Source organism: Eurosta solidaginis, chromosome 2 (assembly GCF_040869045.1).
Source record: "Eurosta solidaginis isolate ZX-2024a chromosome 2, ASM4086904v1, whole genome shotgun sequence".
Classification (NCBI taxonomy): Eukaryota; Metazoa; Arthropoda; class Insecta; order Diptera; family Tephritidae; genus Eurosta; species Eurosta solidaginis.
Window position 1 is genome coordinate 32,445,155 of NC_090320.1, and position 576,716 is coordinate 33,021,870.

General features: G+C 36.9%; 5 protein-coding genes and 2 long non-coding RNA genes across 51 annotated transcripts; 4 read left to right on the forward strand and 3 right to left on the reverse strand.

Annotated features, from left to right (window-relative positions):
* Positions 1 to 76,983: 76,983 nt before the first annotated feature.
* Positions 76,984 to 284,628, forward strand: LOC137239486 (protein madd-4-like). Of its 18 annotated transcripts, none has more exons than XM_067764828.1 (22): positions 77,001 to 77,095; positions 79,885 to 80,041; positions 80,319 to 80,676; positions 105,435 to 105,507; positions 160,378 to 160,482; positions 163,317 to 163,660; positions 165,848 to 166,019; positions 171,236 to 171,380; positions 180,308 to 180,437; positions 189,072 to 189,174; positions 189,732 to 189,827; positions 192,506 to 192,688; positions 192,815 to 193,092; positions 209,257 to 210,425; positions 210,541 to 210,619; positions 211,610 to 211,712; positions 214,746 to 214,886; positions 256,535 to 257,062; positions 259,988 to 260,362; positions 260,466 to 260,616; positions 262,906 to 263,237; positions 280,960 to 284,628. In XM_067764828.1, exons 4-21 carry the CDS (start codon positions 105,457 to 105,459, stop codon positions 263,028 to 263,030), a joined length of 4,278 nt encoding a protein of 1,425 aa, XP_067620929.1. In that variant the 5' UTR covers positions 77,001 to 77,095; positions 79,885 to 80,041; positions 80,319 to 80,676; positions 105,435 to 105,456; the 3' UTR covers positions 263,031 to 263,237; positions 280,960 to 284,628. The 18 variants fall into 18 exon arrangements, with proteins under 18 accessions (XP_067620920.1, XP_067620935.1, XP_067620933.1 ...); XM_067764825.1 differs by lacking the exon at positions 79,885 to 80,041 and adding an exon at positions 77,223 to 77,246 and having other exon boundaries at positions 77,005 to 77,095; XM_067764826.1 differs by lacking the exon at positions 77,001 to 77,095 and adding an exon at positions 77,321 to 77,743 and having other exon boundaries at positions 79,885 to 80,073.
* Positions 284,629 to 293,348: 8,720 nt separating this feature from the next.
* On the reverse strand, positions 293,349 to 416,699 carry LOC137239494 (uncharacterized). Its single transcript, XR_010949399.1, has 2 exons — positions 416,074 to 416,699; positions 293,349 to 299,552 (listed from the first exon to the last, which is right to left on the reverse strand). It is a non-coding gene; the product is annotated as an uncharacterized lncRNA (long non-coding RNA).
* nrv2 (nervana 2) lies at positions 329,127 to 398,448 on the forward strand. Of its 8 annotated transcripts, none has more exons than XM_067764843.1 (7): positions 373,245 to 373,618; positions 379,032 to 379,393; positions 391,094 to 391,234; positions 391,293 to 391,412; positions 391,480 to 391,772; positions 391,835 to 392,003; positions 396,287 to 398,448. In XM_067764843.1, exons 2-7 carry the CDS (start codon positions 379,255 to 379,257, stop codon positions 396,388 to 396,390), a joined length of 966 nt encoding a protein of 321 aa, XP_067620944.1. In that variant the 5' UTR covers positions 373,245 to 373,618; positions 379,032 to 379,254; the 3' UTR covers positions 396,391 to 398,448. The 8 variants fall into 8 exon arrangements, with proteins under 8 accessions (XP_067620942.1, XP_067620944.1, XP_067620943.1 ...); XM_067764842.1 differs by having other exon boundaries at positions 373,245 to 373,497; XM_067764845.1 differs by having other exon boundaries at positions 373,246 to 373,412.
* Positions 416,700 to 425,693: 8,994 nt separating the features above from the next.
* On the forward strand, positions 425,694 to 496,857 carry nrv1 (nervana 1). Of its 6 annotated transcripts, XR_010949398.1 has the most exons (6): positions 425,838 to 426,208; positions 430,768 to 431,013; positions 490,577 to 490,834; positions 490,902 to 491,164; positions 492,071 to 492,613; positions 494,542 to 496,857. XR_010949398.1 is itself a non-coding variant. In XM_067764852.1 (5 exons), exons 2-5 carry the CDS (start codon positions 430,878 to 430,880, stop codon positions 492,347 to 492,349), a joined length of 936 nt encoding a protein of 311 aa, XP_067620953.1. In that variant the 5' UTR covers positions 425,694 to 425,831; positions 430,768 to 430,877; the 3' UTR covers positions 492,350 to 496,857. The 6 variants fall into 6 exon arrangements, 5 of the variants coding, with proteins under 5 accessions (XP_067620953.1, XP_067620951.1, XP_067620950.1 ...); XM_067764852.1 differs by lacking the exon at positions 425,838 to 426,208 and adding an exon at positions 425,694 to 425,831 and having other exon boundaries at positions 492,071 to 496,857; XM_067764850.1 differs by having other exon boundaries at positions 425,838 to 426,255; positions 492,071 to 496,857.
* Positions 496,351 to 530,181, reverse strand: LOC137239489 (uncharacterized protein KIAA0513). 4 transcript variants are annotated; one of them, XM_067764839.1, is made up of 8 exons: positions 521,040 to 521,185; positions 516,641 to 516,829; positions 511,313 to 511,376; positions 511,138 to 511,251; positions 510,174 to 511,070; positions 507,948 to 508,503; positions 507,768 to 507,868; positions 496,351 to 507,706 (listed from the first exon to the last, which is right to left on the reverse strand). In XM_067764839.1, exons 2-8 carry the CDS (start codon positions 516,797 to 516,799, stop codon positions 507,630 to 507,632), a joined length of 1,968 nt encoding a protein of 655 aa, XP_067620940.1. In that variant the 5' UTR covers positions 516,800 to 516,829; positions 521,040 to 521,185; the 3' UTR covers positions 496,351 to 507,629. The 4 variants fall into 4 exon arrangements, with proteins under 4 accessions (XP_067620940.1, XP_067620938.1, XP_067620939.1 ...); XM_067764837.1 differs by having other exon boundaries at positions 516,641 to 517,075; XM_067764838.1 differs by having other exon boundaries at positions 520,989 to 521,185.
* Positions 517,391 to 521,022, reverse strand: LOC137239495 (uncharacterized). Its single transcript, XR_010949400.1, has 3 exons — positions 520,905 to 521,022; positions 519,830 to 520,314; positions 517,391 to 517,405 (listed from the first exon to the last, which is right to left on the reverse strand). It is a non-coding gene; the product is annotated as an uncharacterized lncRNA (long non-coding RNA).
* Positions 530,182 to 530,598: 417 nt separating the features above from the next.
* LUBEL (Linear Ubiquitin E3 ligase) lies at positions 530,599 to 567,214 on the forward strand. 13 transcript variants are annotated; one of them, XM_067764866.1, is made up of 22 exons: positions 530,599 to 530,813; positions 535,070 to 535,512; positions 540,689 to 540,760; positions 540,836 to 541,040; positions 541,101 to 541,237; positions 543,868 to 543,999; positions 544,511 to 544,864; positions 545,304 to 545,609; positions 547,088 to 547,391; positions 547,459 to 548,748; positions 549,162 to 549,397; positions 549,464 to 549,556; positions 553,549 to 553,653; positions 553,712 to 554,198; positions 554,404 to 556,170; positions 559,402 to 559,529; positions 562,027 to 562,293; positions 562,364 to 562,669; positions 562,725 to 562,876; positions 562,949 to 563,326; positions 563,386 to 563,554; positions 566,688 to 567,214. In XM_067764866.1, the coding sequence occupies exons 3-22, from the start codon at positions 540,707 to 540,709 to the stop codon at positions 566,721 to 566,723; spliced, it is 6,906 nt and encodes a 2,301-aa protein (XP_067620967.1). In that variant the 5' UTR covers positions 530,599 to 530,813; positions 535,070 to 535,512; positions 540,689 to 540,706; the 3' UTR covers positions 566,724 to 567,214. The 13 variants fall into 13 exon arrangements, with proteins under 13 accessions (XP_067620967.1, XP_067620966.1, XP_067620956.1 ...); XM_067764865.1 differs by having other exon boundaries at positions 530,600 to 530,813; positions 558,589 to 559,529; XM_067764855.1 differs by having other exon boundaries at positions 530,600 to 530,916; positions 554,404 to 559,529.
* The last annotated feature ends 9,502 nt before the right edge of the window (positions 567,215 to 576,716 follow it).

Below are 576,716 nucleotides of genomic sequence, written 5' to 3' on the forward strand. Positions count from 1 at the left end.
TGATAGTGAGCAAAATATTAGCATACTCTTTGACTGGCATTAGGAGGAAAACGCGCCCTCATCTACATATATTTCAAATCAATGCAGAGCTAAATACTGAAGGAATAAGTGACAGCGAAAATTTCGTTTAGTTTAGGTCATGATGCAATAAACCAGATAGGTGAAGTCAATATTACAATAAAAAGAAAATAAAAAAATTTTGAGCATTTCCTTTATACAGCAGTGTTTGTCAAGCGCTCCGGGTGTATTTCTGCCATGAAAAGCTCTCAGTGAAAACTCATCTGCCTTGCAGATGCCGTTCGGAGTCGGCATAAAACATGTAGGTCCCGTCCGGCCAATTTGTAGGGAAAATCAAGAGGAGCACGACGCAAATTGGAAGAGAAGCTCGGCCTTAGATCTCTTCGGAGGTTATCGCGCCTTACATTTATTTATTTATTTTTTTTAAATGTACAAAAGTCAGCAAACATAGTGTCCCTATATAATTAGACATTCTTGCTGAACTTTGATTTTAAAATTTTGACATAGAAATTGTAAAAATATTTATAAGAAATCTAATATATAAAATTCTTCTGTCACGGTTTTAGAGGCTGAACTCCTCCGAAACGCCTGAACCGATTCTCATGAAATTTTGTGAGCATATTGGGTAGTTCTGAGAATTGGCCAACGTCTACCTTTTTTTTCGCTACGTGTCTAGGGTCTTGAGATCAAAACGTAGACCCGGGTACCCCTAGAATGTGTTTATACAATATGGATATCAAATGAAAGCTGTTGATGAGTGCATAGTACAGTACCCGGGTACCCCTATAATGTGTTTATACAATATGGATATCAAATGAAAGCTGTTGATGAGTGCATAGTACAGGATAATTTTCATACCCCTGTGTGACTAGGGTCTCGAGATATAGGCCAAAACGTGGACCCGGATACCCCTAGAATGTGTTTATACAATATGGATGTCAAATGAAAGCTGTTGATGAGTGCTATAGTACAGGATAATTTTCATATAACTGGGAGGCTAGGGTCTCGAGATATAGCCCAAAACGTGAACCCGGGTACCCCTAGAATGTGTTTATACAATATGGATATCAAATGAAAGCTGTTGATGAGTGCTATAGTACAGGATAATTTTCATACAACTGGGAGGCTAGGGTCTCGAGAAATAGCCCAAAACGTGAACCCGGGTACCTACCTCTAGAATGTGTTTATACAATATGGATATAAAATGAAAGCTGTTGATGAGTGCTATAGTACAGGATAATTTTCATACAACTGGGAGGCTAGGGTCTCGAGATATAGCCCAAAACGTGGACCCGGATACACCTAGAATGTGTTTTTACATTATGGGAATCAAATTGAAGTTGTTGATGTATGCTTTAGTACAGAGTAAGTTTTACACCGCTGGATGACTATGGTCTCGATATATAGGCCAAAACATGGACCCGGATACACCTAGAATATGTTTTTATATTATGGGTATCAAATTGAAGCTGTCGATGTGTGCTATAATACAGAGTAAGTTTTACACCGCTGAGTAGCTAAAGTTCATTGTGATATTCGATTTAATCGCATCAACCTGGCAAAACTGATAAATATGCATGCGAAGCCGAAATAAAGACAAGAATTAATGATACCCACATACCTATTTATATACGTCCTATTCGATTTGCCTGAAATTTCGTATATAAACTTGCCTATATTAGTATTTACGATGCTTTTTTCCGGGAAGTATACCAGAAAGGGACTGGGAATGGGATTAGGACTAGGACTGGGACTGAGACTGAGACTCGGAATGGGACTGGAACAAAATACATACCACCCTTTGGGACTGGCAATAAGAGATGAAGAAGAAGGAGAAAAACTTGAGAGAAGAGAAAAGAGAGAAGGAGACTGAGAAAGAGATAGAATGAGACGAAGATGGAGATGAAGCGAAAAAGACGGAGGGAGGAGTGAATAAAAATATTAGGAAAAAGTGTAGAGGGGTAGGGCAGAGTTAGACTGAAAAAGCTTATTAAAATGTATGCAGATAGGCCAAATTTAGGGCAGAACAACGTCTGCCGGGTCTGCTAGTAAAAATATAAATGTGGAGCACACATTACTTGGATTGGAAAGTTGGTAGAAAAGCAGTAAACTTATCAATATATGACCAATTAATTGCGCTCCAAATTCTTATCTAATTTTTGGTGTTTCATTCAATTTATTCAATAACACCTATTAATAATTACAAAGATTAATTTAATTCAATTTTAAATTACTCGACTCGTCTGGTCGCTAAGAAAGTTTAAGAAGAATAATAACATAGCAAGATACAATGAAATGTCAAAAATGTATTGTTGTGGTTGTTCGTTTACTACTCCGTGCTAGTCGTTGATAGGTGGCTGGCAGGGCTGCCACCGTACTCTTTTAATGACTGAGTCACTGTTGCTTCGGGAATCGTACGCGCCTTGACTTCTCGTATGTTCGAGGGATCGGTTTCGTAGCTGCCTCATCGGAACTGGTGTCTGTATCTTCACGTATAATGAAAGCTGGCTTTAGTCTGTCAACCGATACAGCAACTGTCTTGTTGTTCATCTTCCCGTTAAAAGCTCTATCAGTGGGACGATCTATAACCTCGTAGGGGCCGGGAGCTTCTAAGGGCTCTCGAACTGCATCTCTTCTCACCACTACGTGCGAACAGTCATATAAGTTTTTAGCAAAAATAAACTTTTCTTCGCGTTATGGTGAGCAGCTTGAATAGACTGAGTATTGCGCATATATTCGCGGTGCTTTTCCAGAAAATTTTGTGGATCGATAGTTTTGTCTAGGTTTTCAAAAAAGTCATTGGGTAATCTGATTGGACCACCATGCGACATTTCTGCAGTGGAAGCTCGAAGATCCTCCTTATAACATGTTCGTAATCCGAGTAACACGGTCGGTAGTAGATCTGGCCATGGAGTCGCTGGGTCACACATGAGCGCTGTTTTGAAGGATCGATGCTATCGCTCTATCATCCCAATAGATTGGGGATGATAGGCTGTGGTGTGTATGCGTTGACATCCGATCATGTTCGTGAGAGCTCTAAAAAGTGATGACTCAAATTGTGTGCTCTGGTCAGTCGTGATGGTCTTTGGGCAGCCAAACCTAGCGATCCAATGAGTCCAAAAAACTTTTACTATAGTTATCGCAGATATGTCTTGGAGGGGAACGGCTTCAGGCCACCATGAAAATCGATCGATCATAGTCAAACGATAATCGTTTACGTGGGGCATTACAACGATGTCAATGTGCACATGATCAAACCTGTTGTCCGGCATGTCGATTTTATCCGGGAAACTAGAGTTATGTCTATGAATTTTTGCTCGTTGACAAGGTAAACAAGCCTTTGCCCAAAGCGCCACGTCTTTGCACATCGAAGGCCAAACATGCTTTTTTCGTAATTGTTTTAGGGTTGCCTTTCTACCCGGGTGTGAAAGTCCATGTACCGATGCAAAGACTTTGTGACGCAACTCTTTAGGTACGTATAACCTTATATTTCCAGTAGAAATGTCGCAGTAAACGCTGTTGCCTTCGAAATGCATGGTTTGTAACTTTAGCGAAGTGCTTCCCCGTAGAAGTAGAGGGAGCTCAAAATATTTGGCCTGTGCCTCCGCAAGCTCCGAATTTACGCTGGTTGGCATTGAAATAGCATTCAGACGTGACAGGGTGTCAGCTCCTACGTTGGAGTCACCGGATACGTGCATAATCATCGTAGAGAATTGCGAAATGTAGTCCAACTGTCTTAACTGGCGCGGCGACGCTTTCTCGGGCGCCTGCTTAAAGACGTGAATAAGTGGCTTAGGATCTGTATTGATGACGAACACGCGTGCTTCCAACATATGTTTGAAATACCGTATGGCTTCATAGACGTCCAGAAGCTCTCGATCGTAAGTACTGTAATTGCTTTCAGTACTAGTAAGTTTTCTTGAAAAAAACCCTATATGCTGCCAAATGTCATCGCAAAGTTGTTCTAACGCCGCACCGATCGCTATGTCTGAAGCATCACCTACCACTGCAAGCTTTGCATCTGGAGCTGGGTGTACCAAGATCATAGCTTCTGCTAAACTACGCTTGCAATCATCAAAAGCTTTGAGAGTTTCGCTAGTCCAGTTGATTTTACGTTTGTCGTTCTTTCGCATGTTGCGTGTGAACTCGCTCAGTTGCGATTGTAGCTGTGATGCCTTTGGAATGCACTGCCGATAGTAGTTGATGATACCGAGGAATCGGCTAAGTTCGCAAACTGTGTCAGGTGGTTTATAATTCCTTATGACTTCTACTCGCTCGACGGGTGGACGTACGCCATCGCCGTTGATGACATACCCCAGAAAAATTACTTCAGGTTTTCCAAGTTGACACTTATTCACATTAATTGTCAAACCACGTCGCTGTAATATGCAAAAACCTGCGTGAAGGTGATCTTCATGCTAGCGTACTGACGTGGACATTACCAGAATATCATCTACATATATATACGTACACGAAATCGATGTCTTTAAAAATACCATCCATAAACTTTTGAAAGGTTTGAGTAGCGTTCTCAAGCCCAAACGGCATGTAGAGAAATTCATAAAGCCCGAAGGGAGTGTATACTGCAGTTTTTTCCATATCTGTTTCGCACATGGGGATTTGATAATGTGCGCGCACCAAGTCAATTGTAGAAAAAATTTGTTTTCCGTATAATTTTTCTCATAGGTCATGGATGTGGGAAATTGGGTATCTATCTGAAATGGTGATCGCATTTAATTTACCATAGTCCCCACAAGCTCGCCAACCTCCCGACTTTTTTTCGACCATGGACTTTTTGATGGTCGGCAAATACCCTGTTCGGGAAGAAAATTATTTTCATTCTTTGCACTAGAAAGCTTATCCCCAGCTAAACGTCGCGGCCGATCGGCAATTGGATTTCCCTTTGTTTCTATATGATGTTTTACGTTGGTACTGCTACTATTATTGTTGAATTTACGCGAGGGTTTTGTAATCTCTACAAAACGTGTCAAAATTCCTGCAAAATCGTTAGCGCTGTTAACTGTAGAAATATCAAACTCTGCAGTGTCGACTAATTTTCCGCTTGTGGTAAGACCAGTGGTCTTGTCAATTATACGTTGTTGATTTAAGTCAATTAATAAATTATAGTGAGTCAGAAAATCTGTCCCAATAATCGCTATATGAGTATCGGTAATGGTAAACGTACAGTTGAACGCTTATCTTAACCCTAAATCTAATTTAAGGATATGGTTTCCGTATATCTGGATGACTGTTTGGTTAGCAGCATACAGCTGCAGCTCATTTGGTTTTACTTTTAAATTAGTGAATTTACGTGGTATGACGGAAATAATCGAAACCGAGTCTTCGAGGAACTGGAAGCAATTGTGACGATCGTATACATGTAGTCGTGTTTCATGAAGTGAATCATCAATCGGTTTAGTTCTGTTGCTGGTCCTGTTATCGCTGCTACCCACCAGCGTGACTGGCAGCAGCGGCTCTAGCTTGACGAATTAGTGTACGTGCACTTTGGACGACAGTTGCGTGCTTTATCGCCAAATTTGGTATGAAAATAACATAGATATTTCCCTCCATCATTACTAGTTGTTGTTTTGTCCCTACTGGAGGAGCGAGCCCGGAAAGTTGAACGTTTTGTCGGATTATTCTTAATTTTATTGATGTCGATCTGCAGTGTCTTGACCGACTCAGACAGTGACTTAAGTGTATTGACAATTTCCCCCAAGGACTTGCCGTCGCTCGACAACGCATTAACTGAAGATGTAGCAGCACTTGATACGTTTCCCTGTACCGCTATCATATTAAGAGAGTTAGAGCTGACTGCTTCTAATATCTTGTCAGCAATAAGCGCTAATTTTCCGAGATCGTCTTCTTTCCATGCTGTTAAAAGAGGGCGAATAGAATTGGGCAGTTGTCTTAAAAGCAATGTTCTAATAACGGCTGCACTGCTTATCGGCATCCGATGTAATGTCGCTCAAATGAAATGATCGCTCTAGTTGTGCGAACCATAACTGCGGATTCTGTTTATTGAAATTTGGTACGTGCATACGTTGCCAGTTTACTCTTGTCGGCAAAGGCATGTAAGTGTTTTGCTACAATTGCTGCTTTACTTCATCGCTCAATTCCGCCATCACACCGTCGTGAAATAAATCTTCTTCACTAGAATCTTTATTTGTAGTACTACTTAAGTCGTATCGACCGGCATGCATAACCCTTATTTCGCTTGAGTTAAAAACTACCGATTGAAAATAACTCGTTCAACCGCAACATCAAAAAAGAAAATATTCTAGAATGTTCAAAATGTTCTTCCTACGTTGAATTTGTGCATTCGCTTCTTGCTAATTCGTTGAACGTTGCTTTTCAAAATATTCTGTGCCGATGTATGTGTGTATACGCTTCCTCGCAAATTCGTTGAATTTCGTGTTGGGAATTTTTCGTGATTTTGCAATATCGCTGGAAAAATGATTCGCAAACGTGTCGAAAACTGAAAAATCTTCTTGTTGAAGATCACGTCGGGGTCACCACTTTGGTGTTTTATTCAATTTATTCAATAATACCTATTAATAATTACAAAGATTAATTTAATTCAATTTTAAGTTACTCGACACGTCTGGTTGCTAAGAAAGTATAAGAAGAATAATAACATAGCAAGATACAATGAAATGTCAAAAATGTATTGTTGTGGTTTTTCTTTTACTACTCCGTGCTAGTCGTTGATAGGTGGCTGGCAGGGCTGTCACAAATTATTTTACCGTGCGCCACCTAACGGAACTTTTTTCTGCTTTTGTTGCATTTTCTTCGTGTCTTAATCTATCTGAAGTTTCACGTTTGTAGTTCAATGAGAAGTTACTTAAAAATCGATCGCAAGATTCCCTTCGTTCCGTACAATTTTTCTAAATAGCTCTATCCATGCGCCCCCCGATCGAAACTTTTTGTTATGCGTTATATACTGTCATCGCCCTCTGTATTAAGTTTGAAATTTCAAGTCTCTAGCTCACCGAGAAGTTACTTAAAAACCGATCTGAAAATTCCAAATTTCCAAATTCTTATCTAACTATTTCGAACCGTGCTCCACCTAACGGAATTTTTTTCTACTTTTGTTGCATTGTCTCGTTGTCTTAACCTATCTGTAGAGTTTCACGTTTGTAGCTGAATGAGAATTACTTAAAAATCGATTTCAAGACATTCTACCGACCTAATATAAAGGAAATAAGAAAAAATTGTTGAAAAAATATGTTTTCATACATAAAAAGCAATGAAGGCAATCCCTGCTAAATTATACGACATAAATAAATAAAATAAATGTAAGGCGCGATAACCTCCGAAGAGATCATAGGCCGAGCTTCTCTTCCAATTTGCGTCGTGCTCCTCTTGATTTTCCCTACAAATTAGCCGGACGGGACCTACATGTTTTAAGCCGACTCCGAACGGCATCTGCAAGGCAGATGGGTTTTCACTGAGAGCTTTTCATGGCAGAAATACACCCGGAGCGCTTGCCAAACACTGCCGAGGGGCGACCCCGCTTAGAAAAATTTTCTTCTAATTTAAAAACCTTAGTTCTAAAATTTTGATGTTGCTTTGCCCGGGGTGCGAACCCAGGGCATACGGTGTGGTAGGCGGAGCACGCTACCATTACACCACGGTGGCCGCCGCCACGACATAGAAAGCTTTTTAATAACAAATCTGTAACTGTTTGATAACATTTCGATAACTTTTCGATTAATAACCGATAAATTTATAGTAAGAAGTCGATAACTTTCTCATGATATTGCTAGCATAAGCTTCTCAACTTGAGCTAATATAATCAGAACTTCTCTTCACTGTGGTTGTGGATATAACATGAGCTCTGTGAAGGTAGGACAAAAGTTAACGTAGACGACTGAATTGATATTCCTACAACAGTTGAAGATAATTTAGCATTTCACTGATATAAAGCTTCGCCTGCACAAAACAGCAAACGCTTTCGGCCTATTGACTCATTGTGGTGCCATTCGTAATAGCTCCAGTCTTCTATTCCATCAAAAGAACATTAAACATTGTGATGATTTGGCTGGGCATCCATAGCTTTTTTATCGATAACTACGTAATCGGCTGGTTATTGGGTTGTTATTGAATGATTATAACTTTGTTATAGAAGTTTTATCGGTATATTTTCGCAACATTACATAAAAGTATTTGAAAAGTATCGTTTATTATGGGTTTATTCTCGGTTTGCTAATGTTTAAATCGGTTTTAAGAGCGTCAGGGTGAAAGGGTTAAAAATGGGACCTCTGCGGCTCAATTGTTGGTGCTTTCGTATAGATAAAGACACTCCGAAGGTTTTAGGGAGTGTTATTGATGATGATGGTCCTTTGCCGGATATAGATCCGGTACGCTCCTGTAACAAGCACCATGAACGTACAAGCACGACCATATCGGGAATGATTTAATATGACCACATTCAACCTTCAACCGGTGGCGGCCACCGTGGTGTGATGGTAGCGTACTCCGCCTACCACACCGAAGATCCTGGATTCACGCCCGGGGAAAAGCAACATCAAAATTTTAGAAATAAGGGTTTTCAATTAGAAGAAAATTTTTCTAAGAGGGGTTGCCTCTCGGCAGTGTTTGGCAAGCACTCCGAGTGTATTTCTGCCATGAAAAGCTATTAATTGCGTTGACAACCCCTTGAAAGGGTTGCAATACACAACTCTTTGAATAATTTGGGTTTTTTAGTCGCCTCTAATTACCATTTCCTCTGGAACAAATGCAAAAGCTAATAAATATTTCAATTTCATCGCGAAAATTGCACAATTTGTATAACTTTATTGCAACCCTAATGATTGGATATGTTTCAAAACATTTTTGGTTAAGTAGAAAAAACAACCAAGAACCAATGCTTCGGGAAAACTTGACGGCTGAAAAAGGTTTCAGGAGTCAAAATTCAAAAAGTTATCAGACGGCAAAAAACATATAATTTTGCGCGACAAGAAATAGAAATAATTTTTTAATACTTGTGAAAGTATCCAAAACTTAAGTGAAATTCGAGTAATAATCGTACAAAAATCTAAAATTGAATTATTTGAATATTTTTAAGAGCCCTAGTGCATATCCCTAAATCATAGAACTCTAAAAGTTTGCAAGGCGCGTCATCAGAAAACTGTTGCCTTATCATCCGAGGCTTGTTTTTTCTTTTGGAGCTTGGTTTTACGTGACGGGTGCCAAGCCCAGCACACAACCCTCTCAGCGGGATTGATAATATTACTATACACGTTTCTAAAGCGAGCCGCTTGATCAAAGGCCGACGCCCACTTGCAGTCGCACCTTATGTTGGTCGAACTATTGTTATATAACTCTTCTTACTGGCTTACTTTTTTGGGTTTTAAAGATTTTTCGACGAGAGGAAGGCTTATTATAACTACTAGTGCGCAGCTGTCTTAGTCCCGTAGCTTCAGTTGTCGTGGATTCATAAAAAGCAGCTATGATATGATATGATATCATCACTCAAAAAGACAAGTGAGTTTAAATCAAAAAAATTTGTATGCACACTAAACACTATTGCACTGATTTACATTACCGTACTGAGATATTTGTATTCGAAGAAAAAAAAAAAGAAAACTCTAAACTCTCTTAGCCGCTCTACACCCTGCCTCCATGACTTTTGTTGCTGCTCCTAAAAGTCCCAAAAAATAAACAACAACTGATTTTCAGACCAAATAAGTAGTGCACGGACTTTACTACTTTATTGGTAGATCTACCAACTTTTTAGCCCATTTTCATTTTCTACCACTTCTACCACCAAAGCCCAAAAATCTACCAACATTTGCCTTTGCAAGGAAATTAAGAAACGATTCAATTTCCAAGACGAAAATTTACACCTTTTGGAAAATTTTGATGAAAAAAATATTAATTCTAGTCAAATGACAATGATTGTTCCCTTACTGAAAGCTTTTCCATTTCACAAGACTTCCATGGAAATTCTTAACAACGAATGGCGATCATTAATGTTATATGATAAGGAAATAATAGAAAAGATATTTTCCGACGATATTCTTAAAGGATGGATAAAATTGGGAACTGAAAAGAGTATTGTAAAAGAAAATGTGCTCCTTAGCAATATTACCTCACAGTAGTGCAGCCGCAGAAAGGTAGTTCTCTATAATGAACGACATAAAACCCGCCAAGCGTAATGGACTAAAAATTTCATGAATTCCCATTCAAATATTAATAAAAGAGTATTGTATCGGACAGACTTTATTTCAGTCTCCAATTAAATTAATAAGATTTTACAAAAAATTTTACTTTGTAGAAGGTGATTTTGTTCCTTGTATTTAATAACACCCATATGGAACTAGATTTTTCTTTTGTTTTTTTCTGACAATTTTTTTTTTTTGTTGAAAATTCGGTTTTTACTTTGAAGAATTTGTGCACAAATTCAAAAAAGAAATAAATTTGTTTATGAAAGAAATGTAGTAAATGAGCTCGCAAATATTTTCCTGCGATATTTTCATCAGTTTTTATGAACAATTTTGAACAAAAATAAAAAAAGTTTTAAGTAAACGATAACATGCCAAAGTCGGTTATTTTGTGGCAGAAAAATGCTGGTACATTGGAAAATTGTTGTTGTAAAGAGATGTACGGGTAAAGTTTCCTCAGTATTTCAAGCTTAAAATACATTTACACATTTTTTTTTAAAAGTGTTATTTCCGTGAAATGTGCTTTATTTCTTTTACAATAAAATATGAATTGTTTTGTACAAATATAAAATGTAGCTATTGTTTTCTTGAAAAAAAAAAATCTACCAACTTCTACCACTATTTTAATTTTTCGTCTACCAACATTCTCTTTTTAAAAGCCCGTGCACTGCAAATAAGCCTTATTTAACAATTCATTTCTTTATTAAATTATCCTATAACATAAATATATCTTCCTACATTTTTCATATACTTATAATATATTTCCATTATAATCCAGACCAAGTTAAGTTTCTTAACTACGCGTTAAATGAGGAGAGAAAAGAAAATCATAGAGTCTAATGAAAGAATATATATTGTAACGAATTCTGGGGATTTCCTGATAATTATACACCTTCTGCTAACGTTCGAATCGCAGAACTGTCGAATAAATAACTGTAATATTCAGTATTGTGAAATGGTATTTATTTAGTCTACTTTGGGAGTAGTACAATTATACTTCACTTCACAACTAATAGAGTGTTTAAATCAAACTGATTAGTTATTCCTCAGCTTACGCTGCTTTTATACCCTCTGTTGCTTCGTTCGCATATTTCTCCTAATCTGGACTTTTCACGAAGATGTAACAGTTGTATCGCATACTTGGTTATTTAGCTATATGCGTATGTATGTCTTTTCGATTTATTAGATTTCTCTTATATTTCGGTACCAGTGTTCGGAGTATTTAAAACTGTTACCTGAGTAAACGACTACCCCGGAGTAGAAATAAAATTTTTGGAGTATATTTTTCATCCTTCTTGAAAGCGGGACGAACAGTTAATATCAAATTGATTTGGCGGCATGGCAAACCCTTCGATTGTGTTTTTGTCATGAAATGTTTCTCAACCAATATATTTAATTTGTCTTTTCGATTTATTAGATTTATCTTATATTTCGGTACCAGTGTTCGGAGTAAACGACTACCCCGGAGTAAAAATACAATTTTTTTTTTCCTTCTTGAAAGCGGGACGAACAGTTAATATCAAATTGATTTGGCGGCTTGGCAAACCCTTCGATTGTATTTTTGTCCTGAAATGTTTCTCAACCAAAAAGTTATATGCCTTATCAGATGCACATGGAGTCGGTCTAAAACGTTTAGGATGACTAATTAATGCTCCCATTAGTACACCACATTCTGGAAGAAAATGGGCTCTATCTTCCCGAATATTTATCGCGGAAAAATAGTATTATTATTTTCGGTTTACCATACATATTTCATGCTATTTTAAGACAGAAGGTTTAGAGACCGGGGCAGATTCCTGTAGGAACGATATTGGCGACATGGTAACTGACGTACGGAGTATGAGGAAGACGAACCCCGATCGCCGATAATGGAAAACACCTTCCGACATCCAACTAAGCGAAGTGTGAATGGCAATATCACGGCTAAAAAATCACATGGTGCAAAATATTGACGGGATTGTGGTATTACCGCATTACAAGATATTTGTACTTATGTACACGCCAGAATAGGTCTAACTTGAAATCCATAAACAAATGAATTTCACTTTCGAACACACACGAATTACTCATAGCGGCATAACTAAGTTACATTGAACCCAGCGGGGAGTCATATCCATTTGCAGTTGCTTAACCCGTTAACATAACTGAATGACAACTGAATAGAATGTAGTTATTTTTAGTGTGAAAGTATTGTACAAAAATATTGTAATAGGATTGTAAGTAGAATTCCTATAAAAGGGAATGCTTTTGTTAATAACAGGGAATCTGCGCTGAACATAAGCGTCAATAAATTACACTTTTGTTTTAAATCTACAAACATACCTTTACAGGATACCCGCCGGGCTGTTCAAACATGGAAGCGAAGAGTTGGTATAAGATAAAGAAGCAAAAAAGTGGGTATTGCTGTAAATGTGGACAAGACGAACTACTTGCTGTCATCGTGGCCTTTGTAGCCACGTCACTGTTGATAGATATAAATTCGAGACTGTGAAGGATTTCGTCTATTTGGGAAGCAGCAGTAACAGCAAAAACAATGGCGGCCTAGAATTCAAACAAGTGCTTCTTTTTGGCAATTGAAAAGTAAAGTCCTCTCTCGACGAACAAAAGTTTCGCTCTACAAGTCACTCACCATACCTGTCCTGATGTATGGCTCGTAATTATGTAAAGTGTCGAGAGAAGATAAGATGGCTCTTGGAGTATTCGAGAGAAAAGTTCTCCGTAAGATTTATATTCATATCCGTGATGTCGACGGCGAGTATCGAAGGAGGTATAATGATGAGCTTTTCGCAGATATGACGATAGTGCACCATATAACAGCAGAAAGCTTCGATATCGAGGTCATGTTATGCGGATAAACGAATACGCTCCGGCAGTTTGTAAATAGAGGAAAGAGAAGACATTCATTGAGTAGGGAGAGACAGTTGGAGGAAGATTTGACCTCGCTTGGGGGTCCCAACTGGCGATTGTTATCGCAAAACAGGGTTAGCTGACGTGATTGACTCAACGTACATCATTTTTATATAAAACTTCAAGAAGTGCTGTATGTTGAATTTTGGCAGAATTTACAGATCGCGTCCAGACACATATTTTCTTACATTTTGCTCCTTCTTTTCGCACAAACATGTCTTAAGACACGAACAACGAATTCACGTCATTTCATGCAATCGTCAACAATCAGCTTTTCATACGTATGCAATGAAAACTTCAACCAAAAGATGTTAGATAGTACTACCATTTAGTTTTCAACTCGACCCAAATAAACCTTTGTGATAAAAAATGTAGTAGGGGGTAAAGCAGAGCAAAATACTCCGATTGGAATAAAGTCTGAACACTGCGTCAGCAATGAAACATGTTGTCAAAAGCTTGACGTCACGCCGATAAAATTTATTTCACAGCTAACTATGATTTGTTTGCTCTTTTCAGTGATTTTCAGGGATTTTCGTTTATTTCGATTCGTCTGCCACCTGGCGGCATTTTGTTTTCCACGAATTGTAGTGCCATCGACTCGCAAACTATGTACTAAGTTTCAAGTCTCTGGATCACCGAGAAATTAGTTAAAAGTCGATCGCAAAATTTCCATTTTAAAATTAATTTTCTGTATATCTCGATCCGTGCGCCACCTAGCGGATTTTTTTCCACTTGCATTTTAATGTCTCCCAGATCTGAACTATGTTCTAAGTATCAAGTATCTAGCTCAACGGGAAGTTACCGAAAAAGACTTTTCAGTGGGTCAAAAATTCGTATGGAAATGAGGGGACAAACATGAAAGGGACTTAATATAAAGGTCAAAAAAAAAAATATTTCAGGGAAGTATTGGAGCCTACCTTTTTAAGATATCCAGCATATCAATCCTTTTAATTACACTGTGTGGTTATTTCCGCGACTGCGAACATATCGCGATTTGTTGGGACTATTCAAAGATTATTTTCTGGACGGTCTCGGTACTGTTTTCAATATCATATATTGGTATATCGCAATAGAGCGGACTGGCCCGCGGTTATTGGCTAGTCTTACGAATATGTGAAAGATGAACAGACCGTTAAATCCATAAAAAATTAAGGCCTCATTAATAATACTTAAGGCAAGATCTTGATTCTGACAGCCCACTTAAGTTGTAAGTGTTGTTACTCAAAATTCAGTGCCCTTCTCCCAACTCTGGGTTTGTAGTAGTGTACGATGGAATATTACCAACTTGAAAACAGATAAAACTAATTAATAAAACTAATATGTACTTTTCATTAAAAATACATTCATTGTACACATGCCAACTTAATAACACACTTAGCAAATATTTATGGGCAAGTCCTTGGTAATGGAAGCGCATTGGCACTCATTTCAACCTGCATAAAAGTGAAAATGAGCAGCGGACTGAACGGATATTACAATATTTGACGCAACAATTGTAGCTACCTCTAAAATATAAGTACATATATATGACCATATATGTATATTATGAGTTTCGGTCGCGACAAGAAATAGAAGTAATTTTTTGATGCTTGTGAAAGTATGCAAAACTTAAAAAAAGCTATGGGGAGATTTTGCATTTCTTAAATGAGAGACAGAAGGTGAAATAAAGACCCAAATCCCGTAATCGAAAATCTGATATATCCTTTTAAAACGCTGAATATAAGCTTAAGTGCGGTTACGGACGGCACAATTTTTGCTTACAAATGACATTGAAAATTTATTCTTTGAGAGAGATCAAGTTTTAGGTCTAGTAGAGTAAACTAAACCTGCATACCCTGAAATTTCGAATACGCACTCAAAGTCCGGGCTAAGGGCGCAAAACCCCCTTTTCATAAGCGGGGACGTATACTGGTATATAACTTTCCCTCTGTTTATTCTTCGATACATTTTTAGGTCATTAAATGTTAGTTTTATAGAAGAAATATAATAAAAGTACAGAATAAATCAAAACTTTTAAGAGGCGATATATAATTTTCCGTTCAGAAAATCACGAATATAATAAATCCATTGAAATTTGGATAGATATTCCCATTTAACTATTTCTAGTCGACAAATATATATATATATGTATATATATTTTTAAGCCGATAAGATTCACAAGAAAAATGCAAGCTACATAGGTTTTATTGCTTTCTTTTGTGTCTTCATATCAAATTGTTGAATACACCAATAAAACCTACATTAATCCTTAAAATTCATTTCTTGATAAGTTTTGTTCATTGGCTAAATAGAAATAAAGTTATTGGCCAATATATGGATAAACTATTGGAAGGGAGCTAAATGACTTGGCAAATTTTAGACACCAATAAAAATGTTACCCAAAGTTTGCGGAAAAATTTTAGTAAACAGACCTATTTAACATCTGAAAGCTTTTTTAATTTCAGGTCCACGTCTGCTTAGTAGGAAAATAATGAGGATAAGGGTAGGATCAATTTATAAAACCTCCATTTTCCAAAGTTCTTTGATGCTAAATAAAAGTATAGACAAAGCCTTATTAAAAGAAAGAATATAGATCTGTGTTTAATAGCGCAACAATATAAAGAAAGGACGTTATATTTTATTAGTAAGACATCCAACTTTGCCAAACCGGTGAAGCTTGTCTTTGAAATCATGTTTCTCTGTGCAGGATGAGGGGAAAGACTAAATTATTTGATTTCCACATCATACACATATTTGGCCTTTAATCCCAAGTGATAGAAATAAAGTCTGACCACTTTTGATTTTCGGTTCGTGATGGACTTTAGTTGGGAATCGCCCACATATAAATAAACAAACAATTGCAAAGAAATTTTGTTTTAAAAAAGTATAGCAAAATGCGTCATTTCATTTCGCTAGAATATTAATAAATACGTTTTATTTGTTAATTTGTTTGTTCATTTGTTCAGCTAATTAAAACAAACAAAAAACAACCAAAGGTGTCTAAGTTTGGGTGTAACCAAATATTATATACTCAGCGTGAATTTGAATTGTACTTTCAGATAAATTACTTTTTCGAACTTTGTTACGAAACTTGATAAGTGAAATATCATTGATACAAAACTATTTTTCGCTAAGATATAGTTCATCCCGTCCATTTTTCCTAGAAATAGTTTCTGCTATAAGGAAATTTTTAATTTTTCTTCGAGCTATGGCTCCCGAAACATAGAAAATTGTTTTGTCATAAAAGGGCCAAAAAAATAAAAAAATTTTCCTTTTTCTGGTTATAATTTCAGTTGGAAAATGAAACAGCATTGATATAAAGCTCATTTTTGCAATGATATAGCTTATTTTATTCATCCGCGACCCTTTTTAAAATCTTTTATATAAAAATGGGCATGGTCCTCACACCGTCTCGTTCATTTTGCTTTTTTTTTTTGAAGCATTCTCTATAGTAAAAGCAACCTCTCTGTCGAATTTTGTTATGAAAGGTTTAACAGTTTTTGGTTTTATGATTAATAATACTTGTAAAATTGATTTTATCACAAGTGGGCGGTGCCACGCCCATTTTCAAAAAAAATCAAAAGTCCTAATAACGGTCCACACATCAAATTTTAACATTCTAGAGAAATTATTTGCTAAATAATCAGGTTTTATGTGTTTTCCAATATGTTTCATATGTAAAAAGTGGGCGTGGTTACCATCCGACTTCCCTCATTTTTAATAGCAATGGGATATGAGCGCCAATAAACCCATAAACCAAATTACGATATTTAATTCTCAATATTTACGCAAGTTATCGTGTGCACCGACAGGTAGACGGACGGATGGACGGGCATGGCTAAATCAACTCCTTTTTTATAATTATATTATTTATAAGCTTTTATTTAGTTTCACTTTTGTTGTATGTAATGGAATCTTGCAAGTTAAATTTGATACACTTCCCGGTGTCCGATTGAGCTGAAATTTTGTACACATGTATAACTCCGATGACAATGCAATATTACTTTGCGAGAATTCGATGAATTAATCGATTACACAGTTATCGGTAAAGATTTGTGTTTACTTTGGCATAACAGCCTAAGTCCCATACAAACCCGCCGGTACCTAAATGTGGATTTTGAGACCTAGACGTGGTGAATCTCACGCTTGCGAAAAGCGGAGACACAACCCTCTGTTGTATATCTGTGTATAACCAACATAGCTGAATTTTTAAGGCTGTTTAACTCTGTAATCATTTCTGTAATTTATTTTGCTTTTGGAAAAATTACCTATTTGAAAAAAGCTGGCTGAAAAATATTGGCATAACAGCTTAAGTTAAATCAAGAATGGAAAATCTTGGAAAATTTGAGCAGATGTGGCAATTTCGCGCGTCCGTTGAACGAAATGTTGACAATCTATTGATCATCGCTAGGAAATTAGCGACATTCCATCAACTAAGCAGCACTTTAGCAATACTACTGTTATTATTTGGCCGCTCAAACACACCCATATTAATTGTTTATTAAATCTAAAATATACAACTAATGACTCCGGTTGTTATGTCCGCAGCATTTATTTGGTGCAAATACACCATAATAATTTACACGGCCAAAGCCATAATTTGCACGGGTCATCAATTCTATCTCTGATTCAAAAGCTGAACTACCAGCGCTACCGTCATCAGCTCAGTGTCATCATTGCCAGTAGCGCCAATAACACCAAACTCGTGCCTGACACACAAAAGTCGTTTCACTCAATAGCGCAAATGAAATGTACTACGCACTCAATACTAAGTAGCGTCAAAAATTCGATTGGAGTCATTTCGTCAATGAGCTACCATTGAGCTGGCACCGCATTGGCGCTGGCGCCATGCAATTTACATCACTAAAATAGCGCGAATGCCCAGGCTCATGACTTTGTTAATCCAGATGGGGAAAACGAAGACTCAAAGGAATGCAACCTTGCAAACAACAGCCGTCATTTTCAAAGTGTAAAAATTCTGTGATACAACGAACGCTAACGCGGTTAGGCTGTTATCTGTAAGTGTTGCATACTTTTCTGCGCACTTGATTTTGTTTTACAGATTTTTGGCGATGGAATTTTAGCTAAGCGAAAGTTGGAATATTAGCCGTTTTTTTATACACGCGTATACGTTTACGTTTGCGCGTGAAAAACAACGCATATCCTCGCTTAAATAATGCTTAGGAGACCCATCTAGCGGCTGTGGTTAAACAACTAGCTACAGCTACAGGGTATACCGAAAAGCGGAGACACGACCCTCTGTTGTATGCCTGTGTATAAAATATAGCTAAATCAGTTGCGATGAATTCAGGACACACATAGAATACATAGAATTAGTGTATAGGGTGAAACAAAAACACATATTTCAGTTACATCTGAGTAAAATGCGTATTGAAATTTAGTAGTACACATTTTATGCGCAGCAACTTGTTATGGATTCGCATTTTCGGTGGAAGCAGTAAGGAAGGCGGTCGGCATGATGTGGTGGTGCACAGTGGCTAGTCATTGTCGGCTGGGGCGGGTTCTTGCCAACTTTACTGTTCCTGCGCCATAATCAGAGAAAAGTTCCTATCATGCCTATCAAACTAGCAGCTGTCAAATTCAAAAAAAAACTGACAGAAGCGCAGAGACCGACTCAAAACGTTTATAAATTCAAACTAAAACAACATCCGGTCGAACCGGATGTCACGGACAGACCGTTAAACGGTCAAAAATTTAAATTCAAATTCAAAAAAAAAACTAAACGCAAAAAAAATTACCGAACCGGACATGGCCGGTTACTAAAGCTGAAATTCAAAAAAAAAACGCTGAAAAATTTAAATACAAAAAAGAAAAGAGCCGAATATAACTTGGGGGCGCCGCGGGTGGTGTTGCGACGCCCGGTGCTTATACCCACCCTCAAAATCCATGGCCACCGACGCACCTATATTTCGGTGGCCCCTTACCTGAATGCCTAAGTGCCTTCTAAAAGAATGTAGACGCCAGCATTCCCATTTAATTACAATTTATTTATTTATACATCTTTAAATTCAAGGCATTACCTAATATAATATTCTTTTTCGAACATAAGTATGTCGTTTCAGTAAGGCCACGGAGCTCGTTTTATTTTCTATCCTTATGTTGACGTATTTAATTTGGTTACAATAAATTCCATTTCATTTGGCTAATACGTAAGAGAATGCAAAGAAAATTGCCTTTAATTAAATAAGTCAACTGGAACTACGCTCCAGTAGAGTTAGACTGCAGTGTCCTAAATGCGACAACGCTCGCCCGTGTGCATCAAATTTGTATGTACGCACTATTTATATATATATATATATAAGTACAATTCCGAACTGAGGCGCAAGTGGAAGGAAAATAAAAGGAACCCAACCCCTTGGAATGCGAAACTTCTTAACTAAATGTTTAGGTACAACTTACAAATTTTAGTGGTCTAACCTAATCTTAGATTATTATCTGGAACTTCTATGATCGCATTTAAATTGCATACTAATGTTCTATGTTCTGAATGTAATACATACTTTATCTTTTTACAAGCACAATTGCATTAAATTAATTTTTTTTTTTTATTTGTCTTATTTCGAGTCTATGGAAATTTGATTGCCACACCAATAGATATGGTCGGGCAAAACTCTCGTAACAATTTAATAAGCTTTTATAGCGATAGTCTTAGTTGGTACATACCAACTTGTGCCGTGTGATCATATAGAGATCATGCAGTTTATGAATTTTTAGGTAACGTTTCAGTCGCACCAGTATAGTGGAGCAGAAAAAAAAATATTTCAAAAAAAATTATAGAACGAGTTTATTGGTTCATGATCACAAAGACATAAATCCTCTATCCCTTGTTGCGACTAGATTCTTATTTCTCGCGGAAAGGCATATGTCGCTAATGTGTAATGCATTACCCATTCACATGGCTTTCGCATGTATATACATATATATAAAATAAAATATTATGGTTCAGAGTGACACATTCAAATATGTAAAGTACTATATATACCGGCGACACTATTCTGCAACTGGACTTGAATAAAATAATTCGCAGAACTCGAACTTTTATAATTTTGGTTTTCGATTTCTTGACTGTATTGACTTTTCACAAGCATAGGGTCCATTCCAAAAGCAACACTGTTGGCGAAATTGATTAGTGATAACTTCTTGGAACGCAGAGTTGCAACTTTTCGTCAAATTAGTGAGCATAAAAATTTTCCGCTCCACTCACTCAACGTTTTTATCGATAGGTTGTTGACAGTTGGCTCAACGTATGGTTTCAAAAGCACAATTTCTTTCACTCAGCTGATAACTGATAAGCTGAGCTACCAGTTGCGCTTTGAAATTCACTCTTCGAAGCAAACTTTTGCTTCGTATTTCAATTAAAATTTCATAAGAAAACAAACCAAACACGAGAATAGGTCGTGAGAGACCGTTGCAGCTTGTATCCATATGCATCATAGCTTATACTTACACAATAATTTTTGTATGTAAACGAATAGATCAGGCTAGCTGCGCTTGGTTGTTTTATACGTACTCATACTCAAATTGCTGCGGATGATATATTAGAGTATCAAAAAAGTTACCTGATGTCGATCTCTGCCACAGAGAAAATTTGTTGGTTATGAATGTGGATTTTTTCTGATTTATTATTAGTATTCATGACCCAATGCCAAGGTGAGCACATGCCGAGGGCTGAATGATATGAGGGTATATAAAAATTTTATATCGCTAACGTTGCGCCTCGGGGTACCAGGGCGAACCCTGTTGTACTGAAGTCCTTATCCCTTTACAATGGACCTCTGGGGGGATGGACCGTTTTTGTCCCATACTCGTGGGAACAAAATGAACAATAAAAATAAAGAAAAAAAACTTTTTTAAAATTAAGCTTTTATTATTGGTTAATAAAATTAACTAAAAAGTAAAAAATAAAATTAAAGAAAAAAACTTTTTTTAAAAATAAGCTTTTATTATTGGTTAATAAAATTAACTAAAAAGTAAAAAATAAAATTAAAGAAAAAAACTTTTTTTAAAATTAAGCTTTTATTATTGGTTAATAAAATTAACTAAAAAGTAAACAATAATTGACCCTAAAGAAATATAAGACTTTATAAGTTCATTGTAACCTTTAACGATAATTAGGCTTTTTCGTCTGCGACAAAAAAATTCTATATTGTACATAATTATATATTTTTAACATTAAAACTTTACACCTAAATTATTAAAGCTTACAGTTTATATCACAGTCCTAATTGTTCTAATAAAAGCGTGTTACATTGCGATAGCAAGAAAGGAGATCCTAAATGTTCTTAATTATACCATCAAAATTTAACACGCTTTTATTAGAACAATTAGGACTGTGAAATAAACTGTAAGCGTTAATAATTTAGGTGTAAAGTTTTAATGTTAAAAATATATAATTATGTGCAATATAGAATTTTTTTGTCGCAGACGAAAAAGCCTAATTATCGTTAAACGTTACAATGAACTTATAAAGTGTTATATTTCTTTAGAGTCAATTTATTGTTTACTTTTTAGTTAATTTTATTAACCAATAATAAAAGCTTCTTTTTAAAAAAGTTTTTTTTTCTTTAATTTTATTCAACCTCAGCATTTTGATATATGGAAGTCTGTTTTTATCTCAATTCGTTTATGCCCGTTATGTTACCAAAGTTAATAGACTCTATGGGCAAAGCGCGCGGAGTATAACAACTTGACTTTGAGTAGCTTTAACTTAAATTTATATATATTTTTGTTATTTCAAATTCCTGAAAACTTATTTTTTATTTACACAACCCAACTGGGTATAAATAGCGCCCACAAAATTAATCTCGGTGTACTTGATACTTTAAAGTGGTAGAAAAGGTTTTAAATTAAAATGAATCTACGAAGTAATTTCGCGTTGTTGTTTGTCCTGCTTAGTGGCATTTTAAACTATACGGATGCTCAATTTTTCAGTGTACGTGACTCTATCAGTATACGGCAAAGTCCACATTCAGTGGCAATATTTTTTAACGACGAATATAAATGTGTTGGTTCCATAATCAATATTATATTGGTGCTTACTACTGCGAATTGCGTAAAAGATGTACCTTGTGATGGACTCTCCGTTCTAGCTGGAGTAACCGATATATACAGAGAGGAAGGGCAGCGACTCGGTGTGGTGGATGTACATATTGATCCTGAATATACTCGAGAATCATATAATATGAATATAGCTGTGCTTAAAGTGGAAAGACGCTTTGAACTGAATGATGCAGTAAGAATAATAAGTGTTGCCTATATCTTTTTATCATCGGACACTTGTTTGGATGTTAGTAGATGGCTTTTAGACAATGAAAATGGTATAAGTCGTTCCTCTTTTCTAACAAAGAAGAGAGTAGAAGTAACAGAATGGTGGAATGGAGATGGGAAGCTTAGACACCGAATGTTAATATATGCAACATGTGATGAGGTAGATTTGAGTTTGAAAGATTCTGGAGCAGGAGGCGTCATATATGTTCCATGTGATCAGGATGATTTGGGTGCTGAAGATTGTGGAGCAGGACGCTTTCGGAAGCCAGAACTTGTTGCGGTGACTCACAAAAACTGTTATATAGATCAAAATGCTTATAAGTGTGAATTTATAAATTTAACAAATCTATTTGTTCGATTATTTATACATAATTATGTGAAACGGCATGGTGTTGTTATAGATTAACTATTGATTCGAATATCACCCTAACTCCACTGAGCACCAAATTTCGAAACATTTTGAGATAGGGGTTTTCGAAAGAGCAGTTGAATTACGGTGATATTCCGCTCTGCATTTGAAATTATGATATTTTTTTGCTTGTATTATGTACAAATAAATTGTTTTAATTGTGAGTAAATAAATATCTTTTTATTTTGTGCAATGAAAGTGTGACGCATGTAAATGAATTAAGTTGTGAGACCAAACTATGATAACAACTTCAAAGTTCCCTCTTGTACGAATAGATCATGGGATGAAAACAAAATCGCTGAATGACTACTTTAAGGTCCTGGTAAACTCTGTGTAAAACAGCTGATCCAACGAATTCTATGCAAGTCAATCTGGTCGGTAACTGAAGCCATTGAATAACGCCTTAGTGTTAACGATACCATAGCAAACCAATTATTTTTTAGTTTTCCGCCATGTCCATAATCTATAAATTTTTGCATTGGCGAATTTATACATATTTTGGGGATTGTATTTTTCGATTTGACATTTTTCGTATTTTCTATTGCATAAAGTTATGACATTTTTTAGGTTAAGGCAGCAAAAGAGATGCCAATATACATTTATCTGTGATTAAGTGAAAATATGGTTACGAATTGGGCGTTATGAATATGGCAAGTTTTCCAGGGCCTTTAAATAAGCGATATTGTAACAAAAAAGGATTTTACTTTGGCAATAGGTGTCGCTGGATCGCGCACTGATCGAGATTTTTAAATTTTTAGATTGAGGGACTAGTTTGCATACAAACAGACAGACGGACATGGCTAAATCAGCTCACCTCTTCATCCTGATGATTTCGGTATACTTATTGGTGGGTCTAGCTATTTTCCTTCAAGGACTTACAATTTGGAGATTCGTGACGAAGTATATCATTTCATTTTCTTGAAAGGTATAAAAATCATTTTATGTCTTGCAGTATGCACTGTATTACTGTTATTTCTTACAATTCCTGTAACTACAGTTAGTGCTGAAAAATCATTTTCAAGACTAAAATTGATAAATACCTACTTATGAATCACTGCGAGACAAGACAGGTTATGTAACTTGGCTATTCTGTGTATTGAAAATCCTATAGTCCGATCTTTAAACTTTTATGATGTTATAGACAGTTTTGCGGAACAGAAATCTGGAAAAAAAGATTTTTCTTAAAAAATATCTTATTGAAATTAAATTGTTATTTTTATTTAATTGTTATTTTTATTTCATTGTAAATGCATTCAGGTTTCCGTATCGGGCTAGCATGGACTGAGGGCCATTCTCTCTTGCCTAAGTGAGGTGGCCTATGGCCATTATTGGGACATATACAACGTGTAATTGAGTACGCTGAAAATATTCGAGTTTATTAAAATTAAACGGGTCCCAGAGGATATAGTTATGCCACTGTTCCGGAGTGTTAAAGCTTTGCTGTCTTTAGAGAACAAACCTCTAGAGATTCAGCAGTATACGATGTGGACTTGAAATAAGAAAGAGAATTCCTGGATATGAAACTAAAAAGTGGAATTTCTTATAATATAAGTTAAATCCTCTTTTAGATGTGTAAACCATATCCGAATTTTTAATATTTCGACATTATTTAGGTCGGTTAATAATTTTAAGATTATAATTTATAAGTTTCTACATATCGAACGGACTTTTGCTACGCTATCAAAATTTCTTCAGCAAGTATAAACCTGCAAAGGAAGGACTCATCTTCACTCTACACCTACAGTTCCAAAAGGGACTGCAGTATTAGAGCGGGTGTCTTCTGTCAACAGCTTAAGGTGTCGCTCGCAGTTCGTCTTCCCAATTTTTCTAGTTTCTTCCAAGCTGAAGTTCTAGATAGCTAAGCAGCGCTCATGGTGCTTAACTACCAAATCACATCGTCTAAGGCCGTCAATAGCTGCAATAGGTCGCTACAAGCCGCAGCTAACTTCGCAAACATGAACCCTGGTCACAGGAACATTGAGGGCAACGAGAAGGCAGATGGACTTGCAAGGGTAGGGGCACTGCCTGAAAGCGGTCGAGATGCTTCATTTACTTACATCAATCAAAACAAACATACATAGCAGATTCAAGGAGTTGGTTGAATTACAACAGTAGGAGAACATACGACATAATTACTTACTTATTTACTTAATTTGCCCTTAACTGTTTAAACGCTTATGGCCTTCAAACAAGTCACGCCTGTCGTTTTCCACCTTTCCAGCGGGTTCGGATTTAAACACTTACTTAGCCGGAGCGTCATCTTTCATTCGCATAACATGGGCTAGCCAGCATAGCAACTGCGTTTTAATTCGCTGGACTATGTTGATGTCTGCCTAAAGCTCGTGCAGCTCATCATTAAGTCTTCTTCTGTAATCGCCAACGCGAAGAGGTCCATACATATTTCGAAGAACTTTTGTCTCGAACACTCCCAGAGCCGCTTCATCTGATGTTGTCACGGTCCATGCTTCTGCAGCATATAGCAGGACGGAATAAGTGACTTGAGCATGATTTTCATTTGCCGAGAGAGGACTTTACTTTTCAATTACCTACCTAGGTCAAAGTAGCATTTATTGGCAAGGGTGATTCTTAGAAGGATTTAAGAGCTGATGTTGTTATTACTGGTAATGCTGGTTCCCAAATAACCGAAGTCTTTTACTATTTCGAAATTATGGCTACCAACAGTAGACTCTTTGCTCGATGACAGCAGATACTTCGTTTTGTCTTCATTTACCATCAAACCAATCTTTATGCTTCTTTTTCCAGTTGCGTACTCCGCAGAGCTAACGGCGCGGGTTGTCAGGCCGATGATATCATTGTCATCAGCATATGCCAGCAATACGACCTACCATATAGGTCAAAAAAGAAATGTTTAGGATCACCACCACAATCACGAGACACTGGCCGCTTGGTCTGCTTTCTGAGAGACAGCATTTGCTGATATCAAATAAATTAAAATGTTAAAAAAGAGATACAAAGTTCAATATAATGAATTTTAAGAATTGACAGATCTTCCTTCTTTGCTGGTAAAAGTACAACTCAACTCTCTCGCTACTTGTTCGTCTCTCTTCGCTGCCACCAGTTAGCTTCGTTCGCTGCTAAGTAACAGAAAGAGAAGAGTACATCTGTATTGGGTCCCAGGGTATAAGGTAATAGATGGGAATAAAAAAGCGGATGCCTTATCTAAAAGGGGCGCATCCCAACTTAACCTAACCATTCATGTCAATCTAATGTAGTGTCTTTTGCAAAATTTAATCTTCACGCTTCGGTTTTCACGTTAACAAATAATTAACATGAATATAAATGGAACTATTTCAAAATCAAATTAAAAAAAAAAAAGTATTTTAGGGGAGTTTTGGAGCCTTCCCTTTTAAGATATCCAGCATATCATTCCTTCTAATTATCACTGTGTGGTTATTTCCGCGACTGCGAACATTTCGCGATTTGTTGGGACTATTCGAAGATTATTTCCTGGACGGTGTCGGTACAGTTTTCAAGATCATATATTGGTATATCGCAATAGAGCGGACTGGCCCGCGGTTATTAGCTAGTTTTACGAATATGTGAAAGATGAACAGACGTTTATGTCCATATCAAATTAAGGTCTCATTAATAATACTTATGGCAAGATCTTGATTATGACAGCCCACTTAAGTTGTAAGTGCTGTTACTCAAAATTCAGTTCACTGTTCCCAACTCTGGTTTTGTAGTAGTGTTCGATGGAATATTACCAACTTGAAAACAGATAAAACTAATCAATAAAACAAATATGTACTTTTCATTAAAAATAAGTTCATTGTACAAATGTCAACTTAATAACACACTTAGCAAATACTTATGGGCAAGTCCTTGGTAACGGGCGCGGCATTCGCACTCATTTGTAAATGTGAGTACATACATATACATATATGACCATGTTGTCTTCGTTGGCTAAACAGAAATAAAGTTATAGGCCAATGTATGGATCAACTAATGGAAGAGAGGTTATGAATTTTACAAAGTTTGGACACCAGTAAAAATGTTACCCGAACTTTCCGGAAAAATTTTAGTAAACAGACAGACGAGTCCGAGTATGTAAATTGACAAGGGATGACGGAAAATCGTTCCAATATACATCATTTATCCACCCTGTCGGAAAATCAACAAAACAAAATAAGTCAGACCTATTTAACATATGAAAGGTTTTTTTAGTTTCAAGTGGACGTTTACCTAATGGAAAAATAATAAGCATAAAGGCAGGATCAATTTATAAAACCTCCGTTTTCAAAGCTTATTTAATGATAAATAAAAGTATATATAGCATCAATATAAAGAAAGGACGTTATATTTTGTTAGTGAAACATCCAAATTTGCAAAACCGATGAAGCCTTTCTTTGAAATCATGTTTCTCTTTTCAGGATGAGGGGAAAGAATAAACTATTTGATTTCCACATCATACTCATATTTGACCTTTAATCCCAAGTGATAGAAATAAAGTCTGACCACTTTTGATTTTCCATTCGTGATGGGAATCACCCACATATAAATAAACAAACAATTGCAAAGAAATTTTGTTTTGAAAAAGTATAGCAAAATGCGTCGTTTCATTTCGGTAGAATATGAATAAATACAATTGATTTTTTAATTTGTTTGTTCATTTGTTCAGCTAATTAAAACAAACAAAAACAAGGGAGGCTGTCTAAGTTTGGGTGTAACCAAATATTATATATTCAGCGTGAATTTGAATTGTACAGTTCATTTCAGATAAATTACTTTTTCGAACTTTATTACGAAACTTGATAGGTGAAATATCATTGATACAAAACTATTTTTCGCTGAGATGTGTCTTACAATTCTAGTCTACGACCCTTTTAAAGACCTTGTTCCGTGGGTATATGCATAGATCAGCCATTAACATAGTTTTCATATACCTTTTTTATTTTCTTATATTTCCGCTTATATGCAATTTTTGATTGATTTTGCTACACCCTGTACTATCTAACGCCAGTCTAAATGCAACTTCCGTCAGTCTGTCACTGTTAGCATATGATTTTTGATAACAAAATATATCGATAATCCATTTTGCATAAGTACCATATGGGCTTCGTGCTCATATCCGGGCTTAAGAGCGTTCTTTAACTGAAGAACTTCCTTGACGAACACATCAATCAGCTCTAGTTAAAATTTCAAGTTTTTTTAAGAACTATCTCTAATTAATTCCTCAATACTCACGTTTTGTCATATCGTTATACTCACCTTTGAAAGAAAAGTTAAGACTCAAATCGCAGGAAGGTAATTCACCACTGGAGTAACTTTACATGTAATTCGGCAAGTTTAATTTTCGTAACACTTTAAGTTGAAACGATTTTGTGTTGTCAAACTTTTATGTTGACGGAAACATCAACATTAAAAAAGGATGTTTTTTATTATCTTATTAGATACGTTCGCGTGAGTGAAAATTCGTAAAAACTTGAACAAAATTTTACTAACTTTGGAAAAATCCTGTTCGTTCAAACAAAACTTTTGCAACAAGAGAGCGCAATTTTGCATTTCGCTTGAAGAAGTTGCAAAATTGTACCCGATAAATATGTGTCCCGGTATCTCATCATTTTTTGCACAGTTAATTCAAAAAAGGGTTTTTCGTTTTGTATTGACAACTGAAAAAATAGTTTTTTTGAGTTAGTGGTTTTCTTATTTTGGTGGTTTTTTTTAACAAGTGGCACCATCGTCATAAGTACAAAGTAGAGAGCGCAGTGAGTGTAAAATTCTCTTTGAAATTTGCTCATGTATTGACTGTTGATCGCTGTTGAAATGACCAGTGAGATCAGTTGTGTTAACAAAAAAATCAGTTAGATTAATTAGGAATCTGTAAATTTTACAGAATTTTGTTAACTTAAGAGCGACAATTTCTCTTCTGTTGAAATGACTAAACTAATTTGTTCGCTTGACAAAGAACTCGGTCAAATTAACCGTAATTCGATCAATTTCACCGAATCTCCGTTAAGTCAAGAACAACAGAGCAGATTTGTTGATTTTACTAGCACCATTTTTTTTCAGTGTATCAGATCTAGAAACAGCAAGTGGCTTAACCCCTAGAAAGCTGCTAGTATTTTCCAAGAGGACGGAGTTATTTTATAACATAGGTCGGGTTTTTGATAGGGTTTTTCAGTTTGGTCGTTAAAACAAACTTCTGGTAACACTGCGGACTCACTCAGTGTATGTGAGGTCCTCATGGACCGGTCAGTTCAACCTAACCTGTGTGCATAGCACGCTGAGTATAACAAGATTGACCTTTAGTGCTTTAAAGTCCCGTAGAAGTGACATCAAAGTATTTTGGAGTTGGAGGAGGGACAAGCATACGTGGCGCAGTAAAGTCTGCGAAGGATTATGTATTGAGGACTTAGATTGTAACAAATTGTCAGGAAAGATTCCTTGTAATAATGAGTCACTAAATGAACTAAATAGAATGAGAAATAATTGGCAATTAAATAAAGACTAAAAACTTGAAAATAAAATAATAAAAAAAAAAAATTCTGATCAACGCCCTACACAGTAAAACTTTTAGTTTGCTTTTAATAACTTTTAATACCAATGCGGCATTTATATATAACCATTGTAGGATTACAAAGCCTTTTTTGTAACCGCAAGAAATTCCAAAACAAAAAAATATCGACTGCTATGTCACCAAATGATGGACACGGAGGTCAGCTGTTAGACTAACTTTATTATTACAAAGTCACTTTCTTAAATACATGAGTTATGAGTGGGGAGAATAGAAAAATTCTTATACTATATTAACCCTCTAATGCATAAGAGTGCCTCAGGGCACTCGTTTTCAGAGTCCGTTAATTTGAAAATACAGATGTATTTCGTACCATTTATTATATGTAGCCTTATTGCATATGTCCATCAACAGAAAGAAATCAAATCGGGCGAGTTATTGTGAGATGTTGCGCAGTTATTTTCAGTCGAGCGTTATAAGTCGTAAAATACACAAGGAAAATTTTCAAGTGAAGTGCGTCGTTTTAAAAAAATCAAAAAAACCTATTTATAACTTGTATGCTGTGTTAAATTTTTTTTAACGATTTTCGTAAGTATAGAGTTTGTAGGTGCAGTATCAGAAATGGAATAAGAAACATACTGTGTAAATTTTGGAAAGTTTTGTAATCGTGCCTGTGGGCAGCTTTTGAACCCAGGAATAAATTTTTTTCTTTTTGGATTGAAAAAGTGCATATTTCCTTATTAATTTTTTTTAACTGTGATATAGAGTCATGGCAGAAAATGTTGAAACTATATCTAATCAACATAAACGGCTCGTACTAGAGGGGAAAAGACACAAAATAGGAGCCTGGTCCTTGGATGAGAGAAAAAAATTTTACTTGAGCTCAATAAGTGATGATCAGATAATACTAGGTTCAAACACACACCAAATTGGCAATTTATACTGTTTGGGCAATTTATTACGCAATTTGTCATATAATAAATTGTAATAATAAATTGCCAATTTAAAAAAAATTGCGTAATAAATTGTTTCAAACTGCAAATGCAACATTGTAAAGTGTGTTTATTGAGTATATTTAAACGTCAGTTACGCATGGCTGAACTATATGGTTGGCTCATTTCATCAGCTGATTTTATGTCTTTCATTTCACTGGAGTAGGGATTGTCAAAAGATGGGAAAATCAAAATGAAACCAAAACATTGAACACATTTTCTTACAACACACAAAAATTTCAAAGTTTTATGTTTTCATTCCATTCCATTCACCTAATACCAACACGCACATTTTGACAGTCTCAAAAAAGATATGTTGTTACTGTAGAGATGAGCCAACCAGCTATCAAATTACTATTGTGTAAGCTAAATAGAGTTGTATGAACACCACTCCATTTAAATCGAAATAGCCTCAATTTATTTTTCTGTTTGAACATAGTATAAGGGATTTGATGGATTCAGTAATTGGATCAGATGACAGTGACTTCGATGACGAAGACTCAGTTACTGATCCGGATTACACATAACACCAGAAAATATAGATGAATGTTTTAATACTATGAATTTAACAGAAACTAGTAGTACATTTATTCAAGATGCTAACATTTCTCTGGATAGCAATTTGCTTGGAGTGTCATCGACATTTTTAGATACCCCACAAATAGCAACAAATGCCGAAATACCAACAACATCGATTCAATCAAACAATACAGTACCCGAAATAGTAAGAGTCAATCGGAAAAGGCCGTGATCCCCTTTACTTGACCAAGGATAAGAAGGTCCATCTGTTACTTTAGGCCCAGGGGGTTTTACAGCACACTCGTGTACGTTCATGCACGTCGTATTTATTCGCAAGGTACAGTTCGTGCAAATAGAGCGCCTAATTGCAAGTTATCGTTATATAGAGATTTGGAAGTTTCAAAAGCAACTACAGGTTATTCCACTGAGTACGTTGGCACAGCATATGGCACAGATTTATCAACAGTGCTTTGGAAAGATACAAGATGCGTTCGGTTAGTATCTAGATACGTAGGAATCACTCCATTTTCAAGAAGCTCTGGAGTGCCAGAGATAGCGAAAACTTTAAGATACAATAGACAGGAGAAAAAATATGTCGAAATTGATTGTCAACAGATTATCAGTGAGTCGAATGCGCACATGTGCGGTGTTGACTTGATGGATGGATTAATGGATAGATATAAGATAACATTGAAATCTCGTGATGTTATGAGTGGTATTTTTTGCCATCTTGTTGATATGTCAAAAAGATCCATCACGTCCAAAAGCAGAAGAGCACTTACTATCGCTGCCTGAGTTTCGTATAGATTTGGCTGCAGCACTTTGTGCATATATAATTGTATTTAACAATAAATAAAAATAGTTTTCTTAAAGACTTGTGTGATATATTGAATTTTCGTATACCTGTACGCTCAGGGATGCCCTCAGGCATCCTACATTGGACTTCATATGGTGCCTAACTATTATATATATCGCAAATCTGACAACAGATTCGTCTTTATCGAGCCAAAGTTACCCCAGAAAAAAATTATGGCCACGCAGGCCGCAATGGTTTCGGAGTATGCATTTGAGGGTTAAGTTTGTTGCTGCATACATAATTGCACTTTCCAACATAGATGTGCGTGTGTGTATACATAGATATGTTATGCAAAGAGAGATCAATAATAGGACAATAATATAATGACGTGAGCGTAACTAACGTTAGACAAAATAATATAAACTACCAGCATCGGTAATTCAGGTGAATGGCCGCGATGATGGTAGCCTTGAATTTGAGTGCATAGGCAAAGTAGAATATTAATAACTTTAAATATGTGAGTTAACTGGCGAGGCAGTGGTTCTCAATGGGTGACCCAACAACAATGCCAGATAGTATAATATTAAAACCGAAAAACATTAAAACGCGACAATCAGCATTGATTAAAATTTTGTTTCAAAACCATTTTGGATTAAAATTTATATTTCATGGTCTTAAAGTAAAACTTTTTAGAATTAAAACACAAATTTAATACCAAAAGTTTACGTTCAATAGCAACTGGTATTAAAAGTAAGATTCCACTTTTTACAGTGAAGATTGATGAGGAGTGTGATAACTAGTACCTAGGACCTACCTAATTATTTTCCAGATTTTAATATTATTATTACTTCATGCAAGTATTGTTTTCAATAAAACCGTTTGTTAAACCGTTGGTTTTTTAATTATTTTATTTTTTTTTTTGTTTGTTGATCGCATAATTTTTCTTCACTTCATCTTTATGGAGTTTGAATCTCTCTTTGCAAAACCAAGAGAAGTAGAGGAATAATTTTTTTTCGTTTCTTAATCTTTCTACTTACACTCCAATTTCTCGTGAGCGGCAAGGTCGCTGACCTCATAAAATAGATAATGTACCTATTGCTGAGGTAGGTTAGTTTTTTTTTCTGATCAATACCTCAGACGAATAAAGGTTAATCGTTGCGGATATAATTAAATAATATTACTACCTGATTCCCTATCTGCGCTTCGAGGCAGATCTTAAGGCCACAATAAAGGTGGATGGTTGGCGCAAGGGTGCTCAAATGGCGGACGAGGGTCTACAGTATACTGTGCTGATCCAGAAATAAAAAGATCCTACAGGCTGCCAGATTACTACAGCGTTTTCCAAGCGTAAATATTAGCCGTAATCAAAGCAGTAGAAACACTGGAAGAGAATAGCTTAAGCTGCAACCGTTTTAACTTTTATATTGACAGTCAAGCAGCAATTAAGGCAATATTCTCACATAGCACAGCATCTAAATGCGTGTTAGAGTGTAAGCAGTTTCTGGAGAGAATCAGGACAGGGAGAAGCATACATCTATATTGGGTCCCAGGACATATGGGAATAGATGGGAACGAAAAAGCAGATGATATTCAGCTCTATTTATCCGATGGTATTAGCAGTATGCATGATCTCTGCCTAAAAATAAATAAAGATTTATATGCTATCTTATGTTGGGCGAATAACATTTAACTTTGTCTAAACGTAGCTAAATCATATGTTTTTCCCATTGCCAGAAAAAGTATTGCAAATCTTACAATACCTGACCTAAGTATTGGGGCTGCTAAAGTAAAGTCCGTCAGTAAACTTAGAAACCTTGGTGTTATAATGAATACTAGCCTTACTGAGACTGATCATATCAACTCCGTGGTAGGAAAAGTGTATGGCACTCTTCGTAGTTTGCGTTAGTCCGCGCCTTTTACGCCATTACATATCAAAACAAAGCTTGCCATCCAACTCGTTATACCCTTTATTACATTCTCGGAGCTGATCTACAATAAGCTCGACTCAAGATCTACACATAAAATGGAGATTGCACTCGGTATGCCTATGGCTTACATAAGTTTGAACATATATCGGCTTGGAGATTTAGACTTCTGAGCTATAACCTGTCTGATTATCAGAAGGCAAGGAGTTGCATTTTTCTGTTTCGCCTGATCCTAACAAAAACACCGGCATTCTTGTACAATAGAATCGTATTTAATAGGTCTCTTCGCTTATGCACTCAATCCGTACCTACTTTCAATTATGCACCTTCGACTAGGCTGTTCTTTGTCAACACAACGCGTCTCTGGAATTCAATCCCTGCTTCTGTGAGGAACTCCCTAGACCGAAACAACTATAGACGTATTCTTTACAACTACTTTTCTGATCTTGAGACTTAAATTGGCTATCTAAAATAGTTTCAAACTACTTTTCTGTACTTCTTCTATACTACTTTCTTATACTCGTTTTTTATATTCTTATACTCAGCAGAGCTCACAGAGTATATTAACTTTGTTCACATAACGGCAATCCGTAACGGGATAAACTAATCGAGATAGATATAGACTTCTATATATCAAAATGATCTGGGCGAAAAAAGAAATTCATTTAGCCATGTCCGTCCGTCCGCCCGTCCGTCCGTCCGTAAACACGATAACTTGAGTAAATTTTGAGGTATCTTAATGAAATTTGGTATGTAAGTTCATGGGCACTGAGCTCAGATCCCTATTAAAAATGAACGAAATCGGACTATAACTACGGCCACTTTTGCGATATCAAAAATTCCGAAAAACCGAAAAAGTGCGATAATTTATTACCATAGACGGATAAAGCGATGAAACTCTGCAGAATAGAAAATTTGCAAAATTTTGGACAATGGGCGTGGCAACACCTAGTTTTAAAAGAAGGTAATTTAAAAGTTTTGCAAGCTGTAATTTGGCAGTAGTTGAAGATATCATGATGAAATTTGGCAAGAACGTTACTCCTATTACTATATGTGTGCTTAATAAAAATTTGCAAAATCGGATGACGAACACGCCCACTTTAAAAAAAAAGTGTTAAAAGTCAAATTTTAACAAAAAATTTGATATCTTTACAGTATATAAGTAAATTATGTCAACATTCAACTGCAGCAATGATATGGTGCAACAAAATACAAAAATAAAAGAAAATGTGAAAATGGGTGCGGCTCCGCCCTTTTTCATTTGATTTGTCTAGAATACTTTTAATGTCATAAGTCAAACAAAAATTTACCAATCCTTGTGAAATTTGGTAAGGGCATAGATTCTATAACGGTAACTGTTTTCTATGAAAATCGGAGAAATCGGTTGAAGCCACACCCAGTTAACTTGAGCAAAAATCAATATATCTTTACGAAATTTAATTCGCGTACTTATCTGAACTCACTTTATCTTGGTATTAAAAATGGACAAAATCCAACTATGACCAAGCCCATTTTTTCGATATCGAAAATTTTGAAAAACGAAAAAAAATGCCATAATTCTATACCAAATACGAAAAAAGAGATGAAACATGGTAGGTAATTGGATTGGTTTTTGGCGCAAAATATAACTTTGGAAAAAACTTTTTAAAATGGGTTCGACACCTACCATATTAAGTAGAAGAAAATGAAAAAATTCTGCAGGGCGAAATCAAAAGCCTTTGGAATCATGGCAGGAATAGTGTTCGTGGTATTACATATATAAATAAATTAGCGCTATCCAACAGATGAGGTTCTGGGTCACCCTGGTCCACATTTTGGTCGATATCTCGAAAACGCCTTCACATATACAACTAAGGGCAACTCCCTTTTAAAACCCTCATTAATACTTTTAATTTGATACCCATATCGTACAAACGCATTCCAGGGTTAACCTAGGTTCATTTTCCTACATGGTGATTTTCCCTTATTTTGTCTCCATAGCTCTCAGCTGAGTATGTAATGTTCGGTTACACCCGAACTTAGCCTTCCTTACTTGTTTGATTTGTTCATTTTTGTAACTTAAATTAACTGCCTAAACGTTCATTTAAGTTGTTTCATATACATATTTATAATTGAACTAGCAGACCCGGCATACGTTGTTCTGCCCTAAATTTGGCCTATATGCATACTTTTTAATAAGCTTTTTCCGGCTAACTCTGTCCTTCCCCTCTACACTTTTTCCTAATCTTTTTATTCACTCCTCCCTCCGTCTTTTTCGATTCATCTCCATCTTCGTCTCATTCTATCTCTTTCTCAGTCTCCTCCTCTATTTTCCTTTCTCTCAAGTTTTTCTCCTTCTTCTTCATCTCTTATTGTAGGTCCCAGAGGGTGGCATGTATTTTGTTCCAGTCCCATTCCGAGTCTCAGTCTCAGTCCCAGTCCGTCTCTGGTATACTTCCCGGAAAAAAGCATCGTAAATACTAATATAGGCAAATTTATATACGAAATTTCAGGCAAATCGAATAGGACGTATGTAATTAGGTATGTGGGTATTATTAATTATTGTCTTTATTTTGGCTTCGCATGCATATTTATCAGATTTGCCAGGTTGATGCGACTAAATCGAATATCACAATGAACTTTAGAGCTCTCAGCAACAGCTTTCATTTGATATCCATAATACACACACATTTTAGGGGTATCCGGATCCATATTTTGGCCTATATCTCGAGGCCTTAGTCACTCAGCGGTGTAAAACTTCCTCTGCATTATTGCACACATCAACAACTTCAATTTGATACCCATAATATAAAAACACATTCTAGGTGTATCCGGGTCCATGTTTTGGCCTATATCTCGAGACCGTAGTCACCCAGCGGTGTAAAACTTACTCTGTACTAAAGCATACAGCTTCAATTTGATACCCATAATGTAAAAATACATTCTACGTGTATCCGGGTCCACGTTTTGGGCTATATCTCGAGACCTTAGCCTCCCAGTTGTATGAAAATTATCCTGTACTATAGCACTCATCAACAGTTTTCATTTGATATCCATATTGTATAACACATTCTAGGGGTACCCGGGTCCACGTTTTGGGCTATATCTCGAGACCCTAGCCTCCCAGTTGTATGAAAATTATCCTGTACTATAGCACTCATCAACAGCTTTCATGTGATATCCATATCGTATAAACACATTCTAGGGGTACCCGGGTCCACGTTTTGGGCTATATCTCGAGACCCTAGCCTCCCAGTTGTATGAAAAATATCATGTACTATAGCACTCATCAACAGCTTTCATGTGATATCCATATCGTATAAACACATTCTAGGGGTACCCGGGTCCACGTTTTGGGCTATATCTCGAGACCCTAGCCTCCCAGTTGTATGAAATTATCATGTACTATAGCACTCATCAACAGCTTTCATGTGATATCCATATCGTATAAACACATTCTAGGGGTACCCGGGTCCACGTTTTGGGCTATATCTCGAGACCTTAGCCTCCCAGTTGTATGAAAATTATCCTGTACTATAGCACTCATCAACAGTTTTCATTTGATATCCATATTGTATAACACATTCTAGGGGTACCCGGGTCCACGTTTTGGGCTATATCTCGAGACCCTAGCCTCCCAGTTGTATGAAAATTATCCTGTACTATAGCACTCATCAACAGCTTTCATGTGATATCCATATCGTATAAACACATTCTAGGGGTACCCGGGTCCACGTTTTGGGCTATATCTCGAGACCCTAGCCTCCCAGTTGTATGAAAAATATCCTGTACTATAGCACTCATCAACAGCTTTCATTTGACAGCCATATTGTATAAACACATTCTAGGGGTACCCGGGTCCATGTTTTGATCTCAAGACCCTAGACACGTAGCGAAAAAAAGGTAGACGTCTGCCGATTCTCAGACCTACCCAATATGCTCACAAAATTTCATGAGAATCGGTTCAGCCGTTTCGGAGGAGTTCAGCCTCTAAAACCGTGACAGAAGAACTTTATATATTTATAATTGAATTGTAGTACTTGGTTACTTGGTTAAATGATTTCATTATCTTAATGTACTAATGTGATTAAATAAATACAATACAATAACATACAATGAACTAGCTAAACAGAGGGCATCCTTTGAAGCTTGCTTCGTAGACGTCCCAGTTAGACTGGGCGAGATTAAGAGATGGCGATAGGTCCACATGATCGACCAAGCGGGAAAGGCGTGGGTTCAAGCGCGGGCATGCAAAGTGTCGAAGATTATGTGTAGGTCTTACAAACTTAGACTAACAAAGTTGCTTCCATCATTAAAAAGAGAGGACTGCAGCCACATGACAGGATTCTGACTGGATACTGCCTTCTGGCGTCACATGCCTTTAAATTAGGCGTGGTCAGTGATAGCAAGAAGTGCGGGGTGGAGGAGGAAGCGATCGAGCATGTTTTGTGCTCGTGCCCTGCGCTTGCCAGGCTAAGACTCCAGCTATTAGGAGTGATACAGCTGTTAGATCTAGAAGCAGCAAGTGGCTTAAATCCTAAGAAGCGTCTAGTATTTGCCAAGAGGACGGAGTTATTTTATATCATAGGTCCTGGTTTTTGATAGGGTTTTTCAGTTTGGTCGTTAAAACGAACTTCTGGTAACACTACGGACTCATACAGTCTATGTGAGGTCCTCATGGACCGACCAGTTCAACCTAACCTAACCTGTGTTCAAAGCATGCTGAGTATAACAAGATTGACCTTTAGTGCTTTAGGAGATGTTCCCTTAATCCCCGGGAGGCGGTGCTAGATCAAGCAGTTGTTTGCTAGGATGTCCTGGTTTGTGACAATTAAGCAAAAACTGCTTGTCAGCATTTCGTTGTGCTCTTTAATATTGAGCTCTTTGGCCTCACTATGTAGATGGTGTTCGGAGATCATAAGGAGACATCTAGTGGCAGTTCTAATTGCAGAATTTTGACAGGTCTGTAGCCTTTTCCAGTGTGCATTTTTAAGACCAGACGCGTAGCTCATGAGTGGCCTGCCAATTGCTTTGTATGTGGTTAGCAACGTTTCTTTATATTTTCCTCATGTGCTTCCGGCAAGTGACTTGAGGATTTTGTTGCGACTTTGTACTTTAGAAACAATCTCGGTGGCATGAGCCTCGAAGGTTAGAGTATTATCGAACGTTACCCCTAAGATCTTTGGTTGACTGACAGTCAGTAGTGTGACGCCATCGACGCATACGTCCAATATTTGCGACATCTGTTCCATCGACATCGTAAACAGGGTGGCCGTAGATTTTTTCGGTGATAATGTCAGGTTTCCCAAGGCGAAGAATCTGGAGAGATCAGGGAGATAGGTGGGGGGGGGGGGGGGGGGGGGGGGGGGGGGGGGTTTGATCTAATCCGCAATTTATCTGTGTGTTAATGGCGTTAAGCGTGGTGGTAGTGCAATTTTCGGAAGCCATGCTGATGATTGGCAAGACGCAAATTTGCCTAGGTCTTAAGCACCGGCATGGCTATGCCGTCTGGGCCTATTGCTATAGATGGTTTAAGCGATGTCATCTTCAACCGCTTTGGCGATGATGCTAATTGGGGACGCGCTGTATTTATGCTTGTGTGCGCGCCTGTTGGCCCGCCGTCTGACTTTTTCAACCGTAGAATGCATTACAACATATTGTCGGCAAAAGCGCTAGCGAATTTTTTCGCATCCGACAGCACTTTATCACCGAAGTCGATGGAGATTTTGTCATTATGCTTAGTCATTTTCGATAGGGACTTTACGGTGGACCAAAGCTTACCTACACTGGCAGAGAGGTACCTCAAAAATATAAGTACATATATATGACCATATATGATGAGGTGCGGACTGGCCCGCGGGTATTGGCTAGTTTTACGAATGTGTGAAAGATGAACAGACGTTTAAATCCATAGCAAATTAACGTTTCATTAATACTTAAGGCAAGATCTTGATTATATCAGCCCACTTAAGTTGTAAGTGTTGTTACTCAAAATTTAGTGTACTGCTCCCAAATCTGGTTTTGTAGTAGTATACGATGGAATATTACCAACTTGAAAACTGATAAAACTAATTAATAAAACTAATATGTACTTTTCATAAAAAATACGTTCATTCTACACATGTCAACTTAATAACACACTTAGCAAATACTTATGGGCAAGTCCTTGGTAACGGGCGCGGCATTCGCACTCACTGTAAATGTGAGTACATACATATGACCATATTTTGTTCGTGGGCTAAACAGAAATAAAGTTATAGTTCAATGTACGGATCAACTAATGGAAGAGAAGTAATGAATTTTACAAAGTTTAGACACCAATAAAAATGTTACCCGAACTTTCCGGAAAAATTTTAGTAAACAGACAGACGAGTCCGAGTATGTCAAACTTCACCATATCCTTTCGTATATTGCACATATTGAAATGTGGATGAGATCGGTCGTATATATAGCATATATCCCCCACAACCGATTGTTCAGATAAGAAGCTTTTAATAATTACTGCCCTATTTTACCAGCTATAAGCTTAAAATTTCACCAAATGCTTACGTATATAGCATTCATTGTTGTCTGAAAAAATTGTATAGACCGGTGGTATGTAGTATGTATGTTTTATATTAAAAATAAGTAATATGAATGTAAATGGAACTATTTAAAAATCATTTAAAAATAAAAAGATGACAAACAAATTTTAAGGACTACCTTTATATAAATGGATCAAAAAATAGAAGCAATTTTTCTTTTAATACAGACATAGTCTTGTTGAATTTTTAGCAATAGCTCTTTTAAAAGAATTTTGAGATTTAAAATTATAAAGGTGGATCGCAATCTTTCAGTTTAAGGCAAACCATGTACTTGGGATTAACTAATTGATTATTTAAAATATAAACACGCCAACAAAAAGGCAATTGCAACTTTGATTAGTAATTTAAGTAATTCCTAAGTGAAAATTCGTATCTTTATTTATTTGTTCAAAATAGCTAGATTTAAGAGAATTAGTGAAGTTTTCGCTGACAACACTGGCGAAAACAACAGAATTCCACCTCGCATCATAACAAGAGAATTCCACCTCTTTTGTCAGCTACTTAATTTGCACAGCTGAAAATCGTGGTGAAATACGCATACGCCTGAAAGTCTAAAAGAATCGTGGAGAAAGTCGCGTATGCCTAAAAATATGCAAAGACGTGCATTGAGTTGGGCCTTCAACGAGGTGGAATTCTACAACGCCTACAACACTCAGGAGGCTAGCCATGAAGGTATGGCCTAATCTTCTAAATAGTTGGACTTGTGCGTTCCGTAGCTCAAATTTTTTGATCAAACATTGCACTGTCACCGAGTTTTAAACTATGTGTCAGAACTCAAGTCTCTAGATATCCAGAAATTTAATTAAAAATCTATTGCAAGATTCACAATTTCTTTTCAATTCAATTTCAATTTCTCAATATCTCGATCCCTGCGCCACCTAGCGAATTTTTTGTTTTATAAGATATTGCATTGTCACCGGTTTCTGACTTACGGCCCAAGTTTCATGTCTCTAGCTCATCGGGAAGTTACTTGAAAATCGACCGCAAGATTCCCTGCGTCTTTTCAGTGATTTTCAGGGATTTTCGTTTATTTCGATTCGTCTGCCACCTGGCGGCATTTTGTTTTCCACGAATTGTAGTGCCATCGACTCGCAAACTATGTACTAAGTTTCAAGTCTCTGGATCACCGAGAAATTAGTTAAAAGTCGATCGCAAAATTTCCATTTTAAAATTAATTTTCTGTATATCTCGATCCGTGCGCCACCTAGCGGATTTTTTTCCACTTGCATTTTAATGTCTCCCAGATCTGAACTATGTTCTAAGTATCAAGTATCTAGCTCAACGGGAAGTTACCGAAAAAGACTTTTCAGTGGGTCAAAAATTCGTATGGAAATGAGGGGACAAACATGAAAGGGACTTAATATAAAGGTCAAAAAAAAAAATATTTCAGGGAAGTATTGGAGCCTACCTTTTTAAGATATCCAGCATATCAATCCTTTTACTTACACTGTGTGGTTATTTCCGCGACTGCGAACATATCGCGATTTGTTGGGACTATTCAAAGATTATTTTCTGGACGGTCTCGGTACTGTTTTCAATATCATATATTGGTATATCGCTATAGAGCGGACTGGCCCGCGGTTATTGGCTAGTCTTACGAATATGTGAAAGATGAACAGACCGTTAAATCCATAAAAAATTAAGGCCTCATTAATAATACTTAAGGCAAGATCTTGATTCTGACAGCCCACTTAAGTTGTAAGTGTTGTTACTCAAAATTCAGTGCCCTTCTCCCAACTCTGGGTTTGTAGTAGTGTACGATGGAATATTACCAACTTGAAAACAGATAAAACTAATTAATATAACTAATATGTACTTTTCATTAAAAATACATTCATTGTACACATGCCAACTTAATAACACACTTAGCAAATATTTATGGGCAAGTCCTTGGTAATGGAAGCGCATTGGCACTCATTTCAACCTGCATAAAAGTGAAAATGAGCAGCGGACTGAACGGATATTACAATATTTGACGCAACAATTGTAGCTACCTCTAAAATATAAGTACATATATATGACCATATATGTATATTATGAGTTTCGGTCTCGACAAGAAATAGAAGTAATTTTTTGATGCTTGTGAAAGTATGCAAAACTTAAAAAAAGCTATGGGGAGATTTTGCATTTCTTAAATGAGAGACAGAAGGTGAAATAAAGACCCAAATCCCGTAATCGAAAATCTGATATATCCTTTTAAAACGCTGAATATAAGCTTAAGTGCGGTTACGGACGGCACAATTTTTGCTTACAAATGACATTGAAAATTTATTCTTTGAGAGAGATCAAGTTTTAGGTCTAGTAGAGTAAACTAAACCTGCATACCCTGAAATTTCGAATACGCCCTCAAAGTCCGGGCTAAGGGCGCAAAACCCCCTTTTCATAAGCGGGGACGTATACTGGTATATAACTTTCCCTCTGTTTATTCTTCGATACATTTTTAGGTCATTAAATGTTAGTTTTATAGAAGAAATAGAATAAAAGTACAGAATAAATCAAAACTTTTAAGAGGCGATATATAATTTTCCGTTCAGAAAATCACGAATATAATAAATCCATTGAAATTTGGATAGATATTCCCATTTAACTATTTCTAGTCGACAAATATATATATATATGTATATATATTTTTAAGCCGATAAGATTCACAAGAAAAATGCAAGCTACATAGGTTTTACTGCTATCTTTTGTGTCTTCATATCAAATTGTTGAATACACCAATAAAACCTACATTAATCCTTAAAATTCATTTCTTGATAAGTTTTGTTCATTGGCTAAATAGAAATAAAGTTATTGGCCAATATATGGATAAACTATTGGAAGGGTAAACAGACCTATTTAACATCTGAAAGCTTTTTTAATTTCAGGTCCACGTCTGCTTAGTAGGAAAATAATGAGGATAAGGGTAGGATCAATTTATAAAACCTCCATTTTCCAAAGTTCTTTGATGCTAAATAAAAGTATAGACAAAGCCTTATTAAAAGAAAGAATATAGATCTGTGTTTAATAGCGCAGCAATATAAAGAAAGGACGTTATATTTTATTAGTAAGACATCCAACTTTGGCAAACCGTTGAAGCTTGTCTTTGAAATCATGTTTCTCTGTGCAGGATGAGGGGAAAGACTAAATTATTTGATTTCCACATCATACACATATTTGGCCTATAATCCCAAGTGATAGAAATAAAGTCTGACCACTTTTGATTTTCGGTTCGTGATGGACCTTATTTGGGAATCGCCCACATATAAATAAACAAACAATTGCAAAGAAATTTTGTTTTAAAAAAGTATAGCAAAATGCGTCATTTCATTTCGCTTGAATATTAATAAATACGTTTGATTTGTTAATTTGTTTGTTCATTTGTTCAGCTAATTAAAACAAACAAAAAACAACCAAAGGTGTCTAAGTTTGGGTGTAACCAAATATTATATACTCAGCGTGAATTTGAATTGTACTTTCAGATAAATTACTTTTTCGAACTTTGTTACGAAACTTGATATGTGAAATATCATTGATACAAAACTATTTTTCGCTAAGATATAGTTCATCCCGTCAATTTTTCCTAGAAATAGTTTCTGCTATAAGGAAATTTTTAATTTTTCTTCGAGCTATGGCTCCCGAAATATAGAAAATTGTTTTGTCATAAAAGGGACGGTGCCAAAAAATAAAAAATGTTTCCTTTTTCTGGTTATAATTTCAGTTGGAAAATGAAACACCACTAATATAAAGCTCTTTTTTGCAATGATATAGCTTATTTTATTCATCCGCGACCCTTTTTAAAATCTTTTATATAAAAATGGGCGTGGTCCTCACATCATCTCGTTCATTTTGTTTTTTTTTTTTTTGAAGCATTCTCTATAGTAAAATAAACCTCTCTGTCGAATTTTGTTATGAAAGGTTTAACAGTTTTTGGTTTTATGATTAATAATACTTGTAAAATTGATTTTATCACAAGTGGGCGGTGCCACGCCCATTTTCAAAAAAAATCAAAAGTCCGAATAACGGTCCACACATCAAATTTTAACATTCTAGAGAAATTATTTGCTAAATAATCAGGTTTTATGTGTTTTATATGTAAAAAGTGGGCGTGGTTACCATCCGACTTCCCTCATTTTTAATAGCAATGGGATATGAGCGCCAAGAGACCCATAAACCAAATTGCAATATTTTATTCTCAATATTTACTCAAGTTATCGTGTGCACCGACAGGTAGACGGACGGATGGACGGACATGGCTTAATCAACTTTTTTCATCCTCAGCATTTTGATATATGGAGGTCTATATTTATCTCGATTCGTTTATGCCATTTATGTTACCAAAGTTAATACACTCTGTGTGCAAAGCACGCGGAGTATAACAAGATTGACCTTGAGTAGGTTTAACTTAAGTTTGTATGTATTTTTGTTATTTCAAATTCCTGAAATCTTATTTTTTATTTACACAACTCAATTGGGTATAAATAGCGCCCACAAAATTCATCTCGGTGTACTTGATACTTTAAAAGTGGTAGAAAAGGTTTTAAACTAAGTAAAATGAATCTACAAAGTAATTTCGCGTTGTTGTTTGTCCTGCTTAGTTGCATTTTAAGCTATACGGATGCGCAATTTGTCAGTGTACCTCGCCAATCTATAAATATATGGCAAAGTCCACATTCAGTGGCAATATTTATTAAAGAAGAATATAAATGTGTTGGTTCCATAATCAATATTAAACTGGTGCTTACAATTGAGAATTGCGTAAAAGATGTACCTTGTGATGGACTCTCCGTTCTAGCTGGCGTAACCGATATATACAGAGAAGAAGGGCAACGACTCGGTGTGGTGGATGTACATAGTGATCCTGATAAGAATATAGCTGTGCTTAAAGTGCAAAGATGCTTTGAACTGACTGATAACGTAAAAATAATACCTATTTCCAATACGGCTTTATCAACGGGCACATGGGTAGCTGTTACCAGATGGTTTTTGGACAATGGACTTTCTTCTTTACTAATAAAGAAGGAAGTGGAAGCACAAATGTGGGATGAAGAATGGGTTGATGGAGAACAAATGTTCATATATGCTACATGTGATAATGATGATGTGGGTTTTGAAGATTTGGGGGCAGGAGGCGTCAGATATGTTACATGTGATCAGGATGATTTGGGTGCTGAAGAGTCTGGAGCAGGAGGCTTTCATAAGCCAGAACTTGTTGTGGTGACTGACGAAAACTGTTATGAATATGAAAATGCTTATAGGTGTGGATTTATAAATTTAACAAATGGAGAGGTTCGATCATTTATAGATGATTATGTGAGACGGCAGAGTGTTGTTATGGATTAACTATTGATTGGAATATCACCGTAACTCGACTGAGCGCCCAATTTCGAAAAATTTTAAGATAGGGCATTTTCGAACAAGCAGTTGAGATATGGTGATATTCCGCTCCGTAGTTGAAATGATGATATTTTTTTGCTTGTATTATGTACAAATAAATTTTTATAATTGTGAGTAAATAAATATCTTTTTATTTTGTGCAATGAAAGTGTGGCGCATGTAAATGAATTAAGTTGTGAGACCAAACTATGATAACATCTTCAAAGTTCCCTCTTGTAAGAATAGATCATGGGATGAAAACAAAATCGCGGAATGACTACTTTAAGGTCTTGGTAAACTCTGTGAAAAACAGCTGATCCAACGAATTCTATGCAAGTCAATCTAATCGGTAATTGAAGCCATTGAATAACGCCTTAGTCTTAACGATACCATAGCCATTTTCCGCCATGTCCATAATCTATAAATTTTTGCATTGGCGAATTTATACACATTTTGGGGATTGTATTTTTCGATTTGAAATTTTTCGTATTTTCTATTGCATAAAGTTATGACATTTTTTAGGTTATGGCAACAATAAGCGATGCCAATATACATTTATCTGTGATTAAGTGAAAATATGGTTACGAATTGGGCGTTATGAATATGGCAAGTTTTCGAGGGCCTTTAAAGAAGCGATATTGTAACAAAATAGGAATAGGTGTCGCTGGATGGCGCACTGATCGAGATTTTTAAATTGAGGGACTAGTTTGCATACAACAGACAGACGGACATGGCTAAATCAGCTCACCTCTTCATCCTGATTATTTCGGTATACTTATTGGTGGGTATATCTACTTTCCTTAAAGGACTTACAATTTGGAGATTCGTGACGAAGTTTATATACCATTTTATTTTCATGAAAGGTATACAAATCATTTTATGTCTGGTATTTCTTACAATTCCTGTAACTACAGGTAGTGCTGAACAATCATTTTCAAGACTGAAATTGATAAAACCTACTTATGAATCCTTATGAGACAAGGCAGGTTATGTAACTTCGCTATTCTCTGTATTGAAAATCATATAGTCCGATCTTTAAACTTTGATGATGTTATAGACAGTTTTGCGGAACAGAAATCTGATTTCGCCGCTGAGGACGCTCGATGATATGTGTATGCGGCCACTGGGGACGCTGGAAATGAAAGGGTAAGGGGTCACTGAGGACGCTTGTTGGTGCCACGTTGACGCTGGCGTCGCGGCTAGTATTTCGCCGCTGAGGACGATCGATGATAATGTAAGTTAACACAAGCTAATGCTTCTCAATAATTCTGTCCGCGCATGGCCTGTGTCAGCGAATATCCATTCTCACGCTGACGGATAGCCACAACGATTGCGTAACATGAGCAGTGCTATGAAACAACAATTTGCGCGCATGGCCTGTATCAGCGAATATCAGTTAACACAAGCGAATGCTTCTCAATAATTCTGTCCGCGCATGGCCTGTGTCAGCGAATATCCATTCTCACGCTGACGGATAAGCCACAACGATTGTATAACATGAGCAGTACTATGAAACAGCAATTTGGCCTGTGTCAGCGAATATCCATTCTCACGCTAGCAGGTGCAGCTCAACGCTGGCAGCGATTAAGAACGCAAGCGTCTGTGTCGCTTTGGCTGCCTTCAAGACTAAGGTGCAGGGTTTTTAAGTAGGCACTTTAGAATGTAAGTTCAGTTAGTTTTTGGCATGACAATGAATAAAACGTATTATTGTAATAAACTCTAAATTGCAAATGACTTTTAATGGATTACCATGAAACAGTAAAACTGGCGCTCAACAACGGGAGAAAAAACGGATAACACCAAGCAGCAGTATCAACAAACATTTTTATCATTTTTATTTTAAATTAAGTGGAGCAGAAAACAAAACCAAGCATAAGATGGAGAGAGTATTACCAATAGTTGTAAAACAGATGTAAGTAGAGTGTTGCCAAACAAAGAAATCTGTGTCAATGTTTATAGTGTTATCAATGTTTATAAACAAAAAACTTGTGTTTATTAAAATTTTTTTTTAAATACGACCCTCTAAAAAAAAAAAAAAAAAAATGAAATTTTCTTTTAAAGCATCAAATTATCTGTAAATCTTTGCACGGGTTGAGGTAGAATTAGATGTGTTGTGGACCAAATTTATTGGAATAAAATCAGGTAACCTGTTTCAGTTGTGCAGTAGGCCTATGAGTGACCAAGAATTAGATCGGCTATTTGAGAACATAGTAAACAGAAGACAGCGTAACAGTGGTCAGGATAATTGGTGGACGAATAATAGGGTAACGACTGAGGAACGAAAAATGGCTATAGAAGCAGATCAATTGAAAGCTCTTGTCGACACTGCAGTGGCTCATGCACTTTCAGTGCAAAGAGAAAGTTTCGAACAGAGACTGGCGACCATAAACCAGCGTCTAAACGACGTTAGCATTAGTGCACCCACAATAGAAACATATTCTGAAGCACAAATTGTCCCAGGTATCAAATGTGAGGAACCCCTTGACATCGTTAAATCTCTACCAGATTTCGATGGTAAACAAGAAAACTACGTATCATGGAGACAGGCAGCACACACCGCCTACAAAGTTTTTCAGGAATACGAAGGCAGCAGCAAACATTTCCAAGCTGTCGCCATCATTAGAAATAAAGTAAAGGGTCCAGCCGACATGGTTTTGTCCTCATTTAACACCGTTTTGAACTTCAAAGCGATAATTAACCGCCTTGACTTTAGTTATTCCGATAAACGACCAATTTACTTGATCGAGCAAGAAATGTCAACCCTCCGCCAGGGAAGTTTATCTCTTCTCCAATACTACGACGAAGTAGAGAAGAAATTGACGCTTCTGACCAACAAAACCGTAATGACTTACGAAAAGTCAATAGCTGCTTCACTTAATGAGAAATACAGATTGGACGCATTGCGCGTATTTATATCAGGGACCCAGAAACCGCTTAGCGATGTACTATTCTCAGCCCGGCCTAAAGATCTGCCTTCGGCCTTAGCACTGGCACAGGAGGTTGAATCGAACCATGAGAGATACCGATTCGCAAGCACCTATGCCAGGAGCCTAGAAGATAAGACACAAAAGCTAGACTCAAAACCACAATCTTGGGAGAAAGTTACAGGGGGAAGATACCAAACAAACGATATGTATCACTCAAAAAACCCTTACTTTAACAGAACTCGGGACTTCAACAACAAGAGTCCCCAGAAACTGGATAAGGTAGAACCGATGGATGTCGACACGTCACAACGCTTCCGTCAACCTACTGCAAGGCAGGAAAACACTGGCTCTTATCGATACCAAAGTAATCAAAATCAAAAATATCCGCAGGCAGTGAAAAGGCCAAACAATGGCTCTGGAAAATTTACAGGACCAAAGCACCAACGAATAAACTGCCTTTCAAGCGGAAATTCCACTTCTAATCTGGAAGATTCCACCTATAGCGATGTGGCAAACGCGGAAACATCAGCAATCGAGGGCGACCTTAACGATCCCGACCAGATAAATTTTTTAGACAGAACTCCCTGCTACCGTTCATTGAAAGAATAGTTGCAGGGAAGAAAATAAAATTACTAATAGATACGGGTGCATCTAAAAATTATATAAAACCCTTAAAATTCCTTAGGCACATTACACCGGTCGAAAAGTCTTTCTTGGTAAAATCAATTCATGGTTTTACTAACATTAAAGAAAAATGCGCGATAAACCTTTTTAACATAAATAGTACCTTCTTTATTCTTCCTTCTCTTTCAACGTTCGACGGAATAATAGGTCTGGATTTGCTTACGCAGGCAGACACGACTATAGATTTAAAGTCAAAAAAAATAATAACCAATGTTGGTTCAGAGGGTATAAAATTTTTAAAGTGTGCTAATGTAAATTTCACACGAGTAGAGGACATAGAGGTTCCTGAAATTGTGAGGGTGAAATTTCAAAGAATGGTAAAAAATTTATTGAAAGTTTTCTCTGACCCCAACGAGGCACTCCCATTTAACACAAACATAGTCGCCACTATTCGCACCGAGAGTGACGATCCGGTTTATTCCAAGCTATACCCCTATCCTATGGGCGTAGCAGAATTCGTGAATACTGAAATTCGCGATTTACTGAAGAACGGTATCATCAGACCGTCTCGGTCACCATATAACAACCCAATCTGGGTTGTTGATAAAAAAGGAACGGACGCACAAGGAAACACGACATATATCCCATCCCGAACGTAACGGTTATACTATCAAATCTAGGAAAGGCCAGGTATTTTACAACGCTTGACCTAAAATCAGGATTTCATCAAATAACGTTGGCGGAATCCGATAGGGAAAAGACCGCTTTCTCAGTAAGTAATGGGAAATATGAGTTCTGCAGGCTTCCCTTCGGTCTGAAGAATGCACCCAGCATTTTTCAAAGGGCGATCGACGACGTACTAAGGGAACAAATAGGGAAATACTGCTACGTTTACGTCGATGACGTTATTATATTTTCAGAAACCGAGGAGGAGCATGTCGAACATATTGAGTGGGTCTTAAAAAGGTTACTTGAGGCTAATATGAGGGTTTCCCGCGAAAAATCGCAATTTTTTAAAGAGGACGTTGAATACTTGGGCTTCGTAGTATCTAGAGGAGGCATTAAAACAAGCCCTAGCAAGATAGATGCTATTCACAAATATGAGAAACCCTCCACTCTTTTCAACGTTAGATCATTTCTGGGTCTGGCAAGCTATTACCGTTGCTTTATAAAGGATTTCGCTTCAATAGCGAAACCACTAACGGATATGCTGAAAGGAGACAATGGCAAGGTTAGTGCCACTCAATCAAAAAAAATAAAAGTGGAATTAGACGAAAAACAATCACAAGCTTTTAATAAATTAATAATTACATCAGAGGACGTCATGTTACTCTACCCAGATTTCAGGAGGCCATTTGATCTAACGACGGATGCCTGGTCTTTGGGTTTGGGGCAGTGCTCTCACAGGACGGTAAGCCCATTACCTTTATTTCACGAACTCTGAAAGATCGTGAACAAAACTTCGCAACTAACGAGCGCGAGCTACTCGCGATAGTCTGGGCCTTAAAAAGTCTTAGAAATTATCTCTATGGCGTAAAGAATTTAAATATTTTTACAGATCATCAGCCACTGACATTTGCGGTTTCAGACCGAAACCCAAATGCGAAAATTAAACGATGGAAAGCGTTTATCGACGAGCACAACGCTCAAATCTTTTACAAACCCGGTAGAGAAAACCATGTTGCCGATGCTCTGTCACGACAGAACATCCACACTCTAGAAGAGGAAGGTCAATCAGATTTAGCTACAGTTCATAGCGAAATATCGCTATCTTATACGGTGGAAGCATCCGAAAAACCGCTAAATTGTTTCCGAAACCAAATTGTTTTGGAGGAAGCCAACTTGAACCTAAAACGGAATTTTATATATTTCGGCGAGAAAACTCGTCATGTTATTCAATTCATAAATAAAGATAATCTCATTGAAGAAATTAAAACAGCTGTGAACCCAAATGTGGTAAACGCCATACATTGCGCTTTGCCAATACTGGCCAGCATACAACATGAACTTATAAGGTGCTTTCCGGCAGCAAAGTTCTGGCACTGTAAAAATATGCTGACCGACATTGTAAATAAAGACGAACAGAGGGAGATTGTTCTTGCCGAACATAATCGAGCTCACAGAGCTGCCCAGGAGAATGTCAAGCAAATCCTTCGTGATTATTACTTCCCAAAAATGACCAAACTGGCAAACGAAGTGGTCGCGAATTGTAAGATCTGCAGTAAGGCCAAATACGATAGGCACCCACGAAAGCAGGAGTATGGTGTAACACCGGTCCCATCCTATACCGGAGAAATTTTGCACATTGACATATTCTCAACAGATAAAAAATACTTTTTGACATGTCTCGACAAGTTTTCGAAATTTGCTGTGGTACAGCCTATACCATCTCGAACAATCTCAGATATAAAATACCCAATTATTCAACTAATGAATATATTCCCAGGGACAAAGACTGTTTATTGTGATAACGAGGCCTCTTTAAATTCTGAAACGATAACCTCGTTACTAAAAAATAGCTTCAATGTGACATCGTCAACGCGCCACCTCTTCATAGCACCTCGAATGGGCAGGTTGAACGCCTCCATAGTACACTTTTGGAGATAGCCAGATGTCTGAACTTGGACAGAAAAATCTGCGAGACGACAGACCTTATATTACTGGCAACAATTGAATACAACCGAACGATTCATTCGGTGACCAATGAAAAACCGATTGATGAAGTTCACGCTACACCAACCGACATGAAAAATGAGATAACCATGAAAATAACGAAAGCACAACAAGCACAATTGGAAAGAAATAATCCTTCCAGACAGAATAGGGTGTTCGACGTAGGGGAACGCGTACTAGTAAAGACGAATAGACGACTGGGAAATAAACTGCCCCTTTATATGTCGAAGAAAGGGTTGAGGCAGATCTAGGAACCACGGTTCTCATAAAAGGGAGGGTGGTCCATAAGGACAACCTGAGATGAAAACCGTGGAATATCTTTCAATATTATAAGGTAAATTAAAAGAAGGTTATTTTCCCCCATCTTTCAGGATCCCCATTATGATGCTCTCCATCCAAACGGCAATAGCAAAATTGACGGACTACTCGACTTCCGATTATATACCGATCCAGGATGGCGACGTAATAGTTTGGACACACTTCGGCTATCTTATGCATAGCACCAATCTTACGGTATATAAAGAAATAGCAGAAGAAACGAAAGGACTAACAACGCATTTCCCCTTATCCCATATGAGAATGCTACTCGACTCAGACATTTCACACATAAAAGTTCTTTTAACAACACTGGACATTCACCATAGACAGGCTAGGAGTATTAACATTTTAGGTACTGCTCTAAAGGTGATTGCAGGAACACCCGACTTCGAAGACTTTGAAAACTTAAAATTTCGGCAGCAAGAGCTAATAGAATCAGAGGGACATCAGATAGAAATAAACACAAGGATACAGGAAAAATTAAACCAGCTAACGGAAACAGTTAACAAAATTATTAAAAACGCAAAGGCTGTACAGATCGATACTCATCATTTGTACGAAACGCTGCTTGCGCGAAATAGAATCCTTATAACCGAAATCGAGACTTTAATTTCAACCATAACCCTTGCAAAGATAGGAATCATAAATCCCCTGATGCTAAACTCGGAAGATGTAAAAAATATTTTTGAGGCACGCTCTACAAATACAACAATTACTGACCTAATGGAGGTATCATATATCAAAGCCCTTTTAGATGGGAGCCTTCTGCATTTCATAATAAAGTATCCTAAACCTACATTAGTTTGTAAGAAAATTATTATTTTCCCTGTTCAACACAATGGAACTATCCTGCACCTTGGGAACAACAACAACGTTGCTGACTGTGGGAATCAAAATTTGGCGATTGGGAACTGCAACCCAACACTCACAACAACTTTTTGCAAAAGATTGCAGCATCCCACATGCGCACACCAGCTGTATTCGAATAATGTTGCTCACTGCAGTACTTGCCCTAGCAACCTTGAACCTATTACTGTGGTTGACGATGGCATTATCATTATAAACGATAACACCGCTTTGATTAAAACTGGCGAAGACTCCGAAAAAACAATAAGGGGAACTTATTTACTTTCCTTCGACGATGAAGTTTACGTTAACGGATCTAACTTTGTAAACCGAAACGGCATGTTAAAGAAATTACCAGGGCCAGCGGCGACTGTTCTCCTTAATATCACCAACCATCAAGAAGTATTGAGTCTTCCATACCTTCACAGGATAAGTATGGAAAATCTGCGCTTTATCGCAAAAATTGAATCAAGAACTATGACGGGGCCAACAATATCAGGCTTCGCTAGCATTATATTGATTATCGTTTGTTACACTCTAGTTAAAATATGGCAGAGGAAAAGGAAAAGACGCCAATGCCAAGACCTTCAGCATGTCATTGATACCTTTAAGAAGTCCGTGGACGGCCTTCACTTAGAAGGGGAGGAGTTAACACAAGCTAATGCTTCTCAATAATTCTGTCCGCGCATGGCCTGTGTCAGCGAATATCCATTCTCACGCTGACGGATAGCCACAACGATTGCGTAACATGAGCAGTGCTATGAAACAACAATTTGCGCGCATGGCCTGTATCAGCGAATATCAGTTAACACAAGCGAATGCTTCTCAATAATTCTGTCCGCGCATGGCCTGTGTCAGCGAATATCCATTCTCACGCTGACGGATAAGCCACAACGATTGTATAACATGAGCAGTACTATGAAACAGCAATTTGGCCTGTGTCAGCGAATATCCATTCTCACGCTAGCAGGTGCAGCTCAACGCTGGCAGCGATTAAGAACGCAAGCGTCTGTGTCGCTTTGGCTGCCTTCAAGACTAAGGTGCAGGGTTTTTAAGTAGGCACTTTAGAATGTAAGTTCAGTTAGTTTTTGGCATGACAATGAATAAAACGTATTATTGTAATAAACTCTAAATTGCAAATGACTTTTAATGGATTACCATGAAACAGTAAAACTTGTATATGCGGTCACTACGGATGCTCGTTGATGACGCGTTGACGTTGGCGCCGCGGTTGTTATTTCTGATGTGTTGACGTTGGCGCCGCGGTTATTATTTCGCCGCTGAGCACGCTAGACGATTATGTGTATGCGGCCACTGGGGATGCTCGAAATGAAATAGTAAGCGTTCACTGAGGACGCTCGTTGGTGACGCGTTGACGCTGGCGTCACGGTTAGTATTGCGCCGCTGAGGACGCTCGAAGATATGAATATGCGGCCACTGCGGATGCTCGTTGATGACGAGTTAACGTCGGCTCCGCGGTTGTTATTTCTGATGCGTTGACGTTGGCGCCGCGGTTACTATTTCACCGCTGAGGAGGCTCGACGATTATGTGTGTGCGGCCACTGGGGACGCTCGAAATAAAAGAGTAAGCGGTCACTGAGGACGCTCGTTGGTGACACGTTGACGCTGGCGTCACGGTTGGTATTTAGTCAGCTTACTGGGGCGCTCGTTGACAGCGCGGTGACGCTGGCGTCGCACTTCTGTAGCGCGTTACGGGTCGCCTCACGGTCGACGGTGATGAATCGGCGGAGCGCAGCCTTGAGCGTTAATTGAGCGAGGGAAAAACCACACTCTCACGCACCGCTCAGTCTGCGTCTACGTCGGGTGGTGATGTCTCGCACTGGTAAAACCTTAACTACGAGCTATCACCTTCCATCCGTAGATCCGAACAGTAATCACCGTGCCGGGCTATACCGTTTGTTTGGCGGGGACTGCGCTGCGGCCCCTTACGGGTCACCTCGCGGTCGACTGTGATGAGCGCGGAGCGCAGCCCTAAGCGTTAAGTGAAAGGGGGAAAGCCCGCACATTCACGCACCGCTCAGTCTGCGTCTACGTCGGGTGATCATGTCTCGCACTGGTAAACCCTAACTACGAGCTATCACCTGCCGTCCGTAGATCCGAACAGTGATCACAGCGCCGGGCTATACCGTTTGTTGGCGTCGATGGTGCTGGTGTTGGCGTCGATGATTCGGTAATTGGCCCAATTGCGTGTGTCCTCGTCGATGGCCCTGCTGCTTGCGCGGTTGGCTGACTGTGTCGACGTCGGCGTCACTTTTACTACTGCGGCGTCCACTCGCGGTTTTATATAGCAACTCACGGTTGGTGGTGACGGCGTGCGCAACCTAAAGCTTGGCTTTGCTCAGTTCGCGTCTAACCTGAGTAATGATGTCTCGCACTCGTAAAACCCTAACTGCGAGCTATCACTGTTCAGCTTAGAACTGTTTACCACCACGGCTCCGTACTGACTAACTCACTTCTTGCTATGGTCGTGCTATTATAACTTGAATCGAAATAATCAATGTGTTGATGATTTTGGTGGGCTCGCCGACGTGTTGCGACCATGTTGTTACGATCGGTCGAGTGTCGGTAGAAGCTGTAGTTGTTGTTGTCGCAGGTCAGGTCAGGTCAGGTTGGGTGGTAGCTTCCCTGATGAGAGGAAGCTCACTTGGACAACATGACGGTCCGTTGTGATACCACATATAATAAACTAAACTAACGGTGACGTAGATATAACTACTTAGAGAATCGTTGGGTAGCAACGATAAAGTTCCGAATGATCCCGATCTCAACCTTGGATAGCTCCTCGGGAGATCCAAGTGAGTCACGACCAAAATACTTTCGCCTAGTTCTGGCAAAAGCTGGGCAGTCAAGCATAAAGTGATTTGGTGATTCCACCTCATCATCCTCCATACAGCTGCAGCAGGATGGAGTTTCCAATATATTGAGACGTACCGCATGGATACCCATGGGACAGTGCCCTGTCAAAACCCCAATGACCATTGATAGGTGAGCCTTAGTGAACCCAATTATTTCAGCAGACCTCCTGCCATCCACTTTCGGCCAGAAAGATCTTGATATCCTACAAGACGTAGTGTCCGCCCAACGTTTGCTGAGCTGACTCGAGGCCCAGCTATGGAAGAGCAATCCACAGGTGGCTAGCGGAATCCCGAAATCCCTACAGCCATCTTCATCCGGTTCAGTTGTACCGATTCGGGCTAAGAGATCCGCTTGACAGTTACCCGGAATATCACTATGGCCCGGGACCCAGATAATCTTAATTGTAAAATAATTCGATGCAATCGCAAGTGTGGTCAGGCACTCCCAGACCACCCTCGATCGCACTGTAGTTGAGCTCAAGGCCTTTATAGCCGCTTGGCTATCAGAGTAGATGTTAAATTCCCTAACCGTAGTAGCGCTGGATAGCATTTCATCCACCGCATCCTTAATCGCAGCAACTTCCGCTTGGAATACACTGCAGTGATCAGCCAACTTAAACTTGCGGCTTACATTTAGCTCTTGACAAAAGACCCCCCCGCCAACCTTTCCGTCCAACTTCGACCCATCCGTGAACAAGTTAACCGGTCCCATGCCCCAGATAATTCCTCTTCTCCACTCCTCCCTCGGGGGAATGACTGGGGTGAAGGTTGTATAGGGAGCGGCCACCGGCATGCAATAGTCCGTCCTGTCCGGGATAAAGTCGAAACTAGTAAGAAGGCTAGAGTGTCCGAAATCAGAAAGCATATAACCCATATCACGAAGCCTGACCAACGACCGGGCCGCGGCTGCCTTTCCCGCAATATCTACTGGATGTATATTCAGCATGACATTCAGTGCCAAGGTAGGTGTTGTTCTCATAGCGCCACTGATGCCGATAAGCGCCGTCCGTTGCACTGACACTAGCATTTTGGAGGTGCTCGCCGTGTCCAGTGCTTTCCACCAGACCAGCACCCCATATAGCAGAATCGGTTTGACAACCATCTCATAAAGCCAGTGTACTACTCCTGGCGAGAGCCCCCATCTCTTTCCGATAGCCCCCCTGCAGCAGTACAAGGCAACCGCGGCCTTCCTGGCCCTATCTTCCACATTGGGCCTCCAGGACAGCTTCTTGTCCAGAACAATTCCCAAATATTTAACCCTGTCAGTAAGTACCAACGGTACCCCTCCAATCGAAGGAGTTCTGAAGTCGGGTATCTTATATCTCCTTGTAAAAAGAACCAATTCTGTTTTTCCCGGGTTGACCGCCACTCCACATGATTCAGCCCACCTAGCCACAGTATCCAGGTATCCCTGCAGAACATCGCGCAGGGTGCCCAGAAATTTGCCCCTGACTAGGATAGCGAGGTCATCTGCATAGGCAACCACCCGAGAGCCATTGGCTTCCAGCTCCACAAGAAGCTCGTTGACTACCACAACCCAGAGCAGAGGAGATAGGACACCTCCCTGTGGCGTGCCCCTGCACACCTTCCTCCTTATTATGGCTCCTCCCCACTCCGCTGCGACAATTCTGCCGCATAGAAGTTTGCTAATAAATTCAACCAGAGCCGCTTCGACTCCTAAACCCACCAGAGCTCTTTCGATTGCCCCCGGTAGAACATTGTTAAAAGCCCCCTCGATGTCTAGAAAGGCACCCAGAGCATATTCTTTATGTTCTAGAGACCCCTCTATTTGCTTTACAATCGAATGGAGAGCCGTTTCCGTCGATCTGCCTTTGCAGTACGCATGCTGTGAAGCCGACAGTAACCCCCCAGGTATCCTTTCTCGTAGGTACAGGTCAATCAGCCGCTCAAGCGTCTTTAGAAGAAACGACGAGAGACTGATTGGCCTGAAATCCTTAGGTGTTACATGAGAGCCCCTGCCGGCCTTCGGAATGAAGATGACCCTAACCGTGTGCCACGACCTAGGGATATAGTTAAGCCTGAGGCAGTTAGTGTAGATGATGGCCAACCAGCGGCAGGAAATCCCTAAAGACCTTTGAAGTTGCGCAGGAATGATGCCATCCGGACCGGGTGACTTATAGGGCTTGAACGAATTTATAGCCCAGGATATTTGACTTTCCCGTAGTGGGATGGCAGGCATTTCTGCATGGCCAGCAACCGCCGACCACGCAAGCGAAGATCCCTGCGCAACTGGGACATCGGGAAAATGATTGTCCAGTAAAAGTCTCAGGGACTCCTCGCTACTCATCGACCAGTCCCCACCATCATCTCTCAGATACCCCCGAGGGGCGGGATTCCTAGAGAGTATTTTTCTAAGCCTCGCGGATTCATTGCAGCCCTCCACGTTTTCACAGAAGCTTCGCCATGAATCCCGCTTGGCTAACCTTATTTCATATTTATAAATCCCCAGACTCACCTTATAGAGCTCCCAGTCCGAGGGTAGTCTACTCCTCCTGGCTCTATTAAAGAGCCGCCTACTGGACGCTCTTAGGTCGTCAAGGGAATCAGACCACCAGGGCGGCTTGCCCTTCCCCCTGTAAGTTTTCAGTGGGCAGGACTGTTGAAAGGCGCTATTGCCTGTTGTCGCATGACTTTGGGATATTTTTGTTTGATGTTACGATTGACGTTGGTATGGCCTAGTCTATTGCGTGTTGTATTCGCGTGTTTGACTTGCTGTAGAAATACTATGTTTATTGTGTGATCGTGTTGCTGGCTTCGGTCAGCTTTATATTGCGGTGATTAATTTGGATGTTGATGGCTTCGCTCAGCCGTATGTTGTGTGTTGCTATGCCAATGTTGTGTGGGCCAAATTTGTCGTCAATATTTGGTCCTCACAACTGTGTGGTTATTTCCGCGACTGCGAACATTTTTCGATTTGTTGGGACTATTCGAAGATTATTTGCTGGACGGTCTCGGTACTGTTTTCAAGATCATATATTGGTATATCGCAATAGAGCGGACTGGCCCGCGGTTATTGGCTAGTCTTACGAATATGTGAAAGATGAATAGACGTTTAAATCCATAACAAATTAAGGTCTCATTAATAATACTTAAGGCAAAATCTTGATTATGACAGCCCACTTAAAGTGTTGTTACTAAAAATTCAGTGCACTGTTCCCAACTCGTGGTTTTGTAGTAGTGTACGGTGGAATATTACCAACTTGAAAACAGATAAAACTAATTAATAAAACTAATATGTAATTTTCATTAAAAATAAGTTCATTGTACACATGTCAACTTAATAACACACTTAGCAAATACTTATGGGCAAGTCCTTGGTAACGGGCGCGCCATTCGCACTCATTTGTAAATGTGAGTACATACATATACATATATGACCATATTTTGTTCGTTAACTAAACAGAAATAAAGTTATAGGCCAATATATGGATCAACTAATGGAAGAGAGGTAATGGACTTTACAAAGTTTAGACACCAATAAAAATGTTACCCGAACTTTCCGGAAAAATTTTAGTAAACATACTTATTTAATGTATGTAAATTGACAAGGGATGATGGAAAATCGTTCCAATATACATTATTTATCCACCCTGTCGGAAAATCAACAAAACAAAATAAGTCAGACCTATTTAACATCTGAAAGCTTTTTTAGTTTCAAGCGGACGTTTACCTAATGGAAAAATAATAAGCATAAGGGCAGGATCAATTTATAAAACCTCCGTTTTCCAAAGCTTATCTAATGATAAATAAAAGTATATATAGCAACAATATAGAGAAAGGATGTTATATTTTGTTAGTGAAACATCCAAATTTGTAAAACCGATGAAGCCTTTCCTATGTCTGAATTTATGTCTAAATTTGGTTTCCCCGCAAAACTTATACGGCTGTGCAAAATGACGTTGAGCAACACCATCAGCTCAGTCAGAATTGGGAAGGACCTCTCCGAGCCGTTCGAAAATAAACGAGGTTTCAGACAGGGTGACCCCCTATCGTGCGATTTATTTAATTTGATGCTGGAGAAAATTATACTAGCTGCAGAACTTAACCGCACTGGAACAATATACTATAAAAGCGTGCAATTACTGGCATATGCTGATGACATTGATATCATCGGCCTAAACACCCGCGCTGTTAGTTCTGCTTACTCCAAGCTGGAAAAAGAAGCGGTAAAGATGGGTTTGATGGGGAATGAGGACAAAACGAAGTACCTGCTGTCATCGAGCAAAGAGTCAGCGCATATGCGCCTTAGCAACCACGCTACTGTTGGCAGCCATAATTTCGAAATAGTAAAAGACTTCGTTTATTTGGGAACCAGCATCAACACTAGCAACAACATCAGCACTGAAATCCAGCGAAGAATCAATCTTGCCAATAAATACTACTTTGGACTAGGTAGGCAATTGAAAAGTAAAGTCCTCTCTCGGCGAACGAAAATCGTACTCTACAAGTCACTTATCGTACCCGTCCTGCTATATGGGGCAGAAGCATGGACCATGACAACAGCAGATGAAGCGGCTTTGGGTGTGTTCGAGAGAAAAGTTCTTCGAAAGATTTATGGACCTCTACGCGTTGGCGATGGCGAGTACCGAAGAAGATTTAATGATGAGCTGTACGAGCTATACGCAGACATCAACATAGTCCAGCGAATTAAAGCGCAGCGGCTGCGCTGGCTAGGCCATGTTATGCGAATGAAAGATGATGCTTCGGCCAAGAAAGTGTTTCTATCGGAACCCGCCTATGGAAGCAGAGGTAGAGGGCGGCCCCCACTCCGTTGGAAGGACCAGGTGGAAAACGATTTAAACTCCCTTGGTGTGACCAATTGGCGCCGGTTGGCGGAGCGAAGGAGCGACTGGCGCGCCTTGTTGGACGGCCATAACCGTTTAGACGGTTAAGCGCCAATTAAGTAAGTAAGTAAGATGAAGCCTTTCTTTGAAATCATGTGTCTCTGTCCAGGATGAGGGGAAAGAAGAAACTATTTGATTTCCACATCATACTCATATTTGACCTTTATTCCCAAGTGATAGAAATAAAGTCTGACCACTTTTGATTTTCCATCCTTGATGGACCTTATTTGGGAATCCCCCACATATAAATAAACAAACAATTGCAAAGAAATTGTGTTTTGAAAAAGTATAGCAAAATGCGTCATTTCATTTCGATAGAATATTAATAAATACATTTGATTTTTTAATTTGTTTTTTCATTTGTTCAGCTAATTAAAGCAAACAAAAAACAAGGAATGATGTCTAAGTTTGGGTGTAACCAAATATTATATACTCCGCGTGAATTTGAATTGTACAGTTCATTTCAGATAAATTACTTTTTCAAACTTTGTTACGAAACTTGATAGGTTAAATATCATTGATACAAAACTATTTTTCGCTGAGATATGTCTTACAACTCTAGTCTGCGACCCTTTTAAAGACCTTGTACCGTGGGTACATGCATAGATCAGCCATACACATAGTTTTCATATACCTTTTTTTAATTTCTTACATTTCCGCTTACATGCAATTTTTGATGATGTTGATACACCCTGTAGTTCAAGTTCAAGTTTTTTTAAGTGCGGTTCTATGAAGTTGTATTTTGTTTTAACGAACCGAAATAATACGCCTGACTTCGAAAAGTCCTAGCCTCATAGGCGCCGCATCCAGTTACCGACATAACAATTCCTGCGTAGATTTGGCTTTCGGGCACCTATAGAACAGTGGTCTGCAAACATAAATGTGAAGCTGGTGTTGCTGCAGTGGTACTCCGGAAGCTAGCAAAACTATAACCTCTCGACCTACACAGATCTGGCAAAATTTCACTAGCAACCAGTTTTGATTATGAATTTTTAGAGAGTTTTAACTTTTGTAAGTGGAAACCCTAAACATATAAAAGTTGAATTTATAACCAGCGCAGTTTTACCCGATAGTGGAAAAGGCGGTTTTCCACTTTAGATTCGGAATCACTAGAGACCAGAGTTAGAAGACCTGCAATATAATGTAAAACGAAAAAAAGGATTTTTATTCCAGTTGCATGTATATGTACATGCGCATACTTACCTTGCCTTAACCTACAATGAACATCTTCAATTAATACTCACTACTAAACCTACCTTTAGTTCCTCAATATTCGTCTCCTGAAAACATGAATTTATACTTACCTTTAGATTTACCTTTTAGTCTAAATAATTATAGAAAACGTACCTAAGCCCAAAGAAATGAAATTGATATAATACATACTTTCACTATTTTACCTTAATACTTACCCTTATGCAACCTTTTAAAGAGAGTAAGCAAATATTTATTAATACTTAACTTCACTTTAAATAATTATACCACTAGAAAACAAGGGAAGAAGAAGAACATCCTAATGAAAATAATTTTTTTGAAGAAATTACAATATCTCCATCTCCCTAGGTCCATACATACCTAAATAATGTATTGTTAATTGAATTTGTAATAACTGCTAATTAATTCCTCAATACTCACCTTTTGTCAAATCGTTATACTTACCTTTGAAGCGTGAATATTAGGATCAGTTTATTGTAAATATGTTATTGCATTTTAACAACGTATCTAATCGATGTACATTAACATAAAAAAACCCATATGATCAGCTGTTAAAACTGACCTAGGTCCACAAAATGTTGTGAATCGTCATCCATTTTATTAATTTTCTGATCGCTCATTTGAGAAAAAAATTTAGGAAACCAAAAAGCAAAGCTTTGACTTTGCCAATGTTTAGGATACTGTCTTAGCTCCAATTGCCCTCCACTATCTTAGATCACTTTTTTGCTGGCGCTCCTATCGGCGGCGGCTAATCTTTTACCCCTTTTATACGACCTTCGCAAACTATAAATACAATAGTGGTCATAGAAATAACCCCACATAACTACTAAAGTAAATTTGGTTGGATAAAATTGCTCATAATCCTTAAGCATATGAACTTATACCAGCAGCTACGTACAAAGCAAGGAAGGCCTTCTTCATGTAACATGTAAGTAAGTTCACTTATTCCATTTTATCCACCAACATACTTAGTATACATAAGTGCTATGATAGAGAACATAACTGACATGTACTTACATACACAACCAAATTATGTATGTACGTATATGCAAATACATGCAAGTTTTTTAAACGGTTTTATTTAGGTTGACTTGATAGGCAGGTTGGACAGGCAGCACTTTCTTTAATTGAAATTTAAGTAACTTCCCGATAAGCTACAAACTTGAAACTTGGAATATAGTTCAGAAACCGATGACAATGCAATAATAAGAAAAAATCGCCGCTAGGTGGCGCAAGGATCGAGATATTCACAAAAAGCGTATTTGTTGTCCCATTTGGCTCATATTTGGAACACATAATACATAGGAGAATAGAAAGCGACCTATGGAAAAAAATCGCCGCTAGGTCGCGCAAAGATCGAGATATCAAAAAAATCATATTTGTGGTCCGATTTGGTCCATATTTGGAACACATAATACATACATGAATATAAAGCGACCTATAATGTCCGATTTGGCTCATATTTGGAACAAATACATATTACATACAGTCCGGTAGAAGTGACATCAAAATATTTTGGAGTTGGAGGAGGGACAAGCATACGTGGGGCAGTAAAGTCTGCGAGGGATTATGTATTGAAGACTTAGATTGTAACAAATTGTCAGGAAAGAGTCCTTGTAATAATGAGTCACTAAACGAACTAAATAGAATGAGAAATAATAGGCAATTAAATAAAGACTAAAAACTTGAAAATAAAATAATTAAAAAAAGTTTTTTCTGATCAACGCCCTAGATTGATGAGGAATGTGATGACTAGTACCTAGGACCTACCTAATTATTTTCTACATTTTAGTATTATTATTTCTTCAGTATTGTTTTCAATAAAACCGTTTATCTTAAAATTTTTTTAAATTATTTTATTTTATTTTTTTTGCTGATCGCATCATTTTTCTTCGCTTCATCTTTATGGAGTTTGAATCATCTCTTTGCAAAGCCAAGAAAAGTAGAGGAATAATTTTTTTTTTCGTTTCTTAAAATCTTTCTATTACACTCCAATTTCTCGTGAGCGGATGACCTCATAAAATAGATAATGTACCTATTGTTGAGGTAGGTTAGTTTTTTTTCTGACCAATACCCAAGAAAAATAAAGGTTAGTCATTGCGGATATAATTAAGATCCTTGTACCTAGTTTTACAACTAAGATTGCCATATACATTAAGTCCTTCATACACATTCCGTAAATATTAAATTGTAAATTTAATTGTGTGTTTGTAATTCCATAGTGGTGTGGTTGGTCTTTTGGGGCTTTATTAACAGCTTTAAAGCCATGGTAGGGTGGGTTATGAGCAGCCGCTAAAATAAGATACGCGCTGCTAGGTATGGGATTTTCCAGGCATAATTGGTGGTAATCAGGCTTTCCGGTAGCTTTTCGTTAGTGTGCAAAGTTAATGTTCCTGTTAGGCTCCCAAGCTGACAGATGATGGCTTGGTTCGGTAACATTGTTTCGAACCCTCCGCAGGCAGAAGCTCCCGCATTAATACCAGTACACACACCACTTTTACAAAGAAACGCTCATTACCACATACAAAGCAATTGGGCAGCCGATTGCATGCTACGCTATATGGCCGCCAAGCCTAAAAACTACTCACTGGAAGAAGCTACAGGCCTGCCAAAATACTGCTGTCAGAACCGCCACGGGCTATCTTCTTATGTCGCCAGAACACCATCTACATAATGAGGCGAGAATACTCCCCATCAGGGAGAGAAATGAGATGCTAACCAAAGAGTTTATGTTGAATACCCAGAAACCTGGGCATCCCAACAGACATCTGATTGATGAGCCAACACCGCCTAGGGGCTAAAGGAGTCACCTCCGTAAGCATTATGAGGAAATACGGCACCTGAGAACTCAGCCGTATGAAGCAAAAAAACACAAGCAGGTCCTCGGTGAACTCCACAAACAGGAGTCGGACCTTTATGCCAGGAATTGCCCGGTGAATCCAGTACTCAAAGAACAGTAGCCAAAACTTGCGAAAGAGGAACGCATACTCCCCAGGGAAACGCGAGTCACTCTAGCTCAACTTCGGTCTGGATACTGTAACAGGCTAAACTCTTACCTATCCAGAATCAACCCCGACATACAAAATGTATGCCCCGCTTGCAATGTGCCACCACATGACACCAATCATCTCTTTAATTGTAATGTCGAACCAACGCCTCTAACGCCCCTTTCATTATGGTCCACCCCTGTTGAAACACCAAGTTTCCTTGTACTCCCGTTAGAGGATATTGATGACAATTTGTGATCGGTCGCACCTATTAGGTGGGGCGAAGCACTGCTACAGCAACAACAGCAACACCACTTTTACCAGGAAGAGGGAAAAGGAGCACGTAACAATCTTTTATATAAAAATGGGCGCGGTCCTTCACCGATTTCAGCCATTTTTTCAAGAAACCCATAAACCAAATTGCAAGAACTCAACATTTACTAAAGTTATCGTGTGCCACGACAGATGGACGAACGGATGGACGGACATGGCCAAGTCAATTAATTTTTTCATCCTCAGCATTTTTATATATGAAAGTCTATATTTATCTCGATTCGTTTAAGCCCGTTATGTTACCAAAGTTAATACGCTCTGTGTGGAGTGCTCCAGCCAAACAGCACGGTGAAAGAATTCCTAGCAAAGGGAAGCATATTCCAGGGACTAATAAAGAAAGAGAACGGGGAGTGGTCACATAATAGTGAGGAATTCCTTGTGGTGCTTTTTGATACACATTTCACATCGGGAGATGATTTAGAAGAGCCAGCAGACAGCACTCACACTTCGATCACGGAGCGGGTAGTGCCGGGTTTGGTGACTGATACCAAGATCGAATGGGCGGTGAGGACGTGTCCTTAGTTTAAATTGCCGGGCCCAGATGGTATATTCCCGGCCATGCTTCAAGTTTCAAGTAAAGCGGTCGTGGAATGGCTTAAAATAATATTCGATGTGTGCATAAGACTGAATCATGTACCGCACTCGTGTAGCTTTCCTACCAAACGCGGGGAAGATCGGTCACGTGTACCCCAAAGACTATAGACCCATTAGCTTAACATCATTTCTGCTCAAAACTTTTGAGAGGCTGATAGATGTGTACATAAAGACCAACGTGGATGAAAAGCTGCTCTCCACAACACAACATGCGTACACCAAAGGCCAGTCGGTAGACACCGCATTGCATAGGGTGGTAATAAGCATAGAGAAATCCCTGGAATATAAGCAATATGCTCTAGGAGACTTCTTAGATATTGCCGCGGCTTTCAATAATGTTTCTAAATGGGCGATTATGGATGGTCTTAATTATATTAAAGTACATCCAGCCTTAACCAGATGGATCGGCTGCATGTTAAATTGCAGGAAGATTACATCACAATGGGGATTGAGGTCACGAAATCAGTGGACAGGTGCACGCCGCAGGAAGGGGTGCTATCACCTCTGCTGTGGACGCTGGCCATCAACCAACTGCTCAGGCGATTTGATGAGGAACCGTAAAACTTACGGTTTACGCAGATGACGTTGCAATTGTCATAAGTGGAAAGTGCCTTCCAACGATCAGGTCTTTGCTATATTCATACCTGGGCATCTATGCAGACTATCAATGCTTAGCATTACGGGAGCCCTGAAAACAACCCCGACGGCTGCACTGTATGCCATTCTGCACATTCCACCTGTTGACCTGGTAGCAAAGAACATAGCGTTAACAACTGCAACCAGGCTCGGTGCCTCGGGGCAGCATGAGCGCCGACCATACGGCCATAGTAGTATAGCGTCATTAATCACAAGACGAACAGACTATCTGATTCCCTATCTGCGCTTCGAGGGAGATCTTAAGGCCACAATAGAGGTGGATGGTTGGCGCAAGGGTGTTCAAATGGCGGACGAGGCGATAGATGTGTACACAGATGGTTCCAAAGTAGTGGAAGGAGTAGGGTCTGCGGTATACTGTGCTGATCCAGAAATAAAAATATCCTACAGGCTGCCTGATTTCTGTAGCGTTTTCCAAGCGTAAATATTAGCCGTAACCAAAGCAGTAGAAACACTGGAAGAGAATAGCTTAAGCTGCAACCATGTTAACTTTTATATTGACAGTCAAGCAGCAATTAAGGCAATAATCTCGTATAGCACAGCATCTAAATGCGTGTTAGAGTGTAAGCAGTCTCTGGAGAGAATCGGGACAGGGAGAAGCATACATCTATATTGGGTCCCAGGGAATATAGATGGGAATGAAAAAGCAGATGATATTCAGCTCTATGTATCCGATGGTTTTAGCAATATGCATGATCTCTGCCTAAAAATAAATAACGATTTCTCTGCTAACTTATGTTGGGCGAATAACAATGGACTTTTCCTAAACGCAGCTAAATCATATGTTTTGCCCATTGCCAGAAAAAGTATTGCAAATCTTACAATACCTGACCTAAGTATTGGGGCTTCTACAGTGAAGACCGTCAGTAAAATTAGACACCTTGGTGTTATAATGAATACTAGCCTTACTGAGACTGATCATATCAACTCCGTGGTAGGAAAGGTGTATGGCACTCTGCGTAGTTTGCGACAGTCCGCGCCTTTTACGCCATTACATATCAAAAGAAAGCTTGCCATCCAACTCTTTATTACATACTCTGAGCTGATCCACATCAAGGTCAACTCAAGATCTGCCCATAAAATGGAGATTTCCTTTAACTACTTCACTCGGTATGTCTATGGCTTACATAAGTTTGAACATATATCGACTTGGAGATCTAGACTTCTGAGCTATAACCTGTCTGATTATCAGAAGGCAAGGAGTTGCATTTTTCTATTTCGCTTGATCCTAACAAAAACACCGGCATACTTGTAAAATCAAATCGCTCCGCTCATGCCTCTATACTCTCAGTAAGTGCGGATATTTTCAATTATGCACCTTCGACTAGGCAGTTTTTTGTCAACACCACGCGTCTCTGGAATTCAGTCCCTTCTTCTGTGAGGAACTCCTTAGACCAAAAAAAACTATAGACGTATTCTTAACAGCTACTTTTCGAATCTTGAGACTTAAATTGGCTATCTAAAATAGTTTCAAGCTACTTCTCTATACTTCTTCTATACTACTTTCTTATACTCGTTTTTTATATATTTGATTTGTTCATTTTTGTAACTTAAATTAACTTTTAGGCATATTTCGTTTCATATACATATTTATAATTGAATTGTAATACCTGGTTGTTGTACTCTTAAAAGATTTCATTATCTTAATGTACTAATGTGATTAAATAAATACAACACAATACGATACAATGAACTAGCTAAAAGGGGCGCATCCCTTGAAGCTTGCTTCGAAGACGTCCCAATTATACTGGGCCAGATTAAGAGATGGCAGGAGGTCCACATGATCGACTAAGCGGGAAAGGCGTGGGTTCAAGGGCGGGCCTGTAAAGTGTCGAAGGTTATATGTAGGTCTTACAACCTTAGACTAACAAAGTTGCTTCTATCATTAAAAAGAGAGGACTGCAGACACATGACAGGATTCTGACTGGACACTGCCTTCTGGCGTCACATGCCTTTAATTAGGCGTGGTCAGTGATAGCAGATGTAGGAAGTGCGGGCTGGAGGAGGAAACGATCGAGCACGTTTTGTGCTCTTGCCCTGCGCTTGCCAGACTAAGACACCAGCTATTAGGAGTTATACAGCTGTCAGATCTAGAAGCAGCAAATGGCTTAAGCCCTAGAAAGCTTCTAGTATTTGCCAAGAGGACGGAGTTATTTTATAACATTGGTCCTGGTTTTTGATAGGGTTTTTCAGTTTGGTCGTTAAAACAAACTTTTGGTAACACTACGGACTCACTCATTCTATGTGAGATCCTCATGGACCGGTCAGTTTAACCTAACCTAACTGTGCGCAAAGCACGCTGAATATAACAAGATTGTCCTTTAGTGCTTTAGCACCGCTAGCAGTTGTTTGCTAGGATGTCCTGGTTTGTGACAATTAAGCTGCTTGTCAGCATTTCGTAGTGCTCCTTAATATTAAGCTCTTTGACCTCACTATGTATATGGTGTTCGGAGGTCATAAGGGGACATCCGGTGGCAGTTCTGATTGCAGAATTTTGAGAGGTCTGTAGCTTTTTCCAGTGTGTATTTTTAAGACCAGCCGTGTAGCTCAGGAGTGGCCGGCCAATTGCTTTGCATGTGGTTAGCAACGTTTCTTTATCTTTTCCCCATGTGCTTCTGGCAAGCGACTTGAGGATTTTGTTGCGACTTTGTACTTTAGATCTCGGTGGCATGAGCCTTGAAGGTTAGAGTATTATCGAACGTTGCCCCTAAGATCTTTGGTTGCGACATCTGTTCCTTCCACGTCGTAAACAGGGTGGCCGTGGATTTTGTCTGTGATAATGTCAGGTTTCCCGAGGCGAAGAATCTGGAGAGATCAGGGAGATAGCTGTTTATTTTGCTACAAATCTCATCGATTTGTGGGCCTGGGCCTGTGGCCATTATTGTGCATTCATCGGCGTAGGAGACGATAGTGACTCCTTCTGGTGGTGATTGTGCATTCATCGGCGTAGGAGACGATAGTGACTCCTTCTGGTGGTGATATGTAGAAATTAAACAGAAGTGGGGATAGGATACCGTCCTGTGGCACCACCTTGTTAAATTCTTCTTACATTGGATGTTATGTTCGTGAAATGCACCGATGCTTGCCGACCAGACAGATAACTTGCGGTCCACCTTTTTAGACATGGGGGAAGGGGTGACCCTTCCAGGTGTTGCAGTAACGTCACGTGGTTGACCATATCAAAAGCTTTTGGCAGGTCTATGCCTATGCCATCTAGGCCTTTTGCTTTAGATGGTTTAAGCGATGGCATCTTCAACCGCTTTGGCGATGATGCTAATTGGGGACGCGCTGTATTTATGCTTGTGTGCGCGCCTCTTGGCCCGCCGTCTGACTTTTTTAACCGTAGAATGCATTACAACATATTGTCGGCAAAAGCGCTAGCGAATTTTTTCGCATCAGACAGCACTTTATCGCCAAAGGCGATGGAGATTTTGTCATTGTGTTTAGTCATGTTTGATAGGGACTTTACGGTGGACTAAAGCTTACCTACATTAGCAGAGAGGTTACAATTCTTTAAGTGGTAGTCATGTTCGATAGGGACTTTACGGTAGACTAAAGCTTACCTACATTAGCAGAGAGGTTACAATTCTTTAAGTGGTATAGTTGCGGCCTCCACCGGAAAAGGTGGCCGGAGTTCTTTTGGCGGTTATAAAACGAGCCGAAGCAGATTCTATGAGCGTGCGGAAAGCACGCTCCCTTGGACGAGCATCAGTAAAGATAGGGAGGACAGCTTCCCAAGGCAGCCGGTTCTATGTACCGAAGCGACTCGGGATTTTTCCCTACCAAGGGCTGTCATTTCAGTGTAACCCCACTTAATTTGTCAGTCCCCTTAAGTCGTAAGTGTTGTTACTCAAAATTTAGTGCACTGCTACCAACTCTGGTTTTGTCGTAGTGTACGATGGAATATTACCAAATTGAAAACAGATAAAACTAATATGTACTTTTCATTAAAAATACATTCATTGTACACATGCCAACTTAATAACACACTTAGCAAATACATATGGGCAATTCCTTGGTTACGGTTACATTCGCACTCATTTCAACCTGCATAAAAGGGAACACGAGCAGTGGACTGAGCGCATTTTACAATATTTGAAGCAACATTTCTGGGTACCTCCAAAATATAAGTACATATATATGACCATATATGATGAGCTTCGGATGGAAGATTATACATTCCTTAAATGAGAGACAGAAGGTGAAATAACGACCCAATGCTCGTAATCGAGAATCTGCTATATACTATATGTACAAAATAAATCAAAACTTTTAAAGAGGTCATATGTATAATAATTTTGCGTGCAAAATCTCATGAATGTAATAAACCCATTGAAATTTGGATAAGATATTCCCATTTAACCAATTCTAGTCGACAAAAATATATTTTTTTTATTTTAAACAGATAAGATTCACAAAAAAAAAAATGCAAGCTACATAGTTTGTACTGCTTTCTTTTGTGTCTTCATAAGAAATTGTTGAATACACAAATAAAACCTGTATTAATCTTTAGAATTCATTATTTGATAAGTTTTGTTCATTGGCTAAACATAAAGGTACAGACCAACATATGGACCAACTATTGGAAAAGAGGTAATGGCCTTGACAAATTTTAGACACGAATAAAAATGTTACCCCAACTTTCCGGAAAAATTTTAGTAAACAGACCTATTTAACATCTGAAAGCTTTGTTAATTTCAAGTCGACATTTGCTTACTAGGAAAATAATAAGAATAAGGACAGGATCAATTTATAAATCCTCCGTTTTCCAAAGTTTTTTTAATGCTAAATAAAAGTATAGACAAAATTTTATTAAAAGAAAGAATATAGATCTGTGTTTAACAGCGCAACAAGGAAGGGCGTTATATTTTGTTAGTAAAACATCCAAATTTGCAAAACCGATGAAGCCTTTCTTTGAAATCATGTTTCTCTGTCCAGGATGAGGGGAAAGAATAAACTATTTGATTTCCACATCATACACATATTTCACCTTTAATCCGAAGTGATAGAAATAAACTCTGACCACTTTTGATTTTCGGTTCGTGAATCACCCACATATAAATAAACAAGCAATTGCAAAGAAATGTTGTTTTGAAAAAGCATAGCATAATGCGTCATTTCATTTCGCTGGAATATTAATGAAAACGCTTGATTTGTTAATTTTTTTATTCATTTGTTCAGCTAATTAAAACAAAAAAAAGAAACAAGTAAGGACGGGACTGTCTTCGGCTGTGCCGAAGACCTCATACCTTTCATGAATGGGACTGAACAATAATCTTATCCCATTCGTAATCTCCGAATAATCAGATGTATAAGATAAGAAATATATAGTGAACAGATGTACATACCTAAACGATTTCTAAGATAAATATAAAATTAAAAATAAGTAGGTACTTTGTGTGAGGATGCAAAGTTTCAGGTTTTTTGTGGTCTGCGTGTAAAAACTATGACTACGAATCACGTATTTCTACAATATATGACGTAAACGTAACTATTTGATGAAACTTGATGAATTTTGAAGCTTCTAGCCGTATAAAAGGGGCAAAAATGACAGTTTAAATGGGGTATATAATATATATACCACCGATCTCAATGATTTTTTCAGACATCAATATATGCTATACACGTAAGCATTTGGTGAAATTTGAAGCTTCTAGCTGTTAAAATGGGGCTGAAATTGCAAACAAAAATATATATATACTATATATACCATCACATATATATTATATATATCACCGACCTCTATGACTTTTTTACACAACAATATATACTATATACGTAAGCATTCATTGAAATTTGAAGCCTCTAGCTCTTAAAATAGGGCAGTAATTACGAACAGTTCCTTATCTGAACAATCGGTTGTGGGGAATATATGTATACTTTATATACGACCGATCTCATCAATTTTTTTCAGACGACAATATGCGCAATATACGAAAGTATATGGTGAAGTTTGAAGCTTCAATCTGTTAAATTGAGGAAGATATGACAAAAATTCTCTTTTTCTGAAAAATCGGTTGTATGGAGGATATATGCTATAGTGGTCCGATCCGGCCGGTTCCGACAAATGTCTAATCGGACAGCCAAATACACCCGCTCACCAAATTTTATCAAGATATCTCAAAAATTGAGGGACTAGTTTGCATACAAACAGACAGACGGACAGACGGACATGGCTAAATCAACTCAGCTCTTCATCCTGATTATTTCGGTATACGCAATGGTGGGTCTATCTATTTTCCTTTAAGGACTTACAATTTTGGGTTTCGTGACGAAATTAATATACCATTTCATTTTCATGAAAGGTATAATAAGGAAGGGTGTCTAAGTTTGGGTGTAACCAAATATTATATACTCAGCGTGAATTTGAATTGTACTTTCAGATAAATAACTTTTTCGAACTTTGTTACCAAACTTGATAAGTGAAATATCATTGATACAAAACTATTTTTTGCTAAAATGAGTCTTATTATTCTAGTCTACGACCCTTTTAAACACCTTTTATGTATATAAAAGTGGGCGTGGTTTTTAACCGATCCCGTCCATTTTTCCTGGACATATTTCCTGCTATAAGGAAATTTTTAATTTTTCTTCAAGTTATGGTTCCCGAAACATAGAAAATTGTTTGGTCTTAAAAGGGGCAGTGCTACGCCTATTTTCAAAAATTATAATTATCTCCTTTTTCTAGTTATAATTTCACTTGGAAAATGAAACACCATTGATATAAAGCTCTTTTTTGCAATAATATAGCTTATTTTATCCGTCCGCGACCCTTTTTAAAATCTTTTATATAAAAATGGGCGTGGTCCTCACACCATCTCGTTCATTTTGTTTTTTTTTTTTTGAAAAATTCTTTATGGTAAAAGCAATCTCTGTCGAATTTTGTTATGATAGGTTTAACAGTTTTTGGTTTTATAATTAATAATACTTGTAAAATTGATTTTATCACAAGTGGGCGGTGCCACGCCCATTTTCAAAAGAAATCAAAAATCCTAATATCGGTCCACACATCAAATTTTAACATTATAGAAAAATTATTTGCTAAATAATCAGGTTTTTATGTGTTTTCCAAAATGTTATATGTGTAAAAAGTGGGCGTGGTTATCATCCGACTTACCTCATTTTTAATAGGGATGGGAGATGAGCGCCAAGAAACCCATATACCAAATTGCAATATTATTCTCAATATTTACTCAAGTTATCGTGTGCACCGACAGATGGTCGGACGGATGGACGGCCATGGCTAAATCAATTCCTGTTTTCATACTCAGCATTTTCTATATTTATCTCGATTCGTTTATGCCCGTTATGTTACCAAAGATAATACACTCTGTGGACAAAGCACGCGGAGTATAACAACTTGACCTTGAGTAGGTTAAACTTAAGTTTGTATGTATTTTTGTTATTGCAAATTCCTGAAAACGTGTTTTTTATTTACACAACCCAATTGGGTATAAATAGCGCCCACAAAATTTATCTCGGTGCACTTGATACTTTAAAAGTGGTAGAAAAGGTTTTCAACTAAGTAAAATGAATCTACAAAATAAGTTCGCGCTGCTGTTGATCCTGCTTAATTTCGTTTTAAGTTATACGAATGCGCAATATCGCATTATCGATGGCCAGAATATAAATATAGAGAGCAGCCCACATTCAGTGGCAATTTTTGTTTGTAACTTCTATGAATGTGTTGGTTCCTTAGTCAGTCCTACATTGGTAGTTACAGCTGCGCATTGCGTAGCAAATGAACGTCTGCCGGATCTCTCTGTTCTAGCTGGTATCACCGATATAAGCGTAGAAGGAGGGCAACGACGCCATGTGGAGAAAGTATATTATGATCATGATTTTGATCAAGAAACATATTTTATGGATATAGCTATAGTTAAAGTGACTGAATGCTTTCAACTGAGTGATGCAGTAAAAATAATAAAACTTTGCAGGCATCGGTTAAGACCGGGCGATAGGTTGCAAGTTAGTGGATGGGGCTCGTTAAATGTAGACGATAGAAGTAACACTCATTCTCCTCGTCTCAAAACTAAACGCGTGGAAATACAACAAACTTGGAATGGAGATGTAACAGTCATATATGCTGCAGCTGATGGGAAATATTTGGGTTTTGGAGATTCTGGAGCAGCAGGCGTTATGGCTGGACGACTTTGTGCGGTGGCAAGAGGTAGGAGTTATATAGCCGATAATCTGGCTATATATTTAAATGTAGGAAATTTTAGAGTTAGAAATTTTATAAGAACCGTGTTGAAAATGGAGAGTGATGCATAATTTGACTGTTCATTGAAATATCACCCTAACTCCACTGAGCGCCGAATTTCGAAACATTTTGAGATAGGGGGTTTTCGAAACAGCAGTTGAATTACGGTGATATTACGCTCTGCAGTTGAAATGATGATGTTTTTTTGCTTGTATCATTTATAAATGGATTGTTATAATTGTGCAAATAAATATTTTGTATTGTATGCAATGAAAGTGTGGCGCATCCTGGTGTACGAATAGATCATGAGATGAAAACAAAATTGCGAAATTACTACTTTAAGGTCCTGACAAACTCGGCGTAAAACAGCTGATCCAACGAACTCTATGCAAGTCAATCTAATCGGCAATTGAAGCTATTGAATAACACCTTAGTCTTAACGGTACCATAGCCAACCAATTATTTTTGGTTTTCCGCCATATCCATAATCTATAAATTTTTGCGTTGGCGAATTTATTCACATTTTTGGGATTGTATTTTCGTTTTGAAATTTTTCGTATTTTCTATTTTATGAAGTTATGACATTTTTAGGTTAAGGCAGCAATAAGCGATGCCAATATACATTTATCTATGATTAGGCGAAAATATGATTTCGAATTGGGCGTTATGAATATGGTAAGTTTTCTAGGGCCTTTAAAGAGGCCCGCACTGATCGAGGTTTTTAGAAAAGCCACGGAAAGCGGTGCCACTATTTAAAAAAAAATACCTACAAGGAAATTTAAACCTAAACTTCGCTTCCAATTGGCGTTGTGCTTCTTTTTAGTTTCTGCTATAAATTGGCGGGGCGGGATCGACTTGTTTAATGTCGACATCGAACGGCATCTGCAAGGCAAATGAGTTTTCACTGAAAAGATTTTCATGGCAGATATACTCTCGGAGTGCTTGCCAAACACTGCAGAGGGGCGAAAAATTTTCTTCTAATTGAAAAAACTTGTTCAAAAATTTTGATGTTGCTTTGCACTGGGCGTGATCCTAGGATCTGCGGTGTGATAGGCGGAGCACGCTACCATCACACCACGGCGGCCGACAGAAATGCACTCGCACAAAACCACTACTTAGGGGCAATCAAGCGTAGAAGAACTTGTTTTCCAAAGGAAAAACAAATTTTTTCTAAGTTGTTGATGTTGCTTTGCGAGGGAGGTTGTTGTCAAAATCTTCCAGTTTTGGTTGAGTTGCATTAATATCTGACGCGCGTAAGAAAATGTTACTCTGAAAGCCATGAACTAACGCGTAGACCTTTACTGGCTGCTTAAAAAGGTGTGGGCCGACTTTCGATTGACTAGTGAAAAGCAAAAATCTGTTGCATACAGATGCTTTAGGTTTAAAAAATTGTGGTAGCGTGTGTCTTACCCAACAAAGTTACCATAAAACGGCAGACCTCATTAGGGTAAAGACCAAGAAAACTATATTTGATGGTGAGATCAGTAAACAATTGACTTTATTATATGCCCATGCATTTGAACCACCCTGGTATTGAATATGTATCCACTTGCATAGCCAAACTCCTACACGAATATTACATTGCTGGTATTTCAGATGAGACTTAATTGGGCCTTCAATGACCGGTATACTAAAAAATTATGTATTATATCACGGATCGATTCTTATCAACCTACGAGCATGTTTCAAGTCTTCGCTATGCTGGTGCCAGACCAGACATTGATAAGTGGCAATAGAATAGACATCTCCGCGGAAACTTTCTCCTCACTTCCGGTTCTCAATGCAGCTTGAATAACAACAAATATGGTTAGAAAATGATACCGAGTAAGACAAGCATCTGTGGACTGAAAGTAGCGTTTTTTCGAACGGACAATATTGTTTTATGAATTTCAAGTTCCGAACTTCTTCAAAAATCTGATCTCTAGAGTACTTCCTACCTATAAGGATCTTTAAGAATAAAATAAGAAAGTATACTGATTCATTTTCTTTCGTTGATTTTCTGTAAACCGTTCCAAAATACATCAAAATATGCTCACTAAGCTTTTCACTGTTCAGAAAGTTCGAAAATAATGAGATCTATATGATTTTTGTTATCGGCCTTCGGGAGCATGTCGGCTTCCACGTGATTTATAGCATCCCAATGTCGAGATTTAAAGATAAGTAACGTACTCAATGGCAAGAACTCATGTTGCTGCAACATGTTTACGCAACACATACATATGGCCTCAATAACTACTCAAGTGACCAAGTATGCGGAGTGAGCTCAAAGAAAGTCGCACCATTTCCAGCAGCACACTCAAACCACCAACTAGAGTAGTAAGCAAGCAGTGGGCTCTATTACAGCTGCGCTGCGCTGTCATGTAAGTGTGGTGAACTTCTGCTCGTATTCACTCAATTGCGAAGTGTTGTAAGCAAGTTCCTTACTAAGTGAAGGCATTTGAGACAAAAACGAGAAAGTTTAGTTTCGTTGTGACCGTCGTTGAATGTAGTTTAGCTTTTGAAAGCTGTGGTCGGGTACGCGTTTGTGTGTTGAATTTACATATGTATATATGTGCTTATACAACAGTTTAATTTGAATTTGAGAGGTGTGTAAATATGTTAAAAAAAAATTGAAGTGAATTTGGAAATAGTCGAAGCAAGTTTAATATGGTGCATAAAAAAGTAAACAAAACAAGTTCTCAGTACGGAGAAATAAAAAAAAATTTATTTTAGGTGGATGACCAAGATGTGAAAAGTGTAATCTAACTATTTTCAATACAAAATCCCAACATTGTTTAAGCTATTTCTTAGTTTAATTAAATTTTTGTGAATAACATTGCATACATTTGGGCTGACAAGCGCATATAAATAAATGAATAAAATAAAAGTAAAACACTCTAAAGCACAAACCGGCTTGTCTTGGCTTGTCTATGCACATGGCGCTACGTGAACACATGCACATGCATGATTGTGCATACTAACACTTTTAGCTGCATTTCAGTTACACGCGAAGTACCACTTGGCGTCTCAAGCCTTTACGTCTGGCCACTGTGTATTAGCTCGAGTTGTGTGTGCTGCGTCTAGCCGCGTGTCCTTGCGTCGCGTCGCATTGCCGTTATGTGTCTTTGCCACCGTGACCTGGCTGACGCATCCTTTGTTCGCATTTATTTATTGTCTTTACGCTGCATGTCAACTTAGCTCTCATACCCCGGAAGTGCAGGTGCATGCGGTGTTTAACGGAATGCAGAATTTTGGTTGGTTTTCATGATCTTAATTGCTCTAAATCAATTTTCTTAATTTAATCAAAAAAAAATGTTTGTTTAGCATTAAAAATTTTCGGATAAGATCAATAATAATTTTGTTGAAATGTGCACATTTTGGTTTTTATATAGAACAACACCACAAAGTGTGGTTTTGACACCAACATTTTTTTGTGTGATGAAAGCAGTGAGACTCATCCGAGGATTCTCACTGGACACTGCCCTCTAGCGTCGCATGCCCTTAAATTAGGCTTGGCCATTGATAGCAGATGTAGGAAGTGCGGGTTGGAGGAGAAAACGATAGAGCACGCTTTGTGCTCATAGTCTGCGCTTGCTAGGCTAAGACTTTAGCTTTAAGGAGTGATACAGCTTTCAGATCTAGAAGCAGCAAGTTGCATAGGTTCTACAAAGCTTTTAGTGTTTGACAATAGGACGGAGTCCTGGTTTTTGGTAGAGTCGTTAAATAAACTTCTGGTAACACTACGAACTCATTCAGTCTATGTGAGGTCCTCACGGACCGGCCAGTTCAATCTAATTTAACATTTTCTTAATTTATTTAATAATTTGGGAAAAATTTAAACAACGTGACATCAGGACGGACAAGGCAAATTGCTTCAAATAAATGTTTTCATACATTTGAAAAAGCAATATGGGCAATCCCCGATTATTAAAATCATACAAACAGTAAAAATTGGTTAATTCGTTGTAGTTCTATAAATAGAACGAAAACAGCAACAAAAACCAAAGTTTCTTTGAAAACCGCCGTACCAAGCATAGCTTTAACACATAATTGCATACGAAGTATGCAATGTGTAAAAGATTAAAATATGCAAAAAGAAGGCAATTGGGAAGAACTTTACAACAGGCATGACGTAGCTGAATGCGTTTACAACCATTTCAACTATCGTAGGAGTGCGAGTTCGACTCCCACTCCCGGGAGAAAAGGCTTTGAAGAGATTTACAAGGTATAATCGAAACAGCTGTCGCCTTGTCCGTCCTGATGTCACGTTGTTTAAATTTTTTCCAAATTATTAAATAAATTATAAAATTAAAAAAATTGCTTCAAATAAATGTTTTCATACATTTGAAAAAGCAATATGGGCAATCGCCGATTATTAAAATCATAACATTTTCTTGTTGGAAAAAAATTAGTACCCGTTTTTTTATTTCTATAAGTTTTAAAAAAGTTTTTTTATTTAAATTTTTTAAAAGTTTAATTGAAAATTTCTTAAATAAAATTTTTATTTTGTGTAACCTTTTTTTTTATTAAAAAAATCGTTTTATTGCAATTTTAATTACTAATTTTTTTTATTTTATAAATTGTTAAAGTAAGTTGTTGGTACATTTTTGAAGTTGTTGAATAAGACGTGTAAAATTTTTTATTTAAAAGGTTTTAAAAATAGAAATAAATCACTTGGTTTTTGTTATTACGGTTTTCATCTGTGAACTTTTTTCAAATTTCGTTTTTTAATTTGTATGTAATAGTAGAAAAAAAAAATTATTTTATTTACATTTCTGTTTTGTTTAACTTAAATATGCGTCCTTTTTTATTTTATTTTTTGATAAAAATTGGTTATTGAAAAAACTTGCATTCCAATTTTTGCTTTTAATAAATAATTAGCATATTTGATATTTATTTGATTACTTCATAATTTTTTTTTTTATCTAAGGAAAATATTTTTTAAATAATTTTGTTAAGTTTAGTATTTTTTCAAACTGTTTTTGTTGTGCTTAAACAAAATATTTTTTTTAAATGTTAAACAGCAAATACTTTGTTTAAAAAATCTGAAATTCTTAAATTTTTTTCTAAGCTTTTCAAATTAGTTATAAATTTAAGATATTTTTTCTATAAGATGTAAACTTTTCGTATTTAAAATATATTTTCCAATTTTTAATTTTTTATAATAAGAAACTGTCCAATGTTTTTGGTTGTCATGCGCCTAGTAGAAATACGTGCCTTTGCATGCCAACGGTAATTCACAAGTGCCTAGCAAATCCTCTGCAAGGCTAAATAACAAAAACAAAACAAACAGCAACGTCACTGCATTCATAAAGCCGCCATAAAGTCTACAGCAACGTGGCGCACGTGTCTTCTTAAATGCCAGGGTGTGTATGTATGTATGTGCATATTTTAGCATGCATGTGTTTGTGTACACGGGAAGTGAAAGCGGGAAAGAAGAGGAAGTGAAGTGCAGTGAAAGTGAATTTCTTCATTTAAATATACAAACATGCACAAATATGTGACTCGCATTGTAAATAGCAGCGGAGCAAAATGCAAATAAGAAAAAAATTGTAAAGAAGGATAAATAATACAACAACAAAAAGTACGTGCTTCTTACCTTCTATGCGTTTATTCATTTTCTAGCATGTGTAGCATGTAAACAAAAAAGTGCAATAAAGCAAGCTTACTTGAAATCAGGGAAGTAAGTGGAAATCCTAACACTACGGACTCATTCAATCTATGTGAGGTCCTCATGAACCGGCCAGTTAAACCTAAGTGGAAATCCTGCAAAGGGATTTATAAGTTTTTGTCTTCTATCTTCACTCGCAAACAATGAGAAAAGGAAAGTAAGAAAGTAAAAAAAGTTGCTAACTTAAGTTCGCTGACAGCAACAGTGCAATTGTAATATAAACGAGTGTTGAAAAAAAAATAATAAAACAAAAGAAAATCCTAAAAGAAATAGCAAACATACTACAAAAAAAAAATAAATAAAAAATAGAAATAAATAAAACACAAAGCTATATCAAACGTAAGCTATAAAAGTTGCGCAAAAGCGAAATGTCAAAAACTGTATAAGGTAGCAGTGTGAACCAAAAAGTAGTGCAAAAACACGTGTCAACAATTTTACGGTATCAGTACGTGAATTAAAATGAAAATAGATTAACCACTATTCGCTGGTTGTAACTTTTGATTATCTTTTGTTGATGTAAGTCTAAAAATCGTGCTTATAAGCTTTTAGATGATAAGCTAGGTTTAAGCATTTCTATTTCATACTAGCATACCCCGCAGACGTATTCATGCCTGAAAATTGGTTTGAATATATCCGAAAAGTGATCCTCGCTTCCCCTCCTCTCTCTATAACATTCTCGTTTACTTTATACTCAGCTGAGTAGAGCTCACAGAGTATATTAATTTTGTTTGCATAACGGCATAAACTAATCGAGATAGATATAGACTTCTATATATCAAAATAATCGGGGCGAAAAAAGAAATTCATTTAGCCATGTCCGTCCGTCTGTCCGTAAACACAATAACTTGAGTAAATTTTGAGGAATCTTATTGAAATTTGGTATGTAGTTTCCTGGGTACTCATCTCAGATCGCTATTTAAAATGAACGAAATCGGACTATAAGCACGCCCACTTTTTCGATATCGAAAATTTCGAAAAATGAAAAATTGCCATAATTCTATACCAAATACGAAAAAAGGGATGAAACATGGTGATTGGATTGGTTTTTTGACACAAAATATAACTTTGTAAAATGGGTGGGACACCTACCATACTAAGTAGAAGAAAATGAAAAAGTTCTGCAGGGCAAAATCAAAAGCCCTTGGAGTCATGGCAAGAATACTGTTCGTGGTATTACATACATATATAAATAAATTAGCGGTTCCCGACAAATGATGTTCTGGGTCACCCTGGTCCACATTTTGGTCGATATCACGAAAACGCCTTCACATATACAACTAAGGGCCACTCGCTTTTAAAACCCTCATTAATACCTTTAATTTGATATCCATATCGTACAAACACATTCTAGAGTCACCCCTGGTCCACCTTTATGGCGATATCTCGAAAAGGCGTCCACCTATAGAACTAGGGCCCACTCCCTTTTAAAGCAATAGTTACCACCTTTAATTTCAAATTTCAAAAAAAAAAAAACAAAATCTCGTACAAACATTCTTGAGTCACCCCTAGTCCACCTTTATGGCGATTTCTCGAAAAGGCGTCCACCTATCGAACTATGGCCCATTCTCTTTTAAAATACTCTTTAATACCTTCCATTTGATACCCATGTCATACAAACACATTCCCGGGTTACCCTAGTTTAATTTTCCTACATGGCGATTTTCCCTTATCCTTCTTTACTTGTTTTTTCCTACAAAAACTACAACAAGAAAGATAATTTTCGACGAACAGGTTGCTTTAAAATCAGAAGTGGCAAAATTAAAATTGTATGAGTTCTGCTGAGAAGCACGATCACTGCTCTAAGGCATGAACCGTGCTATGGTGATGTACAAGGTCTTTATGGCCATGCATAGATAGCGATATAACAAGGATCGGTATTGAACTAAAGAAATATTTAGTGAGAGAAGTGATAGAAAGTAATCTGGCGTGAGAGGTTAGTTGTCTCTTTATATCCTTGATTGCTAGTGTCAAGAACTGAAGAGAAAGGTACTCATTTGATTTGAACAGTACGTACTTGCTACGGTCTCGTACACATTCCATGACTATCTATCTTATTATCATCCCACGAACGCACTCTTATCCTTACCAAAATAATATAATTGAACGTGGCTACCATCCGGTAACAGTGTTTCGTAGCGTAGAGCAAAAACGTCGGGGTTGTTCAGAGATCTCTAAGTTTCGAAGACAGGCTAGAGGTCTTTAGGTTCTCTAACCACATACTTCTTCGTCTTATATTTTTTACGAACAACTTTTTCGAACTTTATCAGTCCCTCCGCCTACTTTCTGAAGGTATTTTTTGTTTTTTTTTTTTTTTGTTTTTTGAGTTTCGTGGAAGAAGAAAATGCCTTAACTATGCACTGATCGGAATATTTAAGCCTCATTGTTAGACACTCCGAGTGTAGGACTCCCTTCTTCCATGAAGGGCTATCCACTATAACCTAACCTCCCACGGCCCGCACAAGTCCCATCCCTGGGACCGCGTTTAGCATTACTTCGGGTACAGGTGCGCGCTTCGTGAGCTCCATGGCGTCTCTGACGCTAATGGGCTAGGCATTCGTCTTTTCGTTTACTGGTAAGTAATTGCCTCTCATATGTAGCTCTACTCGCTTCCGATCAGTTGTCGTATATTGCTTTTCTTTCCTCAGCGAGAAGAGGAACCTATTTGTATTTATTGTTGTTGCTTATATTGTTAGTTTTCAACTATTTTGTTGGGATATATTAATTTGGAAAACTTACCCCAGCAGTAAAACTTAGAATACCAACACTCGCTTCGCGCATTTTATTTTGCATGAATATGTTTTTTTGTTATAAACATCTTATTCCTTCTTTCCCTGTTCGCATTTGTTTTTATTTTATCACTATAACACTGATTTGTCTTTCGCGATTTCTTTGATTTTATTTTCTTTACCAATTCGAAGTTTCCAAAGTTTTAGCCACGCAAAATGAATTAAAACTTGTTAAGCTTGCGATGGTCGGTTTTCTGCTGAGGTGCTGGCAGTTTGCTATGATTTTTTTGTTTTGTCTTTTTGAAGTTGTTGTAAAATTTTCAAAAGATTCACGAACAACTTAAACTTTGTCGTAGACAAGATTGCGGAAATTTATATGTTGGTCTAATTAAAATGCAATGAGTCGGATGAGTATGAAATTGAGGTGAAATGAGTTTGATTGTTTTAAAAATTCTAAATAATAGAGGGAGTGAACAAAGTATGCGCCGCATGGGATATTACAACAAATTTGCTTTGAGAGATCATAAGGGTTTTATTTTATAAATTAAAAAAAAAAAGGTTACTTTGAACAAAAGCAATTTAGGTTGGGCTAGGTTTAGTAAACTGAACTTAAAAGTAGAGAAGGGAGAATTAAAAAGGCATTTGTAAAACGCGGACTGTGTATGAGTTGCATTAGACTAGACTTCCAGGGAATATAGTCCCTTTCTTATTCAATAAATCTTCTATATTTTCTAGATTTCAGAAGGTGCGACAACTGGGCTGCCACGTCCAGTAGCTTAGGGAGAGAATGTAAATGTTACTTTTGAATTAGGCAAAACGTCCCAGTCCAGCTTAATCTGTAAAAGGAGTCAAGTACGAATAGTGCATTGACTAAAATGTACCCCGGTATCGCTACGAAAAGTTTGAATCATATTTGCCGATATTGGCTCGTAATCATAGACGGTATAGATAGAAGCTGAGACGCTTTTTAGAGTGTTCGAGTTCCCCGGAAGATTTATGGCCCTGTCCGGGATGCCGGCGACGATTTTTGATGGAGGTATAACGATCAGCTCTATAAGCATAACGCTGATATGAAGATATGGCAACGAATAAAATACCAAAGGCTTCGTTGGCTAAGCAATGTTATTATGCGAACGGATGAAGACGGTCCGGCCAAGAAAGTATTTCAATCGACACCGCTGTTTGGAAGCAGAGAAGGAGGGGAGAGCTCCACTGAGTTGGGAGAGGCAGGTGGAGGAAGACTTGACCTCCTTTGAAGCTCCAAATTGGCGTCAGTTATCGCGAAACAACCAAGTCTAACAAGCCGTTAATCAAATACCGTTAAATATATTACATTGAAATTTGGCAGACTTATGAAGACTGAGTGAAGATAATCAAAATTAGTTAAACACCACGCCCACAACAGCGTTTCAAGTGCACAGCTGGGTATGTAATGTTCGGTTTCACTCGAATTTAGATTTTTTTATTTGTTAGTGAATTATTTTTGATTCTTAATTAAGTCACTGAATATTCCCTAACAAAAAAAATCTTCTCTTATTTATACATTCAGATTTTCGCTTTAATTAATTCGAATTTGCTACAATGGCATGGTAAGCCATGTCAATCAGGGCTTTATTAATTAACTAATTAACCTTATAAGTTATATGAGAATAATCCTCTACATTAAGAATGAGAGTTGATGCTATTGCTCAGCAGTGTTCGGATTATTACTATTAAAGTGTAGATTTGCATTTTTTCTTTTGTTAATTTTGCTTTTTTTCATGAGGAGCTGAGAGAAATTTAATTTTCCGTTCCGTGCTACAAAAACATAAAATCTACCACTAGTTTTGGCAATGTACCTTACTTTTCCAAATAACTATTCAAGGCCGAACACTGTTGGTCATCCCGAAATGCAGCCAACCATCATATCAAAGCAAACGAACAACGAGCCGAAGCAAACGATTCAGTGGACAACCCAACACACCAAATAGTGAATTTTAGTATGTACTTGTTTAGGTCAGAGTGCGACAACGTACGCATTTACAAGCAGTTGCACCTACAATAATCACACGTAAGTTGAATTAACATGCACGCGGGAAAATCGAATAATAGCAAGTGGTTTAATTAAATTATATCAGACGTTTTATATCTCGTGATTGTTATTGCTCGTCATCCGTCTGATTGTTGGACAGTTAAAGACAGCAACAATAAAAGAAAGCGTGTACTAATAATGAAAGCCACAACGCCAGGAGCAATAGATTATCATGCTGACGAGCAATAAAAATATGCAAACGAGGTGAATGGCAATTTTTGCACTAAAAACGTGCGGTAAAATAAATGAAGATTGATGGACAGCAAATAATGTTGCAAAAGCCAGTTTCGCTGACTTTGATTGCGTTCTAGTAATTATTACTGCATCCAAATCGTTTTATTCATGTGTCATACATAGATTCATATCTATTTTTCTTTAACTAATCTGCAAATGCAAATTTTAAATAGAGTAGGGTCTCCAGATTTCCTACGAATGTGGAAGATAGCAGTGGTACGATGATCTAGGATGATGGTACATTCAAGAGCTCCCTAGAGCTTCAGTAAACTATTCCGCGTTCACCTACATGTCGTGTAAGCGCAGTGATAACGATTCAATAAAGCAAACAGTCAATCTGCTTTAGCTTGTAATTCAAGCAGTAAACATCTCATGCGTGAGTCCTATGCTGAAACATTATCCATGTAAACACATACTAACACAAAAATTGTTGCGTTTGTACTCGAAGCTCTGCCGTCTGATTGCACCACTGATCTAGCTATATCAAACCGTACCCACGACATTTAGTATAGTAAGGAATACATATTCAACCTTCCTAAGGTTATTCCTGTCAATCGGCAGCAAAAGCCTTGGGCCTTTTATTCAAAGGTGACTCCTCTGGTTTCTATGTTGTTGTTGTTGTAGCAATGCTTCGCCCCATCCAATACTTGCGACCGATCACAAATTGTCATAAATATCCTCTAACGGGAGATGGGGACACATTACAAGCAGGACATATGTTTTTTATATCGGGGTTGATTCTGGAACGTAAGAGTTTAACCTGTTCTATAGAAATTTTCGCTTCGTTTCAAAGCCAAGCGAGACTCTGTATTGCTTCTATTGTTTGTACTCGAAGCTCTGCCGGTGTTGTGCACCACTGAATACTCATTGCATTCCTATTATCGCTAAAATATGGTTGTTTGATTGGTTGCTGTGCTGACCGGCCCTAATAGCACTGTAGATGCCAATTTGTTATCATGTTTATTAAATTACTGTAAAATGAAATTTTTTTTACTCGAATCTTTTGATAAGCTCAATAAACCTGTTGATGTGCTTCGTGGAAAATTCAAATTCCGCTCTTAGATCGGACAGAACGAAACAGCGTACAAAATCGTTACTGATATTCATTCGCCAGGGCTCGACATTCCCAGGGGAAGTCGGTGAAAGTTTTCTTGCAACATTCTTGCCCAGTGTCCTGTAATTGTGGTTGTGCTTGCCTAAATAGTTTTGCTAAGTAATAAGTAATAATTTTTAATAGCGGTTTCCATGAGGTATTTTTATTGATGTAAGTGGTCGATGCACCGCGACTCTGCCTCTGTGCTGTCTAACGATGCACTGCCCTTTGCTATTTCATCCGCGTTTTCGTTGCCGTCAATATTCCTTAGACCCGGTGCCCACTGAAGGCCTTGGACGACGTAAATGGTGCATCCAACGCCATGAGCGCTGCTTGGATGTCTAAGCATATCTCTCGACCGATTGCAAAATTTCTAGAAGCTCCGCTTGAAAGATGCTAGCGGAGTTTGGAATGCGGCTGGAGAGTGTGTCTTTTAGCTGTTCGGAAAAGGCCCCTGCGGCAACACCGCAGTCCGTTTTGGACCCGTCAGTGTAAAGTAACACCCTTCTTACATGCCATGTCGGCCGACCAATAAAGTTCTTGTTAAAGTTCAATACAGGCGAAAGATAATCTGTTGTCGAATTAACGTCGGCAAGCCTTCTTTGGATTCCACTGTGGCTATACTCCTTCTCTTTCCAGCATCTATACTCTTTAAGTCTAATGGCAGAGATAGTAACTGTAATGCGTATGTAGATGTTCAGTGAGAATTGGTTAAGGGCATGGCCTAAGGGTTCCTTTTATCCCTGCATAGGCTTATTCTACTTTGTTTAGTTATTTAATGTTGTATCGCTCCGTACAACAGAATGGGCCTTATGACCGCTGTGTAAAGCCACATCGGAAGTTTTGTTTTAAGACCACAATTTCTGCTATTATTCTCTTGCACTAGAAATTATCGAAGTGCGTCTTCTCTACTCTTCTTTCAATACTGAATTTCGAGTGTAGCTTGTTGTCTATTTCGATTGCAAGGTACTTAACCCTCGTTGAGATTCTGTCTTACTTGGGCTAACATTTAAACCGCTTGATGCCGCGCAGGTATATACATAGCTTCCTAAGCACACCCTGTAGAAATTCGCTTAAAGTTGTGGGACAAGCTCGAGGCGCACATTAAGAAGAAGAAATATGTGCTAAAATTAATACATTTTCTATTTACTGATTGTAACACTTTTGATTAGATAACAAGTATAATAAATAACTCATATCTGCTATCGTTAATTTCATAAACAAGCAACTCATACATTCCCTGTAACCTTCATAATACAGACCGTTCAGTTAATAAAAAATTTATTACTCTAATCAATGATGCGTGCAGCAACGCAAAAATTGCTAGTAATTAATTTTGTTTATTTCTCATTAGTTGGCAATTGCAACATGTATCAAGGGCCAGCCAAGAAGTCAGCAACATGCAACATGTATTTATGAGTCAACACACAAACAATTTATTGAAAACATAAACATCGAGTGTGTGAACAAATTCATGGTAGCGAAACAATTAGTTATGGGGCGAGAAAAGTTGTTGCCTTGTATGTGAGAGTGCCTGATTACGTATACATGTGTATATGTATGTTAATGTGTCCGCTATGTTCACTTAATTCCAATTCGTTATGCTTAAGTGCAATTATTGTTTGTACAACAAAAACAATGTTCATCAACTTATTGGCATAGTCCCATACTTACATACGAACATACAAACATTAGCTTTATTGTTCAACTAATCGCCTTTGAACGACTGTTGCACCCGACCAGGTGGCACCCACGAAGGCATCCACCCACTTGTTCAAATATGCAACTACGAGTATCTATGTGTACTTTACCCATGTTGCCCAACCACTTCAAGCAATTTGTATGTTGCGCTTGAAGTATCAAAGAGCTTAGTTAAAGTTTATGCGATGGAAAAATTTGATAAAAGTTAATTTACTGAGAGAGAGTAAGGAACGATGAAGGCAGAGAGGCATAGAGGGAGTGTTGAAAACAATCTAACAATGTGTTAATAACTAAATCACTGTGAATTTAATTAACTAACAAAAGCAAAAACAACAACCAACAAGTGTCGCAAGTTATGCCGAAATGCACAGTATGACAATTTCAGCTGCGGAGTGAATAGCCTTCAACGATCTCTCGTTAGCCTCCACTGTTTTTTTTCGGTCCACTGATTTTCCTAGAGGTAAACAGAAGCCTTATTGCCACGTGTTTTTTGCACTAAATTTCATTATTAAAAATAATAAAAACAAGTAAGGAAGGCTAAGTTCGGGTGTAACCGAACATTACATACTCAGCTGAGAGCTTTGGAGACAAATGTTGGAGTTGAATGTTGACATAATTTACTTATATACTGTAAAGATATTCAATTTTTTGTTGAAAATTGCTCATTTTTATTTAGAACACATAGGAACAACTATAAAAGATTAAAAATTAATAATCGGTTTTGAGAGGTTTCAACATCAATGAGCGAATGCTTCTTTATTCAAATATTGTCAGCTTATTTATACTAAATTATTCTAAACATATTCTCACATACATTTAAGCATACATACTTACATACATATTTACCTTAAGCATACATACCTACATACAACTCGACACAAAATATGTACCTACACACCTGTGTTGAGCTGTGACTTCTGTGGGAAATGCAATGTCCGCAAATTTGCCGGAATGCAAATTTGGTTTGGTTGTGTGTTGTACACACACCTGTATTAAATCGTGTGAATGGCTATGTCAGCAGCAATTATCAGATGCCTTTTTTTGTGTTGATGACAATTTAGACTCTTTTTGTTACAGGGTAGCATATTAACTGATTTAAATATTTGACATTGAAATTGTTGGCTGTGTACACTACACAACGTTCCTGCCAAATTTCATCATGATATCTTCAAGGACTGCCAAATTAAAGTTTGAAAAACTTTTAAATTACCTTCTTTTAAAAGTGGGCGGTGCCAAGCCCATTGTCCAAAATTTCACTAATTTTCTATTCTGCGTCAGAAGGTCAACCCACCTACCAAGTTTCATCGCTTTATCCGTCTTTGGCAATGAATTATAGCACTTTTTCGGTTTTTCGATATCGATCGGTGTCGTTATAGTCCGATTTCGTTCGTTTTAAATAGCGATCTGAGATGAATGGCCGGGAACTTACATACCCAATTTCATTAAGATACCTCAAAATGTACTCAAATTATCGTGTTTACGGACAGACGGACGGACGTGGCTAAATGAATTTCTTTTTTCGCCGGGTCCATTTTGATATATAGAATTCTATATCTATCTCGGTTAGTTTGTGCGGTTACTGGGCACCGTTATGCAAACAACAATAATATACTCTGTGAGCTCTGCTCAGCTGAGCCATACGTGTTGAGCCATACTGAAGAAGTTAATGTTGTCTCTTGGGTCAGTAAGTCTCTGCAGTGTTTCAAGTATGAAGAAGGATAGGCTTATTGGCCTGTAGTCTTTGGCTTCTGATTGGTTTAGTTTCATAAGCTTTGGGAATGAACACCACTCTGTACTCTTCTCCAGGCTTCGGGAACATCTTGCATCTTGTAGGCATCTTGAAATGATGCCATGTAAATTGAGTACAAATTTGTTTCCCTCGGTTTGCTACGTGGCCGTTGTCACTCCTTCCCGTCTCGCCGATTTGAAGGCTTTGAAATATTGATTATATAAAAACGAGGCATGGTTATCGGTGTATACGCCTACTTTTTATGTAAAAATTTTTTTCTTGATTAAAATTTTGATACCTAATTCTTCAAATTTGGCATGGCACCATAACCCCCTAATCACGCACACTCACACACAACTGTATAGCGATTAAACAAGCAAAACCCAAAATATTATTCGAGGAAGTGAAGCTTGTTTGAGGGTAATAGAGCTTTTGTAATGTCTGTGTGAGACTGTATGTAAGAAAACTCAATAAAGCTCTACACGCGTGTACTAATTTGCTCATCTCTGCTTTAGATGATTCAAGTGCCTTTCTGCTAGCTACTATTACAGTGATGTTTTGTCGTTCTTTAAAACAGCACACTGTACATCGTTTAACAGCTCTAACACCCACACACAGACGCGTTCGCAAAAAGTTAAAATTCAATGAAATAGAAAATCACGCATATGAAATTTTCCTAAAGGAGGTAAAAAAAGTGGAAATAAGAAGAACAACCGGCTTAAATAGCTTATAAAAATGCAACTGCAGCATCAAAAGAAAATAAAACAAACTTGTAAATTCTGTCTTGTGACAGCAACAACAAAAAGTAATAGCGTGATGCAAAAAAGTGAAAATTAAAATAAGTAAAAGTTAGCGCAGCAAGTAACACAGTCAGAGTAAGGGCATACAAACAAATATACGTGAAATATGTACGCTTATATAAGAAGCTCCTGAGGTGGCTAAGGAATGTGGCAAATACTTATTGTAGACACACATGCAACATTTGCATAAGAAATTATATGTATGACTGTACATTAGACAGGGTCGGAAAAAGGTTACAAAAGTTCAGCCCTGCATATGAAAAGTTACTGGGAACAATTAATTTTTTGATTCCTATAAAAACGACTGAAATTGTATTTATACCCAGCTGTACTTATATACATGGTATTTTAACTTCAATTGGATAACTGTGGTTTGCAATATAAACTCAACCCAATTTGCCGATTTCGAAATTATCGAAAAATTAAAAAAAGGAAAAATATACAAAAAAAACCGATAAAGTTATCAAACTTGGCTAACATTCTGTAATTCGGCAGTAAAGTGATTACCATTGGTATATAAACTGAAAATTAATAGAATCGGCTGATGACCATGGCCATTTAGAATGTTTGGCCTGAGTCTAATGTTAACAAAAATGTGATAATCTTCAGGTTATATAACAAAATTAAACTGATATTACACGTTAGCGATGGTTTAATGTATGAAAGTAAAAGAATTAAAAAATAATTGAAAATGGGCGTGGCACGACCCCTTTTTATAATACTACTAGAAGACCCGGCAGACGTTGTCCTCCCTAAATTTGGCCTATCTGCATACATTTTAATAAGCTTTTTCCGTCTGACTGCCCTCCCCACTCTTCACCCCCTCCGTCTTTTCGCTTCATCTATCTCCATCTTCGTCTCATTCTATCTCTTTCTCAATCTCCTTCTCTCTTTTCCCTTCTCTCAATTCCTTCTCATTCTTCTGCATCCCTTTTTGCCTGTCCCAGAGGGTGGTATGTATTTTATTCCAGTCCCAGTCCGTCTCTGGATAATTTATTACTCTGTACCAAAGCACTCATCAACAGCTTTCATTTGATATCCATATTATATAAACACATTCGGGGGTACCCGGTTCCACGTTTGAACAAAATCGACCGACGCATCTCTTCAAACACCGGCGACCAACTAACACACATTTTAGCCTTTCCTTTTATATATATAGGTTTTTATTTTTCACACTTCACCATAATATTAGAACGAAATGCAGATTTTCGTTGCTTTTGAAATTCGGCTTAAAAATTCCACATGGAACAACTAAAGACTATCCTGTATTAAAAAAAATGTCATAGTACCTCTAAATCGCGTTCCCCCTCAGAAACCCGCCCCCTTTCGGCGGGCCTGGTGTTGTGCTATACTTGATATCATTCGCTATAATATTTTTTATTGATAAGCAGGCTGTTTAATTAAACACCAAGCAATTACACGGAAATATATCCCCACCACCTGAAAATATGAGTGCCACTGCGCATACGTAACATTTTAATATTACGTATAAAAAAAAAAAATAATAATATTGCGACTATAAACTGAGATATAACCTATTCTATATTTCAAGTTAGATCAAACTACACACGGGGTGCAAAACAAATTCAAAATCGGTTCAGTAGTTTAGGAGTCCATTGGCCTCAAACCTGTGACGCGTGTTTTTTATACTCAGTTGAGCAGAGCTCACAGAGTATATTAAGTTTGATTGGATAACGGTTGGTTGTACATATATAAAGGAATCGAGATAGATATAGACTTCCATATATCAAAATAATCAGGATCGAAAAAAAATTTGATTGAGCCATGTCCGTCCGTCCGTCCGTCCGTCCGTCCGTCCGTCCGTTAACACGATAACTTGAGTAAATTTTGAGGTATCTTGATGAAATTTGGTATGTAGGTTCCTGAGCACTCATCTCAGATCGCTATTTAAAATGAACGATATCGGACTATAACCACGCCCACTTTTTCGATATCGAAAATTTCGAAAAACCGAAAAAGTGCGATAACTCATTACAAAAGACAGATAAAGTGACGAAACTTGGTAGATGGGTTGATGTTATGACGCAGAATAGAAAATTAGTAAGATTTTGGACAATGGGCGTGGCCCCGCCCACTTTTACAAGAAGGTAATTTAAAAGTTTTGCAAGCTGTAATTTGGCAGTCGTTGAAGATATCATGATGAAATTTGGCAGGAACGTTACTACTATTACTCTATATGTGCTAAATAAAAATTAGCAAAATTGGATTAAGAACACGCCCACTTTTTAAAAAAAAATTTTTTTTAATTCAAATTTTAACAAAAAATTTAATATCTTTACTGTATATAAGTAAATTAAGTCAAAATTCAACTCCAGTAATGATATGATGCAACAAAATACAAAAATAAAAGAAAATTTCAAAATGGGCGTGGCTCCGCCCATTTTCATTTAGTTTGTCTAGAATACTTTTATTGCCATAAGTCGAACAAAAATTTACCAATCCTTCTCAAATTTGGTAGGACCATAGATTCTATGACGGTAACTGTTCTCTGTGAAAATGGGCGAAATCGGTGGAAGCCACGCCCAGTTTTTATACACAGTCCACCGTCTGTCCTTCCGCTCGGCCATTAACACAATAACTTGAGCGAAATCCGATATATCTTTACTAAACTTAGCCCACGTACTTACCTGAGCTCACTTTTTCTTGGTATAAAAAATGGGCGAAATCTGACCATAACCACGCCCACTTTATCGATATCGAAAATTACGAAAAATGAAAAAAATGCCATAATTCTATACCAAATACGAAAAAAGGGATGAAACATGGTAACTGGATTGGTTTGTTGACGCAAAATATAACTTTGGAAAAATCTTTGTAAAATGGGTGTGACACCTACCATATTAAGTAAAAGAAAATGAAAAAGTTCTACAAGGCGAAATCAACAGCCCTTGGAATCTTGGCAGGAATACTGTTAGTGGTATTGCATATATAAATAAATTAGCAGTACCCGACAGATGATTTTCTGGATCACCTGGTCCACATTTTGGTGGATATCACGAGAACGCCTTCACATATACATCTAAGGGCCACTCGCTTTTAAAACCCTCATTAATACCTTTAATTTGATATCCATATCGTACAAACACATACCAGAGTCACCCCTGTCCCACCCTAATGGCGATATCTCGAAAAGGCGTCCACCTATAGAACTAATGCCCCCTCTCTCTTAAAATGCTCAGTAACACCTTTCGTTTGATACCCATATCGTACAAACATTCTAGAGTCACACCTGGCCCACCCTAATGGCGATATCTCGAAAAGGCGTCCACCTATAGACCTAATGCCCACTCCCTCTTAAAATGCTCAGTAACACCTTTCGTTTGATATCCATATCGTACAAACATTCTAGAGTCACCCCTGGCCCACCCTAATGGCGATATCTCGAAAGGGCGTCCACCTATAGACCTAATGCCCACTCCCTCTTAAAATACTCATTACCACCTTTCATTTGATACCCATATCTTACAAACACATTCTAGAGTCACCCTGGCCCACCCTAATGGCGATATCTCGAAAAGGCGTCCACCTATAGACCTAATGCCCACTCCCTCTTAAAATGCTCAGTAACACCTTTCGTTTGATACCCATATCGTACAAACATTCTAGAGTCACCCCTGGCCCACCCTAATGGCGATATCTCGAAAGGGCGTCCACCTATAGACCTAATGCCCACTCCCTCTTAAAATGCTCAGTATCACCTTTCGTTTGATACCCATATCATACAAACATTCTAGAGTCACCCCTGTCCCACCCTAATGGCGATATCTCGAAAAGGCGTCCACCTATAGACCTAATGCCCACTCCCTCTTAAAATGCTCAGTAACACCTTTCGTTTGATACCCATATCGTACAAACATTCTAGAGTCACACCTGGCCCACCCTAATGGCGATATCTCGAAAAGGCGTCCACCTATAGAACTAAGGATTACTCCCTTTTAAAATACTCATTACCACCTTTCATTTGATACCCATATCTTACAAACACATTCTAGAGTCACCCTGGCCCACCCTAATGGCGATATCTCGAAAAGGCGTCCACCTATAGACCTAATGCCCACTCCCTCTTAAAATGCTCAGTAACACCTTTCGTTTGATACCCATACCGTACAAACATTCTAGAGTCACCCTTGGTCCAGCTTTATGGCGATATCTCGAAAAGGCGTCCACCTATAGAACTAAGGATTACTCCCTTTTAAAATACTCATTACCACCTTTCATTTGATACCCATATCGTACAAACACATTCTAGAGTCACCCTGGCCCACCCTAATGGCGATATCTCGAAAAGGCGTCCACCTATAGACCTAATGCCCACTCCCTCTTAAAATGCTCAGTAACACCTTTCGTTTGATACCCATATCGTACAAACATTCTAGAGTCACCCTTGGTCCACCTTTATGGCGATATCTCGAAAAGGCGTCCACCTATAGAACTAAGGATTACTCCCTTTTAAAATACTCCTTACCACCTTTCATTTGATACCCATATCGTACAAACACATTCTAGAGTCACCCCTGGCCCACCCTAATGGCGATATCTCGAAAAGGCGTCCACCTATAGACCTAATGCCCACTCCCTCTTAAAATGCTCAGTAACACCTTTCGTTTGATACCCATATCGTACAAACATTCTAGAGTCACCCCTGGCCCACCCTAATGGCGATATCTCGAAAGGGCGTCCACCTATAGACCTAATGCCCACTCCCTCTTAAAATGCTCAGTAACACCTTTCGTTTGATGCACATATCGTACAAACACATTCTAGAGTCACCCCTGGCCCACCCTAATGGCGACATCTCGAAAAGGCGTCCACCGATAGACCTAAGGCCCACTGCCTCTTAAAATGCTCAGTAACACCTTTCATTTGATACCCATATCGTACAAACAAATTCTAGAGTCAGCCCTGGTCTACCTTTATGGCGATATCCCTAAATGGCGTTCATCCATAGAACTATGGCCTATTCTCTCTTAAAATACTCTTTAATACCTTTCATTTGATACACATGTTATACAACCACATTCCAGGGTTACCCCAGATTGATTTTCCTTATTTTGTCTCCATAGCTCTCAACTGAGTATGTTATGTTCGGTTACACCCGAACTTAGCCTTCCTTACTTGTTATATATTAAGATTAATGCCATAAAAGGACAAAAATTTACCAATCCTAAAGAAGTTGTGTAAAAGCATTGTTTGTTGATACTAAATGTTTTGTATACAAATGAGAGAAATCGGTTTGAAAGCCACGACCACTTTTTATACCCAGCCGTTCGTCTGCCAGAAATTGAAAATTCTTTACCAAAATTTTACACGGGGGCTAAAAAAAAGACAGACAAAATGCAAAATCGAATTTTAGCTAGGCCCACTTTTTCAATATCGAAAATTTTAATTAGGAAAAATGCAAATACTGATTAAGTGATGAGACATGGTAATTGGATTAAATTTTCGATACAAATTAGATTTTGGCAAATTTTGGAAATGGCCGTCCAACAAGGCGCGGCAGTCACTTTCTCCTTGGGCTAACTGGCGCCAATTGATAACGCCAGATGGATCTGAATCGTTTTCCACCTGGTACTTCCAACGGAGTGGGGGCCGCCCCTTCCTCTGCTTCCGAAGGCAGGTTCCGATAAAAATATCTTCTTGGCCGGAGCATCGTCTTTCATTCCCATAACATGGCGTAGCTGCGGTGATTCGCTGGACTATGTTGATGTCTATATAAAGCTGGTACAGCTCATCATAAAAACTTCTACACTCGTCGTGGCCGACACGTAGACGCCCATAAATCTTTCGCCGAACTTTTCTCTCGAACACTCTCAGATCCGCCCCATCACATATTGTCAGTGTCCATGCTTCTGTGCCATATATTAGGACGGGTAGGACTTGTTGAGCATGATTTAAATTGCCTACTTAGTCCAAAGTAGCATTTATTGGCAAGAGCGATTCTTTGCTGTATTTCAAAGCTGATGTTGTTGTTTGTGTTAATGCTGGTGCCCAAATAAACGAAAGTATTTTACCATTTCAAAATTATGGCTGCCATCAGTGGCGTGGTTCTCAAGACGCATGTACGTCGACTCTTTGCTTGACGATAACAGGTGCTGCGTTTTGTACTCATTCACTATCACACCCATCTTTTCCGCTTCTTTTTTTTAAGTTTTGAGTAGCGGAAATTATGGCGAAGGTGTTCAGAAAGATGTTGTCAATGTCGTCAGCATGTGCCAGTAATTTCGTGTTTTTATAGAATATAGGATATAAGTTCTGCAGCTTGTATATTTCTTTCCAGCATCAAATTGAAGATATTGCACGATAGGCGGTCACCCTTTCTGAAACTTCGTTCAGTTTCAAACGGAGAAATCCTTCCCAATTCTGACTGAGCTGTTGTTTTTACTTAACGTCATTTTGCACAGCCGTATAAGTTTGTGAAGAGAACTAAATTCAGACATCGCGCATATAGGCGGCTCCTTTTCATGCTGTAGAAAGCGGCTTTAAAGCGCCGAAGTGGTGATGTGTGTCATTTCTTTTTTTTATTCGCGCAATACGCTTGACAGAAACTTATATGCGATGCTAAGGAGGCTCATTCCACGATAGTTGATAGGATCCCCCTTTTTGTGGACTGGGCAAAGAACTCTGTGATTCCAATCGTCGGGCAGGCACTCGTCCGACTATATGGTGGAAAGATGTTGACGCGTGTCCCTTAACAACTCTCCGCGGTGTTTATATAGCATCGCAGGCAAACCATCAGCGCCTGCGATTCTGGGCTTAATGGCTTGATGACCACACCCACTTTTTAAAAGTTGCTTTTCGCCTCTTTATTCATAAAAGTCTTAATGCTAAAAGTCGAAAAAAATCTACCAATATTAATGTGGTAAGAACATGAGTTTTATGACGGCTGTGTATAAAATGTTCGTTTTCGCTTCTTACTTGTTACGATTTCTTTCCTTGTTACTTCTTATGAGTAGCGACACAGTCTAGCACTTACACAAACATACACATGTGCCAGTGCATGCAACTGAGTTGTACAGCAACTTTATCCTTGAGCTTGAAATAAATCTTTGCATGGATTCGTAAGTTTTTGAAATGCTGCAGTGTTACGATTATATGTACTTAACCTAAACGAGGATATAAGCAGCGGAGTTGCCCAAGTGTAAGTGAAAGTACACTTCAGATAAGGTCTTAAGTAAAAGGCACATAGCTGCTCGTAAAAGGTGTGAAGAAAAAAATTATTTTATAAAAAGCAAATTTTCTTATATCAAGAATATTTTGCAGCATATTTGTATGTGCGTTTGGCAACCCTATGCTCATAATTTTTTAACAGCATTCACTTTCGAAAACGCAGCAACCGCAGAAACAGAAGTTTTACTCACACACTTTTGCAACGTAACTTTCTGAAAAAGTCCTAATTTATGTAACCCAACTACTGCAATATGCAAATATTTTCTATGAAACGAAATCAATAAAATTTTATTTTATATTTTAAAGAAATTTACCAAATTTGGTTAGTGGCACTGCACTGCAGATTCATTGAGCCAAAACTACAGCTTTGCTTTATAAATTATTCGCTTAAAGTGAAAATAAACCGCAATTAAATAGTTTTAATGTAAGCCTTTTGAAAAATTTTCAAAAACTTTTGAAATGCTCGAATGTCGACCAAAATCATCAAAACTTCACTTGCCGTCCACGATTTTAACGAGATACTTTCACACATTCAATTAAATCTGCACAACCCAAAATTGTTTGAGCTACTAAATGGCGCTCATGTAATGGAAATGTGGGAATAATTGAATTAAATAAAAATTCATAATCAAAACTCTTGATAGGCCATCTTTCTCCAATCATGCGTATATCAGCTTCAGCATCACCCTAAAGAAGGTAGCGAAGGGAGGAACCTTCAGAAACCCTAGGTCGACGGAGTGTACCAAATTCCGGGAACATGTAGAAACAAATTTGGACAACAAAAAGAGGTTGCTTATATAGGGGAACTGGAGGAATCCAATGATTTCCTATCAAAGACGCTTACAACTGGTTACAATAGAACTTGCCTCTAAGAAGATTCAGAGGTACAGCAAAGCCGCCATGGTGGAGCATGGTGCTAAGTCGTCTTACAGAACGGGTAAAAGAAATATTAAAGATGTAAAGGTCGCGTACAGCGAAGCGCACCGGGACGAGTGTAGGGATCTGTTAAGGATATAAAACCGTGAAATCCACAGAGCACAGAAAGTATCATGGACAAATTTCTGTGCGTACATCGAGTGCTCCAGCGAAAAAACGTGGTTGAGGAAACTCCTAGCTAGAGAAATTATAGTCCAGGGACTAATAAAGAAAGAGAGCGGTGAACGGCCACGTACAGTGAAAAGCCCTTGAAGCGCTTTTCCGCGAAAATTCCCGAACGGGAGATGATATAGAAGAGCCAGCAGACAACACTTACACTTTGATCACGAAGCGGGTAGAGCCGGTTTGGTGACTGATACCATGATCGAATGGGTGATCACTTATTTTACGTATAAATCGTCGGGGCCAGATGGTGTGTTCCCTGCCATGCTACAAATCTCGATCGTGGAATAGTTTAAAATAATATTCGACGAGTTCACAAGACTGAATCATGAGAACTACAAGTGTCGTTTTCCTACCAAATACGGGAAAGAACAGTTATATGTATCCCAAAGACTACACACCGCTCATCTTAACTTCATTTCTGCTCAAAACCTTTGTCATAAGTAGAAAGTTTCTTCCAATAATTAGCCTTTTGATTGATCGGGCGCTTTGGGAGATACATGTCTGAGCATTTAATTTCGCGTTGCGTGCCAACGAGAAGAACACGGACAAGGTCTTGTTTACCAGGAGGTATAAGGTTCTGGACTAGGCCTACACTCTGAAGGGTGATCCTTGAACGAGATATATAGGAATCATTCAATACAATAAGTTGCCGTGGATGTTCAAAGAAGAGGAGAGACTGAAGATGGCCGCGACGTAATTTATGCGTGTAAAATATTGCTCATGGGGTCTATCGCCCTCTCTCTCTTTGGATATTTGCAGTGATTGTAAAGCCTATCCCATACTATGGAGTCCTTGTTTCGTGGACGGCCACACAAAAAATACCTTCTTCAACTAATTAGAGAGCGCAAGCAGGGTATCAACGCTTAGCATAACGGTAGCACTAAAATCAACCCCTTCGGCTGCACTGTATGCCATTCTGCACATTCCACCCGCAGACCTAGTGACAAAGAAGAAGAGCCACAATAGTAGTCGAACCGATACTTGTGATCACCGATGACTGCAAAGTAAAGAAGGGAGGAGGGTATGCGGTATACTCCGCTAAACCGGAAGTAAACAAATCCAACAAGCAGCCAGATCACTGCAGTATTTTACAGGTGGAAGTAATAGTCGCAACTAAAGAAGTAACACCACTGGAGCGAAATAGTTTAAAATTCAGCCGCGTCAATTTTTACATTGACATCGAGCAGTTAAAAATCTCGCGTAGCACAACATCTAAAAGTGTGTTCGAGTGTAATGAATCCTTGGAAAGAATCTGGATAGGGAGAAGTATGCATCTATATTGGGTCCCTGGGCAAATGGGAATAGATTAAACTGAAAATGCGGAAAGGCTAGCTAATAAGGACGCGTCCCATGTATTTAGCTTAGTCAGTGATAGTGGATGTAGGAAGTGGAGGAGCTGACGTTGGAGCACGTTTTCTTCTCGTGCTCGCCAAAGTAAGATTCCCACAATTGGGAGTGGCACAGCAGATCTAGAAGCAGGAAAGTACTACAGTGCTTCTTGTATTTGCCAAGAGGGCGGAGTTATTTTATAATATAGGTCCAGGTTTCTGATATGGTGTTTCAGTTTGGACGTAAAGAAAACTTCTGGTAAAAAATCGCCCAATTTTGTTGTATCATCCAGTAAAAGTACCCTTTTTTGTTAAAGTGCACGAGTGCAAGTTACAATTGAAAATTAATATGATAAAATCTGCCATATATTTTTTCCTCTCTCCGCCACTGGTGTTGAGGTTTGTAAGCAATTGTGCAATATTTCTAAAAATTAATCAGCAACGGAACTCAGCCAACAGATTTACAAGTCAGGTCATTGAACTACATAACGTGCATTTTAAATATATGAGACTTCCACTGTGGCATCTGAAAGCTGTCGACCACGTAAGTACGGGGTTAAAAGCTACAAGCTTATGTACATACATACAAATACATATCCAACAACAATTGCAATGACAAATACATTAGTAAATTGCATTTCCTTGCTGCATCAATTTGTAGCTGCTTTCATTTTTAATTAACACAATTTCAGAACAAATTTCTACTGCTCCACCGTTCCCCCACATACTCCACATTGCATGAATTTGCATGGCCAAATGAATGAAATGCAAAGCTGCAAACTTGCAATTTTATGCATGTTTGCGTGTATTCTTGTAAAGTTGTGCAATACTAAATGGAGCATCATAATGTGGAAGATGTTGGAAAATGAAAGTCATTGAGCATATTTTCGTTACCTCAAACTTTCATTTCTGTGCTGATATGCATTTCGAAGTGTTTATGCAAGTGTAATATATTCTTATTCATATTCCCCACATGCCAAACGCGCGTATATAAAAGTAAATATGTATACGTATATATGTAAGTGTACAAACTGTACCTTTGTATGTAATCCTAGTCAGTCACACCGAAACTTTCTAGACAAAAAGCACAAAGGAATAAGCAAATAACTTTTGAGAAGCAACAATACAAAACGACAATGCCGCGATGCCAATTCGATGTCAAAAGTAACAACTGTTTGTCTTTCAATGTCCTTCACTCATACTAACGTTTAATAAAAGAACAAAAATAAAACGTTTAGCTACGCAAAAAAATAAAAAATTTCGCTGCGCATTAGGGTGAGCCTACCTTTTTGCCGCATCGTTCTCAGAATCTTCTCATTCCTCATACAATTCTATAAAAAACTAGAGTAACATTGATTGATTTGATTATCTTCCGTTTATTTTCTTATCATTGTGCATCCCTTATTTCATTTAACTGCCACCCAGTCCCGTACCCATTCCCCACCAACTACCGCTTCCACTTCAAATAACACATTCACTTACTCCCACCCACTCCTTACGCCCACATACCAGCTCTTCCTTTCTTTCCTCTCCCTACTTCCCCTCACCATTCTCATTCTCTCCGTCTATGATTCTCACTACTTTTTCTTGTTTTCTTTTTTCTCTTTTTCATCCTACAGGTTTTGCCCTCTTGTTTTGCTTTTTAACCACCACTCCTACAAATCCTCATCAACTTATTTGCTACCCATATTATCAAAATACATTCTGGGATCACCCTACTCCACATTTCGGTCTATACTTCAAAAACTTTGCGAAACTAACTAACTAAATAATAAATTTCAAACAAATCGCACAATTCTAGTCCACTTTTCGCAAAGAAAGGGTCGCAAATATTAAGCTTAAGCTACTAAATAGATCTTGGGTCTAAAATTGAGCCGAAGGCTAGGTACCAGGATGCAGAACTCGCAGAACATACTATAAACGTGTATACTGATGGTTCCAAGTTAATGGAAAGGGACGGGTCTGCTGTTTACTGTGTCGATCCAGAAATAAGTAGATCCTTCAGGTTGCAAGAGTAGCGTCCTTCAGGCGGAAATTATAGCCGTGAAGAAGCCTGCTTAAGCTGTAGTTCCGTCAATATATATATTGATAGTCAAGCGGCGATTTAGGCAATCATCACACACAGTACTTCATAGAAAAGTGTTCTGGAATGCAAAGAACTATTGGAAAACTTCGCTCAGGCCGGACCATACATACATCTATACTGGGTTCCCGGTGAAAAACTCGATAAATCGACTATAGACATCCGTTGGAAGAAATCAAAATGTGACAGGAGTTACAAATGATGCATCAAGCAGGAAAAGCGTGGACAAAAGCGTGGGGCTGCGAAATTGTTTAAATCTTGTACAAAGAGGAAAGAAGAGAGAAGACTAAAGACTTACAATGGGCATACTAACTGGTTATTGCCTTCTGGCGTTACATGCTTGTAAGTTAGGCCTCGTCAGTAACAGCAGGTTTAGGAAGTGCTAAGTTGAAGAAGTGGTGCAGCACGTTCTGTGTTTGTGTCCTGCGCTCTTCAGGTCAAGGATTTAGCCATAAGGGCAGCACAGTTGCCAAATCTCGAGACATAAATTAAGCTAGGTACTAGAAAACCTCTAGTATTTGCCAAAAGGAAAGAGTTTTTATGTAACATAAGTCCTGGCACCTGATTGGGGTTCTGCCGTTTGGTCGTTCTGGTAACACTATAGACACATTCAGTCTATGTGAGGTCTTTATTGACCGGCCAGTTCGACCTAACCTAACCCATCTCGAAAGCAATTTTATATAGAAAATGAATTATAAATTCTTAAAATACACATTTTCAAAAACTTTAAAGATTGGCTTGCAAGAGGGAAACTAAAAATTTCTTGAGCGTTTTCATGTGATCTGGACACCACGCTTTAAACTAAAACTACAAATACATCTAAGGTGAACACGTAATATTATTTATACGAAACTACGTAATTTTATGCTGTAGTGTGAAGGAAGCCTTAGGAAATTTTAAACTATTAGCATAATTTTAGGCGCTTAGTTAAAACAAAACGGTAGGCTTATTGGCGTATTGTTAAATTGAAATTCAAATTCATTTCGCTGTGTAACTTAGTAATTCTATAAAAAACAGTTTTACTTTAAATTAATTTAAATAATATAAAATTTGAATTTGAATGCGTTTAAATGCAATAATATTATTCAAAGAAATATGTGCGTATAAAAAAATATTCGCAGTCAGATTGTAAAACACCAACTTGAGTTAGCAAATATGTACGAAATATGACGGAGAAAAAATTATAAGCAGAACAACTCGAATTCACTGTCCTTCCAGCAGTTTCGAAAAAGAAGCTTCTTTTTGCATATTTTGCTTTACGTTTGGCTCATTATTTCGAAGAAAGCAAGGAAAGCTAGAAAAGTATGAAAAGCACTTAAAGTTGCAACAACAAGAAAAACGAATAATCGCATGACTTCTCCATTCATCAGCGGCGCACGCTGCAAGCTTTCTGAGCACTCTACTCTTGACTGAATTTGAAAAGAATCAATTTATCAAATTATGAGAAACTTCTAATTATTTGGGAACGTCAACGAATCTGGTGGATGGATGTCATGGAGAAACAATTAAATAAACTGGTTAATATTAATTAATTAATATTCAATTTCCTAAAGTTACTAGCTTACTCCTCAAACTGAGCTCGCTCTCACATATGTAATCATATTGATTTTTGACAAAAACTGGCTTTCAGTTGGCATTTGCGGCAATCCTCTTCTGGGGGTTTCCTTAGGTTTTTTATTGAGATATTTTCATTTCAAGGCCAGGTTGTAGATAGCAGGTGATGAAGTAGGAGGTTGTGACCGTCCAACAGTACTTAAAGAAATGACAAACCTTGTACCTTTCACTTTAGTGGGGTTTAGTGCATATTACCGAAGCCTAAAACAACACCCAACCAGGAAACCAATATCAGCCGATTCATAGCCGTCGCCGGGTATCGAAATTGAAGGCTAGCTGCAATTACGGCGGATGGTGAGTCCCGGGTATCGATTGTTAGGCGTTGGTTGTCGGCTAATTATTTCGAAATTCGAATCTCTATTGTTTCCAGTAAACTTCCGACAATTAACTATCGATGAAAAATAAATAACCAACCTATTATATTTCCCTTGCCTGTATCAATCATGGAAGTGGTCTTTACAGGTGGTAGCGCACCACGTGTGTTGGGAATGAGATGGAATGTATGCAACTTAGGGGATTACAGTTGAGACTGACATATTGACAGCAAAGAAGCAATCGAGGCAATAATCTCGCATAGCACAGCATCTAAAAGTTTGTTAGAGAATAAGCAATCCCTAGAAAGATTGAGAACAGGGAGAAGCATACATATATATTGGGTCTCAGGGCATATGGGAATAGATGGGAATGAAAAAGCGGACGAACTAGTTAAAATGAGCGCACGTTTTGTGCACGTGCTCTGCGCTTCCCAGGCTAAGACTCCAGCTATTAAGAGTGATACAGTTGTCAGATCTAGAAACAGCAAGTGGCTTAGGTCCTAGAAAGAGGGCAGAGTAATTTTATAAAATAGATCCTGGTTTTTGATTGGGTTTTTCAGTTTGGACCTTAAACCTTCTGTTAAAACTACGGACTCATTCAGTCTGTGTGAGGTTCTCATAAACCGGTCAACCATACCTAACCTGACCTGACATAAATCGAGAGACTAATACCAAAATTACATAAAAACAAGACTCCATCAATTACAAGAGGACTTTCTCTAATTGGTTTGGTGTAGACAATATTCCTATCAAAAGTGCACTTCAGCAGCTCTGCTGAAGAGTTGATAAAAATGGATGAAAAGTGATTCGACTACCCATACTGTTTTAGTTGGCGTCTGTAATCTGCGCATACTTTTTGGCATTGGAAAAAAGGCTTAAATGGCTGTGTGTAAATTAATCAGTGTAATCTTACATAATTTTAGGTGTTCTAAGCTGAAGAGCAGTAGAGCCTATTAGAACAAGGAACCCGCATAGTACTCTGCATTTCGTGTTAATAAAAAAGTATTGACTTTCTTTTCTATCTCTATTATATTCTATATAAAAAATAGCATACTTTTAGGCGTACAATTTGTTTTAACTTGATTTTTTTTAATAAAATAAAGGCTTTTCAATAAAAAATCATTCGTTTAGTGTCATTTTCACGTCTAAGTTTGATGAAAATATATTTTCATATAAGATCTGAAAAGCAATTATTTATGTATAAAAATATTTTCATATCAATAAACTAAATAACATGTCAATAATTCAACATTTATTTTCATAATTATTTTCTTCTTTCTTATTTGCAGCAGAAATAATGACCATTAAAGCATGCAGATAAAAGAAATTGATGCCAAAATGCATTTCTGGGTCATATTACTGGTAAGTGCGTATCTTTATTAAATTGTTTAAAAAACTGAGCGCAGCTAATATTTTTCTGTGGGACAACTGAGAAAAAAATTCATTCAACATATCAGCCAAAAAATATGCAATAAAACTTTGCATTGACTGGCAAATCGTTAAAATACAATTGCAAAGTTGGGGACAATTTAATTCACTCTTTGCTATGACGTGCTTTGGCAGCCACGTAGCAGTTGACGGAAATAAAGTCAAGACTCTGAAAGGCTACGTCTACTTGGGAATCAAACCTTAGAGCGAAAAAAGGAAATAAGTCTTGCGAACAAGTGCTACTTTGGACAGAATATATGGGAAATAAAAGTACTCTCTCGATGAACAAAACCCCGCTTAAGCTCCTCATCATACCTGTCCCATTTTATGTCTTGATAATATGGACGGTGTTGAGATGTGATGGCATGGCTCTTGGAATACTCGAAAGTAAAGTTCTCCGGAAGATGGTCCTATCCATGATACCGACGTCTAGTATTGAAGCGTTTAAATAATTTTCCCCAAGGTACTACCGCCAAATGCTCGGTATATGTACTTACGCTTGATCATTAATAGGATTTTGTGTGCTCCCGGGAAATTCACTATTAGGAAGCGCATATCGGCTGGTTGAAGAGGCCATATGCCTGCAATCCATGCATACGTTTATAAAGAGGGAGCAGCTACTTCTTTTATTGGAAGTTTTATGTTTAGGTAGTTTTTTAATTCCTTTTGTTACAAATGTGTTACGCTCCCATGTCCTTATTTGAGCTGGTTGAAGAGGCCTTGTCTTGCCACTAGCCATTTTTTGTTACTTTCGAGTATCTGCCTCACGAGTATCTCGGCAGTGTAATCTTCCCCAAATAAGCTAAACAGTATTGATCTATAGCAATTAGACCTTGAATTCGAAAAATACATGGTAAATACCCTCTTCTGCTTCAGCCACACAATTATGTCACATGTTATTCTCTTGGTGTTTGAAACCGTGAAAACACTTCTTAAGATATCCATCCCCGGTTCAACTTTTGCCACAAAATCCACAGGAGCACCCGTTTTGTAGAAATTAAAAAAGACTCATTTGTCTTACTTTAGTTCCTATTGTATACAAATTTCTGTCTGTCCATAATTAAGTACTTTTATACCTTTCATTAACATGAAATAGTATATTAACTTTGGTCCGATGTTTGTAACGTTGAGAAATATAGAAGATAGACTCATCATTAAGTATACCGAATTGATCAGGGCGACGAACTGAGTTGATATAGCCATGTCCGCCCATTCGTCCGTCTGTCCGTCTGTCTGTTTGAACGCAAACTAGTCCCTCAAATTTTGAGATATCTCAATGAAATTTGGCACAAGGATGTATTTTTGTATTATATTAGACATTTGTCGGATCCGATAGGATCGGACCACTATAACATATATCTCCCATACAACCGATCGTTCAGATAAGACGATTTTGGTCATTCCTGCCGCAATTTAGAAAGTATAAACGTGAAACTCGGTGTATATATTCTAATATATCGTAGAAGATTTTCTGAAAAAAATCTCTTTGATCGGAGATATATATAGTATATATCCCATACAACCGATCGTTCAGATAGAAACATTTTTGGCAATTTCTCCCTTAATTTCCAATATAAAAACGTTAAACTCGGTGATATTTATTCTAGTATATCATAGAAGATTTCATGAAAAAATCATTTCGATCGGAGCTATATATATTATATATATCCCATACAACCGATCGTTCAGATAAGGGGGTTTTTTGCCATTTTTTATTTTATATTTATCTTAAAAATCGTTTAGGTATGTACATCTGTTCACTATATATTTCTTATCTTATACATCCGATTATTTAGAGATTACGAACGGGATAAGATTATTGTTCAGCCCCATTCATGAACGGTATGAAGTCTTCGGCACAGCCGAAGGCAGTCCCGCCTTTGCTTGTTTATATTATCTATCTGTAAGCAAACGAACTTGTATGAGCATTTTCAGCATCAAATGTTTGCAACATAATTTCCATTCAGTTTTTTATGCCAGCGACCATTAACATTTTCCTACGAAAAATTCACTTTTTCGTTGTTTCTTATCCTTTTGGGCCTTGCACTCCTCCTCTTCCTTCTTGTATCTTCTGCATTTCATTTTGCCTCTTTTTTCTCCCTTTTCCATCTTTCAATTGTTCTCGATTAATTCAAGCTTGCAGTTGAATTGCCATTTTTTCCACGCTACTGTAGCTTGTGCTTCTCGCTCAATTGCTGGCCTATGGTCTTGCGGCCATATTGCTCACTTTTTCTGCTACTATTTACATACTTTAAATTGTACTTTGTTCCGCTTGCCGGAAGTGGAAATCGCGGTTTGTGCACTTTGTGTTGTCGCCTGACAAACGTAGGTACAGCGAAGTAGGAGAGCGAGGCGAATATAAAAAAGAGTTGCTCGTTCAGAATAAATCACAGCCATTAGTTATAACATCAATTTGCTATGAAAGCTGAATATAATTTATGTATTTGCAATTCTAAGGTACGCACGTAGTACAGTAATAGCAACAAATCTTCTATATATAAAAAGAACGGGTAACTCGCCTAAAATTATGCTCCAATTTTGTTTGTGGATCAATTTATAGTTAGCAGTTTCGAAGAGTGATTGAGAAATTTATTTGTAAGTGAAAAAGATTTTCATTAAATTATATAACTCAAGGAACTTTTGGCGTTCGATAGAAAAAGAAAAATTCAACTTATGCTTTAATATTGAGCCACGGGTGACTGATTGCTAATTAGCTTGGAAATTAAAAGGAAGAACTTATTGTGAAATGTTTTATTAATAGTATTTGCTTGTTTCTATAGCCAGTATTCCATTAATAGCTTGTGCTACAAACCCATAATTGATAACCTCTAAGATAAGGAAGTTAGAACAGCTATATACTGTTGCATAATTTTGGGCGCCCCTAAAACTTGTTGCGCGATAAAGCTTTGGCGAAACTTGTATTCATCCACAGTCACACTCTAACCCTACTCTAATAATTATCGATTGCTTTCAACTAACAACAGGCGCCTACTTCACAATTTTCCCAAAGCTTTTCATCGGTTCAACTCATTGAAGGAATGGGAACAACATGTGTTGTGACATTTTAGAAAAGCTTAGAAACATCGGTACTGCTTTCCCCGGTTGGGACAATCCCAAGGGACAACTTGAATATTGTCAACTTATGGACCCAAATCAAAAGATAACTCTACTCGCATATGAAGTAACCACAGCCACCGCGATACTACCTAAAAGAGCCGCTTACACGGATTGAAACCCCTAAACAGGGCTTCTGAGCCCCGCGGCACCAGTTTAAATCGACCATAAAGGGATGGTGGCGTCACAGCTTGCTACCTTTCGGCCGATTACGGCCGACTTACCTCCAGGAGTGCATTTCAAACCCTTAACCCTTAACACACAATTGTATCCATTCTGCCTCAACCCGCTGGGAGATGTGACATCATGGAAGCTGAATTTTCCGAATGTATGGCCTTGTACACCCTCGTGCCAAAGTCGCCGAGCTAGATATTGATATCATGCCGGACACAGTTATTGTGTGTCTCTACTGTTGTTGTTGTTGTATCAGTGCTTCGCCCCATCCAATAGGTGCGATCAATCACAAATTGTCATCAATGTCCTCTAACGGGAGTCCAAGGAAACTTGCAGTTTCAACAGGGGTGGACCATAATGAGAGGGGTGTTAGAGGCGTTGGTTCCACATTAAAATTGAAGAGATGGTTGGTGTCATGTGGGGACACAATGCAAGCGGGGCATACATTTTGTTGATTCTGGATAGGTAAGAGTTTAACCTGTTATAGTATCGGGAACGAAGTTTAGCTAGAGTGACTCGCGTTTCCCTGGGGAGTATGCGCTGCTCTTCCGCAAGTTTTGGGTACTGTTCTTTGAGTACTGGATTCACCGGGCAATTCCTGGCATAAAGGTCCGACGCCTGTTTGTGGAGTTCGCTGAGGACCTGCTTGTGTTTTTTGGCTTCATACGGCTGAGTTCTCAGGTGCCGTGTTTCCTCATAATGCTTAGGGAGATGACTCCTTAAGCCCCTGGGCGGTGTTGGCTCATCAATCATATGTCTGTTGGGATGCCCAGGTTTCTGAGTATTCAACAGGAGCTGTTTGGTTAGCATCTCATTTCTCTCCCTAATGGGGAGTATTCTCGCCTCATTATGTAGATGGTGTTCTGGGGACATAAGAAGACAACCCGTGGCGGTTCTGAGGGCAGTATTTTGACACGCCTGTAGCTTCTTCCAGTGAGTGGTCTATATGCTTGGCGACCATAAACACACTCGAGGAAACTGCATGCCCGTCAGAACACCGCACTCAGAACTGCCACGACATCTTATGTCCTAAGAACATAATCTACACAGCGATTCGAGAATCTCCTCATAAAGAAGAGAACTGAAATGCTGAACAAACGGGAACTTAAGAAGTCATCTCCATATCCACTACGATGAGATGCAGCATTAAAGACGTCAGTCATACGAAGAATAAAAATATAAAAGGCCCTCAGAGACATCCACAAAAAGTTCTGGGACCACTATGCCAACAATTTCTCGGTGAACCTTGTTCTCAAAGACGAATACCCTCAACTCGTAGTTGAGGAAAACAAGCTCCCCAGGGAGACGCGCATTACTCTAGCTCAATTTCGACCTGGATACAGTAATATGTCGCCACATGACACCAACCATTTGCGTTGTGGAACTAAAGGTTCTAACACCATTATCTCTTTGGCTCAACCCTGTTGAATTAGCAAGTTTCCACGGACTTCTGGATATTAATGACAATTTGTAAGTGACGACACCCATTGGCTGGGGCTACAACAACTTACCACTTTCTCTAAAAGCTTTCTTTTATTTTACACCTGTTTTGATTTCTTCTATCCTTCTATGCAAATAAAATAAAAGCTCAATGATAATTTGTATTCCTTTTATGCGTCTTTTGCTACTTCTTCCATCTTTTCTCTTGTGGTGCTTAATTTTCCTTAACGCTTGCTGACTTTAACGTGTTAGCTTCTTTTATTAGCTTTTGAGTATTTGCGTAATTTTTCAAATTGATAAATTATTTCGGCAATTGCAACTGAAATTAAATAAACAAATTTTTTTTCTTCTACTACATTCCTTTGCATGTTATACTTCTTCTTCGGGTCATTAGTAGAAGGAAAATAGTAAATGTTGCAATGATTAGGAAACGAAAACACTGATTCTGACTCGCGCTTAGCTGGTACTCGAGCGTAGCTATAGAAAAATGCCAAAAAGGCGGTGAGTGCTGTGAGCCATGACTATTGAGCTGACCATGGTAAAAAAAACTTCGATATTATCTGTGAATATTAATCGAGAGCTTTATGGACGCTCCTGTAGAAAATATCATGCTGGGAAAGCACTTTGCAAAGGACGAAAGAAATGTGCCTTACAAGGCTCCTTCACAAAAGTTGAAGAGTGCCTGGCAGCAAGTGAATTTAACATGGGAATTTTTTTTGGTGCTGATGTGTTCTTCCTTCTGGTATTAAGCTCCTGCAATGGATGAGATTTCAGAACTGGTCCTGGCGATAAAAATGGCGGAGTAGAATGAAATGTTAGGATTGCACTGTAACCTTTAGATCTTTTGTGACTTGATTCCTTCAAAGTCCCTCATCCGAACCGAGGCTCTGCTAAAAGTCGAGCATGGTAATCGACTTTTTGGAGTAAACCGAGAACTGATACCTTCTTTTTGTAGTGGTATCGCTTTAGAAGCTTTGCATACTTTCAAAACAGGTTCCGGGTTTCGATTTGGATCTTTTGGATATATTATGATGACTTAGTATGCCGGAACATAATTTTTACCTAGCTATGTATGGCTTTGCATTTTGTCTGCTTATGTTGGATCAGTCACCGAAATACTGTTAGAAAAAATGGAAGACAGTTGGCAACCACACTTGTACCAATAGCGGTTAAGTCTGAGTTATGTATACTTTTTTTCGAATAAATGAATGAAAGGCAGGCTGCAACTATTTCAAAATCTCCACCGACCGAACAGGTCTAGAGCGCTTTAAATAGTTTGCAAAGCTGGATCATTGATATTTCGCAGAACATCACAATGTTAAAAGAGTCAATTGAAAGAACTGTGAAAAGACAGAATTGGAACACGTCCCATCTCTTAATGTGATAGTTCTTCGCTAGTTCGGGCTGATGCTATTCCCTACAGGGCTGGAACTAACGCTATTTTTCTATAGCCAGCGCTAATATACCCTTATGTGGACCAATACCAACAAAAGAGTTTCGTTGCGTAATCAGAGCCAATTGTACTATAGAATGCAGACCGCTGGTCTCAACAAAGAATATTGTGTATACATGATGTGGACTGCTTTAACCCAGCCTCACTTGGATAATCACATTATAAGTCTATATATCGCTGCTTTAAATTCAGGCGAACGTATCCTCCTGAAAGATGACCAGAATTCAGTTTCAATAGTATAAACCTATTTGTTCTGGCGTAAAAAAAAAACGGTTTTGATGCTAAGATGCATACATACTTTGGAAATACTTCCTTACCTCTAGCCGGCAGGTGGCTTTGAAATTTGGAACTTGCGCAAGTTGCCACGGTTCAGATACCCGCAAGGGATTGTAGTTTGTGAAGTATATTTAAAGCCTTTTGTTGCCTTAAGTGCTACCAGTTAATCTATATTTGGCTCTATGAGGGAATATAGAATGTAAGCGTAAGTGTGTGTCACTACACTCTACCACAATGTGCGAAAAAGGAAAGGAAAGGAATGAAATGGAAAAGAAATCGCAAGGAAAAGGAAAGGAAAAAAGAAGAGGAGGAGAGAGGAAAGTGGAGACTAGAAGGCACGAGCGAAGCTAAAATCTTAGTTGGAACCGGACGGCTTGTTATCAATTTGTAACCGAAGTTTTTGTTACAGATGAGTTATCGGTTTGCTATACATGTGATATATACGAGCTATGTACGAGTTGTCGACTTATTTTCAAAGTGTTATCTTAATATATAAAAAGCACGTGTCACAACATTTTTGGGCGCGATGGACTCCTAAACTACTGAACCGATTTTAAATTTGTTTTGCACCCCGTGTGTAGTTTGATCTAACTTGAGAGATAGATAGGTTATATCTCAGTTTATAGTCGCAATATTATTTTATTGCAAACTTTTTTATTTGTTTATACGAAATAATAAAATGTTACGTATACGCAGTGGCACTCATATTTTCAGGTGGTGCAGATATACCTCCGTGTAATTGCTTGGTGTTTAATTAAACAACCTGCTTATCAATAAAAAATATTATAGCGAATGATATCAAGTATAGCACATCACCAGGCCCGCCGAGAGGGTGGGGGTTTCTGAGGGGCCCCCGATTTTTTAATTCAGGAGAGTCTTTAGTTGTGTAGAGGGTAATTTTCATACCCCTGGGTGACTAGGGTCTTGAGATATAGGCCAAAACGTGGGCCAGTGAATGCCTAGACAGTGTTTATACAATATGGATATCAAATGAAAGCTGTTGATGAGTGCTTAGTACAGAGTAATATATTATTCAGAGACGGACTGGGACTGGGATTAGGACTAGGACTGGGACTGAGACTCGGAGTGGGACTGGGACTGGGACTGGAATAAAATACATACCACCTCTGGGACAGGCAATAAGGGATGCAGAAGAATGAGAAGAAATTGAGAGAAGAGAAAAGAGAGGAGATTGAGAAAGAGATAGAATGAGACGAAGATGGAGACAGATGAAACGAGAAAGACGGAGGGAGGTGTGAATAAAAGGATTAGGAAAAAGTCAAGAGGGGGAAGGGCAGAGTCAGACAGAAAAAGATTATTAAAATGTAGGCCAAATTTAGGGCAGGACACCGTCTGCCGGGTCTTCTAGTAGTAATATAAATTGCTATCCAAAACAAAGGTTTTTAATGAGTTGTTGATTTTTAATCGACGCGTTATCGATATGTTATCGAAAGCTAATCGATTAATTTTCGAAACCTAATCGATTAATTATCGAAAATATATTCATTATTATCTATTTGATATTAGAAAACTATCGGTTCGTTACCGTTTATTATGAAACAGATACCGATAAGATTAAATTATTAAATCGATTACATATCTGTAATACGGCTATAACAAGCCTAGAAGAAACCAATAATTCGAGAAATGGAAGTCGCTGTCAATAATAAGCCGATAATAAAAAAATAACTTGTCTCTATCGGTTGTTACAGCCCGAAGTTATTTGTTTCTGGCCAAGTTACTTCTGTTAGAGCTTGATTAAAAAACCGTGGGCGAGCTTTAGTTAACCTAAAAACTTCTACTTCGCGAGTACTTGGTACCCACTCTTTGTTTTTTTTTTGTTAAGCTAGCCATCCCAAACTTACACTGCATAAATTGTTTGCTATCTTTGTTTTTGTAACGCCACTTCCGCTTGTTTGAGGAAATTACAAAATAAATAAAATTTGCGTGTTTAGGCGAACTGCCCAAAACCTCAAACTTGTGAGGTAGCCCACGTACTTTCCTATACGTATTTTTCTATACTTAAATTGTTAACAGAGGTGGTCGAACGGTGCTAGTTATCCATGTTAAAACATCGCACGAATAAATAACCCGTTCGACAGCAACCGGCGTTAACAATTTTTTAATGTTAATTCGATCACTTGGATTTCTTACCGAACGAGTTAACACGCATCCAGCCGCCGTCCTGTTCCTGAGAGTTTAAAGGTAACCTGAAATTAAATATATATATGTACATATTAATATAGGATTAAGACTGACTTGTATGTTATAATACTCACGTATATTAAATATTTGAATATTAACACAAGTCTTTTTATTTCTCGTTTTTCCTGCTAAACTTGAGCGGTTAAAATCCTGGAGATTTCGTTTTCGTTGTTGCCATATTCGGTCTCCCCTGGTGCTGGTTTTTGTCTCTATGTTTTTATTTATTTGCCATTCATTCTCAATTTTGACTTACACCACAATCCATCCGACCATTATTGTTGAATTTTGTTTGAAAATTGAAAAGCGAAAATTAATCATTCGGTATTTGGTGTTGGTACAATGAGCCAAATCCATTTGATGTAATTAATGTATGCTGGTTTTGTTGCTGTTGCTGTCGAGCTATTATACACTTATATTTTGATATTAATTTATGATTGGCATGAGCTGAATACGAAGTTGGAATCGCACGGCTACAGATGGCAATCAGAAAAGAGTCATGAAGTTTTTGCGAATACTAATAGTGAAATATTCTTAAGGATACGAATTTGGTACATTGTTTTAAATGTTTTTTTTTTTTTTTTTGTTTTAAACAATTATGCTCTCACCTCGTCATTTATGAAGTGGTGCTTAGCAACCTATTCGATTTAAGCCATTACCACGCCATTCTTCCTTTATCTTTATCCCAACACTTGCGGTCACCTCTTTGCTACATAAAGGGACAAACTCAAACTTTTACTATTACTTATACACCAACCTTCCGCTGGACGGACTATACATCTTCCGGATAATTTTTTCCCGAATATTCCATCCATTCCATCTCCTTCTTACTTCGGTATTTTTGAGAAAAGTTTCGCCGATTTCTTATCGACAACAACCGATAATGAAAAATTATATTTGTTATCGGATTGTTATGGTTTTAGAGGCTTCTGGCATTATTCCCTTGAGCGAGTAGTCCATCTTTCCTATATCTGTTATGATAAGGCTATAAAATAGCACGCTTTCCTATATCCGCAAGCATCGTTTCTACTTTTTTAGGTGATGCCATTCCTGATCGCGCCAGTTATTTTTCAGAGATCCCAAATTGTTGTGCATAAGCTTTCACCCAATACTCGGTTACGAATATTATTCTCAGTGAGCAGGTGTACTTTTTTAACATAGATGGAGCCTTCAAAAATGTCTTAGCAGCCGGAATTGAAAGGGCCCTCTCGAAACTGGGAGTCGAATCGACTCTTGTAGAATTGATCAGCAGATTGTTGAGAGGCAGAACTGTGGCGGATGGAAGGAAGGTGACGGCTAAGGAAAAGGTCAGGGGGAAGCTACAGTGGTGTTGTTTCTCCTCTGCTTTGGGTCGTGGTAATGTAATCAGTTGGTTCGAATCATGCTATCAGCAATACCGAAAGGGAAATCGTTTTGTTTACGCGGAATCGCTGTTTCTGATAGAGTTAAGACTTTGGGATCATCTTGACGGGAAGCTATCATGGAAGCTTAATGTAAGCGGAATGGCTAGGAAGGCTTCGGTTGATGTCTACCGCAATTGGGCGCAATTGCTAGACGTAGGGGACTCTCTCCAAAGATGGTACATTGACAAGAAAGACAGACTACTGTACGCCAGCTTCCTCTCTTGTTGTCACAACCACTACTCATGTTCCTCCAAGCGATGAAAGGAGTGGGGGATAAATATTTAACAGGAGCCTGGTAAACCTCTTCACGCTGCTTAATCACTGCAGTGCCTTGCAGGCGGAGGTTGCCGCTTAATAGGATGCGGTAGATGGAATGATACCCCTGTCACTGTTAGGGAATTCAACATCTATTAAGATAAAAAGGCGGTTATCAATGCGCAAAGCTCTGTCAACGTGAGGTCGAGGGCTGTGGCGGTGGATATCCCGGGCTACTGTTAGGCTGATTTCGCGGCCGGGCAGACAGCGAATTTGATGTATTGGTCAGTTGAGATGTTGGGATTCCGCTGGCCTTAGCTCTCTGATTCGCGACAGAAAGGCCTCGAGGCAGCTTAGCAAATGCTGGGCGGACATTTTCAGCCACTCAGTTCAACAATTTCTCTATCAAACGCTCTGTAAATACATAAACCCTTCCTTATACATCCAAAAATCAAGATTAAGCCTAACAGATACTTTTATCACTTTTCACATATTTTATTTAATCAGAACACGCTTCAGCAATTCTCAATCATTTTGACCCATTATCGATTTATTTCTATTTTTTGCTTCAAACTGGTTACGTGTCAAAAGCCGTTAATTCACGTTGAGCTGATTTAGCACAGAATATTTTATTGAAATCAATAAATTTGCGGTTAAACTACCCTTTCGTAAATATTTAGTTTTTTTTCCTTTTATCACCTGACCAATATAATTCACTTTCTATCAATTTAGAAAAACGCGTTTCCGTTGGCTTACCAATCACACAACCACCCCTCACTTCGTCTGATAGCTATCGAGCGCATCTCATGACTGCCTGTTTTTATTATCTCAATCTATTTGCGTTAATTTATTTTATGCTCATGTACTAATGCTGTACTAATACTTAGGAACATTCATAAAAGCAAAAAATAAAACTAAAATCATGCTTCAAGATGGTATAATTTTTTTTGTAGCGAGAGCCAAAATTGAGCTTTGGCGATGCAAAAGAAAATTATTTCAGCTCAAAAACAATTTGTCCAAGTGTGAATCCTAATAAAAGGAATCATGGGATATCCATTCTCATACAATGTAATATTAGGACAAACATAAGTACTGATCAATTCGTTTGCAAATTCGTTAAGTCATATTTTTAACAAAAGGATGTGTTGTGTCATCTTAGACTACTTAGTACTTCCAGAGAAAAAAAAATGAAATTAAATTTCAAAGCAATGATGAATGACGAAATGAGAGAAAAAATAGAAAGTATGTAGCAACTTTTATAAGACTAGCAGACCTCAATTCTTTTCCGCTCCATATATCCATATCTCTCTAAACCCGTCTAACTCAATAACTTTCTCCTTCCCTCCTTTCTCCTCCCTCTAGTTCTTCTCCTCCCACTAGTTCTTTTTCTCCATCCCTCTTTCCCAATCCCAGTCCTAAAGAAAGTCAAAGTTCCAGTCGTCCAAGTTCCATTCCCAGCCCAAGTCCTAGTTCCAGTCTCAGTACCACTCCAAGTCACAGTCCCACTCGGTCCCTGCTTCGTTTTCCGAAAAAAGTGTCATAAATACATATCTAGGCAAAGCGCTGGCTATGTATATGCCCAATTTCAGGTTAATCGAACCAAGAACAAAATTGTTTCGAAAACATCGGTCCCGGGTCATCTTCCCGCCAAAAAAGTTTCGTAAATACTAATCTAAGCAAAGGGTTACCTATATATCAAATTTCAGGCAACTCGAACTCGGTGTACACGGTGTGCAAATTTTATTGAAATCGGTTAAGTAGATTAGGACTCCATCGGGGACAAACAACTTGAAACGAAATAGATATACATTAAGATAGTACACCTGCAGCTCTTATTTAATTTACCAGTCTTGTGACGAGCGAGAGTTGGCTGAAAACGCGCACTTAGAGAAACAACGTGATATGTGATTACGACTTCTCAGCCGCAGAGATTTGTTTGCCTGTATGTGAATTAATAGAGATGGAAGACTAGTATAACCCAAGTTATAGCTTAAAGTGACGCTTATGAATAATAGCAACCACATCTGTGATTATAGTTCAGGTAGTAACTAAGAAAACGTGGAGAAAACCGACGCGAACCCTATCCTTTAGTTCCGACAACTTGCTTCACAGAGAGCGTGAGAGAGGGAGGAGAGGAGGAGATTGAGCGACGGTAATGGTATTATCACATTAAGCGGTGGAAGTGCAGGTTCTAAGATTGACAACGGTAGCGCTCACAAGGGAGTACTGGTAGCAATGGTCCCTATATATTACCCAAGAGGGAACGCTTACAGCTGACGCATCGAGGCAGCGGTGCTCCAGTGGCTCATACTTGTCGGGTAAGGCAGCGAATGGTAGTTTTACCCAAGACAAGTATATCGATTATTACATATATAATAACGAATTTTAAGAATCCTTGATTACTTTACACCTTCTGTTATAGCTCAAATTGCTGAGCTTTCGAATAAATAACTCAAATATTCATTATAATAAAATGATCTTTATTGACAACACTACTTTGGCAGTAGTACTTCACTTATGGCGTGCTAAAATCAAACTGATTCATTATTCCACAGTTTGCACTCCTTTTATACTCTCGGTTACATCGTTTGCCTATTTCTCCTAAGGCCTAGACTTTTCACGAAGAGCCTTCTCGAACAGTTGTATCTCATAAATGGTTATTTAGCTACATACATTTATATGTGTGAGTAATGTCATCTTCGCTTTTAGCTGATGATTGCATGATGTGGGACCGTTTCTCTTCTTCGCTCTTAGCTGCTGACTATATGTATGTACATATGCGAAATATTATCTTTGCTCTTAGTTGCGCTGTTTACATGCATGTGGGGCTGCTTGCTTTTTTGGTGTTGTGTATTTATTTTCTATTAGCATGGTGACGTATCGAAATGCAAATATTAGCCACAAGTTAGTTCATAACTGGTACCTGGGCAGACTTAGACAGTCAAGCTGAGATCGAAACTAATCAAGGCAGGAGCAGCTGCTGAAAGGTTGCAATAAAACGCAGGCAGTCACTAAAAAAACTAGCCTTCGGGTGCACCACGGTAGTGATGTGCGTCCAGGTTCCAAGTGGTGTATTTGGGAACTGTGTTGCTGATGAACTAGCTTGGAAAGCCGCTGCACAAACCCAGTTAATTCAGTTAAGACGCTTTGCCCTTCCTCTGGCCAAGTGCAAACACTTCCTCATGTCTCCATTTACAGAGAAAGCCAACATAAGAGAGGCACCAGACCCACTTGTGAGGTGTCCTGGCAAACTTGCTCTCGCATAGATGAGAACCAAACTAGCTTCTTTAACAATCTCGATCATCTCCCTAGATCCATTAACCGAGACATTAAAGGGACACTGTCTGATGGGAGTACATTGTGAATGCATGAGAATCCCGAAATAACTTCTGTCGAAGCCGTGCGTTTGAGGAGAAGTATCCTCTATAACCTAACCTAACCTAAACTAAACTATTCAACCAAAGTTATATTACGCAAGCCTACTTGGAGATCATTAGTAAATGCATCCATTCATACATCTGTACTGGTATTATAGCAAGTGGTCCAGCAAAGATACAATACCAAATAATCCGTTCAACATTTATTTCCATTTGAAACAAGTTAATGACTGCAGACATGCAAAAATCCCTTTCAGAATGCAGGCGTACATCTTCGCTGAATGGAGAGTAGGAAGAAAATGGGGCTGGCATACACAATTCCACTTGGGCAACGTGCAATGAATATCTCAAATATTGCAAATTATGTTGCAGAGAAGTGCCTGCACGCAACTTTTTCGCTACATTTCACATTCTGCTTCCTACACCATGCCCAAAAGATGTATGACTCTATGTGTGCGTGATCCTGAGCTCAATTGTGTGAGGATAATGAAAAAAACGAACGCAAAGGCTAAAGTTCAAATGTTTCGATATTTATTTATTTATTTATTATTTAAAGTCGACGACAAACTATGGTCGACTGCATAATATAAAAGATATATAAATATACAACTCAAAAGATAAAATTTAAGATATATCGAGATTTCAACAATGTTATATTACAAACAAAGAAATATTAATGAATATTACTCTTTAATTTCAGAATATAATAATTATAAGAAATATGAGCAGAAATAAGATCTTATGCCGAAATCTTATACTGGCGGAATGCAACAGATTCCCCTCAGCATTATTTCGGAATGCATACGATTCCGGACAGTGACTCATGAAAAAGCATGTTTTTTACATGCACCAGATTCCAATCAACACAGTACTGTCTTGTTCCTTCTTAATGATACATGTTGATAAATGTTCCTCCATCCTTAAGCGAGATAGTTCCTGTTTTTTATGGAAGGAATAAAATGCCGGCAAATTAAATTAGCTTGTATCTCTTAAATTAGAGCTGTGGAGACAAAGTAAGGGAAAATCACCATGTTGTAAAAAGAACCTAGGGAGACCCTGGAATGTGTTTGTATGACATGTGTATCAAATGAAAGTCATTAAAGAGTATTTTATGAGGGAGTGGGCCATTGTTTTATAGGTGGACGCCATTTAGGGATATCGCCATAAAGGTGGACCAGGCCTGAACCTATAATTTGTTTGTACGATATGGGTATCAAATGAAATGTGTTAATGATAATTTTAAAAGGGAGTGGGCCTTAGCTATATAGGTGGACGCCTTTTTGGAATATCGTTATAAAAGTGGACCAGGGTTGACTCTAGAATGCGTTTGTACAATATAGGTATCAAACGAAAGGTGTTAATCAGTGTTTTAAAAGGGAGTGGGCCTTAGTTCTATGGGTGGACGTCTTTTCGGGATATCGCCATAAACGTGGACCAGGGATGACTCTAGAATGCGTTTGTACAATATGGGCATCAAATGAAAGGTGTCAATGAGTATTTTAAAAGGGAGTGGGCCTTAGTTCTATAGGTGGATGCCTTTTCGAGATATCGCCATAAAGGTGAGCCAGGGGTGACTAGAATTTTTTTCTACGATATGGGTATCAAATGAAATGTGATAATGAGTATTTTAAAAAGGAGTGGGCCTTAGTTCTATATGTGGACGCCTTTTCGAGATATCGCCATAAACGTGGAGCAGGGGTGACTCTAGAATGCGTTTGTACGATATGGGTATCACATTAAAGGTATTAATGAGGGTTTTAAAAGGGAGTGGCCCTTAGTTGTATATGTGAAGGCGTTTTCGAGATATCGACCAAAATGTGGACCAGGGTGATCCAGAACATCATCTGTCGGGTACCGCTAATTTATTTATATATGTAATACCACGAACAGTATTCCTTCCAAGATTCCAAGGGCTTTTGATTTCGCCCTGCAGAACTTTTTCATTTTTTTCTACTTAATATGGTGTCACAACCATTTTACATAGTTTTTTCTAAAGTTATATTTCGCGTCATTAAACCAATCCAATTACCACGTTTCATCCCTCTTTTCGTATTTGGTATAGAATTATGGCATTTGTTTCATTTTTCGTAATTTTCGATATCGAAAAAGTGGCCGTGGTCATAGTCGGATTTCGTTAATTTTTTATACCAATATAAAATGAGTTCAGATAAGTACGTGAACTAAGTTCAGTAAAGACATGTCGATTTTTGCTCAAGTTATCATGTTAACGGCCATACGGAAGGACAGACGGACGACTGTGTATAAAAACTGGGCGTGGCTTCAACCGATTTCGCCCATTTTCACAGAAAACAGTTAACGTCATAATATCTATGCCTCTACCAAATTTCAAAAGGATTGGTAAATTTTTGTTCGACTTATGGCATTAAAAGTTTCCTAGACAAATTAAATGAAAAAGGGCGGAGCCACGCCCATTTTGAAATTTTCTTTTATTTTTGTATTTTGTTGCACCATATCAATACTGGAGTTGAATGTTGACATAATTTACTTACATACTGTAAAGATATTAAATTTTTTGTTAAAATTTTACTTTAAAAAAAAATTTTATTAAAAGTGGGCGTGGTCCTTCTCCGATTTTGCTAATTTTTATTAAGCGTACATATAGTAATAGGAGTAACGTTCCTGCCAAACTTCATCATGATATCTTCAACGACTGCCAAATTACAGCTTGCAAAAGTTTTAAGTTACCTTCTTTTAAAAGTGGGCGGTGCCACGCCCATTGTCAAAAATTTTACTAGTTTTCTATTCTGCGTCATAAGTTCAACCCATCTACCAAGTTTCATCATTTTAGCTTTCTTTGGTAATGAATTATCGCACTTTTTCGGTTTTTCGAAATTTTCGATATCGAAAAAGTGGGCATGGTTATGGTCCGATTTCGTTCATTTTAAATAGAGATCTGAGATGAGTGCTCAGGAACCTACATACCAAATTTCATCAATTTACCTCAAAATTTACTCAAGTTATCGTGTTAACGGACGGACGGACGGACATGGCTCAATCAAATTTTTTTTCGATCCTGATTATTTTGATATATGGAAGTCTATATCTATCTCGATTCCTTTATACCTGTACAACCAACCGTTATCCAATCAAACTTAATATACTCTGTGAGCTCTGCTCAACTGAGTATAAAAAATAGGCAAAAGAAACTATAAGTATAGGATAAATTGAACAGCTGTTCAAAAAATATGGGCGAGAGTTATTTTTGAGCACTGGATGCAAATCGCAAGACAGCGTATAGCTAGCAGCGAGCACAACAGAAAGCAAAAAGGGCACACAATGACTTGCTAATAGCAGCTACCAACAAAAAGGTATGCAGTTATCACAAATTTTTGTGAAAATCTATGATATATGAACACACAGACTGAATGTTTAAATTGCACAAAATGCCACTATGTATATTGCACTGTGTAAAGATTTAATACGAAATTAAACTTATAAACTGTTTTCTATTATATTAATGAATATTTATAAAAGATAAAACTTGTTTACAAAGTAAAAAGTATAACAATTCGAAGAGCGATCAAAAACACGTCCGCGCACGGCAAGGTTACCAGATCAATATATATAGCAGACTTAACGTAGCAGACAAATATAGCAACACTTAATGTCAAGGCGGGTCGGAAACTAATAAACTGCGCTGCTAACACGAACAAAAGAGAAGGGGGTATGATGATTTTTTTTGTGTTACAAGTTTTGAATTGTATGCGTCAATTGCTCTCCGCCTGCTACACACAAGCACATGCGAGTACATTGACATCCTCCTTTTTTCTGGGTTTTGTATATAACTCGTACCATTGCCAAAACTTGCTCAGTTGTAATTCTCTTTTTATTTCATCTGCATCAATTTTCTCTCTCCGTCCACTTATTATCCAATACAATAGCAACACTTGTTCGTGCAGTAAAATACTTGAACTTAAACTTCCTATTTTTTGCAACTCTAAATGTGCAATGGATATGTTTGTGAAGAAGGAGTGAAGAAGAATGAATAAGAAAAGAAGAATTGAAGAGTACTTTTGTGTGCATGCATTTTTTTGCAGAGAACTACCCAATAGAGAGGTAGATAAGTAGGTGCGAACCAACTCGCCCAAAAAGCTAAGCAAAACCCGTTTTGATGCCATAAAACTCACTTGAATCTACTGAGTGCTACATTGGATAAGTACTACAACCAGCCTGAGTTGTTTATAAAATCAGAAATATTTGGAATACCTATATCCGAAAATGTACCGATCTTTTCCAAAAGGGGACTTCCGAAGGATCTTAAACGTGTTCTAGCGAGAGTCTGACATTTAAACAGAAAATGCTCAACAGCCTCTTTTGCAGTTACGTATTTAACACTTCTGCACCGGTCATTATGCGGAATACTCATCTTTTCCGAATGCGTTCCTTAAGCCCAGTGACCGCTGCAGACCGCTATAAGTTTATGGGTGTCGGTCCTAGATTTTCTCAGTAGACCCCTTGTCATCCTTTCATTGTAGTCTGGCCATGTACCCTTTAAAATCGGACAGCCCGTGGAGCTCCTTCACTTTTGTTGAGCTTTTCCGAAAAATTCCGAATTTCCCCCTTTTCCCCCAAGAGGTATGCCTACTTCGACGCTGGTTTTTCTCTCGTCTCCTTCCGGTGAGCCCCTAGGTGCCGGCTTATCAGCCATTCATTTCCTTCAATTCCACTATGTCTCGGAATCCAGGTTATGACTACAGCGTACTTAATAATGCATACTTTTAGGCGCAATTTACGAATAGTAATATCTGTATTAATTTAGACCATCTATTTTCCTCATACAAAAAGGCGTCACAGAACAATCTCTGTGTCGCCATTTACAACAAATGGCAATTTAATAAGTGGCTTTCTTTGAATCCAGCCAAGTAAATTTACCAAACCAATTAGATATTTGTAATTATTTTAAAGCATATAGACTGGCGCATTTACTCTTGCCGTCATTTATCAAAAGCATTTTCTACTTTCTTTTTGTCACCCAAATTGAATTGTTCAAGTAACCAAATGCCGGTGCACCTACACAGCACTAAAACAATTACAAGCTGTCATTTGAGGGAAATTACCAGAAGCTTATTCTCTACTCGTATGTATCCGTACTTTGATACCCAGTAGCGCATTAAGCAAATTTTAGTTTGATAAAAAGAAATGGAAATAAGCTCAGACTTCATTGATCTCTAATAGGAGCAGTGGTATGCCACTGAACTCTGCGCTATCCTAGCTGTTATCTTGGCTTTAATTGAACCTAAATTGGTTCGTACTTTAGATATCGGCCTCTCGGATAGTCCTTCGAGATATGTGGGAAATATTGTGATACCTTGAAAGAGCGTTGTAGTGCTTCGAGCATTGTATTTCATAAATAAATAAATAAATAATAATAAATAAATAATTTAGGGCAGAACAACGTCTGCCGGGTCTGCTAGTTCTCTATATTATGTAAATTTTTTAACACCTACTTATATATAAGACATTTTTGATAATCTAGTCTGTAAGATTATTGTGAATCATAGAATGAATAAAGAAAATATGAAATATCGTTCCACCTGGAAGCGTTAGAAGAACTTTGATATTCAGCATCACCAGTAGCGCTGTAAGACTTGCTAGGAGCCACGCTATCTTGGTTTCTTCTATGCGTAAATTACAGATGCTATAGCACCTGTTGTATAGTGTCCTCTCTAGAAACAATAATTTGGGTGAGACAGTCTTTCTCTATCTTCCTAGGCTATCGTGTGACGTTGCTGAGAACGTTCACCATGTTGTTTCCTTACGCTTCTTCGCATGAGAAGTAGCCGTGCTGCATTCCATTTAAAGGGAACCTCTTTTTTTCTTCAAAGCATTTTTTGCACCTGTGCGAAGCTGTTTCAGAGCACTGCTCTTGTGCGGGCTTTACTGAATAACTTTCTCTTCCTTTTAGATAGGTTTGGTTCGAAGCAGACCGATTAATCATTCAGATCAACAACCGCTCGCATATCGCTCTTGGCCATCATCAGGTTTGGTGGACGTGAATTCTTTATTATTCTGTAATCTTGTTCCCAAAGACTCGTTCCACTTCTTGGAAAAGTGCATTGGCGTTAGTAGTTAAATTTGATTCCTGTGGGCGCCAAAAAGTTTATTCTCTCACTAGAATGCCTCCATCCTTTTTATATAGGGCGTGTTCGATATGTATCTGGCCGGATAATGCCATTGTGTATGTAAGTTTCGTTTTGATGTTTTATTTCATGTTGTATTATATAACGTAACGTTATGCTTATCTTAAGTTATGTCACGTTAAGTTGCTTTAGGTTGTGTTGTGTTATTTGACGTTATGGGATGTTGTGTTGTTTTATTATATGTGTGTTTATTACGATTTGTTATGCTATGTAGTGCCTTGCTATGCTTTGTTTTGTTATAATGTTATCTTGTCTTATGTTACGTCATGTAATGTAACGTTATGTTATGTTATGTTATTTTATTTATTTATTTATTATTACAGCTTCTTAGGCGTAATAATTAAAGTAATACATTTCAATCAAACTACTTAATTGTAGCTAATATGTACGCTGTTGGAAAGTAGGGAATCCGATTATCACAATAACTGGCAGGTCAGAAGACGAATAGCTGAGTCTTTCTCTCCTAGAGTGATTAGAAAGCATGTGTTACAAATCCTGCCCTACTCCAGGACTCAAGTTACATTTCTTTAATTTAAATTTTTTTAATATCGAACGCTGTCGGAATGCATCGGATGTCGATCAGCTTAGTAACAACAGTTTAGCGGAATGTGCTGCTAACTTTTCGAGGTTGTAAAGGACGCCTTTCCAATCCTTTCTATTCCAACTCTCATATAGATAGATTTTCTCATAGTATTTTGCTATTTAATAAAGTATTTATCAATGTTTGCGGAATGCAGCTAACGGTCTAAAGCGACACTCTCTATGGTCATCTTATAGAGTGTTAACTTGTGTCCAATCCTCCAGCTTTGCTTGTATTTGTTTAAAGGTGAGCCATTGGTATGTTATATTATCTTTATTATGCTATGATATGTTATGGTCTCTTATGATATGTGTAGGTCTTACAACCTTATATATAGATACACAGGCTGATATATCAATTATAAAACTTTCAAGTTTAAAACAAAATGTTTCTATAAATAACAACAATATTATAAATATAACGGGTGTTACGACAGATACAGTTTCAACATTGGGTACCATTAAAACAGAACTTTTTTATTCAAATTTTTCAATTCCACATACTTTAAATGTAGTAGATGACAAATTCAACATACCGTCAGATGGTATTTTAGGCAAAGACTTTTTGAAAAAATACAATTGCATCATAGACTATGCAAACGAGAGCATAACAATTGGCATTGGCAAAAATATTCATAAAATTTCAATTTTACATAATACAACCGATAATACATTGATAATTCCTCCTAGATGCGAAGTTTATCGCTTATTTAAGCTGAAAAAATCTAAACATCCAGTTTTTATAGACGCACAGGAAATTTGTAGTGGTGTGTTCACCGCAAAGTGTATTGTTGACACCAACAATCCGATAATAAAGGTATTAAACGTCACTGACGAGGTAAAATACGTAAGAAATTGTAACATAGTTACGGATGAAATCACCAACTACAACGTGTATAAAATCAATGATCTTTCAAAAGATTCGAAAAGGTCAGAGGAATTAAAATCAATTTTAGAAAAACAAATGCCAAACTATGCCAAACCAAAACTTCTCGATTTATGTCTAAAATATGATGATATTTTTGCACTAAAGACCGATCGTATGACACTTAACAACTTTTATGAACAGAAATTACGATTGACAGATACAAATCCTGTTTACATAAAAAACTACCGTTTACCATATTGTCAGAGAGAGGAAATTAATAAACAAGTTGATAATTTATTGCAAAACGATCTTATAGAACACAGCTATTCCAACTATAATAGTCCATTGATACTTGTGCCAAAGAAAAACCCAAATGGACAGAAATCCTACAGGATGTGTGTTGACTTTAGAGCCGTAAACAAAAAATTGATAGCAGACAAATTCCCACTTGCACGAATAGACGATATTCTTGATAATCTAGGCAGAGCAAAATATTTTTCTACATTGGATCTGTATTCAGGTTTTCACCAAATCCCATTAAATAAAGATTCTAGAGACATCACTTCATTCAGCACTGATCGTGGTGCTTTTCGATGGAAAGTTTTACCATTCGGTTTAAACGTAGCTCCGAACTCATTCTCAAGAATGATGTCAATTGCCTTTTCAGGAATTTCTCCAAACCAAGCCTTTTTATATGTCGATGATCTTATAGTCATTGGGTGTAGCGAAGCTCACCATCTTAAAAATTTAGAACAAGTCTTTCAAACATGCAAAAAATTTAATTTGCGTCTCAATCCCGAAAAATGCAACTTCATGCGTTCAGAAGTCACTTTCCTAGGACACAAATGTTCGTCAAAAGGTCTACTTCCAGACGATTCCAAAATAATTGCAATAAAGAAATATCCGAAACCTTCCGATAAAGATGCAGTAAGACGAGTCGTGGCATTCGCCAATTATTACAGAAGGTTTATACCAAATTTTGCTTCCATAGCAGCACCTTTAAATAAACTTAGCAGGAAAAGAGTAGAATTTAAATGGGATCAATCATGTGATATAGCATTTGAAAAACTCCGAAAATCTTTAATTTCTCCTCAAATTCTCCAATACCCAGACTTCAAAAAGGAATTTATAATTACTGTCGACGCTTCAAAAATTGGTTGTGGTGCCATTTTAAGTCAAAATAAAGATGGCATTGACTTACCAATTTGTTTCGCGTCCAAATCATTTAATAATTCAGAACAAAAGAAATCAATAATTGAGTTAGAGCTTTTAGCTATATTTTTTGCAATAAAACAGTTCAGACCATACATATATGGCACACACTTTACAGTCAAGTCCGATCATCGTCCATTAGTTTACTTGTTCAATATGAAAGATCCCTCTTCAAAACTTTCACGTATCAGACTTGAACTGGCAGAGTACAACTTCACTATTGAATACATAAAAGGTAAAACGAACGTAGGAGCAGATGCACTCTCTCGCATCACAATAGAAGAAATTAAAAATTCAGGAACATCAATTTTAGCAGTACAGACAAGATCACAGACAAAACAAAAACAATTAATGCAACAAGAAATACTCAAAGAAGAAAAAGTAAAAGAAAACATAAAATTACAAGTTTATGATAATTTTTCAAACAAATTTTCAAAGAAAATACCCAGAGTAAAATCCCAAATAAATTATGATAAAAGTGGTAAAATTACGAATTTTGAATTAAATGCGCATCTAAAACACAAAAAGATTGAGTTAATTAAGGTTGCGTGTGCTAACAAAATAATACATTTAGATGAATTACTTTTGAAGCTACAAAAAGAAGCTGGCAAGCGCAATATTAATATAATTGAATTGCAAAAAAATGATAATCTTTTTAAATATTTTTCGATATCAGATCTGAAAACCACTGGGAATAAAATTTTAAAACACTTAGAAATCGTCCTAACCGAACCCGTAGAAACTGTGACAGACGAAGACAAAAAACAACAATTAATAACAATTTACCATACCGACCCAATTTTAGGAGGACATTTCGGTAGCAAAAAAGTTTATGCAAAACTCAGAACCAAATATTATTGGAAAGGCATGACGCGCGATATAGCGAAATTTGTTAAAAACTGCGAAAAATGTCTTTTGAATAAGGTTAAGCCAAAAACAAAAGAAAATTTAGTCCTAACCGAAACACCATGTAAGCCATTCGACATTGTTGTCATTGACACTATAGGACCTCTACCTCAATCCGATAATGGTAACAAGTTCGCTGTCACCATTATATGCGATCTCAGCAAATACTTAGTAACGATTGCGATACCTGACAAAAGTGCAAAAACGGTCGCATCAGCTATTTTTGAAAATTTCAGACTAATATATGGCATTATGAAAACAATTAAAACCGATTTAGGTACCGAATACAAAAATGAAATTTTTTCAGAGTTAACAAAACTATTAAAAATAGAACATAAATTTTCCACAGCGTACCATCATGAAACTCTTGGCACAGTAGAGCGAAATCACAGAGTTTTCAATGAATATTTAAGATCTTTTCTAAATCCCAATTTTTCCGACTGGGATGTTTACTTGAAATATTTCACTTTTCTTCACAACACAACAACAAACACAGTATTCGATAATAAATTCTCACCATATGAATTAGTCTTTGGCAAAGCAGCTAATTTACCAAAAGAACTGCAAACCGATAAAATAGACCCGATTTATAACATAGAAAACTATTCGAAAGAAGTTAAATTTCGTTTTCAAAAAACTCACGAATTAGCGAATAAAACAGTTACAGAACACAAATTAAAAAATCAAACCGGATATAACAAAAATTCACAACCAATATCTGTCAAGGTATTTGACAAGGTATTGCTTGAAAAAGAACCCCGCGACAAGCATAGTAGTATCTATATTGGTCCGTATACCGTAATAGGTATTGACGGCGTAAACGTCACGTTAATTGATGACGAAACGAAAAAGAAAAAAATAGTACATAAAAATAGAATAAGAAAAATTAATTAAATTAAATTTTTAAATTCAAGATTATTTAAAGTTAATCTCTATCGTTAAATTAGAAATAAAATGTTTTTCTTCCAAACCTGAAAAAAAAAAGGACAATGAAATCAAATAAATTTAAGCAATCATTAAAAATTAAGAACTGAATGTATACAGTAGAATTAAAACACAAAAAATTTTGTTTTCTAATTATAAAAACTAAATTTAAGTTCTACTTTAGAACTAGACTTTACAACTTAATTCTTAATTTAGACCTAAACATAGATGTAGATTTAAACTTAGTTTAACAGTCTTAAACTTTTAAAGTTAATTACATCGCTTTTGGGACAGAAGAATTTGGCCAATTCTTCTTTTCCAAAGGGGAATGATGTAAGGTAACCCTACAATAAGTGTTGCGTGACCATAAGGTCAAGCAATACGTATGGAACATTCACAGTGAGGGTTACCTCACATAATGTCAAAGTGAATGACGCCAGATTTTTACGCGCATTCAACTCGGGCAGTCATCTAAATTTTCGCTAAGTAATATCGTGTACGCATAAAATATAAGAAATATAGCGGCTCACCTATAAATTTGTCTGACACAAATAAAACCAACATTATTGTAAAAGTTCGAGTGTTTTATTTTAATTGCGGTGATCAAATATTTCAACAGTCGTGAAATACAGTGCGTGCATGCAAACGAGTGCATACCTGCATATCAATCTGCACGATTCTATACTGTCTGAGACACATGGAGACCATTTTGGCCACGCCGGAATCGGTCTCGCCACACTAACAAAGTTATTTCTATCATTAAAAAGACAGGACTGTAGACTCAGGACGGGTATTCTGACTGGGCACAGCCTTCTGGCGTCACATGCCTTAAATTAGGCTTGGTCAGTGATAGCAGATGTAGGATGTGCGGGTTGGAGGAGGAAACGATCGAGCACGTTTTGTGCTCGTGCCCTGCGCTTTCCAGGCTAAAACTCCAGCTATTAGGAGTGATACAGCTGTCAGATCTAGAAGCAGCAAGTGGCTTAAGTCCTAGAAAGCTTCTAGTATTGACCAACAGGACGGAGTTATTTTATAACCTATGCCCTGTTTTTTGATAGGGGTTTTCAGTCTTTAAAACAAACTTCTGGTAACACTGCGGACTCATTCAGTGTACGTGAGGTCCTCATGAACCGGCCAGTTCAACCTAACCTAACCTATGATATGTTACGTTTTGTTATATTGTGTTAAGTTTTACTATGTTATGTCATATTATGTATGCTGTATCCTGTCATAGGTTATAACATAGCTGGTAAAATGAAGCCAGGTTATGTTATATTTTGTTATGTTATTTTTAACACGTTATGCTATGCTTCGTTATGTTATTTATCTTTTTAAATTTTGAAATACTGCTCTTCTGCTGGGTATTTAGTAAGCGGTGCTTCCCCAACAAAACCTTAAATTTTTTTTACTTTTTCTTTTACTACATTCAAATAGCATTAACAAGTCTGGCAGACATTACAATCCGATACTTACACTTAACGCTTCGTCTCGCATTCAAATTAACTATTTTTTCTAATATTTTTTGAATCGCCGCTAGACAAGTGAGAAAAGTATGAGGAAGCCTTATACTACACTGTTCTATGTGCATGCAGTATAGGCCGCTAATCTGCGCGCATCGTCCAGTAAAATGTCTGAATGAAGGGATTTGAGAAGCTCGTTGATTGCCATTTGCGGAAGGTGTTATACTGCACAATACTTGCTCTTATGTTTTTTGTTGTTGTTTGTCTAGTCGGCTGATAGTCTGACTCGTTTTGTAGGTTCCTACTGACAAACAAAAATAGTAGACAAAACAAAAAAAAAACAATACTAACATTTTAAAATCGATTACGTTATGGGCACTTATGTCAGTTAAACGGCCTCAGATTAAATTGTTGTTGCTTGTGGCAGTTTCAATATGGTCCGTGCAATGACAGTGTGTTTGTGTTTCAGAGTTTTTCTTTATGTTGTTTGAATGTGTTTCATTTACTCAATAAAAAAGGGTAGTAAAAATAGTGTTGAGCGAAACACGCGTAAAGTGACTTCAAGAGAATCGAAAGCAAAAAAAGAAGGAGGCACAAAAGCAATAGCAGGAAATAAGTTTTTACTGTAAAACATTTAGCTGCTGCAATGCCAAGAAATTTTTGTGTAAGTGCAATAGCTCAAAATTTTCAGAGCGTATTATTGCCACTTGTGTTGAGCTGAGTAACGCAACTGCGAAGCTACGGACGTTTTGAGTGGTTGAGTTGGGCGTGAGCGCTGAATGCTGGAAAAAGTTTAACTAGAAGGTGGCCTTCCGGAGTCGGCATAAAACATGTAGCTCCCGTCCCGTCAATTTATAGGAAAAATGGAAAGGAGCACGATGCAATTTGGAAGAGAAGCTCGGCCTCTTTGAATTTTTTTTAATTTTTGCCAGTTAAATATTTTATGAAGCGTTTGTAATTAACGGTTATACGTATAAAGTCGTAGAGGGGTTTTTTATGGAAAGAGAAGTGGCATTTTTTGTATTCATAGGACAGCATGTTGTTATTGTATCATCACTCACAAATTGTCTTCGATATCCTCTAACGGAAGTTCAAGGGAACTTGCAGTTTCAACAGGGTTGAACCAAAGAGACATGGATGTCAGAGGATTAAGTATTCTGCTTTTTTCAGTTGCAAGTTCCGGGAATTTAACACTGTGAATGTGGTTTGCCGGCCATTTATTGTGGATGACTTTGAGGACCTTTTTATGCTCTATTGGTGCAAACGACTGAACTCTGCTTATAACTTGCGAAAGTGACCCCTTAAGACCCTGGGAGGCAGGTACTATTCTATCAGATGCCTGTTAGGAAGTCCAGGTTTCTGAGTATTTAACAGAAACTGTCGGCTCTCTCCTTTATGAAAAGTATTTCCTCCTGCGATTAGTCTCGCTGTTTACAAATATCGCCGTTAGACTGGTAGCATTCTGCGCCTACCATACTGAGGATCCCCGGGCAAAGCAACGTCAGAATTTTAGAAATAAGTTTTTTTCAATTAGAAGACAATTTTTCTAAGCGGTGTCGCCCCTCCCAGTGTATTTGTGTCATGAAAAGCTCTCAGCGAAAACTCATCTGCCTTGCAGATGCCCTTTTGATCCGGCATAAAAGAAGGTTCCGTCCCGCCAATTTGTAGAAAAAATTTATAGAAGCACAGCTCAAATTGGAAGAGAAGTTTGGCCCAAAACCTCTTCAAAGGTTATCGCGCCTTACATATTTTTTTTTTGTTTTATTAGTGAGGTACGCGAGTATTGTAATTGTGAAATACTACTACTACAGTAGAGTGGCTCATAAATTAGATATTGCTATACTGAATATTTGAGTAATTTATTCGACATTTCAGCGATTCGAACGATGTCAGAAGGTGCAACACAATCAAAATTTCCCAAAATTAGTTATAAACCAAAAATATTGATCAAAGCATATAGTCATGCCTAAATGTATTGATTTACCTATTCCTATATTTTTCCAACGGTATACATGGATAAATGTGAATGTATAAACATATGTACCTCAATGCCAATTAACAACAACTATTAATAACAACAAGAAAACTCGAGTAAAATTGTTGGAAAATTAATGACAAAGTCCTGTCAGTCAAGCGGAATGAAAAGCAACATAAAACAATCCAACATTGAAACAAACATACATACAGACAAACATATATATTAATAGATGAGTAGTCAGACAAATCGTCCGAAGGAGCATTCGCACACGCGTTTATGTTACAAGGGTCTTGAAGCAGCGTCCAAAACAATAAGAGAACTCGTGTTTTGAACTTTTTTGTTGTTTTCTTTTTCTTTTTTTCCAAAAGCATATGTACGTAGACATTTGTCGTAATTCGTCCCTCGTCAAATAAGCCATGCATAGACTCTTAAATCGGTTAAAGCTTTTTCCCCTTTTAGATATTTATTGCATATTTAAAGGCAAAAAATTGTGTGGATAGTGGTTTGTGGCTTACGTTCGTTATAGTTGTAGGTTGCACAATGACAATGACAGTCCCCTGTGTAAATAAATGACTCTCACTTTCGTATAAAAAATTAGGCAAAAAGTATATTCATATGTTCATAGATCTGTTAAAACCTAGGTTAAAATTACAAAATTATACCATTTGCTTATTGTCGTAAAGATAGATTGCAACTAAAAGTATATACAAAAAAAAAAAAAAATAAAAATATGTTCATAGAAAAATCCAAATATACAAAAAGTAAGGCTTGCAACTTCAACATCTCATAACATCACATACCAACACAAAATAACATATCATAATATAATATAAATAATAGTTTAAAAAAATTAAAGAAAAAAAAACTTTTTTAAAAATAAGCTTTTATTATTTTGGTTAATAAAATTAACTAAAAAGTAAACAATAAATTGACTCTAAAGAAATATAACACTTTATAAGTTCATTGTAAGCTTAAACGATAATTAGGCTTTTTCGTCTGCGACAAAAAAATTCTATATTGTACATAATTATATATTTTTAACATTAAAACTTTACACCTAAATTATTAAATCTTACAGTTTATATCACAGTTCTAATTGTTCTAATAAAAAACGTGTTAAATTTTGATGGTATAATTAAGAACATTTAGGATCTCCTTTTCTTGCTATCGCAATGTAACACGCTTTTATTAGAACAATTAGAACTGTGATATAAACTGTAAGATTTAATAATTTAGGTGTAAAGTTTTAATGTTAAAAATATATAATTATGTACAATATAGAATTTTTTTGTCGCAGACGAAAAAGCCTAATTATCGTTTAAGCTTACAATGAACTTATAAAGTGTTATATTTCTTTAGAGTCAATTTATTGTTTACTTTTTAGTTAATTTTATTAACCAAAATAATAAAAGCTTATTTTTAAAAAAGTTGTTTTTTCTTTAATTTTATTTTTTACTTTTTAGTTCGTTTTATTAACAAGTAATAGAAGCTTGTTCTTATAAAAGCTTTCAATATAAGTATAGGGGGTGAAACAAAAACACATATATCAGTTACATCTGTGTATAATGCGTATTGGAATTTATTAGTACACATTTTATGCGCAGCAACTTCAGAGGTGTATTTAAAGTTTAAAGCAGGCATGCTTAACCAACGAACCGATATCATTTCGTTACGATAATTAACGTTAATAAACGAAACAAAGTCATTTCGTTTCGTTTATTAACGTTAAGAACGTCAAATTAACGAAGTGATTTTGCTTCGTTTTCTGCCATATCAAAACGAAATCAAATCGTTTATGTTGATTATTAATTTCAAACTATGCTGGCAAAGCTGATTGATGGAGTCATTAAAGGTGAAGGCATTAGCCAAGCTGATTGCAACTTTTCTCATGAATTTTGACAGTACGAATATTTCTCAGAGTATTTTGACATTACCACCAACGAATTACACAAACAAATTACATGGAGTTCGTGTGTATGTCCGCTCGCTGTTAGCACCTTACTGGCTTCACCATGGCTATAGCATTGCCAGCACAATTCAAACTTTAAGTATCACGTTTTTGTTAACGTTTTTACCGTTAACGAAAGCTTTTCGTTTCGGTTAAAAACGAGATACAATTTATCTTGATAATTTCTTTATCGATAATATTTCGAAGTGTTTCAACGGAAACGGTGGAAATTTTTTGATAAACGATTAGCTTAACGTTAAGGTGCATCCCTGGTTTAAAGCATTGTAAATATAAGTATTGAAGTCATGAACCTGGGCATTCGCGCAATTTTAGTGATGTAAATTGCATGGCGCCAGCGCCAATGCGGTGCCAGCTCAATGGTAGCTCATTGACGAAATTACTCCAAGCGAATTTTTGACGCTTCTTAGTAGTGAGTGCGTAGTACATTTTACTTGCGCTATTGAGTGAAACGACTTTTGTGTGTCAGGCACGAGTTTGGTGTTATTGGCGCTACTGGCAGTGATGACACTGAGCTGTTGACGGTAGCGCTGGTAGTTCAGATTTTGAATCAGAGAAAGAATTGATGACCCGTGTGAATTATTATGGCTTTGGCCGTGTAAATTATTATGGTGTATTTGTATATTTTAGATTTAATGCACAATTAATATTTGTGTGTTTGAGCGGCCAAATAATAACAGTAGTATTGCTAAAGTGCTGCTTAGTTGATGGAATGTCGCTAATTTCTTAGCGATGATCAGCAGATTGTCAATATTTCGTTCAACGGACGCGCGAAATTGCCACATCTGCTCAAATTTTCCAAAGATTTTCCATTCTTGATTTAACTTAAGCTGTTATGCCAATATTTTTCAGCCAGCTTTTTTCAAATAGGTAATTTTTCCAAAAGCAAAATAAATTACAGAAAAGATTACAGGGTTAAACAGCCTTAAAAATTCAGCTATGTTGGTTATACACAGAAATACAACAGAGGGTTGTGTCTCCGCTTTTCGCAAGCGATGAGATTCACCACGCGTGACACGTGATTCACCACGTCCAAATATCACAATCCACGGATAGGTACTGGCGTGTTTGTATGGGACTTAGGCTGTTATGCCAAAGTAAATACAAATCTTTACCGATAACTGTGTTATCGATTAATTTATCGAATTCTAACAAAGTAATATTGCATTGTCATCGGAGTTATACATGTGTGCAAAATTTCAGCTCAATCGGACACCGGGAAGTGTATCAAATTTAACTTGCAAGATTCCATTACAGACAACAAAAGTGAAAGTAAATAAAAGCTTATAAAAACACGCTTTTATAGCTAACCGAGCTAAAAAACAGAAAATAATTTTTAATTAAAAAGAGTTTACATAACAGTAGTAGAAGGTCAAACCATCATTTATAGTTAATCACCTCAAAATAAAATTATAATAAAATTTAAGTTATTAACCGAATAATTTAATTTAAATTAAAAAGCGTGGGGTGCATTTGACTACATTTCATATCTTTCCTTTCAGATAGTTGCCAATAGAATGATTGTAATATTCAATATCAAGCACCCCACACTTTTTACTGTGAATTAAATTATTCTGTTAATAACTTAAATTTTATTATAATTTTATTTTGAGGTGATTACCTATAAATGATTGTTTGACCTTCTACTACTGCTATATAAACTCTTTTTAATTGAAAATTATTTTCAATTTTTTATCTCGGTTAGCTAGAAAAACGTGTTTTTTTTTAGTTTTTTTAAACTTTTATTTATTTTTAATTTTTTAGTTCAAGTAATTTTAAAAGTTTTAGTTGGGAGTGATGAAACCTCGAAACGCCAGCGGACCATGGATGAATCCAACCCCACGGCACCGAAAAGGGCCAAGACGCAGGGAGGCACGCGGTCTTTCACCGAAATTGCCAAGGGTCGGCAGAGCATTGGCATTATAGACGAGAGCAGCGAAGATGGCAGGATCCCGAAACAACAGTGAAAGTGGATCGAGGCCGCGCTCGCTAGGGTGGACGTCAAGGTTAAGAAAGATAACCCTGGTCCACCGCCATCTTACACCGATGCAGGGTAGTTCCAAGGCAATTTCAAGCTAATTGCCTGTGACGACGTCAGGTCGGTAAACCTCTATAGGGCCGCCGTCACGCTAATAGGGGTGGTATATCCGGGCGCGCTCCTCAAGGTAGTGGAGGCGCGTGATATCCCCTCACGACCAAGGGCTAGAGCCTGGGTTCCAGTGACGCCAACGCACCCAGCTGACATCCTGGAGCTGCTCCAGGAGTACAACCCGCCACAGGTTTGGAAGTCAACCCGGATAAAACCGAGCTTGTCCTCTTCACGAGGAGGTACAAAGTACCATTTCTTACACCGCCAAGAATTGGGGGTACGTTCTTAGCGTTTAGCGATCAAGTCAAGTATTTGGGAGTCATTCTGGATAAGAAGCTATTATGGAGTGACCATATAGTGGAGCGATCCAAGAAGGCAGCAGCAGAGCTGTTCACCTGCAAGAGGGCAATTGGCACCTCCTGGGGATTCTCCCTTAAGGTGACGTACTGGATTTACACAGCCATTGTGCGCCCGATTCTTCTTTATGGTGCCTTGGACTGGTGGCCTGCACTAGCTAAAAGTACCTATCTTAAAATGCTTCAAAAGGTGCAACGGAGTTCGGAGCTCTGCATTACCGGGGCTCTAGGCTCTAGCTAAAAGTACCTATCTTAAAATACTTCAAAAGGTGCAACGGAGTTCGGAGCTCTGCATTACCGGGGCTCTAGGCTCCACTCCAGATTCCATTACATACATACATGGATACATATGTAGATACATAGATAGATACAGGCCAAGCTAATAAAAGTGTGTTAAAAAGGGCTCCAGTATGCTCTTTCGTAGATGTATCCACTTCTATCATTAATAAAGGAATGCGTTTTTCGCATTTTGTGCAAGTTTTCAAATCTATGGCCATTTGGGGTGGTCATATGTTCAATTGACCTTATGTCCGTTAACCTTATGTCACCCCACAATTACATTATTGCATTGTCATCGAGCCTTGATAAGTGTGCAAAGTTTCAATCAAACCTATGGCCACTCAAAGTGGTAATAACGCCAATTTACCTTATGGCCGTTGACCTTATGTCACCGCACCATCACATTAATGCATTGTCATCGAGCCTTGATACGTGTGCAAAGTTTCAATCAAACTTATGGCCATTCAAAGTGGTAATAAGGTCAATTGACCTTATGGCCGTTGACCTTATGTCACCGCACCATCACATTAATGCATTGTCATCGAGCCTTGATACGTGTGCAAAGTTTCGATCAAACTTATGGCCACTCGAAGTGGTAATAACGCCAATTGACCTTATCGCCGTTGACCTTATGTCACCACACCATCACGTTAATGCATTGTCATCGAGCCTTGATACGTGTGCAAAGTTTCAATCAAACTTGTTGCCATTCAGAGTGGTAATACGGCCAATTGACCTTATGGCCGTTGACCTTATGTCACCGCACCATCACTTTAATGCATTGTCATCGAGCCTTGATACCTGTGCAAAGTTTCAATCAAAATTATGGCCATTCAAAGTGGTAATAAAGCCAATTGACCTTATGGCCGTTGACCTTATGTCACCACAACACCACATTAATGCATTGTCGTCGGCCCTTGATACGTGTGCAAAGTTTCAAATTAATCAGACTTCTAGAAACCAGTGAAAATTAAGCTCAAAGATTCCGTTACATACAGGCCAAGCTAATAAAAGCGTGTTAACGCTACATAACATAAAATAGCATAGTATAACATAGCATAACACAACACTACCTAGCATACTATAATATCTCTGCCATATCATACCACAAAATACACGAACTAACGTAACATAATGTAATTAATGTATAGAATAGCATGACATTACAATACATTACAAACTAAACCAAAACAGATAGTAAGATATGTAATGTAACGCAATATGCCATAACATAAATTTACATGATATAACATACCTACTATATCATAACAAACCAAAATATAAGAAACATAAAATAACATTACATATCATGAAATTTAACATAATAATGTTAAGCATAACATAACATATCATGATATTACAGCATAACATAACATAAAAAGCATTACCGCTAACTAAGAATATAAAAAAAAACGTTCCGTTTATTCGTTAACCACGTAACTACACTTTTTGAGATAATCAGTTTTTATGTGAAAACACTCATAAGCCATTGACAATTACGAAGCGATAGTCAGTTAGGCTAGGTTAGGTTAAACTATCCCTTACGTAAGGACCTCACAAAGATGGAATGAGTCCATAGTGTTACCAGAAGTTTGTTTAACGACCAAACTGAAAAATGAGGACCTATGTTATAGCACCACGCCGGGCACAGTCAATCTTCAACACTAAGCAACCCTGCGCTTAGTTCAATGACTCCTGCTTGGGGGATCATATGAAACCATTTTCGACATTTTGCCTCGCTTAACCTGATTGGGACGTCTACGTTACAGGCTTGAAGAATTGCGTTTGAGCGCTCGGGAGGAATTGTGATCAAGGCTCTCGGGTTGGTACCAGAAAGTGTTAGTACCGGAACGTACTCTGTTGGCTCCCGACTGCCCGTGTACCCAATATGGTCGGTTCTCCCTTTCCCGATTATTTCTGGACACTGCTTACACACTAACATACTAGTCGCCTCTTGGCTGTCAGTATAAAAGTTAACGCTTCTGCGGCTTAAACCGTTTTCCTCTATTATATCTGCTGCATTGGTCATGGTGGCCATGGCTACTATTTCCGCCTGAAAGAAACTACAGTGTTCCAGCAGCTTAAAAGATCTCTTTATATCTGGATCACCACAGTCAACATCAGAACCTATCTCTTCCATTAGTTAGAAACACCGGTGTACGAGTTAAACACGTCGTCCGAAGCCTTTCCTGCACATCGAGGTTTCGCAACATTTAGCCATCTAGCCTTTGTTGAACTTTTCATAAAGCTTAATTAAAATCTCTTCGAACTCAAGAATCATATTTTTAGTCATATGCGAGCCTCTTATTTTTTCTTCATTTTGCATCTTCAACAAAACTAAAATAAGGCAACGGGCTTCACTCGGAGCCTTGACATTTTCATTTTTGGAACCAAGACTACATTGATGAGTAATATTTAGAGCTCTTAATAAGCAAGAAATCGACCTTTGAAGGGACCCCAAATAAGTTATAAAAATTAATCCGAAAGAACTCTGAATGCGTGGAATTTGGAGTGACTTATGACTCTCTTTAAGTGAGTCTTTTCTGAGTTATATTGTAGATTATTTCGATCCTCTTCGAATAGAATTTGTTAGTCTTCCATGTTATACTAGATATTATGCTATATTCCTTAAACATGCTTTGAGTTTCCAATTTTTTTACTTTTTATTTTTGCGGCCGTCGTGGTGTGATGGTAGCGTGCTCCGCCTACCACACCGAAGATCCTGGGTTCACGCCCCGGGAAAACACGATCAAAAACTTTAGAAACAAGTTGTTTCAATTAGAAGAAAATTTTTCTAAGCGGGGTCGCCCCTCGGCAGTGTTTGGCAAGCACTCCGAGTGTATTTCTGCCATGAAAAGCTCTCAGTGAAAACTCATCTGCCTTGCAGATGCCGTTCAGGGTCGCCATAAAATAAGTAGGTCCCATCCAGCCAATTTGCAGGAAACAAGAAATAGGAGTACGACGCAAATTGGAAGAAAAGCACGGGCTTAGATCTCTTCGGAGGTTATCGCGCTTTACATTTATTTTATTTTTTTTTTATTTATATATTTTTTTTTTTTGTGTCACTAAACCGTCACTTTTACCTCTGCTTTTGCTCTACCGTTTCGCCTGCTATCAATTATTTCACATTTTGATTATTTCTCTACTTTCTAGATTTATTGAGTTTTCCTGCACGTCATATTGCCTTCTTCACCATGCCGACAACTGACATTTGGTACATCATGTGAAATGAGTTATTGAAAGTGTTTCAACTCATAAATAAATAATTAAGGAATTATAAATGAGCCAAAGTGTCTTAAGTCTATTTTGGTACTTGTTCGGTTTTTTTGAGTATATACGCACGTGTAACTGTAAAACGGCATACATATGTACGTACGTATCTTTGGGCAACAAAAATAAATGTGTTTCTATTTATAAAAGTCTGCAGCATTTGCTGTCGAGTCACAACCGATTGGGCGTCTAAGCCCATTTACTGTGCTTTAAGGCATTCAAGAGTCATGCTTCGAAGGGTGCTTGCTAGACTCGTATTATTACACGTGTGTAAAATATATACATCTATACATATGAAATGTCAATTCATGGCCTAACATCAACACATCAACGCTTGACGTAGTCTAGCAACATCTTTAATTCCTTCATTCATTATACATACGAGGCAAGCACTCAAGACTCTGTGTGGCTATCACATTGTCACAGTAACTTCAGTGGACTAAGTTCAACCGCTGGACATTAAGAGTCACTGGGAGTGGAGCTACTTATGTTGCTATCGGATGCCAATGATCCATCACTGGAGCATAGTTAGACGAATTTCGTGTGTATTACCATACCCAAAAACATGCTCCAGTGCTACATTTGACAACGTTGTATATATTCTTGTTCACTCTTCGCCTCCGTATTTGAACAGCACGGCGGTAGTACGTCGTTACCTGTAGCCTTTACTTGCGGTATGGGGGAGTACAAGCGTAAGGAAAGTGTGGCGTAAGCGTAGTGTTTGAAAGTGGTTGGTATATGGAATGTAAGTTCAGGAGAAGTAAGTGGGAATTGTATGCTATATGGGGGTATACAGAATTTACCGTAGGGGGAACGCGGTATAGATAAATTTTCTATTTGTTATCGAAATTTTATAAACTTGCTATATATAACAGAGGTTGTCGATGAGTTAACGGATTTTTATCGGCGAGTCATCCGTTTTTGTCGAAAAGTTATCGATTTTTTATAGAACAGTAGTTATTTTATAATTTATTTAATAATTTGGGAAAAATTTAAACAACGTGACATCAGGACGGACAAGGCGACAGCTGTTTCGATTATACCTTGTAAATCTCTTCAAAGCCTTTTCTCCCGGGAGTGGGAGTCGAACTCGCACTCCTACGATAGTTGAAATGGTTGTAAACGCATTCAGCTACGTCATGCCTGTTGTAAAGTTCTTCCCAATTGCCTTCTTTTTGCATATTTTAATCTTTTACACATTGCATACTTCGTATGCAATTATGTGTTAAAGCTATGCTTGGTACGGCGGTTTTCAAAGAAACTTTGGTTTTTGTTGCTGTTTTCGTTCTATTTATAGAACTACAACGAATTAACCAATTTTTACTGTTTGTATGATTTTAATAATCGGGGATTGCCCATATTGCTTTTTCAAATGTATGAAAACATTTATTTGAAGCAATTTGCCTTGTCCGTCCTGATGTCACGTTGTTTAAATTTTTCCCAAATTATTAAATAAATTATAAAATTAAAAAATTGCTTCAAATAAATGTTTTCATACATTTGAAAAAGCAATATGGGCAATCCCCGATTATTAAAATCATACAAAGTAGTTATTTTAGTTTTTTTTTTTATTTATTCATTTGTTGTCGGGTTGATACCGATTTGTTACGAAGGTGTTATGAAGTGTGCTAAGGGTTTGTTATTGATAATATATCGATTTGTTATCGACAGGATATGGACGTGATATTATCTTGTTGAATTGACGAGTTATTGGTTTGTTGGGAAAGTGCTATAAAATTGCTGTCGATAAGGCAAGTTATCAAATTTTTATTTGACATGTTATCGAAAATTTATCGATGTATTATAAAAAATTGTCAATTATTTATCGAAAATTTATGGATATGTTGCTAAAAATAATGGATTTGTTATCGAAAACATATTTATCGCCGATAGCAACTCAGGCAGACTTCCCTTCATATCTTTGCCCACTATGTTCTATTATTATCCGATCATAACCCGAATTTTATGTATGATTTTGATTAAAATAGTCACAAATCCCACCAGCCAGCATCTGCAAGTCATTCTGCTAGACGTTTCTTTTTCCGACGTAGGCGTATGACTTCTTTCTTCACCGTGCGTTGATGCGTCAGTACTGCAGAGTGACCCCAAAGAATACATTTTTTCCGAGGCAGCACGTTGTTCACATCGCTCTAGCTGTTTTTCTAGGCTAGCTGAAAATCTATGGTGTCCACAGCGGTAGTACGTAGTGAGTGAGAAATGTACTTCCACTGCTCAGCTACATCATCAGGTCGAAGCTTGCTCTCAGTGAGTAGGTTTGAGAGCCGATTGCAGTAATCATTAGATATATATGGGGTATTCCATCCCATTTCGACCAATTTTGAACCCGACCCCTTTAGAATTGGCTGAAAGTTTTTCTTCTTTTTCTAGCTTACGATTTTTAAAAAAACACCGTTTTGGTTTTCAAAATGGTATAACTTTTTCAAAAATTGACCGTTTGGGATCTTTTTTTTTTAAATTTGCTTTTAAATGTACTTTTCGGAAAAAATTCAAAAAAATTTTTAAATTTTTTTTTTGTAATTTTTCAGTTTTTCGAGATTTTTCGAATTTCGCCGTTTTTTTTCTCATAACAAACTTCAATCAATTCTGCAATCATCCCCACTAATCCCGGAGTGGGCCGAGAATTTTTTTTTTATTTGATTGAAAAAAAAAACTTTAAAATTTTTTTTTGTATTTTTTCCGAAAAGTACATTTAAAAAAAAAAAGATCCCAAACGGTCAATTTTTGAAAAATTTATAGCATTTGGAAAACAAAAACTGTGTTTTTTTTTAATTCATAACTTTTTTTTAGTTGGATGAAAAAATTTGAAAAACTTCTGAAAAACGTCTTTCGTAAGCTAGAAAAAGAAGAAAAACTTTCAGCCAATTCTAAAGGGGTCGGGTTCAAAATTGGTCGAAATGGGATGGAACACCCTATATGTAGGTTTCCTGCGCATCTTCGTGACCATAAACCTTCCATGATCTAGAGACGGCCAAAAAGCTTGAATGTATCTTCTTATACTGGAACCTATTACTGAATGTAAGCATATTTTCAGCCGTGGCGAAATCACTAACCTCAAGGCGTTGCGAGATGTTTTATCATGGAGTCTTATTGTCTAACTGTTGAACCAAAAACCAATTCCTTGTTCGGGGTCGAGAGAAGATAAGATGACCCTTGGATATTTTAGAGAAAATTTCTCCGGAAAGTTTTTGGTACTTTCAGTGATCCCAAAGGTGTGCATCGAAAGAGGTGAAATTAGTTGACAATCAATAATGGTGATTATGGACCAGAAGGGAGAAGGGATTATATTCGAAAAATTCGTATCTATTTACGATTAATTGTTCTTCACCTTTGAATAATGAGGAAGTGGAGAGAGGAAGGGAATTTAGTGATAGCTAACAATTTTTTCGAAGTAATTATGCGGAGTGATCAAAGTTGAGGCAGAATAACGTATTGTTGTTATAGCGATAAAGACACTCCCCAAAGCTTTAGCGGTGTGTTATCGATGTTGATGGTCCTTTGCCGGGTATAGATCCGGTACGTTACACCATTAAGGTATAAGCCTGACCATCTCAGGAAGGACTTGATTAGACCACATTGCACCTTCTAGGCAGCCCTGCCCACCAACCCCTACTTCCTTGAGGAAATTGTGACCGTCGGAGTTTCGGCTGCTAAAGAAACAGGATTCGCCGCGGGTAGGTGAGATTGATAATTGGGTTGAAGAAGCTATAAATTGCGCTGACATCCCCTTGAAAGGGTTGAGCTATACAACACCTTGAATTAATTGGGTATTTTAGTCGCCTCTTACGACAGATATACTTGCCGCGGCTATATTCTCAGTCCCCTAACCTGATTGGGGCGAAAAAAAAATGAGTTAAACATGCATGGCCATCGTAAACGTAAAAAAAAACTACTTGTCTCTCATACCACTTGTTTTCATTCCACCTTCAAATTTTGAATGAATGCGCTTTCGTGTAATGGGTTAATCCTGTAATGGAAACGTTGTAATTTCGTTTCTTTTCGCCACAAAATGATGAGCATATGGCAGGCTTTTTTATGTGTACACCAAATTTTTATTCCACAAACTCACTTGCCGCGTATGTTGCATGCCATAAATGGTGTATAACGAGTTTTGAATGGCAAATAAAATCGTCAGGGTTGCTGGTGGGGGTCACGCGTAAGAGCATTCAACAAATGTTTACTGGTTGTAAATAATGTTGTTGATTCATGATGCTTTATCGTTTTAACGTTTTTTGATTTTTTTATCTTTATTTTATATTTTGTATGACGTTGTTCAAGTAAAGAAGTAAATAGACATTCTGAAAGTTTGAATAAGGAGTAAAAGTACAACGTGTGGAGGGACTGTAAGCGCTAAAATAGCAATATTGTAGCCACGTATGAATGTCCCGCGTGTCGCCCGTACTGCCGCGGGCAACGCAAATAACAATTCGACAAGGACGTGCAGGGAATTAAAAACTGGAAATACTTAGCAGGGCGCTGTTGATTACTTGGCTTGACTAGGGTGCGTAGCGTTTCGTTTATGAATCCTGCTGCTCAGGTCGTTGCAAAGCTTTTATGTGAATTCAGTAATAGTATAATTTATTTTGAGAAAAAAATATTTTCGGCCTTAACTTTCCATTTGCTGAATTTCAATGTGCTGATTCTACATAAAATAATCAGTTACCGTAAATTGCGAATCGATTTCAATAAGCGAAAACGTTTATGTAGTAAGTTTTAGTTTGATTATTTTGCTTTCAAGTTGAATATGGTTAATATTTATTCATTTTGAGAGCGTCAATCAGCGAGCTTGAAAGTTTTAATAATTTTTGTGCCAAAAATCATCGCAGTGTCCTGGAATGCAAAGAAGCATTGGGGAGACTTCGCTCAGGTCGGATCATACGTCTATACTGGGTTCCCGGTCTTAAAGGAATAGAAGGTAGCGAAAACGCCGATGAGTTGCAGACAGGCATCATCTATGTTTGAAGCAGAGGTCGCCAGCTAGTGAAATAAATATTCGCGCTCACTTCACACATTATTGCAGTGAGAGTTAACAAATATGCGTGCGTATGCTTTCCCTCGTTGCTCGTTAATTAACTACTACTTTTGCCAACACAGTTACAGCTTAAGTTTTGGTGAACACTGGTTTAATATCACTCTTGTTATCATTACTTCATTTAAATAATTTATTTTTATTGTTCTGATCTCACTGCTGGTTATATCCTGTACTTATCTATATGTTGTAGCTATTTCTTATTATTATAGCGACTACTGTGATTGACAGCGATGCTAAGTAATTTGTTTGATTACAGTGGACCACGAATTTCAACTTTTTTTCTTTACCAGAAACGCCGTTATGAAATTCGTATGTAAAATCACCCCCTGATTTCGAAAATTGAGTTCATTTTTGATTCTATGGTACCGTTTTTGACATATTTGCAATTTACCGTTATTCGAAAAAACCAAAAAGATGGCTCCCTTTAATTACGTATATCTCACGAACGGGTCAAGCAATTGTTTACAGAATCGGAAAGAGGATAAAATTTGCTATAAATGCATCATACATTGTTTTTTGTTCAACCATGTTCGAGATATTAGCTCATCATTTCAGATTTTTGTTTTTTTTATGAAAAAATATGAAAAAAATTACTTTTTGCGAGGGCAGCATTCCAAAAGCAAAACTTTTTTTCCAAATATTTTTTATTTACGTAAAGCTCTGTTTAATTAGAAAAAAGATAAGCTATCATCGAAGAAAATCGATGCAAAACTACGTAAGTTATAAGCGATCAAATAAAAATACCCAGTTTGCGCAATTTCAACGTATACCTCAAAACGTATGTATGGTATAAAGAAGAGTGAAATATCTAGCTATGCTCTGTTTCTATTTAGTTAAAAGTTCAATATATGAATGAAATTACCCATATTTTTAACTTTTTTTTTTTTTTTAATTTATTTATGTTTGTACTATATTCTAACAATCTTTATCTTAATTTTATTTTACTATGTAGTCGAAATAATTATGTGTTCGACTTTGACGCTTATTCAGTTTAGGATCGGTTTCTCTTATGAGAAACCAGCAGTAATCACCCATCATTGCGACGTCCCAGAATCCTTGATATCGATTTTCAATTAATTTCATTTGCTGATGAAACCTTTCGCCATGTTCCTCACTTTCGTCGCCAAGATTTGCCGGAAAAAAGCTCAAATGTGAGTGCAGAAAGTGAATTTTTAACGACATATTTACGCCTGGAAAGAAAATATTAGTTAGGTAAACAAGTTATAGAATTTTGGGAAATTAATTTTAATAGGCCTTTAATATTTACCCATTTTCGCATAATTATTGATTAAGTCATTCACTATCTGCTCGTAGTTAGGGCTTTTGTGTCTACCGAGAAAAGAAGCAACGACCTTTTCAAAGGATTCCCACGCTGCTGCCTCAACTGATGAGAGTAGTCCTTTGAATTGATTATTGCTGATCAACTTTTTTATTTGTGGTCCGACAAAAATACCTTCCTTTATCTTGGCTTGAGAAATATCTGGAAAATTTGTTTTCAAATAGTCGAATGCTTCGCCTTCTTTGTCCAAAGCCTTAACAAAGTTTTTAATGAGACCGAGCTTGATGTGTAAGGGTGGAAGTATGATTTTCTCTTTCTTGACAAGAGGGGTGTATTTGATGTTATCCACACCAACGGTAAACTCGACTCTTTCCGGCCAATCCTTTCTGACGTAGTGGTCCTTACGAGCTCGGCTATCCCACTTGCAGAGGAAGCAGCAGTGCTTGGTGTAGCCACTTTGTAGACCGCATAGCATTGCAACGACTTTGAGATCAGAACATATTTTCCAATCATGCTCTTCATGGGGGGCCGTGTGTAGAAGTCCACGAAAGTGGGGAAAGCTTCTGACCGCCATTCACCTGGGAATGGCCAGAGCGATTCTTTTGCATGCGGTTCAAGCAGCTCACTACTGCCGGTCGCTTGCGGCCAAGTATCCTCTGGGTAGCCGCTAAACACCCGTTTAGCGGTGAGCTAATGTGAGAAGGCGACAACCTGGCTAGGCCACTCTGACATAATCGGTTTAAGGGCTAGCCGGGGAGATTTCATCGGCAGCGTCTGTACACCTCTAGGTGCGGCTGCAAGCGGGCGTCTGTCTTGGAGCAAGTGGCTCGCTATATAAACGTGCCAAGTAATATTTTCACCCCCGCTGAGCGGGTTGTGCGCTGGGCTTGGGACCCGCCACGTAAAACCATACTCCAATGAAATATAACAACAAGCCTCGGATAAATACACTCTATTGACGACGACCATGGCAAACGTTTGAAGGACAATGAATTGAGGGCATGCACCTGGAACGTCCGCTCCCTGAATGGGATTGGTGCAGATGCCCGGCTGGTTGATGTCCTCGTCAAAGCAAAATCTGACATCACCGCCATCCAAGAAATGCGTTGGACGAAGCAAGGAAGAAAGAAGATCAAAAATTGTGACATATATTGGAGTGGCCATGCGAATAAGCGCAGTTTCGGCGTCGGATTCGTGGTGGGAGAGAGACTTTGTCGCCAAGTGCTGGCGTTCAGGCCTGTGGACGAGCGTCTCGCCGCTATTCGAATAAAAGCAAAATTTTTTAATATATCATTCATCTGCGCCCATGCGCCGACAGAGGAGAAAGACGATGAGGTGAAAGACACTTTTTATGAACAATTAGAACGCACATACGAGCGCTGCCCCCGTCATGATATAACAGTCGTGCTTGGCGACTTTAACGCCAGGGTGGGCAAAGATGGTGTTTTTGGCCCTACAGTCGGAAAGTTCAGCCTACACAATGAAACTTTTCCTAACGGACTGAGGCTGATTGACTTTGCCGGTGCTCGAAACATGGTCATATCAAGCACGAGGTTCATGCATAAAAAGATACATCAAGCTACATGGCTGTCTCCTGATCGAAATACTCGCAATCAGATCGATCACGTTGTGATAGACGGACGGCATGCCTCCAGTGTTTTAGATGTGCGAACGATCCGAGGACCTAACATCGATTCGGACCATTATCTCGTTGCAGCCAAAATACGCACCCGCCTCAACGCGGCTAAAAACAAGGAACAAAAAACACAAGGAAAGCTAGACGTCGAAAAGCTTCAATCACAACAGACTGCCAATGATTTCGCAACTCGACTCTCACACCTGCTCTCTGAGGGCACAACTCATCCTGAAGGAATACAGGAGCAGTGGGAGCATATCTCCAAAGCACTTCATACTGCCGCCGAGGAAAAAATTGGTTACCGGCGGCCACGAAAAAACAACTGGTATGATGAAGAATGCCGCGTTGCAACCGAAAGAAAAGACGCTGCCTACAGGGCTACGTTAAAAGCGAGCGCGACAAGAGGAGTGTGTGAACGCTATCGTGAGTTGAAAAGGGAAGCGAGACGCCTTTTCAGGAAGAAAAAAGCAGAAGCAGAAAGGCGTGAGTGCGAGGAGCTTGATATGCTAGCCACCAGGAATAACGCCCGAAAATTCTACCAAAAAATACGGCGACAGACGGAAGGTTTTAAGACCGGGGCAAACTCCTGTAGGAAAGAAAACGGCGACCTTGTAACTGATGTCCAGAGAGTGCTTAGATTATGGAGGGAACACTTCTCTGCTCTCCTAAATGGAGGCAGCAATTCACCGCGCAGAGATGAAGAACCCGATCCCGCAATCGATGATGATGGAATATATGTCCCCCCGCCCGATTATGACGAAGTTAGAATAGCAATAACCAGATTGAAAAACAGCAAGGCCGTGGGCGCTGATGGATTGCCTGCGGAGCTATTCAAGTTCGGCGGCGAGGAGTTGGTAAGGCGCATGCAGCAGCTTAGCAAAATATGGGCGGACGAAAGCATGCCCGACGGTTGGAATCTAAGTGTTCTTTGCCCAGTCCACAAGAAGGGGGATACTGCAAAATGCACCAACTATCGTGGAATCAGCCTTCTTAATATCGCATATAAGGTCCTTTCAAGTGTATTGTGCGAAAGATTGAAGCCCACCGTGAACCGGCTGATTGGACCTTATCAGTGCGGCTTCAGACCTGGTAAATCTACCATCGACCAGATTTTCACAATGCGCCAAATCTTGGAAAAAACCCGTGAAAAGAGAATCGACACACATCACCTCTTCGTCGACTTTAAAGCCGCCTTCGACAGCACGAAAAGGAGCTGCCTATATGCCGCTATGTCGGAATTTGGTTTCCCCGCAAAACTTATACGGCTGTGCAAAATGACGTTGAGCAACACCATCAGCTCAGTCAGAATTGGGAAGGACCTCTCCGAGCCGTTCGAAACTAAACGAGGTTTCAGACAGGGTGACCCCCTATCGTGCGATTTTTTTTAATTTGATGCTGGAGAAAATTATACCAGCTGCAGAACTTAACCGCACTGGAACAATATACTATAAAAGCGTGCAATTACTGGCATATGCTGATGACATTGATATCATCGGCTTAAACACCCGCGCTGTTAGTTCTGCTTACTCCAAGCTGGAAAAAGAAGCGGTAAAGATGGGTTTGATGGTGAATGAGGGCAAAACGAAGTACCTGCTGTCATCGAGCAAAGAGTCAGCGCATATGCGCCTTGGCAACCACGCTACTGTTGGCAGCCATAATTTCGAAATAGTAAAAGACTTCGTTTATTTGGGAACCAGCATCAACACTAGCAACAACATCAGCACTGAAATCCAGCGAAGAATCAATCTTGCCAATAAATGCTACTTTGGACTAGGTAGGCAATTGAAAAGTAAAGTCCTCTCTCGGCGAACGAAAATCATACTCTACAAGTCACTTATCGTACCCGTCCTGCTATATGGGGCAGAAGCATGGACCATGACAACAGCAGATGAAGCGGCTTTGGGAGTGTTCGAGAGAAAAGTTCTTCGAAAGATTTATGGACCTCTACGCATTGGCGATGGCGAGTACCGAAGAAGATTTAATGATGAGCTGTACGAGCTATACGCAGACATCAACATAGTCCAGCGAATTAAAACGCAGCGGCTACGCTGGCTAGGCCATGTTATGCGAATGAAAGATGATGCTCCGGCCAAGAAAGTGTTTCTATCGGAACCCGCCTATGGAAGCAGAGGTAGAGGGCGGCCCCCACTCCGTTGGAAGGACCAGGTGGAAAACGATTTAAACTCCCTTGGTGTGACCAATTGGCGCCGGTTGGCGGAGCGAAGGAGCGACTGGCGCGCCTTGTTGGACGGCCATAACCGTTTAGACGGTTAAGCGCCAATTAAGTAAGTAAGTAAGCTCTTCATATTTGATAAATTTGAGTAGTTTTTGCATTTCCTCGTAGGATTCCTTTGGAAAGCTTTTTGTTACCAATATGCAATAATACAGCCTTCAAACTCAGTTTATTGCTGTCTATGAACAATCGCCACTCTTTTGAATCATATATTTGACCAAACTCTTTAATTAAACCACGAATGTCGTTGCAGTAGCATATACTGTCTTTCTTGGTATAGTGTTTGGAAAATGGTTCGTGACGAGTTCTACAATATATCACCTTAACATCGGATGATACAAATTTAAATTGTTGCATATGAGAAGTGTGGATCTCAGCCTTTTCCTTGGATAGTTCCAAATCTCTTATCCAATCATTAAGTTGTGCTTGTGATAGAACGTTTCTCTCCTTTCCCATGCGAAATTCAGTACAACTTGATTCCCCGCACGCAGATGTTACTGTTGACAATGGAACTGGATCCGCAACTGCTGTTGAATGTAGTACTGGTCAACGCCAAGTACTTTTGTTTGACAAATATAACACTATTGAATGGCATGTAGGTTCTCTCCATATCATTGGTGTATCAAATTTTATTTGTTGTCCGGATTCCGACTGAATCAATTCTACTCGACACGATGTACACAAAGTATTCGGTGTCCATGGTTTTTCAGCATTTTTAGGCTCAATGCCAAAATACTTGGAGTATAAAGTTTAGATATGATCTGAGAACACTCGTCGTCGCCTTGTGATAGTATATTGACCACACATGAAACAGAACATATCTGGATCGTTATTACACTCAAATTCTCGCGTCCTTTTACTCATTTTATTTTTTTTACTAAATCACGGTTTTGAAATTTGACTTATGAACTGAACTATCTCCGGCGAGCCTTGCAGATGTTATGAAGTTTCAAGGCGCATTAACTCATATTTATACTCGGAACAAGAATAAAATTTAAAAAATCAAATCTTACCTGGACAGAAAGGTTCCTTTTTATACGAAGCCGGGAAAAGAAAATACTACCTGCTTTAGAGGTAGGCCTTAAAATTTTCTTATCTTTGTCTTATAATTTTGAAAATCTACGTGCATACTTACCCATAAGTGACGGAAATACATGTTTATAACTACATGCCTACAGCAGCTTTCGAACCCAACCACTCTTCCTTTCGATGCAACTACTCTACCTACTATAAAACAATTCGAGTATTAAAAGTACTATTTGATTTATTTAAAGAGAAAGTATTATCATTGTTATGGCGTTATTCGTTTACCCGGATAATATCCCATTTGCACTTTATACCTTTAATATATGTATGGGTATTTTTATTTGATCCCTTATAACTTACGTACTTTTGCATCGATTTTCTTCGATGATAGCTTATCTTTTTTCTAATTAAACAGAGCTTTACGTACATAAAAAATATTTGGAAAAAAGGTTGTGGTTTTGGAATGCTGCCCTCGCAAAAAGTAATTTTTTTCATATTTTTTCATAAAAAAAAAAAAAAAAAAAATCTGAAATGATGAGCTAATATCTCGAAAACTATATGGTTGAGCAAAAAACAATGTATTGTGTAACCTATTGCAATTCTGTAAACCTATTTGCAATTGCTTGACCCGTTCGTGAGATATACGTAATTAAAGGGAGCCATCTTTTTGGTTTGTTCGAATAACGGTAAATTGCAAATATCTCAAAAACGGTACCATAGAATCAAAAATGAACTCTATTTTCGAAATCAGGGGGTGGTTTTGCATACGAATTTCATAACGGCGTCTCTGGTAAATTTTGGCCGTCGACCAGTGTTATTATTTATATGCAGTTACTGGCTTTAACAAATATCCTTGTTATTTTCATACATCCTTCTGGCTTATCTCTTCCTCTTCCTATTTTTCTTTATCAAATTTATTCAAATTTATTCTCCATTTTTATTTTAAATACTTTTTTTAATTTTTTTTTATTTACTTTGAGGAAATTTTCTACGAATTTTCTAGCTGAAATTATGCAACCCAACTCGAAAACGTTTTCGAAAAAATTCGAGAAAATTTTACACAATTTTCGAACTGCATATTTGGTGTTCTCCGATTTTTTTGAGCATGCAGTTTGTACAAATTGTAAGTTTTCTTAAATTCGCATTAATTTTTCACAATTTCAGATTTGCTCACATACTAAGCCTCAAAAGTTTTTTTTATATAGAAGAAAATCTGATACACCGTGCAGGAAAAAAATTTTCAAAAATCAAATCAATTTTCCAGAGACCCATACACATGTATTTTGTTACACTTAAATTGATTGGTCTACAAAACTACATAATCAAAAGATTTTTGAGAACACCGAAAAACAAAGTTCGTAATTTTGGTCACACTTTCTCGAATTTTCAAATTTTTTCGAAATTGCGTTTGAAATTGGTTTGCATAGTTTCAATTACAAAATTTGCAGAAGTCTTTTCTTAAAATATGGAAAACTTTTAAAGAAAAATTTAGTTGATGAAATGTGATAAAAATTTACGCTGCTAGTTTTCTGTTCGCTGCTTTATAACAAAAATATTACAATTACAGCTGAAACCACAATCCCATTGTTGACAAAATGTCCTTCAGCGGCATATGAAAAGGCTAAAATAAATGATTTGAAACTTGAATTGAATAAATATATTCACTGCATGTTTCTGTGCACAATTTAACACAAGAATAGTTTTAAAGTAACTGAAATTAAAAATGTCCCATACGTACAAAAACAAAGTACTCCACATGATTTTCTCACCTTAATCTAGCTTCCAGAAAATTTTGGTAGTTCATCAGCCGAAATGATAGTGGGCGGGTTCCAGCAATGTATTTTGTTAGGGATGTCGTCAAAAGTGATAAGAAAGCTCTGCTGTTCGTAGTTAGCAAGTTTAAGGCCCAGATTTCGACCGCTTTGTCGACAGTCTACCTCGTATACATATATATGCTACGGACTGTATTCAATACCAAATGTAGATACTGTGCTAAGAGCTTTTCTAATTTCCACCTTCTTGCACTGCTCGCTGTGTCTGGCGAGATTTAATATCTTGTACAAACAAGTAAGGAAGGCTAAGTTCGGGTGTAACCGAACATTACATACTCAGTTGAGAGCTATGGAGACAAAATAAGGAAAATCACCATGTAGGAAAATGAACCTAGGGTAACCCTGGAATGTGGTTGTATGACATGTGTATCAAATGGAAGGTATTAAAGAGTATTTTAAGAGAGAGTAGGCCATAGTTCTACGGATGGACGCCATTTAGGGATATCGCCATAAAGGTGGACCAGGGTTGACTCTAGAATTTGTTTGTACGATATGGGTATCAAATGAAAGGTGGTAATGAGTATTTTAAACGGGAATGGGCGTTAGTTCTATAGGTGAACGCCTTTACGAGAAATCGCCATAAAGGTGGACCAGGGGTGACTCTAGAATATGTTTGTACGTAATGGGTATCAAATGAAAGCTGTTAATGAGTATTTTGAAAAGGAGTGATCCTTAGTTCCATAGGTGGACGCCTTTTCGAGATATCGCCATAAAGGTGGACCAAGGGTGACTTTAGAATGTTTGTACGATATGGGTATCAAACGAAATGTGTTACTGAGCATTTTAAGAGGGAGTGGGCATGAGGTCTATAGGTGGACGCCTTTTCAAGATATCGTCATTAGGGTGGGCCAGGGGTGACTCTAGAATGTTTGTACGATATGGGTATCAAACGAAAGGTGTTACTGAGCATTTTAGGAGGGAGTGGGCATTAGGTCTATAGGTGGACGCCGTTTCGAAATGTCGCCATTAGGGTGGGCCAGGGGTGACTCTAGAATGTGTTTGTTCGATATGGGAATCAAAGGAAAGGTGTTACTGAGCATTTTAAGAGGGAGTGGGCATTAGGTCTATAGGTGGACGCCGTTTCGAAATGTCGCCATTAGGGTGGGCCAGGGGTGACTCTAGAATGTGTTTGTACGATATGGGTATCAAATGAAAGGTGGTAATGAGTATTTTAAAAGGGAGTAATCCTTAGTTCTATAGGTGGACGCCTTTTCGAGATATCGCCATAAAGGTGGACCAAGGGTGAATTTAGAATGTTTGTACGATATGGGTATCAAACGAAATGTGTTACTGAGCATTTTAAGAGGGAGTGGGCATGAGGTCTATAGGTGGACGCCTTTTCAAGATATCGTCATTAGGGTGGGCCAGGGGTGACTCTAGAATGTTTGTACGATATGGGTATCAAACGAAAGTTGTTACTGAGCATTTTAGGAGGGAGTGGGCATTAGGTCTATAGGTGGACGCCTTTTCGAGATATCGCCATTAGGGTGGGCCAGGGGTGACTCTAGAATGTGTTTGTACGATATGGGTATCAAATGAAAGGTGGTAATGAGTATTTTAAAAGGGAGTAATCCTTAGTTCTATAGGTGGACGCCTTTTCGAGATATCGCCATAAAGGTGGACCAAGGGTGACTCTAGAATGTTTGTACGATATGGGTATCAAACGAAAGGTGTTACTGAGCATTTTAAGAGGGAGTGGGCATTAGGTCTATAGGTGAACGCCTTTTCGAGATATCGCCATTAGGGAGGGCCAGGGTGACTCTAGAATGTGTTTGTACGATATGGGTATCAAATGAAAGGTGGTAATGAGTATTTTAAAAGGGAGTAATCCTTAGTTCTATAGGTGGACGCCTTTACGAGATATCGCCATAAAGGTGGACCAAGGGTGACTCTAGAATGTTTGTACGATATGGGTATCAAACGAAAGGTGTTACTGAGCATTTTAAGAGGGAGTGGGCATTAGATCTATAGGTGGACGCCTTTTCGAGATATCGCCATTAGGGTCGGCCAGGGGTGACTCTAGAATGTTTGTACGATATGGGTATCAAACGAAAGGTGTTACTGAGCATTTTAAGAGGGAGTGGGCATTAGGTCTATAGGTGGACGCCTTTTCGAGATATCGCCATTAGGGTGGGCCAGGGGTGACTCTAGAATGTGTTTGTATGATATGGATATCAAATTAAAGGTATTAATGAGGGTTTTAAAAGCGAGTGGCCCTTAGATGTATATGTGAAGGCGTTCTCGCGATATCGACCAAAATGTGGACCAGGTGATCCAGAAAATCATCTGTCGGGTACTGCTAATTTATTTATATATGCAATACCACTAACAGTATTCCTGCCAAGATTCCAAGGGCTGTTGATTTCGGCTTGTAGAACTTTTTCATTTTCTTCTACTTAATATGGTAGGTGTCACACCCATTTTACAAAGTTTTTTCCAAAGTTATATTTTGCGTCAATAAACTAATCCAGGTACCATGTTTCATCCCTTTTTTCGTATTTGGTATAGAATTATGGCATTTTTTTCATTTTTCGTAATTTTCGATATCGATAAAGTGGGCGTGGTTATGGTCGGATTTCGGCCATTTTTCATACCAAGATAGAGTGAGTTCAGATAAGTACGTGGGCTAAGTTTAGTAAAGATTTATCGGTTTTTGCTCAAGTTATTGTGTTAACGGCCGAGCGGAAGGACAGACGGGCGACTGTGTATAAAAACTGGGCGTGGCTTCCACCGATTTCGCCCATTTTCACAGAGAACAGTTACCGTCATAGAATCTATGCCCGTACCAAATTTGAGAAGGATTGGTAAATTTTTGTTCGACTTATGGCATTAAAAGTATTCTAGACAAACTAAATGAAAATGGGCGGAGCCACGCCCATTTTTAAATTTTCTTTTATTTGTGTATTTTGTTGCATCATATCATTACTGGAGTTGAATTTTGACTTAATTTACTTATATACAGTAAAGATATTAAATTTTTTGTTAAAATTTGAATTTAAAAATTTTTTTTATTTAAAAGTGGGCGTGTTCTTCATCCAATTTTGCTAATTTTTATTTAGCACATATATAGTAATAGTAGTAACGTTCCTGCCAAATTTCATCATGATATCTTCAACGACTGCCAAATTACAACTTGCAAAACTTTTAAATTACCTTCTTGTAAAAGTGGGCGGTGCCACGCCCATTGTCCAAAATCTTACTAATTTTCTATTTACTCAAGTTATCGTGTTAACGGACAGACGGACGGACATGGCTCAATCAAATTTTTGTTCGATACTGATGATTTTGATATATGGAAGTCTATATCTATCTCGATTCCTTTATACCTGTACAACCAACCGTTATCCAATCAAAGTTAATATACTCTGTGAGCTCTGCTCAACTGAGTATAAAAAATGAGTTCCAAACACTACTGCTACAAACATACCAAAAACTAGAAGTGAAGTATTTAGTGCTTACCAAAAGACCACAGGTATCAGGATTAGCAAAACAAAGCCTTTGTGCCGTACATACCAAAAAGTCTATGACTTTAAGGGAGGGAGAGCCTAACCTAAAGCATTTAATATTCAGTGATATTGGGACTCATGCATAAAAAGCGAGTATTTTCTCAGGAATGACTTTCAATGTCTAAGGTGGATTGTTTGTTTTTGGTACTCAAATAAATAGAAACACTCAACTTTAATTTAGAAACTGTTATGCATGGGTCCCGCAGTATCTTCCCCGAAAACGGACATGCCATATTTTGTATGCTCTTACCCAAATTTTCATCGCAAAGTTTGCTTAGAATCTTTTTGACAACAACATTTTCGAAATAATCAGCGTAGGCTATCACTTCGGAGTCCCTACATCCCCTAGACCGGAAAAACGCCGTCCTTCGTCTGGCGAAGACTTCTTACTTAATTTTGGGTTGTGTAACACGAACAAATAATGGGCAATGGTAACTAGGACTTGTGTCTGAATTTCACTTCTTCGTCAGCTTGCTTTTTGGGAGTTGAGTTTTAAACTTGACATCTCCTGCATCTCCCAATTTGTCTCTAAGTTTTTTTTTTGCCTTTTGTTTTATACACAATTACGTACAAATTTATACTCTATGTTTTTAATACAAATTGTGTAGAATAATTTCAGGCGCGTTCAACAGAACTTTATTAGTAACATTGGATTTTTAGCAGTGTTTTGTTAGCAATGTTGTTGTTGTAGCAATGCTTCCGCTGTTGAGTATTTAAATTTATATATACCGAAAATAACCGCCAAAATTGAAAATCCTTCAAAGCTTTATATAGCTTCCACACTTCTTTGTTTTTTCCCAAGTTTTCTTGCCAATCGATTTTCTTCCTGAAATACCCGCATAAACTCATTGATTTTTTGTTGCCTTTTCTACCTAATTCTGCCTTTGTTTTCCCGTTTGTGCTATTTAAGCATTCCCACTCACTTAAGCACAACTTTGACAGCCGGTCTTTGACGTGGTGTTAATATTTTAACGAGCATTCAAGTTCCGGCTACGAAAAGCTGCCTATTCTGTTAAGCCATTTGTTCCCAGCAGAACCTGCAACTGTGTCGTTCTATGCCGCTTTTCCTGCTCCCCTCATCAAAATAATATCCAACTCCAGAGGTCGCCAGCCATGCCACTATGAGCTTTACACTCGAAACGTCAACATCGCACTGACTGACAGCAAACGACAAAAATCAATTATTTAAATGCCATAAGCAGCGGCTACCGAAAAGCAACGAAACCAAAAAATAACAAGGAAGGACGGGACTGTCTTCGGCTGTGCCGAAGGCTTCATACCTTTCATGAATAGGGCTGAACAATAATCTTATCCCGTTCGTAATCTCCAAATAATCGGATGTATAAGATGTGATGGTAGCGTGCTCCGCCTATCACACCGTATGCCCCGGGTTCAACTCCCGGGCAAAGCAACATCAAAATTTTAGAAATAAGATTTTTTCAATTAGAAGAAAATTTTTCTAAGCGGGGTCGCCCCTCGGCAGTGTCTGGCAAGCGCTCCGATTGTATTTCTGCCATGAAAAGCTCTCAGTGAAAACTCATCTGCCTTGCAGATGCCGTTCGGAGTCGGCATAAAACATGTAGGTCCCGTCCGGCCAATTTGTAGGGAAAAATCAAGAGGAGCACGACGCAAATTGGAAGAGAAGCTCGGCCTTAGATCTCTTCGGAGGTTATCGCGCCTTACATTTTTTTTTTTTATTTTTATAAGATAAGAAATATATAGTGAACAGATCTACATACCTAAACGATTTTTAAGATAAATATAAAATAAAAAATGGCAAAAAACCCCCATATCTGAACGATCGGTTGTATGGGATATATATTATATATAGCTCCGATCGAAATGATTTTTTCATTAAATCTTCTATGATATATTAGAATAAATACCACCAAGTTTAACGTTTTTATATTGGAAATTAAGGGAGATATTGCCAAAAATCTTTCTATTTGCGGCAGGAATGACCAAAATAGTCTTATCTGAACGATCGGTTGTATGGGAGATATATGTTATAGTGGTCCGATCCTACCGGATCCGACAAATGTCTAATATAATACAAAAATACATCCTTGTGCCAAATTTTATTGAGATATCTCAAAATTTGAGGGACTAGTTAGCGTTCAAACAGACAGACGGACGGACGGACAGACGGACATGGATACTTAATGGTGAGTCTGTATTCTATATTGCTCAACGTTGCGAACATCGGACCAAAGTTAATATACCATTTCATGTTCATGAAAGGTATAATTAGTACATAATAACAACATCAAGCATAAATCACCTGCCCATTTGAGTGGGAGTGTATTGGAAAGTTCTTTTGGTTTGTTTTATTATTGCTGTCCACTATAATTGGCTGAGTTCTGAATTTTACGGTAGCCAACAAGAGTTGTTCACCAATTGTGAATGAACTCAAGTATACTACTCAATTTTACACTCTCTTTCTTATTTAATTATTCAACAACTTCTATCTGATATATTGCTTTTATTCCTCCATTTTCAGATGACAATTTTCATTGAGAATACATCTGTGGCGAAACGTCTAAATGCCAGTCAAGCTTTTGATGATACGTGGAACACAGCCTCAGATTTGGAGAATGAACTCGAAGTGAGTGAAAGAAAAGTACATATACTTAGTTATACTTAGCATTTAACCACAATTATAAACTGATATAAGAACATAACCATTAGCTAACACATATTCCATGATTGTAGTTCAGTGGCGTAGCAGAATGGTGCGAGAGGGCGTTTGAAAGTAAGAGATTGCGAATTGAGTATTCATAGAAAATGAGTGCAACTTCCTTGTTCTTTCGAGCACTGTAGAACTTAGATTGCCGTTCGAAGAAACATTGAAACTTTAGCTCTCGAAAATCGGTGTTCGGGTCCCAACACCACTTATATCCGGATGCATATTCGGATATACATGATCATATTGGCAGCACTCCAAAATAGCAGAGGGGAGGATGTATCTTTAATCATTAAAACAAACATATTTAGGCGAGTTGATCTGTTCCAATCGGCCGACAATACGAACCTAGCTTAATCTGTATACATTAGACTCGGTCGATTTATTAACCGATATCTCGCCATCGATTTTTCGATAGGATTTTAGCTCAGGAAAAAAAGTTCCACTACGCATACCCAAAAAAATAATTTTCGAGCCTGCGAAAAAAAATGGCGAAAGGGTAATTTTTTCGACCAAAACACTCCCCAAAACCCAAAAAATATTTTTTTTTTTCAAAAAACTGTTATCGCCAGCGTTATTACAACAGTTTTTTGAAAAAAAAAAATGAAAAATATATATATATATTATTTGGGTTTTGGGGAATGATTTGGTCGAAAACTTAACACTTTCGCCATTTTTTTCGAAAACTCGAAAATTATTTTTTTGGGTATGCGTAGTGGGACTTTTTTTCCTGAGCCCAACTCCTATCGAAAAATCGATGGCGCGATATCGGTTAACTTTCGTCCATATAAATCGACCCAGGTTAGTATACATACATACATATGTAGAATCTCATGTCACAATGCAAGTGCGTAGTATTTTCCGAACTAGTAAATACTTAGGTACATATCATATAAGCTACTGGATCCTTTTTTTATGAATTATTGAAAAAAGGTGGGCGGTGTTGATATAAGCTCGGGCTCATTAGGTTGCAAAAACTAAAGAAAGGGCAAATCTTTATAGAAGGCCAATATTTTGACAGCATTGAGCTTAAGTAGACGGACAGATTATAGTGAGGATATATACTGCGAACTATAGGTCTACGGTGCCCTGATTCTCTTCAAAGCATTTAGGCCATGACGAGCTCCCTGATGCAGTTCAAAATGGTGCTTGCCTGCTTTCTGACTTTAGTGATCCAAAGATCTTTTGCCTTCACGCAATGGCATCGCATTCGAAAATCATTCTGCAATCTAATACTCGCTGTCACAGGATCAACAGATGCTGTTAGACCGTTTGCCTAGCTTGTGCATGTGAATTTTGAGTAAGATTCGAAAGCGGTTTAATAACGCTTTGCGTTGTATCTTGCTATCTTTGCCTTTGCCCTCCGCATTTCTGGACTTTCACTCCAGTATTGTTCTCTGAGGCATGCATCCTTCATCATGAACCGCTCTCTCATTAAGTGAGATCCTATGGCCATGATGCGCTTTGGTTTGTATAGACTTTTCGGCCGCTACCTGTATGGTCAGCCCGTACGCTTGTTCGTTTCCGTTCGCCTATTTGTGGCGCAATACCCAAGCTAAGCACATGGTGTGATTAGCTCTTAAACGATTCACTAATGATTCTCTCATTACTGTAGCCTCGTTGGTTGTAGGTTGAACTCTGTACAATGGATTACGGCGACAACTCCGACCAGGGAGATGGTCGGATATTATTCGAGTGGTATGTATACCTTGGTTCCGGGGCCGAAAATCCCCGCGTACTATATGAAAGTGTGATCCTGATGGAGCGCTTCGAATTTAAATAGCTTTTAAAACTTAATGAGCTTTCTGATGTCATCTCTGGAAGCTGGGTGAGTTAAAATCGTTCCTTCAAGCTCTCTTTATTCCGGGATTGTATTCCTTTGCCTCTGCCAAAGCCCTCCTGCAAAGCAATGTTCACCAGCGTGCGCGTGGCGGCGTTAGTTCGAGCAGTACCTTCATTGCAGACACATGTCAGGCGTTGGAACGTTTTGAGGAAATACGGCAAGAAACCGGATAGCGAAATAGAGGGGAAGGGAAGAGGAGAGGCTTAAAGCAAAATAGACTCAAAGATGACGCGAAAGAAGAAGCTGGATAAATAAAAAAAAGTATGTAGCAAGAGTGGAAAGAAAGAAAAAAACACGAAAATGTAGAGGAAGGAAAATCGAAAATAGAACTGGCTTCATGAAAACTTACTAATTTATCAATGGGCCATTTTGCTTTGCTTACCTAAGCAACATGATTAGAAACACAAAATACTCGCTCTATGCTGGTAAGTGCACCGTCGTCTACTGCCTTTTTACTGGTGTCGTTCGCTTTGATATCACCGCTGAGCTAGTGACGAGCCTAAATTTCCGATTGCTATTAATATCGTTGTTCACCCGTCGCCAGCCGTTACCGCCCGAGCACGCCATGTTGTTAACGGTATGACAATTGTCGTCGTGACCCTCCTCAATGCTGCATGCCACAGTCGTTGGCAGTCTCAGTTGTCGGATACTCTCGCGATCGTGTGTCAAAGTTTTTCCGACCATCCACCATGGGCACCAATTGGCCCCCTTGCCCATATTCTGCTTACGCCAATTTTTATTGATTCATCTAACATAATTTCCCGTAGTAGTAGTAAACATGCGTAGTATTATAGCGTAGCGGAAGCATACATTTTGGCTCTTCCGCATTTATGATTTTTTTTTTCTTTGCTTTTCTTTTTGTTTGCTTTTTCTTTTTTTTCGTTTTGTCTTTTTTCTCCATGTATTAATTTAGTGCATGTTGCAGCAAAAGCGTGGTGCCAAAAGCAATTCAGCGGCATCTTCATCCTCCAGCAGTGCTGGCAGCAAAGATGGTCAATGGTCTGGTTGGTCGGATTGGTCGACGTGTTCACGTACCTGCGATGGTGGTATTATGCAACAAATACGCCGCTGTTATAACACAAATGGTTGCAAAGGTGAAAGCGTGCGCTATCGCATCTGTAATATGCAATCATGTCCGGAGCAACAAGACTTTCGTGCGCAACAATGTGCAGCCTACAATGATGTACCGTATGATGGTACGCTTTATACGTGGACACCACACTACGACTATGTGGAGCCATGTGCTTTAACATGCAGGTGAGTAAGAAGGGATATTATCACATACATATACCAGCTACCAAATATTGCGCACATCCTTGGAAATACGAGTTCCAGCTTTCGTTTCAATTATTTTTGTTGGTAACTAGCCAGTTTTTTTCTGTTTATTTTCAAATGCGCTGAAATCGATTATCAGTTATGTGAATTTATGATCCAAAGCGACACATGCGATTCGTGTAAATGTGAAAACCTCAAGAGAGTTTTGTTACATGAGCCATAGCGCACATAAAAGCGGTCACTAATTTATGACGGTAGTGCGATCTATTAGTCGAATCTCTAATGTCATAGCAGGATAGCCGGGTACTTTCTGTAAGTTCTATTTAGGGTTGGGAGTGTCCGATTAGCTCTTACACAAGGACGCATAGCTGGAAACCGGTAGTCCAATCACAAACCTGAACCCTGAATTCGGTACTCTCCGGAATATGTCCGACTGCTTCGGGAACGATTTCTTTGACCCCTCAAATCTGTTGCTTTTGTAAACTTAATTAACTTTTTATAATAGGCCATCCCTTACCTTAGATATCTCCTTATCCTATAATTCGCTAGCGGAATAACTGCAACTTACGGCTCCTGCTTAACTTTCACAAAACACTGTTTCAGTGTGACCGGCCTGGTATGTGATTGGCGCATGATCTCCAAAAGCACAATAACTTACATAGCCATAATCTTACCAATACTAAGGTCGACAAAGCAATTTGTTGCTCGAAAAGCTGCATCAAGTATCAAAATAAGGATGCTGTAAATGGGATGCTACTCGCTATCATTTCCCGTATGGTCAGTTATTTAACAAAACGCTAAGCTCTCTCCGTTTTTGCACCGATCTAGAAGACATAATGACGGAATACTTACATGCCCATATGAATGGTCTTACCAGAATCCAATTATCTCAGATTTGTCAGCATACTTCCGTGTCCATATGTATGGTCTTAAAAATGTCTAATTATCTTAGACTTGGCTGCGTATTTTGATCAAAATATCAATTGGCGCAATTATGCATTTCAGGCTCAGAGCCTCTCTCACTATGCTTTTGAACACAGACACTAGGTTTAGTATTACTCCACCAAACCAATCAATCGTAGGGTAAGTGTCCGAATGACGGACTACAAACTCTTTTTTGGCAGTAATTTCCAAGAATATCGTTGACTGAAAGTTCGCTTGGAGCGGTCGTCTTTAAAGCTTAGCAGTATTTCTTGACTTTCAAAAAATGATAAATTCAGGGATTTTCTTTCTAAACCAAAAATATACAAAAATATGGTTCTTTGAGGAGCTCACTCTACACCTACTCAACTGTATCAGTGATACATGGGATCCTGATAAAAGTTTTGAGCTCTTATGACTGCTTGCCAAGTAACTAAGACTTCTTCGAAAGTCCGGAAATCACCGAAATATTTCCCGCAGGCAAATGTGATAAGAGAAAAACAAGAATCGGGTCAAAAACCCAAATAAGTTTGAAATCAAACTCGTTGGACCCGATCTTTAAATATAAAAACCTTACGTGATTAGCCCACTATGGACACATTCAGTCTATGTGCGGTCTTTATTGATCGGCCAGTTCAACCTAGCACACATCCATATATTATTACTCAAACCACGCGCATCACTACCAAGTTAGGGTTTGCAAAAGCAGAGCGAAGAGGTTGATATATTCACGTTTATCAGTTGCGCCATGATTACGAAATGACCAAACCTTTTGCTAGATATCTCAAAATTTCAAGATTTTTTGTGTATAATACAAAAAAAAATACAAAAAAATACTATCTACAGTATCTGGTGGATTGCACTGGGAAACTAAAAAACAAAATATCACAATCCTTATACGAGGAGCAATCTCACCTATGCTTTATTCAAAATAATATATTTCTATCACAATAAAACTAGATTTTCAGAAGTCATGAACTCCCAAAAGTATGCAATTTTTATCTAAATACTTTCCGTGCGGTCAAAAGTAATCAGCCAACTTTGGAAATCTGATGACCAATTAGGGGACAAAGTAGAAAATCTTCCAAGCAATTTTTAAGATATTTAAAGAATTCAAAATGAAGCAAATTCAAGACGCTGGATATTTAAGAACTTCAAACCCTCGTTTAATATCCAACTTTTCACACTTCAGTAAAAACAACGAAAGCGCTTGAAGTTTACTCATACTTTTTTTTATTACAATTTCAGAGGTCGCCCGGCGCATTTACATTTGGGAGACAGCTCTTCAAACGAGAATGAAGGCATAGAAGATCCTGAACACTATGATGATCATGTGATCGTACAGTTATCAGCGAGCGTGCAAGATGGCACACGCTGTCGCACGGGTAGCCTAGATATGTGTATTCAAGGAAAATGTCAGGTGAGTAACAAAATTAAATTAGAAAAAATCAGCGCCTAAAATTATACAAGTTCAAAGAGTATAAAATTTGGGTGTTGAGTTGACAAAGTTTAAATTACTTCAAAAATGAAATGAAATAAAAGACGTTGCAGTTATTTAGCAGGCACGAGACAAAGCAATGGCAAACAAGTTTGTTAGACTTTAGTTATGTTAAGCTATAATAACTATGATTACGATGATGTAATAGCGTGCATTCATATTGGATATACTTATAGTTTTTTTTGCATACATATATTTTTATTAGTTGTTAAGGTTCAAGAGAGTACCCAGGCAGCCAAAAAATATTGACGTTAAATAATCTTGCATAAACGTTTTTCTTTGGTATTATAAAGAAAGTATTTTTTGCCTACTTTTAGGCGTATAAATAAATCATCTTCAAAACAAATCCGTAGGATCTTGGAAATAAAGCTGTAGAATATATATATGAGTAATTACTTACAGTATTATATACAGCGTTTGATACACATACATACATATTGTGACGAATATGAGTGACAATAAGTGATAGTCTGATGCTAAGTAAATGAAGTCACAACAACAATAAAGAAGACAGTCACTTGTATCTACATAAACGAATCAATCACTATGTCTACACATATGTACGTACACGCAGCTGAGAAGCAACGCACGACCACATGCATATATCTGACATACTCCCGAAAGTATGCAATGAGAGAAGCTATAAAATCGTGCAATTGTAGTTACAGCTGAGAAATTTGATAGCTGATGGCCAACTAGTAGATTCTGGAATTGGAAGCGCCTAGAAGATGCGAACGAGGAAATCAGAGAGTATAAAAGGCAACAACAGTCGAGGCGCAATAATTCAGTTTTTGATTAAGCACGCAATCTGTCGGGCAATAGTAGAATTTCATTTAAGCTATCAGTCAGTTTGGTTATTAAGCCAGCTAGTTGCAAAGTATAAGTGTTATTGTGAAGTACTTTAATAAAGGCCATTTTTCCATTATTCAACAGTTTAGTGATTCGAACTTAGCAAAAAGGGCAAATAAGAGGATTTGCAGTAAATTCGTTACAATACGTATCTTTTTGTAGAAGCATACAATACTATGCAATCTTAAATCATTCTTTCATGCGCCTTTCATAGGGTAATAAAAACTTTCTCATCGTTTTCTGTATTTATTGCCACAAATCGGCTTAGTAATTGGGCATTTCAACTAAATGTTAAGCAGCATCGAATATAAATAGTTAAATGTTGTTACGAAAAGGAACATGTGCCGCCCCTTAGGACTATTTTTACATTTTTTATGTAACAAATCAAAAGATTCAAGGTTTTGAAGGATTGTTTTAGCGATGTGTCTCATAAGAAAAAGGAAAATGCTATGGTAAACAATTAATATTACCCGCGCCTAAAATAACGCTACACTCACATAATTATTACTTTAAAAACCCGCCCTCTTGAATATAGAGAGAACCTCCAATAATGCAACAACAGTAACTTGAGTCCGCCGTTTGATGCTAGGAATCTCAGCGACTAAACAGAATGTGGATATAAAGCGTAAGTTCAGTGCGCGACGGCATGGCACAGCTAAAGCGCGCAAATTTAATTCAACGTTACGGTTACGCGAGCGACTTTGCTGTTATCGCAGGATGTAATCCAAAGAATGTTGCATGCTTATAGAACCCAAACAAAACAATATTAAAAATGGCAAAGTACCTTTCGAAAGGATAAGTTCTTCCTGAGGAATGAGAGGTTGTCTTGAATATAGTACTTAAAGGAGAGACTTCAAACAGGGGAAGGAACATTGTAGAATATAAAAAAAGCGGTATAAAACTAAAAATAAAATCTACATGTAGCTAATGAGAGAAGCTTAGGGTAGGTAACGTTGACTGGTAGCCATTCCGGCAGGGAAAGCTCACATGGAGAACATGAAAGTCCCTTTGTGATACCATATAATGTAACGGTGACGTAGGCTATAGCTATTTAGTGAACCGTGTCGTGGCAACGACGTAGTTTCGAATGGGACTGTAAAAGTTCTTCGGGATCCTTGCGAGCCGAGACCGAAATACTCTATGGTTAGTTGTGGCAAAAGCTGGACAGTGAAGCAAGACTCGTTTCAGTGATTCTACCTCTCCATCATGCATGTAGCTGCCGCAAAGGGGCGTTTACAGTATGTTGACACGTACCGCATGGACTTACATTGACAGAATCTTTTTGAACCCAAAAATTTCAGCAAAGCACTTGCTGTCCATCTTCGGTCAAAAAGATCTCGCTACGCTGCAAGAGGAAGTGTCCGCCCAGCGCTTTTTTAGCTACCTCTGTGCCCATATATAGGGAAACAGATCACAGGTGACCAGGGGTACTCATTTTTTCCTACAGCGATCTATATTCGGTTTAGTATCGAATTGAAGTTTGATAGTAACCTATAACTCAATGAACTATTAGAATACCCAAAAATTCTGGACATGAAGTTCGATAGTGGCCTATACTTCTATGAACTGTAAGAAGAATAGACGCAGAAATATTTGAGTGCCTGAAATATGGTGTCGAGGAGCTGAAAAGTATATAATCCATTTCTTTACAGAATATTGTCAGACTAGGGCACGACCGATGACTAGAGTACCAACTATCGTGGAATAAGTTCTTAACATAGCATATGACTTGCTTTCTCTGAAAGCCGTTTCTCTCTGAAAGCCGCTGTACTGTATTCTTACTTAAAACATTGTTTGATTTTAATTTTTTGAGCATCTCTATCACCGCAGGCATGGGCGGGGTTGTAATCTGGCACCTTATTTAAAGAAGATAACGCAAGTATTATATACGCCTAAAACTATGCAACGCAATAAAAAAATTAAACATTACTGGATACGGGCTTTTTTGTTTGTTTTTATCCTTTTGAAATTAATGATTTAACAACAAGTAAGGACGGTTAAGTTCGGGTGTAACCGAACATTACATACTCAGTTGAGAGCTATGGTGACAACATAAGGGAAAATAACCTTGTAGGAAAATGAACCGAGGGTAATCCTGGAATGTGTTTGTATGACATGTGTATCAAATGAAAGGTATTAAAGAGTATTTTATGCGGGAGTGGGCCATAGTTCTATAGGTGGACGCCATTTAGGGATATCGCCATAAAGGTGGATCAGGCTTGACTCTAGAATTTGTTTGTACGATATGGGTATCAAATGAAAGGTGTTAATGAGTATTTTAAAAGGGAGTGATCCTTAGTTCCATAGGTAGATGCCGTTTCGACATATCGGCATAAAGGTGGACCAGGGGTGACCTTAGAATTTGTTTGTACGATATGGGTATCAAATGAAAGGGGTTAATAACCATTTTAAAAGGGAGTAGGCCTTAGTTCTATAGGTGGACGCCTTTTCGAGATATCGCCATAAAGGTGGACCAGGGGTGACTCTAGAATGCGTTTGTACAATATGGGTATCAAACGAAAGGTGTTAATGAGTATTTTAAAAGGGCGTGGGGCTTAGTTTGTATCAAATGAAAAAGGTTAATGAGCATTTTAAAAGGGAGTGGGCCTTAGTTCTATAGGTGGACGCATTTTCGAGATATCGCCATAAAGGTGGACAAGGGGTGACTCTAGAATTCGTTTTTACAATATAGGTATCAAACGAAAGGTGTTAATGAGTATTTTAAAAGGGAGTGGGCCTTAGTTATATAGATGCACGCCTTTTCGAAATATCGCCATAAAGGTGGACCATGGGTGACTCTAGAATGTATCTGTACGATATGGGTATCAAATTAAAGGTATTAATGAGGCTTTTAAAAGGGATTGGTGGTAGTTGTATATGTGAAGGCGTTTTACAGATATCGACCAAAATGTGGACCAGGGTGACCCAGAACATCATCTGTTGGATACCGCTAATTTATTTATATATTTAATACCTGCCAAGATTTCAAGGGTTTTTTATTTCGCCCTGCAGAACTTTTTCATTTTCTTCTACTTAATATGGTAGGTGTCACAACCATTTTACAAAGTTTTTCCTAAAGTTATATTTCGCGTCAATAAACCAATCCAATTACCATGCTTCATCCCTTTTTTCATATTTGGTATAGAATTATGGCATTTTTTTAATTTTTCGTAATTTTCGATATCGAAAAAGTGGGCGTGGTCATAGTCGGATGTTGTCCATTTTTTATACCAAGATAAAGTGGGTTCAGATAAGTACGTAAACTAAGTTCAGTAAAGATATGTCGATTTTTGCTCAAGTTATCGTGTTAACGGCCATGCGGAAGGACAGACGGACGACTGTGTATAAAAACTGGGCGTGGCTTCAACCGAATTCGCCCATTTTCACAGAAAACAGTTAACGTCATAAAATCTATACCCCTTCCAAATTTCAAAAGGATTGGTAAATTTTTGTTCAACTTATGGCATTAAAAGTATCCTAGACAAATTAACTGAAAAAGGGCGGAGCCACGCCCATTTTGAAATTTTCTTTTATTTTTGTATTTCGTTGCACCATATCATTACTGGTGTTGAATGTTGACATAATTTACTTATATACTGTAAATATATTAAATTTTTTGTTAAAATTTTACTTAAAAAAAATTTTTTTTTTAAAAGTGGACGTGGTCCTCCGATTTTGCTAATTTTTATTAAGCGTACATATAGTAATAGGAGTAACGTTCCTGCCAAATTTCATCATGATATCTTCAACGACTGCCAAATTACAGCTTGCAAAACTTTTAAATTACCTTCTTTTAAAAGTGGGCGGTGCCACGACCGTTGTCCAAGCTTTTACTAATTTTAAATTTTGCGTCATAAGCTCAACTCACCAACCAAATTTCATCGCTTTATCTGTCTTTGGTAATGAATTATTGCACTTTTTCGGTTTTTCGAAATTTTCGATATCGAAAAAGTGGGCGTGGTTATAGTCCGATATCGTTCATTTTAAATAGCGATCTGAGATGAGTGCTTAGGAACCTACATACCAAATTTCATCAAGATACCTCAAAATTTACTCAAGTTATCGTGTTAACGGACGGACGGACATGGCTCAATCAAATTTTTTTTCGATACTGATGATTTTGATATATGGAAGTCTATATCTATCTCGATTCCTTTATACCTGTACAACCAACCGTTATCCAATCAAACTTAATATACTCTGTGAGATCTGCTCTCAACTGAGTATAAAAAAAAAACAACGATTTTGTCCCATTGTTTGTTTCATCTTCTCCTCTTCTCTTATTTCAGCGCGTTGGCTGCGATTTAAAAATCGGTTCAACGAAAAAAATCGACAGTTGTGGAGTTTGTGGTGGCGATAGCACCACCTGTTCGCAGCCACTGTACAATTGGGATACGACAGCAACAACACAATGCTCGGTGACATGTGGTGGAGGTAAGTTGGGTTGTAAACATTTATATACAGATACGTTTCCACTTTTATTTAATATTCACAAACGCACAAAAGCACTTGAAACAATGAGCTCAAATGTTTTTGTAACACAAACACAAATAATTTGATATAACAATAAAAATAAATAAAGTCAAATAAAAAATAAATAAAATAAATGTAAGACGCGATAACCTCCGAAGAGATCTAAGGCCGAGCTTCTCTTCCAATTTGCGTCGTGCTCCTCTTGATTTTCCCTACAAATTGGGCGGACGGGACCTACATGTTTTATGCCGACTCTGAATGGCATCTGCAAGGCAGATGAGTTTTCACTGAGAGCTTTTCATGGCAGAAATACACCCGGAGCGCTTGCCAAACACTGCCGAGGGGCGACCCCGCTTAGAAAAATTTTCTTCTAATTGAAAAACCTTATTTCTAAAAATTTGATGTTCCTTGCCCGGGGTGAGAACCCAGGGCATACGATGTGGTAGGCGGAGCATGCTACCATCACACCACCAAACATAAAATATGCATGTAACACAATGCTGCACAAATTTCAGAGCAAGGGCAGTTCTGAGTAGCGAAATTACTCTTGGTAAGCAGGCAGGGTACGGCATTGTTGAATGTGACAAGAAGCTTACCTTTTTTTTGGCAGCTTTACTGTTGTGCTGCCACATTTTATTGCTTACAATGCAGGGGGACTAATATGACACGCCCGCTGTTTTAGCAGTGTATGACTTGCGCCAATATATTGGTTGCGTGTTTCAGTTGAACTTCGTGGTGATTCCATGAAAAGGCACCACACTCGATTTCGAGAATTTTCAGCAGTGAGATTTATTTTTTATTTAGAAATAGTTAAGCGTAGAATATTGGTCCATCCAGCGAGTGATGTGTGACTACATGGTTGTGTTTATCTGAGCCCAATTTAGTTGATGAGAAAGGCTCAGTGAGTGAACATAAGCCAAGTAAGAGCAAAAACAGAAAAGTTAATTAGAAAAAAAAAACAAAAGAAATAGTAAATGCAGCAAAATAAAGAAGACAACTTTATGGAAAAGGGGGAAAATTAAGAAAGCCGTGGAAAAGTGAAAAGAAGAAGCAACAAAGTAAGTATAACGATAGTAATGATGACCAATGACGGAAAGAAAATTTCGTGAACAAACGGATTGACGAAGCTTAAATAGAAATCGAATCACTGTTAAAGTAATTATTACAGCTATTGCAAGAACTTCTATTTAGACTACGAATTTGGTTGGGACTGGCTTAGTCCTAGTTAGTGGATCGATTTTTATACCCAGCATGTACTTGTACACAAGGGTATTATTAACACTTTAATTGGATAATGGTACTGCGTAATGGCATAAGGAGTGGATATAGACGCACACTTTCAAAAAAAAAAAAAAAAAATCAATTTGGAAACATGGAAAAATTAAAATATACAATATCTTATTATCAAACTTGATATGTGGGTTGCCTTCATGACTAGAAAAATAAATTTGGTGAAATTTTGGGAAAGAGGCGTGGTGCCGCCCACATTTAGAAGAAGACAATTTAAAAGTTTTTAAGCCATAGATGAAAATGCGTAGATTTCATATTGAAATCTGACACGGAGATTTTCCGTGCTATTGTATATGTATACACCTTGCACTGAAAGAAATGGTGCTAGTAAAATCAACAAATCGGTTCTGTTGTTCTTGACTTAACGGAGATTCGGTGAAATTGATCGAATTAGGGTTAATTCGACCGAGTTCTTTGTCAAGCGAACAAATTAGTTTAGTCATTTCAACAGAAGATAAATTGTCGCTCTTAAGTTAACAAAATTCTGTAAAATTGACAGATTCCTAATCAATCTAACTGATTTTTTTGTTAACACAACTGATCTCACTGGTCATTTCAACAGCGCTCAACAGTCAATATATGAGTAAATTTCAAAGAGAATTTTGCGCTCACTGCGCTCTCTACTTTGTACTTATGTATGCTGTGTACTATATGTATGCACATATTTACGTATGTATATGGCGGCCGCCGTGGTGTGATGGTAGCGTGCTCCGCTTACTACACCGAAGACCCTGGGTACACGCCCCGGGCAAAGCAACATACAAATTTTAGAAATAAGGTTTTTCAATTAGAAGAGAATTTTCCTAAGCGGGGTCGCCTCTCGGCACTGTTCGGCAAGCACTCCGAGTGTATTTCTGTCATGAAAATATCTCAGTAAAAACTCGTCTGCCTTGCAAATGCCGCAACATAGGTACTTTCGTACAAAGCTGTCGCAACAACTTTTTTTGTTCATTTGACTACTAAAACGTTCAATTACGAATCAACGATTTGTGCGCAGTTGATTCAACATCTTGTTGCGATGGATAAAAATTTACAGAAATTTCGGTTGAATTGACCCGTATTTCGGTTGATTTTGCCAGTCTTTTTCTTTCAGTGTGCTGTGTTAAAAAAAAATCGATTTAGAAATTTCGAAAAATTTAAAAAATTCGATAATTTAATACCAACGATCAATAAATAACAAAATATATTGGCAACCACGTGGTGAAGCTTTGTACGCAGCTTGACCTTATGATGATAAGTAGACATTTGGCACAGCACGTCCCATACTTATTTATGTATACTCTCACCATTACCAACACATCTATTAAGCTTTAAGAGCGACTGATAACAAATAAAAATGCAAATTTAACATGCAAAATTTATTTCCATTTCTCTTTTATTTTTATGTCGAAATTTTCTAACTTGCAAAAACCCACCTGGCATGACATTTATTTGCATTAACTACCTGTTATAGACATAAGTGCACATATTCACATACATTTTAAGCGCTTTACCGCTATATGGACGACTTATGACGTCACATCTTTTATTTTAAGTAGCACAACAGCTCACAGAGTAATTTAAAGTACGAATTGACTTCAATTCCATGTAAATATCAAAGTAGGCAGAGATACTTATGTATTCAAGATGGTAGATTGATATATACGCAAATCGAGGCTGCTTGTTGTTGGGTTGTAAACTTTTCGCAATCGGAATATCAAGTACGTGGGAAACAAAAATGCTCTGTTCGTAGAATCAGTTAAACAAATTACGCAAAAATAAGGCAATGAGATGTTTCATGATCTTAACTGGGACACGTATCTTAATATGCTCAATATAGCGATTTAAATCAATTTAGATTTTAGAACGACTTAAAACGAATTATTATTGCTCGTAATAATTTGCACGATGCGAAAACGCTCCTTAGCTTTATATTTTCTTGAGAAAACGATTATAAGTCATTGCGGCGTCTTCAGGCCAGAACTAAAAATGGCACTGAAGATGGCACACTGCAGGAACCTGTTTGTTTCCAAAACAAATATAATTAAAGATAATCGAAAATATAAGTTCGGGAATTATCACGGAGCCCTTTGTATTTGGCCTCAATGTGTTACAAATCCTCGAATTCATTTCTACCTGTTGGGTGTCTCGTCAATACGCAAGCTCGATTACATGAATTTCTGTATTTGCTGATTCGATACAAAAAATCCGATAAAAAATGCTTGAAGCTATTTAAAGACATATTTTTGACAAATATTCAAAGGCAGTTTTATGAAAATATCGAAACTATGTATGTTGAAATTTTATGAAATTTAAACATTGTATAAAATCTTCTATAACTTTTTGTAATCAGAAATCTAACAGTAGTATCCCAAATAAATCAGTATGAGTAATATCTCCAAAAATGGCTCATTTCAAGATATAGAACGCGAACCGGAGCTGCAAATTAAACCTGAACAAAATCAAATAAGGAACAGAACCGGAACGCTTCTGAATTAAGAACTGAAACTGAAAGGGATCTGAATAATGAACCCAAACCGGAACGGAATCGAAATGGGTAATAAAACCGGATAATGAACCGAAACCGGCACGAGACCAAATATGGAACTAAAAACGAATAAGGAACTGAAAATTAATATGGAACGGAAAACGAATATGGAACTGAGACTAAATAAGGAACCGGATACGAAACCAACTTGGGAACTAAACGCGGAAAACACGCATATGGAACTGAAATCGAACGAAGCAGAATCGGGACTGCAACCAGAACAAAACCGAGTAAGGAACTGAAACCGAAAAAGAAATAAAATGGAATAAAGAGCTGAAACCGGAACGGAACAGAGTTGATGAACGAAACCGAAAAGGGACTGAAATGGTGCAAGGAACTTTAATCGAACAAGGAACTGAAACCAAATTAGGAACGGAATCCGGACGAAACCGACTTCTGAACTTAAACTGCAACAAAATCGAATAAGGAGCTGAAAACGGAACGAAGCCAAATTGTGAACTAAAATCGAAATGGGAGAGAATTAAAACTGATAAGAAGTTGAAACCGGAACGAAACCGAATTGGGAAATGAAACCGGAACGAAATAGAAAAAGGAACTGAAAACGGAACGAAATCTAATAAGGAACTGCAACTAGAACGAAAGCGAATTTTGAACTGAAACTGGAACGAAACTGAATAATGAACTGAAACCAGAACAAAATCGAAAAAGGAACTGACACCGGAACGAAACGAATAACGAACTGAAACCGGAACCGAAACGCGTTTGTACTAAAACGAGAACCGGACCGAATCTTGGACTGAACCTGGAACTGAAGCCGAATAGGGAACTGAAACAGGAATCGTGAACTGAAACTGCAACCGAAACCAAAATGGAATCAAAATATAAACCTAAACCAAAATTGAAATTAATCCGGATTCGAAACCTAATAGAGAACTGAAAGAAGCCGGATACGAACCCGAATTGAGAACGGAAAACAAAATAAAAACCGAAAAGAAAATTCACGCCTAAATACAAACGGAATTGGGAACTGAAACCGACATCGGTATTGAAACTGAAACCTGAATTGAAATCGGAACCGATTTTTGAACTACAACTGGGACAGAACCGAATTCGAAGCAAGAATCGATACTCAAATCGCAATTGAAATCGAAACTGAAATAGAAGCCGAATCCAATATAGCGATCGGAACCGAAGCGAGAACGCAACTCGAACCGAAATATAGCCTTTAACGAAAAATCACATTCGAAACTGTATGATATGCTAAAATGAAAGTGGCAATGTATTAACCGAGATTTTTAAATTTCGTACTTTTTGTTTAGGTTCAAGAAACCTTTTTGACCTTCACAAAGTATTTCAGCTATTAACGGTGCTGAAAACCTTCAAAATATTTACAGCAAGAAATAAGGATTCGCTCACCATCAAGTATGGGATCTCTTTCTTTGATGTCCTTGAAAAAAAACTGAAATTATTCATTCTAAAAAGTTTCATTTAAGTGGAATATTAATATTTGTAAGTAGAACACGCACATTTGAATAGCTCAATTTGTTAATGCTATGTTCAAACAGAAAAATAAATTGAGGCAATTTCGATTTAAATTGAGTGGTGTTCATACAACTCTAGCTTATACAATAGTAATTTGATAGCTGGTTGGCTCATCTCTACAGTAACAACATATCTTTGTTAAGACTGTCAAAATGTGCGTGTTGGTATTAGGTGAATGGAATGGACTGAAAACATAAAACTTTGAAATTTTTGTGCGTTGTAAGAAAATGTGTTCAATGTTTTGGTTCAATTTTGAGTTTGCCATCTTCTTTTGACAATCCCTACTCCAGTGAAATGAAAGACATAAAATCAGCTGATGAGATGCGCCAACAATATAGTTCAGCCATGCGTAATTGACGTTTAAATATACTCAATAAACACACTTTACAATGTTGCATTTGCAGTTTGAAACAATTTATTATATGACAAATTGCGTAATAAATTGCCCAAATGGTATAAATTGCCAATTTGGTGTGTGTTTGAACCTAGTATAAGTCATTAAATTTTCACACCCACACCGAAGTGAATTAAAATTCAAAAGCAAATTGGACTGCAAATTTCATGTTGTGACATAACTTCCAATGTTTTTAAATTTTTCTTTAAGAGGCACCTTTGAGGAAAGCACTTCGCATATTTCACTATTTATTTTAATAAATGTTTGCATGCAGCGAACGATATCACTCATCACCTGTCTCTCTTCAAAACTGTTTTCCATTCAGCTTTAGAAAAACTAAAAAAAAAAACAACAATCCAAATATTGTAGTGCTTCCCACGTGCTTGCCATTTCCACGTGGCATGCCAAGGCGTATACGCAACCTATTATTATAGAGCTGAGTACACTTCTGGCGTATTTAGTTATTCATTGGCATGAGAAATGATTGATTTCGTGCCATGAAGTCTATTATAGGCAACTTACAATTGTTTAACAGTTAGTTATCAATCCAGATGGAAAGTGAAATTAAATAAATAACAAACTAACTGTTTTTAATTTTTTGGACAGCGTGACAATGCGGCAATTTTCATTTAGTTTCGGCAGCACTTCTGTGTATGTTATAAATATTTTAGATAGAGCTACATACATATGTAGTCAATGAACACTGACTGATGTTACAATTCTCATTAAGGCATTCTTTTGTTATAATTAATTTTGCCTTCGAAAATTTTTCTACTTGCCATATTGAATAATTAGGTTGACCGGTTTTTATTGAAATCTCTTTGCATTGGCTTTACATTTTTAATGAGAAAAATGTAGTGCCGCGCCGAAAAACGATAATTTCTAGGGCCTAAATATGTGTGCTCCTTTAGTAGAACTCGATAATTGTATTTCTAAACTCTCTTAAACTATATACGGTTAATCGCTTCTAATGAGCTTTCATAACAAGCACATCAATCAATATCGCTGTGGTTCGACGCTGCTACAGGAAGTTAAAAGGAAAAGCAAAAAGGCGTGAGTGCGAGGGGCTTTAGCTGCTAGCCCATGAAAACCCTGCAAAGTTTACTAAAAAATCCTGCGACGGACAAAGAGAAAAACTGAAAGCGATGTCCAGGAGGTGCTTAGATAAATGGAGCAAACGATGAAACGCCCAGGGAAGATGGTGAATCCGAGTCTGAAATCGCTACAGGCCTGCCAAAAAACTGCTCTCAGAACCGCCACGGGTTGTCTTCTTATATCCTCAGAACACCATCTATATAATTAGGCGAGAATACTCCCCATCAGGGAGAGACATGAGATGCTAACCAAACAGTTTCTGTTAAATACACATAAACCTAGGCATCCCAAGACATCTGCTTGATGAGCCAATACCGCCCAGGGGATTAAGGAGTCATCGGCACCTGAGAATTCAGTCTTATGAAGCCAAAAAACACAAGCAGGTCCTACTGAACTCCACAAACAGGCGTCGGACCTTTATGCCGGGAATTGCCCGGTGAATCCAGTACTCAAAGAACAATACCCAAAACTTGCAGAAGAGGAACGCACACTGCCCAGGGAAACGCGAGTCACTCTAGCTCAACTCTGATCTGGATACTGTAACAGGTTAAACTCTTACCTCTCCAGAATCAACCCCGACATACAAAAGATATGTCTTGCTTGTAACGTGTCCCCACATGGCACCAACCATCTCTTCAATTGTATTGTGGAACCAACGCCTCTAACACCCCTCTTATTATGGTCCACCCCTGTTGAAACAGCAAGTTTCCTTGGACTCCTGTTAGAGGATATTGATGACAATTTGTGATCGGTCGCACCTATTGGATGTGGCAATGCATTGCTACAAAAACAACAACAGCTCGAAAATGAGATGTCTATATGACACTGTCTGAACTCAGTTTCTCCGCAAAAATTCTACGGCTGTGCATAACAACATTGAACACTATCAGCTCAGCCAGAGCTGGGAAGGATCTTTTCGCGACGTTCGAAACAAAACGAGGTTTCAAACAGGGTGACTGCCACTCGCTTCCCCGCAAAACTTATGCGGCTGGGCTAAATGACATTCAGCAACGCCGTCAGCTCAGGTAGAATTGGGAAGGACCTTTCCGAGCAGTTCGAAACTAATCTACGTTTCAGAAAGGGTGACTCCCAGTGGTACCATTTCTTTCCTTTCATTTGTGGTGGCGACTGCAAGTACCGAAGAAGAATTAAAGATGAGCGGTAAGATCAACAAACAAATCCAGAGAATTAGAATATGGCAGCTGCGCTGGCTAGGTAAGTGAATGATGGTTCAAATCTGGTGAATCTGGTTCAAATAGCTCGGTTTTTGTGTGCCGCATCTCTTCGTAGTGCTAACGGAGATGTTCCTGTGTATTCCAATGAGCCGGGTCTCCATCAATTTGTTTATGGATAATGGTCTGATGACATAAAAAGACATTATTACATACCCCAGCGGGTTAGGGGGTCAGAATATACCCGTGGTAGCTATGCCTGTCGTAAGAGGCGACTAAAATACCAGATTCAAGGGGCTGTGTAGCGCAACCCTTCAGGTTGCCAGCGCAATATATAGCTTCTCCAAACCCATTTGTCAACCTCACGTATCCGCGGCGAATCCTGTTTCACTAACATACGAGGCTCTGGCGACCCCAAGCTCCTCATGGAACTTGGGGGTGGGGAGGGAGGGGATGGCCTGAAGGTTTAATGTGGCCACATAAATCGTTCCCGAGATGGTCGGGCTAGCACCTTAATGGTGCTGTGGTACCGGAGCGTACCGGGTCTGTATCCGGAAAAGGACCATCACATCGATAACACTCCCCAAAACCTTCGGGGAGCAAATTTATCGCTGCAACAACAACAACAACATTACAGACACAAAATATACAATAAAAATATATGCGTAATTAATTATGAATAAAACGCGCAAGTGGGTATAATATATACATTTTAAATCGTACTTGAATTAGATTTTACACACACGCACATACTTTTCACTTCTTCATTTCCATTTACTTTCATCGATTAAACCTTCTACTTTCTCCACTTTCGCAGTGATTGTACTACTGATTTCACTTTTTGTTATATTTATGTATAAAATAATGCCTCTTACCCTTCCTTTTCTTTTTACAAACCCACCCACAGGCTACAAGATGTCTCATGCTATATGTCGTAATCGCGTCACTGGCGTAGAAGTCGATGATTCTATGTGCATTGGTCCGCAACGACCGGAGCCTGCGGTGCTGCTCTGCAATACGCACACCTGTCCACCGAGGTAAGTTTGAAACTGTGTTTTCCAATGGCAATATTAGCTTGAATGTCTCTTTGCCTCGAAAAGTTTTGGTTGCTTTGGTAGTGTATATAACTCATTGTCTGTACGTTTGTTTGCTTGTCTATCGTCTAGTTGTATCTGTCTTCAGTCGCCCTTACTTATCTGCAATATCTATTGACTTATTTTTTTATGTTTACTTCTGTTTTTTGGTAGTGGAGTCTTAAGAAATCATGAAGCTCGTCACTTTTTCGTTTTATGTCCTTTTTCTATGTGGGTTAGTTTTATTGTCGTTCATATGACCAATACCTACATTCAAAGTTTATTGATTACAGTTTAAATCGTTGTAAGAATAAATTTTGCTTTAAAAGATAATACCACCAAAATGCTTTTAACGCATGTCAGAAATGAATAAGTGAAAGTAGAAGATTTTTGAGACAGAGATCCTCTTTAACTTTCTCGATTTTTTGTTTCGGCATCTCATTCCACAATATTCTTAATCACATCAATTTATCCTAAAATTAGAGATGTTCGATCACAGGACAACATGTACATACGCCATACATGTACATAAGCCAGTTTGTCAAAGAAACGGCTTAAGCTACTCAAACAAAAACTGACCCAACCTGCGGCTTGTGTTTAGTTCCATATGTTTGACAAAATTTTGGGATACTATTCTTCCTATTGACTCCTTTATTAAGTTAGGTGGACAGATTCCCATATCCTCCTAACATGATGCCTAGCCTATAATTGAGGCAGATGTAACTTTATCAGAAACAAAAAATTTCGGGTTGTTCGTTAAGAGCTCTGTGACAACTGATACTGACAGAATACTGTTTTAATATCGCCTTATTATCGTGGAATTATCGGCTTTTTATCGACGGCTTACAGTTTCGATTGTATATTAAAATTTTATCGGTGTCTGTTTCATAGCAAGCCCATAACACGTCGAAAACAAATCGATAATGCGCCGATAACAAATTGATAACACTCCGACGGGTAGTGGACTAGAAATCGGTAAATTTTGCATATAAACCCGATAACTATTAATAACTTTTTGATACATAATATGAGAGCTTTCGGGAAGTAATCGATAATTTTTCGATAAAATCGATTACTTTTGATAACAAATTGGTCAAAGCACGGTCCTTAGCACGCCGATAACAAATTTGTCAAAAACTGGTAACATTCCGATATCAAACAGATAACTTTTTGTTAAAATATTGCAATTTTTCGATAGATAATCGAAAAGTTTTCGATAATAAATCGATAAATCGTTTGATAAAAAATCAATAACTTATATTATCGAAAGTAAATTTAAAACACTTCGATATTAAATGTATAACTCGTCTATTACTCCACCCTGTTACGAACCTTTCCCTTCATTTCCCTTTCCTTTTTCATGAACCCACTAATTTCCCACATATGAATTTGAAGCGTTCTAGGCTTTCGTAGGATATTTAGGCCCTTTGAAAGGTTCTAGTCTTCCATAGGATATTTAGACCCTTTAAAAGGTCATAGTCTTTAGGCCCTTAGAATAATTAAAACATCATGATACCTTGACACCCACATTTACATTAATTACTATATAATGCCAATTATATAGGGGTAGTCGCTTTAATTTTCTGTCAGCCACTGAAGTGTGTAAACGTGGACTTGGAATCGAAATTTACATAATAAGGGCCTAAGGTGGCGCAAGTATTGAACTCTTAGGCCCTTATTATGTATGTCACCGTGAATGTTTGCGTCGCATTCACTCACATTCACATTCACCCAGAATTCGTATTTTATAACTTCTTACGTATTCGCGTTCGTTCTCTTACGTAGTCACTACGTATTCACTGAGACTGTCAAACCAAATACGTAGCCAGTATAGCCACTTATTACTTTTGTTATTTCGGAAAATTTTGCAGTGCAATTTTTTCGGAATAACATCGCTTCAAAGAGCTGGCAATATTGCAGCAAAACACCTGACAATCATTGCAAACACTGCTGGCAATGGTAAAAAAAAGATAACATTACAATATTGTTTGAATGTTATTTTAAAATCAGTTGCTTGTTTATTTTCCCATATGCTCTTTTATATTGAGCTGTGTAGTACATAAATATATAGTATATAAATATGTTTAACATGGAAAATTCCGTGGAAATTCCGAGGGTAGTGTTGTGCAGGATTGCAGCCTTTTCGAGTGTACGTACTGTGTGTGTGTAAACTGGCTACGAGTTGCGGTTGAATTTTGTATGTTTCCTTATCTTTTTTCCAAGTACTGCCGGCAATCGATTTAAGGATTTTGTTGCGGCTTTGCACTACAGATGCAATTTTGGTACCATGCGCCTTGAAGCTCATACCACTATGGCCGCTTGGGCTATACCCAAGCTTCCATAGGCATAGCCTCGGTGCAGTTTTTAACGCTACACTCTTTGTGACGTTAACCTGTTCTTTCTCATAATATAAAACTTGAAATTTTTTATGACAAACAAAATTTCTGGCAAAAGTCCAGAACAGGGGTCGACTGCTAATATGCGTCCAAAAATATAGAGGGAGGTGTCAAAGACGCGTATTGACCTCGACAACAATAATCCGAAGGCGGAAAATAAAAATGTGTTCTCTGTTCGTAGATATTTACAGTTGAAGTCGGCAATTTTCGCGTGGTTGTTGTAATGGCGTGCACTAAAAAAAATTTTATGGCCAAAGGGATTTTGCACGCATTTAATTTTGATCCCACGCGCGGATGAACTCTGCCAACGCGGAAAGGTGTTCTGCGCAAAAATAATATGGATGCCACCCCCGGTTTCGGAGGGACCCGGGGTTATTTTTCGGCTTTTCGTTTATAAATTTTGAACGAGTTAATATTTTTATTTTCGTTTGACACCTCTCACGATATTTTTGGACGCGTATTAGCAGTCGACTGTTCTAGAGTATTACCAAATTTCTCATTTAATTTTTTAATATTTTGTGTTCGAATTTTATTAAATTCCCTTAATGTTCTTTCAAGTAGTATGTCGGGGTTGATTCTAGATAGGTAGAGTTTAACCTGATGCAGTACCCAGATCGAAGTTAAGCTAGAGTGACGCGTATTTCCCTAGGGAGAGTGATTTCTTCCTCTGCTAGTTCTGGGAATTTTTCTTTGAGTACCGGATTTGCCGGGCAAGTCCTGGCATAGAGGTTCGACGCCTGTTTGAGGATATCACTGAGGACCTGTTTGTGCTTTTTTGCTTCATACGGGTGTGTTGTCAGATACCGTATTTCGTCATAATGCTTACGGAGATGACCCCTTAAGCCCCTGGGCTTGGGATGGCCAGGTTTCTGGGTAATCAACACAAACTGTTTGGTTAGCATCTCATTTCTCTTAATGGGGAGTACTCTCGCTTCATTATGTAGATGGTGTTCTGGGGACATAAGAAAACAGCCCGTAGCGGTTCTGAGGGCAGTATTTTGGGCCTCTGTTTTCTTCCAATGAGTATCCTTTAGGCTTGGCGATCATATCGGTGACGCGTAGCATGCAATCGACCGGTCAATTGCTTTGTAAGTGGTAATGAGTGTTTTTTTGTCTTTACCCCAAATGCTGCCGGCAAGAGGATTGAGGATTTTATTATGGCTCTGGATCGTAGGGATAATTGCAGTTGCATGCTCTCCAAAATGTAGATCCTGATCGAACGTTTCACGTAGGATTTTTGGGTGTAAGACAGTCAGTAGCGTGATTCCATCGACGTGGATGTTCAATATGGTCGACATTTGGCGCGTCCATGTTATAAATAAGGATTATGTTGTTTATTTTATTAGCTGGCTCATCGATGGGTGGGCCTGGCCCTGTGGCCCTTATTGTGCAGTCATCGGCGTAGAAAACTATAGTGACTCCTTCTGGTGGTGAAGGTAGCTTCGATATGTAGAAGTTAAACAGAAGCGAGGATAGGACACCACCCTGTGGTACCACTTGTTTAATGGGCTTAGATGTTGCGTTCCTGAATTTTACCAATGTTTGCCGACATATAATTTGCGATACACCTTTTAATTTACTACGTTTTTGGAGAATCACTGATTTATAAGCAGGGACGGAAAATAATAATTATTTTTTTTCGGAGTCGAAAAAGTCCTGGTTAAAAATAATGGTTAATAGTTTTGCAAGGAATTATATTATAAAAGGAATTACAGTTTCGGTCCCTGTTTATAAGAAAATTTAAAAAAAAGTAGCACGGAGTAATAGTTATTATAGTTATTAAAAAATTATAATAAAATTATTAATTTTATTTTCCTATTACTCAGAATTAGTTTTTGACATAAAACTAAGAAAATAAGGATCGTGACGAAAGACAGTGACAAAACTATGGTATTACTATTGGTTATAATCATTCTCATTTTAATAGGTATTTTTTTTTTACTCGTAAAAGTTCTTTTAAAAACTTTTCCTTGGTGAAAATGTATGGGATTCCGGGGATACCCATAGCATTTTCATGACAAATCATGCATCCCATTAAAACAAAAAAAAACCACAAAGAAACTAAAATCCGGACATTTATTTTATAAGGCCGAAAATAAAAGTTAAATCCAGACTTCTATTTTTTAAGAACAGAATAAAAGTGCGACCCCATAACTAAGATACGGTTCGTCGAAATGAAATGAATTTTTTACCAATCATTCTCGTAAATATCTGGATTTGAAACCTGTAGGGACACTACAATTTTTTCCACTAACACTAGAAACTTGTTATCGAAAAACCATAACCAATTGTTGCTGTTGTTGTAGCGATAAAGAAACTCCCCGAAGGTCGGGGAATGTTATCGATGTTGATGGTCCTTTACCGGATATATATCCGGTATGTTCCGGTAACAAACACCTTTAACGTACAAGCTCAACCATCTCGGGAACGATTTATTTTGACCACATTGAACCTTCTAGGCCATACCACCAATAATTTTTTCTGAAGGACTTTTATTACAAAAGGAATAACAGTTTGGGTCCCTGGCTATAATTTTTATAGGTTTGGTTTTTTTTTTTATTTCCCGTAAAATTTGACGAAATATGAATACACATTGAACGAAGCTCTAAATATAACCTTTATTGGCTGTCTATGGAAAATTTCAATCTTTTTTTCACGAAATGTTAAGATTCTCAATTTTTACTCAAAAATTATAAAAAACCACAATTAAAAAGCGAAGTGAATGAAGCAAACGCGACCCAGAAGCAAGTGAATATTTTGACAGCAAAAATGAGTGTTCGTGACACTTTGCGTCGCTATATAATAGGAAAAAACGTAAGACAATCACCTACAGTCACCGAGAGTCACCAAAGTGAATGAATGCTGTTATATGATACGAATTTGGTTTCACTTGGGTGAAAGTGACTCCTCGCGTCGCTTTGTTTTATACCTAATAACGCCGTTAAGGTTTTCGTTTTGGATGATGAGAGTTATATCACATAAATGGTCGGACTAATGTAGCTTTCTTAGATGCTGGGGTAATAGTAGTAGAAAGGCAACCCCATTTTGGCTCGCACCAAAAAGAAAGAAGCCAGAGTGAATGGCTACAAAAGGTAATGAGAAATATTACAGGATATAACGCATTCGCCTCAAATCTGATCGCTCTTAATATTTAAGATTTTGCTGAAAGTTTTGGAAAAATTTTGGTACGCTTCGAGGTACGTTCTTTTGTAACCGAATCCAAAAGATACAACTCACTAAATATCAGAAAGCAAGTGGAACTACAATTACTAATTAGAGTCATGGATTTTACTCAAAATATCGTGTTTTTTCTATTGCACGTTCGATTTCATTTTCAGCAGCTTACGAAACGTACCAAACTGACTTTCATATCGCTAAAGCTTCGTTTATTGCTCTTTAGTGCTTTAGAGCCTTGTCCACTTGCTTCGTTAAAAAATTTCTTTTGCACAAAAAGTATGCGCATTTTAGACGCCCACAAAATGCCCCTGAATAAAAGCGTGTCGGTCACACACACAAACTCTCCCACTCATAAATAAACATGCAAAAAAGGATGGTGTTGCACCTGTCAAAATAAGTTCATATGCTCAACTTGTATGCATACGAGGCAAGAAAAAACAATTTGGATCATAAAACACACAAGAAATACAAGAAAAGAAGAACAATTTTAGGAAGAAGTTTTTAGAAAATACACGACTCGGGCAGTTTAGCTCAAGTGAAATGAAAAGAGGCATCCAAAAAAGTCCACTTAACACGTGGCAACAGTGCGGCTGGCCAAGGACAAAATGAGTGTCATGTAAAATGGAAGCGGGAAGCCAATTGAGGGAAAACATGAACACAAATTCATAACACGTCCTCTTTAAACGGGTCACTGTTAGTGCTAAATACTTCCATATACGGAAAGCTTAGAGCACTTAGTAATGACCTTCTCATAAAGTATGCAAGAGTAAGGTTAGTTTATTAAAAAAGCGAGTAGAAAACTGACGCAATTATTTAAACATTTTTGATGAGTTAACATCTTTGCTCATAGTATGGGGGAATACAGAATATAAGAGTAGTATGTAGTGTAGGCGTGATAAGTATAGTCATAATACAGTTGGATAGTGTGGTAACATTGCAATGCATGGCAAGAAATGGAAAGGACAAGTTATCGATTTGTTATCGAAGTGTTATATAATTCTCATCTACAACAAACGTTATCGATTTTTTACCAAAAATGTATCGATTATTTATCTATAAGTTATCAAAATGTTACTAAAAATTTATCGAAAAGTAATCGGTACGTTATCAACTATGGAAAAAATATCGATATGTAAACAAAAATTTATCGATTCGTTTTCGGAGCATTATCATTTTGCCATCAGCGTTATCGACCTATTTTCATAAGGATTTTGATTTATTATCGAGAAGTTATCGATTTATTATAGAAAATTTATCGGTTATATATCGAAAATTTATCGATATGTCATCAGATTTGTGTCCACTTGTCATCGTAAAATTATCGATTTTTTATTGGCCTGATGGCGTTTAGTAATCAGCGTATTATCGATTTTTCCCGATTTGTATTCAAAACGTTGTTTAGTTGTTATCGAAAAGCTGTTAATTTGCTGTCAAAAAGTTATCGAAAAGTTATAAAGGACTATCAATTTGTAAATCACCTGTAACGCTTCATTGTGACCCTTTTGTAAATTACTTGTTACCGATAAGCTCTTCTCAATAAGCATAAAATAACTTTCACGTGTTCATTGCATGTGGCGCCCGAGTATGTCGTCTTATGGGGATGAAATTGAGTGGATCCTTGCATGAATATGCACACAGCAGATGAGACAATCTCGCAACCCGTTTTTATCAGTTGTAAGATTCTCCAACTCTCTGTTCATAAAGGTTATAAATTTGGCCTCCTTAGGTCATCACTGTCTTCAAGTTTTGATGAACTGAGCGGAGAGATGTGTAAGTCCTTGTGGAAATTTATGCGGGAATACTTGGAGGCTGTTGATAATAAGGGAATATGGAAAGGCTACTTCCCTAGTGAGTGGAATATAGTTAGGGTTGTCGGGCGACTAAGAGTCAATCATATCGGGATATCAGCCTACTTCTAGCTTCCATCAGTCTCCTTCGATTAATTGGCAAAGTACTGGGAAGGATGGCGGCCAAGTGGCTTCAGAAGATTACTCGCCTGCATGAATGATCAAAAGGTGCTTGAAAGTAGTGACAGTAATATTTCCTTGGCTTATTTATCGACTTTAAGGTGCTTTTGATTTCCTACCCTGGGACAAAGTCATTGATCGGTAAGAAGAGCTCATTTGCCCGCAAATCCTCCGGCGAAACTGCTCAATCGTAGATGTGAAAATTGGTTGCAAATGCTGTGGGTTTGTTCACATTACTTGGACATAAGGGGCTTAAGTAGTTCGGAATAATTGTTGGGGTAGATGGGTTTGCTGTCAGTTGGGCTGGACGGTCGGTTGAATTGTAAAATAAGTATGCTTTGGATGTATTACGACAGAGAACACGGGGGATAGCAGTTGGTGGTCAAAGTGGCTAGTGTGTGTTTTGTGTTAAACCCCACTTCATTTTTCGTTTTTATTTTCTTTTCTCTGGGCCACCGGTCTAGAGTAGGTGGATACTCAACCGAAAGTAGCTTCGGATGCGAAAGTCTGATCAAATATTTTAAATTTGGTATCACGAGGAACAGATAAACCCTCGGAGCTAGTTACGGTTCTGCTCCAGTTGTATAGGCCATCCGAGAGCACCGTGGCGGTTGTTGTTGATATCCAAACTCGGAAGAGTTTTTAACTCGAATTTGGAATTGCACTGCAACTGAGTGACAGAACACATAGATTGGAAAATATGTTAGACAGGCTTCATCAATTCCTACAAATGTAGACCAGTCTTGGGCATTTGTCAAAGGTTCCTTTGAACCGTGTACATTGGTGCATCGTGGGTTAGGTCGACGACAGCAAGTACTTACGTTAACCAATTTGTCATCGCTCTTCCTTAATTTCGACGCTAAAATTAAATTTAGTATATTAACTACTTACTAAGCTTACGTAAACTACAAGCAAATCTTGTTAAATATTTAGATACCTTTAAAATGCTTTTGCTATCTTCAGCGGCTTTAGATGCTACAAATCAAGGCACAACATAAAAAAGCGAAACAAAAACTACAAAACTTATCTGCTTTAATTTCGTTTTTATTTCGCTTCAGGTGGATTGTCGATGATTGGAGTGCGTGTAGTCGTCTTTGCGGTCCTGGACATCGTGAGCGTATTGTGGTGTGTGCAGAAGAAAAAATTGGCATCAAGACAACGGTAAGTGAGCAAATTGAGTTATAAAATGTAAACATTAAAGTAGGATAAAAGAGGCAAACAAAAAACAAGAACAGTAGCACATAACTATAAAATTTGTTATGTAAAAGTGAGCGCAAAGAAATGCTAAAGAAACAAAAACTCACACTAAAAAAATGAAGGCGATATAAAATTCATCCACGCCATAGTTTACACAATTTATCCTTGCATTTATGAACTTGAACAATAACTTAAGGACTTTTTTTGTGCGAAAGACTATAAAAAAACGCTTCAAGCTGTTGTAGTACTTACAGTGTTTTTGTTGTAGTACAATCGCTGTGTGCTGTCAGAACACACGTCCGCCAGTGGCTTCTGAGCTCCTTGCTCTTGTCTAGCGCCATCTATTGTGCGTTCATAGTTGCGAGTGACTTTTTATATAACAATTGTTGCTTTTATTCTAGTACTTGACAAATTTTGCGAAATTAACGCCGTTTATTCATTATGTTCTTATACCATTTTAAATATAAATTGTTTTTTTTTTTTTTTGTAATCTAATTTAAATTTTTGGTTTTTTTTAACAGGTGCCTGATGAGTTATGTCGCATGCCAAAACCTTCTACACAGGGACCTTGCATGCTGGAGAAATGTCCAACGTGGGAGGTGGAAGAGTGGACTGGGGTGAGTATGCTTTTGATATGCATATTTATGCTGTCTTATTTTTACTTTACATTTCTTAAGTTATTTAACTCAAGTTACGCTTTATGTGTTTCTTTATATTCCGTTATGCTTGTTATGATTTTTGTGTGATAGTTTGTTACGTTATGTTATATTGTGATACTTTGTATTATTTTATGTTATGTAATTTGTGAAATTTTTTTATGTTATATATTTTTGTGTTCTCTAATGTTTTCTTATACTATGTCATGCTATTTTTCGATCCGTCATGCAGTGATTTTCTATATCATTTTATGTTATGTTATGTTAGTAATGTCGTGGAGCAGTGTTTCGCCCCATCCAATAGGTGCGACCAATCACAAATTTTCATTAATGTCCTCTAACAAGAGTCCAGGGAAACTTGCTGTTTCAACAGGGGTGGACCATAATGAGAGGGGTGTTAGAGGCGCTGGTTCCACATTACAATTGAAGAGATGGTTGGTGTCATGTGGGGACACATTGCAAGCAGGATATACATTTTGTATGTCGGGGTTGATTCTGTATAGGTAAGAGTTTAACCTGTGACAGTACTCAGAACGAAGTTGAGCTAGAGTGACGCGCATTTCCCTAGGGAGAGTGCGTTCCTCCTCTACTAGTTCTGGGTATTTTTCTTTAAGTACTGCATTCGCCGTGCAATTTCTGTCATAGATGTCCGACGCCTGTTTCTGGATATCACTTAGGACCTGCTTGTGCTTTTTTGCTTCATACGGCTGTGTTCTAAGGTGCCGTATTTCCTCATAATGCTTACGGAGATGATCCCTTAAGCCCCTGGGAGGTGTAGCCTTTTCATAGGCCGGGTCACATCTTAAGTAAACGACTTGGTACGTGATTGAGAAATTTCGTTACACGACGATAAAGAGAAAGATAGCCAACACCAGGGACGCACACTATTATTGCTTTTATAATATAATTCCTTGCAAAACTATTAATTTTGGACTTTTAATATATTTGGATAAAGATAAAAATTATTTTCCGATTTTTATTACCTGAGTCCGATAGAAGTAGTTAAACTCGGACTTTTAAAAATAAAAGTTCGGAAATAAAAGATAAATCCGGACTTTTATTTTTTAAGGCCAAAAAAAAAACGTCCGGCTTGATCACAAAGAAACGGGTTATCCGAAATAATTTTTTTTTTTTTATTCGGATAAGCCGTTTCTTTGTTATCAAGCCGGACTTTTATTTTGGCCTTAAAAAATAAAAGTCCGGATTTAACTTTTATTTCCGGGCTTTTGTTTTTAAAAGTCCGAGTTTAACTAGTTCTATCGGAATCGAAAAATATAAATACAGATTTTACTTTTATATGTGGGATTTCATGGAAAAAGTTCGAAAAATAAAAAGGATGCATGATTCGACATGATATTGCTATAGGGATACCTGAGAACTCAAACATTTTTTAGGACAATTTTTTGACCCGGACTTTTTCGACTTCGAAACAAAAATAATTATTTTCCGTCCCTGGCCAAAACCTCTTCTGTAATTAAAAATACTTTAGAGACTACCTTTAAGATTCTGAATTTGTAAAGTGAGTAGATATCACGGGCGCCTTCCAGCTGACAGGGGGCGAAAGCCCCTATATATCGTTACTAAACTTTCTTTGCTAAAAGTGTCAGGTGAAAACAATACAAGGGAACTGAGATAGAACTGGTACCATCTCTTAATGCAATAACTCTGCGTTAGTTCAGAACTTGTGCGATTTGCTAAAGGATAGCTCATCATTATTTACATATTAAATTGTTGCTGTAATTTACTTACTTACTTAATTGGCGCTTAACCGTCTAAACGGTTATGGCCGTCCAACAAGGCGCGCCAGTCGCTCCTTCGCTCTGCCAACCGGCGCCAATTGGTCACACCAAGGGAGTTTAAATCGTTTTCCACCTGGTCCTTCCAATGGAGTGGGGGCCGCCCTCTACCTCTGCTTCCATAGGCGGGTTCCGATAGAAACACTTTCTTGGCCGGAGCATCATCATTCATTCGCATAACATGGCCTAGCCAGCGCAGCCGCTGCGTTTTAATTCGCTGGACTATGTAGATGTCTGCGTATAGCTCGTACAGCTCATCATTAAATCTTCTTCGGTACTCGCCATCGCCAACGCATAGAGGTCCATAAATCTTTCGAAGAACTTTTCTCCCGAACACTCCCAAAGCCGCTTCATCTGCTGCTGTCATGGTCCATGCTTCTGCCTCATATAGCAGGACGGGTGCTGTAATTTACCTCAGTATTTGTTTTCCTTTGTTGTTGTAGCAGTACAGTATATATTCTCCTCTTGTGTTTTTATGGTTTACAGAGCAACATAAATTTGCATATAATTTTTGGCTCTTTTCTACATGAATTTATAAAATTAAGTTTTTGTTGTTGATATTTTTTACATTTTATGCAAATTTGTATGCTAAAGATGTTGAAATAAAATAAAATTCCTTATCATCCTGTGTCGTTTACCATTTTTATCTCAATTATGTCTTCCTGTCCCAATACAACAATAACATCATTGGATTGTGGACCCCAAACGTAACTCCACCCAATTCAAACTCATAATCTACGTACATGAACTATTATGCCCTACTGCTTTTCTGGCACACATTTAACACATTTCTCTATGGACACGCGTACTTACATCCAACAACTTTCCATGCCACTTCCGCAGTGCTCCGTGACTTGTGGCCAAGGCATACAAATGCGTGGAGTTGAATGTAAATCACCGGATGGCAGACACAGCGCGAAATGTGATCCACAAACAAAACCCAATTCGATGCAGCAATGCGCGACGGGCGTCTCTTGTAGTGTGGGGGGTACAATTATACTTGGCAGCAGTGGACCACTCGGTTCGGTGAGTTTTGAATAATAATGAAAATGACTAAAAAAAAGCTTAAGGCATTTAAAAGATCTTAAGTTAAAAAAACAAATCAAGAAAATCTCATTTAAACTCCTTTTTCAACTTTTCTCTTTTCCATAGGGCGATGCTAATGATGATGACGAAGAGGATGAAGATGATTCAGCTGAGGTGGATGATGTTGACGAAGATGGTGATGTGTCTGATGATGCACGCAGCGATGACCCCAGTTTAGTGCAATATCCCGATAAGGCAGGCACCAAATATGCCCATCGTTCAGTCAGTGAGCTGCATCATGATGAGCCATCACAACCACGCGCGGAACGCCTTACGGCTGGCGGTTACGGCTATCGTGATAGTAATAATGATCCAGAAACTGAAGTGCCGATTGGGGATCCTAGGTGAGTAAAGGAACATTTTTATTAAGATTGAAGAAAATCCTCTGAGAAACGAGGGATAAACACTGCATATTTGATATGAAAACGAACTAATAGGATCAGCCGGAAGTTAAACCGGTTCCAAGGAGAATAGAAATATTTACTCCGAACCGACCACGATTTAAAGCAGCAGTTTCAACCGAATCTTCACAAGCATAACCCTAAATAGGAGATGAACTCGGATGGAGTTTTTTAGCTTGAGTTTGAAATTTCACTTAGACTTGGACTTGGGCGACGAAATTGGAAGAACTAGGGAAATTGTTGTTAACTTTAGAGCATACCTTATCTATGGAAGGGCCAGGACCCGTGTCCATTATTGTGCAGTCATCGAAGTGAACAAAATGGGATAGAGCATGTTGCTTTCCTAAGCTGGACTGATGCCTGCGGAGCATTGACATAGTTTCCAGTCCACCTTTTGAAACTATGTGGAAGGGAAGACTCCTACAAGTCTTGCAGTAAAGTGCCGTATTGACCTAGTGAGAGAGCTTTTGATAGGTCGCGATAGCGCTGTCCATTGTTGGGTTTTTATTTCAATTCGCAATTGATTTGAGTATAAATGGCATTTGGCTCGTGGTGGTGCAATGTTATTTTCGAAAGCTAGGCTATTGTTGGCAAGCCGCAGGTTTACGATGAAATAAAGGAACCATTTTCCATTTTTCAGGGATGGCAAATCAGCAACCTCTTTGGCGGTGACTGCAATGGGAGACGTTCTGTGTTTATGGTTTTGTGCGCGCGTGTAGGCCTTCCTTACCAACGCCGGTAGAGAAGCTGCAGCTCATCAGATATTTCTCTCATTTCTGCTGCTTGCATTTATCATAAAGCTTTCATGTGAAAAGGTTTATGTACCTGGTATGAGGGTCGCCAGAGTGTTGCTGTCTCTTGATGGGCACCAGTTAGGAAAGGGAATTTTTGCCATTGAGCAGTGCCTTGATGTTACGGCGGTAGCCATTGTGGCAGCAGGTGACAGGGGGAGAAGTAGATGTTGTATTTTCGAGATTTTCATCGCCTGATCAGACAGATATGCCTTGATGCTCTAGGATAGTGTCTTTACGCAAAGTGATGGGTGATGAATGTGCGTTATCTTTTGCTTCGACGATATTGTCTGTGTAAGTATTCATAACAGATTTTGCGGTAAGCCTCGTCTCCCATTTAATCTCTTGCGGTAATTATTCTCTTATACTTTGGCTTGCTTAACCAAGTCTCGCTTATCCTTAAGACATTTAAGGCCGTCTAGTGTCATCATCAAATTCATATTACTCTTATATAACGTTCGCATCTCCCCTTTCTGCTTTTACCATTATGTTCTTAACTACATTATTCCCATCCCTTTCTTTACTTTTCTCACTCTCCCCTATTCACACACTAAAAACGCTTATTTCCATACACCCTCATTGCCAGACAGTAACCTTACTTTTGCACTTGTCTAAGGCTCTTGTCACAGTAAATGAGACGACCTAGTCTATCATATGTACATTGCCTTAAAGATGTCTAGCTTATTTAGTATTACATTGTTCTCGCCTGCTGATTTCATTTGCTATTCACATTCTGGCCATTCTTGGGTTTATTCTTACCTCAACTATTATCTTCTGCTTCTATCTACTCAACTGTCAGCATTTTACAAACTTTACTTGCTTGCGTCGAACGCATAGACTTTATAATTGACTCTAGACAAACCCACACTTTACACATTTTCCTTAGTGAAGCATAATTGGTTTTAGAGACTCTTCTTAGTGAAGCATAATTGGTTTTAGAGACTATTAACTCAATAGCCTTTATCTTCTTCTTTCACACCTACTTTCCTACCTTCTTCTTCTTCTTACTTTTAACGCTCTGTAGTTTTTGTCACTACGAATAGCCATCAACGGTTGTATGCATTAACGTCATTTTGTATTCTCCACTTCGGCTTTTAGTCAACGCTGCGTAAGTTTATATTCTAGAACACTACACCTTTTTTCTTTTTCTTGCGTACAAAAAAATTCTATGAGCTGCAATAGATAAAATAGATTAAAATTAAAATTTTTTATTTATTGAAAACAATACATACATTAAGTAGTAATAATACCAAAAGATAGAAAATAATTAGGTAGGTCCTAGGTACTAGTCATCATACTCCTCATCAATCTAGGGCGTTGAGACAATTAAATAAAAGTGTTGGGCGCGTGAAATTTCTGAAAATGTGAGGCGTACCATAGCCTGATTAAGGTTCAGTTGGTTTTACTTATGACTATCAATAGAAATATGAGCCCAATCGGACCACAAATACGATTTTTGTGAATATCTCGACCTAGCCGCGGTTTTTTTCATATGTCGCTTTCTATTCATGTATGTATTATGTGTTCCAAGTATGAGCGAAATCGGACCACAAATACGATTTTTGTGAATATCTCGATCTTTGCGCCACCTAGCGGCGGTGTTTTTCATATGTCGCTTTCTATTCATGTATGTATTATGTGTTCCAAGTATGAGCGAAATCGGACCACAAATACGATTTTTGTGAATATCTCGATCCATGCGCCACCTAGCGGCGATCTTTTTCATAGGTCGCTTTCTATTCTTGTATGTATTATGTGTTCCAAATATGAGCGAAATCGGACCACAAATACGATTTTTGTGAATATCTCGATCCTTGCGCCACCTAGCGGCAATTTTTTTCTTATTATTGCATTGTCATCGGGTTCTGAACTATATTCCAAGTTTCAAGCTTGTAGCTTATCGGGAAGTTACTTAAATTTTAATTATAAAATTGGCGCTGGCCGGCCGGCCGTGCAGCCTGTCAAGTCAACCTAAATAAAACCGTTTAGAAATGCATGCATGTGTGTGCGTTACTTTATGAATACTAATTTATGTGCGTGATGGCATTCTTTCGATCAAATAAATATGGAACTCACTTTCCTTTTCGAAGTAAGGATGGTTTGTTACTTATATATTTGAAAGATATTCCTCTCTCTTGTCAAATTTGGCTTGCAGGCAATCCAGTTTCAACGTTGTGCCATCCTCAGTGTAATTTTTCATTTCTCGAGACTGAAGTTGCACCGGCCTTAACAAGTCTTTATATTCCATGTATTTTCGTCTACCCTTTCTCCTTTATTTTATCTTTGTATTGCACTCATCAACTTCCTCAGACCATAATTTATAGTATTTCCTTTCGGGGTCTAAATTTTTAAATGGTGTAGCTTTTTGTTTCTGTGGAGCTCAAAGTTTGGTTCTAATAGCAGGATTCAACGGCGTTAGCTGACAGGGGCTGATTTAGTCGTCTGATTGATACATTTGAAGGAATATAGGTAGGAGATCATATGCTTATATAAGCACAAGTCGCCGGTCTTTGACATCTGCTGAGCTTTTACAGTTTTCTACCATGTCTCTTTTTTTCAACCCTATTTAAACTTATAGGGTCCTTGGACTCCGATTAGAGGATGTTGATGAGAATTTGTGAGTGATCTCACCTATTGTATGCGACGGTGCACTGTTACAATAAGAACAGGAAGAGGTACTCCTCTACACAGAATGCCTTGCCACCTATTTCGGCTGCAAGTCATTTTGATCCGCCAACAGCTGGCAGATTTGGATTAAAGAGGGCTGAGTGCGGTTTGAATTCGCCAAGAATGATTCTAACTGCCATATCATCGGCATAAGCCACTACTTCCCACAAGGTCTTGAAGTAGGTCGTTTATAACCACGATCCAAAGCAGAGGAGAAAGAACAGCACCCGCTGGCATCTCCCTTTTTGCCTTTCTCTAAGACAACGCCCATCCGTGCTGCACACGAGGTATTCAGTTAACACTTTAAAGCTTTGCATCATGAAGAGCTCGAAGTTCCTCTGACATTATAGACAAAAGTGCTCGTCCATTCCTCGGTTTATGCAAATGGCACCATTTCTTCGCAGCACTTGTCAGCTCTTACCTTATGCAAATGCACACACATTTTTTTATATGACGAAAGTTTTTTACGGGTTCTCATGTGTTCGAACACTTTTTATGCCACCTTTTTACGATTATTGTGAAAGCCCTTTCGCCAGTGCGGTATGCCCTCCGCCTACAAACATTCAACAATTTTTATTACTCAAACTCAAGTTGAGCATCGGAAGTAATTACATAAAAATTATTAGGTACTTGCGAGCAACACCCAGTCGTAGTTATTCTATGGCTAGTGGTACGAAGGGAGTTAACGTTCACGGCTGATGACAACGCTGTAGTAAATCCGATAGTAAATTACAATAGTAAACATTAAATGACTGCTTATTTACTGACAAAAAAATTTTAATGAATAGAATTTTAAGTGCCTGGGTTAGTACCTATTTGGGTGGTTGAGTGGGTCAAATGAAAGTGAGACAAAGTGCGTGAAGCACATAAAATTGCTATCGCTAATGGTCTAAAGTGATGCTTGTACCATTTCATCCATACCCAGTAGTTAATTTATTGGTTGTGAACAGGATTACGTTAGGTTGAAACGACTCACAGGAGAGTTACTCACACTTTCACCGGTAGCCCAAGTGTTTCCTTATTAATCCTATATGAAACTTTTGTATGTGCGAAAAAGCTACTTCCCACATCCCAGCTAATCCGGATGCACTTTTATGGTATAGAACTTGGCCTGGAAGGCACTCCAAGAGGTCCAAAGTCAATAAGATTACACGAGGTGCAGATACATCACATGAAGCCCAGACCCCCCAGTTCCCTTTTGTTTTTCCTAGCCTTCCTATCTAAATGAAAAACCCTATTAAAACCCTTACTATTGGCAAATATTATAAGCTTTCTAGAACCAATGCTACTTGCTGGTTCTAGATCTGACAGCTGATTTAAAGGCATGTGGCGTCAGAAGGCTTATACGCTTTTTCAAAGCCATCTGTTCCCTTATACCCTGGGACCCAATATAGATGTATGCTTCTCCCTATCCCGATTCTTAGCAGGGATTGCTTACAGCCTAACACACACAGATGCTCTGCTATGCGAGATAATTGCCTTAATTGCTGCTTTGTTGACGCGGCTGCAGTTTAAACAATTTTCTTCCAGTGTTTCTACTGCTTTAGTTAAGGTTACCACTTCCGCTGGAAAAACGCTACAGTGATCTGACAGCTTGTAGTTAAGCTTCTACCTATGAACTTGTTTATTCTATGTGAGGTCCTCATGGACCGACCAGTTCAATCTAACCTAACCTACCTTATTGACATCTGGTCATCAAGGATGATGAAAGACGGGTAATTCGAAGCAATCGAAAATCACCCATCGACCAAGCTGTGATAGTCAGTGGCTAAAGAGGTAAAAGTCTGCGATCGGGAGTCCGAAATGGGGGCTGGTAACTGAAAAAAAACAAACAGCTATAAACGGTGGTCAAATATTGGTAGTTTGGTAATTGGCATTCAATCTTTGTTAACTTCAATGGTGGATAATCCTTTCCCAAAAAGCTGACCCAAAGTTTCCCTTCAATAAACAGTTGTTTTGTCATATATTTAGGTTATAATAAAGGGTTGAGAATTACATTTCCACTCACTGCCGAATGAAGTAAATTTGCTGGATATCGAGCACTTTCCATAGTTAAACCTGTGTTGTGCGTTTGTTTTTGGACAAACCTGTAATAATAAATGATACCTGCATGCTTCTAGGCGCCGCAATATTTGTGACGTCGTTAATTCCTACCATACCAAAGGTACTGGATTCAAGGCCCGCTTAAAGCAAAACCTTAATTTTTAGAAAGCACTTTTCCAATAAAAAAAAAAATCTTCTAAGCGGGGTCGCTCCTCGGCTGTAATTTTTCAAACAATCCGAATGTATTTCTTCTTCCGTTCGGTGTCTTTCAGTTCACCGTTTCACAGAACAAGAATAGCTCCACAGTTTTCAAAAGCCTTATCCATCGTGACCGGGTGAACAAATAACAATTTTACATTGCTTGGCTATAGAGATAGTCCACGAAGGTTTTCCGGAGCGCTATCGATATGATGGTCCCTTGGCAGACAAAGATTCGGAGAGTTCCGGAAATTGTCATTCATCCCAACCGCACTTCTCCTTCTGAGGAACTTGTGTTCGGCAGACCTCGCCTGTAAAATATACTTATGATAAGTTCATATTTGTACAGGATTTGCCTCGCTTAGGTGAAATTAACAGTTGCGTTAGAATGACACACAACTCTTATTCGAAACTAGTATTTTACAGACTAGTCCAGATGCTCCACTAGAGAGCACAGAAAATTACGTAGTTGGGAGTGTGAGTGAAAAGCGCAATGTTTACTAGGCAAGCGTTTGAACTCCAATATTTTTTTTGTCTTAACTCGTATATTATAATTGTGTTTGAGCAAAACTCGGCGCCAAAGTGATTTAATGGCACCGATGAGCTTCATTATTTGCCACAGCCAAACCGATCTATTTGAGACATAAAAAGGAAAGACATACAAACTAATTGGACTGAGTGATACATAATTTGTTATTTATATTTGTGGTTTACTTTTTTCGTTTATTTTTTCCTATTTTTCATGAAATCAATGTGCCTTTATTCCCCATCGACCCAGCAATCACTGGCAGACGCTTGCGAATACAAATAATGTTTGAAAAACAATAACAAATCAAATTGAGTTAATTGACAAACGAAAGTGACATATAAATCCAATATCTTGTGTTGGTTCCTTTTTTGCTTTCGGTTTTCCCACAATTAATTTCCTTACGCCCCTAATGTCCTTTTGCACTTTGTAGGTTAAGCATATTATTTGATATTTTTGTTGGCGTATATGGAAAACTATAGTTGGGAAACATTGCGCTGTCTCCGGCTAAATGTAATATTTTCTATCCATCATGACTGATTTTACCCGTTATTCTGCTTTCGAGGACATAAAACCATCGAATCAATCAGCTTACTTTCCTTCTATAATCAGCATACTTTCTTTCGCACTTGGGAACGCCTTTACATCAGATGCGTAGGCTATTCAAACAATCACATTAAGGGGAATAAAATTCCTTATTGAAGGTTGCTCTCGGAAAACTCCGTGTGCAGAGAGTATTTCGTGGAGAAAACGCGGGCATCGAAACTTTACTTGTTCTGCACTTTTCAATTCGATGGGATAGTTTGGACAGAAATAATCCTCCTCTATCATACGCTTATGCAAATGCTTCTTGAAACCGTCATGCGCACTCAATATCTGCGGGAGGTGGTCGTCGTGCTTCCGCCGATACCATACCTTTATATTCCGAACAAATGGGAAGGTCCAGTGCGCTTTCTTCAATTTTCCCACTGTTTTCGCCCGATTCCAAGCTGCTCAAGGACTGCCCTGCAGAATTTGTGGCCGTTACATCTCTTCAGACTTTAGCAGTGAGATTGTAGTGTATACATGTATGTGGGCATCGAAAAAGTATACTTCATTATGTTTAGACTGAAAAAGGTAGCATTGTAGCAGTAGAGATGAACTACTTGACCTAGTCTATCCAGCTCTCGTTTTATTACGTAGCACAACATTACATAAACATAGCATAATATGACAAAAATGAACACATGGCATAAAATAATAAAATATAACATAATGCGACATCACATAACCTAACATAACACATCATAGCATGACATAATATAACATAAACATAACATATCATAGCATAACATAATATCGTACGGGCGCCAAGCCTAAAAAATACTCACTGGAAGAAGCTACAGGCCTGCCAAAATACCGCCCTCAGAACCGCCACGGGTTGTCTTCTTATGTCCCCAGAACACCATCTAGGGAGAGAAATGAAATGCTAACCAAACAGTTCCTGTTGAATACCCAGAAACCTGGGGCTTAAGGAGTCATCTCCGTAAGCATTATGAGGAAATACGGCACCTGAGAACACAGCCGTATGAAGCTAAAAAACACAAGCAGGTCCTCAGTGCACACCACAAACAGGCGTCGGACCTCTATGCCAGGAATTGCCCGGTGAATCCTGTACTCAAAGAACAATACCCAAACTAGCAGAAGAGGAACGCACTCACCCTAGGGAAACGGGATACACTCTAGCTCAACTTCGACGCGTCTAACACACTTCTCATTATGGTCCACCCCTGTTAAAACAACAAGTTTCCTTGGACTCCCGTTAGAGGATATTGATGACAATTTGTGATCGGTCGCACCTTCTACTTTCTTTACTTTAGAGCATCGAACTTAAATTGTATGTAAACTAATTTGGTAGATGATATAAAAAAAAGAATCATTACAATCAATAAAACTCATAAGATTTATGTATTCTACTGTACGACCATTAACGGGCTACAAACCACAAACCAAACCGCACATTCTTACTGCTCTTACTCTTATTTATGTCGCTACTTCTTTGAATTGCCAGAATGCTGATATCATTTCTCCATGATCTGACAGAAAACTTACACATTTTTATTGTAAGTAACCATTTATTAGACGTCTCGCTTACTGTTTGGCTCACTGCAGGGTGCTTTTTTTTCTCATACGCGTCACACTGCCGTCATCTTTTGGCTTCTGTACATTCTTACATTTCATTCTACATACATTCACTGTGTTCTCTTGCCAACGAAGCGTATCTTTGAGCGCAAAGGCGAAAGTAGGTCGAATTTGAGTTGTTTGTGGTGGCTGTTTTGGATTACAGTGTGTGGTTTGCTTACGGCTATGAATACAATAAATTTTTTTCGCACCTTCTAGAGGGAAAGGGAGAAGCATACTTGATTATGGGCAGTCGTTCTACAGTTCGACTGGCGTTCCAATAAAAAAGACACTTTTCAGAGGAATATTATTTTGTTAGAAGGTCAACGATAGATTTTACTTTGTTGTTTTCGCTTTTAGTACTTTTTTTAGCGGCTATAGTGCCGTTTTTCTGTACAACGTTATGAATCCAATATTAATAATTAATACAAAATCAGGCATTAAAAGAGTCGTTGGTAGACACCAATAAGTTCTATCAGAGATTTGAAATTGCGCTTGTAATGCCTAAGTTCGCAGAGGCTGGTGATGTAAAGTGAACGCTTTTGTAACCTCCTGTTAACCACGATACCACTGAACCTTAAATTGCGGTCGTCTGTCGTAGTATAAGGATAGTGGGCTTGCCCGCCATACCAAAGGTCACAGTATCATGTGCTTGGGTATGCATTTTTACAGAAGAGACCCCGCCATATTATACCGTAAAAGGCTCATTCCCAAAAAAGCGTCTACTTTTGCACATAACGTTAGAAGTTATTAGTTGGTTACCGTGTTGCCCGGATACCAAAGACCCGTGCTCAAGAAGCGTAGGGGCATCTGAAACCAATTGGTGATGTTTTAGTATGGCTAGTCGGTGTTTCGTTCAAACCAATTGGTGCGGACATTGAATCTGCTGATATCTTTTGCTACTTCCTGAAGTTCCGATAGTAATGTAATGTAGTATATGTAACTGCCCATAGCTATAAACCTAGGGTGAGCTAGGGCTGGGCACTCACACAGGTAGTGCGCGACTTTTTCTCTGCTGACATCCTTGTCACAGCTCCTGCGAATGATGTTGAAAGGACCCATTATCTCAGAATGTAGGCCGAGCGGCCAGCGTCCGGAGATTGTGGCAGTGATTCCGCAATTTATTTTATTTCCTTAATCTATTTACTAGGTGCTCTGTTCTTTTGCTATAGTGATTGGGATAGTACCAGTTGGAGGCAGCTAACTTCTTGAATCTGTAATGTATTATTCTTTTGATTGATGTAAGTGGATAATGCATCTCGACTGCCTCCGCAGGATCCAGGGTGCTGCTTTTGAAATTCGTCTGCTTTCACGATGCCCTCAATGTTCCTATGACCAGGTATGCTTGAAGTAGGTCATCAAATTTCAGGGGAAGCGTTAAATAAATATAATCTAAAAAAAAACAAATACGAAGTCGTGAGATATTCTAAAATATTGTGACGAATACTAGCAAGACTAAGGGGTACTATCATCTCTAAGCCGATGCTAAGCAGTGACTTGTATGCACATCAATAATTCAATCATTATGTCTACATATATGTACGTACACGCAGCGGAGAAGCAACGCACAACCACATACATATATCGGAGATACTCCCGAAAGTATGCAATGGTTGTGCAAGTGTCGCTTACACATACAAGCGCATGGGGTTTGAGAGAAGCTATAAAATCATGCATCTGTAGTTACAGCTGAGTAATTTTATAGCTAATAACTAACTAGTAAGTTCTGGAAATATAAAAGCCTAGAAATATGCAAGGAGGAAAAACGCGAGGCACGAGAATCAGTTTTGATTAAGCAAGCTATAAGTTGTGAAGTATAAGTGTTATTGTGAAGTACTTTAATAAAGGCCATTTTCCATTATTGAATAGTGGAGTTATTTATTCAACAGTTTAGTGATTCGAACGTTACTAGAAAGCTGCAAATAAGGGGAATTGCACTAAATTCGTTACAATATGTTTACTCAACGGGATATATACAAAGATCGTGTCAGTGGTGACATCAATCAGCGAAATCGGCTGGATATTGCTGCAGATATGAATCACACAACTATACGTTGCATACTTTTAGACACGCGTTATATTCGTTAGATCCTAAAATAAGTATAAACTCGCTCCTAAAAATATACTACAATTTATCATTTTTCAATCCACTGTTCTTTCTGAGCGCATCATGCTTAAGCCTAGCTAAGCCTCCTTTGTGTTGCTTGAGATTTTCCACAAGCGGCAACTGTATTAGGCCAATTCCCGCGCGATAATAAACTTCTCTTGCGCTTGCTTAGTTTCTTTTCTTTTTCTGAATTATTTCACAGAGATATTTGCCAGTTTATTTGCCGCATGGCTTGTACAGACTTTGCGACGCGCCATAATGTCGCCAATGAGCCACTGTTACGCTTTCCGGCTATGATTAAAAGTATGAATGTAGATATGTTTGTGGAAATTGTTTCTTTTTAAATTTATTTGGGTGCAACATTGTTTGCTGGGAATAGCAATTTTAAATTTTTTTTTGTATTTCGTGAATTTGTTTTATACAAATTTGTTTTGGAAACCACAATAAATTATTTGCGCACTTTTTCAATTTATTTTTATACTCAGTTGAGCAGAGCTCACAGAGTATATTAAGTTTGATTGGATAACGGTTGGTTGTACATATATAAAGGAATCGAGATAGATATAGACTTCCATATATCAAAATAATCAGGATCGAAAAAAAATTTGATTGAGTCATGTCCGTCCGTCCGTCCGTCCGTTAACACGATAACTTGAGTAAATTTTGAGGTATCTTGATGAAATTTGGTATGTAGGTTCCTGAGCACTCATCTCAGATCGCTATTTAAAATGAACGATATCGGACTATAACCACGCCCACTTTTTCGATATCGAAAATTTCGAAAAACCGAAAAAGTGCGATAATTCATTACAAAAGACCGATACAGCGACGAAACTTGGTAGATGAGTTGAACTTATGACGCAGAATAGAAAATTAGTAAAATTTTGGAAAATGAGCGTGGCACCGCCCACTTTTAAAAGAAGGTAATTTAAAATTTTGCAAGCTGTAATTTGGCAGTCGTTGAAGATATCATTATGAAATTTGGCAGGAACGTTACTGCTATTACTATATGTACGCTTAATAAAAATTACCAAAATCGGAGAAGGACCACGCCCACTTTTAAAAAAAAATTTTTTTAAGTAAAATTTTAACAAAAAATTTAATATCTTTACAGTATATAAGTAAATTATGTCAACATTCAACTCCAGTAATGATATGGTGCAACAAAATACAAAAATAAAAGAAAATTTCAAAATGGGCGTGGCTCCGCCCTTTTTCATTTAATTTGTCTAGGATACTTTTAACGCCATAAGTCGAACAAAAATTAACCAATCCTTTTGAAATTTGGTAGGGGCATAGATTTTATGACGTTAACTGTTTTCTGTTAAAATGGGCGAAATCGGTTGATGCCACGCCCAGTTTTTATACACAGTCGTCCGTGTGTCCTTCCGCATGGCCGTTAACCCGATAACTTGTGCAAAAATCGACATATCTTTAATGAACTTAGTTCACGTGCTTACTTGAACTCACTTTATCTTGGTATGAAAAATGAACGAAATCCGACTATGACCACGCCCACTTTTTCGATATCGAAAATTACGAAAAATGAAAAAAATGCCATAATTCTATAACAAATACGAAAAAAGGGATGAAACATGGTAAGGTAATTGGATTGTTTTATTGACGCGAAATATAACTTTAGAAAAAACTTTATAAAATGGTTGTGACACCTACCATATTAAGTAGAAGAAAATGAAAAAGTTCTGCAGGGCGAAATAAAAAACACTTAAAATCTTGGCAGGTATTACATATATAAATAAATTAGCGGTATCCAGCAGATGATGTTCTGGGTCACCCTGGTCCACATTTTGGTCGATATCTGGAAAACGCCTTCACATATACAACTACCACCACTCCCTTTTAAAACTCTCATTAATACCTTTAATTTGATACCCATATCGTACAAACTCATTCTAGAGTCACCCCTGGTCCACATTTATGGCGATATCTCGAAAAGGCGTCCACCTATAGAACTAAGGCCCACTCCCTTTTAAAAATACGCATTAACACCTTTCATTTGATACCCATATCGTGCAAACAAAGTCTAGAGTCACCCCTGGTCCACATTTATTGCGATACCTCGAAAAGGCGTCCACCTATAGAACTAAGGCCCACTCCCTTTTAAAATACTCATTAACTCCTTTCGTTTGATACCCATATTGCACAAACGAATTCTAGAGTTACCCCTAGCCCACCCTTATGGCGATATCTCGAAAAGGCGACCACCTATACAACAACCACCACTCCCTTTTAAAACCCTCATTAATACCTTTAATTTGATACCATTATCGTACAAACATATTCTAGAGTCAACCCTGGTACACCTTTATGGCGATATTTCGAAACGGCATCCACCTATAGAACTAAGGCCCACTCCCTTTTAAAATACTCATTAACACCATTCGTTTGATGCCCATATTGTACAAACAAATTCTAGGGTCGCCCCTGGTCCACCTTTGTGGCGATATCTCGAAACGGCGTCCACCTATGGAACTAAGGATTACTCCCTTTTAAAATACTCATTAACACCTTTCATTTGATACCCATATCGTACAAACGCATTATAGTCACCCCTGGTCCACCTTTATGGCGATATCTCGAAAAGGCGACCACCTATACAACAACCAAACTCCCTTTTAAAACCCTCATTAATACCTTTAATTTGATACCCATATCGTACAAACGCATTCTAGAGTCAACCCTGGTCCACCTTTATGGCTATATCCCTAAATGGCGTCCACCTATAGAACTATGGCCCACTCCCTCATAAAATACTCTTTAATGCCTTTCATTTGATACACATATCATACAAGCACATTCCAGGGTTTCCCTCGGTTCATTTTCCTACATGGTTATTTTCCCTTATGCTGTCACCATAGCTCTCAACTGAGTATGTAATGTTCGGTTACACCCGAACTTAACCTTCCTTACTTGTTATTTTTTCTGTTGCTAATAAAATTTAATAATTCAGAATTTTATTACAATTGTACTATGACAATGAGATTGTGGATTTTTCTTACGCTCAACTTAGCTGAAAGTTTATAAATACATGACATTTAAATTGAATATACATAAATGGAATTTGTGAGTGAAGTTTTTGTTGAGGTTTTTTTTTACTCTTTCTGCGCTTAAAGCACTCTCGTTGAATTTTAATGCATTTGTTTGGGCTTGAGCGACAAATAAGGTACTAAAATCTTTTCATGAAGAGAAATTACCGGTATCCAAATAACTATCCGGTCCTTAGGTAATCGGCTCCAAATAAATATCCGGTAACTAACAGTAACCGATTCCGAAAAATAACTAATATCCAAGGTATTAACAGCAAGTAACCAATGATAAAAAATATTCAAAGAAAGAGGCGGTTTCTAAACAGTACCTGGTTTCAAAAAAGTAGCAGGTGTGAAAAAAGTACCCATTTCCAAAAAAGTTGCCGGTTTCAAAAAAGTACCCATGAATAAAAAAACGTACCAGGTTTCACAATAGCAACCGGTTTCAAAAAAAGGAGCCGGTTTCAGAAGAGTTACCATTTTCAACAAGGTTTCATATTTCGAAATAGTACCCGATTTCAAAAACGTAGCCGGTTTCAGAAGAGTACCCATTTTCAATAAGGTTTCAGATTTTGATATAATACCCGATTTCAAAAAAGTTGCAGGTTGCTAATAAGTACTCGGTTTAAAAAAAGTACCTGGTTTCAAAAAATAACCTATGCCAAAAATTACCCGAATCAAAAAAGTACCCGTTTTCAAGTAAGTACCGAGCTCAAAAAGTAACCGGTTTCAAAGAAATACACGGTTTGAAAAAAGTAGCCGGTTTAAGAAAAGTACCCATTTTCAGCAAGGCACGAAGCCGGTTAGAAGGAAGTACTCATTTTCAAAAAAGTTGCCTTTTTCAGAAAAGTTCAGTTCCCGTCTTCAAAAATACTCGAACTCAACAAGTAAGGGGTGCTAGAAATATTGTTCCGTGGCAATATAATAATCGAAGTATAGTGCCAAAAAGGAAAAATGTCCGGTTCTAGTTCCTACGCAAAAAGTTCCTTAAAAGTACCCGATACCAAAAAAGTGTTCAACTGCCAATAGAACTCAAGTACCGGCTCGAAAAACCTAACCAGAGCTTGCAAAAAATTCAAAAAAAGAAATGTGAAAATGTGTCCGGTTTCAAAAAAGCAGGTGGCTCCAAAATTTAACCGATTTCAAAAAATGTTATCGGGCTTAAAAAAGTTACGCGGTTACTGGTTCCCAAAAATTACCGCTTCCAAAAAAATAACGCATTCCAATAAAATAACCGTGCTACGGTTAAGGTGGAAACTGTTTCCAGTACTTTTTACTTTTTGTTTGAGTTTTATGTACTGACCGGTATATTTAAGGCCTCACAGTGAGATTCTCCGACTGTGGGGCGCCTTTCCTCATTTAAAGCTCCTTGACTACTCTAACGCAAATGGGCTAGAAATCCATCTTCTCAGTTACTGAGGAGTATGACCCTACCCTGGGATAGGTCGCCAAGTGTCTCTTCTACCCTATTTCGTTGTTGGGCGAAGAGTTCGCAATCGAAGATGGTGTGGCGTAAATCGTCTATGTTACCGGGGTGCAAAGGGTTTGGGTTTTTAATGAAGGTATTTATGGCAGTTACCATGTTAAAAATTAAGTCACTATAAAAAGGTCAGTTTACTACCTAGTCTCCAAATTTTTCGTTAAACTGTGTGTTTCTATTTGCTGGTTTCCAACCTGGCGTCGCATCTTCGGCTTCTCCGCCTGTAATCGTTGACTTTCTTTACCCGTGAGTGGTTTCGCGCGTTAGATATTGGTCTCTGAGGTAGTCCCCTCAGATTTCCAGCTTATATTGCGGACCCCTGAAAGAGCATGCTAGTGTCTCAAGTATGTTGTTCCACTTGGTTTATTTAAAAGCAGTCATCCTGCGTGACCAGCAACTCTTTGGGTCTTGCTCCTGGCACGCTATCTCGGCTGCGTCTATCAATGTTGCTTTGGCATTTATTATGGAGTGCCCGCACTGTAAACCATGCTATGGGCGAGGCATTCCTTTCCCGTCCTTTATTGCCTTCTAAGGCTCTCCATCAATTTGCCTGCGGTATGTAACATGCACAGTGGCCGGTAATTCGATGTGGGTAACATTTGCCCTGCGGAATATGAACTCCCCATGATGTCTTCCATCTGGTAAGGAAAGTTTCTTCTTCGAGACATTAATCTCAAAATACTTACCGATTTCACTACGGTGACCAGTCAAATACCAATCTCCTGTCAAAAAAAGTAATCGGTTGTCAATAATGTATTGGGTTTCGATTTCGTTTTTAGAAAATTTATCAGTTTCACAACAAGAAAAGAATTCAAAAAATATTAGTTTGGGATTTAAATTACTAAAAAGGAGATATGGACTATTTGCAAGTGTTCATATACCCTGGGATGCGTTTCACAGCTTCAATATAGCTAATCGGAGGCTGCTACATCCAGGCGCTGTATCGAGAGCACAAATCCAGGTTAAATAGTTGAATGTGACAGTGTTTATACCCTCATTCTAAGTTTAGTATGTCTACATAATTCTCCGTATAAGAACTCCTAGATCTCCTTCATCTCACTGGCTCTTTCATTATCTTTTCATTTCAGCTTCGTTAAGGACATCGAATGGTCACCATGTAGCGTGACTTGCGGCGAAGGCGTGCGTCGTCGCGTCTTTCGCTGTAAAGTCTTTCTCGAATACTCCCAGACCATTGTTACCGTCAATGACTCTCTCTGCGAAGGCATCAAACCACACGACGAAGTTCAACGCTGCGTTCAAGAAGCCTGTATGTTACCATCACGTCACTATGAAGATCAATATTTACGCGACTCAATCAAAGTAGGTGTCTCTGAACCTGGTAAAACATATGTATGGCGCGAACAAGGTTACACTTCGTGTAGCGCCAGTTGTTTGGGTGGAGTTGAAGAGCTTATAATACATTGTGTACGCGAGGATAATGGCCGTGTGGTTTCACCATTCTTGTGTCCAGCCGAAACAAAACCTGAAGCGCGCGTACGCACATGCAACGATCGGCCATGCCCACCACGTTGGAATTACTCTGATTACACACCCTGTTCGAAATCGTGCGGTATTGGCATCAAAACACGCGAAGTGCAATGCATACACGAAGTAACGCGCGGCGGCGACAACACAATGGTTGTACCGAATAGCATGTGCCCGCAGCCACCACCTGCTGATCGCCAATATTGTAATGTGCTCGACTGTCCGGTGCGTTGGGAAGTGGGTGAGTGGTCAAAATGCTCGCATACCTGCGGTTATGGCATTAAAGAGCGTAAAGTGGACTGCAAACAGATAATGGCGCAAGAGCATAAAATCGAACGTCCCGAGTCAATGTGTCCGAGCGCAAAACCGCCAGATAAAAAGCCTTGCAATGTAAAACCCTGTCCGTTGGAGGATCCCAAACCTGTTATACAAGTAACCAATACCACGCATATACAACATGATCCGAAGAAGTCCAAAATTACGCTCAAAGTTGGTGGTGCTGCTGTCGTTTTCTTTGGCACTCAAGTAAAAATAAAATGCCCCGTCAAACGCTACAATCGTACCAAGATAAAGTGGAGTAAAGATCATAAGCCATTGACGCGTTCAAGAAAGTTTAAAGTGTCTAAGAAGGGCGCATTGCGTATATTGGATATTACTTTCCGGGATGCTGGTGTATATTCGTGTCATGCGGGACATAGCTCTGCGGATATCGCTATAGAAGTGAAAGCGAAACCTGGACAACAGGCTGAGGAGCTCAAAATGCAGGAATCAGGTGCGTAAAAACTTAAATTCTGACCATCTTGAGAAGTTATCTTTTTATTGTTTCATATCCACTTACACTCTTATAAATCGGCCTCCATTTTGTATTTTATAATTTTTTTTTTCAGAACGTTTGGTTCGAGAACGCGATGGTACGGACGCCTTAACCTCGGCAGATATGACCACGGATGGAGATAACACAAATAGGTAATTCAATTTAAAATACACATTACCCATTATAAGAAATTATTTAAAGAACCCAAAAGTATTCGCGGCACTCTATTCTCCTTTGTTTTTAGTGTTCCCAAGAGGAGCCTTATCTTCTTTCTCTTCCTGTCGCATTGCTTCGACCCATCAAATAGGTGCGATCACTTACAAAATTGTTAGTAATATTCTCTATTGGATGTCAACTGGAACCTGTAGTCTCAGAAAGGTTGGGCCGAAGAGACATATGTGTTAGAGGCGTTGGTTCCACTTTACAATTAAAAAGATGATTGGTGTCAGGTGGATACACATTTTATGTAAGACATATGTTGCATATGTCGGGGTTGATTCTGGATAAGTAGGAGTTAAACCTATTACAGTATCCAGATCCAAGTTGTGCCAAAATGACGCGCTTCTTCCAGAGCAGTCTGCTTTCTTCTACTACAAGTTCTGAGAACGGCGTTCGCTGGGCACTTATCAGCACAAAATTGTGAGTGTGTGGGCATGAGGCTGGATCTTTTCATGCTTTTTTAATTGGCTGAAATTTTGTTTATCGGATTTCGCCGTGGTGCTTACAGTAATGTCCCCTTATATACCTAGATGGAGCTGCATCAATGAGTTGTAATTTAAGATGCGCAGTTTCTCAGATTTTCAGAAACTCTTAACTCACAAACTTGTTTGTCTCCTTTTTGAGCAGCTTTCCCGTCTCAATGAGTAGATGATGTTCTGTCGATATAAGAAGAAATTTCGTGTCAGTGCTGTGCACAGTATCTTGACAGGCCTGCAGTTTCCTCCAATTGCTTTATTTTAGGCTTGGCTGACACTGTACTTCGATCGTCAGGCTCGTAGACGTAAAATCTAAATTACTGATAATCCTAGCCGATCTAATAATATGAATCATATGCTATGATAGAGGAAAGGACCGTACTCTTATTTATTAGCTCAGTTTGCTAGTCTAAATAATAAACAAAGTGTTCTTTTTTTTACTTTTAGCTCCCAAACCACACGTCGTAAACAGCAAAGTGCACGTGAACGTAATCGAAGACCAAAAAATGATGATGCGCATAATGTGGAAGGCAATATAATGGAGAATGAGGTGAGTACATACATAGTTCCACATATCCTATAAATATATAAATATATCTATAAGAATGTACATATGTCCGATGGACTAAACGTGAGTGAAAGAGCAGCTGCAATGAACTTCGAGTTTAAACCAAATCTGAATATTGTCACAGATATTTTGTGTAAGCTAAAAATATAAAACGCTGTGTACTTAACCAAAAAAAAAAAAACCAACAACAAAACTGCTGCTTAACTTTAATTCGAGTATGTGATTTGCCCAACTCCTTCGTTTTGAAGATTTTCGAAATAAAATGGAGGATTAGTTGCTTTGCTAGACACCACATCAAAGAGTGGACTTGAGCAGCGATACAAAAATACCCTATCTGTATATGTATTTATTTGTGTGCACATATGTACATATATACAACTCAACTCTAGGTACTTGTATACGCACAGTGTACGGTTTTGAGATGCAGAAGTGTGACAAGTTTTTTTTATAGCGAAGAACATCTGAAACAACCTTCAAAAAAAAAAAATATTTAAAAATCAGTTGGAACATTGAAAGATCTATAACTTTGTTAGACTAAAATTGGTTGGGCAACAAAACCGCATACCCAAAAAAAATCTGCGAAAAAATATCTCTTATTTTCGAATAATTCTGAAAACGTTCTTCAGTAGTTTCAATAACAAAATTGCTTCATATGGCTATTGGTTTCTTTGGATCTCTGAAACCAAAAAAAATGTTGGAAACTTAAAAAAAAACTTACAAAAAAAAATTATTTTGAATGTAAGCTTTTCTGAATTTTCTTAAACATACCATTAAAATTTTTGTAGCTTTTGAAAAACTTGGCGAATTTTTTTAAATAAATAATTTTGAAAAAAAAATAATAATAATAACTATGAAAAATACCAAAAAAATTATGTGTGCATTATCAATTTTTCTGAGATTTCTTTAAAATACTTTTAAACTTGAATTTTTTTTATAATTAATAATTGTATTTTTTTATTTATAAAAATATTATTTTTTCTTTTGGTAATAAAACCTTTAAATAAAATACTATTTTTTTATAAACAAAACTCTCTTTAGCTCTGGGTTTTTTGGACATTGGAATAAATTTCCTATTTTAAAAATAAAAAAATTAAACCATACTTTTAAAATTTAAAAACAAAAAGAATCCTAAAATTCTCAAATTTTTGTGAAATACGTTTGGAATGATAAAGAGTTTTTTAAAGTTTTGAAAAACTTGCAGATTAAAAAAAATGGCCAAAAAGAAATAAAAACTATAAACTATTATCCTAATATTTTTAACTATTAACTAATATTTTATTATTAACACTTTTTTTGAAGTTTTGAAAAAACGTTAAAACAATTTTTTAAATGTCTAAATAAGTTTTTGAAAAGAAATAAAAATTGGATTTTCTGATAAAATTTTCCTTTTCTCGAAATCATAAAATTAAGTAATTTTTTAAAGGAAAAAGTTGTTTGTTCACGTTTTTACAATATTTATAAAAATGGTTCAAAATTTTTCCGAAATCGGTAGTTTTCGCAATTTTTGAAAAGCTACGAAATTTTCTTTATAAATAGAATTTAGAAATTAAAAAAAAATTTCCTATTTTCAAATACACATAAGTATATGTACACATACATATATGTATCTTCTAATAAATTCTCAAAATTTTTTGTTTGATTTCCTAAAATTTTTTTTTAATACTTTTTGAAGTTTTGAAAAAATTACCAAAATTTTTTTAACAACATTTATAAAATTTGTTTCTAGTGCTCAGAAGATACAATTCAAAGTTGCAATTGTTATTCAGAAAATTGAATGGAAATTCTTAATAAAGTTATAATTTTCTAAGTATTAAATGAAAGTTTTGACGTCAAATCGAGTTATTAGGTACTTTGAAATAATATGACTATATTCATTAAGAAGTTTGATCAAGAAATGTTAAAAAAAGACTATAGCAAAAAAATTTATTTATAACCACTTCTTATTTTATAAACATTTCTCCAAAATATTACATTTTTTCCACACGCCATCTTAAAATCGTCCACTGTGCCATGACGCTTTCTATTCCAACGTCGAGTCACATCTGTCGAGTCACAACTGAATGTAGTATTACAGATTTTCGTTGATATTTTTGTCAACAATGTTTATCAACTTTTCGTAATTTGATAGTTTTCCTCTTCGTTTGCACGAGCAATGCAATTCACCTACCTTGCCGTACCCCACCACCGTAACACTTGACTTGGTGCCCAAAGGATATGCGCTGCATTGGCTTTGTTGTAGGGCGCGCACTGTTGCATGTGCTGGAATGTTGGATTACATTTATAATAAGATTTTGCCCAAATTCAGTTTAAACGAATTGAAAGCGGGGGAGAGGGCGGCAAGTATGAAAGCAAACAAGGAAGCATGAAAGCAAGACAGTGTGTAAACAATCAAATAAGGACGCGCGCATATCCTTGCTCAGGGTCGACGAATGAATTCAGAACAATTGCAAGAACAAATCGCATTATTCGTTTGTATTATTATTATTGTTGTTGTAGTTGTGAGCGTTCAAATATGAAATTGTATACAATATTTATGTTGCTTAACTGATTTTCTACAACTCGTTTTGTGAATGGTTGACTTTTCGCTTTTATTTGAAGAGAACGTAATTTATTTGTTTTGGTGCTTTTTTGTTGATATTTTGCTTTGGCTATGTGAGCGTAAACCATGATACAAAAAATTTATCATGGCGTAAACATATTTTGAGGAAATTTTGTAATATTTGATTTTCTGATTTAAAATTTCATTCTAATTTTTTGTCACAGTAAAAAAGTTTCATTTCACAAATTATCTTTTCAAATCATCATACTCATTTCTAGACGAGAAACTACATTTTCTGATTTCTTTTTGAACGGTTGAACGTTTTCTACTCTCGTTTTATGAAAAATAAAATAAAAACAACAAAAGTATCTATTCCAACTAATTGCTTACAAATAAATTGTCTATTTTCATCTTATTTCTACTTCTTCTCTCGCTACCTCTTCGCACTCCTACCAATTCTTCGCCTCAACGCTTAGCAGTCGCAGTTAGTACAGCAGGTCGGTGATGATAACAACAGCGGTGGCTCTACGAAATCCTCAAGCGCTAGCAATGGCGGTAGTCGCACCAATATTTTACTTGCTATGCCATATTTTCAGGCGCTACTCAGCAATTTGCAGGTGAGCTGCTCTAACCAAAAGAAGTGGATGTTATAATGTGTATTGTGGAAGAGCAATACAATTAGTGACCAAGTTGAAGAAAATACCTTAATCCGGTTAAACTGTCAGTCCAAACGGCATACAAATTGACAGCGTCACAGCTTAAAAGTATGCAGCTGTCTATCTGCAAAGTTTATGTTGCTCGTGCGCTTACAATTTAACCGGCAATTTAGAAGTGAAAACATGAAAACAGGAATGACGACAACATAAAATAAACCAAATGCCACCGGCTTTTGGTTTTCATTGTTATTGTTGTTTTCTTGTTCCGCTCTTCTACTGGTCACTCACATAACTTCCTACTTCTGGTAAATTACACATTATTGTTGTAAATAAATATTTGTTTCTCGTTCATTTAATTGTTCTGGTTCTCTTTGTTTGTTAGATCATTCGTTTACTTGTTTGTTCATTCATTCGTTGGTAGGTTAGTTCGTCTGTGACTTTGTTTGTTTGTTCATTTGTAAGTTCATTCATTTGTTAGTTCGTTCATTTCTACGTTCGTTCGTTTGTTAGTTCATTCATTTGTTGATTTGTTTATTCCTTGTTTCACATTTCGTTTTTTTTTGCCTTCACTTATTCTTTAATATACTTGCCTTGGCGTTTGTTGTTATTGTGGCTGTTCGTCATTGCATTGCATTATGTGCATTGTGTATATCACCATCATATGATTCATCGTTGTATATACATAAATACTTAGATACTTAGTGACAGATTTGCCTGCTTACATCTGTACAAATATTTTGGTTCATTTCCAGCGAGTTTTGTTGGTTTTAGAACCAACATTTTTAGTTGCAAATTTTAAATGTTTTTTGAGCTTTTAATTTCAAGATTGTGATTTTTATGGATATGTTTTCATGCATCATAAATTTGTATGTGTCTTAGATGGACACATCTGTAATACCTTTTAGCTGTGTATTGTTTAATGTAAAAATGTATTATTATATTTATGAATTAGCAAAATAATGCTATATACTCACACACTTTCCAGATTGTATAGAGATCGGTCTCCAGCTGGTACTCCTTGAACACATGCAATATATACTTATAATTAAGGTAAGAGAAGAACAGAGGGCCTGCTCGATATGTCAAGAAAGAAATATTTAGGATCAATGCCAAAATCACGAGACACCCGCCGTTTGGCCTACATGCTGCGAGAATGGTAATCCATTTTAACAGCATTTGTAGGAGCTACGGCGGAGAGGGAAGCAGAGAAATAGTCGTGCGCTACCCCTGAGGGTGCCTAGCTCTAGGTTTCAAACTATGAGCAGTTATATATCATCGGAATTTCAAAAAGTGGCTGAATGCTTCGTGAAAGACAGCTTCTTTGGCCGAACCGAATGGTTTGAGGACATAAAAGCCCTACTAAAACAGTTGCAATTCGTTTCAGGAAAAAGTAGGCTCGAGTTCTTTTGTATCCGGGCAGCACAACAACCAACCAACCATGAAAACACTTCCCTCTTCTATTTTGATAAAGAAAGTAACGCACAATGATCCTAACTGACCCTTACTGAGACTTCTCATACACAAATTAATGAAAATTCAATGATACCAAACCAGGAGCTGGTATCTGTTTGTTAAACTTCAAGAAGACCATAATCCTTTTGGGCAGAAATCTAGGCAAGAGAAACTTGCCACAAAGAATGCTCACGAAGCAGTTTATCCTCGAAGTGTGTCTACATTATACCGGAGAACATGTCAGCCTCATATGCCTCCACAACTACTTCTCATCTAATAGACAAACATGTTAGGGTAGTCAATTATCTAGGAGCCAAACAAAACGTTGAGGACCGTTGTTATACCACGAAGGAACCATTTTTCCTTTTCTGTAGAGCTTGGTTCATGCACACATGAGGCTATACCAGCATGCTTGCCTAATGTAGCGCAGAACTTCGTTTTTATTTGCGGATTCTAGCTTCGCAAGACACCCAAATGAATTTGTGTGGGGACACCGGTACGTGGTCTTCGAAAGGGCGAGACAATGGCATATAAATGGCTCTTTGCTTTCTATCTCTTCCTCTTCCTTGCAGCTGCGGCAGAAGTAATTTGTTTGCAGGCCCATATGAGCACCATGCGCACCCATAAGACAGTGACCTTTTAGAAGACCCACTAATTGGATAATAGAGGGGCGATTTAGAAATATGACCGATTGCGATCTCTTTTCGTCCAGCTTGGTACAGATTTGCCTCTACACCCTACATTTTGGTTCCGGGGCCCACCTCGCGTAAGCTTTTTCCATGAACTGAGATCGCAGCCAGACTTGCAAGTATTTGGAGGAGGATCCACCCATCCGGCAGAGATTTTTGTTTGCAGTCTGGTGTCTTCCCTTGCTAGGTCATCAGCTGCGCAGTTTCTCGAGATGTTACTGTGGTTAGATTAGGTTGAAGTGGCTGTCGCGGAGGTACACATAGTCCAGTATTACTAGACCCCTTGTTATACTACAAAACGACACCATTACCCCTCCTCTTTCAATTGTTTTGAGGACCTGAAAAAGGATCTACCAAAAAATTGTTGTCGTACTCTAAAACAAGGCGTAGATTATTCAGAAAGGAAGCTCACAGGCAGCATCTTCTGGCACCACTTAAAGCCGAACAGTTGCTTATGAGGTGATGTACCGTTTCCTCCTCTTTATCATCTTTACAACTCATATACCATCGACGAGAGGTCACTCCTTGCATTTCTGTATGCCTACCATTGAAGCAGTTCCCAGTTTATCTGTTGTCTATAGGTGTAGAAATATTATCTTTACTTAGGGTGTAAGCGTGACAAGTTTTCGAAGGAGAAGAATATACTACTTTTCCTACATAAACACAACGCCTTCAGTAATAGCAGCCATTTAAAAAAACTTTTGCATACAAACAGTTGCAGTTTTTGTGCAATACGCTAGTACAACACAAACGACACAATCCAATATTGGTATGACACGGCGTATACGCAACAATTTTGCATGGAAATCAAATAACCATCATCTCTTTCTATGGGAGGCATAATATAATTTTCGCAATCAATGTAGCACAAAGCAAAGTAATAAATGTTGACTAAAAGGCGATGAAAGCAAACAGACAAAAAAAAAAAACAAAAAAACAGCAACAAAACCAGCCAAGAAAAAGCGCACTCTAAACAAAATGAAGTGGAACTCAAAAGCACTCAAAGTTGAAAGAGAAGTACGCGAAGCAGCAGCACTCACCCCAACACTGTGAACGTGAGCCAGGCTTTACCTGTCATGCTACCAACATATTAAAATTAAGTGACATGAATGCAATACAAGACAATATTTAATATGAAATAGCAACAACAACAAATGCTTTTAAGCATAGGCGACAAGTGATATTCAAAATACTTCATAGTTTTGAAACAAAAGCGAGGGAGGGGAAGAAAACGATTGAAAGTGCACTCGCCACATTGTTGTAGCTACAATAATAAAAAAGCAAACAACAAAATCAATTGTTAGCGCAAAATTGCAACTTTGAACGTGTAAAATGTAAAACTGAAAATGTTGCACAAGTACCACAGCGACAGAAATAAAACAGCGTAAAGTTTCGGTGATTGTTATGAAAACTTGAAGAAATTTTATCGGTTCGTGCTACAGGTGTGAGTGTACTCACATTAGTACGGTAATGCAAGTCGTTGTTACTTTCGGTGTACTTACAGATGGTTAAGTGAAATTCAAACGAGCAGAGAAATTTTCATTGAAACTGGTACAACCAAATTTTACAGTCCTGTGTAACGAACATGGCATTCGCACGTATTTAAACGTGCATAAAAGGAAACATGAGAAGTGGACTGAGCGGATATTACAATGTTTGAGCAGCACTAATATAATGCTTCATTCCATAAAAATTTTGTGTACCTCAAGCATTTAAATACTTATTTATGACCAAAAATTTAAATGTTTGAGGTACACAAAATTTGTATGGAATGAAGCATTATATTAGTGCTGTTCAAACATTGTAATATCCGCTCAGTCCACTTCCCATGTTTCCTTTTATGCACGTTTAAATACGTGCGAATGCCGTGTTCGTTACACAGGACTTGCCCATATATACAAAATTTAAACTTCTGTATAATTTTTCACGGCGCGCCTTATTCGTTCCTAGGTTAGGTACTTTTATGACGCCATAGTCGGACTATCCACCCATTTTATTTTGAACAGGTTAGACTATGTTTAATTCAATTCAATTCACTTTATTAAGTCTATGATTACATAAATCTTACAGACTAGCAATTCTAAATTATTGTTTACAAAGAAATATATTCCAATATATTGTAACGAATTTGCTGCAAATCCTCTTATTTGCAACCCTCTGCTAAGTTCGTATCGCTAAACTGTTGAATAAATAACTCCAATATGTAATAATGCAAAATGGCCTTTATTCAAGTACTTCACAATAACACTCAAACTGTGCAACGAATAGCTTACTTAATAACCAAACTGATTGACAGCTCAAATGAAACTCTACTATTCAAAATAATATAGCTCGCTAGATAGCGCTTAATCCAAATCTCAAATCAAACTGAATTACTTCTTACTCGCTTGCCCCGCTTTTATAGTTTACGCTGCATACTTCTAGGCTCTTCGATTTCCAGAACTTACTAGTTTGTTTCGGCTACAAAATCGCCAGCCACAACTACGTGCACAAATTATTGCTCTCCCTTGTGACAACTCAGATAAGATATATGCATGTGTTTGTGCATTGCCGCTCCGCTGCTCGTATACGTACATATGTGTAGACGCAATTATTTATTCGTTTATGTAGATACATAATGATTGAATTATTGATGTGAATGTTTGTAGTTTACAGTCTCTCGCGCATACATAGGCGTATAAGTAAATGCATCTGTGTGTGACTTATTTCGGCTGCCTTATATATGTGTATACATGATTTGATTATTGACGTAAATACTGCTTATCGTGGCCTTAGCATCGCCTTAGTGATGGGATAACTTAGTGATGGTAATATCCGTGACAATATGTAGAAGATTAAGTATAATATGATTCAACTTTAGTACCAAAATATGATCCCGGGAGTGCGATGTCTAGATCAAGAGTAGAGAAAATCTTGTTAAACTCCGCGAGAGCCCTTGAAATAGGGTCATAATTAAGATAGTTGGCTCTGATTACTTTGACATGAAATGGATATTGCGTACGAAGCGTTCTGCACGGAACATTGAAGGTAATTTTCCCCAGAAGTTCCGGGCAGTCAATCAAACCACAAACTAAATCATAAATAAACATGAGGGATTGGCTAGACCGTCTAGACACAAGACTTCATGCTTATGAGGGCGCATCGAGCACTATACGAAGGCATAGGATCAGAAAAATTAAGGGGTTGACGAGCAAATCGAACGAATCTCTTCTGTTCTCTTTCCAGTCTTAGTGAATGAACAGAATAAATTAGATTCCAAATAATAGAGGCATATTCCAGTTTTGAACGCACCAATGAATTATATAATGTTTTTCTTGTGTATGGATCTGTAAAATCTTTGCCATAGCGCTGTATGAAGGCCAGATTCGAATATGCCTTGGGCAAGATGTAGCTGATGTGATTAGCAAAAGTAAAGCCCGAATCGAACATTACACCAAGATCAACAAATTCGCTTACGGTAGAAAGGCTATCACCAAAAAGGGTGTACGTGGACTCAATTGTATAAAGGTTTTTCGAAAGTGTCATATGAAAGCACTTCTTTATATTCAGTCGTAGGTTGTTTTTAATGCTCCAACTAGTTAGATTATTGAGATCATTTTGTAAAAGAATTACATCAGACACACTCGCAATGGTTTTGAAAACTTTCAAATCATCTGCGTAAAGCAGATACTGTGAGTTCCTGAAACAGGTACCTATATCATTAATAAAAAAAGAAAGAGAATCGGTCCAAGAATACTTCCTTGTGGAACGCCAGAAGTGGCTTCAAAGGATAAGACATTCTCAATTTCTACAAAAGAAATTCTATTAGAGAGATATGATCTAATACAGCACAAAAATTTAGATTGGAAACCTCATCATTTCTAGCTTACGCAATAATATATTATGAGAAACAGTGTCAAACGCTTTTGCGAAATCGGTGTAAACAACGTCTACTTGATTACCAATCTTAAATGCACTGACGCAAAATTGGGAGAATTGGGCAAGGTTCGTAACAGTGGAGCGCCCACTGAGAAAACCATGTTGGTATTCATCAATGGTGCCCTTTATTGCAAAGGCAAGTTTTTCTTTAATGACTTTCTCAAAGAGTTTCGAGCAAGTAGACAGTTTAGAGATGGGCCTGTAGTTTGTGTCAAAGTCAGCTTCGCGAAAATTAAAACTCACATTGGAGCTATCACTTGCACCAGGAATAAATATCTTCAGGAAAACTTTCGCTTGGAACACTGTAAGAGCCATCTCATCTCCGGACTGTGCTCATTATTCCAAGTCATTCATCAAGACAGCTATGATGTGCAAGTATCCTTTTTGTTCATCGAGAGTGGACTTTTACTGTTCAATTGCCTACCCTCCGTTTGATTGATATGCTGTTGTTTTCGCTGTTAATGATGTAGTGATAGAAAGTACCTCGCCTTCCCTGTTTTACCAAAAATTATACTTTTTTCCATCTCATTTAATGGAAAGAACTTGGCGCGCTTGTGTAAGGCAATGATATCAATATCACCAGCATACGCCAGTAATTATACCTGCCTTGTAATATATTGTGCTATCGCGGTTGAGTTCTACTGATATAAATATTTTCTCTAACATTGCGTTAAATAATCCGCACAAAGGGAGTCACCTTGTCTTAAAGTCTCGTTCGGTCTCGAACGGCTCGAGGAGGTCCTGGTCATTTAACAACATTGCCGAAACTTAAAATCAGACAAAGCAGTATTAAGGCAACGCCTTTTGCACTGTCTAAAACTGCTTTAAAGTGGAAAAAAAAATAGTGATTGTCGTTTATCTTATCGTGAGTATTCTCATGTATCTGGTTGATAGCAGGTTTGCTGGTATGAAGACGCACTGATGAGACCAAATCAGTTCGTTGACTTTGCGCGCCAGTCTTTCGATCAGTACGCCAGATAGTACCGTAAATGCGGCATTAAGCTGGCTGATTCCGCAGTAATAAGCGTTGTTTGCGAAACCGCCTTTTTAGTTGGCAGAATTTTTTGCATTATTCCTGTAAACCAGCATTTGCAGCTCCTCACACTCACGCTATTCTGACTCACGTTTATTTTCCAAAGCAGTGCGACATTCGCATCGTGTTAATTGTTTTTTGCAGCTCGCTGGAAACTTATGTTTTGAGCGACGGCGGTACGTAATGAGAGAGGAATTTGCTCCTACTGCTCGGCCACATCGCCAGGTCAAATATTGCTCGCAGCGAGCAGCTGTGAGGGCCGAGTAAGTTTTGTATTTAGAGGCCACCGGTTTTAATCACATAAATCATCTTCGAATATTTGTGCATTGCACCAGAATAAAACTTGAAACAAGTATTGACTAATATTTAAATGGAGCCAAGTATTGCTAGAATTTTAGAAGGTCGCGTGATCAAGCTCGGGCGCCAAGTTACCGCCATTGTAAAAATTTGATAATCAAGGAACTTCGAATAAAATGCTCGAAACGTTCGTAAAATTTTCTCAAATTTTTAAGATTGGTTTGCTTAATTTATAATAAATATATATTTATAGTTGCAGCATTTTCTTCCTTTTTCTGCATTTTATTGTACTTTAGTCTATATACATACATACTTAAGGCCAATTTTGCGCCTAGTATCAAATTTTCGCAAAATTTTAAATTTATTCAAAGTTGCTCTACTGAAATTGGGTAGGAAATGCATATCTATATATAACCTCTTATGCGCGAACGCGTATGTATATGTGCAAATATATAAACTGTACTTCATTCTTAATAAGAGCATGTTGAACTCAAAAAATTAAAACGTATATAAAAATTCAAATCAAATGTCTAGAATTCCAAAACAAACAAAAAACAAAAAAAAAAAAATCTAACGAAAAATATAAAAAAGTCTGCAGCTTAATCAAACAAAACAAAAGGTCATTAGTGTATTCAAATGATAATATTTGCGCGTCAGTTAGTAAACAAGAGCACATTTACACATCTACATATGCATATGCATCTATGCTGACGTCCACCCACAACGATCGCCCCAAAGCAGCATAGCGCAGAGCAATTTGTTTGTGCGCGACCCTGTCGCACCTCACTTGCATATTTGCATGACGCATGCCATGACAATAACAACAAACGATGCAAAACTGTAGCATTGTTACAAAATGCTCATGGCACAAAACAAAGCATGAATGGCACATAAAATATAAATGAAAAAAAAAAGTTACCATAAAACAACGGAAACCCAATGTTTTTACTATTTTAAGCAATATTTTTAACGCTTTCCGTTTTTTTTCTCTTTTCGTTTTGTTTCGTTTATGGTTGTATTCGTTAAAACAAAAAAATAATATAATTCTAAACATATACGTTTATGAATTTGTTGGAATAACAATAAACTACCGCTTGTTGGACGATAACCGACGTTGACACAAAATAAAACAACAATCGAAATTATTTACAAATACCACATGTACAACAACACGTTTAACAAAACTTCTTACATAGGTAATTTGCACTTTTATTTATTTGTATAACTTTTTTGAGTCTATCTTTATCTACTTCACACATACACATACATACATATGCATACGATCGTATTTAGGCGCTAAACTAACAAATAATGCACAAAATCGCACACAAATACATTCAATTTCATATTTATCTGCTTTAAGTATGCTAAACCTATTTTATTATTGTTTTATTATATTTGCAAGCAAGCAAATGAATTTTATTTGCAAATGTTATTCATACGCCATGGCAGCATGCTTCCCACATTTGTTCATATAACACAAATACTTGCGTATACGCCATGTATGCGCTCCACCCATATATATAATACTTCTTCTATATCAATACCTTCCTATCTTCCTAATGTGCAAACTTTCTATCAATCATTATTTGCTGAAACTGTGCAAATGTATGATCTGCGCATGCGCGGGCTTTGTTAGTTTTAGTGAATTGTAGTAGCGTGTGTAAAAAAAGTATTAAAGGGGTCACAACAGGTCACTATCCCCATTACCCAACTTCTGCATACTAATTGTTATAAAATCTCAGTTTAGGCGATTAACCACGAAAAGGCCAACAAATACAATACAAGGCTTGATGTATTTATTATTTAAACATGGGCTGCAGCCATACAAAGCACATTATTTAAATAAATAGTAAAAAAAAACAAGGCGAAGAATTCATATTTTTAAAATGAAAAAAATTCAAATATACATTTTAGGGCGGGTCAATTTGTGGGGAGGCAAAAAAAATCGCCCATTGCTCTGTGAAAATCATATTCTAGGGATCAAAATAAAGTGCATGTAAAGTGCAAAACCGGCGATTTTTTGAAATGTTTGTATGGTGAACCCCCAGGGGGGTTCCAGGGGGTGTGCCTCGATTGGAGCACTCTAAATGGGTCAAAGTGGGATTTTTCAAAATTTACCCCTTCCTGGGGGGGGGGGGGGGGACATCAGAATTCGTTTTAGAGGTATGGTTCCTTCGGCAAAGTTTCTTCTTTTGATCCCTAGAATACGATTTTCACAGAGCAATGAGCGATTTTTAAATCGACCCGCCCTAATACATTTATAAAAATATACTTATAAATACATCCGAACAAGCATTTCTTTAAACGTTTTGAGTTTTTTAATGATGTAAATTTTTTTTTTTATTTATTTTTTTTTAAATTTTTGATGAAGTAAGCAAAATATCAGTCCAGTACTCTCTGGCTGCTATTGGTGTTGAAATAATATCAATTTTGTAAATTTTTTTCTAACATACTCTTTTTCGTCCGTGCTTTTTTTCGTTTCAAAAAACAAACGAATATCCAAATAAAAACTTATTACTTCCTTACACAGCTGTGTCCGGTGATTATTAAAGATGTCGTTGCTGAATAAATTTTCGATGGTTATGTGATCGCCCATGATACTATTGGAGAATGCATTACTTGTATTTTGAAAATTTTTATTTATTGAACTTAATTTTGCATTTCCAATTGGGCATGCCTTGAGAACTTGTCTTAAAGCTTTCTCTGACACTATACAAATATTACATACGTCCACAGATGGTGCGACAAACGGACCTTTATTTTTGTGCGCTGAAAGTAAAGGCATTTCTTAACCCATCAATTGCCCTTGATATGTGGAACATTTTATTTTCTTTTGTACCTTCATTTTCCTTTTTTGAACGAAATAGCCTAATGTACAATATTAATAGAAGCAAGACGGCTTGTTGAAATATACATATATTTAAGCGCCTTTTTTACAAAAATTTAACGACAGCCTTGAGATTTTGTCTTCTTCTCTCGTTGTATATCTGTACTGTAATGTTTGACAGGCTGCACAGTTCAGTAGTAGTGATATAGAAGTATTACATATATGGCGCCACCAGAGGCAGTTATACAGTCTTATGGCCACAAATGCGTTTTACTAACATATGAATTTCGTCCATTCACAAACAAAGGCGCGACCATTAAACCTTTCCTAATGCATATGCACACATACGTAGCCACACAAAATGCTTAGTTAGACCGTGAAATCGACCACAATATAAACATTAAGTGCGTGCATTTGGAGCAGATAGTGATAGGAAATAATTTGCGTTTGTAGCATTCCTATAAATAACATGTATGTACATACAATAATAGAGATCTTGATTTCGATGTTATATTTCACAGTGCCTTATGAATATGCCTTATGAAACGAAATATTTCAAGCAACGGGATTACTTGGCAAAAGGAATTTGTATATTTAGACGTATTGATATACATATACTTAGTTACATTTAATTTATTTGTGTTTCCATGGCGGCCGCCGAGGTGTGATGGTAGCGTGCTCCGCCTACCACACCGTAGATCCTGGGTTCACGCCCGGGCAAAGCAACATCAAAATTTTAGCAACACGAATTTTCAATTAGAAGAATGTTTTTCTAAGCGTGGTCGCCCCTCGCTGTGTGTGGCAAGCACTACGAGTGTATTTCTGCCATGAAAAGCTCTCAGTGAAAACTCATCTGCCTTGCAGATGCCGTTCGTAGTCGGCATAAAACGAGTAGGTGCCGTCCCGACTATTTGTAAGAAAAATAAAAAAGGAGCACGACGCAAATTGGCAGAGAAGCTCGGCCTAAAATCTGTTCGGGGCTATCTCGCCTTACATTTATTAAACTGAGCTGAGCAGAGCTCACAGAGTATATTAATTTTATTCGCATGTCGGTACCCCGTAACGGCATAAACTAGTCGAGATAGATATAGACTTCATATATCAAAATGATCTGGGCGGAAAAAGAAATTCATTTAGCCATGTCCGTCCGTCTGTCCGTGAACACCATAATTTGAGTAAATTTTCAGTTATCTTAATGAAATTTGGTATGCAAGTTCCTGGGCACTCATCTCATATCGCTATTTAAAATGAACGAAATCGGACTATAACCACGTCCACTTTTTCGATATGGAAAATTTCGAAAAACAGAAAAAATGCGATAATTCATTATCAAAGACGGATAAGGCGACTAAACTTGGTAGGTGGGTTGACCTCATGACGCATAATAGAAAATTAGTAAAATTTTGGACAATGCGCGTGGCGCCGCCCACTTTTAAAATAAAGTAATTTAAAGGTTTTGCAAGCTGCAATTTGGCAGCTGAGTGTGTAATGTTCGGTTATACCCGAACTTAGCCTTCCTTACTGTGTTTTTGTTTTTCCTTTTTTTATCTAGTAAATATACCAGCTCCGTTATTAATATTTGAGCGCAATTTATATCTTATAACTGTTGACGAGTAATTTTTGTGTAGTATTTTCAAAACTTTCACATTGAATTCTTTTGTAAAAAATTTTGATGTATTTATAAAGTTGCGACCCATTTAAATTTATATTTATTAAACAAGGTAGGACATTATGAGTATCTCACGAGTGGTATTGAACATTGCGTAAAATAAGACTGCCAGCTAGGGTTGCCACCGAACCATATTAAATTTATTTCTTCACATATCCGCCACTATGTGGAAAACAGCTCGATCTGGATTTGGGTAAATTTTTTAGCATTATCTTCACTCTGGCTCTGCTGAGGGTATCTTTACAAGGCTGCCACATATTTGAAATTAAGATGCAACTTTATGAAGTATTAGGGAAAAGAAACGGACCAGCCAGTTCGACCTAGCTTCACAAGAGGGTGAAAGCAAGAAGCTTTACTATTTATAAATATACAAATTTATATAACTATTTTTTTATTCATATTTGATATCATTGTAAAATTGAGCTTTAATTGTTTTAGAGTAATATTTGACTACTTTTCAGAGTCATTTTCTGATCATATTCGTGAACATATTTCAATCGTTTTGGTTGAGATTTTTGAATCATTTTTGAATGCGATTATGATGCATTTATTCTTCATATTTCATTCAAAATAAGATACTACATAATAATCTTATTTCATCAGGGGAAGAAAGTATGCGGAAGTGAGCTATTTGAACCACAAACCTGGTCAAATAGCTCACAACTTTTGTATTGTCCAGCTATTATGTATTTTCTGGGAAGTCGAAGGTGGAGAAATGGTTGGGGAAATCTTCGGGCACGAGCAGCATTTGCATTACATTGTCTTGAAGAATGTCTTAGTAATAAACATTTTATATTCATATTTTTTCTGAACTTCATGATTGAAAAAATGCGTGTATTTGAAAAAAATAAGATTTTCAATGAAAAGTAAAGTTTTAACAAGTACAAAACTCATTATTCAGTCAACTAATATAGTCAGAAAACATTCAGAATGCTGATTGAAAAATTATTATAAATTTTTGATCACCTAAAGTGAACACATTTGATTCAAATATGATTCCAAAATGTGATTGAAAAACTATATTCAGTTTTTGATCATCAAAGGTAAGCATATTTGATTATTTTTTTGTTGGTTTTTATGAAATATTAAAATTCAATCATAAAACGACTTCAAAAATGATTCCAAAAAGTGTTTGAAAAATGCTTTTCAGTTTTTGATCATCAAAGTTATTCATATTTGATTATTTCTTTTGTTCAATTGTATGATAACTCATTATTTAGTCAGAAAGAGTAATCAAATTGTATTTATATGTAGGGAAATTGAAAATTTAATCATCTAAATGCTGAGTGGGATATATTAAATAAAATAATAAATATATGGATATAATGAATGCTCTACAGAAAGGATTGAAACCGATTTAAAATAACGTTCCGGTTTCGGTTTTGTATAATTTCGGTGTGGCTTGCACTTGCGTCGAGAAGCACAAATATTAGAAAAAAAGGGGTTGGGTACCAAGTTCTCGTTAAGTTCAATGTGTGAAGATATAGATGTGTGGCTAGAAAACTAATGTTTCGAAAATCGACCGATAACTCGTCGATAATAATTTAGTAAAACTGCGATAACAAATCGATAAAATATCGATAAATTTTCAATAAGTCATGGATGACATTTTAAATAAAAAGTAATCGATATCTCTTCGATAACAACACAATAATTTGTTGTTAAAAGATCGATAAATCATGCATAACCTTTGTCATCTATTGCAAATTTATAAGAACGCCGGTAACTTTTCGAATAAAAAATGGATAACTTTTTCATAACATATCGACATCTTTTCTCTAGCTCTGAAAGGATTAGCACAGATTGGTGTAAAAATTGCAAAAACTTTCTTATTTGAACAATCGGTTGTGGGGGACATATGTCATATATGCGATCGATCTCTTCGGATTTTTCAGACAACAATATATACCTTCTTATCTGAACAATCGGTTGTGGAATATATATGCTATATACATATACCCCCGATCTCATAAATTTTTTCAGACAACAATATGATATATGAAAGCATATGGCGAAGTTTGAAGCTTCAATCTGATAAATTGAAGAAGATATGACAAAAATCCTCTTTTTTGAAAAAGCGTTCACCAAATTTTATCAAGATATCTCAAAAATTGAGGGAGTAGTTTGCATACAAACAGACAGGCGGACATGGCTAAACCAACTCAGGTCTTCATCCTGCCCATTTCGGTATACTTATTGGTTGGTCTATCTCTTTCCCTTTAAGAAATTACAATTTTGGAAATTAGTGACAAAATTAATATATCATTTTATTTTCACGAATCATCCGACATAAGCCATAAACGGCGCCAACAACAAAACTGATCAACACGTTTATCAAAGAAGTTAAATCTATGCAGTCAAGATAAACAACAATCGAAATTGATAATTGAAAATTCATAACAAACACATACTTACAAGCACACACCCCAAGAAGCTTTAGCTCTGAATCTTAGCCTGCATAAATTGAATTAAATTAATAACAATAAAATCACATGTAAACATTTTAATGCATGTGCAAAATGTGTGAAAATAATGGCTCGTTCCAAAGAAAGTTGATGGGAACCGAACAGTTTTATGTTTCATGAATTTTGGTCGAATATATGCGTTTATTATATAAATTATAAATAAATTTGCTACCGATAACAAACGTTATTAATGAAATACCGATTTTTTAAACCGGTTTGGTTTGTTATTTAAAAGTTATCGATTTATTATCCAACATTTTTGAGTATTCATAGAAAAGTTATCAATCAGGCCTGTTCTGAATTCCGACTCGTTTTGATTCCGAGTCGATTTCTTGTTGGTGTTCTCAATTCCGATTGAAACAAATCGTTTCGAAGTCGATTTCGAATCGTTTTCATTTCGAGTCGATAATCAAGCGAAACAGCTGTTTTTATTTATTTAGGTTTTAGTTAAATTAAAATTGTGCAAAAATTTGAACAAAATGCCAGCACCAATGGTTTTCGGAAATGCAGAGGCAAGAAGACGTGCAATTGTGCCTAAAAATCGCAGATCGCAGAATCGAAATTGAGAACACGTCGGTTTCCTTTCGACCAGAATCGCTTTGTTTAGCTTGGAAATTTTTGTGATAGGAATTTTCATATTAAGATTTGTTACCCTAAATAAACAAATAGTCCAGCAAAAAGTTGTTGTAAATCTCCCAAATAAAATGAATAATTTAATAAAACTTATTTGTGGGAAAAATAATGTAATTATCTGTGCTCAGAGGTAAAACTTTTCAAATCGACCAAGTCTGGTCGGAATCGATATTCAGAACACCAATCCACCAATCCGAATAAATTGGTCGGAATCGCAATCCAGAACAGGTCCGAATGTGTTGTCAAAAAGTTTTTGGTTTATTATCGAAAAGTTAGCGATTTATTATCGAAAAGTTATTTGTTTTATATCGGAAAGATCTATTTTTTATCGAAAAACTATCGATTATATTTTCGAAAATTTTCGATATGTTATCAAGGAGTTATCCATTTGTGATCGAAAAATATCGATTTCCTATCGGAGGGCGACCTATTTTTTATCGAAAAGTTGTCGAATTGTAATCGCAAAATTTATCGATTCTTTATCGATTTATCAGCAGAAATTTGTGGATTTGTTATCGAAAAGGTTGCGATTTGTTATCAAAGAGTTAGCGAATTACTTATCGAAGGGTTACCTATTCACCATCGGCAGATATCGATACAACTTCAATATAAAATCTAACACATCTGTAAACCTTCGATAACAAGCCGATAAAAATTCAATACAAAGCCGGGTAGTCCTGTGCTTCATTTATCTTAATTAAAGTAATAAGTTCACAAAATACCAAATTTTAAATCAATCTGGTAGTTAGTTTGGAAGTTAATTGAGAACCCCAACTAGGCTCGAGATTTGTTTTTAATGCATTAAGCACGAAATTCGTCCTATTGGAAAAGGCAGCTTCTAGCCATCCATCGAGTTGGTATGGAAACACAAAATCTACATCCAAATACTTGCAAGAAATTGTTGAAACAGCTGATTCGTTGTTGTTGCCTCAACTCATAACTCGATTATTGTATACACAGTATCTGTTTTCAATCGGGTTATCCTTATTTTAATAGGAAGCCTTGTTTTAGTCGCAACCACAATAGGTCACATACTTGAATGTACTAATTTGAGTTCAAATGCATATTATTATTGAAGACATATGTATGTATGTATGTATGTACATATGCAAGTTCCTGCATATCATTGTACTTAATTAGCTATTTGTACGCATGACTTGTACTTATTATTAAGCTTTGTTTAGTCAGCATTCTACTAATTTGCCGTAGTATTGTTAACAAATTTTGCAACCTTGGGCATAGTTGATTGCATATATACGCATACAAACATGCTTTAGTAGTTTGATGTTAGTCAAAATTCAATAATTTTCTTATATCCTTAGTCAGTTGCAAGACAATTATTTACGCTTGATTAAAGCTTAACATTTAAATATCAACGAGTTCATTGATTTTCCTTTTAACTAGTTTATTTGTTTACTTATTTAACAAAATCCTTTAATATTTATTATTCAAAATGTAAATTCATCATAAATGCGCCTGGCAGATATTCAATAGGAGTATTCTCTCTCTTTAGAATCCATAGAAAATGTGGGAAGTTTTGTATTTTACTGTCAAAAGTTTTCTACATGCAACAGCAAAATACATTTGTGAAAAATTTTCTACTATTTCTACATTCTTTATACCCAAGCCGAAGAGGCAATAAAATCAGACAGGTGAAGTCCTTACAAAATGGAGTCACATTTGACAATACTCGCCATCATAATTCTAAGTTTTGCTTCTTAGTGCCTTTCTGAAATATGAAGTAACGTATAGGAAAGCAATGCCTGGGGTCTATATTTACTTTTGTAGGAGGGCTTATTTTCTTTTCCTGAGTTGAAATAGAAAGGTTTTAGTCAACGCAACTGAATTGTTGAATATTCAGAGTATCCCGTTGTTCACAACTAAGGAATATGGAAACAGACTTTTGACGTCAATAAGATGATTGACGACCTGGTACAATGTCATGAAATCGCGGAAGAGTATCTGGGTGGCTTGTAATCTATGGTCCCTATTCTCTCCTACTCTTCCCACTCTTGCTCTTATCCAAGTCTAACTATCACTGTTACTCTTAATCTTATCCTTATATTATTGTAGTAAATGTAGTATTACTGTAAACGTCATTTACTAATTTCTCTAAAACCATTACCCTTGTTCTTACTTTTACTCTCACTACCTCGCATCCTCATGGTCTCTTTACTTTTCCCACTTCCCTCTAACTTCCTCTAACTTTTCTTCCTATTGCCTCTGTTTTCTCATCATTTTTCTGTCATATTGCCGTTTCCAATGTGTGAGATATCTGTGGCAATTTGAAAAAACAACCCAATTCGAGTTATGATAATGGCGATACATAGACCTATATCTGAAAAGTTAGCCGCAATTCACCATTGTAACTTCCTATATTTTGTAGCAGCCATTTGGCGCTAGGGCTATGAGTAAGTAACGCAGGGAGATCTGTACCGGATTTCTGTTAAGAAGCCAGAATATCACTTTTATCCTTACTCGAAATAGGTTGTTTTTTCAAATTGCCACAGATATATCGAGTATAACTCTTTTTTGCGCATTACATTCCCTGCCTACTAATTTAAATTTCATGACCGGATAATGTGGGCCATAAAATTTTTGTTGTTGTACTACTGAGATCACTGCCTGGTTTTATTGCGTCATGGCCCAAGTCTATGTATGTTTGAGTAGAAAATTTATAAATACAACAAGAATGTTAAAATTTAATTTTTAATTTGAAAAAGCAACAATTTTCTGTACACGGCTGTTTTGTAAATATTTTTAATTTTCTCTTTTTTTTCGGAGCTAAATAGAGGATCAAATTGTAAAGATATTTCTTCTGTATGTGGTGCGTTCTCTGAGTGTTGTATATTTGGTCTAGAAAACTTGGAATATTTTCTACGCTTACTACGCTTCCTAGACAGAGAATCGCCCTAATGCTTTGATTGTTACGTTGCAAAGTTTAGACATTTTTTGCATTTTATTATTTATTTCTTCATTTATTTAATTTGCTTTCGTTTAGCAAATCTCACTGACATATGAGTGATGATGCTTAAATGTAATATTATATTAAGTTGAAATCTGAGTGCTGCTAAAAAGCTAGCTTAACAAACTTAAATTTTTGGGACTGAGTTATTTACTTGACTGTCGTTAAACCGGTTGCCTAACGGGAGCTCGTTGTAGCGGAGCAGTGCGTGCCGCGTAATTGTTTTTCCAGTTTGGTCATTCATATTCTGACTTCGTCATAGGATGGGGAACATTAAATACATCGTCATATATTGTGATCACGAGTTGATCATCTTCCCTCAGCGTTTCATCGCTGTCTAGCTTCAAGAAGGCAGAGATGTGTTCCCTGCATAAGCTAAACACCCTCTGGACATTGCTTACCAAGTCACCATTTCGTTCTATCAAGAGTTTTCTCCGGGATTAAGACCTTTAACATGCCGCCGAGTTTATTGGTAAAGTTTGCGGAGAATATGCCTACTGGCTATACCAGCACATGTTTTTTGCACTCACTCCTTTCAGAATCTGTTTTTTTCTTCCTGTAAAGGCATCTTGTTCCCCTTTCGATTCGCTGTTAACTCACTCTTCTTATTTCGTTTGATATCAACTTTACGCTGTAGGCAGGGTCCTCTCTTTCAGCTACAGCGCATCATCGTTCAAGTTGTTTTTCCGTGATCGGTGGTAAGCAATTGTCTCTTAGGTGGCGGCATGAAGTTCACTAAAGATATCCTTCCTCTGCTCTTGCATTCCGTCGAGTTGACTTGTGGTTTCGGCGTTTCGACCGCTAGGCTCCCTTGTTTTTTGTTGCTTGTCTTTACCTGCGCAGAGGCTGGAGAAATGGTAATCCGAGTCGATGTTAGGCAGTCTAATCGGGCGCTCCTCTTAAACAGCGAGCAGCGTTCATATGGGCGCTGCTGACGCTCGTAGAATGCGTCATATTTGTATGCTCTTCTTTCGCCTTCATGGGAAATTCCTCCAGCCAGGCATCGGCACCAATATCATTAAGAAAATGGCCATTCCATGTGAATTTTTTAAAACCGTAGTCAGGTGGGTTGTCATCGAAACGCAGTTTAATCATTATCCGAGGCATTGTTGTTTTCATTGAATTGTTGTTTGAGTGGACGAATCCAAGCATAGCTCGCAATCCGCTCAGCGGGGATGGCGATATTACGATAAACGTTTATAAAGCAAGCCGCTTAATCCAAGACAGATTCCCTCTTGCAGCGGCTTGTTATGGTGGTAAGACGCTGGCTCGTAGCAAACATTCCACACAATTAGGATTAAATAGCATACAAAATTAGTATGTATGTACCTAAATGGTGAATAAAAGAAATGGTAACAAAAAGGCAATACTTAGGGACCAATTGCAAAGCGAGCACGGAGCATTCATATGGCTGAGTGGTTAAAGGCATCTGCCTTTACACTAGTATGAATGTTGGAGTTTCGAGTTTAGTACTCAGCTCCGGAGAAGCTAGCTGATAAGAAGTGAAATTCAGAAACATTTCGTAGTAACCATCGCCGTTTGTAAACTTTGCAATTTTTCTCTAATATCAATAGAAAAATTGTATCTTATCCCTACTTAATGACGATTGCGTTATGTTTTATGTCTATCCAGTTTGGCATTGAACGAAATTTTAAAACTTCGGTTCGTATAAATGGGCTTTTGATTATTCCAAAACCTTTATAAAGTAGATATAAAATGCAAATAAGTAAAATACATGCATACTTACCTACGTAAAGGCACATATGCCACACTTTGCTTACAACAGGAAACGGAAGTGTAGATCAATAGCTGAATGAAATGTGGCATACACAAAATCATTTAACACACCGATAAGCATAGCATAATAAATGAATAAATATCCTCAAGAACATCCAGCTGGAAGTATGTATAGATAAATGAATGTGTAGATATGTATAAAGAAACTCTGCTCACATGCTCATGAGTACAGTTAAGGTAGATTGAAAATCTTCCCATATTTGTTTCAATTTGCAACTTTAATATTGCTGCGTTAGAACGATTTCATTGTAATCGCCAATGTATTGATGGTTTGTCATATCGCCAACCACACCGTTATCCGTTTCCATGCTGCTACTTTTGCTAATTTTATTAATTGCCATCATCCGGTGGCAAAATCCTGAGCCAGATAAATAATTTTGCATGTAAATGCAACAACAACGATTTGAGCCAGATAAATCCAGATAGAAGTCTGGTTCAATTTGTGTGGCAGATAATTTGTTAATTACTTCTTTTTAGTTTGGCAACGCTACTTTTAATAAACCTACTTTTTCAAAAATAGATGTCGCTGCTTAGCCTTTCGCCGTATGAGTTAAATGAAAAACAGCGGCGGCATCTGCCTATCACATTTCACATCTGCTTCTCAATTCTCTCAATGATCTAGAGCATTCCCGTGAGAATTGAGCGTGAGCCGGAGCTTTAAAACTCACTGGAAGACGGCAAATAATTTCCATTCATTAATGGTCAGTTATCTCCACGCGAGCAAATGCAACGAGCCATGCAAATGTATTGATACGCATGCATTAGACTGGGTTGGTCCCCATACAAAAAAAAACAAAGTTGTTAATATTCGCTCCTAAATTTGAAGATTATGTTGAGAGGGTTTCGGAAAAATGTTTTTAAATTTTTTTTGATCTTTCGAAATACAGCCAAAAAGGTTTTTTCGTTGTAACTTGGTTATTTGACGTCCGATTTTTAAAATTGATATGTCATTATATTGGCCTTGAGAAGCTTCACATTTCCGTTTAATGTCCTTTTAAGGTATGAAGTCGTTTTCACATGAGCACGTCAGCTAACAAAACTTTACCACCAAAATAGATATCGGCTTACGAAGTTCGAAATTATACATTTCGAAATTTTATTTTATTTTTTTGTTTACGCTTTCAGCAAATTGAACAAGTAAAAATGTGGGCGTGGTCCGCCCTTTTCTTTTATTAGAAGGGCTGGATTCTTTTTTTGAGAAATTTAGTATAACAGCTGTTATACGTGGTGAAAAGTCAGACTCTGACTTCTGAATAGAGTCAGACTCTGACTTCTGACTTTTCACCTTGTATAACAGCTGTTATACTAAATTTCTCAAAAAAGGAATCCAAAAAAATTTTTCCGAAACTCTCTCAACATAATCTTCAAATTAAGGGGCGGACATTGGCAACTTTTTTTTCGACCCAGTCTAGCATACATGCATATATACAAATAAAAAAGTGCATATACATTCGTGTATATATATGCGGTGGTTCGAATATGGTCCAGAAGTGGTATGTCCGAGGGTACATATGTTGAATTCCACGCAAAACCCGTTAGGGTGTGTGAATAAATTATTTATAAAAATTTCGTGTTCCGTGTTATTGTTTTGGGTTTCGCTTTTTGTTTCAAATTTGGTTGTAGCTTCTGTTTGAGTTCAACTCCATTCATTTCGTGCTACTGTTTAAATTCCAGTGCATGATTCTATTTAGTTTCTTTTATTTCCACTACAGTATTTGTATATCATTATTGTTGTTGCCTCAAGTTTGGTTTCTGTTCGGATTCCGTCTATTTTACCATTTCCCGGTTCTCTTGTAATTGCTGTTTCTGTTCCATATCCATTTACCATCACTGAATGGCTTAATTGGTGCTTTACCGTTTAAACGCCGCCGGTCGTCCGTCTATCAAAGTCTCTGAATAATGTTCAGCAACAAGTTCAACTTTCTATTACAGTTTCTTTTTTGCTTGTGTTCCAATTCTAAATACTAATCTTGCCTTTCGTCTTCTATTCCAGTTAATATTTTTATTCTATTTCCGATTTCACTTCTGCTTCGTCCTTCTGGTCTAGTTCCAACTTCTCTTCGAAATCTATCTGTAGTTACTATTTCAATTCCGAGTCCTGTTCTAGTTTCACCGTTTATTGAAGTTTCGGTTTCTTTCCCGGTAACGCCTTTTTGTTAAAGCGTCATTTCAATTTTGGTTGCAATTCTGGTTTCGGTATCGCTTCAAGTACCTGGTCCAGTTTGGTTTACCCATAGTGTTGGGATTTTTCGACAGTTTTTTGTATCTGTTCCTGTTCATATGCATATTCCATTTCAACCTTCTGTACGAGTTCAGGTTTCCTTTAGCATTCCGATTTTCTGTAAAATTCTTAATTCTATTCCAGCTCCATTTTTCCTAAGTTTATACTTCTGTTTCATTTTTATCTTCTGCATCAGTTCCAGCTTCGTTTTATCTTTCGGCTTCTGTTCTATTCCCAATTTCTTTTTAAGTTACACATTCTGGTCTTGTTCCAATTACTGTTCCAGTTCTGGTTTCAGTTCTTTCAATGTTTGTTCGTGGTTCGGTTTCTTGTACAGGATGAGTATCCTTTAATGTTCAGATTTCTCATAAAGTTCTTATTTCGAGTTCAGTTCATATTTCTATTCCAATTCCGTCTTCGATTCCAGTTTTAAATTTCTTGTATCGTTGTGATTTTTTTCTAAATTCTAATTTCTATTTTAGGGTAAATTCCTGTTCCAGTTCTGATTTCTTTTCTTACCCTGCAAAAATCGCGAGTACTCCATTCTAAGCTATAATTTAGTTATGCACTCAGAATTTAATGTTTGAGAAAACTACATAAATTTTCGAGACTTCATGAAAATAAATATCAGAGACTTAGCCACTGAAGTATCTGCACTTCCTTGGAACGACTGTTGGTTTTCTGCAGATATTAATGATAAATTTGAATATTTTTAGCTCTTAGTTAATTACTTGTTAGATAAATATGTTCCACTTAGAAAAATTAAAGTTAAGAATAATAAACAGCCATGGTTCAATAGCGTAGTACTTCAGGCTATACAAGCAAGAAAAAACGCCATTCGCTTTGGAAGAAAACGTCTAAAGTCGAACATTGGCAGGCTTACAAAGTATTGCGAAATAGAGCTACTAGTATCACCAGGGAGGCCAAGAGGTGTTATTTCCATCGCAAACTTGATGTAAGCCTAGGACCCAAGATTTTCTGGAGTAACTTAAAACAACTTGGTGTTAAGCCCAATCTTAACTCCGAATGCTTGGTTGATACTGATGTTATGAATGACTTCTTTGCTGTGAAATTACCAGAAGGGGATAATCCATATATATATACTCGAATGAAGATTCTTCTAATGATCCTGGTCAAATATTTAATTTTTCAAATATAACTGAGGCTGAAACAATACGAGCCATTCTTTCAATAAAATCGAACGCTACGGGAGAGGATAAGATCAGTTTAAAATTCATTAAATTAATTTTACCTTATATTATTGCGCCTTTTACACATATTCTAAACTTTTCACTAACTTCCTTAAATTTTCCTGATGCTTGGAAAGTAGCTAATATTGTACCAGTTCCGAAAAAAGTTAATGCCTCCCAACCATCTGATTTTCGGCCTATCAGTATTCTTCCGTGTCTATCAAAGATTTTTGAAAAACTTTTATTGAGCCATATTATAAACTATCTGACAAAAGAAAATCTGCTTTCACAAAACCAATCAGGTTATCGTAGGGGTCATAGCTGTTCAACGGCTATGCTTAAGGTAATGGAAGGTATACGGCCTTCCCTTGATAACGGCGACCTTACAATTCTTGCACTGTTGGATTTCTCTAAGACTTTTGACACTGTCTGCTACAAAATTCTTATTCATAAGCTTCAAACATACTTTGGTTTCAGTTGGGATGCTGCAAGGCTCATAAATAGCTACCTGACAAACAGGTATCAGAGGGTAGTGTGTAGAGATAGTAAATCCAGCTCATTGCCGGTGAAATCTGGTGTACCTCAGGGCTCTATTCTTGGTCCAATTTTATTTAGCTTCTATATAAATGACATAGAGAAATGTTGTCAAAATGTATCTATGAATCTTTATGCTGATGATGCGCAAGTATACCTCTCGGCACCTCTGGGGTTAGTGGAGGATCTTGTTTGTCGAATAAATGAAGACCTAAAAGCTATAAATCAATAGTCTAACAATAATAAGCTCTGTCTTAATGCATCTAAAACACAGGCGATTGCCATTTCTCATTATTCTTATAATTTTGATGACGTTTCTCTAATAATACTTAATGGGAATGTTGTGAAATTTGAGAAGACTGTTAAAACGCTTGAGGTCATACTAAATAAGCATCTTACTTGCGCTGATCATGTAAATTCGTCAATTAGTAGGTTATATTATATATTGAGACATTTATGGAAAACGGCCAATTTAGCTAGTGAAGATACCAAGCTTAAACTTGTTAAAACTCTATTACTGCCAATAATATCATACCATGATCTGATATATGGTTGCCTTGATAAAGGTTCCATGAGGAAATATCAACTTATAATTAATAATTGCGCCAGATATATTTTTCTTAAAAGGAAATACGATCATATTTCCAGCTTCTCAAGAACGATTCTTGAAGGTAGTTTATCTTCGTTCTTTGATCGCCGCCTACTAGTTTTTATCCATAAAATTATTTACTCGCGTTCCCCAGAATGTCTGTTTTCGAAGCTTTCGTTTGCGCGGTCAACTCGTACTTGCAACCTTATTATACCGCACTTTAAGTACTTGGTGACATCCAGAATGTTTTTCGTTAGAGCTGTGCAATTGTGGAATGCGTTGCCTAATAAAGTAAAGTCAGAACTAAATCCTAAGCGCTTCAAGTTAGCTGTACACCAGATCCTTTGTTAATGAACTTATGAAAAATATCTATGCTTTTGTCTTACTTCATCTCACTTTTTGAATTGATTTCACTTTTTGAATCTCGCTGTCATTAACTAATATTAAATATATATATAAGTAATAAATTTGTATTAGTATTAAGTAAACATTTCAAATATGACACTGTAAAAGACCATGTGTTATATGTGCATTAAATAAATAAATGAAAAATAAATGAAAAAATGCATGTATGGAGTACTCGCTATGGACCAAGCGAGTGCTCCAAATTAACCACAATTCATACAAAAAATATGGTCCAATTAACATTGTGATGTCCTAGAACTGTACCATATACTTCAGCTCAGCATTACATCAGTGTAATCCATGGAGTACTCCAGTTCTGGTTTATAGTCCAGGTTGAGTATCTCTTAATGCTCAGATTTCTCGTAAGTTCTAGTTTCGATTTCAGTTCATATTTCTTTTTCAATTCCACCTACGTTTCCAGTTCAGGTTTCTTTAAGCGTTCTAATTTTTTGTTAAACTCTTATTTTTATTTCAAATCTGTTTCAGTTCCACATTCTGTTCTAGTTCCAATTCCCGTTCCAGCTCTGATTCCTCTTCCAATTGCTGTTCCACTTCTGGTTTCTGTTCTATATTAACCCCAAATGGAAGTAAATTGCCGCTGGTTTCAATTGTCGCTATATTCCTCGTTGCTGAAGATTTAACTTGTTGCATCCATTGCCTTTGCACTTGTCGCAGTATGAATGACATGAATATGCACAACCGCAAGTCAATTCAATTATTTTATTAACTTCCAAATGCACAACTCTTATAATATTAAAATAGGAAGAGCAGCCACAGCGCTGAATGATTGCTATCCATTTATACTAACCAATCAACGAGCAAAAGAGCCATCAAGCCAGCGAAAGCACTAGACAAGCATGCTATGAACGCCAACACAGTTGCCAAGTTCTTTTTGAAGGCTAAATATTTACTAAAATAAAAAAAAAATTGTTTCGTTATTCTTGGTTTATATGGTATGTGTCATAGTGTGAAAGTGCTATAAGCTCATGTAGATATGATTGAATAACTTACAAGTGTAGGTGAAGGATCGAAATGAAACGGGATGAAGGAATGTGTATGGGTTGACTGTTGGCCACGAGTAAGCTTCGCTTAACATATTTTCATATGCGTACATATTTAAATATATTTATGTAAGTCTGTTAAAGCGTTCATTTCAATTAAAATGTGTTTGCTTGACGCTGGAAAAGCGCTCGCCAGAATCTCAATCAATATTGCACATACGCAGTATCGTACAAATGCGAAAATTATAAATATTTAACTTTTGCACTCATACATATGTATGTTTGTGTGTATGTATCTGAATATTTATGTATATATTTATCTCGTCGAATTGTATTTTCCGCGAAAGCTTATAAATAAAGAGAAGGGAGAAACAAAGAAAATTGCTTCAATGATCAAGAAAACGTTCAAGCCGTGTATGAGTTAATTATTGAATACGTATTTATGTACATATAGTCGTATTTCTTTGGATGTTCTGAGTAACCTTCTTGATGATACAAATTCAAAGAAAAAAGTTTATTTTTAATTAACTATTTTAATATGAAATGGATGCTGTTTTTGTTGAGTTTTTTATACGTTTCGTATGAATTGAATGGTATATTAAGGGACAAATTATGTATAACGCAATCATAACACATTCATCCGCTTCAGTGAGTGAGAGTAATCCTGAATGCCTTATTATGACATTTTTGATAATATATAATAGCGACCGTAAATGGGAGTGAGTGCGACGCAAAGTGTGACGGCGTCATACATTATCTGGCCCTAAGTTTGGCACGAGTCTGAAAATTATAAGTCCTTAAAGGTGGTGTGATGGTAGCGTGCTCTGCCTACCACACCGAAAATCCTGGGTCCACTCCCCTGTCAAAGCAACACCAAATTTTATAAACAAGTTTTTTTCAATTAGAAGAGATGTTTCTAAGCGGGGTCGCCTCTCGGCAGTGTATTTCTGCCATTAAAAGGCCTCAGTGAAAACAAATCTGCCTTGCAGATGCCGTTCGGAGTCGGCATAAAACAAGTAGGTCCCGTCCCACCAATTTGTAGTAAAAATTAAAGCACATCGCAAATCTCGTCGAAGGTTATCGCGCCTTACATTTATTATTTTTGTTTTAAGGAGAAGATATAGACCCACCAATAAGTATACCGAAATGATGTTTGTTATAGCGATAAATACCGAAATGATCAGGCTGACGTGGTGAGTTGATTTAGCGTCTCACTCTCTGTCTGTTTGAAGCAAATTAGTTCCTCAATGTATAAGATAATCTTGATGAAACTTGGCGAGCGGATATATTTTGGTGTCCGATTAATCATTTGTCAGAACCGACCGTATCGTATTACAATATCATATATCTCCCATACAACATATTTTTCGGATATGAGGGTTTTCGTCAGTTCTTCCTCATTTTATTTAGCTAGAAATTTCATAATATATGTTCATATACGGTGAACATTATTGCCTGAAAAAATTGTTAAAATCTGTATTACATATAATATATATCCCATTGTTCAGATAATAGGTTTGTCGCCATTTCTTTTTCATTTTAATATTTATTGAAATTTTTTGAAATTTCATGAGATTGTTCAGCTTCATTTATGAAAGGTATAATGTCTTCGGCACACCCAAAGACATTCCCGTTCTTACTTGATACTGTTGTTACTTTTTTCTATCTTGCTAACGATATCTCTCGCGCCCTCTTTATCCGCTTTCCAATATATTTTTCTGTCACCAATCACTCTGCCAACCCCCGAACCCTTTCATTCTCATCGGTTTTTTTCGCACTTTTTTCTTCATACCCCGTTTTTCAATGTTCACAAATGTGCGGGTAATAACATTTTTGTAAAAATAACGATAATTGAATTTAAAATATTTCATTAATATGCACGAATAAATTGCATTACTGCAATTAAAGCGTGAAAACTAATTAGTGCTGATAGCTTAATTGCATAACTAACAAATTTTTGCAAAATTTTGTAATCGCAATTTACGCTACACAACGCAACCATCGCGTTGTCTTGCCAATGAATTTGCATACTAATACAAATGAATAGCTACCAGAATCACTTTATAGACATAAATACATCCATATAAACATATGCGCAAACACAAATATTTACGCCTTAAGGTACTAAGAACAGTGGTGCACTATGGAGCTATACGAAGCTGCGTGAAGTGAGTTTGGATTTCACTTATCATAAAGCTTTGCACAAGCGAATGAGCTTCTATAATGGATGCAGATAATCAGTTTAGTTGCTGCCGCAACATTGTGCATCACTGTTCTAGTAACAATTCTGTACTCTAATTCAGCTGGCCTGCCTGCTGCCATTGCATTTCTATTGCTTTCCATTTGAATGGCACACTCAGATGCTGAATGTGTTTTTTGTTTCTTTCGCCTTTGGTATTTTGCGTATGTTGACGCGCTTCAATTACTCAATGTGTCATTTTGAAATTTGACATATAGCAGCATATATAAGCTGTGAACAATGCTGCTGCTTTTACCATGTCGGCAGCTAGAGTTGGCTTTAAGACCCGCTTTTTGGCATACGCCGTTCGTCATTTATCTGATCTGAATATTTGGCATTAGAAATGAAACGTTTGCAGAAAGACGGAAGTATGTTCTTATGTTGGTATTAGTATGTAGTTCTATGTGTTGGTGCAATTGCATTTACGAAATTAGAAATTTCGCATTTATGCACATCGCATTTTCCTATTGACGTTTGCACTTTTGCTTTGCAAGCCATCTTTGCTCGTACGTTAAGCTCTACGGGCATTTGACAGTCGACAGCTTGCATGATATTTATGTATGTAGGTATGTCGGATTCTCATTTAAGTTGAATTTTAAATTGTTTGTTATGAAGAAAGCTTCGCGTTTGAAAGAAATAGAAATTTAAGACCAAATATGAAAGTGGTAAACATTTGTTTAGTTACCATATCTACTAACTCTCTTTGCCATTCTATTTTCCTTTATCTTTCATTTTCTTATTATTCTTGTCCATCCTATATTACATTTATATCCTTCCTACTCCCAAATCTATTTCCACTCCCACTTCCACTCCACATCCCTTTCTCAATCTAAATCCCACCCACAATCCCACTCACACTATCTTTCCACCACCACTACCATTCCCGCGCTCCCTCCTACTTCCACTCAAACTCCTACTATGAATCCCACTAAAACACTCACCCCCACTCCACTACCACTCCAAGTCCAACTGAAACTCCCACTCTCAGTTTCTGTCTCAGGTCCAGTTCTTTCCCACTCCCAGTTCTTGTTTTAGAACCAGTCCCTTTGCACTCCCACCCCAACTCCCACTCCTCTCGGTCATATTTCCTTTCCCACTCCCCTAGATATGTACTTCCTATCAAATATTGGTAATCCTGTTCAAGTAATTGCGGGGATAAAAAAATTTAAATGTTTCCAAAATTCGATAAGATGGTGACTTCATATGGTTGATGATTAACTAAACGGATAAAGATCCGCTACGTTCCGGTAACAAGTACCATTATGGTACTAGCCCAACCATCTCGAGATGATTTAACGTGACCAAATCGAATTTTCTATTCCATACCGATTCAAAACACACTCCCGGTTAAGAGCTTGTTTTTGAAGACAACCGTGACGAACTTTATTTTCCTCCTGAGAAGTATGCTTTGTTTTTCCAAGTTGAGGCTTTCACATATCTGAAAATCATTGATTGTGTTTATAGAATAGTTGGCAGAAGCTTAGTAAAGGATTATGGATAAAAAGTTTCTGATATGTACGTTGTGACAAGGTATTTGTTTAACCGGCTTTAGGTCCAATTTTTAGTATTAAAACACCAAAAATTGTTTTTTCTTTAGTTTACCAATATATTTCGGTTACACACGGTAACCGTCTTCAGGGCTTTGAAATTATTTTACACGAAGACGAATTCGATATAATTTTAAGATATTATTAGCGAGATATAGAGAAAAGCATAACTTTGTGTCCAGGCTGGTTATGCTTATTTCTACATCTCGCGACTTATATCCTCAAATTCCTAATGCGCCCAAAAATATCCGTTACCCGGACGATCAAGTGGCATGCGCGGCGATAAAATAGAGGACGCAATAGATAAAAAGTGCAGATAAATTCAAAGTTTAGAACATAAAACAACTGTATTTATGTGTTTTAGCCAAGGTTTGCATAGACCTTTCCAAATATCGATAAAACTGAAAATAAGGAAACAATTCAAAAAGCGTGTAATGACTTCATAGGGCTTTTGTAACTATTAACCATGGTATAAATAGTACAAGGTAAAACCAGTGAGAGCCGAAATGACGTTTAAAAAAAATTTTAAATTCTCACTGCTCTCACATTTTATTTTTTTATTTTGGTGTTGTTTTCATAACAAAAATATAACAAACTGTAATAAATAAAAAAAAAAAAAATAAATGTAAGGCGCGATAACCTCCGAAGAGATCTAAGGCCGAGCTTCTCTTCCAATTTGCGTCGTGCTCCTATTGATTTTCCCTACAAATTGGCCGGACGGGACCTACATGTTTTATTCCGACTCCGAACGGCATCTGCAAGGCAGATGAGTTTTCACTGAGAGCTTTTCATGGCAGAAATACACCCGGAGCGCTAGCCAAACACTGCCGAGGGGTCACCCCGCTTAGAAATATTTTCTTCTAATTGAAAAACCTTATTTCTAAAATTTTTAATGTTGCTTTGCCCGGGGTGGGAACCCAGGGCATACGGTGTGGTAGGCGGAGCACACTACCATCACACCACGGTGGCCGCCAAACAAACTGTAATATATTTGGTAATTCTATACGACAGCGAATCCGAAAGCAGAGGTAAAAAATGTTGGGTATATCAAGAGATATTTGCAAAAGAAATTTTGAAAATTTTCATGTGGTTGTTATACGACGCAAATTGGAAGCGAAGCTCGGCCTTAGATCTCTTCGGAGGTTATCGCGCCTTACATTTATTTTTTTTTTATGTTGTAATTTCAAGGGTATTGTGCGAAAGATTGAAGGCCACCGTGAACCGGCTGATTGGACCTTATCAGTGCGGCTTCAGACCTGGTAAATCTACCATCGACCAGATTTTCACAATGCACCAAATCTTGGAAAAAACCCGTGAAAAAAGAATCGACACACATCACCTCTTCGTCGACTTTAAAGCCGCCTTCGACAGCACGAAAAGGAGCTGCCTATATGCCGCTATGTCTGAATTTGGTTTCCCCGCAAAACTTATACGGCTGTGCAAAATGACGTTGAGCAACACCATCAGCTCAGTCAGAATTGGGAAGGACCTCTCCGAGCCGTTTGAAACTAAACGAGGTTTCAGACAGGGTGACCCCCTATCGTGCGATTTCTTTAATTTGATGCTGGAGAAAATTATACTAGCTGCAGAACATAACCGCACTGGAACAATATACTATAAAAGCGTGCAATTACTGGCATATGCTGATTACATTGATATCATCGGCCTAAACACCCGCGCTATTAGTTCTGCTTACTCCAAACTGGAAAAAGAAGCGGTAAAGATGGGTTTGATGGTGAATGAGGACAAAACGAAGTACCTGCTGTCATCGAGCAAAGAGTCAGCGCATATGCGCCTTGGCAACCACGCTACTGTTGGCAGCCATAATTTCGAAATAGTAAAAGACTTCGTTTATTTGGGAACCAGCATCAACACTAGCAACAACATCAGCACTGAAATCCAGCGAAGAATCAATCTTGCCAATAAATACTACTTTGGACTAGGTAGGCAATTGAAAAGTAAAGTCCTCTCTCGGCGAACGAAAATCATACTCTACAAGTCACTTGTCGTACCCGTCCTGCTATATGGGGCAGAAGCATGGACCATGACAACAGCAGATGAAGCGGCTTTGGGAGTGTTCGAGAGAAAAGTTCTTCGAAAGATTTATGGACCTCTACGCGTTGGCGATGGCGAGTAGCGAAGAAGATTTAATGATGAGCTGTACGAGCTATACGCAGACATCAACATAGTCCAGCGAATTAAAACGCAGCGGCTGCGCTAGCTAGGCCAAGTTAGCCGAATGAAAGATGCTGCTCCGGCCAAGAAAGTGTTTCTATCGGAACCGGCCTATGGAAGCAGAGGTAGAGGGCGGCCCCCACTCCGGTGGAAGGACCAGGTGGAAAACGATTTAAACTCCCTTGGTGTGACCAATTGGCGCCGGTTGGCGGAGCGAAGGAGCGACTGGCCTTGTTGGACGGCCATAACCGTTTAGACGGTTAAGCGCCTATTAAGTAAGTAAGTAAGTAAGTAAGTGTTGTAATTTTGATGATTTTGTGGTGCCCACAAAAAAAAATTGTGAACATAAGTGTTTTCTGGGGATATAGTTTTGGTCTTCAAAGCGGTGTTGAACGCACCCAATGTAATTTTTTATAAGCGCAGCCAAAGGCCGCCAATGCAGAAAGGTGTTCTGCGCAAAAATACTATGGATCCCACCCTCGGTTTCGGAGCACTCCGAGGTCATTTTTCAATTTTTCGTTAATATCTTTTGAACGATTTAAGATTTTTATTTTCCGCCTTCGGATTATTGTTGTCGAGGTCAATACGAGTCTTTTGACACCTCTCGGTATTTTTGGACGCGTATTACCGGTGTCATGCTGTCGTATAGAATTACCATATATTTTTGCGTTCTAACACGGCCACCGTGGTGTGATGGTAGCGTGCTCCGCCTATCACACCGTATGCCCTGGGTTCAACTCCCGGGCAAAGCAACACCAAAATTTTAGAAATAAGATTTTTCAATTAGAAGAAATTTTTCTAAGCGGGGTCGCCCTTCGGCAGTGTCTGGCAAGCGCTCCGATTGTATTTCTGCCATGAAAAGCTCTCAGTGAAAACTCATCTGCCTTGCAGATGCCGTTCGGAGTCGGCATAAAACATGTAGGTCCCGTCCGGCCAATTTGTAGGGAAAAACCAAGAGGAGCACGACGCAAATTGGAAGAGAAGCTCGGCCTTAGATCTCTTCGGAGGTTATCGCGCCTTACATTTATTTTTTTTTTAACATTAATATTATGATATTTTATCCAAAACCGAATTTTTTATTGGTGGAAATAGCCATAAAATAAGAAATCTCAACGGTCAACCGCATTCCAGAATTTTCAATTCAAGAACTGTATTGTGGTTTCCCGCAAAAGGAAGAATCAGGCCACGATCCTCTTCTGAGGAATTTTCTTCAACAAATTGTTTAAAAATGTATCAGCGTCTGCGCGACCAGAAGAAAAACCCGACTTACCGCCAAGGTGTACGGAAGAGATACATATCTACTAATAATAACAATTTGGTGTTTATATCTGAGGAGATTAAGGTCTAGCTTTCCATCCAATTCGTAGGCTACTTATCGTGTATTCTTTCTTCTACGAATTGTCTCACCTAAATACATGTTTTGTGCCGACCCAAAAATTTATCTGCTAATTCGGACGAACTTTTGGTGCCAAAGTAACGCCGAGGGACAATGAATACCATTTATACAAATTTCCTTAAATATTTTTGATGGATAGGCCAACACACTAGCTCTACACCACGGTGGCAGACTTTGACCGTTCAGCCGGTAAATGCAATCTCCACGAACTATCACACTCCAACTGGACGTTGATATTTAGCTAAGCTGCGAAGAGCTACAGCGTTTTTTATGACGTCGGCAAGTTATGGGAAGATCAGGTGGGGGAAGACTTTGATCTCTCTTGGTGCCCCTTGTTGGCGTCAGTTATCGCGAAACAGGGTTAGCTGGAGTGACTTATTACACAACGACCAGCATCTCCTAAACGGTTAAGCGCCAATTAAAAAATGTATCTTCCAACCGCGAGGGAAAGGACGAAAACAAACCAAAGAATATCTCCAAAATCATTTTTTTCCGCAGTAGCGAGGACACTTGATCTCTTATAAAGTGAAGTTTCAGCATATTTAAGGCTTAAAGACGTATCAACCAAGTGAAGAAGGATAAATGAAAAATCAATAGGGGTGGTCTCCAACATTCGTTCTTCTTTGCCTTTGGAAAAATAGCACGTGTTGAGGCATCCATTATATTGGTAACTCATTTTTTTGCCATATACATAAAAACCGATTTCAAAACTTTACGAAATACTTTTTCACTTATTTCATAAGCATTTTATTTTTTTGGTATTAAAAAATGAAAATGTCAAACCAACATTTTTTTTTTTTTACTTTGGTTTGGCATTTCCACAAAGTTTAAGAGAGTGATTTTAAAACTTTTTTAAAAATCAAAAAACCATTATGGCCGCCAAGAAGAGTAAATGGTTTTACCTGGTAATATTTATACCATGCTATTAACTATGTATACAAAAAATTTATAAAAAATAGCTTCCACAATAATATAAAATTGTAAGTACTCACTCAGCGATATCGAAACGTATTCATGCAAACATCATCCATTTATATCGAATTCAATTCAAATACGATTTTTTTGTTATGCGAAACAAAAAATTTCAAATTGAGCTGAATTTACCCACTGTTGGGGGAAAAAATTACCAAGCGATTGCTCATTTTCATTATGAGCGCACACACACAAGTGCCGTTATTTACCATGGCACATATTGGTAGAACAATTGTGCATTGGTGCCAAACATAATACGTGTGGCAACGATATGTAAAAGAATCCGAACACTGGTGGGGAAAACATTTTGACTTTTCCACCTTTTTTATATTTATTTTGCAAACTTTTGTAAATTTTGTATATGCAATCCAAATTGCTAGTTGTCTTGTAACAATGGAAGCTTTGGTCTAACAAATGTTGAAAAAGAAGGTAGTTTTAGAAATAATTTCGGCATCATTCCGGAACCATTTCAAGATCACTTTGATTATATATGCGGATCATTTAAAAGGCTTCTCCTGTTGTTTCGAGGCTATTTCTGGGCCATTACGGAACTATTTCGGAATAAGTTTTGAACCATTTCGGTGTAATTTTCAGGTTGTTATTAAAAACAAATCGAAGCCGTTTCGGAATCATTTCGCGACTATTTTAGGATGATTCTCTGAATCGTTTCCGGAAAACGCTCCATGCTGATCACTTAGTGTCTTAGTGGGAATACCTCAGCTCCATTTTCGTTTAGAGAAAGATGCAACACTTTCTGCATCAAGACTTCAAAACATATGAAAGTAAAGTAATTAGGTATCGATTGTGAGCAGAACTCTTGGACAAACAAGTAATCCTTTTATTGACCCTGCGTCAGTGGTCTGGTTCAAGGATGTATCAAAACTTGATGACGAAAAAAGGTGAGCTGTTGTGTATAAGCCGAACTTCAAGAAATCGATACAATGGTATGCTCCCCCCCCCCCCCCCCCCCCCCTCAATATTTCTCACGTAGAAATCCATGCAATAGAAGTTTGCAATACAGTCTTATAACAACTTATTCTGGCAGCCAAAAGGGAGATTTTGTTAGGATGGCTACCTCGGCATTAGGGATATGAAGGTAATAAACATACTGTCTACCTTGCCAAGTAGGATGCTATAGCAGCAGTCCATGGTTTAAAACACCACAAGTAACCCTCACATGGTACTATACGGTACACTGAAATCTACGATATCATCTTAGTAAGCTAAATCTATCGGATGCACAAATCTGTCGCTCTTGTCAACTGGAGGATGGAACGCGAATGCGTCTGTGTGACAAGGCAGCAACTTTTCCATCTACGTGGCGTGACTCTTAATTGGTTCGTAATATGGAGTAAAAAGTAAGAATGACAATAACTTCTTATGGCTCTCTTTTGGCCATCAGTGTACCAATATTCAAACAATGTGTAAAATATTCATTAATGCCTCCATCCCACATTCCCAGTACTCACTCACGCTAACACCCGTGCGGTGCAACTGCGGCAAAACAGTTTTGTCATTTTTCGATAGCAACAAAAAAGTTGGTAAAAGCAGGAATACCGATTCCCTATCTGTAACATGAGTGCAATGAATGCATAATTGCAGCACAAAATATCCAGTGCTTTAGCCATACGGCAGTTGCAGCTCAACTAAGACCTGAAGTAATTTGCACGGGTTTGCTGTTCTATTGTACAAGTGCGACTACATAAATAAGTGTGTGTGTACTGAGCTCAACTCGTATTCCTTACAGTACTACATAAATAAGTGTGTGTGTACTGAGCTCAACTCGTATTCCTTACAGTACTTTTGGTATTTTTTGACTACTCCAATTCACACATCTGGTTGCTAGTATATTGTTTGGCTAACAGGATGGCTGTTGGTGTACTCATGCGCCCGTGGGAAATCAAAAAGTCATGTAGTGCTTACCTAGGGGTATCGCTATGTGGTAATAGCAGGTAATACAGAATAGAGTGGAGTTGAATAAATTTGCGCTTGGCGGATTTTGGATAAAAACTAAACGCTTTCGAACCCGCAAAGAAGCGGACCAGCAAATTTTGACTATAAACAGAATCAATCGCGAGATCTATAATAGTAAATGAAAAAGTAAGAATAAGGTGGCAAAGATGTAAGCTTCACTTAGTATTGTCAAACTACAAAGTAGATGCTGAAGCTATTCTTCCGCTAGGTAACGAGACCTGAGAAGTAGTTGTGTGAGTTCAGCGCTACTTCATCTGAACCGAAAGTCACCTGCCCATTAGCAAACATGCAAATTACTATCGGGAGCTTTGGGACCCTTTTTAGACCCTTATTCGAGTAAAATGGTCCTGCTCGGGCGCCAAGTGTTCCATAAAACACTAATATGTGATTCCTAGATATCTTTATTTCAAGGTAGGCGATGCAATCCATACTGAGTTAAAATAAACGCTGTACACTTCATTTTAATCACTTCTCTGAGCTGTTCAATAGTATACTGAACTCAATAATAGTTTGCGCTCTACATGACATCTCAACTATCATCTACAAAATCGTTGCAGCTATCGAGCAGTCTAAATTTCCGTATGCTTGTGAGCTCTTGACAGAACTCTAGCAGCCCTGCTTTACATCAGCAAGTTACCAAAAGTCATTCCCATCACTAGGACTACGAAGTGAGATCTGGATGACGCAGCCAGTGGCTGCTCAGTGGTGCCCTACTCAGATCGCTTATTATGCCGGTTCATAGAAAATGTATGCTAAACATGGTTGCCTGGACTTGTAAGACTATGTGTGCAGTGCTTCAAAGACTAAATAAAAACTTTCAGAATTGGACTCAATTTTTTTATGAAAATATATACGATCACTGCTTGCCGGCTGTATTTAATGGTGCTCATTTGATTACTCTTTTGTTGGATGTTTGTCTTGAAACAACCTTTTATCAGCAGAGCTCTCGGAACATCATGACAAACGTTGGTAGGCAATGCACAGAAGAACTTCGAATCTTACTAGAAACACGAGAAGAGCAGGCGCTTATTCGAGCTCTTAATCGAAATTATCCAAGGAACTGCTCAGTGAAAGTTCCTGCAGTGCGACTCCCGACTCATGAAAAGTCCTCTTACTACAATAGCGTGGAAGAGGTGGAGTCCTAATTTCTTGTTTACCTGTAATATTTGTCTGATATCCAGGGCCTCACAAATATAGGGAGTATTCTTTGCGGGTGGCGCCTATCATCATCACCAGCAATAATAGCGAAAACGATGCCAGCTGAAAAATCTAACGGAGAATAACTCTTGCCAATAATTGCTACTTCGGATTGTGTACGCAATTGAAAAGTAAAGTCCTCTCTCAAAGAAGAAAGGAGATGCCTCTAGGGGTGTTCGAAAGAAAAGTTCTCCGGAAGTTTTACGGTACTTTCCGTGATACTGACGGCGAGTATCGAATGAAGTTATGGGTTGCATGAGCTTTACGAAGATTTGAAGATAGTGCGGCAAATTAAAGCCCAAAGGCTCAGCAGGATAGTTCATTCTATATGAACGATCCAAGACGCTCCGGCGAAGAAAGTATTTCCGATGGCGTCCGCTTTACTTTATGTGGTAGCATAAGGTATCTCTTTGTTTTTCAAGTGAGCTTCTCCAATTGCGGTTAAACGATTACCCAAACCTAGCCTTGCTTCTCATATATAAATTTTTGTGACATAACCTTTAATTATACTTTTCGGCGTATACTTATATTCACCCTAACCTTAAATATTTTCTACGCTACCTATACCATCTACGAAATAATTGAACCTCACAACTAAGATACTGTGCCCTGTTATACTCTCTTGTAACATTTAAACTATTTTTTACCTGAACAAGCTTATTTTCATATACTTTGGTAACCTAACCTAACTTTAATTCAACATAACCTAAATTTCATTTCATTGCATTTCATGTGAACATCAATTTTATATGATTTCAGCTTTAGAAATATCTTGACGCGTGTTTTATTTTTTCAAAGCTTTAAGTCGAACCTGGGGGTCAATTCACTAACTGTAAACACTTAAAAATGTACACTCATCGAAAACTCATTTGCACACAAAATTTACACTTTAAATTTTCATGCAATTCTGTAAAGTATTGTGCACATTGTTTTGCTGAATGAGCGCTGAATGTAAAAGACATATGTCAGTGAGAAAACGTTTGTCAAACGCCATGAAAAGAAAAAAAGTTATTCTGCAACAGTGCGTATGAGTTTTGAATTTCACAATAGTGTACACTGGCTCCCAAGAAAACTCATGCAGTTTTAATCATTGAGTTTTCTTGTTCACAGTTTTGCTTTACAGAATCAGAATTTCAAAGTTTACACAATTTCTTGTGTACACTTTAAAACTCACAGATAGTGAATAGGGCCCCTGATTATCACGAATTTTACTTTTTTCACATAACCTCACTTCATATTCTATCTAACCTGTGGCATATCAAGTTAATTGTATATCAAAATCATGTTAAACATCTCACAATGCTTATTACATATTTGTGCTCTAGTTAACTATTTTCTTCTTGTCGCATTATCGGCCTATCATGCAGGTTTTGTTTTCCATTTTGTTACTGCTCCTGCCTCTAAAGGGCGTTGATGATGTAACATAACATACTCTACGAGTATATTTCCAAAATTTGTGCGAAATAGAGGTTGTTTAAAATAAAAAAACAAACAATTAAACTTTATTCATAGCATAAAAACACCATAGATGTTGTAAACGGCAGCGGGATGTCGAGTAGGGGAGGAAGGAATCGAATAAGTTATAAATAATGAAAAAGTGTTTGCGGTCATTAGCAAAGAATATGTGATGCGGGTAAAGTCTCGTACAAGTAACAGCTGAAGCATAGCAGACAATACAAATGTGAAATTCAGCTTCTTAACAAGGATGAGAGCGGCATAAGTGGGTCACTGCGGCTGGTGAAATTTAATCGCTTAAATTGCAGGCGACCACAACTTGCCATATAATTCCAAGATCTCAGCAAGATTATATATGTGTGCATGTGTGTATATGTAGGCAACCTTGATACAGTGCTGTGCTATAAAATAGCAGCACCATATGAACAAAACGCCGAAGAATAGTTTTTTCTCTGGTTTAAAATAAGTTCTTCACTTAAATATACGAACAAGCTTACTTCGTACAATCGATATTTGATTCGCTGGTTATTTGGTTAAGTGAGTTAACTCTGGCTTCAATTAGGTATACTTTGTAGAAACCACATAGCCTCGTACCGAAATCGAAAAAATGTTGTGTTAGATGAAACATTATATATTTGCTTAAGTTGATTAAAGCAACCTATAAAAATATCAGACATCTGGGTTCATTTTTAGTACAACGCTGTAAGTGGTAATTAGAGAAAAATATCTTTGTGTTTGCATGAATTTACATACATATATATTAGAGGTTTACGCCGATCACTTTATCGGCGGCGGCGGCGTGGGCGGCGCGCCGGCATACGCCGGTGTTCTTACTTTAAAAAGCTTGATTTTTCTATTAAAAAAAAAGTATTTAGGAAAGGTTTTATTTAGATGTATTTAAGGAAATCAAATTTTTGGGCATTTCGGAAAGATCCGGGGTTTTTGCCTCAAAAACTCGCAGATCGTTCAAAAATTCTCAGTAGTAGCTCTTTGCGGAGGGATTGTCCCTCCAGGGAGGCTTCGAACCTAACCCCGGTCTTTGGAATTGGTACTGCCGCGTCTGCTGAAAAGAAATAGAGATACGTAAAGTGGTCACACTTTTGTCTGTATATCTCGTGCAAAGTGTAGTTTCACCTGGGGTTAACTCCTAATAATCGTCGCAAGCACAATTTCTTTAAATAATTTGCGGCTCCTTGGCGGTCACGCACAAAGGCGAATTACGGTTGCTATTCATGGTCTATTAATACTCATGCCTCTCGTGGTACAGGGCGCATCAAGTTTTTCCGAGCTACAATTCCCGATGATTAGGAGCTACAATTCCCGATGTGCGAACAGTAGCAATCCCGACCACCAGTCGCTACCACGCCTCCTGACCCTGACAACATATGCCAGTACAGAAGCTATAGGACTGCGACTTCGAACACATAAAGGATGCCGCCCTCGAAATCATAAGCAGTCTAAGTGGATGTAATTGCTTAACTCATGGTTGAAAATCGTATAATCCTCGGCGCATCTACATAATTAAATTTTTACAAGGACCCTGGATACAATTTTTAAAATGTAGATCAAATTTTGCAGACGTCTGTGTTCACAACATTAATTTCAATAGTATTCGTTAAATGAAAACGATATTTTAGAATGGATGACCGCGTTGCTTCAGTTTTCAGACTAGTTCGACTGTCCACTACGTTAGGGTAGTAGCACACACGGTCTTTAGTTCGACTGTCTTGGGAAAGCTTTTGTTTCACCCCCTTGAGTGTTCTTGCGAAGGACAAAGCCTCACCTGGTAAATATATGTGTCTACGTGTTCACATTTGTAAAAGGAGCCGTAACGTGTAGGTTATATTTAAACTTGGTTGGTAGGCTATAAACAATGTTATTCACTCCAAGGGACTAGTTTTGCATAAGGGCCGCCAACTTTAGGAAATCTTAAACCGGGAGACTTGGGTATTGAAGTGTGGAAATTAACATTTCAGACGCTATTGTATAGTTTCGCAAATAAACTACAGGTGTTTAAATGTAAGCCCAAGTGATCTTTCAAACCCTTCTCATACGTACATATATCCTCAACTTAAGTATGAGGTACGAATCATTTCAAAGGAGTATTTATGCCCCTAGCACCTACTAAAGGATTTTGCAACTGATTTCGCTTATTCCTTCAGCCAATCGCAATGTAATTTTTTTTTTTTAATCGGCACCTTTTTTCGGTAATTTGCTTTTTTAACAACTTGAGGTCACTTTGAAAACATGTTCGCCTTGGGCCATTTTATTTGCATTGTTCATTATCAATTTTTTGAAAAAATAAGCAAAGTGAGCATATAAATTTATTATAAAACTTTTCTTTTAGTGTTTTGTTTTAATAACTTGGTGAATTGGGTGATGCAAAGTCCGCGTTAAGCTGACATCGAAAGCGCCTGTTTTTTTTTAATAACTTATGAACAGTTAGAAAGAGTTAAATTTCGCAATTAGTTCCTTATAACTGGCAGTGATGCGCATCCGTTTATACCACTTTCGACCATATCAGACCAATTTTTGACATGAACAATAAATGGCCTAAACAATCTTAAATGAGTAAAAAATATAGTACCGCGCCGGATATCTCTAATATATATGCATAGAAATTTACTTTAAGCAATTGCATGCTGCATTAATACAACAACAAATACACATACACTACACATATAAACACACACACAAATATGTCCACGAAAGCCATTTTACAACGCTTACACTGCTATTGCATGCCTATCACGTACGCTTCTTACAAAATTTTCAGCTCAGCTCAATGGCGATTTGCCGCTACTTTAAACCTTGTTAAGCTGCCAACTTAGCAACAACAACAAAAACACTTGAACAATTGCGCAACCGTACATTTTACTAATCCGATTTTCTCTTTTTATCTTATTTTTACTCTCTTCCCATCTTTTCCCATCCTCTACAACATCACCAAAACTACGCTACCGCAGCACTTGTGGCCATTTCAGAAATTCAGCAATTCAAGAGGACAACACATGCTACATGACACAGGTCTACAATTCGGCATCGATTTGGAAAATTTCGAACAAGACGAACCGGCGCGACCACAACAAATCGACGCTAAAGATCTACTAGAATCACTTGCCTCGGCAACTGCATCAGATGCATACGCCTCATCAACGCTTACAGCAAGTGCAATGGAAGACCTAATAGCCAGCAACAATAACAACAATAAAAATTTTGTTTGGCATGAACCTCAAGCAATAGACCAAATAAACGGCTACAGCAGCGATACAACCACAACACCAGAAGACCCAGTCTACGTTGTTGCCGAAACATATGAGTCAGAGTCACCGCAGCATTCACCGCATGAAAGATGGCAGAAACAGGGTGAAGTGGAAACGGCCACATTACCAACCATCAGCAGCAGTAGCTATCGTGTCACGTACGAATGGCGCATGGGTGATTGGTCTGAGTGTACGGAAAAATGTGGTAATGCAGGCGGTGCTGGTTTACGAGTAAGTATATATAGTAGAGTTGTATTTCCTTGTTTGTTTTAAAAGCTTAGTAAGTGAGCTCAAATGATGCTCAGTAGGTAGTGCTGTGTGAGATTTGGACTTAATTCTCCTTTCAATGTAATCTGACAGAGATGACGTAACTGGAACATTGATGCAAGGCTAGATATCTACATGGAAAAAAAAACAATCGCTATGCGCTACCGATTGCCACTAGATATCCTTCACTCTTTCGGCAGCCCGCACTAATATAATTCAAGCCTCAACCGAAAAAATCTAAAAGTCCAGAAGCAATACTACGTTCATTCGTCCGCCCATCCGTTCGAAGTTTCATCCTCAAATATTCTTTTGCACTAACTTGTATTTAAATTTTAAAGAAATTTGAGATACTATGAAGAGATGTTTCTAATGCAAAAGCAGCTACTTGCTTAACTGGCGCTTTACCGGTTAAACAGTTATGGTCGTCCAACAATTGGTAACACCATCATCATCATCATTTAGCCGTTTCATAACAAGTCACGCCTATCCTTGTTTCGCTATATCTGACGTCAATTGGGGCACCAAGGTAGGGCAAGTCTTCATTCAGTGGAGGCTTCCGCCTTTCTCTGCTTCCAGACTGCCTGATTCACTGATATATTTTCTTGGCCGGAGCGTCTTCATCCGCTCTCGCATACATGACCTAGCCAGCGAAGCCTTTGGGGTTTTATTCTTCATATCTGAGTTAAGCTCATACAGCTCATCGTTACATTTTCTTCGATACTCGCCGTCGTCTCACAGACCATATATCTTCCGGACAACTTTTCTTTCGATCACTCCAAGAGCCGTCTCACCTTCTCTCGTCGTCGTCCCTGACTCCGAGCCGTACTTGAAGACAGGTATGATGAGAGACTTGTAGAGCGTGATTTCTATTCGTCGAGAGAGGGCTTTACCTTTTACTAATTGGTAACACCAAGGGAATTTAAATCGTTTTCCTTCCAGAGGAATGGGAATCGCTCTCTTCCTCGGGTTCTATAGGCGGGTTACGATCAGAAAACCTTTTTTACCGGAACATCATCTTTCATTTCTACTATGTTGATGTCTGCATAAAGCTCGTACGGCTCATCGTTTAATCTTCTGTACTCGATGTCGAAGAAATTTTCTCTCGAACACTGATGTTGTCATGGTTCATAAGCCTGCACCTTAGAGTAGGACGGGTACGTTAATAGACTTGTAGAGCATGCTCTTCGTTTGTCGAGAGAGGACTTTACTTTTCAATTGCCTACTCACTGAAGAGTAGCATTTTTTGTCAAGAGGGATTCTTCGCTGGATTTCTCCAATGACGGTATCGTTTGTAATCATTCTGGTTTCCAAATAATCGAAGTCCTTTACTAATTCAAAATTATGGCCGCCAACAGTAACGTGGTTGCCAATACGCAATCGCGCCGACTTTTTGCTTAATGATAGCAGATACTTCTCTTTGTCCTCATTGTCTGAAACCAGGGTTAGGGTCAAACTACTCGGAGAGCTCCATTATGACTGAGCTAATGGTGTTACCCAAAGTCATTTTGCACGACTGTACAAGTTTTGCGGGGAAACTGAATTCAAACATAGTGATCGATGATAGATTTGCCAGGTCTAAAGCTGCATTGATAAGGTCCACTCACCAGATCCTCGGACAATACGCTGGACTGGACCCTTTATGCAATACTTACATATCTGATTTCGTGAAAGGTGACGTAGTTTGAATGTTTCCCATTCTTGTGGGCGGCCACCGTGGTGTGATGGTAGCGTGCTCCGCCTACCACACCGTATGCCCTGGGTTCACACCCCGGGCAAAGCAACATCAAAATTTTAGAAATAATGTTTTTAAATTAGAAGAAAATTTTTCTAAGCGGGGTCGCCCCTCGGCAGTGTTCGGCAAGCGCTCCGGGTGTATTTCTGCCATGAAAAGCTCTCAGTGAAAACTCATCCACCTTGCAGATGCCGTTCGGAGTCGGCATAAAACATGTAGGTCCCGTCCGGCCAATTTGTAGGGAAAATCAAGAGAAGCACGACGCAAATTGGAAGAGAAGCTCGGCCTTAGATCTCTTCGGAGGTTATCGCGCCTTACATTTATTTTTTATTTATGTAAAGACCACTTAGATTCCAAACGTCCTACCATATTTTGCATAGAAGAACTGTTCGCCGCCGTATTTGAAAAGCTGCGCAGAAAATCCATTAGCGTCCGCCACTTAGTCGTTTCCTTAATTTCGCAAATGCTACTATTCGTCATAGTCGGATATTAATCCCATTATTCTCGATTCCAAGGTCTGGTATTTTATATTCCCTAGGCATTTCATCGGTCTCTCCATAAGAGCAGAGAGAAGTATTCCCCCTGTAATCCAAGAAGCCTCTTGAGTTTGCCCCGGGTTTAATACATTTCGTATGTCGCCGAATTTTTTGATAAAATTTACGGGAGTTATTTTTGGTGGCCGATAACACGCCTATAATAAACCGCTAACACTTCGATAGCGAATTGCCAACATTCCCCGCTTCCTAGTTGTTGCATCCATCTTTGAGAAAAGGCTAAATATAACACTTCAAGTTTTTCTCAATAAAGTGGCTCAATAACTTTAATCTAGAACAGTAGTGCACAACGCCGACAGAGCTTCGAATTCAATCGCAACTTTTTTTTTGTAGAAGTATGTGTTAACATGGAGAGTGTTTGAGCATAGAATTCACGCATGAGATGTTTACTGCTTGAATCTCTGTCGCTGTGCTAACTCGACATGAACGTGAACGCCGAAATGTTTTCCGAAGCTCTTGAGTGCATCACTGATCTAAATATAAAGTTCTTAATAAAATAAAGTTGAAAGAGTTTATTCATTTTTTAATTTAAATTATATATTTTATTTACAAAATTCTCTTAATAACATTATCTTCATTTTCCTATTCCTTACAATCCCACAGCGTCGTTTTGTCACTTGTGTACGTTTACGCCATCATTTACCCACACACAATGCGCTCGAATCAAATGTAGAATCAGATATTGAAACTGTAGCTAACACACACTGTGAGGATTATGGACTAAGTATGCCGGACACGTTTGAAGTGTGCGGTCAAGAGGAGTGTGCCCGTTGGGAGATAGGCGAATGGTCATTGTGTCAACGTTCACGTTGTTTTGGCAGCAATACTGCTATACAAAAGCGTGAGGTCAAGTGCCGTTATGTGAATGGCAGTGAGGCGGTGACGACTGCCTGCAGTTTAACACAACGTCCGATTAGTCGACAGGAATGCTTTAGTGAACGTTGTAAGGGTGTTTGGCGTGTAGAGCCATGGTCGGAGGTGAGTTTATTGTCGCATTCAATTCACTTAGACTACTTTTTATTATTGTTGTTTTTTGTTGTATTTTAATTTCTCTCCCTCTCTATCTCACTTAAAATTACAGTGCAATGCGCAATGCGGTCGTCCGGGTATTAAATATCGCATTTTGCAATGTGTTTGGTATGGCACGCGCCGACCAGCTGGTAATGCTTGCCGCCATCAGCCACGTCCCGCGGTCATGAAAGTTTGCAAGAGTCCGCCATGCTATGCGAGTGGTAAGTTGTATTACCAATTTATTAGTTAGTTTTAAGAAAAATGTGATGAGGTCTCCATAAGGAGCTTTAATGTGAAGCGAAGGTTAGATTTTGGTTTCTAAGGGAAGGCTCAATTCATGTTCATGGCTCGATCCATGTTCATGTAGTACTATCATAAACAGCAAGCTCACATTAGAATATTGTAACAACGATTTTATGAACCTGATCAACCTTAGCTATGCTAGTATCCAAGCCAAAGTATTTTAGCCTCGTCCCCAGAAAGACTGGTCGACTTAGGAGATAATGTCCGCACAAATCAGACTGCGTGTTGTTGTAGCGGTAAAGACACTCCCCAAAATCTTTTATCGATGTTGATGGTCCTTTGCTGGATATAGATCCTGTACGTTCCGGTAACAAGCACCATTGAAGTGCAAGCCCGGCCATTTCGGCAGCGACTTAATATGACCACCTTGAACCTTCTAAGCCCTCTCGCCCTACACGCCCCAGTTCCATGAGGAACTTGGGGTAGCCAGAGCATCGACTGTTAAAGAAGCAGAATTTGCCAAAGGTAGGTGAGTAAAATCCTCTCTCGGCAAACGAAAATTATACTCTAGAAGTCACTTATCGTTCCCGTCCTGCTATAGGGTGCAGAAGCATGGACCATGAGAACATCATATGAAACGGCTCTGGGAATGTTCGAGAGCAAAGTTCTTCGAAAAATGGCGATGGCGAGTATCGAAGAAGATTTAGCGATGAGGTGTACGAGCTATACGCAGACATCAACATAGTCCAGCGAATTAAAACGCAGCGGCTGCGCTGGCTAGGCCATGTTATGCGAATGAAAGATGACATTCCGGCCAAGAAAGGTTTTCTATCGGAACCCGCCTATGGAAGCAGAGATAGAGGGCGGCCCCCACTCCGTTGGAAGGACCATGTGGAAAACGATTTAAACTCCCTTGGTGTGAGCAATTGGCGCCAGTTGGCAGAGAGAAGGAGCGACTGGCGCGCCTTGTTGGACGGCCATAACCGTTTAAACGGTTAAGCGCCAATTAAGTAAGTAATGTGAGGTAGACAATTGGGTTGGAAAAGTTATAAATTGCGCTGGCATCCCCTTTAAATGGTGGTGCTGCACAACCCCTTTAATGAATTGGGTATTTTAGTCGCCGCTGACGGCGGCAGGCACAACTGCCGAGGGTATATTCTAAGCCCCCTAACCCGCTGGGGGAAAGCAGACTGCAGATTCCCTAATTAGTCGAACTGGCTCTGCTTTATCCAAGATAACTTAATGAATGCCGTACCGAAGCTTTTGCTTTTCTTCCTTCGATATGGCGAGCTTAAACGTACTTACTTAGTTGGGTTTCGAACGGCAGGTTCTTAGCAGTATTTCGCATTCCCTGGTGTAGTAAGTTTTCAAAGGCTCAGAAAATCACACAGCTCTTAACTGCTTCTGAAATCAAAGGCTTAGTGCCGAGTTTAAATACCGATTGCTTTGTCAACGGAGTTTTGGAATACCGTAACTTCCAGAGTCTCCAGTAAGAGGTGTCAAATATCTCCGTAGATGAGTGTTCGAGGGTTCAAAATAAGCATACTCTCGGCAGTCTCACCAGTACCAGAAAGAGCTAGACCGTACCGTATTCAAATCGGCAAAGTACTGCCCGTACTCATAACACTGCCCAAGCTTTCGGGAAGTAATTTTGCGGTTAAAACAACAACAACGTAGCACAAGAACAACCATATAAAGTAGCACACCAATCGAGAGTAGTCAAAAGTTAGTGATATTCTGTCTCTTCATACGGAGTAAATTTCAACACATTTCCGAGGACATCTAGGCGTTGCTGTGTTAAACTATAGTCACACTTAGCAACAACTTCGTCATGTTGCTTACCCCTCTGGAAACCCGGTAATGCTCCTCAGGCGTTTCGGGTTTCGGCTAAGCCCACCCACCAATGAAAATGTGCCTGCAAGGTCAGCAGATAGTAACTATCTTATAACAATTTTCTTTCGTAGCTCTACCAGCTCCCCTCCCCCTCCCCCTTTTTTTTTGGATATAGTGTTCCTAAATCCTATGACCCAGAGAAAACGGCCAACGGCGAGGCCTATCCAATTTTAGTTAAGTTTCACAGATCTCCTATGATCCAGGCAAAACCTGGGTATGTAAGCCCCACAAGAAGTTTATAGATCTCCCCTGAGCGCGATAGTAAACTGAGACGCTGGACTCCGAATTCTAACCCAAGCCATTGAGATATACATAGTAATATACCCTTTATATGCAGTTTTACTATACAAAAATACCCCCTTTTTCCCTTTCAGCTCTCGGTCAATGCAGAGATACATCACGTTACTGTCGCAATGTACACTCAATGGGTTTATGTCGACTGCATCGCTACCAAGAAAAATGTTGTAAATCATGCCAAGTCAATGCATATTACAATTAAAGGCAGATATTTGCAATGTCAACGGATAGAGGTCGAGGCTGAGCCCGAGTGTAATTTTAGTATGTACTAAGGAGTAGTAGCACGGCTACAGTCAATGGAAAGCGCCTAGCAAAATAAAATTTAAGCAACAACAACAAATATAATATTAATTGCAATTAGTATGCAAAGAACAAATATTCATTGGATTACAGCAACAACAAATTTAAGGTAAATGGAAAAAATAGTAATAATATACTTATATTAAGTACCATAAAATAAGTAGTACGACCTCATAATGACTCACGAAGTACTTATAAAAAATGGGGTACATTAGGCTGTCCTGTTTTTCAAAGCTTTTTTTTATATTGGAATGATTTTCTGTCATTCCTAGTTAAATTTGGTTTGTTATAAGCCTGCTTCGGCGTGGTGCCATCTTCAGCACCATTTTTCACTCTATGGCTATGAAAAAATTGCCGCAATTAGTATATTTTTAACTGCTCTTAAAACCAATAATTGATTCGTGTCAACCAAAATTCAGTATTCGGGTACCTTCTTAATTTTTTTCTATGCAAAGAACAATATATTGGGCCACGTCGGATTATATATGGCGAGCAACAGGACATACCCATTACGGCTTCTGATTAATTAAAACGCAACGCATTTACTTTCCTTATAATTTTATGCAGAGCTGTCCGAGCGTGGTGACGAGATCAGCAGCGTCCTGTGACAACTTGTTACTCCAGGCAATGGGAAACAAAGTATGAGTGCATCCGTAGTGTTTCTGATACGGTTAAATATACATTTTTTTAAGCAGAAAACTTTCCTGGAAGGTCTATGCGAAGGGCCTCGTTAGGGACACTGTGGGTGAGATGCTATCCAGTGCTACTACAATCACAAAATTTTTCATCTGCTAAGAGATCCAAGCGGTTATTTAATCCGTTCGTTCAAAACTGGTGTGGTCGATGCCGATCTAATACCTAACCTCGCTTACGATTGGGCCGAATAATCAGATGGCTCCCGGATCATAGGAGTACTCATTTTATCCAAATTTCCTTCATCTGTGTTCTACTCCTTTATAGATTGGCCTCGATTCGGCTTAAAAAGGCGGAGTGGGTACTTTCTTACTTAGTTTATTGGCGCGCAGCCGTTTAAATGGTTTTAACAGTCTAACAACTCACCCCATACGCTAATTCATCATATAGCTGGACAGGTACTATAAATGACTTCTAAAGCAAGAGCTTTGTTTGGCGAGAGAGGACTTTACTTTTCGATTTTCGTATTCTAAAGTAGCACTTATTGGCAAGAGTGATTCTTTGCTGGATTTTTAAGGTTGTTGTTAGTTGTGTTTATGCTAGTTCCCAAATAAAGAAGTCTTTTAGTTTTTCAAAGTTATGGCTGCCACTTGCAAAAGGAAGCGGATAGCAGGTGGTCGGCCAAAACTATTAAGTCCTTCAGCTTTTGCTAGAGCTCTGAAAAAATTATTACGGTCTCAGCTTACCATAATGTCGGGTAGACAGTACAGAGTCGATATCAAACTTAGCCTCTCCTTTAGCTGTAGCTAATGTCATCGTTATCTTATGTGCTAAGGCCCTTCCTGTTTTCCAAGAGAACTAACCCTGTCGGGAAGGCTACCACTTGTACCAACTACCAACAGCGCTGAAATCTTCGCTATATGTATTAAAATAAATTAATCAAAGGCTGCAATAATTTCAGAACCTCCTACGACTGAAGTAGTAAGGAATACATTCTGAAGGTCTGCCTCTTATCGCAGTAATTGTCATTTCGTAGAACATCATAGTGTTAAATCTGTCAGTGGAAAGCACTGAGACGGAACAGAATGACAACTCGTACCATCCCTAAATGGGATACTTCTATGATAGTTCGGAAATAGGTGATGTAGTTGAAAACATTAAGGAGACCTTAACAGATTCAATCAGTCAATAGAATATTGCAAATCTTTCTAGTGTTGACCCATATGTTCCTTTTACCAGACAGCGTGCCAGGTCTAATATGAGTTTGTGCCGATAGTGCTTCTTCGGTTTATATATTAGTTGATCTTTTGAAATTTGTTTTGGCAGAGTAATACTTGGGGCAAGTGGCAAATCGATACTTTTTACTCGATTTCGTTTTTGTAGTTGCTAATTCTCTTCTACTATCATTTGGTTTGATGTTTCTACCCATTTATCCTCGATTGAAGTCTCGCTGCTTGTCCCTTTTTCTTAGAGTTGTATGCATGCCAACAAACTCATCCAGCCATCTGAACCCTGTAACTAATAGCAGAAAACTCTATATGAGAAAAGAAGAACAGTTTTATTTGACGTTTATGATTAAATTCTGAGATGGGAATTTAACAAAAAAGTTGCGATGCAGGTCAGCAATCGATTGCAAGAATATTTTGAAACGACAACCGAAACAGGGTGATCTTCAACTTGTAAAAATATTCGAATATTTAAGAAAGCTTTAAAGCGAAGATGACACGAACAAATGGTGAAATAGCGCACAGTCTAATGTACAGCCATATCTGCTCACAATTGATGTGTGAAAAAAAAGAATAAACTTTTTGAAGCGTATGATTTTGCAAAGCAAACATAATAATAGAGGAATTTATGACAAGTAATTTATTTATTATTAAAATAAATATTTTAGGTGCATTGAGTGCGTAGTAGTAAATAAACATAAAATAACATATGCAAACAAAAACAAACTAAAGATACTTTAAATAGAAAAACATATCGTACATAGAGGGAATAACAAAGCCAAAAACTACAACAGTATCATTAACCATACAATGCAACATAACTACTTATTTCAAAAAAATAATGATAGTATTGACTAAATCAACGCATTGGATAAATGAATGTGTGTATGTCTGTATGTCTGTACGAACTGAATTGTTAATACTGCGTAACGTAGCAACAGAAGGTTATTTAAATGTCGAAAATAAAAATAAATGCAAATTTAATATGGACTATAGCTATATAAACAAGCACACACATACATACATCATAAAAAGTTGAAAGTTCAAGCATGCATATAGAATATAAATAGAGTTATAAATTTAAATGTTTTTGTTTCTGGTATGCTTATTTGCACGCTTAAGACACATACAAACATACGCTGTAGAAATTTCATTACGTCGTGACCAAAACATCTAATGCAAAATCAAAGCTTGCATACCAAAAAAAAAAACAAAAACAAATAAGGAAGGCTAAGTTCAGGTGTAACCGAACATTACATACTCAGCTGCCAAATTACAGCTTGCAAAACTTTTAAATTACCTTCTTTTAAAAGTGGGCGGTGCCACTCCTATTGTCAAAAATTTTACTAATTTTCTATTTTGCGTCATAAGGTCAACCCGTCTGGCAAGTTTTATCGCTTTATCAGTCTTTGGTAATGAATTATCGCACTTTTTCTATTTTTCGAAATTTTCGATATCGAAAAAGTGGGCGTGGTTTTAGTCCGATTTCGTTCATTTTAAATAGCGATCTGAAATGAGTACCCAGGAACTTACATACCAAATTACATTAAGATACCTCAAAATTTACTCAAGTCATCGTGTTAACGGACAGACGGACGGACGGACATGGCTAAATGAATTTCTTTTTTCGCCCAGATCATTTTGATATATAGAAGTCTATATCCATCTCAATTAGTTTATGCTGTTACGGAGTACCGTTATGCGAACAAAATTAATATACTCTGTGAGCTATGCTCAGTTGAGTATAAAAATTTCTACATTTTTAGCTAGGCTGAACTAGTTCGATTACAGACTGTTTCATCAACCAATATGTTATGCCCTTTATATATTACTAAATTTTAAATTAGTAGTTCAAAGCAGTATATATTTTTAATTTCCGTTTTCGGATTCGTGATTCTGGTTCCAAAGCGCGTCTTTGGACACCTCTCCCAATATTTTTGGACGAGTTTTAGCAGTTGTGAGCTAAAGTAAAGAGTTACCCTAAAAATTTTCTTCAGGTTTGGAAAGGACGACAAAATATACTCTCTGCGTATAGTAAAATTTAAACAGGTTGATGTGGAGACATTGTTTTAAATAACAGTTTTTAGAATTTTTTCCTGTCTCTCTGTCTTTCTGTATGTATGTTTGTACCAATATCACTCAAAAAGTACTGCACATAACTGCTTCAGAAGAGGTCTTATATGCAGGTTAATATTCCTAGGGTCTTAAAACCTAATATATGGACCCGGGTATCTTTCACATAGTATAATTGTACAATGTGGATACCAAATTTTAGCTGGTGATAAGGGCTTTAAGAAAAGCTTGAGATAGCTCAAGCCTTTTCCGATATATAGGCCAAGATGTATGTATATCAGGGGTGCAACTGACAGTTTTTTTTACGATATACTACATAGATATCTAACCAGAGATATTCACGGGTGTATAAACAATTGACAAAAGAGGTTACATAAATGTGGACCAGGTCTATCCTTAGAATGTGTTTTTATAATACAGACACCGAACGCACAACTAGAGCAGCGACTTTTTCATATGGTTGCGCTTAGTGCAATACCCTCATTCACGAGTTGTATGACACGCCGTTGAGTGATTAAATCACCAACAGGGGCTACTGTCACCGCCGATTTCGTTCACATTTCTTCAAATAAAATATTAAATAAAAACAAGTAAAGGTGTCTAAGTTCGGGTGTAACCAAACATTATATACTCAGCGTGAGCTTCAATTGTACATTTCATTTCAGATAAATTACTTTTCTACATAACACGTGGCACCGCCCGTTTAAAAGAAAAATGTTTCCCCATTTCCTCTTACAGTAAAATTTAATAAGTGAACTATGATTGATTCAAAACTATTTTTGTTAAGTTATTGCTTATTATTGTAGTCTACGACCCTTTTAAACTTGTTTTATATCTAAGTTGCCGTGGTTTTTAACCGATCCCGTTCATTTTTGCTAGAAATATTTTCTAATATAGGGAAAATTTGTGTACCCAATTTTATTACGATCCGTTAATTTTTCTTCGAGTTATGGCTCCCGAAGCATAGAAAATTGCTTAGTCATAAAAGGGGCGGTGCCACGCCCATTTTTTTTAATTTGGAGTTTTTCCTGTTTATTGTTATAAATCCAATTGGGAAATGAAATACCATTGATATATAGCTCTTTTTTACAAAGATATAGCTTATTTTATTCGTCCACAACCCTTTTAAAAATCTTTTATATAAAAGTGGGCGTAGTCGTTAACCGATTTCGTTAATTTTTCTTCAGAGCATTCCTTATAGTAAATGTAACCTTTGCCGAATTTTGTTGCGATAGGTTTAACGATTTTTGATTTATGATTAATAATATTTGTAAAACTGATTTTATCACAAGTGGGCGGTGCCACGCCCATTTTAAACACTTCAAATTTTTATCAAACGTCTCAATATCAGCCCACACGTCAAATTTCAACATTCTAGATTTATTATTTACTAAATAATCAGGTTTTTTGTGTTTTCCAAAATGTTATATATATAAAAAGTGGGTGTGGTTATCATCCGATTTCGCTCATTCTCAATACCAATCTATTCTGGGTCCCGATAAGCTTGTGTACCAAATTTGGTTAAGATATCTCAATATTTACTCAAGTTATCATGTTAACGGACAGACGGACGGACATGGCTCAATCAAATTTTTTTTCGACACGGCAAAGCACGATGAGTATAATAAATGTAAGGCGCGATAACCTCCTAAGAGATTTCAGGCTGAGCTTCTCTTCCAATTTGCGTCGTGCTCTTTTTTAATTTTACCTAGAAATTGGTGGGACGGCACCTACTTGTTTTATGCCGACTCCGAACGGCATCTGTAAGTCTAATTTTCACTGAGAAGCTTTTCATGGCAGAAACACACTCGGAGTGCTTGCAAACACCGAGGGGCCACCCCGCTTATAAAAAATTTCCTCTAATCGAAACAAAAAAATGTTGATGCTGCTTTGCCCGGGGCGTGAACCCAGGATCTTCGGTGTGCTAGACGGTGCACGCTACCATCCAGTGGTGTAGTGAGGTTTTCTGGAGCCCGCGGAAAAATATTAATAATAATAATTAATAATAAAATATAAATAAAACCAAACACACAAGTTTCATTTGAATATCTGATGTTATGTTTGCAAGCCGTTTAAGCCATTTTCTGTATTTAACTGCCCAAGATGTATCCTCTTCCTCATTATTTATCTTATCTTCCCACCCACAGGACAACTTTTTATTAAGATTTTTTTAGTTTCTACACCTAACCTCCTCGAGCCTTACTTCCATGTTTCATATATTCTTTTCGAAAACTGGTTTCGAAAGGATTTCTGTTTAGGTTGCAATTCGGAAACATATATGTCCTTTTGCTTAATTGTACCCAACGTGAAGGACTCAGTTCAATTGGCGTGGAATCAGCTCCTGGATCACGTTCGAAAATACTCAGATCTGACTGATGGAATCAGTTTCCTTAAAATTATTTTCGAAAGGTGAGATGAATTTGTTAAAATAACCTCAAAGCTTTCCTCCCATCGCGTTCGTCTTTTTGTTCGCAAGCTTGGAAAAAAACGGACTAGTGCATTGCAATCTTCATGCTTTGTGTTCCTTTTCATACTTCTACCCTCTTCTATATAAATGGAATTTTACGATGACTCAACGGATTGATAAGCGCAATAAAAGGCTTTATGGCCTTACAGCTTCCGCAACCCAATTGTCAAGCCTACCTACCTGACGGGAATCTTGTTACAAATATGAAAGCATCATACAAATATTTAGCAGGCAAAGCTCTGGCGACCCCAAACTCATCATAAAACTAGAGTTGGGTGGCGGGATTGCTTAGAAAGTTCAATGTGGTCATATTTAACCGTTCGGGAATGGTACCTGGTGCTTGGTACCGGAACGTACTGAATCTATGTTTGGAAAAGGGCCATAAACATCACTAACACTCCGTAACACCTTCAGGGAGTGTCTTTATCGATATAACAATAACATGCGCTTGTACGCTGCGAAATATTAGAAGTGTATATGTACCCCATTGTTCTCGGCGTGTTCTCGCAAATGATGGTGTTTTATTAAAAAATAAAAGTCATCTTTCTGAAATATAAAATTTTTTAAAGATTTTCTGAAAATGTTAAGATTTTTTTCCTTTTTGACATTGTAGTCCTGTTCTTAATGAGAGAAATGTTAAAATCAATCACACTGTTAAATACACTTTGCTTTCATCACACTAAAGCCATTTTCGCTATCAATTATACATTTTCTTTTCTTTTAGCTTTGGTGGTGTCATACACTGCCTACCACACCGAAGATTCTGGGTTCAAGCCCCAGGCAAATAAACAACAAAAATTTTGAAACAAGTTTGTTCGATTGATCAGATTGAGTGTAAAATTTTTAAGTTCAACCAAATTAATTTTAATATGCAGCGAAATTTGTAAATAACTTAATGCATAAATAAGTAGTTACGAGGTATAACATTCAAATACTACCCAGCCAGCATTTTTTGAAATATTTGATCATAAAATATTCAAATATCATACCCAAGATGATTAAAAACATTCAAATTTAAAAGTATTTTCTATTCGAAAATTAATGTATCGTCGGGAGAAAAATGTACCATAAATGTGATTATTCTTGAATAACCTTTTTTGATTCATGTTTCGAAACGCTTTTTATTCATATTTGTTATCATTGAAAAATTGAACTTTAATTGTTTTATAGTAACATTTTACTGCTTTTCACAGTCATTTTCTGATCATATTCCTGAACATATTTCAATCGTTTTGGTTGAGTTTTTCGAATCATTTTTGAATACGATTATCATGATTTATTCTTCATATCTCATACAAAATAAGATACTACATGATTATCATATTTCATCAGGGGAAGGAAGCATGCATAAGTGCGCTATTTGAACTTGAACCAAAGGTAATTCGCAAACAAACTTGACCGATATACACCTGCGACTACAACATCCAACGCCAGTTATGATCGTCAATATCTTAAAAAACGACGGGATGTGTAAGCGGTCTTCAGATATGTCAAGAGAGTTTCACTTACATGGGGTTCAAATAGCTCTCAACCTTTGTATTGTCCAACCGTTATGTATTTTCTGGGAAGACGAAGATGGAGAAATTATTGGGGACATCTTCGGTTACGAGCAGCATTTACAATATATTTTGTATAAATAAAGACAATTTTATATATGATTTTCAATGACAAGTAAAATTTTAACAAGTATAAAATTTATTGTTCAGTCAACAAAGATAATCGGAAAAGATTCGGAAAGCTGATTGAAAAATGATTATCAATTTTTGATCACCTAAAGTAAACACATTTGATTCAAATATGGTTCCAAAATGTGATTGAAAAACAATATTCAGTTTTTGATAATCAAAAGTATTCATATTTGATTATTCTTTTTGTTGATTTTTATGAAATATTAAAATATAATCATCAAAGGACTTCAAAAATGATTCCAAAAAGTGATCGAAAAATGCTTTTTAGTTTTTCATCATCAAAGTTATTCATATTGGAGTATTTCTTTTGTTCAATTATATGATAACTCATTATTTAGTCAGAAAGAGTAATCAAATTGTGCTGATATGTAGGGAAATTCAAAATTTAATCACCTAAACGCTGAGTGGGTATAAATACAAAAATCTTTTTACAACAATGCATGATAATATTATTGAAAAACGCATTTACATACAAAATCCCACATAAAAATTACTGCAGACAAAAAGTCACAATGAAAAAAACTAAGAACTGTAACTAAATAAAAAGGCATTAAAATTTATTATAATACAGTTGCTAAGTGTGTATGTAGTTGTCAGAATGTGTTTTGAAATGCGGCGTTTAGTCGAGTTAGCTTTGTTGATTTATACACCTTGCAAATCATTTTCATCACAAAATTTATGAAGTCTTGAATATCTGGATTATTTATATTTGTAAATATAGTCGGATAATGGGGATCGTTACATTCCTTATTATGTGATGTGACCGCACATAGTTTGCCACCCACAACGCCCGGTGCCCCAGAATCTTTGTTGCATGTATCAGTTCCACGACCTGCAGCACAAATAATTGTTTGTGTTAAAGTTTTCCTTATCCCACGATAAGTTCTCGCACACTGGTCGAATGATGTTACACTTAACTTAGTACTTTTGAGTGTAGGCGAAGGATTTCCATTTTTTGTTGTAAAACCCCATCCACTCACTCGCATTTTGTGGCAGCTATTTATACACAATTGGGTCGCGTGAATAAAAAACAAACAATAACTTTTCCCTCAGATTTTAGGAATTAGACACAATAAAAATACATCTCAATTCCAGTTAGAGTTATACAACACTCGGCCCATTTTAGCTTAAGTTTTCGGGTGAAAGTGTGTTCCAAATTTTTTTTTTATTTCCTTGATACCTAAATTTTAAACATCCAATTACTAGAACAACAAAAAGTTTATAAAACTTCTAAAGATAACCTTTTCTTAAAATTTTTATGAAATGTACAAAGCGTGTACTTAATTCCAAACTGCTAATTAGGGCTTTGAACTGCATCCGGATTTTTCAACTATCCGGATGAACCGGATATTCGAATAACCGGATAGGTAAGCAAAGAATCCGGCTATCCGGATACGTAAACAGAAAATCCGGATATCCATATGTCCGGATACTGGAATATAAAAGTTGAATATCTGCATATCAGAATTGAACGAAGCAAACGTCGAAAAGTTATTCACAAAATATATTTGTAGATTATTAAATTAACGTCAAAATTAAAAAGCTATAATTTTACAAACAAGTGAAAATAAGAACAGTGCCATATGTTTATATTGTGAAAAAACGCTGTTAATTGATTTAAATGCCCCACAACTTATTGTTATTAATGTTAAATAAACATGTATGGTACATCAATTTGTTGCTTTCACTGGATATCGAAAAATACGGTTATTAACCGGATCTTCGCAAACGAATATTAACCGGATATCCATGCCGCCCGGATTTTATCCGTGTCAACGGATATCCGTACGGATATCCGGATATTCGAATATGCGGATAGTCCCAGCCCTACTGCTAAAATGTTCTTTCGTACACTGTCACAAAATCAGATTTGGGAGCAGTGCAATACATTTTGAGCAACAACACTTCTCGAACTTAAGTGGGCTGACATAATCAAGATCGTGTTCTAAGTGTTAATGAGGCCTTAGTTTGTAATGAATTTAAATGCCTGTTCATCTTACAAATATTGTTGTTGTTGTAACAGTGCTTCGCCCCGCTCAATAGGCGCGACTGATCACAAATTTTCATCAACAACCTCTAACGGGAGTCCAAAGAAACTTGCAATTTCAACAGGGGTGGACCATAACGAGAGGGGTATTAGAGGCGTTGGTTCCACATTGCAATTAAAGAAATGGTGGGTGTCAGGTGGGGACATTGCAAGCAGGACATGCATCTTGTATGTCGGGGTTGATTATAAGTATGTAAGTGTTCAACCTTTTACAGTAACAGAACTTTGAGCTAAAGTGACACGCGTCTCCCTAGGGAGAAGGCTGTTCTCTTCTGCGAGTTCAGGGTATTTATCTTTAAAAACGGGGTTCATCGGACGATTACTGACATATAGATCCAAGCAGTGGCGTAGTGACGGGAGGCATCTTGTCCCGGGCGCTACTCACTGGGGGCGCCAAATGGTCCGCAAAGCAGAACTTCCTGAATAATTTTTATTTTTATTATAACTGATTTCTGGCAAATATCACTTGGCAGTAGAAAAGAAATTGAACTTGAAACTCCGTTAGAATTACTTACTGTTATTATTTCGTATGGAAAAGATGTTTTTCCAATCTTACGAATGGCTACGAACGTTCATTCAGCAAACTAAAACTGATTTTGATGGCGCAAGGTCGCCTAAGTGACATAACATTTTTAAGTTTGGAAAAAGAAAAATTTGAAATGATAAATTTTGATGTTATCATTGATATATTTGCTTCCTCAAAGGCAAGGGAAATTTGCACATACATAGATATAAGGGTTACTAATGTATTATAATTCATAAATAAATAATAATCAAAAATGTTTTTTCAATAATAGTAAAAAATCATGATTTTTTTTTTTTATTATTATTTTGTAAATCAATTGGAAAGTAATCAATAAAAATAGAAAATAATGGCAAGTAATCATTAAATGACTTTTAAATAAAATAATCACCTGCCAAAAAAATTGTTTGCCCGGGCGCAAGAAAACCTCACTATGCGGCTGGGCCCGACGCTTTTGTGGATATCACTGAGAACCTGTTTGTGCGTTTCGCCTACACGTGTTCTCATGCGCCGTATTTCCTCACAATGCTTGCCGTGATGATTTCTTAAGTCCGTGTAAGATGTGGCCTCTTCAGGCAGATGTCTGTTGGAACCCAGGTTTCTGGGTATTCAACATAAACTGTTTGTGTAGCATTTCATTTCTCTCCATAATGGGGAGTATCCTCGCCACACTGTGTATGTTAAATACACTTTGATTTCATCACACTAAAGTCATTTTCGCTGTCAATTATATTCTCTTTTCTTTTAGCTTTGGCGGTGACATGCTACGCCTGCCACACCGAAGGTCCTGCGTAAATAAACAACAAAAATTTAGAAATAAGTTTGTTCTATTAGTAAAAAACATTTTCTCAGCGGGTTCGACCATCGGCAGTGAGGTAAGCACTTCGATTGTATTTCTGCCATGAAAAGCTTCTCAGTGAAAACTCAGTTGCATTTAGATGCCATTCGAAGTCGTCGAAAAACATGTAGTGTAGTGTAAAATTAAAAGGAGCACGACGCAAATTGGAAGACAAGCACGGCCTAAAATCTCCTCGGAGGTTATCGCGCCTTGCATTTTTTTTGCGCAATATTTTTTTCTTTTTCTTTTAAATCATTTATTTTCAGTCTTAAGCCATTAGTGTAAAGTTTTCAAGCTCAACGAAATTAGTTTTAATGTGCAACCAAATTTGTAAATAACTTAATGCATAAAAAAGTAGTTATGAAGTATAACATTCAATTACTATAAATACAAAAATTACTTTACAACAATGCATGATAATGATATTGAAAAACGCATTTACATACAAAATCCCACATAAAAATTCTGCAGACAAAAAGTAACAATAACAAAAAAATTATAATTAAATAAAAAGGCGTTAAAATTTATTATAATACAGTAGAAATGCAGTGTGTATGTAGTTGTCAGAATGTGTGTTTGTATGTATGCTAATGAGGATAAAAAAAAATGAATGCAAATTTTGCAACAATCAAGTAATAAGTGTATGCATTTTAATGTATTCTTGTATATGTGTGTGGGTCTGTGCTCTCAAGACTTAAGTAATATAAAGTCAATGCATTTTGATAATGAATATAAGAGACACAATCATGAAGACATGAAAACCGGAAAAATTTACATGAAATTTATTTACAAGTAAAATCGTGCGTACGTGTTTATGTATGTAGGATTATTTAATTGAATATATGTAGTAACCCTGCAAAAAATCATCTAATAATCGCTAAAGAGAGTGAGCTGCGATTGATCACTTTTGTCTCCAAACCAAATTTGACAAAGATTGACGGAGTAAAATCCTTCCAGTATACATCAATACTACGCACTGTGGGCAACGCAAACAAAAAAAAACAATATCTTGTCTTTGCCTCCTAAATGGCCATAAAGTCAATTCACCTTATGACCATTTGCATTGGTCACAAGGCTAATTGATCTTATGGCTATTTCAAGTGGTCATAACGTCAATTGACCTTTTGACCGTTGACCTTTTGTCCCGCACCCGACTTCGTCACGACTTCAAAAAGGACCCATCTCATAATATAAAGTCCAATCGCAGAATTTTTTTCAAAAATGACCTATCTCAGAATTAAAACTCTATCTATAGAATGTCTTCGTAAAAGCCCTCTCTAACGTCATAATGTATTGCATTTGTACTCAGATATGGCCTTTTTGGTACAAATTTTGAGATAAGTTGTTTACGAACGAAACTCATAAGGAGGGCGTTCTTAAAGCAAAAACTTAAGAAATGGGTTTTCCAAAGCTTTCTGATATAGGGGTTTTTCGGGACGGGGTAATATTTCACTAATTTCTCCAAACACCCCATCCAATTACCCCAAAATCCTAGAATGAAAATTTAAAATAAATCAGTAACGCAGTTAAAACACATGTACAGACATTCATTTTTATTTTGCACCATTTATACAAATTTTGTCGGTTGCAAATTTGAGCGGTTTTTTTGTTTTATAGAGGTACACTGAAAAGAAAAAATGCTTTTCCAGCTATCCCTATTTCTCGATTACTGACGCCAATCGGGAGCACCAAAGGAGGTCCAGTATTCCTTCACCTGCCTCTCCCAACTCGGTAGAGGTCTCCCCTCTCCTCTGCTTCCAAACTGCGCTGTCCACTGAAATACATACTTTCTTGGACAGACAGTCTTCATCCATTCACATAAGAAGACCTAGCCATCGAAACCAGCTCATAATTTCAATATGCCTCCTTAAAGATAATCGCCGTCGGCATCACGGACAGGTCCATAAATCTTTTGGAGAACTTATCTCTCGAAGACTCCAAGAGCCATTTCATCTTCTCTCCACACCGTCAATGATTCCGGACCATACATCAGGACAAGTATGATGAGGGACTTGTAGATGGTATTTTTTGTTCATCGAGAGAGTTTTTGAGTAGTGTTGTTTTCGCCTTTGTTAATGCTGGTTCCCAGATAGGCGACGTCCTTCACAGTTTCGAATTTATATCCCTCAAAAGTGACGTGGCTGCCAAGGCACGAATGCGCTGATTTTTTCTTTGATGTCAGCAAGTACTTCGCCTTGTCCAGGTTTACCTCAACACTCGCTTTTTTGCCTTTTTATCTAATCCAGAGAAGGCTGAATTCACGTCGGGTTTGCTAAGGCCAATGATCTCAATATCAGCATGCGCCAATAATTGTATGTGCTTGTAATAGATTGTGCGATCACAGTTTAGTTCTGCAGCATTAGGTTGAAGAAATCGCACGACAGGGACACGGATTGTCTGAAGCCTCCTTTGGTTTCGAAAGGCAGATCCTTATCAACCTTGCAGGAAACTGAGACTGATACATATCTCCATGCAAGCAACTTATTTTTACACTGTCGAACATTGATTTGAAGTTGACAAAAAATTATGAGTGTCGAATTTCTTATCATGAATCTTTCAGGATTTGGCGTATCGTTAGGACCTGGTCGATAGTAGATTTATCAGGTCTGAAACCGTACTGATAAGGTCCAATCAGTTCGTTGATTATGGGCTTCAGTCTTTCACACAGTACGCTAGATAGAACCTTATACGCGATATTAAGCATGCTGTTTCCGCAGCAATGGTCGTGGTTTTCGGACTTGCCTTTATTGTGGATTGGGCAGAGCACACTTAAATTCCAATCTGAAGGCATCCGCCGACTATATTTTGCACAGGATTTAATGAATGCTCTTTACCAATTCGTCACCTCCGTCTTTGAAGAGCTCGTGGGTAGTCCGTCATTGCTTGGTGCCTTAAAATTGTTTAAGTCGTGATATTTCTATGCTCACTTCGTCATACTCGGGTGCCAGAGCGTGTTTTCCGCCATCGGCGTTCAGAATATAGAGTTCGTCTTCTCCCTCCACAAATTAAGCACACTCTGTACGTCGCCATTATCATTCCTGTAGTAAATTGCCGCTGTCCTAAAACCTTTTATCATTCGTCATTCATTTTGTTAGAATTTCCGGGAAATATTCGTATCAACCAGTTTTGCAGCTCCTCGCACTCACGCCGTTCTGCCTCATGTTTTTTCCTTCTAAATAGGCGTCTCTCTTCACCTACGACCTACGCCTCGCGACGCTCCAATAAACCACGCGTTGTAACGCCCATACGCAACATGGCCCTAAAGACAGCGTCCTTTCATCCTGTCATCTTACCAGTTGTTTTTTTCTGGCTCGCTGGGAAGACATGGTATCAGAAGCAGCAGTATATGTAATGAGAGAAAAATATGCTCCCACTGCTCGGTCACATCGTCAGGCCGAACATTGCTCTCAGTGAGCAGATGTGAGAGCCGAGTGGAGTAATCATCAGCTATCTATTTCGTGAACAGCTTTTCGATGGCGAACTTTCCTCACGTAACTGTGCGCACTTTCAATGCTGCTCCAACAAACCAACGAAATTATAAGATATAACTGTAAATTATTACGCTAGTTCGAAACTATCGGAATAGTACCAATAAAAAAACTAGTTCTAAAGTGGAAATATGTATCTAGTTCGGAGCTATAGAAAAAGTAATACAACGAGAACAATTTCCACCGCTTAGGATATCGCCATATTGAATCCGCCAGTTACATATATATGTATATAACCATGTAAAAGAGATAGAGCGCTAACGTCTGCTGACTCCAAAAGCACCAGAAGTGCACCAGTTTTGAACTAGAAATTTTCCCTACAGTGCAATTAGGTACACATGTATACTATATGTTTTTAATCCAAATTGTGTGGAATATTTTTAGGCACGTTCAACAGAACTTGAGTAGTGACTTTGGATTTTCCAGCAATGTATTATTAGCAATGATTCCGCGTGTTCAAAACTCAGCTCCCAAAAAGCTAGCTCATGAAGAACTGAAATTCAAAAACATATTCTCGTAATCAGCGCCAGTTGCAAAAATTTTATAATTATACTCAGTTGAGCAGAGCTCACAGAGTATATTAACTTTGATTGGATAACGGTTGGTTGTACAGCTATAAAGGAATCGAGATAGATATAGACTTCCATATATCAAAATCATCAGTATCGAAAAAAAATTCGATTGAGCCATGTCCGTCCGTCTGTCCGTTAACACGATAACTTGAGTAAATTTTGAGGTATCTTGATGAAATTTGGTATGTATGTTCCTGGGCACTCATCTCAGATCGCTATTTAAAATGAACGATATCAGACAATAACCACGCCCACTTTTTCGATATCGACAATTTCGAAAAATCGAAAAAGTGCGATAATTCATTACCAAATACGGATTAAGCGATGAAACTTGGTAGGTGAGTTGAACTTATGACGCAGAATAGAAAACTAGTAAAATTTTGGACATTGGGCGTGGCACCGCCCACTTTTGAAAGAAGGTAATTTAGAAGTTTTGCAAGCTGTAATTTGGCAGTCGTTGAAGATATCATGATGGAATTTGGCAGGAACGTTACTCTTATTACTGTATGTCTGCTTAATAAAAATTAGCAAAATCAGAGAACGACCACGCCCACTTTTTAAAAAAAAATTTTTTTTAATCCAAATTTTAAAAGAAAAGTTAATATCTTTACAGTATATAAGTAAATTATGTCAACATTCAACTCCAGTAATTATATGGTGCAACAAAATACAAAACTAAAAGAAAATTTCAAAATGGGCGTGGCTCCGCCCTTTTTCATTTAATTTGTGTAGGATACTTTTAATGCCATAAGTCGAACAAAAATTTATCAATCCTTGTGAAATTTGGTAGAGGCTTAGATTCTAGGACGATAACTGTTTTCTGTGAAAAAGGGCGAAATCGGTTGAAGCCACGCCCAGTTTTTATACACAGTCGACCGTCTGTCCTTCCGCTCGGCCGTTAACACGATAACTTGAGCAAAAATCGATATATCTTTACTAAACTCAGTTCACGTACTTATCTGAACTCACCTTATGTTGGTGTAAAAAATGGCCGAAATCCGACTATGACCACGCCCACTTTTTCGATATCGAAAATTAAGAAAAATGAAAAAAATGCCATAATTATATACCAAATACGAAAAAAGGGATGAAACATGGTAATTGTATTGGTCTATTGACGCAAAATATACCTTTAGAAAAAAAACTGACACCTACCATATTATATTAAGTAGAAGAAAATGAAAAAGTTTTGCAGGGCGAAATCAAAAGCCTTTGGAATCTTGGAAGGAATACTGTTCGTGGTATTACATATATAAATAAATTAGCGGTACCCGACAGATGATGTTCTGGATCACCCTGGTCCACATTTTGGTCGATATCTCGAAAACGCCTTCACATATACAACTAAGGGCCACTCCCTTTTAAAACCCTCATTAATACCTTTAATTTGATACCCATATCGTACAAACACATTCTAGAGTCACCGCTGGTCCACCTTTATGGCGATATCTCGAAAGGGCGTCCACATATAGAACTAAGGCCCACTCCCTTTTAAAATACTCATTAACACCTTTCATTTGATATCCATGTCGTACAAACATATTCTAGAGTCACCCCTGGTCCACCTTTATGGCGATATTTCGAAAAGGAGTCCACCTATAGAACTAAGGCCCACGGCCTTTTAAAATACTCATTAACACCTTTTGTTTGATACCCATATCGTACAAACAAATTCTAGAGTGAGTCACCCCTGGTCCACCTTTATTGCGATATCTCGAAAAGGCGTCCACATATAGAACTAAGGCCCACGCCCTCTTAAAATACTCATTAATACCTTTCATTTGATACACATGTCATACAAACACATTCCAGGGTTACCATAGGTTCTTTTTACAACATTGTGATTTTCCCTTACTTTGTCTCCACAGCTCTCAACTGAGTATGTTATGTTCGGTTACACCCGAACTTAGCCTTCCTTACTTGTTTTTTTCTAATATCAAGATCTTATATTTGTTTAATATGCGTGACCTTTCGAAGTCGGTTTAATAGCGTTATTAGTTCTTCAAGTCTTCCTTTTATTTTTGTGTTTTATTTTGAATCAACTTCTTTAATTTATTATATGTAGCTTTTCTGTATATAAAACTTTTTTAACCTTGAAATTTTCAGTTTTATTTTCGAAACATATACATATTTACATTCTAATGCCAGTACATACATATGTAGATATATTAATTTAGAATTCAAGTTCAAAACTCATTTACTTCTAAGCACTCAATTTAATTAAAATTTTATTTCTATTTTAAAATAATTTTTAAACTTCTTTATTTTCAACACAGGTTTTTAACAACAAGAAAGACATACATATGTGCAGCACAGAAGTACGAAAGGCCACACAAGGACATGTATAATAGGCAGGCAAAAACAGTAACACACAAAAAATATGCGGAAGCCTTTGTATGACACAGAAGTTGTATAAGCAAAAGATGTAAAGCGAAAAAAGCAGAAAGAAAATAGTTTTTAGAAATACATTAGTGCAGTTTGTAAATGTACATTTATATTAAGACCGTTAGGTAAATGACAAAATATTTTTTTTTATTTCTATATAAAAGTTACACTTGATACAGCTTTTTGTGAGACTACAAACTATTTAGTTATATGTAATGTAAAAAAAATATTAAATACACAAAAACAATTTACACATTTGTATGCTAAAACAAAAAAGATCTATTGAATGCATGTAAACATAATTAAAGCGCAGGAAGTGTGGAAGAAGGAAGGAAATGTAGAAACTAAAAGCTAATGATGCAAACTTCATTTGTTTCAACAAAAAAGTGTTAAAAACCATAAAGACTAAATGTTATAATTAAAAATAATTAATAAAATGTAAGCTTAACGTAATTAGGATTAACATGAATTTGCTATTAAGATTTGTTATATGGAAAACTAGTAAAAAAAATATTGAAAGAACATTTAAAGCAAGTAAAACTATATGTGACCCGGTCTATGAAAATGTGGCTTAAGACTCAAAAAAGAAATTGCGAGAAACAGCTGTTAAAGATAAACAATGCATTTCTGTAGGACGTTTGTGCTCTTCTTTTTTTTTTTTTAGTCATAAGCCACCTTTTCATAGACCGGGTCACATATGTTAAGTACGTAGCTATGTAATTACAAAAATATACACGGTCAAAAGTTTTAGTTTATTTTTTAAACCTTGCAAAAATGTACTACTCTTTTTAAGCTTTTCTATACCACTTAAAAAAAAACTAAATAGATTTAGACAACCTCAAGGATATATTGGTTCTAATTTTACTACAAACACTTGAGAAATATAATTTGATGTACAGTTTAAAATTCAAACCAACTAGTAAAAAGTCTAAGTTCGGGTGAAACCGAACATTACATACCCAGCTGAAACATATGTTTATGCCAAATTTCGTTCGGATTGCGAGATTTTTGTTTCACTTATGACATTAAAAGTATTTTGGAAAGTATAACAAAACAAGAGTCGAGTCACGCACATTTTCCAAATTTGTTTAAGTTTTGTTCTTAGCTCAACCATACCACTACTGAGGTAGAATATCTGTCAAATGTAGTTAAATACCATAGAGTTATTGCAAACTTTGTTAAGGCTAGACCTTTAGGAAAAATGGGCGTAGTCTTTAACCTATTTTGATTATCTTTACACAGTCTATATAATTAGGCGAGGATAATGTATCTGCCAAATTTCAATGTAATATCTTTAATGGCTTTTGATTTACGACTTGTTAAACTTCCAAATTTTCTTCATCTAAATTTTTTGGATTTATATTTTGCGTCATAAAACCAGCGACCGTCGTGGTGTGATGGTAGCATCCACACCGAACATCCTGGGTTCACGCCCCGAGAAAGAGATTTTTTCAGTTAGAAGAAGAAAATTTGTCTAAACGGTGTCACCCCTCGGTAGTGTTTTACAAGCACTCCGAGTGTATTTCTGTCATCAAAAGCTCTCAGTGAATACTCATCTGCCTTGCAGATGCCGTTTGGAGCCGGCATAAAAGAAGTAGGTCCTGTTCCGCCAATTTGCAGAAAAGATTAAAAGGAGCACGATGCAAATTGGAAGAGAAGTTCGGCCTAAAATCTCTTCGGAGGTTATCGCACCTTACATTTATTTATTTACCATAAAACCAATCCACCTACCAAATTGCATTAGCTTAGAGGTATTCGTTTTTAATTATCTTATTTCTTTCATTTTTCTAAATTTTCGATATCGAAAAAGTGGGCCTATTGTCCTATTTCGCCCATCTTCAATACCAATCTATTCGAGATAAGCATCTATAGTAGACTGGGTCGATTTATTAACCGATATCGCGCTATCGATTTTTCGATAGGATTTGGGTTTAGGAAAAAAAGTTTCACTACGCATACCCAAAAAAAAAATTCGAGCCTGCGAAATTTCATTTTTTACTTTTTTCGACTTTGATTTTTAAGGTTTTTTTCATGACCTACTAAAAAAATTTCATTTCATTGTAAAATTTTCATGTATACTCTGTCCGACCCAAAAATGTCCGCGTTGACGATAACAGTTTTTTGAAAAAAAAAAAAATATTTTTGGGTCGACAGGGTATATATATGAAGAATTTTTTAGTAGGTCATGAAAAAAACCTTAAAAATAAAAGTCGAAAAAAAGTTAAAAAAAATGAAATTTCGCGGACTCGAAAATTATTTTTTTGGGTATGCGTGATGGAACTTTTTTTCCTGAGCCAAATCCTATCGAAAAGTCGATGGCGCGATATCGGTTAACTTTCGTCCATAAAAATCGACCCACCCTAATGTATAGTGAGTTTGGTGAAAAATTTCTATATATGCTCAAGTTATCGTGCTAACGAACGGACGGACGAACATGGTTTAATCAAATCTGTTTTCGATACTAATGGTTTAGTTATATGGAAGTCTATATATATGTATCTCGATTCCTTTATACCTGTACAACCAACCGTTATCCAATCAAACTTGTAATACCCTGTGTACAAGTACAGCTGGGTATAAAAAGCTTTACCCGTTCCGCTTTTTTAAACTTGCTCGGTCTATATTTTAAACTATGAGAGGATTTGGATAAAAATTTTAGTTCGTAGGTTTGAAACATGTACATTTTCAAGACTAAACATTGAACCAAAATGTTCCGATTCAAAATCACTCATATGAGCTCGTTTCGTTTTAAACTATGCAAGGGCTGAATTTAAAACCAAAAAAAGTTTGGTCATATATGTGTAAGTCAAAAATTTTATGATCTAAAATTAAATTTTTAACCGTGTACTATATTGTATAAAAAGTAATTCATACATCACAAAAAAAAAAAGTTAATTCAGTTTGTTAATGAATTAATGAAATACCAAGCACACTATATACATAAATATAAATAAATATTAAAAATAAAATCACAATTCGCACATTGTAATTATTTTCAATTGTTAACTTAAACCCTTAATAGGTGTAGCTCAACAAGCTTTAGCAAAAAAAAGCGCTTGCAGTGAGAAGAGCAAATAAAAGTTGAAAAAAAAATAGTAATAATAAGAATTAAGAGATTTAGAATTTAATCTAAAATTAGCTGGAAAAAGATGAAAATAAAATAAAAATAAAAATTGCAATGAAAATCACTTATCGTTATTAAATAACTAGATATCCCATATAAGTTTATCCTTACACGATGATCGGTAATTATGCACAAATTTAAGAGATGCCGATTATTTTTCATAAGCGAAGTATCACCTCTAGCGTGTCACCTCAAATGGAATCACGATATATAAGAGAAACTTGAAAATTTGACAGCCAATAATCATGTTCCTAGGTAATACGCATACATAGAACGCATATATATAGTAGATAAATTCATGTATAAACGTGATCTTAGTCTCTGAAACTTCCAGTAAGTATTCTGGATCACAGTTGTTGATCTGAGCAATTTAAAAGCCGTAACGACTTAAGCGGGTTATCGACTACCAGTTTGTGTATTTGTGTATATCTCTCGAACCAAGCCAAATGAAAAAGTTTTTGTCTTTGCTAAATATAGGTACCCACTTGTAGATTAATTGCAATTTGACATAATCTTCTAACATTAACCCTTCAGTGCAAAATGGCAATTTATCGGTACACAAATGACCCAGCGCCTAAATTGTCCAATATATCTTGAACCAAGGACGATTTTTTAAAACTTTTTTTTGTATTATATAGCCACACACTTGTAGATTAATCCACAATGCGATATAAAGTTCCATCATTAACCCTTAAAGACAAAAATTATAGTTTTTTGGTACACAAATGACCCAGCACACAAATTGCCCAACATCTCTTGAATCAAGCAAGATTTTCTTAACTCTTTTTGTTCCATCTATCCACTTACTCTTAGATAAATACAAATTCACCGTTCTATTCTTAACGGTTCAATTTCTTCGTGCGATTTATCGGTTGATTGATCAGTGCTTACTATTAACTAACTTTTGTGTATAACTTTCGAACCAAGCAAAATTTCATTGTTGCGTCTTGTGCCTACCTACTTATATATTGAGGCACAACGTGATTCAAGGTTCTATCATTTACTATTAAGGCGCTAATTGCATTAATCTGTTTTTCGATTACTACTGTCCCTAAAATCTATTTAAGCCTTCTTAAAAAATATTTGCGCAATTTCTGGAATCAGGACTTTTGTTGGTTTAAATTCAGCGCTTGCAAAGTTTAAAACGAAACGAGCCCACAAGTTTTGAATTGAAACATTTTGGTTTAGCTATACTTGTGCACAGGGTATTATAACTTTCATTGGATAACGAGGTATAAAGGAATCGAAATAGATATAGACTTTCATATATCAAAATTATCAGTATCGAAAACAAAATTTGATTAAGCCATGTCCGTCTGTCAACATGATAACTTGAGCAAATATTCACAAAGTGCAGTATAGGTTCTTATCTGGACACAGAATATATTGGTATTGAAAATGAGCGAAATCGGACAATAACCACACCCACTTTTTCAATATCCAAAATTTAGAAAAATGGAAAGAAGGCCGGAAAATTTTCTTAAGGCTATAAAAAACTGTCTGATTGTATTTTTACTCAAATTTAGCAGTACTAAAGAAAATGCTGCAGCAGCCGACTTCGAATCTTTATCAGACCAAAGAAAGCTGTAAGTAAAGCTGCTTTCTGACATGGTCTTAGAGATTAATAGCTTGTGGGCTAAATGGACTCATGAATGTTAAAAGCCTTTTGTTTAATCCCTAACTATTGTATGGTCTGTTTCTTTCTGACAGCGAAAAGGCGCCCTGACCGATCCAAATTTTACTTAGAAGTTTAAAAAGTCGGAAATCTTGTGATTCTAATAGGAGCTCAGAAATTAAACACAAGCGGCAGCGGAAGCAATTGCAATATAGTATGTTCCTAAATGTATGCTACAAATTTACTCATTTGTGTAACTCCTGATATAGCCTACAGCAGGTTCTGTATATGTGTTTATAAATATTTGTTGATTCCGCTTTAGAAGATCGCGTTAAATTTTTTTTTTTGTTTGTTTGTATAATTATACTCATGTTCGACTATAATTGAACCTTCTAATAACTGGTTTTTCAATGCGAATTTAAACTCTGGTTAAAGTTGACTAGACGGCTTAAGCCAAGGATACACTGAGCGGCACTACACTACACGGCAAATATTCTTGACATTCATTATTATGGAGCAAGGCACACTTGGCGCCAGCAGCACTACGCGATGCGGCAATGATGTTCCAATAAGCAAAAAAAAAATGTCGCGCCGTTATCGCTACGTGCATTCAGCTTTCGCTCTTGCTTTCAGAATTCCTAAGTTGAGTTGTAACAGGACCTCTCGGAAGTTGAAAGAAACATCCAATAAAAAACACCCCCTTAATGTGTACAACATAAAAAAGTGATCGCGACCACCACAATTAACACTACTTAAATATTACGCATTTGAATAGGTGTTCAGAATATAAAGACCAATGACAGTGCGAATACTTTATTTATGCATTTCTCTCACATGTATGCTAAAAAATCATGTAGCGCTATTTGGCATTTCCCCTCCCAAGCTTTAACAATGTGTGCGTTGGAATATTTTGGAGACGTGTATAAATCTTTGACGACTTGTTTGACCACACGTTGTGGAATATAAATAATACACTAAATATCTATCTCTCTCTACCCCATTAAATTATGCAATTAACTAAACACAAATTGTTCAGGTAGTGGAATATAGTATGTTATACCCTCTAGCAGGTTCTCAAAAGAAAAAAAAATAAATGTTCTAGAATTGTAATTTCTATATTTTTCTGCAGTCCAAAACGTGGGGAGACTCCAATAAAAAAAAGAGTTAAAAATCAATTTTGTTTCTTTCCAATTTGTGCCGGAAATTTTGCAAACACTACACACGTTAATAGGAGCTCAGAAATAATATACAAGCTGCAGCGGAAGCAATTTTGCGGTATAAAATGCTCCTCAATGTATGCTACGTATTAACAAGTTACAGCAGAAGCTTTCCGTTGCTTGCATTATAAACCCTACCCATTTTTTCTGCCTTTCGTTAAAAATGGCAGCTAACTGACTGAGCCTCACCTCTCAAGTAAGTAAGGATTCATGACAGTAAACACTATGAAGAAGTTCGGCATACACGAAATTATGAGAGAAAGAGAACGAACAGACACCCAGCCTTATCCATGCACGGTTGGTAAGTGCTTATGGCAAGTTAAGTCCGGTAAGCCCTTTTATAGAGCTCACTATTCAATTCCTGTATAAAAGGATAGTACACCCACTAAGGACTCGCGCGTCATCATGGCCCAACTTCGTTCTGAATATTGGGGATGGTTAAATTCTTTCTTATCTAAAAAAATTAAAATTATGTATTAATTAATTAATTTATCTAATTTGACTTGATAAACAAAACATACACCCCTGATTAAATATTTTTAAAACTATTTTTGTTGATTCTGAGCGGGTTTTTATGTTATCTAATTCATTTAAGGCTATCAAGTAAGTACGATCGACTATTGTACATTTGAGCCATTACCTTTTTATGTGGGCGGCACACTGAGCTGCTCTACACTACGCGGCAAAAAATTCTCTCCATGTATTCTTATGGAGCAATTCACACCTAGTGGCAGCAACACGCACCGCGGCCATGGGCCACAATATTGATCATGTCGCAACGCTTAGTGTGCAGGAACTTTGAGAAGAGAACAAGAGCCTGAGAGTAGTGCCTGCATAGTGTGAAACATGTCTTATCCTTCAAAAAACATTTAAAACTTTGAAATGCCATGGTCCCTAGGGCTATCGTAAGCCAATTTCGAAGACGACTACACAGGCCGGAAAATTTTCTTAAGGCTCTCACATTAAGGTTATAAAAAACTGTGTCTGATTGTATTTTTACTCAAATTTAGCAGTACTAAAGAAAGTGCTGCAGCAGCCGACTTTGAATCTTTATCAGTCCAAAGAAAGCTGTAAGTAAAGCTGCTTTCTGACATGGCCTTAGATATTAATAGCTTGTGGGCTAAATGGACTCATGAATGTTAAAAGCCTCCCTAACTATTGTGTGGTCGTTTCTTTCTGACAGCGGCAAGGTGCCCTGACCGATCCAATTTTTACTTAGAAGTTTAAAAAAGTCGGAAATTTTGCAAACCTTGTGATTCTAATAGGAGCTTAGAAATTAAACACAAGCGGCAGCGGAAGCAATTGCAATATAGTGTGCCCCTAAAGGTATGCTACAAATTTACTCATTTCTGTAACTCATGATATAGCCTACAGCAGGTTCTGTATATGTGTTTATAAATATTTGTTGATCTCGCTTTAGAAGATCGCGTTAAGTTTTTTTTTTGTTTGTTTGTATAAATATACTGGTGTTCGACTATAATTGAACCTTCTAATGCCTGGTTTTTCAATGCAAATTTAAACTCTGGTTAAAGTTGACTAGAGTTTAACGTTGCCACTTTGTTCGATAACATAAACATTTTTTGCTCATCTCAGCTTGAGCGGCCGAAGTGGCAGGGTTGAACTGAAGACTGAAAAGCCAAGATTAAGTCTTACTACTCCTTCTTTGCGTAAGGAGCGATCACAATTGCTATAGGTTAACTATATATTGATCCTCACAACCCATGGCTTTTGTAATCAATCTTTTATACCTTGTGTTTTTTTATATTTAAAGAGCTCATGTTTGTCAGAAGGTATGGACTCAGCCGCTGAACTTTGGTTTTCCCTTGATACATCTCTTTGCTGGGTTCTTTCATTGTTTTCGTAATCAGAACCTGCTTTCGATGTTTTGACAGTACTTCCATAAAGATGTCACTTGCAACTGATTTTTATTTAGATTGTCATTACTTTATTCAGAGCTTTACGAAATTGGCACATTCGTTTCAAAATCATGTCCACACGCCACCCTATGGAGCCTCGAAATAGTTCGCGTAGTCTATGGCACCACGGAGCTTTTGAAATTGTTTCAATTTTCGGGTTAAGCCATAACCGTTTTACCAGGAGCCCAGAAGTTGCAAGACTTACCCATCGAAAAGCACAATGCTTCTTAAGCCAAGGATACACTGAGCGGCACTACACTACACGGCAAATATTCTTGACATTCATTATTATGGAGCAAGGCACACTTGGCGCCAGCAGCACATCGCGATGCGGCAATGATGTTCCAATAAGCAAAAAAAAAATGTCGCGCCGTTATCGCTACGTGCATTCAGCTTTCGCTCTTGCTTTCAGAATTCCTAAGTTGAGTTGTAACAGGACCTCTCGGAAGTTGAAAGAAAAATCCAATAAAAAACACCCCCTTAATGTGTACAACATAAAAAAGTGATCGCGACCACCACAATTAACACTACTTAAATATTACGCATTTGAATAGGTGCTCAGAATATAAAGACCAATGACAGAGCGAATACTTTATTTATGCATTTCTCTCACATGGATGCTAAAAAATCATGTAGCGCTATTTGGCATTTCCCCTCCCAAGCTTTAACAATGTGTGCGTTGGAATATTTGGGAGACGTGATAACTCTTCGACCACTTGTTTGACCACACGTGGAATATAAGTAATACACTAAATATCTATCTCTCTCTACCCCATTAAAATCCACCGATTCGAATAGGTGCTCAGATTAGAAAGAGCCACGACAACGGAAGTATATGACTTACATTTTCCCCTAAATGTATGCTACAAATTAATGTGACGCTGTCTCAAATAAGGTATTTCCTCTACGCTTATACATTGTGCAGGTAGTGGAATATAGTATGCTATAGCCTCTAGCAGGTTCTCAAAAAAAAATATTCTAGAATTGTGACTTCTATATTTTTCTTCAGGCCAAAACGTGGGGAGACTCCAATAAAAAAAGAGTTTAAAATCAATTTTGTTTTTTCCGATTTTTGCCGGAAATTTTGCAAACACTGCAATTCCGTTGCTTGCACTGTATACCCTACTGCAAAACCTGAACATATTTGATCTTGCTTTAATAGAATTGGATTTTTATCTTTGTTTGTTTGTTTCTGTAAATATGCTGTCCATTTTTCTGCCTTTTTTGATTCTTTTTATTAGCATTGCACTTACTTTTTGTTTGTATTCGTTTGTATTAGATTTCGATAAATATTAAAACACGTATCAATCAAAATAGGTCAGTTTTCAGAAACCTGGTCGTTAAAAATGGCAGCTAACTGATTCAGCCTCACCACTCAAGCAAGTAAGGATACATGTCAGTAAACACTATGAAGAAGTTCGGCATACACGAAATTATGCGAGAAAGAGAACGAACAGACACCCAGCCTTATCTATGCACGGTTGGTACGGGCTTATGGCAATTTAAGTCCGGTAAGCCGTTTTATAGTGCTCATTATCGAATTCTTGTATAAAAGGAAAGTACACCCACTATGAACTCGCGCGTCATCGTGCCCCAACTTCGTTCTGGATATTGGTGAAGGTTAAATTCTTACTTATCTAAAATTAAACCCGTATCTCCACAAACTAATGGTATTATAGAATCATTACGTCTAACACCAATGTCTCTATGCTCCAATGGCCAAACATGGAAGAAGAAGACAATTAATCAAATTATACCGAATGAGATGGTTTGCCCTCGAAATTATGTATGGTATTTGACCTAGCTCGAAGATTTTCTTGTCCGACGTAGCAGACTTATCAAAGCCACTGTCGCTAAATGTCGCGTTTACGTGCACGCACCTTTTTCGCTTTATGCAATGATGCCTTTTAAAATTCAAAGCTTGATTTTTTGTTTTTACATGACCCCAGAAGTTGAAGGAAAATGTCCATCGAAAGGCACAATACCGCTTAGACACATAAAAAAGTGATTATTGCGCATTTAAATAGGCGGTCAGAATATATAGATCGACTACAGCGAAGCACATGAATTATGCATTGCTCCCAAATGTATGCTAAAAAATCATGTTTCAACTATTTCAAAGTTGCCATTTCCCCTGCGAAGGCTTTAACAATTGTTGCGTTCCAATGAAGCGTGATCCAGATACGGATAGAAATTTAACATGCAAAGTCTTTCATTATTTGGTCACAGTTGTTGAGCTGCGCAATTTAAAAGTCGTAACGGTTAAGGCGCTACATGACTTAAGCGGTTGAAAGATAACTACCAGTTTGTGTATTTGTGTATATCTCTTGAACCAAGCCAAATAAAAAAGTTTTTGGTTTTGATAAATGTAGGCATCCACTTGTAGATTAATCCACAATTTGACATAATCTTCTAACATTAACTCTTCTGTGCAAAATGGGAATTTAGCGGTACACAAATGACCCAGCGCCTAAATTATATCTTGAACCAAGAACGATTTTTTCAAACCTTTTTTTTTGTCTTATATAGCCACACACTTGTAGATTAATTCACAATGTGATATAAAGTTCCATCATTAACCCTTCAAGGTTTTTCGGTACACAAATGACCCAGCACACAAATTGCTCTAAATTTCTTGAACCAAGCAAGACTTCCTTAACTCTTTTTTTGTTCTATCTAGCCATTTACTCGTAGATAAATACACGATTTGATTCAACGCTCTTCCGTTAACGGTTCAATTGCTAAGTGATATTTATCGGTTGATTGATCAGGGCTGATTATTAACTGACTTTTGTGTATATCTTTTGAACGAAGCAAATTTTTACAAATTCGTTGCGTCTTCTAGATTGAGAAACACAATGGTTCAAGGTACTATTCTTTACGGTTAAGGAGCTCAGTGCATTAATCGATTTTTCGATTATTAGTATCCCTTTGTGTATATCTCTTGAATGACAATTTTTTTGTTTTTGCAATATATAGGCAATCACCTGGGGAATAACCCGCAATTTGATATAAACTTCTGTCATTAACCTGTCAGTACAAAATGGCAATTTATCGGTACAAAAATGACCCGGTGCCTAAATTGGCCTATATCTCTTGAACCAAGCTAGATTTTCTTAACAATTTGTTTGCATTATTGTTGCAGATTGATAAGACTCACGGTTGCATTTTGGTTGGTTCTAAAGATATACACAAAGGGACAGTAATAATCGAAAAACTGATTAATGCACATAGCGTTTTAACCATTAAGGATAGAACCTTGAGTCATGTTGTGTCTCAAACTAGAAGAAGGTAGGCATAAGACGCAAAGAAAAATTTGTGAAATTTTGCTTAGTTTAAGATATATACACAAAAGTCAGTTAAGCTATTGTCAGCACTGATCAATCAACCGATAAATCGCACGTAGAAATTGAACCGTAAAGAATAGAACGCTGAATCAAATTGTGTATTTATCTACGAGTAAGTGGTAGATGGAACAAAAAAGAGTTAAGAAAATCTTGCTTGGTTCAAGAAATGTAGAGCAATTTGTGTGCTGGGTCATTTGTGTACCGAAAAACTATAATTTTTGCCTTGAAGGATTAATGATGGAACTTTATATCACATTGTGGATTAATCTACAAGTAGGTGGCTATATAATACAAAAAAAAGTATTATAAAATCGTGCTCGGTTCAAGAGAAATTGGGCAATTTAGGCGCTGGGTCATTTGTGTACCGATAAATTGCTATTTTACATTGAAGGGTTAATAATAGAACCCTTACTCAAATTTTGGATTAATCTATAAGTGGGCCACCTACTTATACATACATAATGCAAAAGAAGGGTTTAGAAAATCTTGCTTGGTTCAAGAATATAGCGAAACGAAGGTGCTGCGACATTTATGCACCGATAAATTTCAATTTTCGTCATGAAAGGTTAATGATGGAACTTTGTATGAGATTGTCGATAAATCTGCAAGTCGGTAGCTATATATTGCCAAAACAAAAACTTTGTTAATTGGCTTGGTTCATGAGATATACACAAATCGACAGTATGTTGTTCTCAATAAACTGATTAGCCCCCTTAACGCCTTAACTAGACTCTCCGAGTGGTGGATTACTTACGCGTAGTTTGATTGCTTACTGTTTCCCACTATTCGTTATATTTCCAGTTTTTATACTTTTTTCCTTTGATTCAAACTTACTTCTCTTACTTTGATTAGTGATTTCGATTTGGTATGCCAAGTAGGGAAGAATGCGCATCATGCAAACCGAAAATGTTTGATGACCTCATTGAGTTTCAAACATTGCTAATATCAAACATTTCTTTTATATTTTATTTAGTGTTGTATTTTCAATATTTAGCAAGAAAGTGTGGCATATTCTTATTATTATTATTATTTAACAACTCATACAGTTAAAAGTATGCTCATCTTTTCCTATACGGATTTTATACGAATTTTGAACGATTGTAGGCTTAATAGAATACATCGCAAACAACAAAAAGCTCTAATTAAAAAAAATAATAATAAAAAAATTATCAAATACCGATATCGAAATAAAAAAAAAAATTGGTTGCAACAAATTGTATTTAAAAAGAATTAAATATATAATATTTCCTATTAATTTAACACTTAATAATATTTAACTTATGTTTATTGTAAATATTAACAAAAACAAAACAAGTTTGTATACATGTATTGGTTGCTTTGTGTTTATTGAACAGCAACAACAACAAGAAATCAAATATGTTAACATATGAATACAAATGTTTAAATTTAAGTGTAAATCCAAAAAAACAATGTGAATTAAAAATTAAAACCTATCTAGATTATACGAGTATTCATATTGTTATACCCATGTATATATGCAAATGTATGTATGTATGTATATGTAAAAGTACTAAGTTAACGAGCGCAATTTTCAATATTTAAAAAAAATATGATATGTAGTTGTTGTTAATTTGTAAAAAAAATATTGTTTTTTTTTTGTATAAGCAAATATGTATGCATGTTAAAAAAAAAGAAGCCATATGCAAAGATATGAGCCAATACATACAAATACATATTAGGGTGTGCCGAAAAAAATATTTTTTCTTGTAAAAATTTCAGCTTTTTAATTGAATGTTTAGTCGTGCGCGACGTTAGGTTTTCCATATCAATTGTATGGGAATTCTCATACAATTTGTGTTTGAATTTTAACCTCGAATATAATAAACGAGTCCACTTAGTGAAAAATCTTTTTTATAGATAGCTACATTTCCTGTTAGAACATGGTTAGTTAGTAGATTGAGTAATATTATTATTATTAGGCCTGGAAGCACTGTGACCTTCGTGTAGATCTATTGGGCATGACCTTTCAGCCTAGATTTGTATTTTTAAGGGGTTTAATGTATCTAAGTACCTCCACCCTTTTTACTCCATATCACATGTGGATTAAGGGTCACACCACCTAGATAGAGGAGAATCTCGGCCTTGCCAAAGCGTGGTATACGCAGAGAATGTGAACCGGCGTTTCATCCTCCAGCTCACAGCAACGACAAATTTGTGTATCGGATAGATTTAACTTACTTAGGTGATATCGTAGACCATAGTATCCCGTATGGTACCCAGTGAGAGTTGTTAGGTTCTCCCTGATTAAATTAGTTAGATTTAGGTTTGAGTACTAAAAATTACCCATACGATTTTAATGGAAAAATCAATGTCGTCATATGGTACCTCTAAACAATTAAATAAATAAAATACTAAAAAAAAATTTTTAGTTAAACGGTTTTATTGAAAACAAGACTTACATGAAGTAATAATAATACTAAAAGCTAGAAAATAATTAGGTAGGTCCTAGGTACTAGTCATCACACTCCTCATCAATCTGAGGCCTTAATCAGACAATTAAATAAAAAGCGTTGGACGCGTGAAATTGCTAAAAATGTGAGGCGTAGCATAAACTTATTAGGGTTCAGATGGTCTTATATATGACTATCAATAGAAATTTACGCGTCCAACGCTTTTATTTAATTGTCTGATCAAGGCCCTAGATTTATGAGGAGTGTGATGACTAGTACCTAGGACCTACCTAATTATTTTCCAGCTTTTAGTATTATTATTAATTCATGTAAGTATTGTTTTCAATAAAACCGTTTAACTTGAAAATTTTTTTTATTATTTTTTTTTCAAGTTTACTCGAATCTGCGCCACGTATGCTTGTCCCTCCTCTAACTGCAAGATATTTTGACGTCATTTCTACCGGACTGAATTTAATATTTGTCCAAAATATGAGCCACATCGGACATCATAGGTTGCTTTCTATTCATGTATGTATTACGTGTTCCAAATATGGACCAAATCGGACCACAAATACGACTTTTTTGAATATCTCGATCTTTGCGCCACCTAGCGGCGATTTTTTCATAGGTCGCTTTCTATTCTTGTATGTATTATGTGTTCCAAATATGAGCCAAATCGGACCACAAATACGTTTTTTGTGAATATCTCGATCCTTGCGCCACCTAGCGGCGATTTTTTCTTATTATTGCATTGTCATCGTGTTCTCAACTATATTCCAAGTTTCAAGCTTGTAGCTCATCGGGAAGTTACTTAAATTTCAATTACAAAATTCGTGCCAACCAGCCATCCATCAATATCAAGCTAAATGAAACCGTTTCAAAAACTGGGTCGCCGTATCGTGTGTTACGAATTGTATCGAAATCGAAACGGCATATGTGAGCTAGAGACTTCGCGTACTAGTTGAGTTTATTATTTATCATAATTTGTATGAATAGTTTAGCAGTTTTATATGTATAAATTGAGTGAAGAATGGATTCCGATACGAATCGCCAACTTTTTGGATGTCATGAACTGTGTGAAAATTTGTAGTGAGAAAACCAACACGAAAAAAATATGTTTTTCTTGCCCACCCTAATATATACATTTTATATATATATAAGTTCATACAGCTAACACTAGCTTTTGAAAATTTTTAATATTATAACATACTTCCTTTTACACGTGGCCCAGTACGTACGAAGAAAATACAGCATGAAATTATTGCGATATGCACCAATATGATTCTGAAAAAAGTTCTGAGACAGTCCAAGCAATAATCTCGAAAAAGTCCCTAAAATTTTCCGACGTTATAGCGCATACAAACGCGAAATAGTCGGCAGATAAGCTCACAATCAGCTATAGAAAGAAGTATGTAATGGGTGGGGTCCAATACTCACTTGAAATAATTTTTATCGAAGTGATCCTTAAATGGTCTTGTACTAATTTCGAAAACAATCTCGAAATGATGCGACGAAAGTTCAAAAATATTCCTTGGTATTCCTGCCGATATGATTCTCGCCCAGCCTCGAAATGAATTTTAAATAATTCTCTAAAGAGTTCGGAAGAGTTAGAAATAGTTCTGAAATGCTCTCGAAAATAATTTTAAAACTATATCTAGAGGATCACGGAATAATCACGAAATGTTTGAGCCGCTAATTTTTACGAAAACAGACACTGATGCGAAAGAGTCACGAAAACTGCGGGAAGGGTTTCTAAAATAATCCCGAAACAGTTGTCAAATAGTGGGGTGGGAATTCTGGTTCAGTGAAACGATGAAGTGAAAAAAAATGTTTATACATTTGAATACATTTTTGTTAGAATTTGTTTTTCATATGGCAGTTTCACAGAACAAGGCACAACAAGGGCACCCCTGCTTGCTTAATTCATTTTTCTTTTCCAATTGATTTTTTTTCTAAGCGAGTAGAAAAAATGTTGAAGTTATAGAAGAAAACGGCCCAATTGTTTTGTAAAATTATTTGAAATATTTCCGGACTAATTTTGAAATTATTTTGGTGGTATTTGGGGACTATTTTGGAATCATTTCGAGACCAGTCTCAGAATTATTGTAAGAATCGTTAAAATATCTTGAATCCTCTTACAGGACAAAAAACTGTTAGATGCTTTCTCATTGGCTAAAAAAAAAATTTAGCAGCTAGTTTATATGCTTATTTTATGTTACACCAATACAATCCGCCTTAATTAAAAAGCCTTTCGCTCTACACGAGTGTTGCACAATGCCGTCAGAGCTTCGTATACAATTGCAACTTTGTTTTGTAGCAGTATTTGATTACAGGAACAATGTTTGAGCGAAAAGTTCAAGCATGAGGTGTTTACTGCATGAAGTATAATGCGGCAGTTACCCACGAACGTACGTAGAAAAAACGTGTCAGCTGACACGACCTATCTTATGAGTGTGCAATGTAAACGAAAACTCACCGACGTGCAACGCCCGTACGTACGTAGCCCGGAACGTAGAAATCAAAACAATTTTGATTTTTTCCGTAAGAACGTGTCAGCTGATCGCTCTCTCACTAGACAGAGTTGCCTAGTAAACTTTTGTGCGCTAATTTTTGACCGTTTGCAATTTTATGCAAAAACGCCTAATTAAAGTTTGAAAAATTGTGGAAATAATTCGAAATAATTATGTAAAAGTGCTGATTATAAATATTTAATCTATTTATACTTATTTAATATGTATTCCGGCCTTTTACAATATCAAAAATTAAATTGGAAAAAGTTGATGTTTCCATAAGCATACATGCAAAATGGTCAATGGCAACAGTGCTTATCTGTAAACAATACACACACAAATATGTTATGTACATGTACACAGACGCACACATTGATTCCTACGGGCTTGAGAGTTCGGTCAAACATGCTTCGTACGACAAACGTCCTTACGTACGGCACACGTCGGTGGGTAACTGCCGCATAAGCTAAAACTGATTGACGGCTTGCTTTGATGAATAGCTGCCGCCGCGCTCACACGATATGTTAATGAACGCTGAATAGTTTGCGAAGCTCTCTAGTGTACGACAGTTCCACGTTTTCAGTCCTGCCAAGTATTGCAAGTGCCCAGAAATATAATACACATACAAAGAAAAGTATTACAATCTGAATAAATACTATAAAAATTGTAAAATACAAATTTCAACTGAAAGTTTCACTTCATCTCAAATCTTTTACAAAAATTCGACTATAGCTTAAAATTTTGTTTAAAAAATTTATAATAAAATAATAATTCCAAAAAGATCAAGCTTTGTATAAATAATTTGTGGAAGCAGAAATTCAGAAAAAAATGCCAAAAAATTCTTTCTTACTTCAGTGCTATTAAAAAATTTATCAAAATAAGTAACATAAGTTATAATGCAACAATATTTCAAAATTAAAATAATATAAACACAACCTTATAGATAATAACGAAAATTAGTATGATAATATAAAATTTAAATTTAAAACTGATGATCGCTATGCTAAAAATGGCGACGTTTATAATAACATATATTGTATACAAAATATTTATTATTGGCAGAAAATTATTATTATATACTTAATACAATTTTTTTTTAAGTTTAATTTAAATTTTTATTTTGCTCATTTATATAGCAATAAACAACCTCTTAAATAAATAAAGCAAAAAAAGTTATGATGAAAGTTAAAAATTATTTTGTTTTATTTATTGGAGCTTAATATATTCCGACCGTAAGTAACGTTACTCTTTGAGTTTCTAAAATAAACAGCTATCTCCCCAATCTTTCTAATTTATTCACCTCGCGCAACCTGGTATTATCACTGACCAAATCCACGGCCACTCTGTTTGCGACGTGGAAGGAATATTGGACGTTCAAATCGATGGTGGCACGCTATCAACTGTCAGTCACCCAAAGATCGTAGGGGTAACACTCGATAATCTCTGACCTTCAAGCGCATGCCACCGAAGTTGTATCTAAAGTATAAAGCCGCAACAAATTCCTCAATTTGCTTGCTGGCAGCTCCTGCGGAAAAGATAAAGGAAAGTTGATGACCACGTGCAAAGCAATTGGCCGGCCGGCCGCACCTTTTAATAGCACAACGAAATGCAAGATACAAATTTTAATGTTGTCCCAATTATTTTGGTGCTACTGTTTGGCTACAGTTTGACAGCTTGTGTTAAATGCATTGCCATACCAACCAAGGGGCTGCCAGACTTGTTTTTTTGAGAGGCGAAAAATATCCAAACTCTAATAACAAATGTCGCCAAAATTTGTCGAAATTAAATCACGTATTATTGTAAACAGGTGAAAACGTAAACAAAATCAGGTAAGCACAACCAAAAGAACAAATTTTTTTAAATGTTATAGATATCAACAATACATATCGAAAAAAAATTTGATTCGTTAACTTCAGAATCGAAAAAAATAACGTTATTATCTAGCCTTGAAAACAATTTAGTTTTTGATAGAGTTCTATTGTAAATGCAAGATTCAAAAATAAACATATATTTTTCCTCTTTTCACATCTTCATCTTCTTTTAGCTATAAGGTGACTCTCCGCCTGATGGCCCTTTGTCATATATTGATCCGTCACGCTCCGGAAAGTAAAACCCTTGACAATTTCATATGATCACAGTAAACCTTCTAGTCATCCAACATACTTCTTTCGTGAGAACGATGTGATCGCCAGAGCCTCGCATGTTAAATAAACACGATTAGCTACTTGTGTTAGCGAAATTATGCATTGCGCTGACATTCCACTTGAATGTCATATTCAATGTTATATTCAGATTGTTGAGCATTCTGGTAATGAAGCATAATCTCACGGATTATCCTGATGTCCTAGAAGAAATAAATGGAAAATATTTAGTTAAATACGTATAGTTTTTATGAAACGTGCAATATTATGATGTATTAAATATAGACACGATTCCTAAAACTGATGCTTCAGTAAGAAATTTTTTCGTTGATGTCAGACGGAAAATTAGTTCAGATTCAATTTAAGGAAGACAATTTAGGTAATTTGAAGAAGTTTCATGTTTGTATGTTTAATGGTGTGTTCAATTTTAATTAAGATTTTTGCAGAATTAATGAGCTAAACACCGTTTGATGATACTTGTTATTCAATTATTATTTTTGGTTTTATTCGAAAAACTGAAAATAAGGAAACATTTACTGGCATATTGCAATGATACCATTTCGAAAACCGCCAGGCAATTTGGTAATGTTTATTTATTTTAACAGGTTTTACCGGGAATCGAACCCCGGTCAAACTGCTGAAATCAGTTTTTCCCAATAAAACCAAAAATAATAATTGAGTAACTTTTATCATTTATCGGTGTTAAGCTCATTAGTTCTTAAAAAATCTTATGAAGAAGTGTCTCTTAAATTCCGGTTAAAACAACGTCAAATTATAAAATATTGTAAAATTAGTTCCACTGTTTTGTTAAATGCTTTGTGTCCGGTACTTTGTTATTGACTTAATAGTGGAGCTCTCGATTTTATGAGCACATTTTCAAGCAGTGCGGGCATTCTAGCAACGTGTACTACCACACCTGCCCATTTCTTGTTACTCGAAAATTATCCAACTTGATATAGAGCGTTTCGAGTTTTTTCGAGTAGTTTGAGTAATTTAATTTTTTTTTTAGCGCTAGCTACTGACCCACTTTCAAGAAAAAAAACATAGGTTTTTCAGAGAAAAAACCTTTATTTGTAGAGGTTAGCATCAATATCAGCACAAATCCTCAAAACTGAGCAATTGTCGTCGTAAAAGGACATCTTTCAGTTGTTTGAGAAAGTTTTCATATACTCTGTCTCTATACTTTCTGCAATGCGGTATTTCCACAGGACGATGAACCTCGAGCAACTCAGTACGTAGAAGATTTTGCTCACAAAGTCAGTTATTCCCTGATATTTACCTATGAATGCATTATTGGCAGGATACTTCTATGAATCAATGGTATGTGTCAGCTTCGAATATTTGCATGTATTTATACTATTTGTTATTAAACAAGTATGTACGATAAAGACCAAACATTTGAAAATAATTACACTTGACGACTTTTTTTTTTGCAAACTGGCACTGTACAAAAGCTCGAAATTTTTTACCCCACATTTGTGCAGTTGAGCCACGACCGAGTTTCGGATGCGTATGTTGCTAGGCGAAGGGCCCGATACCGGTGTTCTTAGAGGTCTACTTACTAGTCCAATTCACGATTAATTCCCACGACCGCAACGTACTTACAGAATATTTTTTTAATATAATTTTAATTTCAATATTATTCTTAATGAAATTTCAAAGCAGTATATCGGAGTTTACGTTCTAATAAGGCAACCAGATTTTGGATTGCCGTTGGCATTTTGCATAACCCGACTGAATCACTTCGGTGTAGGATTTGCACAATCTACTACCAGTTCAAAAATTTTAACTTTGATTTAAAGATATTCTGAAAGCACCAATCTTTGGTTCACATAGTTGTGGGTGGCAACGACCAGTACTACGTATACAGTATAATTCAATTTCCGGTTTACACAGTTGAAAGTGCACTGTTGTAAATACGAGTACAGCTAATGTACGAACCAACGGAAGCGAAAATAATAGTCTCAGTACAGTTGTAGTAGGAAAATTGGTACAGAGGGACAAAATCTGTTACAAAATTAACACGTAAGGATGGGGCTGTCTACGGTTGTGCCGAATGGGGCTGAACAGCAATCTTATCCTATTCGTAATATCCAAATAATCGGATGTATACAATAAGAAATATATAGTGAACAGATGTACATACCTAAGCGATTTGTAAGATAAATATCAAATAAAAAATAGGTAGGTACTTTGAGTGAGAATGCAAAGTTTCACATTTTGTGTGATCTGCATGTAAAAACTATAACCATGAATCACCTATTTTAACAATATATGACGTAAGCATAAATATTTCATGAAAGTTGAAGCTTCTAGCCGTTAAAAATGGGGCAGAAATGAAAGTTTATATGGGGTATATACTATATATACCACCGATCTCGAAGATTGTTTCAGACAACAATATATGCCATATACGTAAGCATTTGGTGAAATTTGAAGCTTCTACATATGCTATATATACTAGCATATATACGTCCCCTACAACCGATTGTTCAGACAAGAAACTTTTCGCAATGTCTACACCATTTTAACAGCTGATCTCTTCGAAATTTCCAGACAACAATATTTGCTATATACGAAAGCACATGGTGAAATTTGAAGGTTCTAGCTGCTAAAATGGGACAGAAATTACGAAAAGTTTCTTATCTGAACAATCGGTTGTATGAGATATATACTATACTAGCAGAACCGGCAGGCGTTGTTCTGCCCTAAGTTTGGTCTATCTGCATACATTTTAATAAGCTTTTTCCGTCCAACTCTGCCCTCCCCCTCTACACTTTTTTCTAATCCTTTTATTTACTCCTCCCTCCGTCTTTTTCGCTTCATATATCTCCATCTTCGTCTCATTCTATCTCTTTCTCCGTCTCCTTCTCTCCTTTCTCTTCTCTCAAGTTCTTCTCATTCTTCTTCATCCCTTATTTCCATTCCCTGATGGTGGTATGTATTTTGTTCCAATCCCCTTCCGAGTCTCAGTCCCAGTCCCACTCCGAATCTCAGTCCCAGTCCTAGTCCTAATCCCAGTCACAGTCCGTCTCTGGTCTACTTCCCGAAAAAAACGATCGTAAATACTAATATAGGCATATCTATATACCAAACTAAAAATTTCATGGCAATCTTTCTATCCGTTCTCGAGTTATGGAGTGGCAATCAAAATGTACACTTGTTTTTATATATATAGATATACCACCTATCTAAACAATTTTTTCAGACAACAATAAATGCTCTATACGTAAGCATTCGGTGAAATTTGAACCCTCTAGATGTTAAAATGGAGCAGTAACTACGAAAAGCTTCTTGTCTGAACAATTGGTTGTGGGTGATATATGATATATATACGACCGATCTCATCCATTTTTTTCAGACAAAAATATGTGCAAATGGTGAAGTTTGAAACTTCAATCTGATAAACTGAGGAAGATATGACAAAAATAATCCGGTCCGATGGAAGTCCGGTCACGACACCCTGTAAAACGGCCCTTAGTGTATTCATAAATTGCTACTGAAAAGGATTGCCAGATAATCAGCTTCTAGTTCTATACCTATTCTTCTTCTTATCAACCAGACCTTAATAAATGTCCATGAATTGCGTTGATAATTCAGCGTTTCTGGTCAAAACTCGAATTCCCTTCGAATCGTGTGAGACATATGCTCATGCTTCAGTGCAACACAGTACTACCTTTGCTCTCATTATCTCTGTGGATCTTGTCTTTAGAGGAATGTCTCGAGTTTATCATGGTATTTACATAGAACAAAAGTTCTAAGCTATCCAAGCGAACTTGAATGCATAACTAAACAACAACAAGCGACTTCCCTCAATTTTTCATTAAATTTCCTATAGAACGCTATTTCATTTAAAAATTTCACTAGCAAATAGAAATAATTACCCCAAGATAACATTTTCATTGAAGAAATTTTAGATACATAATATAACTACGAATAGAAAGTCACATGTAAATGGTTTTCCGCATTCGGTTTGATTGAATTAACTGCATTGAAATGCATCCGGCAATGTGGCGCATATTAAACTGTTTGATGAACCAAAACCATGAAACCATTTACCTACTAAGCCTGCCATCTAATTGAGGAGGCGATTATTGCAAAGCAAACGACTGTCGGTACTTTGTTGCAATGATGGGAAATTATGGAAAAGTCTACATACATACATACTACATCCATGAACCAATAAACAGATCACGCATTAAAAAATGTGAGAGCAAAAAAGTCATAGTTAGCTGTGAAATAAATTTTCTCGGCGTGACGTCATGCTTTTGAAAACATGTTTCATTGCTGACGCAGTGTTGAGACTTTATTGCAATCGGAGTATTTTGCTCCGCTCTTACCTCCTACTACATTTTTTATCTCAAAGGTTTATTTGCGTCGAGTTGAAAAGTAAATAGTATTACTACCTAATATCTTTTGGTTGAAGTTTTCAATGTATACGTGTGAAAAGCTGATTATTTACTAGTGCCAATTGGATGAAATGACGTAAATTCATTGTTCGTGTCTTAAGACACTATCGTCATATATGCAAAAAGCTCATATAGCTCATCATTATAGCTCCTTCGATACTCGCCGTTGACACCGCGGATAGGACTATGAATCTTCCAGCGAACTTTTCTCTCGAATACTCCAAGAGCCATCTCATCCTCCGTCGACACCTTCCATGATTCCGAACCATACATTTGGACAGGTATGATAGATAAGTTACTTGTAGAGCGAGAATTTTGCTCATCAAGAGAGGACTTCACTTTGCAATTGCCTAAAGAAGCGCTTGTTGGCAAGAGTTATTCTCCGTTTTATTTCTAGGCTTTTAATACCTGTTTTTGCTTTTAATGCTGCTTCCCAAATAGACGAAATCCTTCACCATCTTAAATTTATGGCCGTCAACAGTGACGTGGCTACAAATGCCACGATGACAGCAAGTACTTCGTCTTGTCCACATTTACTGCAAGACCTACTATGTATGGTAAACCGACAATAATAATAATAATATATTTCCGCGATAAATATCCGGCGAGATGGACTCCACTTTTCTTCCAGAATGTGGTGTTGTAATGGGAACATTAATGCGTCATCCTACACGTTTTAGATCGCTTCCATGTGCATCTGATAAGGCAGATAACTTTTTTGCTGAGAAACATTTCATGGAAAAAACATAATCGAAGGGTTTGTCAAGCCACCAAATCAATTTGATGTTAGTTGTTAGCCCACTTTCAAAAAGGAAGAAAAAATATACTCCGATTTTTACTCTGGTGTAATCGTTTACTGGGGTAAAAGTTTTAAATACTCCAAACACTGGTAGCGAAATATGGGAGAAATCTAATAAATCGAAAAATTTCAAAAGCGCTACGTCATCAAACTTTTTTTCAAATCCAATTATAAATACAACACTGGGAGCACTTTTGCTTTTTGTTTTGCCCTGAATAAAGGCACAGATACAAATTCATACTTTGAATATAAAAAAAAATACTTTTCATAGCACTCCCCTATGCCCTCACATATAAATTCGATTCGTATGATAGTGCCTGAATTTCATATGCAAGTGCAAAGAAAAAGCACTTCCATATGAATCCAAGACACTTCGGTATGATATTCAATTTTACACTAACAAATGGACAACAAACAATTTTTTTTAAATATTTTAGCACTGAGACAAATTCTAATTCAAAATTTATTCATTAAGGCTACCATCCAAATTCTTTAAACATTTAAAATAATTTATTTATTAATTTTTTTTTTGTTTTCAATTTAAAAAAGTTGCAGTGTACTTATACTCTTAATATATAAAAATCACGTGTCACTATGTTTGGCGCAAATGGACTCCTAAACTACTGAAACGATTTTGATTTTTCTGAGGGGGCCCGCGATTTAGAGGTACTATGACATTTTTTTTTAATTCAGGAGAGTCTTTAGTTGTTCCATGTGCAATTTTTAAGCCGAATTTCAAAAGCAACGAAAATCTGCATTTCGTTTTAATATTAAAGTGAAGTGTGAAAAATAAAAATCTATATATATAAAAGGAAAGGCTAAAATGTGTGTTAGTTGCTCGCCGGTGTTTGAAGAGATGCGTAGGTCGATTTTGTTCAAACTTTCACACAAGTTGCGTAAACCTCACGCGGTGGTTACTACATAGGTTTGGTTGCGATCAACGTACAGGGTCTCGAGATATAGGCCGAAACGTGGACCCGAGTACCCCTAGAATGTGTTTATAGAATATGGATATCAAATGAAAGCTGTTGATGAGTGCTTTAGTACAGAGTAATATATTATCGAGAGACGGACTGGGACTGTTATTAGGACTAGGACTGGGACTGAGTCTCGGAGTGGGACTGGGACTGGGACTGAAATAAAATACATACCACCCTCTGGAACAGGCAATAAGGGATCCAGAAGAATGAGAAAAAATTGCGAGAAGAGAAAAGAGAGAAGGAGATCGAGAAAGAGATAGAATGAGACGAAGATGGAGATAGATGACGCGAAAAAGACGGAGGGAGGAGTGAATAAAAGGATTAGGAAAAAGAGAAGAGGGAGGGAGGGCAGAGTCAGACGAAAAAAGCTTATTAAAATGTATGCAGATAGGCCAAATTTAGGACAGGACAACGTCTGCCGGGTTTCCTAGTTTTGTATATGTTTTGTGATTTGCACTTCAATATTAAAATTTGTGAACAGTCCTAATCCTATTGTACAAGTGAAAAGGAAAAGTTTTAAACAAAGTGTAGATATTCCCTTTCGTAAGACGCTTGAATAAGTCGTGAACTTCAATGCATTGGATCTGGGTCTTTAAGCTGTATTGAATTACCCAAGATTGTTGAGAGAGAGTTGGAAAAAACGTTCAATTTGAGAAAAGGTGGAAATGTCCAGACACTCATTCAAAAGCTATTTAAAAAGCTACTTTTTGAATTAACTGTGTATCCAATTATTATATTTAATTTATACGTTTATACTTCTGCAATCTGTAAGGGCTAATCCCAGTAGGTTGAATATATTTAAAAAAATAAATAAATAAAATAAATTTGATATAAAGTTCCATCATTAAGCCTTCAAGGCGAAAATGGGAATTTATCAGTACGCTAATGGACCAGCACCTAAATTGCCCTATATCTCTTTTTTGAAAGTCTTGTTTTGCATTATATAGCTATCTACTTGCAGACTGAGACACAACTTGATTCAAAGTTTTACCGTAAACGGCTAAGGCGCTAAGTGGGTTAATCGTTTAATCGATAATAATAAAATGTCACCTTGTGTATATCTTTGGAACCAAGCCAAATGGTATCCTAAATCAAATTGTGTTTTAATCTGCCAGTAGCAAGCTATATAAAACCCATTAAGTGCCTTAACCGTTAACGATAGAAACTTAAGTCAAATGATGGCTTTATCTACAAGATTTTAGCCATAAAATACAACAAAAAATTTAAAGTTTGTTTGGTTCAAGCGATATACACAATAATCGATTTAATCGTCAGTAGTTGTCGATAAACAGGATCGGACAACATCAAGGTCCGTTGTGATACCACATGCAATAAAATAAAGGTGACGTAGATATAGCTACTTAGAGAATCGTTGGGTAGCAACGATAAAGCTCCGAATGATACCGATCTGAACTTTGGATAAATCCTCGGGAGATCCAAGTGAGTGGCGAGCGAAGTACTTTCGCCTAGTTCTGGCAAAAGCTGGGCAATCAAGCATAAAGTGATTTGGTGATTCCACCTCATCATCCTCCATACAGTGCCCTGTCAAAACCCCAATGACCATTGATAGGTGAGCCTTAGTGAACCCAATTATTTCAGCAGACCTCCTGCCATCCACTTTCGGCCAGAAAGATCTTGCTACCCTGCAAGACGTGGTGTCCGCCCAACGTTTGCTGAGCTGACTCGAGGCCCAGCTATGGAGGAGCAATCCCCAGGTGGCCAGCGGAATCCCGAAATTATCCAGTCTTCTTCATCTGGTTCATTTGTACCGATGCGGACTAAGATATCCGCTTGACAGTTACCCGGGATATCACTATGGCCCGGGACCCAGATAATTTTAATTGTAAAATAATTCGGTGCAATCGCAAGCGAGGTCAGGCACTCCCAGACCACCCTCGATCGCACTCTAGTTGAACTCAAAGCCTTGATAGCCGTTTGGCTATCAGAGTAGATGTTAAATTCCCTAACCCTAGTAGCACTGGATAGCATTTCATTCACCGCATACTTAATCGCAGCAACTTTCGCTTGGAATACACTGCGGTGATCAGCCAACTTAAACTTGCGGCTTACATTTAGCTCTAAAGAAAGGACCCCCACCAACCTTTCCGTCCAACTTCGACCCATCCGTGAACATGTAACCGGTAACATGCCCCAGATAATTTCTCTTCCTCACTCCTCTCCATGTGAAATGACTGGGGTGAAGGTTCTATAGGGAGCAGTTATCGGCATATAATAGTCCATCCTGTCCGGGATAAAGTCGAAACTGGTAAGAAGGCTAGAGTGTCCGAAGTCAGAGAGCCCATAGCCCATATCCCGAAGCCTGACTAACGACCGGGCCGCGGCCGCTTTTCCCGCAATATCTACTGGATATATGTTCAGCTTGACGTTCAGTGCCAAGGTAGATGTTGTTCTGAGAGCGCCACTGATACCGATCAGCGCCGTCCGTTGCACTGACACTAACATTTTGGAGGTGATCGCCGTGTACTTTCCACCATACCACCACCCCATTGAGTAGAATCGGTTTGACCACCATCTCATAAAGCCAGTGTACTACTCCTGGCGAGAGTCCCCATCTCTTTCCGATAGCCCCCCTGCAGCAGTAAAAGGCAACCGCGGCCTTCCTGGCCCTATCTTCCACATTGGGTCTCCAGGACAGTTTCTTGTCCAAAACAATCCCCAAATATTTAACCCTATCAGAAAGTACCAACGGTACCCCTCCAATCGAAGGAGTTCTGAAATTGGGCATCTTATCTCCTTGTAAAAAGAACCAATTCCGTTTATCCTGGGTTGACCACCAATCCACATGATTCAGCCCACCTAGCCACAGTATCCAGGTAGCCCTGCAGAACATCGCGCAGGGTGCCCAGAAATTTGGCTATGACTAGGATAGCGAGGTCATCTGCATAGGCAACTACCCGACAGCCATTGGCTTCCAGCTCCACAAGAAGCTCGTTGACTACCACAACCCAGAGCAGAGGAGATAGGAAACCCCCCTATGGCGTGCCCCTGCACACCTTCCTCTCAATTATGGCCCCTCCCCACTCCGCTGCGGCAATTCTGCCGCATAGAAGTTTGCTAATAAATTCAACCAGAGCCGCCGCAACTCCTAAACCCACCAGAACTCTTTCGATTGCCCCCGGTAAGACATTGTTAAAAGCCCCCTCGATGTCTAGAAAGGCCAGAGCAAACTCATTGTATTTCAGGGACCCCTCCATTTGCTTTACAATCGAATGGAGAGCCGTTTCCGTCGGCAGTAACCACCGATGTATCCTTTCCCGTAGGTATAGGTCAATCAACCGCTCAAACGTCTCAAGAAGAAACGACGAGAGACAGGATAACGCACATAACGCATGAACCGTAAATGATGGAACCTTGAATAAAATCGTTCATTTATCTGCAAGTAGATACAGAATCAGTGTTTCGAAAATCGTGCTGGGTTCAAGAGATATAGGGAAATTTAGGTGCTGGTTCATTTGTGTGCCGATACATTCCTATTTTTGCCTTGAATGCTTCATGCTGGAACTTTGTGTCAGATTTTGGATTAATCTACCGGTAGGTTGCCATATATTGCAAAAACAAAAACTTTGTCATTTTGCTTGGTTCAAGAGATATACGCAAACCAACCAACGTCCTAGGCATACCCGATTAGGATTGAACCATTAGGCACAGCAAGTTTGAAAATTGCATCGTAACTCACGCTCCATAAATAAGAACAAAAAATGGATCCTGGTGCCACACCGCATAAATTGTGGAAAGGAAAACTGCCCAAGATTCGTTGTCTAATTGTTATACTGTGCTTCTTCTAAAGACATGCTGCTGAGTGATCTCCTTACTGTTTGTTGTATTGCAGTTACTGTGATTTAAGCTTGCCTTAACCCAAAATGGCAAATTGTAGTGATTTATCACTCTCCTAGCACAAGTGATGCCGATTTTATTAACTATTTGCGCAACGTTCTAGTTAGTACTTGCGAACTGTCGGATAGCAATATTCTTGTAGGTGATTTTAATATCAATTTGAATAATAGCTCAACTTATAGCATTCAACTAATTGATCTATTTAAATCATATTCAATGAATCAAAAAGTTGATTTTTATACCCGTGTAACTGAGACATCAAAAATTAAAATTGATTTACTCTTTTCGAATACTGACGATATAGTATGTGAAAAGTTATATGAACACCAAATATCAGATCATGAAACCATCCAATTTAAAATTAAAAGCAGTCCTAGGTCAAAAATGAGAAGCCTTAAACAAATTACTTCTTGGGAGTATTATAATACGGAAGCACTTATTAATCAATTGCGCTTGTGCAATTTTAGCAACTTTAATAGAATTGATTTAGAGTCCAAAGTAGGGCTGGTTAATAGCAATGTTTTAAATGCCATGCGAAACTTAACGTATGAAAAGGTAGTACACTTAAAGCTAATTAATAAATGGTATGACAATGAGTTAGCCAACATGAATAAATATAAATTAGAACTTTATAAACTAGCTGAAATATCCGGAGAATGGGATGAGTATAGAAACAAAAAAAGAATATAAGAAGCTGGTAAAAATTAAAAAATTAAGCATATGGAGCATAACATACAGATGAATAGTAAAGATAGTAAAGCGATGTGGAAATATTTGAAATTCGCAATAAGTAGGGTTAATGAAGACTCTTCTTTCAAGAAAATTTTGATAAACGGTACAGCATATATGAATGAATCTGAAATTGCTAACAATCTAAATAAATATTTTGTTGATAGCATTGAGGATATTTGCAATAATATAGAAGAATTTTATACAAAAGTAAATTTTCCTATTCAGTTAAATGGGATTTTCAAATTTGTACAAGTTAATACAGATGACGTCATCAAAATTGTCATGACGTTTAAATCTAATGCGGCAGTTACTCACGAACGTACGTACCAAAAACGTGTCAGCTGACACGACCTATCTTGAAAATAATTCGAAATAACTATTTAAAAGTGCTGATTATAAATATGTAACCTATTTATATTTATTTAATATGTATTCCGGCCTTTTACAATATCAAAAATTAAATTGGAAAAAGATGATGTTTCCATAAGCATGCATGCAAACTGGCGAATGGCAACAATGCTTTGTTGTAAACAATACACACACAAATATGTTATGTACATGTACATACACAGACGCACACATTGATTCCTACGGGTTTGAGAGTTCGGTCAAACGTGCTTCGTACGACAAACGTCCGTACGTACGGCACACGTCGGTGGGTAACTGCCGCATAAGCGAGGTGGTAAAAAGCTGTTATCAGATGGTGTTCTTAAAGACATGATATCATATCTAGGATACTTCTATGCGCAAATCATAAATGAAAGTTTAAGTAGTGGCATAGTTCCGGGTATTTGGAAAACTTCTACCATTGTGCCAATCGAAAAATTAATAACACAATAAAAGCAGAGGAGTTACGTCCGATAAATACACTGGCCAGTGATGAAAAGATTTTAGAACTTGTGGTAAAAAACCAGTTGGTTCTATACTTGGAATAAAAAAATATACTCATACCTCAACAATCAGGATTTAGAAAAAACATTTCTGCGAACTGGATTGATTTAAAGATTTCTTAACAAATCGCAAACAAAGAACAGTAATTGGTTCGAAAATGTCAGACGAAGTGGATGTTAAGATTGGCCTACCCCAAGGCTCTGTTCTTGCACCAATTTTATTCAACATTTATATTAATGATATAAATTCTGTTTTGAAATTCAGCTCCATAAAACTTTTCGCTGATGATGCTCTAATTTCAACAAATGGCAAAAATGAAAATGATACAAGAATCAAGTTACAAAGTGACTTAAACGCACCTCACATCTGGCTGTGTACTAACAGACTTAAAATTAATATAGAAAAACGTAAATACATGCTTATTTCAAGAAAAAAAAATAGCTAATTTTGAAACTATTACAATAAATAATATTGAAATAGAAAAAGTAAATACGATTAAATAGTTGGGTGTTCAGATTGATTGCAAATTAAAATTTGATGCCCATGTTGACAATACAGTAAGTAAAATAGCAAAAAAATTATGGTTTATTCAACAAACTTGTAAAAACTTAAGTAATTATTACAAAGTAAAGGTCTATAGATCCATAGTTGAGCCTTACTTTATTTATTGCTCACCAATATTTTTTATTATGAAAGATTCGCAAATTGATAAGTTGCAAAAAATGCAAAATAAAGCAATGCGCTTTATTTTAAGCAAACGTTATGATACTCCTATAAAAGACATGCTCCTAAGTTTAAATTGGATGAGCGTTAAACAACAAATATTCTTTAACACAATGAAATTTATTTATAATATAAAGCACGGAATTTTGCCAGAGTATCTCAGAACAGGTATTACATTTAATTACGAGGTCCATGATATAAATACAAGGCTGAGAAATAATTTTAAATTGCCAAATTATAAAACAGAATCAGAACAAAATAGTATTTTTTACAAATGGTTGAAATACTTCAACGAACTACCTGAATATATAAAAAATTGTGATAGAAACTTATTTACCAGCCGGTTGTATGACTACACCAAATCTAGGCCGATTAAATGATATAGTCGTTGAGATTTAAATGCATTAGTGATACATGTGTCATAATTCATTTTTTTTTTTTAATTTAAAAATTTAGATTAAGTACACATTGTTAATTAATGCAATCATATTTTTAAGTTTTGAACTAAGCTCTTAGAGTCGTAATAAATAAATAAATATATAAAATATATATTAAAACAGTTGTTTGGCTGTGTCGCTCTGGAAACCAATGGCGTTTCAACAAGATAGATAACACTAATGTTCTGGTCAGATCAATAGTAACATAATTAGGAAAATTATGCCAATGAAAATTTCCTTTTAATACGCAAACATGCGTACTAAAAATATTGGCTTTTCAAATACCCAGACATGTTGTTGTTGTTGCTGTTATATAGCGATAAAGATACTCTCGAGGGTTTTGAGGATTGATGTCTATGTTGTAGGTCCTTTGCCGGATACAGATCCGGTACGTTTCGGTAACAAGCACCATTAAAGGTATAGTGCGGCCATCTCTGGAACGAATAATATGACCACATTCTAGGCTATCCCGCCCCCACACATTTTAGTTCCGTGAGGAACTTAGGGTTGCCAGAGCCTAGCCAGATAAAAATGTGAATGGTACATTCACATTTGTAACAGGATTCCTCTCCCGTAGGTGAGGTTTACAATTGGGTTGCGAAACCTCTGAAGCTGTAAAGTTTTGTATTTCGCTCATCAACCCCTTGAATCTCAACACCCTCGTTTCTGTATTATTATTATCGATGATGCGATTTTATTATCGAAAAAAAATTTTAATTTTCATTTATGATTATATCATCATGAGCTATAACCATTATTCCAAATTTTCAAGATGAAGAAAAGGAGGGTAAATAAAATAAAAAGATCCCCAGTCAATGCCAGACGCGTGTGGTTAATGGTGATCAGACCTAACATATGTTGAGAGCAGTTTTTCAAACAAAAAAAAATAAAAAAATTCAAACGCGACACATACAGAAAGTATGTAGCTACACACACACACATACAAGCTAGCACATATAAATACAGATATGCATATACCTTATGTATTATTAGTGCAAAAGCAAATTGCACAGAAAGCTAACCTTACTTAGATAATTAGTGACAGCGACCACGCCTACACACAACCTCCCTCTCACGCCCAATGTTTTCCCTTCTCTTGATCATAACGTTTTACTATGTTGTTGTTGGACGTATGAGCAATTTCTTTCTGCACTCGCGTTGGTTCGTAAAATCACGAAAAACCTCTTGATGGTGCCCGTAGCTAGTGGTTTCATCAACTGAAAATCATATCTTATCGATTGATTTGATTTTGATTTGATTGAGAGCATTCCATGTTTACGAGAAACAAACAGTGATTTAAATTGGCTTGTTGTTGTAGTTTATTATATCTGATAATTGTTTACAATTTGAGTGCATCGATCAGCTTGATTGCTTCTTTATTGACTTACACTACATGCAGGTTTAGGTGTGAGAAAATGTTTATTTAGGCGCATAGTACGAATTAAAAAAAAATGGTTTAATTTATACCTTTTTTCGCTTTCGATTTGGGTAACTCGTATTAATAAAACAAAAATTGTAGGATTGTTTTCGTATAATTTCTGGACAACTTTGGGATCATTTGGTGTATTTGGCGTGGTTTCTTTGGCTCCGTTTGGGCTTCTTCCGAACTATACCGGTATCACTTGGTGTATTTACAGTAATAAGAAAAATCTCTCTGCCGAATTTTGACATGATATTGAAACGAATTTTGGGGGATTCCGATTATATTGCACCTTCTGCTAACGTTCGAATCAACATTCAGTATATAAAATGTCACCTTGTGTATATCTTTGGAACCAAGCCAAATGGTATCCTAAATCAAATTGTGTTTTAATCTGCCAGTAGCAAGCTATATAAAACCCATTAAGTGCCTTAACCGTTAACGATAGAAACTTAAGTCAAATGATGGCTTTATCTACAAGATTTTAGCCATAAAATACAACAAAAAATTTAAAGTTTGTTTGGTTCAAGCGATATACACAATAATCGATTTAATCGTCAGTAGTTGTCGATAAACAGGATCGGTTAGGTTAGGTTAGGTGGTAGCTGCCCTAATAAGGGGAGCTCACTTGGACAACATCAAGGTCCGTTGTGATACCACATGCAATAAAATAAAGGTGACGTAGATATAGCTACTTAGAGAATCGTTGGGTAGCAACGATAAAGCTCCGAATGATACCGATCTGAACTTTGGATAAATCCTCGGGAGATCCAAGTGAGTGGCGAGCGAAGTACTTTCGCCTAGTTCTGGCAAAAGCTGGGCAATCAAGCATAAAGTGATTTGGTGATTCCACCTCATCATCCTCCATACAGTGCCCTGTCAAAACCCCAATGACCATTGATAGGTGAGCCTTAGTGAACCCAATTATTTCAGCAGACCTCCTGCCATCCACTTTCGGCCAGAAAGATCTTGCTACCCTGCAAGACGTGGAGTCCGCCCAACGTTTACTGAGCTGACTCGAGGCCCAGCTATGGAGGAGCAATCCCCAGGTGGCCAGCGGAATCCCGAAATTCTCCAGCCTTCTTCATCTGGTTCATTTGTACCGATGCGGACTAAGATATCCGCTTGACAGTTACCCGGGATATCACTATGGCCCGGGACCCAGATAATCTTAATTGTAAAATAATTCGGTGCAATCGCAAGCGAGGTCAGGTACTCCCAGACCACCCTCGATCGCACTCTAGTTGAACTCAAAGCCTTGATAGCCGTTTGGCTATCAGAGTAGATGTTAAATTCCCTAACCGTAGTAGCACTGGATAGCATTTCATTCACCGCATACTTAATCGCAGCAACTTTCGCTTGGAATACACTGCGGTGATCAGCCAACTTAAACTTGCGGCTTACATTTAGCTCTAGAGAAAGGACCCCACCAACCTTTCCGTCCAACTTCGACCGATCCGTGAACATGTAACCGGTAACATGCCCCAGATAATTTCTCTTCCTCACTCCTCTCTCGGTGAAATGACTGGGGTGAAGGTTCTATAGGGAGCAGTTATCGGCATATAATAGTCCATCCTGTCCGGGATAAAGTCGAAACTGGTAAGAAGGCTAGAGTGTCCGAAGTCAGAGAGCCCATAGCCCATATCACGAAGCCTGACTAACGACCGGGCCGCGGCCGCTTTTCCCGCAATATCTACTGGATATATGTTCAGCTTGACGTTCAGTGCCAAGGTAGATGTTGTTCTGAGAGCGCCACTGATACCGATCAGCGCCGTCCGTTGCACTGACACTAACATTTTGGAGGTGATCGCCGTGTACTTTCCACCATACCACCACCCCATTGAGTAGAATCGGTTTGACCACCATCTCATAAAGCCAGTGTACTACTCCTGGCGAGAGTCCCCATCTCTTTCCGATAGCCCCCCTGCAGCAGTAAGAGGCAACCGCGGCCTTCCTGGCCCTATCTTCCACATTGGGTCTCCAGGACAGTTTCTTGTCCAAAACAATCCCCAAATATTTAACCCTATCAGAAAGTACCAACGGTACCCCTCCAATCGAAGGAGTTCTGAAATTGGGCATCTTATCTCCTTGTAAAAAGAACCAATTCCGTTTATCCTGGGTTGACCACCAATCCACATGATTCAGCCCACCTAGCCACAGTATCCAGGTAGCCCTGCAGAACATCGCGCAGGGTGCCCAGAAATTTGGCTATGACTAGGATAGCGAGGTCATCTGCATAGGCAACCACCCGACAGCCATTGGCTTCCAGCTCCACAAGAAGCTCGTTGGCTACCACAACCCAGAGCAGAGGAGATAGGAAACCCCCCTATGGCGTGCCCCTGCACACCTTCCTCTCAATTATGGCCCCTCCCCACTCCGCTGCGGCAATTCTGCCGCATAGAAGTTTGCTAATAAATAGCCGCCGCAACTCCTAAACCCACCAGAACTCTTTCGATTGTCCCCGGTAAGACATTGTTAAAAGCCCCCTCGATGTCTAGAAAGGCCAGAGCAAACTCATTGTATTTCAGGGACCCCTCTATTTGCTTTACAATCGAATGGAGAGCCGTTTCCGTCGGCAGTAACCACCGATGTATCCTTTCCCGTAGGTATAGGTCAATCAACCGCTCAAACGTCTCAAGAAGAAACGACGAGAGACAGGATAACGCACATAACGCATGAACCGTAAATGATGGAACCTTGAATAAAATCGTTCATTTATCTGCAAGTAGATACAGAATCAGTGTTTCGAAAATCTTGCTGGGTTCAAGAGATATAGGGAAATTTAGGTGCTGGTTCATTTGTGTGCCGATACATTCCTATTTTTGCCTTGAATGCTTCATGCTGGAACTTTGTGTCAGATTTTGGATTAATCTACCGGTAGGTTGCCATATATTGCAAAAACAAAAACTTTGTCATTTTGCTTGGTTCAAGAGATATACGCAAACCAACCAACTTCCTAGGCATACCCGATTTGGATTGAACCATTAGGCACAGCAAGTTTGAAAATTGCATCGTAACTCACGCTCCATAAATAAGAACAAAAAATGGATCCTGGTGCCACACCGCATAAATTGTGGAAAGGAAAACTGCCCAAGATTCGTTGTCTAATTGTTATACTGTGCTTCTTCTAAAGACATGCTGCTGAGTGATCTCCTTACTGTTTGTTGTATTGCAGTTACTGTGATTTAAGCTTGCCTTAACCCAAAATGGCAAATTGTAGTGATTTATCACTCTCCTAGCACAAGTGATGCCGATTTTATTAACTATTTGCGCAACGTTCTAGTTAGTACTTGCGAACTGTCGGATAGCAATATTCTTGTAGGTGATTTTAATATCAATTTGAATAATAGCTCAACTTATATCATTCAACTAATTGATCTATTTAAATCATATTCAATGAATCAAAAAGTTGATTTTTATACCCGTGTAACTGAGACATCAAAAATTAAAATTGATTTACTCTTTTCGAATACTGACGATATAGTATGTGAAAAGTTATATGAACACCAAATATCAGATCATGAAACCATCCAATTTAAAATTAAAAGCAGTCCTGGGTCAAAAATGAGAAGCCTTAAACAAATTACTTCTTGGGAGTATTATAATACGGAAGCACTTATTAATCAATTGCGCTTGTGCAATTTTAGCAACTTTAATAGAATTGATTTAGAGTCCAAAGTAGGGCTGGTTAATAGCAATGTTTTAAATGCCATGCGAAACTTAACGTATGAAAAGGTAGTACACTTAAAGCTAATTAATAAATGGTATGACAATGAGTTAGCCAACATGAATAAATATAAATTAGAACTTTATAAACTAGCTGAAATATCCGGAGAATGGGATGAGTATAGAAACAAAAAAAGAATATAAGAAGCTGGTAAAAATTAAAAAATTAAGCATATGGAGCATAACATACAGATGAATAGTAAAGATAGTAAAGCGATGTGGAAATATTTGAAATTCGCAATAAGTAGGGTTAATGAAGACTCTTCTTTCAAGAAAATTTTGATAAACGGTACAGCATATATAAATGAATCTGAAATTGCTAACAATCTAAACAAATATTTTGTTGATAGCATTGAGGATATTTGCAATAATATAGAAGAATTTTATACAAAAGTAAATTTTCCTATTCAGTTAAATGGGATTTTCAAATTTGTACAAGTTAATACAGATGACGTCATCAAAATTGTCATGACGTTTAAATTTAATGCGGCAGTTAAGCCGTGGTTACTCACGAACGTACGTAGAAAAAACGTGTCAGCTGACACGACCTATCTTATGAGTCCGCAATGTAAACGAAAACTCACCGACGTGCAACGCCCGTACGTACGCAGCCCGGAACGTAGAAATCAAAACAATTTTGATTTTTTCCGTAAGAACGTGTCAGCTGATCGCTCTCTCACTAGACAGAGTTGCCTAGTAAACTTTTGTGCACTAATTTTTGACCGTTTGCAATTTTATGCAAAAACACCTAATTAAAGTTTGAAAAATTGTGAAAATAATTCGAAATAATTATGTAAAAGTGCTGATTATAAATATGTAATCTATTTATACTTATTTAATATGTATTCCGGCCTTTTACAATATCAAAAATTAAATTGGAAAAAATTGATGTTTCCATAAGCATGCATGCAAACTGGCCAATGGCAACAGTGCTTTGTTGTAAAGAATACACACACAAATATGTTATGTACATGTACACAGATGCACACATTGATTCCTACGGGCTTGAGAGTTCGGTCAAACGTGCTTCGTACGACAAACGTCCGTACGTACGGCACACGTCGGTGGGTAACTGCCGCATTACTCACGAACGTACGTACCAAAAACGTGTCAGCTGACACGACCTATCTTATGAGTGTACAATGTAAACGAAAACTCACCGACGTACAACGCCCGTACGTACGTAGCCCGGAACGTAGAAATCAAAACAATTTGGATTTTTTCCGTAAGAACGTGTCAGCTGATCGCTCTCTCACTAGACAGAGTTGCCTAGTAAACTTTTGTGCGCTAATTTTTGACCGTTTGCAATTTTATGCAAAAACACCTAATTAAAGTTTGAAAAATTGTGAAAATAATTCGAAATAACTATTTAAAAGTGCTGATTATAAATATGTAATCTATTTATATTTATTTAATATGTATTCCGGCCTTTTACAATATCAAAAATTAAATTGGAAAAAGTTGATGTTTCCATAAGCATGCATGCAAACTGGCGAATGGCAACAATGCTTTGTTGTAAACAATACACACACAAATATGTTATGTACATGTACATACACAGACGCACACATTGATTCCTACGGGTTTGAGAGTTCGGTCAAACGTGCTTCCTACGACAAACGTCCGTACGTACGGCACACGTCGGTGGGTAACTGCCGCATAAGCGAGGTGGTAAAAAGCTGTTATCAGATGGTGTTCTTAAAGACATGATATCATATCTGGGATACTTCTATGCGCAAATCATAAATGAAAGTTTAAGTAGTGGCATAGTTCCGGGTATTTGGAAAACTTCTACCATTGTGCCAATCGAAAAATTAATAACACAATAAAAGCAGAGGAGTTACGTCCGATAAATACACTGGCCAGTGATGAAAAGATTTTAGAACTTGTGGTAAAAAACCAGTTGGTTCAATACTTGGAATAAAAAAATATACTCATACCTCAACAATCAGGATTTAGAAAAAACATTTCTGCGAACTGGATTGATTTAAAGATTTCTTAACAAATCGCAAACAAAGAACAGTAATTGGTTCGAAAATGTCAGACGAAGTGGATGTTAAGATTGGCCTACCCCAAGGCTCTGTTCTTGCACCAATTGTATTCAACATTTATATTAATGATATAAATTCTGTTTTGAAATTCAGCTCCATAAAACTTTTCGCTGATGATGCTCTAATTTCAACAAATGGCAAAAATGAAAATGATACAAGAATCAAGTTACAAAGTGACTTAAACGCACTTCATATCTGGCTGTGTACTAACAGACTTAAAATTAATATAGAAAAAACTAAATACATGCTTATTTCAAGAAAAAAAATAGCTAATTTTGAAACTATTACAATAAATAATATTGAAATAGAAAAAGTAAATACGATTAAATAGTTGGGTGTTCAGATTGATTGCAAATTAAAATTTGATGCCCATGATGCCATGCATAATACAGTAAGTAAAATAGCAAAAAAATTATGGTTTATTCAACAAACTTGTAAAAACTTAAGTAATTATTACAAAGTAAAGGTCTATAGATCCATAGTTGAGCCTTACTTTATTTATTGCTCACCAATATTTTTTATTATGAAAGATTCGCAAATTGATAAGTTGCAAAAAATGCAAAATAAAGCAATGTGCTTTCCGCTTGCGGAGCGGAATTTTGCCAGAGTATCTCAGAACAGGTATTACATTTAATTACGAGGTCCATGATATAAATACAAGGCAGAGAAATAATTTTAAATTGCCAAATTATAAAACAGAATCAGAACAAAATAGTATTTTTTACAAATGGTTGAAATACTTCAACGAACTACCTGAATATATAAAAAATTGTGATAGAAACTTATTTACCAGCCGGTTGTATGACTACACCAAATCTAGGCCGATTAAATGATATAGTCGTTGAGATTTAAATGCATTAGTGATACATGTGTCATAATTCATTTTTTTTTTTAATTTAAAAATTTAGATTAAGTACACATTGTTAATTAATGCAATCATATTTTTAAGTTTTGAACTAAGCTCTTAGAGTCGTAATAAATAAATAAATATATAAAATATATATAAAACAGTTGTTTGGCTGTGTCGCTCTGGAAACCAATGGCGTTTCAACAAGATAGATAACACTAATGTTCTGGTCAGATCAATAGTAACATAATTAGGAAAATTATGCCAATGAAAATTTCCTTTTAATACGCAAACATGCGTACTAAAAATATTGGCTTTTCAAACACCCAGACATGTTGTTGTTGTTGCTGTTATATAGCGATAAAGATACTCTCGAGGGTTTTGAGGATTGATGTCTATGTTGTAGGTCCTTTGCCGGATACAGATCCGGTACGTTTCGGTAACAAGCACCATTAAAGGTATAGTGCGGCCATCTCTGGAACGAATAATATGACCACATTCTAGGCTATCCCGCCCCCACACATTTTAGTTCCGTGAGGAACTTAGGGTTGCCAGAGCCTAGCCAGATAAAAATGTGAATGGTACATTCACATTTGTAACAGGATTCCTCTCCCGTAGGTGAGGTTTACAATTGGGTTGCGAAACCTCTGAAGCTGTAAAGTTTTGTATTTCGCTCATCAACCCCTTGAATCTCAACACCCTCGTTTCTGTATTATTATTATCGATGATGCGATTTTATTATCGAAAAAAAATTTTAATTTTCATTTATGATTATATCATCATGAGCTATAACCATTATTCCAAATTTTCAAGATGAAGAAAAGGAGGGTAAATAAAATAAAAAGATCCCCAGTCAATGCCAGACGCGTGTGGTTAATGGTGATCAGACCTAACATATGTTGAGAGCAGTTTTTCAAACAAAAAAAAATAAAAAAATTCAAACGCGACACATACAGAAAGTATGTAGCTACACACACACACATACAAGCTAGCACATATAAATACAGATATGCATATACCTTATGTATTATTAGTGCAAAAGCAAATTGCACAGAAAGCTAACCTTACTTAGATAATTAGTGACAGCGACCACGCCTACACACAACCTCCCTCTCACGCCCAATGTTTTCCCTTCTCTTGATCATAACGTTTTACTATGTTGTTGTTGGACGTATGAGCAATTTCTTTCTGCACTCGCGTTGGTTCGTAAAATCACGAAAAACCTCTTGATGGTGCCCGTAGCTAGTGGTTTCATCAACTGAAAATCATATCTTATCGATTGATTTGATTTTGATTTGATTGAGAGCATTCCATGTTTACGAGAAACAAACAGTGATTTAAATTGGCTTGTTGTTGTAGTTTATTATATCTGATAATTGTTTACAATTTGAGTGCATCGATCAGCTTGATTGCTTCTTTATTGACTTACACTACATGCAGGTTTAGGTGTGAGAAAATGTTTATTTAGGCGCATAGTACGAATTAAAAAAAAAATGGTTTAATTTATACCTTTTTTCGCTTTCGATTTGGGTAACTCGTATTAATAAAACAAAAATTGTAGGATTGTTTTCGTATAATTTCTGGACAACTTTGGGATCATTTGGTGTATTTGGCGTGGTTTCTTTGGCTCCGTTTGGGCTTCTTCCGAACTATACCGGTATCGCTTGGTGTATTTACAGTAATAAGAAAAATCTCTCTGCCGAATTTTGACATGATATTGAAACGAATTTTGGGAGATTCCGATTATATTGCACCTTCTGCTAACGTTCGAATCAACATTCAGTATTGCAAAATGGTCTTTATTTAGACTATACTTTGGGAGTAGTACTTAAAAAAAAATTGATTCCTCAGCCTGCACTGCTTTTATACTCTCGTTCGCCTATTTCTCCTAAGGTCTAGACCTTTCACGAGCATGGCTCCTGGAAGAGTTGTATCTCATGCGTGGTTATTTAGCTATATAACATACATAACATAACATAACATAATATAACATAACATAACATTTATTTAATTAATTTCATTGTACAGCTAAGACTAGTCAGTATTTTATATGTACATCAGCAATGGGATACATTCTATTATTTAGTATTTATATTTAAAAAAACATTACTTAAAAGATAAAATAAAATATATGATTCAAGCTTAATACTAATGCAATGCACTTAACAATTTAAGGCAGTAAATGATATAGATAGTAAGTGAAATTTAGAAAATAGAGAGAGAGACAGAAAATAGAGTTTACGATATTAGCAGCTTATTTGTAGTTACGAGGCCAGCGTCATATCGAGGTCACTAAAATATTTGTATATTAGCTTTCTGAAGTTGCTTCTATTTAGTTGTTATTTTAAATTTTCTGGAATCCTGTTCCACATTTTAATTGCACTAATGAAAAACAGCCGGCTAGATGTTAGTTTACTATATTTCGGGATTATTAAGCTGTTTAGTCTCTGAAATCTGGTTAATTGAATCTTGTCATACAGATATTTAGGGGTTTTCCATTCCAGCAACTTAAACATGAAAATACAGTTCCTGGCGGCCAAATATTGCATAATACTACAACCCAAAATTTTGTCGTGCCATGGTTATATGTGAGCATAACGACTTATGCCATAAACATACCGTGTAAGATTGTTGAAGGCTACATTTACCTTATTTGCTGATACCGAGTCAAGTTTACTATATTCTAATTCCGCGTACATAAAATGGGGCACAATCAATTGTATCGCGAGTTTTTTACGTGTCTCTTGTGGCGTAAACGCTGCAGACATTCTCAACCTACGCAGAATAAAGTAAACATTGCTTACCAATTTGTTAACATGATCACCACAGCTAAGTTTATTATTTATTATAAACCCAAGGTTCTTTATTTTGTGAGTGATCTCAAGGGTGGATGTACTAATTACTAAAGGCGGTATATCATCAGGGTCTATTTCGGTTTTGCATATGCGTGTGTACGCGTGAGTAACAACTTCTGCTCTTATCTGCTGACTATATATGTGTATGCGAAATAATCTCTTCGCTTCGAACTGCTGGTTATATGTGTGGAATATTCTTCGTTGCCTTGTACATAAGTGCGCCTGCGTGCTTTTTTTGTTGTTGTGATTATTTACTAACATCATAGTGATGCTAATGTATGTAAAATTTCGTAATTATATCTTATTCTACTTAATTTAACCTGTTAACGGACCGGCGGACGTACATGACCTGGTCAAATTATTTTCGATGTTAGCAAGTTTGATATAAGGAAGTCTATATCGATCCCGATTCCTTCATGCCTACAACCATAGTTTCATTAGCTTTGATATACTACTCTTGTGTACGATTACAGGGTGCCGACAATTTTTTTTTTTATTTATTTATTTTTCATGTTTAGCAATATGTAGTGTATATTCTTCATAACTTTTCCTGATACCAAGACGATTAAGAAATGTACAATTTTTTGTATCTACATATGTCCACCGTGGTATGATGGTAGCACGCTCCGCCTACCACACCTAAGATCCTGGATACGCTCCCCGGGCAAAGCAACATCAAAATTTTAGAAACAAGTTTTTTCAATTAGAAGAAAATGTTTCTGAGCGGGGTCGCCCTTCGGCAGTGTTTGGCAAGCAATCCGAGTGTATTTCTGCTATGAAAAGCTCTCAGTGAAAACTCATCGGCCTTGCAGATGCCGTTCGGAGTCGGCATAAAAGAAGTAGGTCCCGTCCCGCCAATTTGTAGGAAAAATTAAAAGGTGCACGACGCAAATTGGAAGAAAAGCTCGGCCTAAAATCTCTTCGGAGGTTATCGCGTCTTACATTTTTTTGTTTATGTCCAAAAATGGTGAAAAATCATAATTTTTTTTTTCAAGTTTTGGGAATCTTTTTGTAGTCATAATGAATATCTTTAGATTCAGAAATGAAGTCTTATATGCAGTATCTAACCTTTCAATGATGAGAAATATGCTCGCGATCGCCTAAAGGGCGAAACTTACATGAGAGCTTTGAGCACCGATTTCTAGGAAAAGTTGTTTCAAACTCAAAAAAATGTGTTGAATGTAACCAAAATTGTTGATCATTATCATCATCACCTAAACGATTTGACCACTATATAATGAGTCACACCAGCTATTACTGTTTCGCGATTGCTGTAGCTAATTGGGAGCACCAAAAGAGATCAAGTATTTCTTTAGCAGGCTTTGGATCATAATTACTACCCGTGTTTAGGGTCTATTTGCTTATTTCGCTATAGCTTTCATTAGTTTTTATAATTTCAGAGATACACATTTACCCACGTACTGGTGCTAATGTACATACATATATAAATATGAACCCTACTATAATTTCATATACCTAAGAGACCAATTTATATTTGTACTCGTCTAGCTTACTAACTATTAGATACTATATGTACAAAATTAGCTATGAAATATTGCTTCCTCTGACACTGAACTCTATAAATTGAGCAAAAATTATTAGCTCACACACATAAAAAAATATAACTGTACGTATTATTACAATCTCTGTACGGACTATATTTATATTGGCGTGCTTCAGACGTAAAATATGGTATACTCATATCTAATTGGGGAAGAGTCGTTTTTAAGATCACCGCTTTATCACATCGGCTCTCTGAAGATCTAGTAAGCCTTTTCCATGCTTCTCATGGGCCCAGAAACTTCCTCGCTGTGTTTCTTTTTTATATACAGATTTATCAAATAAAATCTTCTTTCAACGGGCTCAAATTTTTCTCTCTCAAGTTCGTGGAAGCCGGATACGGATGTTCATCTCGATCTGCTGCTAGATCACTATTTAGGTCTGCTGCTAGACCGTCTCCAACATCACGTTAACATGAGTGTAATGAGTTGTGAATGCACAACTGCGCAAGGAGTCTAAATAACAAGGCCATGCCCATTATTGGCCCTTACGTCCTCTTACGCATAATTGACACGAAAAAATCCACTTCGAATGAAAAGCAAAGCAAGCTTCTGCAGAGAACAGATCTTGGCATAACACCACTTTTTCCCCTCTTTCTGTAGTGCAACTTTCAAACTATTTGTATCTCCTTTTTTAATGTCTTTCTATTTTACAGCATTGTATGTACAATATAGGGTGGGTCGATAAAAATATTTTTTTTGTTACAAAAAACTGTCATTGCCAACGTTTTTAGCGGATATTTTTAGGTCGGACGGGTATACATGAAAATTTTACAATCAAATGAAAATCTTTTTAGTAGGTCATGAAAAAAACATTAAAAATCAAAGTCGAAAAAAAGTCAAAAAAAATTAAATTTCGCAGGCTCGAAAATTATTTTTTTGGGTGTGCGTAGTGGAACTTTTTTTTCCAGAGCCCAAATCCTATCGGAAATCGATGGCGCGATATCGGTTAATAAATCGACCCAATCTAATGTATATGTCTTGTCGATGCGGCTAGCCTGCTCACGACCTTAGATTCCCGCATCGTTGCTGTAATACCTCTGCCGCTATATATTTTTACACCAGCTTTCTGCTTAAGAAGACAACCTAATCTAATATAAACGCACGCAAGTCATTTTCTGTCAAAAAAAGTCTCATGCACATACAACTTGTATGAGAGCAAACGAAATTTAATTTGCTGCGTGAAAACCTAACTAGATTTCCAATTTTTGTTCTGCGTGACATTTCAGTTTGACGTTTGCACACATGCTTTACATTGTCGCAAAGCATGCTTATTTCGGTTTGGGCAAAAAAGTATTTTATGTGCGTGCGCTACGCAAAAGCAATGCGTTTTTATTCGGTTGGCATGTAATGAGCCTTTCCCAATGCTTGGTTTACATGTGTAGATAAAGGTTGGGTCCCAATACCGAGTTTTGGTACTACAAGCCTTCATGATATTGTTGCAGATCGTCAATCATCTCATTGATGTCAGCAGTATGTTTTCATATTACATACTTAGTTGTGGACAATGCGATGCTCTGAAAATCAGCCATTCAGTTTCGTTGACTTGAACTTTTCCATTTCCTTTTACGAAAAGGATATATGCACATTTAATACTTTTGTAAAGCCAATTTTTTATGCTTCCCTAGTTGGTGGCAGAAGGCCACGAAAAGAGTGGCAACAGCAAAATTAAGCAAAATGCATCGACTAGTTTGCATTGGCATAAGGAGTGCGATGAGAACTTTGAAGTGTCCATTGTGGACAGAACCCATTGGGTAACAGAGAATCCTTATAATGACCCTCACTCACAGGCCTCGTTCACGGATGAATCGAAATTAGATGACGGAAGAACGGGAGCTGGCATCATGGGTAAGAACAAATTTTGTATGGCTTTCAAATTAGATTTCGATAAAAAAAGAATTATTGGAATTAAAACTAAGTTATATGTATGTATATGCAAATGGAAAAAACAAGCCAATTCAAAGCAGATTAAGTATATGAATTTGTATATATGTATATAACTAAGATCGCAACTAGCCTAATTGTATTGAATTCAGCCTTCAAAATATTATATCCCTACAAAAGAGATAAGTCGCTCAACTAATAGATCATTTAAGACACTGAGGTGTGCGTATACTTCATAATAATTTATCTAAATACATAGGCATATACATAAATCAATCTTTATACCTTTATGCAGCGATATATATATCCACAAATAGAAGTATCCATGGTTACTAAACTCACACTCGCATACAGCTTACACAAACAACAACCTATACTAGTTATTATGTGCGTACTTCTGTACATAAATTTATACAGAACCACAGTCTAATAGGTCCGATAGCTGTGAAATTCAGATTTGGCATAAAATCCGCATATACGTCATTGTATATGCATTTGTGCAAAGATTTGTACTTGCAAAAGTATGCGTATGGATCATATCCATTAAGTATGTCTCATATTCATATAAGCGTCAACGCTTCTAATCCAAATCTAAATTGAGCTTGAGCTAAACTCGACAAAGCAACAACACTTTTTGTCTAAATATTTCAATATTAGACGGTCGTTAGCAGCTTCATCGACTCAGAAAAACGTTCCAAGCTAAATTGGTAGCCTCCAAAAGTATTCATATGAATGACAATATACATATATATGTATGTACATAGGTACATGCATCATATATATTTTAGATAGCTTAATAATACTTTAACTTGTAGCATTGTTGAAATGTGCACCTTTGTATATGCTCAGGGGCGGATTTGTTGCAGGGCTCCGAAGGCCAGGAGAGACTCACGATTTTTGGACACTCATTAGTTAAATCGCCCTTTACCTTTTATATCATCACTAATCAAAAAGAAAAGTCAAGGAAAAGTCCGAAACTGGAACTGTTATACAAGTACTAACGATATTTGATATCGATAACAACCGTTTTCGACCAGTTATCGGATTGTTATCGACATATTATTGGCGTCCATTCCATTTTTTTCGACAAGTTAAGGCTAATTTCGCAAACATAACCCTTATAAGGGTACCTGGTCACAGGAATATCGAGGGGAAACGAGAAAGCATACGAACTTGCAAGGGCACTGCTGGAGGCTGCCGAGATGCATCGCCGACTTACATCAATTAAAAGAAACATACATAGAAGATTCAAGGAGTTAGCTGTCTCCAACTGGTACTCCTCGGACACTTGCATGATAACCAAGCTAACATGGCCTAATTACGACAGTAAGAGAACAGAGGACCTACCTAATAGGTCAAGGAAAGAAATCTTTTATGGGCAGTTATATACTGCCGGAACTTAAGGAAGTAGCTAAATGCTCTGTAAAAGATATCAGCAGGTTCATGGTCCGCCCCAAATGGTCCGAATGAAGTACCGACTAGCCATACGAAATCAGCGGCAATTGATACCAGGAGAAATGTCCACCAAAATGGCGCCCGGTCGCGACTTGGGCTCGGAGCTTTGTTATTCGGCAGGCACAGCAACCAACCAGAACATAGAGTTATCGAGATTTACTATCGAATAGATATCGATTTGTTACCGAGAGGTAATCGATTTGGTATCAGAGTGTTGCCGCTTTCTCATTGTCGATTTTTTAGTGTACACTCGATTTGTAAACGAAAAATTTTAATGACGGATTGTCGATCTTTTTATCGATTTACTATCGAAAATTTATGGATTTGTGGTTGAAATGTTAACAATTTTTTATCGATGAATTATCGGTGTGTTTTCGATGTGTAAACAAGTTTTCGGTGTCTTATCGACAAGTCAACGGTTTGTCATCGAATTTTTATAGGTGTGTTTTCGACAAGTTTTTCGAAAGATTTCTAACATTCTGAAAAGGTCCTATACGAATGAGATTTAACGCAACGTAAAGCTTTTTCCCACACAATTCTCGACATCTTTTATCACTGGCGATCCCTCTCCACTTAGCAGGCGAGGGCTGGCGAATCCAAGTTCCTCACGGATAAAGTCTGTTGGGTGATCAATACGGTTCAACGTGATTATACAAAAATTTCACGTTCCCGCAATGGCCGTGTTTGTACCTCAATTATGCTATTTTCTGGGACATATCGAATCAATATCCGACAAAAGACCATCAACAACGCTATAACGACCCAAAACCTTCGCTACAAGCAGAAGAAAAATATGCTATCATTGCATTGGCTGATCCGCACGTTTCATTAAAAAATTGAAATTGTGCCCCAAATTACTAAGTCCCGCTCTATATATACTAATTGTTATTATTCTGAATGTGTGTATACATTAAATTTTTCTTAGCACTGATTGTCGCATGATCGTGGCGGCATCAGTGTCGACCCACAGCCCTAAAACCGTATTCAGCCAATACATGCTAGCGCTGACCTACTATAAACACCCCACCACAATTCCTTCAGCTCATAATTTACATATTTGTCACCACCAATGCATTCATCGCACGAAAAAGTGTCGCACCGGATAATAACTATCATACACACAGCAACACCACCATCACAGCCGTGCTCCGGACGAAGCGGAATGATTATTTCTTCGATGTTGATTAGATGATCATAATAGATTGAGACTATTCATTGTATTCAAACGGGGATCATTCGTTCAAGCGTGAAGTCCTAAGAAACACGCACTCGTAAGACAACGGCGAATGACGGCTTACGGTATACCGCAATGTAACTTGAGATGCAGTTGTGATTTTTTTAAGTATTGTTATTGTGATTTTTATGCTTAATTTTCGATTAATATTATAAGCGATTTACGTAAGTTGAGCGGCGTGAAAACGGATTAAAAAAATTATTTGTATAAATAAAAGCAATTACATCGTACGTCGTAGTGTTCTTTTTGAAATAAAATTTGATTTCAAGTGTTAATTTAAAAGGATTGCTGTAGCTTAGCAGCATTCATCAGTATGCCTACAGTCGCTGAGGAATCCATAGATGCATTCCATTCGCCATATTATTTGCGTCCACCAGAGCGTCCCAAGCCACGTTCATGGAAAGAAGTTCTCTATGACTCTGAGAACAAAAGATATTGCGGTCGTACTGTAGAAAGTTGGGGTAAGTACGGAGCATACATCGGCATTGTTCATCTTCTGAACTTTTAAGCTCGTACCTGAAACATTTTTTTTTTTTGTAAGCAATGTAGATCATAATAGCATCAGTATGATATTAAGTTCTTCTGTTGAGTGGGGACTCAAAAAGAAGCTAAATTCATCCCATATTTCACAGAAGTCGTTTTACCTCTGTTTAAGGGCCTGAGTTTATAGGCCAATACCAAAAAAGTAACGTAATTCCACATTTAAAAAATACAAGTTGGCTCCCTGTTTCAGGGCTTTAACTCGAAAACTTTCCTAAAGTTTGTGAAATTTGATATTTTCGGTGAAGTTTCCCAAATTTTAGACCTGGTAAAGAGTAAAACTTCGAAATATTTGAAAAATCATTAAATTTTTTGTTGGGATTTCTCAAATGTCGTGATTATTGATGAAATTAAAAATTTTCCAATAACTCGAAAACAATATTAACATTTTTTCATTGATTTCTGAAATATTGTAAATTTTGGTAACAGATTATTCAAAATTTAAATTATTTCAAAAATTCAAAAACAAATTTAAAATTTTAGTTCACACGAGAAAAATTTAATCGTCGCTTTATACATAATTGGCATCTAAATTTAAATTACAACTGATCACTCGAAAACTTTCCTAAAGTTTGTAAAATATGATATTTCCAGTAAGCTTCCAAAATTTTTGAGCTGCTCACGTAGAACTTCGAGAAGTTGCAAAAATATTTGAAAAACTTTTTAAATTTTTGTTGTGATTTCAGAAATATCGTAAATTCTCGTGATACAGCAGTAAAAATTCTAAATTTTCCAATAATTCGAAAACAACATTTACATTTTTTTCTTTGATATTGAAAAAATAGAAAAAAATTGTGTGGGGGTTTCTGAAATATCGTAAGCTTTGGTAAAAGATTATTAAAAAATTTAATATTCCAAAAAAAAAAAATTATTTTTTACTTGTTTTAAACTGTTAAAAATTGTTTTTTTTTTTTTTGAAAAAAAGTTATTTTTTTGGAATATCCGAAATACCGTAAATTTTGGTGGTAGAGTAACAAAAATTTAAAGTTTTCCAAACATTTGAAAAGAATTAGAATTTTTTCATTTTTGCAACTGTTAAAAAATCTTTAGTTTTGAAAAAATGTAAATGTTTTTTGGAAAAAATACATATTTTAAATTTTCGAAAAATTCAAAAAAGATTTGTTCTTTTTTTTGTAATTTTTGAAAAACTTTAAATTCTGAAAAGAATGTTTTTTTTTTGGAATTTCTGAAATGTCATAAATATTGGAGACAGAATAATAAAGATTTAAAATATTTGAAAACTCGAAAAAAATGAATTTTTTGCTATGTTGAAATTGTGGAAAAGTGTTATGTTGTGAAAAAATATAAAATTTTTTGTTAGAATTTCTGATATATTTTAAATTTTAATGGCAATTTACTGTTTGTATCTATGGTGTGGTGGTAGCGGACACAGTCTACCACATCAAAGATCGTGGGTTTAACTCCCGGTCAAAGCAACATCGAAAAGTTAGAAAAACAAAAATTTCAATTACAAAAACACAGTTTTTCTAAGCGGGGTCGACTCTCGGCAGTGATTTTGCAAACACTTCGACTGTATTTCTGCCATGAAAAGTTTCTCAGTGAAAATTCGTGTGCCTTGCAGATGCCTTTCGGAGTCGGTATAAAACATGTAGGCACCGTCCCGCCAATTTGTAGGAACAATTAAAATGGGTCACGATGCAAATTGGAAGAGAAGCTCGGTCTAAAATCTCTTCGGAGTTATCGCGCCTTGCATTTATTTATTTATTTTACTGTTTAAAATATATATATTCTTAAATTCGAAAAATGTATTTTTATTTATTCCTCGAAAAGATTTTTGGAAGTAGTAAACATTCATTTTACAAAAACATACACAGAGATACATTTTTTTTTAATTGTTGAAAACCTAATTTTTAAAATGATTTTTTTTAACATTCGTATATTTTGTAGGGAGAATATTAAAGGTTTAAGCCTTTAAAATATTCGAAAAAAATATAAATTTTTTTCTATGTTAAAATTGTTGAAAAAATATTTAAAAAATATAAAACATTATTCTTTAAAAATATTAATTTTTTTTGTTGGAATTTACGAAATATCTTAAATTTTAATGACAGTTTACTTTTTAATGTTTAAATATTCCAAAATTCGGAATTTTTTTTTAATTTTTGAAGAATTTTTGATTTTGAAAAAAATATGAAAATTTTTATGTGGTAGGGATTTCTGAAATATCGTAGATTTTAAAGCCAGAAATGTAACAAATGGTAAACAACAAGCAAAAGTTTCTCGCCAATACGTATTATAGCGGAAATGGAACAAGTAATCATGGGCATAAAAGACGAAAAGGTTAAAGATATAGCGCGAAACAAGGTGAGCAATAGTATACTACTTTTCAAACGCAACATTAAACACAATTCGGCCGAAAAATTCATACTTGCGGCATTTAATCAAACGAAAGCGTTCCTTAAAGCTCACACTAACATTGTTATAACAGATGCGGACAAGGGAAGTAAGACTGCAGCAATGTACAAATCTCAGTACACAGATAAAATGAACGAATTATTAGAGGATAAGAATACATATAAATCTATTAGAACAGATCCAACTAGTACGCTACAAAGAAAAAACAACAAAATAGTAGAGGAACTTTACAAAACAAAACAAATAAATAAGAAAGAGAAACAGCAATTAACTTGCACGGCCGCAGCAGCGCCGAGGCTATATGGGCTACCAAAAATCCATAAGCCACAGATACCTTTACGCCCTATTGCTTCATCAATTATGGTACCCTGTTATAACCTGTCAAAATTCGTTGGACAAATACTTAAACCTCTTATTTCAGAAGAACATAATGTGAAAAATGCGTTCATATTGAAAGACCGATTGAATAATATTAATGTGTGTGACGAAGATGTTTTAGTTTCCTTTGATGTTGTGTCCTTGTTTACGAATATACCTACAATGTTAGCAACTAAAATTATAATGAGAAAATGGGAGAAAATACAAAATAAAACTGAGATCAATAAAGCCAAGTTCCAACAAATTCTAGATTTTTGTCTCAGAGAGAATAATTACTATATGTGCAATAACAAAATATACACTCAGACTTTTGGAATGCCAATGGGAAACCCACTTTCACCTACAATCGGCGATATTATTATGGACGACCTTTTTGACCACACCATCTCGGAGCTTAAACAACAACACAATATTGACATAAAATTCTTGACCAAATATGTAGACGACGTTTTTGCAATAGCAAAACGTAATGACGTGAATAAAATTCTAGAGATTCTTAACAATTACCACCACAATCTCCAGTTCACCATGGAAATGGAGGAGAACGCGAGCATCCCTTTCCTCGATGTTCGCATATATAGAGATAACAACAAAATCAAATTAAATTGGTACTCGAAGCCAACATCCTCTGGTCGCCTGATCAATTTCTTTTCGTCCCAACCGACCAAGTACAAAATTAATACAGCGAAGAATCTTATACACAAAATACTAACGCTAAGCCACCGATATTTCCATGATGCTAATTTAGAAAAGATACACGCAATATTGAAAAATAATAACTACCCCGACCACCTTATACACGAATTAATCAACCAGGAAACCATGAAAAACAGCAACCAACACAACATACCTTCTAACACAGTAACAACAGATATAAAGAAATACTACAGTGTGACTTACATACCGAAATTAAGTGCAAGCATCGATCACAATATACTCGAACAACAAAACATCACACTAGCCTGCAGGTCCAACAATACATTATCCAAAATATACACAAGAACAAAATCTCCAATAGACAAGCAACAACAAAACAACGTCATATATAAAATTGAATGCATGGGAAAAGAAAACCAGCAATGCGATAAAGCATACATTGGGACGACAAAGCGCGCACTAGGTATTCGCATTGCCGAACACGAAGCAGACATAAAAAAACAAAAACCCACTACAGCCCTATCACAACATATGATTAGCAACGGCCATACAGCTGCTTTTACCAACACGACAATTATTGATAAGGAGAAAAGAGAAATGACGAGATATACCTTGGAAAGCTTGCACATTTTAGAAAACAGAGAAAGGACCATGAACAAGAAGGAAGATAGCGATAATATTGCCGCAGCATACATGCTTTGTCTAAACAGAAAACAAATTAGTTATGACAAGACTACCACACAAGGTGGTACTGATGAGTAAATGTTAATATTGCCCGATATTGTTGTAAGTGTAGAATTTTTGTTTACTTTAAAAATACTGTGTTAATTTATATGTATGTGCTTTTCAACATAAAATATTATAAGCTTTTATTTAGTTTCACTTTTGTTGTCTGTAATGGAATCTTGCAAGTTAAATTTGATACACTTCCCGGTGTCCGATTGAGCTCAAATTTTGCACACATGTATAACTCCGATGACAATGCAATATTACTTTGTTAGAATTCGATAAATTAATCGATAACACAGTTATCGGTAAAGATTTGTATTTACTTTGGCATAACAGCCTAAGTCCCATACAAACCCGCCGGTATCTATCCGTGGATTGTGATATTTAGACGTGGTGAATCACGCGTATCACGCGTGGTGAATCTCAACGCTTGCGAAAAGCGGAGACACAACCCTCTGTTGTATTTCTGTGTATAACCAACATAGCTGAATTTTTAGGCTGTTTAACTCTGTAATTTATTTTGCTTTTGGAAAAATTACCTATTTGAAAAAAGCTGGCCGAAAAATATTGGCATAACAGCTTAAGTTAAATCAAGAATGGAAAAACTTGGAAAATTTGAGCAGATGTGGCAATTTCGCGTGTCCGTTTAACGAAATATTGACAATCTATTGATCATCGCTAGGAAATTAGCGACATTCCCATTCCCCCAACTTAGCAGCACTTTAGCAATACTACTGTTATTATTTGGCCGCTCAAACACACCCATATTAATTGTGCATTAAATTTAAAATATACAACTCAAAAATGACTCCGGTTGTTATGTCCGCAGCATTTATTTGGTGCAAATACAACATAATAATTTACACGGCCAAAGCCATAATAATTTGCACGGGTCATCAATTCTTTCTCTGATTCAAACTGAACTACCAGCGCTACCGCCATCAGCTCAGTGTCATCATTGCCAGTAGCGCCAATAACACCAAACTCGTGCCTGACACACAAAAGTCGTTTCACTCAATAGCGCAAGTGAAATGTACTACGCACTCACTACTAAGTAGCGTCAAAAATTCGATTGGAGTCATTTCGTCAATGAGCTAACATTGAGCTGGCACCGCATTGGTGCTGGCGCCATGCAATTTACATCACTAAAATTGCACGAATGTCCAGGCTCATGACTTTGTTAATCCAGATGGTGAAAACGAAGACTCAAAGGAATGCAACCTTGCAAACAACAGCCGTCATCTTCAAAGTGTAAAAATTCTGTGATACAACGAACGCTAACGCCGTTAGGCTGTTATCGGTAAGTGTTGCATACTTTTCTGCGCACTTGATTTTGTTTTACAGATTTTTGGCGATGGAATTTTAGCTAAGCGAAAGTAGGAATTTTATTTTAAAACAGATTTAACCCACAGATGACAGATCTGCAATAAGTAGTTGTAAACTGAACGCGGCATAGGCAAAGTTAAGTTATTTAACACTGTTTGACACAATTTTATATGTGCTCTCTGTCAAAAATGCTTCAACTAACTTAGTCACATTTTATTTCGATTATGAAATGCCCCAATATATTCGGATTATGATATAATAAAATTAAAGAAAAAAATTAAATTAAAGAAAAAAAACTTTTTTAAAAATAAGCTTTTATTATTGGTTAATAAAATTAACTAAAAAGTAAGTTGATGCATTAAAAGAAATGGATAGAATGAGAAACGTTACAAATAACTAAGTAAAGATTACGTAACTAATTTAAACAATATTTTACCCTACTAAAAATTTAAAAAAATTCCTATTTAAATTAAATTTAAGAAAAAGGCTTTTCTAAGAACAAGCTTCTATTACTTTTTAATAAAACGAACTAAAAAGTAAAAAATAAAACTAAAGAAAAAAAAACTTTTAAAAATAAGCTTTTATTATTGGTTAATAAAATTAACTAAAAAGTAAACAATAAATTGACTCTAAAGAAATATAACACTTTATAAGTTCATTGTAAGCTTAAACGATAATTAGACTTTTTCGTCTGCGACAAAAGAATTATATATTGTACATAATTATATATTTTTAACATTAAAACTTTACACCTAAATTATTAAACCTTACAGTTTATATCACAGTCCAAATTGTTCTAATAAAAGCGTGTTACATTGCGATAGCAAGAAAATGAGATCCTGAATGTTCTTAATTATACCATCAAAATTTAACACGTTTTTTATTAGAACAATTAGAACTGTGATATAAACTGTAAGGTTTAATAATTTAGGTGTAAAGTTTTAATGTTAAAAATATATAATTATGTACAATATATAATTCTTTTGTCGCAGACGAAGAAGCCTAATTATCGTTTAAGCTTACAATGAACTTATAAAGTGTTATATTTCTTTAGAGTCAATTTATTGTTTACTTTTTAGTTAATTTTATTAACCAATAATAAAAGCTTATTTTTAAAAAAGTTTTCTTTTTCTTTAGTTTTATTTTTTGTTTGTTTATTTAATTTGAAAATAAATAGTGTTGCCCCTGAGGATGCTGAAATATTCAGCGAAACGTCGGGCGTAAGGTGAATTAATCGTTTTATTTGCACCAGCATAAATTAGATCAGACTAGCCTGCAAATCATAAAAAATAAAAATTATCGAACTGATCGCAAAAAACCAGGTACAAGGTAAAGCCTCAAATTTAATTTTGAGCTTAATAAAAAAAAATTAAAATTTTATCTTAGAAGTAACATATCAACGCCCAAAATAATTCTAAAATTATTTGAAAGTGTTTTGAGCTTTCATTGCAAATTGGAAGAGAATTTTTGTGAAAGAAGTTAAAATTTTTAAAATTTTCTCAGTTTTTATTTTTAAGATTTTTTAAATTTTTTACATTTAAGCTTAAAATTTGAAATTTTATTCTTATTTCAAATAATTTTGAAAAAATATTGAAATGTTTTATTGAGGCATCTGAAATATCGTAAAGTTTAGTGACAAAACATAAGTGTTAAAATTTTTCAAAAATTCGAAAAATATTTTAAATTTTTTTCTTTAGAAATTTTGAAATATTATTTTTTTTTTTTTTGTTTTTTTGGCCTTTAGTTTGTAAAAATGTTTGTAAATTGTCGAGCTCGAGGACATACAATATTAAAAAGTACACAAAAACTTTTTATTTGTATATGTTATATATTGTCGTTTTTTTATTTATCGATATTTCGACTTCAATTAGAAGTCATCTTCAGGAATCGTTGGATGTACCAGGTCGACTACAAATATTTTGAAATATCTTTATTTGCAAATCTATATATGCCTGGTAAAGCTTCATATTTTATTTTGAGACTTTTGAAAAAAAAAAAAATAAATAAAAAAGTATTAAAATTTTGTTTGCAATATCATAAGCACTAGAGGTCAAATGTTGGAAAATGGAGATTTGGAACAGGTCCAAAAGGTCAAATTGATTTAAATATTAACATTTTGAATATATGTTGCATTTATTTATTCGAAAAATATAAATGTTTTATAGTTATAAAAGAAAAACTCGGAAAATTTTAAAATTTTGTTTACAGATTTTTGTTAAAATATACATAGTTAGAAAGCTGTTACTTGAAAATTTTTTTGAAATTTCTTAATTTGTGGACACAAAAAAAACGAGAAGTTTTAAAAAATTTATACTTTGAAGCTGCCTGTCCCGCTAAACTAAAAGTAAAAGTTAACACTTTGGACCCATTCAGTATATGTGAAGTCCTCACGCACCAGCCTAAAAGTAAGAGTCAGAAAAATTTCCAAAAAAAACTTTAAGAATGCTTAAAAAAGGTTCCGTTTTTTTGTTTTTTTTTTTTTTTATAATAATATAATAACACGAAAAATTTAGAGTGCTGAACTTTTTTTTGAAAATTTTTAATTAAAGTTTAAAGTAAAAAAGAATTTTAAAAGCAAGTTTTACAACTTTAGAGATTTTGTGTTTTTCCAGGTTTGCTGGATATTGTATATTTTTGAAAACTGAAAACTGGAAAAGTGTTGAAAGATTTTAAAAATCTTGATTTTTCGTTTAGTTAAGTTCCTATAAACATTGTTTAAATTTTTTTAAGTTTTAAATTTTTTTTGGAATATGTAGAGATTGAAAAGTGACAACTAGGCATGTTTCTAAATTAAAAAATTTTTTTTTAGTTTTTCGAAGGCAAGTAAATTTTATAGCTAGAAGTACAACCTGAAAAACTGCTTAAAGTTTTAAATAGATTTTCGATATTTCGTGATTTTCAGTGTTAACTTTTAAAAAAAGGATCATGAGTGCTCAAAAATATTAATTTTTTTTAATTTGTTTACTTATTTCCTTCCAAAAATTTTTTTTTATTTTTAGCAATGATATAAACATTATGTGTTTGGCAAAAATTGTTAAATATTTACGAAAAATTATATATTTTTTTACTGTTTTTTTTTTTTTAACTATACTAGTTTAATAGCGAAATAGGTAAAAACGTTTATAACATTTGAACTTTGTCCAGAAACTAAGAATAAAAAACTTGGATTCTCAAAAACAGGCTGGGATTAATTAGATAGATATCTTGACAAGACACAATATCTTGACAGCGTGTAAAATTTCTTTCAGTGTATCTGCATAGGCTTCGCATGCAAACGCAGAGTTAACATGCCAACCTAATAAAACAGCACTGCGCACGCAAACAACCGGCGTTTTTGCCCTAACCCAAATAAGCATGCGTTGCGACAATGTAAAGTATGTGTGCAAACGTCAAATCTAAATGTCACGCAGAACAAAAATTGTAAATCGAGTTAGGTTTTCACGCAGCAAATTCAATTTGGGTTGCTCTCATACAAGTTGTATGTGCATGAGACATTTTTGACAGAAAATGACTTGCGTGCGTTTATATTAGGTTGGCTTGTAACTGCATTGAACTATGTGTGTATACTACAAACTTTACGAGAGATGACATTGTATCTGTATACGTACATATGTATGTATGCAACCAACTCACCCGCCCACCTGAGCAGAATACGTGTTCGTATGTTTTTTGTCAGATACAAACCAGTCACAATATAACTTCCTGAGCATGTGTTGTCGATTTCGGATGTTTTTGTTCTGAAGCATTTTACCCGGAGCAGCGACCACAGACCAGCTAAACATTATCAACCCTTAATACGAAGGCAGAAAAATCAACTACTCAAGTGTATAAAGAGCTCAAAAGGACAATACGCAAAGCAATGAGCATAAATGCGTCGTAGCATGATGAGTAATAGCTCCGACACATAAGCAGTTTTTCATATAGATGAGTTTAGCACAAGCTTATGCATTATGAGTAGATTGCGCGTATTTTTATGGAGAACGGTAGAATGAGCGACACTGGCGCCATCTGATATTGAAAAGTAGCCATCTCTAAAATTTTGTTCCAAGCAAATCATAAGAAGAAGAATTTGACATTTGCTTTGGATCAGGGTGTTGGCACACTTTGCAAGTGAAATTATTTTTCCCACTGGTGGGTAAAATTTCTAACATATTTCGCAATTGAAAACTGCAATATAACAAATGAATATGACACAAAATATGTTAGCGAGTATTTTTGTTGTATAGGGAGAATGTTTGCAACAGTGCCTCGCGGAATTTTGTATGTGAATGGCCAAGGCGTAATAAACTTCAATTGCTAAGTCTGAAGTTCCTTCATATTTACAAACGCAACATCTTGGTTGATTGTGGCGATGTTATTGGAATGCATAAGTTTGTGCTAAATGCATCTATATGTAAATCGAGTGATTTGGAAATGGGCGCGAAAAATGTTACAAAAGTTGTGCAGGTAAACAATTTGCATGAATGCTGACTAGAGTAATATACTTATTTTGAATATGACCCTATTTACACGCATACATTCACACTCATTCACATGCATTGGTACAAAATCGTGTCAAATTACGATTAAATGTTTATTTATTGCCTATATGTTGCCTTTTTGGCGCTCATCAAGAGCTTAATTATCAATTATCAAGATAAAACATTCCAATTTTTGAGTTTTGCTAATTTTTGCAAATTTCATTAAGCCACGCTCTCAAAGCATCAACTATTAGGGTGGGTGGATATTTTTAAAGAAGCAAAGGTTAGGCTGACATAAGAGACGCTCCTTGTCTAGCTCGTAAGCGGACCTTTCAGAGGCTTTCAAGCAGTCGAAAGCTCATATATATGTAACTCGCAATGCACAGTGAAATATTACAGTTTTGTTTCCAGTAAGTGATTGATAACTCTTTAAATAACTTTCATAAAATTCCCCCGGTAGCGTTTGGCCTCATTGCCATTTCGCAGGACATCACAATGTAGAACAGTTCTCATAGCGCTAGGCTTATCAAAAGCCTTTAACACAATCACAGCACGTTTCTGTAAGACTTGGAAGGGGCTACAGCTCCTCCTCTCAAAATGATACCTTCAAATTATCTGTGTGGCCGGCAGTCATCGGTTCTGTTCTGCAACGTAACTTTTTTCACCTAGCGAAATCTGTCGCTGTCACCGTTCAAATCTTAGGCGACCTTATTTACAACGTGGACATGGCAATATTGGAGGTCCACGACGACTTACGCTACCAAGTATGCCACACACAAAAAAACTGGGTATGACGTTCGATCAGGTCCTACATTTCGGCGAGCATGCAGCCATGGTGTGGCGGTAACGTGCTTCACCTACCACACCGAGCATTCCTGAGTTCAACTCCCGTCAAAGTAAAAAAATAAAAAATTTAGAAAAAGTTCTTTTATTTAGAAAAAAAATTCCAATCGGGGTCGCCACTCGGAAGCGATTTCTGCCATGAAAAGCTACTCAGTGAAAATCCATCTGCTTTGCAGATGCCGTTCAGAATCGGCGTAAGCCATGTATGCTCCGTCCCGCCAATTTGTAGGGGAAATTAAAAGGAGCACGACGCAAATTGGAAGAGAAGCTCGGCCTAAATCTCCTCAGAGGCAAATCGCGCCGATTAATTTTTTTTTGTCCAGGCTAAATTGTATTCAAAGGGCAGAGGCGTAACAAAACCCTCGCTGAAATCACTTGAGACAAAGACACAGAAAAGCTCATAGCTACTTATAAAGCAATTTGCCAGCCAGTAGTATGATACGCGTCTTCCATATGGTATCCGAGCTTAAAAGAGATAAACTGGCAGAAACTACAGGCCTGTTAATACACCGCGTTCAGAACTGCTACGGGATGTCTTCCTATGTCGCCAGAACATCTACTTCCCGTAATAGAGAGAAGTGAAATGCTGAGGTGGTACCAATAAAAAAAGCTGCATTACGCTGATTGACTATCATTTCATACAACCAGTGTACCACCCCTTGGCCAGAACTCTCAGCATACAGAAAATGCCCCTTAACATTATTAGACCTTTATTTCCGCAGCATCAATACATGCCACAAGATCATTAATACAAGTTGCAGGACAAGTTATTTAGTCCAGAGCAGACCGGATAGCACTCTATCTGGTTATGTAGTCTTCGCACGCTTAGATTGTGATACCTCCAAAGGCCGTCCCGCATTGTTGTTTTTGTAGCAAAAAATACACTACCACTGACTTCCTGAAACCTTCTAGGCCATCCCGCCTTCCATCCCTAGTTCTATGCGAAACTTCTGGTCGCTAAAGCCTCGCCTACTAAAGAAACAGGACTCACCATGATAGGTGACGTTGACAAATGGGTTGGAGAACCTATAAACTGCGCTGGAAATACCTTTAAAGAGTTGCACTACATAACCCTTTCAATCAGGCAGCTCTGTCGCCCAGCACTCTATAAATGTATTTCAAAGAGGTGGAAGAACCCCAGCGGGTTAGGGTGTTAGAATATACCCGCGGTAGGTATGCCTATCGTAAGAGGCGACTAAAATACCAGATTCAAGGGGTTGTGTAGCGCAACCCTTCAGGTTGCCAGCGCAATATATAGCTTCTCCAAACCCAATTGTCAACCTCACCTTCGAGCGGCGAATCCCGTTTCACCAACAGACGAGGCTCTGGCGTCCCCAAGCTCCTCAAGGAACTTGGGGGTGAGGAGGGAGGGATGGCCTGAAGGTTTAATGTGGCCATATAAATCGTTCCCGAGATGGTCGGGCTAGCGCCTTTATGGAGCTATGTTACCGGAGCGTACCGGATCTGTATCTGGCAAAGGACCATCACATCGATAACACTCAAAACCTTCGGGGAGCAACCTTATCGCTACAACAACAACAACTGCCTTTGTTTAAAAAATAACCAAAGAAATTACATTATGGCAATTTCACATTTATAAGGATCAGCTAGATAAAGGGAACGACTACAGCTAATAGAAATAATCCAGCTATCTGATCCAGAAGCCCTAACTAGGATCTAGTACTTGCCAGGAGGTGCTAATTTTGGACGGTAGCTTTTCGATTAGTCGTAGAGCAAACTTCTGGTAACACAAAGTGAACGTCCCCCTCAACCTAAACTAATCTCCCAAAGAGTTTAGGTTCAAGAAAGAGAATACGAATTTAAGTAATAAACGTAATTTTTGTGAAACTAAAAAACTAACCACCCTAGCAAAATTTAGCTCTCAATAAGCAATTACGCGTCTGTATGAATTTTATGTATGTAAGCATGTATCTGCTTTCTGCTTCTCTTTCTTATGCATTTGAAGCCGATCGCCAAACACAAGATTCATTGTTGGTATTTGTTGGCGCATAAGCATACATGTGTTCATAAACATTACTTATGAGTACTCGTATACAGTTAAGTGCCTACACAATTGCAAACACATGTTTACTTCTATGCATAGCTGTTTTCATAATGGGGTCAATGCAGTCAGCATCGCAAAAACCTAACGCCAAGTGGAGTCAAGCTGGCGTTATTGGGCTGAGTTGTGTTTTATTGTGTTTTGTCGCACAACAAAAAGCCAATAGAGAACAAAGTAAAGTATGTAACTGACAAAATGGTTGGTAAAAATAGTTTTATTAATTGTGCGTCTTTTTTTGGATGTAGTAATTATATTTACATACGTGACAAAACATATCTAAGTTTGTGCTGAAGCATGTATGCTGCGAAGTTTTTTACAAAAAGGAAAAAAAATAAAAGGTTTACAATTTCATTTTCTTGGATTTTGTTAATGATTCATTTAAATTTTATTTATTCGTTTAATTTTTCTAATGGGTTTTTAGTATTGAATCTCTTATTTTATTTATTTCTTTAATATAAATATTTTTATTTCTATCGTGAACTACCTTTTTTAATTTTTTATGTTTTTGGATTATGTTAATTTTTATTTATATTTAATGATTTGATTCTATTTTTTTGAAAAGGTTTGTAGTTTTTATTTTCTCAATTCTTTTTTTTTATATTTTTATATTTATGATTTTCTTTTCGTGGATTTTGATAATTTTTTATTTAAATTTCATCTTATCTGTTTCCGCATTTTTAATAAATTTTAAGTATTGAATCTCTAAACTAGTTTATTTATCTAAAATTTAAATACATATTTTTTCAATTTAAAGTTTTATTATTGATATTCGAGAATTTTTGATTGGATAAGGTTTGGCTGTACAGGTATAAAGGAATCGAGATAGATATAGACTTCCATATATCAAAATCATCAGTATCGAAAAAAAATTTGATTAAGCCATCTCCGTCCGTCCGTTAGCACAATAACTTGAGTAAATATTGAGATATCTTCACCAAATAGATTGGCATTGAAAATGAGCGAAATCGGAAAAAAAAATTCAGAAAAAATTAACAAAATTAGATAATTCAAAGCGAATACCGCTAAGCTAATGAAGTTTGGTATGTCGATTTGTTTTATGACACAAAACATGAATTAAAAAAAAAATTGCGGCATAACCTGATTAAGGTTCAGTTGGTCTTATATATGACTATCAATAGAAATTTGACGCGTCCAACGTTTTTATTTAATTGTCTGATCAACGCCCTAGATTGATGAGGAGTGTGATGACTAGTACCTAGGACCTACCTAATTATTTTTTAGCTTTTAGTATTATTATTACTTCATGTAAGTATTGTTTTCAATAAAACCGTTTAACTTAAACAATTTTTATACCTTCCATTAACATGAAATGGTATATTAAGTTTGGTTCGATGTTTGTAACGTTGAGAGATATAGAAGATAGACTCATCATTAAGTATACAGAATTAATCAGGGCGACGAACTGAGTTGATATAACCATGTCCGTATGTCCGTCCGTTCGTCCGTCTGTCCGTCCGTCCGTCTGTCCGTCTGTCTGTTTGAACGCAAACTAGTCCCTCAAATTTTGAGATATCTCAATAAAATTTGGCACAAGGATGTATTTTTGTATTATATTAGACATTTGTCGGATCCGGTAGGATCGGACCAATATAACATATATCTCCCATACAACCGATCGTTCAGATAAGACGATTTTGGTCATTCCTGCCGCAATTTAAAAAGTATAAACGTGAAACTCGGTGATATATATTCTAATATATCATAGAAGATATCCTGAAAAAATCACTTTGATCGGAACTATATATAGTATATATCCCATACAACCGATCGTTCAGATAGAAAGATTTTTGGCCATTTCTGCCTTAGTTTCCAATATAAAAACGTGAAACTTGGTGATATATATTCTAATATATCATAGAAGATTTCCTGTAAAAATCATTTCGATCGGAGCTATATATAATATACTAGCCTTTACCCGCGGCCCCGTCCGCAAGGAGAAAATAAAATATATGTGCTATTCACGTTAGCCTGCTTATCAAGTTATCTGTTTAAAAATTATTTTTGTCTAATGTATTTTATTTTTGTAATTTAGTAGAAAAAAAGAACTAAATGAGAAGATAAGCTGAAAGGCACGCTTTCATGAATAGTACAATAAAATTTTTTCGAATTAAAAAAATACATTTTGTTTTTAAATTAAATTAGCTGATATGAAAGGGGTGAAAGAATTACTACTTATAGAACAAAGGAGTGAAACTACAATTAGCTAAAACCAAAGAGAATTTTTTAGATGAAAATAGTGTTGCTTTTTCGGGTATTTAGTTGGTTAGAATATTACAAAAAGTGTAATGATAGTTATAACAGTTCCTTACACGATTATAGAACGAAAAAGCTGTGTTAGATTGAAGATAAAACATACCCAATTTTAATTACGAATAATTAGCAGCAAATCCACGGCCATAAAAGCTCATAATTTAAAAAGGCATGTGTGCTGAACTACCGCTTGCGAAGAGACCTAAAATGATCCCGGAAGGGTCCCAAGATGATACTAAAATTCCAGGACAGATACCGAAAATCATCCAGAAATTAACCCTTATGGGTTCCCGTACAGATCCCGAAAACCATCCGGAAATGATACCGAAAGGCTCGCCAAATCATCCCGTATTAGTCCCGAAAAAGTACAGGAGTGGCCCCGACGCGATTCCTGACGGATTCCGAAAACCATCCAGAAATTATGCCGGAAGGGACACCAAACGATCCCGAAATGGCCCCAACGGGATCCCGGATGGATCCCGAAAACCATACTGAAATGATGTCGGAAAATACCCCAACTGATCCCGAAATAGCCCCGAAAAAGTCCCGAAATGATCCCGACGGGATCCCGGACGGATCCCGAAAACTATCCAGAAATGATGCCGGAAAGGTCCTCAAATGATCCCTTAATAGTCCCGAAATGACCCTGACGGGATCCCGGACAGATCCCGCAGAGTATCCAGAAATGATGCCGAAAGGGTCCCCATTTGAGCCCGTATTAGTCGAGAAAAAGTCCCGAAGTGACCCGGACGGGATCCAGAAAATTATCTAGAGATGATGCCGGAAGGTACCCCAAAATGATCCCGAAATAGTCCCGAAATGACCCTTACGGGATCCCGAACGGATCGCGAAAACAATCCAGAAACGATGCCGGAAAGGTCCTCAAATGATCCCCTAATAGTCCCGAAATTACCCTGCTGGGATCCCGAACGGATCCCGAAAACCATCCAAATTGGATGCCGGAAAGGTCCTCAAATGATCCCCTAATAGTCCCGAAATGACCCTGACGCGATCCTTGACGGATTCCGAAAATCACCCTGACGGAATCCCGGACGGATCCCGAAAACCATTCAGAAATGATGCCGAAAGGGTCCCCAAAATATCCCGTATTAGTCGAGAAAAAGTCCCGAAATTACCCCGACGGAATCCCGGACGAATCCCTAAAACAATCCAGAAATGATGCCGAAAGGGCCCCAAATGATCCCGTATTAGTCGAGAAAAAGTCCCGAAATGACCCCGACGGGATCCCGGACGAATCCCGAAAGCCATCCAGAAATGATGCCGGAAGAGACCCCAAAAAATCCCGAAAAAGTCCCGAAATGACCCCGAGGGGATCCTGGACGGATACGAAAAACCATCTAGAAATGATGCCGGTAGGTACCCCAAAATGATCCCGAAATAGTCCCAAAATGACCCCATCGGGATCCTGGACGGATCCCTAAAACCATCCAGGAATGATGCCCTGAAATTACCCCGACGGTATCCCGAAAACCATCCAGAAATGATGCCGGAAGGAACCCCAAAAAATCCCGAAAAAGTTCCGAAATGACCCCGAAGGGATCCCGGACGGATACCGAAAACCATCCAGAAATGATGCCGGTAGGTACCCCAAATGATCCCGAAAAAGTCCCGTAATCACCCCGTCGAGAGCCCCGACGTATCCAGGAAACTATTCAGAAATGATGCCGGAGAGGTCCTCAAATGATCCCCTAAGAGTCCCGAAATGATCCCGGACGGATCCCGAAAACCATCCAGTAACGATGCCGAAAGGGTCCCCAAATAATCCCGTATTATTAGAGAAAAGTCCCGAAATGACCAAGACGGGATCCCCGACGGATACCGAAATCCATCCAGAAATGATGCTGGAAGGGAACCCAAATGATCCCGTATTAGTCAAGAAAAACTACCGAAATGACCCCGACGGTATCTCGGACGAACCCCGGACACTATGCAGAAATGATCCCGAAATAGTCCCGAAAGGACCCCGTCGAGATCCCCGACGGATCCCTGAAACTATGCAGGAATGATGCCGGAAAGGTCTTCAAATGATCTCCTAATTGTCCCGAAATTATCCTGACGGGATCCCGGACGGATACCGAAATCCATCCAGAAATGATGCCGAAAGAGTCCCCAAATGCTCCCGTATTAGTCGAGAAAAAGTCCCGAAATGACCCCGACGGTATCTCGGACGAACCCCGGAAACTATGCAGAAATGATCCCAAAATGACCCCGTCGAGATCCCCGACGGATCCTGGAAACTATGCAGAAATTATGCCGGAAAGGTCTTCAAATGATCTCAATGATCCCAAAATTATCCCGAAATAGTACCGAAAAAGTCCCGAAATGACTCCGGCGGGATCCCGGACGCATCCCGAGAACCATCCAAAAATGATCCAGGAAGGGTCTCGATATGATCCCAACGGGATTACAAATAAGGTGAAGCTAATTGTAGAACCATTTTAATAAGGCAGCAGGCGCGTTGGAGCGAATGAAGAGTTACAAATAAACATACAGGTAAAGCTAATAAAAGCGTGCTACTAAAAACAATTGATGGATGGCGGATGGCGGGAGGAGAAGTTCTGCTGCTCGTTTTTCCAAAATTGTTTAGATCTCGATCTGTGTGTGCCAGATACCAAAAACTATTGATTTAGGAGAAAATTTATATTGAGTTATAACAATTTCTAGATTACACACCAGAGAGGTAGAAAGGGAGGGGGGGGGGGAGTGGAGGGTGTCACTGCTCACTTTGTAAGCCCTCGACTTATTTGACCCATTGAGTCTGTGATATTGGTGAAGGCCAGTATACGTAAAGTTATTATGTGTAAAAATTATTAAAAAGTAATTGCGCGAAGGGGTCCTGGGACCCACACCCCTCTTTCCTTGTTCGAAAAAAATTCGCTAGTAGACTGCTGTCTGTGTCCCAAATTTCATCAAAATCCGTGTAGCCGTTCTGGCGTGATTCAGTCGCAAAGACTAAAAAATATAATAATTAAATTATAACTGTTCGTGGGGGGCCTCCCCCCTCTTGAAAAATATATAGCTAGTAGATCCTTCTGGACTATTAGCTATATATGTGCCAAATTTCATCCAAATCCGTCCGGCCGTTCTTGCGTGATTGAGTCACAAAGACAAACGTCTGGACAAACATCCAAACATCCGAACATCTAAACATCCAAACTTTGCCATTTATAATATATACTAGCCTTTACCCGCGGCCCCGTCCGCAAGGAGAAAATTAAATATATGGGATATTCACGTTAGCCTGCTTATCAAGTTATCTGTTTAAAAAGATGTTTCTGTCCAATACATTTTATTTTCGTAATTGAGTAAAAAAAGAACTAAATGAGCTGATAACCTGACAGGATCCCCAAATGATCCCGAAATTATCCAGAAAAATCCACGAAATGACCCCGACGCTATCGCGGACAGATCCCGAACACCATTTAGAAATGCCACGGAAGGGTCTCCAAAAGTTCCCGGAATAGTCCCAAAAAACCCGAAATGACGACGACACGATTCTAGACTTATCCAGAGAACCACAAAGAAATGATGCCTGAAGGGTACCAGAATGATCACAAAATAGTCCCGAAAAAGTTCCGAAATGACCCTGACGGGCTCCCGGAGGGTTCTCAAAAACCATCCAGAAAATATCCAGGAAGGGTCCTTAGGGGATCCACGACGGATCGCGAAAACCATACAGAAATGATTCCGGAAGGGTCCCAAAATGATCCCGTATTAGTCCCGAAAAAGTCCTGAAATGACCCCGACGGGATCCCAGACGGATTCCGAAAACTATCCAGAAATGATGCAGGAAAGGTCCTCAAATGATCCCCTAATAGTCCCGAAATGACCCTGACCGGATCTCGAACGGACTCCTAAATTACCCTGACGGGATCCCGGACAGATCTCGAAATCCATCCAGAAATGATCTTGGAAACCCAAAATAATCCCGAAACAATATCTGAAAAGTCCAGAAATTACCCCGACGGGATCCCTCACGGATCCCAAAAACTATCCAGAAATGATGCCGGAATGTCCTCAAATGATCCCCTAATAGTTCCGAAATGACCGAAAACCATCCAGAAATTATGCCGGAAGGGACCCCAAATGATCCCGAATACCATACAGAAATGATGCCGGAAAATACCCCAAATGATCCCCAAATAGTCCCAAAAAAGTTCCGAAATGACTCGGAAGGGATCACGGACGGATCCCGAAAACCATCCAGAAATTATGCCGAAAGGGTCCCCTAATGATCCGATACCAGTCGATAAAAAGTCCCGAAATAACCCCGACGGGATCCCGGACGGATCCTCAAAACCATATAGAAATGATGCCGGAAGGTACCCCAAAGTATCCCGAAATAGTTCCGTATTGAACCTGACGGGATCCCGGACGGGTCCCGAAAACCATCTAGAAATGATGCCGGAAGGTACCCCAAATGATCCCGAAATAGTCCCGAAATGACCCCGACGGGATCCCGTACGGATCCCGAAAACCATCCAGAAATAATGCCGAAAGGCTCCCCTAATTAGCCCGTATTAGTCCCGAAAAAGTCCCGAAATGACCCCGACGGGATTCCTGACGGATCCCGAAAAGCATCCAGAAATAATGCCGAAAGGGTCCGCAAATCATCCCGTATTAGTCAAGAAAAAGTCCTGAATTGACCCCGTCGGGATCCCGGATGGATCCCGAAAACTATCCAGAAATGATGCCGGAAGGTATCCCGAAATAGTCCCGAAATGACCCTGACGGGATCCCGGACGGATCCCTAAAACCATCTAGAAATGGTGCCGGAAGGTACCTCAAATGATCCCGAAATAGTACCGAAATGACCCCGACGGGATCCCGGACGGATCCCGAAAACCATCTATAAATGATGCCGGAAGGTACCCCAAATGATCCCGAAATAGTCCCGAAATGATCCCGACGGGATACCGGACGGATCCCGAAAACCATCCAGAAATGATGCCGAAAGCGTCCCCAAATGATCCCGTATTCGTCGAGAAAAATTCCCGAAATGACCCCGACGGAATCCCGGACGGATCCTCAAAACCATATAGAAATGATGCCGGAAGGTACCCCAAAGGATCCCGAAATAGTTCCGTAATGAAGCTGACGGGATCCCGGACGGATCCCGAAAACCATCTAGAAATGATGCCGGAAGGTACCCCAAATGATCCCGAAATAGTCCCGAAATGACCCCGACGGGATCCCGGACGGATCCCGAAAACCATCCAGAAATGATGCCGGAAGAGACCCCAAAAAATCCCGAAAAAGTCCCGAAATGACCCCGACGGGATCCTGGACGGATACGAAAAACCATCTAGAAATGATGCCGGTAGGTACCCCAAAATGATCCCGAAATAGTCCCAAAATGACCCCATCGGGATCCTGGACGGATCCCTAAAACCATCCAGGAATGATGCCCTGAAATTACCCCGACGGTATCCCGAAAACCATCCAGAAATGATGCCGGAAGGAACCCCAAAAAATCCCGAAAAAGTTCCGAAATGACCCCGAAGGGATCCCGGACGGATACCGAAAACCATCCAGAAATGATGCCGGTAGGTACCCCAAATGATCCCGAAAAAGTCCCGTAATCACCCCGTCGAGAGCCCCGACGTATCCAGGAAACTATTCAGAAATGATGCCGGAGAGGTCCTCAAATGATCCCCTAAGAGTCCCGAAATGCTCCCGGACGGATCCCGAAAACCATCCAGTAACGATGCCGAAAGGGTCCCCAAATAATCCCGTATTATTAGAGAAAAGTCCCGAAATGACCAAGACGGGATCCCCGACGGATACCGAAATCCATCCAGAAATGATGCTGGAAGGGAACCCAAATGATCCCGTATTAGTCAAGAAAAACTACCGAAATGACCCCGACGGTATCTCGGACGAACCCCGGACACTATGCAGAAATGATCCAAATAGTCCCGAAAGGACCCCGTCGAGATCCCCGACGGATCCCTGAAACTATGCAGGAATGATGCCGGAAAGGTCTTCAAATGATCTCCTAATTGTCCCGAAATTACCCTGACGGGATCCCGGACGGATACCGAAATCCATCCAGAAATGATGCCGAAAGAGTCCCCAAATGCTCCCGTATTAGTCGAGAAAAAGTCCCGAAATGACCCCGACGGTATCTCGGACGAACCCCGGAAACTACGCAGAAATGATCCCAAAATGACCCCGTCGAGATCCTCGACGGATCCTGGAAACTATGCAGAAATTATGCCGGAAAGGTCTTCAAATGATCTCAATGATCCCAAAATTATCCCGAAATAGTACCGAAAAAGTCCCGAAATGACCCCGACGGAATCCCGGACGAATCCCTAAAACAATCCAGAAATGATGCCGAAAGGGCCCCAAATGATCCCGTATTAGTCGAGAAAAAGTCCCGAAATGACCCCGACGGGATCCCGGACGAATCCCGAAAGCCATCCAGAAATGATGCCGGAAGAGACCCCAAAAAATCCCGAAAAAGTCCCGAAATGACCCCGACGGGATCCTGGACGGATACGAAAAACCATCTAGAAATGATGCCGGTAGGTACCCCAAAATGATCCCGAAATAGTCCCAAAATGACCCCATCGGGATCCTGGACGGATCCCTAAAACCATCCAGGAATGATGCCCTGAAATTACCCCGACGGTATCCCGAAAACCATCCAGAAATGATGCCGGAAGGAACCCCAAAAAATCCCGAAAAAGTTCCGAAATGACCCCGAAGGGATCCCGGACGGATACCGAAAACCATCCAGAAATGATGCCGGTAGGTACCCCAAATGATCCCGAAAAAGTCCCGTAATCACCCCGTCGAGAGCCCCGACGTATCCAGGAAACTATTCAGAAATGATGCCGGAGAGGTCCTCAAATGATCCCCTAAGAGTCCCGAAATGATCCCGGACGGATCCCGAAAACCATCCAGTAACGATGCCGAAAGGGTCCCCAAATAATCCCGTATTATTAGAGAAAAGTCCCGAAATGACCAAGACGGGATCCCCGACGGATACCGAAATCCATCCAGAAATGATGCTGGAAGGGAACCCAAATGATCCCGTATTAGTCAAGAAAAACTACCGAAATGACCCCGACGGTATCTCGGACGAACCCCGGACACTATGCAGAAATGATCCCGAAATAGTCCCGAAAGGACCCCGTCGAGATCCCCGACGGATCCCTGAAACTATGCAGGAATGATGCCGGAAAGGTCTTCAAATGATCTCCTAATTGTCCCGAAATTACCCTGACGGGATCCCGGACGGATACCGAAATCCATCCAGAAATGATGCCGAAAGAGTCCCCAAATGCTCCCGTATTAGTCGAGAAAAAGTCCCGAAATGACCCCGACGGTATCTCGGACGAACCCCGGAAACTATGCAGAAATGATCCCAAAATGACCCCGTCGAGATCCCCGACGGATCCTGGAAACTATGCAGAAATTATGCCGGAAAGGTCTTCAAATGATCTCAATGATCCCAAAATTATCCCGAAATAGTACCGAAAAAGTCCCGAAATGACTCCGGCGGGATCCCGGACGCATCCCGAAAACCATCCAAAAATGATCCAGGAAGGGTCTCGATATGACCAAGACGGGATCCCCGACGGATACCGAAATCCATCCAGAAATAATGCTGGAAGGGAACCCAAATGATCCCGTATTAGTCAAGAAAAACTACCGAAATGACCCCGACGGTATCTCGGACGAACCCCGGACACTATGCAGAAATGATCCCGAAATAGTCCCGAAAGGACCCCGTCGAGATCCCCGACGGATCCCTGAAACTATGCAGGAATGATGCCGGAAAGGTCTTCAAATGATCTCCTAATTGTCCCGAAATTACCCTGACGGGATCCCGGACGGATACCGAAATCCATCCAGAAATGATGCCGAAAGAGTCCCCAAATGCTCCCGTATTAGTCGAGAAAAAGTCCCGAAATGACCCCGACGGTATCTCGGACGAACCCCGGAAACTATGCAGAAATGATCCCAAAATGACCCCGTCGAGATCCTCGACGGATCCTGGAAACTATGCAGAAATTATGCCGGAAAGGTCTTCAAATGATCTCAATGATCCCAAAATTATCCCGAAATAGTACCGAAAAAGTCCCGAAATGACCCCGACGGAATCCCGGACGAATCCCTAAAACAATCCAGAAATGATGCCGAAAGGGCCCCAAATGATCCCGTATTAGTCGAGAAAAAGTCCCGAAATGACCCCGACGGGATCCCGCACGAATCCCGAAAGCCATCCAGAAATGATGCCGGAAGAGACCCCAAAAAATCCCGAAAAAGTCCCGAAATTACCCCGACGGGATCCTGGACGGATACGAAAAACCATCTAGAAATGATGCCGGTAGGTACCCCAAAATGATCCCGAAATAGTCCCAAAATGACCCCATCGGGATCCTGGACGGATCCCTAAAACCATCCAGGAATGATGCCCTGAAATTACCCCCGACGGTATCCCGAAAACCATCCAGAAATGATGCCGGAAGGAACCCCAAAAAATCCCGAAAAAGTTCCGAAATGACCCCGAAGGGATCCCGGACGGATACCGAAAACCATCCAGAAATGATGCCGGTAGGTACCCCAAATGATCCCGAAAAAGTCCCGTAATCACCCGTCGAGAGCCCCGACGTATCCAGGAAACTATTCAGAAATGATGCCGGAGAGGTCCTCAAATGATCCCCTAAGAGTCCCGAAATGATCCCGGACGGATCCCGAAAACCATCCAGTAACGATGCCGAAAGGGTCCCCAAATAATCCCGTATTATTAGAGAAAAGTCCCGAAATGACCAAGACGGGATCCCCGACGGATACCGAAATCCATCCAGAAATGATGCTGGAAGGGAACCCAAATGATCCCGTATTAGTCAAGAAAAACTACCGAAATGACCCCGACGGTATCTCGGACGAACCCCGGACACTATGCAGAAATGATCCCGAAATAGTCCCGAAAGGACCCCGTCGAGATCCCCGACGGATCCCTGAAACTATGCAGGAATGATGCCGGAAAGGTCTTCAAATGATCTCCTAATTGTCCCGAAATTACCCTGACGGGATCCCGGACGGATACCGAAATCCATCCAGAAATGATGCCGAAAGAGTCCCCAAATGCTCCCGTATTAGTCGAGAAAAAGTCCCGAAATGACCCCGACGGTATCTCGGACGAACCCCGGAAACTATGCAGAAATGATCCCAAAATGTCCCCGTCGAGATCCCCAACGGATCCTGGAAACTATGCAGAAATTATGCCGGAAAGGTCTTCAAATGATCTCAATGATCCCAAAATTATCCCGAAATAGTACCGAAAAAGTCCCGAAATGACCCCGACGGAATCCCGGACGAATCCCTAAAACAATCCAGAAATGATGCCGAAAGGGCCCCAAATGATCCCGTATTAGTCGAGAAAAAGTCCCGAAATGACCCCGACGGGATCCCGGACGAATCCCGAAAGCCATCCAGAAATGATGCCGGAAGAGACCCCAAAAAATCCCGAAAAAGTCCCGAAATGACCCCAACGGGATCCTGGACGGATACGAAAAACCATCTAGAAATGATGCCGGTAGGTACCCCAAAATGATCCCGAAATAGTCCCAAAATGACCCCATCGGGATCCTGGACGGATCCCTAAAACCATCCAGGAATGATGCCCTGAAATTACCCCCGACGGTATCCCGAAAACCATCCAGAAATGATGCCGGAAGGAACCCCAAAAAATCCCGAAAAAGTTCCGAAATGACCCCGAAGGGATCCCGGACGGATACCGAAAACCATCCAGAAATGATGCCGGTAGGTACCCCAAATGATCCCGAAAAAGTCCCGTAATCACCCCGTCGAGAGCCCCGACGTATCCAGGAAACTATTCAGAAATGATGCCGGAGAGGTCCTCAAATGATCCCCTAAGAGTCCCGAAATGATCCCGGACGGATCCCGAAAACCATCCAGTAACGATGCCGAAAGGGTCCCCAAATAATCCCGTATTATTAGAGAAAAGTCCCGAAATGACCAAGACGGGATCCCCGACGGATACCGAAATCCATCCAGAAATGATGCTGGAAGGGAACCCAAATGATCCCGTATTAGTCAAGAAAAACTACCGAAATGACCCCGACGGTATCTCGGACGAACCCCGGACACTATGCAGAAATGATCCCGAAATAGTCCCGAAAGGACCCCGTCGAGATCCCCGACGGATCCCTGAAACTATGCAGGAATGATGCCGGAAAGGTCTTCAAATGATCTCCTAATTGTCCCGAAATTATCCTGACGGGATCCCGGACGGATACCGAAATCCATCCAGAAATGATGCCGAAAGAGTCCCCAAATGCTCCCGTATTAGTCGAGAAAAAGTCCCGAAATGACCCCGACGGTATCTCGGACGAACCCCGGAAACTATGCAGAAATGATCCCAAAATGACCCCGTCGAGATCCCCGACGGATCCTGGAAACTATGCAGAAATTATGCCGGAAAGGTCTTCAAATGATCTCAATGATCCCAAAATTATCCCGAAATAGTACCGAAAAAGTCCCGAAATGACTCCGGCGGGATCCCGGACGCATCCCGAGAACCATCCAAAAATGATCCAGGAAGGGTCTCGATATGATCCCAACGGGATTACAAATAAGGTGAAGCTAATTGTAGAACCATTTTAATAAGGCAGCAGGCGCGTTGGAGCGAATGAAGAGTTACAAATAAACATACAGGTAAAGCTAATAAAAGCGTGCTACTAAAAACAATTGATGGATGGCGGATGGCGGGAGGAGAAGTTCTGCTGCTCGTTTTTCCAAAATTGTTTAGATCTCGATCTGTGTGTGCCAGATACCAAAAACTATTGATTTAGGAGAAAATTTATATTGAGTTATAACAATTTCTAGATTACACACCAGAGAGGTAGAAAGGGAGGGGGGGGGGGGAGTGGAGGGTGTCACTGCTCACTTTGTAAGCCCTCGACTTATTTGACCCATTGAGTCTGTGATATTGGTGAAGGCCAGTATACGTAAAGTTATTATGTGTAAAAATTATTAAAAAGTAATTGCGCGAAGGGGTCCTGGGACCCACACCCCTCTTTCCTTGTTCGAAAAAAATTCGCTAGTAGACTGCTGTCTGTGTCCCAAATTTCATCAAAATCCGTGTAGCCGTTCTGGCGTGATTCAGTCGCAAAGACTAAAAAATATAATAATTAAATTATAACTGTTCGTGGGGGGCCTCCCCCCTCTTGAAAAATATATAGCTAGTAGATCCTTCTGGACTATTAGCTATATATGTGCCAAATTTCATCCAAATCCGTCCGGCCGTTCTTGCGTGATTGAGTCACAAAGACAAACGTCTGGACAAACATCCAAACATCCGAACATCTAAACATCCAAACTTTGCCATTTATAATATATACTAGCCTTTACCCGCGGCCCCGTCCGCAAGGAGAAAATTAAATATATGGGATATTCACGTTAGCCTGCTTATCAAGTTATCTGTTTAAAAAGATGTTTCTGTCCAATACATTTTATTTTCGTAATTGAGTAAAAAAAGAACTAAATGAGCTGATAACCTGACAGGATCCCCAAATGATCCCGAAATTATCCAGAAAAATCCACGAAATGACCCCGACGCTATCGCGGACAGATCCCGAACACCATTTAGAAATGCCACGGAAGGGTCTCCAAAAGTTCCCGGAATAGTCCCAAAAAACCCGAAATGACGACGACACGATTCTAGACTTATCCAGAGAACCACAAAGAAATGATGCCTGAAGGGTACCAGAATGATCACAAAATAGTCCCGAAAAAGTTCCGAAATGACCCTGACGGGCTCCCGGAGGGTTCTCAAAAACCATCCAGAAAATATCCAGGAAGGGTCCTTAGGGGATCCACGACGGATCGCGAAAACCATACAGAAATGATTCCGGAAGGGTCCCAAAATGATCCCGTATTAGTCCCGAAAAAGTCCTGAAATGACCCCGACGGGATCCCAGACGGATTCCGAAAACTATCCAGAAATGATGCAGGAAAGGTCCTCAAATGATCCCCTAATAGTCCCGAAATGACCCTGACGGGATCTCGAACGGACTCCTAAATTACCCTGACGGGATCCCGGACAGATCTCGAAATCCATCCAGAAATGATCTTGGAAACCCAAAATAATCCCGAAACAATATCTGAAAAGTCCAGAAATTACCCCGACGGGATCCCTCACGGATCCCAAAAACTATCCAGAAATGATGCCGGAATGTCCTCAAATGATCCCCTAATAGTTCCGAAATGACCGAAAACCATCCAGAAATTATGCCGGAAGGGACCCCAAATGATCCCGAATACCATACAGAAATGATGCCGGAAAATACCCCAAATGATCCCCAAATAGTCCCAAAAAAGTTCCGAAATGACTCGGAAGGGATCACGGACGGATCCCGAAAACCATCCAGAAATTATGCCGAAAGGGTCCCCTAATGATCCGATACCAGTCGATAAAAAGTCCCGAAATAACCCCGACGGGATCCCGGACGGATCCTCAAAACCATATAGAAATGATGCCGGAAGGTACCCCAAAGTATCCCGAAATAGTTCCGTATTGAACCTGACGGGATCCCGGACGGGTCCCGAAAACCATCTAGAAATGATGCCGGAAGGTACCCCAAATGATCCCGAAATAGTCCCGAAATGACCCCGACGGGATCCCGTACGGATCCCGAAAACCATCCAGAAATAATGCCGAAAGGCTCCCCTAATTAGCCCGTATTAGTCCCGAAAAAGTCCCGAAATGACCCCGACGGGATTCCTGACGGATCCCGAAAAGCATCCAGAAATAATGCCGAAAGGGTCCGCAAATCATCCCGTATTAGTCAAGAAAAAGTCCTGAATTGACCCCGTCGGGATCCCGGATGGATCCCGAAAACTATCCAGAAATGATGCCGGAAGGTATCCCGAAATAGTCCCGAAATGACCCTGACGGGATCCCGGACGGATCCCTAAAACCATCTAGAAATGGTGCCGGAAGGTACCTCAAATGATCCCGAAATAGTACCGAAATGACCCCGACGGGATCCCGGACGGATCCCGAAAACCATCTATAAATGATGCCGGAAGGTACCCCAAATGATCCCGAAATAGTCCCGAAATGATCCCGACGGGATACCGGACGGATCCCGAAAACCATCCAGAAATGATGCCGAAAGCGTCCCCAAATGATCCCGTATTCGTCGAGAAAAATTCCCGAAATGACCCCGACGGAATCCCGGACGGATCCTCAAAACCATATAGAAATGATGCCGGAAGGTACCCCAAAGGATCCCGAAATAGTTCCGTAATGAAGCTGACGGGATCCCGGACGGATCCCGAAAACCATCTAGAAATGATGCCGGAAGGTACCCCAAATGATCCCGAAATAGTCCCGAAATGACCCCGACGGGATCCCGGACGGATCCCGAAAACCATCCAGAAATGATGCCGGAAGAGACCCCAAAAAATCCCGAAAAAGTCCCGAAATGACCCCGACGGGATCCTGGACGGATACGAAAAACCATCTAGAAATGATGCCGGTAGGTACCCCAAAATGATCCCGAAATAGTCCCAAAATGACCCCATCGGGATCCTGGACGGATCCCTAAAACCATCCAGGAATGATGCCCTGAAATTACCCCGACGGTATCCCGAAAACCATCCAGAAATGATGCCGGAAGGAACCCCAAAAAATCCCGAAAAAGTTCCGAAATGACCCCGAAGGGATCCCGGACGGATACCGAAAACCATCCAGAAATGATGCCGGTAGGTACCCCAAATGATCCCGAAAAAGTCCCGTAATCACCCCGTCGAGAGCCCCGACGTATCCAGGAAACTATTCAGAAATGATGCCGGAGAGGTCCTCAAATGATCCCCTAAGAGTCCCGAAATGCTCCCGGACGGATCCCGAAAACCATCCAGTAACGATGCCGAAAGGGTCCCCAAATAATCCCGTATTATTAGAGAAAAGTCCCGAAATGACCAAGACGGGATCCCCGACGGATACCGAAATCCATCCAGAAATGATGCTGGAAGGGAACCCAAATGATCCCGTATTAGTCAAGAAAAACTACCGAAATGACCCCGACGGTATCTCGGACGAACCCCGGACACTATGCAGAAATGATCCAAATAGTCCCGAAAGGACCCCGTCGAGATCCCCGACGGATCCCTGAAACTATGCAGGAATGATGCCGGAAAGGTCTTCAAATGATCTCCTAATTGTCCCGAAATTACCCTGACGGGATCCCGGACGGATACCGAAATCCATCCAGAAATGATGCCGAAAGAGTCCCCAAATGCTCCCGTATTAGTCGAGAAAAAGTCCCGAAATGACCCCGACGGTATCTCGGACGAACCCCGGAAACTACGCAGAAATGATCCCAAAATGACCCCGTCGAGATCCTCGACGGATCCTGGAAACTATGCAGAAATTATGCCGGAAAGGTCTTCAAATGATCTCAATGATCCCAAAATTATCCCGAAATAGTACCGAAAAAGTCCCGAAATGACCCCGACGGAATCCCGGACGAATCCCTAAAACAATCCAGAAATGATGCCGAAAGGGCCCCAAATGATCCCGTATTAGTCGAGAAAAAGTCCCGAAATGACCCCGACGGGATCCCGGACGAATCCCGAAAGCCATCCAGAAATGATGCCGGAAGAGACCCCAAAAAATCCCGAAAAAGTCCCGAAATGACCCCGACGGGATCCTGGACGGATACGAAAAACCATCTAGAAATGATGCCGGTAGGTACCCCAAAATGATCCCGAAATAGTCCCAAAATGACCCCATCGGGATCCTGGACGGATCCCTAAAACCATCCAGGAATGATGCCCTGAAATTACCCCGACGGTATCCCGAAAACCATCCAGAAATGATGCCGGAAGGAACCCCAAAAAATCCCGAAAAAGTTCCGAAATGACCCCGAAGGGATCCCGGACGGATACCGAAAACCATCCAGAAATGATGCCGGTAGGTACCCCAAATGATCCCGAAAAAGTCCCGTAATCACCCCGTCGAGAGCCCCGACGTATCCAGGAAACTATTCAGAAATGATGCCGGAGAGGTCCTCAAATGATCCCCTAAGAGTCCCGAAATGATCCCGGACGGATCCCGAAAACCATCCAGTAACGATGCCGAAAGGGTCCCCAAATAATCCCGTATTATTAGAGAAAAGTCCCGAAATGACCAAGACGGGATCCCCGACGGATACCGAAATCCATCCAGAAATGATGCTGGAAGGGAACCCAAATGATCCCGTATTAGTCAAGAAAAACTACCGAAATGACCCCGACGGTATCTCGGACGAACCCCGGACACTATGCAGAAATGATCCCGAAATAGTCCCGAAAGGACCCCGTCGAGATCCCCGACGGATCCCTGAAACTATGCAGGAATGATGCCGGAAAGGTCTTCAAATGATCTCCTAATTGTCCCGAAATTACCCTGACGGGATCCCGGACGGATACCGAAATCCATCCAGAAATGATGCCGAAAGAGTCCCCAAATGCTCCCGTATTAGTCGAGAAAAAGTCCCGAAATGACCCCGACGGTATCTCGGACGAACCCCGGAAACTATGCAGAAATGATCCCAAAATGACCCCGTCGAGATCCCCGACGGATCCTGGAAACTATGCAGAAATTATGCCGGAAAGGTCTTCAAATGATCTCAATGATCCCAAAATTATCCCGAAATAGTACCGAAAAAGTCCCGAAATGACTCCGGCGGGATCCCGGACGCATCCCGAAAACCATCCAAAAATGATCCAGGAAGGGTCTCGATATGACCAAGACGGGATCCCCGACGGATACCGAAATCCATCCAGAAATAATGCTGGAAGGGAACCCAAATGATCCCGTATTAGTCAAGAAAAACTACCGAAATGACCCCGACGGTATCTCGGACGAACCCCGGACACTATGCAGAAATGATCCCGAAATAGTCCCGAAAGGACCCCGTCGAGATCCCCGACGGATCCCTGAAACTATGCAGGAATGATGCCGGAAAGGTCTTCAAATGATCTCCTAATTGTCCCGAAATTACCCTGACGGGATCCCGGACGGATACCGAAATCCATCCAGAAATGATGCCGAAAGAGTCCCCAAATGCTCCCGTATTAGTCGAGAAAAAGTCCCGAAATGACCCCGACGGTATCTCGGACGAACCCCGGAAACTATGCAGAAATGATCCCAAAATGACCCCGTCGAGATCCTCGACGGATCCTGGAAACTATGCAGAAATTATGCCGGAAAGGTCTTCAAATGATCTCAATGATCCCAAAATTATCCCGAAATAGTACCGAAAAAGTCCCGAAATGACCCCGACGGAATCCCGGACGAATCCCTAAAACAATCCAGAAATGATGCCGAAAGGGCCCCAAATGATCCCGTATTAGTCGAGAAAAAGTCCCGAAATGACCCCGACGGGATCCCGCACGAATCCCGAAAGCCATCCAGAAATGATGCCGGAAGAGACCCCAAAAAATCCCGAAAAAGTCCCGAAATTACCCCGACGGGATCCTGGACGGATACGAAAAACCATCTAGAAATGATGCCGGTAGGTACCCCAAAATGATCCCGAAATAGTCCCAAAATGACCCCATCGGGATCCTGGACGGATCCCTAAAACCATCCAGGAATGATGCCCTGAAATTACCCCCGACGGTATCCCGAAAACCATCCAGAAATGATGCCGGAAGGAACCCCAAAAAATCCCGAAAAAGTTCCGAAATGACCCCGAAGGGATCCCGGACGGATACCGAAAACCATCCAGAAATGATGCCGGTAGGTACCCCAAATGATCCCGAAAAAGTCCCGTAATCACCCGTCGAGAGCCCCGACGTATCCAGGAAACTATTCAGAAATGATGCCGGAGAGGTCCTCAAATGATCCCCTAAGAGTCCCGAAATGATCCCGGACGGATCCCGAAAACCATCCAGTAACGATGCCGAAAGGGTCCCCAAATAATCCCGTATTATTAGAGAAAAGTCCCGAAATGACCAAGACGGGATCCCCGACGGATACCGAAATCCATCCAGAAATGATGCTGGAAGGGAACCCAAATGATCCCGTATTAGTCAAGAAAAACTACCGAAATGACCCCGACGGTATCTCGGACGAACCCCGGACACTATGCAGAAATGATCCCGAAATAGTCCCGAAAGGACCCCGTCGAGATCCCCGACGGATCCCTGAAACTATGCAGGAATGATGCCGGAAAGGTCTTCAAATGATCTCCTAATTGTCCCGAAATTACCCTGACGGGATCCCGGACGGATACCGAAATCCATCCAGAAATGATGCCGAAAGAGTCCCCAAATGCTCCCGTATTAGTCGAGAAAAAGTCCCGAAATGACCCCGACGGTATCTCGGACGAACCCCGGAAACTATGCAGAAATGATCCCAAAATGTCCCCGTCGAGATCCCCAACGGATCCTGGAAACTATGCAGAAATTATGCCGGAAAGGTCTTCAAATGATCTCAATGATCCCAAAATTATCCCGAAATAGTACCGAAAAAGTCCCGAAATGACCCCGACGGAATCCCGGACGAATCCCTAAAACAATCCAGAAATGATGCCGAAAGGGCCCCAAATGATCCCGTATTAGTCGAGAAAAAGTCCCGAAATGACCCCGACGGGATCCCGGACGAATCCCGAAAGCCATCCAGAAATGATGCCGGAAGAGACCCCAAAAAATCCCGAAAAAGTCCCGAAATGACCCCAACGGGATCCTGGACGGATACGAAAAACCATCTAGAAATGATGCCGGTAGGTACCCCAAAATGATCCCGAAATAGTCCCAAAATGACCCCATCGGGATCCTGGACGGATCCCTAAAACCATCCAGAAATGATGCCGGAAGGAACCCCAAAAAATCCCGAAAAAGTTCCGAAATGACCCCTAAGGGATCCCGGACGGATACCGAAAACCATCCAGAAATGATGCCGGTAGGTACCCCAAATGATCCCGAAAAAGTCCCGTAATCACCCCGTCGAGAGCCCCGACGTATCCAGGAAACTATTCAGAAATGATGCCGGAGAGGTCCTCAAATGATCCCCTAAGAGTCCCGAAATGATCCCGGACGGATCCCGAAAACCATCCAGTAACGATGCCGAAAGGGTCCCCAAATAATCCCGTATTATTAGAGAAAAGTCCCGAAATGACCAAGACGGGATCCCCGACGGATACCGAAATCCATCCAGAAATGATGCTGGAAGGGAACCCAAATGATCCCGTATTAGTCAAGAAAAACTACCGAAATGACCCCGACGGTATCTCGGACGAACCCCGGACACTATGCAGAAATGATCCCGAAATAGTCCCGAAAGGACCCCGTCGAGATCCCCGACGAATCCCTGAAACTATGCAGGAATGATGCCGGAAAGGTCTTCAAATGATCTCCTAATTGTCCCGAAATTACCCTGACGGGATCCCGGACGGATACCGAAATCCATCCAGAAATGATGCCGAAAGAGTCCCCAAATGCTCCCGTATTAGTCGAGAAAAAGTCCCGAAATGACCCCGACGGTATCTCGGACGAACCCCGGAAACTATGCAGAAATGATCCCAAAATGACCCTGTCGAGATCCCCGACGGATCCTGGAAACTATGCAGAAATTATGCCGGAAAGGTCTTCAAATGATCTCAATGATCCCAAAATTATCCCGAAATAGTACCGAAAAAGTCCCGAAATGACTCCGGCGGGATCCCGGACGCATCCCGAAAACCATCCAAAAATGATCCAGGAAGGGTCTCGATATGACCCCAACGGGATTACAAATAAGGTGAAGCTAATTGTAGAACCATTTTAATAAGGCAGCAGGCGCGTTGGAGCGAATGAAGAGTTACAAATAAACATACAGGTAAAGCTAATAAAAGCGTGCTACTAAAAACAATTGATGGATGGCGGATGGCGGGAGGAGAAGTTCTGCTGCTCGTTTTTCCAAAATTGTTTAGATCTCGATCTGTGTGTGCCAGATACCAAAAACTATTGATTTAGGAGAAAATTTATATTGAGTTATAACAATTTCTAGATTACACACCAGAGAGGTAGAAAGGGAGGGGGGGGGGGGGGGGGGGCGGAGGGTGTCACTGCTCACTTTGTAAGCCCTCGACTTATTTGACCCATTGAGTCTGTGATATTGGTGAAGGCCAGTATTCGTAAAGTTATTATGTGTAAAAATTATTAAAAAGTAATTGCGCGAAGGGGTCCTGGGACCCACACCCCTTTTTCCATGTTCGAAAAAAATTCGCTAGTAGACTGCTGTCTGTGTCCCAAATTTCATCAAAATCCGTGTAGCCGTTCTGGCGTGATTCAGTCGCAAAGACTAAAAAATATAATAATTAAATTATAACTGTTCGTGGGGGGCCTCCCCCCTCTTGAAAAATATATAGCTAGTAGATCCTTCTGGACTATTAGCTATATATGTGCCAAATTTCATCCAAATCCGTCCGGCCGTTCTTGCGTGATTGAGTCACAAAGACAAACGTCTGGACAAACATCCAAACATCCAAACATCTAAACATCCAAACTTTGCCATTTATAATATATACTAGCCTTTACCCGCGGCCCCGTCCGCAAGGAGAAAATTAAATATATGGCATATTCACGTTAGCCCGCTTATCAAGTTATCTGTTTAAAAAGATGTTTCTGTCCAATACATTTTATTTTCGTAATTGAGTAAAAAAAGAACTAAATGAGCTGATAACCTGACAGGATCCCCAAATGATCCCGAAATTATCCAGAAAAATCCACGAAATGACCCCGACGCTATCGCGGACAGATCCCGAACACTATTTAGAAATGCCACGGAAGGGTCTCCAAAAGTTCCCGGAATAGTCCCAAAAAACCCGAAATGACGACGACACGATTCTAGACTTATCCAGAGAACCACAAAGAAATGATGCCTGAAGGGTACCAGAATGATCACAAAATAGTCCCGAAAAAGTTCCGAAATGACCCTGACGGGCTCCCGGAGGGTTCTCAAAAACCATCCAGAAAATATCCAGGAAGGGTCCTTAGGGGATCCACGACGGATCGCGAAAACCATACAGAAATGATTCCGGAAGGGTCCCAAAATGATCCCGTATTAGTCCCGAAAAAGTCCTGAAATGACCCCGACGGGATCCCAGACGGATTCCGAAAACTATCCAGAAATGATGCAGGAAAGGTCCTCAAATGATCCCCTAATAGTCCCGAAATGACCCTGACGGGATCTCGAACGGACTCCTAAATTACCCTGACGGGATCCCGGACAGATCTCGAAATCCATCCAGAAATGATCTTGGAAACCCAAAATAATCCCGAAACAATATCTGAAAAGTCCAGAAATTACCCCGACGGGATCCCTCACGGATCCCAAAAACTATCCAGAAATGATGCCGGAATGTCCTCAAATGATCCCCTAATAGTTCCGAAATGACCGAAAACCATCCAGAAATTATGCCGGAAGGGACCCCAAATGATCCCGAATACCATACAGAAATGATGCCGGAAAATACCCCAAATGATCCCCAAATAGTCCCAAAAAAGTTCCGAAATGACTCGGAAGGGATCACGGACGGATCCCGAAAACCATCCAGAAATTATGCCGAAAGGGTCCCCTAATGATCCGATACCAGTCGATAAAAAGTCCCGAAATAACCCCGACGGGATCCCGGACGGATCCTCAAAACCATATAGAAATGATGCCGGAAGGTACCCCAAAGTATCCCGAAATAGTTCCGTATTGAACCTGACGGGATCCCGGACGGATCCCGAAAACCATCTAGAAATGATGCCGGAAGGTACCCCAAATGATCCCGAAATAGTCCCGAAATGACCCCGACGGGATCCCGTACGGATCCCGAAAACCATCCAGAAATAATGCCGAAAGGCTCCCCTAATTAGCCCGTATTAGTCCCAAAAAAGTCCCGAAATGACCCCGACGGGATTCCTGACGGATCCCGAAAAGCATCCAGAAATAATGCCGAAAGTGTCCGCAAATCATCCCGTATTAGTCAAGAAAAAGTCCTGAATTGACCCCGTCGGGATCCCGGATGGATCCCGAAAACTATCCAGAAATGATGATGCAAGGTATCCCGAAATAGTCCCGAAATGACCCTGACGGGATCCCGGACGGATCCCTAAAACCATCTAGAAATGGTGCCGGAAGGTACCTCAAATGATCCCGAAATAGTACCGAAATGACCCCGACGGGATCCCGGACGGATCCCGAAAACCATCTATAAATGATGCCGGAAGGTACCCCAAATGATCCCGAAATAGTCCCGAAATGACCCCGACGGGATACCGGACGGATCCCGAAAACCATCCAGAAATGATGCCGAAAGCGTCCCCAAATGATCCCGTATTCGTCGAGAAAAATTCCCAAAATGACCCCGACGGAATCCCGGACGGATCCTCAAAACCGTATAGAAATGATGCCGGAAGGTACCCCAAAGGATCCCGAAATAGTTCCGTAATGAAGCTGACGGGATCCCGGACGGATCCCGAAAACCATCTAGAAATGATGCCGGAAGGTACCCCAAATGATCCCGAAATAGTCCCGAAATGACCCCGACGGGAACCCGGACGGATCCCGAAAACCATCCAGAAATGATGCCGAAAGCGTCCGCAAATGATCCCGGATTAGTCGAGAAAAAGTCCCGAAATGACCCCGACTGGTTCCCGGACGGATCCCGAAAAGCATCCAGATATGATGCCGAAAGGGTCCCCAAATGATCCCGTATAAGTCGAGAAAAAGTCCCGAAATGACCAAGACGGGATCCCGGACGGATCCCGAAAACCATCCAGAAATGATGCCGAAAGCGTCCCCAAATGATCCCGTATTAGTCGAGAAAAAGTCCCGAAATTACCCCGACGGGTTCCCGGACGGGTCCCGAAAAGCATCCAGATATGATGCCGAAAGGGTCGCAAAATGATCCCGTATTAGTCGAGAAAAAGTACCGAAATAACCCCGACGGGATCCCGAACGGATCCTCAAAATCATATAGAAATGATGCCGGAAGGTACCCCAAATGATCCCAAAATAGTCCCGAAATGACCCTGATTGGATCCTGGACGGATCACGAAAACCATCTAGCAATGATGCCGGAAGGTACCTCAAATGAACCCGTATTAGTCGAGAAAAAGTCCCAAAATTACCCTGAAGGGATCCCGAACGGATCCCGAAAACCATACAGAAATGATGCCGAAAAGGTCCCCAAATGATCCCGTATAAGTCGAGAAAAAGTCCCGAAATGACCAAGACGGGATCCCCGACGGATCCCGAAAACCATCCAGAAATGATGCCGAAAGCGTCCCCAAATGATCCCGTATTAGTCGAGAAAAAGTCCCGAAATAACCCCGACGGGATCCCGGACGGATCCCGAAAACCTTCTAGAAATGATGCCGGAAGGTACCCCAAATTATCCCGAAATAGTCCCGAAATGACCCCGACGGGATCCCGGACGGATCCCGAAAACCATCCAGAAATGATGCCGAACGCGTCCCCAAATGATCCCGTATTAGTCGAGAAAAAGTCCCGAAATGACCCCGACGGGTTCCGGACGGATCCCGAAAACCATCGAGAAATGATGCCGAAAGGGTCCCCAAATGATCCCGTATAAGTCGAGAAAAAGTCCCGAAATGACCAAGACGGGATCCCGGACGGATCCCTAAAACCATCTAGCAATGATGCCGGAAGCTACCCCAAATGATCCCGTATTAGTCGAGAAAAAGTCCAGAAATGACCCCGACGGGATTCCTGACGGATCCCGAAAAGCATCCAGAAATAATGCTGAAAGGGTCCGCAAATCATCCCGTATTAGTCAAGAAAAAGTCCTGAATTGACCCCGCCGGGATCCCGGATGGATCCCGAAAACTATCCAGAAATGATGCCGGAAGGTATCCCGAAATAGTCCCGAAATGACCCTGACGGGATCCCGGACGGATCCCTAAAACCATCTAGAAATGGTGCCGGAAGGTACCTCAAATGATCCCGAAATAGTACCGAAATGACCCCGACGGGATCCCGGACGGATCCCGAAAACCATCTATAAATGATGCCGGAAGGTACCCCAAATGATCCCGAAATAGTCCCGAAATGACCCCGACGGGATACCGGACGGATCCCGAAAACCATCCAGAAATGATGCCGAAAGCGTCCCCAAATGATCCCGTATTCGTTGAGAAAAATTCCCGAAATGACCCCGACGGAATCCCGGACGGATCCTCAAAACCATATAGAAATGATGCCGGAAGGTACCCCAAAGGATCCCGAAATAGTTCCGTAATGAAGCTGACGGGATCCCGGACGGATCCCGAAAACCATCTAGAAATGATGCCGGAAGGTACCCCAAATAATCCCGAAATAGTTCCGAAATGACCCCGACGGGATCCCGGACGGATCCCGAAAACCATCCATAAATGATGCCGAAAGCGTCCCCAAATGATCCCGTATTAGTCGAGAAAAAGTCCCGAAATGACCCCGACGGGTTCCCGGACGGATCCCGAAAAGCATCCAGATATGATGCCGAAAGGGTCGCCAAATGATCCCGTATAAGTCGAGAAAAAGTCCCGAAATGACCAAGACGGGATCCCGGACGGATCCCGAAAACCATCCAGAAATGATGCCGAAAGCGTCCCCAAATGATCCCGTATTAGTCGAGAAAAAGTCCCGAAATGACCCCGACGGGTTCCCGGACGGATCCCGAAAAGCATCCAGATATGATGCCGAAAGGGTCGCCAAATGATCCCGTATTAGTCGAGAAAAAGTACCGAAATAACCCCGACGGGATCCCGAACGGATCCTCAAAATCATATAGAAATGATGCCGGAAGGTACCTCAAGTGATCCCAAAATAGTCCCGAAATGACCCTGATTGGATCCTGGACGGATCACGAAAACCATCTAGCAATGATGCCGGAAGGTACCCCAAATGAACCCGTATTAGTCGAGAAAAAGTCCCAAAATTACCCTGAAGGGATCCCGAATGGATCCCGAAAACCATACAGAAATGATGCCGAAAAGGTCCCCAAATGATCCCGTATAAGTCGAGAAAAAGTCCCGAAATGACCAAGACGGGATCCCCGACGGATCCCGAAAACCATCCAGAAATGATGCCGAAAGCGTCCCCAAATGATCCCGTATTAGTCGAGAAAAAGTCCCGAAATGACCCCGACGGGATCCCGGACGGATCCCGAAAACCTTCTAGAAATGATGCCGGAAGGTACCCCAAATTATCCCGAAATAGTCCCGAAATGACCCCGACGGGATCCCGGACGGATCCCGAAAACCATCCAGAAATGATGCCGAAAGCGTCCCCAAATGATCCCGTATTAGTCGAGAAAAAGTCCCGAAATGACCCCGACGGGTTCCGGACGGATCCCGAAAACCATCGAGAAATGATGCCGAAAGGGTCCCCAAATGATCCCGTATAAGTCGAGAAAAAGTCCCGAAATGACCAAGACGGGATCCCGGACGGATCCCTAAAACCATCTAGCAATGATGCCGGAAGCTACCCCACATGATCCCGTATTAGTCGAGAAAAAGTCCAGAAATGACCCCGACGGGATTCCTGACGGATCCCGAAAAGCATCCAGAAATAATGCTGAAAGGGTCCGCAAATCATCCCGTATTAGTCAAGAAAAAGTCCTGAATTGACCCCGCCGGGATCCCGGATGGATCCCGAAAACTATCCAGAAATGATGCCGGAAGGTATCCCGAAATAGTCCCGGAATGACCCTGACGGGATCCCGGACGGATCCCTAAAACCATCTAGAAATGGTGCCGGAAGGTACCTCAAATGATCCCGAAATAGTACCGAAATGACCCCGACGGGATCCCGGACGGATCCCGAAAACCATCTATAAATGATGCCGGAAGGTACCCCAAATGATCCCGAAATAGTCCCGAAATGACCCCGACGGGATACCGGACGGATCCCGAAAACCATCCAGAAATGATGCCGAAAGCGTCCCCAAATGATCCCGTATTCGTCGAGAAAAATTCCCGAAATGACCCCGACGGAATCCCGGACGGATCCTCAAAACCATATAGAAATGGTGCCGGAAGGTACCCCAAAGGATCCCGAAATAGTTCCGTAATGAAGCTGACGGGATCCCGGACGGATCCCGAAAACCATCTAGAAATGATGCCGGAAGGTACCCCAAATAATCCCGAAATAGTTCCGAAATGACCCCGACGGGATCCCGGACGGATCCCGAAAACCATCCAGAAATGATGCCGAAAGCGTCCCCAAATGATCCCGTATTAGTCGAGAAAAAGTCCCGAAATGACCCCGACGGGTTCCCGGACGGATCCCGAAAAGCATCCAGATATGATGCCGAAAGGGTCGCCAAATGATCCCGTATAAGTCGAGAAAAAGTCCCGAAATGACCAAGACGGGATCCCGGACGGATCCCGAAAACCATCCAGAAATGATGCCGAAAGCGTCCCCAAATGATCCCGTATTAGTCGAGAAAAAGTCCCGAAATGACCCCGACGGGTTCCCGGACGGATCCCGAAAAGCATCCAGATATGATGCCGAAAGGGTCGCCAAATGATCCCGTATTAGTCGAGAAAAAGTACCGAAATAACCCCAACGGGATCCCGAACGGATCCTCAAAATCATATAGAAATGATGCCGGAAGGTACCCCAAATGAACCCAAAATAGTCCCGAAATGACCCTGATTGGATCCTGGACGGATCACGAAAACCATCTAGCAATGATGCCGGAAGGTACCTCAAATGAACCCGTATTAGTCGAGAAAAAGTCCCAAAATTACCCTGAAGGGATCCCGAACGGATCCCGAAAACCATACAGAAATGATGCCGAAAAGGTCCCCAAATGATCCCGTATAAGTCGAGAAAAAGTCCCGAAATGACCCCGACGGGATCCCGGACGGATCCCGAAAACCTTCTAGAAATGATGCCGGAAGGTACCCCAAATGATCCCGAAATAGTCCCGAAATGACCCCGACGGGATCCCGGACGGATCCCGAAAACCATCTAGAAATGATGCCGGAAGGTACCTCAAATGAACCCGTATTAGTCGAGAAAAAGTCCCAAAATTACCCTGAAGGGATCCCGAACGGATCCCGAAAACCATCCAGAAATGATGCCGAAAGCGTCCCCAAATGATCCCGTATTCGTCGAGAAAAATTCCCGAAATGACCCCGACGGAATCCCGGACGGATCCTCAAAACCATATAGAAATGGTGCCGGAAGGTACCCCAAAGGATCCCGAAATAGTTCCGTAATGAAGCTGACGGGATCCCGGACGGATCCCGAAAACCATCTAGAAATGATGCCGGAAGGTACCCCAAATAATCCCGAAATAGTTCCGAAATGACCCCGACGGGATCCCGGACGGATCCCGAAAACCATCCAGAAATGATGCCGAAAGCGTCCCCAAATGATCCCGTATTAGTCGAGAAAAAGTCCCGAAATGACCCCGACGGGTTCCCGGACGGATCCCGAAAAGCATCCAGATATGATGCCGAAAGGGTCGCCAAATGATCCCGTATAAGTCGAGAAAAAGTCCCGAAATGACCAAGACGGGATCCCGGACGGATCCCTAAAACCATCTAGCAATGACGCCGGAAGCTACCCCAAATGATCCCGTATTAGTCGAGAAAAAGTCCAGAAATGACCCCGACGGGATCCCTGATGGATCCCGAAAACCATCTTGAAATGATGCCGGAAGGTACCTCAAAGGAACCTGTATTAGTCGAGAAAAAGTCCCAAAATGACCCTGAAGGGATCCCGAACGGTTTTTAACAAATAAATTTAATTACATCTTTTTTTGTTTCTTTCTTAGTTTTTTAAATTTATATAGAATTGTTTGCATAAATTTTTATAATGTAGTATTTAAACAATAGATTCAATAGCTTCAACGCTGAGTCGTGTTTGTATGAATGTTACACTTTTAGCGACCCCCACCCATTTTACCACACGGGAGGCGTTGTCGCAAATTTTGTATATTGTTTGAACGAGTAATCGCAAAATATGCTTGAAGTTTGAAGAAATAAAAACTCATTTTTCCAGTTTATTGGCTTAGTGAAATACAAAGCCGACTCTGAAAACCAAAAAAAAGCGTAAATGCTTTCATACATACATTTCTGTTTAAGAATCCAACTAATAGCTCCGTCACATAAGCAGTTTTTCATATAGATGATTTTAACATAAGCCTATGCATTATGAGTAAATTGCACGTATTTTATGGAGAACGGTAGAATGAGCGACACTGGCGCCATCTGATATTGAAAAGTAGCCATCTCCCAAATTTTGTTTGGCTAAGGGTGTTGGTACACTTTGCAAGTTAAATTATTTTTCCCACTGGTGGGTAAATTTGCTAACATTTTTCGCAATTAAAAACTGCAATATAACAATCGATTACGACACAAAATATGTTAGCAAGTATTTTTGTTGTATAGGGAGTATGTTTACAACAGTGCCTCGCGGAATTTTGTATGTGAATGGGCAAGACGTAATAAACTTCAATTGCCACGTCTGAAGTTCCTTCATATTTACAACGGCAACATCTTGATTGATAGGTCCGACACATAAGCAGTTTTTCATATAGATGAGTTTAACATAAGCTTATGCATTATGAGTAGAATGCACGTATTTTTATGGAGAACGGTAGAATGAGCGACACTGGCGCCATCTGATATTGAAAAGTAGCCAACTCCCCAATTTTGTTCCAAGCAAATCATAAGAAGAAGAATTTGACATTTGCTTTGGCTAAGGGTGTTGGCACACTTTGCAAGTGAAATTATTTTTTCCACTGGTTGGTAAATTTTCTAACATTTTTCACAATTAAAAACTGCAATATAACAATCGAATACTACACAAAATATGTTAGCAAGTATTTTTGTTGTATAGGGAGTATGTTTACAACAGTGCCTCGCGAAATTTTGTATGTGAGTGGGCAAGGCGTAATAAAGTTCAATTGCCAAGTCTGAAGTTCCTTGGTTGATTGTGGCGATGTTATTGGAATGCATAAGCTTGTGTTAAACGTATCTATATGAAAAATGCCATTGTGCCGCGGCCGTAAGTATATGTATATGAATATATGTTGCACAAAAATTTACTCAAAAAAAAAAGAAAAACACTAGTACAAGGGTGGGTCAACGCAGCGTTTGTTTACACTCGAGAACTTAGACATGCGCTCAGCGAGCTCTTGGAGCGCTAAAACTGAGTGTTTTAGTTTTGAGTTTCATTGTACGCTATTGGTCTTGACTTGCTAACTGCTTGCTTGTTTTCCTGGTTGAATTTGTGTTTTTTCTTCTTTTTTTTTTTGTTAACCGGGTCTCTGAGTCTTTGTCATATATGACTGGAGCTCGAATTGGACAGATGATGGTTAACGTACAATTCACCGTATAGACAGGTTTTAGTCGAGTTGAGTAGCTGTTTTGAGAAGCATGCGAGAGCTAAAAACTAACAGCTACTCTAAGCGGGGTTTCTGTTTTCTTCACGTTTCTAAGAGGCGAAATAACAACAACAAATAAAGCAGCTGCCTAACAACCGCTTTTGTGACTTGCTCTGGACGACACGTTTTTTAGTTCGGTTTGTGCTGTGCAGGAGAGTTGGTTTTCAATGGGATTGAATTGAAAAGAAGAAAACTGTGTTTGTGAATAAAAGTTGGCAAACAGTATGCAAAATTTGTAGATATTAAAAGAAAATAATTAAGATACACTTGCTGTCAAACTTTGTGTAAAAAACAGTTTAAAATCTCTTAAAATGCAACAAATCTCAATACAACCTCTTTAAAAGTATTTAGAAAATATTTTGAAGCAATTCATACAATCTTTGTACATTTGTGTGTATCTATGTACGTGCTTCAGTCAGCCAAGTCAGTGATTCAACGTTGTAGCTACCATTATAGCTCACACAAACAACCACACACACATTTGCACCCATATAAATTTCATAAAACCGCGTTTCTACGTTCGCCTGTGTGAGTTTTTTTAAACTCCATAGAAAAAAGGTGTGGTTGTGCTATTGGAGCTATTTGCTCTCTTCTTAAAAGCCGCGTGTTAATTTCTCGTACGAAATGGCTTGAAACAATTTGGTGTTGTTTTTTTAGATTTTATCGCCTTCACGCAGTAGAAATGCGCTTGATTAGCAAAATTGTAGTACTAGAAATTTTAGCTGCATTTTAAATAATTTTGACTAAGCCTCAGCAACGCTTGAGCCCGTGTGTGTGTGTGTATTAACGCCCAATAGAGTCTTTTATTTATATATATAAAGACAAATTTGAAAATTTTGTAAACAAAAACTGTATGCTAATTAATAATTTGTTGTCGATTTCCTATTCTTATTTGGTATTGAACATAAACTGAATAAAACAGAAAGTTAAAAAAAAAAATTATAAAAATAAAAACAAAATATTTTAAAGCTGTAAATGAAAAAATAAATAAAAACTAAAAGGAGTAATTGAAAGTTAAAACAAAAATTTAATAAAAATATTTTATGCGGAGAAGACGGATATCGTCTTGCTTACCGAGAGGTATAAGGGCCCAAATTGGTATATGCCTAAGCTAGGAGGTGTTACCCCGAAGGAGAAACATTGTAAAAAATATCAAGGCTTCATTCTAGAAAATAGGTTGTCATGGAAGCAAATGAATAAAAGAATGCTGAGGTGTACGTGGGGTCGTTGGCCCCCTCTTTCTCATTGGGTATTTACAGCGATTGAGGGGGTTATGCAGGCAATCAATGATTACCGGAATCCCTGAAAACAATTTCGACGGCTGCACTCTATGTCATTCTGCACATTCCACATATGGACCTGGCGGCGAAGAATAAAGCGTTAACAACTGCAACGAGACCTAATGCCTCGGGGCAGCACGAACGCAGAGCAGCATACAGAGGATTTGAAATTAACAGGGTCAGGGTCAGGTCTACTTTATTTGGTGGCGATAGAGAAATAAGTAGATATTACAGGCTGCCAGATCACTGCAGTGACTTTCAGGCAGAAATTATAGCAATAGAGATTCTGCAGGAAGCCTGTTTAAGCTGCAGTCGCGTTAATATATATATTGATATTCAGGCGCCGATCGAAACAGTAGTCTCACACAGTACTTAATCAAGAAGTATCCTGGAGTACAAACAGGCATTGAAGAGACTTGGTTCAGGACGCGCCATACATTTACACAGGGTTTCTAGTCATAAGAGATAGAATGTAACGAAGACATCGATAAGTTAGCAAAGGAAGGTAGATGTCCCAAATCGCTTGGGAGAAATCAAAGGAAGACAGGAGATGCATATGATCCATCAAGCAGGAATGGCGTGGACGCAAGCGGCAGCAAAACTTCGAAGATCATGCGCTAATTCTACAAATTTAGACTCACAAAGTTGCTCATATCTATAAAGAGAGCAGACTTAAGGCTCAGGATGGGCATACTAAGTGGACACTGCCTTCTGGCGTCACATGCTTATAAATTAGGCACCGTCAGTTACAGCAGATATAGGAAGTGCTAGCTGCATTCAGAAACGATTGATTACTTGTTGTGTACGTGTCTAGCGCTTGTGAGGTTAAGGCTCCAGCAGAGTTCCAAGATATCGTGGCAGCGATTCAGATAGGTCCTAGAAAACTTCAAATATTTGCCAAGAGGACGTAGTTATTTTATAATATACATAAGTCCTGGTAGCTTATTTGGAATTTTTGGTTCGGTCATCAAACAAATTCCGGTAATACTACGCACACATTCAGCTTATGTAAGGTCTTTATTGACCTGCCAGTTCAACCTAACCCTACCTTACTGTTATACTACTTTGTTTGTAATTGTTATAACAAACACATAATCCCGATCAGCGATGCAAGTTTAAACCTATTTTTGCTAGACTAGAATTTAAAAAAAAATATTACGAATTTTCGAAGTGGAAAAAATGTATATTATAAATTTTTTTAACCCTTTACTTTTTTGCTGAATGATCATTTTTTGAATTTAAAAAATTTTTTAAAAACTAATTTTGAAATTTGTATCAAAAAAATTTTTCGAATTTTCGAAAGTTCTACGGAAGTGCTTTTATTTATTTCTATTTTCTCATATTATAAAATTTGTTTAACTCATTATCTTTTTTTGAAAGAAAATTTTGTGAATTTTCAAAATTTTTTTTAAATCTTTTTAGTTTTCCTTATAAAGAAATATTAAAACAATTCGAATTTGAAAAAAAAACAGCTTTCGGAATAAACTCAAAACTGTGCTCTGTTAGGGTAAAATTTTGTAAAATAAATTTGGAAAATTTCATGAAAAAGTTATTTTTGAATTTTTCGAAACCGTTCTCGAACCCCGTTTTTCATGTTTTGAGGAAGTTGTTTTTTCAGTCCAGGTAAATTTTCACATATTATCCAATTTTCTAATAGATTACTTTTAGCTAAATGAAATTTTTTTGAATTTTCAAAATTTTTTTAAATCTTTGCCTGCATAGTTTTCCTTATATACAAGTATTATTATATATTGAATTAAAGAAATCAACTGTGCTCTGTTACACTAAACTATTCTAAAAGAAATTTCATGAAATTTTTCGAATATTCAAAATTTTTCAAAAATTTGTCCGAAATTTTTTACAAAGTTTTCCGCATTGAAGTTTTTTTTTTTAATTTACGAAAGTAAGAATATAGGAAAATAACATATAACATTTGATAAACATTTTTGCTTTGCTTTATTCACTAGTAGGTGCATCTAAATAACTCAAAATAAACATAAAATCTTAACAATAAATAAGTTTTTCGAAAACGTGTTTGAATTCAGTTTCCATGTATCTACTGAAGAAGTTTTTTTTTTGAGTCTGATTAAATTTTCTTATACTATCAAATGTTTTTAAAAAACATTACTTTTTTCTGAGTTAAAATTGTTTCGCATTTTCAAAAATTTTCGAAAACTACTTCGAAAGTTTTTACATAGTTCACCTTATACAACTTATTAATTTTTTTTTTTCAATTCATGAAACTAAAAAAATATGAAAAACACCTACATAATTCATAATTTTAACAATAAATAAATTTAAATTAAAGAGCATGATTTTTAAGTTAACTTAATTGAAATTTAATAAAGCAACAAATTTAAATTACAAAGTTTTAAACTAAAAAATGCCAAAAATATATCAATAATATGTGACAATTAAACAAACTCGTCATCCCAAACCATGATTCAATTACCAGAGGTTTGTTCTCCAATGATGACAGATCTTTGAGACTCCCAAATTGAGAAATCTGGACGAGTTGCTTTTACAAGGTAAGGAAAACGGGCAATAATTCAATACCCTTCAGTGAAAATTATAGTAGAAAAGTATCTTTGGTATTATATTAGTAGTGATAATAAATTTCTAAATGCCAAAAGTTTTTGGGGAAATAATTCATTTTCACCTAAATATTTCGTGAATTGATAAAGTTATGTTGGTTTGGCCATTCTTTCAGAAATTGTTTTAAGAAAGCCGTTAGAATTTTATTCAAAAATGCACAATCTCAAAATTTGTTTCAAAAACTCCCTATATGAACATAAGTTCAATGCATTTTGTTGTTGTTGTTGTTGTATCAGTGCTTTTGTCATAAGAGGGAGTTAATGAAAAGCATTCTGATATGAAGCGTTCTTCAATCTAACTCTAATATAGGACGGTTTTGTGACAAATCCTGAATTGGGAAATTTTTGAAAAATATTTTGAGATAGCGCGATTTTAAAGAGGCAGACGACATGGGGTGGTACGCTACTCAGCATTCATGGAAGCATTCCGGATAAACCTTTAATTTAGAATATTCGGAACACGCTCATTTGATACTACCTCACGAGGCCGAATGTATTAAATGAGTATATACATAATATTCCAAATATAAACCGATTCCCCAAATTCTTAAATGGAGACGAATGTTCCGAACATACGGAATTAATAGAACAGAAGGTCGACTTTTAATACGCGCCCAAAAATATCCAGAGAAGTGAAAAAGACGCGTATTTAACTATAATTCGAAGGCGGAAATAAAAATGTTAACTCTTTCAAAAGGTATTGACGAAAACCCGAAAAATGACGCCGGGTTGCATTGGCGGCCTTCAGCCGAGCTTATGAAAAATTACCCTGGCCGGTCCACCAATGAGGTGGGATCAAAATTAAATGCGTGCAAAATCCCATTGTACACAAAATCTTTTTCAGTGCACAAAAACATTACAACAACCACATGAAAATTGCCAACTTCAACTGCAAATATCTCCGGACAGAGATACAATTTTTCTTTTCCTCCTTCGGATTATTGTTGTCGAGGTCACCTCTCTCGATATTTTTGGACGCATATTAGCACTAGACTCCTCCTCACTTTTCATAAAATTAATTCCGATCGTGGCATAGTTAATAAATTCACTATGAATTTAAAAAAATGTTCTAAGGAATTATGCAGTTCAGTACTTATCGGCTATTTGTAAACAGATTGCTTCCTATTTCTACTACTTATATTTTTCGAAAATTCTCAAAGAAACAACACAGTTAAAGGACGTCAATTCGATTTGGGAGCAAAATGGCTGCAATTGTCAAAAAATGTGTCTGTCGAGCAACCCTCTTGTGATTGAATCATGATCCCAAACTGGCGACTTGACGTCACTGTATTTGAAAATATCGTCTAAATATTTTTTGCTTTTAATTTTCTTTTAATTTCTTTCTCTCAACGTCAATGCAATATTCGTTAGACACAATTTTTGTTCTTCAAAATGCATTTCAATGTTCAATATTTTTAAAATTGCAATTGTTATACAAATTCAGGGACAAAGACGTACAGCAATGCATACCAACGCACACACACTTGCATTAGACGGCGCGATGGCACTCACTTTCTTGTATGGCTGACTTATTTCTAAACCAACTGTCCAACCGATACATTCCAAACGCTCGATGTTCGGTTAACATAGTTCCTAACTGGCGCAACCAGAAGGCCGTTGTCGTCCAAAAGAATGCTTGCTCACTAGAACTGAGAAATTGAAAAATAAAACTTTTTTTACTAGGGCAAAAAAAAAATTTTACAATCTCTATATTGGCGCATGTAAAGAAAATTGCTTGAATTTCCTGCAGTTCGTGTCTTATGAGCGTCTATCTTTTGTACCCTTAACGGAGTAATAACAAACTACTTCCTTCTGTAAACCAAACTTTTATTATAAAAAAAAAATGTTATTATTTTTGTATCTAATTCCATAATTTTGACAGGAGAAGCATCAAGTGCATATGTAGTGATACATAAAAAAAAATTTTAATAATATTTAAAAAAAAAGTTGTGCAAGGTCGTGAAAGTGTAAGTGTACACTAAATACACCAGAAAAGGTGTAAAGTTAAACAAAAAGTTGTAAACGAGCTTCAAGCTCAAAATTGTGAAATAATTTGTTCAGCATTGTCACACACAAACCCGTATTTTAAACCACAATAAGACAATATGTCGAAACCAAAGCCTATGGAAATATCCAATATGGATATGGAATATCCAGAACGCAAAGTTAAAAAGTTTAAAATGGGTAAATTTCTTTACAATTCAGAGGAGGGCACAGTTATGGGACGTGATCGTGCCTCTTGGGGTAAGTTGAACAAAGAAAACAAAATTTAGGTATGAGTATATGGATATTGAGGCAAATTTGATGATGTGAAATAAATTAACATCCAAAACTGTTTAAAACTGTAGGAATCTTTTTCTGGAGGAAGGCTATGAACAAAAATACGAATCATAGTTTTCAAAGAAATATTCTATATGACTAAGTTAGTTAGAATCATATTTAGAGACATTGAAGGAATTGGGTTACATTACGGAAGTGAAGTGTTAAGAACTAACACTAACTCAGAGGAAACGTTTAGCAGCCACGGCGTATACAAGCTTACCTGCGGATGCCAACACAGTTACATAGGACAAACAGGACGGAAAATAAGAACGAGGTTTAGAGAACATATTATTGATTACAACAAAAAAATCCGGAATCGAAACATTATACCAAACTCTAACTTCGCGAATCACATGGTCGAAAATGAATGTTCCCCAGCAAACATCAATAAAAGAGTTACGGCCCTTCACATACAAGCAAGAGGCCGACGTCTCGACATGCTCGAAACATGGAAATCTACAAACAGAAAAAATTCGATGGTAGAATAATAAACGAACAGAAAAACAATATCTGACACAATATTTGAGCCTTTAAAACTTGTTTACAAGAAAAAAAGTAATCACACAAGTACAACAGACAAACGCACAACAACAAATAAACACAGAAAAATAAACGCACCAACGCAACAAACCCACAAAGAAGTTCAACCGACGAGAATTACTGACCTTTACCTGCCTCAGTCAGCCACACAAATCGATCAGTAAAAACCAACCTAAGTTCTGAATGAACACACAGCACATACACATAAATATACACAAGCATCAATTTTGTCAATACCTGCTCATCTACCTACGAACTATAAATACAAGACGAAGGACAACAACAGATCAGAACGAAAGTCGACACTGATGGTGGCACAACGCCGAAATCAGTTTGTCTCGAAACCAAATTTGACAAGAAATGACGGAAACTCGTTCTAATATATATCGTCGCCCACTAACCAGAAGCACGAATGTACAATTTTTTCCGATTTTGTGTTATAGGCCTCGTTATATTACCCTTTAGATTCTCTAGGTTCTACTTAAATCTAGAGCTTCCTACGCACATGGAAACCCCAATAATTTGCAGTGCCATTTTCACGAATGTATAATTCAATCAAACAAAGTTGAGGCAGAAAAATGAATGTAGCACATTCATGTTTCTGGCTGGCAACAAGGTAATGATTTTCCTGTTTGTATGACACATTCGTAAAAGTTCCGGTTCGAATGTTCCGGTATACGTGCCTGGGCACAAATTATTAGAGGAGGTCGTAACTCCCCAAAACTTTTCGAGGTTCACATACAATTCTTGACGATTTTTATACTCAGCGTGCTTTGCACACAGAGTATATTAGATTTGATTGGATAACGGTTGGTTGTACAGATATAAAGGAATCGAGATAGATATAGACTTCCAAATATCAAAATCATCAGTATCGAAAAAAAATTTGATTGAGCCATGTCCGTCCGTCCGTCTGTCCGTTAACACGATGACTTGAGTAAATATTGAGATATCTTCACCAAATTTAGTACACGAGCTTATCTGGACCCAGAATAGATTGGTATTGAAAATGAGCGAAATCGGATGATAACCACGCCCACTTTTTATATATATAACATTTCGGAAAACACAAAAAAACGATTATTTAGTAAATAATACACCTAGAACGTTGAAATTGGACGTGTGGACTGATATTGAGACTCTTGATAGAAAATTTTTAAAAATGGGCGTGGCATCGCCCAGCGCCGCCAAAACGAATTTGCAGTGATTTTTTTGTTTTGAGGTTAAGGCCATACCATGACCACTTCGGCCAATTCTTATAGCGTATTTGGATTCAGCGCATCTAAATGTATAGAAAACATGAGTCGCATTACCTGATCCCATTACTTTTAATTTTTTTGTATAGCTGTGTTAACAAAAAATTAGATCAGTTTTTAAAAATTTTATTGTGCCAGAAAAATTAATGTGCTAAATCTCGGAAAATAGAAGGGATGCGAGCAGAGCAATTATCTCTGTTGAAAGAGCATAGTGTGAATATAATATATAGATACATTTTTACATTAGAAACTAATTCTTCTAATTTTGAGGTATCAATAAACTTTGAAAATCGATTTCCCAACATTTTCATTTTGGCACATTCATGCTTCTGGCAAGCGGGCGACGATATTAAATAGTTTCTGTTGAATACCTAAAAGCCTTGGCAGACATCTGAATGAAGAGTCCCGCCTCCCCGGGACTTAGGAAGTCATGCCCGCAAGCATTATGAGGAAATACGGCACCTTAGAACATAGCTGTATGTAGAAGAAATAAACAATCGTGCCCTCAGTGGTATCCACAAAAAGGACCTCTATGCCAGGAATTGCCAAGCGAGCCCCGTTCTTAAAGATAAATACCCTAAACTCGCAAAAGAGGAAATCAATCTCTCTAGAGAGACGCGCGACACCCTAGCTCAACTTCGATCTGGATACTGTAACAGGTTAAACTCTTACCTATCTAGAATTAACCCCGAAATACGCAATCTTTTCAATTGCAATGTGGAATCAATCGCATCTCTATTTTAATAACAAAGCACTTCCCGAAATTTTTCGGAATCCGTTGTGCTGTGGTCGCAACTAGCCCGACTGATATGCTGTCGATTTTATAAGACCATGCAGATCTACACTAGACTATTTCACCAAATTTTACGATTATATGTAAGGTTGTGTTAGCAATATGTACATAAGGGCTAACTTTGATATACAAATCGTCTTCAGCAGGAATCGCCTTTAATAGGTAAAGTAGCATCTACTTTCTAGCACGAGAATAATATCGTGCTTTTCGATAACTCTCTTATCATAATTACCCAGCTATTCATACGAAATTTAACTTAATTCCAATGAATTTTGTAATAATTTTCACTTGCGTCACAACGCAGTTCCATATTTGGTTAAAAATAATTTGAAATTATTTTATAACCTGGAACAATGCCGCCGATCTTGTGTGTACAATCATTTTCGTGAATAATTCTTTTGCCGGCTATTAATAATGAGCAAATTATTTAATATGCACATAACGCGATACACAATGATCATTAAGCTTTGTAAATGTGACATAATTTAATTATCACATTTAACGTTGACATTGAATCGTCGCTCCATCAGAAAAATTTCCTAAAAATTGCTTGTTTGGTTGATAACTAAAATCTTTTGTAATCAAGTTACAAAAAGAGAGTATTGTATAGTGTTTCCAATTACTATTCATCAAGGTGGAACTGTAAAACCGATTTTGATTTACTAACGACTTGCGAGAGAAAGTATTCGAATCTCGCAACTTCTGATCGATGGCACTCTCACACTAATACTAGTTGACATAATAGTCGAGGCAGAGCTAGGAACCATCCCATGGAATGCTACCAGAATAGATATAGCAATCGTATGGGATACAGAAATCAAGAAGCTGGTGTCTGCGACCTTTGAGCGGAAATATTACGAGGAAGTACACTCTACAAGCTTGAATGTTGCACTAAATATTCCAGGGAACCATTTTAATAGTTTTTTTTTTTTCGAAAAAGCCCGGGTAAAAAAGTGTCCTAGGGCAAAATCTGTGGGATATCGGGGATACCCAGAGCATTTCCATGACGAGTTATGCATCCTTTTTATTTTTCGAACTTTTTTTCATAAAACTTCACAAATGAAAGTGAAATTCGGGCTTTTATTATAAAAATTCGAAAATGAGAGTTAAACCCGGACTTTTATTTTTTAATACAAAATAAAAGTCCGGATTTAACTTTAATTTTCGGACTGATGAACTTAAAGTCCCGGATTAATAATTACTTTTGAACCAAAAAATTAAATGTCTAGGAATATTTTTTTCTGAAGGACTTTTATTATAAAAGAAATAGCAGTTTGGGTCCCTGAAATATAGAATATAAATTTAAAAAAAATGTAAGGTGCGATAACCTCCGAGGAGATTTAAGGCCGATAAATTGGCGGGACTGGACCTACTTGTTTTATGCCGACTCCGAACGGTATCTGCAAGGCAGAAGAGTTTTCACTGAGAGCTTTTAATGGCAGAAATACACTGGTAGTGTTTGCCAAACACAGCCGATGGGCGAGCCCGCTTTGAAAAAATGTCTTCTAATTGGAAAAACTTGTTTCTAAAATTTGTATATTGCTTTGCCCGGGACGTGAACCCGGAATCTTCGGCGGCCGCCATGCTCTGCTCATTTACGATCGATATCGATTTGACTTGATGATTAAACGCAGATTTTCGCTTCGAGTGCAAGTTCAACACGATGTACTTACTCGAGCTGGTTTTGTTTATTTTTGAGGGAAATTTGTGTTACTAATACGATGTAAAGCAATCTCAAAAAACTTTTACGAAAATGTCGAACGTTTAATTTAGAGTATTCTGCATTTTTTTATGGTACAATTTATAGGTCTTTCAAAATTCGTATTGATTTTTGACATTTTCTTTTATTGGATATTTTTTGTATCTCTTCCATACGAAAGTCGTATAGCTTTATTTTTTATGAGGAAAAATCTGAAACACCCTCCGAATTTTTTTTTTTTTTTTGTAAATCAATGCGAATGTCGATTGCACTTTGTTAAACTAAAATTTATTGAGCTCAAAAACTGAATACTCAAAAAAACTTGACATAATCTAAGTAAAAAATTCGACATTTCCATAAAATTTTCTAGAAATGTTTCGAAAACACTTTAGAGATTGGTTTGCATAGTTTAATTTACAAAATTCATAGAAATTTATAGAAAATACAAAACAAAACGATTTTAACTAGCTGACGAAATTCGATAAACTAAACACTAAAATATCTTAGCCACAACACTGCATTACTCAAAAGGGTTCAGAAAACTCTAAATAAAAAGTTTACGACATTTTTGTAAAATTTTCTAGAATTTTCCGATTTTTTTTTAAATGTTTTAAGATTGATTTAGTTAATTTCAATTAAAAAATTCACAGACGTTTTTTTGAAATTATTGAAAATAAAAACAAGATTTTAGTTTAGTTAGCTCGTTACGTACTTTCATTAAAAGTAAATTACTTCAGTTGAAAAGCAAATATTTTTCCTATAGATGTGTAAATTGATATCCGATTACTAAGCCAATTAAAATTACGTCAAATTGTAGATCACTTAAAAGCCTATTAAAATAAATTATTGCTTTAGTATTAGCCAAGAAAAATAGTAATTCTATTTTTAGATACTCAAAGATATACGATATCAGCTACGGAAATTTATTGACATTTTTGGAATGCGCTCGTGTATAGGAATTTTTTTATATTTTTTTGATAGAATCGCGGATTTTCTTATGTATCTACAGTGCCGGACAAAACTAAAGCCCACATTTTATTTAATGAAATTTATATAGAGATAATTTAATTGGGAGATGTAGGGGGGTTGGGAGGGGAACTGGGAGTAGGAGCGGGAGGTAGATAAATGGAAAAGGAATGGACAAGTTAAAAGAATAATAGAAGACAGAGTAGAAAAGAATTGGCTAGAGAGTGAGTTTTAAATGTAAGCAAACCCATTTTCAGGCAGAAAAAATTCTTACAAGTACTCTAGTATCAACATCAGAGCTGCTCAATCCCTATACACTTAAAGCACTTTTGTTTTTGTTCTGCCCTGAATAAAAGGCACAGATACAAATTCACACTTTGAATATAAAAAAAAATTCATAGCATTGTCATATGCCCTCAAATGTAAATTCGATTCATATGAAAGTGCAAAGAAAAAGTACTTCCATATAAAGCCAAGGCACTTCGGTATGATATTCAAATTTACACTAACAAATTGACAACAAAAAATTTTTCAAAAATATTGTAGCATTGAAAAAATTTTAATTCAAATTTATTAATTAAAGCGACAATCAAAATTCTTTAAACATTAAACATTTTTTTTTTAATTTAAAAATTCTTCCGTGTACATATAATTTAGTATATGTATTGTGATTTGCACTTCCATATACAAATTTTGAACTGCTGATAACTGCTGAACATAATTTAAATTGAGGAAAGAAAATGTGTGGGTATTGAAACAGAGAGAATGACGGGATATTATAGTTCTTTTAACGGATTCTTTGAAATTTAGTACGATTTTTAATGAATAACTAACATCCAGAATTTCCATAGTTAAAATTTTCACCCACTATAAATGTGCGGTGTTTCACATTGTTGAAGCAAATATCCCCCCACTGAAAATTTTTTTTTTAACTTCTCTATTTTAAGTTTTTTTGGAGCATGACACAAATATATGTACATAAAGCTGTATGTGCCTATTTCCAAAATAATTTTCTCTTTACATAGAATTTTTCGTAAGTCTTACACCTTCCTCAAATATCTAAAAATACAAAAACGCAAAGGCATAAGCATCCGTCGACAGAAAGTGGCTAAAGGCAGCAAGTAACGGCTGAGGTTGTTAATCCCGAAACAACCAAATCGCGCAGTTCATTTGTAGCTACCTGAGAACTCAAAACTTTAACTCATATGCCCAGTTTAACTGGAGATTTTGAGTACTTGGGCTTTGTATTTGTGTGCTTCTTAAAAAGTCTGTAATTTATCAAGTAGATTATATGTAGGAGTGCCTTCAAATCGAATAGATTCAAAGTTTGTTGTTGGTTTTTAAAGTCCGTCTTAGTGTCAGAGGGTTTTTTTTAATGTCGGTTTTCAGCGAGAATAAAAGTTTGAATAATTTTGTAACGATTTTTCTTCATCTTTCGCAAATTGTGGTTGGAAGGCCAATCCGGATGCAGGATTGTGTCATCTTCAGTATCCTGTTAAGGTTATGAGTGCTCAATCTTAGTTAGTTTTCTATAAACATATAAATTTGGTTGGTCTAACAATACTTCTAAACAATTAACGCCAAATGGTATATTTCTCTGATAAGAATATTTCGTATATAAAATATTAGTAAAATTTGAAATTCACTTAATTATTTCGAGGTGCTGTACGAAAATTAACACTTTCAAAATTTTGACATACTTACTTTACTTTTGCTTTTATTATGGCACAGCGATTAAGGCGAGCGAAACTGTGTCATTATGGTTAGCAGTTTTAAATGGTCCAAGCGGAACTAAAGTTTAAACTTTTTCATATTTAAAATAATTTGTTAATATTTTTCAATTGACTTAGGGCTGTGGAAAGCTCCCCACAGTAAATATATGAAAATGGAACCCTGATGCCGAATTATGAAATCCTAGAACACCGATATACATGATTTTTGAAATAAATCTTGAAATTGGACATTTTTTAATTGGAATCTGAGATAGGGCCGTATTTCAATCAGCACTCGACATGTTTTATAATTTTAGAAAATTTTTCTGCATTGTGATTTGCTGTGGTTTTGCTTTGTATAGGTATTGTCTTCTTGGGATTCAGTTTTATCTATATTTTGGCCTGTTTGGCATGTGTATTTCTTGATTTATGAAAATTTTCTATCGAAAAACTATCCGCTTGCATGAAGAACTATGGGAACTTAACTCACTTTTTTTTTTTAATTTTATACATATATATCACCATCATTAATTTGCGCTTCACCGACCAAGCAGTTTTGGCCGTTTCGTAAAAATTCGGCCAGTTTCGCGATAACTGACGTGGGGAAGTTAAGTTTTCTTCCACATGCCTTTATGAACTCAGTACAGATGTCAAACTTTCTTTGCTTCCAAATGGCTTCCAAATCTTTGCTCCAAATGGCGAATGAAATACTTTCTTGGCCGTAACTTCTTCGTCAATTCGCATAACATGACCTAGCCAGCGAAGCCTTTGCGTTTTGCGTTAAGCGTAGAGCTTATACAGCTCTCATTATACCTTCTTCGATAATTGCTGTCGGCCGCACGGACAGAATCATACATTTTTCACATAACTTTTCTCTCTAATAATACAAGAGCCATCTCATGTTCTCTCGATGCCGCCTATGATTTCGAGCCATACATCTGAAGTATGATGGGCTACTTGTAGAGCCTGAATTGTGCGTCGGAAAAGGACTTTTATTCGAATTGTTTACTCATTTTTCAAATTTTATATATGCCATTAAAAAATCAAACTACAAAAACTCAGTTATAACCCCGTAATAACATAAAAATTATATCAAAGTCCCGTTTCATTAATGATCACTAAAATACCCATCACATACAAAAACGGGAGACTATTGTGAGAGCAGCAATAGTGAAATGAAATGAACTGTTGTGAGACGCTGTTGCATTTATTTGTGGACACACTACTTGATGCATTTTGGAGATCTCATTGAGAATCAACAACTTGCTGATAAAGTGTGTACGTCAAGCAGGTTTTCACGTCCCCTACCTCCCGAAATGTGTAATATATGGGTGTAGGAAATACCACCAATTGAAAAAGAGTACCGCATAATGTAAAGGTAAACAACTGACATTTAAATAATTGTAGTATTTTTCTATGAATCAATAAATTATAATGAAGTCAATATTAGTTTGACTAATATCACCCGCGTTTGCTTATAAAATGGTACTAAAATATTTAGCCCTAAACTACAGAATTGTTTGTTTCCTTTGATTATAACAACCCCATTAACGGCTTATGTTGTTTATCAAGTGTAATTTTAGCCCCACACCAAACTCAGTTATTTCCACTCCATTTGCTCATGTTCTCTATATATGTATCTACCCTATATTATATTTTCTTTATTATACTGTAGTGGTTTACTTTTCAGTTGACTGTTATAAAGTGTGAGTTTACTGCTTCCCGCGGTCAATAGCACGAAATTATGCCAAGCTCGAGAGTTTTGTGACCAAGTCTGTATAATTTTCATACTTTACCTTACCATTTCATTATGTAGGTATATGTATATTTAGCATCGTTTCTGTTTTTGTCATGTTTCAACTTACGTCACTTACAATGCCGGTTAGACCGAGACAACTGTCACTGTTTTGGCCTGAATCATACATTGAGGTTAAGTTGTTGTATACGATACAGTTATTGTTTATAAAATTTTTTAATGTCGAAACCAGTAGCATTTACCAAGTATTTGAGTAGTGTTGGTACCACGAAAGATTCACTCAATGAGTAACACAGCCGCACCTCAAATGAGTAAAAGAGTATGATGGAGTGACCAATGCGCTGTTACAAATGAGCGCCAAGTATTAAGCTAAAAGTGCTCACAAAATTATAATGGCGCCAAAGAGACCCAACAGGAATTTGAATTGGTTTTTGTTCGATAAAAATCTGGTGACAGGAATTGAAGACACCGAACTGGCGAATAAATACTTTTTGAGAGTGACTCGAATCGCCTTCAACAGTTTATATACTTAGCTGAGCAGAGCTCACAGAGGCATAAACTAATCGAGATAGATATAGACTTCTATATATCAAAATGATCTGGGCGAAAAAAGAAATTCATTTAGCCAAGTCCGTCCGTCTGTCCGTAAACACGATTACTGGAGTAAATTTTGTGGTATATTAATGAAATTTGGTATGTAAGTTCCTGGGCACTCATCTCAGATCGCTATTTAAAATAAACGAAATCGGACTATAACCACGCCCACTTCTTCGATATCGAAATTTTCGAAAAACCGAAAAAGTGCGATAATTCATTACCAAAGACGGATAAAGTGATGAAACTTGGTAGGTGGGTTGATCTTATGACGCAGAATAGAAAATTAGTAAAACTTTGGACAATGGGCGTAGCACCGCGCACTTTTAAAAGGAGGTAATTTAAAAGGTTTGCAAGCTGTAATTTGGCAGACTTGAAGATATCATGATGAAATTTGGCAGGAACCTTACTCCTATTACTACATGTGTTAGGGCACAATAGACCAATAGGTCGCAGTGCTTAACCTCACAACGTCTACTATATGTGTTCTAAATGATCAATTTAAACAAAATCGGAGGACGGACACTCACACTTTAAAAAAAAAATTCACAAGTCAAAATTTAACAAAAAACGTAATATATTTATAGTGTATAGGTAAATTATGTCAACATTTGTCTCTAAAGCTCTCAGCTGAGTATGTAATGTTCGGTTACACCAGAACTTAGCCTTCCTTACTTGCTTTTTTTCGTCTTTTGCTACGGCTAGTTGGATACAGCATTTCAGGAAGGAAATTTGAAGAAAATCTGCCGACTCCTTTTTTTTACCTGTAGTCATAAGGAGACTCTCCGAAGGTTATCGATCATCTTTGGACCAATTTTATAAGACTACATTGGACCTCCTACCCCGTAACTTTTGGTTGCCACAGCCTAGCTCGCTTAAAAAAGGATTCAACACGAGTAGGCGAGTAAGACAATTGGTTTGGAGAATTGCGCTGGAAATCACTTAGAAGGGTAATCCTGAACAACTTTTTGAGCCCCGGCGGCATTGACGGCATATGGAAACACCGCTAAAGGTAGCGACTGTAAATTTTTTGTCAGATTTAAGCGGATCTATGGGTTTGTCCTTTTATTTACCTAATAGCTGCCTCATGCAGAAGTCTGATAGGGTGTCCCTTTTGGATACAACACGGTTCAAAGTGTCTGTTCAGCATCTCGTTGTGCTTCCTAGCAATGATACCCTTTCACATAATGTACCAATTTAGGTGCCTAGAATGAATCTGTATTTCTACGTTCGCCCCATCGAGCGGATAAAACCAATCAATAAACCACAACAACAAAAACAATACCAGCGACGTTAGTAACAGTAAAGAAAAAGAAAATGCAATAGAACGAAAGGAGCAGACACCCTCATCTCCGCGCATTATAGCAAGTGCAGGAGGGAAATGTGGCACAGTCGATAATAATATCGGAACCGTATTAAAGATCTCACTAAAAGTGATTACAAGACCATTATGAAAAAAATGAGATCAGATAGCACAGATGTCCCGGCGTTTGGTTTCGCAAGTAAATTATGGTGCGTGTTTTGCGAGACAAAAAGGAAGAGAAACGACTACGTATGACCAGAACTAATACGCTCTCAAAGTTATGATGGCACATAGTGGTTAGGCATGCTCGGACACAGAGTTAATGACTCCAGCGATATATGTCCATCTAACGGTGCCAGATGGCGAAAACTTGCTTAACATATCTTCGAACTCTCAAACGCCTCTTTGAAATCACCCATTGAATTCTAGAACATCCAATGCTTCAAAAACCAACCTAATATTTCTGACAGGGGCTATCTTATAATCTATGAATGATGCAAATAAAAATGTTCCTACCTATACTGCAAGAACTCTTCTCTACCAGTTTCAAGCTCCAATTCTCATTTGACTCACACTCAGGCTAACAAGCAATAATTGCCAAATTGAATTAGTCACATTTAAAGATCGTGCAGATCAGCTTAAAACCAACAACAATCACATAATTCAATTACAATCACTGTGTAGTAGCTGAGATGCGACAAAATTAATGAATCGTTTAACCTTAACCGACTTCACAACCCATTGATTAATGCCCAAGAGTTTCACGAAACACACAGAGCGTGTGGGGTGCTCATTGTGTTGTGCTTGTAAAAAATTCCATTAAAACAAATAAGATTGATAATTTAATAGAAAAAATTTTTGATCAATTGAGCATACGTGGTGATCGTGGTATAACAGAATGACAGCGAAGAATATTTGATTGTTTAATAGTTCCTTAGAAGCCTCAATAATCAGCCTGACATTAATTTTCATCTTTTGCTTCTTTCTTTTATTTCTTCCATAGCAAAGATAAGCATGTTCTATATAATCTTTTATGGTGTCTTGGCTGCGCTGGTGGCTATTTGTATGTGGGTCTTCTTTCAAACGCTTGATCCACGTATACCCAAGTGGACTCTAGACAGTTCGATAATTGGAACAAATCCGGGTGAGATAAACGAATTTAGGTTAATACTATACAGATTTCAATCTTTTCACCTCAACAGGTCTCGGTTTCCGCCCATTGCCGCCAGAGGATAACGTAGAAAGTACGTTGATTTGGTATAAAGGTACACAGCACGAAAACTATAAACATTGGACGGATTCATTGGATGCGTTTTTAGCAGGTATGCCATACAAAGAGCCTTTGAGTCCTTCAAGCTTCACAATCTTGTCCTTCTTTCACTTACACAGTTTACAAGGTACCCGGCTTAACACCTGGTCGCGGTCAGAATATCTACAATTGTGATTATAATCAACCACCGCCAAAGGGACAAGTTTGCGATGTGGACATTAAAACATGGAATCCATGCACCAAAGAGAACAATTATAGCTATCATAAAAGCTCACCGTGTGTGTTCTTGAAACTAAACAAGATTTATGGTTGGATACCGGAATATTATAATGATTCACAGGATTTGCCTGAAAATATGCCAACGAGTTTGAAAACTTATATTGGTGAAGTTCAACAGACGCAAAGCCACAAGGTTGCCATAAAATGAAGTTCCTCTTCCTAGTTGCAAATTGATTAAACAATTTTTCTTTTTAGTTGAACACCATTTGGGTTTCCTGTGAAGGTGAAAATCCTGCTGATCAAGAGAATATTGGTCCAGTCAACTATTTGCCAATACGTGGCTTTCCTGGCTATTTCTACCCCTATCAAAATTCAGAGGGTTATCTAAGTCCGCTTGTGGCGGTGCATTTCGAGAGGCCGAAACGTAGGTTGACTAAAATTTGACATGGCACTTTTTGTTGGGGAGCAAAAAAGTGTGTTCTTATGATTCGACGCATTTTCTAAAACAAATTTTTTAAAACCTAATAAGAAAGATTAGGAGCTGAAAGTGTTCCACACACTTCATATAATATACCTTGCGTTTTACATTTTAGTATTCAGAGAAGCTTTCACACCCTTAAACTGCAGTTTTGAAGTTGCATTCATAGTTCCTCACGAAACATTCTCATACGATAAGGTCAACAAAGTCGCTTATAATGCTTACATTTGATCATTTCAAAAAAACTGCACTTGTTTGGAGCAGCAATATGGAAAAAGGCAGCCAGCCTTCACTGGAAAGTCCGAGAAAACTCTTTTGCGATAGTCGGGAGTTGATAAAGTTATATTGAGAGCGGTTTCAAACTGTAACTCTTCTGATTTGTTTTGAAATGCAGCGAAGGCAATTGGAAAGAAGTGGTACAACAACAAGACATGGCTTTGGTCGAGTCTGTTTGTCAGCAGATCGATCATAGCAGGAGTGCGGGTTTTGCAAAGCTAGTTGAAAAATCACATACGTAACAGCATATATTTTATCAGTCACCTGTAGGGTTTAAAAATTTAAATATATCGAAATTCATCATGTCAATATCACATCACTACACTACGGTAATCCCTTCTTTTTCTACGCAAGCTTCTCATGCCATCGGGGCCTCCTCCTTCCAACGCCACTACATTACAGTCATCCTTTTCTACATGACCTTCTCATCCAATCTAGGACTCCCCCTTCCTTGGGGTCTCCCCTTTCCAATATTACACCACTACAATACAGTTATCTCTTCCTTTGCTACGAGGCCTTACGGTTCGGACCATCTTGTTTTGGTTGCATAAAATGGCAATATATGTCCATTAATCCTGAGGATAAACCTTATTTCGGATACTTTAAAAATCCACCCATCTTTCTGTGGACTAAAGCCTTGAATAGGTCGCCAATTAAATTAAGTTAGAAATTTGCATAAATTCAAAAGCCTAAAAGAACGAAACAGCTATTGCTGCAGGCTGGTTTATTTCTAATGTCGAAGCTGTCTCACTCTTTCCGAGCCGAACCATTTAACAAAAAACGGTCTTCTTTTAAATCGATGAAAAATGAAAGGTGAAAATGGTGTATTCGTGAACGAAAAGGGAATAGTTCTTGAGTTTGAGTGAACTTTGACTAGGTTAGGATGAACTGGCCGGTCAATAAAGACCTCAAGCGACTGAATATGTTCATAGCGTTATTTGACTAGGTTATTATTTGAGGAACTTTTCTTTTCGAAAAGTGGAGCAGGAGCTGACCTATCCTGAAAATGTTAATTACAATACGATTTTCTTTAAATTTGGAGCAGTGGTACGTACCTCGTTGACCGCGTTAATATTTAAAAGATTTTTTCGAGAAGTTCAGAGGAAAAAGAAGTGGAGAGCGGGGAGGGGGGCAGAGGGAGAGGGAGAGGTAAAGAGCAATTGAAACGTATAAAAATAGAATAACGAAAAGAATGAAACGGAGAATTCGGGCAGAAACGGGAGAGATAAGGGTAGTAGAGATTAAATGGGATAAAGTACAGTATTGGAGTTAAAACAAAATAAAATGGTATTTTCAAATAAGGACTGATGTATGAAACTAGTTGTGGCAGCAACGCGCCGGGTTATATTTAGCAGATAATAATAAATAATATGAACAATGGACACGGATTTGGCCAATTCATTGATCATCTAACTTCCAAAGTCTTCGGCCCATATAAATATTGGGGAACATTTTTTCGTGACAAGTTCTAAAATATCTTGGACTAGCAGATTCGGCAGACGTTGTTCTGCCCTCACTTTGGTCAATTTGCATAGCTTTTAAGAAGTTTTAACTAGAGCTTACGATTTCTCGAACATGTTCGAGAAGAGATTTCTCGCGAGTCTCGCCTTCTCACGAATTACTCGTAAGACTCGCGGGATTCTCGAGTATCGAATTACTCGTAAGGCTCGCGAGATTCTCGAATCTCGAATTACTCGTAAGGCTCGAGAGCTTCTCGACATTCAACTTAATCAATTCATTCGCCGTTTTATATAGAGCTTACGATTTCTTCTGTAGCAGAAGCCAAAATGTCCGCAAAACTACAAGTAAAAAATCCCGAAATGTATAGAATATTGCCAATGCAGCGACCGAATTGAAAGTCGAGAAAATCGCCAGTAATTTGAGATTCGAGAATCTCGCGAGCCTTACGAGTAATTCGAGGTTCGAGAATCTCGAGAGCCTTGCGAGTAATTTGAGATTTGAGAATCTCGCGAGAAGCCGTGTTCTTGATGTCTCGTTGAAAAAAAAAATATTGCGAACAAAATTATATGTATAATAAATATGTTTTGAGTTAAATGTCATTGAAGCAATATAATCAACAAAAAAGTCACAAGTAAAAAAAGCCAAGTGTATAAATACTGTCCATACAGCGATTAAATAAGAATGTCGAGAAACTCGCGTGATTTACGAGTACTTCGAGAAACGAGAATCTCGCGAGAAGTCGAGTTTTCGATTTCTCGGGCCTCGAATATCTCGCTTGTGTTCGAGAAGAAATCGTAAGCTCTAGTTTTAACCACTTAATATCCAATTTTCCTTATCATTTTACTCACTCCTGTCTTGCGTCTGTTACTCCCTCTCCTTTTTGCCACCACCTATTTTCTTTCTACCTTAATCTCCTTATCCCTCCCCCGCTCCATCAATCCCTATCTATCTTTGTCTAGCTTTATATCTTTCTCAGTTTCTTTTTCCTTCCTTCTTTTTTCTTCTTTCTAGGTCTTCTTATCTTCTCCATGCCTTACTCCCAGGCTCAGTTACAGACTCAGTCTCAGCGCCAGTTCCAGTCCAAGTTTCAGGCTCAGTCCCACTGCCAATCCCTCTACCACTCACATTCCTACTCCAGCTCCCATCCTCACTCCTATTCACCCTGACACTCCTAGTCCGACTCCTCCTACCTCTCCCAATTCAATTTACTCATATATGGAAACTATGGTAAATAATTGTGGGCGTGGAACCGCATACTATTCCTAAATTCCATACTCGTACAGATAAAAATTTAAAGTGCACATACTCAAATATCAACACTTTCAGCAAACAAAAGTAGGATTTTAGACAATATAAAATGTATACGCCCTGGCATTGCTCGCCTACTTTTCCAAAAAATAGCTTTTCACTTAACCATGCTTCGCTTTAGAGATACTAACATACATCAATTCATTTTTATAATATTGCGCACCTAGATCAATTGGGAGCTAAGTAAAAATATCAAGTTTTGAAGTTATGCATACTATCGGATCCAGCAACTCAATACCTACCAATCTGTATACTTAAATAGAATAAATCCTCCCTCCAAGAGAGGGGTCGTCAAAAACTAAAATTTACATATGGGGAAGCCAATCAGTTTTCTGGCTTTCCTGAACATTGCGATTTTTTGAGTTAGTCGCTGTTTTGTTCCAGGTGTGCGATATATAGATTCCGAGGCGACACGAAATTTGCAGGGTCAGCTAGTTCCTAATATTTTTAACATATTTACTCACCAAAATTAGGCAAATGGGTTCAGCCGTTTGAGTTTTAGCGAGAGTAACGAACAGCAAATAATTGTATATACTTATGTATAAGATTGCATCGAGTCCAATGGAGAGGTGCACAACGTCAGTAGAGCTTCGAATGCAAACTATATGGTTTTGTCGTAGTATGTGTGGACAACAAGGATGTTTAAGCATAGAATCTACGTATGAGATGTTTACTACTCGACGTATAAGCGAAAACTGATTGGCTGCTTGCTTATCTGATTCTCTGCATTTGCGCTCACACAACTAATAGGTTTCCTAAGTTCCACGGCGCAGCGATACAAGGTGGCTGCATGGAACAGCTGATTATAAACTTTTTTTATTTGATTTGATACATCAACTTCCGGCGCAGTACAATTTTGACATTTGTCCATCGAATTTACAAAAACAAAGTACATGGAATTTTTATTTATGTCTGTAGGTATGTCACCATGCTGCCACCTGTATCATTCCGCTATGCTAAGTTCTCCGAAGCTTTAGAGAGCATCTCTGGTATAAAGTTTCGTTACTTTTTAGCATTGTTAGTTGCCATTATGATCATGGTTTCCCACCGCGTTCATTGGAATTTAAAAGAAATATGCCCTTTATCAAAATATAATATACAACTTTTGTATATTTAATTTTTAATTTATTTTAAAGGTTTTGATGTAAAAACAAAATAGAAACAATAACACTTCCTTCCTACAGGCGGCATCATCATCAATATTGAGTGCAAGGCATGGGCACGAAACATTATACACGATCGCAAAGAGAGACTAGGCTCCGTACATTTCGAATTGCTGATCGATTAACAGAGCGTGGGAAAAATGTTTAATGTTTACGAATATAAAAATTAAACAAACAACAACAAAAATAATGGCAGTCAACACCAACGCTAGACTGTCTGCAGCATACATTTTTTCAGCATTATTGTATAACATAGAGAAAAACAATGCGAAAAAGCAAGAAAACAAAAACAAAATTTATATAGCAAGCAACTATGCAGCTGAGCGAAGTCTCTCTATGTAAAATAAATAAAATGAAACAAAAACTATTTAAGAAAACACACAAACAAATATAAAGCGAAAATTGTGAGACAATTTATATGTAAGTTCTAAAAATATTTATGTAATTAAATATTCTGCTTTTGGTGTAAAATTTTGAGCTATTTTGGTGTTTCTTTGTTTTTTTTTTTTTTGTTCATTTAAATTTTTTTTTCGAATACTCCTGTTTCATTTTATTTTAAAATACTATTTTAAAAAATTTTAATTTTATTTCTTAGTTTATGTAATATTAAACTTAAGAAGTTTAAAAACAGAAAAATATTATGTTTAAGGCAAGGCTAGTTCAGTACCAGGTGTTGTTATCCCAACAGCTGATTGCTTCTTCTTGACTATTTTCCATACAGAACCTTGTAATTTAATATGTCAGTTAATCGAAATCAATTAAAATTTTCTTTTGACTTGACATTCTTATGCAGGGCGAATTGGTTGAATTCGCTTTGCCACCACCTGATATGGATTCGCATTGATTTAAGGCAATGATGTGATGATGAAAATGTTTATTTATCACAAACAAGTCGAATCTATACATGGTAGAGCGAATTCAACCCAACTCGCCGTGCAGAAAAACTTGAAGTCAAAAGAAAATAAGCACTGATTTCGATTAACTGACTAAAGCGTTGCTTGGAATTTATCAGGTTGAAGCAATCAGGTGATAACACCACCTGGTACTGAATTCGTCTTCAATCATAAATCTATTTATACCAAATGCATGTATTTTAGACCATTTTGACATATGTTTTCCTACAATAAAAATAACTACTTCATGCCATACGCGAAAACACAAAAATATATCTGACAAATCGTAATTTTTTTTATTCAAGGGAAATCCAAATTATTACAAAAAGTAAATAAGTGAATTGTACAAACATATTTTACGCAAACAAGCTAATTTTACAAACGAGTACCAAATAAATGTAGTACGAATTTTATTTCATTTTTTTCTCTACACAAATTTAGTGTTCATTAAAAATGTTCACAGAGCAATATTTTCGGGAGACTCATTACTACTTATATATAGCTCATATTTCTGTTACGGGCCAAGTTAAGGACGACGAAAACTTGATGTACCGTCAAAACAAACAGATGAAAACAAATCAGCTGTTTTGAAGACGCATCAAGTTTTATGACGTTACTACTGTTCCTCGTTCCAAAAATATTGACATTTATGATGGCGGAACCATAGAAGGTGGCAGCAGGTTGACACGTACAAACTTTATGTATTTTGTTTATGTAATTCGTTGGTTTAATGTCAAAGTCATATTACGAGAAAAGTTGAAATGTCAAATACGATGAAAAAAGCACAAATCAGCTGATTTCCGGCCATCACCTGAATGGTTTCGCCATGAACTTTATAGTGTGGTGCACTAACGCTATAAATATTATGTAAACAATACAAAGAAGCACAAATACATACATATACAAATTTAAATCAAATTTATTTATTTTTTTTTCAAACTAAGTTAACTGCCATTCATATTTTGACAATTTCGCAGTAGTAGATATATAAATTCGCATGATAACACAAAGTTTAAACAAGTACAAGAAAAATAATTTATTATTACAAAAAAAAAAAAAAATCAAATCCAATATAATGTAATACATGCAAACAAAATAACTTTGAATTTGTAAAAAATTAAAATCATTATTATATTTAATTTGTACAAACAAAAAGTAGTTGCCTATGTTCATTAGCATGACCATTAGGGTCCTGTTTACTTGAGTCAGTGTTAAATATTTGTTAGTTTAATTTTTAGTTATTACCAGTACTTTATTTGCTAAACACAAATAAAAAAAACAAAACACAAATATTTTTTTGTTTACTTAAATTTTTTTTTCACAAATATAAGAAAAAATGGTATTGTTAGGCGGAATTTTTTAAATCGTTAAAAATTAAATACAAAAAAAAAAAAATTTTAAATTTCCGTAAAATAACACAGTTTAATTAAGCACAGAACAATTGTATTTACCTAAGGCCCATGTTTTCAGTGCTTGATTGAGCTAAGCTGGACTAAGTTTGCCTAAACTCTGGTCAAATTTAAACTCTAGAGCAGTTTTTCAGACATAGCACCTTAAACTATGACTGAAAAACTGGGGGTAGGCAACATTGGTTTTGCATTCATCTAGATAATTTGTAGATACGGCAACAGCCGGATTTTCTTTATCAAACAAAAATGGAGAAAATATTTTTCCAGCTTTCTAAATATATACATAGATATATCCAGTTCTGAAGTTTATATCCAACATCAATCTGTGATTATTCTCAAAACTTGGCGAGTTTTTCACATTTCAGTGGATATCCTACATTGGATATCGAGTTGAGGTGTAGTTGAAAAAAAAAAATCTCCAAGGTGGCACCACCAAAGCGAATAGCTGTTTATTGTTAGAAAGGCCGTTAATGAAGTGTTATAAATTAAAAATAGTTTCCAAATTTTTTTGTTTCAAAAGTACTGCAGTACTGTAATCTCACATTTGAGACAAAATAGAGCATCGCACTTGAGTATATGTTAAGAATTATCTTTTTTTCAACTTGAGGAACAGCATTTTTTTTTATTGTAAAAAACGCGCTTTGTTGAGAACGCTATGATTCTCAAGTTAAGCCACTGTTTGAGATTTAAAAACAATGGTAGTAATCAAAATAAGATCTAACGGTACTTAAGCTCACACGCTGATTAGGTACATATTCGAAAAATAAAACGCTGCAATCATATAAGTAAAACGTACAAATTAAAAAATATGATTTTGTTGTTGTTGTAACGATAACGACACTCTCCGAAAGCTTCGGGGAGTGTTATCGATGTTGATGGTACTTTGCCGGATGCAGATCTGGCACGTTCCAGTAACAAGCACCATTAAGGTACCAGCCCGACCATCTCGGGACCGAGTTAGAATGACCACATGAATCCTTCAAGGCTATTCCGCCCTCCCAACCCCTAGATCTATGAAAAACTTGCCCGAGCCTCGGCTGTTAAAGAAACAGGATGCACCATGGGTAGGTTAGGCTGACAATTGGGTTGGAGAAGCCATACATTGCGCTGGCAACCCCCTTAAAATTTGGTATTTTAGTCGGCTCTTATGACAGGCATACCTACCGAGGGTATTTTCTAAGCCCCTAACCCACTTAGTTCTTAATATATAAGACAAAACAAATATAAAGTACGCTAATAAAAAAATTTAATGGAAGTTAATAAAACATAGAAGGCAAATATGATAAATAACGCCTTACACCAAACATAAGCGGGAACTATTGGGCAAAGTTGTCGTAAGCAGACTTGCTAATAATAATATCTTTATTTATCATTGTTGTTGATAGTGTTTGCAGCATATAATTAGACTTAAGGGCCCATTATTGATACTTAGCATATACTTGACTTGGCTTGGCGTAAACTTGGCAACTTAACCACGATTATCCTCCACTTAGCGCATACAATCTGGCATCATAATCAATAAATGTCAATTTGTATGACAAAATGTCAAAATAAAATGGAAGCAAACAAATGGCATCTCAAAATGTAAACGTCACTTAGAACTTACATAGAACATCAAAATTCAAGAGACTTCTAAAGCTGGAGACATTGGTGCTTTATCGGTAACCGTATCGGTAACCTTATAACAGCTGATTCGACCAACCTTATGAGAATCAATGCAATCGATTATTGGTGCCGCTAAAGTAGTAACCGTATCCAATTGCCAACCAATTGGGTTTTGGTTTACCGACGTAACGATAAACAGCTGATTACGTTAGGGATACGGATACAGCGATACGACATACGGCACCAATGACTCCAGCTTAAGTCAAGTTAAGTGTTGCTAAGTTTTGAGTAATCAGTAACATGCAATGTTCATTTAACAGAACTGTAAGTGACAGTTCTCAAGTCAAGTGAAATCTATGCTAAGTATCAGTAATGAGCCCTTTACCGATCGCGCTTTCGCAAGGTTGCCGTCACTAATAGAAACATGCCTTGTCATCCGTTCGTAATGATCCGGAGCCAGATAACCAATTTGGCACGTAAAGGCATTAACAATGGTTTCAGCAAGATTGATCCAGACAGATGTCTGGTTCAATTTGTGAGACAAATAATTTTTTGTTTCTTGCACTTCGGGACATGCTACTTTTAGTAAACCGATTTTTCCAAAAACACATGAAACACAACAACGACATCTGCGGTTCACAACTCATATGCGCAAAAATTTCAGGCGCTCTACTTCTGAAGCCTCTCTGGGTGTTCCCGTGAGAATTGGGAGCGATATCGAGCTAAAAACTCGACGGATGATGGCTATATATCAGCGGTGGACACCACTACATATGTATATGTACATGGTTACCATATTGAGAATGTGTTAGTATACACGACGTGTATTGACCACGAAAGCAAAATACATTATTTATTTACTTCGATTTCAGTGCTTGTACGGTGGGCATGTTGCACATTCACTCTTTAGTGCTTTGTTTTAAGAGTACGTGCGACACTTCGTTGCCGTACGAGCATCGAAATCAAATTAAATGAGTTTTTCGTTGATTTTGATGAATTTGCCGTTGTACTCTCGCTCATCGTATACGTACATATATTGCCGCTTAGCAGGAGGGCCATCACTGCTATATATCCTCACTATAGGTTTAGCATACGTCGCGACTTTTGTGAAGAACATCAACTCCTAACCCAAGTATATACGTCACAGTTAGTCCCAGTGATATTGTAACAGCTTACTTTACAGTTAACCCTAACCTTTTCAGTGAGAAAGCCACAAGTACTCAAACATATGCCAAGCGATATAGACGGACGGCAAATTAATTTAACAAGCAATAATTTTTTGCTATTTGTTTATTTTTGAATATTATTGCTTCGTTTCAATTATGCGATACGTTTATGTCACATAAAACTAAGATAAGATAGCAAAAGTCATTGACAATTCCAATATAAAAATAACTCAATTGAGATAAAAATCACTTTGGACGTAAGCGGCTGAGACTGGTTATGACATTCGCTACTGGTCACTTTGTGAAATTTGGTTGTCAAAAAACTTTGCAAAATATATCAATGCAGATATTTAGAAATGTGTAAAAAACACTTGTATCTGACTAATTATAGGCATTCATTGTGGGGTTTTCGAAGTCAGAAGTTTGAGGTAACTCTTCGGTAGGAAAAATTTGCCTCAACTTTGTGTCATGTTGTGTCTATGATACAAAAGAATTGGCAGCGGATGCGACTGTTTTCTTTTAAATGTGACGACTACTTCCATATCGATAAATATCAATATTTGAGAACCTAGCAAGGTGCATACCCCTCAGTTATATGAGGCTATCTTGAAATATTTTCCAAGGTATTCTATTAGACCATAGCAGTCCCTTTAACATTTGCACATACATATGTAATCCATCAGTACTTGCACAAAAGATGATTACATCAGCGAATTGAGGCTCAAAGGGCCCCAATAGTCTCGGTGAATGCTGTGCCCTCGTAATTTAAATATATGTATGCATGTCTTCTGTTTGTGTTAAGAATGCCTGAAGATGGTATTTCATTCAAGTTTTGTAACCTGCTTTCACTTGCATCTGTTATTACTCTCGTACTAAAATCTACGACGTTAAATAAGGCTACGCTCTCTAGGCTCATGGTTCACTCTCTTCAATGACGTAACACATCCCATATTATCTTTGCTAATGCGAAAGCCCCAAGAGCAGCTTAATTATCAATGAAAATGCCTACCTTATTGGCGTAGCTACAAGTATTCTGTAACGCCTTTTTGCCTGCCTAATGGATTTTAAGTAAAGCTGGATATCAATTTTTTTGAGATAGAGATCACCTAGTCTTGATTAGGAAAAATAATCCTGTCGTTTTTGTCGTAGTCGTGAGTAGAGCTGATTTCGCATATTTTTTATATAGATGTCACTATGCTGAGTAGAACACGCCTCCGCCCTTATAAACGGGCTGTCCAGACTTCCAGAATGCAGCATTCTAAGGGGGCTCCGTGGTATGATGTTTCGTTTACTATATGCTCTACTTCATTACCTGATTCTTATCATTTGAAACTTTTTGTACAGGAATACAAATTTTAGGCTTTGAAAGTTATCCAATTGTAGTCGAGTCGGCGGCGGTTAAGGTTTGATGTCGTTAGACAAATTTCGCCTTGTTAGAATTTTGTAAGAGATTTTACGTCTTTTCGGCTGGTGTGAGAAATCTGCACCAGAACCTAAGACTTGTACCTTGTTGAATCTTGTATGCGTTCTAGAGTTGAAAGCTTCCAGAGCGGACAAGTGGTCAGTTGAATGTACCCCTAAACTTCTTTCCAGACTTTCTTTTCTTTGAGGTCTGTCCACGCCCAAAGCAGAGTAATGTTGTGGCATTCAATTACCCTCCTGGCGTATTTAAAAATTTCAGCATATCTAAAGTTATGCACAGAGTGGGTGAGGTGCCAAAATGTCAACGGTCATAAGGCCAATTGACTTTAGGACCATTTCAAATGGCTATAGGCTCCAATGATCATAAGAACAATTGACTTTATTAGTTTCTAGATATGAACCGATGGCCATTTAATAAATAGCCATTGTATCTTATGACCATATCGCGAAAAATATCATAACCATATAGACCAGCACAAAAGCAAAAAAGCTCAGCAGGAGGGTTAGGCATTTAGTCCAATTTTTTACTGCAATGAAACCAAAATTATGAGAAGCAGCACTAAATTACTCGACTTTTATTCCAAATTGCCCTAAACTTTTAGTTGAATAAGTTGTTCTTGTTCCAGAGAGAACTTCATTGGACAAGTTTTTTTTTAGATTTTTTATTGGAATGGAACCAAAATATAGGAAAGAAGCGCTGCATTTTTAATTTTTGAATAAAAAATATTTCCTTTCAAACGTTCTTTAAAACATGTTTGTGATTCACCAGTTGGTCACATTTTAACAAATGGAGGTGCGAATCAAAATAATTGACTTCATGAGCACTTGGAAATATCGTTGACATTGTAACCAATTAATATAGTCATAGCTTCAATTAATCTCCTGGTCGTTTGAGGTGGTCATAACGTCCATTGACGTCATGGCCATTGATCTTGGACCTTAAATCGGAACCTATCGAACAAAGCCTTCTGTATTCTCATGCTTTCAGTGCGAATTTTCTCGTAGATCCATTTGTGGAAATGTACTAAGAATTTCTTTTTTTTTTCAATATTTTTTTTTTTTAATTGTATAGTTTTTTTCAGTGCTATAATAATGGCCTGGCTCAATCACAACTTGAAACGTGCTCAATAAATAACTGATAAGCACAATTTTTTGAAATATTTATAACTTTTTGGAATTTTTGAAATTAAATTTTAATAAAATATTTGGATATATGCATTTTTTTCCAACTTGCTCTTATATCAAAGTAATAATATTACAGCACTTTTGAAAAAAATATCACCAAAGAACCCAAATCAGCAACAACAACCAAAAAAAATGTATCAAATTTAACCCTATAACTGCCAATTAAATATTTGGCTCAAGCGTGTAATATCTATATATATAAAAAGAAGTGTACATTTTGATTGTCACTCCATAACTCGAGAACCGATAGAAAGATTGCCATGAAATTTTTAGGAAAGATACAGGAAGGAGAGATGATGGTTAGTTGATTTTTAAATCCCAAATCGGTTTAGCCATTCTTGAGTTATGATTTTTTTTTAGAAAACATTCAAAATTTGAAAATTTGGTATATAAATTTGTATATATTAGTATTTACGATACTTTTTTCCGGGAAGTTAACCAGAGACGGACTGGGACTGGGATTAGAACTAGAACCGGGACTGAGAGTCGGAGTGGGACTGGGACTGGGACTGGAACAAAATACATACCACCCTCTGGGACAGGCAATAAGGGATGAAGAAGAATGAGAAGAAGGTGAGAGAAGAGAAAAGAGAGAAGTAGAAGGATACTAAGAAAGAAATAGAATGAGACGAATATGGAGATAGATGAAGCGAAAAAGACGGAAGGAGGAGTGAATAAAAGGACCAGGAAAAAGTGAAGAGGGGTGGGGGAGGGCAGAGTTAGATGGAAAAAGCTTATTAAAAAATTCAGATAGGCCAAATTTAGGGCAGAAAAACGTCTGCCAGGTCTGCTAGTAACTACATTTATTTGCATTAATTTTAGAAAATAAAAAAAAAATCAACACTATAAACAAAATCGATGCAATAAATCCAGCAACCTGATCAACGAATTGAGGAGTGAGTTTTGAAAATACCATCAAAATATGTAGTTCAATGAAGTTAAATTTTTGGTAGTTTGCATCTGCATCTCCATGTGTTAAGAAATGCATTTATAGCGTTATCTGTAAATATTTATTTATAAAATTTATGCAATACATACTAACATTACTGTCTACAAATAGAAGAAAATAAAATTTGTTTAACGCCAACCAAGTAAAAAACACAAAATCTAATATTTGCACAAAGAAATTGCATTTAACAAGATCTTACTAATATTTACTAATACAATTCTTTTTACTAATTGTACAATAACAATTTATGAGTATAGATAAAATAGTTATTAATTTTTATAAATGAAAACTAACAAAAAAATACTATAAATAAGAAAACGCATTTGAAAATTTTAAAATTTTTTACTAGGATTTTAGATAATTTAAATTGTTATGTCTTAATGTATGTTTTCACGGATTTTTCTTTGTTTGTTTAAAGTTTATTTTTTTTATTTTTATTGTTTTAACCAAACGTTCATGTTTTGTTTTTTTGGCAGCCATAAATTTTTTTAGTAATTGTTTCATTCCCAGGTACATTTTTTATTTATGTACTTCATTTGTTTAAACAAGGACATTTTTTTTCCGAATAACTAATACTTTTACCAAATGTTTTTGTTTGTTTTGTTTGTAAAATTTTTCTACACCTTTTTCAGTTTAAGCTGAAAAAGTTGCAATTTAAGTTCAGAAAGCTATAACTGATATTCATAATTTTCAATTTCAGAAAATTGCAATTGAACTCCAATTATAATTACTGAACTTCTGTTATTTTCTAAACTTAAATTGTAAATTTATGAACATAAATTGAAAATTCTCCACTTCAGTTGTTATTTTCTGAACTTCAATTGAAATTTATGAACTTCAATTGTAATTTTCTAAAATTTAATTTTAATTTTCTGACCTTCAATTTGTATTTTTTGAATCAAATAGCAACTTTCTGAACGTCAGTTGTAATTTTCTTAACAACTAATAGAAATTCTGAACTTCAATTTTCACTTTCTGAACTTCAATTGAAAATTCTGAACTTCAGTTGTTACTTTCTGAACCTCAATTGTCATTTTCTGAAATTCACTTCAATTTTCTGAGCTAAAGTTGAAATTTCTGAACCTCAATTGTAACTTTCTGAGCTTCAATTTAAATTTCTATACTTCAAATGTAAATCTCTTAACCACAAATAGAAATTCCGAACTTCAATTTTTATTTTCTGAACTTCAATTGTAATTTTATGAACTTAAATTTAAAATTCTGAATTTCGATTGTAAATATCTGAACTTCAATTGTAATTTTCTGAACTTCAATTTATTAATTTCAATTGCAATTTTCTGAAACTCACTCATAATTTTCTGAACTAAAGTTGAAATTTCTGAACCTCAATTTTTATTTTCTGAAATTCAATTAAAATTTTTATACTTCAACTGCAAATCTCTTAAGAACAAATAGAAATTCTGAACTTCAATTTTTATTTTCTGAACTTCAATTGTAATTTTATGAACTTAAATTTAAAATTATGAATTTCGATTGAAACTTCTGAACTTCAGTTGTTACTTTCTGAACTTCAATTGTCATTTTCTGAAATTCAATTCTAATTTTCTGAACTAAAGTTGAAATTTCTGAACCTCAATGTAACTTTCTGAACTTCAATTAAAATTTCTATACTTCAACTGCAAATCTCTTAAGAACAAATAGAAATTCTGAACTTCAATTTTTATTTTCTGAACTTCAATTGAAATTTTATGAACTTAAATTTAAAATTATGAACTTCGATTGTAAATTTCTGAACTTCAATTGTAATTTTCTGAACTTCAATTTAATAATTTCAATTGCAATTTTCTGAAATTCAATTATAATTCTCTGAACTATAGTTGAAATTTCTGAACCTCAATTTTTATTTTCTGAAATTCAATTGAAAATTCTGAACTTAAGCTGTAACTTTCTGAACTTCAATTGTAATTTTCTGAAATTCAATTCTAATTTTCTGAACTAATGTTGAAATTTCTTAACCTCAATTGTAACTTTCTGAGTTTCAATTGAAATTTCCGAACTTCAGTTGCAATTTCTTGAACAACAAATAAAAATTCAGAATTTGAATTTATCTTCGCTTTAAAAACAAATTTTTTTATTGAGCACATCCATTATATATGATTCCCTTACATAATCTAGTTTTATTTCATATTTCCATTATATTTTTTAAGGGCCATTGTTTTTTGGATATTTTTGTGTGTTGTTTAACAAAGTTTTTCACAGTTTTTTTTTTTTAATTTTTAAGTTTATTTTCTTATCATTTATTTATTTTTTCACCTTTTTATTTCATAAAATTTTTATTTTTTTATTTTCTAAAGTCGTATAAGTGTTAATAAAAAACAATTTTAATTTTTTTTTCTAATAAACTGAAATTTTTTTACATATATGTACTTAATATTTTTTTTAATTAGTTGTTTTTTTTTATATTTTTTATCCTATATTATTACTAAAAGTATATAAATTTATTTGTTTAATATTTTCATTATGTCTTATTTATTTTTATTACATTTAATAATTTTTATATTTAAGGTTTTATTTTCTTTTTATGGTATATTTTTTCACGTTTTATAATTCTTGTTTCCAAGAAAGAGTATTATTTTTAGTTTTGCTTTCATTATTTGTAAGCAATTTAATTTTAAAATATTTTTTTTTATTGCTGGTTTTGCTTAGATTTCAATTTTACTTTCTAAATTTTTTATTTAAAGAAATATATTTCTTAAAATAATCTATTAAGCCTTCATGATTAAATCTCTGATATATTTTTGTTGTAAAGCTTCAAATTGTTTTCATTTTAATTTTTTTTGTTTTTGAGTATTGATTCTCAAGTGTTCATAACTAAATTTTTGAAATACTTTTTATAAAATTTAAACTACAAAATTTTTTTTATTTTTATGTTTGTTTATTTAATGGTGTGTTCAGTTTTTTTTTATTTTGTTAGTTTTTGGTAATAATTTATATCTTGGATTTTTTTTTTATTTCATTTATCTTATACTATTTTCATTAATTACATTTCAGTGTTTTTGGTTTTAAGTTTTTTTATTAAGAAAAATTTTTTTATAATTATATATTTTATGGTATTTATTAAAATTTAACTTTATAATTTTTTAATTTTTAATAATATATTCAAATTTTTTTTTAATTTTTTTTCCAAATTTCCAAAAAAAATGTGATGTTAATAACTAATTTACAAAGCGTTATATAATAATTACGTTTTGTACTTTGACACGTTTATATATTTACATTCATAATATCTATACATTACGGAGAAATGCATTTATAAGGAAAACATAAATTTTTACAAAAACAACAAAACACATTTTTTTCAATATTTCCAGCAAAAAAGCATTTTTTAAAAATACATAGCGCCTAATAAGCAAGCAAATTACAATAATAACTTTTACTAATATTATTAATAAAATTAAATACTTGCATGTAATGTATATAGAAGTTTTTGTCTAACAATTAGCTATTGAAAAAGGTAAGTATGATTGAAAAAAGAACGCCACAACATGTAGCAATTAGTTACAACTCAGTGAAAGAATATAATTATTCGATGCCATCTTCAGAATGTGTAATAATAATTTTGACACCTTATATGAACCACAATTATGTAGAGAGTAAATTATATTCTGGTGCCGGTGAAGAAATTAATTTAAGTAGGAGTAATTTTTCCGTCGTGACTAATGTGTACCAAAAGCTTCGAAAGGGTTAAAAATTTACCTGAACCCGAGAACGTACAGAATTATTACTAAACATATTCGTTTGAAGGATCAATTGCTAAATATTCAATAAAATTGTGTCGTGCTTTCAATGTCAACTCAATATATGAGCATAAATAGGGTTGAAGGCACGCTTTTGATAATGTTTTTGTGCAAAAACAATAAACTGAAGCTTTAAGGGTTGAAAAAATGTTGGTATAAAGCACAAGCTAATAACAAAAATAGAAACATATTTCTGACCTTGAAAAACAACAGTACAGTACTGTACTTATGAAGCTTTAAGAGTACTGTAGCATAGAATCAAGTTCACTTTGTGAGTAAAATGATGTGAATTGTGTAATGCTATAAGTGTCACGTTATACTCAGAAAAGCAATGAATCGACTTGTTCATAAAACGAACTTGGCAGCGATCGTAATCGTTATGAGTTTTAAAATAAAAATCACATTTCAATAGTTATTCTTTGACTTTTATAATTAAAGTCAAATTTTAACTATTATTTTTGAGTTTTAAAGTAAAATTCAAAGATAAAAGTTCAAATTAGACTTTTATTATAAAATTCAAAAATAAAATTTTAAATCTGAATCTGTCCAAAATAAAAGTTAGAAGTGGACTATTATTATTGAAGTCAATACTACACCTTTTCCAGCTTAAGTTCAGAAAATTACAATTCAACTTCAGAAAATTACAATTCAAGTTCAGAATTTCCAATTTAAATTAAGAAATCTACAATTCAATTTCAGAATTTTCAATTCAAGTTCAGAAAATTATAATTCAAGTTCAGAAATTCGAATTTAAATTAAGAAATTTCCAATTCAAGTTCAGAACTTTCCAATTCAAGTTCAGAGAATTAAAATTTAAATTCAGAAACATGTAATTCAAGTTCAGAAAATTACAATTGAAGTTCAGAATTTTCAATTCAATTTCATAAAATTTGTTGGGTATTTTTTTCATCCAATGGAAATAAATGTATGTAAGATGGTATCTATGTGTTAAAGAAGCATTGGACATCTTAACTCGTTTAAATCAAATTTGCGAGATAGCGAAGAAAAAACTCTTGCTCATTAGAAGCAATTGCAATGCCATCCAGCTATATTCTTAGCGTCACAACCATTGATCTGCACTGAGTATGACAGCAGCAATGACGAAGATATGACCACTTAAACAGTCAACGGAGCGTCCACACTCCCGGAAGTAAAGTATAGGTACTGTCTGCATAGATCTTGGCGGTATATGTCAAAATATCTCAACTTATCCGCCATCATCATCATTCATCATGAATTGTCACTTAATCGCGATTTTGACAGTTTCGTAACAAATCGTGCCAGCTTTCCTTGTTTCGCGGTAACTGACGGCGATTGGGAGCACCATGAGAGGTCAAGTCTTCTCTAACCTTCGCAACTTTGTGGAGGTCTCTCCCTTCCACTGCTTCCAAACTGCTGTTCCGACTGAAGTACTTTCTTGGCCGTAGCGTCATCATGCACTTGTTAGAAATAATTATCCTCCATTTGATTTCAAGATTCTTGAAGAAAACTTGTGTTACACTATACCCAAGGCATAATTTTGGCAACATGGTCAACGAAGCATCAACACTTCCGCAAGTAACATATAAGTATAAAATTAATTAATTAAAATAACTTTTGAAAATTAACACCCTATTTATAAATTTCTGAAATCGAACTCTAATTTTCTGAACTTGAAATGTAATTTTCTGAATTTGAATTGAAATTTTCTGAACTTGAATTGTAATTTTCTGAACTTGAAATGAAAATTCTGAACTTGAGATGTAATTTTCTGAACTTGAATTGTGGTTTTCTGAATTTAAATTGGAATTTCTGAACTTGAACTGTTTGTATTTTTTGAACTTGGATTGGAAAATCTGAACTTGAATTGTAAATTTCTTAACTTGAGTTGTAAATTTCTGAATTTAAATTGGAAATTCTGAATTTGAATTGTAATTTTCTGAACTTGAATTGCAATTTTCTGAACTTGAATTGTAAATTTCTGAACTTAAACTGGAAAAGGTGTAATAGTTAAAAGTTTTCTTTTGCTATGAAAAATAAAAGTTAAAAAAAGTTTTAATCATAAAAGAAAAAAATTATTAAATTTGACTTTGGTTTAAACGTTGTAGTTGGTTTTATAATTAAAATCAACTTTTAAATTTTATTTTTGACTCTTATAATAAAAGTAAAAAAATAAAAGTAATTTCAGATATATCTACATATATTCTTTAGCACACGGAATGACATTCCTGTATTCAAATATCAAATAGAACAATTCCTTGATTTCACTTGATTTTGATTCGAAAATTCGAAAGTAACTATTAAAAAAGTTCCTTCGAACTGAGAGCTCAGCACAAGCGCGGACCTTTCAACAGCAGTATATGTATATACATTAACTTATTCGAACGTTTTAGTGCCTATCTGCTTGAAAGTCTTTAAAAATACGTATCGCCAAAAGTATTCAACACGGAAAATAGAGTGTATTTTTGAATGCCCTAAATGTAGTTACTATCTATCATTATACCAGAAAGAAAATTAAAGTCGCCACCTACAGAGTCATGCTGAGTATGGTGGCAAGGAGAGGTGTACGATACCATTGTAATGAAAAAAAGGAACCCAGGCACTAATTTCGAAAACAAGGATGGGTGCGAGACTCAATCAAGTAACCGGGGTTTTGCAGGTTTTTGAGTTATGTGGAGATTTGATTTTTAATACAGAGGAAGAAGTTTATGCAACTAAGTCCACTTCATGACCATAAAAAAAAGCGGTAGCCATGATATACGCTATTGCTTACTAAACATACATATAAGAGAGTACCAAGAACTCTTGAAGTACCAAGAACTCGTGAAGTGAAGAAACAAATAGTTCCGGGATTTTTGAGTAGAGCTTCTTCGGCTTCTGATTTGTAACAACCCAAAAGGTTTAACACATATCTTATTATCGATAACAAATCTTTATTTTCGACTTTTCCGTCTGTTATCAACTTGTTATTGCAGAGTGATTGGCTTTTTATTGGTTTTATTGGTTATCAGCCCGTCATAGAGGGCGACGATGAGTCGTCGCTAACAAATCGACAACATTCCGATAATAAACTGGTAACACTCTGAAATTGATATCATCGGCCTGAAAACCCGCGCCGTAAGTTATGCTTACTCCAGACTAGAAAAAAAAGCGGAAAAGATGGGTTTGATGGTGAGTGAGGACAAAACGAAGTACCTGCTGTTATCGAGCAAAGAGTCAGCGTACTTGCGCCTTGGTAACCATGCTTTTGTTGGCAGACATAGTTCCGAAATAGTGAGACTTGGTTTAGTTGGGAACCAGCATTACCACTAACAACAACATCAGCTCTTAAATCCTGGTAAGAATCACTCTTGCCAATAAATGCTTCTTTGGACCATGTTGGTAATTGAAAAGCAGAGTCTTCTCACGGCAAATGAAACTCAAGCTCAAAAAGTCACTTATCGTACAGTCCTGCTGTATGGTGTATAAATATGGACCATAACAACATCAGATGAAGCGGCTCTGGGAGTGTTTGAGAAAAAAGTTCTTCAAAAGATTTTAGGACGCGAGTACCGAAGAAGATTTAGTGATGAGCTGTACGAGCTGTACGAGCTATGCGAGCTATACGCAGACCTAAACACAGTGGCTACGCTGGCTAGGTCATATTATTCGCATGAAAGATGACGATGCGCCTGAGAATGTATTTTTATCGGAACACGCCTATGGAAGCAGAGAAAAGGCCGGTCCCCACCCCGCTGGAAGGATCAGGTGGAAAACTATTAAAATCCCCTTGGTTGATCAATTTGCGCCAGTTAGCAGTGCTAAGGAGTGACTAGCGCGCCTTAGTAGACGGCCATAAGCGTTTAAACGGTTAAGCGCCAATTAAGTGAATTGATATTTTTTTTAACACACCGATAAAAATTGGCAGAAGTCCGATTGCAAATATATAAGTTTTCTGAAACAAATGTAATAAATCGATAATTTTGCGGTAATTTATCGATATATTTTTAATAAAAAAATTATTATTTTTCCATAACACTCCAATACGAAGTTGATAACAATCCGATAAAAAATCGATAGCATATTGTTAACATACCAATAATTTTTCGACATTGAATCTAAAGCTTTTCGATAACAATGGGATTACTGATCGATTAAAAATGCATGCAATTTCATTAATTTAAGTCAGATTAATTTAATTTATTTTAGTTTAATTTAAACTAATTTAGTTTTATTTATTTAAATTAGATAATATATTGTTGATTTTTTCAGCTAAAGGCCAAATTAAATAAAAACACAACTTTTTGTATTTTTGTTGAATAGTTGTTTTTTTATTTAATTTGGCCTTCAGCTCAAAAATTCACCAATATATTATTTAATATAAAGGCTATTAATTCTTATCAAAATATTTTAAATTAGTTTAATTTAATTTAATTTAGTTTATTAAAAATCAATTTACTTAATTAAATTTTATTCAACTAATTTTTTTTTTTACTTTAAATTAGTTTAATTTAATTTAGTTTATTAAATGTCAATTTACGTAACTTAATTTATTTTAATTTATTTTAATTGAATTTCATTTAATTTGAATTAACTTAGTTTAATTTAATTTAATTTTCATTTATTTTATTTTAACAATCAGATAACTTATTGATACAATTTAATTAATTTTATTTATGTCAAATTAACTTAATTTAATTTTGTTTACTTAAAACTAATTTAATTTTGTTTATTTTAAATTAAAGTAGTTCTATTAAAACTAATTTAATTTTATTTATTTTAAATTGGTTCAGTTCTATTTAATTTAGTTTAATAAACGTCAACTTCCTTAACTTAATTTTATTTTATTCAATTTAATTTTATTTATTCTAAATTAGTTTAATTTAATTTAATTTAGTTTAATAAAAGTCAATTTATTTAACTTAATTTAATTTTATTCAATTTAATTTTAATTATTTTAAATTAGTTTAATTTATTTTAAATAAAAAAAGTAAATGTAAGGCGCGATAACCTCCGAAGAGATCTAAGGCCGAGCTTCTCTTCCAATTTTCGTTGTGCTCCTCTTGATTTTCCCTACAAATTGGCCGGACGGGACCTACATGCTTTATGCCGACTCCGAACGGCATCTGCAAGCAGATGAGTTTTCACTGAGAGCTTTTCATGGCAGAAATACACCCGGAGCGGTTGCCGAGGGGCGGCGACCCCGCTTAGAAAAATTGTCTTCTAATTGAAAAAGGGTTGGATTTTATATAAGGTGTCACGATTTTCAAACTTTTGTTGATTTGTAGGGGTAGAGGGGGTCCTAAAAATCACAAAATTATCATCCGCAGCTCTAGAAAACTCTTAGTTTATGAAATATAAGCTTTTTAATATCCAAATTTAGTAAAATTTCAACTTAAGTCCTGCACTTAAAATTCGGGTCGCACATGTCGATAGCGGTATCAGAATCCGAAAGCAGAAACTATATTTTTTATCTCGTTTAAAAGTTATTCGCGAAAAACACGTCGGTAATATTGTCGCTTTTTTCGTTGTTGCAATTAAACGAACGAAAACAAATGAAGGTGCTGAATAGTGTTGCCAGCTCCGCAACAATATATTTTTATCTTGGCAGGACTTAAGTTGAAATTTTACTAAATTTGGAAATTAAAAAGCTTATATTTCATAACTAAGAGTTTCCTAGAGTTGCGGATGATAATTTTGTGATTTTTAGGACCCCCGCCACCCCTCGAAAAAAAAGTTGGAAAATCGTGGCACCTTATTCAAAATATTCCCCTTGAAAAACTTTATTTCTAAAAATTTGATGTTGCTTCGCCCGGGGTGTGAACCCAGGGCATACGGTGTGGTAGGCGGAGCACGCTACCATCACACCACGGTGACCGCCACTTAATTTAATTTTAATTTTATTCGATTTAATTTTATTTATTTAAAAAAATTTAATTTTATTTAGCTTAGTTTAAATTAATTTATTTTAATTGAATTGAATTAAATTTTGTTCCATTTAATTTAATTTAATTTAATTTATTTTTCATTTCATTTTATTTTATTATATTTTACTTTATTCTATTTTATGCTTTTTTTGTTTTATTTTACTTTTATCTATTTATTATATATTTTAGGTTGCTATATTTTACGTTATTTAATTTATTTTATTTGATTTTTAAATTTTTTTGATTTATTTTATTTGTTTTTAATATCAATTGTTTTTGTTTTTATCGGCCTATTGATAAATCATTCAAGGTTCGAATCGAGCTCAAGGCCAGAACAATAATTTTTTTCTAATGATAATTATTGTTATTTTTTAATTTTTCTAAATTTGAAAAATTGTATTTTGTTTTTGGAATAGTAAGTAGAAAATTTTTCAGACAACGTGCCATAGCTGCGCAGATAGATCCATTTCGAAGGGTGCTAAGCCTTCATCATCAGTACGCTTTAGGCATGCTGCGCTAACCATATATAGTTGATAAAAAAGTAATAGAAGTAGCAAATTTGCCAGTCAAACAAACCACCGCTGTATAGCTAAATGGTTAGCGCAGCGTGCCTAAAGCGTACTGATGATGAAGGCTTAGCACCCTTCGAAATGGATCTATCTGCGCAGCTATGGCAGGTTGTCTGAAAAATTTTCTACTTACTATTCCAAAAACAAAATACAATTTTTCAAATTTAGAAAAATTAAAAAATAACAATAATTATCGTTAGAAAAAAATTATTGTTCTGGCCTTGAGCTCGATTCGAACCTTGAATGTTTTTAATATATTTTATTTTCTTCTATTTGATTTTATTTTATTTTCTTATATTTTATCTTATTTTATTAAAAGCTTTTACATTTTGATTTATTTTATTTGATTTTTTAATTTAATCTGACTTAATTTTCTTGTATTATAAATAATAAATTTTTTTCCTTTGTTTGCATTTTATAACTTTATATAAATATAACCAAATAATGCACAAGGATGTTACAAACAACAGTAAAAAAATAAAATTTCAACTTAAACCTGAATACCTACCCACGTGCTTTGTATCTGTAAACACTTTTTTATTGCATATCTGGCTCTGTATTCCCAACAAAATAGCAGTGTATACATTTTATCGTGCACTTGCATGCAGAAAAGTTGTGTACGCGCACAGGTAGTAGGTGACGTGTTTGCCTTGACTGCCATGTGATTTCACTCATATCAACTATACCACGTACCTTATACCTACATTACGCTCTCATTCTATATTACTCAATCAAGCATACCAAAACTTTACACGACACCTGCATTTACATTCTTCATGTACATACATATGTATCCCCCTTAGACCATACCACTTACAAAGACTACGCTTATGGTTATACATACACCTATGCTTGCGCTTACACTTACACCTTACGCTTATACTCACACATTACGCTTACTTTCAGAATTAACCCATACCGTGAACGGAGAAATTTTCACAACAAAAATTTAAAACTAGAAACTCACCTCAAGTATTGAACACGGCAATAACTCCATATATGTATGTACTTATATTACAATCAATTATATTGAAAAAAAATGAACACACAACAAATTTTCACACTTATCTTTACTACAATCCACCGTTAATAATGATCAACTGAATGATATTTTAGAAAGAACCATCGCAACAAAAGAGTGCGGTGGTGACACGAACAGAATTATGCGAAAGTGTAAGTGCGTTGAGAGTGAAAAGAACATCTGAGCAATCAATGCAAATCAACACTTCTCCGTGTGAGAGGGTGTGGGCGGCATTCACAATAACTGGATTGAACTCAACTCGTATTATTAAAATGAAGCGTTAATCTCAGAGTAATTTAATCATTACTAGGTTACGGCTGACATTACCAGTTAAATTCAATGTTAAATGGGCAAACACAAAGGTTTAATTTTTTTCATGCAAAATCCTAAATTAAAGGAAATAATTTAAAGAGATTTTAAAATATGCCATATAAAAGTGACACCATATGCTGACATTGTGTCACATTTAAAATAAATTCGTGTAAAAAAAAATAAATTAGAAAAAAAGTTTGAAGTCACTTGCCGCGAAGTTTTTTTTGCAAGTACTGAAAAAATACTAAAAAATATTTAGAAAAAAAACATCGATTTCATGCCCATTGTATAATTACTTTTGTACACAAGAAAATAAAATAACAAAACCGGTGAATTCATGTGGTGGACTATTTAGTTTGTTGGATAAACTCAAATTATGTTTAGTAGATTAGTAGAGAAGTGAAGTACATATGTACATACACACATATATACGTAAATATTTATGCATAGATGTATGTCAATGAAAAAGCGCACGTACACGTTGTTTTAATAGCAGTCTTAATGCGGATTTGCATTGGTTTAAACCGGTTGAATCAACACCGGGGAACCAACTGCCTGTCCAGCTGACAGCGACTTCACTATCGCAGAGAACTATTTAGTACCTACATACAGAGATTCATCTGGTGCTACTATGTAAGCTACTGCACCCGTCAATACGTACATACTTAAGTAATAAAGAATGTACCTGTTAAAGCAAGAGTTTTGTGAGATAATATTGAGGGATTTGAATTGTGTTAAATGTGGCTCAATCCCAGATTGAAACGCCACAGAAAACAGTTTCTTAACCTCACACTTACGGAACTGAAAACGTAGTTCCTTCATAAGGTAATTACATCCCTTGATCCATCATCATCAATAATTGGCGCTTAACTGTCTAAGCGAATTTGTCCGATTATTAACAAGTCACGACAGCTATCCCTGTTTCGCAACAACTGACGCCAATTGAGAGCATCGAGGAATGTCAAATCTTCCTCCACCTGCCTCTCCCGACTCAGTGGAGGTCTCTCCCTTCCTCTGTTTCCAAACTGCGGTGTCGACTGAAATACTTCATTGGCCGGAGCGTCTTCATCTATTCGCATAACTTGATCTAGTCAGCGAAGCCGGAACCCCTTAAGGTGACCGCATTGAACCGCTTAGGTCATCCCGCCTCCACACTACATAACCTTGAAATTGTTTGTGTATTTAAGTTACCCCTTACGACAGGCATACCTGCCGTGGGTAAATTCTAAGCCCCCTAAATCGATGGGTGTTACCGTTATATCTCCCTCGCCGTAACTTTCATGGAAAGGGCCATAAATCTTCCGGAGAACTTTTCTTTAGAATACTCTAAGAACCATATCATCTTCTCACCGTCCATGACTCCGAGCCACACAGCAGGACAGGTATGATGAACGAATTCTAGAGCGTGAATTTTGTTCGTCGAGAGAGGACTTTACTTTTCAATTGTCTACACAGTCCAAATTAGCACTTGATGACAAGTTTGATTTCTAAGCTGCCATTGTTTTTGCAGTTAATGTTGGTTTCCAAATTCTTCCAATTGTCAACCAACCAAAGGTTTGAGGGATTAACTTAAGTAGTGCTCTTCTTTTTTGTGGCAGCAGAAACAGCTTAAGTGGAGAACCGAATTCAAAAGCGTTCTGACATGTTTTCAGAGCTTTCTAGCGCTTTCGAAACTGTAACCGAGATAGGCTGATATCCCACTTATCAGTTGGTAAAGGGCAGAATGACACTAGGGTCTTAAGGAAAAAAATGGAAGCAGTGTTCGTTTTGTGGTAGGAAACAGACTTTTACGCCAAGTACTCTCTTCTTCTTCACCCTATTGTAGCAATAAGGAGACTCCCTGAAAATTTTGGCGAGTTTACTCGACGTTGATGGTATTTTACGGCACGCTCCAGAAAAAAAACCAACATTAAGTAAGTATCTGGCCATCGCGGGAACAATTCGATGTCATCTCGTTGAACCATTTAAGTCATACAAGCCCCTTCTGTTGACGAATATGAACTCAAGGCTGTCCGGGACATCGTCCATCAATAATTCGGAGAATCATTCTTGGCTGCAGGTGAGCCTTGAGATTTATATAGAAGGGTTATACTAGCCAACTGCACATACCTTAAATTGCAGCCTTTGCACCATTTACTGATAAGGTCATCAATATATTGTTTTCATTATTTTACCCTTAACTTACTTTCAGTTTTATTTCCAACTTATCTTGCTTATTGTAATGTTTTTCTCCTCCGTTAGTCTTCACGACTTTGTTGTGATTTCATCGTAAGTACTTACTCCTCTATAAGTGTAGATATGCTTAACAATTAGCTTCAATTGACTCAGACGCATTCAAATGATCATTTACTTAATTTAATTAATTAAAGTTGTGTTCAACAGTAAAATAATTGTAAGAAATTCCTTGAAGTACGTACGATTTGTTAAAAATCGCTTCTTTAACATGTGCTAGGTAACAAAAGACTCTTCGGCATTCAGCTTCGATAATCTCCGTAGTCTACAGATTTTTACTTCAATTTACGATCATCACTTTAAGTGATAACGCTAAAGTCACTAGTAACATAAATTTCTGTAAGTATCATGATGCCCAAGTTTAGTGCGGTTCATAACTAGCATTAGCTGACTACTTTCAGTCTCACTCGGTATTATCGGCGTAGAGTCTGTGAATAATATTAAATCTGAGTTCCATGACTTATGAGTCGTCGTGATACTATCAGCTTTCAGCTTAGCGGATGTGTTAATTCTATAAATTAATATGAAAAAGAACATTCCATTCCACATAGAAAGCGTGAGGAATATGCGAAAATTTGTCTGAAGATATGCAAAAAAAGAAACAAAAACTTAAAAGTCACTGAATGAATCACTATGCATGGATTAATTGCTAGTTTCACTAATTAGTTTTTCCTGATTAGATCAGTGTCAGAGTATCCGCTTTAGCGCTCTTGAGCCGGAATGGCATCGGTCATACTTGCATTACATACAATGATGTTTGGCTTACGAAGGCTTTGTATGCGCTGAACTCTGAGAAAGTCTGTATAAAGGCTAAAACTACTATTTCCAAGTTCTTGAACACTTGGGATGCATAAAACCCAAATCTGGAGCGTCTTCGCACGTTCGCATAACATGGCTGAGCTTCTTGTAGGAGATGATTTTTGTTCGTCAAGAGAGGACGTTACTTTACAATTGCCCACTCAGCCTATCAGCGTTCATCTATGGCGGAACGATACAAGGTGGCAGCATCGGACAGCTGATTATAACCTTTTTTTATTTGATTTGATACATCAACTTCCGGCGCAGTACGATTTTGACATTTGTCCATCGAATTTACAAAAACAAAGTACATGGAATTTTTATTTATGTTTGTAGGTATGTCACCATGCTGCCACCTTGTGTCGTTCCGCCATGCGTTCATCATTTCAAACAGTATTTTTATTTTTATCTGGTGCACTGAAAGCATCGAAAAATTTAAGCAGAACCGATCTTGTAGAGTAGCTGGAGGCTATTTTATAACTTGGTTAAAAAGGCAACAACAGGAACATCAATGGAGTAGGGGGAGTTCGAACCACACTATCGGCAGAAGGGAAAGATTCCGACTTGATCTGCGTTGACGCCTGTAGAATAGAGAGAACTGGCGAAACTAGATGGGGTTCTTTTTGGAATGCTCAATAGAATATTTTCTTTAATTTTGTAAGAGACATGAAAAAATCAGCAAATATGAAGTTCGTTTGTTAAATGTTTTACTGTAATCTAAATCCATATACTCATACTCTAGAAACGTTATATACCTACGATCAGTATTTAACCGCAGGGGAGCAGGGGAGGCACACTCACTCTGTTGGTACGCTTCTATTTGTTTACCGCAGCGGGTGGCGTGAGACGTTGTCGACCGATGTTGACTCACCTTACAGCAAGCGTTGGCAGCATAGACGTACGCAATGCATAAGGTTTTATTTCGGCATTTTCATGTTTACTTTCGAACATGTTATTGTGGGGTGCAATGAGAAATGAGAATGAAATACAGTGTGATGAAATGAGAAAAATAATGCTTAATATATAAATTCTTCTTAACCTCGGAGTTGGTGATTTTCTGTTGATTTCTTAACATGCTCTGCGCTCGTTCGGACTTGGCATAAACGATTTATGTCCCATCCCGCGAAAAACAAACAGGAAGATGACCGAAATTGGAAGGGAAACTCGGCCTAAATCTCCTTGGAAGTATCCTTGTTTTTATTTATTTTTTCAAAAGGGCCGGATAGCATTTCCCACACACCCTCCTTAACCGTCCAGGCCTTCTTGAAAGACCCAAGGATTATGGGAAAACTTAAACTTGTGGCTCATCTCTTGCTTCCGTTCTATCATACACATCCAGATTGAACTCATTCGTAAACAAATTAATCAATTCACTACCCAACATGAGTTCTATATAATCCTTCAAAGAGGATTTGAAGAAACTAAGGCTACGAAATGAAACAGCTATTAGTCCACAGCACGCAATCTAACCCAGGGCCATTTCAACCCCTGGACCACATTGTAAGTGAAAAAGGAGTTATCTGGGCAATCAAGTCCTTTAAACCCTTCAAATCTCCGGGAACGGATGGAATATTTCCCGCTGAATTGCAAGCTGCACGCGATCTTATAAGCCCGCTGCTAGCTAAAATCTACAAGGCTTGCCTCAACCTGGTCTATATCCCCACGGAATGGACCAAGGCAAAGGTAGTCTTCATACCCAAAGGAGGCAGGATATCGGGCAACAGTCCAAAGGATTTCAGACCAATAAGTCTGACCTCCTTCCTCCTAAAAGTTCTAGAACGATTGCTGGACGCCTACATTAGACGATCGGCAAATAAGGCACTCATCTGCAACAACCAACACGCCTACTCTAAGGGCAAATCCGTAGAGACAGCTCTACATGCTATCACTACTAAGATAGAGAAGGGTCTTGCCTTTGAAGAATTTACGCTGGGTATCTTTCTCGACATAGAAGGAGCCTTCAACAACGTTCTCCCAGCAGCGGTCACAAAATCTCTACGTTCACTAGGGGTGGAAGAGCCTCTTGTGAAATTCGTCGAGCTCCTTCTAAACAAGAGAATCATTATCTTTGAGCTGGGCAGCTCATCGTTAATAAGGTATACCAACAGAGGAACCCCCCAGGGGGGGGCGTTCTTTCTCCTCTACTATGGAACCTGACGGTGAACGCTCTGTTATCTATACTACAGCCCACCGGATGCCAAGTCATTGCATATGCCGACGACATAGCCTTGACAGTTACCGGCAAACACCTTCCGGTGCTTGGCGAACTCCTGCAAAATGCTCTTAATCTAACAAACACATGGTCTATGGAATGCGGACTCAGCATCAGCAGTGAAAAAACTGAGATGGTGCTTTTTACCCGCAAACGCAGTATACCGGAATTTACACTCCCATCCCTAAACGGGAAGGAAATCAAACTCTCTACCGAGGTTAAATATCTCGAAGTTATTCTAGACATGAAGCTTGACTGGAAGCGAAATGTGGAGGAACGATCCAGGAAAGCCACAATGGCTCTCTACGCTTGTAAGTCGGCAATCGGAAAAAGGTGGGGTCTCCAGCCACGCATAGTCCATTGGATCTATACGGCAGTGGTGAGACCCATACTCTTCTACGCCGTCACCGTATGGTGGACGGCACTCGATATCGAATCTAACAGGAGTAAAGTAACGAGAGTGCAGAGGATGGCGGCAATGCTCACCAGCGGTGCCCTTCCCTCCACTCCCACCAAAGCTCTTGAAACCATATTATTCCTTCTCCCAACTGATCTATATGCTAGATACTGTGCCTCCTGCAACGCGGCGAGGCTCAACGCTATCGAACCATGGAGGGATTGCAGGTTTGGTCACACCCGGATCCTGAAGCAAGTCCCTGAAACCTTCTTGAAATTCGACCATACAACATCGCCCCCTAGCTGGGACAACAAATTTTCCACAAGAATCCCAGAGAGGAACGAGTGGGCAAACGGCGTGGAGCCGGGATCACACGAAATCTCCGTTTTTACAGATGGCTCTAAACTAAACAACAGAGTCGGCAGCGGGATATTCTCGGAGAAGCTCAATCTAAGCGAGAGCTTTCGCCTACCTGATCACTGCAGCGTTTTTCAGGCTGAACTCATAGCTATCTGGAAAGCAGCCTGCTATCTTGCTAACCTGCAGGTAACCAATTCTATTTCAATTTTCTCTGACAGCCAAGCTGCCATAAAATCCCTGCAATGCAGTAACACCTCGTCACTAGTGGCATTGAAGTGCAGAGAAACCCTCAACAAACTAGCTGAAAATTGTAACCTAAGCATAATATGGGTTCCTGGCCACTGTGACATCTCAGGAAACTGCGCTGCGGATGAGCTAGCTAGGGAGGGCACCAACTTGCAAACAGCAACCACCGCTGATTGGGCCAGCCCTCCTCTAAACACTTGCAAATACCACCTGTGATCTCTTTTCACGGATCAGGCAAACGCCAGATGGGCGAGGGAACCTACATGTAGTATATCCAAGCAAATCTGGCCTAAGCTAGATGAAAAGAGATCGCGATCGGTGATATTGTTAAACCGCATCTCTATAAACCCACTAGTGGGCCTTCTTACAGGTCACTGTCTCATGGGCTCTCACGGTGCCTATATGGGCCTGCAGACAAATGACTTCTGCCGCAGCTGTAGGGACGAGGAGGAGATAGAAATCGTTGAGCACTTTCTGTGCCACTGTCCCGCACTGTCAAAAACCAGGTCCCAATGCCTCCACAGACACTCTTTTGGGTGCCTTGCGGAGCTTGAATCTATATACCCAAACGATATCTTGCGTTTCATTAGGCAAATGCGCTGGTTTAGCCTCACTGGGGTCTAAACTCTCCTCTTCTTCGAAAGTAGGGTAATAGGAAATAGGGGCCCCCCGCGTGGTAGCACAACGGGCCACAACGGCCTACGTGAGTCTCCGCTCGGACAGCGGAGGCAGCCACTCTAACCTAACCTAACCTAGTCCACAGCAATCTCTTCTACTCTGTATGAAGTCGATTCTGGTCACGAAAATCGATTGTCTGTAGTGCTAAAACCTGTATCACCGATTGACGCCCAACAGATGAGCGCTTATTTTACAAAGTGAATAAACATCTGCCTATTTCTTTCTCACCTTAAAACTGGTTTCTGGTATCTATCTACAAGACACTTTCGAACGTAAGTCGCTCCTATAACAGACGCTTTTAAGCACAATTAAAAAGGTTGATAAGCGCAACTCAAAGCTTTATAGCTTCATAACTTTCGCGACCCGATTGTCAACCTCACATATGCGAGTGGAGGCCTGTTACAAATATGAATGATGTATATACATATTTAGCAAGCGTGGCTCTGGCGACCCCAAGTCCTCCTAGAACTGGAAGGTTGGGGGGGGGGGGGGGGGAGGGGAGGCGTGATGCGCTAAAATGTTCAATGTGGTTTTATTAAATTATTCACGAGAAGGTCGGGCTGTATCTTGATAGTGGTTATTACCGGATGTATATCCGGCAAAGGACCATCAGCATTTACAACTCTCCCCGAAACGGGATTCTCATTATTTCTACAAGAACAACAACGGCAACCCCTAAAAAAACGCTCCAGCCAAATTAGAAGACAGTTTTTTTTTTTCAAATAATCATTTTTGTTCTAAATATCCTAAGTGTCTTTTTCTGTAAAAATAACCCACTGTACGACCTCATATCCCCAAAGAAGCCATTGCAGAGAGGCTATACCACTGCTCTGCTGCTCACTGTCGGCGCAGCACACTCGCATATTGTTTGAGCATCTGTTGATGTATCAGAGCAAGTTCTTTGTTTTTATACCTTTCATGAACATGAAATGGTATATTAACTTTGGTCCGATGTTTGTAACGTTGAGAAATATAGAAGATAGGCTCACGATTAAGTATACTGAATTGATCAGGGCGACGAACTGGGTTGATATAGCCATGTACGTCTGTCCGTCCGTCCGCTTGTCCGTCCGTCTGTCTGTTTGAACGCAAACTAGTCCCTCAAATTTTGAGATATCTCGATGAAATTTGGCACAAGGATGTACTTTTGTATTATATTAGACATTTGTCGGATCCGGTAGGATCGGACCACTATAACATATATCTCCCATACAACCGATCGTTCAGATAGAATGATTTTTGGCCATTTCTCCCTTAATTTAGAAACTATAAACATGAAACTCAGTGATATTTATTTTAATTTATCATAGAAGATTTTCTAAAAAAATCACTTTGATCGGAGCTATATATAGTATATATCACATACAACCGATCGTTCAGATAGAAAGATTTTTGGCCATTTCTACCTTAATTTAGAAAGTATAAACATGAAACTCAGTGATATATATTTTAATTTATCATAGAAGATTTTCTAAAAAAATCACTTTGATCGGAGCTATATATAGTATATGTCACATACAACCGATCGTTCAGATAGAAAGATTTTTGGCCATTTCTCCCTTAATTTAGAAAGTATAAACATGAAACTCAGTGATATATATTTTAATTTATCATAGAAGATTTTCTAAAAAAATCACTTTGATCGGAGCTATATATAATATATATCCCATACAACCGATCGTTCAGATAAGGGGGCTTATTGCCATTTTTTATTTTATATTTATCTTAAAAATCGTTTAGGTATTTACATCTGTTCACTATATATTTCTTATCTTATACATCCGATTATTTGGAAATTAGGAACGGGATAAGATTATTGTTCAGCCCCATTTATGAAAGGTATGAAGTCTTCGGCACAGCCGAAGACAAACCCGTCCTTACTTGTTTTTTTTGCCTTTTTATATGTAAGAGCAGCGTCAGGAATAGAAACGCAGCAGGAGCGGGGCTGAATGTTCAATAACATGCTATAAGTTTTAGTTGGGCATTCATTTACTAATAGTTGAGTTTATAGAAAACAAGCATAAAGGTGGTTGAATTACTACTGAAGTTGCTTTCAATCGTCGCCTAAGTCGCGGTCAATGTCGACGACTTCTCTCTGCTAAACTTTGTGCCTGCATGTATATTCGCGTTGTGAGGTGGTGCTTGCCTCATGTTTGTATTTGACGTTCAACAGTTGTCGTGCAATCGTATGAGTTTTTATGCTTCCAGTCGACTCCACTGTTCAACGTTGCGTTTGCATCAACAGAGTCACAGCTGGCTGCTTGCTGTTAAGGCGAAGGCACTGCGTCGCTGATAGTAGCTAAAATATCGTCGTTTTTGGTTGCCAGACTGGTAATCACCACCTCATTATCATCGCCATCATCATTATCATTGATACTTCCACCGTGTCGTATATATGTACAAGTGATTTAGCCAGCCAACAGTTTGCTGTCAGTTATCTCATTTCTTCAGAGCTGTTCAGTTCATCAGGTACTGATTGGTTAGCTTGCCTTAATTGCGTCCAAGTGGTGCTGCCTTTGTATATTCAGAAACGATTCAAAAATTTTTGGCATATTCTAGTAGGCCGATTGTGAAGAGGTTTTATGCAGCAGAAGCAGCAAGCGTCGTCGTAATCAAAAACCAGACAGCCAAAGGCAGAGTACAATTGAGACACTTGGAGTCACATTGAGTAGCGTTGAGTTGAAAAAACATTTCTAGACGATTTTGCTGTGCAAGTTTTGGTCGTACAATTATTTCAGTCGGTGATATTTGTCGGTTAGCGCTAAATGTGTACGCGGAAGCTCGAAAGTTCGTTAAACCATAAGCCATAATAAAAAATTAAGAAATAGAGAATCTTACTACACAAAGTAAGAATTTTCAACGCAAATAAAATTGATTTTTATATTTTTGCGTGGTAGATATATGATTTTAATTTTATCGCTACAGTAACCGTGAAATACTCGGAAAAATAAATAAGCCAAAAATAATTTTTGCGCAATTACAAAATTTTGTTATTTAAAAAAAGAACGAAAATATTAAAAGAAAAGACAAACACATTTTTTAACTTTTTCTTGGTTTATTATTTTTGTTTTCTTCATAAAAGTGCAAGAGAGATGTGAGAGTGAGGGATGGTTTTGTTTTTACTCTGTGTATACATTTTTACTGTGTACGTTTTTGGGCTCTTCATTGTGAACTTCCTTGTTGCTGTGTTTTTTTTTCTCAATTTGGTGTTTGCTTGAGTAATTTACATAAAAATAGCAGAGCAAAACATAATAAAAACAATGATAAACAGACTCGTGGAAGGTGCAAAAAGTACCTAACGGCACTGTAAAAAAATTGTAGAAAAAATATTGCTTGAGTAAATTTATTATTTTTAAATTCGTGTACAAAAGAATTGAATATTGCAGGAATGAATTAAAGGGAAAAAGTATAATTTAAAATTTTTAAAATATCCTGTAATATTCGAATTGTTGTTTCTTTATAAACTAAAATAATTAAAGCTAAAGAAGAAGTATAAGTGAAAAAAAAAACTTTAATAAGAAAAATGTATAAAATGTAAACAATAAAAAATGGGACATTTAGAAAAAACTTCGTTTTATGAAAAACTGTACTGAAAGAGAAAAAATAAAAACAAAACTTTTGCTTTAAGTTTACAAATAAATAAAGAAAGAAACTTTCTAAAAAATAATTAGCAAACTGAAAATAAACCAGAAAACAGCTAATAATAAAAAAATGCAATAAAATAAAAAAAAAATTAATTGTCATATATATAAAAATAGAAAATAAATTAATTAGAATACAAAAAGAAATGTAACCACAAAATTCGCAAAGTGTAAACATGAAGGTAAATAAAACTAGGTGAAGAAATTAAAAAAAATTGGAATAAAACTTTGTAACAAAGAGAAAAATAAATCTCGTAAATAATTGAAAAAGAATCCAATAAAAAAAACTTACAGCAATTTCTCAAATGTAGAAGGAAAGAAATTGAGTTTTAATAATAAAAAATTATTAAAAAAATTTTCACACACAAAATAAAATTGAAGAATTAAAGAATCAAAAAAAAATTGTATAAACAATTTCAACAATACCAAATACTATCAAAAAGAGAAAAATTTAAATTTTTAACAGAAACAAACACAACTCACAAACAGAAAAAATTAATAAAAAAGCTCTAAAAATTTGAAACAAAAGCAGAAATAACAAAATAAATTAGTATTTGCAAAGCAAAGCCAAATTTCAAAAATCTCGAAAAAATTGAAATGCGTGCAAAATTGAAAAAAAAGAGAATTGAAAAGAGAAGAAGAAACTAAAATAATTTAACAAAAATGAATAAGGAATCTTAAAAAAAAAAGGAGCAATAAAAAAAATGTTTGAACAGCAAAGCCAAATTTTGAACATCTCGAAAAAGTTTTAAATACAGGCACAAAATTAAAGAAATAACAATAAAAAAATATTTGAATAACAAAGACAAAACTCAAAAAATATGTAGCAGATACTTAAATAACAGAGATGTAATTCAAAAAGGAATAAAAAATAATTAAATAACAAAATACATAATTAAAAACAAAGATATTTGAACCACAAGCATATAATTCAAAAAGATCAAAAAAAAAAAAAAAATTATAAAATTGCAAAAAATATTTTAATAGAAAAAAAAACAAGTAAGGAAGGTTAAGTTCGGGTGTAACCGAACATTACATACTCAGCTGAGAGCTATGGTGACAACATAAGGGAAAATAACCATGTAGGAAAATGAACCGAGTGAAACCCTGGAATGTGTTTGTATGGCATGTGTATCAAATGAAAGGCATTAAAGAGTATTTTATGAGGGAGTGGGCCATAGTTTTATAGGTGGACGCCATTTAGGGATATAGCCATAAAGGTGGATCAGGGTTGACTCTAGAATGCGTTTGTACGATATGGGTATCAAATGAAAGGTGTTAATGAGTATTTTAAAAGGGAGTAATCCTTAGTTCCATAGGTGGACGCCGTTTCGAGATATCGCCACAAAGGTGGACCAGGGGTGACCCTAGAATTTGTTTGTACAATATGGGTATCAAACGAACGGTGTTAATGAGTATTTTAAAAGGGAGTGGGCCTTAGTTCTATATGTGGATGCCGTTTCGAGATATCGCCATAAAGGTGGACCAGGGGTGACACTAGAATATGTTTGTACAATATGGGTATCAAACGAACGGTGTTAATGAGTATTTTAAAAGGGAGTGGGCCTTAGTTCTATAGGTGGACGCCTTTTCGAGGTATCGCAATAAAGGTGGGCCAGGGGTGACTCTAGACTTTGTTTGCACGATATGGGCATCAAATGAAAGGTGTTAATGAGTATTTTTAAAGGGCGTGGGGCTTAGTTCTATAGGTGGACGCCTTTTCGAGTTATCGCCATAAAGGTGGACCAGGAGTGTCTCTAGAATGTGTTTGTACGATATTGGTATCAAATTAAAGGTATTAATGAGAGCTTTAAAAGGGAGTGGTGGTAGTTGTATATGTGAAGGCGTTTTCCAGATATCGACCAAAATGTGGACCAGGGTGACCCAGAACATCATCTTTTGGATACCGCTAATTTATTTATATATGTAATACCTGCCAAGATTTCAAGGGTTTTTTATTTCGCCCTGCAAAACTTTTTCATTTTCTTCTACTTAATATGGTAGGTGTCACAACCATTTTACAAAGTTTTTTTTAAAGTTATATTTCGCGTCAATAAACCAATCCAATTACCATGTTTCATCCCTTTTTTCGTATCTGGTATAGAATTATGGCATTTTTTTAATTTTTCGTAATTTTCGATATCGAAAAAGTGGACGTGGTCATAGTCGGATTTCGTTAATTTTTTATACCAAAATAAAGTGAGTTCAGATAAGTACGTGAACTAAGTTCAGTAAAGATATGTCAATTTTTGCTCAAGTTATCATGTTAACGGCCATGCGGAAGGACACACGGACGACTGTGTATAAAAACTGGGCGTGGCTTCTACCGAATTCGCCCATTTCACAAACAGTTACCGTCATAAAATCTATGCCCCTACAAAATTTCAAAAGGATTGGTAAATTTTTGTTCGACTTATGGCATTAAAAGTATCCTAGACAAATTAAATGAAAAAGGGCGGAGCCACGCACATTTTGAAATTTTCTTTTATTTTTGTATTTTGTTGCACCATATCATTACTAGAGTTGAATTTTGACATAATTTACTTATATACTGTAAAGATATTAAATTTTTTGTTAAAATGTTACTTTAAAAAAGATTTTTTTTTTAAGTGGGCGTGGTCCTTCTCCGATTTTGCTAATTTTTATTAAGCGTACATATAGTAATAGGAGTAACGTTCCTGCCAAATTTTATCACGATATCTTCAACGACTGCCAAATTACAGCTTGCAAAACTTTTAAATTACCTTCTTTTAAAAGTGGGCGGTGCCACGCCCATTGTACAAAAATTGATTTTAAAACTTATATTATTATTAATGATTGATATAAGAAAGGATTTGATTAAATCTTGAAAATATTGAGATCACTATCGTCGTTACATTAAAAAAAAATTAAAATATTTGAATAATAGATACAAAATAAAAAACTAGAAAAAAAACAAAAAAACTTAAATAACAGAGACAAAAGTAAACAAGGTCTTGATATACTTCAACAACGAAACATATCACAAAAAAAATTGGAAACATTCGAAGAACAAACACAAATTTTTATGGAATCAAAAAAATTTAATAATAAACAATGAATTTTAACTAATTCAAATAAGCTTAACAACAAAAAAAAATTTTAGCTTTGTGTAGTAAATAAATAAATTCAAATTAAGAAAAAGAAACACAAAAATCGCGACAATAATTTAGCAATAATAACTTAAAAAAATATATAAAATTTAAAAAAACCTACAAAAATAAAAAAAATTTAAAATATATAAATTTTAAATAAATGCAAAGTATTTATGTAACGAAAGAAAAATTCCATTCAAACGAACATAATTTTTAAGAATTTTTTTTTGTCTTAATAAACATAAAAATTTGTTGAAATTGGAAAATAAACATAATATTGGTATAAACAATTCGTATTATAAATAAAAATATTAGGTGAATGAAAAAACAAAAAATTTTTATTAAAAAATTCTACAAGTAATTTATTTTCCTGTATAAATAGAAAAAATTAACTTAAACTGAATTTAAAAATTTATAGTAGCAAGAAAAAAACAAGAAAAAAAAAAGTTTAAATAGGCATATCTTACGAGAAATTCCATATCCAGTAGACGTCTGCTGTTTTCCATAATTTTTTTTCTTTTCGAAATCCATAAAAATTGGAAACAATTATTAAATTTTTTTTCGCTTTTCTGTCTGATCTATAATTACCATCACTCTTTTATGTGAAAAAAAGCTTTATTTGAAACATTCCTTGCACTACTTAATATTTAGGTAATTACACCATCCACTAAATAAAAGAAGAAAACTGTAACAATAAAATTTGATCTCAATTTGAGCTTCTGTACATAAAAGTCATACAAATTAAGTGAACGCGTATAAAAATGGCAACAAAAAAGAATGGTATCCAAACAGTAACGGAATTCAATTTCCCACAAAAAAGGGAGAAGCAAACTTGTATGGAAACAGTCTACAATAGTAAAAATGGCACCTATTTTGGACGCACACCCAAAAGTTGGGGTAAGTAAATATTTGCATAAATATAAGAATATTAAATAAAAATAAGTAAAATAGTACATACATATTTAAGTATGTAAATTTACTTACCAAAAAATCTAAATTTTCTCCAGCAAAAAGCGTTTGTTGTTTCCAGGTATTTCCAAGTATAAATTTCCAATTTGGTTTTGTGAAATTCACAATAGCTGTTCGTTTGATAGTAGTTCAGAATTTTCAGCAAAAATGTAGCTGGCTACTTCTGAGAAAGCCCTGCATTTTGTCATATCAATAGTTAGAGAACAGATTACGGCATAAATTTTCTGTTGTTTCAGACTCCTTGCTGAGTGTTCTGAGTGTTAGGGGACGCACCTAATGCATACAGCTTTGGTGATTTACCAGCTTAGCAAAAAAGGCTACTCAGCTTAGAAAAACTTGTTTCCAATTGCAAAAAATATACAAAAAATAGCATCTATTCCATACAAAAATCTTTCTTTTTGCTTTTCTAAATAATTATGATTGGCACTAACAACATTTTTCGCGATTATCCTTCAACTTTTGAGCACCTTTTATACAAAATTAATAACCATATTTATATTGAAAAGGGAAAATCAAGAAAAGAATTGACATACACAAATACAAATAAATTTAAAAAAAAATATTTTTTTAATTAATAATAAAAAATTAGAATAATGAAAAGAAAAAAAATTGTAAATTAGTAGATAGAGATTTCAGTAGTATTGTTTTAACACCCACTCTCTAAATATGTACATATAAATTTAAATATATGAGGTAGGGATGTACTGAAAAAACGTGTTCAATCGTATTGATTCGAAATTAGTGTTCGGCTGGCAGCGCAAACCTAGTACAAACCCTACTGCACGAAATCGCATTCATTCTGCAGCATCATATATATGATCTAACATTCAAAACAGCAATTTCGAAAGAGTTTTTAGTGTTGCTCGGAATCGCGTCCTTTCCAACAATAAACTCAAAAGTATGCAAAATGCCTTTCTAATCTAACAAAAAGCTTACACTATGGTGTTGGAAATCCCGTCCATTCCGACAGCATTAAAATATAGCTCTTCGTTATAGGCCGAACGACAAATGACAGCATAAACTATGAATAGAAGTTGCCAATCGGATAGCATATCAGCGTACCTAGATCCAGTTTGAACCATTTTCGTGGTAGCAGAAGTATTATGTGACATTTCTATATTATATTCTCCTTTAAACTGCTACAAGAACGGGACTAACCGTGCTAATCACTAAGGGGAAATATTCCTTTAACACAAATTTTCAAAGGCTTTCCTTCATAAGAAAAACTTGTTTTAGAGCCAACAATTAGTATACATGAGGTTATGTTGTAGCAGTGCTTCGCCCCATTTAATAGATGTGATCACTCGTGTGTTGGTTTCGGGTTGCGATTGAAAAGATGGTTGGTTTCATGTGGGGACACGTTACATGCGGAAGATATATTGGGCATGGCGGGCTTGTTTCTGGATTATAAAGAGTTTAACCTATAATAGTATCCCCGCGCCTTCCTGGGAGGTTGCTTTCCTCAACTACGAGTTTTATGGCATTTGTCTTTGAGAACGGGGTTCGCCGGGTATTTGTTGGCATAGTAATTGGACGACTTTTTGTGAGTATCTCTGAGAGCCTTTCCGAACTACTTATTTTCATACGTCTGATTTCTTGAGTGCTGAATTTCTTCGTTGTATTTTCAGAGATGACTTCTTAATTTCCTGGGAGATGGAGCCTTTCCAATCAGATGTTTGTTGGGATGCCCAGATTTCTTGGTAGTCAACAGAAACTGTTTTTTTGGCGTGGAATACATGTTATCATCATGAGGAGTCATAAAAATTAATACGAATGATGAGTTTGAAGTTTTTAGTGAATTAGTAGCGGTGTTTTAGAGTCATATAAGAGGCTTTTTGTATTTGTAGTTTAATGCAGCCTTCTCGTTCTTTTAGAAGTAACTCTCGCCTAGGCGGTTAAATCCTTAGTAAAAATGATGATGATGAGTTGACAGAGGGTCCCGCCGGTCATATATGGGCAGATAACCTTTCTCGTGATCTTTTTGACACATTTGTAATATCCCTCTTAATCAGGCTTTCTGATATCGCTTTTTGCTGAGTTTGGAATTGAGTTTCAGTTGCAGTTTCTTTAGATTACACTGAAGATGGAACAACGCCGATACAGAGATGTATTCAAACCAAATTTGAAATGCAAAGACGGCAAATCGTTTCAATATACATCAACCCGATTATTCGTATCTGGTTGACCATTTTTGTGAGTCACTAATAATTGTACATTTATAAACATCAATAACGAATATAGTGAACAATATCAAAAAATGCTGATAAGAAAATTTTACGCGCATAGCCAAGCGTTTGTCGCTGAGGCAAAAAACTCGCATGCAAACATTTGATAGATGTACGAATTGATGGATCGCTGCTTTTAATGTACGGTATATGAATGTACACATACAAACATATATCAAAGTTATGAGAGAATGAGGAAGTACTGCAGTAATTGTAAAGAGAGCTACGACAAAATGAAATGTACTGATTATGTTACTAACGAAAGCCCAATTGTATGGAATCTTACGCACCACATGTCAAGTGATTACTGGCTATTGGTATAAAAGAATATGACGCGTAATTGCAGAGATAGCAAAGAAAACATTATAATATATATGTACACATAGCGATAAGTATGACGCGCTCGCTTCAAATCATATTTATGAGTCACTGTTTCACCCACAAGCTATAAAATTGGCATAGGCTGGCTGGTTTCTTTTTGACGGTTCTTTTATTTTTACTTTTTGTTCATCAAAAAAATATGTGTATTAAAACAAAATTAAGAAGCTATCACTCAAATGCCGGTAGTACGAATGAGTTCTTCAAGCGCTTGTGTAATGAAAATGGGCAAGTCAGCCAAAAGCAGGCGAGGCCGTCGTCAGTGAGCGTAGTTGTCAGCGCTTGTTTCCAAGTCCAATTGCCGCACAAGAACATGCAGGTTGGTTAGACATGTTGATAATGATTGGTCATGGGCGCGTATCACAAGGTGTAACTGCTAAAGGCTAGACTAGTAAGATAGTATGAGTGTGACCTAGTCGAAGCTGTCATAAAGTAAAATTGATTTATTTACACGCATGCTTAGATGATTAACCTCGTGCTTTCGAATTAAAATAAAATAACAGTAAATCAATTTGTGTTTGCTTAAAGAAGTAAATTTTGCCGATTCAACAGCGAAATATGCTGTAAGACTGTATGCAGACGTATGCGCATACCGATGATCTAACTTTGAGTTGACAAGATAGCACGTATTGCTTTACAACAACGACACACAGGACATTGTTCATTGAAGCTGTAGTGCTGGCTTAAGTTCTGTCGCTACCTCATGACTTTCAAAAAAAGAACTAAAATCTACTTAACTCCACATTTCAAGGCACTTGGGAATATGGGCCAGGATGCCAACACCAGAGCTAGATATAGCTGAAAGGGATAACATAGTAAAAGCACTTTGTCCTTCTCACGAAAAACGGGAAGATAGTAACGTCCACATAGGCACGCTTGATGAACCTCCGCCATTCACCTCAACAGAGTTAGAACTTGTAGTAAGCAGCTTGATAAACGGTAAGGCACCAGGACCGGATGGTATAACAACGGAAGCCATTAAAGAAATTGCAAAACTGCGCGAAGAGCTCACGCTTGATATGAATGCTCGATCCAGCCCAAAATGTTTAGCAGGGCTCCTAAAACTACGTATAGCGAACGCCGTAGAAAAGGCTTGAGGATCACCAAAGAAAGATGCCTTCAGGCCCGTAAAATGGACTTAGGGCTCAATTCACGCCGTCCTTGCAAGCCCAGAAATAACAAAACGTGGTAATGCCAAATCCAAGCGTGTTGTCCTTCTCAGCCTAAAATCTCCTCGGAGATTATCACGCCTTACATATATTTATTTATTTAAAGATTACACCGTAGTATAGCTCTGCAGAAAAACTCAACACTCCTCCTTATGTACTGATCTTTTTCTCGGTATAAACATCGATCTCTTCGGTGACCAGACCAAGGTATTTTTGGCCATGTTTTACTATGCTATGTTGGAGCAAAACCTTAGTAGTTCCTTTACCCTTCCTTTAGAATAGCAAAGCATCGTTTTCGAACTTGGCTGGCAGCACTCTAAAAAAGCTTCTGGCAACGCTTTTGCCACTTCATCATAAAAATCTTCACAAAATGTTTTCCTCAAAGTTCAATATTCATAAACAATGCACTTTCATTAACCACCCACTTCACTTATTCGAAAACAAGCAGAAGTGTTTTGATATTTGTCTTTGGAAATTGGGACAGTGCCCTCAAATAAAAATAGCTTACCCAATCTATAGCGAGCAAACTACGAAGCCAGGTGGTCAGCGACATGAAATTGTAAAATGCATACATACTCATAAACAAAAATACATAAAAAATGTAAGGCGCGATAACCTCCGAAGAGATTTTAGGCCGAGCTTCTCTTCCAATTTGCGTCGTGCTTCTTTTTAAATTTTCCTACAAATTGGCGGGACGGGACCTACTTGTTTTATGCCGACTCCGAACGGCATCTGCGAGGCAGATGAGCTTTCACTGAGAACTCTTCATGGCAGAAATACACTCGGAGTGCTTGCCAAACACTGCCGAGGGGCGACCCCGCTTTGAAAATTTTTCTTCTAATTGAAAAACCTTATTTCTAAAATTTTGATATTGCTTTGCCCGGAGTGTGAACCCAGGGCATTCGGTGTGGTAGGCGGAGCACGCTACCATCATACGACGGTGGCCGCCGCAAACATACATACAACTGAAAAATCTGTATTACATGCAACGCGATTGCTATTGGTGTGTGTCAAGTGGGTGGTGGGGCACAGTAGGATGTTTCGGAAAAGAGGTGCGCAAATCAAATTTCTCTATGTCGAATTAAGTTCGAGTATTACAGAAAATGCATAAAAAAACCTTTTCAAAACCAAACTAAAATTACTTAAAAAACGGGTTTCAAAAAAATTATGATATATTTTTTGACTTAAAATATTTATTAACAAAAAACTTTCGAAAATTTTTAAAAAACATTTTTGAAAATTTTATAAGACGTTAAAAAAACAAAGACTCGGTTCTTTTCAGTTTTCCTACAATTTCTAGGTTCCACATGTTGTATGCCGACTCCTTAAGGTATCTGCTGGGCAGATGAATTTTCACTGAGGAGCATGTCATGACAGGAATGTACTCGTCGTTTTTGCCAAATCACTGTGGAGGGCCAACCCCGCTTGGAAACACTTTTTCTTATTGAATCACTTGTTTCTAAATTTCTTTGCCCAGCACTTCAACCCAGGACCTCCCAGGCCGCCATAAGGGGTTTTTTACATTACTTGAAATCTTATAAATTATCGTACGATTACGATAATGTGGAGGTTGTCTTATATACTAAACGGTTCAAAATACCGCAGTTAAAGCCACCGCAACTAAATGGTGTGCGCCTTAATAGGGCCATTGAGGCCGAATTCTTTGGTGTATTTCTTTACATTAAAGGCATTAAACAAACGCCAGCCTTGAGCAAGACGTCAAACCTAAATTTGCTGTGAAAAGTGCACATATTCATCTTGATATCCGACCTTTGTATCTAGCCAAGTCAGCCCTTTGTTCAAGAGAGTGCTAAACGCGTTGGATACTCTACCATACTGAACAATTTTAGTTTTCTCCCTCGAAGCGCAGACCGCGGAGAGCACCTTTACGGTAAACATTCCCAGGAAGAATGTTGGGATGGTGTGGAATCGGTGCGTGGCAACTGAATACAGTATTTCCATATACACCGATGGTACTAAATTTAACAGAACGGTTGGAGGAGGGGTTTATACAAAATATCGAGATGACTTCCTGATCAATGTTTTGCTTTCCAGACTGTAGTATCAGCTATCAGAAGGTTTGGATATGTTTTTTTAAACTAGCATTAAACTTGCATAGATCTCTTCAGTAGAGGGCCAAACAGAACCGTGTACAATTCACATGACTGCCGGAACACAGGGCAATGTCCCTGGAAACTGTATTGCAGACGAACTTGCTAGGCAGGGAACGACAAAGAACACATTTGTAGGCATACACGCTGAGCGCTATTTTATTGTTAGGCATGCAGAAAGATGTGTCCTATGGTCGATGCCGTTATAGTTGTAAAATGGACGAAGAGGAGGAAACGCTTTGCCAATTGTGTGCAACTGCCAACCGTTAAGTGTTGCCAGACAGCGCTGCCTTGAGCTTCTTTTATTTACAACATCAAGCATCTTAACAGCTTTTATTAGGTTCAAGAAATTCTTCCAAGCGCAGTGGTAATGATGTCTTTTTGTGGTATCATAACGTACTTCCTGATACTAGCCTATTTGTGCCTCCGCGGCAGCCAATTCAATCTAACCGAACCTATGTAAAAAAGCTCTCCAAAACCCCTTAAAAAATCTAAGGTTACTCATATCACTTAAAGTTGTATGGGTAAATTTTGCTATTCGATTAAGGCCACTTTCTATTGAATAAAAAAATGTTCAACAAAAAAGTTGGTCTTGTGATTCTGCGCAAAAGCTCATTAAGCACAAAGTACATTGCTTGTGCCTACGTAGCCTATCGCGTCATTACTTACCTAAATTAATCATTTCAGCGGACTCATTTTGTTTTGTTGATTTTCCGACAGGGTGGATAATTGATGCATATAGGAACGATTTTCCGTCATTCCTTGTCAAATTTGGTTTCGAGACAAACCACTTTCGACGTTGTGCCATCATCAGTGTCGATTTTCGTTCTCGAAGGGATGAAGGAAAATCTTTCCAATATACTTCAGTAGAAGCTTTTGAAATAGTTGCACCTTAAGGCTGGAATGCGATTTGAGTTTTTAATATAATTATTTTCTAATAAAAACAACTCAAAAATAAAATTTCTTGCATCTCTCAGTTAACTAAATTTGATCTGCAGAAAACGCGTATGCTTGTGCTTTTACTGGAAAGCTTTTGGGGAACTTGAATTTGTCTAAATTGATTATTTCTTATACAGAAAAGTTCATCAAAATCTTTATAATCTTCTTTACTTTTACTACAAGAGCTTTGCTGTGGGTCGCACTTATATTGTTTGCAAATAAAATTCGATTTAAAAAAATTGCAGCAATATGTCCCACTGTGCAAAATATAGTCATACGAATGCTGACTACAGAATGCCTGCTACAATTGTTGCTGTCGCTGTATTACAACGTCGCTGCTGTTAATGATAATCTGTTAAAATATTGCAGCTCTACTACAATGAGAGCCACTGTAGACATGCGCCAAAAGGGTAACAACTCCTTTGCAAATGAAATTGGCGGGACTGTACGATGTTTTCTCGTATATCCTTATTGACTGCGAGTGTACTATGTATGTATGTATATTTGTGCATGTACATATGTGTGTGTGTGCTTCTAGGTACATATAATATATACATTTTGCATTCGCAGGACGCGTGAACAAAATACAATTTTTACTACTGCGCTGTTGTATATACAAGTAGGTATATGTGTTGGTACTTGTTTTGTATGCTGCTGCCACGTTGTAGCGAAATTGTGAAGTGGTTAACGGAAAAGTAGGATGAGGGCAATAGCACTTGCATATATATTGACGTCTGGAGTAAACTGTATTCATATACAGATATAAAATAAGGATATTGTGATAAATAGTGAAAGTGTAACACCTCCCATCTATTTCACTTGGCCCACCTACAATTCTGCGTGCAATAACAACAATGCGCCTTCAATGGTAAATAAATATTCATGTCAATGAATTAACCGTTTGTTAAGCAAATAAGGAATACTGAATCAGCATTCCCTTACCCAATGCTGGTTATTCGTGACAAATTGAATAGGAGAGCTTATGATTGAATATTTAGTCTTTTAAAAAAGAGTTGGTAATATCAAGGAAAAATGTCAGATATAACATATTTTGTAGATTGACATATAGAGATGTAATTAAGTTCAAAGCTCATTGAAAGCTGACATACTGAGCTTTTTTTCAACACTCTTCGGGAGAACGAAATAATTTGAAGATGTGTTTTCAACCAAGATCAGAGCTGAAAAGCTATAGTATCAGTAATCGTTACATAAATATTGAGGTGAGCTCAAACGGTGAGCAAACAACCTCTCTCTAAACTTTTGGCCTGCCAAATATTTCTGTATGGATTGCCAATTATTTTCTTAAAGCATGCAACACAAATATATTTTGCTTACATGCTAAGCAACTGCAACAAAATGTCCTAAAATAACTCTTTAATTACGCTTTTTTACTAATAGACACAAATAGTGAAATAAAGCTCCTGAAAAAGTAAAATTTAGTTCAGGGAATAAGCTTTTGTAAAAGTTTCCTTAATATAATATACATACCTATTTATTTTCTACTATTCAACAAAGAAGTCAAAATATCTTTGAATAGTTAGCTCTGCAAGCTTTTGACAAAAGCTTTTATAAGCTTAAGCTTTACAATCGGATTTTCGTTTGAGTAACTCCTAAAGAGCAATGAGAACCTTCCCAAAAGCTCAACCAAGATCTCTCGAGCAATAATATCTGAGCTTTTTGTAAAAACATATTTCTGAAAGCCCAATTTATTTTTTTGGAAAAAAACTTTCACAAAAAGCTTAAGTAAACTTTTGTCTTATCCTGTATTGTGTTTTTGCTAGAACCACAGGTCCTCTTTGTGCCGCTTTGGGTACTATGGGACATATCCTCTTTGTACGCAGGGGTATTATGTCAAAGAGGATTGTACCAATACGGGCACTGTTAGACGTATCCTCTTTGTACCCCTACGGGTACTGTCGGATAGGTCTTCTTGGCTCGCTTTCGGGTACAGACGCACAGGCCTTCTTGGTTCACTTACGGGTACAGTCGATCAGGTCTTATTGGTTCTCATACAGGTTGTTAGTTCTCGAGCATTAATTCATAGCTTCATATTATTTGCATTTTGAGCCATTGGTTTAGATTTGTGTTCATTGTGTAGTTATTTACGAGCTTTGGGTTTGCTCCTGGACCCTTTGCTTGATTCCTGATTTTGTTTTCTTAATTATTGTCGTATGGTTCTCTATTCTTGTTTGGTTGCTTTTGATGCTTGATTCTTTGATATGTAACCAAGGTTTTGATTTCTGGTGTTTAATACTTGATCTTTCGTTTATTGTTCTTCATTCCTGACTCTGGACTATTGATTCATAACTTCCGTTTTCTGAATCTTGAATTCTTGATTAAGTACTATTTTTATTTTCAGAACTCTTTGGCCTTGATTTGAAATCCTTCATTCCTAATCCTTGAATTCTTATTCCAGACTCTCAAGTCCTCGATTATTTACTCATAAAAAATATCCAAGTTTACTTCTTTGCACAAATAAGCAATGGAGAGACTCCGCTGAGACCGGATCATACATCTATATTGCGTTCCAGATCATGAAAAGATATAAGGTAACGAAAAGGCTGATGAGTTGGCAAAAGAGAGCGCTGCACTCGATGAATCGTCGGTAGACGACACTTTCCGATTGTAAGAAATCAAAAAGATCAAAAGGAGTTGCATGTGATTCGATATCAGACTTACAAAGTTGGTCATATCTCTAAAGATAGAGGGTCATATTGGGCACACTAACTGGAGACTGCCTTATGCGTATACATGAGATCTCGTCAGTAGCCGCAGATGTAGGAAGTGCGCCCTGCAAGAAGAAACGATTGTGTTCGTGTCCTGCGCTCGTGAAGTCAAGGCTGCATCACTAGGGCGGCCGAGTTGCCGATCTCGCGGCAGCTATTAAGCGAAGTCCCAGAAAACTTTGGTATTTGCCAAAAGAACGGAGCTTTCTATAACACAAGTCGCGGTATCTGATTGAGGCCTTTATTGACCGGCTAGTTCAAACTAACCCAAACTCACTTCTTCGTGGTATTTGAAGCCTGTAAAGTAATCAATCACGCGGCTTCTACGTGTTACTCACTCAAAGCAAAAAACGCTCACAACCCCATTTAGCATTCAACATGCCAGTTTGTATGTATGCTCGTATACATACAAACATATATACATTATCCAACATTGCACCAAAGGGTTAAGTACACGCTGAGGCCGCATGCACAAAATCAGCAACCCCATTCATGATTTTCATTTACCATTTGCTAAACTTTACATACACAATCATGCACACACACAGATATACACATTTGTGTACATAAAAACAGTGCTGTGACCGTGTCAAGGATATTAATGTTGCTGGTTGTTGGCATTCCTTGGTTCAGTTTCTGGTGCATGGATCACGCGTCCGGCGAATGTTCAGTGCAATGGACGCAAAATGAAAACATAGTATTGGTTATGTTGTTGCTGTTGTTGTTTTTTTTTATAGCTGTAACATCCCTGCAAAAAATGCGGTTAGTCTAGGATGCAAATTTATACCCGAAAGGAATCGATAGGACCAATCCCCTTTGTACCCATATGGAAACATATGAAGACCATTCCCTTTTCGGCTCAATAAGGACTCATATAGGGAGCAGCCGCATTTTTCATGGCAGAAACACAATCGATGGGTTTTCCAAGCCACCAAGTCTATTTGATGGAAGTTGTTTGCCCGCTTTTCAAAAAGGAATGCAAAATATTATTCGAAAACGTAACCCTAACTCCGGCGTAGTCGTTAAGTCTTACCCACACAGCATTTAGATGATAAATTTTTGAACTTTCCTTCATATCAATATAATTTGACTACTCATTGCGAATAAATACTGAGCTTTCATACAGTTGAACAAAATAAATAATAAAATAAGATTACTTTTAATGATCAAAAACTGAAAATCATTTTTCGATCACTTTTTGAAATAATTTTCGAATAACTTTGATGAATAAATTTTAAGATTTTATAAAAATGAACATAGAGAATAATAAAACTTGTTTGCTTTTGATGATCAATAACTGAGAACAATTTTTCAATCACAATTTGGAATCATTTTTGAATTTAATTTCTTTAACTTCGGTGACCAAAAATTTAAAATAATTTTTCAATCAACTTTCTTAATATTTGCAGACTATCTTTCTTGAATAAATGATGAATTTTTTACTTGTTAAAACTATACTTCTCATTGAAAATTAGATTTTTCTTCATTAGCTCACAATTTTTCAATCATAAAATCCAAAAAAATTACAAATATACAACACATATTCAAGACTAAAAGTAATATAAGTGCTGCTGCTAACCTAAGATGTCTTCTAGGATTTCTCTAGATGCGGCTTCCCAGAAAAGACATACTGGATGGAACCGATGTACGGAAGTTGTAAGCTGTTTAACCGCTGGTAAGTTAAGCTTGATCGACACGCCTGGACCCGGCTTCAACATCCTCCATGAGTTATGATTGTCGAAAACATATTGTTATATTTAAAGAATGATATGAGACATAGTAAAGTCGTGACTTTTAAAGTGACATCGTTACCATGATGATCATAGATGATGTTGGATGTTGTAGTCGTGTGTGTGTACAACGGTCAAGTTAATTACTACCTGCGGTTCAAAAAGCTTACTTCCGAGCTTCCATATGCTTTCACCCCCTGATGAAATATGATCTTTATATAGTATTTAGTTATGTATTAAATATGATGGAAAAATGAATCACAATCTTATTCACAAATGATTCCAAACCATCATATAATATGATTGAAAATTGTTCTTAAATGTGATCAAAAAATGACTGTAAAAAGTAATCAAATGTTATTCCAAAACAAGTAAAGTACAATATTCCAGTAATATCAAGTATGATAAAAAGATGAATAAAAAGTGTTTCGAAATATGAATCATAAATGATTATTCAAGAATAATCACATTTATGGTACATTTTTCTCCCGACGATACGTTAATTTTCGAACAGAAAATGCTTTTAAATTTGAACGTTTTTAATCATCTTGGGGTATGATATTTGAATATTTTTTTATCAAAATTTTCAAAAAATGCTGGCTGGGTAGTAATTTAGGTTCGGTATAGGCCGTTTTTTTTAATATTTCTTAAAATGGGCTGCAAAGATTTCAAACTGACTAATCCCAAGTGCATCCCGAAAGAAACTAAAGGGGATCAGTTATGCCCAAATGTAGACAACAGAGATCAATCGGAAACCAATTTCTGTAGGGATTATCCGCACGATTTTTTGTAGGGATAGTTTTCAAATGCATGCAAGTATCCTATAAGGCATAAAAATTATTTTATATGCAGAGATACTCATTTATGTATGTATGGGCCTGTGTGTAAGTTTACGCACATTATCCTATTTAAGGTTCTTTGAACTCGTCTACAAAAAAAAAAAAAGAAACACAAGGAACATATTAGGAACAAAGATGCGGGAGATTAACGGCGTCACTTGTAGATTTTAAAGGCGGCCAAGTGGCGCGCTGATTGCTAATTCCTTAAGAGAGGAATTTAAAATATATGAAAAAGCTGGAATTAGTGTTAAAAAATATATTGCTAGAAAAAATAATTCATTTTTTTATTTGGATATTATTTTGTAATTTGCCTCATTTTGGCGATTATGGTACGAATTGTATAAATAGAAATTTGTAATTAATTTTCGATTTTTGTTTATTAATTTGAAAGCAAAATTAGAGCACAGACGCACTCGAACATGCTTATGTACATATATACGTACTTGCGTTCGTCAGTAAATATGCAGGACATTAAGGTGGTTCTAATAAAATTCAAATGAAATCTGAAAAATCAGTTTTATGGGAAATATATTATATATACGGCCGATCTTGAGGATTTAGATAACAACGTATACCTTATATATCAGCACCCTTTGAAATTTCAAGCTTTTAGCTTATAAAATACATGATGAAAACCCTCTTACCCGGAAAATCGTTTGTATGAGAGATACATTTTATATCGAATCGAACTTGTCGATTAGTACAAAGGACCAATCCGACACGTAAATAAACATGCTCACCGAATTGCATCAAGATATCTCGAAAATTGAGGGACTAGTCATGTTCAAACACATAGGCGGACTGACAGACCGGCTAAATAAACCCATTGTCATCTTGATCATTTCAGTATATTTATTGATGGGTCTTCGCTTTTCATTTAAGGCCTTACAAGTTTTTTTTGGTCTTTATTTGTGGTTTTTAATTTCTTATCCATTGTCGTATATTTTTGAGTTTTCATCTTTGATTAGTGGTTCTTAGTTATTGGTTCCTGTTTCTTTCTCCTTAACTTTTGCATATTTCTGATTCCTTATTATTATATATAACAATCTAGATTTCCGAATGCTGGTTCTTGGTTTCTCATTGTTATTTTTTGTTTTTCTTTTTAGTTATTTCTGAATCTTGTTTTATTGTAAATTATTGTTTATTCTCTTTGAACATATCTATATCCTACTCTTTGATTATTTGTTTTTGGTAATTGATTGTTATTATTGTTTCTCCATTCTTAACACTTGATTCCTGATATCGAATTCTTGGTTAAAACTTCTCTAATCGTCTATATGTAAGAAAATTTGCTTCATTTTTGGTTTAGTAGGATTCTTTATTTTTATTGTTATTCTTGACCCTTGAACGTAGATAATTGGTTCTTGTTTAATGATTCTATTGATGATGACTACTGTCTTTTAAAACATGATTCTCTATATTTATTATTTGATTTCTTTTTTTTATTGCTGGTTCTTGACGTTTACGATTGATGATTCTTGGTTTATTCATGAATTCTTGGTCAGTGATATTTAAATTTTTATCATTCACGATTTGATGATTCAAGATTTTTTGTTCTCGATTTTAGATTCTTCGGCCTTAATATATGAGCCTTTTTACTTGATGCTAGGTTCCAAAGTTTCGATTAACGATTGTTTTTTCCGAAATACCGGAATTCCGAGTCCCCGTTTCTGTTTGCTAATTATTGATTTTTCATATTTGGTTCCGATTCTTAACGAATAAAAAATTTGATTTTGTCAAGTCATCATTAATTTTCTTCTCCATTGTGTTAAAAACTGTTGTTCAGACACTAGTCATGTGAAAAAAGTTGGTAAAATGCAAACCGATTAAAAACAAAAAATAATAAAAACAAATTAATGTAAGGCGAATTAACCTCTGAAGAGATTTTAAGTTCATTGAACTGCAAAATTCTACTTCCGATTTTTGGTAAAATTTTGATAACAAAAATAACTAAATTGTCAGAGCTTTTTTCTCGTTAAGGTTGTGAACAAAGCTATAAATTTATATGACCTTGAAATTAGATTTCTTCGATCTCCAGGTGACGCATTAAATTCTTATGGATTTTTCTTTCTCTGGTTCCGTTTTGTAGGCCATAACCAACAATCTTTTTATTTTATTAACAGATAAATTTTTGCAATCTATTCTAAGAACAAAAAAAAAAAAAAATAATAAAATTCTTAAGAGCCACCCTAATATACGCACATTCAAAAATATGTTTTGAACATGAAAAAAAAAACAAAAATTTTCACAATGCCAATCATGTACGTTGAACTTAACAACAATTTGGAAATGTGCCGATTCTTAAATAACCACTTACATATGACGTACGTAAAAAGCAATAACTTTGAAAAAAAAAGTTGTTAAACGCATTTAAATTAAAAACGCTTTTGAAATCAAGAACAAAATGATGAGAGCCTTACATTGAAATTAAAAAAAAAAGTGTCAGATATAGTAAGACAAAATCATAATCCAATACACATGCATTTTTAGAAACCCAGGCTAGTAATAACAGGGCCGGGGGATGCCACCCATTTACAAAACCCAAAAAATCTGCGTTTATGGGTACATCATTCTGAGATTAAGAGACAAATAATTTCTGAAAAATTACTTCACTTTTCCAGAATTATCAGTAAATATAATATTATTCATTGTTTTTTTCATTTAATGCTTCCCTAAACTCAAAAGTGTGGAACCTTCCTCGTCATATTTATTTGCATCACAATCCCAATTTTCATTGCTATCGGGGCTTATCTCCACATGTGCCTCTACTACAGACATCGCCACCTATTGGATACAAACCTACCTATAGCCATTCAGTGGCTCGCATAACAGCTCAGCAACGTTTTATTACAAATCTTAATACAATTTTGCACTCAGAAACAGTTTGCTTAAACTCTAGTCAAATTTAAACTACAGTTAAACTACTGAGAAGTTTTTCAGTCACAGTTTAAGGCCGCCTTTGGGGTAGGCCTTTTTGTACAGCAACATTGGTTTTTTATTATCTAGATAATTTGTAGATACGGCAACAGCTGGATTTTGTTTACCCAACAAACATGGAAAAAATTCTCCAGCGAAATATATATCTAGTTTCGGAGGTGATACCCAGCATCATTATTTAATTATTCTTAAACCAGATAGTTCTCGAGTTGATATCCAACTTCATTCTCCAATCACTATCCAACCTTTGAGAAATTTTGCAAAATTTAGAGTTCTCGAGTTGATCTCCAACGTTAGTTATTATCATTATCAAATTATTATCCAACCTGTGAGAAATTTTGGGAAATGTACAGTTCTCAAATGAATATCCAACATATTTCTCTCAAGGTGGTACCACCAAAACCAGCAGCTGTTTATTGTGAGAAATAAACACCTGGTTTATAGCAGTAACGAAGCGTAAGTTTTCAAAAATAAATTATACTTACTTTATTTTATTTTGGTGAAAATACTGTAGTATGGAATCTTACATTTGAGTCCAATTAGAGAACCACAAGTTGTTAATTAAATTTTTTCAACTTAAGTAATAACATTTTTTACTTTATAAAAAATTCCCTCTTTTGCTGAGTACGCTATGATTCTTGAGTTGAGCCACTGTTTCGAAACAACTCTTGAGATTTTAGAAGTATGCGCTGTTATCAACATGAGCTCTAATGGTACTCAAGCCAAAATGCTTGTTGGGTACATAGGACGCCATTTCGAACAAACGCGAATAACTGATACGTTAACTAGAATTTAACCCTGCCAGATCGGCCGCTTAAGCTAAGCTTAAACTTCAGTTAAAGTACACTGAAAAACTGCAGACTAAGTTTATGCGTAGTTTAACTGACAAACTGAGTTGAACTTGCACTGACAAACCGGGTTTTAAATAAGTTAAAATTTATCTTTGCAGTCCACCAATATATCTCATATGACCTGTGAGATTTTTCACGCCGAATATTTAGCGTTTATAGCCAGTGTTCGGACTTGAAAATTTTTATCAGTGGTAGATTAGTAGTCACTTTCGTTCGATAGTTCATCAAATAATTATCGATTTGCTGTCGAGAAAATATCGAGAGTTACCAAATTATTTTCGGTGTGTTAACGATTTGTTATAGGAAGTTATCGATTAATTATGGAACAACTGTCTATTGATTATCAAAAAATACCGATTTGTGACCGATAGATATCGATTTTTATCGGACTTCCATCACTTTTTGTTATCAGCGTGCTATTGATTTGTTATCGAAGGCTCATAGGTTTCTTATGAAACAGATACCGATAAAACTTCAAAATAAAATCGATGACACAACTGTAACTCAGCTATAACAAGCCAATTAGTAGCCGATGAATCGGCGATATCAAGTCGATAACAAACCGAAAACACGAAGTTAGTAACGAAGCGCTTCTCAAAAATTTCGAAATGATTTGTTTCTGGTAAGGTTGCATCTGTTTTGGTTTAACTTAAGCTCTTGCGTCAGCTCTACTTACTTACACACATAATTAGCGCTTAACCCTTTAAACGGTTATGGCCGTCCAACAAGGCGTGCCGCGTGTCGCTTCTTCGCTGGGTTAACTGGCAAGAATTGGTCATACTAAGGGAATTTAAATCGTTTTTTTCTGCTTCCAACGAATTGGGAGCCTTTCTCTGCTTTCATAGGCGGGTTCCGATAAAAATACTTTCTTAGCCAAAGCATCATCTTTCATTAGCATAACATGACCTTGCCAGCGTAGCCGCTGTGTTTTAATTCGCTGGACTATGTTGATGTCTGCTCGTACCGCTCATCATTAAATTTTCTTCGGTACTCATAGTCGTCCACGAGTAGAGGTCACTAAATCTTTCGAAGAACTTTTCTCTTGAACACTCCAAGAGCCACTTCAACTGATGTTGTCATTGTCCATGCCTCTGTACCATATAGCAGAACGGCTACGATAAGTGACTTAGAGCATGATTCTCGTTTGGCGAGATAGGACTTTACTTTTCAATTGCTTACCCTCTTTTTCTCTGAATTTCAGGGCGAGGTCTATTACATAGTTAACTTAGTTATGTAGACGTTTTTGCTAAACCCTCCTTTTTTTATTGTCACTTGTCTTACCAATTCATCAGTCAAATCGTTGGCCTCCAAGTTCCAATGGCTTCTAAGCCAGATAGATAAGTAGGTTTATAAAACCATCCGTCACACTTTCAATTAGATTATATCCATAAGTAGATATGAAAACACATGCGATGAAAGCGTAGTATTCTCCTAACCTCTTAGAGACCTCCTCTCCATTATATATGTTTGCTCTCTGAGAAACGCAGAACTCTAAAGAATTTGAAGCCGAAGATCGAAATGATAATGCGGGATTATCACATTGTACCCTATCTGATCTCAAAATTCTCGAACAAAGATTTAAAGATCAAGGCTATGAGTTATCTCAAGTCTCATAAAACCATACGAATTTAATATAGTTTTCCTTCAAAAACTAGGTGGAATATTTTCAAGATGGAGTGGTAGAAGTAGAACCTTTGATTTTGAAAAGATTGTAGATCTATTACTTTAGTGCTGGAACTCCGAACACTGATCAAAGCAATTATTTATCGAATTGTCGTATTTAATTTAAGGTTATACGCACTTCTTTCTACGCTATTTGTATATACTCATCTTACCCCTCTTCCAATGCCTTTATTTGCTGTATTGTTTTTTTTTTCATTCCTTTTCACTCTCCCACTTTTCACTGTAAAACGAACAAAAAAGAAACGTCATGATCAGTCTGTGGTTAATTTATTCAAAAGTCAATATACATATGTTTATAGTATATTTATACTGTAAAGTTAAACTAGTACATATGTATATATGTATATATATAAGATGTTTACATAAGCTGATACATATAAGCATTTAAAAGTATGTGATCAACAAATCCTTAACGTAAATCCATAGTAATAAAATACTGAAACAGCGGGAAAACAAAAGTATTTGCTAAATGCACGTTTAACAAATTTATATATATTTACATACTAGAGCGGGTCAAAGTTTTTTCATCAGGAGTATAGCAAAAACGTAATCTACAGATGATTCTAAGAAAAATTGCTGTAAGTACGACTTCGAGTGCCGGACTTTTGCAAAATAGATATTTTGCCATATGAATGTAGGGTTTGGCCAAAAAATCTTCATAGCTTCTGAGAGAATTATAGGAAAAATATCACATTGGGCTTACTTTAAAGGTATTTTACGTAAATTTGAGAATCTGTATTATTATCTATAGTGTTTTTGAATTTTAGTAGAGATATCAGGCTTAAATTATGAGAAATTAGCATAAATTAAATTTTAACTACTATATTATCATTTTTAACAAATTTCTTATGTAAAAGTTTTTTTTCTTTACAGCTAAAATAAGTTCAGAATATTTCCAACAACTTTCATTCAGACAGTTTTTCTTTTTTCGATTTCGTTTTAGTAGAAAAAAATTAAAAAAAAACCTATATTTTCAAGTAATAAACAAAAACAAAATTTTTGTAATTGTAGTTTATTTAAAAAAATATTTTTTTACTTAGAATTGACCATTTTAACATATTTTTCAAAGAGTAATGTTATGTTATTATTTTTTAAAATCGTTTTTGCTGTCCATTCGTGGTTGTTTTTCACGACTCTGCTGTAAAAGCCATAACACCTTCACGTTTTTATACTTAGCGTGCTTTGCACACAGAGTATATTACCTTTGATTGGATAACGGTTGGTTGTACAGGTATAAAGGAATCGAGATAGATATAGACTTCCATATATCAAAATTATCAGTATCGAAAACAAATTTGATTGAGCCATGTTCGTCCGTCCGTTAACCCGATAACTTGAGTAAATATTGAGATATTTTCACCAAATTTGATACACGAGCTTATCTGGACTCCGAGTAGATTGGTATTGAAAATGAGCGAAATCGGATGATAACCACGCCCACTTTTTATATATTTAATATTTTGGAAAACACAAAAAACTTGATTATTTAGGAAATAATACACCTAAAATGTTGACATTTGACATGTGGACTGATATTGAGACTCTTGATAAAAATTAGAAAAAAATGTTTAAATGGGCGGTGCCACGTGTTATATAGAAAAGTAATTTATCTGAAATGAAATGTACAATTGAATCTCACGCTGCGTATATAATATTCGGTTACACCCGAACTTAGACACCTTCACTTGTTTTTCTATAACACGTTTGGAAACAGATGTTAACAACTGTGCATATCTTTCTGTTCCTTGTATATGCATTGGAATATTAGGATCATCTAGTGTTGGCTCAGCATTATCTAAGAACTGTACCAAGTGATCGTATGGAATATTTCTTGTGAAGGCGGGTTCAGATATTCGTCATATTCAGAATTCGCCTTTCAGATCAATTATATCAGTATAATCTGAAGCATTAAAATTGATATTATATTTTTTGTCAACTTTGAGTTTAGTTGGATCAAGTATTTTTTCTCGATTGTATAAAAATGTTTTAATAGCTCTATCACGTATGGCTGTTCTATAATCAAATAACATTGTTAATAAAATGTTTTCTGGATGAGCGTAATATGAATGTTCTTGATTGTACGAATGTAGTAAATTCCTAAACATTTTTTCTGTTTTTAATGCTATCAATTAGTTGAATATTCAATTTATTCCAAATTTCAACCAATTTATCAATTACGTGAGGAGTAAAATTTGTATGCGAAAAAATTTTACTTTGAATTTTAGCATGATCACTTAAAAAAAATAAAATCTTACAATGTCACGACTATACGCTAAATTCAGATTATTTAATTCACTTGATAAACCAAATGCAATAATATCGTGTTCAAGGATATTTGATAAAGTAGATTCAGATGATGTAGAAGGATTTGGTTCATCCATTTTAAATTTAAATACAAAAAGCTGTAAAGAAAAAAATGTTCCATAAGAAATTTGTTAAAAATGATAATATAGTAGTTAAAAGTTCATTTTAGGCTAATTTCTCATAATTTAAGCCTGAAATCTCTACTAAAATTCAAAAACACTATATATTAATACCGATTCTGAAATGCTCATAAAATACCTTTAAAGTAAGCCCAATATGATACTTTTCCTATAATCCTATTAGAAGCTATGAATGTTTTTTGGCCAAACCCTACATTCGTATGGCAAAATATCTATTTTGCAAAAGTCGGCGACTCGAAATCGTACTTACAGCTATGTTGTCTTCAAAATTTTTTCTTAGAATCATATGTAGATTACGTTTTTGCTATACTCCTGATGAACAAAATTCATCCATACAATTTCACCCGCTCTAGTACATACTTATGTAAGTCCGTTTGTCTCCATGTTTGTATTTATATCGAAAGGTCGCATTCCCACCATAACAATTCGTTACGATTCTATTATGTCAGCGCATTAAAGTAAATTAAATGAATTTAAATAGTGCAATAGAATTGTACGAACACGCACGTAAATTGTGTGAATAGTAGGATAGGTTGGGCGTTGCATTGGGCGTGTATAGGTATGTAGATAGGTATGTGGGATCAACATTAGAGATGCCTTTTAACAAATGTAAACTTGTTGAAAAGCTATCGATCTGATTATGACATTCCTCTTTCATTAATTTATTTGTTTAAAAGGGTAAGCATACGAAATATTTCTTAATCAATATTAGATAGATAAGTTATTGCATATGGGCAAATCCACGAAACCTTTTCGGATGTTACTATATGGTTAAGAGTTTGAGCCTAAATGTGAAACTTTTTTATGCTTCTTTTATAACCAAGCCCAATTTGCCACCAGAAAAGTTTACACACAGAGCTCTCACATTCGTATACCAAAACATATCATAATACTTCATTTCCGTAAGGTTAGGTTACGTTGAACTGGCTGGTCAACAAAGACCCCACTTCCAGAATTTGGTCGACGATCAAACGTAAAAACCACAATTAGGTTCCGGACTTATGTTATAGAATCGGTTGTTCCTCTTGGAAATGCTAGGAAGTTATCTACGACATGAACCTGGCAAATCTGCCGCCGCTAATAGCTGGCGCCTTGACTTTGCGTGCACTGGACACGAACACAGAACGCGACTCCAGAAGGAAATGTGCAGTTAGTATGACCATTTGAGCCTTAACGCTTTTCCGGCTTGATAGATCGTATGCAACATGTGTCTTCTTTTGATTTCTCCCAAATAGATTGGGACTTCTACGGTGGATGCATCGAGTGCTGCACCCTCGTTTGCCAACTCAAACGTATTTTCGCAACCTTGTATACATTTATTACCGGAAACCCACTATAGATGTATGGTCCGACCTAAGCGAAGTATTTTTCAATGCTTTTTAACTCCAGCACACTTCGCGTTGAAGTACTGTGCGAGATTACTGCCTGAATCGCTACCTGACTGTCAATATATATATATTGACGCTACTGCAGCTTAAGCACACTCCCTCCAGCATTTCTGCTGCTATTTTCATGGCTACAATTTCCGCCTGAAAGACACTGCAGTGATATGTCAGCCTGTAGGATCTACTTATTCCTGGATGGACACAGTTAACAGCAGAATCAACCCCTTTAATTTGGAACCATTGTTATACGCTTGTATAGTATATTCTGCCATTTCCGCTCCCTTCCGCCAACCCTTTGAATTTTTCTAACAAAATGTTGTGAAAGAGAATCGATGAATTGGCTATGAGCATTTATATTTTCAGCAGTAAACTCAAACTTTTTGGTTTTGTTTTAAAACCAAAAGTGTTTATAAGTTGCTATTTTTATATTTTTTAAAGTTTTGGGTTTTAAAACCACAAATTTCTACTCTCACACTTTTTAAAATTTTGGTATTCTTTTTTTTTTTTAAGAAAACGTTAAAGTTTCAGTTTTTAGACTTTTCAAACTTTCTGGTTTTGTTTTAAAACCAGAAATTTCTACACGTTTTTAGCGGTGACAATACAATTTACAGAAAACAGAATTCCGCTAGGTGGCGCGCTAAGTGAGATAACTACAAATCTTTAAAAAACGGGTGGAATCTTGCAATCGATTTTTGAGTAACTTCCCGGTGAGCTGGAGATATGAAACTTGAGCCGTAAGTCAGAACCCGGTGACAATGCAATATTTTATCAAAAAAATTCCCCTAGGCGCATGGATCGAGATAGTAAGAAAAAAAATTTTAATTTGGGAATTTTCAATAAATTTTTAACTAACTTCCCGGTTACCTAGAGACTTGAAACTTGGCACTTAGTTAGAGGCCTAGTGACAATACAACTTATAGAAAACAAAGTTCTCCTAGGTGGCGCCCTAGGCAAGATAACTGAAAATCCTTTAAAAACGGGGGAAATCTTGCGATCGATTTTCGAGTAACTTGGGCCGTAATTCAGAACGCGGTGACAATGCAATATTTTATGAATGAAACCTGAAATATATTTAAATCTCGGTGACAGTGCTAGTGACAGCAGATTTCGCCGTAATTCTCTTGGCTGTGGTGCATCACCCTGCGACATCTGTTGGATATAGTGGCATTTTTCACCAGAAGGAAGGGTTTGTGTCTTGTATCTGCATTGTGTATTGCTATGGTTAGTTAGCTTTGAAACTCGATAAGAATAACAATTTTGTGCCGGCAGATTTTAGAAAATTTTAAAGTCTGCTAACAACATAATTTGTTTAGTATTGACGCAAAGCATATATACACTTTGAGCTGTAAGCGCAATTTGGTATAGACGATTATTGAAAATCGATAGCCACATTGCTGGATTTACACCAACGTTTAAAAATACCTCATTGTGGTACTCTACACTGAACCATGTACGTTTAAAAAAAAAAAAAAATTTCATAGAAGTACTCGCTGATTTTTCTTAGAATATAAGAATGAATTAATATATTCTGAGAATGAGTTCAGCAATCTACGAATGGATGCATGCATTCTTAGAATGGGTTCAAATATTTTAAGAATAAATATTTATATTCTAATAAATATTCTTGAAATAAATTACTAATCAAAGTTGCAATTGCCTTTTTGTAGGCAGTACTAAAAAATTGAAAAAAAAGATGATAAAAAATCTTTAAGGACTACCTTTATATAAATGGAACAAAAAATAGAAGGCAATTTTTCATTTAATACAGACATAGTCTTGTTGGATTTTGACTAAAAAACTTTAACAATAGCTCTCGTAAAACAATTTTGGGACTTAAAACTATAAAGGTGTAACGCAATCTTTCAATTTAAGGCAAACGATGTACTTGGGATTAACTAATGGATTATTTAAAATTTAAAGACGGGCTCTACCTTTATAACTTTAAATCCCAAAATTCTTTTACAAGAGCTATTGTTAAAGTTTTTTAGTCAAAACAAGACTATGTCTGCATTAAAGGAAAAATTGCCTTCTATTTTTTGGTCAATTTATATAAAGGTAGTCCTTAAAAATTTTTATCATCTTTTTATCAAACTTTTTGGTTTTTTTTTTAACCAGAAATGTCCACAAGTTTCTATTTTTAGACTTTTTGGTTTAGTTTTAAAACCACAATGTTTTAAAATTGGTTTGTTCTAGATTTTTAAACTTGTTTGGCTTTGGTTCTATTTTAAAACCAGAAGTATTTACAATTTAATGTTTTTAGATTTTTAAAACTTTTGGGTTTTGTTTTAAACCCGAAGAATCTACAAATTTCTACTTTCCTATTTTTTAAATTTTTGGTTTTCGTTTAATGGCAGAATGGTCTACAAAATTTCTGTTTTTATATTTTTTAAACTTTTCTGTTCTTTTCAAAACCAAAATTGTCTAATCTACTCTCATAATTTTAAGTTTGTGGGTTTTGTTTTTAAACCAGAATTGTTTACAAATTTCTATTTTCAGACTTTTTAAACTTTTTTTTTGTAAGCAAGAAGTGTTTCTGTTTTTTTTATTTTAAACATTTTGGTTTTGATTCAAGGTTCGATTCGAGTGAGAAAAAAAACAAAAACTGTTTGGTTTTGTTTTAAAACCATAAGTATATAAACATTTTTTCGTTCTAGATTTTTAAACTTTTTTGGCTCTGGTTCTATTTTAAAACCGGAAGTGTTTAGAATTTATAGTTTTTATATTTAAAAAAAATAAGAGTAAGGCGCAAGAGATTTTAGGCCAAGCTTCTCTTCCAACTTGTGCGTGCTTCTTTTAATTTTTCCTACAATTTGGCGGGGCGGAACCTACTTGTGTTATGCCGACCCCGAACGGCATCTGCAAAGTAGATAAGTTTTCACTGAGACGCTGTTCATGGCAGAAATACACTCGGAGTACTTGCCAAACACTGCCGAAGGGAGACCCCGCTTAGAAAAATGTTCTGGTAATTGAAAAAACTTGTTTCTATCATTCTGATATTGCTTTGCCTGGGGCGTGAACCCAGGATCTTCGGTGTGGTAGGTGGAGCACGCTACACCACACCACGGCGGCTTTTGGGTTTTTCTTTAAAAACCGGAAGTGTCGGTAGGTTTCTGTTTTTAGATTTTTAAACTTTTTGGTTTTGTTAGTGCCTACAAGCTTGTTGTTAGATTTTTTAAGTTTTTTGATTTTGTATTAGGGTGTCGTACAGGGGTGAAAGTAAATATTCTCTATTATGACTCAGAAAACTTCAATTCAAATTAAGGTGTATACATTCCAAATTTTTGCAATCACTTCATATTCACTAAGTACTTACTAAGTATTTTGCATACGCCTTCACATAAGCAGCAATTCAAATCACATAAAAATATTTTATCTAACTAAAATTCCATTATTCAGCAATAAATAAATAAATCATATACTTTGTTTTTGTTATTCTTGTAAAATGACACGTTTTTTTATTCATATATGTACAAACACACACATACTTATGCAGTTGTAAATAGGCAAGCGTAAGTAAAGTTTTGCTTCATATTTACGTTAGTTCTAACGTTAAAAATAATAAACAACGTAATTTAAGATTTTGTAATGCAGTGATAAAAAAAATAAATGAAGGAAAAATTTATAACTAAAGTGATTTTCAAGGTCAAAATACCGCAAAGAGAGTTGATAACTTTACGTGTTGAGTAAAAAGCTAATAAGCGGCAAAGTGTGAATACAAAACTTTTATGTAAGAAATAAACTGATTTTTGCTGTAAAGTAATCTCATGTTTGGTTTGAGAGATTGTTGATTGCAGCTTTACGCTCAAAAGGTTATAAGTAAGAAATGGTTGATAGTAATGTAGATTTTGGGGCGTTTTAACTCTGATTGGCTGGATTTCTATTCGATATTTTTAGCCTTCGAAGTTTTGATCATCTAGGTACAATTTAATATTTGTTGATCAAAATGGGCAGAAAATATATTTATTGTAATTTTTTTTTCTTAAATTTACCTGAACTGGCGCATCTTCCTAGTCAAAATATATGATATAGATAATGTTGCCGACTGGTGTAAACGTAATAAGTTGAACCTTAGTATAAAAAGTGCTCACATGTTTGCTACTCAAAGTCTCGTTGTCCGTTACCCACATGGTATAAAATCGATGGTCTTCGATTATCCACTTTAAGTGAAATTACTGATCTTGGTGTTGTATTCGATTGTAAATTTCTGTTTCAAACCCATTTGAATTACATAATTGCGAAGGCATATTCAACACTTGCCTTCATCAAACGATTTAGCTCTGATTTTACCGATCCGTACACATTAAAATTGCTATACACCTCTCTTGTGCGGTCTAAATTAGAATACGCCGTCTTTATCTGGAGGCCATTCTATAATTGTCACATTAACAGGCTTGAACGTGTGCAAAAAGTTTTTTTTCGCTTTGCCCTACGGTCGTTGCATTTCAATGACCCGATTCCTTCTTACAGTAGTCGCTGTTTGCTTATAAGCCTAAAATCGTTAAACAGCAGACGTTCTATTCTGTCTCTCACCTTTGTTTTCGACTTGATAAGTGGAGCTATTGACTGCCCATTTCTGCTGGCCAGAATTTGTTTCAACATCCCACAGAGGAGTCTACGCAATCACGATACCTTCTGGCTGGACACGGTTAGAACAAATTACGCGTCTAATGCTCCAATTTCAAGAGCTTTAAAAGAGTTTAATATGCTTTCAAATCCTGTGGGTCTGGACTTTGCCTCCACAAAACATATGTTTAAATCGATATTAAATGAATTATATACGTAAACTTTTAGGTAACTTTTAGGTTTTACGATTAAATAACTGTGTGTCTATTTTTTTCTTGTAATCTGTATGAAAATGTTCACATTTTCTAGATTAATACGAGATAAATAAATAAATAAATAATAAATTGCAGCTTGCCTTAAACAATGCTGCCCGTTTCGTTTTTTCTAAAAAGAAATTTGATCATATCTCTTCATATGCCGTACAAATTCTCGGAAATAATGTTAATAACTTCTTAAAACTTAGATATCTATGCTTCTTGCATAAGCTACTTCATTCCAAAAATCCACCTTACTTATTTGAAAAACTAAATTTGTGTCAGTCCACTCGGACCCTAAATCTATTGGTCCCTAAGTTTAAATACACAACATCCTCAAGCCTGTTCTTTGTCAGTACAATCTGTCTATGGAACTCACTTCCCTCCAAAACAAAAACTATTAAAGAAGCAGGATGTTTCAAACTAGCAGCATTTTCTTTTCTTAACTCTTAAGTTACTCTAAATCTTTAAAGTTTTAAGTGAATGTTTGATAATATATACTATTGAAAATTTGTATGTATTTAACTTTTCTATTTTTATATATGCTTTGTTATATCTTTAGATGAATAAGTAAATTTCTTTTTGTAACATTTAGGTATAATTACTTAATCGGATTGATGTACTGCCTAAAAGACTAAGTCTTCCTTGTACAAACACTAAATAAATAAATAAATAAAATAGTTTAGACTTAATTTAGAACGGTAAACCATGACTATGCGCCACTGTGTTGGTGGCTGCGATATGAAGGGAAAATATTTCTTCATATTTATCTCCAACATCGATCGACGCTGAACCGCCTAGAAGATTTTGAAGTTGCATTAAAAATCACGCCAGCTATGCGGGTTTCAACATAACTTATACCAAGGAATATCAAGTCCATTTAGTGAAGGTCTCCCCCCGCGTCTTTCAGAGAGGGTCTTCGTGCATTCCCATAACATGACCTAGCGGTTGACATCACGGAGACGACCATAAATCGTCGAAAGTACTTTTCTATCGTACACTGGGCCTTTCCCTCTGTCCTAGAGCGTTTTCGTATATGCCCATAACATGACCCAGCGGTTGACATCACAGAGACAATAATAAATCGTCGAAAGTATCGTACACTGGGCCTTTCCTTTACCTCTCGACACGGTCCATGATACAACAGAACAGGTATGATGAGAGGTTTATAGAGCGTTATTGACAACTGCTTCATTTCTAAGCTAACATTGCAAGAAAGCAGAACTTACTGAAGAAACTTCTGCGCACAAAATTGGAATACCTTAAGCAAATAATACCCTAGGAAGGTTTTATCTACTATAGCTATAAATAAATTTGAAAAAAACCCAAAAATTATGATATTTCAGGAATTACAGTATCAAATACACTAATAATCCTATTCCGATGGGAGAACCATTAAAGAACAGTGTGATACTCCTTAAACGATCAAAATCGTGTAAATAATTAAGCATAAATCAACTTTTTTCGACTCGATTTTAGTCGATTAAATCGATTTTTCAAAAATTCGTATCGAATCCAGCTGTAATGCGTTTGATATATGTTTGCTTATATTATATTCTAGCAGATTCGGTAAATATTGTTGAGCCCTAATTTCTGTTTTTATGCCTGACTTTTAAAATGTTTTCATCTCTTTTATTTTCGAAATTGCTAGTCATCTGCGTTCTAACAGTATGTAAAATATTAATCAATAAAGCAAATACGTGGTTGAATGAATGACTGACAGCGAACACACTGCTTTTAAAAAATGTTTTTTTTTTTGTTTAAACAAGTTTGGTTATATGGGGGTTTTAAGTAGACAAATTACAACCATTAGCTTCGTAAGACCTACACAACATCAATAAGTTTATTATAACAGAAACTATTGTTGTTATAGCAGCAATTATCTCTATTCAGTTGCCTCACCCACTGAAGACTTTTCAACAGTAAAGTATTCGCCGAAAACCGGGAGTTACGACAGTGTTGAGTGACTAGACCAGCTAACAAGCGGGCTAAGATGGCTTCTATGGCTGAATATTTACTGGGTGGATTATACTGAACTTTGAGTAGAGCCTGTAACAGCATTCTGCCGAAAGTCCTGCCCTTCTACAACAAGTATCGCAATATTACATGCTCGCTTAATCCTAATTTCGCCCGCACTGTTGTTCGCATAAACTAATCCTCTACATATCAAATAACAAATTCAGCTGATTTCATGCTGCGACATTTCCGTATTTATTTATCGATCACACACATGTCTTTCTACTCAGTTGCTAATATGATAAATGCAACATGTTGTAAAACAAAGGTTTGTCGAACTAATGTGCAAGCAAGCGCCACACATTTTGAGCATACAGTAGAGAGGCCATACATAAGACAACTTCAAAAGTGGTCCGATGATACTGGAACACAAAATAGCGAGCGATTCTTCACTGGATTTCGAAATTGATGTTTTTGTTTGTGTTAATGCTGATTCCCAAATAAACGAAGTCTTCCACAATTTCGAAATAATGGCTGCCAACAATGGCGTAGTTGGCAAGGTGCAAATACGTTGACTCTTGGGTTCGTTTTGTCCTAATTTACCATCAAAGCCATCTTTTCCGCTTCTTTTTCCAGTTTGGAGTAAGCAGAACTTACGGCGTGGATGTTCAAGGCGTTGATGTCAATTTCGTCAGCATACGCCAGTAATTGCACGCTTTTATAGAATATTGTTCCAGAGTGATGCTGCAATTAGTATAAGGGATCACCCTATCCGAAACTTCGTTTAAATTCGAACAGATCGGAGAGGTCCTTCCCAATTCTTACTAAGCTGATGGTGTTGCTCAACATCATTTTGCTCAAACGTATAAGTTTTGTTGGTAAACCAAATTCAGACATAGCGGCGTATAGGCAACTTCTTTTCATGCTGGGCGGCTTTACCATCGGCGAAGAGGCTATGTATGTCAATTCTTTTTTCGCGGGGTTTTCTCAAGATTTGGCGCGTTGTGAACATCTGGTCGATGTTATATTTAGCACGTCTAAAGCCGCACTGATAACGTACAATCAGACGCTTGACAGTTTTGTATGCGATACTAAGAAGGCTGATATCCACTAGTTGTCAGGTAGTTTACACCCAGTTGGTTTAACTGAAGCTGAAAGCGTTCTTAATTTCACTGAAGTACCTGTTATATTGTCTATGCTTTCTATTATATTATCGTAATTTAAATTGCTAATTGAAAAATCTACGAAGCTAATTTTCACAAGTTGTGCGGGGACATCGGGATAGACGTCGCCTTTCTGAGGAAATGAAATGAAAAGTCATGTTATAAAAATCAAAAAAAAGAATTTACTAGCTAGGATCAATATTGTAATGCATGTCCTAATCAGAATTCAGTTTAAGAAGCATGCAAACTAAGATGCTTTCGATGGTATATGGTGAGGGTATGTCAATTAAGGTGCAATGAAACAAAGAAATAGTTGATAAAACTAACTCAAATAAAATGAATAACAATGGTTAAATCATTAAGAGCAAACGCAAAATGAAATAGAAAATAGCTAACAAACAACCTGAGACAGCAGAAATGAAAACAAACTAAAAAAAATCTTGAATAAAAAAAGTAACAAGAAAATCCCAATGCCCGTCACAACTGTTAACATTTAATCGACGTTAATCGTCAATCGCGTAGTCACAACGCAACGCTATGAATAAATTAAATTAAAATACAACACTGGCAAAGTAGAATTTCAAACAATGGAACATAAAATTAAAGCAACAGTAGAAACAACAATGCATCGGAAACCGCAATGTGCGAGCGCTTTAGTGAGTTTAATCGTCATTAGAGCGCGTCATTAGAGCATTGCTCGTAATTATTTAGTTCCTCACTGAATATTGATTTATTTTCTTTTTAATTGCAAATTATTTATGTAAGTGTGAACTCGCATGTTATTGTAATAAAAGCAAAAGCTTATCAACTGTTATTTAATGTTGATTTAAGATAACTCGTGTTCTTACATTGCTTAGCAACAAACAAACTTTCTATATATAGCTGAATTTGATTAGTGATTGCATAATTTTCTTAGAACTTGAAAGAAATCTTTTTTAATACAAAGTTATAATCTTTATCTAAATTTTTCAATAAAAATTTAATTTGTAATAAAAAGTTCGGGAACCAACCTGTAATTATACAATGAAGGGGATTTTTTTGATACGGTCAACCATGGCACGTTACTGCAAGACTTGGAAGGGTCTACCCTTCCCCCATGTCTTAAAGGGTGGACCGCAAATTATCTGGGTGGTCGGAAGGCATCGGTGAAATTTAGAAAAGAAACATCAAAACCAAGAAGAATTAAAGACGGGGTGCCACAGGGTGGTGTCCTATCCCCACTTTTGTTTAACTTCTACATATCAAAGCTACCTTCGCCACCAGAAGGAGTTACTATCGTTTTCTACGCCGATGACTGCACAATAATGGCCACAGGCCCAGGTCCACAGATCGATGAGCTTTGCAACAGAATAAACGACTACCTCCCTGATCTCTCCAGTTTTTTCGTCTCGCGAAACCTGTCATTATCACCGACTAAATCCTCCGCGACCTTATTTACAACACGGACGTCCCAAATTTCGACCATTTTGGACATCCACGTCGATAGCACTACGCTACCGACTGTCCTACACCCCAAAATCTTGGGTGTGACGTTTGATCAGGATCTGCGTTTTGGTGAGCATGCACCCGCAATTGTACCGAAAATCTCTTGCTGGCAGTACTTGGGGAAAAGAAAAAGAAACATTTATTACCACTTACAAAGCAATTGGCCAGCCGATTGCATGCTACGCGTCCCCTGTATGGCCGCCAAGCCTAAAACTACTCACGGGAAGAAGCTACAGGCCTGCCAAAAAACTGCCCTCAGAACCGACAAGGGCTGTCTTCTTATGTCCCCAGAACACCACCTATCAGGGAGAGAAATGAGATGCGAACCAAACAGTTCCTGCTGAATACCCATAAACTTGGGCATCCCAACAGACATCTGATTGACGAGCCAACACCGCCCAGGGGCTTAAGAAGACATCTCCATAAGCATTAAGGAAATTCGGCACCTGAGAACTCAGCCGTATGAAGCCAAAAAACACAACCAAGTCCTCAGCGAACTCTACAAACAGGCGTCGGACTTTTATGACAGGAATTGCCCAGTGAATCTAGTAATCAAAGAACAGAACCCAAAACTTGCGGAAGAGGAACGCATACTCCCCAGGGAAACGCGAGTCACTCTAGCTCAACTTCGATCTGGATACTGTAACAGGTTAAACTCTTACCTATCCAGAATCAACCCCGACATACAAAATGTATGCCCCGCTTGCAATGCGTCCCAACATGACACCAACCATATCTTTAATTGTAATGTGGAACCAACGCCTCTAACACCCCTGTTGCAACTGCAAGTTTCCTTGGACTCCCGTTGGTGGATATTGATGACAATTTGTGATCGGTCACACCTATTGAATGGGGCGAAGCACTGCTACAACAACAACAACAGGCGATCTTTTAGCAAGCTAGACAAAAAATAAAATTAGGCACAGCTACACAAATAATTAAATAAGTAAATAAATGTGGCGACTGCCGTGGTGTGGTCCGCCTTTCACACCGGTTCAAGTGCCGGGCATTGCCACATTAAAAAATTAGAAACAAGTTTGTTTCAATTACAAATAAGTTTTTCTAAGCGCGTCGCCGCTCGGCAGTGATTTAGCCAACACTCTGAGTGTATTTTTGCCATGAAACGCTTCTCCCCTCAACTGCCTAACAGATGTTGTTCGGAGTCGGCGTAAAACAAGTAGGTTCCGTCCCGCCAATTTGTAGGAAAAAGTGAAAAGGAGCACGACGCAAACTGGAAGAGAAGCTTGGCCTAAATCTCTTCGGAGTTATATCGCGCCTTTTATTGCATTTTTGTATGTAAATAAATGTAAGTATATTTACTATGTTCTGCGAATCAGGAATATCGACATGTAAACAAAAGTTGGCACAAAGTAAGCGATTTAATGACATGCATCGACACACAAGAAAAGTTATATTAGACACTATTAAACAGGTTTTTTATGGTAATCTATACACGTAGAACGTGTTCTTGTGCTTCAAATATAATCACTTAACCCGCTCGCGAACAAGTAGAGCAAAACGGACACATACCAATTTGTTTGTTTCTATGAAGTGAAAACTTTTTGAACAGAACCGCGTCAAGAAAAGAGAAGCGGATAGACTGCTTTCGGCTATATCGAAGGCCTTATGCAGGATAGCTTCGGCAGACAATTTTTATAGTTTGCGTAGAATTTTGTACCACTGTTTTAGTATGAGGAACTGAATATATTTAGGATCATTACTCTGTATCCTTTTTCAATAAATTAAAAAAAAAAAATAAATGTAAGGCGCGATAACCTCCGAAGAGATCTAAGGCCGAGCTTCTCTTCCAATTTGCGTCGTGCTCCTCTTGATTCTTCCCTACAAATTGGCCGGATGGGACCTACATGTTTTATGCCGACTCCGAACGGCATCTGCAAGGCAGATGAGTTTTCACTGAGAGCTTTTCATGGCAGAAATACAATCGGAGCGCTTGCCAGACACTGCCGAGGGGCGACCCCGCTTAGAAAAATTTTCTTCTAATTGAAAAATCTTATTTCTAAAATTTTGATGTTGCTTTGCCCGGGAGTTGAACCCAGGGCATACGGTGTGATAGGCGGAGCACGCTACTATCACACCACGGTGGCCGCCGATAAATTAATATATAATTTTAAAGAAAGTTTCGACCTACTGGAAGTCACGATGAAAACAAACAATAAAATACATAAGATATATATTATATGGAACACCTTTATTAGAAATCCATCCAACAAATTTCTAATATATAATTTATTGATAATCTTCACTCGGAGTTCACGTGTGTAACTACCTATACGAGAGTTGACTTTTCGATCCACCACTTGCCGGTGAATAGCTTTAGTATGGGGTGCATCTAATAGCATCGACTTTCAGCATACTAGCCAGTTAGAGTTCCGACAGCTTTCAGAAATTCCGTCAAGACAATATCAAGACAACAAACTATACAGATAAAGACAAAATTCAGGCACTTCTAAGTCCCAACAAGGCACAATCCAAACCATTTCTCTTTAATATACCGTTGAATACAAATTTCAGTTTTTTTTTCTATAATGTTCAGGATTTAGTCACATCTGGATTAAGACTGGTCTCCGAAAGTGTACGTATGTGGATTATGTACTTCAGTAAGTCGGACGCCTCTTGTATATATACATATGTGTATACTTGTGAATAATAGCCCAAAACCCAATTAACAAACTCATAAAAAAATATTCTATATATACATATGGGGCATTCCGTGCCAACTCTTTGCTCTCTACAGCGCTGATTTCATCGAAAATTTGGCATCCATTTCTTAATTTGCAAGAACCCCTCAACGATTTAATTTTTTATTTTTTATTTTTATCATTCATACAATTGGGAGAAATGAATTTAAAAACTTCGTAAAAGACTTACCGACTTGGGTATTTCTTTTGTTTTTTGATGAATTTTCTGAAATAAAATATGCAAAAAAATATTAATATTAATTTGATTATCTTCTTTTTATTTCAAAGTTCAAAAACATTTATGTAAATATTGTTTGCATTGGTTGATTTTTGTATAAAATTTCTTAGAAAAACTTCTAAACTCAACACGAATTTTGAGGCTTCACCTATATCGGAAAAATTTCCAGCAAGTTAAGAAAAAAAAATCGACACTGAAAAAATCAAAAATAAAAAAATTCCACAAAAAATTGTAACCCTCTTCTTAGAATAAAAAAAGTTCCAATTTTAGCGAAGTCGATGATGAAAAATCCAAGCTATTTAATGGGTGAAAATTGTTTGTAAAAGGCGACTAAAACCCACAAGCGGGAGTTCCGAGAGGTAAAAAAATCGTTCCTGAAGCGTTCGGTTTAGTAGCATAAGATCCTATTACCGGATCGTAACGGATTAATATCCATCAAAGGACATTCATCCACATCAGCGATACTCTCCTTAACCTAAGGAGAGTGGGTTTTTTCGGTTACAACAACAAAAAGAACTTAAGCTTCAGCAAATTTTAATTTTATTTTAATTGTTTGACAATTTATTAACTTTTAAGAATACTTAGAAAAAATCAGATTTTTTTTTTATATTTACACTAAATTTTTTTAGTTGTCACGTTTTTTTTATGATATATCTTAATTTTTTTGATTTAAAAAAATATATTTTTTTACTATTGTAAAATTTTGCTTCATATACATAGACATGTTAAACATTTTTCAATAAAAATAAAATTCAGTTTTATTTATTTTTCGTTGAGGGAATTATCGAATATTCCTTGTTGTCCAGAAATTTCAGTTTACAAATTTCGAAGTATTTAATTTAAGTTTTTTATTTTATTTATTTTTTTTTTTCATTCCGCTCTAAGAAATTTTTTGTTTAATTTAAAAACCATTCAATTCATGAAAAGAAGTTTACAGGAGTAAGTATACGCTCAAATTTGTTTAAGTTAATATTTTGAAAACTTTTATTTAACCTACAAAAAAAAGTTTTTTGCACAATTTTTCAATTAAAAATTTTTTAAATTAAATTTTTTCTACATATTTTAACACATGGTATAATAGAAATAAAAAAATTTAGTTTTTCGCCTCAAACTTGTAGTATTTAATATTCGCTCCAAATTTTCGGTGTCATATGTTTTTCTTTGAAAAATATCAAAATTAATATTATCTTTTAAAAAAAGTGGATATTGTACAGATATATTTTTCCCCCAAGCTAACAAACAGAGAAAAAAAAAATGTGTACAAAATTGTTGATATTTCCCGACCAAATGAAAGTTTTTCGCATGAAAAGAAGTTAAAAACAAATATACCAAAAAAATTAAGATTTCCCAACAAAAAAAAAATAGTTTCGTCCCAAATAACAAAAAAAAATTGGAAATTTTCGGATCGAATAAAAGTTTTTCACCTGAAAAAGCAAATTAAAACCAAACATTAAAAAAAAAATTTGAAGATTTCCCTACAAAAAACGTTTTTTTCGTCCCAAATTAAAAAAAAAATTTTTTTTGGAAATTTTCGGACCGCATAAAAGTTGTTCACCCGAAAAAAATTTGAAGATTACCCTAAAAAAAATGTTTTCGTCCCAAATTAAAAAACATGGAAATTTAAGACTGAATACAAGTTTTTTGCCCGAAAAAAAAAAAAATTTAAAACAAACATTCGAAAAAAAATTTAAAGGTTTCCCTACAAACAAATTTTTTTTTTTCGTCCGAAATTAAATAAAAATTGGAAATTTTCGAACCGACTAAAAGGTTTTTAACCGAAAAAAAATTAAAAACAAACGTTCGAAGAAAACTGAAGATTTCCCTACAAAATTTTTTTTTTCGTCCCAAATTATAAAAAACAAAAATTGTGGAAAATTTTGGAACGAATATAAGTTTTATTAAAAGCAAACATTTGAAGATTTTCATTCATAAAAAACACATATGCTTTTTAAAATGAAATTTCCATATAAACTTCCTATTGTAAAAGCTTTGTAAACCTATTTTATTTTTTATGAATAAAGATAAATTTTAAGCTCTTTGCATATTTTAAGGATGTTTTTTATTTGGTAAACATATATAAAATCGTTTAAAAACTATATGTCCCTCATAGGTTAATGAATGATGCCTTATCATATGCATCTTTATTTAGTCTTATTCATTCCAGCACTTTTATATGTTATACATACCTGTATGTATGTATGTATGTGTGTGCGTAAGTATTTAGTAATCGCTTGTGCACATGCATATTTTACAAAAAACTAACTTTTTTGTCACCTTTATTAGTTTGAACTGCTTCAAACCATTTTAGAGTAGACTCAACCGCTAGTAACTAAACTCGCTTTTCTTTAACCTCAACTTACATATAATGCAGAGAACTAAACCTCGCCGCATGTGACAATGAAACAGTAATTAATACTTATAAGAGTATTAAATTAAAAGTGGAGCATCCAATAACGATGCCCTTATACCTGATCTGCCCGCCAGAGCCATAACATCCGACGAATTTGAATAATATAAATCATTTGTATCCGGCGCTAGTAGTGACATTGCAATTGTGTGCTAAGCAGCTCAGATTTTTTCATGTGTTTTTTTTTTTTTTTTGTTATCTCTTTTTTCTTTCGACTACGCTCTAATTACGCATACAAACAGATGTTAATTTTCAATTATGTCCAATTATTGCTTTGACTTTGATTTCAGCTCATGGATGAGACAAAACTATTTGCGTTTAAATACATACACAAATACATATATACCTCAATACGTGCTCTGACTACATTTTCTTACGTTGTAGTAAGTTTACATTAACGCTACTTTGTTATTTTCAGCATTGTATTTGCCATTGACAAAAAACCGCTTTAAAGCGCCTAAAAGTGGATTTCCTGCCAAACGTTTTATATGTTTTTTTTTGTAAGATAATATGTTTAGCCTACAAACAAATTGTGTCAATGTAAATAAAAGCGTTTTTTCTTTTGTGGTCAACAATAACTTTTCACTCCCCCACCAACTCTCCCTCACGCTTACTCAATTTGTATAACACCTCAATTCAGCACTCCCTGTTTAATGCTCAAATCCAATTAAAGCATAGAATTTTTGAGCAAAAATTGTTTTCGATATTGAATATTATCTTATATTTAGCGTTGATGCCGTCACCAATATCTGCTTTCTTAGTAAGGGTTGTCAGTAATATCCTGAACTTTTGTCAGCACATAAATTGCCAAATGTTTACATTCGTAAGCCGCCATGTGCTTGCATTTCGCTAATGAATAGGCAGACAAAGGGATGAGAGCTCAAGGATAAGTGAAACAAGCAGAGGCGCACACCTTGCTTGTATAAATGAATAAATGCAGGGCCCGCTAGCTTGCGAAGAGATTTTAGGCCGAGCTGCATTTCCAATTTACGTCGTGCTCCTTTTTACTTTTTCCTAAAAATTGGCGGACGGGAACACATATTTTATGTTGACTTCGAACGGCATCTGTAAGGCAGACGAGCTTTCACTGAGAAGCTTGTCATGGCACAAATACACTCGCGGTGCTTGCAAAACCACTGCCTAGGGGCGACTGGGCTGGAAAAACTTTCTTCTTCTTGAAAAAACTTGTATCTTAAATTTTGATGTTGCCTTTCCGGGGCGTGAACCCGGGTAGGCGGAGTACGCTGCCACCACACCACGGCGGCCGTATTGGTGTTTGCTTAAACTTATTTTGGATGCCCCAATTTCTTGTCCCACAACTCCATGTTCAATAAAAATAAAATATGACGTAAGACAGATCGGTAATGGATAGGCTTCTTTCCACTTCTGTGCTCATCTAAGCTGGCATTGAGGTGCGACTGCTAGTTGAGGAGTGCCTCTTATTGTCTTTCTACATATCGAACTCTCCGTATCCGTATAGTACATTACATATTCCAAAACACAGTACAGTACTTATTGTGGACTACATTACGGTGTATTGTACAGTACTATATTATACTGCACTGTACTGAACAATATATATGTACACTATACTGTACAGCAGACTATATATTTTAGCGTACAGTACATTACTTATTGTACAGTAAAGTATAGTGTAGGCACAGCAACTGAGCATCGGCCTAGGTCTGCTTTATGCAAGTGCGTTAATACCGACACAAGCGCATGGTCTGTTGCATGAGTTTGTAATAATACAATTCTCAAGATTCCAGATACTCAAACGGGAAAGCTTCCATTCAGCTTAATGAAAGAGTTCCGGCTTCGACATCTATGAACAGTTAATCTTGGCAAGCGTTATACTGCCTATCACGCTTTTCCCAATCAGGTTAAGTTTCCCCACATTGCCACTAGGTACTTTATAACGCAGCAATTGTTGTTGTGTTTACAGTGCTTTGCCCCATTCAATGGGAACGACCACTCACAAATTAGTTTTTAACATAATGGTTGGTGTCATGTGTGACTGCATCGCATGCAGGACATACATTACATACATCGATTAATTGTGGACAAGTAAGAGTTTAACCTATTACAGTATCCAGAACGAAGTTGGATCGGCCAGGGTGACTCATGTCTCCCTTGGTAGTGTGCTTTCTTCTTCTGCAAGAGTAGGATACTGTATATTGATAACATAATATCCGGCTCGTTGTTACTTTTGTTAACTACACGCACATATATTATAACGATACCCAACAGGCATTTCTGTAAATTTTTTGAAGAGTAACTTAAAGTAAACTTGCTGTGCTAAACGTTATAAAAATGTTTTCAGTATTAGGTTAGGTTAGGTTGAACTGGCCGGTCCATGAGGACCTCACATATACTGATTGAGTCAGTAGTGTTACCAGAAGTTTGTTGTAACGACCAAACCGAAAAACCCTATCAAAAACCAGGACCTATGTTATAAAATAACTCCGTCCTGTTGGCAAATACTAGAAGCTTCCTAGGACTTAAGCCACTTGCTGCTTCTAGATCTGACAGCTGTATCACTTCTAATAGCTGGAGTCTTAGCCTAGCAAGTGCAGGGCATGAGCACAGAACGTGCTCGATCGGTTCCTCCCCAACCCGCACTTCCTACATCTGCTATTACTGACCAAGCCTAATTTAAAGGCATGTGACGCCAGAAGTCAGTGTCCAGTCAGAATACCCGTCATTAGTCTACAGTCCTTTCTTTTTAATGATAGAAGTAACTTTGTTAGTCTTAGGTTGTAAGACCTACACATAATCTTCGACACTTTACAGCCCCCCGCTTGAACCCACGCCTTTCCCGCTTGGTCGATCATGTGCACCTCTCGCCTTCGCTTAATCTCGCCCAATCTAATTGGGACGTCTACGGAGCAAGCTTCAAGGGATGCGCCCTTTTTAGCTAGTTCGTTCGCTTTTTCATTCCCATCTATTTCCATATGCCCTGGGACCCAATATAGATATATGCTTCTCCCTGTCCCGATTCTCTCCAGATACTGCTTACACTCTAACACGCATTTAGATGCTGTGCTATGCGAGATTATTTCCTTAATTGCTGCTTGACTGGTAATATAAAAGTTAACACGGTTGCAGCATAAGCTATTCTCTTCCAGGGTTTGGTTACCGCTAATATTTCCGCTTGGAAAACGCTACAGTAATCCGGCAGCCTGCAGGATCTGCTTATTTCCGGATCAGCACAGCATACCGCAGACCCTACTCCTTCCTTTACTTTGGAACCATCTGTGTACACATGTATCGCCTCTTCCGCCATTTGCGCACCGTTGCGCCAACCGTCCACCTCTATTGTGGCCTTAAGATATTGTGATTGATGACGGTATACTACTATGGCCATATGGTCGGCGCTCAAGCTGCCCCGAGGCACCAAGCATGGCTGCGGTTGTTAATGCTATGTTCTTTGCTACCAGGTATACAGGTGGAATGCGCAGAATGGCATACAGTGCAGCCGTCGGGGTTGTTTTCGGGGCTCCCGTAATGCTAAGCATCGATAGTTTGCATACCCCCTCTAATTTTTTCAGGTATGTTGTTTTTTGTGTGGCTTTCCACCAAACAAGAACTCCATAGTATAAAATAGGGCTTACAATCGCTGTAAAAACCCAATGAGAAAGAGAGAGCGATAAGCCCCACGTACACCCCAGCATTATTTTACATGCATAGAGTGCCGTTGAGGCCTTCTTGGCCCTCTCCTCCACGTTGACCTTCCATGACAGATTACTGTCTAGGATGATTCCTAGATATTTTGTGCAAGGTTTCTCCTGTAAGGTCACCCCTCCTAACTTAGGCCTGGTCCAATTTGGGACCTTGTACCTCTTTGTAAATAAGACCATATCCGTCTTCTCCGCATTGACTTTCAACACGACATTAGATGCCCAGATATGAATATCCCGAAGCGCCATCAAAGAACTAATCGTTGGAAGGCAGTTTCCACTTATGACAATTGCAACGTCATCTGCGTAAGCCGTAAGATTTATGGGTCCCTCATCGAATCGCCTGAGCAGTTGGTTGATGACCAGCGTCCACAGCAGAGGTGATAGCACCCCTCCCTGCGGCGTGCCCCTGTCCACTGATTTCGTGGCCTCTTACAATCCCCATTGTGATGTAATCTTTCTGCAATCTAACATGCAGCCGATCCATCTGATTAAGGCAGGATGTACTTTAATGTAATTAAGACCATCCATAATCGCCCATTTTCAAACATTATTGAAAGCCCCAAGAAGACTCCTAGATCATACTCCTTATATTCCAGGGATTTCTCTATGCTTATTACCACCCTATGCAATGCAGTGTCTACCGACTTGCCTTTGGTGTACGCATGCTGTGTTGTGGAGAGCAGCTTTTCATCCACTTTGGACTTTATGTACATCTATCAGCCTCTCAAAGGTTTTGAGCAAAAATGATGTTAAGCTAATGGGTCTATAGTCTTTGGGATACACGTGACCGATCTTCACCGCCTTTGATAGGAAAGCTACACGAGCAATTCTCCAAGAGTGCGGTACATGATTCAGCCTTATGCACCCATCGAATGTTATTTTAAGCCATTCCACGATCCCCATACTTGAAACTTGTAGCATGGCCGGGAATATACCGTCTGGGCCCGGCGATTTAAACTTAGAAAACGTTTTCACTGCCCATTCTATCTTGGTATCGGTCACCAAGCCCGGCACTACTAGCTCCGTGATCGAAGTGTGAGTGATGTCTGCTGGCTCTTCTAAGCACCTCAAGGGATTCCTCACTATTACGTGACCATTCCCCGTTCTCTTTCTTTATTAGTCCCTGGACTACGTTTCCCCTTGCTAGAACTCTTTTCAACCGTGCTGTTTCGCTGGAGCACTCTATGTCCGTACAGAAACTTTTCCATGAGTTTCTCTTCGCCCTGGTAATTTCACGCTTGTAGATCCTCAGTAGATCCCTGTACTCATCCCGACCCGCCTCCCTTTCCGCGGTCTTTGCGAGCGTAAACATTTCTTTTACCTGTCTTCTTAGAAGACTCAGCTCATTGCTCCACCATGGCGGCTTTACTTTTCCTCTGAATCTTGTTAGGAATTCATTCGACTCCTCCAGTTCCTCCACATTGGCAACCTCTTTGGGTTGTCCCAGTTTTGTTTCTACATGTTTCTGGAATTTAGTCCAGTTCGTTGGCCTAGGGTTTCTAAAGGTTCCTCCCTTCTCTACCCTCTTTAGGGGGATGTTGAAGCTGATATACGTATGTTCCGTACCGTTTCCTGGATTCTCCTTCAACCCATTAGAATTGCAGCCATTCTTCATTTAATGTATGCATGAAACTCAGAATTAGTACATATGTATATTTAGGTACATTCACATATGTGTTTGTTAATATTATTGAAATTATTTAAATAAAAATTATCATTTATAAAAAGTTTTGGGAAACATTTATAACAAGCTTTCTTTTAGAAATTTTTTATAAGTTTACATTTATAAGCTTCAAAGCAACGAGCCGTTTCGATTATCTCACGCTTATTTCTAAACAATTTGTAAACAAAAAATCCACGTTTTGTGAGCTTAGTGTTTGTTTGAGAAAACTTTTTTTAAACTTACACTAACTTTACTTTCCTTGTTGGGTATAGATGCATATATACAACCATACCAATTTTCATATCCTAACTGCTAAAGAGCTTTTGTAATACCTATTTAAACGACACTTTGGCGCCTTGAACGCTGTTGCTTGGTCATATTATTAAGGAATGTCGTACGATGTATTAGACAAACTTATCTCTGCCCGTTCTCATCGCTTTAATTTTCATGTCATTTTCATACTTGGATACAAATGGAACTTTTACGCTGTGAGTTGCGCGTGTGCTTCTTTCCCCAAGTATGTTTTAAAGGTATTTCTCATTCTATGCACATATGACGTTATTTACGTTTAAGGATAAGTTTTATGTTTGTACGTAAGTTAACGTCATTCTATTGTTGATTTACGCTACAAAGTATGAAGATTTGTGCCGAGTTCTTATAGCTTTTGTGTGAATTCTAATTGTTGCATATAGACTTTTCATGGTCAGTTTAATAAGTTGATGTTACTTCAGTCCGTTTAAGTTGAAACCAAGGTAGTGTGAATTGTGCTAGGTAAGGGTTAAGCGATAAAGAGAAATTGTTAAAAGCAATTCCACTGAATGGTGGGGAGGGATGTCAACGCTGTGGGTCTTTGCTCCCGGTATGAGTGAACCCTGAATGTAAGTGTAAGGTGTAAAGTGGAAGCGTAAGCACTAGAGTATATGCAGGCGTTGGTATTGGTATGCTGTATGGGGAGAAGAGAATGTAAGCGTAAGTGTAGTCACTACACTGCAGTATAATGTGAGATCAATATAAGAGGTAGAATTAATATGAGCGAAATCAGGCAAGGCAAGCAAAGGAAAAAAACGAAATGAAAAAAACAAAGGGAAAGCAAATATTGAAAGCCAACACCAAAACCGAAACCGAGACCTGGCGGCGTGTAATTAATTTGTTATCAAAAAGTTAACGGTTTATTATCGATGAGTTTTGGTGAATTGAGTTTTTAGTAATCGATGGGCTTATTGTCGACGAGTTTTACGTTTTCTATTGGTGTGTTATCGACGAATTATCGATTATTATCGAAATGTTATAAACTTTCCATCGATAACAAAAGCTATCAATTTTTTATCGATGATTTATAGGTTTGTTATCGATTTATTTTCAAATATTTATCGATAACGTTGTAAAAATGCAACTAAAGTGCTATAGATTTGCTGTCGATGTATTATCAATTTGTTATCGATTCTTTATAAAAAAGTTACCGATTTGTTATCGAAAAATTATCGATTATTTGAGGAAAAGGTTTAAACGTGCTGTCAAAAACTGTACTGTGGCGAATATTAGCAGTTTTATACGTCACTATGCTGCTACTAAATAAATGCACAACAACAACAAAGCAAGCAGTCACACTTAGGCACATGTACACATTAAAGCAAGCAGTCTCACTTATGTACATGTACACATTAAATCAAGCAGCCCCACATACACATAACCAGCAGCTTGAAGCAATGAAAAGGTAGAGAAACAATCACACATCACCTTATCATCAGATAAGAGCAGAAATTGTTACTCACACATACACACGCATTTAGCTAAATAACGAAGTATGAGATACAACTGTTCCAGAAGGCATGTTCGTGAAAAGTCTAGACCTTAGGAGAAATATGTAACGAGGCAACAGAGAGTATAAAAGTAGCAAAAGCTGAGGAGTAATCAGATCAGTTCTATTTAAACACGCTATTAGTGAAGTATAATTGTGAAGTACTACTCCCAACGTAGTCTAACAAAGACCATTTCGCAATACCGAATATTAGAGTTATGTAATGGGCAGTTCAGCGATTCGAACGTTAGCAGAAGGTGTATAATTATCAGGAACTTCCCAAAATTCGTTACAATACATTAGTTATCGGAAAGCTATCGATTTGTTTAAAAAAAGTTACTATTTTGTTATGGATATATTATCTTCACGTTATTGACGTGTTACTGTAAAGTTCTCGAGTCACTGTATTTATGTTCGCACATAGAATTGTACCTTTATAGTATTCGCTTCAGTAAATGCTAATTGTCTGCTTTTAATTTGCTATTAGCCCGCCTATTGACATTGACATTTCAATCAATAGATTTTTGTTTCGTTCTTTTAAATCAAATCCCAATTCATTTGGCTAAACCTTGAAAGCTCGAAAGAGCTGTGCTTCACTAAATTTGTATAAACACAAAAATCATAAAGTAAACGAGAAAAACATAAAAACAAAAAATTTAAGCAAATACGTTGAAATCTCATAAATTAACAGCACCCGCGTTGAGATACTTTATGAAGAGTTATGATACTTTTAAGTTTTAGCAAAAATTAAGCTAAACAAACAAAAACATTGATTCGCGCGCAAAAAAATCAAGCATTTGAAACTTAATGAGTTTCCCGCTTCTAGAGTTTCAAGCCGATAAATTTTTTTTTGCATATTCCTTTGTATTTACTAAATTGTGCTGACCTTGACTTATATGTATGTGGTGCTACAGGTAAGCATTTTTTAACACATATATATATGTACGTATGTTTATATATATCTCTGTACCGGCAAAGGTACTTTACTAAGCTTTTTTTTCTCAGTACAAAACTATTATATACAAAAAGTTCCGGATAAAACCGGTTGTTGTTGCGTATTTACAATCGAGCTAGTTTTTTTGCTCATAAGAAAGAAAAACATTAACATTTTTTTAAATATCTACAATTACAATGAAGTAATTAAGCATTTTTCGTACTCAAAGCAAAATGGTAAAGATTTTTTATTGCTCTTTTTATTTGGCATGACATTATTGTAGTTACGTTCACTAACTTTAAGCTTTGATATTTTTGATGGCTGAGCTCATTTTCTGAGCTCCGAGCCACCAAGAATAACGCCCGCAAATTTTACAAAAAAATTCGGCGACAGACGGAAGGTTTTAAGTCCGGGTCAAACTCCTGTAAGAACGAAAACGGCGACCTTGTAACCGATATCCAGAGAGTACTAAGATTATGAAGGAGACACCTCTCAACTTTCCTAAGTGGTGACACCGATGTACCGCACAGTGATAACGATCCCGATCCCACAATCGATGATGTTAAAACGAATGTCCTCCACCCGATTATGATGCAGTCAGAAAAGCAATACCCAAATTAAAAAAAAAGGCCGCGGGCGCTGATGGATTGCTTGCGGAGCTATTCAAATACGCACAATGTGGAGTCGTCCTATCGAAAACACTTTTTTAATGTGCAAACATCTTTGTAAACGCGTAAGCGTGGTCTTTAGAAATGGTCTACTATATGGGGGAACATAGAAAGTAAGCATATACGTAGTCACTACAATGCAGCGTAACATGGGAAGTGGGTGGTACCGGATATATATCCGGCAAAAGACCAACAACATCGATAACACTCCCCGGGTAGTGTTTTATCTTTAATACAACACCAACAAGATAGGAAGTGGGTGTTAGAGTTGATATAATATCAATTTGCTAGCGGCTTATTTTCGATTTGTTATGAAAAATTTATCGATTTGTTATCGAAAAGTTATCGATTGTTATCGGAAAACTATTGGTTGGTTATCAAAAAGTTATCGTTTTAATACCAAAAATTAACTGATTTTTTTTGGAGTGTTACCAGTTTGTTGTCGATTTGTTATCGCCGGCTCATCGGTTTGTTGTGAAACAGATACCGATCAAACTTCACGATACAATCGATGACACATTTGTGACCTAGCTAAGACAAACCGACAAGAAACTAATAAGAAGCCGATAACCTGTCGATAAAAACGATAGCTCAATGATAATAATTCGCTGTCGATATAAGCCAATAAGAAAACAATAACTTGTTTCGGTGTCGATTGTTACAGATAAGAAGCTGACGAAACTCTTCTAGAACTGCCACGTCTTCTTATGTCGCCAGATCATTATCTACACAGTTAGGCAGCTTTACTCCTCATAAACAAGATAAACGAAACGATGAAGAAACAGTGCTTTTATAGAAGAGGTCCCCCACCCCAGGGAGCTAAGGAGTCATCTCCACAAGCACTACAAAGAAATCCGGCACAAAAGAATTCAACTGTTTGAACGAAAAAAACATAAAAACGCCTTCAAAGTCATCCACAAATGCCGATAAATGCCCGGCGAACCCCGTTCGCAATGACAAAATCCCGAAACTGGGGAAAGCAGTATCTCCAGGAAGATGCGCTTAACTATGGCAATGTGGAACCCACGTCTCTTTGGTCCTGTTGAAACTGCAAGTTTTCTTAGATTCTCATTAAAGGATATTGATGACAAAATCTGGGGCGAAGCACTGCTACTGCTCTCAAAATTCAAAAATGTTTACTTATCGTAAATTAGCCTTTGTTGGGGTAAAATTCAACTCCTGGGCGAGCTCTAATTGAAGTACACCTGTATCTTGAGTACACCTGTATCACAAATGGAGTCATTATCCACGTTAGCAGTCTCAACTTTCCACAGATATGCGCTTGTATGCTGGCGAAGTAGAATAACGGATCACAAGCATGAATGACGGGGGAGTTGACGTAGGATGGGGACTGAAGGGCTAAGCGCAACGCTTTCAAAGAGGTCCCACCGCACTTTACAACTTCTTTATCTCAATTGTCAACCACAATTCTCAGACATACCTACCTGTGGAGAACCCTATTTATCAGGCGAGGGTCCGTCGACCCCAAGGAGCTGGTTACATAACCTAGAAAATTTAACTTGGAAATATCAAATCGTTGCTAGATGATCAATTTAGTACTTATATTGTAGCACTTTCTGGTACGTGCCAGATCAATATCTTGCAAAGGACCATGAAAATTGAGAAAACGTCTCTAAATCCTCGGGAAGTCTCCTTATCGCTACAAGAAGAGTAAAAAAAAAAAACAAATAAGTGACATATATAATAGACCTCCTTATCACTTGACGTAAGATCCACCAACGGTTTAACTAAAGCTGGCGAAGTTTTGTCACGCAGCCTAGAAAAGTTCGAACATGGAACATAAACAGGGCTTGTAATAAAAAAATAAATGTAAGATTTATTCTGTACAAAAAAAAAATTCATTGAAATATACTTAAAACGGGTACAATTTAATTTCTTTAGTCGAATTTATTTAACGTAAGTATCCATTGTTTGATACAAAACTATGATATACTAGCAAATCCGGCAGATGTAGTTCTGGTCTAGCTTTGGTCTATCTGCATAACTTTTAAGCAGTTTTTACCTCTTCCCCTCTCTCCCTCTTTTCCTCACATTTTAATACACTCTTCCCTCTGCTTTTCTTTTTTCTGTGTCTCTTTCTCCCTCTCCGTCTTTTCACTTACATCTTTTTCGCTCCATCTATACCTATCTCCCTATCTTAGTTTAACTCTATCTCTTTTCCTTCCCTCTTTTCTTTTCTCTCTAGTTCTTCTTACTCTTCTCCATCTCTTGTTCCCAGCCCCAGTCTCATCCCAATTCCAAGTCCCAGTCCCAGTAGGTCTCTATTCCATTTCCCGGAGTCTTAAATACTTTTCTAAGCAAAGGGCTACCTATAAACCAAATTTCAGACAAATCGAACCATGAATAGAATTTGTTCGCACTTATCGATCCTGGTCCCCTTCCCGAAAAAAAACGTATAGTAAATAATAATCTAGGCAAAGGGCTACCTATAAACCAAATTTCAGACAAATCGAACCGTGAAAAGAATTCGTTCCAATAAATCGGCTCCACTTTCCGGAAAGAAACTTCACAGGAACTCCATACTATCTTTCAAGTTCGGTCAAACTGTATACGGTGTGCAAATGTAATTAAAATCAGTTAAATAGTTTAGGAGTTCATCGCGGACAAACAACGTAGAAGGAAATTTATATATACAAAGATGGAACTTAAATTCACTATTTGTGCGAGAACTTCGCATTTTCGCACAGTGACGGATAGGACACGCCTATGGAAGGGGACCCGATTCTTATTCAATCAAAGAAAAGTCGCAAAATCGTTTCAAAAGTGACTAAAATATTATTCAAATAATAACTAAGTATGGTCCAATTTGTAATTCACAGCACTAATAGTATTTTGGTTTGTGACGGATGGGACAAGTCTCATCGAAAACACATGATTTGTGAATACATTGTTAGCAGCAGCTTCGTTGACAGTATGAAAACAGATTTTTTGACGTTTAACGGTGTATTCTCTACTGGAATGACCCAAAGCACCAAAGAAAAAAAAATTCCTTAAAATAAAAAAATAAAAATTGAAGGGTTCGTATATATTATTTTAACAACAAAATTATTTTTTATCATATTTGCTAAATAAAACGTTGACTTATAAAATTTTTGGCAGCTGTTTTGTTACTATTATGAAATATATTTGCACTTTTACGGGAATCTTAATTAAGTATTAATGAAACAAATGACTTTTCGTTTATTACCTTAAGTCGTCACAGACGAGAATTAAATATTTGTATTATAAATTACTTGCTAAATGAATATGTATATGTGTCCTATAAGTAGTATAAGTATATTCGCTAATTAGAATTATTGTTAATATCTTAGCACAGAGTACAAATAACAAAAATTTAGGCTGATATTCTTTACAATGGGCCCTTATAAAGGTATGTGTCATTTTCTGTCACAAAATTCGAACATGGCACTTCTTACCTTTGTATCTACCAACGTAACTACGACAACCGCCCTTTCTATTCACTCTACAGCTAAATTATGATTAGATCAACTTACCAGTAACAACGTTTGTTGCCAAAGCTTTGTTATTGTTGCTTTCGCTGAAAAGCCGACACTTAATTTATGTACTCTAATATACTTACCTTCCCACTTGGCATTTATTTATATAAAATTTAAATTAAATATTTAAATAAATATTTATTTACTAATGAAGCTCTAGATCTACTCAGTCACAATATGCATGCAAAGTGTTAAGCCACGTAATATCTAGCAAAACAAAAAATTCCATACCTAAATTCTAGGAAGAACTCAAACTTCATAAAAATATTCTTCAGGGAAGTCAAAGCTATTCTACTTTTTAAACAAAATCGCTAAAATTTTTCAGTTTATAGGCTACATACATACACAGTTTATATACCATTCAAGAACATGAAACAATTGATTCAAGGGGTTGTGTAGCGCAACCATTCAAGGAGTTGCCAGCGTAATATATAACTTCTCCAACGTAATTGTCAACCTCACCTACCCGTGGCGAATCCTGTTTCTTTAACAGCCGAGGCTCTGCTGACCCCAAGTTCCTCATGGATCTAGGGGGTGAGAAGGCGGCATGGCCTAGAAGGTTTCATGTGGTAATACCAAATCGTTCCCAAGAATGGTGCTTATTACCGGTACGTACCGGATCTGCGTCCGCCAAAGGACCATCGACATCGATAACACTCCCCAAGGCTCCATTGAAACTAATCAGATAACTTTAAATAAACTTATATGATGAATTCCATATCAAATCCAATATGCGTTGAACCCGACCCCCTCAGAATTTGATGAAATTTTGCACGGGGTTAAATCTTACCCACCCAAACACAACCTCATTTTTAGAAATTGCATTTTCGAAAAATTGTGGGCGTGGCAAGGTATCGAAATATCCGAAAATATTAGAAAAATGACGATAATAGGTACTTTTAAAGTGTGATTACTACGGAATGGCTTTACCGATTTCAAAGATCTTCATACCATTAGAAAGGTATTGAAATATGCTTTCAAAAAAATACACTGCAAAAAAAACACTTCAAAGATCAAGCGATTTTGAAAAATAAAGTTTTATTTTAGAAAGGTCTATTTAATATATATAACATATCTGAAAACTTAAATGGGGTTTTTTTTTATTTTTTTTTTAATTTATTTAAGTAAATGCATCTCTTGGTTACTTTCTGATATCACGCGTAAACTAATCAACCGATTTCAAACATTTGTATACCGTTAGAAAGGTATTAAAATCACCTTTTGAAAAAATACACTGTAAAAAATTTTTATTCCAGTGGGGTGCACCCCAGCTAACATCGAAACAACGGCTCGAATACTTCACGTACAAGGAAAAGGTCGGCGGCTCAATGTACTTGAGAACATTGAGATATACAAGTTAAAAACATTTGACGGCAGGATAATAAACGAACAAAGAAAGGTCGATTTAATATAAAAGCTAGAATGGTGTTTTTTTTTTCTTTTAAAAAAATTTATAAGTAAAACCATCTCTTGTTAACTTTTTTTTTATTTTGCTATTATTGTGTGACAAAAAAGGTACCTGGCTAAGAAGGTTATACAGATACAGATACTATGACTAAGTATTCTAATAGATTCGAACAAGAATCGTATGATCAAATTTTTCAGACACGCACAATAAATAGGTATACACTTAATAAAGTTAATTTTTTATTTTTATTTATTTAGATTTAATATACAACTTTGCGCAGCTCATACTGCTGACTTTCGGAATATTTGCTTACTTTTAGTTATGTTTCATCTAAAGGTACAAAAGAATGGAAACTTTGAGTTCCCGTAATAGTTTTGGCATTTTTGTATCTTGAAAGTAGCTCTTCTTTTGTTTTGTTGTATTCATCAGCGTCTGCGTAAGCAACTTCTATGGAGGTGTTATACGTTTGTGAAGCCCAATGATAAAGGTCCTTCGCCGTTTGAATTTGATTTTTATTTGCCATGCTATAATTCCGAGTGCCTCTTTTTAATGTCCCACCTATACCATCACATGCAGATTTTCCATGGGTAGTTGCGTAAAAGTGCCACTCAGCGAATATTTCGAAATCAATTTTATGATTTCATGTTCTCCAAAATTTGTTCGTAGTAAGCTTTGATCTTCTGATAAAGTTGACAGTGAACCACCTCCAAGTGAATCCGAAATACTTTGCGCTATTTGCTGTGTTTTTTTTTTTTTTGCAGTATGAATCCCTTTCTAAATATTTTCGCTTCATTGGCGATGGATGGCTTCCAAGATGAGGAATAACATGCTTATTTATATTGTCGACGAGTTCGTTGCGTTCGAGTGATTTAGTATAGCTGCTGCATGTTGGAACTTCCTTATATTCTTGATACAATTCACCGCTAGTCAAGATTTCTTGTGCCTCTTCACTTTCCGTTTCAGTAGAACGCTGATTATCAGCAATCTTGATAGCATCCTTAAGTTTAAAGCGACAACTTTCGCAAATACGGCAACGATGAATGTCGGAGACTGTTGGAAAATGCTCAGATATCAGCGCTGCTTCGTTTAAGCTAATGTTTCGAAGTTGAGAGGAACATTTTCTTGATAGCTGCACACATCTGTATTTATTAGTTGATTCCATATCAATGCCTAGTTTCGTTCTGGTCTGTGTCCATCCGTTGTGTTGTTTTTTATAGTCCATGGGTGCTGTGGCAGGTAATGTCAATCTATGTGTCCGTGGTAGGTAACGTTAATATGCGTGTGTGTGTGCGCGGTATTGATACGTCCGAATTGTTACCTTTTCCAAGAGTTGTTTTTGTAGGTATCTAGACATACCGGTTGTTAGCTAAGCGGTAGGTTGAGGTAGGTAGAAATCGGTGATTTTTGCCGTTTGGTAAATTTTCCTTTTTTGCTTGTTCATTGTTACGTGTTTGGTTGCTGTACCTTCTGGCTTCTGCTGTTTTTTGTAAACTAATTTTAAGGGTTCAAATATTTCTACAGAGATAGTGTTGGTTTGTTCGTTTATTATCCTGCCGTCAAATGTTTTTAACTTGTATATCTCCATGTTCTCAAGTACATTGAGCCGCCGACCTTTTCCTTGTACGTGAAGTATTCGAGCCGTTGTTTTGATGTTAGCTGGGGTGCACCCCACTGGAATAAAAATTTTTACAGTATATTTTTTCAAAAGGTGATTTTAATACCTTTCTAACGGTATACAAATTTCTGAAATCGGTTGATTAGTTTACGCGTAATATCAGAAAGTAACCAAGAGATGCATTCACTTAAATAAATTAAAAAAAAAATAAAAAACCCATTTTAGTTTTCAGATATGTTATATATATTAAATAGACCTTTCTAAAATAAAATTTTATTTTTCAAAATCGCTTGATCTTTGAAGTGTTTTTTCAGTTTTAAATCTTATTTAAAAAAAATTTTTTTTCAGTGTACTAAAAAATTTTTGCAGTGTATTTTTTTGAAAGCTTATTTCAATACCTTTCTAATGGTATGAAGATCTTTGAAATCGGTAAAGCCATTCCGTAGTAATCACACTTTAAAAGTACCTATTATCGTCATTTTTCTAATATTTTCGGATATTTCGATACCTTGCCACGCCCACAATTTTTCGAAAATGCAATTTCTAAAAATGAGGTTGTGTTTGGGTGGGTAAGATGTAACCCCATGCAAAATTTCATCAAATTCTGAGGGTGTCGGATTCAAAATGTACGTTTTTTTCAGCCTTTCATATGAAATTCATCATATATGAAATGATTATCTACATAGTTTTAAATAATGAAATAATAAAAAAAATAATCCAATTAAATTTTGAAGATATAAACAAAACATAAAAATTTTATAATTTAAAGTGAGCAAATAAGTCTCTAGTAATCAAAAAAATTTAAATAATCAAATAAGTTTAAACAATTTTAAACAATCAAAATTTTTAAAATAACTGTTCAAATAACTTTTATAAATTTACAAAGTGATTTAAGCCAACCGAAATTTAAAAAAAAATAAAAATTAATCTAGTGATTTAAATTATTTTGATAATTATAAGCAATCAAGTAATCAAAAATAGTCGATAGATTCATATAATCAAACAACTGAAAATTTAATCCCTAATAATTCAAAAAGTTTAAGCAACCAGGTGAGCGGGAAAAATCAAATAATTGAAACTAACCTGAAAATAAAAATACCAAGAAAATTAAAATCAATCTGGCCGATGAATAAAATCAAATGATTTTTATAAATCAATGTTTGAAACAATCAAATATTTAAAAATATACCAAAGTTTTAAGGTGTTTCGATATCACATAAATGAAAAGGATAAAATAAAGTTAAATAATCAAGAAGTTCAAAATAATCAGATGACTAAAATAAAAAAAAAAAAAAAAATACGTAATTATGCAGCTCAAAGAGGCGAAATTATGATCAAAACTTTCATTTAGTGCAAACCAAAAAACTCCACACTTTGCTAGACTCCTTGGCTTCTTTTGACTTGCACTAAACGAAATTTTTGGGCATAATTTAGCCTATTTGAAACACATATTGACATTAACAGTTTTTTGACCAGCTACGCCACGTCTTAATGAATAATAATAAATAAAAATCAAAAATAACCAGAAATTTAAAAGTCATGAAAAAACTAATGGAGTAATTTTGCTAAATCAACAAGGTGAGCGAGAAAAATCAATAAACAAACAATCAAAAATTTGAAAACGTACGAAAATATTAAGATGTTTTAAAATAATCACTAGCAAAAAAGTACTCAAATTTATTTAGATAACTAATCGGAAAATTCAAAAAAATTAAATGTTAGAATTCTAGAAATAATTAAAGAAATCATATAATTAAAAAGAATGATATAACTTAAAACAATATTTTAACCAAAATAGTCATATAATTACAAACAGCTAAACTAAAAATAAAATAACTAAAAATAAGTGGATTATACGATAATAAAAATGCATTAAGCAATCAGATGGTTAAGAATAATCATATAACCAGAAATTTAAAATAAGTCTCAAAAATAAAAATTAACCAGAAATTTTGATAAGTCAAAAATTTCAAAACAATCACATAATGGAAAATGAAAAAAAATTAACAAACAAAAAATTCAATATAATTTGATGATTAAATTCAATCAAATAACGAAAAAAATCTCATAACTACAATATATCAGATAATGCAAAATAAACAAAGAAATCAAAATAAGCAAATAAATATATATTAGTTACATATTTAATATTCATATAACTCATATAATGCGTATTATTCAAATAGCCAAAATTAAAATGATTGATTATGATTTTTAATGAATATCAAATAACTAGATAGAGTTATTTTTGAAATAATCAAATAACTAAAAATAATAATATACATAATTAAAAATAGCTAAAAAAAATATTTAAATATCTATTTGTCATACCCTGATGGATGAAAATAATCAAACAACTCAATACAACATAATCAGATAGTAAAAAAACAATCAATTAGTTAAGAATAATCGAATTATGAATAATACCCAGTAATGCTTTAAATGAAAAAATTTTGGTTTTAAATTGGAATTCAATTTTCGCCTCTAAAAGCGTAGCGGAATGTTACGATGCCTTTCTTCTTAATATACTAGAAATTTTCTCTGATAATCTACCCTTACTTCCCGCGAGAATTCATAAACTTCCGTGGTATACGAAAAATCTAAAAAAGCTTAAGAATCTTAGAAATAAACATCTTAAACTCTATAAAGCTTCGAAGGATGTCTCTCATAAAGAAAAATATATTTATTATAGTAAAAGCTTTAATGTACTTGACAAATTTTTATACAAGCAATATATTTCTCGGTATGAAGTAGAGATGAAGGAGAACCCTAAGGTGTTCTGGAGATATATACGATCTAAAAAAGGTTGCTCCAATATCCCAAATTGTATGTCCTACGGCGGTATAGCTTCTGAGAGCTTATTGGATACTGCTAATCTTTGCGCAGATTTCTTTAAATCAAACTTCGTAACTAGCAACTCTACTAATAATTTTTCCGCCGATGTCGAACAAATGGTTGACTTCGGATCCTTGTTAGTCTCAGAGGAAGACGTTATTAAAGGCATCCTAGCTCTGGAAACATCAATAAAAAGCGATAATGATGGGCTTTCGTCGTTTATTCTAAAGAAATGTAGCACGTCGTTTTGCGTCCCATTAAGTTACATTTTCAATCTTTCCCTAGCAAGAGGTGAGTTCGTTGATAGGTAGAAAATAGCCTCGATTTCTCCTATCTTTAAATCTGGCAACAAAAACATAGTACCTAACTACAGACCCATCTCTAAACTGCCCACTTGCTCTAAGCTCTTTGAAAAAGTGGTAAAAGGGAAGCTATCCTTTGCAATAAAAGGTTCCATAGATGAGTGTCAAAACGGGTTTCTCAGTGGTCGCTCCACAGTTACGAACCTAGCCTCATTTTCTAATTTTTGCATTTCGTCGTTCAAAAATGGACATCAAGTTGATGTTGTATATACTGACTTCGCGAAGGCATTTGATACTGTCACCTACAGCATACTATTGGGCAAGCTTGAACTATTGGGTTTCCATTCTTCCTTTTTACGTTGGATTGGGTCCTATCTCACTAATAGAACCTCGTTCGTCGAAATTGAGAATACCAAGTCTTATTCATTCACTGCCACATCTGGGGTACCTCACGGTAGTATTATCGGGCCAATTTTATTTCTTTTTTTTATAAATGATATTGGAACCTGTTTTAGGAGTTCAAAATACCTGCTCTACACAGATGATCTAAAAGTTTTCAGAACAATTTCGAGCATGTCAGATGTGTGTCTTTTACAATATGATCTAAATAGATTAACTAATTGGAACATTATAAATAATCTACGCCTTAATATAAAGAAATGTTTCTTTATGACGCTTTCGAGAAATCTCAATACGATTAATACCACGTATTCAATTGCTGATGATAATCTCTCCAGCGTTAGGGAATTCGTTGATCTTGGAGTAATGTTTGACTCTGGTTTTACCTTCGCGAATCATATTAGCTCCATCCTACCTAAAGCCTATTCCAATTTGGCTTTCCTGCGGCGATATGGGCGAGCTTTCAAAGATCCATACACCAGAAAAATTTTATATAGTTCTTTAGTTCTCTCAAAGCTGGAATATGCTTCCATAATTTGGAACCCAATTTATTCCTCTCATTCTCAAAGACTGGAAAGAGTACAGAAAAGTTTCACTCGATTCGCACTCCAACCGCTTAATTTCTTAGAACCATTACCTTCTTACCGCGCCCGCTGTGCCCTCATAAACATGAAGTCGCTTGCGGCCAGACGTTATATTCAATCTCTGCTGTTTGTGTATGATCTTATATGTGATTGGGTTGCCTGCCCGGAACAACTAGCGCAAATTGGCTTCAATGTCCCGAGCAGAACACTTCGTGCCCAATATCCGTTCCACGTGAAAGCTGTCGGAGGTAACTATCACAATTTTGATCCTATCTCTAGGGCCCTCAATGAATACAACAGGATATTTTTTACCCTTGAGTTTGACTTCGCACTCCCGAGAGCGTCCTTTAGCGCTAAACTTTACTCGTATTATGTATAAAATAAATTTATTAGCATTTAAGTTGAATGAATGTAAATCTAGTCTGTAAGATTAATGAAATCATAGACTAATAAAATGAAATGAAATGAAATTTAGCGAAAATTATTTGTTTTAATAATAACAACGGCAATACAAAATTGTTTATTTAGTTAAACATGACAAAAAACAAATAATTTATAAATAAAAAATAATCAATAATTAATTAAGTTATACTAATCTTGAAATTAAAAACAAAAAACGATTAATGTTTAGAAACAATGAAGCAATTGTATGAATATGGCAGATAGTGGCCTTAGCAATCATTTTTTGTGCTAAACTGAGGGAACTTAATTTAAAATAGTCACCAAATTAAAATTAAATGATCATTAATAGCACACATATTTTTTGGAAGTTAAGAATTATTAATCTCTTAATAGTAATTGTTTGACAGGTCTGCCTCAAATCAAAGGCTTAGTGGTACCTATATATTTTTAAAATTTTTTTAAATAAGTCACGGTCTAATCTTTTGTAAATTAATCGCGTTGTGCATATGCATATACCTTTGCCTATATAAATAAATATTTACCTTATTTATAAGCATTTATTAATTAGCACTAATGAACTCTCAGGAAATTTCTAGAAGCATTCAAAGAACACGATAAAATTAGTGGGAAGGTTAGGTTAGGTTGAACTGGCCGGTCCATTAATAAGTCCGTAGTGTTAAATTAGTGGGAAATACTCAGTAAATTTCGTTTGACTTTGCGAAAAAAATAAAAACTCATGCCTCTGACAGAGCTTTCAGTCTATATAAACATAAATATATATACTTTATATACTTGTATGTTTGCGTTTATGTGAATGCACATTAAATTATTTATTGACATTTTAATGCATTCTCTCATTTGCCCCTTAAGCAAATGTTTCAATAAACTGCCAAGTACATTATGAGCTACATATGCGCTTTGAAATGCATTTTACATCGAAGTAAACATTTCTTTTGCGATTAGTGAGTGCAAGATTTTAATCTTTTGACAGAATGCAAGTTAGAATAGACTATGACTGCATGCATACGAATGAGTATCGACACTGATGGATGGAGCCACCCTGTTAAAATTAGTTTTTGGGCCGTTTTTCAACAAGAAAAGGAGGGCGTACAGACGACTTGTATGAATAACTAAGAAAATTATGGATACATACGGAAACGATTTTCTGTTATCCCTGGTAAATTTTATATAGAAAAAAACTGGCTTCTGCTTTTAAGTATAATTTTTTATTATCGATATGATACTGAAAATGGCACAACATCAAAAATGGATTCTCTACAAACAAACAAACATTTTTTTATTTATTAAGTATTTTAGAGAAAACTGCTTAACAACAACAACTAAGCTTTCCAATATAGAAAAACGAAACAAAACCGGATAAAATGTTTCGTTTTTTTTTTGTGAAACACTCAAATTCAAAACCGAATGTTTGTAAATTTAAAATATTTCGAATCTCATTTCGTAATACAAAGAGCTGTTTTTAAAAAATGTCTCAAAACTTTTTTAATTAAAAGAATAATGCTCAAAAATTTGCGAATTTGAATTGGAAGATAGATTTTTCAAAACTGTTGTAAAGATATTTCACCCTGAAAAAATATATTTTAGAGAAAAAATGTAGTGACACCCAAAAAATTTGTTAAACAAAAAATATTTTTAAATTTCTTTATAAAAGATTTAGAACTTTCGGTTTTAGAAAGAAATTTTTATTTCAACAAGTGAATATAATTTGCGTCTTTACTAAAATTTCCGAATTTTGGATTTGAAACAAAAATTACACTTTGTTAAATATTTCCTTTTGAATAAATATATTTTCAATAAAAAAATAAAACTGAAATTTTCGAAAAAAACTTTAAAGCGAATTAAAATTTTTATTTTTGGAAAAATAAATATAAAAGAAAACATAATTTTTCAAAAACTAATTTTAAAATATTTCATTTTGAATAAATATGATTATAATAAAAAAAATTTAACAACTCAAAAAATTGCGTTGAAAAAATTGTAGAAGAAATTTTGAAAGGATTTCGAAAACATATATTTAACCGGCAAATTAACTTTTCAAAAACAAATTTAAAAGTTTTCGAAGTAGTTTCTAAAAGTTTGCGAATTTTCGAAACATTCTCTTTTCAAGTAAATTATCTTTTTTTTGTAGAAACTCCGTTTACAACAAAAAGCCAGAAAAAATCCAAAAATTAACATTTTGGCAAAAATATTTATATCTTCTATTATTGAAAGAAGTCAAATAAAGTCGAAAAAATATATTTTCTTTTAATAACTATTTCTTACATTTTCGATGATTCTTAATAAAGTTTTGACAATTTTCGATTTAAAAAAAACTGTGCTCTTATGAAAATATTTCACTTTGAGTAAGTATGTACATATACCTATACGTATATATAACTTTTATTTTAATAGCTGTTATTAAAGTTTTCTAATTCTTTTTCAAGGTTTGTGAATTTTGGATTTGCGGAACTTAAAAATTACGAAAATAAAATTTTAAAATTTTTTTAAATGATTTAGATTTTCTTCTTAAAAAAATGCACAACTTTTATATATTTAATATAATATAAACTAATACTAAGTTTTTGAAAAAATTCACACAGAAATACAAAATTTCCATTTCTAACAAATATTATTCTTTTTTGAGAAACCACTTTCAACACAAAAAAAAATATTTAAAAAATCCTGAAGCATATTTCGAAATATCGCTTTGCCATAAAAATATATTTAAATATTTTTTCCTTAAGTTTAATTAAGCCGATATAATAAATATAGAGTACTCGTCCGAATAGCTTTCAAAAAAATTAAATTGTTTCAAAAATTTTCGATGTTCCAAAAATGGCAAAAAGTTCTATGCATGTACGTGGGGGCGATTGTAAGCCTAATGCCAAGGAGTTATTTGAGGAACTCCCTTTCATATCACATGCCAGGGTTTTATTAAATAAAGATTTTCTTAGAATTCGATTGAAAAATGCACTATCTCAGAATTTGAGTCAAATACTCCCTAAATCAGTATAGGTAAATTCTATGAATTTTTAGGGCGTTGTAAAAATGAATTTTGAGATGGAACTTTTTTCAATTGAGTTCTAAGATAGGGCGCTTTTGAAACAAATTCTGAGATAGGCCGAAACAAATCCTGAGATAAGTCGTTCTTTAAAGACATTTAAGGGAAGGCGTTTTTGAACTGGCAGCCAAGATAGACTGTTACCAGCAGGAGGTATCCCATTACTGTCTGAATCTATTTATGTATTCATAAGACATATATATATATATGTATATATATATATTTTGTACACTTATTTGCCCTTAAACTGTTTAGTATTACAATACACTCCTCCGATCTCAATAGACCACATCTTCATTTATCTAATTGGCCCCGAATGGGATTCGTACTCGAAATGGCATTGTTGTACTATTAATTAAAACTAAAAGTATTAGTTTAAGCATTAATCGAAACATATTTCGAAGCTTACTTCTAATTCCCATTCTTTTTTTATTTCCAGGTCAATTAATGCTTTTCTACATCATCTTCTACATAGTATTAGCCGGCTTGTTTGCGATTTGCATGCAAGGTCTGTTCGCCTCGTTGAGCGATAAAGAACCAACTTGGAAATTGGAACGTTCTATAATTGGCACAAATCCTGGTTTAGGTTTTCGCCCGCTAAGCGAAGAAACCGAACGTGGTTCCGTGATACAATTCGATACAAAGAAGCCAGATGAAGGGCGCTATTGGCAAGGATTACTTGATCAATTTTTAGCAAGTAAGTTTTTTTTTTTTTTTGCTCTCTTTAATTAACTTTATTAATTTTCTCTTTCGCATTTCAATAGACTATCGAAGCACCGGCGAAAAGAAATTCTGCAACTTTAATCAAACCCATCCAGCCAATCAAGTTTGTGTTGTCGATGTAAATAATTTTGGTCCATGTTCACAAGAGAACTCGTATGGCTATCAAAACGGACGTCCATGCATTTTCTTGAAATTGAATAAAATCTTCAATTGGACGCCACAATTCTTTGATAATCCAAAGGATTTACCAGAAAAAATGCCATCAGACTTACGTTACCATATTGGAAATTTAACTGATATTGAGGTAAGTTGTTAAGGGTTGATTCTTTTTATAAAAGATGTAAGCGGTCATCACTTATGACCAGGGAATTGGATGTATGGGAGAAGCGTATGGGAATAATGATTTGTTAACAAAAAGACTTAAAAATTTACTTAGCTAGTAATCAAAGACCCTACTGCTCATATGTAACGGAAGCGCAAAACAAAAGTTCCATAATTTCAAAGAAATGAGGTTCACTGACAGTTCGACCGTCGGCTCGATAACTTTTACTATCAGAGTTCTTTTGCTGTTTCACACAAAGAGCGTAAATATTTGATGGTTTCAAACTACTTAGAGAATAAGTATGTACATTGCTTGCAAAAAGTGCTATCACATCAGCAGTACCCCCAAACTAACTCCGGTGATAGTGTTTTGTTAGATCTAAGAAACGCAAGAACTCTTTTGGTCCCAACTCACATTACTTTGAAATAACACTTAAGATAGATCTACGCCGAAACCAATATGTATTTTAACCCAACTTGACAAGGGATGATGCACGACTTCTCTTACTATGAGCTGATCGGGGTTAGAGCCACAAAGCGCGACCAAATTTATTAACAACTTTTTAGGAAAAGGAGTTTTTTATTTTCCTTTATTTTGTACTAACGGCGTCTAACATGGACTAGCCGAGATATATTGGAAAAAAATTGGAAAATTTTGCATGCTTTTATCACTCAATACCGTTGAGGCTTGGAATATTTCTCCGTCCGTCATGCTCGCTGTGTATAATACTGATATCAGTATTTATGGCTCTAGCTCTAGAGCAAGCTCAAGTCTAGCAAAGTGTTAAACCAACCGACAGTATATAAAAGATTTGAGTTGCTTACCATAAGAGCTCTACATCTTTACTTTGGAATCTATTCTAATTAACCATATTTTCTCTATTTCCAGCGTCAACAAGTTTGGGTATCCTGTAACGGTCTGCAGCCAGTCGACAAGGAGGCTGTAGGCGAAATTAAATTTTATCCCGGACGTGGTTTCCCCGCTTACTATTATCCATATCTCAATCAACCCGGCTATCTCAGTCCATTGATTGCTGTACAATTTGAAAAACTGAAACCAAATCAATTGATCAATATTGAATGCCGCGCTTGGGCTAAGAATATCATTTATAGCGGTAGTTTAAATGCACGAACCGGTTCGGTTACTTTCCAATTGTTTGTCGATTAAACGACAACTACATATGTATCCATATACGAAATAGCACCAACAACAACAAGAACAATAGCAGCAGCGCGAAGATAACATTAAATATGTAGAATTACAAATGAATTTGTAATATAAGAGTAAAAGAGAAAAACTGCGACTTGGCGGCGAAAAAAAATAAAATGAGATAATATATGAGAGGGAGAAAAGAATATTAAAATATATATACATATATACAAGCAGTAAGAAATGCTGTAAAGGAAATTTAAATAAGCAACGAGAAAATAGGTATTGTAAATTCGTAACTCGCATTCTCTTGAAAAACTGAAACAAAAAAAATTACGATAAATAAAAATACAAATGCTATCTAGAAGAGATAAATGCTAAATATAAAATAAATATGTGATCTGGAATCATGAAAGGGACCTATTGTGCGAAAACAATTTTTCGAGAAAAACGCGTTTAAAGTTTTTGTTTAGCTCGACTCTGTGTAGCGGCCGGCCGTTGTGAACGAATTTTGTAATTAAAATTTAAGTAACGTCCTGATAAGCTACAAGCTTGAAACTTGGAATATAGTTCAGAACCCGATGACAATGCAATAATAAAAAAATCTCCGATAGGTGGCGCATGGATCGAAATATTTAAAAAAGTCGTATTTGTGGTCCGATTTGACTTTAAATGCGATTTGTGAAAAAGCTAAGAAAGATAGAAACCTGTTTATTCCATTGGAAAGAGCGTTAAATTTCCTATAAGGATCACTTAAAAAGTGAACAACGGTATTTTCGCACAAGATGTCCCTTTCATGATTCCAGGTCACATATAAAGGCATTTATTTTTATTTATTTAATTTTTTTTTTTTTTAAAGTCATAAGTAGCACGAGTTGCAGCGAAAAATTATATATAAAAACGTTTAAAAAAAATTTTAACTGCAAATTTAAAATTGTAATCGATAATGTTTGAAGTAGGAAAAAAAATGTGTAAACCAAACAAAAAACAAGTTTTTTCGTTAACTTTTGTTTTTAGTTTTTGTATGCTAAGCCAATGGTGAAAGTGAATTAAAAATTTTGTAATTATAAGAAATATACGAAATGTAAAAAAAATGTTAATAAAATATTTCAACTACAAAGAATTCCTGCAGCTAAAAATATATTTAAAAATAATTAAAAACTATAACTGCGCAAGTAAAATAAACTTTTAGTGTAAATATGGGTGGGGTGTGGTAAAACATTTTTTTAGAAATAAATTCGAAAATCATTTTTTATTGTTTGTTTCGGGTGTAATATATATAAAAAAGACTGGAAACAAATCAATATTTTTTTTTTGTCAAATTATTAAAGAAAAAAAGTTGACAAAACAATTTTTTTTTTGTTTTGAAGAAAATTTAAAGATTGTAAAATAATTACATATTTACCAAAAAAATATAAGTTTTCAGATTTTTCCAGTGTTTGAGCAAAACAAGTTTTGATAAATTTTAAAAATAGTCCAAAAATTTTTGAATTAAATAATTTTTTCAAATTCGCAAAAAAAAAATTTCCGAAATTTTCTACTATTTTATTTAAAATTTAAAATAAATTAAACTAAAATAAATTGTTTCCAGACTTGCTCTACGTTTTTAAGTCAAAACATTTATTTAAAAAAGATATTTGGAAAGAAATTTTTTTAATTTTTGGTAAATATTTAGATTTTATTTGTTAAATATTTTTTATTAAACCTTAAAAAAATTAAATCTTTTTGGTAAAATTTAACTTTTTTCAAATTTTAAACAATTTTTTTTTTTTTAATTTTGAATTACAGTTATTATTTTTCATATTTTTTTCCAACGTTTGCATTGCCAACAGCCGAGTAACAAAATTTTTTAATCAATTTTAAAAATAACATACATTTTTTAAAAAAATTTTTAAATATTTTTTTTATTCCGAATTTTTTATTCTGGAATTAAACAAATTGTTTCCAGGCTTGTGCTTGATTTTCAAAACAAAATATTGATGGAAAATGATTTAAAAAAATGTTCGGTAAATATTTAAATTTTCTTTAAAATATGACCTTTGTTAAAAAATTTTTTTAATTTTTTGAAATTTTGAATTTTTACGTAAACCTATTATTAATTTAAAATTTTTGGCGCACAATATTTGGCAACTAAAAACAAAAACACGTTTTAAAATATAAAATATTTGTTTTAATTGATTTATTTATTTTTTCCTCTCGTTCCTCTCTAGAATACACTCACACTGGTTAAAATCGAGGCTTTTGATAAAAAATTTAAAAATATATATATTTATTGATTGTATTTCTGCCATGAAAAGCTCTCAGTGAAAACTCATCTGCCTTGCAGATGCCGTTCGGAGTCGGCATAAAACATGTAGGTCCCGTCCGGCCAATTTGTAGGGAAAAATCAAGAGGAGCACGACACAAATTGGAAGAGAAGCTTGGCCTTAGATCTCTTCGGAGGTTATCGCGCCTTACATTTATTTATTTTTATTATTATTTATATATATTGTATATATACAATAAACAATTTTTTTTTAATTGATTTGTTTTATTTTTTTTTTTTCTTTTTTTAACTTTCTTCAAATGAGTAAACTTTTTTAGGCAGAAAACCCAAGCTCGCTCAAGAATACACTCGCAATAATTAAAGTAGAGGCGTTTGATCAATTTTTTTAAGAAAGTTTGAACAATAATTTGTTTAATTTTTATTTATGTCCTAAAACCTTTTTTCGTTCATTTTAACTTTTTTTCAAGCTAATAATTGTTTTAAGGCTCATAAATACTCGCTCCGCCCTAAAATACACTCACACGTATTTGTATACACAATCGCCCGAAATAAATATTTAAATTGAAATCAACACATTATACAACAAAAGCAACACTGAAACTTTGGTAAAATTCGCAATTGCAAAAAAAAGCAGAAAAAAATATTTTTTTCGAAAGTAAAAAAAACATTTGAAATTTTCGAATGTAAAAATATATTTCGAACAATTTAAAAAGTTTTTGAGATTGAAAAAGTTTTGGGCAAATACGAAATGCATTGTTTGAAACTCTGAAAATTTCAAAATATTTGACATAAAATGGAGATATATGAAAAACAAAAAATTTTATAAAAAATTTAAAAAATGAAATCATTAAAAAATTTCTAGAAACAAAAAAATTTAAACTTCCGAAAACTAAAGTTTTTTTATTAAAAAAAATATTCAAAAACAACATTTAAGTATGTTTGAAAAATTATTAAAAAAACATGTTACACGTAAACAAAGTTAACACCAAAAGCGCTGAGAGGCTGCTTAAATTTTAATTAATACAAGAAATTTTATTTATCATATATTTTTTTTTCTTGTATGTCAAGCAAACTAAAGAGCAAAAAAATTTTTTATGAAGACCAAAACTGTGTCAAGCAAAAATATATGCAAGCAAAAAAATTTTTAGTGAATGCGTTAAAATAAAAAAAAAAAAAAAATCGTGATTGCATGAAAATGAAAAAAAAATTTTTTAAGTCGTAGTAATTAGTTTTTGTGCATGTATGTAAAATTGTAAAAATATGGAAAAAAGAAAAAAACAAAATATATATAAAAGTTTGCTTACGCTTAATATTTTTGTTTTTCAGATAACTTTTTTTTGCAATTCTCATGTTTTGGTAAACAATTTTTTAGACTTTTCTAAATTTTTTTGTAAATGTCCCTTTTTTGTTATTTTTTTCATACGATATTTCAGAAAAAAATGTTTACTTTCAGAAAGAAACAATTTTTTTTTTTCAATATTTTACTTACCCGTTTTCTTTATTTCTGATAAAATCTCTGCTACCAGTTTACTTAATATAACGCTGCTGCATATCTAAAGTTGTTGTGAGTAATTATATTACAACATTGCTCAGTATTTACACTTTATTTAAAAATTTTTAATTTAATTTGCTATAAATATTTTTTAATCTGCCAGCATATTTTGTTGTTGTTTTTTTTAGTTATTACATATTTTTATATTATTGTTTCAATTTTTTTTGTAATTATAGTTTTGGCATTTAGTCTCCATTTAAGTTTTTTTTTTATAATTTTTTTTTTTATTACTTCATTTTATTCACTTAATTCCTTTGTTCTAAGCACCAAATTCAATTATCTGAATAAGTGTTATTAATAATAAATTTAAGTAAGTATAATAGCTTTTAAATCGATTAATTTTACACAACCACTACGAAAAATCTGGCAACACCACTAAAAGCAAAATAAAAGAATTATGCGCGTAAACGTTGATTTATCATTTCACGTCCAGTAAACGAAATTAATGTAATCAAGAATATAGTGTTACATATGTATGTACATATATATATGTATATATAGTCGTATATAAAACAAAATTGTAAACTTACATACATACAAATGATACACATACATAATAGCGAGTAAAATAAGTAAGTTTATTGTGAATTTGCATTAATTAAGTAAAATATTTATTTAGTTTATTTCGAAATGTTGGAAAAATTACAATTCGTGTTATTTGTACAATAATATCGTAAAAGTAAAAAATAAAAATGTGAAAACCTGAAAGCTTAGACTTATTTATTAAATTAGGGTGTTTCTGTAGTAGATCCTAATTTTTTCTGTGCTGTTGAAATAGGGGTTAATATTTTTACAGTGTAGGCTAAATTTTAATATTCCCACCAAAGTAAAATTTTTAACCAAAATGTAACAACTTTTTTTTATTTTTTTTCTTTTAGTTAACGTAGTTCCCTTTTACATTCTTTATATAAGGCCCGTTTCATGTTTAGCCGCAAATTTCAGTACAAAAATCTTGCAATCGATTTTTAAGTTACTTTTTATTTAAGGATAAGGCGCTAAGTGGGTTAATCGGATTTTCGATAATTACTGTCAACATTTTTGTTTCTGCAATATATAGTCACTCACCTATAGACTAACCCACAATTTGACATAAACTTCTATCAATAACCCATCAACGCAAAATGGCAGTTTATCGGTACACAAATGTCCCATCGCGTAATTGTACAATATCTCTTGAACCAAGGCTGTTTCTTTTAAACTTTTTTCTTGTATTATATAGTCACCTACTTGCAGATTAATCCACAATTTGATATAAAGTTCCATCATTAACCTTTCAAGGCGAAAATGAGAATTTAACGGTACACAAATGACACAGCACACACATTTCCCTACATCTCTTGAACCAAGCAAGATTTTCTTAACTCTTTTTTTGTTCCAAGTAGCCCCTTACTCGTAGATAAATGCACAATTTGGTTCAACGCTCTATCGTTAATGGTTCAATTTCTACGTACGATATTTCGGTTGATTGGTCAGAGCTGGTTATTAACTGACTTTTGTGTATATCTTTTGAACGAAGAAAAATTTCACAAATTTTTTCGTTGCGTCTCCTGCCTACCTTCTTCTAGATTGAGGCACAACATGACTCAAGGTTCTATCCTTAACGGTTAAAGCGCTAAGTGCATTAATCGGTTTTTCAATTATTAGTGTCCCTTTGTGTATATCTCTTGAATGACAAATTTTTTTGTTTTTGCAATGTATAGGTAATCACCTGGGGACTAACCCACAATTTGATATAAATTTATATCATATACCCTTCAGTACAAAATGGGAATTTATCGGTACACAAATGACCCGGCACTAAAATTGGCCTATATCTCTTCAGCCAAGCAAGATTTTCTTAACTATTTTTTTGCATTATAGTTGCAGCTTGATACAAAATTAGGCTCACGGTTCCATTTTGTTATTTTCTAGAGATATACACAAAAGGACAGTAATTATCGAAAAACCGATTATTGCACTTAGCGCCTTTGCCGTTAAGGATAGAACCTTGAAGCATGGTGTTCCTCAATCTATAAGAAGATAGGCAGAAGACGCAATAAAAATTATTTTGAAATTTTGCTTGGTTCAAGAGATATACACAAAAGTCTGTTAATAGCCAGCACTGAACAATCAACCGATAAATCGCACGTAGAAATTGAACCCGAAACGATAGAACGTTGAATCAAATTGAGTATCTATCTACAGGAATGTGGTTATATAATACAATTTGATATAAAGTTTCATCATTAACCCTTCAAAGCAAAAATGAGAGTTTATCGATACACAAATGACCCAGCACGTAAATTGTCCTATATCTTTTGAATCCAGTTAGATTTTTTAAACTCTTTTTTAGTATTATATAGCCACCTACTTGTAGAGTATTCTGCAATTTGATAAAAAGTTCCATCATTAACCCTTCAAGGCAAAAAGTATAGTTTTTCAGTACACAAATGACCCAGCACACAAATTGCCCTATATCTCTTGAACCAAGCAAGATTTTCTTAACTCTTTTTTTGTTCCATGTAGCCACGTACTCGTAAATAAAAGCCCGATTTGATTCAACGTTCTTCCGTTAACGGTTCAATTTCTACCTGCGATTTATCGGTTAATTGATCAGTGCTGGCTATTAACTGACTTCTGTGTATATCTTTTGAACGAAGCAAAATTTCACAAATTTTTTCGTTGCGTCTTCTGCCTACCTTCTTATAGATTGAGGAACACCGTGACTCAAGGTTCTAACTTTAACGGCTAAAGCGCTAAGTGCATTAATCGGTTTTTTGATTATTGCTGTCCCTTTGTGTATATCTTTAGAAACAAGCAAAATGGGACCGTGAGTCAAATTTTGTATCAAGCTGCAACTATAATGCAAAAAAACAGTTAAGAAAATCTTACTTGGTTTAAGAGATATAGGCCAATTTAGGTGCCGGGTCATTTGTGTACCGATAAATTGCCATTTTGTACTGAAGGGTTAATGATAGAAGTTTATATCGAATTGCGGGTTTGACTACAGGTGATTACCTATATATTGCAGTAACAAAACCTTTGCCATTCAAGAAATATACACAAGGGGACAGTAGTAATCGAAAAACCGATTAATGCACTTAGCGCCTTAACCATAAATGGTAGAACTTTGAATCATGTTGTGCCTCAATCTAGAAAAAGGTAGGCACAAAACGCAACAAAAAAAAATTTGTAATTTTCTTTGTTCAAAAGATATACACAAAAGTCTGATAATAACCAGCTCTGATCAATCAACCGATTAATCGCATGTAGAAATTGAACCGTTAACGATAGGAAACTGAGTAAAATTATGCATTTATCTACGAGTAAGGGGCTATCTGGAACAAAAAAAGAATTTAGCAAATCCCATTTTTGCCTTGAAGGGTTAATGGGGGAACTTTATATCAAATTGTGGATTAATCTGAAAGTAGGTGGCTATATAATAAAAAAAAAAGTTTAAAAACTCTAACTGGATTCAAAAGATATGGGGCAATTTAGGTGCTGGGTCATTTGTGTACCGATAAATTGCCATTTTTGCCTTGAAGGGTTAATGACGAAACTTTATATCAAATTTTATTATATAGCCACATTCCTGTAGATAGATACTCAATTTTATTCAGCGTTCTATCGTTAACGGTTCAATTTCTACGTGAGATTTATCGGTTGATTGAACAGTACTGGCTATGAACTGACTTTTGTGTATATCCTTTAAACGGAGCAAAATTTCACAAATTTCTTCGTTGCGTCTTGTGCCTACCATTTTCTATATTCAGGCACAACATGATTCAAGGTTATATCATTTACGGTTAAGGCCGTATGTGCATTAATCGGTTTTTCGATTACTACTGTCCCTTTGTGTATATCTTTAGAACCAAGCAAAATGGAACCCTTAGTCAAATTGTGTATCAATCTGCAACTATAATGCAAAAAAAAAAATAAAGAAAATCTTGCTTGATTCAAGAGATATAGGCCAATTTAAGTACCGGGTCATTTGTGTACCGATAAGTTGCCATTTTGTACTCAAGGGTTAACGAAAGAAGTTTATGTCAAATTGTGTGTTAGTCCACAGGTGTGTACCTATATATTCCAGAAACAGAAACCTTGCCATTGAAGAGATATACACAAAGGGACAGTATTAATCGAAAAACCGATTAATGCACTTAGCGCCATAACCGTAAATGATAGAATCTTGAATCATGTTGTGCCTCAATCTAGAAGAAGGTAGGTACAAGACGCAACGAAGAAATTTGTGAAATTTTGCTTCGTTCAAAATATATACACAAAAGTAAATTAATAACCAGCTCTGATCAATCAGCCGATAAATGGCACGTAGAAATTGAACTGTTATTGGGAGAGCATTGAATCAAATCGGCTATCTATCTACGAGTAAGTGGCTACATAGGACAAAAAAAGAATTTAGAAAATCTTGCATGGTTGAAGAATTGTGTGCTGGGTTATTTGTGTACCGAAAAGCTATAATTTTTGCATTGAAGGGTTAATGGTGGAACTTTATATCAAATTATATCAAATTGGTTCAAAAGATATTGGACAATTAAGCGCTGGGTCATTTGTGTATCGATAAATTGACATTTTGCGTTGAAGGGTTAATGATAGAAGTTTATGTCAAATTTTGGGTTAGTCTATAGGTGAGTAAATGTATATTGCAAAAACAAAAACTTTGCCATTTCCTTTGGTTCAAGGGATATGCACAAATGGACAGTAGTTGCCGATAAACCGATTAACCCATGTAGCGCCTTAAAATTTCGAATAGTCGGATCGTTTAAAGTTAGTGAATTCGCCTACTGGTCTACCGGTGTAATGTGCAGAATAGAATGGCATACAACGCAGTCGTCGGGAAAGGAAGTATAAACAATTTTTTTTCTCATTTTTATTATTCATTATTTTACTATAGAGTGAATATCGAATACTTAAAATGTCTTTACTAAAATATCGTTATTAATTATTATGATGTATTTCAACGTATTCACAATGCGTTTGCCTCGAAAAATTTATAATAAACCTACTTAAATATCTGATTATGTTTACTTAAAGCCTTTAAATTAGAATATGTTTTCTTAAGTTTTTTTTTTTTCAGTTTTCAAGCAATACATATGTAGTTATGACGTATCAATAATTTTTAACTTCTTTTGCAAAAGCAAAACTTAACCTTACATTTAACTAATAATTTATGGCGTTCAAATTTGATATTGCAAAGAATTGCTTAACGTTTAACATTTCAAGTGTTTATTATCATCGAATTTAATTTTTACTAATACAATCAAATATTAGCAACATTATTATATGAGCGCTTAGCGATTTTTTTCCATACATATTTGCAACCCAGCAGGTACGAGTTAGGACCATAGCGATTCTTACAGGTCGTTAATACTTTGGTTTCAGTTAACATATTTAAATATCTTAAATTGTGAATTGAGTTAGTTATGTTGCTTAAATATTTGTTAAGGTTATAAAATGATTTAGTGTTAATTAGATTACATACATAATTTTATATTTATATAGTGGAATATTTCTTAAAGGTCAACATACTTCAATATTCAACAATGAAAATCACTTCAAATGTTAATAGTTTTAAATTTAATATTAACTTTGGTTGCTATTTATATATCTGACTGTGGCAAATGTAAATGTTAGATAAGTATATAGTAGGCGTTATTTCTTAAAATGAAGTAGTGATGTTCTTTACTTTCTCCCGGTTGCGAGTCGGCTTAAATCAATTAAAAATGTTAGCTTTAAAACACTGCACCGCACCGATAACCCGAATACAATCGAAAGATCGCACATCTTTTTAGTGCCAATCTGATTTCAAAAATACAGTTGAGTGACAAAAGGTCAATGTACATAAGTTCAAATGGGCATAAAGTCAATTAATCTTATAAATACTTCAATGTCCATACGACCAATTAACCTTATGATCACTTTAAGTGGCCATATTATCAGTTGCCTTAATGGCCTTTTTAGTTTTGACATAATAGTCATAATGGAGAATTCAAACCGAACTTATGACAGTTTCGTGAATAAAGCCAAATAATAACCAATCAGCTAATTTTCTGCCGTCACTTATACGATAGCGTCATGGAATAAAAATAGTAAAAAGATAAGGAGAGGCTGAGATAATGATAGCTGAGAGTCACTGGAATAATCGATTATATTACCCATGAGTTCTAACTAAATCAGGGGATCCGGAGTACACGCATATGCACCTGTCAAGCATTACAAAATTTGCATTGGAAATGCAATAATGAGCAAAGCGACATTACGAACAGCTGATATTCCCTGCAAGAACACTTTCGTCAGATCACCAGTTATCTCAATGAAGGTTTCATGGAGTTTTTTAAGCGCGAATTTATAATTATATGCATGTGTGTACAGATGCCCATGATCCTTTTTAATGTTATTTATTATATTATATATTTGATGTTAGTGGAACCGACTAATTCACAATAGGAGATCGATACGTCCAATCCACCATGAAAAAACCCGTTCTTCGTTTTGTTCCTTTTGTTGACGTAACCAGGGCGGGTCTCGCAAATACATTGCGGACATTAGTGATAATTATTATTATTATCTACCCAGTTTTGTTGTGAATATTCTGATGGAGATTTCAAATCTAACACAACCGAAAAGAAATCGTAAGCTCTACATAAAATACTATCGACTACTAGCGACTTAATTGAATGTCGAGAAGTTCGCGAGCTTTACGAGTACTTCCAGATATGATAATCTCTCGTGAAGCCGAGTTCCAGACTTCTGGATTCTCGAAACTATTGCTTATGTTCGAGAAGAAATCATAAGCTCTAAAAAAATATATACTTTTTAACCTTTTTACTTTGCAACAAGGCGAATCCATACAAGGCGATGGCAAAGCGAATTCAACCCGCTTCGCCGTGCATAAGAATGAGAGATCTAAAGATAGTTTGCATTGATTTCTATGAACTGATATATTGTTGTTCCGAGACGTTGTATTTAAAACAAGGAGAATACATACCAGGTGGTGGCAAATTTTAACTGATTTCGATTAACTAACATGTCAAAGTACAAGGCGCTGTCTGAAAAATAATCAAGAAGAAGCAATCAGCTGTTGGGAAAACAACACCTAGTACTGAATTCGCCTTGATCTAATTAATCAATAATCAGCTATTGAGATAACAACACCTGGTCCTCAATTCGCCTTGTTTTCAAATACAAAAAAGCCGAATTAATTAGAAGAACTATGTATAAAAAAAATTCAAAAGTTTTTAAGAATTCATACCTGACGATTGGCTGGAGAAACAAATTTGAAAAAAACAAGTAAAGGTGTCTAAGTTCGGGTGAAACCGAATATTATATACTCAGCGTTAGCTTCAATTGCACATTTCATTTCAGATAAATTACTTTTCTACATAATACGTGGCACCGCCCGTTTAAAAAAAAATATCTCCCCATTTCCTCTTACAATAAAACTTGATACGTGAAATATTATTTATTCAAAACTATTTATTGCAAAGTAATAGGTTATTGTTCTAGTCTACGACCCTTTTAAACCTTTTAAACTTGTTTTATATCTAAGTTGCCGTGGCCTTTAACCGATCCCGTCCATTTTTACTAGAAATATTTTCTGCTATAAGGAAAATATGTGTACCCAATTTTGTTACGATATGTGAATTTTTCTTCGAGTTATGGCTCCCGAAACATTGAAAATTGCTTAGACAAAAAAGGGCGGTGCCACACCCATTTTTCAAATTAAAGTGTTTTCCAATTTAATGTTATAATTCAATTTAGAAAGTAAAATTCTATTGATACAAAGCTCTTTTCGCTAAGATATAGCTTATTATTATCATCTACGACCCTTTTAAAAATCTTTTATATAAAAGTGGGCGTGGTCTTTAATCGATCTCGTCCATTTTTCCTAGAAATATTTCCTGCTACAGGGAAAATATGTGTACCAAATTTTATTACGATCCGTTAATTAATCGAGTTAGTCGAGTATAGTCGAGTTACATAGAAAATTTCTTAGTCATAAAAGGGGCGGTGCCACGCCCATTTTTTAAAATTTGAAGTTTTTCCTATTTATTGTTATAAATCCACTTGGGAAATGAAATACGATTGTTATAAGGCTCTTTTTTGCAAAGATATAGCTTATTTTATTCGTCCACGACACTTTTAAAAATCTTGTATATAAAAGTGGGCGTGGTCCCTAACTGATTTCGTTAATTTTTCTTCAAAGCATTCCTTATAGTAAAGGCAACCTCTCTGCCGAATTTTGTTATGATAGGTTTAACGATTTTTGATTTATGATTAATAATATTCGTAAAATTGATTTTATCACAAGTGGGCGGTGCCACGCCCATTTTAAAATTGTTTTTCAAATTTTTATCAAGAGTCTCAATATCAGTCCACATGTCAAATTTCAGCATTCTAGGTGTATTATTTACTAAATAATCAGGTTTTTTGTGTTTTCCAAAATGTTATATATATCTATTCAGGGTCCAGGTAAGCTCGTGTACCAAATTTGATGAAGATATCTCAATATTTACTCAAGTTATCGTGTTAACGGACAGACGGTCGGATATAGCTAAATCACATTTTTTTCGATACTGATGATTTTGATATATGGAAGTCTATATCTATCTCGACTCCTTTATACCTGTACAACCAACCGTTATCCAATCAAAGTTAGTATACTCTGTGTGGAAAGCACGCGGAGTATAAAAATTATAAATTTTTGAAAGGTGTAAAAAAATCGTCCAAATTTCATTAAAAATCCAGCTAAAGGCTGAATCGGGAAATAATGGCCTATCTATGTATATGAGAGTACGTACAACTGATATAACTTTAGTTCCTGTGTGTCGCAATTTTGATTTACCTCATAGAAAATCTGTGTAATGTCCTACTTAGAAAAATTGTATCAATGCAACATTTATGTGCGTCCTTGTTGTACCCATAGTAAACGCGGTCGACGTGTAGAAAAACAAAAACAGACTATTGTCACCGCCTTGATATCGAAATCATGCTTGACGAATCTAACCTCACGGTGGGCAAGGAAGGCTACTTTGGTCGTACAGAAGCAGACCTACAAGTATTTTAAAACCTCTTTGTTTGGGTTCCAGTTTTCCTTCACCATTTTCAATTTACCGACACTGAAATGTCACAACTTCATTATATATGTAATTACTTCGTTGAGGTGCAATCGTTTGAACTTAACTAACGAGCTACGTCCTTTTTAACAAAATAAAATACGGATATACCTTTCGCCATTTTTTTTTTTCGCAGGCTCAAAATTATTATTTTTTTTTTGGTATGCGTAGTGGAACTTTTTTCCTGAGCCCAAATCTTATCGAAAAATTGATGGCGCCATATCGGTTAATAAATCGACCCAGTCTAATATACATACTTGATTACGAAAAAATTTTTTTTTTTAATGTAGTGCTCCAAAAAGATGCTCCTATTCATATTCGTGTTATTCGACATTTTAAATATTTGCTAATATTTTTGTATGTATGCATATCGTGATTTATAAAAAAAATTACTATGACTTATATTCTAGTATTTGCGATTTTAAAATGTAAGTATGTACATTAGGGGTGTTCATATATTATTTTTTATTTTTTTAACTAACTTTTTGTCGTTATAATCTTCAGCGGCAGAACTATCGCGCTAAGAGACGGTACTAGTTCTAATTATGCAGTCCTTTCAACTGAAACTTGAGACATTGTGATTCCCTACATAATGGCAACTGATGCACCCACTTGCAAACCTTTTTAACGTGTTCTTAATTGGTTCAGTCGTAGGTTATTCTTAAAATAGTATATAGCTCATACTTAAACACTGTTGATTCAAGTGTGGCTAGTAACTGTCCCGCTCTTCATTCGATTAGCATCAGTTCGTAGGTAGTCATTAAGCCTGTAGTGTGACTAAATCAAAACTAATAGGTATGCAATCGCATCTCAAATCCTTTCGCTGTTATTCGTTGTATTGTAAACGGGCATATTCCACAGAAGGGATTTGCTCTTGCTTTGTTTGACTCACACTAGCGGCTCTGCATTCAATATATCTGTCTCTGATAATCCCTTGTCAAAGGTAGATAGTGCGACGGCGTTATTCTACAACAAAAGACCTGGTATATAATTAGATTCTTACGTTTCGTCGTCAAACAAATACTGTTAACACTATGGACACATTAAGTCTATGTGAGATCTGAAAACCTCTAGAGATCCAAGTGTGATCCGAGACGGAAACACATTCGCCTTGTTCTAACAAACGCTAGAAATTCAAACATGAGGTACTAATTGAAGAGCCTTGGCGAACTTTATAATCTCAGCCGACCGCCAAATATTCGTGTCTATCCATGAGAATCTCGCTACACTGCAATAGGAAATACTACCCCACTTAGCTTAGGTGTACCAATCACAATAGCATGTTGGCTATCTCAGTAGAAATTTAATCCTCTAACAATAGTAGAACTGGGAAGCATCCCATTCCCAAATACGTAGTTGCAGCCTCAGCCATTTGGAAGATGCTATATTGAAAAGATAGCTTGAAATTGTGGAATACACAAAGTTTCTGCCAGCAAACCCCTTCTCCAACCTTTCCTTACAATTTCGACATGTACGTGAACGAGTTACCTAGCATTGTCCTGATGAGTATAGGCAAGAGAAAGGTGTAGTGTCCGAAGGCAAAAAGCCTATAAGCCATATGCCGAAGCTTGATCAATAACTTGGCCCAATCCTCTTGCCCGAAATATTAACGGGACTTATGTTCAGAATTACATTTAAATCAAATTCAGTATTGTTCCTGGTGGGTGCCGCCTAAGGTCTAATTGATTTTTACCGTAACGTACAGGATCTATATCGCTAACACTCCCCAAAATCTTTGCGAACTATCTTTATGGCGACCATCAGTTTCTGTTTTACTGACACCAAGATTTCTATCAGCGCCTACAAAGCAGAAGAGGCTTGACTGTCATATCATAAAGCCCCCGTACAACCCTTGGCAAGGTACTCTGCGATAACAAAGTAGAACAGAAGTTTTCATAGCCATATCCTATACATTCGACCAACGGAACTGCCGCTAGTCCAAAGTAATGCCTATTTATTTATCCCTATCAACGGTACTAAAGTATCAGCGGTAGTCCCGAAATCAAAGGAGTCTTGAAGGAGGAAATCTTAAGCAAGTCTAACATCTTTCTCGCATTGTTATTGCTATTATATTCCCACGCACGTTTTGAGGTTATTTGAACAATTATAATAGAGATGAAACTCCGATCAAACACTAACTGCAAAGCTTCTATGTAGTTCGATACTTCAGCGCTAATACCTAATCACTCACAAGGACACCCCTAATGCACATTAAGATATTCGCAATTCGATAACGGCGTAACTGTAGCTATTTTGCTAATAAAATTTTCTATAATACCTTTACTTATTTCTATTAATTTAGATAAATTTCAACTAGCTACTTTAAAGTTGGAGATCGATTTTTGAATGACGTGCAGGAAAAACAGCTCAAGATTCTTTTGCGCCCCACGAATCTGTTTCGTGATACGCGCGCAAGATATTATCGCGAATGAGCTTCGTTTTATCTAAAATGAAAAATGTTTTTAAATATTTCTCTTTTGTTTCTCAAATTAAAACAAAGCTCACCTTTTGATAAAGTATGAGTAACCGTTGCCGATTGTTTCTTCAAAAATTCTAGGCACATTTCTTGAGGTAAGCCCAATGAGTGCATCATGCATGTAAAGGCCCTGAAGGAGAAGAAGAAGAATTGTGAAATTAAATTCGTCAACAAATTTGTATTAGTACCAAATTTCGCTTTTGTCTTACCCCAATTGTCGAAACACAATATTTTCCATAGAATGTGGATCTAATTGTTGCGGCTTCTCAGCGCTTGAGCCGCCATCACCAATCACAGCTGTTGTCTCGGCTGAAGCACCACCGCCACCTCCACCAGCACCACCACTAGCCACTGCTGAACTTTCTTCGCCGCTTGTTTGCGAAGCCGTTTTTTTGACCAACTGCACTGCTAAAGGTACAGCAACAACATGCTCATGATGTGATGAACTAGATGAGGAAGCAATTTCGCCCTCTCCAGCTGTTGTTGTACCAGCGGCACCACCAGCTGGAGCTTTTACTATATTCGTTTCTACGGCTGTTACGTTTTCTTTGCCATTGCATTCTATTTCAGTCTTGTTAGCAAATTCCTCTTTATTTCTCAGTTTCTTTTCGGCCCGTCTTTTACGCATCGCCAAACGATGTTCTCGCTCACTTTGCACAGCTTCGAAAAAAGCTGCAGCCCAAAAACGTGAACTATACCAGATCGGTTGTTTACGCATGTAGATGTAGAGATACTCACGATACGGATCACAGCCAGGAACTTCGACTGTAGATAAAAGAGGTGATAAGAAGTTAGTTTTAGATACGTAACTTAAAGACCCTTTAATGTGTGCCAGCTCAGAGCTTTAGAGTTTATTTTTTAGCACTGAAGCCCTCACTTAAAAGGAATAGAGAAAATTTCCCATTAAAACTTTTTTGGTTCCAGTTAATAATTTCAAGCTCTGAGGAAGGCCTGACATCTTCGCGTAGTTGTTTCTACGACTAGCAGTAGCAAATTTTCTTTGTACTGAGATCTCTGTCCAAAAAGGTTATGTACTCTAAAACCAGGAAGAATCGATCAAAGTGAGTTTCGTAACAAATATTACCAAAAACCCTCAAAGTGCTAATTGATTGAGCCAAAAATTAAAAGAAAGCAGTTGGGAGTCCTTCATGAGTATTCTTATCTCTAATGATGGTGATTTCCATGATGTTTTTTAAAAATACCAAGCGGCAAAGCGGAACATGATGGATTATGAAATATGGACCGCGGACATTTAATATAAACTAATAGATATGAAAGGGATCGATGATGGGCAAAGTAGGACAGACGATATAAAATGGACACTTTATAAGGAATTATGGATTTAGGACGATGAACTATAAGTTATGTATTATAGAAAATGGTCGAGGTACGTTAGACGAGGGGCGATTGTGGAAAACGACGATGAACCATAGATAAATGGCGGTGGACGATGGTTGATGGACAAAGAACAATAGATGATGGAGGAAAATATGGACACTTTGCAAAAAAGGATGGATTAAAGACGATGGGTAATAGAAGAGGATTAAAGACAATGGACAATAGAAGAGGGCGGTAAAGAAGGGCAAGTCACGATGACGTATATACTATGGACTATACTTATGGCCAATGGGCAAGGAGCGACGGACGTTGTCGATTCACAGGGAACCAGTATAGGAGATGGGCAATAGAGTATTGACGATGGTTGAAAGGTGGAGACTAAGGGTAGAGCTTAAATATAAGATCACCGCATCTCCTGGTCCGTATTAAAAATGAGTGCAAATCACCTCTTCTAGATGATTTTTTTGAAGAGTGGAACTGTCCTTAGAATGCGGATGATAGAAGTAAAAGAGGTGATAGAACACTCACGTAGCTTCATGATGCCATTTTCAATTCGATATTACTTCATCGAGTCGGAAGGGACGCTTCCCGACATTTGGTTTTAAACGTGAAGGCCAGCAACAGACAAGCTCGACAGCGGAGCGGTTAAACTCTTACCTATCCAGAATCAACCCCGACATACAAAATATATGTCGTGCTTGCATTGTGGCCCCACATGTCTATTGTAATGTGAAACTAATGCCTCTAACACACCTCTCACTATGGTCCTACCCTTTTGAAACTTCAAGTTTCCTTTGACTCCCGTTAGAGGATAATGATGACAATTTGTGATCGGTCGCGCCTAATGGATAGGACGAAGCACTGCCACAGCAACAACAACAACAGCGGGGCGTGATAGATACATGTCAGTTGTGAATTAGGAGCCAAAACAAGACGAGTACCATCTTATCGCGAATAACAGAAACTTTATCTTGCTCAGTATTGAATTAGTTTCTAACTGGACGCTTAAATAAGAAAGATTCTGACCGAAATGTTTTACATTCTGCCCTCAACTGAAATCAATTCTCAAAACAATTTTCCATCCACCTCAAACTCACTTTCGTTGTAGAACACAAAACAGATATTCATAATTATGGCCGCCGGTGAATAATCCTCGCACTCTCTGCACTCGAACAAGACAATCGCAAAGTACTGTATCATCGAATGAAATGTCGCCTCATCAACACGTTTCACTTTGACTTTCTGTTCGAGCAGAAAACGCGTAAACCACTGACGCCCCGCATCGATACGCGTCAATGCACCAAATTCCGCTTTCAACTCCAAACCAATTGCGGCAGCATTCATAAAGAGCACCTCAGTAAACCGCTTCATAAACTCTTTCACCGGCTCTTCGCCAACGCGACAATCCAAACTGATGGAAGAAGCCCATGAGGGCACAGAATTTTGTGATTCAGAACGTATAAAGTTGCGCCAGTCTGTCGACTCTATACTCGGGCTTATTTGCACATCGGGATCATCACGTAAACTGGTAACTGTACTACTATTCGAATTACGACTACGTGGTGGCACCACCATACTAGTGGCTGAGTGTGTCATGGTGGGTGTGGCGGCGTGTAAGTGTGTAGATTGATTACGTTGTTCTGGCGAATTGCCATCACCACGGTCGGAGGATGGCGGTTGCACATCAATATGTGGCGCACCAGCTTTCGTGTTGGGCATAGCAGCATTTATGCTTAAAAAATCGGTAATACATGTAAGATCTCTTTGCATGTCGAGTTCACTGCGTCGTGCACCGGGTATAGTACGTCCTGGGAGTCCATAGCCGCCTGAGTGACGCGATTCGATGGAATTCGAACGTGTTTTGCTGCTCATGTGCGAACGATTAATGTGCGGTGCGGAATATGAAGACGAAGATGAACTGGAAGATGATGAACTCGAAACGGAGCGTCGTGGTTTATTGCGTGTTTTGGTGCATGTAGCTTCTAATCGGGGTCCTAAAAGGGAAGCAAAGGGTGGTTAAAGTAATTTCATTTCTATAAGAAGTTAGACGCAGAAACTTACGTGGTAATAAATTTGGATACCGAAACCGTCCTGATATGATCTCTTCATGCGCTCTTCGCGCTTTTACTCGACGAAACTCGTAATCGATTTTTGTATAATCTATGGAATCGTCAACTGCAGGTATTGAGAGTTGTTAAGGAAAATTGCATTGCAAGAGGTATGGGAAAAAGCTTACATTTAGGAACCTCTTCATCATCATCACAATATTCGGACTCGCTGGAGCTGATACTGAGTGTGAGCTGAAAGATATAAAATTTAGAAATTATCAATTTGCTGGTAAATGAAATGATTGCGCTTTGTCTGGAGTTAAAAAGAGACCAAGGGAGATCGGCACCCGAGCTGCGGGAATAAATCCTATATCCGAAGGAAGATGTGGTGCTGAAGATAGGCGATACGATGGATGAGGTATGATAGACGCTGGAGCGTGGGCCATAAATATTGGCGATGAATAATGAATGATAATATAATAGACGATGGAAAATGGACAAGGGGCGAAGGATGACAAGAGATAAGCGATGGATAGTAGAGGATGGCCGGTGAACTATGAACGATGGATGATGGGCAAGGTTAAGCAACAACGGATAATAAACAATGCACTGCGGATGGGGAATGATAGAGGATGGGCGATGAAGGATCACGATGGAAGATAGGCGATGGGTGACGGACAATACACGATAGACGATAAGCGATGAATAGACGAAGGGCGGTGGACACTGAACAATGACTGGTTGATGATGGATGATAGATGAACAGCGGACCATGTGCAAAGATGACGCACCATGGATGATGGACGATGGGCAACGGATGACTGGACCATTGACAAAGCCCATGAACAATGGATGACAGAAGATGGGTAATGGGTGAGGGAGTGGCGGCGAACGAAAGAATGGACAATGCGCGTCGGGCGGTGGACGATGCTGGATGGATGTTGGACAATGGATAAGAAACAACGGATATTAAACTATGGACGATACACGGAGGAGGGTCAACGTTGGACACGAGATGATAGAAGAAGGATGACGATGGAAGGGGACGATGTAAGATTGTCGAAGAATGATAGATGATATGTATGATAGATGAGAGATGGTGTATGAGCGACATGGAATGTAGGAGTTACATGGGACGAAACACGATAGACGTTGGGCAATGTAAGACTGGGAATGTGATGACGGATAGACGATGGGCGGTGGATCGTGGATAATACAAGAGGAACGATGGATAATTAGCGCAGGATAATCCGCGGTGGGCAATGAGCGATTTAAGATTGGTATTGGATGATAAATAAGAAACGAAGGGTTTTAACCGACGGACGATTGGAGATACATAAAAGATTATGGACTATAAGAAATGTGAAAAAGACAATAGAAGAGTAGATGCCATTGGACCGCGGACGATGATCTATGAACGATAGACGTTAAGGGGCGATCAATGGTCAATAGCGACCAAAGATGACTAAAGGCGAAAGGCTATGGATGACTAACGTTGAGCGTTGAATAATGGACGACTTATGAGGGATAATGGGTAATCTATGATGGACAGTGCCCCACAAGCGATGGACTGTGAGATAAGAACGTTGAAGACTGTGAGATGGACGATGGATGATAAGCGATGCACTGTGAAATATGGGCTATACACGATGGACATTGAAGGGAGGGTGGTGGACGATGAACCCTATCAGATGGATGTGTAACACGCATTAATGGACGATATCATAGGAACCCTACAAAATAGGAGATGTGAGACGGTAGATGCTAGAAAAATAAGTGCTCCTCCAAAATTTTGAAAAATCAATAAATATTGACATACTTTTTGATACCCTAAACAAACAAAGCTCACCAAACCATGGACGCCTCACAAATATAATTTTTGCACATCCATCCATTCAACCTTCACTTTCCAATCAGAACCATCTTATCTACAAAAATAGTATTTTGTTAACATGAACTTAACCCAGTTGCAGCAATGCACAATGGCCTCGACAATGACACAATCGAATTGGTGGTAAAACCCATTGGCAACAAAAATTGTTGTTGTTGTTGTTGCCCCAAAACCAAATGAAATATCATAAAATAACAAACAAAAAAACCTCAAAATTAAAATACCGACAAAACCAAAGTATGCTATAATCTACATTCCGGTTTGTCTGCGGTTATGGACCTGTTTGGCGCCCCTGAACTTAACCATGACGCTGCAGACACTGATGGGCTTGCCATTTTTGGATGGGTGTGTATGTCCAATGGGTGGTGGGTGAGACGCTAGCTAGCTGTTTGGCTGGTTAGTCGGCCGATGCCAAAGCGTTTGACAATCAAGACAAAATGCTAAGCGTTATTGAATAATTTCAAGTGTACGATGATATTTTATACAAAAATGTGGGTGGGTATTGAATTGGTTTACTGACTGGCCGACCACAGGATTTTAATAAATGGAAACTAAGCAAATACGGGCAAGGGTTTTTTATAAATATGGATTTGTATTTCTGTGGCGAAATTAAAAGGAAATTACGTAAAGTAAAGGTAAGGCGGGTGATGCCTCTGTAAGCTTTTCAGGTAAAATTAAATGCTGTAGCAAATAAGAGCTTAAAACAACACAGGAGCTGGGGTTATCCATCGCATTCTTAGGGCATTCTTAAATTGAAGACAACATTATCAAGGCCATCTTAGGTTAGGTTGAACTGGCCGGTCCATGAATACCTAACATAGACTGAATGAGTCCGTAGTGTTACCAGAAGTTTGTTTTAACGACCAAACTAAAAACCCCTATCAAAAACCAGGACCTATGTTATAAAATAGCTCCGTCCTCTTGACAAATACTAGAAGCTTCCTAGGACTTAAGCCACTTGCTGCTTCTAGATCTGACAGCTGTATCACTCCTAATAGCTCCTCCTCCAACCCGCATTTCCTACATCTGATATCACTGAGCAAGACTAATTTAAAGGCATGTGACGCCAGAAGGCAGTGTTCAGTCGGAATATCCGTCTTGAATCTACAGTCCCTCATTATAATGCTAGAAGCAACTTTGTTAGTCTAAGATTGTAAGACCTACACATAATCTTCAACACTTTACAGCCCCGCGCTTAAACCCACGCCTTTCCTGCTTGGTCGATCATATGCACCTCTCGCCTTCTCTTAATCTCGCTCAGTCGAATTGGTACGTCTACGGGGCAAGCTTCAAGGGATGCGCCTGTTTTAGCTAGTTCATCAGCTTTTTCATTCCCATCTATTCCCATATGCCCTGGTACCCAATATAGATGTATGCTTCTTCCTGTCCTGATTCTCCCCAAAACGCCTTACACTCTTACATGCATTTAGGTGCTGTGCTATGCGAGATTATTGCCTTAATTGCTGCTTGACTGGTAATATAAAAGTTAACACGGTTACAGCATAAGCTATTCTCTTCCAGGGTTTCGTTACGGCTAATATTTCCGCTTGGAAAACGCTACAGTAATCCGGCAGCCTGTAGGATCTGCTTATTTCCGGATCAGCACAGCATACCGCAGACCCTACTCCTTCCACTACTTTGGAACCATCTGTGTACACATGTATCGCCTCTTCCGCCATTTGCGCACCCTTGAGCCAAGCGTCCACATCTATTGCGGCCTTAAGCTCTTGTGATTGATGACGCTATACTACTATGGCCATATGGTCGGCGCTCAAGCTGCCCCGAGGCACCAAGCCTGGCTGCGGTTGTTAATGCTATGTTCTTTGCTACCAGGTATACAGGTGTAATGTGCAGAATGGCATACAGTGCAGCCGTCGGGGTTGTTTTCGGGGCTCCCGTAATGCTAAGCATCGATAGTCTGCATACCCCCTCTAATTTTTTGAGGTATGTTGTTTTTTGTGTGGCTTTCCACCAAACAAGAACTCCATAGTATAAAATAGGGCTTACAATCGCTGTAAAAACCCAATGAGAAAGAGAGAGCGATAAGCCCCATGTACACCCCAGCATTATTTTACATGCATAGAGTGCCGTTGAGGCCTTCTTGACCCTCTCCTCCACGTTGACCTTCCATGACAGATTACTGTCTAGGATGATTCCTAGATATTTTGTGCAAGGTTTCTCCTGTAAGGTCACCCCTCCTAACTTAGGCCTGGTCCAATTTGGGACCTTGTACCTCTTTGTAAATAAGACCATATCCGTCTTCTCCGCATTGACTTTCAACCCGACATTAGATGCCCAGATATGAATATCCCGAAGCGCCATCAAAGAACTAATCGTTGGAAGGCAGTTTCCACTTATGACAATTGCAACGTCATCTGCGTAAGTCGTAAGTTTTATGGGTCCCTCATCGAATCGCCTGAGCAGTTGGTTGATGACCAGCGTCCACAGCAGAGGTGATAGCACCCCTCCCTGCGGCGTGCCCCTGTCCACTGATTTCGTGGCCTCGTACAATCCCCATTGTGATGTAATCTTTCTGCAATCTAACATGCAGCCGATCCATCTGATTAAGGCAGGATGTACTTTAATGTAATTAAGACCATCCATAATCGCCCATTTTCAAACATTATTGAAAGCCCCAAGAAGACTCCTAGATCATACTCCTTATATTCCAGGGATTTCTCTATGCTTATTACCACCCTATGCAATGCAGTGTCTACCGACTTGCCTTTGGTGTACGCATGCTGTGTTGTGGAGAACAGCTTTTCATCCACCTTGGACTTTATGTACATCTATCAGCCTCTCAAAGGTTTTGAGCAAAAATGATGTTAAGCTAATGGTTCTATAGTCTTTGGGATACACGTGACCGATCTTCACCGCCTTTGATAGGAAAGCTACACGAGCAATTCTCCAAGAGTGCGGTACATGATTCAGCCTTATGCACCCATCGAATGTTATTTTAAGCCATTCCACGATCCCCATACTTGAAACTTGTAGCATGGCCGGGAATATACCGTCTGGGCCCGGCGATTTAAACTTAGACAACGTTTTCCCTGCCCATTCTATCTTGGTATCGGTCACCAAGCCCGGCACTACTAGCTCCGTGATCGAAGTGTGAGTGATGTCTGCTGACTCTTCTAAGCACTTCAAGGGATTCCTCACTATTACGTGACCATTCCCCGTTCTCTTTCTTTATTAGTCCTTGGACTACGTTTCCCCTTGCTAGAACTCTTTTCAACCGTGCTGTTTCGCTGGAGCACTCTATGTCCGTACAGAAACTTTTCCATGAGTTCCATGAGTTGAGAAGTTCAGTAATCAAGCTCCTACCCGTATGTGTTGACCAAGCTTTGTAAAATTTTGAAGATAAGCGATATTCGACTTCTTGGCCTCAAATAAATTCAAGGTTATTATGACGGCATTGAGGACAATTTCAGCTAAAGGCCACCTGCAGAGATTTCTAAGTATAGGTACGGAAAGTTCCCGTCTGCCAATGGGCATTCGAAGAGCTTAAAATAAACACAAAATCGAATGTATAATCGACATTCTCAATAATTTAATCTGACAAATCCTGATCATTTTGAATTTATAAATATTTTCAGTATAATCATTATTATTTCATTACATTCACCTTATTCGAAATACCATTAAGTATTTCATTGCTATTGCCAAGCACCGTTAAAAATTTCGACTTCAATATACCAATGCCCGGTGTACGTCCCATAAAGATTTTAATTTTTGAGCGTTCACCGCCTGGAGGCGTGGGCGGACAAGTATTCAAATCAACCATCGTTGATTAAAAAGTTGTTGTTGTAATTTTCTTGAAAATCAAAAGAAAATATGTTTATTGTTTGCTATATTTAGCTATTGGTGTTGTTGTTGTTATTGTTGTTATGTTGCAATCTCATACAGCTGGAGCGTGTCGGCGGCACTGGCTGCACTTAATTAATTGATCATACGCCGTGTATGACCTTGGGTTTGCATAAATGAAGGCAAAATGCGTTAGCGCGTGCTTTGTGTTTATTTTTAGTTGGTGTTCTTTTTATTATTTTTTGTTTGTTTTGTTCTATAATGTGTATAGTAGATTACAATGGACAAATTTCACACGGAATACGAGTTAAAGTGAAAGCTGAGATTAATTAGTGCGTTTCAATACTAATTTCTTTTTTGTTGACTTCTATAAATTGCAATTTTATAAATTGGATATTTGGTTTTTTAAATATAAAATAAATTTTAATTAAGTTTCAAATATTTTTTTTTTCTTATTTGCTGAGATTTGTTTTTTTGGATTTTTTATTGTATTTATTTCTTAAGTCCATACAAAAATTTATACATTCAAAGTTTTTCTTACACATATTTATCTAATTGTTTACTACATTTTTTATATCAAAATTTTCTGCAATTATATCAGTAGAAAATTTTTAAACTTAAATAATTTTCTACTGTTTTTATGTATGTTTATGCCTTTTTTGTAATTTTTTTTTTAATCAGCATTCTTTAATCTTAATCTTCTATTTGTATGTTTTTGGGGGTTATTTTTCTTTTTTATTTTTTAAGGTATTTGTTTGCTTTATTTTCTTATACTTTTTGTTAAATTTTTTATAAATATTAAGTTTCAGTATTTTTACTATTTTCTTATTTAAAAAATGTATTGTGTTTATATATTTTTATTAACTTAATTTTTTTTGTTTGTTTTTTAATTTTTGTTTATCTTTTATATATATGTGTCTATTATGCCTTTTTATTAATAATTTTTTTTTTAATATTGTAATCGGTATTTTTTTAGTTTTCGGAATATTTTTTGTGTAATAATTTAACTAAATTTTTTTTTAATTTTAATTTTAATAATATTTTGTTTTAATATTTTTACTGTTTTCCTTTTAAAAAATATATCGTTTTATTAATTTTTTATAATTTTTTTCACATTTTCTTATTAACTTAATTTTTTTTGGAATTGATATTAGAGAAAAATTGTAAGTTTACAAACGGCGATGGTTACTAGGACATGTTTCTGAAAATCACTTCTTCATCAGCTAGCTTTTCGGGAGCTGAGCGTTGAACTCGAATCTCCAACATTCATATCGGTGCAAGCCTTTGGTCTCTAAGAGTTGCCTTTTTATTTATATTCCTTTTGATCACCATGTAGGCACATCCACTCTGTATGTAGTTTATTCCTAATGGTGTGGATATGATATTTAGGCGAGCTTTTGAATAAAATTTTTTTTTTTGTTTTTAAATTTTTGTTTATATCTTTTATTTTCATGTGTCTGTTATGCCTTTTTTATTTATATTTTTTTTTCATATCTATTTAATCGGTATTTTTTTAATTTTTGGAATGTTTTTTATGTAATAATTTCTTTTTTTTAATTGTAATTTTTATAGATATTAATTTTTAGTATTTTTACTATCTTGTTGTTTAAAAAATGTAGTTTTATTAATTTTTTATGATTTTACTGGTTTTACTTATTTTATTAATAAAATTTTTTTTTGTTTGATTTTTAATTTTTATTTATTTTTTATATTTATGTGCCTGTTATGCCTTTTTTATTTATTAATTTTTGTTGTAATATTTATTTAGTCGTAATGTTTTTTTAATTTTTGGAATATTTTTTATGCAATAAATTAATTAAATTTTTTAATTTTCGTTTTTTAAAATATTAAGTTTTAATATTTTGACTATTTTTTTGTTTAAAAAATTTATTATTTTATTAACTTTAAATTTTTTTTTATTTTTCTATTAACTGAAATTTTTCTGTTTGTTTTTTAATTTTTATTTAATCTTTTATTTATACGTGTCTACAATTTTTATTTATTTATTATTTTTTTTTTTTTAATATTTATTCAATCGGTATTTTTTTATTTGTGGAACATTTATTATGTACCCCTCTATTATTTTGTTATTTTTAGGTATTCGTTAAAGCAAATGAGGCTTTATTTTGTATGTATATATTATTTTTGAGTTTTTGTATTTATTTTGTGTGATCTTTTTAATCTCCTTGTGTATTTATTCAAATCTTTTCATAAATTATTCAAATTTTGCCCTATTGTTTTGTATTATAAAATATATTTTATTTATATATATGTATATATTAATTTTAAATGTTTTTATTTATTTTGTGTATTTATTTAAATATTTTCATAAATTAATTTTTTTAGGGGTTTATTTTTTTATTTTTATATAATTATGTTTAAAATTTTCTTATTTATTTTCGGCATGTAAATAATTCTTTAATAATCATTTTTTTTTTTGGGATTTTTTCTATGTTATTGTTGAATATTTTTCACAAATATTTATTGATTTCATATTTTTTAATTGACTTGATAAATTTGTTAATTTTCTTCTTTAGCATTTCTTTTTTTAAATATTTTTTATAATTTTTATAATTTGCCTTAAAAATTTAACATTTAATTTTTATTTTATTTCTCTTTATTAATTTTTTTTTCATTTTATGGTTTTTTTTTTTTTTTTTTGAAAAGCATTTCTTGCAACGTTAAATGATTTTAAATCTTTTATTTATTGATTTGATAATTGAAATATTTTTTTGGGAACAATGGTTTTTGTTTTATCAGAATATTTTATATATAATTTAAATATCTATTTTCTAAAATTTTTAAACTTTTTCATAAATTTTCGTAATTAAAATTTCAAAATAAATATATGGTACTTTGATTTTATAGCATTTGCTGTTTTTTTTTTATGAAACTTGTTTTTTGGTTACTTGCTGTTTTCCCCTTTTTTTGTTACTATTTTATTTTTTTTTAATTTATAAGACATAAACATTCAATGCACAATTAGGGACATTAACACAGCTGATTTTACCAATTTAAAACTTCTGCTATAATTAAGCATTTGCTAAATTTCCTTCTGCACACTCGCCTTCGAACAAATACACATACACATACATATAAGCCAATTGTTCAAACGCAAAATAGCGTGCGAATATATGAATGTGTGTGTGTGTTTGCGGACATTTTTTGAGCGCTTAGCAGCAGCAGCACTAACGTTTTGTTGTTTATTTTTTGATGTTTTATCGATTTTTAACGTTGCAGTTGTACGTATTTTCTTACGTTGCTTTGCAAATATACGTGCGTGTGTGTGTGCGCGCATACAGGCCTCTATGGTGAAACGCGGTCAGTTTTTTTTAGCTTGAATTTCGTTTTTATTTTCCACGATGCCAATTCTTTGAAGGTTATAATTTAGCAAGTAAGAGACACGCCTACCAAGGCCCACCAAGCGGCTATGGCGAATATAACAAAGTTTTTTGTATTTTTATGCGAAACTACAAAAGAACGCGGAGGGAAAGACTAGAGAGAAAACAAATTTCTTTAATTAGCACATGGCACAAAGGGGTGTAGCAATGCAGTTATGACTTTGAGCAAAAAAATCTTGGAAAAGTATAAAGAAAAACTCAAAGAAAATGGAAATGAAATTAAGCGTGATGAAAAACCAATATAAAATTAAAAAAAAAATTTATAAATATTTGGTTTGCATTCAAATTTACTTTTGTTTAATATTAACAAAAAGTGAAATAAAAAAAAAAATATAAATTAACAAAAAGAAATAAAATGACAGAAAAAATTGCCGAAATGGTTTAGTCTGCAATTAGTTTCTGAAAAAATGTATTTTATTTGAACAAAAAACAAAAAATGAATTATAGCAAATTTTTAAATATTGAAAAATAAAACTAAGCAACTTGAAGAATTTTCTTTCAATACGTTGAAAATCTAGTTTTAAAACAATAGTTTTTTAATAAACTAAAAACAGAAAAATTTCGAACATCTATGGAAAAGTAAATTTACAATAAATAAAGAAAACAGTCGGTAGTACAAAAAATATCTATGGAAAAGGAAAAAAAATATGCAAATTGTAATATTCAGCTAAGAAAAATGCTGACATCTTTAAAGTTCACCAAAATTTTCAAGCAAATTTTTTAAATTTTTGCCGCCGCTACGCTTTTTCCTTTTCACTTTATTTATACTTCGCTTTTTGCTATTTTTATTTTTGTAATAAACCAAGGCACTTTTTCCACCTTTCAATTTTTTCTTAGCTCCTACTAAAAAAATTTTATTTTTTTTTTTCTAATTTTTATGGCACTATTTTTTCTTTAACATCACATTTTTTCTGGAAACCACACACTTTTCCTCCGCTTTTGAATTTTTCATCTTTTTGCGCAACTCGCGGTCATAGGAACACTGAATGTCCATTCGTTCTCGCCATACTTGACAAGGCTAAGCTCACTTCAAACATTTGGTGGGCTCGTATATTGGAGAGATTTCTAATGTGTCTCTAATAGTGTGTATATGCGTGTATGTGTGTGTGGTTATTACAAAGTGTATGATATGCTAAGCTGCTAAAAATTCGCGTTGCTAATATTTAAAGCAGTAATGAGGGGGGCTACCGAATGTTCGTCTACTCTTACTACTTAGTGGTAATTTCCAAACAGAATTGCTTTCGAGATCACTTCAAGATCATTTCAAGACTTCTTTGGAATGGTTTTCGGAACACTTTCAAAACTATTTCTGCATCATTTTGGTGTTATTTCTAGATAGTTTTCGGGATGATTAGAGACAATTTTGTTATCGGAAAATTTCTGGATAAAAAAGTGGGGCACAGGCCGGTAGTTCAGATATTCTGCTGCGCAAATGGCCGCTCTACCCCTTTACTGAGTGCATTAGAGACTAGGGAAAATGTATTTGAGAAAAGGTCAAATGTACTTGAATAATAATAATTTATTAAATACGTTTTCGCTTTGTTCAAATACATTTGACCATTTCTTAAATCAGTTTGTCCATTTCCCAAATAAATTTGTCCGTTTCTCAAATTCATATATCATATCGCTCATAAATTTCATTAAAATAAGTCTCGTGAGGCATAAGAAACAAATCTTGAGCTACTAACCAAGCGAACTTTTGTCAGTATCCACATGCATATGAATAATATGTCAAATTATGACCAACTTTTAGGCGCATTAATTTGGAGAGGTAAACGCAAGCACGTGGAGTAAAGCAAAATGCATAAAGAGCGAAAAAGCATAGGTAGAGAGTGCAAGTAAAAGAAATTGTTACCATGAGAGCAGCAAGAGAAATGAGAGCACACATATGTGAGACAGAAAACGCGCATGCCTTACAATGCATAGAATTAAGCTCTTCAAAGAAAATATCAACAAAAATAATTTGTAGTAAAACAATTTCTATGCACACGCATACTCCAAACATCTAAATATTTATGTATACTAGGGTGGTTTTAAAAAATTGTTGTCGGATTTTTTTTGGGGGCACCCCCCTAAAATGTTTCATTTTGTTAGATTTTACGATGGCCACAGTTGGAGCACAATTGGAAGATGTACCGCTGGGGCCACAAAGTTTTGAAATTTTCGATTTTTTGGCAGTTTGGTGACCCATATCTCTGGAATGGCTAAAGCTATTTCGCCGCGTCTTGTCTTGGTTTGGTGCTAAACACGCTCTGGGGGCGTTAAACCAAGCTTTACAGTGGCCCCAGTGATACGGGCTAACATCATCCAATTGTGCACAAACTTTGACAATCTTAAAATCTAACAAAATGGAACATTTTAGGGGAGTGCCCCCAAAAAAATTTTGAAATTTTTTTAGCCTATAAGATAAAACCACCATAATGTGTATATCATATAGATAAAAAAGTTTCAGTTTTATGCCTTAAATGTCTATTGAAAAAAATTATCAAAATGGACAATAAGCCAAAGATTAAAACTTAAATGAGGTATCTAAAGAACCTTCAATTTTTTTACCCTATGAGATAAAACCACCCTATTTATATAATAAATATGAACTCAGCGAGTAACAAGCATAGACCTACACGGCATATGTGCAACTCTTGATTTTTGTTTACATTGCATCAGCTGTTTGAATTCGCTTGCCTGAGTAAGCTTTTTTGGCACACAACCGGCAAGCCTTTTAAACATTTTCTTAATTTTTACTTTTTCTCTCGCGTTTTCCTAACAAAGCTTTCACTATTTATGTCGTTTGTTTATTCCACTTATACTCACTCTCTTTTTTCTCTCTCATATTTTTCAAAGAAAATCTCACTGGTACTCTTATTGTTTTTCTTTTTTTAATTTTTTGCATCTTTTTTCTTGTGTTTTTTTGCCAGCAAATATTTTTCTTCGTTTTGTTTACATTCGGTAATTTCGTAAGACGGAAGCAAGTACTATATATGAAATTGTTCGGCTTATATTTTATGAAATTATACGGCTTATTTTGGTTTGTTTGCAATTTGTGGCAAAATCAAATTTGTTTTCTTCATTAAATACTCCATTGATTGTGATTGATGTTTGTGCAGAAAATAAATAAATCTAATATTGAAAATAATTGCTTACGTACATACTAACTTAAGTATGTATGTGTTGATATATGTATGTATATCGATATGTATTAGAGATATACGCCGCCCCCGCCGCCGATTCGCGACGTTTTTCACACGCCGCCGCCGAATGTCATAAATATCGGCACGGCGGCGGCGTTCGGCGCGTTACTGTATTTTCTACTCTTTTAAGACTGTCTAGGCCAATTATTGTTCATCTCGAAAGTTGGTCCGATTTGGTCGAACGGGTTATCAAGGGATGCGAAATTTGACACTTTCTAACCGTTCAAAAGTTATTTGAGAAAACAGGCGCTTTAAATGCAAGCTTAACACGGATTTAGCATCACCGAATTCACCAAGTTATTAAAACAAAACACTTAAAGAAAAGTTATTTAATAAATTTAAATACTCACTTTGTATAATTTTTTCAAAAAATTAATAAATAACAATGATTTTAAATAAAATGTCCCAAGTCGAACATATTTTCAAATTGTCCTCAAGTTGTTAAAAAAGCAAGTTACCCGAAAAAGGCGCGATCTTTTGTGTCCCGAGTGGCTGAAAGAATAAGCGAAATCAGTGATGCAAAATCCTTTAGTAGGCTCCAGGGGTTTAAATTCTCCTTTGAAATGATTCTCAGCTCACACTTAAGTTGCATATACCTTCAACACGTATGAGAAGGGTTTGAAAAATCTCTTTATTTGCTGAACTATAAAATAGCATCTGAAATCTTAATTTTGATTTTCACACTTCATCATTCAACAACCAAGTCTCCCGGTTTGACATTTCCTAAAGTTGGCGGCCCTATCCTCAACAAGTCCCTTGTAGCGAATCACATTGGATATAGCCTATCAACTATGTTTAAATATGATCAACACGTGAGCGCTCCTGTTACAAATGTGAAAACACATTTTTTAACCTAACGTAGGGGATAGTCGAACTAGTCTGAAAACTGAAGGCGATCATCCATAATGAGCTATTATATCATAAGGCCGGAAACGAAGACTATTGAAGTCAATGTATCCAACACCACTAACGTCTGCAAATGTTGGTCTACAGTTTAAAAGTTTTTTCCACGGTCCTTGTAAAGTTTAAATTATGTAGATGCGCCAAGGATTATACGATTTTCACCCATGAGTTAGACCGCTTATGATTTCGAGAGCAGCATCCTTGGCCGAATAGTTACTCCCTAACGTTTCAAGGTGTTTTTTTGGTGTAGTTCGGAAGCATAGCGCAACAAAAGCATCCGTCAGAAATTCTGCGCAGCTACACCTAGAGCTTCTAGGAAAGTGACGTCAGCGAAGGTATGAGTTCGAAGTCGCAGTTCTGTGGCTTCTGTGCTGGTATATGGTATAAGGGCCAGGATGCGTGCTACCGACTGGTGGTCGGGATTGCTACTGTTCGCACGTCGGGTATTCTAGCTCCTAAAAACAACCGAAAAAACTGAAGGTGCCCTTTGGCGCGATCAACAATAAGCCAGCATTGATGGTAATCGTTAAAGCTGTGCCACGAGAGTCATGACTATTAGTAGATAATTGATAGCAACTGAAAATCGCCTTTGTGCGTGACCATCATGTAGCCCCAAATGATTTAAAGAAATCGTGCCGACGACGGATATTAGAGTTAGCCCAGAACATCGCCTTCGGTGAAACTACGCTACAAAACTGTGACCATTTTAAGTGTTTCTCCCTCTCACCGCAAGGAGCTAATCCCGAAATTTTCTGAACGATACGCGAGATTTAAAGGAAAAAACCGCGGATCTTCCCGAATACCATTGACGTCAACAATATGTTTCCATATTCATAAGTTGTGGACAATGTGATACTCTGAAGTCCAGCCATTCAATTAAGAGGTTTACGCCGATCACTTTGTCGGCGCGCCGGTAGAATTTTTTGTAAATAAAACTAAAGGAAATTTATATGAAATTGTTCTTCCTTGGGATAGGCAGGCAAGCACAAATATTTTTTAATTTGCTTTCGGTGCGACATGTGGCGCTCAGATCAAATTGTAAAATTGTAACTAGATTGCAAAATTCGACAAATGTTCTTGTTTTCACAAGTTAACTTAATACCGCATAAAATTTATGTTTTAAGCAAATCTTTTTGAGGGTCCTCATGGAGCGGCCAGTTCAACCTAAATCTTTTTGAGATTTTTAAATCCAAATCAGCAAAGAAATTTTTTTTTTAATTTCTATTTACTGACTTATACAGTTTTCCAACTCAATTTATGGCTCAATATAGCTCCAAATATCAAAATTGTTTGTATGTGTATGCTAAAAACATTTCCGAAATTTTCATTCAAAATCGCTTAGGGTACGCTTACACATCCAACGATTTTGATCGCCCGATGCCGGTCGTAAGCGTCCGATAAATATAAACACATGTATTTATATGAGCGTGTGTGCCAAGGCAAATTCAGTACCAGGTGTTGTTATCCCAACAGCTGATTGCTTCTTCTTTATTATTTTCCATACAACGCCTTGTACTGCAATATGTCAGTTAATCGAAATTAATGAATATTTTGTATTGACTTTACATTCTTCAGCACGGCGAATTTGTTGAATTCGCTTTGCCAATACCTGGTATGGATTCGCTTTGGTGTGTGAATTTTAACCGATCACCGAATTGTTTGTCGGCCGTTGTCGTTTTTCACTGCCGATAAATTCACTCGTGTTCAATTTTATCGTCCGCTTCTGTTCCTTAAATTGCGTGCATTTACTGTGAAAAATTAATTATTTGTGCGATGGAGTGAAAAATTAATTAACTGCATGCAAAACAGACACCCTTTATGGGATAAGCACATAAAAGCAAGCGCATTTTTGCGAAAAACTAAAATGTAAATAAGAAGCTGCCGACCGATAATCGGTTGCAATTTTAGCACCAGTCCGACCGATTGCAATTTTTCGGTTTATCGGTGGCTGTGTAAGCGTATCCTTATGCTCTCGAGCGGCCCAATAGTCTGTACTGTTTTTTGTTGTTGTGTTAACAGAGTTTCTGTTAACTGTCTGTTCTGTCTAAAATATTTCTGCTCCTCAAAGTATGTGACAAAAATACAAAATGTAAGAAGAACAACATTCAGTTGGCCCGGACGACATTTATCGTTGATGTCAATCGACCGCTCACCGCATTCGTACCTTTTTGCCTCTTCTCTTTTCTTCCAAAAACACGTTTGCCCATTCTAGAGCTAATGTCGCCAAGCAAGACTTTTTATCATGGCGGAGGCAGCGCTCTTATATGCGTTCTAGGTGCTCGTGGAATGCGTCTATGACCTCGTCGTCCTTCTCCTCCGTTCGTGCATGGGCGCAAATGATTTATATGCTGAGGTTTCCTTTGGCATGTTGGAGAGAAATGTTCTCCAAAAGACTAATTTTAGTGAAAGAAACTGCATGTATCAATGGAAATTTGAAATATGAGCTGTATGCGCTTAAAGCAGTTAAGGTAATTAACTTAATTAAGATTTCCAAATAAATAAACTTCATTTAAAAAATCAAATGTCAATATCTTTCAAGACCTAATTTTGGCATTTTTTTTCAGTCACGCAATCAATCTACACACTGCGCATTTGTTTATGATGATTATGTTTTATGTTTATATTTGTAAAAATTTTACTCAGCGCTTTTGATTAATATATACATACATACATACCGATTATTTCTGGTTGATTTGGTATAGATTTTTTTATTTAATGGGTGCTTAACCGTTGAAACGGTTATGGACGTCCAACAAGGCGCGCCTCTCTCTCTGCAAACCAGCGCCAATTGGTCACACCAAGGGAGCTTAAATCGGAGTCCAGCGGAGTGGGGGCCGCCCTCTACCTCTGCTTCCATAGGCGGGTTCCGATAGAAACACTTTCTTGGCCGGAGCGTCATCTTTCATTCGCATAACATGGCCTAGCCAGCGTGTCCGCTGCGTTTTAATTCGCTGGACTATGTTGATGTCTGCGTAGAGCTCGTACAGTTCACCGTTAAATCTTCTTCGGTACTCGCCATCGCCAACGCGTAGAGGTCCATAAATCTTTCGAAGAACTTTTCTCTCGAACACTTCCATAGCTGCTTCATCTGATGTTGTCATGGTCCATGCTTCTGCACCATAAAGCAGGCCGGGTACGACAAGTTACTTGTAGAGTATGATTTTCATTTGCCGAGAGAGAACTTAACTTTTCAATTGGTATAGATTAAATTTCCCTTTTATACAAAGCACACACACATAATTTTTTTTTTTAATTTAAGAACCTTGGCACAATTATTTAAATTTAGTTTTCCACACCCACCTCTTAGGTAGCCGGCTTTTTAACACTAATGATTTTTGTTTATGTTACAATCAATACAACAGAATTTGTTGTGCGCAAGTAAACAAATATGTGTTGTAAAAAAAAAATAAATGCATATATATGTACATATAATTCGTTTTTCTTAATGATTTCTTCTTGTTAAGTTTTGTTTTATATTCCTTTTTAATCTACTTTAGTTTATATGTTTAAAATTTCTATTTGCTTGCACTTACTTTTTTGTATTTATTTTGTTTTTGAAGTTATACTTCTTTAGGTACATTATGAAAAAATGATGAAAACGAAATTTTAAAAAATGTGACACAAAAGTCACAGGCCGAAAATGCAGTTCGTGTGTATGTTCGCTGTGAATTGTACAAGCCATACGTGCTTTGAGTGGGATGTGTATGGTTCTATATATGTATTCGTAAAGAAGCTACCAACAAAATACCCCGCAAAAAATCGTGCGATTAATTCCTAAAGAGGTTGGTCTCCGATTGATCTCTTTTGTGTTCATTTGGGTAATAACTTTCGGCCACAGTTGGGATTAGTCAGTTTGAAATCAATGTAGCTTATTTTAAGAAATATTAAAAACAGCAACGGAGTGAGTAAAATAAAATTTAGAGGCGATTGAGTCGAATTATTTAAGAAAAATGCGGAGCCGTATAATAACCTAAATCACTAGGACTTAACGACTACGCCGAAGTTAGGGTTAAAATTGCGGAGAATATTTTTTATTCCTTTTTGAAAAGCGTGCAAACAACTTACGTCAAATAGATTTGGTGGCTTGGCAAACCCTTCGATTGTGTTTCTGCCACGAAAAATGCGACTGGTCGCTATTTCAGTTCTTATTGAACAGAAAAGGGACTAGTCTTCATATGTTCGCATATGGGCACAAAGGGGATTGGTGCTATCCATCCCTTTCGGGTATTATTGGGTACAACTAGTCTCTTCATAGAACATGCTCAAACAAAAGGGAATATTTCATCGCATACAAAGAGTTCAAAACTGGGATTAGTCGCATACTCCTTTGCCCTTTGCGACTCATCCCGGATTCATCCTACACTAATCGTATTTTTTGCAGGGTATGTTAAAAGCCAGTGATAAGTAGACTCTGAATTATTGCTTAGATAAAGGAGGGAACACTTTTCTACCCTTTTCAATGGAAACAGCGATGGCGCACATAGGAAAGGTATTAAAGTCGAGCACGCAATTGGATACGATGAAAGTAATGATTCGACTATGACGAGGTACGAATAGTAAAATACATATTAAGCAAGGATACTGACAACATCAAATAACGGAGCGAGGAAAAAATTCTATGGAAGATTTATGGATGGCAAAGCCGACTATCGTATAAAATTCAACGATGAGCTTTATGAAATTTATGCAGATATGAACGTAGTCCACTAGGCCATGTTAAGCGAATGAGATAAATATGCTCTAAAATTCGAAACTTTACTGAGATTTGAGGGACGTTAATTTGTGCTTCTACGGAGTATTTCCAAACTTGAAAACCCAACGTGTGTTGAGGAGGATTAGATAAAGCCAGCCATTCACTTTTTCAACATGCACTCTACCCATATGAATTAGACTAAACATTCGATTATTTATAAAGCTTTGAATTTTTCCTAACTAATAACTTCGAGATATCAACTTTTTATTGGTTCCTTTCGGCTGGTTATGGACGGACTAGAGATGTATCATCGCTTTTATATTGAGGTTTCATCTTTATCTATTTCATAACAAATTGATTGGTCGTCGAAAACAAATCGATAGAGCGCCGATAACAGATTGTTAATTATCCGATAACAAATCGATATACATCTGTATAGCTTAAAAGGTTCAATGTGGCCATATTAAATGGAGTGTCCTTATCGCTACAAGAACAACAACAACGCCAACAGCAAATCGGTGACACCACAGTAACAGATTAACAGCTTTTCGTTAGCCAAACGATAACTTTTTTAAAACTTAACGATGATTTTCGACAAATAATTGACGACTTTACGATAGTAAATCGATAAACATCACTGGCAAGTTTATAACACTTCAATATCAAATCGCGGACTCGAAGAATCGAGTCTAAACCCTATCGATAACACACCGATAACGAAATTATAATTCGTCGATAAGAATAGATAACACGCCCGTACTCTTTCGATAAGAAAAAGGTAACTCAGGAATAACAGGCGGTTAACACTTCGACTTCGCTTTGGGCTTCGGTTTTCACTTCTAATATTTATTTTCATCTCCTCCTCTTATATTTTCATTTCCTTTCCCTACTGTTTCATTTCTTCTTCCCTTTCTTCTTTCTTTCAATTTCTTGCCCTCTCCTGTCTTTCCTTTCTTCTCCTCTCATTTTCCTTCCATTCCTTTCCTTTCCTTTCCATTCCTTTAATTTACTTTCCGTTCCTTTCCTTTCCTTTACTCTACTTTCTTGTCCTTTCCCTGCTTACACTTACCTCACGCATGCATTCTGAAATCCGCCATACCGTGAGCACAGATAATTGCACATGAAGAAGATAATAAGCTCCAAAGAGTAATTTCCACAATCATAATCGAAGCACGAGAACGTATTTACTTTAAAAATAGCTTTTCAAAAAATTATCTTTTCGCGCCTACTATCAGCACCTATGTATGTAGTACACCCGTATGTATCTGCAATAAAAAAGTATACAAAATTTAAATTTTTTAATTTCCAATCACGAGCATGCGAAGATGACGACAACACCGCCGACAATGTGACTATGACGAAGAGAGCAACAAAACGTACCGGCTATTGCCTCTATTAAACGACACCAGAACGCTCGTCATTCACTTGAGACAATACGACAAACATGAGCGAAATTTTCTAATTTCCGACTACCAATTGAGCTCGTCCTCGCTTTCGATAACAACAATAAAACAATACTAACAACACCATTGTTGAAATAAAATAAATAATTCTTGTGAGATTTTGTGTAAGTGAGGAAGCATTGCATGAAAAACCGAATAGATATTCAGTTTTAGAGTAGAAGATAGACGATCGAGACGATCTAATAGGAAAATTAGATATCGACCAGCCGCCGAAACGGAAGCAGACAACATTTGTGCCGCAGTGCTCTGCTCGATAGAATGCGCGAGTTATGTAATCGCTTGACATTATTTCGCCATTTTGTCTGTTAAATTAAATGACAAATGTAATTTTGTGCCGATATAAAATGTAAAAATATATAGAATAGTATATAATTAAAAACAGATTTCGAGTTTTTTTCTAATTAAATAACGGTCTTTCCATTGAAACAAAGTAACGTGTTCGTGTAAAAGTAATCAAAAAAGTGTGTTTGTGCATTGATTTAAAAATCATATCACAGCTGAAATAAAGTGTTTAAAGAAAATTTTATTTTTGGAAATAAATGTGTACGCAATGTAGCATTTTACAGCTGTCGACAAAGAAATAGGAGCAACAAATACTGAAAGCCTTCTTGCTAAATAAATCTACATATATATATATATATATATATTGAAGAATGCAAATATATTTTTCAATTACAATTTTAAAAAATTTAAATAATAAAAATTGCAATACAACAAAAATTTTAAACAGATACAATAAACTTAAAAAATAAAAAAGCTAAATAAAAAAATAAATTCAACATACTTAAGAAAAGAAAATATACTTTAGGCACGCTGCGCTAACCATTTAGCTGTACAGCGGTGGTTTGTTTGACTGGCAAATTTGCTAATTCTATTCCTTTTACCAAATATATTTATTCAGTGTTGCGCCATCTGGTGCAAATCACTGATAATGCTGGATTTTTGTTTATTGTCAATTACTTTGTTTGACATTCCCAAGTGCTCATGGTTTATTAACGATTGTTTTTTTGTTTTTATCGGCCTATTGATAAATGATTCAAGGTTCGATTCGAGCTCAAGGCCAGAACAATAATTTTTTTCTAATGATAGTTATTGTTATTTTTAAATTTTTCTAAATTTGAAAAATTGTATTTTGTTTTTGGAATAGTAAGTAGAAAATGTTTCAGACAACCTGCCATAGCTACGCAGATATATCAATTTCGAAGGGTGATAAGCCTTCATCATCAGTACGCTTTAGGCACGCTGCGCTAACCATTTAGCTATATAGCGGTGGTTTCTTTGACTGGCAAATTTGCTACTTCTATTCCTTTTACCAACTATATTTATTCAGTGTTGCGCCATCTGGTGCAAATCACTGATAATGCTGGATTTTTGTTTATTGTCAATTACATTGTTTGAGATTCCCAAGTGCTCATGGTTTATTAACAATTGTTTTTTTTTTGAGCTTTTTTGCTTGAGCTCGAATCGAACCTTGAATCATTTATCTATAGGCCGATAAAAACAAAAAAACAATTGTTAATCAATTACAATAATTAATAAAGAAGGAACCCTACAAAAATTTCCAAAATTTCTGAGTTTCTTACCTTATAGTTCTTTGAATTTTATAAATTAAAAAATTTTAAAAAGAGTTTAAATGTAAAATTGTCTTATAAACAAAAGGAAAAAAGAGTAAATTAGTTAAAATATTATTTGTTTTAAGCTGCAAATTGTATAGATACACAATAAAAGTGACAAACTTTAATTATAAAGTTTAAAACTATAAAGATTCAAAATTTCAAAAACAAAAATTAATTAGAAAAACTTTTAAAACTTTATGATCAATTATTTCAAATTTTAGCAAAAAACTCAGAAAGTCTTAAAACTAAAAAAAATTATGATAGAAAAAGTTTTTATTAAATATTAAAACTAAATGTTTTTCAGTAACAGAAATTTTTAAATTCCAAATTTTAACAGTTTTAAGGGAAAACAAAATAAATTAATAGAAAAGAACTGCCAACAAATATATATAATTTTAAAGTTAAAAGTAAATAACACTTAAAATAAAAACTTAATAAATTAATAAATACCAAATTGTATTAAATTTAATGAAGTGGTTATTCGTCCTGCAAAAGGTAATATTTTTCTACCAGATTGAAATAAAATGAAAATAAGTAGTGAATAGCAAAAGTAATAAATAGCAAATAAAACACCGTAAAACATTTCGGGAATTTGTATTCCTAATTTTCGGTACAGAAAAATTCTGACTTGAAATTTATTAATGAAAAAAAACCATAAAAAAAATTTTTACTAAGTTAAGAAGTTTTTATTTGATTTTGAAAACTAAGTGCATTGTAGACAAATTATTGCATTTAATTTTAAAATTTTAAGTAATTTAGAAACATTTCCAATTTTATTAATGTTATTTAATTTTGAAAACTAAGTGCATTATAGAAAAATTATTGCATTTGAATTTAAAATTTTAAGCAATTTAGAAACATTTCCAATTTTAAAACAAAAAAAAAATATTGCAACATATCAAAAAAATATGGTTCAATACTTAAAAAACTAAAAAAAATATTACAAATTTAGAATCTGAAAAAAATATCAAACTAATAAAAAAATATATAAATAAAAAAAAAAAATTTTAGTAAAAAAATTGTTTTGAAACTTAAAAACCCAAACTTTTTTTAAACAAATAAAATTTAAAACAATCAAAGTCTATCAAAAATTAAAAAAAAATAATATATTAATTTTGAAAAAAAAATTTTAATTTTATAGTTTAAGAACCTTAATCGAATAAAAGCCAAAGCACATTAAACACATTTTATTAAAAAAAATGTTTTATAAAAAAAATGGATGAATCAAATGTAAAAACTTAAATAAATTTATTATATAAAGAAAAAAAAAACAAAACAAAAAAATGTATCTTTAAAAATAAATTTTTTTAACTCAATGATTGTTAAATCTGCTTTGGTGAACTTTTATCTTAAAATTAAAGAGTTCAACACTAAAAAAATTAAATATTGAAATTACAATATCGAATGCTGAGTGGAATATCACCCTATCTCGACTGCCGTTTCGAAAACTCTCTATCTCAGAATAAATTTGAATAGCGCCCTGTTGCGGAAATTATTTGAAGAACGAACTGTCTCAAAACTTCATAAACACCCCAGTTTAATGAAAATATATTGAATGCAAGCACAGAAAACACGTTTCTGAAACAAAATCTGAGAAAAGGCTTTCTTCAACCCAGGCGTTTTCGAAAGTTGAAACTTGAAAAACAAATTTTAGAATATTTAAAAATTTTAAAACTTAAAACGAAAAAATCAGATATTAAAAAGTTTAACGTTTAAATATTCAAATTAAAAAAAATAAATAAGAACTATAAAAATTTTTAAGAAAATGTTTTTAACAAAATATGAAACTACTTACATTATAGAAAATAAAAATTAATTTTAATTTCAAAAATTTAGAAAACATATACATCTTAAGTTATGAAATCTAAAGAGAATATTAAAATTTTAAAATAAATATTAAACTAATAAAATTAAAAAGTTTATAAAGACACGCAAAAAACTAAAATAATAAAAATAAAAAAATTTAAAAAAAAATTTCAAATGAAAAACAAAATTTATAAAAAAGAAATGCATTTAAATTGAAAATATATATATATAACTCAATGAAATTGTTAAATATGCTTGAGTAAATTCAAATCTTAAAATAAAAAATCTGCAAAAGTAAAAAAAAAATGTTTTGAAATACCGATTTAAAAAAAAAATTATTAATTAAAATTAAATAAAAAAATCCTGTTTAAAGTTTAAAAAAAAATTAAAAAACTTAAAAAAATTAAATAAAAAGGATCTACATTTAAAAATTTCAAAATTATAAAAAAAAACTAAAAAATTTAGTTATATAAATGCAAGTAAACAGTTTCTATTCAACTTTTATAAATAAAACTGAAAACTTTTCAAATTTAAGAAATTATATAAAAAATTTAACAAAAAAGATACGAATCAAAATCAAAAAAAAAAATTTGCTAAAAAAATTTAGTAGAAAATTGTAGATGTATGTGTTCATTCAAAAAAACAATTATTTAAAAAAAAACGCATTGAAAATTTCAGAATTACAGAAAACAATTGTTGCTATAAAAAGAAATTTTAATTCATATAGTTAAAAATATTGAAAAATTTAAATTGCTTTAACATGGTTTAAAATGTGAAATAACTTACATAGATTGAACAAAAATAAGTTGTTATTTTTTAAACAAATTTATTTAAGTTTAAAAAAAAATTGTAAGACTATCAAAAACTTTTTTTTGTCGACTATCGAAATCCATTGCATTCTTTACGAGAGAGTTTAACATTCTGAATTGATGGTGATCCCATTACTTTGAACGCAGCTGTATACATGCACATATGCACTTATGTATAAATAGATAGCCCTATATACATACATGCATACATATTGATCAGTGGTCACACATAAATAAATAAAAGCGTTTATATGCTTGTCAATCACCGAAAACAAAACATTTTGGAATATTTTATAGACGCACCAAAGTGAAAAGTGAAATAAATAAAAATTTTAAGTGAACTTAATAAAAATTTGCATATTTCAATTTAGTGCAGTTGCTGGTATATTTGCTAAAAGCGAAAACTTCTTGCAACGCATACAATTAGTGAAAATTTTTACAAAAATAGCACAGAAATTTTTCAAAAATAACACAGAGCAGTAGCTCCCTGGGCTTGGCTGATTTAGTTGATTTCGCTGTTAGTTTGTTTGTCGTGGCCGGTGCTTGACTCCTCGGCTGGCTAACTTGCACATCTTCTTCTTGTTCATATTTTGGGAATTAGTACGGCATATAAAAGTGATATACAAACGCACGCACACATATAAACAAACGTATACACATAAACAATTTAGCTGTCAACGACATATATTTAATAGTGCGTCAGTGTGTGTTGTTTGGGTAAAACGTGACAGTTATAATTAATTATACATAAATTGCATTTTGGTGTGAAAACAAAGTGTTGCATTAAGCAGTGTAGAAAACGGCCCAAATAACGGTAAGTTGTTGCCGTGTGTTTGAAATTATTTACATCTTGATTTAGCAATATATTATGAGCAAACAAATTTTGTTGTTTTTTATAGACCAAATTAGTGAGCTAAATTAAAATTATTCAAATTAAAAATTTAATTTTTCTTATGTTGGTGAACTGTCGTCGCGTCGCTCAGTGGCTCTTAATTGATTTCCGCAGAGCAAATTTAGGCAAGCAAAATATTTGTCATTCATTGCCTTTGCATACGCCGTTTCTAACGCCTACACAATATTTTCCGATCATATATATTAGGGTGGCACAAAAATGCAATGAACGGTTTTTATGTTTTCAATGAACTTAATGATTTATGGGCAAAATATAAGATGTTGATTGGCAGCGTATCACCCCTGATCACGTCCAAAAAGTTCTCAGATGTGTGAGCCATATTCACTAGGGTGGGACAATTAAAAAAAAATCCCTTTGGTATGGTGAAAATATTGTGCAGGAATTCCAAAAATATATTCTTTAAGTATATACACTTTTTATTTTTATGTTTAGAGGTGCCTCATCACGATTTGCAAATAGGTTTGGGTTCCAATCTAATAATCTATATATATAAAAATGAATGTCCGTTTGTGTGAGGCTTATAGAATTAAAAACTATACATCAATATAGCTAAACCATTATACAAACTTGTTCATCGAGTCTTGAGAAGAACAGGTCCGAGACCCCTCCGGTAGGTGTCAGTATCTGTAAATGCCAATTTCCTCTTATATGTACCATATATCTTATATATAAAAAGAAAGCCTAAAAGGTGTGTTAGTTTGTGGCCGGTGTTTGAAGAGATGCGTCGGTCGATTTTGTTCAAACGTTCACATAAGTTGCGTATACCTCACGCGGAGGTTTACACATAGGTTTAGTTGCGATCGACGCACAGGGTTTTGAGATATAGGACCCGGATACCCCCAGAATGTGTTTATAGAATATGGATAACAAATGAAAGCTGTTGATGAGTGCTTTAGTAGAGAGTAATTTTCATGCCCCTGGGTGACTAGGGTCTCGAGATATAGGCCAAAACGTGGACCCGTATACCCCTAGAATGTGTGTGTAGTATGGATATCAAATTAAAGCTGTTGCTGAGAGCTTTAAAGTAATTTTCATTGTCATATTCCATTTAGTCGCACCAACCTAGCAAAACTGATAAATATGCATGTGAAGCTGAATTTAGGACATGAATTATTAATACCCACATACCTATTTACATACGTGCTATTCGATTTGCCTGAAATATGGTATATAAATTTGCCTATATTAGTATTTACGATCCTTTTTTCGAGGAAGTAGACCAGAGACGGACTGGGACTGAGACTAGGAGTGGGAAGGGGACTGGGACTCGGAATGGAACTGGAACAAAATACATATCACCCTCTGGGACTGGCAATAAGGGATGAAGAAGAATGAGGAGAATTTGAGAGAAGATAAAAGAGGGAAGGAGAAGGAGGATAAGAAAGAGATAGAATGAGACGAAGATAGAGATAGATGAAGCGTAAAAGACGGAGGGTGGAGTGAATAAAAGGATTAGGAAAAAGTGAAGAGGGGGGAGGGCAGAGTTAGACGGAAAAAGCTTATTAAAATGTATGCAGATACATCAAATTTAGGGCAGAACAACATCTGCCGGGTCTGCTACTTTTATATATATTTCAAATAACCTCTGGCGACGACATAGAAAAAAGGCCAGCGAGGTAAATCTATAGAACATGTTGGAAATGGATCTACCTTCATTGAGAAAGGTAAAGCCAAACGGACCTGCCGACGACTTAGTAAAAAAGGCCACTGACGATACCTATGTTATTCCACAGCACAAGCTGGAAATGGATCTACCTTCATTTAGAAAGAAAAGCTAAACGGCTTCCAACACGTGGAGTGTTAAAGTGGGAGTTCCACAGGAATTACTAAAAAAAAATAAATAATAAATGTTCGACGCGATTTACCTCCGAGGAGTTTTCGGCTGCATATATATGAGATACTAACAAAAGTATGCAATCATCGGTGAAAGTATTACTCAAATATACACGCGCATATGGCTATAAACGTGCATCTGAAGTTTATAGCTGGTAACTAAGTAGTAAATTCTAGAAGAAGAAACGCCTAGAAGTATGTGAATAAGGAAACCGAAAAGTATAAAGGCAGCACCAGCTGAGGCATGACCAATCAGTTTGATTTAAGCACGCTATCAGTTGCGAAGTATGAGTGTTTTTGATAAGTATTTTCAAAGTAGTCTACTAAAGACCATTTTTCATTATTGAATATTGGAGTTATTTATTCAACAGTTTAGCGATACGACCGTTAATAGAAGGTTGCAAATAAGCGTAATTTTCACTAAATTCGTTACAATATTTATTTTTCCCAAAAATTGGCAGGACGGTACCGACATGTTTTATGTCAACTCCGAACATCATCTGCAAGCATATAAATTTTCACTGGGAAGCTTTTCCACGGCAGAAATAAACTCGGAGTGTTTGTCAAATCACTTTCCGAGGAACAATCCCGATTAGAAAAAAACCTCTTCTGAATTTTTTATGCTACTTTGCCCGGAAGTTGAACAGAGAACCCTCATTGTGGTACGCAGCGCACGTTGCCGCCATGACTATATCGTAGTTATACAAAAGGGGAAGAGTTTGATTGGATTGTTTACTGGCATTGCATATACCCTTCTCCCACCAAAACCGGTATGGAATGTTAGTAGTCGACTGATAAACAATTTATTTAGCTTTTTCACAACGATAAGAGAATGGATGCATGACAGCAATTAAGAATGCAACGTCCAACTGAGCAGAAATGGTGCACGCTCCTAGCGCTAACCTGTTCCCCGTTATACCAGCTTTAAAATTTTTGGTCAGGCTTTCGCAACAGAAGCTTTTCCGTTTAGCATCCACCTACTTCGTGCCAGCGAACTGGGGGTTCAAGTGTGGCTAGAAACCACCACCCTCCCCTCTACCGCACATTTACAAACATAAATTACTCCTTACGAGCTACATTGGTAATCAGTCCTCATGTCTCCTTCTTATGAACACCTCTAAAGCATACCTATTAAGCAAATCAACAGTGCAAATAGTGAAGAAAGCTCCAATTGCATGTTTAGAAGATCATCTAGTAGTTTTTGAATAATTTGGAATTTATGAACAAATTAGATCAGATTGAACTGGCCTGTACGTGTCGACTTCATATAGACTGAAGTGTCTAAATTGTTACCGAAAGTTTTTTAAGTGATCAAACTGAAAAACCTTATCAAAAACCCGGACCTATGTTACAAAATAACTCGGTCCTCTTCCCAAGTACAAAAAAGCTTGCCAGAAGCTATCTTACTTGCAGTTTCTAAATCTGATAGCTGTGTAACTTCTTACAGCTGGAATCCTGGTCTAGCGACCGCAGGATACGAGCGCAGAGCGTGCACGATCATATCCTCCTGCTACCCTACTCATTTACCCTTTTATCACTAAAGATGCCTTACTTAAAAGAATGTGAAGCCGAAAGACACTGGCCAGTCAGAATACCTTCTATGAGCCTATCATTATCTCTTTTTAGCGATAGCAATAACTTTGTTAGTCTAAGATCACAAGATATTCTCCAAGCATTATGTCATGATGCCGTGGGAAGAATAAAGGAATGCCTTATGATCATGGTGTAGGAGATGGCTAGCAATAAGACAGAAAAAGTTTTGGAGAGCTCAAAGGGGACTGTGGATGAGTTAGTCCTAACCATTGAAGATTATCAAATAAATTCATGGACTTTCTTGAATTAGCTAGGTGTAAACATTGCCTCAAAACTAATTTTTAAGTGGGGGAGAAAGTTTCTAGAGTTAGTGGAGCCCTAACGCGAATAATGCCCAACATCGGTGGCCCAGGCGAAGCTACCGGTCAGCTGTTATCCAACGTAACCAGCTCGATAATATTATTCCCTAATGCAGCACCAGTATGGCACGGACCTAAAATGGTCCACCAAAAAGATATATTAGCAGCCTACCGTATTACTGATATACGAATAGCATGCGCTTATCGCACGGTCTTCTACGACGCGATTCATATTTTATCCAGGAAAATCCCAGTAGATCTTCTCTCAAGTGAAATGGCCGATCTGTATGGCATTGGAATTAGCCGACCATCTGAAGATGCTAAGAAAAGCGCAAGGTCACGAACAATAGTTAGGCGGCAAGAACGGTGGGAATAATCGAGAAAAGGGCGCTGGACCTTCATGCTAATTCGGAATATATCGGAACTATACCGTCAAAAACACGGCGAACTAAATTAGCACCTCACACAGATATTGAGCGGGCACGGTGGTTTCAAGGAATATCTACATAAGTGTGGGATAGAGGAGAATCCTTTCTGTCCACACTGCCCTCCGAATTGGAATGCGCAGAACATGTAATGTTTCACTGTCCTCGTTTTCACGGCGAAAGACTCTCTGTACACACAGTTTTTGGAGAGGAGCCTTCCGTTAGTAATTTGGTACCCCACATATGCGGACAAATAGATTGTTGGACTGCTGTGAGCAAGATGGAGTTATGACGAAATTGATGCATGCTGAAAGGGAGCGCAGAGAAATGCACATACAAAGTAATAGCGACTAAATCGCCCTTCCCCCCGTGACGTTATGCCTAACGGCGGTCCCACGAGGTGCAGACATATGATCAGGATTAGCCTGGTTTCATTGGGCCACTTGAGGGTATTGCGCTACCCCAACGGTCAATAAAAAACAAAAAAAAAAAACCAAAGATCGCAAGACCTGCACAAGATTTTCAATACTTTGCACGCTGCGCTTGCTTATCGTACACATGTCTTCGACTGATTGTATTTCGACTGTAAATGCTTGGGCGACCTGTTGCAAGCTTCCCAAACGTAGGGCGCATATGGCTGCAGCCATTTTACCAATCTAACCCCCTAAGGCAGGGGCAATATATTTCCAAGAATTTCTTCAAATATGTGTTAAAACAACGAAATTACCCAAACACAAACCACATTGAAATGGATGATCAAAATTTGGTATATAGTCGCGACTATGAAGTACGCTACAGAGTATACACATAAATAAACAAAATTTTATGCTACAATTATTCCCTAATGCATTTTTACAAAATATTTACATGAATGCGTGTGACTGTGTGTTATTTGAACTCATAAACCTATTTCAAATCTATTTTCAGACGTCTTGACAAAAAAATATGGCGACGCATACAAATACAAATCGTTTTACGAAAACTATGCCAAAATGGGTGGTAGGTACATATAAAGAAAATATCAAAGAAGTTTTGAAATGTTGATAAACTTTTTTTTTCTTTTTCAACTTTTAGACAGAAACCAACGATCGCGTTGGTCCAAAACCACCACCACCACCTTCGCCCTCAACGCCAGATAGCGGCTTTAAAGCACCAACTCTGCCACCGAAATCGATAAATCCACCCGAACCTGATTATGAAGTCATCGAATTCTGTGGCCAACAATATTCGAATGAAGTACTTAAATCGGGCAGCAGATCGAAAACACCAAGCTCACCTGGTAGGGTTTTTATTTTACATTGTTTTTGGAAATTAATTTGAATATAAAATTCTTCTACAGACTCGAAACTAAAATGCACACTTTGCGGCTCTCACAATCCCTGGGTCACTTGCGAGGAGTGCGCACAACAAATTTTTTGTGCATCATGCGATGATATGTTTCACAAGCATCCCAAGCGTAAGGCGCATATGCGAAAGGTAAGTTTGGAAGTAGGATGCTTTTTGGAAGGGCAGTTTCTTATCCAAAGAATGCCTTATAGGCACGAGATGTGCTGTAAAATAAATTGATGCCTAAAAAAACAATTTTTTTTCAGTCCGACAAAATTATACTTATTCACACTACTCCTTGATCCGTTCCTTTGTACTCGAGATTTTCGAACTCACTCCACTGTGAGAGATATTAATTAATATTTACTATTAGCAAGAAAACCGCTCGCTCATACTGAACTGGAAGCAAGCAGATTCCACAAGCTGCATAATCACTGTGGCGTATTTCAGGCGGAAGTATTCGCCATGACAAAAGTAGTGAACATAATGGGAGAACCAGCAGCCGCGTCAACTTTAACGTTGATATAGCAAATCATCCTTTAGGTATAGGAAGTGTGGTGTTGCGAAGGAAACTAGTGAGCACTTTTTGTGGTCATATCTTACAAGACTCCGCAATAAGTGGGATATATACTAGGAAGCTTTTATAATTTGCCAAGCGACGGAATGCTTTTATTAAGATAGGTCCTGGTTTTCAATGGTGATTTTCACTTTGGTCGCTGAGCGATCTTCTGGTAATACTATGGACGAATGTGACGTACTTACGGTCCAGGCAGCTCAGAACATTTTTTCAAAATAAAAGCATGCTCTTTGAATAAGAAAAAAAATCAACGAAACGCGTAGGGGAAAAAACAAAACGCACCGTATGCTTTTGGGGTAGATGTAAATGTTAATGGTAATAGCCTGGCGAAAGAGACCAGGTGTCGTTGCTGGCAAATAAATTATTCAAGGCGCGTCTGTGAAGAGTATGATCAAAGAGGATAAATATAATAAGAGCCGTCACTCGTTATTGAGGTAGTCTACTTGTCTACTTTTGTTTTATGAGGGACATTTTTGAATTGCCTTCCATTTATCCATGCGGTGTTGTCACTTTATGCAAACGTGTTTTTTGGAAAGAGAATTAAATAATTAATTAAATACAGTCGGAAAAATAAACACAAATGCCCCATGAAAATGTATAGAAGACATTTATAAACATCTCGCCCAAAAAAAAAAGTAGCGACTACCTCACAGTTTACATCGAGTAAATGCCTAAAAAATAACGAGTGACGGCTCTTATTATATTTATCCTCTTTGGTATGATATTTAGTAAAGTGAGACCCCAAAAGACAACCTGTTGAAGCCAAAACGTTACCCAGACGGATAAGGGACTTTAGCCTAGGGCCAAAAGATGACCAAATAAAATGCATAACTATGCGGTTTGATCTGAAATTACGCTGATGAGCCCTTTACTAGAAGTCAGTTGATCTCATCGTCAGCTCTTGTTCTATGTACACATCACTTATTCCTTTATCGCTACTCATCAAAAAAAAAACGAATTACGCTAGTTGATTTTCGCATTCCTCTATCTAAGCATCAATCAGGATGCTGGAATAAATTTCGACATACCAAATGCATTTCCGACATAAGAAGAATTACGACACGATATGAATTACCTTTGTAATGAAAATCCATCAAAATCAAATAATGAAAATTAATGTGCTCTCATCTCATTGAAACATCACGTTTTCTACGCTGTAATATTGGCTAGACTGGGTGATACTCAGCAACAACAACAGCAGTACCCTTGCCTCACGCAGTAAAATTCAGCATTAAACACGATGACTTCGATGATTACGCAGGATTCCACCTTAAGTGTTTCAATGAATGGTGACTCAATACATTTAGGGGTGAGATTTTGCACTGCAAGTTACCAAAAACCAAAAGTGGTGCCCGAGCAGGGACAGTAGAAGTCTACAAGTTACCAAAAGTCAACAGCGGTATCCGAGCAGGAACAGTAGATGTCTACAAGTTGCCAAACGCCAAAAGTGGTGCCCGAGCAGGTACAGTAGAAGTCTACAAGTTACCAAAAGCCAAAAGTGGTGCCCGATCAGGCACAGTAGAAGTCTACAAGTTACCAAAAGCCAAAATTTGGTGCTCGAGCAGAGACAGTAAAAGTTGAATTAGCGAACTTACCATAAGAAGAAAAAGCTATTCTTAAAAGTATGTAATCTCCAAGAGGTTTATAGTGGAAACATTGGTCTCCAGTAGTTACGAGTCTTACTTTTTTGCTTATATAATTCGAAAAAGAACTCATTTTGCTTTTGAAAATACCTCAGAGATAAAACCAAGCCACTCTATTAGGGGCTGTGGTGCACGAGAAGGGGCAGTAGAATTTTATTTAGCGAATTTGTACTAAGAGGGAAAGAAGGGCTGATATATGCACTCTTAGATGTTTTATAATGGAATAATTGCTTACAGGTAGTTAGAAACTTTAAGTTTTTGCTGAAATAATTGGAAGTTTGCTGGAAGAAAAAGTATATTGGGCTGATTCTAAATGGTTCTTGAATCTGATTTAATATATTTTCCAACGATGTCGACTTACATGAACATCGGAGTGTTATTGCAGCCATAGAAACAATTACGGTATGAACTTATAGTGCTGTTTAAAATTCGAGCCCAATCGAAATAGTATCAGACAAAGTGCCAGCTATTACAAACCTTTCCACAATGATTCAGAATATTTTGGTTTTAAAGCTCTAAATCTTTTCTCCATTTAATTTTATAAATTTTTTTCTTCTCAGGCCATTGAACCATCACGCCCACCATTACCGCCAAAAATATTACCCGGACAAAATGGACCCACACCACCAGTGGCACCACCGAGACGTAAGGGACGCGGATTTTGCACACCACTGCTACAGCGCAAGGAACAGGTACGCCACTGCACGATTTCTTAAGCGATAATGGTGCCAACAAGCCTATCGCCTCATATAAAAAAAAATTAAAAATAATTCAGAAAATAATGTATACTTAAATCTCAGAGAAGCTTCCACACAAAGTGAGCTAAAAAAATAAGTTCAAAAACATAAGACTTCCCAAACAAAGTTTGAGATAACTGCCTTTAACTTACTGCAGCACGTTTCCAAGCATTACCAAAATATTTACTAGTTTGTATATTTATTTAGATTTATTCTTACATTTCTTGAGCTTTGATATTACTAAGAACTAACACAATTGTCAAATTTTTTTCGTAAAAATGCTTTAGAAATTTTTATTTCAATAAAAAGTGATTTAAAAATTTTAAAATCCAAACTCAAATTATTTCTTAGTTCCTTTATTCCGCTCTTTAAATGCTAAATTTTGAAATTAAGTTCACATTTCAAATACTGCACTAAATTTTTTTAAGTGTATTTTGCCAAAATTTGCCACTTCAATTCCTATCAGGTCAACAATGGAAATATGCTGCCAATACCATCCTCACCGACGCCATCCATGAAAAGCTCATCTTGGCAAGATCGCGTGAATTCACTAAAAAGTGGTTTGAGTCTTAATATAACGAATCGCCCACTACCGGAAACACCGAAAACACCTACAAGTGAGGCTACATCGTCACGCTCGGTAACGCCGAGATCCGTTTTTGATAGCATACAACGACCACCTTCAGTAACATTGGAGAAGATCAAGAGTAAAGCGAGCGCTACACTGGACAAAATGGCTTTGTTACAACAACGCTATCGACAGCACAAGGAAGAGAGCCAACGAGGCAATACAGATCGTAGCGGTTCGATAACCGATCAGGTAAATATGAACTCACAGAAAAGTTGTTTCAAAATGTTCAAACACAACCAAGAGCTATTCTAAGAAGTTTGTGTTACAAGCAATGATGAAAACTGCAGTTCTCAGCAAGTGACATCACCAGGTGATACAAATTTTAGTTAACGCTGCTACCATTCGTAGGTAATACTGATAGAGAGAGAAAGAGAGAGTGCGAGAAAATGCAGCATCGCCGCGCTCAACCTTGTTAGCACAGATCTTGGTACCTACATATATACATACTTGTATTATAACAACGCAATGCTCATTGATACCTCGTGTGGTCTCATCTCTTGTCGTCCACATGTTCGTGACGTACGCACCACATCCTAATATTATTTTCTTTGTTTTTGTTTTGTACCTACATACATAAATATGTTCCAAATGTGTCACCACCACCTTGTCAAACTCCAACAAATCACAGAACCTCTCATTCGATCAATGGTCAAACATTTCACCGTCGCCATCACATTTTCGCTCAGGCAGTATGTCGTCCGGGATCAATTCATCCCATTTTGACCTCACCGATGATACACATTTTCACAATTTGTTTAACCAACGGCAGATGCATAATACGTCCGCCATGCAACAGCACCAACAACAGCAACAACGTGCCAATGGTCAAATGGGTAATATGCGTGGCATGAGTACATCCATATTCAATTTGAATCATATGAATCGACGTACAGCGGAGCCGCAAAGAGGTTGGATGAATAATCCAATGCAGCAGGTGAGTAGGAATTAAGGATTAAGTCTAAGTTAGGTTAGTTATAGTTTAAAATTTATCGCCAGAGATCTTATCTCTTATTAATGCCATCAAACCCTGAGCTGTCGAAGACAAATGTTTTCCACCTCTCCTCACGGTGTTCTTACAAATTTGCCTCAAGAATGCCTCTGATCGCGTTCTAGCAATCTCAGATTGATTATGCCTTAGAAACTAAATTTGAGCAAAGAAAATTTGGTTTGAAACAGAACACTCGATTATAGTTCAGAAAACTGTAGAGTAAATTGGATTCTGATTCTGCATTTGAATAAAAAAAATTGGCGATTATTCTTGAATGCATAAAGCAGGGTTCTGCAACAGAAATCTCGGTTTGGTAGCGGAAACTAGCTTTGAATAGAGAAAACTGGGTTTGGATAGAAAAACTGGCTTTGGACAGAGAAAACTATCTTTGGATAGGCAAAATTTGCTTTGCATAGAGAAATCCGTTTTTCGATTGAGGAAACTTGGTTTAAATAGACTAAACTGTGTTTGTATAGAGAAAACTGGGTTAAGATAGGGAAAACTGGGTTTAGATAGAGAAAACTGGTTTGAATAGAGAAAACTGGGTTTAGATAGAAAAAATATGTTTGTATACAGACGACTGGGTTTGAATAGAGAAAGTTGGATGGAAAAAAATTGGTTTGGATAGCGAAAATTGGATTTGGATAGAGAAAATTGGGTTTTGTTGGAGAAAAGATAGTTTTTGTAAAAAAAATTGGCTTTGAAAGATACAACTGGGTTTAAATAGGGAAAACTGGTTTGAATAGATAAAAATTGGTTGAACAGAGAAAACTGGATTTGAATACAAAAATTGGACTTTGAGTTCAGAAAGCGAGGCTTCGGCATGGTTTTGGATACAGAAACAGTTGTATTGCTACAAATAATGGTTTTTCGGTAAGGAAAACGGGCTTCGGATAAAGAGAGACGGGTTTGGATACAGAAAAAATCTGTTTGATACAATACTGACCCGCTAGAAGCTGCAAACTATATTTAGGTACAGAAAACGGAGTTTGTATGTACAAATAGGATTCGGGTATAGAAATACGGTTTGCATGCAGGAATAGGGTTACAGAAAGAAGAAGATTGATTTAAAGATTGTTGAAGTGTTCTGTTTAGTGCATAGTAGCAAAGTAATAAGATTTTGACCCCCATTAGGTCAACGAGAGGTAGTTGATATCAAGACAGAAGTTGCGCTTCAACTTATTATGGGCCAGATAAACTCCGGCATGCTACAAACGGGCTCTTTAATACATCTTGAATAGGACAATTTAGAGGATGCTAGGTTACATCTGTGTCTGCGTAGCTGTGAGCTCTCCGCTGTTGACAACGTTTGTTGCTCGCTCACCATCCTAGGATCAGTAGTGCTTCCGAGGCGCTTGGGCTTTATCTAACCGGTATTATACAAATTAAATTTCGTAAGCTAATGTCTTCTTTCTTCGCCGCAGGCCCAATCCATGGCGCATCTAAACTGCGCGACATGCGCCAGTCCACAAGGAAACGCTTGGCATCAGCATACACATCACATGCCCGTTAATGGTCCTACCGCAGAGTGGGGTGGACAATTCACGTCACAACATCAGCTCAATCGCTCGAATTTATCACTCAATGTTGGAGCTGGCTATATGATGCCACATAATCACGGCGCTGGTGGTATGATGGCACCACCTTCCGTTTTCATGAATCAAACAGGCATGATGGCTGGCATGTATCCTTATGCGTATAATACAGGAATGCCGATAATGAGTCCAGGTAGATGTAAAAAACGTTTCTCAACTAAAATCTATAGCTTATCACTTTCGTAATCTTAATCTTACAGGTGTCATGGGCATGCCACCACCGACGCGTTCACGCGCCACATCGCGCGCTGTTTCACCCGCAATGTCACGCAAATCTATGCAAGTACGCAGAAAACAACGCACAACCAGCTATATTGATGATGAGCTAACCGATGATGAAGATTCCGATCAAGATGACCGACGCTCAATTATTTCGAATCGTTTGAATATGACAAATACGATGCGTGCACGTCAACGACGCATATCGAGTGCATCACAGTTGCTAGATGATGTGGGTGAAACAAATCAGCAGGGACAGACACACTCTAAGATGTGTGATCGACGCGGTTCGGTAGCAAAATCTGTACAAAGTGAGTGGTTGCCGAGTCGACGAACGCCAATGAATCATACGAACAATACTAATCGGCAAAATGAGCCAGGATTCGTAAACACACGCAAAGCCAATACACGCATTTATTCTGATTTGGATTCAGAGTCGTCGGGTACGCGAGCGCTGGTGCAGGCAAAAATACAAGAGAAATTGGAAAAGAGCAAAAAACGTAGCAGTTCGAGAGATGGTGTGGGAGAGGCGGGACGTCAGAAACCCATAAAAGTTTCGACCGAAGTGCAAGCAGGCGGCAGTCGGATGCTTACAAAAACCAGTGGCGCAAAGGAAATGAAAGGGACAGAGAATGCAGCAACCTTTAAACAGGTAGTGGCAAAAAACGAATTTGTTAAAAACGAAAATGAAGCAGAAGTAACAGAATCCGAGGAGGGTGGAAGTGAAGAGACTGAGAGCGAAGCAGAAGAAGAAGAAGAAGAAAATGCAGCTGCTGTAAAACCAGTCGCGGAAGAAAGCACCAATGTGCAGACACAAGATCTAGGCGAGGTTGACGAGGATGATTTAGGTCCGCCACCATCAACGCCAGATCACGAATGGGAATGCGAGTTCTGCACTTATGTCAACGAACCGAATGTAAAAATTTGTTTGATTTGTTGTAAGACACGCAGTGGAGCAGCACGTAAGCCGGTCACAACTCAAGTCGTCGCACCGACACCCACAAAGACGAGCTCAAAACCTTCTGTAAGCCCTGAAAGAACACCGACAAGCAAGGAGAAACAAACTCAAAGCGCAGACCGAACGAAAGACAAATCGAAAGACAAAACTAAAGAGAAGTCAATAGACAAAGGTAATAGTACAACAACAACAGCATCTGCTATACCTAAGCGTAAAACTGGTATGACACAGAACATCATCAGCAATTTAACGAATGGCATGTCCAAGCTAAAGATCACTACATCCACAACCGAGAGCGATGCAAAGAAGAAAGGTAGGAGCAAGAAAATCACGTTTTTGGAAGGAACGAAAATCAATTGAATACACTCATACAAACATACCAGAGCTCCCGTTAACTCACAAATATTTCCTATAACACAATAACAGAAAATCGGTATTATTTTTGAGCATTTTTTTTTTTTTTTTTTGTTTAATTTTTGTAATACATACTAATTTTTTTATAAAAAAAATTATATATTGAAAATAAATATATTTTCTTGCTGCTGACGATTATTGTTCCAACCAAAAACGTGTGTTTTCTTCCAACTAAGCTTTGACAAACACCTCTCGCATTTCCTCGCTATTCCACATAACTTTCAACGTCCCCAAAACACTCATTCTCGCACATCCCTCTCCCAGTCTACCACTTTCCGAACTTCTTTAACTAAATTACTACAAATCTTGCAGAATCTGTGGAAGATGTTTGGGCGGCTTTGGATGATAATATACAAACTACTGCCAATGAGGTTATGCGTAAAGCTGAGCAAACAAAGAGAGGTACAAAAGCTAAAGTTTCTACGAGTTGTGGTACTTCACCGTTGAGAGAAGTAAAGGTGTCGCCCAAATTGCGTGAGCCACAAGTGATAGAGCGTAATGTTAAGGAAACAGGCACTTCACCGCCTCCGCAGAGTATTTCTACTCAAGTAGGCCGCCTAATGAGCTCTTGCTCTTTGTATGATTATAAAATTGTTATTTTGATTTTTATTTAGACCTACGATACAGTGCCGCTTAAGCAACCAGAATCAATTTTAACGGAGCCGTTGGCAGCAACAAGTGGTGTTCTGTATAACGATAATTTACAGGTTTGTATAAGTAGAGAAAATTGGGTTTACAAGATTAAGACGTTGAGAGAAAATGCACCACGAACTCTTAAATCAATACAAGAGAGTATGCAACTGAAAAAGTCTTTGAGACTAAGCCCCCTTGTGGCTCCTTAGCCTTTATTTTCAAGTAAAAAGAGTTCAGACATGCTGGACTGAAAATACGTTCAGCGTATATGATCAGGACGACCGTCGACTTCCGAAAATGGCCTTTGAATTTTGCTCAATTTGAGAAACCTTAGAGTGATTTTGTGTACATAATATATTTCGCGAGCGGAAGTCGCATCCTCACAGATTTCACGGCAATTTTCTACCTGAACGATCTAGCTTCTACAAGAAATACGTCCTCTTACCTTGGACTTAAGTTCAATTTATGACCCAGAAATTTTGGAGATCGTTTTAGTATGAAGAAAAATGAGGAGAATTTGAAATAGATATACTCAGTTTAAAGTTGTAAGAAATAAACAAAATTTTTAGCACAAAGATGCCGGTGATATGGTGGAGATAAGTTTAGGATCTGCCCATCTACCATACAACAATCACAAAGCGAGAGAGCATAATAAGCAATCCTTAAGCTAGAGGGATTCAAACACACACGTCGGATTTCTTGTATGGTACTATGATAATGTGATGTCATTCATAGAGAGCGCAGTTTCAAAGTCGTAAAGAGAGAAACTCAAGACTTAAACACAGCTATATGTGCTCATGGTTAGAATTAATGAGGATCCTACACTTCTATGGTAGCCATATGAATCATGCTCTCGTTTTGAATATTTTCTGGTACATCTTATGGTGTTACTTAGTATGAGGGTTTTCAGATTACCAGCGCAGCTCAATCGTTATTCAATTTTGATGATTACGCCTCTCAGACTTGTACACAGCAGCTGTTGTTAAGCGGAAGGCTGCAGATAAAACCGAAACGAGACATTAATTTTCAGCTTACTTATATGAAGGCATTCCTAAAATAAATGTTGAGTCAGATGAGTCGAGGGCACTTAGCACAAGTGAAGAGGAAACAATAATAATCCATATGAGGAACGTTCATTAAGAATAACACAGTCCAAAACTGGAAGGTATGAGTTTGACCTGCCACAAAAACTAAATCTGATTTGTATCTATCTGTAGCAAGCTCACGTCCCTTTTCAGAAAGAGTTAATTTCCCATTTCACTGATTTTATTCAAGCAATAACTGTAATATCTTCAACACTCCCAGGAGGTAGCTCAGGTTCCAGCAGATGATTGCATGTTTAATTGATGCGTTGACATGTATGCACGCATTGCATTTCTGCTCTCTCTAGGAAAATACCAGCGTCGCTTCGGAGCGAAAATTAAGAAGACCACAAACCTACCGAGACGCTTCTGAGTTTAGTACAAACATGCTGCATTCAAAACGAACGCACGAACGAACGAACTTTCATTTAAGTAATATTCACAACTTTCAAGCCAGTAGACATTCTGGTTGTTGTTGTTGTAGTAAAGCTAAATTGATCGCGGAATGTTTTGGGAGTGTGTTGAGGCGATCTTCATATTTCTGGATATAAAGAGACAAAAATATTTAGTAACGGACTAGCACTGAAAGCACTATTTCCACTATTTGCTTAATATAGAGCTCTCCGACTAAAAAAACTTTTAAAATACTGGAAAAATTCCTAGCCATGATCGATGAGTGTACGACAATTTTTAGATAATTCTTCAATTCGAACCCTCAACTTAAAAGAGGAAATCATTCTCTAGAAATATGGTCAGCAGGTATCTTAAAGAGCTCCCACCGAAATTCTCTGCACGGTCTGGATATTTTTTACCTAAATTCCCAGGTATCTATATGCGCGGGAAATCCATCAGCTCTGAGTAAAGCCGTCACAGATATTTCACTCCAGTCTCACTAAGTCAGTTTACAGTTTCCATATTGGTATCAAAATCTTCGTGTACTGAGACTAATTGCGCTTAGACTCACTACACTACACCCACTTTTTTGCATATACTATCAGTATAGAAATATACTAACAGAACTTGATGCTTCATGGGAAGTTTTCGAAAGTTCAAGCTCTAAGTTCTTAAAGAATCGGACTCTCTTCTGAATATCTACTTTAAGTGGAGCGATACCAGGCTTCATTTGTTTCGCACTTTTGACCATCTACATGTGGGGTAAAGTATATCAACCGTTCCACTTAGAAAGCTTCATCGCTTCGATTTGAATGAAATTTGGTGAAATTTCTGTGCTATATAGTAGTGTTAATTTCACTTAAGTTCGCTCCTAAATTTTGGATCGTTACGGAGATATAAGCGTCTGAATTCTCAATTTTTTTTGTGGAAGCCTTTTTTCTATAAATCATAAGTCGTGTAATTGACTCTCTAAGAAGAAATGAATAAAACGGTTTCTAAAGTATTTTTTCCATTCTTTTCGAATATAAATATAAAAAAAAATTTTTTTATTTTTAAATAAAAGCTTGATATTTTCCCTTTAAAATGATACCTATTTATTGGCGGCCACCGTGGTGTGATGGTAGCGTGCTCCGCCTACCACACCGGATGCCCTGGGTTCAAACCCCGGGCAAAGCAACATCAAAAATTTTAGAAATAAGGTTTTTCAATTAGAAGAAAAATTTTTCTAAGCGGGGTCGCCCCTCGGTAGTGTTTGGCAAGCGCTCCGGGTGTATTTCTGCCATGAAAAGCTCTCAGTGAAAACTCATCTGCCTTGCAGATGCCGTTCGGAGTCGGTATAAAATCATGTAGGTCCCGTCCGGCCAATTTGTAGGGAAAATCAAGATGAGCACGACGCAAATTGGAAGAGAAGCTCGGCCTTAGATCTCTTCGGAGGTTATCGCGCCTTATATTTATTTTTTTATTTTTTTATTTATTTTGGCACGCGAAAATTTCTTTAATACAATAATTTTTAAAATGTCTTTAAAATCAATTCTTGAAGATTTTTCTATATCTTTATCCTCAAGAACTGATTTTAAAGACATTTTAAAAATTATTGTATTAAAGAAATTTTCGCGTGCGAAAGTAAAATAGGTATCATTTTAAAGGAAAAATATCAAGCTTTCATTTAAAAATAAAAATAAAAATATGAAAAATGCCCCTCTTTGAAAAAAATTAACAAAAAAAATTTTTAGTAAAATTTTTATAAAAAATTTTTTTATATTTATATTCGAAAAGCATGGAAAAAATCCTTTAGAAACCGTTTTATTCATTTCTTCTTAGAATGCCAATTACACGACTTATGATTTATAGAAAAAAGGCTTCCACAAAAAAAATTGAGAATTCAGACGCTTATATCTCCGTAACCATCCAAAATTTAGGAGCGAACTTAAGTGAAATTAACATTACTATATAGCACAGAAATTTCACCAAATTTCATTCATATCGAAGCGATGAAGCTTTTTAAGTGGAACGGTTGATATACTTTACCCCATGTGCCGTATTTTGTTGGCTGGCCGTGTCGTTGTAGGTAGAGATGCGCATGGAGTATGTTACAATTGTTTTCACTGGGACCCATTCAAACGACTTGCCTAGAGAGAACTACTGACACAACGCAACGGTTGTTATGAATTCAGAACTTATGCCTGCAAGAATATCGTTCTCTTGAGGGAATAGTCTCTTGTGGGAGGACTTCCTTGAGCCTTTCATGGGGTAAAAAATTAGTACTCGCAGCGTGTTCTTTTCTTTTGACGGCATCACTTGGATATTATGTGCACTTTCATAGCTCCTACGATAGTTGCGTCTATGTAACTGGGTGACTTGGGTTTCACATGGGCGCAGTAATGTTACAATAATAACAATAACATGATTCTCGTGGTCTCCCTTCGATGTGGCGTATAGACCGCTGAAATAAACATCTTCTAGTACTCAATGCATATCAAGATATGTTATGGGGGATACCGTTGAAGGTTTTCTCAATAAGAGTTTTTCGATCCATGTTCAGAACTAAACATTGAAGAGAAAATCCAACTAATCCAAATCATCAATTACAGCTTCATCGGGACGTTCCCTCACCACTCAGCGTATTCACGCCAGATATGCCGCACTACGAACCGAGACACAAAGAACCCGAAACGGAGCTATATATTTTACTAAAGGTAAGCGAATTCGAAGAACTACTGTGAAGACTCCACTCACAATTTCCTTTCTTTTTAGGAAGCCGAGCTCTACAAATTCACACCTGAAGAACTGCATGCGGCGCTCAAGTACTGTGGAACCACCACACATCCGGTACAATGGCTACGCGAAAACTGGCAGAAACTGATACAAACGGTACAAAGCCTGTCAACGAAATATGGACAAGAAAGAGCCGAAAACATTATCGGTACAATATCACAGAATGAAGCAAGAGAAGCATTAAGACAACATGGTGGCAATATCTGGCATGCGGTATCTGAGTGTATTGAACAGAGACAACGAAAATATCGTGATATATTGAGTAAGGGAAATTTCTCACGAGAAGATATTGTAACTGCGCTTACCATACATCAAGGCAATGCCGATTTAGCTTTGTTGGATTTAGGGCGTACGCAGCTCAAACCATTTCTAATGCGCATACGTGGCTCACCGGCTGGGGTGGAGAATGAGAGTGGCGCTAATTTGTTTGCGATTAACGCAGCCAGCGAGCATACAATTGAACCAGGTAAGTAAGAGGGAGCAAGTTCGGGAGTGTGCGTGTATGGGTGTGTGCATGGGGGATTGTAAAGCGTGAAAGTGTACGACGAGTGAATTACCATCACAGAACCCTAAACAGTCATCACATTTAACTACACAAAGTTTTTCGTTTTATTTTATTTTCTTTTTCCCTCTCTCTCTTTCCCTCTCTTTCTTGCACTAACGCACTATAGATATTCATGAATTCCTCAGCGCAAACGCCTCAGAATGTTTTCAAACACCAAATGCAGCTGGTGCCGCTGTCATTATCGATAATTCATTATCGCAGCCTTCACACGAAACAGCGACTAACGATTCGAGACTCGACGCTATTTACCGTTATAACAGTAATAGAGAATCATCATCAAGCGCATTTCATTTAGATGATCCCACATTTAATAACAACCAAAATATGCTTAAAGATCTTGAAACGCTCATTGGTAATATGGAACAAAATCAATCCAATCAAAATGAACCGTTACTCAGGGTAATGGAGACTATGTTGGGTGATAGTTTGGGCAAAAGAGAAAGCGAACTTGAAAATGATCCCGAAATGATGCGTATACTTATGAAGAGTCCCATAGCTAAGCATACAGCTAGCAATAGCACAAAAGGTAGTCGAGAAGATCAATTGGATGTAAAGAATTTTGTTTGGCAGCATATACAAGAGATCGTGCCGAATTTGGTAGAGCAAGTAGAAATGGAGCTGATGGAGGAAGAGACAGCTATAGCAACAAACGCAGCGCGCGAAGAGGTACTGGTACCAACCATGCAGCCACCAGAACCGCCACCCATCAACGCAGAAGAGTTTCTGTTGGAAGAGATTATAGGCCCCAATATAAAAGAGGCTTCTATACGTGAGTTGGTTCCTCCCGAGTTCGTGTATGCAGCAGAAATCGCAAATTTCCGTATGAAGTTCGATCGTGCGCTAGATAGAGAACACGAAGGGGAGTTTGAGTTCGAGAGCTTAGATGGAGCAGAACACACAGCGTATAAAATGTATCAGGAAAAACCAAAAGACATCGGCGAATTTTCTGTGGCGGAGACTGCACAAGAGAGACAAGCAATCGAAGAGGTACAAGTTAGCATGAGTGAGAGTGTAAGGGAGAGATCAATTACGGCGAGTGCGACTGAGAAAACTAGTAAAAATGAAGAGAGTGGCACTAAAGCTCTCCGCTCTCACACGAAGAATGAAAATAACACGACAGCGGGCTCACAGTCAACGAACCCAAATATGACTATTAACGAAACTCAACAAGCTACAAAGATAATTCCGGCACACAGTGCAGCTACTGAAGTAGCTAGCAAAATTTCAGAAGCAGTTACAGAAGCGGTTGAGGCACGCGGAACTTCAGCCATCTATAAAGAAAGTCATGAAAATTATAATCTTAATGCTGCAGGAGAAACATCAATCCCTAGTGAAATGCAGCCCTCACCGTCTAGCACAGTGGAAATCAAAACACAAGCCAATGCGGTTTTCGATGAGCCTGATGTTATCCTCGAAGGCACATTAGCCCAACAAGAAGAAACTCAATCGACGGGAAAAATTACCGACAGCACAAAGAGGCAAAGCAACGAAAAGGCCCAAAGACGTCAGAAAAAAAGCAAATCTCCTAAAAATATCGATAGTGCAGACCTGAAAGTAACTAAGGATGCACGAAGAACTGCATCAAAAGACCGATCTAGAACAAAGGATCGCAGCGCAGACAGTCATCCAACCAGCACAAACCAAAAATTCAATGGGGGAAGACAAGCTCGAGACGTCCATGAGGTGGAAATAGTACAAGCGCAGCCCCCAGCTACTGCGACTTCAGAAGTTCCACACGTTGTTCCCACAGAACAGGATCAAGGTAAACAGACGGAAACCAGTAAGAGCACAGAATACCAAGTGAAGGAGATGGGCCGACCGCTAACAAAAGTTTCACGCATCCCTGTACGACGTACTGCAAGCCGTCTTTCGGGTGAGCAAATAACTAAAATACCCACTCAACTAACTATTGTTGAAACCAAACTAACCAATAATAAGAATGAAGTCCCAGCAACTAACAAAGATCGATTTACATTAGAAGAAAGACGGACTGAAGATGTTTTGAAACAAGCAAGTGGGCATGTAGAAGAGGTAACTGGGGTTGAAAGTGGCGAATACACGTCAGCAATGGCAATGGAAAGTGAAGAAAAATTAGATGGCTTGCAGAATAATGGGGAAGAACGGAAGGGGTTTACAAAAGAAGATGTGAGAAAAGCAATTTTAGTGACGATAGCTGATGCCGGAAGTCAAAATCAAACGAGTATTGAGAAAGACGTAGATCAGAGAGAGCATGAAGTTCGTATGGCTAAGGAAACAGGAGCCATGAAGGAAACCTCAGGGAAGCCTGTGAATAAATCTGATATGGACATTGCATTTAATTCAGAATCAGCAGAAAGATCATCCCATAAGCAGGCGCATAAACCACATGAAGAAACCACAGAAGCAGAGGGAACTATTATGACCAGCGAGAGATCCTTGGAAGCTAAGACAGACATTCCGATCCAAGTAATTACCAACTCTGAAGTCAATAATCTCGAACTCAAAGAAAGACCGAACTCATCAGCTGAACCGAAAGATAGTAACGCAACTCCAGATCCCCAAAATATAACCGAAAACGATAAATCAACTGCTATGGAGCCTACGACTGATGTAAGCGCAATCTCTGGGGCCCAAAGCTCCCACAGCCATGAGCAAGCAATTTTACGGGTTGATATTGAGCCTATGTCGGAGGAAACCACTACCTCTGACACACAAAGTTATCGACTAAATGACGAAGTAAGATTACCTGTGCAAAGTATGGTTCCAACTGAAACAAATACTAGCCCTAAAGATGGCGATCAGCTAATTCTGCAAAGAGAAGCTCGGGAGGCTATTCAGCTCCAGAAGGAAGATGATCAAAAGGCAGAAAGACTTTTTTCAGCTTCAGGTACAACTGACACCGTGACAACTTCTCCAAGTCATGATGGTCATTCAACGGCCTCAAAATCAGAAGAGTCAACACAAGTAGACTCCAAAACTTCTGAGACCACGCATGAAACGAATGATGAGTTTGATCCTCAAAATACATCCGAAAATAAAGTCCAAGCAAACATGGAATCACCATCAATTCAGCTGACGATGGAGGTAGTGACGCAAGAGGCTGCATTAGTGAAGTTCAATTCCAGATATGCAACTCTTGAAGACGTACTTGATGCCCAGGAGTCAACTGAACGTTTGAGTGACGCGGCACCAGCACTCACACGCCCACTTTCAGAGGGAGACACTCAAACTAGCACATATCAACATTCTGACCCCGCGGAAATCATGCACCAGGAAGCACTATCTACGCAAGGCCTAATTGAGTCCCAGGAAGTAATAGAAGCTCTGACTCTACAAGTTAAAACTGAGTTAAATGGTCAAAATGGCACAAAAACTCATGAACCTGAGTACCCACCAAGCGAAGTATTTCAAGATGCAGCTGATCTCTCAGCAGAAGAAGAACTCACGAACAACGAAAAGATCGCAAGCAAGCTGGAAAACCACGCTGACGAGGCAACTTCCGATGATGAGCTTTACAGCATTGGTAGTGAGTTGTCTGGCCATGAACACACGCGATCTCTGATATCTGAAAATAGTCGGAGAAATGCAGATGAAACGGAAATACCACTTGAAAAATCCACAAGCGATACGGCAATAGATGCAGATCTGAGTAAAAAATCGAGGCAAACGTCGGCAGTGGAGTTTGTGCTTTCTCCCGATGCCTCAAAACAGAATCTCTCCGAACTCGTAGAAGACACACAACGTTTGATTAAACAAATGCGAGATGAAATAAATATTGAGGATTTTGAATCCGAGGAGGACTTTAGCGATGACTATACGGATGAAGATGATTACGAGGATGAAGATGTCGAAAGACAGGATTGGGATTACGATGATACAGAGTATGATGGAGAGTCATTCACAGAAGGTGAAGAGGGTGAAGAAGATTTTTTTGATGAACAAGACGAAGAGGGACTAACTGAAAGATATAACGCGGTTTTTGAAGAAACAAATGTTGGTGCCACTCTAACTAATGGTCTGGCCAGCGAGACCGAGAATACGCGCGAACTTGATGAAGCTGCTGCTATGGCCGTTAAGGATCAAGCAAATGAGCAGGAGAAGAGTACGGCGTTGCCCACAGTAGACACGCAATCATCTATCATTTCCCCTTTAGCTCATAGCGAATCTATTTTAACCACCGACCCCTCAAGCCCGACAGCTATTGACTCACCTACTGAAGTTTCAAATGCTTTACAGACTAATCATGCTTCAAAAGTTGAGCTTAATTCTATTACTAATGCAAATAATCCCACAACTTATGCTAACCGAATAGAAAATATGGCTGTTGAAGTTGAGTCCGAAAATCAAACGCCTGAAGTGGCTGTGGAGAGTGTGTTGCAGAAAGATGGGAGGGCTGAAGAAGCAAGTAATGATGGAAGTATGGTAGCAACCCCCGTGGCTGCAGAGAGAAGCACGGAAGTTGAAACAAGCCAAGCCACTAAGGAAACTCCAGTTCAGGCAAGGGAAGAATCCATTAAGCCTACTGAAATCACAACCAAAAGTAGCTTAACAAACAGCACGAGCAAACCCCGGGAGCCCAAAACCACTACTAGTGCTAAGACTGGCACAATCAGTAAAATCCCACAAATCCGAACAGAAACAAACGAAGCGTCCACGTCAAAAGCAGCGCGAAGTACTTCAAATAACAGCAATCAAAGCGAAAAACCCACTGCGCAAAAGACCACCAACCTCACAACGTCCAACGACAAAACAAAGACAGAACAGATAAAACCCAAAGATAAGGATACTAAAATACCCAAGCAGACGCCAAAAAAGGTGCCATTGCGTTCAAAATCTTTCTCCGGACCGCCTGGTCCTATCGGCATTTCTTCCGTCAAGACAATACAACAACAATTTCTAAGTAGACAAAAACAATTAACAACCCGCTTGGAACCATCTAAAAATCTACCCACTGTAGAGCGTAAGAAGTCAGTAACCGAAGCTATTACTAAATTTACGCCAAGCACCACTAGCACATCAGCTGCGGCTGGAAGTGACATCAGTAGTAGCTTGACAGCAGCAACGAGCATTTTCCGTACCCAGCCACGTATCCCTAAAAAGAAATATCATGAGACATGCTTTTCAGATGATGACTTTGAGAGTACGACAAGTGAAGAGGAAGCCGAACCGCTTGAAATACGCCAACGTAAGCAAAGTGTGCCAGTATTTCGTGCATATCCTAGTGTGCAGGAGGCGGAGGCGGTTCCCACAGAGGTAAGTAATTCGATTTAAAGGGAATATGTTAAAAGGGTTTGCCGGTCCGGTCTATCAAGACCCATGACCGTACCTTGGGCACCGGATTTTCACTTTGCTCACGTTTGTTTATTGTGAGATATGTATTCAGTACTTTGGTTGCATCCCGTCCTCAACTTTTTTTAGAGTGGGTTAGGATTGACGGCCAATAATTTTTTGAAATTCCTGGGCTATCTTTATTATTAGCCGTGATGGATTAGGCTGTCTATTAGTGAGGCGCATTGGTTGTTGTTTCTGTAGTCTTAACATTTTACCCTTCTCAGGTTTCATAAGCGATCAAGAATTATTATTGAGATCAACAACGACAGTCCTAACAGTTGTTTAAGTGGAGCCGGAGAAAATTGACATTGACCTGTGGAGTGTTACTTGTTCACGTTGTGCAGGAACTCTATTCTGCTAAGAGTTTAATACTGTTAAGCCCTTGAAGGTTGTCCTTACAAATCAAGATCCTTTAACCCAATAACCTTTATCCATTGATCATCAATATAAAAATGGACCCCTATTTAGTTGCCTTGCGTTAGTCGGCTTACGGCTTTATCCAAGACTTCTCGAGGCCAGATTGTTTCACTATAGTTTCCGTCGCGCAGCACTTCGGAAATCGACTCTAAAATCTCTTTACGTCATATTTACGCAAAGAATTAAGCAACTCCTTCAACTCGGACTTAAATACTGAACTGTGACTTCCGTCCCCAGTTTCAGCCTTTTACTGTGATTTTAGCCGTATGAAATATGCGAAATGATTTTAGACACTTAAGGTTTGCAGCCGACAGCATTATTCCTATTTATACTTTTCCAAGTTGGTCATCAGGTATTTCGGAAGTGGAGTACCATCGGTTACTCCAGAAACCCATTTCCCACATAAGGTGTCATTCCAAGAGTTTCAGTACTCATCTGAAGGTAAAAGCCCATTTTATTGAGACTATATCTTGTTCCGTGGTGTGATGGTAGCGTGCTCCGCCTACCACACCGAAGATCCTGGGTTCACGCCCCCGATAAAGCAACATCAAAAACTTTAGAAACAAGTTTTTTCAATTAGAAGAAAATTTTTCTAAGCGGGGTCGCCCCTCGGCAGTGTTTGGCAAGCACTCCGAGTGTATTTCTGCCATGAAAAGCTCTCAGTGAAAACTCATTTGCCTTGCAGATGCCGTTCGGAGTTGGCGTTAAACAAGTAGGTCCCATCCCGCCAATTTGTAGGAGAAAAATAGGAGCACGACGCAAATTGGAAGAGAAGCTCGGCCTTAGATCTCTTCGGAGGTTATCGCGCCTTACATTTATTTTTTTATATCTTGTTCCAGCTATTTCTGGAATCGTCTGAAGGCAAATCCCTGTACTAAGCTTGGAAACAGACTCCTGTACTCGGATTTATGTCAACAGTAAGCTCTGCCCAATAGGCTTTCAACTAAGGGACTAAATTTATGTAGTTTCGACACCAATCAAGAACCCGTAGTGCGATTGATAAATTGGCAAACCCAACAATGCCTCGTCTTCAAGCCAAATGTAGCCGCCAGTAAGTATGCAGTTGACATAATATCATCCAGGACGCTTATAGTTAGAGAGTTCCAAATCTACCATGGCCGTAAAGCAGCTGTTAAAGCTCTCGACTCGACTTCATTCCGGAGTGGCTGCCGAAGATTATCCGACCTTGTTCTCGATTATATCGAGTTCCTTTTTGGTCAAATTGGGAGCACGCATGTATGAACCGAATATTGCTCTAGGAAATACATTGCTAGCACCGACTCCTATCGAGTTCTTAAGACCAAGGTTTGGGCAACTGTCTTTCGCTTAGACATTTATCTGGGGACTTAACCTTGATATATTGCGGATGGATTTGGAATCAATAGTTTTCACAAAAAATTTCAGAATGCGCTTAAGCTCATGTTTACGACAAGGGGGACACATAACCATATACATAGAAATGGATTGTCTGGTGTGGCGAATATCCACTGACTGCGAATAGTTTTGATGTGCCGTCGCTCCGACCCCGATTCTATTTGAGCATGATTAAGCCTGTTCTGGAAGGTACGAGCCTTGATAGGGCAACGGTTAAGACCTTCCTTGTTCCTTCGAGATCCGATCCAAGCCAAGCCTGCTCATCACCCAATTTGTTTTTTCTGTATTTTAAGGTGGCCCGGCATTAAAATGTTCGTAACGCTATGTTGAATCACTACGTTCATAGCCTATTCTGTACAACGTGTGTAACCCTAAGCCTTCTAGTAGGCAATTCGGAGAATCCTGGTGCTGCATAGATATAGACGTGAGGGTCGCTCAGGGCTAGGCATATGAAACTCATTTCCGATCCCCCAAAAAAGTTTGTCATAACTGAGTTAGGGAATTACGCAATCTTTAAATGGAACTCAAACCAATTTGTCTAACTTCACTATTGTTATATATCCTTTCGCGTGGGAGTAAACGTGCAATACTCAGACGCCAAAGGTCCTAAAAATGACTCCATTTGCAGGTTCTTGTACAAAAATTCGTCGAAGAAAAGCTTGTTTTAACCTTCGCTGAAGCACAAATCGCCGCAACGTTGGTCAACATGAAGTTCCAGCAAGATGTTTCAATATGGGCAGCCAAAGAGTGCAGTGATCTTGACCAAGCAATCTCTTTACTACAACAAGAATGTGAGCTCTGTATGGGCACATATCCGATGAATCAGATAGTCTCGATGCTCAAGTGTACGCATAAATGTTGCAAACAATGTGCTAAGACATATTTTACAGTGCAGGTGAGACTGACCTGGTCCCGGAGGATTTGTTAAGCTTTTACTAGAATAACACTGAATTACCCTTTTCCAGATCACTGATCGCAGCATCAACGATTGTACTTGTCCATTTTGTAAACTCCCCGAGCTGCATGGCCATAATGAGCATGAGGACGAGAATCTCGAATATTTCTCTAATTTAGATATCTTCCTCAAGAGCATTTTGGACTCCGAAGTTCATGAACTCTTTCAGCGTAAACTCAGAGATCGCACGCTCCTACAAGATCCCAACTTTAAATGGTGTATACAATGCTCTTCGGGATTTTTTGCGAGACCAAGACAAAAGCGTCTAATTTGTCCGGATTGCGGATCGGTTACATGCGCGCAATGCAGAAAGACGGTAAGTTTATGTACTCTGGCATAACAATCTCTCTTCATTCACTTTTTTTCTTTAGTGGGAAAAACAACACGAAGGCATTTCATGCGAACAATTCAAAGAATGGAAAGAGGCAAATGATCCGGAAATACAGGCGCAGGGCGTACAAGAGCATTTGGCACATAATGGCATAGACTGTCCAAAGTGCAAGTTCAGATACTCACTCGCGAGGTTTGTGTAAAGCCTTTCAATTCTTATAGAGCTCCTTATTGCACGATATTTTTTTTTTTTGTCCATTTTCAGAGGCGGTTGCATGCATTTCACTTGTACTCAATGCAAATATGAATTTTGCTATGGCTGTGGCAAGCCATTTAAGATGGGCGCTAAGTGCACGATCTCCTCATACTGTGCCAAGTTAGGCTTACATGCACATCATCCACGCAATTGCCTATTCTATTTGCGTGATAAGTTACCAATACAATTACAAATGTTACTCAAACAAAATAATGTACCATACGATGAGGAGCCTAAGGAGTTGCCTGCTCTAGCAGAGGACGAACCTTCAACTTCAGCATCAAAGGTATCGCGTTGTCCGATTCCCTTACAAAAGGAGACACCTACCGGCTTAGTGGATACAGTATGCAATGGCGATGTGCCTGATAGGCATGCGGGAATGTGTCGGTGAGTGAGAAGACATTTTGAACTCTTACCTGTTTTCTAAAAGCCATATTATATTTAAGCACCCACTATGTCGAGTATTTAACCGCAAAAGTGGCTAAAGCACGAATCGATCCACTGCCCATATTCGATTTGACCGATTGTGTGCAAGAGTTACGTAGACGAGACATACGACTGCCAGAGCGCGGTCCTTGGGATACAGATGAAATTTATAAGGGAATGTGTTCGGAGGTAAGTTTGAGGCGGAGCTCAATTTTAGATGGGCGCAAGCAGAAAATTTCTATCTATAAGGGGTAGACTGCTGTTCGGGAACACTAAGGGAAGTCACCCTAGAAAATGACCTTGAGACACTAAACACTTTGAAAGCTGATGATGTGACCTGTCTTTTCAATGCGTGCTAGGATATTTGATTGCTTTGTCAATCAATTAATTATATTGGGGTGAATTGTCCACATGGCTCTTAAGGAGGAGGTACGGACCTCCCTAACCTATGCTTTTTCTAAATCCATCTCATAAGATGCTTCAACTAACGCGGTAGCTGAATACAGATGAAGTATATCAGTTGCTGCATAAAACTCACTATTAAATCTTCTTCAGTACTCGCAGTCGCTTCTTTTGCGACATTCTCTCAAAGATTAAAGTCGACTAAATCTTTCAAAGAGCTTTCCTTTGAACAGTACCAGATACATCTTATTTGACATTGTAAGCGTCTATGCTTCTGTGGATTTTATATTTCAATTGCCTACTAAGTCAAATGGTCTCTGTCTTATCCTCAAATTCTAACTGTTTAGTTTAAAATAGCGTATTAATCGTATGTAAATCATAAGGGAATTAAAATGTTTAATCCTAAATATCGATTTTTGTTTCAATTTCAGTAAAGATTGTTTCAAATTATTAACTAACTTTCAAGCAAATGTACACATAAGTAATTTAGTCGAGGTTTGATTAGGTTTTAGCAACGAGTTAGTTAAGCTTAAAATACTTATTCGCCCTTAATTACGATCTTTAATTAATCAGTTAACATATCACTGACCAATTTTTGTTTCAATCTTGGTAAAAATTTTTTCAAATCAATCTTTTGACTAGCTAATCATCAGATTTGGATTCGATATTGTTTGAGTAACGAGTTAGTTAAGTTTTTTGTAAATATTAGTACGCATTCAAGAGTTTTGATTAATCAATTGTCACTTAACCAACGAGGTTAGTTCCAACCTCAAGTCTTTTTGATTGCTAGTCAGCGGAATAACAATTTTTAATACGATTCATTAATTTTTGTGTAAGTTAAAGCAAACTTTGAATTTTTCTCACCATTCTTTTTAGTTATGTGTAAAATTAATCTATCTAGTAATATTGATAAATCAATTTGTTGATTTCCACAAACCGAATTAGTTTAGAGTTTTGGGGAACCAAACAATTAACTGATTAAAAATTTCTATAGCATTTATAAATCATGTGGCTTAAGACTTTTTTTTATAATAGTCAATCTCAATGATTATTACTTCCCTAACGCAAATATTCAAGTTATGCTTAATTGACTATAAAAGCTTATCAGTAATATTGATTAATATGTAATAAATGATAAGTAATATGATTAATCAATTTGTTCGTTTTCACTAACCGAATTAATTCAAAGTTTTGGGGCACCAAACAATTAATTGATTAAAATTTTCTATCGTGTTTATAAATTATGTGGATTAAGACTATTACTTCCCTAACGCAAATATTCAAGTTATGGTTAATTGACCAAAATATCTAATCAGTATATTAATCAGCCAGTACAAAAATATCAATTGACGCCAACTTATCCTTGTTCACAGAATTTTATTAACACGCTCCTTGTTCTTACGTCTAATTTTTTTTATCATTTGTTATTTAACTGACTAATTTAGACCATACATATATTTTGAGGAATTGATGATTGCTGATCAGCGGACATAAGACAATTAATTCGATTGGTATATTTTTTATTGCAATTTTTCCGATTCTTTTTAATCAATATTTTTAATAATGTATAAATCAGTATTTTCATTAAGATTGATTAATCATTTTTCATTTCTCAAAGTACTTTAAAAAATAAAAAAAAGTACTTTAGTTACTACTTAATTAACCAATTAATCACTTATTTTTGTGCACACTAAGTTCTGTCTTTGAAGTTATTTTCCACTTGAATTTTCATGTTTTAGTCAATCAAAGATTTTTTTTTTTTTTTCTTAACACAAATATTCTTTTATTGATTGGCTGACTAATCAATTTTATTAACAAATTCATCATCGATTATGAAAATACCAGTCATTGTCAACATACCGCAGTTCTGTCAGTCATTGCTGCCACGATTAATGCAAATTTTTAGAGTGTAATCAATTGCAAATCTATTCACTTTAGGTGATCAGTTGAGTAACTTATGTATACTTAAATTCATACTTGCCTCGAAATTGATTTAGTAATTTAATCATTGAAACAAAGAGTAACTAAAAATTTTAGGAAGCACTCGATTGTGATCAACCATTGCTCGAGAGTTTATTCAGCATCCGTTTTAATCAAATATTCAGTGCCATATTAATTGTGTCAATTAAAAAGCTATAAGTCAGAAAGACTAGAATATTTTTGTTAAGCAAATTATTCGTGTTATTAAAATTCCAGTTAATCTTACACTAAGAAGTAATATATCAAAAAGGCCGATAAGTGTTGAATTGAAATTGAAACGTCCCAATTCGTTTTGGGAGAAATCAAAAGGAGACCTAAGTGGCATATGTTCCACCAAGCAGAAAGTCGTGAACAAAAGCACCACGCTGCAAAATATCTAAGATCACGTGCAAGTCCTACGACATTAGAGTCACAAAGTTACTCATGTCCCTAAAGGGGAGAAGGGTTAAAGCTCATGATAGGAGTGCTAACTGGACACTGACTTCTGGCGTCACATGTTTATAAGTTAGGCCACGTCAGTAACAACAGATGTAGTAGGTGCGAGTTACAGGAAGAAATAGTTGATCGCATTCTGTGTTAGCATACAGCGCTCGTGGGGTCAAATCTTGCTACGCGGGCGGCAGAGTTTCCAGATCTCAAGTCAGCAATTAAGCTAGGTTCTAGAAAACTTCTGGTAATCGCTTGGGGAGCGGTGTTAATGCTTCGTTGCTAGTTACATAAATTATTGTGAGCTAACGTATTTGAGTTTGTTAGGCATATATTCATTGATCAACTAATTTAACCATGAAGATAAAGATTAATCTCTCTCTAATTACTTACATAGAACCTAAGCAATATTTGATGGATTTGAAATCAGATCGCAATAATCTAAAGTCTGAGCTTTCATTTGAGCGGCGTATAATCTCAAAAATGACTTAATTTCACAATCTTTTATTTTCAGATTATTAAAAAGAATATTCCACTGGAAACAATATGAGCATCACCTGCTATTCGCTTGAGTTTATCCCAAAAATAATTCGTATGAGTAACATATGATATTAATAATCAAGCGAACGATATCATAACATATCACATGCGATGGCATATATTTATAAAAAATGTATTTATATTTAAAATTAATGTATTATTGATATATTATATTTTTTTATTATTTATTTATTTATTTATGTATTTAAAAATGTACTAAACAAAATTTTATTTATTTTCCATACTTTCATTATTTCGTGTTTTTACAGCCGCTGCGTCAAAATGCAGCGTATTTTATTTAGTTTTTTAACTGCATTACATACATACATTTATATATATATATATATATATTACTTTGTATTCAGTAAATATTTAATACTCACACAAACATACAAACTCATCTCCTAATATAATCCTAAATAAAATATTTTCTAAAGCTTACTTAGTAAATAAAATATAAAACAACAAAAAATTTAAATACATGAAACTTTGTTTAAAAATTGTGTTATTGTTTATTTAATCTACGTTAACTTGAAATAAAAGCACACATTTCTACAAATTTTATTTACGAATGTAATTTAGGTATATGTGCAAGTCAACACCATATTAAATGCTGTCGATTTTCAGGGTCACCATGTCACATGCAGCGTACGCAATCCATCAACACTTTGTGAATTTAAACTTCATAACGACACAAATCACACCTACACACCTTAACAGATGCACACACATACACATGCATGTGTATAAGCACGCATCTCTCCATATAAAACTACAAAGCTCACCCATGCAACAACTAACATCTCTCAATACATTCATTTATACGTCAACAATACATCACATCATAGCCCGCATCACATCACATCAATGTCACTATGACATCACGTCACTGCACTCGTTTATTAAATTCAATATTCTTGGCATGCAAAAGTTTTTCCTACTAAAATCAACATGATAAACGGCTCATGAACTGTAGACAAGTAAAGCAACAACAAAAATACAAATATATAAAAAAATCAACAGAAAGCAAATGACTACAAAAAAAAAAAACAACAAAAACTTGCATTTGTAAATATAGAAATTTATGCATACTATCGTTAAATAAAAATTATGTTATTCACTTTTACGTTTTTGCTAATTTTGTAGCGAAACATTTTGACGATTTTGACGCCTATTTGTTTTGCATGTTTATTTATTATTACAATAAAATAGAATTTTTCCATCAAAATAAATAAAATATTACTATAGCTGTCAAATAAATTTCTAGAACATGCTGCAAATTTTGAAAAATTTTCCAAATTTTAATTGTCATGTACATTTGCGTGATAATAAACTCAGCTTTTAATACATCATAACATACACTATCGAAAAGAAAATTAGTAGCGGCAGCAGCAACTTTCATAAAATTTCGTCAAATAAGTTTTTTTTTATTTGAAATATTTTAATAAACAACTCCTATGAATTTCGTAACCGAAATTTGTAAACCAATTCAAAAAAGATTTCGGAATAATTCGAAAATTTTACGTAAATTTAGAACTTTTTATTTAGAGTTCTCTGAATTTTCAGTCAGAATTCTCACTAGGGAACTTCAAATTTAAAATCCGAAATTTTCGAAAATTGTTTCGAACTTTCGTAATTTTTCTAAAAAGTTTTTGAGATAGGTTTGCATAGCTTCTGTTACAAAATTCATAGAAGTTTTATTTTTAATATCGAAAATAAACATAAATTCAAAATATGAAATTTGATAAAACTGTTCACTGCTATTTTTATGCTAGCTGCTGTAAATAGTTAATCATACGCTCGGGTGATCACATGTGTATATATGTAGATATACACTAGCAGACCCGGCAGACGTTGTTCTGCCCTAAATTTGGCCTATCTGCATACATTTTAATAAGCGTTTTCCGTCTAACTCTGCCCTACCCCTATACACTTTTTCCTAATCTTTTTATTCACTCCTCCCTCCGTATTTTTCGCTTCATCTCTATCTTCGTCTCATTCTATCTCTTTCTCAGACCCCAGTCCCAGTCCCACTCCGAGTCTCAGGACTGGGACTGAGTCCTAGTCCTAATTCCAGCCCCAGTGCGTCTCTGGTATGCTTCCCGGAAAAAAGCATCGTGAATACTAATACAGGCAAATTTATATACGAAATTTCAGGCAAATCGAATAGGACGTATGTAAATAAGTATGTGGGTATTATTAATTCTTGTCTTTATTTCGGCTTCGCATGCATATTTATCAGTTTTGCCAGGTTGATGCGACTAAATCGAATATCACAATGAACTTTAGAGCTCTCAGCAACAGCTTTCATTTGATATCCATAATACACACACATTCTAGGGGTATCCGGGTCCATGTTTCGGCCTATATCTCGAGACCCTGGTCACTCAGGGGTAAAACTTACTCTGTATTATAGCACACATCAACAGCTTCAATTTGATACCCATAATGTAAAAACTCATTCTAGGTGTATCCGGGTCCACGTTTTGGCCTACATCTCGAGACCCTAGTCACCCAGCGGCATAAAACTTACCCTGTACTAAAGCACACATCAACAGCTTCAATTTGAAACCCATAATGTAAAAACACATCCTAGTGTTACCCTGATCCACGTTTTGGCCTCTATGTCGAGACCCTAGTAATCAATAGGTATGAAAACTACCCTGTACTAAAGCACTCATCAACAGCTTCAATTTGATACCCACAATGTAAAAACATTGTCTAGGTGTTCACGGGCCCACGTTTGGCCTATGTTTCCAGACCCTAGTCACCCAGGGGTATGAAAATTATCCAGTACTATAGCACTCATCAACAGCTTTAATTTGATATCCATATTGTATAAACACATTCTAGGGGTACCCGGGTCCACGTTTTGGGCTATACCTCGAGACCCTAGCTTCCCAGTTGTATGAAGATTATCCTGTACTATAGCACCCATCAACAGCTTTCATTTGATATCCATATTGTATAAACACATTCTAGGGGTACCCGGGTCCACGCTTTGGGCTATATCTCGAGACCCAAGCCTCCCAGTTGTATGAAAATTATGCTGTACTATAGCACTCATCAACAGCTTCCATTTGATATCCATACTGAATAAACACATTCTAGGGGTACCCGGGTCCACGTTTTAGGCTATATCTCGAGACCCTAGCCTTCCAGTTGTATGAAAATTATCCTGTACTATAGCACTCATCAACAGCTTCCATTTGATAGCCATATTTTATAAACACATTCTAGGGGTACCCGGGTCCACGTTTTAGGCTATATCTCGAGACCCTAGCCTCCCAGTTGTATGAAAATTATCCTGTACTATAGCACTCATCAACAGCTTTCAAAATTTCATGAGAATCGGTTCAGCCGTTTCGGAGGAGTTCAGCCTCTAAAACCGTGTCAGAAGAATTTTATATATTAGACTAGCAGACCCGGCAGACGTTGTTCTGCCCTATATTTGGCCTATTTGCATACATTTTAATAAGCTTTTTCCGTCTAACTCTGCCCTTCCCCTCCACAATTTTTCCTAATCTTTTTGTTCACTCCTCCCTCCTTATTTTTCGCTTCATCTCCATCTTCGCCTCATTCTATCTCTTCCTCAGTCTCCTTCTCTCTCTTCTTTTCTCTCAAGTTTTTCTCCTTCTTCTTCATCTCTTATTGCCAGTCCCAGAGGGTGGTATGTATTTTGTTCCAGTCCCATTCCGAGTCTCAGTCCCAGTCCCACTCCGAGTCTCAGTCTCAGTCCCAGTCCTAGTCCTAATCCCAGTTCCAGTCCACCTCTGGTATACTTCCCCGATATTTCAGGCATATCGAATAGAACGTATGTAAATAGGTACATGTGGGTATTATTAATTCTTGTCTTTATTTCGACTTCGCATGCATTTTTATCAGTTTTGCCAGGTTGATGCAACTAAATCGAATATCACAATGAACTTTAGAGCTCTCAGCAACAGCTTTGATTTGATATCCATAATACACACACTCTAGGGGTATCCGGGTCCATGTTTTGCCCTATATCTCGAGACTCTAGCTTCCCAGTTGTATGAAAATTATCCTGTACTATAGCACTCACCAACAGCTTTGATTTGATATCCATATTGTATAAACACATTCTAGGGGTACCCGGGTCCACGTTTTGGGCTATATTTTGAGACCCTAGTCACTCAGCGGTGTAAAACTTACTCTGTACTAAAGCATACATCAACAGCTTCAATTTGATTCCCATAATATCAAAACACATTCTAGGTGTATCCGGGTCCATGTTTTGCCCTATATCTCGAGACCGCAGTCACCCAGCGGTGTAAAACTTACTCTGTACTAAAGCATACATCAACAGCTTCAATTTGATTCCCATAATGTAAAAACACATTCTAGGTGTATCCGGGTCCACGTTTTGGGCGATATCTCGAGACCCTAGCCTCCGAGTTGTATGCAAATTATCCTGTCCTATAGCACTCATCAACAGCTTTCATTTGATATCCATATTGTATAAACACATTCTAGGGGTACCCGTGTCCACGTTTTGGGCTATATCTCGAGACCCTAGCCTCCCAGTTGTATGAAAATTATCCTGTACTATAGCACTCATCAACAGCTTTCATTTGATATCCATATTGTATAAACACATTCTAGGGGTACCCGTGTCCACGTTTTGGGCTATATCTCGAGACCCTAGCCTCCCAGTTGTATGAAAATTATCCTGTACTATAGCACTCATTAACAGCTTTCATCAACAGCTTTCATTTGATATCCATATTGTATAAACACATTCTAGGTGTATCCGGGTCCACGTTTTGGGCTATATCTCGAGACCCTAGCCTCCCAGTTGTATGAAAATTATCCTGTACTATAGCACTCATTAACAGCTTTCATCAACAGCTTTCATTTGATATCCATATTGTATAAACACATTCTAGGTGTATCCGGGTCCACGTTTTGGGCGATATCTCGAGACCCTAGCCTCCCAGTTGTATGAAAATTATCCTGTACTATAGCACTCATCAACAGCTTTCATTTGATATCCATATTGTATAAACACATTTTGGGTGTATCCGCGTACACGTTTTGGGCGATATCTCGAGACCCTAGCCTCCTAGTTGTATGCAAATTATCCTGTACTATAGCACTCATCAACAGTTTTCATTTGATATCCATATTGTATAAACACATTCTAGGGGTACCCGGGTCCACGTTTTGGGCTATATCTCGAGACCCTATCCTCCCAGTTGTATGAAAATTATCCTGTACTATAGCACTCATCAACAGTTTTCATTTGATATCCATATTGTATAAACACATTCTAGGGGTACCCGGGTCCACGTTTTGGGCTATATCTCGAGACCCTATCCTACCAGTTGTATGAAAATTATCCTGTACTATAGCACTCATCAACAGCTTTCATTTGATATCCATATTGTATAAGCACATTCTAGGGGTACCCGGGTCCACGTTTTGGGCTATATCTCGAGACCCCAGCCTCCCAGTTGTATGAAAATTATCCTGTACTATAGCACTCATCAACAGCTTTCGTTTGATATCCATATTGTATACACACATTCTAGGGGTACCCGGGTCCACGTTTTGATCTCAAGACTCTAGACACATAGCGGAAAAAAAGGTAGACGTTGCCCGATTCTCAGACCTACCCAATATGCTCACAAAATTTCATGAGAATCGGTTCAGCCGTTTCGGAGGAGTTCAGCCTCTAAAACCGTGACAGAAGAATTTTATATATTAGATATATCAAACGACCACACGTGCCCACCACGTTGATTTCACTCAAAGTATATTTTTCAATTTAAATATTGAAAAGGTTTGATTTTTAGAAAAACTCATGCGACTATGCCACACGTCAAAGAGCAACTCGAACAGCTACGCCATTGAATACTTATGTATGTATATATGGCGCGACAAAAATACTCGCCAAAGGTGTTGGGAAGTGATAACGAAGTAAAGGTTATAAACGACACCTAGTAGATAGATCAGGAATCGGTATCTTCTGGTAGTATCTCGACCATCATGCAAACGATTTTGTTTAGTCAATTTGCTCCTCGACTGCCTCCGTTTGTAAGAAACTGGAGTAGTCAAACCCTCACCTCGAAAAAGTTGATATTTGGATTAGAAAACTCCGACACTATGTACAGCTTAAAACAATCCATATCCATTTAATATCAGTCGCCTCTTTTTGACAAGCAAATTGGAGAATCTGTAGTCCCGTCCACATAATGAAATCAAATAGATATTGAGCTGAATCCCCCCCCCCCCGCCCACAGCTTGATGTTGCTTCCCAGTTTTGGCTTAGCTATTTATTGACAAAGATTCTAATTCCAGAGAGAGTGCCTGAACTGGTTGTTGGTCAACTAATGCATGTCCTCAGATTACACTCGTATCATCCGCAGATACTCCCTTGTTCAGTGACTTATTCTCTACAATAAGGTCCACATATATTTGAGAATTACACACTCTTCAGCGTGTAAAGCTGCAGTAAGAGAAAACTGAGAGTCATAAAAAAAAAACAAAGAAACGCTCATAGCTACTTATAAAGCAACTATGTTCGCTGCTCCTAAAAGAAAAAACGCTGGAAAAAACTGCAGACGTGTCAAAACACCGCGCTCGGAACTGCCACGGGATTTCTTCTTATGTCGCCGGATTATCATCTACATTGTGAGCCCACGGTGTTCCACTCTCCATAAAGGAGAAGAACGAAATGCTAAACAATAAGTTTTTTTTAAATACTCGGAAGCCTGGGCATCGTAACAGCGGGTTTATTTTACATTACACATCCACAAACAAATAAAAAGTATCCAAATATGGTAATGCGACGCATGTATTTACATGTATTTTTGGATGCCAAATCCGAATTATGTATCAGAATTGGCCTACCTGATCTTAGAAACAAATAGAAACAAATTACTTGCGATAATGTGGCGTTTGTTTTGCATTAAACAGCCACAAAAAAAGTATCCCGATCTGGTAATGGGATATATCTATTTGGATGCGTTTTGTTGAATCCCAATCCGGTATCACGATTGTCGTTAAGAATTCGGGTTTTTCCCTAACCTAAAAGAAGGCAAAAAATCACTGGTGTTAGGTAAATTTTGTTATCATTACCACATCCGCATTGTTTTGTGTGTGTTTGTATTTTTAATGCACCGATGTACTCCCTATATGATTCCTAAAACAATCCCGAATCAGCCTTGAAATAACTGCAAAATTATCCCGAAAACAATTTGGATACTGTCCCTAAATTATGCCAAAATATTCCAGATTTGATCCCGAAATGAGGTGAGAGGAACTCGAAACAGGCAAAAGTTGATAACGAAAACAATTCCAAAATGATCCGATAATAATCCAGAAACCATTCCTTGATAGTTTCGAAATAATTCTAGAAACAATCCTGAAAACAATTTCTCAATGATCTGAAAATATTCCGGAAATGATCCCGAAATTGTCCCTACATAGTCAAACATTTATTTAGATTTAGAAATATTCCTGAAATAATCCCGAAAACAATCCTAAAATTATCTGAAGATAGTCCCGAAATTGTCTCTATATAATCCCAAAAATAATAACGAAATGATCTGGAAATAGTCCTAAACTCATCCGGAAGTTATTTGGAAACTATCTGGAGATAGACCCGAATTGGACTTGAAATTATCCCGAAATAATCGCTGTGTAATAGTTCTTAAATAATCCCGAAATGATCTGAAAATGTTTCTGAAATGATCCCGAATTTGTCCCGTTATAATCTTGAAAATAATCTGGAAATAATACCCCAATGATCTGGAAATAGTCTCTAAATTATCCCGAAAACAATTCCGAAATTACCTGGAGATAGCACCCAAGTGATCCAGAAATAATCCCAATTTTCCAAAATTGTGTAGTCCCGATCCATATGAACCATATGTCAAAAATCATTGGTCTAGGTCAAATATATCAGAGTTATAAAAATTTATAAATAACAGTTTAAAAAACAAAACAAAAACAAGTTTTAATAGCTAAATGAACCAATTATCCAATTTATCCTGGAATAGTCCCGAAATGATCCTGAAAGCATTCCAGACGGATCCCGATAACTAAGCAGAAATTATATTGGAAGGGTTCCTAAATGATCCCGAATAATCCCGGAAATTATTCCGATGGGATCCTGGAGTGATCCCAAAAACCATCCGGAAATTATCCCAAATGATGCCGAAATAGTCTCGAAATGACCCTGACGGGATCCCGAACACCATTCAGATATGATCTCGGAAGGGTCGCAAAAACCATCCAGAAATGTCCGCGGAATAGTGCAGAAAAAGTCCCGAAATGACCCCGAAGCGATCCTGGACGTATCCATAAAACCATCCAGAAGTTATCCCGGAAAAGTTCCGAAATTACCCTGACGGGATCCCGGACCAATCCCGAAAACGATTCAGAAATTATCTCGGAAGGGTCCCTAAATGATCCCGACATAGTCCTAATTGACCCCAACGGGATCCCGAACGGATCCAAAAATGTTCTCGAAAGGGTCCCCAAATGTTCCTGAAATACTCCAGAAAAAATCACGAAGTTACCGCGACGGGATCGCGGACGGATCCTGAAAACCATCCAGAAATGATCCCGTAAGAGTCCCCAAATGATTCCGAAAATGTCCCAAAATGACCCTGACGGGATCCCGGATGGATCCTGAAAACCATCCAGAAATGATCCCGAAAGGGTCCCAAAAACCATCGAGGAATGATCCCGGAAGAGTATCCAAATTATCCCGGAATAGTCCCGAAAAAGTCCCAAAATGACCCGACGCGATCCTGGACGGATCCAGAAAACTATCCAGAAATGATCCCGAAAAAGTTCCGAAATTACCCCGAGGGGATCCCAGACGTATCCCGGAAACTATCCAGAAATGTTTTCTGAAGGGTCCCCAAATTATCCTGAAATAGTCCATCCCCAAATGATCTCGAAAAAGTCCCGAAAATGTTAAGTTAAGAATGCCCATCCAGAAATGATCCCGAAAATGTCACAAAATGACCCTGACGGGATCCCGGATGAATCCTGAAAACCATTCACAAATGATCCCGGAAGAGTATCCAAATGATCCCGAAATAGTCCCGAAAAAGTTCCGAAATTATCCTGAAGGGATCCCGGAAACCATCCAGAAATGAGACCTGAAAGGTCGACAAATGATCCTGAAACAGTCCAGAAAAAGTCACGAAATGACCCCGACGGCATCCCGGAGGGACCCCGAAAACCATTCAGAATTAATCCCTCAAAGGTTCCAAAATGATCCCAAAAAAGTCCCGAAAATATCCCGGAGTGACCCTACCGGGATCCCAGATGGATCCTGAAAACCATCCAGAAAAGATCTCGGAAGGGTCCCCGAATGATCCCGAAATAGTCCAGAAAGTCACGAAATTACCCCGGACGGATCCCGAAAACCATCCAGAAATGATCCCTGAAAGATGATCCTGAAATTGTCCAGAAAAAGTCACGAAATGACCCTGATCGTGGGCCGATCCGGAAAACCATCAAGGAAAGAAAAGTTACAAACAAACAAACAAAAAACCAAACAAACATAGCTATGCTATAAGCTAATGCTAATGAAGCTAATAAAAGTGTGTTCATAAAAACAATTGCAGGAGAGAGGATGGCGAGAGGAGAAGAGAGCACCACTGATCGTTTTTCCACGCCTGCACATCTAAACTTTCACTTTCATAATATTAATAAGAATAAAATAGATTGAGCAAGGTTAAATACTAAAATACTTACTGTTGCGAATTTTAAGAATCCTTGATTATTGAGCACCTTATGTAATCATTTGAATCGCTGAACTGGGAAATAAATAACTGAATTGTTCAGTACAACAAAATGTTCTTTATTTACAACTCTACCAGTTTAGTTAATATAGTTTTGCTCGTAATACAATTATAAAACTAGAAGTATGTAAATTTCCTATATTAACTTAAATGCTTTTAATATCCGTTCGTCTACCGAAGAGTTTATTTACACTCACATGCCTGCAAAAACATTG

Coding starts and splice junctions, on each gene's coding strand:
- nrv2 (XM_067764841.1), top strand. CDS start 329,520: ATGCCTACAGTCGCTGAGGAATCCATAGATGCATTCCATTCGCCATAT. Junction 391,235..391,292: donor GATAATTGGAACAAATCCGG/GTGAGATAAACG, acceptor TCACCTCAACAG/GTCTCGGTTTCCGCCCATTG. Junction 391,413..391,479: donor ATTGGATGCGTTTTTAGCAG/GTATGCCATACA, acceptor TCACTTACACAG/TTTACAAGGTACCCGGCTTA.
- LOC137239486 (XM_067764819.1), top strand. CDS start 105,457: ATGCAGATAAAAGAAATTGATGCCAAAATGCATTTCTGGGTCATATTA. Junction 105,508..160,377: donor ATTTCTGGGTCATATTACTG/GTAAGTGCGTAT, acceptor CTCCATTTTCAG/ATGACAATTTTCATTGAGAA. Junction 192,689..192,814: donor GCAGTGGACCACTCGGTTCG/GTGAGTTTTGAA, acceptor TCTTTTCCATAG/GGCGATGCTAATGATGATGA.
- LUBEL (XM_067764855.1), top strand. CDS start 540,707: ATGGCGACGCATACAAATACAAATCGTTTTACGAAAACTATGCCAAAA. Junction 562,670..562,724: donor GCGCGCAATGCAGAAAGACG/GTAAGTTTATGT, acceptor TTTTTTCTTTAG/TGGGAAAAACAACACGAAGG. Junction 562,877..562,948: donor TTCAGATACTCACTCGCGAG/GTTTGTGTAAAG, acceptor GTCCATTTTCAG/AGGCGGTTGCATGCATTTCA.
- LOC137239489 (XM_067764839.1), bottom strand. CDS start 516,799: ATGGTTGATTTGAATACTTGTCCGCCCACGCCTCCAGGCGGTGAACGC. Junction 511,377..516,640: donor TTAATGGTATTTCGAATAAG/GTGAATGTAATG, acceptor TATATCTTTCAG/CTCACACTCAGTATCAGCTC. Junction 507,707..507,767: donor TACTCATACTTTATCAAAAG/GTGAGCTTTGTT, acceptor TTTTCATTTTAG/ATAAAACGAAGCTCATTCGC.
- nrv1 (XM_067764852.1), top strand. CDS start 430,878: ATGGCAACAAAAAAGAATGGTATCCAAACAGTAACGGAATTCAATTTC. Junction 431,014..490,576: donor ACGCACACCCAAAAGTTGGG/GTAAGTAAATAT, acceptor TTTTATTTCCAG/GTCAATTAATGCTTTTCTAC. Junction 490,835..490,901: donor ACTTGATCAATTTTTAGCAA/GTAAGTTTTTTT, acceptor GCATTTCAATAG/ACTATCGAAGCACCGGCGAA.